The sequence below is a fragment of the Hyperoodon ampullatus genome (assembly GCF_949752795.1).
Source record: "Hyperoodon ampullatus genome assembly, chromosome: 4".
In the NCBI taxonomy this organism is placed as follows: domain Eukaryota; kingdom Metazoa; phylum Chordata; class Mammalia; order Artiodactyla; family Ziphiidae; genus Hyperoodon; species Hyperoodon ampullatus.
This window is the reverse complement of record NC_136917.1, coordinates 149,343,440-149,920,155: the sequence shown is the minus strand read 5'-3', so window position 1 is coordinate 149,920,155 and position 576,716 is coordinate 149,343,440. Positions and strand designations below refer to the sequence as shown.

General features: G+C 44.3%; 3 protein-coding genes and 1 long non-coding RNA gene across 7 annotated transcripts; 2 read left to right on the top strand and 2 right to left on the bottom strand.

The window, feature by feature from the left end:
• Positions 1-169,696: 169,696 nt before the first annotated feature.
• Positions 169,697-411,362, top strand: PDZD2 (PDZ domain containing 2; the record flags this gene model as incomplete). The annotated part of the gene is made up of 24 exons (XM_079701985.1): positions 169,697-170,172; positions 316,228-316,729; positions 326,047-326,189; positions 329,426-329,558; positions 334,484-334,639; positions 360,486-360,597; positions 367,601-367,746; positions 371,274-371,393; positions 372,207-372,321; positions 375,166-375,239; positions 375,386-375,611; positions 376,649-376,766; positions 378,400-378,532; positions 383,006-383,087; positions 384,570-384,604; positions 385,330-385,477; positions 386,735-387,540; positions 393,037-393,181; positions 395,569-399,553; positions 400,382-400,499; positions 401,460-401,561; positions 403,360-403,630; positions 405,481-405,615; positions 411,181-411,362. The coding sequence occupies 24 exons, from the start codon at positions 169,697-169,699 to the stop codon at positions 411,360-411,362; spliced, it is 8,463 nt and encodes a 2,820-aa protein (XP_079558111.1).
• A 14,636-nt stretch (positions 411,363-425,998) lies between these two features.
• Positions 425,999-477,550, bottom strand: GOLPH3 (golgi phosphoprotein 3; the record flags this gene model as incomplete). Its single annotated transcript, XM_079703445.1, has 4 exons — positions 425,999-426,423; positions 436,054-436,168; positions 441,928-442,059; positions 477,326-477,550. 4 exons carry the CDS (start codon positions 477,548-477,550, stop codon positions 425,999-426,001), a joined length of 897 nt encoding a protein of 298 aa, XP_079559571.1.
• On the top strand, positions 477,239-479,970 carry LOC307052506. Its single transcript, XR_013810866.1, has 3 exons — positions 477,239-477,368; positions 479,139-479,239; positions 479,697-479,970. It is a non-coding gene; the product is annotated as an uncharacterized lncRNA (long non-coding RNA).
• A 30,106-nt stretch (positions 479,971-510,076) lies between these two features.
• On the bottom strand, positions 510,077-576,454 carry MTMR12 (myotubularin related protein 12; the record flags this gene model as incomplete). 4 transcript variants are annotated; one of them, XM_079702202.1, is made up of 16 exons in its annotated part: positions 510,077-510,646; positions 513,791-513,952; positions 514,839-515,006; positions 517,340-517,512; positions 519,737-519,807; positions 521,622-521,700; positions 523,365-523,489; positions 524,379-524,485; positions 531,714-531,789; positions 537,424-537,553; positions 541,654-541,747; positions 543,049-543,179; positions 544,033-544,105; positions 545,437-545,579; positions 548,191-548,251; positions 576,359-576,454. In XM_079702202.1, 16 exons carry the CDS (start codon positions 576,437-576,439, stop codon positions 510,077-510,079), a joined length of 2,244 nt encoding a protein of 747 aa, XP_079558328.1. The 4 variants fall into 4 exon arrangements, with proteins under 4 accessions (XP_079558328.1, XP_079558329.1, XP_079558330.1 ...); XM_079702203.1 differs by having other exon boundaries at positions 541,636-541,747; positions 576,359-576,439; XM_079702204.1 differs by lacking the exon at positions 513,791-513,952 and having other exon boundaries at positions 576,359-576,439.
• Between the last annotated feature and the right edge of the window lie 262 nt (positions 576,455-576,716).

The window sequence follows — 576,716 nt, the reverse complement described above, 5'->3', positions numbered from 1 at the left end:
TTTGCCCATGTTTCAAATTTTGTTCTTCTGATCTTTTTAGAGGTTGTGCATTCTAAGCCACTAGCCATGTGCAGCTACTTAAATTAAAATTAATTAAAGTTAAAAAAATTTAGAATTCAGGTCATCCTTAGTTGCACTAGCCACATTTCAAGTGCTAAGTAGCCACATGTAGTTTGTGGCTTCTGTATCGGATGGTGCATATATAGAACATTTCCAACATTGAAGGAACTTCTACTGGACAGCCTAGGTATAGAAAGTATATATGAAAATCAGGAGAACTTTGTAGACTTTTTAAACCACTCATGTGGAATTCTGATATTTCTAGCGAGTAGTAAATGTTAGTGCAGAATAAAACATTTCTAAATTGGCCACGTAGGTCTATGCCCGTAAAAAGAGTGATGCTCACTCTAATGCAAATTAATTGTAGACATGGAGATATTTTTAAGTGCAAAAGTATTCATGCGATCATTGGACAAATATTTATTCAGTGCCTTCTATGTGCCAAGCACTCTGCTTTGTGTTTTTAAATTACTCATGGAATTGAGTAAGGTTAAAAACTTGTCTTGGGCAGCTTCCAAGAGTTATATTCTCAGGTATAAATATTACCTTTAGTTTTCAGTCTACTTTTCCCTCTTAATTTTCTGGAGCTCCCCTTACTTAATGCAATAGCTATCATTAGGTTGAAACATGTTATTTGGAATATGTAATATAGTTTAATGACTTAAAAAGAAGAGAAAGGCAGCAATGGCTAACAGCAGAGAAGTTTTCTCTTATCTGAAAAGTGTAGATGCCTGGTGATGGGTTTTGATCTGACTGTGACTAGGTGCAGATACGGCACTCTGCCCACCAGTGTGACACCAGAACAGCATCCTACACAGCCGTTCAACCCCAGTCAGTGCATGCTTCTTACTTCTTTCAAATGACATGCGGTGGGATAAAAATCCAGAGACGGACAAGACAGAAAGAACCCTAAAGTTAAGGGCTTTAGGCCTTGGGGTTAAGTACAAACTTTTAAATTTGTACAAAAATCTGAACTCTTGAGAATCAGACATCCTAAATAAAAAAGCAGAAGTTTAGGTACAAAAATCATAATATAATTTAGAGAAAGCATTGTTAGATAATGTTAAGAATTGTTTATTATAGTCTAGCTTTATAGAAATCCTGATTAAGATACGACCAAGCTGAGGGATAAATAATTGCTGGGCACAGGATGGGAGTAAAGCTGACCATTCAGAAGATGGAGTGGCTTGGTGCCTAGAAGTCTCTAATCATGAACAGTTAATGAATTCCTCAGGGACATATGGATTGGATTTTAAAATGGTCCAACAAGTTAACTTATTTTTTGTCTGTAGCATAAATCTGATTGGGTATTTTATAGTCTCCATATGGCTCTTAGGATAATAATAATAAAGGCTGAAGCTGCTTCTGGAATGCTGTAAATACTTGAGTCCTTATCTTTGCAGTGGTTACATGTCTCTGATAATGTTAAGGGGTCATGACTAAGGGACTTAATTCTGGGAGTTTTGCTTCTGGTCTTCTTTCAGGATTGCAAACCCTGTTTATATAATCTTACCTCATAGCATGAGCCACCTCCTTTATGAAAGTGGCAGCCAGGCCTGTTGGTTCACCATCAATGAATGACTTGCACACAATAAGTGCCACGGTGACTTGAGTCACTTGCACACACACACACACCTATATTTATAATCCATATGAATGACATGCCAGGCTCTGAGTTAGGTGATAGGGAAAAAAGACCAGTAAAACACAGACCTTACCCTTGAGGAACCATATTCTAGAAGGGAAATTCTATGTCTGAACAAATAATTACAACGTGATGTAATAAATGCAATAACAGAAATACAAAATTGGGGGAATGATGTAAATACATATAGTAGGAGATTGGGGATTGTGGATAATAAATCCTCTCTTATTTGATGTTGACTTTACAACAAAGATAAAGAACAACAAGGATAAAGAACATATTGGTGTGTTGTTACATCCGAGGCTGTAATATTATTGTTTTAATCTTGGTCATCATCCTGTGTTGGAATAACCTCTAAACTTCCTACTCCCAGACTGAAGCCGGGGGAGGGAAGAACCTGAAATGAGGCCAATAAAGAACTAAGTAGTGGATGGGAAATCAATTCCTTTTTTTTTTCCAAGCCACACGGCATGCAGGATATCTTAGTTCCCCAACCAGGGATCGAACCCATGCCCCCTGCAGTGGAAACGCAGAGTCTTAATCACTGGACCACCAGGGAAGTTCCAGGGGAAATCAAATCTTAACACCCAGAAATGTCTGGGTATGAAACACCAAGTAGGTGGGTCTGTTATTTAGGCTGGGGACATCAGTCCATGTGGAGTGGCACATGGCAAAGGGGAGCCTCAGCTCAGTGTCAGGAGTAGTTCAACAGACTGGCCTTTCAAAATAGCAAGTGTGGAACTGACTGGTTAATTGTGAGGAGCGGTGATCTAGAATAGCACAAAATGCAATAGATCCATTAGAAGAAGTTTACACAAATGTAATTAAAGAAATAGAAGCAAAACCTTGAGTTTTAGCTACATTGCTTAGTGACTTTATGTATGTTAGGTGGACATGGTCATGAGTGGGCAGTCATCTTGTATTGACATTATGAAAAGTGAGGCCATAAGCCATAGTTGCAAAATATCATTATGGGCAGGATAATAAGCTTAAATTAATCTTTAATATCTGAAAAGATCCTAAGCCTTCAGATTGCTTTTTCTCTGGGTGGAAGGCAAGAACTCTTGCTGAACTATTTGTGATCTTGTCCCAGCCCCAGTTCATCTGAGTTTACCATGTAGTCTAAGATTAAGAGTTCTCGGGCTTCCCTGGTGGCGCAGTGGTTGAGAGTCCGCCTGCCGATGCAGGGGACACGGGTTCGTGCCCCGGTCCGGGAGGATCCCACATGCCGCGGAGCGGCTGGGCCCGTGGGCCATGGCCGCTGAGCCTGCGCGTCCGGAGCCTCCACAGTGGGAGAGGCCACAACAGTGAGAGGCCCGCATATCGCAAAAAAAAAAAAAAAAAAAAAGAGTTTTCAAAGGCAGAATTTGTTCTCCATCTGTAGTACTATGGTGTTAATATCCCAGACTACTCAAGGCATGTGAATCCTTTGATCTATTTCACTGCCAAATAGTCAGCCAGCATGCCCTGGCACTGCCTTCACACCGGGTCTGTTCTGATAGGTTGGTGCACTAAGTATACCAATTGTTGAATATTTTGGATATTAATCCTGCTATATTACTAAAAGATAAAGATGTGCATGAAGTGGAAGTATAAAATAAGGCGATGGATTTTAATAGGCACGCTCAAATTTGTACTTTCAAGCTGACAAACTTAAAAATAGTCTTCTTGGATGAGTCCTCCTCAGAACATATTAAAAACAACGTTAAAATTTTTTCCTGAGATATTTCTAGAAGGAAACATATTCATTTGGTTGTATAAGTTATGGCCTGTTAAGAAATCATTCATGGTATTTATAGTTGTACTGTGTGTTAGATCTCACAGTAGACCGTGGTCAGTTTCTTTAATTAAATAATGCAAATACCTTTCTTTTGAGCTGTGCCCCTCCCCCATGTCACATTATGTGACAATGTTAAGTTGCACCTAAATACAAGCAGTAAATAAAACACTGGAAGAGCTGAAAGCATGTAATTTTATGTCTTTGTGCCGGGGCAGACATATTTGTGGCTGATTTAAAAAAAAAATAATGTAAGAAGCTGTACTAATTCACTCCATAAGGTCAGATCTCTGCTAGTCAGGCAAAAATGCACATGAAGACCTGCACTCACCTTGCTATCTGGGACAGCAAGTGTGGTCCCCATTTAGGTTAAGAGAGGGACAAGTAGAAGGATATTCAAAACCTTTGTAACAAGGCTCCCTCACCTGTTGTCCTTGATATTTCTCTTTTTGGAAAATGTAATAAAAAGTGCTTGTCCAGGGACCAGACATGTATTAAATGACAGGATCTATTCAAGTGATGAATCTGGATTTGTGTAATCGTATAGTTATACAGTGCTTACAGTTTTAAAAATACTTCCCCACACACTATCCCAGTATGGGACCCAGGATATTTTTTACCCTCCTTTTATAGATGAAGAACCCATGACTCAGCGAGGTTGAGAGATTTTGCTCATGACACACATTCAGGGTGGGGCTGAGGACACACCCAGTCCCTCAGCTCTCAGTAGTTCTACCTTGTTCTACAGTTGTGAGCAAAGACTTAGTGGAGGGAGAAGTCCAACCTCAGATCTGTCAGGTGACATGGCAGGTTGTATACTTGGTCTGTGGCCACTTCGGCAACAAATGGGGCCACCCTTTGGTAAGGACGAGTCCCACTTGTGCTTATAGGGCGATTCCCTATTCTGTTGCAGAATCAGGACTTTGGGTCTTCTCGGTATGCACCTCATTCCTAGTTCAGAGCCTGGCACATATGAAGCACACAACAGATATTTCACTGAAGACCCTGAAATGTCACCAGGGCATAAAAGAGAGAGCTGGCTCAGCTACGCGGCTCATCCACTGGTGCAGGCGACAATTACTGTATTCAGCTGGCAACACTCTATTGACTGGCCTACTTTTGGCCAACTCAGGAGGTCTTATTCCTTGCATACAGAGACAGGATGGAGAATTGTTTTCCTATTTAACCAGATGAGAGTAATTTTGACTTGTCTAATCACTGCCCAAGTACTGCCAGCCACGTGGAAAATGAAGGCCATCCATTGAGTAAGTTGTCATTCATTCAGAAATTTGGCTTTGTTTAGTCAGTCCCAAGAGTCTCATTGCAAATATGAGAGGAGAGAGCAAGGCCTCGTCAGGAAGTTGCTTGATTTACAGCGACTGCCCTTGTTTGTGTGTGTGTGTATATGTGTGTGTGTGTGTGTGTGTGTGAGAGAGAGAGAGAGAGAGAGAGAGACAGGGCCTGGGAGTTAGACCTCACCCTCTGTCTTATGGGAGAGCCCGCCCCAGGGGCTGGGGGAGCATCTGCAGCACCCACTTCGGTCAGCCTAGCTCAGCAGGGAATGTCTCCTTCAGAGGAAGAGCGGTGGCAGCCGGGAGAATGCCCCACCCTCCATCATACCAAACTTCTAATTCACTGCTCTGCATGCTGCCTAGTCCTAGACCAGTAACTGCCAAACCGACTTGATAAAATATGCTTGCGCCATTAACCAGCTTCCCTCCGTGTAAGCAGGAAATTACCTTGGAAAAAAAGCTGAAACACAGTCCAGATTCCAAGTTGCTGGGAGTGCACTGACAGTCTTTCTCTAGCTTCATGAAGGCACCCCCTTCCCACATTTATGCATCATAGATACCTCTTTTTAAAAATTATTTTAGCTATTGAGGCATCACCACTTGTATCTTCAGACTGCAACAATTCTTAGCAATTACTACCAGCATACAATAATTGATTTGGGCATTTCCACCTAGGTTACTCTTTGCTGTCCTTTTTTTAAAAATGTTTTTTAATCCCCAACAGAACTCTTGCATGGAAAGCTCTTGGAAGGACTGTGAGGAAATGGACGAGTAGAGAGAGAAATTGCGCTTTTTAAAAAAATTTCTCACTGCGCTCGTCGTAATTTCTGGGTCAGCAGTTTTCCTTTAGGGAGCCTTGATTTTTAATTAATAGAAAATGCATAAGCCTCAGCCAAGGCCCTTGGTGTACATATGATCCACCGTGGGAATAGCTCATGAAAAGCAGTGTCACTTGAACTTTGTAAAGCACACAGTCCTAAGAACAAACAGAATACTGAGGTATCGTGATGTGCCAGAGTGAGATGTGGCTTCAGCGTGTGCCCCTCATCCTACTGCCACGACAACCTTAGCCACAGCAGCTGTTCTCTCCTACATTAGTAATTGCACTAGAAGGTCACGAGCCTATGTGGCATCCAACATTTTTCTCTTTCTCTGGGAAGCTCGCCCAAAATTCAGGGGCAAGGAAATCCAAAGGTTATTTCTTGAGGGAACCAAGAACAAACAGCAGTGGAGGGGCTTGCACACCTTGGTCTTGGTGGGAGTGGTTGTGAAGAAGGTTCCCATGGCATGGTGTGCTGTGTTCTTCAGAGGCCTGGGGCTGCCACAGGTGCCGGGCTCATCCTTGTGTATCTATGTCTCTTGAAAAATACACTGCCCTCGCAGCCCCGCTGAGGAGTGTGAGACGTTCCTCTGTTTCCAGCAGTGAGAATCAAGTGTCAGGGCAAGGGCCTTGTGTTTGGGATGATTGAAACCTCCTACAGTCGGGTGCCGTGATGGCTGGCACCCTGGCTGAGGCTGTTCATAACAGCACCTTGTTCTGAGTTTGGAAGGTCTGTGGAGCTCTTTGTTTTTAGGGTACCTCTGGGGAGTTGCCCACACCTAGCAGAATTCCTCAGAGGCTCCGACAAAGAAGAAACTCTGTTTTGTGCCCAGGGTTTGTGGCTTTGGTTTACTGAACCACCTGGCCTGGCCCACGTCTTATCTTTCTCCCACCTTCTAGCCCCAGCTCCCCTGGGCCATTCACCTAAGGCACTTTCTTCCCTACCTCTCTGCTCAGCGGCTGCCCTCCCCTCCCCTCTCTGCTCAGCGGCAATCCAGCCTCTCCTGGTTTTGAGCTCAGCTCTCCCCCCACCATGCTCCATCTGACTCCCAGAGCTTTCGCACCTGAGGGGTCTCAGAACACACCCCTCTCTCTGGCCCTGCATGCTCTCTTCTATTCCTGTTAGAGTCGATCCTCATGAAGGCAGCACAACTGCCCCTCAGTTCTACCCTGATGCCTCTCAAGGTGCCGGAAACTGCAAGAAGGGAGGACTCATGGCTCTTGGCTTGCTGTGCTCACCTGTCACTGCTGCCCAGGTGGGTAGTAAAGCATCCTGGCCAAAGATATACAATGGAAGCTGCCTAAGATCATGTATAACCTTTGGCCCAGAAATGACTAAAGTCAGGATAGCCTGCCTTCTAGTAAGCTGGGAGTGCTGGGATGGGTTGAACCACTAGAGAGATAGAGGCTCACACTGGTATTACTCCTTCCCAGCCCCGACCTGGTTCTGACAGTCCCCTGGGTGGGTAGAGGAGGGATGGATATGTGTGGTGACAGCAGGCCAGATCTTTCTTCCTTCTGGCAGAAATAGGTGGCTAATCATGCATAGAGCGATGGGGAGCTTCTCCCTGGAAACTGGAGACCATAGTGACCAGGGACCCAGGGCCAGTGAATCTGGGAAGTCAGTGTAGAAAAGAAATGCCAAGAGGGGCCGGGAATCAGTTGACGAGGGATGACAGCTGAGTGCTGTCCCTGAAGGGGGGTCGTAGCAAGCAGCGCATGGGAGTGTCCACTGCACTGTGCAATTTGAGGAATCATAAGCAGGAGACTCAGAAAAAAAGGAAATCTCCAAAAGGTCTGTAAAGAATTAACAAGAGCTATAAAGATGGTGGGGCTAGGCCAAGAAAGGGTCCATTGTCACCCCTCCCCCCCATCCCATCCCCTCCTTCTTCTTGTCCTTGGTAATTGTAGCAGTAACACTGTGGTTGGGAAGAGAGTGGCCTGACCTGGATTTTAGCCCATCTGACGCCAACAGGAAGTGATCCAACTCTTCTTGCAGAAAAAAGAAGAGATTGGACCACAAAGAAGTGTTTGACTTTGCAGTACACTGATAAAGGAAGCCACTCCCCTTTGCCCAGCTTTCTGACTTTGGCTTGGCCCCATTATGCCATCTCTCCCACTGCCAGCACTATAGGTTACTGGAAGACTGACCAATTTTCAGTTGTTTTAAGGATTATTTCAGGATAAAGATGAATCTGAATGAACCCCTGTACCAGCAGGTGTACCTAGAGAAAACAGGCATTCCCTGTTTAATGCCCCATGACTGAGAGTGTCTCTCTTAAACAAACCTCCTAACCTCAGGTGTGATCAGGGCCAGGGATGGACTGATAACTTACCATATTGCATTTTAATAATGACCCTATCAATATCATTTAAGTTTCAATTGTGTGTGTGTGTGTGTGTGTCTGCGTGTGTGTGTTTCACTCTAAAGCAATGCTTGCTCCAGGATAGGGGGAGCCAATCTGAGAATGTTTTCTCTCTTGGCCTCTTCCATCCACTCTGCCCTGGCATCCTCTCACTGAAATTTATTAGTCTTCTGTCCATATCATTTGTTACTGATAGTTTCAAATGTTGGAAGCTCCTTCCTGATGGTACATATCTCCTTTCCTCAGTCTTTCATTTTTAAATATCACAGTTCATCATTTTGAACACTAAGCATTTTGAATTATTTTCATTGGCTATAGGTTTGGTTTCTGAGTTAGGATTCAGTGGGCTTATTTAAAAATGAATGTCGGGGCTTCCCTGGTGGTTCAGTGGTTGAGAGTCCGCCTGCCGATGCAGGGGACACGGTTTCGTGCCCCGGTCCGGGAAGATGCCACATGCCGCGGAGCGGCTGGGCCCGTGAGCCATGGCCGCTGAGCCTGCGTGTCCAGAGCCTGTGCTCCGCAACGGGAGAGGCCACAACAGTGAGAGGCCCGCGTACCACAAAAAAAAAAAAAAAAAAAAAAAAGAATGTCGTCTTTAACAGGTTTGATGGGTCTTAGAGATCAAGGGTGGCTGTTTCACAGATGCCACACAGACATGGCTGATGAAGTTCATGTGCTCATTCAAGTCCATTTCTTCTTTGTCTCCCATTGATTTATAGAGTTGCTCATCCTCAACAAATTCATAGAGAGTGGTAGAAAACATTCTAGGGTGCCTTGTCTTCACAAAGGACACAAAATTGGTTTTGAATGACTTAGAGGAAGTTTGATCAGGCAATGGAAGCAAAGAGGAGCCCTCATTTTTGGGACCTGGGCACAGTGCAGAGCACACATGCTCACTGCATGAGACTGGAGTGTGGACCATGGAACATGGACCAGAGGGGCCGATTACTTGGATTCGAGTCCTGGGTCTCTCACTAGCTGACGGGAAGTGCACATGATCCAAGGATCATTGAGACTGAAATAGACCAAAGTCAAGCTATTTGAGATGGATCAAAAATTTAAACAAGGCTTCTTTTTAATATAAAAAATATAAAAAATGTAGCTACAACTTATGAAAATAAAATTTTATCTTATCCAATAAAATAAAATAAAATAAGATAGATTATCATTGCAACTATGTGTTCATTCTTAGAATGAACACAAATAAATCTCATGTGGATATTTTGGCATAATTTTTAAAATGATACATGGCATGATACAACAGCTTTCACTTAATGTGTAATTTAATAGCAAAAATTTTTTGGCAAACATATTAGAAAGTTTCATTCATTTTTCCAAGGATCTCTCATAATCCCTTGACATTTAAATTATTGTTTTCTGAAACCCACATCCTGTTACCATGCTTGTTGATTTTTCTTCTCCAAATGTTAACTGGTTTACCTAGTTCACCATTGGTTTTTCATGCATTTTCAGCAATACTTCAATTCTTTCATCAACTTCATAGACTCCTGTATCTTTTGAAATAATTGCAAAGGTACTTTGTAAGCAATTGGCATTTTTACTTGCATTGCACTGTGCTCTTTCATTTTTTGTTTTGAAATTTTAAGCTTACAGAAAAATTGCAAAAGCAGAGTTCCTACATGCCCTTTACCCAGATTCCTCCTAATGTTAGCAACTTACATAACTAGGGTAAATGATCAAAGCCAGAAAATCAACACTGGCACATGATTTTTAACTAACTATAGACCTTATTGAAACTACACAAGTTTTCCCACTAATATCCTTTTTTCTGTGTCAGGACCTGGTCCAGAATCCCACATTGCATTTAGTTGTCATGTCTACTCGGTGCCCCCTGAATCTGTGAAGCTTCCTCAGTCTTGCCTTTTCTTTCGTGACCTTGACATTTTGGAAGAGAACTGGCCAGTTATTTTGTATACTATCTCTCCATTTGGGGTATTTGTGATGTTTTCTCAAGATTCAATTGAGATTATGGATTTTTGGTAAGATCTCAGGAGTGATGTATCCTTCTCGTGCATCCTACCGGGACTACATGATGTTGATGTGTCCTCTCACTGATGATATTAACTCTGCTCATTTGTTAAGATGGTGCTGCTCGGTTTCTCCACTGTAAAGTCACTGTTTCTCCCTTTGAAATTAAGCAAGATCTTGAGAGAGATATTTTCAGAGTATGGACATACCCTATTTTTCTTCAAACTTTCATTCTCTAATTTTAGCCTCTATAGACAGACCTTGCATGCAACAGTTATTACCGTGGTGTTTGACAAATGGTGATTTTCCTATTTCCCTCATTCCTTCTACATTTATTAATTGGAATTTGGGTTTTGAAGACTTAGGACAAAAAAAGAATGTAAAATATCTCCTTAATAACTTTTATATTGATTACATGTTGAAATGTCAATTTTAAGATATATTGGGTTAAACAAAACATATTATTGAAATTAGCTTCCCTTGTTCCTTTTTACTTTATATAATGTAACTGCTAGAAAACTCAAAATGATATATGTGGCCACACCTGTGGCTCATATTACATTTTTATAGGACAGCACTGCCCTAGAGACTCAGATGGTGGACTCTTATGCCTATGCCAGAATGATTGTGAGAATTAAATGAGAATGTTATATAAAGTGTTTGGCATAGTGCCCAGTATATAGTAAGAACTCAATAAAAATTGGCCATTATTACTGAGTTATGAAAGGACAGTCACTCTTGTGAACTCTCGACTTCTCAGGGGAGCTCAAATGTTTTCATTAAGAACATCATTCAATCAGGACTTCCCTAAGAGGAGGAGGGCCTTCTGGAGACACTGAGCTCTCCTCAAACCTGGAGGATGGGTGTTTTAGTTGAGAGCCAGTAGAGAAAACCAAAGCTTGCTTATGGAAAACTGGGCTGGTCACTGATTTCCAACAGGAAATTGAAGAAGAGGAGAGGAAAGGGAAGAATGCATACTAATCCAGCCTCTGAGATGTGTCTGCCTTGTGCAGCAGATGCCTAAATGAAAAGACTTTGGTGAATGATAGATAGGGACTCATGCTCGGCCTTCAGTTGTCAGTGATGGATGGTCTGCTAAAAAGGCATCTCTTCATTCTCCATCAGTCCTGCAGGTAAGGCCACCTGGTGCTCCCCCTTATTCTTGGGGCATAACTGATGAATGTGCCAGGCTGAGTCTACGTACCAAAATATGCTTTTCCAATTATTAGCCTCCCAGGTATATTCTCTTCCTGTTGGCAGTTAGGACACAAGCCAAATTCCCTTGATCTAATGACTGGCGGTGCTAGCAAATCTTCTCTGGATCTGTTATTTTACCCTAAAAGTTATTTGGGCTCCAGGCAAAAAAATAATGAAAAATCGTGAGATGATCAGTATTCCACGTGTGCCTCTGTAAAGATACATGGATAATTACTGAAATCATTTTACTCAACCACCTTATATAAGTAGTCTTTACCACATACTAGGCATCATTCAAAGTCTTTCCTTATAATAAGTCATTTAATCCTCATGTCAACCCTATGAGGTAGATACTGTCATTATCCTTCTTTTACAGATAAGGAAACAGAGGCATAGAGAGGTTAAGTTACTTTCCCAAGATCACATAGCTAGTCAGTGGCTAGAACTGGGATTTTATCCCAGGTAGTCTGGCTCCAGAGTCTATGCTCTCAACTATGACTCATATTGCCTCCTGCCCAAAAAAGGGGGAAAAATCAATGGTAGCTTTGTATTTGAGGTTTTAAAATTAAGGCCTACGGAGACTTCTGCTCACCTTCATGGGAAGTTGCTCTCCTTGTCACAAACTAGCAGGACTCCATTTTCCAGAGGAGGAAATTGAGAGGGTAGAATGAAGGGCTGTCTGTGATTTGCCCAAAGCCAGGGGCAGTTGTTTTTAAGAAGGACAATTATTCACAAAGAGGATAGAAAATCTTCTACACTGGCCGTCCCTTATCTTTAAAGAGTGAATTAGTTCAGCTGGGTAAATATGTCTCTCTCTAGTCCTTTGGCTTTCTATATTTTGTGTGCTATCATTTGCTAAAGATATGACAGTGTGCTCTTTGCTTGGGTGTGCAGCTAGGAGACCTATAAGTGTTTTCCCACCTCCCCCAGGAATGCAGCCAGAAAAAGTCATGGCATCCAGGAGCCATCTGGGAATGCTTCCCAGACCTGCTCCAAACTGGGGCACAGAGCCAGCTGCACACACCCACCAGCTTCAGCCTTCACCTGGATTAGACTCACTGCAGAGAGCTTTGTTACCAGGAATGATTTATCTGAGATCCTAGCTGTCCAGAATCTGGCAGGTGGTCCTCTGGGAGGGAAGTAGCCGAGACAAAGCTCTGAGTTCAATGTGTAAGCTTCAGACTTGATCGGCAGCTTTGACTCTGCCACCACCACAAGCTCTGGAAGTGTGGATACATTCCTTACTTTGATTGCTTCCAAACTCCTTTGTCTGCCTGAGAAATGAGGGTAATGGTACCTAAGCTCATATCAACCAAGCTTGCAGAGGTAGCTGAGAGATCTAGAGAGGCCCTAAGAGCCTCTTGATGTGTTTTCATTATATTTACTTAGGCAATGGAATTGTATGAGTCAGGGTTCTATCAGAAAACAGGGAGCACACTCAAACAGGAATAACTAGGATTTTAATTGACAAAGGTGTGGACAAGTTAAGGGAATCCAAAAGGGATAATGAAACATGCCAAGGCCATCAACAGCAGGGAGCTGTAACTATCCTAAGCCAAAATAAGCAAGAGGAAGCCATATCTATAGGGAGAGGGCCTGGTGATTATAGTGATGGATTAGAGAAATCCCCCGATAGGAGCTAAGACCTTAGATAGAGCAGCGGAGTCACTGTCAGACCACAGTCTAAAGAAGGAGCCGGAGGGATTAAAGTCTCCTCCTTGCTGTCCTGCCTCCAGTCTCTGGCTGGTGGTACCCATTGGTCAAACCAAACCAGAAGGCAGAAGGCAAGGAGCACAACAGGAGGTCAGCCTCCTGAGGCATGCAGAAAGGTGTAGAATAGTGGGAAGCAGATCTGGAGGGCAGGAAGGAACTATCCAGACTGGAAAACACAGGTTAGTATAATTTTTGGCTTCCGGGATTAGACACGTTGATTTTTTAGAGGTCTTGCACTATGAAAAGTCAGATATGCTTGTTATAGACAATGATTGAACTGAAGGATGATTCATGCTACATGTGACAAGAACAAAATGTTTTTTAGGTACCTTCTTTCTTTGCCAAATCAACAAGTGCAGAGGCGATTCAAAGTAAGAACATAATAATACTAAAATATAAATATTATCTAACTTTGACCAGTACCAGGCAATTAACTAAATGGTCTGTGTACATTACCTCCCAGTATCATCAGCACAACCTTAGTATGCTATTGTTATTCATTCATTTATTCAACAGATATTTTCTGAGTACCTATCTTGTGCCAGGCACAGTGTCAGTAACTGAAGATTACATTTCTGACCCAGATAGACAAAGATTTTCTAGCATGACGCTTACAGTCTTTTTTTTTTTTTTTTTTTTTTTTTTTTGCTGTACGCGGGCCTCTCACTGTTGTGGCCTCTCCCGTTGCGGAGCACAGGCTCCGGACGCGCAGGCTCAGCAGCCATGGCTCACGGGCCCAGCCGCTCCGCGGCATGTGGGATCTTCCCGGACCGGGGCACGAATCTGTGTCCCCTGCATCGGCAGGCGGACTCTCAACCACTGCGCCACCAGGGAAGCCCCTACAGTCTATTTTAAAAAGCAAACGTTAAACAAACAATTTCACAAAGATTAAATCCAGTTGAGATAAATACTTTAAAAGTACATAGTACCATGAAACACGGTGCCTAACCCAATCTGAGAGAAAGGGAAGGCTTCCTGGAGGAGGGGACGTCTAAGCAGAGTCATGAAGAATAAGTAGGAGTTGGATGAGGGGCAAATCGAGGTAGAAAAGGAGCCTCCAAGGCAAAGGAAATAAAAATTTTCAAATTCTGTGGAATGAAAGAACATGGTGCATTGGATGAGCCGAAAGGTGGCTAGCACTGCTGGCTTTAGTGAGCAAGCGGTGGAGTGGTACAAGGTGAGGATGAGAGGTAGACAGGGGCGAATCATAAGGGGCCAAGTAGGCCAGACCAGGGACACTGCATGTTATCCCAAGTATGATCTTCATGCACTGAAGGGATCCAAGCATGGTGTTACAAGGTTTTAGAAAGATGATCAGCTTTCCTGTGGATAATCTGAGAATAGATTGCCAGGCTTGGTGCTGGGTATACTTAGGAGGTTCTCGCAATAGTGTAGATCAAGGGTTGTATTGGCAAACTTTGTCTGTAAAGGACCAGAAAGTAAATATTTTCTGCTTTGTGGGCCATATGGTTTCTGTGGCCCTTGTAGTACATGCAACTGTAGACAATCCATAAATGATGAGCGTAGCTGTGTTCCAATAAAACTTGTTTGCCAGCCCCTGGTGTAGACAAAAGATGAAGGTAGCTTGGACCAGAGTGGTAGAGCCTATAGGTACTTGAGAAAAATTGATAGGATGTACTTTTTGGAGATGAGGAATGAGGCTTTTGGTTTGGGCAAGTGGACAAGCTCTGATGCTAGAGCTCTATTTACTGGGATAGCTAAACAATACAGGAGAAAGTTGGGGGAAAAGAGTGTAAATTCACTTTATATGTACATTGTTTGAGGCACCTATGAGATATTCAAGTGGAGAGACACCAACTCCAAGAAGGAAGAGGAAGGTGGTGCTGATTTTAGGAAAGATTTATTAATCTGGATGTAGGAAGTTAAAGAAGCTCCTGTCTCAACTTTTTTTTTTTTTTTCTTTGTGGTACACGGGCCTCTCACTGCTGTGGCCTCTCCCGTTGCGGAGCACAGTCTCCGGACGCACAGGCTCAGCGGCCATGGCTCACGGGCCCAGCCGCTCCGCGGCACGTGGGGTCCTCCCGGACCGGGGCACGAACCCATGTCCCCTGCATCGGCAGGCGGACTCTCAACCACTGCGCCACCAGGGAAGCCCCTGTCTCAACTTTTATTTTATCTGAGAATTAGAAATCAGGATCATCTTCAAATAACAAGAGGGTAGGACAAAGATAAGACAAGAGGAGTCAGAAATTTGAACATAGTGCAGAAGGTTTGGAATACTTATTGTGCAGATGGGAGAATGGGACTTACTAAATAGTAACTGAACACCGTTTAGAGACAGTTGAGATGGGTAACCAGGAATTCACCATCTACCCAGGTATGTTTTTCTTTCAGTCAGTGAGTCAACTGTCAGGCTCAGAAAAGGGCAGGTTGCATCCTGGGTTGGGGCTTTCCGGGTAGGTGCAACCAAGGCAAAAGACAGTTTGGATACGAGAGTGATGGAAATGACAAGCTGTAGAATAAAAGCATGGGGGTTCCTCACACCGCTCCTGACCCTGGGTTATAGGTAATGCTTGTTGTGACCTAATGAACAGACTCTGCAAGAGAGAGCTGCAGGGGAAGTTGCGTCTTCAGCGAAGGCGAAAGTCTGGAGTCGGAAGGAATGTCTAGGGGAGACATGGGGCAGTGCTGAGGAAACGGGGATGCTTGTTGATGAGGGAGTGGAGGTGCTAGCCAGCAGCATGGGGGGCAGGGCGAAGAGGAAACTGCACTGGGGCTGCGGCAGAATGTGTGGGGATGAGAGCGTGGCAAACGGCAGGGAACCAAAGAAGACTTAGTGATGAAGGCCCTGTGATTGCGGTCTCCAATGCCTCCTGCAGGCTGCGGAGCGCTCAGGCTGCCCAGAATTCAGCTGAGATGTAGAAAATAGAGAGTGGCTATGGTAGCGCCAAGCCTGCCCCCACTAACACTCCGTGAGGGGCTGACAGCTGTGCCTGGCGGCATGGGTGTGGTCATCCAGGAGGTGGAGGGCAAGGCAGGGGACACAGCACTGCATTGCGGGGCGTGGCGTCTGGGCCCAGCTGGCCCAAGGTCACCCTGTAGTCATTGGCAAAGGCTAACTGGTCTTTAGCACTTGTTCTATTAATCACGATTGCTACACTTCTTCTGGCTGAATCAGTGTCCAGACTTTTCCGGTGACTTCTGCATTCTCTGTTGTGGTCTGCCAGAGAACCGGGGCCAGGGCTAGGATGAGGCAAGAGAGGTACCTAGGGCGCAAAATTAAGGAGGCCTTCACTCTCAGAGTCAGGCACAACCTTGCGTGTGAGTGCCTCCTACAATTTTGAACCTCACCCTGGTTTCTAGCCCAGCAGAAAAATCTAATATGAATGCTACCTATGGGACCATTCACTTCGATTTTAGATAAAGGTTTGCCATTAGCAATTCTAGGAAAAACGTTTAGTTTTGGAGTAAATTGTGTGTCCTTGTTATTTAGTTATTTACTTATTTACTTTGGCCATGCCGCGCGGCTTGCAGGATCATCTTAGTTCCCTGACCAGGGATTGAACCTGTGCCCCCCACAGTGGAAGTGCAGAGCCCTAACCACTGGACTGCCAGAGAATTCCTTTTAGAAAGAAAATATTCAGACACAAAGAAGCAAACTTTGGGCAACTCGGCTATGTGACGCTCTGCATTACTGTATTTTCTGTGAACTTTTTTGATCTCTAAAAGCCCTTTCTTGGGGATTCATGCTGGAGATACAATATTGATAAGCCCCATGACATTCCAACTGATGGCACATGCCTCAAAAGACTTTAATAAGAAAAACATCATCCTTTAAGGAGCATTTGGAATTTATCATAAGGAATTAATTTATAAGTCTGCTCCCTTCATCAGAGAGTATTTCCTCTCCTCTGGCATGACACAAAGATATGTGTGTACCCTTCAACGACAAGGAAATGTGGACGCTGAAGTCCTTAAGTCAGTCTTTCTATCCTCAGAGCCCATAGCCCTGTGACACAGCGTCTCGATCGTGAAAACCAGGCTTATATATTATGCGGTAGATAGAATTAGCGTTGTTGAAATGATGGGCAGAAAGAGAGCCCCTCTGAGCCTACAGGATCTTTCTCCACGGCCTTTCCAAAGCACGCTCTGCCTACCCACAGAAGTACTTCTAGGCAAGTCACAGAAGCGAGCTAGGCAGGTTGATGCCTAAGGAGTTTCCTTTGGGGTCTAGAATTCTGAGATCTTGTCATCTTGTGTTTTGGCCTTCACTCTTTTGTTTTTTTCTCTCTTTATTTCCAGATGGTCTGATTGTCTAAGTTACAAAAGCAAATTATTTAAAAGCAATTTAGGTTATTCGCTTTGTTGACAAGTACACGGTGAAGTGGAAAAGATGATTCACCTCTCCCTGGATTCATGAAAAATTTTAACAAATTGAGAAAATGGACATTTAAAAAAATTTTATTTGTTTATTTATTTATTTATTTTTGGCTACATTGGGTCTTTGTTGCTGAGCACAGGCTTTCTCTAGTCGTGGCGAGCAGGGGCTACTCTTCATTGCAGTGCACAGGCTTCTCATTGTGGTGGCTTCTATTGTTGCAGAGCACGGGCTCTAGGCACACAGGCTTCAGTAGTTGCAGCATGCATGCTCAGTAGTTGCGGCACATGGGCCCTAGAGCGCGCGGGCTTCGGTAGTTGTGTTGCATGGGCTCAGTAGTTGTGTCTCGCAGGCTCTAGAGCACAGGTCCACGGCATGTGGGGTCTTCCTGGACCAAGGCTCAAACCCTTGTCCCCTGCCTTGGCAGGCGGATTCTTAATCACTCTGCCACCAGGGAAGTCCCGAAAATGGGCATTTAAATGTTAGTTTAAACAATGTTCTATTACCCAGAAATGAGAAGGACACCATGACTTAAATAGAGGCCAACCAAGAGTATGATCCCTGGGGCTCTTTTCAAGCAGCAGCCCTACGAGGAACCCACTCAGATGGGCAGTTAGAGAGAAGGAGTCACTCAACGTTTGCTAAAACCAAGCAAAATTAAGATGTTCTTACATATTTTCCAATAGACAATGACTGTGTTTTCACCGGATCTGGCTTTTTCAAGTTCACTGTATCCTATCTTCAGAGGTTCTACTTTTTATGGACTTCATTGACTGGTTCATGGCTCTTTGACACAGCAGAGATGCAAAATGCATTTCTTATGTCTGGCCCACTAATTCATACATCAAGCAAATAAGTTGTTAATAATGATTTATTGACAGTTTTATCAAATACCCTTGGTGATTCTTGCTGTACAATGAGATGAAACATAAAGCATCTTATTCATGTACATTCAACAACAAACTGAAGACATCATTCAAAGAGCTATTGCTCTCCCCTTCTCTTATTTGAAGAGACTTAAAAAAATTTTTTTTTTATCAAGGAGATGTTTAATCTACCTTTGATCCTAGGATAAACCAGGCAGTTAAATAATTTCAAAATGTGCAAAACAGACATTCCCCTTGAGTTACCAAGGTGCTACAAAGTGTCTTTCAAATGATCCATGAGTCCTACTTATTAAACAGCCACACAGGTGAGAATCAAATTCAGGTTTCCACCAGAAATTGTAGAATGTTACTTGGCAAAGCTGCAGCTCGCTAAGACAGCTTGTCAGGTAGTCGGTCAGTCTAAACTACTCCTGCTCCTCTGGAATTGTTGTCAAATCCCACTTGGCTTAAAGCTGAGGTCAGAGGACATGAAGGCCAGCAGCCACTGGCTGAGCAGGGCATTGTGCCACTTCAGGTACTCTGTGATGTCTCTGCTTCTCCACAATCTCTGCCAGGCTCAAGAGAGTCCTGAATCCAGTCTCTGAGGTACCATTGTTGGAGTGAGCATAGATATTTTCTTCTGCAAAGACTTTTAAATTTTTTCAAAGTACTTTTGCCTCTGTGATCCCACTGGGGACTCAGGTTCCTTAGGAGACCTTTAGAGGCAAGTGTTATTACCCCCATTTTGGTGAAGCTTACCAGAGGTTACTCCACCTTACTGTGTTACTGTGATTGGCCACAGAACACAGCGCTGTCTCTCTGTTCCTTTTTCAGACTGGATATCATTACCTGCCTTTTATTTCCATGTCCATTTTAGCTGTACCAGTAAAGACAGGTGCTGAGATTGACAAAAGAGGCAATGAGGCGTAAAGATGTAAAATTAGAAAAATAAAACAAGAAAACAGAAGAGGTAGACTAGCAATATGTTTATTTTTATAATTGCTTTTTTTGGCGATTATTCAATGAAGATATCTGGAAGCAGAAGTATCTGAGGAAGGAATAAAAATAGCATATGATTGACTTAGAATGATGCCTTTTCATAAGTAAGTAGAGCAGAACAGAACAAGGGGAATAATCATCAGGGGAGACAGGAGTTCGGAATGAGATTGCATTGTGCACAAAGTGAGGAGTGAGGAAATATCCTCCCTAAAAGGTCAACAAATTTAGATACAAGGTGATTTGACTGAATTGCAACGAAGTGGGAACAGGGAAGAGGGGACACAAGCTCCCAACTCCTGGGGGGGGAACGTATCTTTTACATCTGTGCCAATGTGATAGACACCCTCAGCCCCAAGAAGAACCCCGCACCCTGTCTCTTGTGTGAATCAAAATAAAGACACTATAAAACAAAACCTATGTATATGTGGAACTAAAATAGCTTCTCTTTAGATATGCTGATTGCAAAATACTGCTTACGTTCCTCAAAGCTGAACCTCTCTCAGTTTCTCCCTTTCTTTCAGCAGCCTTGTTTCACTGGTGCCCTAAGTACAAGGGGAGGGGGTGATTCAGCACTGGACAGAATAATTGAATCATCTGTATAAACTGTGAAAGTAATATGGATACCTGCTGTATGCTTGCTAGTATGTAAGTTCATTTCTTCATGCCAAAAACTGTGTAAAAGATTACCCTGGCAACCAATGCTTACTTAGTATAAATGGAAGGCTGAATCAAAGATATAAAATAATGGATTATTTAACCACCTAAATAAATAGAAGGAGAGATAGTATATTCTGTATTTTCTCCCCCAGGAGGAAATAATAAATTCTGCATGTGCGGTGTTATTATTACAACACTGAAAACAACAAAACACATTTGCATAAGTTCCAATGCCACGGTCATTTTCAATATACATGGGATGAAATGTACTTAAACCTTTCTCCTAAACAAGTGTTTTAAAACAGGATGCATCAAATGTAGGTCCCTTTCATGTACTGGCTAACCAAAAAGTTGGTCTGAGACCGAACAAATATTGCAAAATTTTAATCTAGGTTTAAAATAAAATCTATCACCACTATGACTAAATACTAGAATGTGATTTAACTTGGACTCCCTCCCATTTTTAAAGTCACTCTATTTCAGTGTTTCTACAAGTATCCTCTGGGAGCTACCCAAGTCACAATCACTGGCGTGCTGGCTAAATTGCAGTATCCAGAGCCCCTTTACAGACTCAGCATGCATAGTCTCAGGGGCTGAGACCAGATTTGAATTTTCAAATCTCCTGGGGAGGCTTAAACACATTCCAGATTAGGATCCGCTGAACTGATGCTTTACCGTCATTGTTCTTTATATTTAAGCCCTTCCTTGGCCAAGGGATGGCTCATTCCAAGGTGAGCTCCTGAATGGAAGATTTAGTGGCCAGGAATTTGCAGAAGAAAGAAAGTAGGGTAACTTGCTAGGTAAACAGGAAGCTAGAATCTGTTCTGGAGATAAAATGAACCCACAGAGGCTGGGAGGAAACAGGGAATTGAGCCAGTTGTTGACTAAGGCTCCTCCTCCTTTCCCCTGGTAACCCACTTGGAAGAACAACTAAAGAGGAAAGATGGAAAGCAATCTTCAAGATTTCATTTGAGTTGGTGATGAAACATCCAATTTTGTTCCAGCTGCCTGAGGGTAGATTCTTCTTCACAGAGGGGGAAGCTCGGAGGTAAACCAAAGCCACTATAGTCCATATGAATCCACGCGGACTCACCTAAAGAACGCTGCAGTCTTTTATCTATCACTGACACGACTGTAGGCCAGCATCATACATTTTTCCCCCTTAGTTCGTTATTTTAATCTTTGTTTGTCCTTAAACCTTAGATTTTCTATATAGAAAATCCTTAGATTTTCTAAACCTTAGATTCACTATATTCTCCTCCACATCATGTATTATCAGCAATAAATTAAAATGGCAACTTGGATACAATTACTAATCTGTGACTAAATATTTAACAAGGAGGCAGAAAGAATTTACATTTTGATCTTCAAACACTGGAAAATGAATGCCCTCAGTTGTGAGCTTTCCAAGTTGGCAAGACTGCAAGGGCAAAACAAAATTTCCATCCATTTGATTGACCCCTTGAGAGGTGAGCTATTATTAGCAAGCAAGAACTTGCCAGAAACTATCTGGAAAATATCGGATAAAAAGACATTGAAACGAGAAGTACATATTTTCAGCTAGTCAGCGGAGACATGTCTGAAGGAGACAGGTGATAAAATATTACATATGTATATATAATATTTATGCCTACATATAAGGCGTATAACATATCATATTTATCTATATATTTAACAATTCATTTTAATTTAGCAAATATTTATTGAACGGCTATTGAGTTGGACACTATGCCATGCTAGGTTCTGGGCACACAAATAATAAGATCTACGTTCTCTTACCTCCAGAAATTCACAAGCTGGAAATGTGTGAGAGGGAACACTGTGATTTCTACAACTTAACACAACCAGACAAAGGCGATATTAGCCACTTGCAGAAAGTGCTCCCATTACCATGATGAATGGAGGAGAGAAAACCAGTGATCAGAGAAGCCTTCCCTGAAGAGGTGACATTTAACTCTTTGGGATTTCAGCAGACACAGGAGGGTGGGAGTGTCATTCTGGAAGAACAGAAGTTACAGGTGAGGAGTGCGTGGCTGGGATGCAGGGACTGGGAATGGGTTGGGTAAGAAACAGTAGTGCTTATGGTTTTATTGATAAGCTCATTTACATATTCATTTATTCAGCAAACTTCCAATGGGTGCTGAAGGAGCTAGGTGCTGGGTACCGAGGTAGAGGAGACACGCATTGCCTCTTTGTGGCTCATGTGATTGGAAGAGAGTGGTGGAATACAGGCCTGGGACTGTGAACCAAACAGAAACCACCAGTCCTGTTTGATTGTAGAAGGATGTGTTGTGTGTTCCAATGATATCATTCTAGTTAATAGCTGCCATCTCGTTAAGTACCTCCTAAATGCTGTGCTGAGTAGTTATACTACTGCGGATCCTTACAACACTCCTGCGTGGAAGGCATTTTTTCTATTTACAGCTAGGAAGAGAAACTCTGGGTGCCTAAGATTGCATAGCTTGTAATACATGAAGCTTGGACTTGCGCAGACATTGATCTCAGTGACCTGGTAATTATAAATGCTGAAGAACAGCTGAATTCAAGTAGTTCCCCACCCCAACCCCTGCTGAAAATACCATCTCGAAATGCCTTAGGACCACCCTGGCCTCTGATGCTGCGGGACAGCTCTGCAGAATCTGTGCAGGTGATTTATGTCTGTCTGCTCTTCCAAGAGACCAGAGCTTATCGCCTTGCTGGGCAAAGCTGCAGCAGATCCCTGCCCCACCCCATCTCCATCCCCCCAAAGCAAAGATTTCCAATTACTGCTGTGCAGAAAATGTCAAAAGCATTATTCAACTATTCATTATCCCAGGTTTTGTAATTTTTCATATGTTTTTACTCTTATCTGCTAGCACTTGAAAAAGACCAGCTTTTTCCTCGTAAGAGAGCTTAATTTGCAGAGCTGTGCAGTCTCCCTATTATGTTCTTATCATCCTCTCCCTGTGGTAGGCAGAATGTCAAAGATGACAAAAAAAGAACCAAAAATATTTGAAGGCCTTCCTGAAAATCCACGAGAATGAGGAATCCGAAAAGCCCGAGGCTTCTGTTCCTCGAGTGACCTGGAACAAGGCCAAGGGCAATTGGCATTAGCTGTCACAGTACGCTCAGCAGGGGCTCTTGGCTAGTTCTCACGGTGACCTAAACCACCACCCGGGAGCCACGGGCCTTTGCTTCTGAGGGGTTTAACTGGGGGACTAAGCAGCTCTGGGGTGCCAAGAGGTTCCCCGAAATTCTCATACCAGTGTTAAATTAACTTTGGTATCCCAAAGACCAGAGGCCAAGGATGGCTTGGAGTGGCTTAGTCCTTACCCCCTCTCCTTTGGCCTCTCAGCCCCATTGTTGTATTCTATAGCGACTGACATTTTTCTCAGTGCTATGTGAGTGCCGTGCAAAGGCAACTTCCCGTCCCCTAGCGCACTCTCTTCCACCTAGATGGCGCCCCAAGCCCCACCATCTGGAAATTCTGAGCTGCCATCTCCCCGGATCCTTTCCTCCCAGGATCCCCAGGTTTCTTAGCCAGCTCCCCAGGGCTCCCGGTTCACCCGGAGGGACTCGGTCCGCGGTGTGCCTTGCTCGGGGGAACCCCGCCCACCTTGTCATTCCTGCAGGGGAATCCCCGCCCCCCGTCCATGTCACTCCAGGAAGGGAGTTCCCGCCCCTCGAATCTACCAGAGGGAGGGAATCCCCGCCCATCCTGGAGGCTCAGTGGATCCCCAGCGCCGTGCAGCTGGGAGAGCCGGGCGAGAAGCGGACTCCCGGCGCCGGTGCGTGCGGCCCCGGGCAGAGAGGAGCGGTGGGTGGCGGCTGCGGGGACCCGCCGGGCCGTGGACGCCCGGGATTGCGCCTCCTGTGGCTGCGAACGAACCTAGGCGCTGCAGCTCCGGGCAGGCGCGGTGGTGGCACCGGCGGTGGCAGCAGCGGTGGTAGCTGCGCCGAGACCCACCGGGCGGCGCCTCGGTCCGGACTCGCGAGGAGCAGCCGGAGCCTCCGCCGAGCCGCGTGCAGGTGAAGCGACAGTCCCGCTGTGGCCGGGACGTGGGGCTTAGGATGGGTGGGGGCCGTTGGGGGCCGGTGGGGGCGGAAGCTTGGCACCCCCGAAACCGCGTGCGCCCAGGAAAGTTTAGGGACCAATCCAGGTGCGGGAATCCCAGCCCCGGCTAGGCGGCGAGTAGGGGAGCTGAACCCCGGTCCCACGTTGGGCGGCGCAAACTCCCTGTGCATCCGGCTGGGCGCAGGGAGAACGCGGCCTCGGGAAGAGGGCCCGACAGAGCGGGCCGGGGACAGCGGGACAGCCCGAGGCGCACTGCTGGGCACACTCGGGACAGGGCCTGAAGCCCCTGCCGGGGCGCGCGCCCAGGATCCCCATCCCTGGACCATCGCCAGGTCCCCTCCTCCAGGACGGAGGTACTCAGGTGCTCTGGCCTCAGATACTGCCTTGGGGTCCATCCTCCCGCGCTTACTCATCTCTTGCCCCCTTCCTGCCTGGAGAAGAGACTCGCGGCGCGAGGGCAGGGCGCGCAAAGAGCAAGGGCATCTTTGGGGAGGTTACCGGCGTCTGCCAGAGAGACGGGGAGCTACGGATGAGGCAATGCTGCTCTCCCTTCTCTCCCTCTGAAGTCCAGTTCCTCCGCAAATCTGGCCTTCTCCTCCTTTCTCTCCCTCGCTCTCTTGGATTTGCGTTGACGTTTTAGGTCTTAGGGCTGCTTGTCTTCCTGCAATGCTGAATTGGGGAGGGGGCGGGTCTAGGGTCCCTGGTTGGAGTTTGCCAGAAGCCTGTCCTCAGCAGCCCTCATCCATGCGGAGACCTTGATAAGGGACACTGGAGTGTTAAGAGGACAAGGTCTGACACAGGCTGGTCGCAGAGACTGGAATGGCAGGCACGAGGGCATTCCAGAGCTGCAGACGTGCGCTGGGACTGGAGGTGGAGGGGCGCTGGGGCAAGGAGCGGCCTCTTGCAGCTGGCACGGCCTCTTGCCTCTCACAGAGGTATGGTGCTTAGGGTGGATGCGTTTCCCTCGACACATCATGATGGAGGTGGCTGCAGAAAGTGATACCCTGGCTTTGCTCTTACACAGAGCCCCCGCTGGACCTCCCGTGCTGCTGGTCCTTCCGCAGTGAGGCCTCCCCCACTCAGTCTGCTCTGAACTTGGGCTCTCGGGACCTGGTATTTTTACCAGCTCTAGGGCCAGCTTTTCTAGTCTGTGACTTCTGAGTGGGGGGTCAAGTAGCAACAGGTTGGCAGATATGGTGTGGGACGGCTGCTTGTAGGGGTAGAAGAGAATGTCCCAGAACATACCCTTGGCTGCAGGTGGTTCTAGAGCTTCATCAATTCCTTCTTCCATTAGAATGGGCCAAAACCCACTGCTCTACTAATAACCACATAGTGTTGGTGGGGGGGAGGGGTGCAGAGAGAGACGTGGGAGCAGGGGGATGGCACGTGCTGGGAAAGGAAGAATCAGAACCATGTAAAGTATCTAAATGTACCTCCCTTAACACAGTTAATATGCTCCTGGAAAAACACGGAATTCTGCTTTAAATATCGTTGAGATTGATTTTGCATACACTTACGGCAGTTTACTATTTAAGGAAACTTATGATAATTTCTCTCTTCATTTCAGCCATTTTTGTGGTTTGCCATGCACAGGGGCTTAGAGGTTCCTGGGGGTGTGCATAGGTGGCAGAGGCTCCCTCCTTGCTGTCAGAGTCTCAGTCTATCAGGAGACGTGAGATACGTATACTGAGAGCTCCGATGCAAACTGGTGCCCATGTGGCATGTATAGGCACCCTATATTTGTTGAATGGAGAAATGAAGGGATGCTCTAACGAATAAAGTACCTGAAGAGTGATCCGGATGCAACATTTTGGGAGTACGGTGGAGAAAGAAACCACCTTTGACTGAGGGGATCTGACAGGCTTGGTGGAGGAGCTGTGTGCTTTAGGATGACTCGTCTGATCTCTTGCAGGAAGAACTGGGATTGGGGAGAGATGAGGGGTGAGGACCCTGGTGAGCTTATTGTAATAAGATAGAGGGTGGGGGCCTAATGGAGGTCTGAGCCGGTGGGTGGCAGTGGGCTTGGAAGAAAGGAAAGGCTCATCAGACATGGACTTGAAGTATGGGCACTGCTTTGACTTGGAGTGAAGAAGAAACAAAGGTCACCTGCAGGTGAGGAACAGAATACACAGTTGGCTGAAATGGGGAGTTTGGGGTTTTAACATTCAGCAGACCAGAGGCCTGGAGAAATGCTTTCGGACTTCTCCTTCTTGACTTCTCCCACATCTAATCAGTCACCAAGGTCCCCTGACTGCCTTTCCTTGTAAAACCCATCAGTGGCTCCCAGGACCTGTGGGATGAATTCCAAATCCTATGCCCTTCTTCAGACTTCTTTTCCGCCATATCCCCCAACACGCATGTGAGCTGTAGTCCTCCTGACCTGTACTCCTCTCAGCCTCTACAATGCTGTCTTTCTGCAGTAGGAGTGGGAAGGGCCAGGTCCTGGAATATCCTTTCTCCCCTGGTCCTCCTGATGAGGTCCTCCTGATGAACCGGTTTTTATTCTTCAAGCTCTAGCTCAAAACCTCCTCCTCTGTGAATTCTCTCCCTCTCCCTCTCCCAGGAGACGTAAAGCAGTCCTACCTTTGGACTGTCGATCTACAGAGCCCCCTTTGCACACTCATCATGCTGTCTGGGCCTGTTTCTTTTTTTTTTTTTTTTTTTTTTTTCGGGGGAGCTGCACGGCACGGCCTGTGGGATCTTAGTTCCCCGACTAAGATGGAACCTGCGCCCCTTGCATTGGAAGTGCAGAGTCTTAACCACAGACCACCAGGGAAGTCCTGGGTCTGTTTCTTTAGGACCTTGTCTTATTCATGCCCAGAAAAGGCCTCGACCAGTCACCCACCAACTTCTTCAGGTTAGACAGGAAGAGAGACAGAACCTGCACTCCAGACACCCCGCACTCCATCGCGCCAGCTGACTGTACTGTAGGGTGTTGTCCCAACCCTGGCTTGGAAGTTCCAGAGCTGGTGGGCTGCACAGAGTAGCACAGAGCTGTGCATACTCCCTTGACCTAGATCTTGTGGGCCTAAGTGACTCAGACTATGGTGGGAGGTGGCTGTCCCTGCTGGAAGGTGGCCCCAACTCCCTCTTTCTGCATCATCCACAAGGGGAAACATCCCGAAGAAGACAAACCCACAAAAGGTCAGGACCAAGCCAAAGGAGAGGCTGCATCTCATTAACAGGGCAGACTTGGAGACTCAACAGTTTTTAACCTCTTTCTTCTGCCCTCAGAAGTGTGTCCAGGGCTTCCCTGGTGGCGCAGTGGTTGAGAGTCTGCCTGCTGATGCAGCGGACGCGGGTTCGTGCCCCAGTCCGGGAAGATCCCACATGCCGCGGAGCGGCTGGGCCCGTGAGCCATGGCTGCTGAGCTTGCGCATCTGGAGCCTGTGCTCCGCAATGGGAGAGGCCACAACAGTGAGAGGCCCGCGTACCGCAAAAAAAAAAAAAAAAAAAAAAAAGTGTGTCCATACTACCAAGTAGGACGCTCGGCAGGCAGGCCCCTAAGGAGGGTGGGCGGACAGGTGCAGGCAGGAATGTCTGAGAAGGGCCAGCATCCCAGGAGGATGATGGGAAAAGGCCATCGACAGAGACTGAGACAGCATCTGTGAAGGATGCCCAAGGAAGCCAGGTTGCAAGGGACAAAGGAGAGAGCAAATGCCAAGACAGTGGAAGTGGGGAGTGTGGACACTGGATCCAGAAGCATGCCAGTCAAAAATAACAGGAGGGCAGTTGAGGAGGTGGTAGCGTTATGGGAAGGTTTATTCAGGAGAGACCCCCCAACTCCCCCTCCCAGACATGTTTAGTAAACAAAAGAGAAGTGGGAGAGAATGGAGTCAAGATAAGGAGCAGATAAGGGAGGGAAGGGGCCAGAGACATCAGGAGCAGGTGCAGGGAAAGAAAAAGGCTGGCATCTGCCTTCCCTGAAATGTAGGAGGGAAGCAGAGGTGGGGCGAGGTGCTGCAGAGAGCCTGCAGTGCAGCGGAGGAAGGTATCAGTCTTGGTGAAAGAGAAAGGTTGGCTGCTGACAGCCGGTTGGGCACTGTGTGAGGCTGGGAGCTCTGGGGGCACAGGCTGCTGCTGGCCAGGGTGGGTGAACCTGGTTCGTGGCACCGGCTGAGGCAGCCAAGAGGGAAAGGAAGGATTGTGGAGCTGGGGTCAGAGACTTGGCTGGAATCCTCACACTGCAGAGAACGTCTCGCTAGCCAGATGATTCGAAATTTTAGAGCCTCAGTTTCTTCATGGGCAAAATTGGTAGAGTAGCTACTTCCCAGAATTATTCTTAGGAGGAATAAAAAGAGCTACTGAGATATGCATGTGTCTCAATGACAGCATCTGGTATGTGTGGGTCCCGATGAGAGTGTGCTGAGAAATGAATAAACCTCTCGCCAAAGTCAGTGACAGCCCAGTTGAATGTAGAGGCAGGAGGCAGGACTTTTTAGTAGACCCGACTGAAGCTTTCTCCCAGTTCTGGGTGAAAGATGTATCACGGCCCTCTCTGATGCAAAAGTCAAGTTGCCAGGGCTCAAAGCAGGGAGATCCTGGATGGTCTCCCCTCTCCTTAGTGGTTTTTGGAAGGCGTGATACATTCAGACTGGCTAATTCCTGCACTCCAAGAAGCGGAGGCCCAGCAAAGCAGAGAACTCGCCTCATTTCAGTACAACCAGAGCTAGAATCACAGTCTAAGGTGCTCGATCTGGGAACCGTCATCTTTCAATGGCAGCTGTGCAAGATGCAGGTGGGTAATGAGGAATTCAAAATCTGTGGCCCCCCTTGGTTTTATTAATGGATCTATCATTATACTTAGGTTAGATAAATATTCTCACTCATTCGTAAAGAGGGGAGGGAAAGGAGTGCTTAACTTGATTTAGGAAATAATAAACGTGTGCCAAATTAAATGATATTTGGGGAAAATGTGCAGAAAGTTTTTTAAGGAAAGAGAAGTATAAAAATATGTTCTCAGGTTATCCTTGATTTATTTTTCCAGCCAGCTGGTCTAGGTCTAGATTATGTTGTCCCTTGGGTTTATGCATAGGTTCCATATACAATGATGGATCCTTCCATGGCATTTAAAACCTTTTAATCCTTGATCTTATAATAACCATCTCTATTGATGGAAATGGAAATGGAAAAAAAAGATGGGCTTGGGAAAGGATACATTTCCCCGGGGTTCTGCAGTTCTGGGCAGAGACAGGATTTGAAGGCAGGTAGGTCATCTGATTCAGACTTGAATCGCCTGTGATCTAAAGAGCTCAGCATTCTATTTACAAATGCGTTCAAGAAAACACTGGGAGCATTTACGGTTTGAAAACTCAATAGTTGAAGGGTCCCTTTGTGGTCTGACACGGCGGCCAAGCCGAGAGATGGCTTGTTAAGGCACTAAGTGTGCGGAGAGGACACATCTGTCTTTTAAGTCTCTCCAGCTCCCGGAAGAGGCCTGCCCCTGGCCGGGGCCTCTCTCCAATGCCAATAACATCTTCTCCACCCCATATTCACAGTGGGGCCAGGAAACAATCCCCATTCTGAGAGCCGCTGGCTTCGGGATGCATGCATTACCTACACGAATACATAGAGTGAACAGTGACTGGGCTATTAACTTGCAGAAAATCAGAAACTTAGGCATTAACTCTCTTTATGAAGCAGTCTAATGAAACCAGATAGCATTGAACATCTGACTAAGTTATTCCTGGATTATTTGTTTTTGGGTTTTAAAGTGTTTCTGTGGCTCATCAAACACTCTAACACGTGAAGGGGTTTTGGAGAAGCAGGGTTTGGGGAACCAGCTTTACAGCAAAGAGGACTAATTTTGCCCACACTGATGTCACAGCTTTAGATAAAATAATAGCAAAGAGATAGGGGAAGTTTTGTTGCCTTAAGCAGCCTGAAAATGCCTAGCTATCCACATGAGGATTAAAAAAAAAAAATCTCACTCTCTGAAGGATTTGCAGATCTCTGAAGGACCATAATCCAATCCCTTGCCTTCAGGTTGAAGTAAATTTAGCGCATTCCAGAATAGATCTGTGGTGTTTGAGCAGCCTCCTGAGGAGGGGCTTTCATGGTGTTTGTGGCCCTTAATAGAATGATGCTCCAGACTGGGTCCCTGGAGGGTTTTGGCAGGAGTGGAAATGGATTTGGACGGAGCCACTCATGGTCTCCCTTTTTATCAACACCTGACACCACCAGCACTTGCTTTTGCCTGCACTCCACTTTAACTAACTCTGCTACCTCAACCAAATCATCCTAGTTAAAACACATACACTCTGTCACCCTGGCTTCCAAGGGGTGAGCATCCTGCTTTGCTAAAAATCAAGCTGCATGGATGCAATGCAGAATCAGATTCCCACCATTATCTAAGAGCTGTGGAATCCAAAGCCAGCTCCCTGGCTGAGACCTGCCTGCTGCAGGAATACAAGCTGTGCTGGGAGGCGGCTGGGAGGGAGGGTAATTTTGGATCAGGGTGTTCTCAGTAGAGGGTGGGGGCACTAGGCTGCCTCACAGGGGAGGCCTCTGGTCATCCAGAGGAAGGTAGTGGGAGGAGAGACAGTGCCTGGGAGACTGGCTCCCCTGGGGCCCTGTCTGGCTACCGTCTCTCCTAAGGAGCTCTTGGGATACCTAGGGGGGGAAGATGCAATAAACACTGGCTCCTTCGTCCCTTTCACCAGAGGCCAGAGCGCTGCACATGCCTTCTAATGTGAACTTGCTTGTCCTGTTTACACATCTTGGGATGGGGTTGGAATTCCAATATTCCACAAGACCCCTTCTCTGTTAGCCATGCTATCTTAGGTTGGTGTAAACAAGTTTGAACACCCAGTAATGCCCTCACCCCTGAAGACTATTAAGTGGTTCTTGACACTGCTTATATTTGCGTGCAGGTGATCAAATATAATTACAAAGCTTCTTCTAGTGTTTGAACATTTCTTTTTTTATACCTATGAAGATGAGAATGGAGCCAATTTTAATAAAGCAAGATGTCAGTAAACTCTTTACATTTTTATGTGTTGGCCAATGGACACTTATAGAATGTCTGATTTCAGCTGTGCTTCAGTTACATTCCTCACCACCCCCTTTTTAAAAATATTTATTTATTTATTTATGTTTGGCTGTGTTGGGTCTTCATTGCTGCGCGTGGGCTCTCTCTAGTTGCAGTGAGCGGGGGCTACTCTTCGTTGCGGTGTACGGGCTTCTCATTGCGGTGGCTTCTCTTGTTGTGGAGCACGGGCTCTAGGCGCGTGGGCTTCAGTAGTTGTGGCACGTGGGCTCAGTAGTTGTGGCTCGCAGGTTCTAGAGCACAGGCTCAGTAGTTGTGGCACACGGGCTTAGTTGCTCTGTGGCATGTGGGATCTTCCCAGACCAGGGATTGAACCCATGTCCCCTGTATTGGCAGGCGGATTCTTAACCACTGCACCACCAGGGAAGTCCCCCCACCACCCCCTTTTTGACACAATGCATCTTATAGAGATTTGGGTAAAATTAGAGTGTGCTATATGGGTCTCTTGGTGAAGAAAATTAACTTCCAAGGCTAAAGCTGCCATGCAAATATTATTCCTAGGTCACTCAGCATATAAATTTGGCATCGCTTTCCTCCAGTTTTCCACTGCCCACTCTCCACCCCTACCCCACCCTGGTCACAGTTATTCCCAGTATCATTAGGCTAAAAGAAGACACAGCTGTCCCCAGAAAATGTGCTCCAAGTGTCCTCATCAGCATGGGTTCTCATGAGAGCAGGCAGTCAGATGGCACAGGGAGAGGAAGGTACCAGAAAGAACTGCATTAACCCCTCTCTGGACCAACTACTCGTCTTTAAAAACCTGAGCAGATGTGAGGCTTATTGACTTCTTTATCGTGACTGCTGGGGAGCAGCGTTCAGCAGTTTCTGGCACCTGGGAGTCACACACGGCCCCTGAGCACCCTGCCCACCCTCTGGCCCCTCAGCTGCTCTGTGTCCTGGGCACCATCTATCTCTTGAGGGGCTCTGGAGATGATCGGCCCTTTCCCCCATACTCTTCAGGATCCATACGCCTCAGGATCTGGCGCAGTATTCAGTACATGGGGAAAAATTAAAGCCATTTGAATGTTCCCTATTTGACAGGCACTGTTCTAGACACTTTACACGTATGAACTCATTTAATTCTCATAACCATCCCATGAGATCCATGCTATTATTATACCCATGTTTGTTTCCTAAGGCTGCTGAAGAAATTACCACAAACTTGGTGGCTTAGAACTACATCAGTTTATTCTCTCATAGTTCTGGAGGTCAGAAGTCTGAAATCAGGTGTCAGCAGGGCCATGCTCCCTCTGGAGGCTCTCAGTGAGAAGACTTCCTGGACTCTTCCAGCTTCTGGGAGCTGTCAACATTCCTGTGGCTGCTTCACTCCAATCTCCATCTCCATCTCCGTCTTCACATCGCCTTCTGGCCTGTGCGCTCGTGTCTTCTCTTGTGTGTGCATGTCTCTGTTTTGCATGTCTCCTACAAGGACACTTGTCATTGGGTTGAGGGCCACCCGGATAATTCAGGATGATCTCAGCTCAAGATCCTTAATTGAATTATATCTGTGAATAAGGTCATATTCACAGGTACCAGGACGTGAACATATCTATTACAAAGTCACCATTTAACCCACTACATACCCTTTTGCAGATGGAGAAATGGTGCACTGTGGTTAAGAAAATTCCCCAAGGTTACAGGAGTCTGTGGAACCAGGATTTAAGTAGAGCAGTTTGGCTCCAGAGCTTGTGTTGTTGAACTACAGATCTTCCTTGACTTATAATGTGGTTATGTACTATAATAAGCCCGTTGCAGTAATACTCATTGTAAATTGCAAATATCATAAGTCAAAAATGCACTGAATACACCTAACCTATGGGACTTCCCTGGCGGTCCAGTGGTTAAGACTTCAAGCTCCCAATGCAGGTGGCACAGGTTCGAGCCCTGGTTGGGGAACTAAGATCCTGCATGCCACGCGGTGTGGCCATACAAACAAACAAACAAAAACAAAGAATACCCCTAACCTACCAAACATCACAGCTTAGCCTAGCCTACCTTAAATGTGCTCAGAACACTTGCATTAACCTATAGTGGGCAAAATCATCTAACACAAACCCTATTTTATTAAAAAGTGTTGAACATCTCATGTAATTTATTGACTACTGTACTGAGAGTAAAAAGCAGAATGGTTGCATGGGTACAGAATGGTTGTAAGTGTATCGGTTGTTTACCCTGGTGATGGTGTGGCTGACCGGGAGCTGAGGCTCACTGCTGCTGCCCAGAATCTCCAAAGAGTGTTGTAACCACCTGTCGCTAACCCGGGAAAAGGTCAAAATTCGAAGTATGGTTTCTACTGACTGTGTATCACTTTTTCACCATCGTAAAGTTGAAAAATTGTAAGTCGAACCATCATAAGTCGAGGACCATCTATCATCTCTACTACCTCTCAGTAAATGTGCTCTGATTGTTTATGGTATGAATGGATGACAGGATGGGTGGGTAGATAGATGGGTAGAAAGACGCTGATAACAATAACTGGTCAACGCTCTCCTTCCCAGCGTACTGAAAATTATACCAGCATCAACTGATGTTCATTGTTTTATGATGTTGCCCCAGGACTTGACCTTGGGTCCTCTTCTCTAGTTATTCTCCCTTCTAGGGAGATCTCATCTACCATCTGTGTTATGTTGCCTCCGAAATTTATGTCTCTAGCTCTCACCAACTTCCAGACTCGTATGCCCCACTGCCAACCTGACATCTCTGCATGGGAATAGAATGGGTGCCTCAGACCTAGCACCATCAAAATGGAAGCTTTGGTATTTACCCCTCAGGCTAGTTCTCTCCTTCTCCTCCCACCTCAGTAATTGACACCAGCATCCACCTACAGGCTCATTCCCCAAACCTAGAAACCACGCTTCATTCTTCTCTTTTCCTCCCACTCCAGCAACTAAGTCTATGAGTCCTCTTGGCCCTTCCTCCAGTATCTACCTTCTCCCCACTTCCATGGCAGCCCGCCTAGTTGAAGCTGCCGCCACTTGTCCCTGGACCGCTGCTGCCATGGTCCTCTAACTGGGCCTCCCCAGAGTACTCTTGACCCCTAATCCTTTCTCCTCAGAGCAGCCAGAGGGACCTTTTAACACACAAATCAAGGCATGTCACTCTGCAGCTTCAACCTGGGGCTTTCTCATTGCCATTTGAATATGATTCAGGCCCTTTGCCCCAACCTGACTCGCAGGTGATTTCCTCTGTTCCCACTCTCTGTGTCCAGAAACACTGTCCTTTATGGAGCATAGCAAGCTCTATCCCAGAAGACAGTCTTACTTCTTCCTGGAAGCTTTTTCCTTCAAACCTTCAAAGACCTTCTTCTCCACAATCATATACTTTTAAATGGCCACCCCTAGGTGCTCTATCATGTTACTCTTTTTCCGTTTGAAATAAAGTTTTGATTTATTTGTTTATTGTTTGTCTCACCTGTTGGAATGCAAGTTCCATCAAAGCAAGGACCTTGTCTTGTTTACTGTATCTCCAGTGCTAACAACAGTGCCTTGTATACAGTAGGCACTCAATAAATAGCTGTTGAACAAGTAAAGCACTTGTTACATTCCAGGCACTGATCCCAGTTATCCTTATTTTTCAGATGATAAAAAGTTTAAATTGCTTGCCTAAAGTTGCACATCTGTTAAGAGTTGGAACAAGAATCTGAACCCAAATCTGTCTCCTAAGCCCGCGTTCTTAACTATTATTCCATATAGAGTCTCCGAGAAGGAGGGACTGCCTAAGATCCCTAAAGTCCCTACAGAGCTCTGAGTTTTCTAATTCATTTTTCTGCTCAGAAACCCAGGACACAGATTGTTAAAACACAGGGAAGAAATATACTTACTCAGATTCTCAATGTACTGTTTCTCTGAAAAGTTGGCCCTGGAGCTTAAGCTTGAGAAGTTAAGAAGTTCATTTCTTTTTTTCACCACTTGGGCATTTAGGCTGAAGACGTTTTCTGATCCATCTAGAGAATTAATGATTTAAACCCTCTTCCTTTTTTAAAATTTTTTTTCGGTACACGGGCCTCTCACTGTTGTGGCCTCTCCCGTTGCGGAGCACAGGCTCCGGATGCGCAGGCTCAGCGGCCATGGCTCACGGGCCCAGCCGCTCCGCGGCATGTGGGATCTTCCGGGACCGGGGCACGAACCTGTGTCCCCTGCATCGACAGGTGGACTCTCAACCACTGAGCCACCAGGGAAGCCTAAACCCTCTTCCTTGAATGCTTATAGGAAAGGCAGAGATGACCAGGTTGCATCTTGATCATCTCTGCAGGGAGAGTGCAAAGTGAAATTTGTCTGCATTCATAAGAAGCCCTGAGATCTTCCTCCTCCTGGTTTTCCTTTTGTATCATCACTTTTCTGTAGTTTGGTTTTTGTCTGCCTCCCTGTCTCCTCCCAGTTGATAGAACCCTACAATTACAACATGGACCCCATTTTGAGGTGGTTGAGAGCAAGACCCTCTGCATTGGGTCTTGCTAAAACACTGGTCTATTTCTCTGTCACCAGCTTTGGGCCAGTCATGGAAGAGGCCAAAGGATAGGCTCTTGCCAGATGTGGGGCTCAAAGGAACTTCTGCCAGTTTCAGACTGGGGAAAATGAGAAAGCAGCTATTTGTTTCCTTCCCTGCTCTTGGACCCCCTTTTAAAAATCGGTTCCATGTTGAGAATTACATCAGCATCCCGATAAGTAAACATCAGACAAAAAGCTACTCTTTCAGGCAAATAGTAATTGTGAGAATGGCCAAGACCCACAAATGTAGGTTGGGCTTTTATTCGTAGAAAGGGCTATAGTGGCTGATTAGTGTATTTGGCAAATATAGCTGCTTTCCTGCAGGGAAGCAGAACTCTGGCCATTTGATACGTCATGTGCTTTGCCTCTGCTGTCATGAACTGGGGTTTGCTATGGTAACCAGAACTTTGCCCGGAGGGTTGTGCATGTAAAATGTCACTCATTAGCAGTCTCCTTTATTTTTATCATGAACCAAAGAGGAGCTGCTCATTGTTTCTAACAGGCAGGTGGGTGGTCAAATGGAGCCCAGGTTGAATTGTATGTGCTGTTCCGATGTGGAATACCGCCACCCACGACAGTTCTCATTTGCTGGATCAAGAAGTCCTTCTGGATTTCCATTGGTTAAAGTCCATGCTGGAACCTGCACGCTGGGATAGTTGGACTTATTTTTTTCTAACTCTTTCTCAATGGCTACTCCCCATCTTCATCTTGACACAGCATGTAAACTTCGCTAATAGGGGTGGTCCTGCAGATAGGAAGTAAGCTTCCCGTAAAACCACTGAAAACTATGACAGCTCAGCAGACGTTTGAGGGAGGTAGTATTATCAGTGATGCTCAGTTGTTTGCTAGAGTTTGTACTTTGTCCTTGCCACTGCAAACCAATTTTTTTCCTTTTAGTCCAATTAATATTTATTTAGTACATATCACATACAGAAAAGGTACGTACACTTCACATTCAATGCATGAGGAAGAAAAATAAATAAAATTCAGATTGCCTTGAATTACCAATCCCATCAAATTATTTAACTATCTTTTGGGATGGGGGGAGAAACAACAGAGAAAGCATTCCTTCAAGAACATGATGTGCTTCCTAAACCCCGCTTTTGCTGGAGACTTGGAACTGGCTAAGAACCCCCTTAGGCATATGTACTCATAAACATATATATCTAGGCCTGGGTGAATCTGGGCGATGTCACATTGTGCTCTATCACATGTGGCTTTTGTTGGGAAAGTGAACTGCACTGCAGTCCAAAGTGAAGCCAGAGCCACTTCTTCAGTTGACGTCAGCAGTGTGTCAGAAACAGTAGACTGGAAGGTTCTTCTAGGCAGAAACCATGTCCTTTTTGATGCTGTGACTCAAGCTCCCAGGGCAGTGCCTGGACCATAGTAGATCCTTCATGAAGGTTTTTTTATTTTTTTATTTTTTTATTTTATTTTATTTTTTTTAAATTATTTTATTTATTTATTTTTGGCTGCATTGGGTCTTCATTGCTGCGCGCGGGCTTTCTCTAGTTGCGGCGAGCAGGGGCTACTCTTAGTTGCAGTGCACGGGCTTCTCATTGCGGTGGCTTCTCTTGTTGTGGAGCATGGGCTCTAGGTGCACGGGCTTCAGTAGTTGCAGCACGTGGGCTCAGTAGTTGTGGCACGTGGGCTCTAGAGCACAGGCTCAGTAGTTGCTGGGCATGGGCTTAGTTGCTCCGTGGCATGTGGGATCTTCCCGGGCCAGGGCTCGAACCCATGTCCCCTGCATTGGCAGGCAGACTCCCAACCACTGCGCCACCAGGGAAGCCCATGAAGGTTTTTTTAAATGAATGAAACTAGTGTCAGACCAGCATGGGTGAGTGGGGAGAATAATCGGTGCTACATACTTCAGGTCGTACCTACAGCTAATCCATGAAGATCCCTGAAGTCTGAAATGGTCTTGCCCTTCAGAAACTTATCATCTAGTAGGGGAGCTAGTAAATCTGAGGCAGTGCTAGTTATGATTTAAGATGTATGGGAAGGTGAATCTTCTGATATGTGTCTTAAGAGAGATCTTTCTATCACAATATTTTTCCAAATGGAAAGATTTCCACTTTACAGAGTGATCATTTTAGGTGATTTCATGAACATTGCACTTGTACAGCCCCGGGGTACTTCTTCAGTAAATCAGATAGAGACCTACTGTGTACTAGACTCTTAGATTCTATTAAGGAAGACAGACATTCAATATTTTTTAAGCTGCGTCCAAGAACATGACCTCCTAGAGAAGTGATTCACTACCCTGTTGTACATCACAGACTGCTCTTATCAAGGTCGCTAATGACGTCTACATTGCTAAACCCAAGGACTGACTCTCAGCCTTTTCCATGCTCCTTCAAAGCATTTGATGCACACAGTTCATCCCTGCTTTATTCTTGAAATGCCTCCTTCCCTTTGCTCTCTGAACACCATACTGTACAGACATTCCTCCTTGCTCACCAGCGAGCATTCCTTCGTAGTTTTCTTGACTGTCTTCTCTTCTCCCTGATCTCTCAACTGCTGGAGGGCCCAGGACTCATTACTTGCACTTCTTGCCTTTTCTTTCTGTGATTACTATCTGTGATGTCAGTCATTCTCATGGATTTAAATGCCATCCCTAAGCCAGGAATTCACACCAGTGTATCTCCATCTTGTACCACTTGCATATAGAATTATCTATCTGACACCTCCACTGACGGCCATCTCAGGCTTTAACGTCTAAAACTAAGTTCCTGATTCCCACCCCTTCCCCTTCCAGATGCTTTGTCTCTAGTTAGTTCTTCCAAAGATACCCAGAATCTGACCATGGCTCATCACCTCTCTTCATCCCCGGTGTCCTCATCTCGCAAGTGGGCTTTTTCAGGCATTGCTCGATTTCTACCTCTTCCCTTTCCCCCCATAGCATATTCTCAACAGAGCGGCTGAGTAATTCTAGATTCAGAATATAAACCAGATCATGTGACTTCTCTGTTCAAACTTTCCCATGACTCCCCATCTCACTCAGAGTAAAAGCTGAACTCATTATTTAGCTTCCAGGCCCTCCCCTTCCCATCCTCCCTGACTCCATCTCTGTAACTCTCCCTCTCTGCTCAAGCCACACGCCACCCTGGCACACTGATGCCTCGGGGGTACCGCACCTGCTGTTCCCTCTGCTTGGCGTGTTCTTCTTTCATGTAGCTGAGTTTCTACTTTCTTCAGGTCTTGATTCAAATGTCACCTTCAGTGAAGTCTTCCATGCTACCCTGTTCCAGCCTGAGATTTCATATCCCCCTCTTCAGCTTTATTTTCTCCTTTGCACCTGGTCAGTGTTTAAGCATATATATTTTAATGACTTAATTTACCTCTCTGCCTGCTCTACCCCGCTGCATTGTAAAATTTATGAGGCTATTTTTCTGAAGGGGGGGAGCCTATTTGATTCACTCATATCTTCAACACTTAGAACGAGGCTCAGCATACAGCAGGCACTCAGGAAACAATTTGTCGAGAGAATGAGGTTAGAATCACTGGTATTTTTAATTTAAATATTGACGCCCTGGGGATTGTGATGTAATTGGTAGGACAAGCACAAGCACTGGTATTTTCCCCAGGTCATTCTAATGTGGAGCCAGGGTTGCAAACCACTACTTGTTTTTTTTTCTTCTTGGGATCTTTACCTCTGTGGCATATGTTGTTGCATTCTTAGAAAGTCCATGAGTCTCAAATCTTAAATTTCCGGGGATGATTTTAACGAAATTGGTGCTGTGTGTAATAGCATACTAGGGTTTTCATTGGAGCATCTTAGAGTGAGCGTCCTGGACGTTCATCCTTGCATGACCTTGGCTGAACTTTGCCTGGAGGCACAGACCCCCTCTTGCAAAGTTAAGTGTTTTCTTTGTTAATTTCCCTGTTGAGCAGCAGGCTTTTCTCTTTCTCCTGTCAGCCCTCCCTATCTGTGTATCCGTGGGTTCTGCATCTGCAGATTCAACCCACCGCTGATGGAAAATATTCGGGAAAAAAATTCCAGAAAGTTCCAGAAAGCAAAACTTGAATTTGCCAGTATTTACATTGTATTTATAGCCATTTACGTTGTATTAGGTATTATAAGTAATCTAGAGATGATTTAAAGTACAAGGAAGGATGTGCATAGGTGATATGCAAATACTACGCCATTTTATACAAGGGACTTGAGCACCCTCTGATTATGGTATCCTCAGGGGTCCTGGGACCAATGCCCCACGAATGTATTTGAAAAGTGAGACGGGATTTGGATGCAGCTTAACTTCTTCATCTGCATATGGGCTATATGCATTTATTTCAACCCCCCACCACCACCCAGAATGCCCCCCTACCCCTTGCCTAAACTCTGTCCATCCCTTAAGACCCAGGCAAAGTCTCATCCCCTTTGAAGAGTGTTTCTCCTCAGCCTCCAGCTGGCAGCCTCTCTCAGAAAGTCTGGCGCACACACTGCCTGGCACATTCTCTTGGCATCCAGCACATACTGCCTTGGTTGGTGAACCTTTTGGTGAAAGTGTCTTTCTTTGTTTTTAGCTCCTGCTAGGCTAGACTGTGAAGTCTCGGAGGCTCTTGACCATATCTCTCACATCTTTGTGTCCCCAGCAGCAGGCTGTAAACAGATGTTGATGAATTGGCTAAACTGGTCCTGTTTAATGTATTGGCAGCTTCTAAGGAGCATTGCCAAGGGGAAAGGGTGTCCCTCTTGGCATAATTAGGGACTGTACCCTTCCTAAACACCCTGGCATTTTTACTCTGGGTTATTGTTGATCTGTATCTTTCTCATCCCATGTTCTTTTTTAAGCAACTAAATATGTAGCTTGTAAGATTTAAAATCTCAGGATTTCAGTAACCTGGTTGAAAATGATATACTCAAGAAAGCTCAGGTAGGGCTTCCCTGGTGGCGCAGTGGTTAAGAGTCTGCCTGCCGATGCAGGGGATGCGGGTTCGTGCCCCGGTCCGGGAAGATCCCACATGCCGCGGAGCAGCTGGGCCCGTGAGCCATGGCCGCTGAGCCTGTGCTCCGCAACGGGAGAGGCCACAACGGTGAGAGGCCCGCGTACTGCAAAAAAAAAAAAAAAAGAAAGAAAGCTCAGGTATAATCACCTTTGCCTTTATTTTCAAACTCAGACTCAAGGAAATAAATTTAAACTACTCTTTAGGGCTGCTGGGTGGAAGTCCTGAGACACGGCAAAGGGGGGCACCTTATACAGCCCTTCTCTCTCTATTTGAAATAGTGGCTTTTCTATTATAGTCTCATTATCAGGCTAACGTTCTGCATTCCAACAGGCTGGGAGATCAGGTAACCTGATCTACTGGAGTAAGAGGAAGGTTTAGAAGCTAAGGTCTCAACACCTTTGTGGCCTTGTGAAGCCCTAAGATTGGGGAAAAGTGAGGTCATGGTGAGACAGGAAGTGTTATAAAGCAGTAAAATGTCATAAACCTATTTCCATCTGGTCTTAGGTGTATAAGACACAGCAAAGAAAAGCGCATTGTGTTTTTATCCAGTGGGGATAAGGTTACTAGACCAGTACATCATGGGAAAGCTGTTGACATAACGAATGTGTACTTTTCAACAAGGTGTTTGGATGGTCTCTTGTGATATTTTTGTGGGCAAGCTGGAGAAACGTGGGCTGGACAGTTGCAGAATGTGGTGATGTGTAGCTGACTGGCTAAATGCCCGTACAAAGGGGTTGATGGATTGGTGTCAATCCAGAGAGAGGGTTCTAGCAGTGAGAGTCAGACACAGTTCTGCCATTGGATTTATCCTGCTCCTGTTCAACGATGACTTGAATAAAGACATGGATGACACATTCATCCCATTTGTTCATGACCCAGATCTGGGAAGCACAGTGACCTCATTTCACACCAGAATCAGAATCTAAACTGACATATAGAATGGGCCACGTCCTGCAAGGTCAGCCAAGGGCTCAAGTGAAGGTCCCTCACTTACGTCCAAAAAGCCAACTGCATTTATTACAAGACAATCAGGAACCTGCTTTAATAGTGGTCTTTGTGTAAAAGATTTAGGCAGTTCATTTGACTATATGATCGGTGTGCATCAACACTGTGATGTGATGATTAAATAAACGTAAATCCCAGATGTGAGGGGCCCAGAAACAGTGTTGATCCTCTGCACTAGTCCCACACATCTAGACTATTATGTGCAGCTCCCGGCAACATGTGGTGTAAAGTAACATATCCAGAGGCAAGGGTCCAAGATGGGGGAAGTGGTCGGAGAGATTTGAAGGAGAGATGACAGTGCCTTCCAAATCCTTCCCCGTCCAGCCGTGCCCCTGTGGACCATCACTTCACCCACTCCTTTGCCAATACTCTAAACTCCCTATCTCCTTCCTTTTTTTTTTTTTTTTGCTGTACACGGGCCTCTCACTGCTGTGGCCTCTCCCGCTGTGGAGCACAGGCTCCGGACCTGCAGGCTCAGTGGCCATGGCTCACGGCCCAGCCGCTCCGTGGCACGTGGGATCTTCCCGGACCGGGGCACGAACCCGTGTCCCCTGCATCGGCAGGCGGATCCTCAACCACTGCACCACCAGGGAAGCCCCCTCCTTCCCTTTTGCTATCCCCACCAAAATCCGTCCACCGAATAAGTTCAACCATCTGCATTTTTCTGCCTCTGTGTCCTGGCTGCTAAGCACTTCTGTGAAAGAGGAAAAATCCACCATCTAGTTGGATCGGCGCACCTGCAGAATAATGGCCTCTGAACTCATCAGCCTCATAGGCTGGCAGGCAGGTGGCCAGTCTCTACGGGATCCCGATCACCTTTCCTGCCGTTTTCCCCACTGCCTTGTCTGACTCTCCCCCCGCCCACCTCAAACTCCTACCTTGTGACCTTCTCCCTCCCTCCAAGCTGGGGACCTTCATGTCTTCTTCACAGGGAGAGTCAGTGGAAACCCCTCAAACTCCTACCTTGTGACCTTCTCCCTCCGTCCAAGCTGGGGACCTTCATGTCTTCTTCACAGGGAGAGTCAGTGGAAACCCCCTCAGTCCTGCCCCTTCGCTTCCAGTCCATTTCCGCATCCGGCCTGCACTCTACCCTTCGCGCCTGAGAGAATCTCCCTCCTTTTATTGAACGTGTCCCCCAGACTCAGTTATCGATCACACTTAATCAGCATACTCTTTCCCCTTTGTCTTTAACCTCCCCCTGCCTACAAGCCTTTCCTCTCCACCATGTGCAAACGTCACCCCTCTTTAATTAAGTCCCCTCTGCCTTTATATCCTTAACAACCAAATTACCTGAAACTGGTCTGTAGTAGCTGTTTTTGCTTCTTTAATCTCTCATTAATCCCTCAGTGGACTGTGCAATCTGATTTCCATTCCCAGCCCTCCACTGAAACTCCCTTGTGGTGCCCACCGATGGGCCTCTACATCCAGATCCCCTGGAAACATTTCAATACTTCAGTTGGCCCACAGTCCGGTTCCTCCTTTATGAAACACCGCTCTCCAGCTTCTCTGCTACCACTCCCCTCCTGGATTTCTTCGTGCCTCTTTAATGGATGCCTAGTTTTAATCTTCTGAGTTCCTCTCCATGGAGCACTTTCATTGATTTTTGCAGCAACTTTTATTCCTCTTTACTTTTTTGGGCTGGTTTATACTTCACCTCTTAAACAGGGATGTTCTCATTTCCCCCCTAGGCAATTTCAGCCACATTTTCCACTTCAGCCACCACTATATACAGACCCCTCCCAACTCTGTCCTTTTAGCCTCTACCCTCCTCCTGGGCTCAGGACTCCCATGTCCATTGTCCGCTCACCACCTCCACCCGGCGACCCTCAGCTACTGCAGAGTGACACATCCCAAGCTGATCTCATCACCTCTCCCATACGAGCCGGCCCCTCCTCCTCTGTCCTCTGTCTTGGACAATGGCACCCCTTCAGCCATCCCCCAAACAATGAATCTGGACTCACCCTCAACTCTCTGTGGTTCTGTATACTTGGGAAGTTTGCAACTATAATCCATCAGGTGGCCAAATAAATAATTTCAATGGCTTTCCTGGGCAGGACTGCTAAGACTTATTCTCATTTCTGGTCCAGAAGCCAGAACAAAGGCCAGAGCATTTGCAATTAAGGGACAGAGATATAGCTCCATGTTGGGAAATGTTTTTTAACATTATAGTCTCAAAGTGGCATGGGCTGCCTTGAGAGGCGGTAAGTTTCCCTTCACTGCAGGCACCAAGCAGAGGCTGGAGGACTGTTGCAGGATTGGGCTGGGGGACTTCTAATGCTTCTGCCAACTCTGAGGTTTAATTCCGCAGCTAATAAGTTCTTCCTGTCTACTTTGTCCCCATCATCTCATTTATGCTTCCTAGTAGATTATTAGCCCTATTTTATGGATGAGGAGTCAGAAGCTTGAGGGTCAGGTAATTTTCCCAAGGTGATCCAGCTGGGTGATCAGTATTAGGGCCAGGCCTCCAAAGCAGACTAGTGTCCCCAAAGTCCACTGCTTTTGTGAAGCTGCTACCTTCTATTTGGCATTGGAAACAGACTTAAATTCAGTAGAGTGTAGTCAGCTCACTGACGCAGGTAGACCTTTGAGGATAATTGAAAGGAGCAATTTTGGGGTTCAGAGCTTAAATAAATAAATTTGGAGCTTAAGTTTTTCTTAAATATGTCCCCATATTTATTGGCCTATTATCCTTCCCCTCCATGTCTCCAGATGTTTTATCATTATAACGATCAATACTAATAACCAAATGCAGTTTTCTTACTAGGCCACCATTTCCATTTCCCAGAGGCTTGGGAAGGAAAAAATGAGAAAGTGTCAATGCTTCCATTTACTTAGAATGGCTTTTAATTAAATGCAGGTTCCAGCTTCAGAGGTTCTGTGTTGCTGCTAAAATAGTAGCCTGCTGGGTGACCAATGCTGAAGGGGGCAATCCTGGGTTTTCTTTTACGAACTTGAAAGAAAGGGAGGAGATGCCACATATTTGGGGAGGGGAGGGATTGGCTTGAGGTATAGAAAGAATATAAGCAAATATTTACATTTTCATTTTTGCCTCTACTACAGTGTCATGGAGGGAAACAGAGGTCTGATTAAAACAGCAGATAAGCATCGAAATGAAAGGCAGTCAGTCTAGGACAGTACCTGGGCGGGAGCTAGAGGTCCAAGGGAATGGTTGAGTTGGGGATCTGAAATCCAAGCTGTAGAGACTCACCTTGCAGATAACCGTGAGTGGGTATTTTTGTGGCCCTCATTAGCTGCCATTCCCAGAGCTCTAAGGAGCACTTATCCTCTTACACACTCTAAAGTATATGATTACTTCTCCATCTTTCACCTGATCCCAACCTTATTGTTTGAGTACTCACAGCTCTTAGTCTGCAGGCTTGAGGGTTAGGCAAGGATTGAGGAAATAAAATCCAGCGTTAATTCTCAAGCCTAAAGATGGATAGAATAACCAGCTTCTCTCTCAGTGCTTTTTTTCAGAGAAGCAAAATGTAGCTGCTGTCATTGTTAAAGGTGCAAAGCAGGATTGGGAAGGTTGAATGAAAAGAGTAATGGACCAGCAGCCAACACGTTGCCCTAGTTCAGATACTGCCACTGTCTAGCTTTAGATCCTAGGTTCTTCACACTTGGGATGAAGCAATTGCACTTAATGATTCTTAAAGTCTCTTTTATCTCTTAAAGAAGAAAATGTCCTGACACACACTCATAGCTCAATACTCCACATATTGCCTGTTGCTTGAGAACAAATCATCCCGTTCCTGCCTCTCACCGCTGAAGACCCACTCATGTCTGTAGTGCCTTGGACCTCACGTTCTGTCCTGAATGAATAAACTCCTCTAAATTAAGCTACCCATCAAAAATACCCTTTTCTGTCAGGAATAATTCCCATGAATATTAAAAGACTTATAAGGCAGGAAAAATTCAGTTTCCCTTCCACTGACAATTATTTCTTCCCTGAAATGTTAGAGATCATCTCTTTTAATCTCATATTTTAGAAATGTACAAATCTAGGCCCAGAGAGGTGAGGTGGCTTTCTAACTGTTACACAGCAAAGAGTCTCCTGTAGGACATTTTCCCCACTGCTCAAAATGGAAAGATACAGGTACTTGACAATCAGCAGTTAAAAGAAAATGATGGTTTAATTTCCAAGAGAGTTATTTTTAAACAGGAGGCTGTTTCACCTTGGAATTTTTTTAAGAAAGAAAAATAATAAACAAGTGCACTAGATTTGTCCTTTTAAGCCAGCTGAAGGAGTATGCCCTCTCTACGTTGTTGAAATTGGCAGGCTGACATCTTACAGACAGACTGTTCTGGTCTACTCGGTTAGCTGTTATCCCAAATGCAAATCTGACTCATGGGTGAGATCATGAGAAATCTGGACTATTTTTCTCGATGACTTTTTCTTTCCTATTCCAGTTTTCTTTTGCGGTATTTGGCCATGTATGATACCCATGCTGGGGAACAGAATCTCAAAAGGGTTGTTGCTAGGATTGTCTCTGCTGTCACATGAATCACAAGATAGCTGGGGAGGTTTGGCCATGAACTGTCTGTGGCTTTGGTGTGGAAACTTAGGGATGTGTGTGCAGGTATGTGTGTGTGTGTATGGGTGAGTATGTATGTGAGTGTGTGCTGACCTTATGGCAAAGTCAGAAGTTTTCTGTCTACTGGGATTTGAGGGATTCTGGGAGGACCCTCCTTCTAATCAAGTGAACTGTTTTCACCGAACAAATGTCTATTTAATATCCACCTTTTGGCGGGTGCTGGTGCTATAATGGGGACTCCTACCACCAAGAGGAGGTTACCTACAATTAAATAAGTAAATGTTACCTAGCCTGTGTATTAGGGTAACATTAGCTGCTGTGACAATTAAACCCCCAAGTTTTCGTGGTTAACATAAGACAGAATTATTTCTCTCTCACATAACAGCCTCGTGCACGAGTTCTTGGTTGGCAGGTAGCTCTCCTCCATATGGTGATTCAGGCCCCCGTGCTCTTCCCATCTTGTGTCCTAAGGCTGCAGTGTATACTCTGCCTCCCACTGGTGGAAGGTGAAAGAAGGCAGAAGGTACATTCTTCTGAGATGCTTAGCCCTGTGTCGATGCAGAGGGCGCTGGGAAGTGTAGTCCAGGATGAGTCTGCACTATGGAAGGAGACCTTCCCTATGGGATTTTGGTGTTTGGATGGCTGTCTCTGCTGTTGTCTGATAAGTACTTTATGGGGGCATGGGGGTGCTCAGGATGCTGCTCAGGCACGGAAGAGAAACACCTAACCCTGAACTGGGGTGTGGTGGCGGTGGGGACGGGCGAGCCATCACTTATTCTTTCCTTCTCTCTTCCTCCCGAGCCTGGTTTCCGTTCTCCGGCGTGTCACTCTCCCTGTGTCTCTCACACCCTTGCACATGCTCCTTCCTCTCCCTAGAACTCTTCTCCCACCTCACCTTGCCCTTCCCCTGGCTAACTCAATATTCCATCAGATTTGCAAGGCATTACTCCCAAGAAGCTTTTCCTGGATGGACCACAAATCCAGTTTGCGTGTATGTGTTCTGGCTTTATACGAAGGCAAAGCCAGCAGATTTTTATTTATGGAGATTTGAGAGCCCCTAGGAAGGGACTCCTGCTAATCAAATGGCAGGTTTCCATGATGTAAACTTCAGGGAATCAAGGAGCATCGAGGAGAAGAGGGAGGTAGGGAAGGCATAAGATGAAGGGGGAGGGAGGCAGGGACTTTTACAACCTGCCAGTCACCTGGAGGTGAGAGCTCCAGCGCTTTGGAGGTGGACAGGCAGCAGGGAGCTTCCAGGCCACCTCCAGTCAGGAACCTACACTGCTAACAGTGGGTTTCAGGAGTTGTTTCTCAGGCCTTACTTCTAGAGAATAAATGAGAAAATTTTCCAAATGCTGGTGAAGGAGTGGGACACCCAAATCAGGGCAGAGGCTCTCCCTGGGGAAGCATCCTCTTTGACCAGGAAGAGAAGGAGATGGTTTTGCAGTCAGCCTTAGTCTCCAAGCAGTGGCCCGAGGGAGTGTAGAACCTTCCAGGATTGAAGCGATGATGGAATGCATCTTCCTGTTCCAACAGGCCCAGGATCTTATAAAGGAACATGGGGTTTTAAGTTTTGGATGTAAGAAATGAGCCTGTTTCTCCTGTAGCTGGACTTATCTCCTTATTCAAAAAATGCTTTCATGCTAATTATTTTAATGATCTCAAGGAAAAGTGCCCTTTGCGATTATCTTGACAAGTTTATACATGCAAGGGACCTCCTGATCCTGCATTTATGAGGCTGCTTTGACTGTTTAGGTTACCGTTAGAGTGACCTAAAAACAGACCTGTGAGCTAGGTGCTCAAAAAAAGATCTTGGGGCTTCCCTGGTGGCGCAGTGGTTGAGAGTCCGCCTGCCGATGCAGGGGACACGGGTTCGTGCCCCAGTCCGGGAGGATCCCACATGCCGCGGAGCGGCTGGGCCCGTGAGCCATGGACGCTGAGCCTGCGCGTCCGGAGCCTGTGCTCCGCAACGGGAGAGGCCACAGCAGTGAGAGGCCCGCGTACCGCAAAACAAAAAACAAAAAACAAAAAAACCCTGCCCCACAGAGCGCTCACATTTTAGGAGCGGAAAGGCCAGAAACAAAATCAGTAAACGAATGGATATGCAGTATAACTTCAGGAACCCAATGCTTCTTGAAGAAAAATAGAGCAGGTTAAGCGGCTACAGAGTGATGGAGGGGGCTTGGTTAGATTGTGTGGGCAGGGAAGGCTGCTCCGAGAAGGGGACATTTGAGCAGAGGCCTGAGAAATGAGGAGTCAGCTAGACACTGACCGGGGGGAAGGGGCATCCACAGACCCTGAGGGAGGAACACCAACAGGGCCGGTGGCAGTGGGATCGTGGCAAGGCAGGGCCACTACAGGTCACCAGAGGCAAGAGGAAGTGGGGGTGATGCTACTTGAGGAAAGTTTCGCCCTTGCTCAGGAAGGTAAGGGACGTCTGTAGGGAGAGCAGAGTTCTCTAACGGACTGCCTTTTTTTTGATTGCTATAATCTAATACAGGCGGATATGTAGGTTTGGTTTCCAGTCTTCACTGGAATTTGCTTTTTAGTGAAAAGGAAGGAGTTGAACACGGACAACCTTGTTGTTTGGAGAAAGCCATTTGGAAGCTGGTGGAATATAAAACCACTCCTTTCTGTCCTCAGGACCCGGGGGCCGCCCACCGCCGGGCAGGCGCTTTCCCTGGGAGAACAGAGGACTTTGGGTCTCATTGGCCCATTGGACAGCCACTCTGACCATTGCCTGGAAACCTCCTCGGTTCTGTCTAGTTAACGGTGGCTCCGTTGCTAATAACTCCTTTGAAATCTTCGGCCGTGGTTGGGTTTTTATGACGCATTTGCATGTCAAGATCATTTGGGTTTTGGAGTTTCGGTCTCCTGCTGTTCCTAATGTCATAAACGGATGGTAATAACCCGGGAGGGGATTATGTTCCAGGCTTGCAAGTACATGAGCTTTAAAAACATCCATCTTATTTGCAGGCAAATATGGCTAATGACAGACTAGGGAAAACAAAATAATTCAAAATCTGCAGTGAGTGCTTGGTTATTTCCAAAGGGCCTGCTTTTTAATGAGTGTAGTAGAGAATGAAGGATAGGAGGGGGAAAAGTAGTCACAGCATCCCAGGAGTTTCTTGGCGGTTAGGGGGGCTTTTTAAAATAATAAATGCAGGTTAACTGAGGCAAGGGAGCCATGCTGGAGGCCCACCTCCCCGTTGCGGGGCTGGGGCTGGACTGCAGAGCCTTGCAGGTCTGTGGCTCACGGAGGGAAGCGAACCTCTACCACAGGGGTTCTCCCGCAGTGGCAGTTTTGCCCCAGTGGACACTGGACAATGTCTGGAGACATTTTCTGCTGTCACTGGTGGTGCTGGGGGCATCTAGTGAGTAGCTGCCAGGGATGCTGCTAATTAATCCGACGATGCGCTAGACAGCCCTGCCATGAAGGATTATCCTGCCCAGGCGTCCAGGTGCCCAGGCGTCCAGGTGCCCAGGCGTCCAGGTGCCCAGGCATCCAGGTGCCCAGGCTGAGCTCACCCGCCTGCCTGTGGCTCCCTGTTCTGTCCTGTCCAACCCTGTGCTGTGAAGTGGTTCTGCAGCCCTTCCCCGGGAGTTACTTCAGATCCAAGTGAAAGCCTGGAAAGGGCCTTAGAAATGATCTAATACTAATCTGAGTTTCACAGGTAGTGCCTGGAGGACTTCAGACGGGTTGAGTGACTTTCCTAAGTTTACACGGTTCGTGAGTAACAGAGGTAGGATTATTGAACAGGAAAAATTCCTGTTTCTCCTCAAGGAGCTTTTGCAAAAGGAGTTTTTGCAGGTTTTTAATATTCTACTCTTAGATGATCACTTCACTCATTCCTAAGGTAACTGTTTGCTGAGTGTCTGCTATGTTCCTGGCACTCCGCTACCATCTGTCACCTGAGTGACCGGAAGCCTGCCTAAAATGGGCAATGCAGTCATAGTGATAGGAACGTACCATTGAGAATGTGTTTGTCGGGTTTACGCTGGGCCAGGACTATACTAAAGCCTTCAATAAATCCTTTATCTCATTAAGTCCACCCCACAGCCCCGCAAGCAGATACGATTATAATTCCCCTTTTATAGGTGACGAACGAGGCTGGGGTCACTTAGCAGCTATTGGGGCCAAGAATTTGAGCCTAGTTCTACCGAATTCCAGAGCTAGAACTCCTAGCCTCTGAGCTCTCCTCTTTTTGTACATGATTATGAGAAATTAAACTGTTACTATAGTCAGGAGACTATTGTTTTTAGAGTTTTGACCAAAACTCAAGGAGAAGAAACGTAGACACATTCTTCTGGATTATATCACCCAGGCCATCAGTAGGTTTTTTGCTCATTTTTTGGTTGTTGTTGTCTTTGGATTTTCCAGGTATATGGGGACTTTTATTTAACTTCCATAAGTACTGATTTTTGGTGAGCATTTAGTGTGTTAGGGGGGCAGCTAAATAGTGGGCATTCAGTGAGCAAAATACTTGTCTTAGTTTGGGTTCCCCCAAAAGCCAACCCTGAGACAAGGATTTGGGTTCAGGAAGTCCATTTGGGTGCAGAAATCATGGTGAAGAGAGTGGAGGTGAGAGAGGAAGGGAGGAAAGCTGACGAAGGGGGTATAATGTGCTCACTGCCATGACAACAGAGGCTCAGTCCCTCCGTGGGTCTCTAAGAGACTGAGCAGAACACACTGCAGAATGGCCAAGTGGATGCTGGGTTCTTCACCCACCAACCTCCACTCTTATTCCTTCACTGGGTACAGGTTGCTTCTGGGGGCATAAACTCCCTGGCACTTCCCTCAGGCAGGGATATAGAAGAAGTCTAGAGCAAGTTTGGGACTGTGTAGGTGATCTCCAGGGAGGGTGGGCCAGGGGCTATGACCACAACATCTGCTACAGTATACTTCCTATCCTCAAGGAACTCACCCTGCTATGGGCAAGGGAGTTAGTAGAATTCACAGAACAGTAGGACAATGGGAAGACGAGCACAATGGATGGAGAACAGCAAAAAAGAGATGATGACTTCTTTGGGGGAAATCAGGGAAGGCTTTTCAGAGGAGGTGACATTGAAGTGCTGAGAACATATTAAATATAGTTCCCTATCACCAATATCTTCCTTATTCTTATCCCTAGGGCTTCGAGAAGTAATGCCGTGTCAAGTGTTGTCTGCCCTTTGTTGTCTGAGAGCTTTGAATTTGCCTTTTCCTGTGCCCGGTCGTGCCAGGATGCTCTTGTGGTCAGCATCAGGCCCATGAGTCTGGCCCCAGCAGTGGCTAGAACCTCTAAGCCATTGTCCTTGAAGTTGCATAGCAAAGAGGCTGGTGCCAGCCCCCCTGCCTCCACTAGAGCTGGCCCGTCTTCAAATCCAGATCGCAGTTGTTACTGGTGTGAAATCTTGGACAAGTGGCCAGCCTGGCTGAGCCTACCTTTCCTGACGGCCATCCAGAAGGCAGGGGCCCGTGGCCTACACTACTACTCTCCATGCAAAAATCTAGAAGCAAAAAGCATGCATGCAGTTCACGTGGAGAGCTTTTTGTTGAAAGACAGATGCCTGGGCCCCACCCATGGAGGCTCTGATTCCATGGCTGTAGGCTTGAGTCAGAGATCTCACACTTAACAGCCTCCTCTGCTGATGCTGCTGGTCTGCAGTCCACACTTGGGGTAGCAAGTTCTAGGACCTCTTATCCATCTCTCTGTTGGCTGTTTTCATCTAGATCAGGTTTCTCAGGGCTGGCGCTCTTGACATTTGGGGCTGGGTAATCCTTTGTTGGGAGGGCAGCCTTGTGCACTGTAGGACGTTTAGCAGCACCCCTGGCCTGTAGCCCCTGGAGGCCAGTAGCATTTCTTAGTAGTGACAACCAAAAATGTCTTCAGACGTTGGCAGATGACCCCTAGGAGGTAAAATCTCCCTATCTGGGGAACCACTGACCAATATGCTCTTAAACACTGCTTCTCAGGCTTCAACGTACACACCAAGCACTGGAGGATCTTGCTAAAACACGGATTCTAATTTACTAGGTCTGGGGAGGAGCCTGAGAGTCTAGATTTCTGTTGAGCTCCTGGGTAACGCTGATACTGATGGTCGGGGACTGCACTTTGAGTAGCAGCTGTCCACAGTCCAGTGAGCGGAGAGCTTTGGTTGGACCCAAAGGCTCAAAGGTGTCCCTGCAATTGCTCGTCATCGACCAGTCTCTCCAGTTCCCTCTTATTTCCCCAGGTTGATGCAAGCTGTGGCTGCTTGCTTCTTTCCTCTCCCTGCCCCCAACCCCCCCTCCAGCCCAGGGGCCTCCTGTCCTGCTTGTGTGGGGTGGAGTTAGCTTCAGTCTGTGAGTGACAGCAGATCTGAGTTTGCCTTTGATGTGTACAAGGATCTCACTAGGGCCCTCTCAGTCCTCAAAGGGCCCACTTTGCCCTTTTGAGTCTTTTTTTTTTTTTTAAACATCTTTGTTGGAGTATAATTGCTTTACAATGGTGTGTTAGTTTCTGCTTTATAACAAAGTGAATCAGCTATACGTATACATACATCCCCATATCTCCTCCCTCCTGCGTCTCCCTCCCACCCTCCCTATCCCACCCCTCTAGGTGGACACAAAGCACCGAGCTGATCTCCCTGTGCTATGCGGCTGCTTCCTACTAGCTATCTATTTTACATTTGGTAGTATATATGAGTCTTTTTTTTTTTTTTGGTGGTACGCGGGCCTCTCACTGTTGTGGCCTCTCCCGTTGCGGAGCTCCGCGGCATGTGGGATCCTCCAAGACCGGGGCACAAACCCGTGTCCCCTGCATCGGCAGGCGGACTCTCAACCACTGCGCCACCAGGGAAGCCCTGAGCCTTTTTTTTTTAACTTGAGTTTTAAAGGGGGAAAAAAGGAGGGAGGCTTCCTTATGGAAGGTAAGAAGCTCAGGTGTTCCAACCTGAAATTCTCAGAGGGTCAGAGGAGATAGTCTCTGGGCAGTAGGGCTTAGGCATGGTTCTCAGAGCCAAAGGAGCGGTTGCAGTCATGGAGCATGGATGGCCTAAGGCGGATGGGGCTGGGAGGTGGGGGGAGTCTTCCCCTCACGTCCATTGAACCCAGGAACTATTCTGGCAATGAGCTCTTGGTAGACTTCTAGAAATGCTGTCACCTTGCCCGTTGTTATTTTTAGCCATTGTCTATTTCCTATTGTTGGTAACAGTAAAAATTCTTAGGAGACCTTTCCTCCACGCTTTAGTGAAAAGGTTTGAGATAGTGTGGGGAAAGAAAAGTGGCCTCGGGAAAGTCACCCAAAGGAGGCACCCCAGTGTGAGGGAAGGAGAAGGGTGGCAGGGAACTGCCATCCTGGTCTCTAACTAGCGGGGGCCGGGATCCCCACTGGGGCATCTCAAGTGTCCAGAGCAGCTCTCTTACCTGTGGCGGCTGGTTCTGTGAGGACAGGAGCTTTATTGAGGTATAACTGATATACAGTAAACTGCACATATTTAAAGTGTATAATGTTTTAATGATTACTTTTGATGTATGTATATATCCAGGAAACCATCATCACAAGTAAGATGATTCTCACATAGGTGATGGGTCTCACACAGATGGAGGGTCTCACATAGATGGCGAGTCTTGCATAGATGATGGTGCAACACAGAACTGTGATTTGGTACCTTTTTGGGCTTTAAGCTCCCAAAGTCCCAACTTTGAATCCTCCATGACTCTCAGCTCTGACAGAAGACAGTGTTACTTGACCTCTCTCTGCCCTTATTTGTCATATTGAGGCAACTATAGCACCAACCTCGATGGACTGTTTCATTGATCAAATGAAATAATGGGAATAAAGCTCACAGTTCCTTGCCCTCAACAAATTGTAGCCATTAATGTTTTATGATGATGGCTCCCAAATGTTTCATCCATCCCCAGAATCCTTCCCTCTTCAACTTCCACATTCCTCTAAAAGGTCCCATGATCACTCTCTTAAGTTGCTCTGATTCAGATGTATCCAGTCAGTCTCAAAGCTCTGTCTTGTGTCCTGCTTCTGTTCCCTCCCCCTCCCATGGCCACCACCCTTGTCCAGACTGCTATCATCTCTCGCCTTCACTTGTATAATTGCCCAATTCAGTGGCTTCTAGACATTGAGATTTCACAGGCTAATAAAAATGTTACAAATTATTTTTGGAGCTAAAGTATTTCTAACATTTTTTGGTCGATAAAGAAACTAACTAAATGTCATTAAGAAATACCATAATTTAATTCATGGCAAGACAGTTCAACCTCTTCCAAAGTAGAAGAGCATAAAGCTCTGTTTTTAAAATGAAGATGTTTAGCTCCTTTAAGAAAAACTCACCGCATTGATCTTGTTTTCCTCATTTCTCACCAGACCGACAGAAGCTCCAGCACTGAACAGCACCTGTCATTTCACAGACAGAATTTGGAAGCCTGGTGGTCTAAGTCGTCTTCTTGACTGTTTTAGTCAGCTTGGGCTGCTAGAACAGAATACCACAGGTTGAGTGGCTTCAGCAACAGAAACTTATTCCTCATAGTTCTGGAGGCCGGGAAGTTCAAGGTCAAGGTGCTGGCCCATTAGGTTCCTAGTGAGGATTCTCTTCCTGGTTATGTCTTCATGTAGCACAGAGAGAGAGACAGTGGGGTGGGGGTGGGGGGCATAGAGAGAGAGAGAGAGAGAGCCAGCTCTCTCGTGCCTCTTCTTTTAAGGGCACTAATCCCATCCTGGGGTCTCCACCCTCATGACCTAATTACCTCCTGAAGACCTCATCTTGAATACCATCACAATAGGGATTAGGGCTTTAGTACATGAATTTGGGGCAGGGGGACACAAACATTCAGTCCATAGCAGTGACTAATCTCACTCCTCTCTATCCCACACAAATCCTTCCACAATAAGCCTAATGCACACAACCTTCCTGCTGGAAATCCAAGGTTCACATCCTATTGTCTGGGTAGGGCTCATCTAACAGTCCATCAAGGTTGGTGCTATCATTGCCTCAGTATGACAAATGAGGGCAGAGAGAGGTCAAGTAACACTGTCTTCTGTAGAGCTGAAAGTCGTGGAGGATTCAAAGTTGGGACTTGGGAGCTTAAAGCCCAAGAAGGTACCAAATCACGGTTCTGTGTTGCACCATCATCTATGCAAGACCCACCATCTATGTGAGACCCTCCATCTGTGTGAGACCCATCACCTATGTGAGAATCATCTTACTTGTGATGATGGTTTCCTGGATATATACATACATTAAAAGTAATCATCAAAACATTATATGCTTTAAATATGTGCAGTTTACTGTATATCAGTTATACCTCAATAAAGCTCTTTATAAAAACCCAAACATGTGGGAAAGATGGTCAACAGACATTCGCCCAGAGCCCATGTGTGTTGTGGGTTGGATTCCCTGGGAGGCTGACCCTGAGTGGTAAGAGCACAGAGGAAGCTTCTGGGGGGATCTCATGATCGGACCCTGTGGCGGCAGGGTGGGAAGTGGGACTGGCTGAGGGAGAAGCTGGGTTGCAATGCAGACTCAGCCAAGGATTCGGGCAACTCCCAGGAGCTCTGGGCGAGGACGGCCCTTAAGAGTTGGCCTGACTTGTAATCAGAGAGTGGGGCCTTGTTGCCCCACATTGGAAGCAGCTGCTGAGGGTGGTTCCCTCTGGCAGCCGAGGGCTGTGTGCTGGTGGCGCTCCTGCAGCTGGGGCTTCAGCCCTGCATCACAGCACTCTGTATAGTCTGGGCATTTTAATCTTGTTTTTGCTTTTAAATTACGTCAAAGGGAGAATTAGCTAGGGTCCTGCCTTATTAGGGAACTCTTCTTGTTTGTTTGTTTGTTTTTAGACATTTGGTGATGTCAAAAAAATTTAGTCCTGCCAGACTGTTAGAGGGTCAGAGAGGTGTGTGAGATGGTGGTCTCTGGTTACAAAGCACCCCCCCCCCCCCACCGTTGAACTAACGAAGGAGAAGGGCTCTCTTGTCTTGTGCAGGAGTCATACTTATCCGAGTTGTCTTCCTATTAAAATGACTTTACAGGTGCTTCTGATTTTCCTTGCACTTGACTGAAGTATCCATACTGGATTGGCACAGATTTCAAGTTTTCTTGTGGAAAGCAAAATATTTTTTTTCCTTTTGCAAAGCAGCTTATGCTTAAAGACATTTCCAGTAGATTATGCTTTCAAAAGTCTCCCTCTCGAAAGCTGGGGATTTTAAAAAGCGGGTTGAGGCAGCTGCTCTTTCATCTTGAGAGATTATGTCTCTTGAGAAGGACATTGAGATTCGTCACAGGTACCTTGTGGGGTGTTGTGACCTGATAAGATACTCATCATTGTATAATGTTGTAGAGTATTGTGTTGTATTGGATTGTATTTTTTGTAGCAAGTGCTTAGGCAGTGCCTACTATGTGCCAGCCATTGTCCCCATGCTTTGTACATATCAGCTCATTTAATTTACTCTGTAGCATCCCTATGAAATATAACCTTTTTACAGATGAGAAAACAGAGTAATTTCTGACCTCCAACTAATGGGCTGAAAAATTGGAAAGCTGTGTATTTATGTCAACTTAATCCATTTTTAATCTACTTCCTTTCAGGAGCAAATACTAGATTTTTGAATGTTCCTCTTTTTATTAAGTCTCTTAGATCTCGTAGTACTGAGACTGTATCAACCATGGATTGTTAATCTATCTTCAAGGGCCGAATGCCGAAACTTATATAAAAGCACAGGGTATGTAGAATTTTATCAAATCCTCAAATACCATCATCCCCCAGATGTTCAACTCTAAAGGTTTTAAATGCATCTTCCATAGCATCTTGCTTAGATATCGGACGTGGAATGCTTTATGTTTATGATGTGCTTTGTATTCACAAAGTGATTGAGAAAACTTGCCAAGTCCTCATTCATTCATTCATTCTTTCATTCATTCACTGTTGGAGTCGATGTCCTGGAAAAGCTGAGTGGAGGGTGGGCCTGGAGAGGAAAAGGGCCTTCGCTGGCTGCCTATCACCAGAACTTGCCTGGATCCTGGGGTACAAGTCTGACGGTAACTCCAGCTTCCCTTCACAGCAAAGGCTTTTGTCAGATGGAAGAAGTGAGCAGGTATTGAAAATGGGCAAACTTTTGCTTTGCACACCGTGCAACAGAAAGGCTTCTACCCATCCGTCTAATGGGAGAGGAAATCAGAACAGTGCTGAGTCCAAAATACAATCTCTGAGGCCAACTGCTCGTGAGAGGGAGAGTGGACTGGCTGTGGATTCAGCCTCCTGAGAATTGGGAGGAACTTTGCACTTGGAAAACCTATTTTAAAAAATATTCCCCATGCATGCCAGCCTCAGGAAGATACATCTTCCCATGCTGCCTGGAACTGACCTGCATGTTGGTTTCGTCTCTGTGGCCAGCCCCTGGTGTGAACACACTCGCTCGGCCAGGAGCCACTCTGTCGCTCTGCAGCCTGGGGCTGCCAGGCTTCTCATCTGGACCTGCGAGCTTAATGTCTTGGCTGCTCTCTGGAAACACTGCGGGCTTGTCCTTGAAATCCGTGATCGGGCGCCAGGCCCTGCTGGTTTGTAAATACCTCCTGTTGTGAGTGCAGGGAGCCTGTGCCCATCTGGCAGCCTGTCTCCTGCAGTTCAGAGAGATGCACCATAGTGACTGGTCTAGCTTGTGCTTCTCTAGTCAGTCTCGGCTTTTCAGGCAATAGTTGATGTCAGTTTGGGGGATTGTCCACCTCTGAACTCCTTCCCAGGATTTCCCCAGCCTTCCTTCCCTCAAGGTCAACACCTGCAAAATAATCACCACCATATAAGTTAATGGTTTTGCTTTTTCCATGAATGGAGCTGATTGCCAGATTATCACTAAATGCTTCTGAATATGGAGCCATCACTTGGGTGGAAAGATACTTGTTTCCTTCCTTTAACATATGATAAACATTAAAGGTTTAAGACTGTTGGCTTATTTATACTTATAACATCTGTTTATTTTTAATGAACTTTTTTTTAAGTTTTTTTTTTTTTAGTTTATTTATTTATTTATTTATTTAATTTTTGGCTGTGTTGGGTCTTTGTTGCTGCATGCGGGCTTTCCTCTGGTTGTGGCGAGCAGGGGCTACTCTTTGTTGCAGTGCGCGGGCTTCTCATTGCGGTGGCCTCTCGTTGCGGAGCACGGGCTCCAGGCGCGCGGGCTTCAGTAGTTGTGGCGCAGGGGCTCAGTAGTTGTGGCTCATGGGCTTCGTTGCTCCGCGGCATGTGGGATCCTCCCAGCCCAGGGCTCGAACCCGTGTCCCCTGCCTTGGCAGGCGGACTCTTAACCACTGTGCCACCAGGGGACCCCTTTAATGAACTTTTTTTTTTTTTTTTTTTTTGGCAGTACGCGGGCCTCTCACTGTTGTGGCCTCTTCCATTGCGGAGCACAGGCTCCGGACGCACAGGCTCAGCGTCCATGGCTCACGGGCCCAGCCGCTCCGCGGTATGTGGGATCTTCCCGGACCGGGGCACAAACCTGTGTCCCCTGCATCGGCAGGCGGATTCCCAACCACTGCGCCACCAGGGAAGCCCTGAACTTTTTATTCTGGAATAATTTTAGACAAATAGAAATATTGCCAAGATAGTAAGAGCTCCTGTATATTCTTCATCCTGTTTCCCCTATTGTTAATATTTTACATAACCATGGGCCATTAGAACCAAGAAACCAACATGGCACATTTCTATTACCTAAACTCCACACTTCATGCAGATTTCACTAATGTCCCTTATCTGTTCCAAGATCCTATCCAGTGCATTTAGTAACATCTTTGTTTAACATCGGAGTATCTCAGGACATTAAAAAAAGCAAAACAGAGTGAATTGCATTGATTGTGGGGTTCTTTTATAGGAAATATATTTTTCCTCTCTAATAAAAACAGAAACTTGACTGTCATCTGTCATCTTTAGTTGTGAACAGCAGACGGTGTCAACTTATTTCATATCATAGATATCAAAGATTTCCCACAGGACTCATGGTCCAGCTTGGGTTTGAATCCAAGGATGTCTATTTATTAGTTTTATGGCTTCAAGAAACTAAAACTGACCTTTGTACTCCTCATATCATATATATATATATTATATTATACATATATTTTATATGTATAATATAATATATGTATAAAGTGCTATATAATGTATATATAATATATATCTGTGTCTATCTATCTGCCTATCAACACTTGCCTTTCCCACCATATTGTATTACAAAATGCTATGTGGACAGCACAGGGAGATTAGCTCGGTGCTTTGTGACCGCCTGGAGGGCTGGGATAGGGAGGGTGGGAGGGAGAGAGACGCAAGAGGGAAGGGATGTGGGAACAGATGTATATGTATGACTGATTCACTTTGTTATAAAGCAGAAACTAATAAAAATAAATAAAAATAAAAATAAATAAAATTTAAAAAATGCTATGTGGAAAGTTTTCAAAAGTTAGTCCTTATAATAAAAAGTTTACCTTAAAAAATTCTTGATTAGATGTTCTTTTGAGATATTTACAAGCTGATTTTAACAACTATTTGAATCAAGGGGTATACATTTTCTTCAGTTCTCCTTTTCTGATGATTTCGACTTCATTAAAGTCGAATCCTTGTTTTCTGGCCATGGAACAGTGTGGACAAGCTTGAGTAATTTGGTGTTTGGAAAATCCTCTCTTCCTGTAACCTCAGCCTATGGCCATTCTCTGTTGCTCTCAAGGCATTTGATGCTTTTGGAGGCTATAGAAACTCCATTAAAAAAACCCCAGCTCCCCTGAGCTGCAGTTTCTCCCAAGAAGGCAGGAGTACATTTAAAAGAAAGAATGCTGGAGAGGTGCTTACTCCGACTAGATCTATTGTAGGGGCATAGTTTAGATTCCTTTACCAGGGGCAGAAAATGCAGAGTATACGACCAAAAGAAGGGTAAAATTTTTTTGGAACACCACATGCCTTCTTCTCCCTAAGACCCACAGAGATAATTAATTCTACAATTGGAAAATTAGACCCAAAAGGAAAGTGGAAAGGAACTGGGACTGGCTAAACTAGAGGAGGTGAGAGTGAGGGGTAGAAGTGATGGGCTGAAGCAGCTGTTCCACATTTCCTGTAGGACGGAGGAAGAGGGGGAGAGCTCCCCAAGCTTAGCCAGAGGGGTATAGGTTAGACTTGGCCTTGAGAGGGGTCAGCACTTGAATGGGATGCTCTGATGTCTGTGGTCACTATTAAGTTTGAGTATTTAAGGCCAATGCAAATACATTTATTTCTGCCAAGGTACTATGTCCACAGGCAGGGCTGACTGCCTCTGGGAGGTCTCAGTGCCTTAGTGATGGCCTTGGCTTTCCTGCAGCCCGGCTTCCTATAAAGGTGCTTAGTTGAGAGAGGTGGAATGGTACTCTCTTGCTGCCTGTTAAAAACAAGGCTTTGTTATAACAAATAAGCCTAGTACTAACTGACACCATTAACTTTGTATTTTAATAAGGTGTATAATGTTAAAGGTTAAAGAAATGTAAAAATAAGGACTTATTGGATGCCTTCTTTTTCCCTTTAAAATTCTTAATAACTGTTGAATTAAATTCTGTTTGGTTTTTTCTCCTCCGTGGTTAAACAGAACTAGCGCAGTCTCAATTTTAGGCCCGTGTGTGTGTACATGGCTCAGATATTTTGGGATTTCAGAGCAGCTAAGCCTCACAAGCACCACAGGTAAATTTCACATAGGCCAAGACACTCCATCTCTACCACAAGCTGCCTGATTCCTTTGCATCCTCTGCTCCTGCCTTTTCCCCGCTTCTCATCCCCCAACCGTGAGCTGAAGGAGAAAGACCCCTTGTCCTGATCTTGAGTGAGTGTGTACCCAGCTGCGGGAAGCCCGTGATACGCTCTTGTCCTCCACATCAGATGGGCATCGTTTATCTTTCTCTGGACCTGACCGATGCTCGGACTTTATCTCTTTGAGGTGATCTCCCGCCTGACCCCAGCCGTCCGGTGTTTGCCAGCAATTTGCATCAACCCTTAAGTTTTGCTCATTAAATACCCTCTTTGGCAGCTCTGTAGCTCCCCTGCAACTTTTACAGCTTGGCTTTGGGTACAGGCTGCTTCCAACAGAGCCTGAAGGTACAAAATTTGTTAGATCAGAATGCTAAAAAAAAGAATTGGAAAAGGTCATAAGATTTTCATGGAGATTTAAATAGATTTGTCTACAGTCTTAGAGGGTAGGATGTGGGACTATATTCCTTGAAGGTTTTTTTTTTTTCTTCTAATAACACTTGTTAGGTTGCTTTTTAAAAAATATACACAGAAGTATAAAGAAAACAAAAAGGTGACTGACAATTTCACTGTTCAGATAATCCCTTTTAGTGTTTTTAATGGAAAATATGTACATGCTTACAAAATTCAAACAATACAGAATGATAAAAAAATGAAACTGAAAGCCTTTATATATAAACATACACATATTTTTTATTTTTTTATTTTTTATTTTTTGCTTTATAACAAATTTAATCAGTTATACATATACATATGTTCCCATATCCCCTCCCTTTTGCGTCTCCCTCCCACCCTCCCTATCCCACCCCTCCAGGCGGTCACAAAGCACAGAGCTGATCTCCCTGTGCTATGCGGCTGCTTCCCACTAGCTATCTACCTTACGTTTGGTAGTGTATATATGTCCATGCTACTCTCTCACTTTGCACAGCTTACCCTTCCCCCTCCCCATATCCTCAAGTCCATTCTCTAGTAGGTCTGTGTCTTTATTCCTGTCTTACGCCTATGTTCTTCATGACATTTTTTTTTTCTTAAATTCCATATATATGCGTCAGCATACAGTATTTGTCTTTCTCTTTCTGACTTACTTCACTCTGTATGACAGACTCTAGGTCCATCCACCTCATTACAAATAGCTCAATTTCATTTCTTTTTATGGCTGAGTAATATTCCATTGTATATATGTGCCACATCTTCTTTACCCATTCATCCGATGATGGACACTTAGGTTGTTTCCATCTCCAGGCTATTGTAAATAGGGCTGCTATGAACATTTTGGTACATGACTCTTTTTGAATTATGGTTTTCTCAGGGTATATGCCCAGTAGTGGGATTGCTGGGTCATATGGTAGTTCTATTTGTAGTTTTTTAAGGAACCTCCATACCGTTCTCCATAGTGGCTGTACCAATTCACATTCCCACCAGCAGTGCAAGAGTGTTCCCTTTTTTCCACACCCTCTCCAGCATTTATTGTTTCTAGATTTTTGGATGATGGCCATTCTGACTGGTGTGAGATGATATCTCATTGTAGTTTTGATTTGCATTTCTCTAATGAGTAAAGATGTTGAGCATCCTTTCATGTGTTTGTTGGCAGTCTGTATATCTTCTGTGGAGAAATGTCTGTTTAGGTCTTCTGCCCATTTTTGGATTGGGTTGTTTGTTTTTTTGTTATTGAGCTGCATGAGCTGCTTATAAATTTTGGAGATTAATCCTTTGTCAGTTGCTTCATTTGCAAATATTTTCTCCCATTCTGATGGTTGTCTTTTGGTCTTGTTTATGGTTTCCTTTGCTGTGCAAAAGCTCTTAAGTTTCATTAGGTCTCATGTGTTTATTTTTGTCTTTATTTCCATTTCTCTAGGAGGTGGGTCAAAAAGGATCTTGCTGTGATTTATGTCATAGAGTGTTCTGCCTATGTTTTCCTCTAAGAGTTTGATAGTGTCTGGCCTTACATTTGGGTCTTTAATCCATTTTGAGCTTATTTTTGTGTATGGTGTTAGGGAGTGATCTAATCTCATACTTTTACATGTCCCTATCCAGTTTTCCCAGCACCACTTATTGAAGAGACTGTCCTTTCTCCACTGTACATTCCTGCCTCCTTTATCAAAGATAAGGTGACCATATGTGCGTGGGTTTATCTCTGGGCTTTCTATCCTGTTCCATTGATCTATCTTTCTGTTTTTGTGTCAGTACCATACTGTCTTGATTACTGTAGCTTTGTAGTATAGTCTGAAGTCAGGGAGCCTGATTCCTCCAGCTCCATTTTTCGTTCTCAAGATTGCTTTGGCTATTCGGGGTCTTTTGTGTTTCCATACAAATTGTGAAATTTTTTGTTCTAGTTCTGTGAAAAATGCCAGTGGTAGTTTGATAGGGATTGCATTGAATCTGTAGATTGCTTTGGGTAGTAGAGTCATTTTCACAATGTTGATTCTTCCAATCCAAGAACATGGTACATCTCTCCATCTATTTGTATCATCTTTAATTTCTTTCATCAGTGTCTTATAATTTTCTGCATATGGGTCTTTTGTCTCCTTAGGTAGGTTTATTCCTAGATATTTTATTCTTTTTGTTGCAATGGTAAATGGGAGTGTTTCCTTGATTTCACTTTCAGATTTTTCATCATTAGTGTATAGGAATGCCAGAGATTTCTGTGCATTAATTTTGTATCCTGCAACTTTACCAAATTCATTGATTAGCTCTAGTAGTTTTCTGGTAGCATCTTTAGGATTCTCTATGTATAGTATCATGTCATCTGCAAACAGTGACAGCTTTACTTCTTCTTTTCCAATTTGGATTCCTTTTATTTCCTTTTCTTCTCTGATTGCTGTGGCTAAAACTTCCAAAACTATGTTGAATAAGAGTGGTGAGAGTGGGCAACCTTGTCTTGTTCCTGATCTTAGTGGAAATGGTTTCAGTTTTTCACCATTGAGGACGATGCTGGCTGTGGGTTTGTCATATATGGCCTTTATTATGTTGAGGAAAGTTCCCTCTATGCCTACTTTCTGCAGGGTTTTTATCATAAATGGGTGTTGAATTTTGTCGAAAGCTTTCTCTGCATCTATTGAGATGATCATATGGTTTTTCTCCTTCAATTTGTTAATATGGTGTATCACGTTGTTTGATTTGCGTATATTGAAGAATCCTTGCATTCCTGGAATAAACCCCACTTGATCATGGTGTATGATCCTTTTAATGTGCTGTTGGATTCTGTTTGCTAGTATTTTGTTGAGGATTTTTGCATCTATGTTCATCAGTGATATTGGCCTGTAGTTTTCTTTCTTTGTGACATCCTTGTCTGGTTTTAGTATCAAAGTGATGGTGGCCTCGTAGAATGAGTTTGGGAGTGTTCCTCCCTCTGCTATATTTTGGAAGAGTTTGAGAAGGATAGGTGTTAGCTCTTCTCTAAATGCTTGATAGAATTCACCTGTGAAGCCATCTGGTCCTGGGCTTTTGTTTGTTGGAAGATTTTTTATCACAGTTTCAATTTCAGTGCTTGTGATCGGTCTGTTCATATTTTCTATTTCTTCCTGATTCAGTCTTGGCAGGTTGTGCATTTCTAAGAATTTGTCCATTTCTTCCAGGTTGTCCATTTTATTGGCATAGAGTTGCTTGTAGTAATCTCTCATGATCTTTTGTATTTCTGCAGTGTCAGTTGTTACTTCTCCTTTTTCATTTCTAATTCTATTGATTTGAGTCTTCTCCCTTTTTTTCTTGATGAGTCTGGCTAATGGTTTATCAATTTTGTTTATCTTCTCAAAGAACCAGCTTTTAGTTTTATTGATCTTTGCTATCGTTTCCTTCATTTCTTTTTCATTTATTTCTGATCTGATTTTTATGATTTCTTTCCTTCTGCTAACTTTGGGATGTTTTTGTTCTTCTTTCTCTAATTGCTTTAGGTGCAAGGTTAGGTTGTTTATTCGAGATGTTTCCTGTTTCTTAAGGTGGGATTGTATTGCTATAAACTTCCCTCTTAGAACTGCTTTTGCTGCATCCCATAGGTTTTGGGTCGTCGTGTCTCCATTGTCATTTGTTTCTAGGTATTTTTAAATTTCCTCTTTGATTTCTTCAGTGATCACTTCGTTGTTAAGTAGTGTATTGTTTAGCCTCCATGTGTTTGTATTTTTTACAGCTCTTTTCCTGTAATTGATATCTAGTCTCATAGCATTGTGGTCGGAAAAGATACTTGATACAATTTCAATTTTCTTAAATTTACCAAGGCTTGATTTGTGACCCAAGATATGATCTATCCTGGAGAATGTTCCATGAGCACTTGAGAAAAATGTGTATTCTGTTGTTTTTGGATGGAATGTCCTATAAATATCAACTAAGTCCATCTTGTTTAATGTATCATTTAAAGCTTGTGTTCCCTTATTTATTTTCATTTTGGATGATCTGTCCATTGGTGAAAGTGGGGTGTTAAAGTCCCCTACTATGATTGTGTTACTGTCGATTTCCCCTTTTATGGCTGTTAGTATTTGCCTTATGTATTGAGGTGCTCCTATGTTGGGTGCATAAATATTTACAATTGTTATATCTTCTTCTTGGATCGATCCCTTGATCATTATGTAGTGTCCTTCTTTGTCTCTTCTAGTAGTCTTTATTTTAAAGTCTATTTTGTCTGATATGAGAATTGCTACTCCAGCTTTCTTTTGGTTTCCATTTGCATGGAATATCTTTTTCCATCCCCTTACTTTCAGTCTGTATGTGTCTCTAGGTCTGAAGTGGGTCTCTTGTAGACAGCATATATATGGGTCTTGTTTTTGTATCCATTCAGCCAATCTGTGTCTTTTGGTGAGAGCATTTAGTCCATTTACATTTAAGGTAATTATCGATATGTATGTTCCTATTCCCATTTTCTTAATTGTTTTGTGTTCGTTATTGTAGGTCTTTTCCTTCTGTTGTGTTTCTTGCCTAGAGAAGTTCCTTTAGCATTTGTTGTAAAGCTGGTTTGGTGGTGCTGAACTCTCTCAGCTTTTGCTTGTCTGTAAACGTTTTAATTTCTCCATCAAATCTGAATGAGATCCTTGCTGGTTAGAGTAATCTTGGTTGCAGATTTTTCTCCTTCATCACTTTAATTATGTCCTGCCACTCCCTTCTGGCTTGTAGAGTTTCTGCTGAGAGATCAGCTATTATCCTGATGGGGATTCCCTTGTGTGTTATTTGTTGTTTTTGCCTTGCTGCTTTTAATATGATTTCTTTGTGTTTAATTTTTGACAGTTTGATTAATATGTGTCTTGGCGTATTTCTCCTTGGATTTATTCTGTATGGGACTCTCTGTGCCTCCTGGACTTGATTAACTATTTCCTTTCCCATATTAGGGAAGATTTCAACTATAATCTCTTCAAATATTTTCTCAGTCCCTTTCTTTTTCTCTTCTTCTTCTGGAACCCCTATAATTCGAATGTTGGTGCGTTTAATGTTGTCCCAGAGGTCTCTGAGACTGTCCTCTGTTCTTTTCATTCTTTTTTCTTTATTTTACTCTGCAGCAGTTATTTCCACTATTTTATCTTCCACCTCACTTATCCGTTCTTCTGCCTCAGTTATTCTGCTATTGATCCCATCTAGAGTATTTTTCATTTCATTTATTGTGTTTTTAATCGATGCTTGATTCATCTTTAGTTCTTCTAGGTCCTTGTTAACTGTTTCTTGCATTTTGTCTATTCTATTTCCAAGATTTTGGATCTTGGAAATAGAATCTTGGATCATCTTTACCATCATTATTCTGAATTCTTTTTCAGGTAGACTGCCTATTACCTCTTCATTTGTTAGGTCTGGTGGGTTTTTATCTTGCTCCTTCTCCTGCTGTGTGGTTTTCTGTCTTCTCATTTTGCTTATGTTACTGTGTTTGGGGTCTCCTTTTTGCAGGCTGCAGGTTCGTAGTTCCCGTTGTTTTTGGTGTCTGTCCCCAGTGGCTAAGGTTGGTTTAGTGGGTTGTGTAGGCTTCCTGGTGGAGGGGACTAGTGCCTGTGTTCTGGTGGATGAGGCTGGATCTTGTCTTTCTGGTGGGCAGGCCCACGTCTGGTGGTGTGTTTTGGGGTGTCTGCGGACTTTTTATGATTTTAGGCCACCTCTCTGCTAATGGGTGGCGTTGTGTTCCTGTCTTGCTAGTTGTTTGGCATAGGGTGTCCAGCACTGTAGCTTGCTGGTCGTTGAGTGAAGCTGGGTGCTGGTGTTGAGATGGAGATCTCTGGAAGATTTTCTCCGTTTGATATTATGTGGAGCTGGGAGGTCTCTTGTGGACCAGTGTCCTGAAGTTGGCTCTCCCACCTCAGAGGCACAGCACTGACTCCTGGCTCCTCAATTTGGGATGATTTGTTGTCTATTCATGTATTCCACAGATGCAGGGTACATCAAGTTGATTGTGGAGCTTTAATCCGCTGCTTCTGAGGCTGCTGGGAGAGGTTTCCCTTTCTCTTCTTTGTTCTCAGAGCTCCTGGGTCTCAGCTTTGGATTTGGCCCCACCTCTGCGTGTAGGTCGCCGGAGGGCGTCTGTTCTTCGCTCAGACAGGACAGGGTTAAAGGAGCAGCCTCTTCGGGGACTCTGGCTCACTCAGGCCGGGCGGGAGGGAGGGGCACGGAGTGCGGGGCGAGCCTGCAGCGGCAGAGGTCGGCGTGACGTTGCACCAGCCCGAGGCGCGCCGTGCGTTTTCCCAGGGAAGCCGCCCCTGGATCCCGGGACCCCGGCAGTGGCGGGCTGCACAGGCTCCCGGAAGGGCGGTGTGGACAGTGACCTGCTCTCGCACACAGGCTTCTTGGCGGCGGCAGCAGCAGCCCCAGCCCCAGCGTCCCACGCCCGTCACTGGGCTCCGCGCTTTCAGTCGCGACTCGGGCCCGTCTGTGGAGCTCCTTTAAGCAGCGCTCTTAATCCCCTCTCCTCGCGCACCAGGAAACCAAGAGGGAAGAAAAAGTCTCTTGCCTCTTCGGCAGCTCCAGAGTTTTCCCGGACTCCCTCCCGGCTAGCTGTGGCACATTAGTCCCCTTCAGGCTGAGTTCTCGCCGCCAGCCCCAGTCCTCTCCCTGCGCTCTGACCGAAGCCCGAGCCTCAGCTTCCAGCGCCGCCCACCCCGGCGGGCGAGCAGACAAGCCTCTCGGGCTGGTGAGTGCCGCTCGGCACCGATCCTCTGTGCGGGAATCTCTCCGCTTTGCCCTACCCAGGTATGTGGGGAGTTTCTTGCCTTTTGGGAGGTCTGGGGTCTTCTGCCAGCGTTCAGTAGGTGTTCTGTAGGAGTTGTTCCACGTGTAGCTGTATTTCTGGTGTATCCGTGGGGAGGAAGGAGATCTCCGCGTCTTACTCTTCCGCCATCTTACCCGGAAGTCAACATACACATATTTACACAGAAGTATAGTGAAACACAGAGGTTCTGTACTTTGCTGAATGTGTCTTGGAGATAGTCTGAGGTCAGCACAGAAAGGTTTCCTTCACCTTTTGTATCATCTGCAAAGTAATCCATTGTATGGACATATGATCATTTATTTAACCAGTCATTTGTTGAGACACACTGCTTATTTTTAATTTTTTACTGCAGTGAGTCTGCAGTGGACATCCTTGTACATACAATTTCTTCCATGTATATCTGTTGGGTAAATTAATACAGATAGTAGGATTACTGGGACAAAGAAAACATGCATTTTAAATCTGATAATACAATGCCATATTGTCCCTAAGTAAGGTTGCACAAATTTACCCTCCCAACAAGAGTACAGAGGGGCCATTTTCCATGTACACTCACCACTGTTTTTAAAAATTTTTTAACCCATTTGGAAATTATTTTGTCCTGAGCTTGAATTTGGAATTCATTTGGGTTTTTTTTTTTTTCCCCAAATGTAAGGTCAATTATCTCAACCCTGGTTATCAAACACTGTGTTCCCTATAGATCTGAAATGCTGTGCTCATTTTATCTTTATGCTGGTGATGCTCAAATATACATCTCCACGGTTGAGCTCCTTCCTCATGTAACAGCCACCTGCCTACTGCCAACACTTCTTGGTTGTCTGATAGGTATTGCAAGTGATAGAGATGATAATAGAGTCCTTGATTTACTGCCATCACTGCCACGTGTGCTCCTGCCCATCTTCTCTTTCTCAGTAGTGGCAGCATCATCTACCAAGTGACTCAGACCAGAGCACTAGCGTACATAATCCTTTTCTTTTTCTCCTCCTTCACTTCTAACCCATCGGCAGACTGGCACTAGGTAAATATTATGTCCCAAATCAGTCCACTTGTTAACATGTCCGCCACTTCCATTTAGTTTACGCCATCACCTCTTGGGTAGATTTTTGCTGGGGAAAACTGAAATTGCATTTCTCTTCTTGTCTTTTGACAGTCCTCTCTCTACATAGTAGCCAGAGTAATTTTTTTTAACGCTAATCAGATCATATCTGCAGACAAAAACCCTCTAATGGCTTTCCATCTCAATTAGACTCAAATCCAGCCTCCTCACAGCCTCTGCAAGATTTATAGAATCTGGCCCCTGCCTATCTTCCTGGCCTCTTTTCCTGTCATCCATGATCTTCTTTCTGTCTCTTGAACACTTGAAGCTCATTTCCACCTTACGGTTTGGCTTTTGCTTTCCTCTTTGCCTGGAATGGGCTTTTCTAGCTCATCTCTGTCATGGTGAATTCCTTAGGTCTCAACACAAATATCTCCCTCATCACTCTTCATCTCATTGTCTTGCTTTATTTTCTCTGCAACACATCACTATATGAATTTTCTTATTTGTTCACTTATTTACAGTTTAGAATTCTTTTGTCTGTTCTGTAATTATTCAACATCTTGAATAGCACACAGTAAGCACCTGAGCCTATTTCTGGAATTTTATTTTGCACCATTGCACTGTCTACCTGTTCTCTATTGCTAAACTGCTTTCATTATTGCAGCTTCATAATAAGTTTGAGTGCTTCCAAGGCCAGGCTTTCTCTGCCTTAATCCCCTCACCCCCTTATCTTTCATAATTTTCCTAGCTATTGTATATTTATTTTCTGAAAGTACTCCTTGTTGGTTATTTTAATTGGGTTCACATTGAATTTATAGATTAGTTCAGAGAAAAAAAAAAATCACTGAACCTTTTCATCTAAAAGTAAGGGAAGCTTTTCTCTAAACTTAAAAAATTTCTTCCAGTCCCTCAACAGATTTTTTTAAAAACTTTTTAATATGCAGAATTTAGAACATACACAGGAGTAGTGAGAACACTAAGAGAACGGTAAAATGAGCCTTCCTGTACCCATCAAACAGCCTCTACCCCGCTCAACCTGTAGCCATGCCTCCTCTCCTCTCCCACTCCTCCCCCGTATTATTTTCACACAAATCCCTGACATCATTATCATCTGTAAATGTTTCAGTGTGTATTTCTAAAAGATGAAGAAGCTATTTTAAAATATAGCCATAATACCACTATTATACTAAAAAAACTAACAGTATTTCTTTATCAGTAGTTTAAAAGTTATCTTCTAATAGCTCAGGCATGTTTCTTATTGAATATATATGTATATATTTATCTACATCTATATATATGTTTTTGAATATCAACATATCAAAGTTTTAAAAATCTTTTTTAGTTTCTATTGAAAATGGAGATATTGGTTTCCACTGCATTTTTCAAACTTATTTTTGTATATACTAACACTAACAATTTTCATATATTAATTTTGTAATCTGCCACCTTATTGAATTTTCTTAGACTAGACTTTTCTAGTCCTTTCATGCCTATAGTTGCAGGGGCCTGGGATCAGAGAGTCAGTGTGGTGAGGGCACCCACACTCCAAATCTTGGCACACCTGCCAGATGCAGGGTTGAGGAGTTGGTGCAATGAGGCTAAAGGGGACCCAAACAGGTTATTATACCCCAGAGGGAATTTAATTCATTTGGGAATTCATCTGAGTCATAAAAATAGACAAAATTACACACCCACACTCACAAATACACACGAAGTTCATCAGCAAGTCCAAACGAAGTCACCAAGTTTCAAGAAAGGCTTCTGAGTACAGGACAGCTTACAGTAGGATGGGGTCCAGGAGGTGTGGACCGGGTCTGGCAGGGAAGCACAGGGGCACATCCAACCTTGGAACTGCACATCCACAATTCCTTATTGGAATCCTCAAGGCCAGATATGACTCAGAACTAAGTTTTTTTTTTTTTTTTAAATCTTTAGAAATTCAAGCGATGCATATAATGTGTTACATACCACTTCCAGTGGGGTCTGGAGTAACACGTTGTAATCAAATGAATTGATATTTTGGCAGCAAAATATCGGATTCTTAGAAGAGTAGGATAAAGAAAGACTCTAAATGGCCTCAAGACAGTTCAGATCAGGCAAAGTTTCTCTGCCAAGTACCTTACAGAACAAACTCAGTTGTCAAAGCTCTTTGGGATTGGGAGCTGCAAATAGGAGCTGTGAGCCCTGGTAAGCAAAGGCCCTGGAGAAACTAAACAAGTCCCCTGGGGAGGCAATAAAGACATGTGCCGGGCTGGCCCTTTCTCATTGGATTGGCTGCCATGAATGGGTTGACCTCCAAGGTCCCATGCTCTGAGAATCTCCAGTTACACATAGAACATGCCAGAACCTTGGGCTTGCTGACAATCCATGCTTCTTACTGCTCCATATTTTCCATGACCTCCCCCCTCTCCCTACTGCACGCCTTGTGGCAAACCCAAGGGATTGTATCCTGAGCTGTTGGCCCACTTTCTCTACCAGGTGGCCACGGTGGGTGCTGGGTGTACAGCGCTGAGGGCTAGGGCACCGAGGGATTGACCGGCAGGCTGTCTTCTTGCTCCTAGAAGCTGAGGCGAGCCACTCTGAGGTAGGAATTACCTCTAGGCCCCTCCCTTTCTTTCCCCCTCAGTGAAGATTGAGGAGACTAGAGAGAGACTGCCAAGTCAACTTAATATTTGCTCTTCTTGAGGAAATGGGGTTTCCTCTGAGGAGAGCAGGGAGTAGGTAGCCAGGTCGCAATGATATAAAGCTACTCTTACAGCCGTTTCTTTGAGTTTCTGGGCCTCCCCGGGGTAGCAGCACTGAAAGCCTCGAAGCCGCTGCTCTGTGTATGGGGACCAGCTAGGGCCTGGGAACTGGATGGCCCAGCATCTGTGGGATGCAGGATGGGCTTGTCCAGACCCATTTCCAGATGGAACCACGTCCAGCCGTAAGGTATATTGCTGTGCGAGCGAAACTGTGGGTCAAGCCAGCCAGCCCTGCCCGTGTATGTGGTGTGTCTAATGAGACAGGTTAAAGATGTTGGTGTGAAATTTGGTCCTCTGACCCCCGCCCCTTCTGACTGGATTCTGGGAGCCTGTCGTGGCTGTTCCTCTCCTTAGATTCCTGAGGAGAGCTAACCCTGGCCTCTGAGATTCTCCTCTCTGTTCCTAGAAAAGGAAAGTTCAGGAACCTCCTCTGATGTTCTGCTCTCTGGACCAAGGAGACTTCTGGAAGGTTATGAACTTCTTGTGTGCCTTAATCTCTGTTCCAAAAGAGGGTAAAAGCCCCGTGTTATTTTTTTGCTCCAATAGTCGAGGCCTAGGTGTCTCGTGGAGGGGTCTTGGCTTCAAAGTCCTTCCTTAGGAGGGAGAACGGGAAATTCCCGCTGGCTTCTTGGAGCTATTTAGGTGCTGGGAAACTCATCAGGATGACACTCAGCTCATTTGAAACGTTGTCTCCCAGCCCCACAGTTAGTCATCCCCTGACTCTTGGAATGGACCAGACCTCAGAGATAACTCTGGTAAAAATATCATTGAGGATCAAAAATGAGTTCAATTCCTATGCGCAGATTCCCGAGGTGGTTGCAAAGAAGCAAGACGCTGTCAAAGTGGTTATGGTCTTCTTTCTTTTTTTTTTTTTTAACATGATTGGATATGTATTTTTAAAAGCAGTTATGGTCTTCTAATTGGAAAGAACAGTAGGCGGGCTTGTGTTCCAGCTGGGCCCCAGAGGACCCTGGCAAGTTCCTTAATATCATGTTGCTTCAGTTTGCCCATCTGCTAAATGGAAATACCTCAGGAGCCGTTGCCAACCTTGCAAAGCACCCAGCCCGCTGCCCGGGGCCTGGGACGTGCCAGTAGCTGTTCAGGATGTGCTCAGGAAGTGCCGTGCTGATGGGGATGGCGTGGTGCTTGGTGTCTTCATTTCCTGGGGCTGCCCTTACAAAGTACCATACACTGGGCGACTTAAAACCACAGACACTTATTCTCTCCTAGTTCTGGCGGCCAGATGTCCAAAAATCAAAGTATCGGTGGGGTTGTGCTGCCTCAGAAGGCCCTGGGGGAGAATCTTCCCTTGCTTCTCGCAGCTCTGGTGGCTGCCTGTGTTCCTTGGATGTGTCTGCATCGCTCCAGTCTCAGTCTCTGTGGTCACATGGCCTCCTCCTCGCCTCTGTGTCCTCTCTATGCGTCTCTGTCTGATCTCCCTCTGCCTCTCAATCGTAAGATACGTGTGACGGTCCAGGCTAAGAGCCTCCTCTCAAGGTCCTTAACTTAATTACACCTGCGAAAATCCACATTTTTTCCAAATAAGGTAACATTCACAGGTTCGCAGGATTCGGATGTGGACCTAGCTATTTGGGCGCCACTGTGGAGGAGCCCACTGTACCCAGTAAGTGCTACCTGTGGTGGTCATGATGGTGACGGTGACAATGACAATACAAAGCAGTAAAGAAGTGCAGGCAAATCTAGGGGCCTGTGGGGAGTGGTCAAGGGTGGCGCCAAAGGGGACTGAACTCTAGCCTGACTCGCTCTCCTACCCTTCCCTGCATTCTAGACCGTTCTCTGTGTCCGGAGCTCTGACACCCTTGTGTCCTTCTGACCCAGGTTTGTTGGGCTCCTGGGCCAGCTCCTGGGTCAGCCAGGACTTGGAGGCGTTGTGCCGTTTGTTCCGCAGGCCAGTTGCCCACCTCCTGCGTGAGGGGTGTGGACCTTCAGAGGGCTCAGCGTGATGCCATTTCCAGCAGGCCCATCTTCCACGTTCTGGCCTGGCCAGGGCCCTGACCTGCTGCTGAGAGCAACTGCCATGCTGTGCAGGATCGGCGATTGCATCCAACCGCCTGTGCAAGCCTTTGGGAGGATGAGGCACCCATGTCTGGGCCGGGGAAGGCAGTGTCTCCCCCACATCCCTGTGTGGGATGGCGCTTCTCTCAGCCGGGATGCTGCTGCCCTCAGGGCCCTGCTTGGCTTAGGTTTGGAGGCGTGTTGTTTTTTAATTTCAGGATGGGAAGAGGCAGCTTTCGGATCTGGCAGGGATCTCGCTGTGCAAAATGAAATCCCATGTGGAAAGGATGCGCCTGACAGGGGCCTGCTGTGCAGTTAATGGTTGGATGTGAGGTTTCGAGGCCCCCTGGTGCTCCCGGGGGACAGAATCTGTAAGTGGGGGTGGGAGGAGAGTGGAAAAAGCATTCTTTTCTGTCTCCATTGCTGATGAAACTTTGGGGCTGTTCATTTTCTTATCACCCCCAGCAGGGAGCTCAGAATAAACCAAAGTAGCCTGTGTGAGTTCAGGGCTGCCAGGGATCAGCTTGAAACTCTCAACAAAGTTCCTATGGACCTGAGGGAAAACTGCTTTCCTGTCTGCTCGCTCATTCCCCCTACACAGATCAACGAAGGGACAGGAGTTAGGAGACCTGGATTCTAGTCCCACTTCTGCCCAGAAAACTTTATAAGAAAGCCACTTAAATGCTCTGAGTGTCAGATTCTTGGAAAATGAGAGATGAGAGTACTCACTCCAGTCTGCAGGTGAATGAATGGAGCAAAGGAGATCTCACCTGTGAAAGCCCTTTTGGAAGCAGATCATCACTCTATCACTGCATCTAATTGAATTTTTTTTTTTTTTTAAATATCATGTGGGCAATTCCTAATGATGCTTCTGTAACGACGGTAACATTTAAAATGTCAGAAACAAAAATGGTGCTTGTAGAACATGAACAGCCAGAAATGACATTGAATGTCTCGGCTGGATGTGAGCTTTAAGGGGGCAGGGCTGTATCTTCTGCATTTTCTTGTATTTTCGAATCTCGACTACCCAGCATGTAGGAGTTGCTCCATAAATGCTGACTGACAGACTCAGTGGTCACCTGGTTCAACCTACTGCTTCACCTGTGAGGGACATGGCTCGGAATGAAACGAGACAGGGCGCTCCAGTTGAATGCTGCTGGTGGCCCTTTCCTTAAGCACACACCCTCTCCCATGGGCTGTGTCCTCCACCTAGATTGCCTATACTTTTTATTTTTATTTTTTGTATACATTAGACTCCATTTATTCTTAAGAATTCATCTTGAATGTTGGGTCCTCAGAGAAGCAAGCATTTTCTGGCCTCTGAGGCCAATTGATCCCTTCTCCCCAGGTGCTCCCTTGGGGCCTGGCTAGGGTGAAAAATACAAGAGCACGAAAAAAATGCAGTAATCAAGATAAATGATATTTTAGTCACTATTTTTAAAAATTAAATTTAATGCAAAAAAAGTCTACCTTGAACTAAATATCGACATTTGGAAGAATCTGACCCTGCCTTGCATCACTCAGCCTCATTGATTTCTCCCTAATCCCAGCCCTGTCCACGGATCTTGTCTTTATTTAAAACTGTGACATTTTGCTCATCGTGCATTTTTGCACTCATTTTCATTTTTCAAACTACTGCATCAGTTGTATGTGGTTTTTTTTTTTTTTTTTTTTTTAGTTGTATGTGTTTTGATTACAGAGTTTTTTGAAGCCCCTTAAATTTTGTACCCAATGCCCTGGTAACTCCCTTGCTATCACACACCCCCTAACGTGCTCATGTCTTTGCAGGGTCTCTCCCACTGGAGGCTCTCTGAGGACAGGGACAGCGTCTTTTTACTTTGGTGCAAGAGAAAGACCTGATTGGGCCTCCTTGGTCCGCCTTTGCTTTCAGCTGAGATTCTGCTCAGTCCCACTTTGAAAGCATTTGGTGAAGGGTGTGAATTTTACTGAGGATTTCATGGGGAAGATAGAGGACATAATATCTTCAAAATCCTACTTAGACATCTTTTTTTTTTTTTAATGCGGTACGCGGGCCTCTCACTGTTGTGGCCTCTCCCGTTGCGGAGCACAGGCTCAGCGGCCATGGGTAATGGGCCCAGCCGCTCCGCGGCATGTGGGATCTTCCCAGACCAGGGCACGAACCCGTGTCCCCTGCATTGGCAGGCGGACTCCCAACCACTGCACCACCAGGGAAGCCCTAGACATCTTTTGATTCTCTTCTCCAAAGTTCTCTCCGGCCAGCTGTCTTATCTCCACTTGCCTTTCTCTTCATTTCCACATTCCCAAGCAAAACAAAACCCCAACCACTATTATTCCTTAAGATTTCCTCTTGAGTAGTGGTGGTGGTGAGAATAATGGGGACATGGTCTTAGTTAGTCCTACTGCCCCACAGACACAATGCCTGGCACCCAGAAGGGCTCAAAGAGTGACTGATGAATGAGTGAATGGATGAATGAATGAACAAGTGAAGGAACAAACAAAGCCCAGGTGCAGGAAAGGGGATTTTACCAAGGGAGGAGTTCTTCTACACCTCTTCTTAATTAAGCCCAAAAACCCATTACAAGAACCTTGAGGGTCTTTGGCAAGTTGCCATGGTTCTCTCACTGCTTTCTTTTACTGGAGGTAAGTTTCCCTGGAAATTTGTCCTATGAAATGTCTTAGCATCAGCCTCTCTCTTCCTCGTTACCTGTCCCCAGCTCTGGGCTCTTCTTACCCAGGATGACTGACCATAGAGATGACTGTGGTTCCTGAATGAGCCTCAGCCTACACCGGGGGAGGTTTTATTCAGCTACCTCTCAAAAGCTACAGTGATTCTGCTTGATGGCCCCAAGGTTCCATCGTAGCATTCTTTGTCCCCAGGCCACAGAGTCCTGAACCTCCTCTGTCAGAGATTCCAGAACAGGACTGGCTGTTACAACTTAATTGTGCTCAAAGGGGCATAACTGACCTGAGACTCAGGAAACTTATTAAGTATAACCAGGGCATTGTAAATGGTTTCAGACAATAGAAGAAATTCCCTATAGAAAGTTTAGAAAATAGAGAAGAATATTAAAATGATTTTAAAAGTCACCTGGAATCTTGTTCCCAGAGGTGACCACTGTTAACATTTCCTTGTGTTCTTTCAGACTTTCTTGCGTCTCTCTTTCTTCTGGCGGGGGTGGGGGGACGTTGGCATGAAGGCCTTGCCTGGTTCCTGGGCTGAGGGGAGGCCTCGGAGATCTCTGTGTCCCAATCAGGGAACTGGAAGACCTCTGACCCGGTCAGGGTGCCCTGGCCGGCCCTAGCGCCTCCCAGTGTTCCAGTCCCGGAGGCAAGTCTTTGCCTCCTTCCCTGTTTGTTTCCACTGTGTCTCACCAGCAGGAGCTGCCTGTGTGTTAGGAGCACAGATATTATTAGGCTCTGACTCTGCTTTGGCGACACTGAAAGGAAGGGGGCTGGGCGGGTGTCTGCCAAGTGCTAACAGTTTTACATACGTCATTTCATTTACTTCTCACAACAGAGCGATGGGGGTTATCCTTCTCCCTGTACGAAGAAAGAGGAACCCAAGGCTCTGGAGCTGAAGCCGGTGGCCCAGGGCTCCATGGGACACCCTGCCGAGGCAGACGGCAGCCCTGGGTCACCTGCCTCCAAAGCCCACGCTACTCACGGGGTCAGTCTCTCTCCCTACCCTGCTTTGTGCCAGGGCTGGCGTGGTAGAAGGAGGATCTGTCTTTGCTTGGAGTATTTTCTGTTCTCTCAGGAGAGAAGATCAGACTCCTGAACACCAACCTGCGTTGGGCTTTGGTTTTGGGTTGTGTGGACAAGGCTGCTGATTTTCATTTATTCATTCAGCAGATATTTCCAAGTGCCTGGTGTGCTCCAAGTGCTGAGCTGCCATTAAGGATGGGAAAGAAAAATAACATGAAGTCCCTCACTTCAGCAGATTTATATCTGGTAGGAGAGAAAGACAAGTGATTACCTTTCACTATGGTAGGAGCAGTGGGAGAGAAGGCTGGGGCAGGAAAGAGAAGCATCTCAATCCAAAACGGCCTTAAGATGGTGGGGTGGGGAGTGGCTAGGAAGCGCTGCCCAGAGGAAGTCGTTTTTGAGCTGAATTTCGAAGGCACAGAGGCGTGAAACAGCATGAAGTCCAGGAAACCACGTGCGGTCCATTATGGCTCAAATTGAGGGTGGAGAGTGAGGGGTGAAGGACATAATCTTGCGGGCTCAGAAGTGCCGGCTCAGAAAGGAGGGGGTGACCCACTGACTCGTCTGAATGTAATCCCCAAGGATTCTGAGGACCAGCTCCGTGCTTCAGAAGGACCACACTTTGGCTTCTGGGTGGAGGCTAGTCGGTGGGGGACAGGCTGCACACAGGAGTCTGTTGCAGCGGGGAAGCGATTTGGCCCAAAGAACAGCGAGACAGAGGACTGGGTTGCAGGGACAAGATGTGAGAGAGACTGGGAGGAAGACTCCACACCAGGAGGCCGTGAGTGAGGTCCAGAAGCAGACGGACACGGAGGAGGCAAAGATGATACCTAATTTCGGAGGGGGACCAGGGTGGGTGGTGTGGCCTTTCAGGAGATAGAAGCGGGAGGATGAGTTGGAGATGCACATGAGTTAAACTGACAGTTTCCAGTGGCTGGAAATGTAGGATTTGGGGGCCTTGCTTTGGTCCCCCCTCCTTGTTCCCCTCCTATGTTCCTGCTCCATTTTACCCCACCCCAGGCTCCAGCTGTCAGTCCTTATGTATGTGGCTGGCCCCTGCCTCATCCCTCTGTGCACTTTATTCAAGCCAGCGTGGCTCCATTCCCTGTAAGGCCCTGGCGATATCCCCAACATCCCCATTTTACAGATAAGGAAACTGAGCCCCCTCCCCCCGTATTTGTAAGTTTTTATATATCAGCCTCCCAGTGAGGAAAGAGAGAAGCCATTGTCTGGCCAAGGGGGAGAAGGCGAGAGGAGGGGACTTGAGCAAGGTGACCAACTCATCCTAGTTTGCCAGGACTGTCCCACATGCTAGCATTGGAAGTCCCGCATCCCAGGGAACCCTTTGGACCTGGGTACACCTGGAGGGTTGATCATCTGAGGCTGGGTGGGGAAAGGGAAGGAACCTTCCTGCCATGTTAGGAGCTTAGGCATGCTCTCAGCCTGGGCTCCCGTCTCTGGGGGCTCTGGGACACAGTAGCAAGGCCACACACAGGCTGCCTCTGAGACATGGGTGCTTCCTGTGCCAGAGCCACCTGCCATCGGAGCCCTGAGTCCCCAAGTCCCTGGGGATGAATTCTTGTGCAGACCCAGTACTCAGCACACAGTAGGTCCTCTATAAATATCTGCCCAGTGACTGAAGCCTGGGTTATATATGGAAAAGAGGCAGCGTTGAAGGTAATTGCTTTCTCTTGACCAATTAAACGGCAGACCTCTAGAATACACACAGGTGTCTTTCTGCTCACAATCTCCCTTCTGACCCCTCCAAGATAAAACTCTTCTTCCTACTTTATTTAGAAAAACCGATACCTGTTCTAATCTCCCCGAAGCCTTTACTCTGCTCCTAAAGCCAGTGCCTGAGGCAGCTTTGATGTCACACATTTGCATCTGGGATCGTAACTCTCACCGTCTCTCACGTTTAGAAACCATGGGGATAATGAGCAGATGTTTTTCTAATAATGAGAAGATGTGCAGGCACTGACTCATGAGGATAGTTTCCAGTCCTGAGTTAATTAGCAAGCTGGGGAGCCCAGATAAATAAAGCTTCCCATTTCCTTTCCTGGAGTCTGAAATATCTGGTCTGGAGGTTCCCTCCCCTCTTCTCCCTCCACCCCAAGCATCAGGATTTGAGGGGAAGCGTTTAAAAGTCTGGTAATTTGTGTGTATGGAACTGGCTTCTAAGCGGACATATGGCCTGTGTTCCTACAGAAACTCCAGCTCACAGATGTACAGTCAATTCTCCATTATTTGCTGGCTGATTACCTGTCTCTCCCTATCCCAACCTCGGTTTATATGTTCTTCTTATTGACTTTCTCATGGGCTTTATTGCAGCATTTCAGGAGTCGAGAGGGGAGAGGGTTATGAAATACTACATGCCGTGCCTGCTGTTAGTCTCCTATTATTCTTCAAGCAGTCCCATGAAGGAGGCATCCTTGTAACCCCTATCGTACAGATGGGAAAACTAAGTCTTAGATAAGTTAAGCTCCTAGAGCCAAGTGGGGAAATGGATTTAAAGCCATTTATCTAATGGCAGAGCCCAAGTTCCTCACCAATGAGTTCAGCAAATTCAAATCTTCCTTTGTTTTAAAAGGTGTCTATCTTAGTCAGCTTGGGCTGCCATAACCAACTACCATAGACTGGATGGCTTAAACAACATTTATTTCTCACAGTTCTGGAGGCTGGGAAGATCAAGATCAAGGTGCCAGCAGATTTGGTGCCTACTGAGGGCTCTCTTCATAGTTTGCAGAAGGCCGTCTTCTCCTTACGTCGTCACGTGACCTTTGGTGCATGAGGGGAGATAGAGAAACCTCACGTCTCTTCCTCTTTTTATAATTGTGTCATGAGTGCCCTACCCTCATGACCCAATCTAACCCTAATTACCTCCCAAAGGCCCCACCTCCAAACGATCACACTGGGGGCTAGGGCCTCAACAAATGGATTTTGAGGGGGCACAAACATCCAGTCCATGCAGTGTCTAAGCAAAACCCTTACTTGCATGGGGACTTCTCGTTGACACACGCCGTCTGACCATAGATCTAGGGGCCGACTTGGCCTCCCAACTCTTTGCCCACTCCGTGCAGTTCATTAGCCTTCTCTTTCCTCCCCCTCACTCACCTTTCAAACTTCTGCCCTACTGATCTTCTCTCTTCTCTGTGAGAAATGGTAAAAGTGAGAACAGTTATTGTTTCCAAGCTGATTGAACAGTCTTCTCAAGAAGTCAGAAAGCAGGCCCAAGAGATTATCTCAAAATTTATTCCAGCCAGAAGATCCTGTGCTGCTTTGTAAGAATATAATACTCAGAATTTGAGACTTGGAGTTCACTGAGCATGTTCCCCTGTTGATGGTGTGTTTACTGAATGTCAGTTGCTGTTGCTAACCATGCTTTGAAACAAGAGACATGTGTTTTTAATAGAATCGCAAGTTCTGTTTGTTTGTTTGTTTTTTTGCGGTACACGGGCCTCTCACTGTTGTGGCCTCTCCCGTTGCGGAACACAGACTCTGGACATGCAGGCTCAGCGCCCGTGGCTCACGGGCCTAGCTGCTCCGTGGCATGTGGGATCTTCCCGGACCGGGGCACGAACCCGTGTCCTCTGCATCGGCAGGCGGACTCTCAACCACTGCGCCACCAGGGAAGCCCTAGAATCACAACTTTTATGCCTTGTTAAAAATACCGACCTGGTTGTTGGCTGGAGGAATGAGACGGGATGTTGAAGGGCTGCTATGAATTCTCTGTCTGCTGAGACAGGGGAGGGAAACTGAGGAAGGACGGCCTGTGCCCTCGCGTTTGCTCTATTTCAGATGGATTGCCCTCCCTGTTCTCTTTCGGAAACAGCCGCTGATTACCAGCTGGTCTTCTTAGCCCCACCCATCCGTGGAATAGCAGTGGGCTTCATCCTTTCTGAATGGAAGGACAGAGTACTCGTGTTTATTTCCAGAGAAACTTTTGCCTTAACTATAAAGAGCATCCATTGGATTTTGTGGAAAGCCAAAATTACAGAGTGTTTTAAAAGAAATGCAGCCCTTATTACTTCAAGAAATGCTTTCTGAATGCCAGGACCAGAGGCAAGGGCCTGACCCCATGTACAGGATGACAGGCAATCCTCACATTCCCCAGTACAGCGCCTGTCCCTAAAGTGATGCCTTCAAGTCCTTCTTTAACTTTAGTTTTCAACACAACATGTGTTCTTATTTTCTTGATTGTAAAAGAAATATCTGTATAAGGATGAAGTAAATTTTCACCAGTTATTTCACCATCCATAGATAAGGCTCATTTTCTAAGACATTTCTTTTTAATCTTTTTTTAGATGTCTTTGTAGATATGTAAATAGAATATTTATAAAATTGAGCATATACTCTACAGTTTTGAATAACTGCTTCCTTCCCCCCTCCCCAACCTAAGAGCACTTGGTGGGCTTCCTCCGCCTTCAACTGCAGTTTTTAAATGAATGCATAAGACTCCATCCAATGGATACACCACAACTGACTTAACCCGTGCTCTTTTTCTCAGCTATTTTGACTGCAGCTTTTTCCTTTTATAGAAAACACAGTAATGTTCTGGTCCTTCACTCTTAATTACTTGAAATGTTTCTTTTGTTTGAAGGATCACTGCTTTTGTTCCACGTTCAGTGATGGATGTGTTATAGCAATGTAAATCAAATTACTTTTTAAATTCACAAGAACTCCCCTCACCCCAATTAAGGAACTGGGTGTTGTTTTATAAAGAGGGCCAGATTTTAAAAATAAAGAGAGAGTGAAAATGGGAGAGAGAATGCTTGTACATTACTTCATCCCTTATGTAAACCTAGATTGTGTTGTGCGGTCTAAGAATATACATTGAGTTTACAACCTACTCCTAAAGAAGACTGATTTACAAACAGGAAAGAATGAGAGAATAATATATGAAAGAATATAACAAGGTGTTAAGCTATATAATAGATGAATATGTACTAAGGGAAAATAGTAAAAGAAGGGAAAATCCTTGCATTTTCTGGTGTCATTAAAGACTTCTGGAGAGAGAAGATATCTGGGATTTTAAAAGATAGAAAGTTACCATGTACTGAGCCCTGACAATGTGCTTGGGGCTTTATACGTATCATCTAATTTATTCCTTACAATGGCTCTATTTATTGTTAAAAGCAATTGGATCCTTGCAAAAAATGTACAATACAATAATATTATAGATTTATACACTATGATAAGGTATGATAAGGTAATATTTGAAAATATAATATGATTGACATAGACACAGAACAATAAATATTTTTAAATTAAACGAAATCAGGGTGAAGGGAAAATATGGACAGGAAGAAGGTAAGCTCTATGAAGGAAGGATTCTTTGCCTGTTTTGTTCACTGATGGATCCCACAGAACTGGATTAATGACTGTATATATAGCAGGTGTTCGGTAAATGTTTGTTGAATTAAGGAATGAATGAAAAGGGTTGGCTAAGATGTTTGCTGTATGGCCCTGTGTACATTTCCAGTGGTCAGATGGAGTTTTGACTCTGAGCTTCCTTGCAGACAAAGCATAGGGTAGAAAAGATGTTCAGATAGGACCTTGATTTACAAATAAAGAACAGGTTTAGCAGACAGTGGGGACAGAATTTGACCAGGTTATGTCTGGGGAAAGTGGGGGATCTATTCCAAGGAGTAGGACTGCTATGGGAAGCAGTTTAGAGGGATGGTTAGTGAGTGGGATTAGCAGAGAAGCATATTTGGCAGGTAGTGAAGAGGAGTCTCCTGACGGGCAGAGGGCACTGTAAGGAGCTATAAGAGAGAGGCTGGGCAGAAGGCAGATTTACTTAAAAGCAAAATAATCCCATGATTACTTCCCCAGACCTAAACCCTCTTTTATGGACTGGATCATGTCCTTCTAAAATTGTGTGTTGAAGCCCTCACCCCCAATGTGACTGTATTTGGAGAGCAGGTCTTTAAGGAGGTAATTAAGATTAAATGAGGTCATAAGGGTGAAGCCTTTACAAGAGGAAGAGACACCAGGGAGCTCCCTCAACCTCTGAGAGTGCACAAAGAAAAGACCACGTGAAGACACAGTGAGAAGGCAGCTGTGTACAAGTCAGGTGTCTTCCTTGATCTTAGACTTCTAACCTCTGGAATGGTGAGTAAACACATTTCTGTTGTTTAAGCCACCCAGGCTGGTATTTGGTTATGGCAGCTGGAGCAAACTAATTAATACAACCTCTATAGAAAGATAAACTCACATGAACCTGGAAAAGGTGAAAACTGCAAGTGAACTTTAGTCCCAGAAGCCTAAAACATCATGGAGCTTTTCATTTTTAGAAGATAATTGAGGAGAGATTGGTTTAAGATGGCAGAGTAGAAGGATGTGCACTCACTCCCTCTTGTGAGAGAATCACAACTAAGTGCTGAACAATCATTGACAGGAAGATACTGGAACTCACCAAAAAAAGATACCCCACATCGAAAGACAAAGGAGAAGCTGAAGTGAGATGGTAGGAAGGGCGCAATCACAATAAAATCAAATCCCATAACCGTTGGGTTGGTGACTCACAAACTGGAGAACAATCATACCACAGAAGTCCACCAACTGGAGTGAAGGTCCTGAGACCAACGTCAGGCTTCCCAAACTGGGGGTCTGGCAACGGAAGGAGGAATTCCCAGAGAATCAGACTTTGAAGGCTAGCGGGATTTGATTGCAGGACTTCAACAGGGCTGGGCGAAACAGAGACTCCACCCTTGGAGGGCACACACAAAGTAGTAGTAAGTGCATCAGGACTGAGGGGGAAGGAGCAGTGACCCCATAGGAGACTGAACCAGACCTACATGCTAGTGTTGGAGGGTCTCCTGAAGAGGTGGGGGACACCTGTGGCTCACCATGGGGACAAGGACACTGGCAGCAGAAGTTCTGGGAAGTATTCCTTGGTGTGAGCCCTCCCCCAGTCTGCCATTAGCCCCACCAAAGAGCCTGTAAGCTCCAGTGCTGGGTCGCCTCAGGCCAAAAAACCAACAGGGAGGGAACTCAGCCCCACCCATCAGGAGACAAGTGGATTAAAGTTTTACTGAGCTCTGCCCACCAGAGCAACACCCAGCTCCACCCATACCAGTTCCTCCCATCAGGAAGCTTGCACAAGCCTCTTAGATAGGCTCATCCACTAGAGGGCAGACAGCAGAAGCAAGAAGAACTACAATCCTGCAGCCTGTGGAAGGAAAACCACATTCACAGAAAGATAGACAAAATGAAAAGGCAGAGGACTATGTACCAGAGGAAGGAACAAGATAAAACCCCCAAAAAACAACTAAATGAAGTGGAGATAGGCAACTTTGCAGAAAAAGAATTCATAATAATGATAGTGAAGAAGATCCACGACCTTGGAAAAAGAATGGAGGCAAAGATCGAGAAGATTAAAGAAATGTTTAACAAAGACCTAGAAGAATTAAAGAACAAACAAACAGAGATGAACAATACAATAACTGAAATAAAAAATACACTAGAAGGAATCAATAGCAGAATAACTGTGGCAGAAGAACGGATAAGTGACCTGGAAGACAGAATGGTGGAATTCACTGCCATGGAAGAGAATAAAGAAAAAAGAATGAAAAGGAGTGAAGACAGCGTAAGAGACCTCTGGGACAACATTAAATGCACGAACATTCACAATATAGGGATCCCAAAAGGGGAAGAGAGAGAGAAAGGACCCGAGAAAATATTTGAAGAGATTATAGTTGAAAACCTCCCTAACATGGGACAGGAAATAGCCACCCAAGTCCAGGAAGTGCAGAGTCCCAGGCAGGATAAAACCAAGGAGAAACATGTCGAGACACATAGTAATCAAATTAACAAAAATTAAAGACAAAGACAAATTATTAAAAGCAACAAGGGAAAAATGACAAATAACATACAAGGGAACTCCATAAGGTTAACAGCTGATTTCTTAGCAGAAATTCTACAAGCCAGAACGGAGTGGCACAATATATTTAAAGTGATAAAAGGAAAGAACCTACAGCCAAGATTACGCTACCTGGCAAGGATCTCACTCAGATTCAATGGAGAAATCAAAAGCTTTGCAGACAAGCAAAAGCTAAGAGAATTCAGCACCACCAAACCAGCTCTACAACAAATGCTAAAGGAACTTCTCTAAGTGGGAAACACAAGAGAAGAAAAGGACCTACAAAAACAAACCCAGAAAAATTAAGAGAATGGTAATAGGAGCATACATATTGATAATTACCTTAAACATGAATGGATTAAATGCTCCAACCAAAAGACACAGGCTGAATGGATACAAGACTCATATATATGCTGTCTACAAGAGACCCACTTCAGACCTAGGGACACATACAGACTGAAACTGTGGGGATGGAAAAAGATATTCCATGCAAATGGAAATCAAAAGAAAGTTGGAGCAGCAATATTCATATCAGATAAGTTAGACTTTAAAATAAAGAATGTTGGGCTTCCCTGGTGGTGCAGTTGTTAAGAATCTGCCAGCCAATGCAGGGGACATGGGTTCGAGCCCTTGTCCAGGAAGATCCCACATGCCGTGCAGCAACTAAGCCCATGCACCACAGCTACTGAAGCCCACGTGCCTAGAGCCCATGCTCCGCTGCAACAAGAGAAGCCTCTGCAATGAGAAGCCTGCGCATGGCAAAGAAGAGTAGCCCCCGCTCCCCGCAACCAGAGAAAGCCCATGCACAGCAACAAAGACCCAACGCAGCCAAAAAAATAAAAAAATAAAAAAATAAAAAATAAAGAAAGTTACAAGAGACAAGGAAGGATACAACATAATGATCAAGGGATCAATTCAAGGAGAAGATTTAACAATTATAAATATATATGCACCCATTATAGGAGCACCTGAATACATATGGCATATGTTAACAGCTATAAAAGAAGAAATCGACAGTAACACAATAATAATGGGAGACTTTCACACCTCACTTACACCAATAGACAGATCATCCAGACAGTAAATTAATATAGAAACACAAGCTTTAAATGACACAATAGACCAGATAGATTTAATTGATATTTATAGGACATTCCATCCGAAAACAGCAGATTACACTTTCTTCTCAAACACACATGGAACATTCTCCAGGATACATCACATCTTGGGTCACAAATCAAGCCTTGGTAAACTTAAGAAAATTGACATCATATCAAGCATCTTTTCCAACCACAATGCTATGAGATTAGAAATGAATTACAGGGGAAAAGAACATAAAAAAAACACATGGAGGCTAAACAATATGTTACTAAATAACCAAGAGATCACTGAAGAAATCAAAGAGGAAATCAAAAAATACCTAGAGACAAATGACAATGAAAACACGATGATCCAAAACCTATGAGCTGCAGCAAAAGCAGTTCTAAGAGGGAAGTTTATAGCAATACAACCCTACCTTTAGAAACAAGAAAAATCTCAAATAAGCCATTTAACCTTACACCTAAAGGAACTAGAGAAAGAAGAACAAATAAAACGCAAAGTTAGCAAAGGAAGGAAATCATAAAGATCACAGCAGAAATAAATGAAATAGAAACAAAACAATAGTAAAGATCAATAAAACTAAAGGTAGTTCTTTGAGAAGATAAACAAAATAGGTAAATCTTTAGCCAGACTGATCAAGAAAAAAGGGGAGATAACTCAAATCAATAAAATTAGAAATGAAAAAGGACAAGTTGCAACGGACACTGCAGAATACAAAGTATCCTGAGAGATTACTACAATCCACTCTATACCAATAAAGTGGACAACCTGGAAGAAATGGACAAATCATTAGAAAGGTATACCCTTCCAAGACTGAACCAGAAAGAAATAGAAGATATGAACAGACCAATCACAAGTAATGAAATTGAAACTGTGATTAAAAATCTTCCAACAAACAAAAGCCCAGGACCAGATGGCTTCACAGGTGAATTCCATCAAATATTTAGAGAAGAGCTAACACCCATCCTTCTCAAACTCTTCCAAAAAATTGCAGAGGAAGAACACTCCCAAACTCATTCTACGAGGCCACCATCACCCTGATACCAAAACCGGACAAAGATAATAAAAAAAAAGAAATTAGAGACCAACATCAGTGATAAATATAGATGCAAAAGTCCTCAACAAAATACTAGCAAACAGAATCCAACAACACATTAAAAGGATCATACACCATGATCAAGTGGGATTTATCCCAGTGATGCAAGGATTCTTCAATATATGCAAATCAATCCATGTGATACACCATATTAACAAATTGAAGAATAAAAACCATATGATCATCTCAATAGATGCATAAAAAACTTTTGACATAATTCAACACCCAGAGTTTTTATTATACTCTGGAGAGTATGATAAAAACTCTCCAGAAAGTGGGCATAGAGGGAACCTAGCCCAACATCATAAAGGCCATATACAAAAACCCACAGCAAACATCATTCTCAATGGTGAAAAACTTAAAGCATTTCCTCTAAGATCAGGAACAAGACAAGGATGTCCACTCCCACCACTATTAGTGAACATAGTTTTGGAAGTCCTAGCCATGGCAATCAGAGAAGAAAAAGAAATAAAAGGAATCCAAATTGGAATAGAAGAAGTAAAACTGTCACTGTTTGCAGATGACATGATACTATACATACATAATCCTAAAGATGCCACTGGAAAACTACTAGAGCTAATCAATGAATTTGGTAAAATTGCAGGATACAAAATTAATGCACAGAAATCTCTTGCATTCCTATAAACTAACAATGAAAAGTCAGAAAGAGAAATTAAGGAAACACTCCCATTCACCACTGCAACAAAAAGAATAAAATACCAAGGAATAATCCTGCCTAAGGAGGTAAAATACCTGCACTCAGGAAACTATAAGACACTGATGAAACAAATCAAAGATGACACAAACAGATGAAGAGATATACCATGTTCTTGGATTGGAAGAATAAATATTGTGAAAATGACTATACTACCCAAAGCAATCTACAGATTCAATGCAATCCCTATCAAATTACCAAAGGCATTTTTTTACACAACTAGAACAAAAAATCTTAAAATTTGTATGGAGACACAAAAGACCCTGAATAGCCAAAGCAATCTTTTTTTTTTTTAACATCTTTATTGAAGTATAATTGCTTTACAATGTTGTGTTAGTTTTTGCTGTATAACAAAGTGAATCAGCTATATGTATACATATATACCCCATATACCCTCCCTCTTGCATCTCCCTCCCACCCTCTGTATCCCACACCTCTAGGTGGTCACAAAACACCAAGCTGATCTCCCTGTGTTATGCAGCTGCTTGCCACTAGCTATTTATTTTACATTGGGTAGTGTATATATGTCAATGCCACTCTCTCACTTCGTCCCAGCTTACACTTCCCCCTCCCCATGTCCTCAAGTCCATTCTCTATGTCTGTGTCTTTATTCCTGTCCTACCCCTAAGTTCATCACAACCTTTTTTTTTTTTAGATTCCATATATATCTGTTAGCATACTGTATTTGTTTTTCTCTTTCTGACTTACTTCACTCTTTATGACAGACTCTAGGTCCACCCACCTCACTACAAATAACTCAATTTCGTTTCTTTTTATGGCTGAGTAATATTCCATTGTATATATGTGCCACACCTTCTTTATCCGTTCATCTGTTGATGGACACTTAGCTTGCTTCCATGTCCTGGCTATTGTAAATAGTGCTGCAATGAATATTGTGGTACGTGACTCTTTTTAAATTATGGTTTTCTCAGGGTATTTGCCCAGTTGTGGGATTGCTGGGTCATATGATAGTTCTGTTTTCAGGTTTTTAAGGAACCTCCATACTGTTCTCCATAGTGGCTCTATCAACTTACATTCCCACCAAAAGGGCAAGAGAGTTCCTTTTAATCCACACCGTCTCCAGCATTTATTGTTTGTAGATTTTTTGATGATGGCCATTCTGACCAGTGTGAGGTGATCCCTCATTGCAGTTTTGATTTGTATTTCTCTAAGGATTAGTGATGTTGAGCATCCTTTCATGATCCATGTTCATGGCATCCTTTCATGCCATCCTTTCATGGCAATCTGTGTATCTTCTTTGGAGAAATGTCTGTTTAGGTCTTCTGCCCATTTTTGGATTGGGTTTTTTTTTTATATTGAGCTGCATGAGCTGCTTGTATTTTGGAGATTAATCCTTTGTCAGTAGCTTCATTTCCAAATATTTTCTCCCATTCTGAGGGTTGTCTTTTTGTCTTGTTCATGGTTTCCTTTGCTGTGCAAAAGCTTTTAAGTTTCATTAGATCCCATTTGTTTATTTTTATTTCTATTTCTCTAGGAGGTAGGTCAAAAAGATCTTGCTGTGATTTATGTCATAGAGTGTTCTGCCTATGTTTTCCTCTAAGAGTTTTATAGTGTCTGGCCTTACATTTAGGTCTTTAATCCATTTTGAGTTTATTTTTGTGTATGGTGATAGGAAGTGTTCTAATTTCATTATCTTACATGTAGCTATCCCGTTTTCCCAGCACGACTTATTGAAGAGTACGTCTTTTCTCCATTGTATATTCTTGCCTCCTTTGTCAAAGATAAGGTGACCATATGTGTGTGGGTTTATCTCTGGGCTTTCTGTCCTGTTCCACTGATCTATATTTCTGTTCTTGTGCCAGTACCATATTACCATATTGTCTTGATTCCTGTAGCTTTGTAGTATAGTCTGAAGTCAGGGAGCCTGATTCCTCCAGTTCCTTTTTTCCTTCTCAAGATTGCTTTGGCTATTCGGGATCTTTTGTGTTTCCATACAAATTGTGAAATTTTTTGTTCTAGTTCTGTGAAAAATGCCATTAGTAGTTTCATAGGTATTTTATTGAATCTGTAGGTTGCTTTGTGTAGCACAGTCATATTCACAATGTTGATTCTTCCAAACCAAGAGCACGGTATATGTCTCCATCTGTTTGTATCAACTTTAATTTCTTTCATTAGTGTCATAATAGTTTTCTGCATACAGGTTATTTGTCTTCTTCGGTAGCTTTATTCCTAGGTATTTTATTCTTTTTGTTGCAGTGGTAAAAGGGAGTGTTTCCTTAATTTCTGTTTCAGATTTTTCATCATTAGTGTATAGGAATGCAAGAGATTTCTGTGCATTAATTTTGTATCCTGCTACTTTACCAAATTCATTGATCAGCTCTAGTAGTTTTCTGGTAGCATCTTTAGGATTCTCTACATATAGTATCATGTCATCTGCAAACAGTGACAGCTTTACTTCTTTTCCTATTTGGATTCCTTTTATTTCTTTTTTTTCTCTGATTGCTGCGACTAAAACTTCCAAAACTGTGTTGAATAATAGTGATGAGAGTGGGCAACCTTGTCTTGTTACTGATCTTAGAGGAAATTGTTTCAGATTTTCACCATTGAGAATGATATTGGCTGTGCATTTGTCATATATGGCCTTTATTATATTGAGGTAGGTTTCCTCCATGCCTACTTTCTGAAGAGTTTTTATGATATATGGGTATTGAATTTTGTTGAAATCTTTTGCTTCATCTATTGAGATTATCATATGGTTTTTCTCCTTCAATTTGTTAATATGGTTTATCACATTGATTGATTTGTGTATATTGAAGAATCCTTGCATTCCTGGGATAAGCCCCACTTGATCATGGTGTATGATGCTTTTAATGTGCTGTTGGATTCTGTTTGCTAGTATTTTGATGAGGATTTTTGCATCTATGTTCATCAGTGATATTGGCCTGTAGTTTTCTTTTTTTGTGACATTTTTGTCTGGTTTTGGTATCAGGGTGATGGTGGCCTTGTAGAATGAGTTTGGGAGTGTTCATCCCTCTGCTATATTTTGGAAGAGTTTGAGAAGGATGTGTGTTAACTCTTCTCTAAATGTTTAATAGAATTCGCCTGTGAAACTATCTGGTTCTGGGCTTTTGTTTGTTGGAAGGTTTTTAATCATAGTTTCAATTTCAGTGCTTGTGATTGGTCTGTTTATATTTTCTATTTCTTTCTGGTTCAGTCTTGGAAGGTTGTGCTTTTCTAAGAATTTGTTCATTTCTTCCAGGTTGTCCATTTTATTGGCATAGAGTTGCTTGTAGTAATCTCTCATGTTCCTTTGTATTTCTGCAGTGTCAGTTGTTACTTCTCCTTTTTCATTTCTAAATCTTTGATTTGAGTCTTCTCCCTTTTTTTCTTGATGAGTTTGGCTAATGGTTTATCAATTTTGTTTATCTTCTCAAAGAACCAGCTTTTAGTTTTACAGATCTTTGCTATTGTTTCCTTCATTTTTTTTTCATGTATTTCTGATCTGATCTTTATGATTTCTTTTCTTCTGCTAACTTTGGGGTTTTTTTGTTCTTCTTTCTCTGATTGCTTTAGGTGTCAGGTTAGGTTGTTTATTTGAGATTTTTCTTGTTTTTTGAGTTAGGATTTTATTGCTATAAACTTCCCTCTTAGAACTGCTTTTGCTGCATCCTATAGGTTTTTGGTCATTGCGTCTTCATTGTCTTTTGTTTCTAGGTATTTTTTAACTTCCTCTTTGATTTCCTCAGTGATTTCTTGGTTATTTAGTAGCGTATTGTTTAGCCTCCATGTATTTGTAATGTTTACAGTTTTTTTCATGTAATTGCTGTCTAGTCTCATAGCATTGTGGTTTGAAAGATACTTGATATGATTTCAATTTTCTTAAATTTACCAAGACTTGATTTGTGACCCAAGATATGATCTATCCTGGAGAATGTTCCATGAGCACTTGAGAAGAAAGTGTATTCTGTTGTTTTTGGATGTAATGTCCTATAAATATCAACCAAGTCCATCTTGTCTAATGTGTCATTTAAAGCTTGTGTTTCCTTATTTATTTTCATTTTGGATGATCTGTCCATTGGTGAAAGTGGGGTGTTAAAGTCCCCTACTCTTATTGTGTTACTGTCAATTTCCCCTTTTATGGCTGTTAGCATTTGCCTTATGTATTGAGGTGCTCCTATGTTGGGTGCATAAATATTTACAATTGTTATATCTTCTTCTTGGATCGATCCCTTGATCATTATGTAGTGTCCTTCTTTGTCTCTTGTAATAGCCTTTATTTTAAAGTCTTTTTTGTATGAGAATTGCTACTGCAGCTTTCTTTTGATTTCCATTTGCATGGAATACCTTTTTCCATTCCCTCACTTTCAGTCTGTATGTGTCCCTAGGTCTGAAGTGGGTCTCTTGTATACAGCATATATATGGGTCTTGTTTTTGTATCCATTCACCAGTCTATGTCTTTTGTTTGGGGCATTTAATCCATTTACATTTAAGGTTATTATTGATATGTATGTTCCCATTACCATTTTCTTAATTGTTTTGGGTTTGTTTCTGTAGGTCTTTTTCTTCTCTTGTGTTTCCCACTTAGAGAAGTTCCTTTAGCATTTGTTGTAGAGCTGGTTTGGTGGTGCTGAATTCTCTTAACTTTTGCTTGTCTGTAAAGTTTTTAATTTCTTCGTCGAATCTGAATGAGATCCGTGCTCGGTAGAGTAATCTTGGTTGTAGGTTTTTCCCTTTCATCACTTCAAATATGTCCTGCCACTCTCTTCTGGCTTGCAGAGTTTCTGCTGAAAGATCAACCGTTAACCTTCTGGGGATTCCCTTGTATGTTATTTGTTGCTTTTCCCTTGCTGCTTTTAATATTTTTTGTTTGTATTTAATTTTTGATAGTTTGATTAATATGTGTCTTGGTGTGTTTCTCCTTGGATTTATCCTGTATGGGACTCTATGCACTTTCTGGCCTTTATTGACTATTTCCTTTCCCATGTTAGGGATTTTCAACTATAATCTCTTCAAATATTTTCTCAGACCCTTTCTTTTTCTCTTCTTCTGGGACCCCTATAATTCTAATGTTGGTATGTTTAATGTTGTCTTAGAGGTCTCTGAGACTGTCCTCAATTCTTTTCATTCTTTTTTATTTGTTCTTCTCTGCAGTAGTTATTTCCACTATTTTATCTTCCTGGTCACTTATCTGTCCTTCTGCCTCAGTTACCCTGGTATTGGTCCCATCTAGAGAATTTTTAATTTCATTTTTTGTGTTGTTCATCATTGTTTGTTTGCTCTTTAGTTCTAGGTCCTTTTTAAACATTTCTTGCATTTTCTCCATTCTATTTCCAAGATGTTGGATCATCTTTACTAGCATTACTTTGAATTCTTTTTGAGGTAGACTGCCTATTTCCTTTTAATTTGTTTGGTCTGATGAGTTTTTACCTTGCTCCTTCATCTGATGCACATTTATCAGTCTTCTCATTTTGTTTAACTTACTGTGTTTGGGGTCTCCTTTTCACAACCTGCAGGTTCGTAGTTCCTGTTGTTTTTGGTGTCTGCCCCCAGTGGGTAAGGTTGGTTCAGTGGCTCGTGTAGGCTTTCTAGTGGAGGGAACTGCTGCCTATGTTCTGGTGGGTGGGGCTGGATCTTGAGTTTCTGGTGAGCAGTACCGCATCTGTTCGTGTGTTTTGGCGTGTCTGTGAACTTAGTTTGGTTTTAGGCAGCCTCTCTGCCAATGGGTGGGGTTGTGCTCCTGCCTGGCTAGTGTTTATCATGGGGCATCCAGCACTGGAGCTTGCTGGCTGTTGGGCGGAGCTGAGTCTTAGCGTTGATACAGAGATCTCTGGGAGAGATCTTGCCAATTGTTATTAGTTGGGGCTGGGAGGTCTCTGGTGGTCCAATATCCTGAACTTGGCTCTCCCACCTCAGAGGCTCAGGCCTGAAACCAGCCTGAATCACCAAGACCCTGTCAGCCACATGGCTCAGAATAAAAGGGGAAAAAAAAGAAAGAAAAATAAAATTATTAAAATAAAAAAATAAAAAGAATTATTAAAATAAAAAATTTATAAAGTAACAATAATTAAGAAAAGAATAGAGCAACAAAACCAATAAACAAAGCCACCAATGATAACAAGCACTAAATACTATACTAAGATAAACATAAAAATCAGAAACAAGTCAGTCACAGACAGCAAACCCCAAGTCTACAGTTGCTCCCAAAGTCCACCACCTCAATTTTGGGTTGATTTGTTGTCTGTTCAGGTATTCCACAGATGCAGGGTACCAGAAGTTGATTGTGGACATTTAATCCACTGTTCTTGAAGCTGCTGGGAGAGATTTCCCTTTCTTCTCTTTGTTTGCACAGCTCCTGGGGTTCAGCTTTGGTTTTGGCCCCACCTCTGCATATAGGTTGCCCTCAGGCTTCTGTTCCCCACCCAGAAAGGACGGGGTTAAAGCAGTGGCCGACTGGGGGGCTCTGGCTCACTCAGGCCAGGGGGAGAGAGGGGTACGGTAGTTATAATTGGAATGTGGGGTGAGCCTGCGATGGCAGAGGCCAGCATGATGTTGCAACAGCCTGAGGCACCCCGTGTGTTCTCCCAGGGAAGTTGTCCCTGGATCATGGCACCCTGGTAGTGGCAGGCTGCACAGGCTCCCTGGAGCTGGAGGTGTCGATAATGACCTGTGCTTGCACATGGGATTCTTGGTGTCTGCAGCAGCAGTGTTAGCGTTTCATGCCTGTCTCTGGTGTTCAAGGTGATAGCCATGGCTCGTGCCCATCTCTGGAGCTCGTTTAGGCAGTGCTCTACCTTCTGTGGGCAGACAGGGAAGGAAACCCCTCTCCTCGTGCACCCCAAAACAATGGTCTCTTGCCTCTTAGGCAAGTCCATAGTTTTTCCTGGACTCCTTCCCAGCTAGCTGTGGTGCACTAGCCCCCTTCAGGCTGTGTTCACGCAGCCAACCCCAGTCCCCTCCCTTGGATCTGATCTCTGAATCCTGAGCCTCAGCTCCCTGCCCATGCACATATGGTCAACTTATCTATGACAAAGGAGGCAAGGATATACAATGGATTGAAGACAGTCTCTTCAATAAGTGGTGCTGGGAAAACTGGACAGCTACATGTAAAAGAATGAAATTAGAACACTCCCTAACGCCATACACAAAAATAAACTCAAAATGGATTAAAAACTAAATTTAAGACCAGATACTATATAACTCTTAGAAGAAAACATAGGAAGAACGCTCTAACATAAATCACCACAACATCTTTTTTGACCCACCTCCCATAGTAATGGAAATAAAAACAAAAATAAACAAATGAGACCTAATGAAAGTTGAAAGCTTTTGCACAGCAAAGGAAACTATAAACAAGATGAAAAGACAACTCACAGAATGGGAGAAAATATTTGCAAACAAATCAACGGACAAAGGATTAATCTTCAAAGTATATAAATATTTCATGCAGCTCAGCATTAAAAAAACAAACAACCCAATCAAAAAATGGGCAGAAGACCTAAATAGCCATTTGTCCAAAGAAGACATACAGATGGCTAAGAGGCACATGAAAAGCTTCTCAGCATCACTAATTATTAGAGAAATGCAAATGAAAACTACAATCAGGTATCACCTCACACTGGTTAGAATGGGCATCATCAGAAAATCTACAAACAACAAATGCTGGAGAGGGTGTAGAGAAAAGGTAACCCTCTTGCCCTGTTGGTGGGAAAGTAAATTGCTACAACCACTATGGAGAACAGTATGGAGATTCCTTAAAAAACTAAAAACAGAATTACCATATGACCCAGCAATCCCACCACTGGGCATATACCCTGAGAAAACCATAATTCAAAAAGAGTCATGTACCACAATGTTCATTGCAGCACTATTTACAATAGCCAGGTCATGGAAGCAACCTAAATGCCCATCAACAGACAAATGGATAAAGAAGATGTGGTACATAAATACAATGGAATATTACTCAGGCATAAAAAGGAATGAAATTGAGTCATTTGTAGAAAAGTGGATGGACCTAGAGACTGTCATACAGAGTGAAGTAAGTCAGAAAGAGAAAAACAACTATCGTATATTAATGCATATATGTGGAATCTAGAAAGATGGTACAGATGAACCTACTTGAAAGGCAGAAATAGAGACAGAGATGTAGAGAACAAACGTATGGACACCAAGGGGGGAAAGCAGGGGAAGTGGTGGTGGTGGTGGTGGGATGAATTGGGAGATTGGGATTGACATATATTCACTAATATGTATAAAATAGATAACTAATAAGAACCTGCTGTATAAAAAAATAAAATTAAATTAAAAAAATTAATAAATAAATAGATAGTACATGTACGCACAGGTACATAACTCTACAATTACAGAATAGAATACAGTGAAAAAATAAAATAGTAAAGTACAGTAAAATATAATTGAAATAAAATAAAATATAATTGAATTAAAATAAAATAAAAAGTAATTGAAAAGATAATACAACAATTGAATAAAAGATAATTGAAAAGGTAATTGAAATAAAATAAAAGATAATTTTTGTATCTTTATATAAAATACACGTAACTGAAAGATAATCATCAGTCTGTCCTCGCATATCTGAGTGCTGTCCCGACCCCACCGTGGTAGTAACAGCAGCTCACAGCAGCCCTCTTCCTCAGGGGGATGTAACAATACAAGCTGGGGTGGCAGAGCAGGGCATGCTCATATAGTCTGAACCAGCCCCGTTCAATCTCTCCAATTTTGGTCTGGCATTTTTCACTCTTTTTTTGCAACTTATTTATCTAAGTCCCTCTACCACCATCCCCAACCCCCGCCATGGCCTCTCCCTGCCCCCACTCTGAGCACAGATATAGCTCACCCACAATTATAAATTAAAATTGCACATTGTGGGGTAGATGGTAGGGGGACAGCTGGAGTCACGGCACACCCCTCATTTACAACATCTGGTCCCAGCCATAAACGGCCTGTGGGAGACTGGTGTCTTGGGGGAGGGGCCACGTGGCAGGAGCCTGGGCCTGTGTTTTTCTTTGGCTCTTCTGGGCTTGGACTATGTTTATGCTTTCTCAACTAACTTCTGTAGCCCCCAAATCTATTTTTACAGCGAAATTGATGCTTCTCTTTTGTCATAAGAGGAAATGCTGTCTCTGAAAATCATTATCTATTTGTAAAGTTGGGCTCCCATGTACAGGGTGTACACTGATCAACCCAAGGGAGTGAGAGTCCTTCCCTAGAGTTGTGCCTCATGGTGGGCCTGAGTCTGGGCTTTCACCCAGGTGTCAGGCCAAGGTCACACTGGGGTCACCTACAGCTCAGGCCTAACCTCTTGTTTCTTTGATAAGACATTAAGGAAATTCCTTAGCTTGGATCTTCTCCTTTCAACCCTCATTTTCTAAATGCGGGTCCTGATGGCCTTGGCTATTTTCACCAATTATTTTTAAATGATTATGGTAATAAGATAATAGGGATTCCATGATGTTTTCCAAGAAGTCATAGGAATAATTGTACCAATTTGATTCCATCTTCTAAAATCATGAGTTTTAGATAGTAATAAGACCTAGGAAAATTTAACTCTTTTGTTTTTTTCTCCCCTTTTTTCTTTCTAAAAAAATTGAGATGTAATCGACATACAGAACTGTATAAGCTTAAGGTGTACAGCATAATGATTTGACTTACATATATCGTGAAATGATTAACACAGTAAGTTTAGTTAACATCTATTACCTCCTATAAATTACAAAAAAAAGAAAAATATTTTTCCTTGTGATGAGAACTTTTAGGATTTACTCTTTTAACAACTTTCATATATACCAACTCTTTCTGTTTTTAAAGGAAGTATTTAGGGGAATTCCCTGATTGTCCAGAGGTTAGGTCTCGGCGCTTTCACTGCTGGGGCCTGGGTTCAGTCCCTGGTCAGGGAACCAAGATCCCACAAGCCACATGGTGCAGCCAGAAAAAAAAAAGTATTTACTAATTGGAAAAATAAGTCTTTCAATGGAAAACCATTTTTTAGCTTGCACTGCTATTAAATGGATGAGAGTTCCTTTTTCCCTTTTAAGGAAGCCAATGTACAAAACCTATGCCAAAGCTCCTGTGGGTTTATATATTCCTGAGTTTTCATGGGATTATCACTATAGACTCTGTGTTTGGAAAATCAATCAACCAGTCAATGAGATAAACAAGGCCAGAATGTAAATATGACAGAACAAAAATTAATTGGATGTGTCCCCAGCCTTTCCCATTCATCCTCCCTCCCCAGGAGAGGTTCAGCTCATGTTCTTCTGGCCCACCTTCTGCAGAGTGCCCTGCCTTCCCTTTTCTTAGGTCTTTGTAAGGGTTAAGGCCAGGTTGGTCGTGAACAGGTTTTCCCTTAAGGGATGCATGCCTAGGGCAGGGCACCCCCAAGCTTCCTCCAGTATCTTTCCCAAAGCCATAAAGGAAGTCATGTCGCAACATTTCCTTCAAAACCAGTCAAACATGAGCCACTTTGGGAGAGTGTGCACAAAGTTACAGCTGCTCTCTTTGAGTTCTGTTTGTATCTGGAGAAGGATATTTGGGGAAAATCTTGAAGAGAGAAGTGCAGGAACATCATGTGAAGGAAATGGCTTAGAGGTAAGAGGGAGATTCTAGGAAACATAGCTATGGTCTACAAAATTCTTCCATGATGTTTGAAAAAATGCATGCAAAGATCATGAAGTACATTTCACAGTACATACAAATACCAAATTATGGTGTTGTATACCTGAAGCTAATATAATGTTATATATCAATGATATCTTAATTTAAAAAAAAAAGAATGTGAACTATTTGGATTTCCCCTTTGGTTGCAGGACTGTACTTTTGTGGTCCCAGTACCACTCTGAGACTGTCATATGGGTGATGGTTTTATATGTTTGGAATGAATTACACTAATGAACCATATGGAGATATGTTTATATACATATAAAACAATGCAGTATGGTGGTTTGGAACATGGACTTTGGAGTTGGCTGGACTTCTGTTCAAATTCCAGCTCTGCAGCTGAATTTCCGGTCACTTCGAGCTTGTTTCTAAACTTCTTTGAGCGCCAGTTTCCTCACCTGTAAAGAATAGAGATAACAGAACCTCCCTCCTCAGATTGTGGTGAGGATTTTTTAAAGGAGATAATCCATTTGCAGAGCACTGAAGAGAGCATCTGGCATGTAGGACATCAGTGTTGGTCATCAGAAGTACAGGTTACAACCATTTCCAACGATGCCTTGTGAAAATAACTATTGTTTAAGGAGCTCTTCCAACCTGCTGAGTCTATCTGGGATGCCCCCAAGACTTAGTATTCAAATTGGGGTCAGAGCAGCAAAGATCATTTGCAGGTATAAGGTTCATGCAGGATATTCATCAGTAGATGGATATGCATAGATGGGTATGGGTAGGGGGATCTGAATTTGCCCTTTTTGCTAAAACAGGAACCAGTAAAATTCAACCCTTGTGGCTTTGCAAGAGAATATGCAATTCAACCAAATTAAAAGGCAGAGGGTCCACACGCACACCACTAAACCAGAAAATGTGCTGTACGTGGAGATACCGTGTGTGTGTGTGTGTGTGTGTGTGTGTGTGTGTGTCGGGGGATGGGAAGGAGTTTAATATAGAAGAGAGGGTCTTTTTGCTCTTTTTTTTTTTTTTTTTTTTTTTTTGCGGTACGCGGGCCTCTCACTGTTGCGGCCTCTCCCGTTGTGGAGCACAGGCTCCGGACGCGCAGGCTCAACGGCCATGGCTCACGGGCCCAGCCGCTCCGCGGCATGTGGGATCTTCCCGGACCGGGGCACGAACCCATGTCCCCTGCATTGGCAGGTGGACTCTCAACCACTGTGCCACCAGGGAAGCCCGAGGGTCTTTTTGTTCTTGCCCCTGGTGCAATTTTCCTGGAGCTCTTGGAGAGAGACCCCAAAGCAGACACAAACCTGTGCTTGACTCTGCACATGTGCCTTAAACCAAGAGTGGTTTAAAGGATGGTGCAGAGGCCACCACCAACCAGAGGGCATGGAAAGGAATTATTTCCTTGAGGCTGAGGGCCTCTTTCCCAAGGCCGCCTGTACTGGGAGCTCGTGGGTCACTCCTGAACTGACTCAGGGCCTGGTGTCTGGCTGCAGTCGTACTGACTTCCTCTTTGACCCAGAACAAGCCACATCTCCTCTTCAGGCCTCTGTGTCTTCTGCCAAATGAGCTGGTTGGACCTTGTGAGCTTTCGGGCGGCGCTGAGCTTCAGTAGGCCAGGTGCATCCCTGCTGCACGATGACCCCGTGGCTGGAGCAGGTGAAGGTCATCTACAGCTGATTCGCAGGCTTTCCTTGGCAGATCTGAACTCACACGTTCTCCAGTCCGTAGCCGAAGCTGCAGCTCTCAAAGGCACCAGGCTCAGAAGGAAGAGAATTTGTCCTTTATGTCTTTTAAAGAAGAACAAGGAATAGGCAGCACTTGAACTTTGGAGACTTGAGGTCAGTGATTAACTTGGGTTCTTCAGAAGTTGTACATGTTGACTTAAAGGACAAAAGTGGGCGGGGAGCTGAGGCCAAGGCTGTGGGTAATCAGAAGTGTGGCGTCTTGCTCCAGAATGCAGTGCCCTGACTTGTCTTGGATGTGGTCAGGCCCAGAGGACTTGCAGGGTGTAGTACTGGAGCCCAGAGCCCTGAGAAATACTTCAACTGCCTGTGGAGTGGGGCCCGTGCACGGATAATCCTGGTTATCTCTTGTTGTGGTACAATCTACTCCACATTCGGTGGCTTAAGAGAGCAATCATTTTATTGTTTATGATTCTTCGGGCCAGGAATTTGGGCAGAATTTAGCTGGGCAGTTTTCTGCTCCACGTGGCATTGACTTGGATCCTTTGGTGTGGGATTCAGTTCATGGCTGGGCTGGTCTAGGGAAGGTTCCCTCTGGTGTCAAGACCTTGGCAGGGCAGAGCTGCAAGGCTGGGTTCAACTGGGACGCTTGGCTTCTCTTTCTCCATTATAGTCCCAGGGCTTCTTCCTCTCCGTCTGGTCTCTCCATGTGGTCTCTTTAGCAGGGTCACCAGATTTCTGATGTGATGGCTTTGGGCTCCCGAGAGAGAGAAAGAGAGAGAGAGAGGGAGGGAGAGAGAGAGAGGAAGAGGAAACTGCAAATCCTCATAAAGGTTGCAACCAGAACTGGCACAGTGGTGGTGACCTAAATGGGAAGGAAATCTAAAAAAGCGGGGATATATTTATACATATAACTGATTCACTTTGCCATACAGCAGAAACTAACAGAATGTTGTAAAGCAACTATACTCTAATGAAAAATTTTTAAAAATTAGTATTGATATATCATGATAATATTAAAATTGTATTGTTGGAGAATGTTTTAACTGCTTACTGATGATATATGTAGTTTCTTTTATATTGATTTTATATCTAACAAATTTTCAAATTTTTCTTATTTCTGAGAGTAGTATATATATCATTTTGGATTTCCCTATGAAAAAAGTTATTTACATTTAAATATAGATTTATTTCTTCCTCTCAAAAAACAAAAACAGAACTGGCACAGTGCCGTTTCTGCCATATTCCACTGAGCAGTCTCGGAGCAGCTCAGATTCAAAGGGATGGAGGAACAGACTAGCATGTGTGCACAGGAAGGGAAATTGAAGGTGGCTATCTTTGGGGATAAGCTACTATAAGGCCCGTTTAGCAGAATTTGGGAGGATTTGGATTCTGGGGTCACATCAGGGGTAATGATGCCCAGAAGGCCTTTGTGGTTGCAAGCATGTCAGTGTAACTGTGCCTCAAGATCAGACCTCCTTCTGGCTCTGGGAGTAAGATGTAATGATAGTTCTTCCCTTCTTACGTCCAGGAAGCCATCCTGATTCAGTGATCTGGACACGTCCAGCCCTGGAATTCCTCACCCAGCCAGGGTTTACCCCGTTCCCTCTCAGGGAGGGAGAAACGATTTTTATCATGAGCATCAGCTCTGATTGACTAGTGTTTCCTGGAGCACAGTGTCGAGAAGGGCTCTGAGACCACATCAAGGCTCAGTGCTGTGATACATTGGTCATGTCTGCCTTGGGTGTGGAATGGAGGATGGCATGACTTGTGCCATGGAGATTTATTCTAGCCCTGGGTCTGACTGTGCCATGCTCTTACCAGAAGGGAGACAGGTGTATGGATTGGCCTCTGAACTTGCCATGTGCTCTCCCACGTGCCCCCATTTGCAGGGCTCTTCTCCTCCTTAGTGGTTGCCTGCGACTTTCTTGGCCTTCAAGGTCTTCCTCCTCCAAGCTTTGCTGGACTGCCCTAGTTTCTAGATTTCTATACATTTAGGCTGAGTGAATTTCCACCATTAGATACTACCATGCATTGTTGATTACTTTTTCATCTGCATACTAATTATTCCTAACTAGGCTATTAGGTAACTGAAGTCAAGGTCTGGTTCTTATATGTCCTGCTATCCTTCCTTACAGCTCCCAAGAAGTAACTTGGCATTTCTTCTGATGGTAGTGACTTAAGATGAGCATTAGGAGAGAACTTGAATATATTGCATCTATATTTCCTTGAGAACAGGTGTCGATGGTAGAAATGGGTTTTTACCCATAGGCTCAGCTGTGGGTTTTGCCAGGAGAGTTTGCCTGGATTGGAAACAAGGGTATTTAGCCAGGGCCAAAGCAGAGCTGTTGGTCCCGTGGCCCCAGGTGCTGGTACTGGCTGAGGTTTTTGGGTGGCTGCGCTTCTGCACAAGTAATTCCTGATGACATGCCCACAGCTTCCACGTGCATCTAAGCTCCCTTGGTTCTTATCATTGCCTGTTGTTTGAATTATCAGTCTGAAAATGCTTAAGTCAGTATTCTGGTAGGTGAATGGGGGATGTGTCAAGACTGCAGAGAAGGAAATAGTATGATGGAGGTGGTGAGAGAAGCTTTTGGAAGTCTTGTGGGAATGGGAGTGGGTGATAAAGCTTCCCTGTTTTTCAACCTCATGCCTCCCAAGAAAATACTTTGTTCCTTCTTCCCTCTGGAGGGTTAGTGCTTATCAGGTGCTTATGCTTCCTTACCTGGAGCTCAAAACTGAGAAGGTGGATTTGGCAGAATTCCTTTGAGTTGTGTATTGCTGTGTCTGGGTTCATCTGCACATATAAAACCCCTAGAGACAAATGTGAAGAAGCAGACATCATAATTTAGGTTACTTTATTTCTAATAAATTACCTAATTCTGTGGAACCTGGGTTGATCCATGGGTGGTTGGGGTGAGGAGGAAAAAGTCAATATCCAATTTTGAGCAGGGCTCTTAGACACCTGTTCCTGTCTGTTCCTGTCGGCTGTCTAGTAGAGAGGACTTTACAGCATTTCTTCAAGATTAGTTTGGTTCCTCCCTGGAGATAAACTCACACACGGCTGGCATCCCTGAGAAGGGTCATAGCTCTGCAGATGCCCCATGGGTAAATCACACTTCTTCCTGGTCCGGTGATTCTGTGGTTTCCCTGCATGCCCACTGAGTCACCTTGTGTACATCCAGCAACCACAAATAATCAGGATAGGTTTTATGATCATTAAGATATAGAGGCAATTAATGTTATTCATGATATGCTAGAAGGAGGGTGAGATCTTAAAGTATATTCTGAATCCTCAAAAGCATCAGAGGAAGGTGAAATTATGTGCAGCCCAGCCATAATGCTGAATGAATTTCATTTTATTGTCTTTTTGATAACGGGTGATCTAAATATTGTTTATTAGAAAAGCCACTCAGAGAATCCCATTTGCCAATTGCTAAGAACATCAGCAATGATGGCTGTAATTTGTTGACTGTTCACTTGATACCAGATGTTGTGCCACATGCTTCATGTACCCATGATCTCTTGTCATCTCTCTGGATTAATGGGAGCTTCTGGTAGCATCATTAAGAAATAAACATCATAAAAGGGATGCTTCCTTTGTCTCCTTGTTTTGTTGGTTTGCATGGCTTTAATAACATCATTCCTGGAAAGTTAGAGTCTTGGGTTTGATGCGGCAAGTGTTAACTGGATTTTCCTTTGTCCTCCCAGCCTGTGCGAGGCTCTGCAGAGTGTATGGTGAAAAAGCATCTTCTGCTTTCTCTGCCTTTCATTCTTGTCCCAAATCCTGACCTCACATTAGACTGGGGACTGACTGGTATGGATTGGCCCATCTCCCAAAACTAGCTTCCTCTCTCACTTCCATACAATTTAACACGATGATGGATAGAACTAACACCTCTTTTCTCTCTTTTGAAGAAGATGTACTTTGCACTGCTTGGAAGGAACCAGTTGTTAATTTACAGTTACTGAATGCTTATTCACATTTAACCATCTGTTTAAAAATGTACCCGAGATTTGCTTTAATCATGCATGGTAAGACACGCAGACACAGAAATGACTGTTGTGGTGGAAATTTAGACGCACAGATTCCTGGAAACAGAAGGCACACCATGCCACACGGGGCCACACAGGGAAGCTCCAGGGTTGGTCAGGAGGCAGAAGGAGAGTGACGAGAAAGTGTGGGTAAATCCTTTATTGTGAAGTTTGTGGGAAGGATTGGGTGACGCGGCCTAAGCAGGTTTGGGCTTGGCTAGTTTGAATGATCTTGGCAGGCTCCATGGTTTAGGGAATGCCCCAAGTTGTTTGGTACAACTGGAGAGATGTGGTTCTGGGGTGATTTGAGCAGGGGTCGTGTGTGAGAGCTTGATGAAGTAGGTAGTTGGGAGATGTGGGCTCTGGACTGGTTGGTTTGCATATAAAAAATGTGCTAGAAGGCTGGTGGTTTGCGATCTCTAGGAGTTAGCTAGCCCTGGGAGGGGCAGTCTCTCTCAAGTCAGCAAGCCCCCAGATGCCAGAGCATCAGGAATACAGAAAATTAAAAAATACGGGTAATATGCCATCCTTCAAAATATTTACCCAAGAGACAATGAACATGTATTAAGTGCCAGCTGCATGTCGGGCCTTTGCAATTCCAGAGCCAGCACAGTACTCGATCCAGTCCTGGATACGTGGTGACCCTGAACTAATGTTGTTACATAAGTGCTGAATGGATGCTCCGGACTCCAGCCTGGAGTATGGAGAAGTGCCTGAAACGCTGTCCGTACAGTGTCTTAGGTGCTATAGTTTCAGTGCCTGAAATGCGGTTTCTTTTTTTTTTTTTTTTTTTTTTGCGGTAAGCGGGCCTCTCGCTGTTGTGGCCTCTCCCGTTGCAGAGCACAGGCTCCAGACACGCAGGCTCAGAGGCCATGGCTCACGGGCCCAGCCACTCCACGGCATGTGGGATCTTCCCGGACCGGGGCACAAACCCGTGTCCCCTGCATCGGCAGGCGGACTCTCAACCACTGCGCCACCAGGGAAGCCCTGAAATGCGGTTTCTAACCTCAAGAAGTATCCAGTCTAGTTGGAGAAGGAGACCTATACTTATTATGATATTATCATTGCCATAATAAAGCTACCGTCATCTCCAAAACTACTCCTAGAGTCCCTGATGCCAGAGAACGACCTCACGGTCCACCTGGCCTTTTAAGGCCGAACCTGAGTGGCCCGAGCTCCCCCCGTCTGCACCTCTGCAGCCCTTCACCCCCCAGGCATCACGTCTGCTCACTCTTTCCTCTAAAGCTATTGCCCAGCCTGGCCCTTCTTCTCCATCTCTGCTGACTGCAAAGAGAGACACTGTGTGACTTCACTGAAGGAAAACCACTGCCTCCCAACTTCCCCAGCCGCCCCTTCTAGAGGCCTGGTCAGAGGGGCCGGGTGGCTGCCTCCCGCCCCGATTCCTGTCTGTGTCCTCTGTCACACAGCAGAGCCTGGGTGCTCGTTCAGAGCAGCTGCACTGCCCGTGGCGGGCCCCCGGGAGGGGAGCAGTGGCGGGGGGCACCCCGAAGGTAAGGTGGGAGCCTCTCTGCCCACAAGGGCCCTAACTACCTGGAGACCCCGTTTTAAAATGCTCTCTCCCTGCCAGTCCAGTGGTTAAGACTCCACACTTCCACTGCAGGGGGCACGGGTTCGATCCCTGGTCAGGGAACTAAGATCCCAGCTGCCACATGGTGTGGCCAAAAAAAATAAAATGCTCTCTTCGCCCCAGAAACCACTGTCTCTGGCGGGGGCCTGGAGCCAGCACAAGGCCAGAGACAATTTTGAGGTAGACAGTTTGTCCCGGGCCCCTCCTGCCTCCTCTTTGTGTGTTTCTCCCCATCCTGGGCCCTAGTTCCCCCAGGGCCTCCCAGAGGAGACTGGTGCTGCAGGCCATGCTGTCAGCTCCTCTGTGTAACTCAGTCACACTCGCAGAACTTAAAGGTCACTCCTCCCCACTGTATTTCTGCCGCCACAAAAGAGCACAGGAAGGAGGGCACGATCCGCCCTACGAGGGGGTGACTCCCTAAAGGGGCTGTGAGTCAGGAGCCGGGTATTCACAGGGGACGGCCCTGTGGGCCTCGCAGCGCAGTCAGGATTTGTTCTTCCGCCTTCCCAGTTAGGGGTGCGGAGAGCAATGGGGCAGGAGGAGGGTAGGGCCAGGAGCCCCAGGACAGCTTCCACTGTGCATTTGCAGCTCTGATTGGAGGCTAGGAAACTCAGAGGAAGGTGTACCTGTTGCCGGTGCTGCTGTAACAAGTTGTCATAGGCTGGGGGCTTAAACAACAGAAATGTATTTTCTCACACTTCCGCAGGCTGGTAGTTCAAGATCAATGTGTTGTCAGGTTTGGCTTCTCCTGAGGCCTCTCTTCTCGGCTGGCAGGTGTCTGGGTTCTCTCTCTGTCCTCAGGTGGTCTTTTTCCTGCATGCCCCTGGTGTTTCTGTTTCTGGTGTGTCCAAATGTCTTCTTATGTGGACACCAGGCATATTGGATTAGGGCACCCTAATGGCCTCATTTTAGCTAAATCATCTCTTTAAAGAACCTGTCTCCAAATTCTGTTGCTTTCTGAGGTACTGGGGATTAGGGCTTCATCATATGAATTTGGGGAGGACACAATTCAGCCTATAACAGAAGGAGAGCACGGGGGCAGGAACTTAGAACTGCAGTGCTCAAAAATATTCAGGTGGCCAAGAATCTGTGAGTCAGTGCTGTCCATTGAATACCATGTCGAATCAGTGGATTCCATTATATGAACTAAGAACACCTTTACTAGCAGAAAAGAGCTTGCTGCGTTAAGTGTGCCATCTAAAACCCCAGTGAAAAAATTGGACATGGGGAGAGGGAAAATTGTTGAACTAAGCAGACCAGCAGTTTTGAGTTTTTGCTGTAGTATTTGCTTACTTGCTCAACTATTTTTTCATCCATTGTACTTGCTGACAAAACAGTAGCAGATGCCAGAGTTTTCAAACTTTCTGAGTGAAAACCCTGAAACCGACAAATCCCATGTGCTAAATAAATTTTCTGTGTGTATTGGGAAAAACTCGCTATTATTCGGTGTTAGCAATGGAAACCACCAATATTCCAGAGAAGCCTGGTTTGAGAAGCGCTATGGGAGGCAACATTCCTGCGTGTCTTCTCTAATTAGCAGAAGACTTACAGAAGGAAGAACACTCTTTGATGATCACTGAAAGAATGGGGATTTGAGAGGCTAATCATTTGCAGTCTGGCTTCTCCATCCATTTATTCATTTATTCAACATAATTCACCTGCACCCTCAATAGTGCGTACATCGGTATTCTGGTAGGTGAATGGGGAATGTACACAGCACTTTCCTAGACAGGAGTGATAGAGAAATGAATCCATTCCATCCCTGCCCTGAGGACCTCAGTTATCAGTTAAGAACTTTGCTTGCAAACAGCGGAATCTACTCCACCTGGTTTAAGCAGAGAAGTAATTTATTAAAGAAGCTCCAGCAGAGGCAGAACTGGCTTGGAAGCAAAGCGGCCAACCTGGGCAATGCACTGCTGCCGTGGAGGTGCTTCTGCCCCTATTGGTGGATGGGCACCGATGCTTGACGATGAGCACAAGACACTACTTTAAAATGTTCTGCTGTTGATATCTTTGAAAGTTGGATGTCTGCAGCCACTTTTGCCAAAATGGCTTCCACGAGGCAACCGCTGCTTCATGCCTCTTATGCCTGATTGGCAGAGCCCAGGTCATGTGCCTGTACCACAGCTGGCAAGGGAAACTGGGAAAACAAGTTTCTGCCTTTTACCTTAAAGATGTGTAAAATTGGGCTTCCCTGGTGGCGCAGTGGTTGAGAGTCCGCCTGCCGATGCAGGGGACACGGGTTCGTGCCCCGGTCCGGGAAGATCCCACATGCCGCGGAGCGGCTGGGCCCGTGAGCCATGGCCGCTGAGCCTGCGCGTCCGGAGCCTGTGCTCCGCAACGGGAGAAGCCACAACAGTGAGAGGTCCGCGTACCGCAAAAAACAAAACAAAACAACAACAACAAAAGATGTGTAAAATCATGAGGTGGGAAATTCTGTACACATAGGAAAGGTGTCAAAAGGCACTGGGTAGACAAAAGGCATGACAGGTGTCCACTCTGAACTCCCCATCTAATGGAGGAAACAGATGTACAGTAAGTCCCCTACATATGAACCTTCAAGCTGCAAACTTTCAAAGATGCAAACGTGCGTGCCAGTCCCTGTATGCCAGCTGTCGTACTGTTCTACTGTACTTTTCAAGATATTGTACTGTAAGATTAAAACTGTTTTCTTTATTTTTTGTGTTTATTTGTTTTTTATGTATTATTTGTGTGAAAAGTATTATAAACCTATTACAGTACAGTACTAGATAGCCGATTGTGTTAGTTGGGTACTTAAGCTAACTTTGTTGGACTTACGAACAAATTGGACTTACAAATGTGCTCTCGGAATGGAACTCGTTCGTATGTAGGGGACTTACTGGATATTAAAAATGAATGGGACAAATGCTATCATCGAGACATCCTTGTGGTATGATGGAGACCAGGAAAAAAGTTGTTAATAGCCTGGGATGGTCATGGAAGGCTTCGTGGAGGAGGTGATTGACGACTGAGCTTATCTTGATGGGCTGAAGCAAAAGGGGGCCAGCTTGGAGCTAAATAAGAAAAAGATCCTCCCTCTTTGATTTTAAACACACCTCCACAGTGAGTGGGCCAGATTTAAAAAATGAGAACCGATGAAGCAAGAAGAAAAGGCAGGTTGGAATCTGAATGCATTAGTGGTGGACTCTTGTGAGAGCTGGCCGGAAGGTGCTCAGGGCATCCTTCCTGGAGCTGTCTGCATAATCGACCTGGCTTGTGTCTTTTCCTTCCCAACTCTGCTGCCTTCAGATGTCCTAATAGGTTGTGGCTTCCAAGAGGAAATATGCTGTGCATCTTCAGAGGTGCATTTTGGAAACACAAAGCCTGACTTCAAAGGAGTAACTCATTCTTTCTAAAAAATATATGTTGCTATAAAAAGTAATAAGGAAAGTATAAAGCGGAATGTACAAGTCCCTTGATAACTAGCATTTATATATTTATATATTATCTTTTTGAAAAATCTCAAAAGCAATCAAATTACACTTGCTTTGCAATTTTTTTTTCCCGCTTTCCATAAAAGTGAGTCTTAGATTTCTTTCTTTTTTTTTTTTTTTTTGCGGTACGCGGGCCTCTCACTGTCGTGGCCTCTCCCGTTGCGGAGCACAGGCTCCGGACGCGCAGGCTCAGAGGCCATGGCTCACGGGCCCGGCTGCTCTGCGGCATGTGGGATCCTCCCGGACTGGGGCATGAACCCGTGTCCCCTGCATCGGCAGGCGGACTCTCAACCACTGCGCCACCAGGGAAGCCCTGAGTCTTAGATTTCTTAAAAGTGAGTCAGGGGCTTCCCTGGTGGCGCAGTGGCTGAGAGTCCGCCTGCCGGTGCAGGGGACATGGGTTCGTGCCCCGGTCCGGGAAGATCCCACATGCTGCTGAGCGCCTGGGCCTGTGAGCCATGGCCGCTGAGCCTGCGCGTCCGGAGCCTGTGCTTCGCAACGGGAGAGGCCACGACAGGGAGAGGCCCGCATACAGCAAAAAAAAAAAAAAAAAAAGTGAGTCAGTAGCAGTGTCTTAATGTTGTATTTGGTCAACAAGTATTTAATAACAATAAGGAGACTAAGAATGAGGGTACTTTTAAGACCACGGTTGGTTTAGGGAGTTGGAGTGCAGGCCCCCCTTCCCCTAAATCTCTTTCTCCTCTGCATTTTCCCATCTCGGTAATTGGCATCACTTGATAATGGCCTCATTTCTGCCTCCCTCCCCCCACCCCCTTCCATCAGCAAGTCCTGCTGGCTCTGCCTCCATCCTCAGCTCACATTGTCCCCTTCTCCCCATGCCCTGCTGCTATTCCCCAGCACGGCCCCTCCCTCTCCTGCCTGGACCAAGGCTTCCTGACCAGTACTCTGCCCCCAGTCTTGGGTCTTTTCTCGTCCCTGCTTCTCACTGTAGCCAAATGGTATTGCAAAACAGAAATGTCTCTTTGTTGCATAAAGCTTTCCAGTGCTGGCCTCCCAGCACTCTTAGATAAAATTCAAGGTCTTGCCTGTGGTGGCCCCTGGCCAGCTTCATACCACTCCACTCCCCCCTGCCATCGCAGCCTCAGCGGTCGTCCCTCAAGCACGCCCTCAGATACCTGACTCGGGACCCTTGCTCGCTGCCCGTACAGGCTTCCGCTCTCTCCTCTCTAGGGAGCTGGGTTCTTCTTACCTTTTAGGTCTCGGCTTAAACGGCGCTTTCCCCAAGTGTATTTCCTTGATCTGTTGTTTAAATAGTGCTCCCCCCAAACCTAGTATTTTCTGATTGCAGTTTCTTGTTTATTTATCTTCTGGCACTTAGCACAATCATTTGTGTTCTTCTGGTTTACTTATCCTCTCTGTCTCCTCCTAGAATGTACGTTCTCAGGAGGTGGGGCTCTTACCTGCCCTGTTCGCTCTGTATCTGTAGCATCTGGCCCAGTGTGCTCAATAAATGTTTCACGAATGGGCTTCCCTGGTGACGCAGTGGTTGAGAGTCCGCCTGCCGATGCAGGGGACGCGGGTTCGTGTCCCGGTCTGGGAAGATCCCACATGCCGAGGAGCGGCTGGGCCTGTGAGCCATGGCCACTGAGCCTGCACGTCCCGAGCCTGTGCTCCGCAACGGGAGAGGCCACAACAGTGAGAGGCCCGCGTACCGCAAAAAAAATAAAAAAAGTTTCATGAAGGAATAAGCAATCTAGAACCTTCATGTCCTCTGCCAGACCTCTTCGTACCCTGCCTTTGAGGAGCGATCTCTCCTCCTGGGAGGAGACCTCTCTCTCACACCCTGCCCCGCTCCCGTGCCTGCACCGGATACTGGGGGATTCGCTGGCTTGTGTTTGTCCCACCCCGTGCTCAGCTATAGCAGCCGAATACAGATGATGCACCTCCCACCGCTTCGTGAGACCAGCCCATCTCACAGGTCTCCGCTCCCTGCTGCCTGAGTCGTAGGCAGTAAAGCAGGCCGCCACCATGGGCTTCCCCTGTGCTGTGTGCTGGAAGGGAAAGAGCGCTGAACTTGGAGGCAGAAGCTCAGCTTCGGAGACTCCCACCCCGCCTCGCCGTGTAACTGGGAAACACTCTCTCTTGAGCGTTCCTTTCCTTAGCTATCGAATGTGAGTGGAGGCCCCTGCTCCAGGCTTTCTTTCAGGCCAACGAGGTGACGTCGGTGCCTTCCTGTCGCCACCATTAAGTGTGGCGTAGTAGGATTTTGCCCAACATGGCAGGTGTCGTTAAGGACGAGAAGGGTAGACTTGGAGAAAGGAGAGCCAGATCAAAAAAGTTGACTGCACCGAATTTCTGTGCCTTCAGCAGATCAGGAGGACCTCCTTAAATCATGGGGTGCAGGGCAGGAGTGGGCCTGAGCCTGGGGATGACAGTCCTGTGTAAGGTTTGGCCCTGTGCCTTCTACTGTGGCCCAGACCACAGGTTTGGCCACACAAGACATCCCCCCATTCAGATACTAAAGAACCAGCTGAGAGCCTCCTTGCAAAGGATAGGCATTGACCTTGACACTCAAGGCTTGACTGGGGCTCTATTTCTTCATTTTGGCGACACGTCGTTTGGGCTCTTGCGAGAGGGAGGTTGGTTGAAATCCTTCTTTCCTCCAGTACCGTCTCCCGCTGTAAATATGCAAGGCTGCATTCCATGAAGCTGGGCTCTCTGGGCATGTGTTATGGCTACAAGGAAATCTAAGATTCCCTCTCTGCCCCTAAGGCAAGGTTTCTCAACCTCAGAGGCTCCTTGTAGGAGGGGCTGGCCCAGGCATTGCAGGATACTCAGCAGCATCCTCTGGCCTCCACCCACTAGACGCCAGTACCAACCTCAGCTCACCACCACCCCACCCCACCCGCCCACACAAACACACACTTGTGACAACCAAGTATGTCTCCAGATGTTGCCAAGTGTCCCCAAGGGGCAAAATCCCTCCTCTTCTTTGAGAATCATTGCCCTGAGAGAAGTAATTGTCCAGTAAATGGGATGGACAAAATGAATTTTGAAGAGGAGTGTACTGTAAGCTGAATACAAAACACAAATCCACTTATGTGAGTCACTTGACTGTCTGGGCATTGCAGGGCCCTTGTTTTGGGGGCTGCTTGGCAAGCGCTAAGGGTGGTGGGAAGACAATGTTAGTTGACCACACCCGATATGATGCTTCTTTACAGTTTCTATCTAGCCTAGGAAAAGTCAGAGATTTACGGGCTCCTTGACTGCAAAGATTAGTTTGCCTTATCAAATGCAATGTCTATGAAATTAAATTTATAGAGTAATTTATAAGATGATTAATAACAAAGTTGTTGGGAAGATTAATTTAGATAGTGCATGTCCCATACTCAGCCTCCAATTCATAGCTATTTTTATGTATTATTGACTAATTTCTCTGTCATGTGCTATTTATATTATAGCTATTATACAATGCACATCTTCCATGTTCTATTAAATTTGTTTCTTATTGGATGCTCACAACCACCCTGCAGAATAGGTGGCATGATGCCCTTTTTTTTTTTTTTTTTTTTTTTGCGGTACACGGGCCTCCCACTGTTGTGGCCTCTCCTGTTGCGGAGCACAGGCTCTGGAGGTGCAGGCTCAGCAGCCATGGCTCATGGGCCCAGCCGCTTCGTGGCCTGTGGGATCTTCCTGGACCGGGGCACGAACCCACGTCCCCTGCATCGGCAGGTGGACTCTCAACCACTGCGCCACCAGGGAAGCCCTCATGATGCCCATTTTACAGATGGAAAAAGTGAGACTTAGAAAGGTTTAGTATCTTGTCAGGGTGACACAGCCTGTGCAGGATGGGGACGGTATTCAAATTCAGATTGTTCCTCTTTCAAGGCCTTTGTTTTCCACTACACTGGAAGGAATGTCAGGTTAGGGTTTCAAGGTCTGTTCCCAGTTGTTTTCATCCATCCATCAATTTAAGAATAATTTCTTTTCCCCTGAGAGGTATTTTTTGCAAAATGGTTGTATCTGTTTTCAATATACGTGTCTTCTCCATGCAGAGCAATTATACATTCTAAGAGGACAAAGAGTGTATCTCGTAACTCTTTGCATCTCAAGTGTCATACACAGAGTTGGTGCTTAATAAATATTTGCTCTGTGACTCTTCTTCATTCCTATGTACTTCTAGCAAGATTTAGTTGAGAAGGAGTAAAACCTCTTCATACCTCTTAAGGAATGGAGATTCTCTCTTACAAGTTAGCTCCGGGGATGAATGACTTCTTGTTTGCCCTCAAATTCTAGACTCCGTGAGGAGCAGCTGTTCGACAAGATACTCCGGTTGTACCGCCACTCACATCGGTCGCTCTTTCTGCAGGACCTGCACCTGTGAATGTTGGGGGCGTGTGACTCTGATGCAGGTGCATCTCTGTTCAGTTGGACCACATGAAAGGGTAGCTCCCGCTGTTATAAGGAGGGCAGTTCAGCTGAGGAAGAAATTCCTCCAGGAAGTCAAGCCACAAATAGGGGTGTGTGTGTGTGTGTGTGAGTGAGTAAGGGAGTTGGGATCAGGGTGGTGGCAAAATCTCTACCTGGTAAATGGCTGAGTGGTCCTCCCATACAACAGACCTCAGGGATCAGTGTTTTCAGGGGTATCTTGGAATGAGTCTCAAAGTCACCAACTTTGTCATGGGATGGACCATGAAATTATTTACCTTTTATATCATTGTAAAACCTGAGGATCACTTGGTTATCTGGGTTAAATGGATGCATTCTTGCTCTAAAAGGCAAAAGAGGGTTTGATTCAAGGAACAGTGGGGTGGTAGTTGGGTGATGATTCTCATGACCCAGCCATTTGCTGGATCTGCCTAAACGAAATAGTTGATTTTGAGGCCTTCAAGTACTGTTGTCTTCTTGAGGTTGTGTGAACCATGATAGGATGAGAGGGAATTCCTTTGCTTTATCTGGAGTTTAGGGGAAATCCTCTAGCCTCTGTGTGCGCTCCCTCCCAAGGTGTTTTCAGGCTGAAAATGCTTACCCTTTTGGCTCCAAAGGGTTAATGTACATCCGCCTCTTCTGTTTCTAGCCTGGAGGTTGGGTATTAGAGGGTAAAGAGCCTTTTCAGGGTAGCTGGTGTTTTTGTTGATGGTGTTGTTATTCTTTTGCTTTCGTTTAAAATTCCAAATCCAGGAAATGACTGTGGGCTGGGCAGGCCCGGGTAGGAGGCCCAGAATGGAGAGGGGCCTCATATTCGCCAGGCAACCTGGGAGCCCGGGGCAGCACAGAGCCTGCTCACTCACCATTGGTTTTATTTATTTATTTTTTTATTAAGGTAACATTCATATAACATAAGATTGCAATTCAGTGGCATTTAGTACTCTCATAGTGTCGTGCCACCATCACCTCTATCTGGTTCCCAAGCATTTTCATCACCCTCAGAAGGAGATTCTGTACCCATTACCGGTCACTCCCCATTCACTGCATCACCCCCGCACCCCGACCTCGGGCCCCTGGCAACCACTAATCTGCTCTCTGTCTGTAGAGTCCACTCTTCTGGACATTTCATATAAATGAAATCATACAATTTGTGGCCTTTTGTATCTGACTTCTTCTAGCATAATGTTTCCAAGGCTCATTCATGGATTGGAGCATGTGTTGGAACTTCATTCCTTTTTAAAGCTGAATAATATGCCATGGCATGCATGGATGTACAGCATTTTGTTGATCTGTTGATCTGCCGATGGACATTTGTGTTGTTTCTCCCTTTTGGCTATGTTGAATAGTGCTGTTAAGAACATTCATGTACAATTATTTGCTTGAATGCCTGTGTTCAGTTCTTTGGGGTATATACTTAAGAGTGGAATTACTCAGTTACATGGTAATTCCATGTTTTGTTTTGTTTTGAGGAATTAACATTGATGGTCTAGCCTCTGGTCTACTGTTAGGACCATTAGAGAGGCTTTGTTAGAATCATGAAATCAGAGCCTTAGAAAAAGCCTTAAAGATAATGTAAGCCACCTTCTCACCCATTCCAGGAAGTCTTGTCTGTAACAAACCTTAGAGAAGCCCCTCCATCCCCTGCATGCACGATTCTAGGGCAGAGGGACACCCTACCTGCCAAGGGTGGCCCGTGTCACCTGTTGGCTTGCTCTAGTTCTGCTCTATAGAGATGTTTTCACCTGGAATCCATAGACTTCTGGGGTTTATCCACAGATGAGCTTCAGCGTCGAGAGGTGCCAGGCAGAGTTTGTATCTGCCATCGTTCTTTAAGGGGTCCCTGAATCACTGCTCTGGAGTGACCCAGCAATGCCCTCTCTCTCTGCTGCCCAGGAGCCTTCAAAGGCTTACTGGCAGGCCGTTGCTTGGTTGACAGCTGCCCTCTGCTCACCTCTGCCATCCAGATGCAAAGAACAGCAAAGGGTCTTCCCAAACGCCCCGCTGTGAGAAGACAGAGCCCAGGCTGAAAGGCTGTGCAGAAGCAGGTAGAAGAGCATAGCGAGCCCCTCGCATGGGCCCCACTGCCTGTGACCTTGGCCACCTGTGGTTTACTGCAGATGCTGAAAGAATTTATTATCCAAGAGATTGTTTCATTTGGAGACAAGGCCATTCCTGAAAAAGCTGAGAAAGTCCTTGAAAGTTGCACAGTTTCTGATGCTGGCAAAGTGAGGAAAATGTCATAATCAGCTCTTTTTTTTAAATAAACTCTTTATTGACGTATAATGTACCTACGGAAAAGTGTACAGTCATAAAAGCACATTCCATGCAATGCTGTTTCTATGAAGTGTAATAACAGGCAAAATGTATCTGTGGTGTTAGAAGCAGGATAGTGGTTACCCTTAGGAGGGCAGTGCCTGGAAGGGAGCACAAGGGTGTCCCGAAGAGCTGATTGTGTTCGGATTCTTGACTGGGAACAACTCTCTGTGAAATAGCACTGAGTATGCACCACACTGAGAACAGACAAAGCCTGGGGTGAATATGTTTCAGACGGCTAAGCCTCCGTTTAGGGCTATCCTTGGTTTCTGTCTTTCCGACACCCTTCCCCCTGACCCCTTGCTCTGGAGGATGCCCTCTCTCACGCAGTCCATGTGCCGCAGGGGGTCTGTCCCACCCTCTAGCTCCAGGAGCCAGCACGTAACTCAGAGGCTGGTTAAGTGATGGGCACGTGATCCAAGTTAGACAATGAGAATCCATTTCAGGGCTTTGCTAGGAAAACCACTGGGAAAGAGGCATAAGCTCTCAGCTGGAGTTTCTGAGCTGGTAGCATAGAAGCTTCAGCTGCTGGTGGCCCTCCTTGCTACCATGTGCAGAGTGCCAGCTGGAAATGAAGCCAGCACGGAAGACAGAAAAATCAAGACTCCTGGTGAGTATGTATATGGATCCAGCCGTGTTGAGAGCTATCCCCATTCCCCATGGACTTTTCATTTATATGTGTTGATAAATTCCCTTCTTCTGTTCTTCAGGTTGAGTTTTTATCCCTTGCCTCCAAGGGTTCTACTGATTGAAACAGATTTGATTCTTGATCAATCAGTGGGAACTATTGATGTACTTGTCCAAATCTGACTTCTTCTACCATAGCACACAGTCTCTCTGTGAGCCCCTGTGAGTGTAGTGGCAGCTCCAAATTGTGAGGGTTGCAGGTGGAGAGATTGGGGGGACTTTAGAAATAGCTATCTGGTTGGAGGGATGAGCTGAAGGGGATTTGTTCCAAAGTTGTGTTGGCCCGGCTCACACACTGTTTCAGATGGCGTGGGGGGAACTTAATGCTGTCACTGGGTCACTGCTTCCTTCCATGCTCCTGGTACTTGGCTCTAGATGACTTTTCTATGTATAAGACAGAAGTAGAAGAGATGAGCACACATAGCCTGCTGGGAGCTTACCAGCCTGCTGGAGATAACCAAGAAGGGCCCAACAATGACCTCCCATTACCCATTTTATGTAAACTCTGTATTTTAAAATACCCCAAATTATAAAGTACATAAAGGAATTCTAAGGTGGCAGTTTTAGGAATAAAATTATTAAGGTGGTCTTACCTGGGAGGGCAGAGGAATGTACTGAATCAGAATCATCTAAAATGAAAGTGATTCTAACAGTATCTTATATTTTGCTGTATAGCTTTTCAGCTATTCATTGGATGGAAAATATTCTTCAAAAAAACATTTAATGATTTATGATAACTTTGTAAGTAGAGTCGACCCTTGAACAACGTGGGGTTGAACTGCATGGGCCCACTTATAGTGAGCTTTTTTTTCAGTAAATATGTTGGAAAAATTTTTGGAGATTTGCTAAAAAAAGAAAACCAATGAACCATGTAGCCTAGAAATAGCAAAAAAATTAAGAAAAAGTTAGAAATGTCATGAATGCATAAAATATATGTAGATACTAGTCTGCCCTTACATAGGCATAAGGTGAGTGATATTTAACATAAAATTAAAAACTTATTAGTTTTTCTACTGTTTTATAACTTTGCTTTCAAAGAATTACCTTACTATACAGTATGCCTGTACTATACAGTATTGCTTATTTCTCCTAATTGGAGAAGCTGTGTATGAACCTATTTTCATAGGTAAGGTTTTTTTTTAATGTAACAATGTTTCCAATACTGTATTATTAATATGACTGTAATACTGTATGCCATAAAAATTTTATAACAATTTATTCATTAGTATACAGACTAGGCTACTGTGAAGCAATTTTATCAATTACACTAGGCTACCATAAAGCAATCACATTGCTGCTTCCTTATCAATGCATGAGTCGTTATACCTGTAAATAAATAGGAATTTCTTTTTCACATTATTCTTTCATTTTTGATGTCTAGTGTTAGTAATACGTATAACCTCCATAGCGTTTTGTATCATTTAAGACAATATGATGTAGGTACTGACAGACGATTCATCTTGTAAACAGATGACATAAACTTGTGACATTGACAAATACAGTACAGTACTGTAAATGTATTTTCTCTTCCTTAGGATTTTCTTAATAACATTTTCTTTTCTCTAGCTTACTTTATTGTAAGAATACAGTATATAATACATATAACACACAAAATATGTATTAATCGACTATTTGTGTTATGAGTAGGGCTTCCAGTCAGCAGTTTTTGGTGAGTCAAATCTATAGGCAGATTTTCAACTGCACAGGCAGTTGGCACCCCTAACCCCCATGTTGTTCAAGCGTCAGCTAAACAAAAGAATATCATTAAAATAATGAACAGGTTTCTTGCTTTTGGCTTATCTTGCTGTCAACTGCTCATGTTCGGCCTGGAAGTCCATACAGGGCTAGCGGGCTTCTGGGTATCTCATGGGGGCCTGTTACAGTGCATGGCTGTGATTCAGCACTTCAATAAATACCTAACTTGACCTAATTTGATGCAGGTTTTTTGCTCTGAATCTCACAAGTCTACCAGCAGCCATGTAACCTTGTTTCAACCTCACATTCAACCCTCTTTGACTCATTTGCTAACCCTGATGTGAGCAACTGCAATAAAAGAGACTTTCACAAGGTCCACAGGAAAAAAGTATTTTCGATCTTAAAATTGCTTGTGAGGAGAGAACCACAAACTCTCGTTATCACTGAAAAGAAGTTTAGAGATGACCCCGAGTTCCATCTGGCCTTATTTTATGGAAAAGGGAAGTGACTTGCGTAGCCAGTGGTAGGATAAGGCTGGACCCCAGATCTCTGATGCTGCCCTACCTGAGCGGGGGCACTCACCCCTTGGGGCTGGGAGGGGCTCGGCCTTTTCATGGAACTTCAGGACAGCCTGCCTGTTGTTGGAAGAGGGGAGGATTGAATCAGAGGGAAGTCCTGACTCCCGGCAGAGTTCACACAAATGTACATCCTTTGCATGTCCTCATCCTCTGAAAGCTGCTAAATGGGGACAGAAATAGCCGCAGGTCATTTAATAATTTCATCTTTAGCAGTTGTTACAAATTCCTCCTCCCATAATGCGGCTCACAGGAGTGGTTAAAATAATGCAAATATGACTCTTTAGGTTTCATTTCTTTTCTTTCCCTTCCTCTGTTGGGGAGGCTAGTGAGCTGTGGTTTCCAGAAGTAAAACGTGCCAATAATTTATAGCTGGATAAATCTGCTTTTGAACTATACCATGACCTCCAGGATTAAAATTAGCAGTTGCTGAGACCACCTTACAGTACTGGTGTTCTGCTGAGTGTTTTGGATGGATTATTTTGTTTAATTCCCACAAGACCCCTACGAGGCAGACATTATTATTGACCCACTTTTCTGATGAGGAAACTGAGGCTCAGAGAGATTAAGTGACTTGCTCAGGGTCACACAGTTCTGCCACAAGCTTCATTCACTCTGAAAAACCTCAGACCTGAAGAAGAGCAATGAAAAGGACATTTTTTGAATGTTAGAGAGATTGAAATCTATAATATATTTGGATCATGGGATTTTTCCCCAGAATTATTTCAGAGAGCTGAGAAATAATGGTCCACATCATCACAGATGGGGTCCTCAGCTTTAACCTCAACCTTTCTCATGTCTACACAGTCTGATAACAGAAGTTCTTTACCTGCACTAAGTGGAAATCTTGATAATCCTCGGAGGGACAGTCCTCGGAGGACGGTCCTCGGAGCAGATGTGTGTCCTGTCTCCATCTGCTGTGCCTTTAATGCTCTTTGGGGTGTGTATGTGCCAGGTTTGTCAGCCCAGGGAGCACAGCTGATTCCTGGCCAGCTTCTGAAGGCTTCAGGCAGATTCCTGGGGAGACGGGGACACTATGGCCCTGGTTCTCATCACAGTCTTGTTCTGCAGTTTCTAAAAATATTCATGACAAACAGCTAATGGGCATTTTGGCCACATGGCTCTAAATCACCACTGCCATTTCAAATGGAATGCTTCTCCTTCAGGCCTGTTCATCTTGATTTATGTGATTGGGATAGATTCAGTTCCGTTTCACAGAACTTCACTGCAGCCTACTCACCAGAGAAAAACAATAAAGTGCATTTTTGCCTCTTTTAGCAAGTGTTGCATGGTCATTTACTAGTCAAAAATGAAGCGAAATGAAATAAAAGCTTTATGGGGAAGAACACAGCTACAGTTATTGCCTAAGTATTATTTAGCCATACACAAGGGGAGTGAGCCCCATCTCTTCAGGAGAGCAGTTGTTTCTGAAGTTAAGAAAGACTAAGGGGCAAAGATTTTTTTTACAATTTTAATGTAAATTGCTATAGTCTTTTCGGAAAACATGTTGACAATGTGTATAAAGAGACTCAAGGTGCATGTCCTGTCACCCCGAATTCCTTTTTTATAAATACATCTTGAAGAACAAATTGGAAATAGAGACAATTTTGTATTCATCAGAGCATCACTTATGATGCAAAAAAACTGGGCCATATCCTAAATTCCCAAGGAATAGAACTAGTAAAATAAATTATAGTGATCCATTTGTTTTGGTACTGCACATTTATTAAAACATCAGTCTTTGAAGAATTATAATGATACGGTAAAATGTTTAAGATATAACAAGTGAAAATACAAGCTTAAAAATGGAGTATAGAGTATGACCTCAAAAAAGCACAAAATACTACACATGTACACACACATGCATGCACACACACTTTGGAAAAAGACTGAAGAAGGAATCCAAAATTGCAGTTGTCTCTGATTGGTGAGATTGTGGGTGACTTTATTTTCTTTATGTATTTCTCTATTTTCTCTTTTTTTTTTTTTTCTTTTTTGCAATGAGAATTGATTCAGTTAAGGGTCAAAATTTATTTACTTTTATTTATTTATTTATTTATTTTGGCTGTGTTGGGTCTTCGTTGCTGCGTGTGGGCTTTCTCTAGTTGTGTTGATGGACTTCTTGTTGCGGTGGCTTCTGTTGTGGTGGAGCACAGGCTCTAGGCGTGCAGGCTTCAGTAGTTGTGGTGCATGGGCTCAGTAGCTGTGGCTTGCGGGCCTTAGAGTGCAGGCTCAGTAGTTGTAACCGCTGGGCCTAGCTGCTCTGCAGCATGTGGGATCTTCCCGGACCAGGGCTTGAACCCGTGTCCCCTGCATTGACAGGTGGATTCTTAACCGCTATGCCACCAGGGAAGCCCTATTTACTTATTTTTTTAAGAAAAGTTCTCCCCGAGAATTTACTTGGGGTCTTATTTTGATACATCGGCATCCATAGCTCTATAGTGAATTCAAACTGAGACCTGCAAAATCAGGACAGCTCTGGGCTTAGTGTGTTGTGATAAATAAGAGTGTGGCCTCAGGAAAAATAAAAGAGAAAGCTGAACCTGCAGTCAGAATACTGGAGTTCTCACCCAAATTTCCGTCTTACTAGTGAGAGCCTGGAGGAAGCCATCAGGTACTGCAAGTTCCTGTCATTGCCAGGTCTCCCGGGAGAGGAGTGGATCCACCAGTGCCAGTTCTCGGCGAGACTAGGAAGCAGAGAGATGCTTGTACATCTGCTTCCATAGTGTTTGTTCCTCCTCATGATGCCCCCACCCCATCCCTCCTCTCGTGCTGTCTGCAGCTCTCCCCCCCAGGAAGACTGCTCTTTGGAAAGGATCTGGTTCGTTCTTTCAAATACATGTTTATTAAATGCAAGGTTCATTGACCAGTAAATACTTCAACCCATGACCTTGCCTATGGATAGTTACATTTTCATAGGGAAAAGGGAACAACCTGTAAATCAAAGGACAGCTCTCTCCAGCAGGCTGCCGGGTGGACGCACTGACAGTGTGGTGGTGTTCAAGGGAGGCCAGCTTCATTCGCCAAGGGCCTGGATGTTGAGTCCAGGCCCTCTGCTTGCGAACAGGTGCATTTGCAGGAAAGTCATCCACCCTCCCTGAGCCTTCAGGGATTTTCCATCAGAAATAATAATAATTCCTTCACAAGGTTATTGTGAAAAGTGAAGCCACCCATGTGAGATGAGCCTTGGCAAAGTATAAAGCAGAGCTTGCCCACTGGAGGGACGTGGGCAGAAGCTCATTGCACATGGTTTTGTTGGGTTTGCTGAGTGCTTCTTTTTCATCTTTTAAGGATCGGATTTGTTGTCAATATTTTAAAATCAAGAGATTTCACATTTTGAAGTGTGGGTTGGTTTGTTTGTATGTTTGTTTACTTCTCTGGGTCCTGGCATTCTGGCATGCACCCATCTGCTAGAACTCAGTAGCGGCTGTTCACTGTCATGGGGGTCCAGGGCTCAGCACCCACCAGGCCCAGCACTTGCTGCCATGTCTCCATGGTGAGAGAAGGGAGTGATGATGGAGGCTGGGGCTTTGAAGGCAGAACTTCCTCCCCGAGTCTCTGTTGTACCATTTGCTGGTTGTGTGACTTCAGCCAAACGTGTAAACTTGCAAAGCTGTAACTTGCTGGACCCTCTGTTTCTTAATCTAAGTGGGATAATTATTTGTATCTTCCAAGAGGATTGCACCAAGGACTAAGTGAAAAAATGAGTGTAAAGCACTCAGAACATAGGTGTTTGATCAGATTTACATGCTTGGCCTCTGAAGGCATTTGACTTATCAGCTTCTTCTAGAAGCTGGGACTCAGATGATATTGTTTCTATTACTTTATCTGTCTACTTATCTAACTATCTCGTAATTTCTCTGCTATATGTTAATTGGTAGTTCTGGGTGAAAAAGTGGGCTTCTAAACAAATTAGAAATTCTTCCAAATATTCTTTTAGGCTAGCCAGTCTATCTTTCCCTTTGGAGGATGTTATATGAATAACATGAGAACTCTTTTCCTCTTTGTGAGTTTGCTGTGCCATCCATCCATTGACCTTGACCTCCTGTGAATCTATATAACATGTTTTCATACTTGATTATATTCTACTGCTAGTTGCTGCCTGTCTTTCCTCTTCAACTAGAGTGTGAACTCCATCCTATTTTTCTGTTCCTATATCTTGTACGGTACCTAGCATTTTGCAGATAATAAATCGCTCGTGGACTGAACAGCCAAAATTATTGCTAGAAGGATGTGTAAATGGCTCTTCTGAAGGCAGGCCCAGTGGCATCCTTACAGGGTCTTACAGGGCAGGTCTTTCATAATAGCGACATTACCCGTCCCTTCATCCGTCCCCAGCAACCCCTCCTAGAGGGCCCACTCTCTGTCGGATTCTCAGCCAGGAGATTAGATACTGCCTTAGATACTGAAGCAACGGAGGAGGTGTGCCCATGGACGACACGGAACAGCCAGGCCTACCTGATGTGTAGTTTGCTGTCCCAGGCAATGACTCTGCATTCTGAGCGGCCAGAGCGTGAGAGCTGAAATCAGTATTTCCGGTGCAGGTAAATGGCTCAGGTGACATCACATGTGTAGTTTTTCTGTCCTGGCCTTTCAATTTTTCCCCTTTAACTTTGCCTATTTTATAACCCCAAGAGCAAGCAACTTCTTATCAATGTGGTAACAGTGTTATATGGGGCTGGCCTCCAAAGTCCATAGAACTGGGTTTGTCTGGAACTTTCTGAGGTAGTTACTTTCTAAAGAGTTCATAGGTGGAATTTCTCTTGCCACAATTGAACTGAAAAACATTGTTGAGGGTTATGGCTTGGTGGTTGGCTTCACCCTGCTCTAAAGTGGTTTCCTTTTCTAAATCACATGCATGTACTGAAAATTATATCAGTTCCTTGAGATTTGGGCAGAGTTGTCAGTTTGGTTTCTTTCGAAACCAGGGCAGGGCTTGCCTCGCCCATGTTTCCTGGCCACTGACAGGAGGGTCAGGAGAGGGTCGGCCACATCTTTTATTAGGCAAAAAATGTTCTTTCTGTCTCAGCTGGTGTCCAAGAGAGGGTCTTCATTCACTTTAAAAATAAAAAAGGAAAGAAAATGACTTGCTTCAAGAGTGTCTTTGATATTGATATCATTTGAATGAGTCATAAAATCTTTTTTCTCTTGACATTTATTCTCTTTGCCAATGCTTGATATCTTGATGCTAATTCTGAAGAAAAAAAGAAAAAGAAAAGAAAGATTTTTTTCCCTTTGTAGTTCGAACAGGAAAGAATCTTAGTGTAAAAACTGTGTTCTCTTTGTCCTTTTTTTTTTTTTGTATGTATAATTATTGAGGCTAAGGATATATTCAAATGATTTCAGGGGGCTTTAGAGAACTTTACTAAAAAGCTTAGTAGTGCTAAAAAAATTCTGCTCCTGGTAAGATAAGAAGTTCTGTGTTAGTGTGTGTTATGCTCCTGGCTCTGTCTCCACCTGGGGTACCTGAAGTCTGCAGGCTGAGGCCCCAGCAGGTCCCTGGGGAGACTAGAGAATGCCAGTAACTGGGTCACCCTTGTCCTCACCTTCATCATTCAAATGAACAGATCCTGAGTGTCCCTTGGATGCCCCTTGCCTTGTATCTTCCTGGTGCTCGTGCTCAGCATTTTCTTGTTCATATTTAATTTTTAAATAGTATTTTTCATATTAATGAAGAAATTCGTATTTGTTATAGAAAAATCAGAAAATATGGATGGACCGAAAGGGCAATAAAGACAATCCCACCATCCAGACAAAAATGCTGTTAATACCTGTGGGGGGGGGGGTGTGGAAAGAGGTAGAGAGAAAGAGAGAGAGAAGGAGACTGACTTTTATCTCTGTCTGCTTTATTCATTAGTTTCTTCCCAGCATCTAGAATAGTGCCGGATACATAGTAGGTGCTCAATAAATATTTGCTGAAAAAAATAAAACAGATCTTAGAGGCCTCCCTCCTCCAGGAAATTCTCACACACCACCTAAGAGATCCTTTTCCAGGTCTCACTGAACCTGTGAACCTGCGGCCAAACCGTCTTCACTGGCCCTTCACTGTGCACACCCACTGCTCACTTCTCCATACTCCACGCTCGTTAGAGACTTGTCCATTCCTAGAAGAGTGTGCCATTAGCCTCTTAGCCTTCCTGCTTCAGTATCTTCCCCTCTTAGGAGGGAAGGAGGTCTTTGTAAGGTCAAATTTCTTTGATTTCAAGTTATACTTATGCCTCCATGTCCTGCCTTGGTGAAAATCTGCACTTTTCAGTGCAATGCTCATTGTATACTTTAGTAGTAAGGTGTTCCCTGAACCATGTAAATGAATTTTTTCTGATACCAAGAACTAAAGGGTCTGTTCTAGGAAACAGCATGTGAAATTTTAGCAGAATTTGTCTGAAGTGTGTCTTCTACCACAGCCAAACTCTGGGAGGAGAAACTAAAAAACAAACACTAGTGAAACTTGATCCATAAAGCCACGGGGCCTAGCATTATAGCAAGCCGCTATAGAGACTGTGCCTTAGAGCAACATGAGCAACCACATACAGGGCTCTAAACAGAGCTGTGGGGCTCTAGCTGGTTTGGTCTGCTTGGAAGTCAGGCAGTGTTGGTTGGATTCCTGGCATCCTGGGCAGGAGTCACTGCCAATCCCCCCTCCTCCCCCCAAAATAAAAGAATGCTCTTGGCTTTGGCCAAGATAAATGCCTAGGTGCAGCCAGGGCGAGGCTTCTGTGGCTGTGTCTTCATGGCCTCAGGAAGTGGAAGCCCTCGTGAGTGGCTTCCTGAACAGATGAGATATAGACCAGCAAGGGCAAATCAGTATCAACTCAGGAGTCAACTCATTTCCTTGGCCGTCAGCAGATTTGTTTTGAGAAGATTCTATGTCTAGGATCAGCAGGAAGGAGAGCTGTGATCCATTAACGGTGTCTGTCACGGGGAGGGGAGTGAGGGGGCCTCCTAGGCCAGCTGTTTGTCCTCCTTAGCATGGATTGAGAGGTTAGGAGATTGTGCTCAAAAATGGAATTTTAAATTATCACCCTTAGAAAAGGCCCTTTGACTAGGGTGACCATAGGCTTTTTTTTTTTTTTTAATCAAATTAGGATACTTCTAAAAGTGAAATGAAATGCTATTATCCCAAGGCAGCAAGAGTAAACAAGAACCTATGATGCTTTGTTCATTGCAAACAGTCTTCACATGAACGGTTTTCCCTCCTGTACATCCGCCCCCCTGAGTTTCAGGGGCTACTTGGGCAAGATCTCCCTTCCACTGTGCTCTGCCTTATTTCCAAGGAACCCTGTGGTTGGGGTGTGTTTGTCTCAAGACCTCAACACTTGACAAGGAGTGACCCAAGCATCCCCCTCCTTTTGTCCTCAACACACTGTGCAAAGGAGCTCCCAGTGAGAGCTCTGTGGCTTGCTGGCTTTCCTGCCAATGCTGGCAGGTTCCCAGGGCGTGTTCAGTGCTGGCTTCTGCTCCTCCTGATGGCAGAGCCATCAAATCCATCTACTTGCTCTGTTTTTCCACATGCCAGGGTTGTGCCATCCCACTCCCTGTGGTGTGAACGGTGCTACAACCTGACCTCAGAGAGCTAGCTTTCCAAAAACCCAGTCCCACAAGCCTGCACCTGAGCCGGGCTGGCCGCCATGCTCTCCCACGGGGCACCTCACTCACACCATGGCCCACGAGCCGTGCATGAATGACTGCAGAGCTCTGGGTCCTGAGCATGAGAGAGCTGGGATTCCCTAGGTATGTTACTTTTTTTTCTTTGTTAAAACCCTGCATATATTTTTTTTCCCAAGAAAGGCCCCCATTTTTTTTTTTCTTTTTTCTTTGCGGTACGCGGGCCTCTCACTGCTGTGGCCTCTCCCGTTGCGGAGCATAGGCTCCGGACGCGCAGGCTCAGCGGCCATGGCTCACGGGCCCAGCCGCTCCACGACATGTGGGATCTTCCCGGACCGGGGCACAAACCTGCATCCCCTGCATTGGCAGACGGACTCTCAACCACTGCGCCACCAGGGAAGCCCAGGCCCCCATTCTTTAGTTTACCATGAATAATCTCAGGCCGAGTGGGACTGAAGTCACAAATTAAAAATGATGCAGTGGGCAGCTGACTTGACCACAGAGATTCCTTCTGGAAATGTCTGGTTGGCCATTTTCCTGGTAAGCTTTGGGGCCTTGCTCAGATGAGCCACCTGGGAGTGCTAGCCCCATTTCCCAGGTTGAGCATCAAGATATTTGGTTAGGCAAATAGTGTCCTTGGCCAGTAGATTTTGTATGGTCGGTGGTGGTTAGTTTAATTACCAGTATGAGATGAGACTGTTAGAGGCAGAGGACTTGGATTCTGGACCTGACTTTCTCACAGATGGTCTGTGTGATTGTGGACGTGTCCCTTCCCCTCCCCAAACTCCTCTCCCTCCTCGTCTGTAAGGTAGGCGGGTGGACCAGAAAAATGACCAGCACACCGCTTTAAAAATGGTCCCCCCCTTCCAAAACATAACACATAACCCTAACATGCAGAACCACACCTGCTCTGATTGAAGCCAAAATGAGGCCCAGATTGATCCGGGCTCGTGGAGCTTTCCCTCGCTCCCAGCCTGAGAAGGCTGTGGGTCTTTCCGACTCCCCCCAGCAGGAGAATCTGTGATGTTTCTCTCATGCTGCCCGCCTTCTGGCCATCTTTCCGCGTAGGCTGTTCCCTGCATGTAGGCATTTTTGGCAGGGGGTGGGTGGGAAAATTAAAAGGAGCTGAAATTTAAATCTCTCCGGTTTGCTGCTCATCAGCAGCTCCGATCACACACTTGGTTGGGGCGAAGGTTGAAACCAAGGACTCAGAGAAGGTTTTAGGTTATCTGTGCATTGCGATTCCAGCGGGCTGGGCTTGCTGCGCCTGGGATTGTCAGGTGTGGGATGACTGTCCTAGTCTGTATGTCTCTCTAGCACCGCCTCTAGGGCAGTGGTTCCCAGACCTGGAATGGCAGTTGGGATAACCCTGATCTGGGATGCACCAGTCCCTTGTCAGCACTTATTAAAATAGGAGCAGCTCTAAGCGCGTAAGTGGTTGGCAGTGATCTTGTTGACTCTCTATTTTATGTGGGCCCTTAATTTATATTTACTTCTTAAATCCTTGCAACAGCTCTGTGAGATAGTGTTTACTGTTTTGAAGTTGTTTCCTTGCTTATCTGTCTCCTGGTGGAGCTAAGTGGCAAGAATGATGCTTGATCTGTGCATATCTTGGCTTAGATCAGCCGCACATGGTAGGCCCACTGATTTTGGTTAGTCTTTTTGTTTTCCATATGTACGATAGGTGAGTGAATGAGCAAATGAAGCTCAAAGAGGTTAAGTAATTAGCTAGGCAGTAAATCTGGGGTAGACATCTGTCTCCATCAAGCCCAGCTGATTCAAGAGTGAAGAAGGTGGAAGTGGGGTTCCAGTGTTTTCATCTTCTTGGTGCTTGCCTGCATTCCCTGTGTCCTCCAAGTGTCCCTGGGTTGCCCTGCTTTCCTGATGCTCAAGACTGCTTCTTTCCCCACCATGGCTATCCCTGGCTCTCCCTTCTGGGAGAGGCTCACAAAGGGCCTAAGGAGATAAGTGTTCTATAGAAAATTGGCATCCTGCTCTGGTGGTGTTTATCTTTGGGATTGCAGGGTTCTCCATTCCAGGGTTCCCAAACCTGCTAGACATACAGATTCCTGGGCCATTCCCAGGCCTACTGAATCAGGATTCCTGGAGATGGAACCCTGACCAGGCAGGTGCTTTTAAAAGCAACCAATCCTGCCCTTCCTATCCAACTTCATCGTCAGCTAAGATCCCCCAGGAGCTGACCTTTAGGGTCACATGGGCCAACTTGCCCTCTCCAGCCCCTGCCGTGCCACATCCCACCTCCACACTTTGGGTCGTGGTTTTTCTTCCAGTTGAAAAAGGCTTTGCTCCCTTTTGCCTTTATCTTCATTGCAGGTGGCCTTTGGAGTCCAGCTCATTCTCAAGCCCTGCCTTTGCCTCAGGCAGCTCACCCTTGCTTCCTCCTTTTCTGACCACTGCTGGCTCCTGTGAGGCCTAAAAATTAGCCCTTATTCCAGTCGTTCAGTAAATAGTTCATGAGCAGTTGTGATGTGACAAGTATTTGTCTAGATCTGAGGGATACCACAGTGGGCAAAACAGAGAAAGACCCTGTCCTCGTGGAGCTTGCATTCTAGTAGAGGAGACAGACAGTAAACATGATGCACAAATATATTTATAACATAAGGCAAGGTCTGCTAATGACAGGAGCTAGGAAGCAACCAAAGGGGGATGAGAAGCTGGATAATTAGGAGTGCCCTTCTAGGTAGGGTATTTGTGAAGGGCTGAGTGAGCTATGTGAGGTGGGGATCCATGTGAATCTGAGGCACAGATTGTTTCTGGCAGAGGGAACAGCAAGTGCAGAGGGCCTGAGGCAGGAGCATTTTCACTGTATTCAAGAAAGAGCGAGTGGGTCACTGTTCCTGGTGTATTCCTAGCACCTAGAGGGCTGCTGGGCACTGGGTAGGGACTCGGTAAATACCCGAATGACCATGCCTGGAGCGAAGAGGATGGCGTGGCAGATGAGGGAAAGAGATAATCAGGAATAAGGTGTACAGCACTGTGAAAGCCACTGTGAGGACTTCAGATTTTATTCCAAGTATGATGGGATGCTATTCAGTGCGTTGCACTAGAAGAGTGACATGATCAAACTGCCTTTCCCCCAGTGTAGAGGATAGACTATGAGGGGTTAGGGGAGAAGCAGGGAGACCAGTGGGAGGTTCTTGCAGAGGACTAGGGCTAGGGGACTTGGGAGAAAGTGACATCAGTGCAGATAACGAGACGAGTTTGGACCCATCGTGCATTTTAAGGATAGAGACTATGTGTTCTGAGGATGGATGGGATAGAATGGGAAGTCAAGTCTGAACTGCAGGACTTTTTATTATACATCAGCAGTTGGGTGCAAAGACGATGTTAAACAGATGGGGTTGCTAACTTCCTGTTAGCTCATTTGCTCATTCACTCACCTATCGTACATATGGAAAACAAAAAGACTAACCAAAATCAGTGGGCCTACCATGTGCGGCTGATCTAAGCCAAGATATGCACAGATCAAGCATCATTCTTGCCACTTAGCTCCATGTGTTTGCTAACTTCCTGTTTGTCAGTTTCCTTGACATGCCCTGGGACATCCCCCTGGCAGGGCCTGGGTCCCAGTTGATGCTGCACTAAATAACGGAGTACAGGAACAGCCAGTGCTGCTGACTGATAACCTTGAGCCCTAACCCCATTCCGTGGCATCAGCATCCAGGGTGGTGGTTTGGGTGTTCTCAGTACAGGAGATTTTTGTGAGGGTGGCCCCTCTGTATCACTCAGTTGTCATCAGGGATTTAAGATGCCGCCTCTGCAGGACTTGGGCTGGGGGAGGAGGTGGGAACAGAACCCAGAAGTTCAACAGCCCAGCCCCTCTATTTCCAAGTTTATACATCTTTGGGGGAGTGTTCCTCCCTGTTCCCTGCACACGCTGGTGTTTCTCTGCCTTTGCAAAGGCTCACCTTGTTCTCTCTTGAGCAGATCTCTCTTGCTTTCCTTGTCAAAATACCACCCCTTCCTCGAAGCCCATTCCTAATGTCCCAGCCAGATGTGGTTTCTGCCGCCTCTGAACCCCACAGTGGTTTATACTTTCCTTATGACATCATCTTCTCCAGGGTCTTACCCAGTCTTTTTTTTTTTTTTTTTTTTTTTGCAGTACGCAGGCCTCTCACTGTTGTGGCCTCTCCCGTTGCGGAGCACAGGCTCCAGACGCGCAGGCTCAGCAGCCATGGCTCACGGGCCCAACCGCTCCGCGGCATGTGGGATCTTCCCGGACCGGGGCACGAACCCATGTCCCCTGCATCGGCAGGCGGACTCTCAACCACTGTGCCACCAGGGAAGCCCTTACCCAGTCTTTTGGAATGCCCACAGTGAAACGATGAGCCTTAATTATCCTTGAGTCCCTCCCCCAAGGCCCAGTGAAGTCTCTTGAACCCAGTCAGCACTTGATAAACATTATTCAAATTGAAGTTGACTTCCTTTATGACTCATTTTCAGCAGCTGCAGGACACTTGTCTCCTAAAGGAGATTTGGGTCAGGAATCAAACAACCAAATGTCTAAGATATGTCAGATGGAGAACATAAATAAATGAAGTGAGATTAGTATTTTTGATAGAGATGCCATTATAAGAAAGATTTCACTTTCTTTGTCACCCTTTAAAAGATGGTAAGAGGCAATAGATGCAGGGTCTCTCTTGGGAGGCAATAGGGAGTGGTGGAGACTGGGGTGAACAAGAGAGTGTGTGCTGATCCATCCATCTGAAGTCGACAGCAACCAAGCCTTGGCTCTAGACAGACATTGCCACAGTGTTCCTGGATAACCTGATTCGTCAAAAGAAGTTGCAAATTCAGAATTTTTGCATGGAAGACACTGATTCCTAGATGTTAGCAAATGATAACTCCCCCACCTTTTTTTTTTTTTTTTTTTGTCCCCAGCCAGCACCTTTCGGAGGGCCTGGCTCCGGTTTAGGACCTCTGATTTACATGTCAGACTTTTCCCCACTGAAGCAAATAGGTACATTTATCTTGAAATTGCAAGGAGATCTAGCTGCTTTTCATTAAAAACAGGACCTTTGCATCTTGCTTTTATTCTCTAGCATTTGCTTTCCACTTTCCACTGCTTTCATTTGAGTGGGAACCCCAGGGTTACTAGTATTAATTTGTGCCTGAATGCCAACTCCATGTGGCATAAGCGTTTCTATAGCTTGCCTTGAACTCTGTATAACGGGCTTTTTATTTTCCTCCAGGAGTGGTTTAAATGGAGGCTGCAGTCTTCTGCAAAGCGTAATTGGTTTTAAATTGTAGGTTTAATAATAATGATGTTGGGCTTAATGTAGTGCTTTTCAGCTTCTGCTGGCAGCCCTTGGCAGCCAGTCACTCATCAACCCGTATACCCTCTCTCCACAGAAGGGGACAGCTGTTAGGGACCTGAGTCCCCTCACCACATCCTGCTATGGATCACAGGGATGAGGGGGCCAAATGCCCGCTGCAGCCGGGGGCCACTAGAGGAGAGGAAAGCCTATGGGCATCTCTTTGTGCCCTGAACATAGGGGTCCAAGGCTGGACCATCAAGGCCCTTTGTTGTCTTTTTCCTCTCTTTCTTTGCCTTTGGGTCACCCCACAGCTCATTAGGAATTCTTTTGGAAGATGAGCAGAGGAATGCAAATTCCACAGTTTTGCTTCTGTATAGAAGGTTTAATTGAGAAGATGTATTAACTTAATTGGTTATCATCAGGCTTCTAGCTTCTTTCTGTATTTTAAATAACTTCTTTTCATTTTCTTTTGCCATGGCCAATAAAGCGTCCCTTTAAAAGATTAAATCTTGTACTTTGGACTCTCCAAGTGGAAAGAGCTCTGGTTCAGAAATCGGAGAGCCAGGACTCTGATTATGACTCTTTCTAGAATGATCTACATAAACTTAAATACAATACTCACTTCTCCTAACCTCATTTCTGAAGCATTGGATGGATGAGTAGATTAAAGTACACGACCACCAATGTCCCTTCCAGTGCTTGTGACAGAGGACTTAAGTGTTTCTGTGAAATGACACTCAACTCTTCCTTGGATGACATTTGGTGTGTTTCAGAAGTCAATAAAAATGCCCATCTACATATGTCATACAAAAGACTAACTGAGGCTTGGACAAGTGAGGGCTTGTTCAGCGAAAACTCAGTGTTTGTGTTATAAAAAGCGCAGAGAAGGATGTTGGTATCGTGTGATGTGGAGCGTCCCGCTTGAAAATTACAGGCAGCACAGTCAATGACAGGGTAGCAACACCCGTGGCCAGCTGACGACCGCCCTTTGGAGGTTTCCCAGGGTCCACCCTTTGGACAAACCACAGACGTTCAGAACTTGTGGTCTAGTTCACCATTGATGATGACAAGCAGCTCCTCATTTGTTTTGGGGTCTGAACTGCCTTGGCTTCGACCACCATTTCTAGATGGCTTTTTGTTTTTGTTGTAGACAGGAGCAAATTATAATGTGGGAAGATGGGTGAGGGTAAAAATGGAAACATGAAGCCTGAAGAAGTTTCTCTGGGCTTGGAAGTCTGCGGTGGCCGTTTGGACCAGTGTTTTGGAGGAAGTGGTGTTTGCAGAGTTTGAAGGTAGCACACGTAGAATACCTGATTTTGTACAAATGTCACCTGCAAAAAGCTGACCAGACAGCTGTATTCTGCCTCGCCCTCTCTCCTCTTTTGAGCACACTTTGCTCCTCGAGGCTCCAAGTCAGCACATCCGTAGACTTTGCTATCTATATACCACTTTCAGTCTTTTTTCTTAATCTTTACGTGGGGTGTTGTATTTTTTGGTAGGGGAAAATGGACAACCAAAGTTAACAGGCTTTGTTCTCTCGAAGTAAACATTCTTAAAAAGGACTGAACCAGGGGCTTCCCTGATGGCACCGTGGTTTAAGAATCCGCCTGCCAATGCAGAGGACATGGGTTCGATCCCTGGTCCGGGAAGATCCCACATGCCATGGAGCAACTACTCCATGGCTCCATGTGGAGCCCCTGTGCCACAACTACTAAGCCTGTGCTCTAGAGTCCACGAGCCACAACTACTGTGCCCCTGTGCCGCAACTACTGAAGCCTGCATGCCCTAGAGCCTGTGCTCCGCAGCAAGAGAAGCCACCGCAATGAGAAGCCCACGCACTGCAGTGAAAGAGTAGCCCCTGCTCGCCGCAACTAGAGAAAGCCCGTGCACAGCAACGAAGACCCAACACGGCCAAAAATAAATAAATAAAATAAATAAATTTTTTTTAATTAAAAAAAAAAAAGGACTGAACCTAACATGAATGATAGATGCGGTGGAAGGGAAACCATGTCCTCCTTTTCCAGAAACAATTTGCCAATCTCTCTGTGAAATGGAATAACAGCTTCTGAGGGGCAGATATTAGCAGCTGGTGAAGACAACCCAGCCGGCTGAGCAGCGAGGGGAGAGGAATGATGGGCAGAGCAGGCTGAAATACAAGGCTCTGTGCTCAGTGCTCTAAAGAGCTGGACGTGGCGTAAACAGCCGCCCACACTGATTCCAGTTCTGAGAATTAGGGCCCAAATTTTGAGGTCTACAGATTAGGTACAGAAGACTGTTGTCTTCAGATTTCTTAAAAAGCCTTCACTGTTAAATTGCTGGCCACTAAGGTGTTAATGGCTGTAATTTAGGCCTCCAGATGCGCCCAGGGCTGCACAGGAATGGGGCACGGAATAGGTTCGTTCTGATGGGGAAAGGCAAGGACAGCACTAAAAGAAGACGGATTCAGGTGAAGCATTGCAGGAAGAGGCGGCCGGGTGCCTCCAGGACCTGGCGTGTGTCTGCATGTGCCTGTGTGGAGCGAAAGGTCACGTGCTTACCGTTGACCTAAGAGACCTTTGGGAATGAGGCTCTGGGTTAAGATGGCGTTGAGAAACTGTCAGAATTTTTCTAAAGGCCGTCAGCTCCCTGAGGGTGAGGACCATTTCATTTGTTTATCACCACATCCTCAGCACCTACCAACCAATATTATTATTCATTACTATTTGGTGGATAATTAGATAAAAGGAAGGGGGAGACGGGCTGGGGAAGACCTCACACCAGCCCTGCCCAGCCATCCCATTGGCCCACATGGAGTCCTGTTCACGCTGAGGGTCTGTGGCCGGGTCAGCCATGGTGACACTCTAGGGCTTGGTGGAGGAACAGACCTCCTCTGGATGCTTAAAGCAGAAAAAGCATTTATTGTGCTGAGCAGCCCACGGAGCCAACGGGCCCTGAAGATCAGAAGGGAGGAATCCAGGTGGACTGCAGGGTGACAGCCAGGCGGCTTACAGGGCTGGTCTGGGGATGCTGGGCTGACTCAGCACCCACGACACTGCTGGGTATCCCTGGACATTGTCCTGCTGCTTCTGGCCCCTCAGTGCCACCCCCTGCACCAAACAACTCCTAGATCCCAAGTCCAGAGTGAGCGGTCATGCCTCCACCCACTCGTGGGCTTGGGTCCTGGCTGTCCCCGCTGCAGCCAGCCCGGCAGGAGGCGGGGCACTGCCTTACACGTGACCTGGGGGCCTCCTTCCAAGTTGCTGGAGCAGGGTGGCCGTGCTGGGGAGGCCAAGGGAAAAATCACAATGTTCCCTGGGGGCAGGAGTTGGAAGAATCCTCAGTATGATGAGTAATCCAGTTAGCTAAGCAAATATGAAGAAACAAAATAAGAACAGCCCTGTATGCATTTTAGACTTTTATTTTGTTTTGAATCAAGGGCGACAAGGGCCAGCAGGTTACAGGGTATTAAGAACGTTAATGGCAGTTCCCAGGGGGCTAGGACAGCTTCCTGGCTGATGGGACACTCCGCACATTCTTTTTTTTTTTTTTTTTTTTTGCGGTACGCGGGCCTCTCACTGCTGTGGCCTCTCCCGCTGCGGAGCACAGGCTCCGGACGCGCAGGCTCAGCGGCCATGGCTCACGGGCCCAGCCGCTCCGCAGCATGTGGGATCTTCCCGGACCGGGGCACGAACCCGTGTCCCCTGCATCGGCAGGTGGACTCTCAACCACTGCGCCACCAGGGAAGCCCTCAGCACATTCTTAAGGAAAAGTCTCAGTGTGAAAGAGAACGGTCAGGGCGGTTTTGCTGTTGGCTCGATCCCACCAGAGCTTCGGTGAGTTTCCGCGTCCCGGCTACGCACGAGGTCCGCCCACGCACGAGGTCCGCCCTGACTCTCTCCCTTTCCTCCCGAGGAGCCGCCAGCTGCGCGGGACGGTGCTTTTACTGGGAGCCTCACGTCAAGAGAAGGGTGTCAGCCGGGGCCGTCGGCCCAACCTCGCGCCCTGTGAAGTGCTCCGGCTTCTGAGGGTGAATTAACGCTTGTCTTTATTGTGCTGTTAATTCCAGCTCCTGCCTATCTCCCTAATTCATTCCGCATGTCTGGTCCCTTCTGCCCGCGGCGGTCACTGCCCAGGCCGGGGGCCGGGGGGAGGGGGGAGGCGCGGTGGCTTGTCTCTTTCGTGTGTCTTGTCAGCCTGTCTGCTGGCAGCTCTGTCCACGAGCCCCCTGGGTTCACAGGCGCCTCTCCTGGGAGGTGCCTCTCCTCCCGTTCTCACCCACAGTGGAGTGGAAACTTTTTGAGGGCCTGGACCTTAAGGCACTTGTATTTTATATCTTCTCTGAGCCTGACACTTAGCAGGGGCTCAACAAATCTCGTTCAGTCTGTGAGCAATTCGAAGCACTGGCCTGCTACCCGCCTTCAGCCTCCACGCCGGGGAGAGCAGGGGTGGGGGGCTTCCCAGGAGAGGCGGAGCAGGGTCAGGCAGCCCCTCCAGCCCAGGGGGGTGCCGTGACGGGACACCCCAGAGCTCAGACGGTGGGGGAGGTGCCCAGGTTCTGGTCTGGGGGTGCAGCACGCCTAAGGGGGGGCCTTGACATGTCTGCATGGCTCCGGGGCTGGGGACGCGGGACATGATGGGAGGGTGACGGCCGCTGGGAGGATATACCTTCTCACACGTGGAACCTGGACGGGCCTACCTGATGCAATCCCGTGGTCATGTGTCATCTTCAAGTGGGAAATCCTCTGATTTTGAGTTTTCCAAAATGTGTTTGTTTTTTAACATCTTTGTTGGAGTATAATTGCTTTACAATGTTGTGTTAGTTGCTGCTGTACAACAAAGTGAATCAGCTATACGTATACATATATCCCCATATCTCCTCCCTCTTGCGTCTCCCTCCCACCCTCCCTATCCCACCCCTCTAGGTGGTCACAAAGCACTGAGCTGATCTCCCTGTGCTATGTGGCTGCTTCCCACTAGCTATCTACCTTACGTTTGGTAGTGTATATATGTCCATGCCACTCTCTAGGCAGGCAGGAAAACTCTTAAATGTGTTTTTGGAAGAGTTTTCCTGCCTCCTTCCCTCCCTTCCCTTTCTTCCTCCCTTCCTTCCGCTTTCCCTTCCCTTCTTAACCTGTCCTTCCCATCTTCTCTCTCCCAAAGCAGAAGGGCAGAGAAGGCACCCCAGGTGGATAAATGTGTCCATTTCAGAATTTACCCATTTCCTCCTAAAGTATGCAAGTGTGTGGTCCCTGCCTTAAAAATAAAATGCTAGGGCTTCCCTGGTGGTGCAGTGGTTGAGAGTCCGCCTGCCGATGCAGGGGACGCGGGTTCGTGCCCCGGTCCGGGAAGATCCCACATGCCGCAGAGCGGCTGGGCCCGTGAGCCGTGGCTGCTGAGCCTGCGCATCCGGAGTCTGTGCTCCGCAACGGGAGAGGCCGCAACAGTGAGAGGCCCGCGTACCGCAAAAAAAAAAAAAAACAAAACACAAAAAACACAAAAAAACCCCAAATGCTAGAGGAATAAAGTGTCAGAGCAGCAGCTCCACTCTTCCCAAACACCCTCCGCCTCTCCGTCCTCACTCCCCCCCACTCCACCTGTTTCCAGCAGGTTCTCACCCTCTATGAACCATTAGCTTTGCCCCAATTCTAACCCCATTAGCAAGACTCATACAACCCGCCAACAGCGAGCCCCCAGGGCCAGAACTTCTAATCATCAGCCCCCGCCTCCCTTGGTCTGCGCCCACCCACTCCCCCAGTCTCTTACTCTATTGTTTCCACTGTTGTTATTTCTGGGTGTCTGGGAGCAAACAGCATGACTAGCTGCTGCACAGTCAACGTGTGTTGGGACCACCCTATTCATAACCGCACTGTGTTTTAACAAGGATGCGTTTGAACAGCTGTCAGTGCACACACACGAGGCTCTTTGAGGTGGCTTCCAGGGGAGCGAAGCTTCCTAGTATGAAATTAAAAGATCAGTTCTTTGTTCCTTCACCCAAAACTTTGGTTTAGCCTGATTGGCTGGCCCTCTCGCCTGAAGCCCAGCATGTGGTCCATGGAACGTTGTTAGGTGCTTCTAGTGAGTAAGGTTTGGGAAAACCCAGTTAAACAAACCTAAAATCTCTTTACCAAGGGGCTTCTCAGAAGTATTAATAGGTTAAGTTCGGCGATGGCAGGGGCCATATCTTTGTTCTTCATTCCGATGGCTAAAAATAAAAAATGATCAAAAATGAGAAAATGCGTCATGAATTTCCAAGAGGAGATATGGTTTACAGCCTCTTCCGACCTCAGGACCCTGCATTTACAGAGCATCTCCCAGGAGAGGCTTGAGGGCATCTTGCTCTAGGCGAAGCAGGCGGGAGGAGTGGGGAGGGTGTTTCTTGGCCAATATTTCATCTCCTTAAGGAAGCAGAGTAGGAGTGGAGGAGGGTTGCCCTTAATGGATAAAGTGGCCATTGGAGTGGTGGCTCTTACGTTGAACTCAAGCAGAATTGCATTAAAACATGTGTTTACTGAGCATCCATCATGCACTGGGAGTGATTCTTAGGAAATGTGCAGGTAATGTGCTGGGTGCTTGAACAATAGTGAACCAAACATAGTTCCGGGTGTGAAATAACTTCAGCAGTTTCCATGAAACAAGCCTAGAGGAATAATCAGAGAACTATGCAAGACAATATACGCTGGTGAACTGAGGCATATGATGCCAACAATAAGTGGTATGAACAGTGAAAATAGGGGAAAAATTGGACATGCCTAGGGCTATCAGGATGGCATTTGGGAGAAAGTGGAACTAGATGTCAAAGAATGGGAGGGATATGGATTGTAGAGCAGCCGAATGTAATTGTCCCAAGGGATCCCAAGAGTTCTTTGTTTTGTCCACACTTAGGTGTCCTAAGCACTTCGTCCCCAGCACACAGTAGCTGCAATAACATTTGTTAAATGAGTGATATGGTGGAGGAGGGAGGAAGGGCATTTCCGAAGCCAAGAGTGGAGCAGAAACTCTGGGGTGGGAACGTGTTTACTCTGTTGGTGGTGTGAGCAGCAGTGGGGTGGGGTGGTGGGATGGAGTCGTTTAGGAGGTATTGAGTGATAAGACGGGGCCAACTTGTCAAGAGTCTCGAATGCCAGGATGCGAATTCAAATGTGATGTTGTAGATTCTTAATTTACGAAGATAACATGGGAACGCGACCACAGGAAGAGCCACCAAAATGGAAAAATGACAACAGCAGCAGTATCCCAGCAGTCTGGTTATTAGCCTGATGACTTGACTGCACGGTAGGCAGGAGGAAATCAGACTCTTCCAAATGGGCGGTAGCAGTGAAAGTATAGAAAAAAGAATCTGAGAGACATTCTAAAGGAGAGAAATAGGTCTGGGGAAATAAAAGAGAAGGAGAAAGTAAAGACAACACCCAGAATTTGAATAATTAGAATGTTGGTATCCTTGGAGGGAAGAAACAGAGGCATGTCTAAAAGTCCAGATTTTAGCGTAGTCAGAGCATCCCACTAGATTTGTCCTGAAGATGGTTGGAAATGTGATGTTGAAGTTTGCATGAGAGGTCTCAGAGAGGAAAAGGAGAAAGCTAAGGGCTCAGGACTGCCCCTGGTACCTCCTCCCAAAAGATGGAGGGTAAGTTTGTGGCCAAGTTGATATTTACTACGGGAGAGTTTGAAGCAGACATTGAAGGATCAGGTGTAAGAGCCTAAGAGACCTTATGGAAATTTCCTGAACCAGAATCTCCGGGCATCTGGACATCTGGATTATAAACAAGCATATAATGGGATTCCATGGACACGATGCCTTGAAGACCGTGTCTCTGCTGCCCGCATCTCATGCCAATTGGTTAAATGTTATAGGAGAAAGGTCACTTGAATATTAACAGTCCCCCAGTTCATGCACACTGGCTTAATAGGCAGTTTCTTACTTTCTGGAGGTGGTCGAAATAAGTTACCTCATTCAAAAATTTTCATGGCACCAAAAGCTAAATGAGAATTTGTGAGCCATTGTGTTGAGGCACCACAGCCAATTAATATTCAGACAGAGCCTCTGGATATCTGTCTTACAGCTTGAGGATTTTTATCTTTTTTTACTTAAAAAATTTTTTTTTAACGTAGGATTTTTAATTTTTAAAGTCATGAGCAGAATAATAGAATAGACTCTATTTATATTTTTGTGTAAAGACCAGACTGATTTAGCAGTAGTAGTATCAGACTGAAGTGGTGGCCACATTCTCTTGATTGTGTATTGGGGTTAGACAGGAGCTGAAGACCTTAATGTGAGCAGGCCGAGGCCAGGGCTAGACTGGGGACCTGACACTTGGAAATCACTAGCACGGTATCCAGAATAAGAAGCAGAGGGAATCCAAGAAGCACTGGCCAAGGGCAAAGTCAGAGGTGAAGACCAGCAGAAACAGGGACAAAAACAGAATGCTGAGGGGTAGGGCAGGCACATAACTGACCAAGACTAATTCTTTTATGTGTGCATGTGGTAAAATACACAAAGCATAAAATTTACCGCTTAACCATTTTAAACTGGCATTAAATACATTCACAATTCAGTGGCATTAAGTACATTCACAATGTTGCACAACCATCACCGCTATCTAGTTCCAGAGCTTTTTCATCATCCCAGAAGGTAACCCCATTTCCATTAAGCAGTCCCTCCCCATCTCCCTCTCCCCAGCCCTGGCACCCACTAATCTGCTCTCTGTCTCTATGGATTTGCCTATTTTAGATAGTTCATATCAGTGAAGTCATATGGCCTTCTGTAACCTACTTCTTTCACTTAGCATAATGTTTTCAAGGTTTATCCACATGGTAGCACGTGTCAGAATATCATTCCCTTTTCATGGTTGAATAATATTCCACTGTGTGGATATACCTCATTTTGCCTATTCATTCTTCAGCTGATGGACATTTGAGTTGTTTCCACCCGTTGGCTGTTGTGAACAGTGCTGCCATGAACACTCGTGTACAAGTTCTAGTTACACACCTGTTTTCAATTCTTTGGGGGGGTATATACCTCAGAATACAAATGGTAATTCTGTGTTAGCTCCTTGAGAAATTGCCAAACTTTTCCACAGAAGCTGTACCACTTTACCTGCCCCTCAGCAATATATGAGCATTCTAGTTTCTCTGCATCCTCACCAACATGTATTTGACTAATTCTTGTTGTAAGTTTCACAGCCAGGTGCTTTTTCCAGGGCCAGGGGCTGACCCCAGTGGGGTGACCTCCAATGGTCTTCAAGACCCAGCTCTCTGTGACCACAGCCATGATGGTGATGGATGGAGAGGACAAGCCCCAGCCAGTTGCCTCAAGTTTGGCTGCCCAAGCTTGATTCACGATTTCAGCACCTTCATGGTGTCTGCCTTCCTGCTCAGTCACTCCCTCTGACACCCGACTCACCTTCCAGAAGTTACCAGCACATCTTCTGCTAACATTGGCCTTTCCCTCCCCTTAGCAAGACTGCTCAATGCTTGAACCAGTTCACAGTCGTGCAACAGCTTTGATGGAAGCCATGTGTCATGGTGGTTTTGAGTACAGCTGGCTGAGTGTAATCGCTGGCCACAAATCAAAGCTCATTAGACGGAAGCATTAAATAAATCAGGACTGGGGAGGGAGGCGACTGTAAATGGAGGGCTGAATGTGAGAGAGAATCCAGTCTGCTATCTCTAGTGTCTTTCCCACTTGGAGTGTTTAAACTTGGCCTGACATTTATAGGCATTTTTCAGCCTCTTCTCCTGCCCCCATGCCCCTGCCACACACTTCCCCACAGCGATGAGCAAACTGGGAATAATTTGTCTTGAAATCAAGGTGGAGCTCAGGAGAGCGGGTAATTAAGAATGTGATTTTTTTTTTAAGCACTCAGGGAGTTATGAGAAATCAGAAACGCCTTTTCCCTTTGAGTAAGAGTTACTGGTTTGTGAGGGTAATGACTGAGACATCATTGTCTGTGTTGTAGGAAGCTGCGGGGCTCTGAGAGTAGCCCTCAGTACTTCTTAATACTGGGGTGAAACTTGCCAGCATCAGCATGACCTCTGGCTCCTGCCCACAAGGTACCTCATGCCAAGGGCTGTAGCCCCCACTGGCCCTCTGGTATTGGACTGTCAACCTGACCTGCTTCCTATGGAAAGCAGTCCCTAGTCCTCCGGGCGGGTCCCCAGCACGCAGCCCGCTGTCCACTTCAGCCATGGAGCTCTGTCCTTAGCAGCTGTGTGGTTTCTTCTTTAGGGCAGACCAAAAAACTAAAGACCCTGTCCATCCTCAGTAACAACCACCGCCTACCACAAAAAGAGAGTGATGTTCACGAACCACACTGGAGAGAAAGAACTGAGAGGGAAAGAACCACTTTGGCAAATAAGTCATGTGAATTTTCATGATGTGTGTGCTCTTACATATAACATGAATTTAGGAACATGGAAACTGAGAAGGTGGAGAGGAAGTGACGTCAGCAAGATGGCAGAATAGGAAGTCCCAGACACCCCTTTCCCCAGGAAGAGCTCTACTCAACAACTGTACATGGACCAATTGACTTTGTGAGAAATCCAGAAACCAGTTAAGAGGTTCCTGCAACCCAGGTGGGCATGAAACCTGCTTCTTGAGGCCAGTCACGTGAGTACAAGTTGGAAGCGACCAACAGCACACAATCAGTCTTCAAAGAATTTGAAAATAGAGGAGAATAAAATAATAAAATATGAGATCAACGTGTAGTGACTCACAGTAGAGGCCTCACATGAAAGGGGGATGGTCTGGCCCTGGAATACTGAAGACGGAAGCATTAAGGAGACAAGCCCCAGGACACTGGGCAGGGCACCTGCTGTCCACTCCTTCAACACTTCTGCTAAGGGTGACCAATGTATCAGCGCCCAGAGAGGAAACTCCTCCTACCCCTCCATGGAAGATGCTCTTTCTCTCTCCCAGAGCATCAGTGGCCACACTTCCCTCTAGTTCGGAGTTTCAAACTTCAACTTTACAACCTAAAGCTAAAATTGGGAAAGGACTTTTTTTATTGTTTTAAGTGAAGGATTTTGAAGATGGTAATTTAAGTTACAATGAAGATAAAAAGCAATTTCCTGCCCGCCACTTCTCTCCCTCTCTTCTTTTTTCCTCTTCCTCCTGCCCTAGTCTCTGAAAAATGCAGCTTGAGAAAATATGACCCCGGGGAATAGTGGATGTGAGAAAGCTGTGTAGCCTGAGCTGAAAAGCAATTAGCTGTCCCTGAGCAGTCTCCGAGCAAGCAGAGGCGTGTCCCTGAGGCAGGAAGACATCACCATGATTTAGTTCTCTGTTGGTTGGTTTGCTGACAGCGTGCTGTGTGTCCTCGGGCCCCATAAGAAATGGCTGGTGAAGACTGAGGTCACCACTTCGCCCAGCTGTACCATATCTTTGCAGTGACTCAAGGGTCAGTGAGTAAGAAAGAGAAGGCTGAGGCCAGCTATGACCTTGAATATGTATCCAGCTGTGAGCTGTTGCCTAGGCTTCAAAATGGTAAATTAAGAATATGCCTGCTTGGTTTTTGCTTCTTTATGTTTAAAAAAAAAAAAAAACTCCCTTTATAGTACTATATCCCATAATCTGAAACTTGGAAGCCCACATCTGAAAGATGCTAATAAATATAAAAAAGGGTTCCATGGTCAGTAAGCTTTAACAGCACTGGTGAAAGCCTTAAGCAGGTGCTCAGAGCCTTCAGTAGGAATAATGACTCTAGGAAGAATGTGCAGCAGACAGCAGTTCTCAAATGTACCTGATTATGGCACCCTCTTCAGTCCGGTGGCTCTTGGAACTGTTATTCAGTAGAACATGTCTGGCTGCTCTGTACCTGTTCCTCAGTTCAAAGCTTTCATTGTCTGAGTTGATCTTTCAAACTAGATGACTCAATACCTTGTATTCATTTCTCTTCTACGTGATGGTTTTGACCCATTTGGACGATGTTTTATAAAAGATCCATCCACCAGCTCGAAGAGGAGGACTATTTAAAGGTTTCAGATGGCCTTATCATCTGCAGCTTTAAGGATGAGAACAGGCCCAGAGAGATGAAATAGTCGCCCATGGCCACACTACCGGCCAGTCCGTGCAGAGCTGGGTAGTGTGACTGTGTAGTGCCTGCCTGCAGGCTCAGGGTCCTCCCTCAGGCCCTCGCTTTTCCATGCATGATCTCCTTTGAGCCTGAGGTCATGGCTCCTTGTCTTGTTTCCTGGTTTGTTCTTAACCCATACTTCTTGAGAGGATTTATCCAGGTCCCTTATGCCAACTGGTATTTAGCCATTTTCCCTTTGTCCCAATTTAGGTAGCGAGATCCCTGGCCAAATATTTTTTGGTGACATATTTGAAGGCAGAGTAATACATTGGGAACAACCAGCTCCACTCCTTTGGAACAGTGGCTTCTTTACTAGCCTGTCGTTTCACCTGTGAGATCAGTGCTTCCTTCTTAGTTGTTGCCCCTAGAGCCTTGGCTCAGCCAATGCAAGAGGGTGGGTGGTCCCAGGTGCATGGAACCAGGTCTTGGAGTTAGGTCTCTGTCCACCAGGTGAGGTGGGCAGGATTTCATATCATAGAGATCTACTAATAGCATGCTGTGGTTCAGGCAAACAGCTGCACCAGAGTCTCCAAAGACTGCTGGAACTCAGTGAAGGCCGGGCTGCCAGGCAGCTTGCAACACACTCCAGCTGTCAGTGCAAGAGGCAGGGTGGTCTTCAAGATGCTAAGATGGGAACTAGCAAGAGATAGATGAGGCTCGGTGGTTAGAACTGAGAGCATGATCAGGACCGAAGCAGCGACGGGGATGAATTGATGCGGAGTCCAGGCGTATACTGCTGAGCCGCTCTCCAGTCTTTCCTGCCAGATGTTAACGGTTGCCCCGACAATTGCTGACGGTGCTGAGCAGGGGTAGGTAGAGGGCTGAAGGGATCACAGGGGCTCACAAGTAGGGAGAGGTGAGAGGCTGAGGCTGAGAACCAACAGCGCCCTCTGCTTCCCCTCGTGTAACACTTGTAATCCTGTTCCTGATCTTCACGCTCACAAATTCTCTAAAGATGGTGACAGTGCCTGTTTTGTTCACCTTTGTACTGCCTGAGCACAGCGCTGCCCCTGCGGTTCTCAGTAAATGCTTTCAGAAATGAATGAGTGAATGAATTGGAACTATTTAACAGTAGTGGACTTAAGTCTGCACGGGAGGCGATGCTCAAGGAGCTTGAAATCTGGGTCCTTACATTGGAGAGGGTGGATGTGTGCTTGTGAGTACCTCCCTGACACGGTGATTTTCCAGACCCCTCAGGCTTGAGTGGCTTGTCTTTGAGTCAGCGCTGACCAGACAGCCTGGATGGGGCATGAAGCTCAACTAACCTGGATGGAGGCCAGCATAGTTGGCTTCCGAGGCTGCAAGTCTGTTTCTAGTTTGAACAATTTGTCCAGTAAACATTCAGCAGGCTCTGTTTCACCTCACTGGGGATAAAAGGGAAGCTTTGGATTGGAACCCTAGAGCCAGACTTCAGACCAGCAGCGACATTTCAAAAATCACCAAGCAAATGTTTTCCAATTACCCATTGTAATCCGGCATTTCGATATCAGAAAAGGACAGCCGATCAGACATTAAAAAGTGCACAGCCCCCGCCCGAGTTTACAATTAGGACAAAAAAAATCAACATCAACTTAATTTTGACTAATAGAGCAAGGTTTCCACCCAGGCTAGGAGGCTGGCTTTTATTTTTAAATTGTTCCTCCTGATATTTTAAAATCCTGTTGTGTTCTGATTCACTGAAAAAATAGAAGTCAATTAATTTTTAATGCAAGATGCAGAGTTTGGATGTGCCTGAGTGGCTTTCGGAGTGTGGCAGGGCTCCAGCGAGGCCGGAGTCCATAGTCACAGGACACAGGCTGTGGTAAGGAATTTTGGAGTCACTTAGCTCATCAATAACGTCTTATTTATTTATTTATTTATTTATTTTTGGCTGCGTGGGTCTTAGTTGCTGTGCGCAGGCTTTCTCTAGTTGCGGCGAGCAGGGGCTACTCTTTGTTGCGGTGTGCGGGCTTCTCATTGTGTTGGCTTCTCTTGTTGTGGAGCACGGGCTCTAGTCATGCAGGCTTCAGTAGTTGCAGCATGCAGGCTTAGTAGTTGTGGCACACGGGCTCTGGGGCATGCAGGCTTCAGTAGTTGTGGCACGTGGGCTCAGCAGTTGTGGCTCGCAGGCTCTAGAGTGCAGGCTCAGTGGTTGTGGCGCATGGCCTTAGTTGCTCCATGGCATGTGGGATCTTCCTGGACCAGGGATCGAACCCTTGTCCCCTGCACTGGCAGATGGATTCTTAACCACTGTGCTACCAGGGAAGTCCCATCAATAACGTCTTGATTGTTGTTGATGAAAACTTTTGGACTAAATGCTAATGCCTTTCAAGGAACCGGATCTGGATTTTGTTGTTGTTTTTCCTTGAGCTCAGTGAAGTTTCTTACGGGTCCCCCAGTGAAGTCCTTATAACTTATTTGCCCTCTTCGGCCATTTCACCAAGACTTACGTGCTCCGGCAGGCTGACGCTGACTCTTCCCAAAGATGAAAGGCATGTCACTGAAAATACTCATCAAGCTCAAGGAAAAGCATTGTGAGTTTTGCATAATCACAAACAAAAGAAAGTAGGTCCCATTTGGAGGCTGTTCTGTCTGTGGAAGAGAAAGAAAAGAGGATGAAGAAGAAGTGTCAGATGATTTAGTTTTATCGCAGCTTCTTAAGCCCAAGCAGTGGTGTCAGAGGCCTGGGATCTGACTTCACGCTCACACTCTTGTGTCTCCCCCAGGCTAGAAGGAAACCTGTGCAAGCCAGGCTCCGTGAGACGTGTGGGCCAAAGGGAGACAAGGGAGTCAATGGATGTATCCCTCATGTGTGCTTCAGCAAGTCTCATGTGCAGCTGGCATTTGGGAGGGGAGACAGTGTTTGGGGGGCTTGTCTGGGGTTGGGGAATTCATCCTGAGTGGCTGTAGTCTAGGTAACCCAGGGGCACTCTCTGTTCTTAGTTCACTGGCTGTGGTTGGCTGCCAGCGAGGGTTAGAAATTGTAAACAGGGCTAGGATACTCGGAAGGCCCAGAACAGGCGCTGACTCACCTGGTCTTTAGGGCCCTGGGATTCCTTGGACAAGGCCAGATTCATTGAGAGAGGCGCTCATAGCAATGGCCATCCCAGAATTGTCTGATACAACGAAATCTAGTGGCTTGGACAGCTCTACACACCTGCATTCAGAGGGAAGCTTTATGTGTAAAGTAACAAACTAAGGCAGTTTCTCTGCTGTACCTGCAGCTTTCTTAGATTTTCAGTGTTGGGAAAAAAAAGAAAGCAACTATGCTGTGAATGGCCTCAGCTCTGGGTCTTGTCTTCTGTCTTTTCACTTTCTTTTGCCTATCATTTTCATTTTTTCAGTGTACCTCGCTTTTTGCAGGAGTTGTGGTCTTGAAAATTTTGCATGGTTTCTTTTGTGTGTGTGTAAAGAAGAGTGTGTGGTTAAATCATTAGAGAAGCTTGCTGTTAAAGGAGACATTGCAACGATGCAATTTGTAAAAGGAAGAATTCTTTGGTTGTACAAATAAGCACGATTTAATGGAACTGCTTGGGAATGAGCTTTGAGTCAAATGTATTTGTTGTTCATAAATTGGGACCTTCTGTGACAGTAGATGAAATTCTGCCACTCTAGTTGACAAAAGAGGAAGTAGAGAGTGATATAGGGCTTGTCTGTGACTATTTGATTATTCATGTAACCATTCAGAACTCTTGGCGGGGGGGTTCCCAGTCTCTGTGTGGTTGCTGCAGTTTATTTTGGTGTTTATCTTGTGTATAGCTATCTTGTCCTCCTTAAGTTTATCAGCAGCATCTTTAGTAACTTTGAGTCAGGGCAGACTCGGCATAGGGCACTGAGTTTATTACAGTCTATTCCATCCCAGGTCAATGGGGGTGTTTTGGCAGTTCCCAGGACCACCAAAGTCGGTGTTGATTTGCACCGTGCAGAGCGGCAGAGGATGTGGAGGTAAGACAGAGTCTGGCAGGTCTGCTGTTGGATTGGCCAGCATCCATGGACAGGACATCTAAGTCAAGAAGGAGGCAAGTGCAGGTGGTGGAGCCAGGTCCAAATTGAAAACGAGTAGATCATTTCCTCACTGGCAAGAGCAAGGGCTGTGGTAGACCAGAAAGATAGGAGTGTTTCATGAGGCCAAGGTCAACTGCCTGCCAAGTCAAAAGACAGTTGAAGCAAGAGTGGCTGTAGGCATAGTGGAAAGACCCAGCCCTTCCACTCACTTCCACCTGAACTTGGCCCCCCTGGGCCTCAGTTTCTTCAACCTCTTTAACACATGGTTAGATTAGATGAGTAACTTTCAAACTTAACAATTTTTTTAAGGTACTGGGACCCTTCCTTAAAGTAAGATTTTGATAAGAAAACCCAACATACATCAAAAAAGGTGGGTGTACTCCAGTTGGCATTGAGGGGGGCAGGACTGGGCACCCGAGCCCCAACTACTTGGCCCCTGTCTTTTATATCATGGTGATTCCTTCACCTCCCAAGGACAGCATTCAAGGATATTGGATAAAATTTTTAACTCCTTTCTAGCTCACAGGTTAGCTAACAAGACTTTGAAATCATTGCTGCCTTTTTTCTAAAGCTGCTCATGAGTTAGTTCCTAGACACTTTTGCCTGGAGGGCAGCCCCTCCTGATTTTAGAGGGATTCCCCTCTGCACAGGGCCAGGCCTCTCTGCCAATCGTCGGCCAACCAGAAGTTTCTGCAGGCCGGCTGAGTAACCAGAGCCAGGAGGCCCTCGACCAGAGCTGGATTACACTGTGGACACACACGTTGTCCTCTGTCTGCTTGAACAGATCCCGTGGAGCGTTAGACAGTCCTCAGTACCCCAGTGCTCTCAGCCTCATGAGAGGTGGGGAATTTGGAGGAAGCAGGTGGGTCTTGAGATTCACAGTCTGTGGGATTAGGAAGTGAAAGTGCTCAAGAAGCAACACTAGCAATAATGCCAGCATTCACCCCACACTCAAAAGTCTCTCGTACAGGGAATATGTAGAAAGTAGGAAAAAAAACATTGTGGAATCTTACCTTCCTGCAGAGACCAGAAACTGGTTCCAAACCCAGTCAAACTGGGGTTAGTAGCCCCTTTCCTTTACTCAAAAAGGCTGTCTTAGACTTTCTTAATCATGAGAAAATGGGAGCTCGTTTCATTCAAACTATACATTTGGAAATTCAGGGTCTTATGATATATTTGGTATAATCAAGGGAAAAAACCTGAACTTCAGTATTAATACCTGGATTGTTGTCCCAGCTCTGCTTCTGGCTGGGGGACTTTGGGCAAATCACTTGGGCTTTCTGTGTCTGGGTTTATGTCCAGTAAACTGAGAGAACACCCCGCCATGGCAAGGATACAGTGAGATACTAGATGTGAAAGTTGAGAGTGGTTGCCCTGCTCTGTAAACCTACTGGAGGGGCCAGTATGCAGCGGGTGAAAGCAGATATGAATACATGGAAGGGTGGTGTGGTCCCATCCACAGAGCATGGGGTCACCTGGGCTGAGACTCCTGCTCTCCCCAGCTGGTCACTGCTCTTTGGTTACATCATCCGTACCAGCTTTACGGCCAGGGCAGAAGCCAGTCCTGCCCCCCGTCCACCTAGGGTGGGCTGAGTTTGGGCTCTGTGCACCTGGAGCCTGGCGCCTGCTCACCTGGTCTCATTACTTGGCGTTCTGCCTGCCTGGGGGTAGGTGAGTAGTTTGGGATTTCAGCAGCACCCTACACAGGGAATAAAAACCTGGCAGGTCAGAGCAGGAGGATGTTTAAAGGAGAAGAAGGAGAGGAAAGGGGTGAGTCAGAGAGCTCAGAAGAGAAAGGAACTGCTCCCTTTGCCAGAAGGTTGGTTATTATATGAAGAATACATGTTCACTGTAGGAAAAAATATAAAGTAAAAGAAGGTAAAAGTACTTGTTAGTCTCATCACCTGGAATTAAAATGGTTAATATTTTAGCTATTGTACTTTCTGGCTTTTTACACACACACACACTCACATGTGTATATAAATAGACCTTTAAATGAAAAGAGGATCATACTCAGTTGTGTGCTGGTAAATGTTTTATAAGTGCCTGAGGGAGAGGCCATCATGATTTGTAGCACTTGCCAATTTCCATGGTGTAAATGCGCCCACCATGGCTGATTTCCAACTACCAACGTGATGTCAACCAGCTTGCAAAATTCCTGATAATTTACCAATCAGCTTTTGGGGACCATCAAGAGCACACCACTGACCAAGTTTTGTTTTCTAATTAGCCTCGCCTCCCTCACAATATAGTGCAAAAGTCTTACGCCTAAACTTTTGAAAGTTGTCTTTATCAAATTTCCTACTTTTTGAATCAAAATAGTTTTCCTTTTGGAATTTAGAGCCAGGTCACAGCCTATGCCGCTCATTGTACATGTCGCCCTCTAGTTAGAATTTGCCTGTTTCTCATGTTCTGGATACCCTTACGGGAGCGGGGAGTGGACCCGAACTTTATTAGGTGGCAGGAATAGAAATGTAGTTGGAAAAAAAAACGACAGAGTAATGTGATCAAGCAAATGGTGATCTGGAACTGATTCTACAACCTATTATGCCAGGATGGATTTGACTTAATAGAGGCAATTTTGTCCTTTACTCTCCTTCCCCTGGGCCCAGCCAGCTCAGCTCTAGAGTTGTCACTCATTTTTTTTTTTTTTTTCGTATGGAAATTGGCCCTCCTCCTGTCTGGTGGATGAGAATGGGGCTGCAACTGTTTGGCCCATGTCAAACCCGCTAATCAGATCCATGTTTTCCTTGTTGAATGGGAGCTTTGGGAGATTGCAAGGGGCAGAGGGAGTGGAGGGCTGCACTCACAAAGCAGCAGTGTGTGTGTGTGTGTGTGTGTGGTCTTCTCACGCTTGGCTCCAGGTATCATCACACTGGCCTTCCTGGCCTGGTGGACCATTACCTCTATGGTAAGAGTCGGCTAGGTGGAAAAAGTAGTTGGTGCCAAAGGTCTCCCACACTGGAGTTTTATTGCCTTCAAAGAGGCTGAGCTTTCTGAGCTTCTGATAACAAACCTGGCTCTCCCAGGCCCGGTGAGTTCAGACAGGGAGTTTCCAACTAAGACTGCCTAGGTGCGGGGCTCGGGGTGTTGTAAGTGGGCACGGTGGGGGAAGTCCACTGTTGCAGTTCTAAGAAGGGAAGAGTTGGCCTTCGCCTCTACCTCTGTCGTGTGAATAGAGGATGGCAAGAAGTCTAGTCTGGCCCTGACAAGAGGGCCACATTCAGTTGCCTGGAGTGTAAGAGGCAAAGGACAGAACCAGCGTGAGTAAGGGGCCTCTCTGCTGGGTAAGCCCCAGGTCTCTCCAATTCCCTGAGTCATGTCTGACTCCTCTTCTCTAGCCCTTTCCCCACCAACCTCCTTCCAAGTTGTCACCTAGACTGGTCAACTCTGCCTCTGAAATAGCCCAAGAAGCTACTCCCACGTGGTCCCCACTGCCTAGGTCCAGGTGATCATATATCACACCTGAGCCAAGAGGAGTTTTCTAAGGGGCCTTCCTGATGTCTAGTCTCACTGAGTCTATAGAAGTCCCATCCGTATCTCTCCACACACACACACACACACACACACGCACACACACACAAACTGTTTTTAAAATCAGCAAAGTAATATATGTTCATAAGTATTTAGAAAATGCAGATGTTTAAAGGTGAAAAACCACACATGGACTTACTTCCCTGAGATGAAAACAGTTATTTTTGAGAATATCCCTCAAAGAGATTGTTGAGGAATGAAAACAGTCAAAACTACTTGGTAACCTTCTTCCTCATTTTCCCATTTTGATACTTTTCTAGAATGAAATCACAAATTTGGCCACATTTCCTTGCTTAAATAATTACGTAAATAGAAACCCAAACAACCAAAATCCATTGCCTACGTGTGGAAGGTCAAATACCTCGGGACAGGAGGGAAGGCCAAACATAACCAGCCCCAATCCACACACTAACCTCCCACCCCCACCCACCAGGTCCCACAACTTCCATGCCACCATTTTGTTGCCTGAATATAAAGCCTACGTGTTTACTCTGAGAATTCCATATGAGTTGGCTTGTGTAAATGACTCCCACCTCCCCCAATTCCCACTTTGTGAATTCTTTCATTCTGTAAGATTTATCTTAGGTTATTTATGTGTCTGTCCCTAGGAAAATTGGGAATCTCTTGAGGGCAGAAACAGAACTTAGTTTGTATTTTTGGCAACTTGTGGTCATGCCTGGCACAGGGTAGCAGGCACTCAGTAAATATTTATGGAATGAATTGGCCTCGTTTTGGTATGTCTGTTTTTATCCTCTTGCCAGTTTTGTGTGTTGGTTTTTATTAGTGTCCGTGATTAATCCACATTATATTTTCTTTTCTTCCTTTACTGTGTCTCAGTCTTACCATATTGAAATAAGAGCCCCTGGCTTGGAGCCATCCACTACTTTAGTTGTGTCATTGCTGGTGTATTGAAGATGTCATTAGTTTCTAGTTGCTTTACTGTACCATTTAGAATACCTGAGACACAAACTCACTTTTTCGGAGTCAACAGCCCAGAGTCAGCCCTCTTCTGAAGAAGTCATGTATAGGTTTATAGAAATGTTTGAAACAGGAGAAGGCAGCATGGGTAGAGTTTCCAGAGTGGGAGCCCCAAGCCAGGGGGCTAGGTCAACGCTCACTGGAGGGGAAGGGGGTAGGAGAAGTCAAGGGCATGAAAGGAGAGTGTGGTGTAGTTGGTCCAGAGCTCTGCCCATGAGCTGTAGAATTCTGCACCTTAAAGATGTGTGAGGGACTGTGGCCTATGCAGCCGCCTGTGCTCCAGAGGAAAATGCATAAGTCAGTTCAAACATCATGTGCTGCTGCTTGTGGGTCTGAAGATGCTTAAATGTGGAGGTTTTGCCCGAGGGAGTGGTAAATTTACTTTCAACACTTCATCAACAAACATTAAACCAGTGCTCTTCCTGTTCAGACTCACAGAAAGGGGAAAGCTAGTCAATTCTGCTCCTACTACGGGTAATATCCATAGAGAAATAAGGAAGAGCAAATTTCTGCCCTCTGGGTGGAAATAGGGACAGGTAGATCCACGTTTATTGCTGCAAATCTCAGAAGTTTAAATGTCTGCCTTTGACATTCCCTTTTAATAGAAGCTCTTAGCACATGTACAAGTAATAGAGATCCTATCCAAACCAGCTTCAACAGAAAGGATATTTAGTGGTCCTCCAGTGTCCACAAGGTCATCGAGGTCCCAACTTCATTTGCCCTCTCACTCTGCCATCCTCAGCATTAAGCTCCATCTCAGGCTGGTATCAGGATGGCAGCAGCAATTCTAGCCATCCAACTCAGCCCTGATGACATCCAGAGGAAGAAGAGGGACCATCACTTCTTGGCACTTTATTTTAGGAGTGAGGAAAAGTTTTCCGGAAGACCCCTGAAAGGCTTCACCTTGACTCGTTGACCAGTGTTGGGTCACCTGACCTTTCCTGAAGCCATTGCTGGCAAGGGAAGGGTGTTACAATTGATCCGTCAGGCCCATCTCTACAGCTGCGGCACCTACTATGCAGAAGAGATTGGATGAATCCCTAAACAAAAACCAGAATTCTGTTAGGGAGTAAAAAAGAGAGAACAGATCCTGGGTAGACAGTCAGATGTGTCCTCTACAACTCAAAATAAGCCATAGAATTGGTTGACAACTCTATACTCTAGTGACTTTCAAACAGTTGTTTTAGCTAGTTTGTTGAAATAAAATCATACCCAGAAAAATAAACAAACTGATAAAAACAGTTTGTGGTTGTAAATCTACAGAAGATTGTGGTCCTAAGATCAACAAACTTTTTTATTCCTTGTCTCCTTTCATCCTTATGACACAGTTGTACTATATAGAACAACAGGTCAGCTGGCCAGAGAGGACCAGTTTTTACAGAGTCCAGACAAGCAGGGGCTTTCAAGGATGGCATCTGGGCCAGGAGTAGCAGGTTTGGGCACATGAGACCAGAGGGTGAGGTGACAGGGAGCTGGGAAGAGAAGTTCCTCTGAGTAGGGTGAGGAATTATGATCCTGGAGCTGACTCATTCACTCTCTACCTACCTCGTGTGGGTGACCCTGGCCCATGGGTGATGTTTGCATCCAGGAAGAAGTGAAAGGCCTGTTGAGACAGGGGCAGAGATGCTGGGTAGGATTGTTTCACAAAGGGCAGAGAAGGCATGCAGGTCAAAGGCTCTAAGAGCTTCATTTGGGATGGGGTAGGTATAGAGTTGCCACGTAAAATATAGGACATCTAGTTAAACCTGAATATCAGATAAACGATGAATACAGTGTCAGTATAAGTATGTCCCAAATATTGCATGGTGCATACATATATTAAGATATACTACAGGGCTTCCCTGGTGGCACAGTGGTTGAGAGTCCACCTGCTGATGCAGGGGACGTGGGTTCGTGCCCCAGTCCGGGAAGATCCCACATGCCGCGGAGTGGCTAGGCCCATGAGCCATGGCCTGAGCCTGCATGTCCGGAGCCTGTGCTCTGCAACGGGAGAGGCCACAACAGTGAGAGGCCCACGTACCGCAAAAAAAAAAAAAAAGATATACTACATATTTGGACATACTTATATTAGAACATTACTCAGTTTTTAATCTGAAATTCATATTTAACTAGGCACTATATATTCTTTTTTGTTAATTGAAATATAGTTGATTTACAATGTTGTGTTAGTTTTTGGTGTACAGCAAAGTGATTCAGATATATATATATATATATATATATATATATATATATATATATATTCAGATTCTTTTCCATTATAGGTTATTACAAGAAATTGAATATAGTTCTCTGTGCTATACAGTAGGTCCTTATTGTTTATCTCTTTTATACATAGTAGTGTGTATCCATTAATCCCAAACTCCTAATTCCCCCCCTCATTTCCCCCTTGGTAACCATAAGTTTATTTGCTATGTCTGTGAGTCTGTTTCTGTTTTGTAAATAAGTTCATTTCTATCATTTTTTTAGATTCCACATATAAGTGATATCATGTGATATTTGTTTTTGTCTGACTTACTTCACTTAATATGATCATCTCTAGGTCCATCCATGTTGCTGCAGGCGGTATTATTTCATTCTTTTTTTATGGCTGAGTAATATTCCATTGTATATATACACCACATTTTCTTTATCCATTCATCTGTCAGTGGACACTTAGGATGCTTCCATGTCTTGGCTATTGTAAATAGTGCTGCTGTAAACACTTGGGTGCATGTATCTTTCTGAGCTAGAGTTTTCGTCTTTTCCAGATATATGCCCAGGAATGGGATTGTTGGATCACATGGTAACTATACTTTTAGTATTTTAAGGAACCTCCATACTGTTTTCCATAGTGGCTGTACCAATTTACATTCTCACCAACAGTGTAGGAGGGCTCGCTTTTCTCCACACTTTCTCCAGCATTTATTATTTGTAGACTTTTAAATGATGGCCATTCTGACTGGTGCGAGGTGATACCTCCTTGTAGTTTTGACTTTCATTTCTCTAGTAACTAATGATGTTGAGCATCCTTTCATGGGGCACTATATATCCTTATTTGCTAAATCTAACAGCCCTACGTGAATGAGAAATGAGGGGGCTCCTGAAACATTAGGATATTAGAGTTGACTTTCGTCCCATGGTCTCCATTCTGAGTCATGGAGTTGTGGCACCTCTTGTTCTACCCAATGAATAGTTTCAAAGTCCTGTTACATCAGAATTACCTGAAACGCTTGTTTAAAATGCAGTTATCTGGGCTTCCCTGGTGGCGCAGTGGTTGAGAGTCCACCTGCCGATGCAGGGGACGTGGGTTCGTGCGCTGGTCCGGGAAGATCCCACATACCGCGGAGCGGCTGGGCCCGTGAGCCATGGCCGCTGAGCCTGCGCGTCCGGAGCCTGTGCTCCGCAATGGGAGAGGCCACAACAGTGAGAAGCCCGCGTACCGCAAAAAAAAAAAAAAAAAAAAAATGCAGTTATCTGAAAACCACCATGGCCTCCAGTGATTCTGAGACTTGGCCCAGCTTCAGAAGACTGCTTCAGATTTTAAGTTCCTAAGGGTGAGGATGTTGCTTTGTTTGCTGCACTCAATGAATATTTGTTAAAAGAACGAGTGAATGAATGAATGATTCCTCTCTGAGGAATCCTCATTGGCTTAATCTGTGTTTATCTTGTAGAACCCAGGAACCCCAGGAACACAGGGTCTTTCTTTCCATTTCTTTTCTGGTCATGAGACTCATGGGAAAGGACTTGGGTGGAAGGTGAAATGGAGAGAGTCTTGGAGAGCAGTGGACATGAAGTGGGTAACAAGACAGAGCAGGAGAGAGGAGAGCCAGCGACTGGGCCCGCCAGGCAGGGGGCAAGAGCATCTGCATGGGGAGGTGGCCCAAGTTTTTAATCACCCCCTCGGACGAAGAGACTTGCGATTTCAAGCTGAGAACAGGTCTTCAGTTATTTTCACAGGATTCCTTTAGAGTCTGACTTGGCAGGAGCTCAGCTTTGCAGGGGGAATGACCAGGATGCTTAAAGCGGGTTGGAAGTGCTTCAAAGGAACTTGGTGGGTGGCAGGTAATGGCCGATTTGCTAATCTTGGTAATTCCCCACACCAGCAGGGTACCTGGGAGCATCTCTTTTCCATAGCACTTATCTCTGCAGGCTTAGAAAAAACTAGATTACTGTCCTAAAACTTTAAACCCATAATGGACTCAACCATCTACATGTCTCCCAAATAGTTGTGCCCCAGTGCCTACATTTTCTCCAGTGCAGAGAACTAGAAAGGATTTTTTTGGTTCCAATTTCCAGCCTGGCCAGAGGCTCTGCCTGATGGGTGAGGATGTGCTTCCAATCCCAAGTGAGAGTTTGCTGGGTGACGTCATGGACACCTAGCTCTCTGCCTGCCGATTGAATCGCAGGTCCCCTCTCAATCTGTTGCCCCATCTGTGTAGCGGGTATGCTGCCACAGGGCCGCAGGGCTCTGGGAAAGGCTAGAGCCGTCTGGAATCTCAGCAGCATAAGGCTCCTCGGCAGGGCTCTGGGTTAAGAGCGGTGAGAAGAGCCTTGACTCCCCTGGCTTTTTCTTCGTGACTTTAGTACTGTCCCTCCTGCCCTCGCCTCACTCAAGCTCTCCCATGCACCAGTCTGGGCAGATCAAAGCCGTGCTGAGGAGGGGCTGCTGTGTGACCACTTTGTGGCCTCCTGTAGTTTGGTTAAATCTGGAAGGTATTCTTGGTACTTGGGGGCAATAGTGAGACTCCCTCTTCACAACCCTGACCTTAGAAATAAAGACAAGTTTTCTATGTTGAGAATTAAACTAGTAAATACATCATGCACGGTTGAATAGCCAGCCTCAGGAATATCCAAGTTAAGAAATTGTCCATAGAAACATATAAAATCAAAGGAATCTTGGGGAGGATGAACTAAAATATGATTGTGCTCATAATTCAAAAGGTAGAAATCGTACCATACTCATGTTATATGGTATGTGGTTAGGAGAAAGGGGTGTAAATCAAAGAGGGGTAGTTAGTGCACAGAACAGGGAAAAAACCTCCAGGAGCCAGATGTGGGTGATACCTTTTCAAATGTTGTCAGGTGGAGGGGAATCTTGGCCATGTGGACAGTTCCCTTTGCAAAGCCCAGGCTGGAGTAGGAGGCAGTGCCTTAGCTGGGGAGCCCTCCTATGCTCCCCTGGTTGTCCTTGCTCTGCAGTTTGCCTGCCTCTGCAGCCTGCCTGCAGGGAGAACAGGCATTGATCAGGTTCATGCAAACATCCTGCCCACTTAATAATTGTATTTTCCAACTGAAAGTTAATGAATGAGCTTTCCTGCTTGTAACTCTATGTCTCTATCTTTCAATGTGCTGACAGAATTCTTGTTTCTGAGCCTGGGAGCCTGAAGAAATGGATGGTGGGAAGTTGACCAAGGTCAGGCTCACCTTGTGGCATCTCTCTGGCCTACCAGTGACCTTCCCCAGCCACATCTTTTAACTATGCACATGCCCCTGGACATTAGCAAAGACACAGTAACAGCAGGATCTTAGACAGTAGGTCCAACCTCTTCATTTTCCCAGGCTTCTCCCCAAGGTTCATGCCCAGAGTAGAATCGATGATTTGATGATTTCTGGCCTATTTCCTTTCTGTTTCTACAAACTTTGATCTTATTTTCTCTCTACTTCATTTCTCTCCTGTTATGGAATTAAGTCCTATGGACCTTGCTCGGGCCCTAGGCTGCCTGAGGCTCTTTGCTGCGGCTGGGGGAGGGTTCTTTTCCTGTTCTGGTTCAAGCAGCCGAATAATGAAACTGAAGCTGAGATGCACACAGCATAAGCGTTATTCAGTGGCCAAAGGATGGAGAAGGGGGAACTAAGTTCACAGATCAACTTCTTGCCCATGTGGTAAGAGGGATTTAATTTTAAAGAGTAAAGACAAAAGGAGGAGTGAGGCTAATGATGGGGAGGCATATGCATTAGTCTACCAGGGAGGGGGTAGGGCTTTTCTGAAGGAGTGGGGTGCCACCCGCTTACTATCCTTTTTATTGGTCCTTAACGTCCAGTCAAGGCCTCTGGTAGGTGTGTCATTTAATATGCTAATGTAGTAAAATCAACATGTAATGAGACTCGAGGTCTGTTGAAGGTCAGATCGGTCGCCATCTTGGTCCCAGCTGGTTCCATCTGGTTTTTTTTATTTGTTTGTTTGTCCCTTCCTTTCTTATCTCTGGACTCTTTAACCTAAAGATTTATGTTAACTGGGGCTAAAGGTGGGGGTTGGAGGGTTGTGAGCAAAGACCTGGAGCAGCTCTGGCAACACTCCCGTGGCTGTCAAACCCAAGTTCCTGTGCCCAAAGCACAGTGAGGCCCAAAAAACTGAAACATTGGACTTTGGAGCAGGAAATGTTTATCGTAGGGCCAAGCAAGGAGAACGGGGAGACTCATGCTCCAAAGAATTTTTAAAGGCTGCAGGGTGTGTGGCCTCCTCTGATTGGTCGATGGTGAGGTAACTGGGTGGTGCTGCAGGAATCTCATACATCAGCTTTCCGGTTCCAGCCAGTCTGGGGTCCTCGTGCTTGTGCTCAGCCTGAAGTTCCCATCCTCCACCTGGGTGGGACCCTAGTTCCTGTAGAAAAACTCAGAGATTTGTGACATATTGTTATGTATATCCCTTCAGGAGGAGCTAGGAGTCCTGTGCCTCTATTGTTCTAATCGTTAACTGTTTGAATCTACCCTCTGGAACTCAGGGACGGTCTAGGAGGCTGAAGCCTTCTTCCTACAAACGAGAAATGGGGGACACCGAAAGGCTTTTGTACCCTGGAGGGCCCCATAGGGTCATGCTCGGTTTCACTACCCTTTTAAGGGCCAAGATGACACACAAGTAGCCTTGGGGGCCATTGAGAACACGGGGACTCATGTATCACATGCCTTCACAATCTTTCCCTAATACTTTTTTTTTTTTATTTCTTTTTACTTTTTAAAATTTATTTTTGTCTGCAGCGGGTCTTCGTTGCTGCACACGGGCTTTCTCTAGTTGTGGCGAGCGGGGGCTACTCTTCATTGCGGTGTGTGGGCTTCTCATCGCGGTGGCTTCTCTTGTTGTGCAGCACAGGCTCTAGGCACGTGGTCTTCAGTAGTTGTGGCTCGCGGGCTGTAGAGTGCAGGCTCAGTAGTTGTGGCTCGCAGGCTGTAGAGCACAGGCTCAGTAGTTGTGGCGCACGGCTTGGTTGCTCCGTGGCACGTGGGATCTTCCCGGACCAGAGCTCAAATCCATGTCCCCTGCATTGGCAGGCGGACTCTTAACCACTGCACCACCAGGGAAGTCTCTCTTTCCCTAATTCTGATGTCCCGCCTGGAAGAGGTCATATGAGGATTCCTTTCCTGTCACTCCATGGATGTTGACTTGCCTTCTCATGACCATTGTCTGAGCCTTTCCCACAGCGAGGCCTGGGAAAAGGGGCCGCTTCTCAGAGAGGCACAGGGGATGAACCTTTGTGCTCCATGATCTTTTGGTTTCCTTTGAGGATACTCTCCCCGCACCAGGTGCTGCAGCCCTAACGGCTGCAAGCAGTCTGGGAGGGGAGGGAGTGGAGGCCAGTCTCTGCACAACTTAGGCCTTTGCCAAATTGGAAAGTCTGCAGGTCCTCAGTGGAAACACCGGATTTCCTCTCATTCCCACACACCCCTCAGTCAAGTTCCTTCCCCCTTCCTGAAACCTTGGTTCTTTCTGCCACTCCACAGAGTTTTTATTCAGTAGGATATATTTCGTCTTGTCTTCTGGAAAGGCTGAACTGTGGTTATAAGCACATGAATGTAAACCACCCAGGGCCCCCTGCCCCTTTGTCTTGGCAAATACTCAAAATCTGATAAAGCAATTTGGCCCATCTTTTCTGCAGTTTAAAACTTCCATGTGTGGTGTACATGCTTCTTAATGAGGCTCGTGACTCCATCCCTGACTTGCTAACTTAGCTCCAACATCCAGCAAACTGCTCAAACTGAAAGGAAACTTAGTAGAACTGCCTCATTTGGTAGATAAGGAAACTGAGCCTCAAAGATGCTAAATGACTTGCCTGGGAACCTACAGCTAGCTAATGGCAGAGTGTATCACTGGCTGTTAGAAATACTTGAGTCATTGTTAATTAATGATGAGGTCAGATCCTATGCAGTTGGATGCTAAGAATTTAAATATAGTGAGAAGATTATTTACCCAAAAGTCTAAACACCAGAAGCATCTAAACAGTGCAATTGTTCTGAAAGAAACAATTGTAAGATAACTACCCATTAAAAAAGAATAACTCCAGTGTAGTTGAAGAACTTATATGCATGCTGTATGTTGATGGCATGATCTACAGGCCTGCAGATGACAGGTGGTGGCATCATGGCTGCCCAATTTATACAAAGTGGGCAGGATGGTCACATTAAAATGAGCAACCACAGTGACCTCAGGAAAGTCTTGCTGCCCACATAGAAGTCTCAGTCAGTTACCCATTTGGTAGATAGCAACTGTTTCAAAGTGTTGAATTGCCATTTCACAAATATGTACATTGCCTCATAAATGCCCTCTTTCCCCAATCATCGTACTCTTTCAGAATCTAGATGCCTAAATTCCAGATATATAATTAATCCAGAACTGCCCAATGCCTGACATTCTGAGTAAACAATCTTAAACTGCAAAGGTACAAACTTGTTTCAGTATTTGAAGCCACAACAGATATATTTTAGAAGTACATAGGAAGCAGAAATAATTTATAATATTCATTTTGGTTTTCTGGTCCCCATCTGTTTTCTTGCACTCATCTTGAGAGAAAAGATTCATGATGTTTCATGAATTTCTGCAATTTCTACTCATTCCCATTTTTTAAAAATTTGAACAAATAGTCCATGTATTAGGACACAGAATATCTTTAAGCACTAGATTCTCAAACTAACTGCCAGGTCATTCTTTTTCATTTCCTTCGTCTTTTTTTTCTTTTTTCCTACTCTTCAAGGGTCATCAGACCCAGAAACTAAAGGGTCTGGGTCCTGTCTTGATGTGCATTTCTCTCATTTGTCTAACTGAAGGCTGGACGTAGTAATCCCGGAGAGCCCCTCTAGGTCCTCACCTTCTTTAATTCTATGAGAACAGCTCTCCCATCCCCTAAAACCCCAGCACAGACCTTAGAAAGCCTCACTTCCCAGAATCCATTATGTGCCCACAAATGTGCCACTTCATGGCCCTTCGCACACTGCATTCAGTGATCTCTTTCCCCAGCAGACCACAGCCTCTACAGGGCTGGTCATCATTTCTTCCCTGGCCTAGCACCATGCCTGGCACAGCTGATCCTTGCTGCATGAAACAAAGGCCGATCAAATTCCTCTTCTGTTTCATACACAGCCATTCTGCTAGTCTAGAGCCAGTCATGTAGACAGTTAAACATTAGCCAGTATCTTGCTCTTCCAAAACATAAGCTGACCTAAAGGAGTCACAATCATTTGATTTATCATGTTTCTCAATCAGTTGTAAGTTTGTCTGTTAACACCTGGGACTGCAGGTGGTGGACGGATTCATGTGGGCTTTTGCTCTTTAAGGGATAGAAACATGCCCTGTTTGTTGTTGTTGCTGTTTTCGGTGGTAGTGGTGGTGCCCCCCTATCAAGGTAGGAACTCAGTGATAGCTGCTAATTGACAAAATAGAAGGGCTGATATTAAAACACTCAGGATTATATTCTGGACCTTGAATTTGAGAGTTAAGAGTGAATTAAAGCAATGCCTTCATTAGGGATTTTGTTCACCTGTAACAGAATGACTAGTTAACAGGACTGGAGGTAGGGGCCTGTTTCTCTCTCATGTAATAAGTCTGGAGGTAGAACACCTAGGGTTGGCACAGCGGCTCAAGGAAGTCAGGCCACTGTCTTATGGTTGGTCACAAGATGGCTACTAGAGCTCCAGCCATCACATGTGCATTTTAAGCATGAAAAAGGAAGAAAAAGAACTCTCATAAAAAATGAACCTCTCTGATAGACCCACCCAACAACTTCATGGGCCAAGACTATATGTTATGGCTACCCCTCTCTGAAGGAACACTAACAAACATAGTGTTTTGGCTGGGTACTGGTTCTTCAAACACAGATGGATTTCTGTTAGGGAAGAATAGAAGAGAAAGAATATCGTGTAGTCAACTAGCCACAGTTCCCTCCTGTGGCTCCTCAGACATACCCTTCTTTCCGTATGTGGGATAGACTCTCTGTTTTCAAGAGAGAAGGCTCTCAAGCCTCATAGAGTTAGCAGATCAAGATTGGAGCCCTGGATCTCTGGGTGATGTGTGGTCCTCTCCATCGGTTCTGGATATAACTCCTTGCAACTGAGCCCCAACACATCTAACCTGCAGTACTGGGAAAGGTGTACAATAGCTATGATAAAAAATTTCCTTTATAAAAGGAGGGATGGAAAACAAAGCAGTCACTGTCGTTAGTAATGACCAAATTCTCCTGGAATAGCAAGAGTCCAACCCCTCATTCTTGTGGCAAGGATTCCTGTTCCTTGCCCTCCATGGCCCTTGCCTCTCTCTGGAGGCTATTCCTCATTCATTGTTTCCCATGACCACGTCTGTGGTGGGCATGGGGAGGCCACCTTCTCTGGGGCTATACACAGCACCAAGCCTACTGTTCATTGATGTGAATTGCTGCAGATCAGGTTGGGGTCTTTGGGCAATAGAGTTCCCTCACAAACTTAGTAGGCTTCTGGTCAATTCCCGATGACTTGTTTCCTTTCCTTTCTAGTTCATGAGTTTTGCCCATGTTCCTAAATTTTAACTTAATGTATGCTACTTAACATACGCTGCTGGCCATTGCTGAGACAGTGGCCTCCGGTGCGTGGTCACATCTCTGACAGCAGGCTTACAACCTCTGTCTGATAGGGCACCACTCGCCCCCTTCTAATCAAGCAGCCTGTCTCAGCCCTGCCAGGGCCCGAATGCAGGCCTCTCAGGAGACAGATTGTAGGCTGAATGTCAAGCATACCTTCCTTAGTAGAGTGGTATTTCTTCCCATCTCACTTGCCAGCTAAGGAACTCAGGACTTTGCTGGGAGTGTTAAAGCACCACCAATATTCTAAATTTTTCCTACCAACTTCTCTAACACCACAGTCTCGGTCAACACGTCTGTGACTTTCCACTGCACAGCAGCTGCCAGGTGAACCAAATATTTCATAGTACAGTGAGCGTCACCTTTCCAGCCGACAGTATCTAAGTCCTTGGCATCTCCCTCCCTCCCTCCCCCACTTGCTCATCTAGTTCCACATTTTAGGTTCTGTTACTTTTATTTTATTTGCTTATTTATTTTTTGGCCGCGCCGTGCAGCATGCAGGACCTTAGTTCCCTGACCAGGGATTGAACCTGCTCCCCCTGCAGTGGAAGCTCAGAATCTTAACCACTGGACTGCTGAGGAAGTCCCAGGTTCTGTTACTTTTAGTTTCCCTGCTTCTAGGTACCACATTGTGCATTTGTTTGGAGTTTAATTCAGCTAATCGGTTGGATTTTGAAAAATCCAAATAACGGTCATTAAACGACATGGGGGGTTATTTTTTCTTCCATGTCTGCTCTTAAGAAATGCTGGCATGAACCCCACCCAGAATATCCACTTTCATCTCATTGGCCAGAACTCTGTTGTAGGGCTATCCATACCTCCTCCAAGAGAGGCTGGGATTTAGATGAATACATCACCACGTCCAAGAAAATAAAGGAAGAAAGAGGGAATGGCTATCACATAGACAGTTACAAGCTTCTGGCTCAAGCTACCTGCTTATTTATCATAGGAGGTCCATCGGTGGTGGAGCAGAGATCACCAGGCAGGGTGCCCGTCCGGGGCAGTCGGTTGCAAGTGCAGAAAGTCAAGGTTGTCAGAAGCAGGCAGGCAGCGTGCTGATGTAGACAGGGGCAAGGCCCCGCCCCGTGGGTCTGGCTGCTAGTCCTGGCTCTGTTATTTACTGTGAGACCTCAGGCCAATTATTTAGCCTCTCTGTTTCTGTTATTTTTTCTGAGCTTTTAAAAAGTGCATACTAACAGTATATCTCCCTGCAGTATTGTGACAATTAAATAAGGGAATCGATGGAAAGTGCTCTTTTTTTTTTTTTTTTTTTTTGCGGTACGCGGGCCTCTCACTGTTGTGGCCTCTCCTGTTGTGGAGCACAGGCTCCGGACACGCAGGCTCAGTGGCCATGGCTCACGGGCCCAGCCGCTCCGCGGCATGTGGGATCCTCCCAGACCGGGGCACGACCCCGTGTCCCCTGTATCGGCAGACGGACTGTCAACCACTGCGCCACCAGGGAAGCCCGGAAAGTGCTCATTTAGAGCAGTGTCTGACACGTGATTATACTCAGAAAACATTAGCCATTCGCCAGTGTTGGTAAAATGGGGGCAGATGCTCTTGTTTTATAAGGTGGTTATGGGGATCGGAGGGAGAATCAATGAGACAGTGAGGAAGCAGCCGGCACAGGGGGAGGTTTCCCCTCACTCCCTCCTTGTAGCCACGCTCTCCTTGTTCTCTCTTACCTCTGCAGGCAGCTGAGCAGGCTCTGACCTCAGGGTCTTTGCACTTGCTGTCCCCTTGGCTGAGAACAGCCTTCCCAAAGGTATTCTCTCACCTTCATCTCTCGCTTTATTCAGGTCTCTTCCCAGCGGGGCCTTTCCTAATCCCCTCCTATGCCCAGCCCTCTTTGTCCTCTGATGCTACCCTAATTCTCTTCACAGTGCTAATCACCATCTGACGTTACCATATTTTATGTTTACTAATGCACCCTCATCAGATCACAGGCTTCATGACGTTCTGTAGGAACGTTGTCTGTTTTGTTCAGGGCCCAGCCCATGATGGGCACTCAGTGAACATCTGTGGAATAAACCAGTAGTAAATATTTAAGCAACATTGGTTTCCTTTTAAAATGTGAGCATTTTCTAAAAGTCAAGAGAGGAGTCCTAGCCAGGAGGAAGGAAGATTAGATGGAGGTTGAGGAATTTGAACTTAGCAGAGGTTCGAATAGGAGAACATTTAGAATCCAGGACAGTTGGAAGCGGGAGTTAGTACAGTAAGACAGTGCAGTGTAACCGGATTTTGAGGCAAGATCTGGATAAACCAGGAGACCTCCTGCCAGGTTCAGGATTTAGCCTTGGATTTCAGGTGACTCCGAGTCTGTGACTTTGGGCAGATGATTGGTTTCACTTAGTTCACTGTTTCTCTCCTTTTTTTTTTTTCATTATTGTCCCCTTCCTCTTACCCCTTAAATTCTAACACAAGAAATTAAATACTAAGGAATAAGTGTTTGTCAGGTGGGATTGAGCTTTGCAAGGGAGGTGGGGCATTAACCATTATAATATCTAAGTTTTGTGGGTAATGTCACCCTGCTGAAAAAACAGGGCTTAGCTAAAAGGGGATCTAAGAACTTTGGTCGATTCTAACACCACATTAGTAAATTACCTCGGGGACAGAAGCATTTATTTTTAATGTTAAGGCTGTCAGCTTCAAGCTACTCAAAATTAATTTAAATTATCATGGTTGTTTGCTTGAGATAGGAAGCTAATTGGAGAATTATGTATGGTAGACAAAAGTGAACTGTACCATTGCAGCAGACCGCCATGTCCACAAATTCTACGCCCTGTTGAAATGGATTGATCTTCAGGATGAGAAATTTTTAGACCTTTACACACATCAGCCATGGAAGGATGTTGTTATTTGTAACCATTTTCAGACTACTTTGTCTTCTCTGGGTCAACATTCTGTTCACTGGAATACTTGGTACTGGAATGTTTCATGGGATATTGTGGAAGAACCACACTTTTCACCGTAGTATTGTAAGATTGTGTATCTTTGCATATGCCTTGAGTCATCTCAAAATGTTGCAGTGTATGGGAATGCTTCTACTTCCTTTATTTATAGAAAATCGCAGAAAAGGAGTTGATCAAATAGGGGGCTAGAAAGATTACTGGAAAATGCCTAATTACAGGTATGGAATTGACAGGTTATGTAGCCTATGAACACCTTAATAAGACTAAATCTCTTTGAGGGTGTCTGTACACTTGAAATAATTTCTCCTTTTCTGAAAACTCCTTCTCTGCCCTCACCACATTCAGGGCCAGAGGGTGGGCTCCCAGCAGCCGTATTGATACCTCATGACCCTGCCCCCTTGGCGATAACCAATTAGACTACTGATAGACAAATGATCCAGTCTGAGCCAATCGGCTTTGCTCACCTCCAATGTATTCATTAAAAAGTTTTGAGCTGTGCAGAAAACAACTCAAGGTAAAGTTTAAAGGGGTATTTTTTGTTTTTAGTTTTGTTTTGCTTTACCTTTTCTCTTTCTCTTTTTTTTTAAATTTAAGTAGTTAAAATTTTCAAATGTAATGTATTATAAGAATTGATAGGGTCTTTCAGATCGAGGTGGGAGGGCAGTACAGCCCCATCTAGGATGGGTGAAACCCCGGATGCTGTGGGGAAGCTAGAGCATTCTCTCTCCCCAGTCTTGCCCCTCTGCCTTCTATCAATCATCTTTATTTTATTTCTTGGCAGGATGACTTTCTTTGCTTTTCAGTTCACAGAGCAGGTAGAATATTGCCATCCAGAGGTCCTATTTCAAAAGTGATAGTTCCTGCCACACCCTGGAGACTAGATCCCTTCTCTCAAGGTCTCTCCATTCTCAGAGAAGAAGTCTGTTCCAGATTGCATGAGATGCTCAGTCTGGGACCCATCAACAGGGGCTGGGGACTTATATTATGTGAACGTGGCTGCCAGGAATGTGCCTTCATTAATTCTGTTAAGAGGGTGGTCATAGACTTGTTACCCACTAATTTCCGTTTATTTATGCATCTCCCACTAAGCTATGAATGACTTCAAGACAAGGAATTTGCCTTTTTGATAGTATATTTTCAGTGCCAAGTTCAAGGTCTGGTTCTTAATAGATGTTCAGTAATACATATTGCTTAAATACAAGTTGACACTGGGGAAAAAATTCTCTACTACTCTTAAGTTTGGTTCTCTTCAATCAGACTTATTTAATGAATACCTTACCCAAGATGTTTGCTCTGTTTTCATACGTATGGAATCACCTGAACTGTGAGTAACACCTTGAATCACCATCAAAATTTTAATTTTAAACCATCTTTAAAAAATTGTTTTAGGGACTTCCCTGGCAGTCCAGTGGTTAAGACTGTGCTCCACTGCAGGGGGCATGGGTTCTATCCCTGGTCTGGGAACTAAGATCCCGCATGCTGCAAAGTGCAGCCAAAAGAAAAAAATTGTTTTAAATTATTGAGTCTACAAGGTGACAGACACTGTGCTGAGGTAGGGAATGTATTGATGAACTAGACATTGCCACTATATTTGAGAACCTCTCTGTGGAGTATGAGAAAACTTAGAGATCATTTAGCTTAACTTTCTCATTTTACAGGTGAGGAAACAGAGACTCAATAAGAGTTGTTAGGCCTGATGGAAACTGTTTGGATTTATTCATAAGATTTTAATACGTCTGTGTGGAGTTACTTTTCAGTGAAAAGTGTTACGTATTTTGGCCAAAGGAGACATTCAATTTTTGTCCATGTGTGGATTATCTTTTCTTTGATCTTGCCTTTCTTTTTAATAGGCACATGATTATGTAGATGATATTTGCTACGCTTTTGGTTTATTTGGAACCAATTAATAGCTGGCACTCAAGTTCTTTGGAAACTCACAACTTAACTCTATTGGAAATTTCTTTACGGTTACTGAGTGTTAGTATTTATTATTGATGTGGCTTCTGACACCTCTCCCATTTATTATTATTCCTTGTTAAATCACTTCCTGAGAAGGCTCGAGAATGTTTTCCATCTTTGATGGCACAGTTTATATTGACGTTCTCTGGGTGAAAGTGAAGTTCTGAGAAGAGACTGAAAGGAGTCATTCTTCTGTGTTTACAGAGGATGGAGGTGAAAATCTCTTTAGTGGAGAAGGAGAGTTGGCCATGGAATTCAATTAACCTATCGCCGAGGGGGGATGGATTGTATGCCGGGCGCTGTGCATGTTCAGTGGGGGGGGATCACTGCCGCTCCCGCTGGGGAGCCGCACCTGCCGCAGACGTGTGCAGCCTGGGGGGTGCATGGCTGTGTGAGCAGTGTGTCCAGGGCAAGCCAAGGAGCGGCCAGGGCTGCTCCCCCAGAAGCTTGGAGAAATATCTCTCTGCAGGAGATGGCTTTTGGGTTGGCCTAAGTGTAGGCTGGTTTCAACAGTTTACCAAAGAAAAAGAAGCGAGGCGACTAAAGCTATAGGCTGTAAAGGGACATGATACCCTCTGAGTCTACATGATAAAGCCAGGACCCTTGGCTAAACTTAGGACTGGCGGTGGTCTAGGGGAGAGCCTGCATCTCTCTGCAGGGTTGACCGGCTCTTCTCCTGGTAGCACTGTGAGAGCAGAGTTCTGGAATGGAGAGACCTCCTGTGCATACACTTGGGCTGATCAAGGCAAATGGACATAGACTTGAACTTCCCAGGAATGTGAGTTCTTAAATATGTCCAGAACCCCTCTACAACCTTCCAGGGAGTCTTGTCACACAGAGCCTCCTGGGTGGATGTGAGTTTGATGGGGGTTGTCCTGGCAAAAGCCGTCTCGTTTCCCTGCTGATCGGGGAAACTTCCTGGGGAAGGTCAGCATTCTGGAGGTTTCTTGTCTGAGGGAAGGGTGTGTGTGTGTGCGTGTGTATCTGTGCATCTGTGTGTACAGGTATTTCTTTGTGTGTATCTGTGTATCTTTGTATCTGTGTGTCTATGTGCATCTGTTTATCTGTGTATAACTGTGTGTGTGTACATCTGTGTATGAGTGTGTGTGTGTACATGTGTGTGTGCACAGGGTGGAGGGAACAAAGCTGTGGAATGGGGAGGGGCATTAGGTTCCTGACTCAAAAAGCAAACACAGTCCTTCTGTAATATTCTCCTGCCATGCATGCTGTGTCAGGAGGCTCACTGTTGTGACCGGAATTTTTTGTTTTTCCTCTTCCAGGTGTGAACGAGTCCAGGGGAGGTAACCCTGTCGCTGCTGGTGGAACACCTCATTTCCAGGTCCTTTGCATGGGCCCCGCTGTGAAGTGAACCAAGCCCGGACCGGTCAGACACTTCCTTCCTTCCCTCATTGACACTCTGGGCCCAGCGATTGTTCCACTGTTGTTCTAATTGTGTCCCATCCTCCTCTTGCCAAAGCAAACAGCCAGAACTAGAGTAGGTGTTCCTTAGGCTTGTCTGCCAGCCTGAACATGAACACAGGCAAAGCTGAGGACAGCCCGCGTTCCCGGGGGACATGGGGCCCCGCAGGGCCCAGCCCCCAGGAGTAGGTCCTCTCATGATGGTGGCGTCTGGGAGCCGCCAGCCATGCCCATCACCCAGGACAATGCTGGGCTGCACCTGGCCCTCCTCTACCAGTGGCTGCAGAACAGCCTGCGGGAGGGCGGGGCCGGGCCGGGGCAGCGCCTCTGCCAGGCGGCCATCCGGAAGCTGCAGGAGTACATCCAGCTGAACTTTGCTGTGGATGAGAGTGCGGTCCCACCTGACCACAGCCCCCCGGGGATGGAGATCTGTACTGTGTACCTCGCCAAGGAGCTGGGGGACGCAGAGACTGTGGGCCTCAGTTTTGGGAACATCCCTGTTTTCGGGGACTATGGAGAAAAGCGCAGAGGGGGCAAGAAGAGGAAAACCCACCAGGGCCCCGTGCTGGATGTGGGCTGCATCTGGGTGACAGAGCTGAGGAAGAACAGCCCGGCGGGGAAGAGTGGGAAAGTCCGACTGCGGGATGAGATCCTCTCCCTGAATGGGCAGCTGATGGTCGGAGTTGATGTCACGGGGGCCAGGTGAGTGGGGAGTGCCAGCTGACGCAGGGGCAGGATGCAGAACCCTTGTGGTTCGCTTATGCCTGATGCTGGGATCGGCAGCTGCTGAGGGTTGTGAGTCCTACGGTGGTGATGAGCCAGTGGCATGTATCTTACAGAGGGAAAATACACACTCTAAGTTGAAGTTATTTGGTACTTATACGTTTCTTTTTTTGCTTCCTTATCTCTTAGAAGACTCAGGCTCAAAGTTTCTCCTTTTTCCTTGAAACTTGGGTTAGAAAGAAGAGAAACAGTACATGATAAGAGTATGAGAAATGTCACATTGAGTTAGACCCTCTTTTCCATTCAACCTAGCATCTCACCTCTAATCGGAGCAACAAAGATTAGGTCCTGGTTATGTTTCCATCTGCCTGTCCCATATCACCTTTGTCACAGACTCACAGTCCAGAAGACCCTTGAGATGCTTAGAAATGTCTTTAGACCATCCCCCACCCCACCAGTTTCCCCATCCTGGAAGATCCATTTGGATCTTATCTGAATGAACATATTTCTGTTTTCTACCCATGTGACAACCTACCATGGCAGTAAGTTACGATTGGACTGTTCTGTTGTTTTCTGGGTGAGTTAGGGTCTCTTAAGACCACTCTCAGCTTCAGTGATTTACTCCGGGAACTCACAGAGCTCAGAAAAGCTATTATACTCACGGTTACAGTTTATCACAATGAAAGGAATCAGATTAAAATCAGCAAAGGTAAAGAGTGCATAGAGTACAGTCCAGGAGAGACCAGGAACACGCTTCCAGTTGTCCTCTCCTAGAAGAGCTGTACAGAAGCACTCAATTCTCTCAACAATGATGTGTGACAACACTTAATGGAGTATTGTTAACTAGGGGAGTTTGCCCAAGCCTTGGTGTCCAGGGTTTTTATTGGGGATCGGTCACACAAGCACTCCATGCCTGTGTAGCTGACCTTAGTTACTAAATATCCAGTCCTTCCAGAGGCCAAACTAGTAACACATGGCCCAAAGCCACCATCATAGATCACATTATTAGCATAAACTATCTGGTGTGGCCCAAGGCCCCAGGTATACAAAGACACTCTTATCAGGCAGGATATTTCAAGAGCTTAGATGTTACCTCCCAGGAGTAATGCACAGGTATTGAATACCCCAAACCTGCCAAGTTAATCCATTATGGCACACCAGGGTTTTAATGATGGGTATATATGAAAGAGACAGGAAGAGAGAAGTTTGAAGATATTCTGAGATGCGTAAGTTCTGTCAAGCCTTCATGGGCTCCTGTGAGGATGTCTCCTATATCCCAGAAGGAGAGAATCATAGAGAGAAGGGCACCTTGGAAATCATGGTGACCTTTTGATGGGGGATACATCTAACCCGAGAAGACCTTGAAGAGAGAAGAACAGTGCAAAAATACCTTGACTTCAATCTTTTCCTTTCCTTCCGTCTCCTACCAGAGCTTCCCATCAATGGGAATCAGCCAGGGGCAAGGGATCCCACTGATGTCATTCATATGTGTGAGCCTCCTGGGGCAAAAGGGCAGGGTAGAAAAGGGTGGAGAGTGGATATGGGGCGGGGGGTCAAACAAGAAGTCATTAGGCACATGCACTATGATCTGAGTTTAAATGAGCCAGTTCATGGAAAGGACATAGCACAGGGCTGGCTGGTTGATGTGAGTAATTACTCAGTAGACACTTTCACCAGTATTTCCTTTGCGTTGCCTCTTGGGCTGATGGGATGCTCTTGGCTAATGGCTGAATGCCTAACCGGCAGTTACTGGGAGATAACTGCTTATTTTCAAGGAGTGATGTTGCAGATAAATGTTTTTATTTGGGATTAGAGATTGCTCTTAGCAAAGAAGCAATGCTGACCACCATAGCACTCAAGATGCTACAAGGACTTGATAAGGTGACTCTAGTCCCTGGTGGTGGGTTCCTTAGGATTGGAAGTGGGGATCACTCTGAGGCAGCCCTTTCAAAGCTACTCTTGAATGTCCTCATCATTTGCAGCTGTCTGATTTGAAGGGAGTGGGTTTGGATGGAGAGGTAGGAGGAGGAGCATGGAGGGCACATCCAGCAGGAGAGTGCTGTGGTCAGGAGCTGCAGCTCTGAAGCCAGACAACCGGGGCTGCCTCCCCAGGTTTCCCCACTTACCAGCTGGTCGACCTTGGGAAAGTCATCCCTCTCAGACTCTGATTTCCCATCTGTGAAATAAGAACAAGTATCTATTGATACCAATGACTAAATGATGAAATAATGCACATGTAGGGCTTAGTACTATGTCTAGCACAATAAATAGTGCTCAACAAAAGCATCAGGATGACTATTGTACATGGAGAGTGTTTTGGAAGACTGGGATTTTCTTATCCAAGAGATTGGTGGAGTCTTTAGGACATTGGAGAAAGTCTTCCCATACTTGGGAAATGTTCAGGTAGCTCTTCTCTTGTGCTGCTTAAGGCTGTGGAGTCTTTAAGAGGCAAAGTTTTCTGTCCCAGGCTCTGAAAGTATATCTGGCCCTGGAATAAGATGGTTTTACAGCTACAGGGGAGGATTCCTTGGTGATTTTAATTTACTCGTTGGAGCCAGTGATAGGATGATGCCCATTTTGCAAAGAAAGAAGATACAGAAGAATAGAAAGGTGATGGGCCCAGGGTCATGAGAAGATGGAACACAGCACTAGACTCTTTCATGGAAGCTCTGAGGAAGGAGCAAGTATGATGTGATGGAAGAAGCAGTAGGACTGAGCCTGGGATTCTGGGTTCTCTCCACAGGTCTTCTGGAAACTAGCATTGAGACCCTGGGTAAGTGTGTCAGAATAGTGGAGTGGGGGTGGAAAGGAAGTTCGCCACCTTTGCTAACATATTAGGAAAGATCTATGAAACATTTCACTTGGGCCACCTGAGCTGGTGTTTTGGTTCCAGAAGCCCACAGAGGTGAAGTGGTGTTCCCGTGATGCCCGGCCAGTGATAACTGGCAGAGCCGACTCTCATTCTCCCTCTGCTGACTCCCAGCTGGATACCCGATCCAGTGTACCACTCCACCTAGTGTGGTCAGGAAGAAACATTCAGGCAGGTGTGGCCAGTTGGCATCTGGGCTAAAATAGCTGAAGATGAGGAGCTTGGGGAATGGAAGAAGGAAAAGGGTCAAGGAACAGGCCTGTGGGTGTTCTAAAATGTGCCTGGGATTTGTTTGAATCAAGTATGGTAAGACCTGCAGACAGGGAAATGACTGTCATGAAGGAAGAAGTTTATGCTCACAGATCCCTAGAAACAGGGGGCACAGCACACTGTGCAGGGCCACGGGGGGAAGCACCAGCGTTGGTCAGGAGGCAGAGCAGGGAGAGGGGAAAGCACGGTCCAAAGCCTTTATTGGGGGTTTCAAGGGATGGATTGGGCGAGGCATGGTAGGTACACTGAGTAATCCTAGGATAGGATAGTTCGAGTAAGTTTGGCAGGCTCTGAGCTATAGGGGTGGTCTCTAGTTGTCCAGTACCTGACCCCAGGTGATTTAGACAGGGGAGTATGGGCTTGATGTGTGAGAGTTTGTTAAAGAAGACAGCTGGGGTGTGGGCTCTGGGCTGGTTGGTTAGTATAGCAAAGGCACATTCCCAGGGGAATTGTTTGCTATATCTAGGAATTAGCTGGCCCCAGGGTGGTTAGGGGGAGGGGACGGGGGAGGCAGTCTCTCCAGGATCAAGGCCCCAAATGCCAGAGCATCAAGAATACAGAAGCTAAGGAAACAGTTAATGTACTGGGCTTCTAGGAATTTTCCATGGCTAAGGAAGTAAATCCTCCAAACATAACTTTTCTACTAGTGAATAGTCATGGCTCTGAACTTCCCTTCTCTGATGGGGCTATTGTGTGTGTGCTGGATGATGGAGGGCCAGGTAAGGGAAGGTCTACCCAGAACCCCTCAGATGTAGGGGTAGGAGAAGGAGAAGGCCAAGACCCTCTGCTTGGTCTTCAAGACAGTATGAAAGTGAATCAAGTAATGAGGCAAGGGCTCCTGGAGTCCTGACTTCCCAACACCCATAACAACCAGCAAGTTCACAAGACAGCAGAGAAAGAGACAAGGTTGATTTTTCAAGATTCACTCCTTAGTTCTCTGGCATAATTATAAGAAATGCTGTTTATTGAGCAGTTGCTACCATAGGGACACTCTGCCACCCACTGTGATTTAATACATACCACAACTTTATAAAGGACAGCTTTAGATGAGAACCTTGACCACAGAGAGGCCATGTAACTTGTCCAAGGTCACCTAAGAAAGCAAGAACCAGATGTGAACTTGGGTCTAGCTGCCACCACATTCTGTGTTCCTAACTTCTGTGCTGTACTACCTCAAATCTGCACCAGAGTTATACTTTGGTCCTTGTCACCTTTACTTGTAAGCAACAAATTTCAGGTGTCAGTACACGGACTTCCCTCCCCCCGCCCCCCCACCGACACAATAAGTCATCCACAATATCACTTGGAAGTATAATAGGGGGCACTCTTTTGGGCAGTCCATTCTGTTCCTTCTCTTGAGTTTGATTTAGAATTCAAAACTCCCTTAGATGATGTTATGGGGTGAATCGTATGTCCCACCCCCAAATTCACACGTTGAAGTCCTAACCCCCCAGAACCTCAGAATGTGGCCTTATTTGGAAATAGGGTCATTGCGGATGTAATTAGTTAAGATGAGGTCGTATGGGAGTAAGGTGGGCCCCGATCTAATAGGACTAGTGTCCTTATAGAAAGGGCAGATCTGGGGATAGACATGCACAGAGAATGCCATGTGAAGGTTGGCATCATGCTGCCACAAACCAACGAATTACAAGAAGCTAAGAGAGGGACCTGGAACAGATATTTCTCCAGTACTCTGATCTTGGACTTTGAGCATCCAGAACTATACGACACATTTCTGTTGCTTAGGCCACTTGGTTTGTGGTACTTTATTTTGACAGCTCTAGCAAACTAATGTACATGATATTTTGACCCTGTCACCTATGGCTAGTCAGTTATTCAGACAATTTCCTCCCTGACAAAGTCACTCTGGAAACTTTAGAGCACTGTGGATGTTTTCGGAAGAGAACACTCTGAAGATCGCATGTGTGCTAAGCATGGGGGAAGCAGGTGCCAAATGTAGAAGATGAGGTCATGGTTGGCTTATTTTAAAAATTCGTTTAGGGTCAGTTTGGAAAGTTCATCCCTGGGGGAAGAACAGAGAATTCACAGCCATGGGTTTGACACCCTTCTGCACCCCAGAACCGGTTCCAAATCTTAACCTGTGACTGTCCCAAAATTGCAGATCCCTTTCTGCTTTTTCCCTGACTGACAGTCACGAGGTCGGCAGTTTGCTGCCAGCATCCCCAAGTAGCACTGGGAACCCCTTATTCTTTTGAGTGATAACAGCATCATCGCAGAGTGAACTTCTAGAAAACTTTCTGAGACGGCGAGGGATACCAGTAACGTTTGATGTCACATGCCCCATCTGTCAGGCGTAGCTGGTAACACAGGGAGGAAAGTTTTTGTCTGCGACTCTATCAGACCTACTCTGGGGAAGATGAGATTTTCTGGAATGTTCTGTATATGTCTTTTTGGCGACCGGAGAACTGGGAAGGTTTTTTAGATTATTTCCTACAAGGAATACTTTGTAACCCCGTTCCCTCCCTCCCTCCCACCGCTAGCTTTCTATAAGTAAAACAGATCTGTTCCCTGCGGACAGATTGTTCCAAATTGGTACCAAAATGTGGAATTAATTAAAACACAACCCACACACCAAAACAAAAACAAGTAGCCTTTTCTGAAAAGTAAAAGGGCCCATGTTCCACTTAAAATGTATTTTTCAGGATGTGAACCTCAAGTGGACTTTTTTGTACATTAATACATATGAGCAGGTACACAGAGCAAAGAACAGGGTCCTCGGAGAGGTGGACCTGGCTTCCAGCCCCGCTCATTGGCTGTGAGGTAAGGTTACCTCAGCCATGGGAGGTTGATGCTTTCCCCAACAGGGTCATTTAGTGGATGAGATAAGATGATTTATTTAATGGACTGAATAGGCCTCTGGCACATGGTAGATGTTCAGTCAAAGGTAGCTTTTAACACCCTTCCTGGTTGGCCTCAGGCGACCTGACCCCAGGGCGCAGCATGAACCGAGAAAAAACCTTTGAGTTTGAGGGTCAGAGAAGAGCCTAAAACTCTGGCAGTTTGCTCAGCAGGAAAGGGGATAATCTTCAGCCCAGAAACCGGGGTGATATTCAAATACTGAGCGATCTGTGTGGCGTGGGTACCAGCCTGTAGAAAAGGATGCAAGTGCATCCTGGCGCCACCCCCAGCCCAGAGCCAGACTGCACCTTTGATTTACTGGGGTGTGAGATATATATGTGGTCCCAGGAGAGGGGCCAGGGTGCTGGGCTGGCAGGAGGACCTGGGGAGCTCAGGGCGATTGGCCAGCTGGTACAGGGGCGTTACTACTGGGCAAACTAGCTGAATATCAGCCCTGGCCAGAGGTAACCTTCAGCACAGTACTAACTGCATGTAAAATTAAATTTAGAGTTGTTACAAGCTCAGACACCGGTTACCCATGGCAACCCTGAGTTCTCTCTAGGTTATAGCAGATTTTAAACAGAGTGTCAGGAGGCTGCTAGAAGGTGTTACTTGGAGAAATGACTGCAGGTAGTGATGTAGGAGATTGCAGGAAGGAAGAATTGCCAATTATAGCTTTATAATATAGTCTCTGGGGACATTACGAACGAGGGTACTGCTTACCTGAATACTGTGCCCAGAGGCACCAGTGCTCTATTCAGGACTGTATATATAGTAAGAGGTAGTCATCATGATGACCTAGAACATTCAGGAAAGGTTAAATTATATTCAGTTTTCGATTTAAGAAGCCAGAGAGGCGTGTAATATACTTCGGAAAGATTCCATTACAGAAGGTTAAAAGGAAGACAAATTTCAGCATTTAAAATTCAATTATCTGGAAAAGTCGTCACGTGGAACAGCCCATTGCCCAAGGATGCGGCGTCAGTGGAGCATTACAGGACCTTACATTTGTGCCCACTTCATTGTTCTCAGCCTGCTTTCCCCACATGCTATTGCATTTTATGTCTTGTTTTCTGGAAGGTAGCCCAGAATTCATCCAAGTCCTATTTTATCATCGTACCAAGGAGGAAACTGAGGCTCCAGGAGGTGGTTTCCTGGGGTCAAGAATCTTCTTAAAAGAAGAGCAAGGACCAGAATTCAGGGCCTCTGGCTCAAATTCTAGACCTTTTTCTTCAACACTACAAACAGTAACCAATGAAATTAGAAAAAAAAATTTTTGCACTTTACTGTTGACTGTAAGAAACAAATAGAAAATCAAGTTTTTCTACATATTTCGACATCCATTCTCTACATGGATGGTAGTTACATCTAGACCCTTCCTTCTCAACAAGAGTTTAACTTGTAGCAGCTTCGTAAATGTGTAATTGATGACCCTTGGACGGAACTTTCCCTCAGGTCTTCCAAGCACTTTCCGGGCAAGGCTGTAGACCATCTTCTGCCATCGCCTGCCCTCTTGTGGTTGGAGTCGAGCATTTTAGTCAAGCTTCTGATTCATTCGGCTGTGTGGGTTTCTCAGCTGTGGGGTTAGGATGATGTTTTCAGCCTTCAGAGCTCTCTCTAGAATGGGAACATCTGCGCCATCCCTCAGCAGAAAGGGATTCAGGCGTCATCCCTCTCCTCTTTGGTACCTGGTGTCCTCGTGCTGCCCCCAGGAGGTGCCCCATCCCTGTTCCCCCCATGGCATCCCCTCTGAACACTCACAGCCCCAGCCCCCTACAAGTAGGTAAGTAGCTGATCTGATAAGCCCACTGGTGCTTAGCCCTTGGTGGCAGATGGTGGGGGGACGTTGTCCTTCCCCAGCCCAGCTTAAGCCTCCTGGAATCAGAAAGCCTCAGGGAAGGGTGAGTAGTAGGGCAATGTCAAACACTCCGCCAGCCAATGGGGTGGATTTCTTTAGAAACCTAGCGTCTTTGGCGAGCCCTCGATTACAGCCTGCAGGCAACTCCAGGGCCACTTACAGAGCAGCTTTTCAAGGTCTGTTTGTTCTTGTGAGGGAAAAGATTACATTAAAGGAGCCACTTTTCTCTTTCTGACTTACTTCACTCTGTATGACAGACTCTAGGTCTATCCACCTCATTACAAATAGCTCAAATATACGGAATTTAAGAAAAAAGTATGTAATGAAGAACCTAGGGGTAAAACAGGAATAAAGACACAGACCTAGGTGAGAATGGACTTGAGGATATGCGGAGGGGGAAGGGTAAGCTGTGACAAAGCGAGAGAGTGGCATGGACATATATACGCTACCAAACGTAAGGTAGATAGCTAGTGGGAAGCAGCCGCAAAGCACAGGGAGATCAGCTCGGTGCTCTGTGACCTCCTGGAGGGGTGGGATAGGGAGGGTGGGAGGGAGGGAGACGCAAGAGGGAGGGGATATGGGAACAGATGTATATGTATAACTGATTCATTTTGTTATAAAGCAGAAACTAACACACCATTGTAAAGCAATTATGCTTCAATAAAGTTGTAAAAAAAAAAAGAAAAAGATGCAAAATCAGGAAGCTGAAAGCTAAAGATTAAAAAAAAAAAAAAAGGAGCCACTTTTCATGATTTAAAAGTGGGTGAGGTTGCAGAGCTCCATCCAGAGATGCTCTTTCATTTCATCCCAGTGACCTGCTTATCCTGGTACCCCCATCAGAGCCACTGCTGGGGGACTGACTTTAGCCATGGGAGATGGAAAACCCAAATCTCCCACTTGAGACACTCGCTTTGAAACTTTTAGCATTATTTTTGAGAATTGTTGTAACTGTAAACCATAAAGAGGAAAAAAGGATTAGATCATCTCAGTGTGATTATAGTCCTACCAGGCTGACTTCATACCCTTCTCTCTCTGGGCACTCCTGGGCCATATTCAAGAATTTTGACTTCTACTTCATTTTTACGTCCAGGTATTAAATAAGTGATAAGCATTTTTATTCTCTCATTTTGAGCACCAGATGCCCTCAAGAGGTTTTCTTTTCCAAAAGGTCATTGTCCAAACTTCAGCACCTGTTTCGATCCTTGTTCCTCTCTAGTCTTCTGGAGTGGAGTCAGGTAACCATGTGGCCTGGCTTCGCCGTTCCTAATTAACCTGTTTGCCAAGCACAGAGGTTCGGAGACTTGAACTCCTGTCTTTTGGTGTTGGACTATGGGTTGCTGCCTTCTCCTGCATGGGAATAAAATCTGATATTTTCAGGACCCGTGTGTGTGTGTGTGTGTGTGTGTGTGTGTGTGTGTGTGTGTGTGTGTATCTTCTGTGCAATTTATAATAAACATGGGTTTTCAACAGTTACATAGATTTCTTCATGGGCTTCTTTTTTGATATATGATCTTCCTCCAAAGATTTTGAGGGTATGAGTTTAAGTTATATTATTTTAAATAAATGGTCGTGGAGAAGTGGCTTCTAGTGGCATTTTGGATGACTGGGCTTTCCAGTGTTGAAATGGACAGAGCAACCCCCAGGTTGAGTATCCAGGTCCTTTGTACCCCTGAGCCACAGAAACCTGGATACAGGAGCATCGGCGTTGGTCTAATAGCTGATTCATCCCCATGTTATCTCATTCAGGGTTCTTTCTTCACCAGAGAAAGGATGATTCTATCATTTACAATGTCTCTTGGGCTTAAGTTTAGCCACTGGGGAGGTGGGGGAGGGAAAGGGAGGACTGAGCTATTTCCAAGGCTGAAGTGCATATTTGTCCTGCCCTTAAGCTGAACTTGAAGGTTAGACCATTTAAATGGAGCTAGGATTTATTAAGAAACTTTTGACCTTTGGGCTCACAGATATATTTTCACAAATGTCCCTGAATGAGGTCTGAACTGTTGTCAGGGGAAGAGGAAGTAGGTGTCCTTCTTAAAACTTCAAGCTCCATTAAATACAGGTCTCTGTCAAATTGCATGGCAAGTCTTGAGGGTTTTCCCTGACTCAAGGGTTTTATTTAGTCCAGATGTCCATTCCCATGAGGTTCCTGTCTGACCCAGCAGAATAGGCAGAGAGGATTTTAATGGCAGTCACCAGAAATGGTTCCTGGTTGAGAATGTTTGTCATCCAAGTGGGATGAGAAGAAGATCCATGGGGTGAGGGAAAAAAATTATTAACATCTCAAGATATATTTTTATCTTAAAAAAATAAGAAATTGAGCTTGGCTAATATTTTAGGTATGGATTGACACTGGCATCCTTATTTAGTCTGTATGTCAGAGGATCCCATGTCCTGTGTGGTATGTGACGTGCCCTGAGGGAAGAAGAGGTGATCCACAAAGGTCCTTTCACCGATTTATTCACTTTTTTTTTTTTTTTTTTGCGGTACGCGGGCCTCTCACTGCTGTGGCCTCTCCCGTTGCGGAACACAGGCTCCAGAAGCGCAGGCTCAGCGGCCATGGCTCACGGGCCCAGCTGCTCCGCGGCATGTGGGATCTTCCCGGACTGGGGCACGAACCTGTGTCCCCTGCATCGGCAGGCGGACTCTCAACCACTGCGCCACCAGGGAAGCCCGATTAATTCACTTTTGACTCATTTCAAGGAAATATAGTTTTTGTAGGCTCACTCAGTGAAGTATGCTTATGAATTAAAGTACGTATTTTGTAGGATTTAAATGAACTTTACCAAATGAACAGATACACTAAAATTCTTGAGGGGAAAAAAAAAGGATTAAAAATAATTAATGCAGGGGACTTCCCTGGCGGTCCAGTGGTTAAGACTCCCCACTTCCACTGCAGGGGGCATGGGTTCGATCCCGGGTCAGGGAACTAAGATCCCACATGCTGCGGCACAGTGCAGCCAAAAAAAAAAAAAAAAAAAGATGATAAAAATAATTAATGCAGGTGTAAGCAAACCATAAGAAAATGGGTGGGTTGACCCTTTTTTTACCACTGGTATGTGCTCAACCACATTATAAGGTAAACTGATGACAATCTATTCAGAGTGACAAGAAGTCGGACAAAAAATTAAAATTCAAAGCTATCAAGAGATTATGTGAAATACAAAATTTCAGCCTCTATTATTAAAGAAAAACCTCACCATAAGCATAGACTGTACTTGAGATAATCCCTAATGATGGTAGGAGGTCATGATAATTAACAAGATATTTAAAATCTAAATACCCACCACATGAATACAAATAGTGTTAAATGTTTTAGCCATGTTTAAAATTATGCAATACTAAATCTAGTCCAGAATTTTAGTAAACTGAATATTTTACGAGCCTATTTGGAATTTCTTTTTACTTAATGGCTTAAGGCAAAATGTCACATGCCATTAGAAAACCCTCATTCTCACTGATATGGTAAAAATAGCTAAAATAATACATAGAAGACAATATAGCTACAAAATAAAATGCCTGATTTTGTCAGCAAATTCTACTAAAAGGTACACAGAAACATTGCTGAAGTTTTACAGAAACAGTATGTCATGTGGCTGTTTGCTGTATGGTTTGAGAAAAGTATGGCTGTTTCTCACATGTTCCAAATAAGGGTATTTGCTTGGTTCTCCTTCACTAGTGCAATAGGACACCTACTTATGCATGAGTCACTAAAGAAAAGAGGTACCAGAAAGGATATATTTTCAAAAGGCAGTGACTTCGTTAGTTAAAATAATGCTTTATGGGGAAATTATATAAGGTAACAGCTGCTTTGATTAGAATTTTAAATTCAGGGTAAGGTTATAAAAATAGGTCAGAACATGAAACTGATTCACTGCATTGGTCCTAGAAAAGTTGATACAGCCAAGAAGCTAAAGACAGAGGTGCCCAAAATGCTAAACAATGTCATCAATATGGTTAATTTTGTAAAAATAAGACTTTTAAAATTAGTAGAATTTTTACTCTTCTCTGTAATAAGATGGGGAATGACCATGGAAATGTTTTACTCTGTAGAGGTCTGATGTTTATCTTGAGGCAATGCATTTAGAGTAATCCAACTTAAAGATGGCTGTGCAGTTTTTTTCTTCTACAAAAAAGACAGTTGTTTCAAATTTACTCACTTTATCTATGAAGAAGTGGTTCTCAATGGCCTGCTTCCTGGAGGCTATTTTTTTAAAAACTTTTATTGGAGAGTATATAGTTGCTTTACAATGCTGTGTTAGTTTCTGCTGTACAGCAACGTGAATCAATTATACGTATACATATATCCCCTATTTTTTAGATTTCCTTCCCATGTAGGTCACCACAGAGCACTGAGTAAAGTTCCCTGTGCTATACAGTAGGTTCTCAAGGTGATCTATTTTATACATAGTAGTGTATATATATCAGTCCTAATCTCCCAATTCATCCCACCCCCTACTTCCCCTCCTTGGTATCCATGAGTTTGTTCTATACATCTGTGTCTCTATTTCTACTTTGCAAGTAAGTTCATTTGTACCATTTTTCTAGATTCCACATATAAGCGATATTACACGATATTTGTTGTTCTCCTTCTGACTTACTTTACTCTGTATGACAGTCTGTAGGTCTATTCACATCATCCATATCAAATGGCCCTATTTTCTTCCTTTTTATGGCTGAGTAATAGTCTATTGTTTATATGTAACACATTTTCTTTATGCATTCCTCTGTTGATGGACACTTAGGTTGTTTCCATGTCCTGGCTATTGTAAATAGTGCTGCAGTGAACATTGGGGTGCATGTATCTTTTTGAATTATGGTTTTCTCTGAGTATATGCCCAGGAGTTGGAATGCTGGGTCATATGTTAGTTCTATTTTTAGTTTTTTGAGGAACTTCCTACTGTTCTCCATAGTGGCTGTATCAATTTTCATTCCCACCAACAGTGTAGGAGGATTCCCTTTTCTCCACATTTACTGTTTGTAGATTGTTTTTGGTGGTGGCCATTCTGACTAGTGTGAGGTGATACCTCATTGCAGTTTTGATTTGCATTTCTCTAATAATTAGTGATGTTGAGCACTAATTATTAGTGCCTCATGTGCCTCTTGGCCATCTGTATGTCTTTTTGGAGAAATGTCTATTTAGATCTTCCTCCCATTTTTTGACTGGGTTATTTGTTTTTTTGACATTGAACTGCATGAGCTGTTTGTATATTTTGACGATCAATTCCTTGTCATTTGCTTTGTTTGCAAATATTTTCTCCCATTCTGAGGGTTGTCTTTTCATTTTGTTTATGGTTTCCTTTGCTGTGCAAAAGCTTTTAAGTTTCATTAGATCTCATTTGTTTATTTTTCTTTTAACTTTCATTACTCTAAGAGGTGGATCAAAAAAGATCTTTCTGCAATTTATGTCAAAGAGTGTTCTGCCTATGCTTTCCTCTGAGAGTTTTATACTGTCTGACCTTACATTTAGGTCTTTGATCCATTTTGAGTTTATTTTTGTGTATGGTGTTAGGGAGTGTTCTAATTTCATTCTTTTACATGTAGCTGTCCAGTTTTCCCAGAATTGCTTATTGAAGAGACTGTCTTTTCTCCATTGTATATTCTTCCCTCCTTTGTCATAGATTAGCTGACCATAGGTGCGTGGGTGTATCTCTGGGCTTTCTATCCTGTTCCATTGATCTATATTTCTGTTTTTGTGCCAGTACCATACTGTTCTGATTCCTGTAGCTTTGTGGTATAGTCTGAAGTCAGGGAGCCTGATTCCTCCAGCTCCATTTTTCTTTCTCAAGACTGCTTTGGCTATTCGGGGTCTTTTGTATTTCCATACAAATTGTAAAATTTTTTGTTCTAATTCTGTGAAAAATGCCACTGGTAATTTGATAGGGATTGCATTGAATCTGTAGATTGCTTTGGGTAGGATAGTCATTTTCACCATATTGATTCTTCTGGTCCAAGCACATTATATATATCTCCATCTGTTTGTGTTGTCTTTGATTTCTTTCTTCAGTATCTTATAGCTTTCTGAGTACAGGTCTTTCACCTTCTTAGGTAGGTTTATTCCTAGGTATTTTATTCTTTTTGTTGCAATGGTAAATGGGATTGTTTCCTTAATTTCTTTTTCTAATCTTTCCTTGTTAGTGTATAGGAATGCAAGAGATTTCTGTGTATTAATTTTGTATCCTGCAACTTTACCAAATTCATTGATTAGCTCTAGTAGTTTTCTGGTAGCATCTTTCGGATTTTCTATGTATAGTATCATGTCATCTGCAAACAGTGACAGTTTTACTTCTTTTCCAATTTGTATTCCTTTTATTTATTTTTCTTCCCTGATTGCCATGGCTAGGACTTCCAAAACTATGTAGAATAATAGTGGTGAGAGTGGACATCCTTGTCTTGTTCCTGATCTTAGAGGAAATGCTTTCAGTTTTTCACCATTGAGAAGATGTTTGCTGTGAGTTTGTCATATATGGCCTTTATTATGTTGAAGTAGGTTCCCTCTATGCCCACTTTCTGGAGAGTTTTTATCATAAATGGGCATTGAATTTGTCAAAAGCTTTTTCTGCTTCTATTGAGATGGTCATATGGCTTTTATTCTTCAATTTGTTAATATGGTGTATCACACTGATTGGTTTGCTTGTATTAAAGAATCCTTGCATCACTGGGATAAATCCCACTTGATCATGGCATATGATCCTTTTAATGTGTTGTTGGAGTCTGTTTGCTAGTATTTTGTTGAGGATTTTTGTGTCTGTGCTCATCAGTGATATTGGCTTGTAATTTTCTTTCTTGTGACATCTTTGTCTGGTTTTGGTATGAGGGTGATGGTGGCCTCATAGAATGAGCTTGGGAGTGTTCCTTCTGTGATTTTTTGGAAGGGGTTGAGAAGAATAGGTGTTAGCTCTTCTCTAAATGTCTGACAGAATTTGCCTGTGAAGCCATATGGTCCTGGACTTTTGTTTGTTGAAAGATTTTTAATTACAGTTTCAATTTCATTACTTGTGATTGGTCTGTTCATATTTTCTGTTTCTTCCTGGTTCAGTCTTGGCAGGTTGTGCATTTCTAAGAATTTGTCCATTTCTTCCAGGTTGTCCATTTTATCGGCATATAGTTGTTTGTAGTATTCTCTTATGATGCTTTGTATTCCTGTGGTGTCTGTTGTAACTTCTCCTTTTTCATTTCTAATTTTATTGATTTGAGTCCTCTCCCTTTTTTTCTTGATGAGGCTAGCTAAAGGTTTATCGATTTTGTTTATCTTCTCAAAAAACAAGCTTTTAGTTTCATTGATCTTTCCTGTTGTTTTCTTCATTTCTATTTCATTTATTTCTGCTCTGATCTTTATGATTTCTTTCCTTCTACTAGCTTTGGGTTTTGTTTGTTCCTCTTTCTTTAGTTGCTTTAGGTATAAGTTTAGGTTATTTATTTGAGATTTTTTTTTGTTTCTTGAGGTGAGATTGTACTGCTATAAACTTGCATATTAGAACTGTTTTTGCTGTGTCCTGTAGGTTTTGAGTCATTGTGTTTCCATTGTCATTTGTTTCTTGGTATTTTTTGATTTCCTCTTTGATTTCTTCAGTGTTCCATTGGTTAGTTTGTAGCATATTGTTTAGCCTCCATGTGTTTGTATTTTTTACAGTTTTTTCCTGTAATTGAGTTCTTTATTTTTTGAATTAATTAATTAATTAAATTTTATTTTTTGGCTGCGTTGGGTCTTTGTTGCTGCACGTGGGATTTCTCTAGTTGCAGCGAGTGGGGGCTGCTCTTCATTGTGGTGAACAGCCTTCTCATTGTGGTGGCTTCTCTTGTTGCAGAGCATGGGCTCTAGGCACGTGGGCTTCAGTAGTTGTGGCATGTGGGCTCAGTAGTTATGGCTTGTGGGGTCTAGAGTGCAGGCTCAGTAGTTGTGGCACACAGGCTTAGTTGCTCCACGGCATGTGGAATCTTCCCAGACCAGGGCTCAAACCCATGTCCCCTGCATTAGCAGGTGGATTCTTAACCACTGCACCACCAGGGAAGTCCCTGTAATTGATTTCTAATCTCATAGCACTGTGGTCAGAAAAGAAGCTTGATACAATTTCAGTTTTATTAAATTTACCAAGGCTTGATTTGTGACCCAAGCTGTGGTCTATCCTGGAGAATGTTCCATGTGCACTTGAGAAGAAAGTATATTCTGCTGCTTTTGGATACAATGTCTTATAAATATCAATTAATTCTATCTGGTCTAATGTGTCATTTAAGGCTTGTGTTTCCTTATTAATTTTCTGTCTGGATGATCTGTCCATTGGTGTAATTAGAGTGTTAAAGTCCCCTACTATTATTGTGTTACTGTCTATTTCCCCTTTTATGGCTGTTAGCATTTGCCTTATGTATTGAGGTGCTCCTCTGTTGGGTGCATGAACATTTACAATTGTTGTATCTTCTTCTTGGATTGATCCCTTGATAACTGTGTAGTTTCCTTCCTTGTCTCTCATAACAGTCTTTATTTTAAAGTCCATTTTGTCTGATATGAGTATTGGTACTCCAGCTTTCTTTTGATTTCCATTTGCATGGAATACCTTTTTCCATCCCCTCACTTTCAGTCTGTATGTGTCCCTAGGTCTGAAATGGGTCTCTTGTAGATAGCATATATATGGGTCTTGTTTTTGTGTCCATTCAACCAGTCTGTGTCTTTTGGTTGGAGCATTTAATCCATTTACATTTAAGGTAATTATCAATATGTATGTTCCTATTGCCATTTTCTTAATTGTTTTGGGTTTGTTTTTATAGGTCTTTTTTCTTCCCTTCCTCTTTTATTTCTCTTGTACTTCTTGCCTAGAGAAGTTCCTTTAGCAATTATTGTAAAGCTGGTTTGGTGATGGTGAATTCTCTTAGCTTTTGCTTGTCTGTAAAGCTTTTGATTTCTTCATCGAATCTGAATGGGAGCCTTGCTGGGTAGGTTATTCTTGGTTATAGGTTTTTCCCTTTCATCACTTTAAATATATCTTGCAACTCCCTTCAGGTCCTGCAGAGTTTCTGCTGAAAATCAGCTGATAACCTTATGGGGATTCCCTTGTGTGTTATTTGTTGCTTTTCCCTTGTTGCTTTTAATATTTTTTCTTTGTAGTTAACTTCTGTTCATTTGATTAATATATGTCTCAGTGTGTTCCTCCTTGGGTTTATCCTGTATGGGACTCTCTCTGCTTCTTGGACATAGGTGACTATTTCCTTTCCCATATTCGGGAAGTTTTCGACTATGAGCTCTTCAAATATTTTTTTCAAATCAGGCCCTTTCTCTTTTTCTTCTTTTTCTTGGACCCCTATAATTCAAATGTTGGTGCATTTAATGTTGTCCCAGAGGCCTCTGTGACTGTCCTCATTTCTTTTCATTCTTTTTTTCTTTATTCTGTTCCGTGGCAGAGAAGGTCACTTACCCGTTCTTATGCCTCAGTTATTCTGCTATTGATTCCTTCTAGTGTATTTTTCATTTCATTATTTTCTCTGTTTGTTTGTTCTTTAGTTCTTCTAGGTCTTTGTTAAAGTTTTCTTTATCTTCTCGATCCGTGCCTCCATTCTGTTTCCAAGATCTTGGATCATCTTTACTATCATTACTCTGAATTCTTTTTCAGATAGATTGCTTAACTCCTCTTCATTTAGTTGTTCTTGTAGGTTTTTATCTTACTCCTTCATCTGCAGCATATTTCTCTGCCATCTCATTTTGTCACACTTACTGTGTTTGTGGTCTCCTTTCCGCAGGCTGCAGGATTGCAGTTCCTCTTGCTTCTGGAATCTGCTCCCTGGTGGGTGAGGTTGGTCCAGAGGCTTGTGACATCATCCCATTGATGGGGGTTTGATTGGTGTTGTGGTGATCAGAGCCTGTGCTCGATATTGAGCGGGGCCTCCCCTTTGCTCTGTGGTTGTCACTGCCCTGTCAGGGGTGGGGTCTGCTCTCTAGTTGTTGCAGTAGAGGCCCCCAGATCTGTTTCTTAGCTGTGATTCTGATCTGCGGTGCAACGTAGGTGGGATTGGAGCACTGCCACTGGGAGGGAAGCCACTGAGTTTTCCTCCTTTGGAGCTGTTCACCTGTGAATGTGCTCTGTGCCCTTCACATGCTGTGCGAGCTCACAAAGTGGACTGTTGTTGGCACTGCTCTCAGTCCTGCCTTAACTGTGGGTATGCCGGCAAATGGCCCTGGTGACTCTCAGGCGTTGTTTTCACCCAGCCACTGGTGCAGGTCCACTGAGGTTAGGTCCCAGTACTGCGGTAGTCATGCACCTGGACCCACTGTGGGAGCTATGGAGGCAGCTCGAACTTTGGTCTGTCCCTACCTCCACGTGTACGTGCCCGCAGAGCTTACAGCTGCTAAAGCCAGACCTGTTTCAGTTGCAAGAGTACTTGTTGTCCTTTCAGATATTTCATAGGCACTGAATTTAGGAAGCCATCAGTGGAGGTGTAACTCCACATTTCACACAGCCGCGAGGAGAGATTTCAGCTCTTCTTCATTACTCACATAGCCCCTGGGGCTCGGCTGTGGTTTCAGTCCCTCCTTTGGGCAAATTTCTTAGTCGGGGAGCTATCTGTGCCCTCCTGGGACAGTGGGACAGGCCCCTGCACCCACTGGCAGATTTCCTAATAGTGAGAGGTTTCTGCATGCTCCTGGGATGGCAGGCAGCTCCTGGCACTGGCTGACAGATTTCCTAGTGGGGGGAGTTATCCGCCTCTTCCCGGGACAGCGGGGCAGGTCCCGGCACCCACTGGCGTATTTCCTAATAGTGAGAGGTTTCTGCATGCTCCTGGGATGGCAGGCAGCTCCTGGCACTGGCTGACAGATTTCCTAGTGGGGGGAGTTATCCGCCTCTTCCCGGGACAGCGGGGCAGGTCCCTGCACCCACTGGCAGATTTCCTAGTAGTGAGTGGTTTCTGCATGCTCCTGGGATGGCGGGCAGCTCCTGGCACTGGCTGACAGATTTCCTAGTGGGGGGAGTTATCCGCCTCTTCCCAGGACAGCGGGGCAGGTCCCGGCACCCACTGGTGGATTTCCCAGGAGCGAGAGCTGTCCATGCCGTCCCGGGACAGCAAGGTGGGTTCTGACATGCACTGATGGATTTTCCAGTCACGGAAGCTGGCCACACCCTCCTGGGACAGTATGGGCAGGTCCTGGGGCCCACAGCCTGGAGGCTATTTTTGCAAACGCAAACACACATAACCTGTCTTTTCAAGGTAAAGATGATACTGCAACAACGATAAGAAAGTAGTAATGACTATTTGAAAGAAATTCATGCTATGGAAAGAGCATTTTCAAAATGGATTTTTGGAAATGTTTCCATACTTATTACTTTTTTCCCCCAAAGTGCTATGTTTGCCAACAAAATGTTTCATATGCACATATTTGAAATCTTGAGAACAAAATTTTCTATTTTTTAACTCTTCCAAAGAATCTTACAAAACTTATATGTTAAAAACTATTTTAAAAGACAGTACCTCTCAATAACTTGGCAAGAAAAACTCAACCAAGTTGAAAATTAACACAAAGTTTTAACCAATACCTTTGCACAAGTGGTAGATAGGGCTGCAAAATGAATATTACTTTTTATTAAGTGCTGCCACTAATGTATTGTTTCCATTTGGAGCTCCCTATCCTTGTGAGATAGCTTCAGCTGTGGCAGCCTTTAAAACCAGCATCCATTTATTCTGAACTTCAGACCGTACTTGTGAATTATCACATTCTAAGATGTTAAGCCAAGTTTTTGAAGACCTTGGAGTATATTTAACTATATAGCTTTTACTAAAAATAATATTCACTTTATGTAATCTATTTTAGTAAAGGTGAAAAAAGATTTTAAAATATTAAGCACTTCATATTAAGTGTATATTTTTAAAATGTAGCTTTTTCATATATGTTTTATAATGTATCTAATGTATTAGTACAACAGTACATGTACATGTTAAATAAATAAACATATATATATGGGGTGCATGCTCACATTTTTTTTTCTGGGAGTCATGAGGGATCAGCATTTCTAGAGTAGTCATCTCACAGGTACCAAGGTTAGCCCTACCCCCTAAGGAAATGTCTCATTTGAGATTTGTGGAATCTAGATGTTTCTCATCAGCCCCATGCCCACCACTCCTCCTTGACTGGCTCTCCAGATGGCTGGTTTCTTCAGGCTCTGCAGGCATGAACCCTCTTCCTAAACCCTCCCAGTTCCCCCGTACTTGCTTTCCAGGTGGCCCCTGAGTTCCCACCATGGGGTGTCCTGGTCAGCCGTCCCACCAAAAGCACAGACACCCTGGCTGTTCTCCTCTTGCTAACTGCTTGCTCCCTGGACCATTTTGCGAACTCTTTTTGTCTAATTATTCTTCCCTTTATTCATTCCAGAGCAGCATATTTATAAAGCTATTAGTTAATTCCTCAGGCACCCAGTCCCTCGCCCCACACTAATCTTTATTTCAGTGGCAACATTAAAACAATGTTGAAGTGGTATTTTAAAGGAAAGAATGACTTACAGTTCTACTAACCTAATTCTCAATTAATTTAATTTTTCTATGTTAATATCTAATCTGTGACCATGCAAATATAGCCCCACCATGCTAACTCAATAGATTAATCTATTTCCATCTCATCCATGTTCATCTGCAATATATAATTTTCAGACTACCTTTCTTAACTATTATTTTACCATTGGAAAGTAATGCTTGTACATGGCAAAACATTCAAGTAGAACAGAATGTTCACAGTAGACAGTGAGTGAGAATTCTCCTTAATTCAGACCCCACTCTCTAGTCTCTAGCTGCACCACTCCATTACCAGTTTGGGGGTATCTTTCTAAGAATTCTCTAAGCATATCCAAATTCTCTGTGTTACTTCTCTTTTACACAAACAGGGACACACTATCCACACTATTCTGCATCTTAATTTTTTTTAAATTTAAAAACCTATCTTAGGACTTCACTGGTAGTGCAGTGGTTAAGAATCTGCCTGCCAATGCAGGGGACACGGGTTTGAGCCCTGGTCCGGGAAGATCCCACATGCTGCGACTAAGCAACTAAGCCTGTGTGCCACAACTACTGAGCCTACGCTCTAGAGCCCGTGAGCCACGAGAGAAGCCACCACAATGAGAAGCCTGTGTACCGCAATGAAGAGTAGCCCCTGCTCACAGCAACTAGAGAAAGCCCTGTGCAGAAACGAAGACCCAACACAGCCAAAAATAAATAAATAAAATAAATTTATTTTAAAAATTAATAAATAAAATAAAAACCTATCTTAAGGACTTCCCTGGTGCCACAGTGGTTAAGAATCTGCCTGCCAATGCAGGGGACACAGGTTCGAGCCCTGGTCCAGGAAGATTCCCACATGCCACGGAGCAACTAAGCCTATGTGCCATAACTACTGAGCTTGCACTCTAGAGCCTGCGAGCCATAACTACCGAAGCCCACACATCTAGAGCCCGTGCTCCGCAACAAGAGAAGCCACCGCAGTGAGAAGCCTGCGCACCACAAGGAAGAGTAGCCCCTACTCGCTGCAACTAGAGAAAGCCCATGCGCAGCAACGAAGACTCAACACAGCCAAAAATAAATTAAAAAACACAAAAACAAACCCTATCTTAGAGATTGTTTCAATCAGAAGAACGTATCATTTTCTCTCTCATTCTTTTCAACAGCTATATAATATTCCACCAAAGGGTTCTAATGTGATTTATTTAATTGATCACCAATTAATGGGCATTTTCATTGTGCAGTCTTTGCTGTGTCAACAGTTCTGCAATAAATCGTATGTTCACATCTCTTTGTACTGTACAAGTACATTTATGTGAAGGATAAATTCCTAGAAGTGGAATCCTCAAACAAATCCCATTAAAAGTTTTTTATTCATTGCAAATTGTTTTGCCCAAAAGGTTACACTAATTTGTATCCCCACTGAGAGTATGTAAAAGTTCTGTTTTTCTGCTTCACCAATACAATAGGAATATTTTTAAAATATTAAATTATATTACACACAGAATTCTGTATTATCATTTTTCACATAACATTCAGACACGTTCCACCTTAATAGTCTTGATAAGTATAATCATTAATGATAATTTAGGTAAGCATGTTCTTTGTCATTCCCAGTTTTTCAATACTATGTGTAACACTGCATTTGAAATGCTTTTGACCAGGACTTTCCTTTTGAATCCTGCTCTTGGGACAGATTTCCTGGAATGAAAGTACTATGTCAAAGGATATTTTGCCAAATTGCTTTTCACAAATGGCTTTACCTAATTATACTCTCACCAAAAATGTATGAGTGAAGCGTACCAGGATCATTTCAGGATTTGGTATTATGATTTAATATTATGTTTAGTAGAAGTTAATTAAAATATGTATCACTTTTATGGTTTTAATTTGCATTTATTTGATCAGAGAATTTGGCCATTTTCCTCTAGGTTTTTTTTTTTCTCTATTTTATTTTCCCTGTTTTCTAAATCATCTATTCATGTCCTTTGTCTACTATCTGTTGGAGTCCTAATCTTCAGCATTGGAATATGCATTTAGATATAATAGACCTTAATCTTTTTAATCCTTTTGCAGTTAAAATTCCCCTTATTCTTTTAATAAATTGTTATTACTGTGTAGAAATTTTAACTGTTTCTATCGGTGAGTTTGAGTTTTTTTCTTTTGTAATTGTCTTTTCACTGCTTTAATCTTAGGATGTTGCTATCTTCCTGAAGACCTGAAACTCTCTTCTACCAATTTTCATGATTGCATTTTAAATTTATCTTTATAATTTAAAATTTAATTTAGCTGGCATTTATTTTGATGTGTAGTAGAAATTTTATATCTCTTTTTTCCTAAATTGCTATGTAATTATCCAAACATCATTTATTAATAATTTTCTTTACCTAATTTGTAAGGCTTGATTTATTGTGATACACACGCATATACATACATTTCTATTTCTGGGTGTTCTGTTTTTGTTCTTCTCAACTATATGTCTATTTTTATGCTCATCACATAGTATTCTGATCATGTTGTAACATCTAGTAGTACTAGCTTCCTCCTCCATCTTAGTGCTGAAATTTTTTCTAAATATTGTTTGAAATTCTTACCCATTAATTTTCCCAAATTATCTTGAGTAGTGATGTTGAGTTTCTAAGGCCATCTCAGGGAAATGCTGTCTTTTCCAGCATGGTCCATCCTTCAAGGCCTAGTCCAATCCTCACCCCCCAACCCTGAAACCTTTCCTTCTCCCCATCCTGGGAACAGCTCTAACCTGCACATACAAAATCTATTTTCATGGGTATAATAGGCAGGATTCTAAGATGGCACCGAGAATTCCACACACTCCCACCTTGTACACACCCTCATATCCCCCAGGACTGTGAATTGGATGGATTTTACTCCCATGATAAAGTGTGTCATGACACAGTTAATTTTAGGAAGGGGGGATTATCTGGGTGGGACCGACCTAATCATACCAGCACTTGAAAAGCAGAGAGTGTTCTCTGGCTGGTAGCAGAAAGGGCAGCCAGGGAGACATGCTTCACCTGACCTGCAGGAAAGCAAATATCCACAGTGTGAACTGGCCATGGAAAAGTACAACCTCTAGTACCTGAGAGCAGTGGCGATTGACAACTAGCAGGAAAATGGGGACCTCTGTCCTAAAGCTGCAAAGAACTAAACTCTGCCAACAACCAATGAGCTTAGAAGAGGTCTCTGGGCCCCAGATGAGATTGGTGGCAGCCCCAGACAAAACCTTGATGTCAGTCTCGTGAAACACAGAGCAGAGAGTGCCATGGTGCAGTGCCGTACCTCTAACGTATAGGACTGCAAGCTAATCAATGAGGGTTGCTCCAAAGCCTCTACATTTGTGGGAATTTGTTACACAGCAATGAAAACTAATACTGTGGCAACACACAATTTAGTATTTAATCACTCCCATGTCATTTACTAATCATTTAACATGGGTAAATTTTGTCTCCCCCAATCAGATAATGAACTCTACTTCTCTAAGCCTCGGTTCCCTCATCTTTAAAGTGGGAATAAAATGCATCAGATAGATTACTGAAAGATAGACAACCATTGTTACCAGCAGTTACTTCTAAAGGTGGGAGATGATAACAGGATCAAGCTTCACAAGAAGGTTGTGAGATTAAATGAGGTGATGCCTGTAAAGCTCCTAGTAGGGGGCATGGTGCATGGTGCATAATAAACTAGATAAATATTAGCTCACTGTTATGAGAAAAGCAGACTCTTTTGACATGCCTCCCACAGGTCTGTATATTCTGTATGTGCTAAATCTGTTTTGTACCACATGACCCTGGCCCTATCTCCCTCCCCTACACACACACACACACACACACACACACACACACACCATGCACACCACACACCGCACCACACACCGCACACACCGCACACACACCACACGCCCACCCCACACGCACCCCACACGCACCCCACACGCACCCCACATGCACACCACATGCACACCCCCCACACACACCACACGCACACCACATGCACACCCCCCACACACCACACACTGCACAACACACACCACACACACACCACACGCATACACACACACACCATACACACCACACACACCACACACACCACACACATATACACACACACCATACACACCACACACACACCACACACACCACATGCACGCACCACACACTGCACAACACCCCACACGCACACACCACACGCACCACACACTGCACACCACACACACACACCACACACACACATCACACACACATCACACATACCATACACACCACACACATCACACACACATCACACACACACCACACACACACCACACACACCACACACCACACACACACCACACACACACATCACACACACATCACAAACATCACACACATCATACACACACCACACACACATCACACACACCACACATACATCACACACATCATACACACACCACACACACATCACACACACCACACACACCACATGCACACCACATGCACACACACCACACACACATCACACACACACCACACACACCACATACACACCACACCCCTACCTCCAGCAGCAACTGGCCATCCACCAGGGGTGGATAAACTAAATGCAGCCTCTAGACGGGCAATCAGTTTTGTCTCCTGGGAATTTGGAGTCAAGCCAGTGAGAGACCAATCTGCTTAGCTATTTGAGATGAGCTGAAAGGTCAGATGGAGTCACGTCCAGAATCACGTCTGGGGAGAGCCAGAACCACATGCCTGAGGTCACAGAAGGGCAGACATCAAGAGGAAGTTGGTCCCTTTAGAGCAGCACAGAGTGGACATGCAGAAATGGGCAGAGCTGAGAGTGTCCCCAGAGAGAGAGGGATGAGACAGGAGCTTCCAGGGGCTTGGGGACTTGCAGTTCCCAGCACCAGTTCCCACGGTGCCTAACTGGACTCGTTTCCACTAGATTTCATTGTCCTCTTAAAGCTGAGTTTCTCCTTGGTCTTTCCAGACTTTGAGCTGTCAGCACAGTTGAATCCCAGTAGCCTCTGGAGGGCACTATTCAATTGTTTATTTCATAGTAGTGCATACTACACACAGAGTGTTTGGGAGAAGGGTGTTGGAAATCATAGTGACCATTTTCTGAGGACCTACTATGTGCTAGCCACTGTGCTGGCTGCTTTACATAACTTAAATCTTAAGTAATCCCAATTCTTCCCAGCAATTACAGAATACTCTCTAGCATTGTAACTTGTTTCTACAGGTGTATTATTAACCTGTGTCAAGCAAAATGAAAACTTTTTTTTTCTTTTAATGAGATTACAGCTTCTGATAGGAACCAGTTCAGTTTCAACTGGCCCTCCTCTACTTTATGTAGAGGATATACCTGGATATAATTTGCGTTTTTATGGGCATGTATTCCTTTTTAATAAGAAAAACAACTAAATATGACACCATTATAAAATGCGGGGGGAGGGCTTCCCTGGTGGCGCAGTGGTTGAGAGTCCGCCTGCCGATGCAGGGGACACGGGTTCGTGCCCCGGTCCGGGAAGATCCCACATGCTGCGGAGCGGCTGGGCCCGTGAGCCATGGCCGCTGAGCCTGCGTGTCCGGAGCCTGTGCTCCGCAACGGGAGAGGCCACAGCAGTGAGAGGCCCGCGTACCGCAAAAAAATAATAAATAAATAAATAAAAAAAATGTGGGGGGAGTAATTGGTTGACATGTGTGTAAATTGCCCATGTCCCTCTTCTCTCCTAAGGGTGAGATATTTCCTATTTCCTACCTTTGACTACCTCCCCCCACCCCCGATAACTGTGTTGGTTTCAAGCCAGGCTGATGACTGCTGGGGAGTGTGAGCTGTGGGAGGGGAAGGAGTCATTGTTTTCCTCTACTTTGCTCAACGCTACCATGTTGGGAGGGTAGGGTGAGGTCCAGACCTCTTCAGGGCCTTCTGAGTGGCCTGAAAACAGCTACTGGCCCGTCTCCATGTTTTAATTCGGTATTTGAAAAACCTGCTTGGTCATTAGATGTTAATAATGTCAATGAAAATATGTATTAAATGCATTACACATACCCTTCTTACTTAATTCTGACAACAACCCAAGAATGTATTATTATCTGCATTTATAGATGAGGAAATTTAGGCTGAGAAAGATTAGGCAAACATACCTGCTAAGGAACAGAGCCTGGAACGGAGCCCAGGTTTACCTGCCTCCAAGACCCGAGGGTTTTTTGGCTGGGATGCTCTGCCCGTTACCACCCATCCGCCAAATGGCATGTCTGTCCCAGAGGAGAGCACCTCCATCTTAAATAAACAGCATATCTATTTCCCAATAAGGAGTGTACCTGGCATCCCGGCCAGGTCACCTCAAATTCACGGTATCACCGTCTACCCACCTCTCCACTGTGGAAGGAAGAATCAGAAATCAGGATATCTGGTTCTAAACAGTTTCTTAATCTCTCTACTGTTTTATTCATATAAGAATATCTATTGACCACCTACTATGTTTTAGCCCTGGTTGTATGTATTGGGGAAATATTGGTGTATAAGACATACAACATCCCTGAGTTTATGGGGGGGTGTTGCATCCATGCCTCAGAAAACTGCTTTACCCCTAGGGTAGGGATAATATGATTAACAGTGATATTAAGGAATTATTAAAGTAAACTTTGTTGCTTTACAACAGCTTTATTAAGGTACAATTCACATACAAAATTTACCCTTATTTTTTTTTTTCCGGTACGTGGGCCTCTCACTGTTGTGGCCTCTCCCGTTGCGGAGCACAGGCTCTGGACGCGCAGGCTCAGTGGCCATGGCTCACAGGCCCAGCCGCTCCGTGGCATGTGGGATCTTCCCGGACCGGGGCACGAACCCGTGTCCCCTGCATCGGCAGGTGGACTCTCAATCACTGCGCCACCAGGGAAGCCCAAAAATTTACCCTTTTAAAGTGTATAATTGAGTGGGTTTATATATTCAAAGAGTTGAATATCACCAATATCTACTTTTAAGGCATTTTTATCCTTCCAAAAAGAAGCCCCATACCCATTACCAGTCATTCCCCATTTCTTCCTTCTCCTAGCCTCTGGTGACCTCTAATCTACTTTCTGTCTCGGTAGATTTCCCTCTTCCAGATATTTCGGTATGCGGTCTTTTGTGCCTGGCTTCTCTCACTTAGCATGATGCTTTCAATGTTCATCTGTGTTGTAGCATTTTTCAGAGCTTCAGTCCTTTATCTTGCCGAATAGTATTTCATAGTATGGATATACTACATTTGTTTAACCATCAATTGATGGACATTTGGGTCATTTCCACTTTTGACTATTAGAAATAATGCTACTGCAAACATTGGTGTACGAGTTTTTGTGTGGACATATGTTTTCAGTACTCTTGGGTGTATGCCTAGGAATGGAACTGATGGTCATACGAAACTCTATGTGTAACTTTTTGAAGAACTGCCATGCTGCGTTTCAAAAGGGCTGCACAATTTCACTTTCTCACCAGAGCAGCGTGTGAGGGTTGTAATTTCTCCACATTCTCATCAATACTTGCTATTACTGTCTTTATTATTACAGCCATTCTAGTGGGTGTGAAGTGGTATTTCATTGTGGTTTTGATTTGCATTCCATGGTAACTAATGATGTTGAGCATCTTTTCATGGGCTTTTGGCCATTTGTACGTATATCTTTGGGAAAACATCTACTTAAATCCTTAGCTCATTTTTAAATTAGATCTGTTGCTTCTGTTTGTTGTTGTTAAGTTGTAAGAGTTTTTTATATGTTCTAGATAAAAGTTTATCATCAAATATATGATTTGCAAATATTTTCTCAGGAAGCTACAGATGTTAAACAACTGTCACTGATTGTTTTCAACAGGTGACCTAGGGGTAGAGCTGTTCTTGCAGAGTCAACCCTGAACCAAGTCAAATAACGTTAAGTCCTGAAAATGGAGCTTTTCAGAGGGCCACCAGACTGGTTAATACCGGCAGTCCTCTGGGGATAGAGCTTTTGAAAACCTCCAAACTTGCTCTGACCCAGCGGCTGCTACACTGCTTGTTTCTACAGCTGCCATAGTTGGTTTTGAAGGATTTGGGGGCTGGGGAGAAAGAGATGGTAACAGTGTGAGGTAAAATACCACAAAGCTCATTGTGCTTTCTGAGATTCAGCCATTTTTCTTGAATAAGTGTTTCTTACACTGCTTCAAACTTTTAGTTAATTTCCAGAGTCCTGAAAAAGTTGCTTTTGATAATTTTTTTTCAGTGTTCTTGTTGTTTTTATGGAGCAATGGATTCTGGAGGTCCTTATTCTATCATTCCAGAAATGCTTCCGCCAAAAAAATTTTAAGTACATAAAGAAAAAGGTCCAAATCATAAGTATTTATCTAGTGCTTTTTTTTTTTTTTTTTTTTTGGGCTGTATTGGGTCTTCGTTGCTGTGCGTGGACTTTCTCTAGTTGCGGCAAGCGGGGGCTACTCTTCGTTGCAGTGTGCGGGCTTCTCGTTGCAGTGGCTTCTCTTGTTGCAGAGCACGAGCTCTAGGCACGCGGGCTTCAGTAGTTGTGGCACGCAGGCTCAGTCGTTGTGGCTCGCGGGCTCTAGAGCGCAGGCTCAGTAGTTGTGGTGCACGGGCTTTGTTGCTCCCCAGCAGGTGGGATCTTTCCGGACCAGGGCTCGAGCCCGGGTCCCCTGCATTGGCAGGCGGATTCTCAACCACTGCGCCACCAGGGAAGCCCTCAGCTGGTGAATGTTTATATTATCTGTCACTCAAATCAAGCAACAGAACTTCACTAGCACCACAGAGCCCTCCCTCATACCGCTTACCAGTTCTTAACACCATCCCCACCCCTTAACCAAAGTAAAATGGTATTAATCACCACAGGATAACTTTCCTGTCTGGCATCATAATGGTTTTTTCCAACTCTGTTTGACTCTAATTGTTCATTCCCACCAAACCACTCCCTTAACACATTTAATCCAATGGCATCTTTATTTTACTTGTTAAACTTAATTTTTCAATTTTAAAAAATTAATTAGCCTACGTAGGACACCCACTTGTCTTTGTCAAGCTCCTCCTGTCTCCCCAAATTCTTCTCCCATCACAACCACCCTCCCATCACTAACCAGGTCCTGGAGTATTGGCTGTAGTTCTCCTCTATCCCGTTTTCCAAGACTTATGGACACAGTGGATGATCCACATAAATGTAGAAAGCTGGAATCACTTCAGGATAAAGTTAGACGGGTTTTCCTGGGACTTTTGCACAATGTCCAAACTTTCTGATTTGTACAGATAGAGAAACCATTTCTCAGAGGCCTTTGGGAGATTTATCCTTCTACGCAGATTTTTTTTTTTTTTTTAGCTTTTCCTGATGAAGCCTTCTCCAACTAATTCAGAGCCATTGTGGCACCTCTCAGACTCAGCGTTTAATTCCAAAGTTGCTCCGGTTGAGGAACTCCCCCAGTGGAGAGTGAGGGGGTTAAGGCCCTCCTTGGAGCAATTTATGACACGTGGGGACCCAGCTCCCTTTAGGTGTTTTTCCTCATCATGGGTCGTTAGCTAGTAGAAAAGGTGATATTCTGATGGAGGATGAAAGAAGATGCAGTAAATCACAATGATTTGATGTTTAAGCGTAATTGCTTGGGAAGTGAAAAGGGTCAAGGTGGTTGAGCTTAATGGTACAAAGAATAACCAAGCATGGGAAAACTTGTAAGCTGAGTGCAAAAGTTGGACAAAGATAAAGCACTTGAAATAACTAATAAAAATTATTAAATACAATGCTTTTCATCATGGTAGAAGACAAGAGTGCTTTAAAAGGGAACAGAGGGGGGGCTTCCCTGGTGGTGCAGTGGTTAAGAATCCTCCTGCCAATGCAGGGGACGTGGGTTCGAGCCCTGGTCGGGGAAGATCCCACATGCAATGGAGCAACTAAGCCCGCGCGCCTAGAGTCCAAGCTCTGCAACAAGAGAAGCCACCACAATGAGAAGCCCACGCACCACAACACAGAGTAGACCCCATTTGCCACAACTAAAGAAAGCCCATGTGCAGCAACGCAGACCCAATGCAGCCAAAAATTAATTAATTATCTAAAAAAAGAGAGAACAGAGGCCAAAATTTCCAGAGTCCAAACCAATACATACTTATATACTGTTTTGTATCTTCTCTTCAACTTTTTACTGTGAGTGGTGAGTAAAATAAAAATTACAAAGCAGTATGATGGTTCCTCAAAAAACGTAAATGTAGAATTACCACATGAACTGGCAATTCCATTTCTAGATATATACCCAAAGGAATTGAAAACAGGACTTAAACAGATATTTGCACATCAGTGTTTGTAGCAGCAATATTTATAACAGCCAAAAGGTGGAAACAGCCCAAATGTCTGTTGATGGATGAATGGATAAACAAACTACCGTGAATACAGTTGACACTTAAACTACACAGGGCTTAGGGATGCCAACCCTCTGTACAGTGGGAAATCCGAATATAACTTATAGTGCCCTCTGTATGTGCTGTTCCTCTGTCTCCACAGTTCTGCATCCCACGGATTCAGCCAACCAGGGATCATGAAGTACTGGAGGGTGTACTATTGAAAAAAATATCGAAAAGTAGTATCGAAAAAAATAGTAGTATCGAAAAAAAATAGTGTCGAAAAGTACTATCGAAAAAAATCCATGTACAAGTGGACCCTCACAGTTCAAACCTGTGTTGTTCAAGGGTCAACTGTACCTGGCTTCCTCCCAAAACTCATTCAAAGGTTAAGACACTTGTTGACAATAACTTGAAAGTGGCCGCTAGAAACAAAGGTGGACAGAGAAATGTGGGTGCATTCCAATTTCCTGGGCCCTCTAGAGTCCCGTGTGAAGACTGTAGGGACAGGGCTTGCTTTCTTTTCTCCTGAAGGGTGTCAGTGTGGTGTGCACTGAGACAATCTGGTGAATACCTCAACTTGGACCTTGAGGACAGCATTGACCTAGAATGTTGTTGTTACTTAACCAACATCACCTGAGAAGCTTACCAAACCTCCAAATAGATGGCGACCAGGAAGAGCTGATGTGGTAGCTGGTAGAAGGGCCATGAGGCTACAATCCACACAGACTCACCTAGTGGGCGCTGTGGCCACGGCAGTGATGTCATGAGGCCTCCCCTGGGCCTGTGTGCCTGATACTTGCGGAGTGCCCTGGGCAGGCACCAGAAGCTAAGCCAGATTTTGTTTCCAGGAAGAGGAAACACCTGAAAAAAGCTCCTTCTATCCCTTGTCTCCTCTTCTAGGGTCTCCAGGTCTGGAGAAGAATGTGATCGTTTAGAGCAACTGTTCCCCCTCCTCTGTTGCTAGCCACTGGTTGCCAAAGTCTAAAGATGTGGACTAGGACATACTTATACCCTCCATTTTTAACTAATATACCTCTTTAATTAAAGCTTCGGCTTAAAGGGGTTTCCTGGAGTTTAACATGGCTGATTTCATGACAACAAGACATCAGTTTAAAGATGAAGAACAAAAAGTTTCTTGAATTTATGGACACCCTTTAAAATTCTTTTGACTCTGCCACAGAAATAGAAGGTAGAGAAATCACTGTAAGCTGTGGCTTGGTGGTGACATCTGCGTGCCTGCTCCCCAGAATGTTTTGCAGTGCTCATTCCTGGTGATTTTTTCATTTTGACATTTCAAGCCTAAAAACTGATGGATGACCTCAGCTTGTGGAGAAAAATCAGAGTTCAGTGACTGGGAAATATATCTTTATGAGATTTTTTTTTCCTGTTATTAGTTGTCTTAAGTAAGGAGTGATCAAAAAGAAAAAAACCCTGAACTGTCTAGGAATATTTGCTCTATAGAAATATCTGCTGGTATTTCATAACTTTGTTAGCCCAGTCAGGTGGACTCAACTCTCAGCTGCTTTTGAAACAAAGAAAGAATACTCTGTGTGTTATGACTGAGAGCAAGACAATTCAAATCATTTCTGTGCTGGAGTCTGTCCAGTATACACAATTCAAAGATAATGTAGCAGAATGGTGGTCACTGATGTGTGGGCATCACTGATGCAATTATTACAGCAGGAGACCACTGCAAGTTCTTACCCCTCAAGTATCTTCTATACCTTTCTCCTCTGTGCTGCTCTATTTAATGTTTTTACAAGTTTATCTTTTAGCCTAAGGATCTTGCCTTACTGACTAAGTGGTAAAGTTCATCTAGGAACAGTTACAGATAGCTCATCTCCTTCAGTGATTTTTAAAGCTGATATTTAACATTTCATCAATAGCACTAGAAAAACCAGAGGTTCATGGTCTGGGGTTGGGTAGGCATCTCTGATTAGCTCAGCGCCTAATATCTAATGAAAGCTCAATAAATGTTGAATAAGAGAAATATTCCTTCTTAAAACGAAAGTCTCGATTCTGTGTATCCTGAATCAGTCCCATTATTTCTGGCAGAAGCATCAGTGATTGAGAACATAGTCTTAAACCCCGGTGGATCCGGATTTGGAATTTCCATAATTGTCCACCTGAAAATAGATAGAAGTATTACATGTTAAGTGCTTTTTAATTTGCTATGTTTGTGAAAAGGCGTTCTATATTGATGTTCCCGATCTACCAGTCTGACGTATATGTTTTCGAATACATTGAAATGTATCCATACAAAAAATAGCATGCTGGTGGTGTTTATGGAAGCTTGTTGCAGTCTTTTCTCTATAAACAAGTAGTAATTTTATTGTTTTTGCAAAAACAAACAAACATGATTTTTGCAAATTTCCACAACTCAATCTAAATCCTCCTTTCTCTCTCCCACCACGATAGTGCGCTAATGACAAAAGTGGAAGTGTAGGCAAAGGCTTTTATGATCACCTCTAGGAATTCCATTTAGAAGAAGGTGTCCAGTCTATCCAGGATTATTAAAATAATATATGTTCATTCACTTTTGAAAGAAGAGGAAAGGTGTATTTTAGTTAATTCCCCCAAATAAGAATCTATATAATAAGAATAATAAATATTGTATAAGAATCTATGTTGAATTTTCAAACAGAATTCACATGCCTGAACTCCCCCCCCCAAATCCAGGCTCACTATGTCTTTGTTGTGCATTCTTGATGCTACACTGGTATGAAATATTCATTTTGCAGATGAGAAGGTATAAGCCCACCACTAAGTGAAATTACTCCCTCTGGGTCACATGATCACATGACCTGGGGGACCCCTTGCCCCCCAGGAGCTCTCACCAGGACTGGGCACCAGCTCTGGAGGACAGGGGCCTCTCTCATGTCTCCTCCTGCACTGTCGCCAACAGCAGAAAAACAGGAAAAGGTCATCATGTTTGAGTTCCTTCGATTTGCTTTCAATTCCTTTACTCCCCCACTGAGGTCATCTTTGTGGACTAGCTCTGTTTCCAGGGTGTACAGAATCTTAATTTATCATCGCAATTCTCTGGAAGAAGACTTAAGAGTTCAGAGCAAACAGTAAGACGAATGTTTGCTTTGGGGATCTTTCATCATTTTATCCTTAGTAATGACCGGAGAAGAAAAGGGGTTTGCTCAGAAGTTATAAATAGTCATGCAGAGAGAAAATGTCGTAAAACAAAACAGATTTTAAGAACTCGGTGGTGGTGTTCTAGAGTGAATAATTGAAAAATCTTTGGATTAACGTTGATGATCAAATCATGAGCAGATTTAAGATTTAGAACTCAGATCTTCTGCCTAAAAGCCAGGGCTAATGGAACCTGAGCTTTTAGGTGGCAGGGAGGAATATAATTTTTATTCTCAAGAAGCTCATTTTATTCTGAAGATTTCTTTGACTGAAAGAAAAACTTGAAAGTTTAATTATTACATTGGACTTTGAAAATGCCATGACTATTTATATCTTTCCTCCCCCAATATGTGTCCAAGGTGTAGTCATTTTCATTATATTTTTGAAGACTTGTTTTGATTTACAAAGTTCGTATTTGTTATCAAAATGAAAAATATTTAAAATGATAAGAGCAGTGCATACTCAATTCAGTAAGACAAAAAGAAGAAAGTGACCACCTGTAATCCCACTACCCAGAGGTAACACTGTTAGCATTTGAAGTATTTTCTTCCGAATGCACAAGCCTGCATGTGCACCCACGCATGCACGCGTGCACACGCACACACACACGCGCACACACACCCCACTACAAGAATGGTTTGTTTGGTTGGGCTACATGTGTCTGTTTAAGAGCATAAACTTAATGAATCTGGATCCTATCACTTACGAAATGTGTAACGATGGGCAGTTTCTTAACCCCACTAAACCAAGGTTTTCCTAACTGTAAACTGTGGTAAAGAACAATTCCTGACTCCTAAGGTGATGGGAGAGTAAATGAGGGTATGCATGTAAAGGCTTATCACAGTGTCTGACACAGTGAGCAGTCAACAGATGGGAGCCATTGTTAGCTTGTAACTTTCTCTTGTCACTTCCGAAAACATGTAACTCAAGCAGCCTTTTGGTGGCTCTGAGAAACTACCCAGTTCTCATCAATTTCATCTCTACCTTAGTGAGGATTTGCATAGATGTGAACACAGGTTAGATTCCTGTTAGAGTCACTGCTAATAATAATGCGTATGCATACTGCAGCTCTGTGCCAACACTCCACACATGTCAGCACGGTGGCAGCTCACAACACCTCTTCACCATAACCGTCATTATCCTCAAATATAGATGAGAGAATTCAGGCTGGCAAAGAAGAGACAGGATCCAAACCCAGGCCCTTTTTTCTTCCTGGGCTGCTCACCCTGACACAGCCCAGTCTGAAATCCCAAGCACATCCTTCCAGAAGTGCTGGGATGAGTCTGAAAGCAACTTCCTGGCCAGGGTCCAGCTGGTTCCTAGTAGAGCAACAACTATCTGCTAGGCAAGGAAGGCACCTGGACCAGAAGTCAGGAAACCTGAGTCCCTTGAAGTTCCTACATCCTTCTCATTGCATTCTTTTTCCTTTGGAGAGGGTGTAATAATGATCTGTCTTACCTTTCTGGTGGAGATGAAGTGATAGAGGAAAGTGATGATAATCCTAATAATATGATGGAAGTTGTAAATAGCAATGACATTATCTACCTCTCTACCACCATGGCTCTCCTTAATGATGTTCTCCTGGTAATTCAAAGTGTTTTTCCCCCTTGTTACATTAACGACTCTTGCCTGATCTCACTAGTATCCTTCCTTCCTAACCAGCCCACCCAGGGAGCATCCATATCTCATCAGATCTTGACTGCTACTCTGGTTCCCTCTCTGAGTTTTAGCCACAGTCTCTCTCAATCCCAATGACTCTCTGTGAAAGTTGGAAAGTAACTGCAGAGTTATAGCTCCCCTTCCTGTCCTTTTCCCCAGACATACATTTATAAATGGGTTAAACTCTCCACTCCTGGCGTGATGTTAATTGTGCCCTTTTTGTGGCGCGATTTGTAAAGAGTATGGCTTTTGTAAACAACATGATTAAGCTGTCCCCTGGGACTCTGGGAGGAATCCATTTTTTTCATTTGTGAGAAAATTGTTCAGGGCTGTATCTGGTCCCTTGCTTTTCCCAACTAGGACCTTCTCCAGCTACTGGAGAGCAGTGGTGGACCAGATCAGAACTAGGGTTGGGGTCCTCGAGTTGCTTTTCTGGAAGGACTTCCTAGAGTTGGAGAGCACGGGACAACACTAACCGTTCAGTGTTTCCTTAATGTAGTTCACTGACTTGTAAAGAGGAGAGGTTTTGATATATCGTCATAAGACAGAGCAAGTCAAGGTGAAGCCCTCGATTGAATGGTAATTGCTTGGGAATGGAAGAAGGGTCAAAGTGGCTGAACTTAATGAGGCAAAGAGGGATCATGGGAAGAGAATTATAAACCAAGCGAGCAAGGTTGGACAGAGGCGAGGGACTTCAAGGGAGCTATAAAGATGATTGCAAACCTATCCTTGTAAGAAGACGGCCATCAGAGTGAGAAACAGAGAACACAAAGGATATTTTCAAGGGTCCCAAGTTTTAACCGTGTATATGTGTTTTGTTTTCTGCATAGTTATTTGCCTATTAAGTGTAGATAGGATTTTTATAAAAACTGAGTAGCAAGTACAAACTAAGGTTGTCAAACTTAGCAAATAAAAAATTCCATACAATATTTGGGACTAAATACTAAAAAAGTATGAATTTTTCACCTAAAATATTTTTTCTTTTTTTTTTTTTTTACATCTTTATTGGAGTATAATTGCTTTACAATGGTGTGTTAGTTTCAGCTTTATAACAAAGTGAATCAGTTATACATATACATCTGTTCCCATATCTCTTCCCTCTTGCGTCTCCCTCCCTCCCACCCTCCCTATCCCACCCCTCTAGGTGGTCACAAAGCACCGAGCTGATCTCCCTGTGCTATGCGGCTGCTTCCCACTAGCTATCTATTTTACGTTTGGTAGTGTATATATGTCCATACCACTCTCTCACTTTGTCACAGCTTACCCTTCCCCCTCCCCATATCCTCAAGTCCATTCTCTAGTAGGTCTGTGTCTTTATTCCTGTCTTACCCCTAGGTTCTTCATGACATTTTTTTTTCTTAAATTCCATATATATGTGTTAGCATACGGTATTTGTCTTTCTCTTTCTGACTTACTTCACTCTGTATGACAGACTCTAGGTCCATCCACCTCATTACAAATAGCTCAATTTCGTTTCTTTTTATGGCTGAGTAATATTCCATTGTATATATGTGCCACATCTTCTTTATCCATTCATCTGTTGATGGACACTTAGGTTGCTTCCATGTCCTGGCTACTGTAAATAGAGCTGCAATGAACACTTGGTACATGACTCTTTTTGAATTATGGTTTTCTCAGGGTATATGCCCAGTAGTGGGATTGCTGGGTCATATGGTAGTTCTATTTTTAGTTTTTTACAGAACCTCCATACTGTTCTCCATAGTGGCTACATCAATTTACATTCCCACCAACAGTGCAAGAGGGTTCCCTTTTCTCCACACCCTCTCCAGCATTTATTGTTTCTAGATTTTTTGATGATGGCCATTCTGACTGGTATGAGTTGATACCTCATTGTAGTTTTGATTTGCATTTCTCTAATGATTAGTGATGTTGGGCATCCTTTCATGTGTTTGTTGGCAATCTGTATACCTTCTTTGGAGAAATGTCTATTTAGGTCTTCTACCCATTTTTGGATTGGGTTGTTTGTTTTTTTTGTTATTGAGCTGCATGAGCTGCTTGTAAATCTTGGAGATTAATCCTTTGTCAGTTGCTTCATTTGCAAATATTTTCTCCCATTCTGAGGGTTGTCTTTTGGTCTTGTTTATGGTTTCCTTTGCTGTGCAAAAGCTTTGCAGTTTCATTAGGTCCCATTCATTTATTTTTGTTTTTATTTCCATTTCTCTAGGAGGTGGGTCAAAAAGAACCTTGCTGTGATTTATGTCATAGTGTGTTCTGCCTATGTTTTCCTCTAAGAGTTTGATAGTTTCTGGCCTTACGTTTAGGTCTTTAATCCATTTTGAGCTTATTTTTGTGTATGGTGTTAGGGAATGATCTAATCTCATACTTTTACACGTACCTGTCCAGTTTTCCCAGCATCACTTATTGAAGAGGCTGTCCTTTCTCCACTGTACATTCCTGCTTCCTTTATCAAAGATAAGGTTTCACCTAAAATTTTAATGTTAGTGGGTCTCCTATATTGCATCTGTCCACTTTAGTACAAACCTGTGGAAGGAAGGGCACCAGCCCCAAGGAGATGACAGGCCCCCGGGGAAAGGACTAATCTCTAGGATACGGCCCCCTTTTAACTCTACTACAGAGTCTATAGAAGCCCTTCTGGGGAACTCAGTGCTCACTGTTGGAAGCCAGCTGGCAAGGCTGAGGTTTGGGCCAAGCCTGGAGGTGGGTAGTGGCTACAGTGGGTTTTCTGCTTCTGAGTTCATCCTGGCCCAGCCCCAGTTCTCGGGGGTAGGTCAAAGTAGAAGACCCCTGTGGGCTGGAACAAGTCCAGGGAACAGGGCAACGGGAGCACGGGGTGGGAGCTTGATGGTACAGGCAAGGGAGGTAGAGTCAAGTACGTGCTATTATGTCCTTGAAGGGAAAACATCGAATCATGGGCAGTTGACAGGAATACATATTCACGGGATTAAGGCTGGGTGGGATTCTCTGCCAGGTTAGCCGGAGTTCATGAATGCTTCTTGCAGACGGTGGGACTGTTTTGTTTTTATACGTAAATTATGACATGGATTTAGGAAATCAGATGGGAGGGAGTCGCTGCTTCACATAAGTGAGGTCATCCCTGGGGAAGTTTCAAGATGGTGGGGAGGGGTACTTTAAGCCGACCTGTGTGAAGTCTTGACTGTATGGAACAGGGAATGAGCTAGGCTGTAGTGAGAGAAAAGGACAGTGTAAGATGTTCAGGAGGCTGTGAAGACTAAAAATCAAAATGAAGTGAAGTGGGAGTCACCCTACTCCTTGGAGTGACCAAGTATAAAAGAGGTATAGTAGTTGCTGAGGAGATTCTTACAGGCAGTGAGGCGGGGTGGCGGCGGGGGTCTGGCGGTGAGGAACCCAGCAAAAGGAAATCATTTCTGTAATTAAGGAATTCTGTCCTTCATAAGGCACCACCAACCCCTTACTGAGAGTTTCATCCCCTGGGAGCCCTAAGGCTCCAGAGGTGAGTAAATTCCAATTTCGGCACTCAAAGGACTGACAGTCTAGCAGAGGCAGAGAGCTGTAGACAGAGCCATGCTGGAGTTTTGTCAGAGATATAGGGAAAGTATGGGCCCACAGAGACTCCCCTAGGCCAGGCGCCATCTTGTCTTGCCTGGATTCATACAACAGCTTCCTCACCCTTGTCCATGCCTCCATCCAACTGGCCTCCCCGGAGCCAGCATGATTGTTCTGACGTGGAAATCTGTTCATGCATTGCTCTGCTAAAAGCCCTTCAAGAATGAAGCCCAAACCACTTCCTCACAAAGCCCTGCTTCTCCAGCCCCTGTCCAGTTTTCCACTCTCCTCACTCCACCTCCAGCCGACCCCACTTGCAGCCAGGCTGAACCTTTGTGAACTCAGAGCATGGCGCCCGGGCGCCGTGTCTGCGCTCTGGACCTTTGCACTTGGCAGTTCCTCTTCCCGGCGTCTTTTCTTCATCGTGCTAATGCCTGCTCATCCCCATGGCTCAGCTTCCAGTCACATCTTCTGGAAGCCTTCCCTGACCTTCCAGGTCTAATTAGGTGTCCCTGATGGACTTCTCCTAGCCCCTGAACTTAGCAGTTAGCCCACACTGCATTGGAACTAACGCCTGTTGCTATATTTGTCCTGCCACTATCTCTAAGCTCACTGGGCCCATGGTCAGTGCCGCTCATCAGTGTTTTCTCAGCACCTAATGTGGCCCTTGGCTCGATAATTCATACCCTAAAGTAAACTCATTTGCTAAATTAGACTTTTTCAGGGTGTTGGAAGAGACTCGTCCAGGTTCTCTTAGGTGATTGGAGTCTATCAAAAGGATCTCCTCTATGTTCAGGCAACTAGAGGGTTCCTCAGAGCTCTTGAGTGGAGATGAGTCATCAAGATGGCCTTTGCAGCACCGGGGGATTTTGAGCTGAGTGTCGAATGTTTTCCAAGAGACCAGGGTAGGGAAAAGGGTGTTGCCCGAGCCAATTGGCGCTCACAGCTGTCAGGTTCTTTTGTTAAACAGCAGTAGCCTCCTATTATCAGGACAGGTTGAGAACGCTACAGCCTCAGTGCCAGATGGTAGGTTACCATGAAAGCAAGTCCTTGACTCCTGCCATACTTAGAGCAGGTATTAGCAAGCAGGCACAGAAATAGTCCTACCACCTGCTTGGATAGATTTGGTACATCTCCCCTGCTGTTCTTGTAGGCGCTCCATTGGGCCCCTTCCCAGCAGGTTCACTCTGAAGGGCATGCAGTAGTCCTCTGTGGGCAGAATCACCTGATTTTATCATCAGGCCCAGTGACAGAATCCTCCGTTAACTGGGAGGACCCCAGACACATGGAGTCTCTCCGCTGAAGCACCACACCCTGGACTCTGACAGCTCAGCAGGCAGCAACAGAGGTGGCTGTACAAACCGTTCTAACCAACTTATCTTAAAAATTTCTCATTCCACAGAGGAAAAACAGTATTTCCAACCTTCATTTCAGTAACTGCAGAACCTTGTGCTGCAGATTTAGGTAGTGACATTTCAGATGTCTGCTGCTGGATGGACTTTGATAAGTATCCTTCAAATGCCAGCTCACAGCCTCTGGAGTGTGGATTACAGTTGTCATCACTTGATAGCCTATATCAAAATATTTAAAAATAAATCTCAGACAATATGAAGAATGGATAGGGACTTTCCAGGCAAGGGACAGACATAAGCAAAGCTCATGAGTGAATTACAGGTAACCTTTTCTTAGTTGATGTGAGTTAAGCCCATGTAAATAGACCTGAAGGAACTTAAATGTCAGAGATTCTTTCCCATTAAGGTCCATAAGAGTGGCTTGGCATCTTTTTTCATTTGTACAGTGGGAATAATAATAATATCTGCCATATGGGTATGGGGGGGAGGATTAAAAGACAATACAGAGAAGAGCTTGGCATGATCCCTGGTATACAGTAAATGCCCAATAAACATTAGCTACAATAGTTTTTACTGTTGTTGTTGTTAATACTAAGATAGTAATAGTTGTTTTCCCAGTGCCTAAACCAATACCTGATTCACAGTAGGCACTAATAAGTAGTTTCAGGAATGAATGTTTTTTGGCTTTGTGTTTGTTTTTGGCCGCCCCGCACGGCATGCAGGTTCTTAGTTCCCTGACCAGAGATTGAACCCATGCCCCCTGCAGTGGGAGCACGGAATTTTAACCACTGTACTGCCTGGGAAGTCCCAGGAATTAATGTTTTATACTCATTCATTCAACAACTATTTACTGGGCCCAGTGCTAGGCCCTTGGAATAAAATAGTAAACAAGGCCACAGTCTATAAGGGTAATCAGACAAGTGAATGGGCAGTGGGGATGCTATTGAAGCTGCAAGGAGGGCCTCAAATATATTCCAGGGGAGGGTCAGGGTGGGATCCCCAGAGGTGATGGCTGAGCTCAGCCCAGAGAGGCGAATAGGAATTGATTAGAGGTGATTCCGGAAGGTGGTTAGAGTGTGGAGGACAATCCCAGTTTAGATGTGTTAGGCGCCCAAGGCAAGATCTTTCTTACAGTTCTGGGCATGTAATTTAGTTCAGGTATTTAGTTCATATCGCAGATATGCTTAAAGATGCCTGGAAACTCAAATTAAGTTTTAGATTTTCTCATGTCCAACCACACTAAAATCATTCATGGATTCTGACTGTAAAAGACGGAGAGTTCTTACATTCTTCTTAAGAACTTAAGAAGCAGATGTTGCCACCAAGTCTGGAGAATGGGAGATGGAAGGAATCTTTTGGTTTTCTGGTTTGTGTTAATGTGATTTATGCTATATCCAGGAGTGTAGGCTTTTATTCTTGGGTTTCCAGTTCTTGCAACCGATCTTACTGAACCTGTTGAAGGCCTCAAGTAATCACTACATGCCCTTTTTGCTTCCACTGTGTTTTTTAATCCATGTTCTAGATGAGAGTTCACTTGATTGGGCCCCAGGTTGTGTGTGGTTGCTGCAGGGGTGGGTGGGTAATGGACTAGGGTAGAGAGTTGAATAAATTCTTCCATGGCCTTCTGACTGTTTTACCGTATCTTTGGGGTAGAAAATAGAATCAGATGAGGGAGCATTTGTAGGCTGATAGCCAAGTCACTTGGGAAGCCACCAGTGAGAAGGAGCTGGCCTTTGTCTAAGTTCGCCAGCTTTCCTAGGACCAACGTTGACATCACTTTCACTGGGCTCAGGCCCCCAGTATTATATTGGGTTTATTTCAGATTTTCAGATTCCTTTCATTGTGCATGGATACTTGAAGGTTCTGGTTCTAGGTTAATTAACTCCCACTTGAACCCCTGCCATGACTAGACCACACGCTCAAGTGTTTGCTAGCAAAGTATCTTAGAACTCATACATTCACTTACCCATTTGTCCAAAGGTTTACCCAACAAAGATTTACAGAACACCTCCCAGAAGCACAGTACCGTGAAAAATAAGGAAAGGAGAGAGAATGGGAACTTTTATTGTTGATAAATTTTTAATAGCCGGCAGTGGGGTGTCTCAACCTCAGTACTCTTGCTACTGACATTTTGGATGGATAATCCTTTGTTGTGGGAGCCTGCCCCGTGCTTTGTAGATGTTTAGCAGCATTGCTGGTCTCTACCCACTAGATGCCGGTAGCACCCCTCCCCACAGCTGTGACTATCAAAAATATCTCCAGACATTGCCAAATGTTTCTTGGGGGTCAGAATAGCTGCTGGTTGAAAATCACTGGCTTACAATATCAGGCATCATCCTATACTATATGCTTTATTTTCCCATGTAATCTCCCCTTTTCAGCAAGCCCGTAAGGAATATAGTTTGAATACGAGAACAGGAAGTGTTAAATGACTTACCCAGAGTTCCATGGGTAATAATTACGGGATTTGGACTTTAAATCTAGGTCTTCCTTATTGTACTATATCCCCAGGCTGCCATGCAACACACAATCCTAACTCCAAAGAACCTAACACCTAGCTGGAGAGATGTGATATGAATCAAATAAGTTACTGTTGTGTTCATTGCAGAATAAGTGATGAGAGCACGCAGGAGAGAGGTGCACTGGGGGAGTCATGGGTCACATCCTGCAGAGGTTAGAATGCTCTTTGTTTTGTTTTTGTTTGTTTGTTTGTTTTGCGGTATGCGGGCCTCTCACTGTTGTGGCCTCTCCCGTTGCAGAATGCTCTTTGAATATCTGTGGGTAAACACTTTGACTTGGATAGTGATTTTGTGTTGAGCAGTGACAGGAGGTAAGATTTGGAAGGGTCGCATTGGACAGCAGTTAAGAGGAAGAGCTGGTTCCAGATGCAATCTTTTTGAGTTCCAGTTCCTCTGCGTATTAGTTGTGTGACCATGAGCTAATTTAGGTAATCTTCTGGCCCACTTTTGTTGCCTGTAGGATGGGTTGTAAATAATAGTACGTAGTCTTAAGATTGTAATAAGGATTTAATGAGTTAATACATAAAGGGCTTAGAACAAGATCCAGCATCCAGTAAGTGCTCACTAGATGCTAGCAACTTAGTACTTGATTCTGTTGGACTTCAAGTGTTGGACTTCAAATACTGTAAATAATGGGAGCTTTTGAATCAAGGCCTGCAAAGATGCTCCACAGGTATTGCGGTCCCCCTTCCTGTGTTCATGGAAAGGTCATAAATTGGTATCTTTGGGTCGGAAACCAGTCTCTGGCTCTAGACTGTCTCCTAGAGTACCAGTTCAAATGGTTCAACACCTCTGTGGGTGCTTTGGGTTTGAAGCATCAAAGACATCTTTCCAACAGAGATTCAAAGAGGGGAAGAGGCAGCTTGGACATCTGTTCAGACATTCATTCACTCATCCATCCATTCAATCCACATTTACTGAATACCTTTTTTATTCTGGGCATCACGTTTCTATTAACTACATCTGGAATGCCAGTAAGCCACCCCTCTGCCCATGTGTCGGCTGAAAGTTTATTGGATAGAATTGTCACTGTTTAGTGTTAAGACAATTCAAAGTTATTTCTGTGGCTTGTATTAAAATCCTGAGGTTTCTTCTCATGCTCCCCTTGGTACCACTGCTGGGCTTTGTATTTATGGAGATCTGATGGCCCTGGATGTGGTTGGGGATCTTCTTCTGGGAATTTCCTCCTTCTTCCTCTCTCCAGCTTTTTATAGCTACATCAGGTTTAGATCTGTTAGCAAACACTTGGGTAATTATGCCCCTCTCTGTTTATAGACTCAGGATAAATTGTCCTAATGGGAAAATATCTGTCCTTTGGCGTAATTTGGATTGGCTTTTAATTTTTTGTTTGTGTGTGGTTCGTTTGCCTTTCTAAAAATCATTTTGATGTCTGTTTCACTTATGAATCATCTATTGTTGATACACAACAGCACTCAATAAACCCCACTAAAAATCTTTTCTTGATCTAAAAGTAGTTGACGCTGGGAAAATGCGACCCATACATATGCCTTTCTCATGGATGCTGAATTAAAGGAAACAGTTGGATTTTTAGACTCTCAGGGAACATCTGATAAGAGGCCCATAGAAATGACCCACCAGAGCCTTGATCACCAGCGTGCTGGAAAAACTCAATTCAGCTCAGTTTGCCTTAAAGCATCAAAGTCATACTACATTTGTATTCATTCATTCAACAGTCATGGAACACTTACTATAAGCAAAGTTAGAGTATAGATGAATAGCTAAGTGTTTCTAATTAATAAAATAGAGATGTACTTTGATTCGATTTTTAGCTTTGTGGGAGGTAGCAAGGCATATACTTCTGTTCAAAAGGCAAAGTCAGTCCTTCCTTCCTCTGCTATACTGGGAAAGATACAACTGTGCTTCCCAGGCAATGTAAACCTGTAGAAGACTTGGTTTTTAATCAGTTTGGGCCAGCAAGAATAAATACTTCTTTTTGCAATGTTTCCTCCCTCTCAAGAGCTAAAAATAATGAATGAGAGGCAGTGGTGTAACGGTTAAGCACACCATTTTGATTCAGACTAAATGGGTTTGAATTGGGACTCCAACATTTACTAGCTGTGTTATGTAACCTCATTGTGACTCAGTTTCCTTGCGTTAGAATAAGGCTAATAATTATATCCACTTCACAGGGCTACTGCAAAAAATAAATGAGATAGACCATCTACATAAAGTAGCTAGCACAGTGCCCAACATAATTATAGGAAGAGTTTAATAATTCGTAGCTATTATTATCATTATCATCATCAACAAATATTTGTGTGCTCACTAAACAAAACGTAATGCTGTCCTGGGACTTCCCTGGCAGTCCAGTGGTTAAGACTCTGTGCTTCCAATGCAGGGGCCGTGGGTTCAATCCCTGGTCAGGGAACTAAGATCCCACATATGGCACTGCAAAAAAAAAAAAAAAAAAAAGTAATGCTGCCTGTATATAGAAACAATATAGAGGAGTGAATCTATAAAATATGCTTATCACTGTCTGAAGCTGGGCATATTTTTAGAGATACCTACCCAATAAACAAAGGCCCAGTGAGATGTGGGCTTTTTTTTTTTTTTTTTTTTTTTTAGATGTTGGGGGTAGGAGTTTATTAATTAATTTATTTATTTTTGCTGTGTTGGGTCTTCGTTTCTGTGCGAGGGCTTTCTCTAGTTGTGGCAAGCGGGGGCCACTCTTCATCGCGGTGCGCGGGCCTCTCACTATCGCGGCCTCTCTTGTTGTGGAGCACAGGCTCCAGACACGGAGGCTCAGTAGTTGTGGCTCACGGGCCTAGTTGCTCTGTGGCATGTGGGATCCTCCCAGACCAGGGCTCGAACCCGTGTCCCCTGCATTAGCAGGCAGATTCTCTACCACTGCGCCACCAGGGAAGCCCCTGGGCATATGTTTTAAGAGAGAATTATATTCTTTTGGCACCGTGTTTCTGAATTAGGGAACATGTATGCTTAGGGCCATTGCTGCCCCCCTCCCCAATTCAGTGGAGTAATGAGGACTACTGCAGCCCTAGAAGGGAAGGAAAGGAGTTCTCCAGCCTGGCTTCTGCCTGAACACACAAGACTATCACTGGGATGGAGTCTGAGAGGTGAAGATTGCACAGTGATGTCAATGTCATGTCAGTGACCATTAGCATCAAGCATGTCTTCTTTGTGTCTGACCCAAATTTTAGTGTTGCACTTTGAGTCTCTTACCTCTCCTGTCTTCTGTAGAGATGAAGAACAGCTGGTCTGTATCCTCTTTATAATAACCTTTCAAGTGGGAGGAGAAGACTGTTAAGTTTGCCTTTAGGCAGTTTTTCACTCTAGACTAAACAACTCCAAATCCTTTAACCTTCCCTCATAGGTTCTATTTTCTGTCTCTTTAATCATTTTGGTTTTCCTCTGGAACCTTTCCAGTGTCTCCACGTTGCCCTTAAAATAAGGGGCCTCAGACTGGACCTACCACCCTATTAAGAGTCTGTCCGCTGCCAAATTCTTTATTATGGGGGAGAGAGAAATAGGGAGAGACACTTTTCCTTTCATGTCAGACTCCCACCAACTGGATTCACCCCACTGCTGTGTTGCCTATTTCTTATCAGTACAACACACAGATTCCTATTAAATGCACAATTATCTGTCATCCTCACATCCTTGTCAGTTATTCTCCAATCTAGATATTAAGCCCCGTTTATGCCTGCCATTTTGATCATCACCCCTCAGGATACTACTTTTGTAATCAGCCATCATGCTGAACTTGAAACTGTTTTTCATGAAACATTTCCGTCATGTGTTGAAGCCAATTTGGATTCTCTTAGCATATCGGCAATTCCCATTCAAATTAATGTTACTTGTAGGCTCTGGGTGTGCATATAGCAATTTTAAGTATTATTTAAACCAGACCTAGGATAAAATTGGAGGCCACATTTTAAGCACCCTTATGTTTACTGAGCCACTGATCTCTTTTCCAGTCTCCAGTGAAACCCAGTGAGGGAAAAGACAGACCAGATCATATCTTTCTGGCCTGCTGATGAGAATGTCATATGCATTCAAAAGCTTTCCTGAAATTAAGATATTATACAGATGTGGTCAAATTTTAATTCTCAGCACATACACACCCTAAACTGAGCTTAGGCACAGAGTGGTGGAGGAAGAGGGGAATATTTATTTGCGTTATGCTTAAAATCAGCATTGATTTGCACATCATAAATTACATACCAGATGGAAAGAGTAGAGAAAGTTAGAAGAAAACTGTCAGCGGAGAAAGCAATCAGAAGGAAGAAAGGGAGCACTTCTGAAATTATTATTAGATTTTTCAATTTGAACCTAATTCCCATAAAACTTATCAGATACCGAGATGCCACATAAAAGTATGCTAATGAATCCACCAGGACTACCACCTCCTGGCAGAAGAGAGGGAAGGGGGGAGTGGGGAGGAACTAACATTCACTGGGACCCTTATCATATTTGTAAGGCAGTCACTTTCTATTAGAGACTTCTGATACACTTGGCTTTTTCTAAAATCATCAGTTTAACTTGCTTTGACCCAGGAATTGCAGTATTCTGAGGACTGGCTTGCAGAGCTTGTTCTCACTGGCACGTGTACTCTCCTAAACTCCATCGTCATTGTTGGTTGCAATGCCATACCACTTTGAGATATACTTTATCCTGGGGTTTTGTTTCCTACTAGTACTTCCAAAGGAGGAACACCACCGCCTGGCATTCCTGCCCGTGTCTGGGTTTGCTGTTGTGCCAACCTGAATGCAGCAACTGGGGGTAATTTCAGGACTGGCGATTATGATAATTATTTACCATGTGCTCCGCGGGCTGCCTCCGAGAGTGGGTAGATGTCCAGGCCAGCCTGGACGTGGGTTGGCCCCTCCCACACTCTAATTACCCTTTCCAGTGGCAATAATGGTCCCGAGAACGGAAGCCTTCTTTCGCCTCCTCCTTTTTAATTAATTGCTTTGAATTCTACCAGATCTGTCTATTGCAGAGCTGCTGGATGCCCAGGAAGAGAACCATAGCTTAGAGACATAGGGGTGGAGAGTGGGACTGGGACAAGAATCTGGCACGAACCCCAAGGCGTGGGGTGAGGGTGTGTGCCTGTGTGGGGCAGGGCTTCAGGCTGTGGGGAGATTTGTGCCCTTCAACCACAGGCGGTCCCCCTACCTCTAGCTCCCCCTGCGAGCTCCAGCCTGGATCCCTTTCCAAGCTAGGTGAAAATGTGTTTTGAGCAGAAGTTCCTTAATGGTTTGAGGTTTGGCACAGCGATGCTTTTCCTTTTCAACAAGTGTTCAAAGTGGGAAAAAGGAATAAAATACAATTGAAGTTTTGAAAAGCAACCTCTTCGCAGATCTCACTGCAACCCCCACCCCCCTCTCTGCCAGCCCCCATCCCTGCTCTAAGAAAAGCAAGCACTCTTTTCCTGTCTTCTTTGTATTCCCATTAACTTAAGACAGGAAGCCCTCAGAGGGTGTGATGTAAACAATTCGGCCTCGTGGGTCGGGCTTCCTCATCAGTTTGCAGCTGGAGATATGGCTACGCGGCCCAAGCCCATTCATGCCTCTCTGGGGGATGACTTGTTGACTGAACCACGCAGAAGACGGGAGGGGCGCGGGATCGGGAGAAGGTGTAAAGGAAATGCTTCAGTTGTGCAGTCAGCGGCGCTTGTAATTCAGCAGTGGTAAATTCGGTTTCTCCAGCAGAAGGAATCTGACTGCAGCCCTCTGGAAAGTCGTCTGATACCCTGCCCGGCGTGTGATGGTTGTGATTGTAGTTCGGGGCTCCCCGTCACCCCACCCCACCCTCAATAAGAACCGGTGCTGCTGCTGATTATGAAACGGAGTGGTTATGAAATGAATTGAAGTCGGGGAGGTGGAGCTTCTCGCGGCGGCTGGAGGGAGAACTTCTGACCGGGCGAGGGTAGCTGGGAAGGGCGTCTTCTCCCCAAACCTGCTCCCAGTTACCGCTGGAAGCACCGCAGCGGTTGATACAAGCATAGGTGTCTGCGTCAGAAACCCCAAACTCCCTGAAGCCTCTCCGGGGCGGTTTCCTTTTTCCCTGCGAGGGGAGTGACCGGGGAAGGGGCTCTGGAATGCCGTGAGTTTTGACAAGTGAGCAGGGAAGTGACGAGCCGAGCCGGGATTCCATTACAGTCTTTTCATAACCTCCCAACCGGGGCTGGAGGAGGGAGGAGAGGATCCTCCCACAGACCTGCAGCGCTCGCAGGCTAGCCGTGGGGACTCCTGCTGCAACCATGCTCCAGAAGGACCGTCGGGGGGCGCACCGGGGAGCCGCGTCCCAGGCCGGGCGCCCGCGCTGAGCAGCCCCGCCCGCGGCCAGCAGGTGATTAGGCTCAGGCTCGGCCCCGGGGCGTGTGAGCCCAGCCCGGGAGGATTACCCGGGGCCAGCTGCTCCTGACCGTGCCTCCACCGAAGGCGTCGAGAGGAGAACCCCCGCGCCGCCGCCCCCCGGAAGGTGACTTCACAACTGGAGGTAGGAATCGGCTTAGCAAACAAAAAGCTCAGGCGTCCCCATCCGAGCCGGGTTGGGGTGCGGATTGAGGCTGCATGCACAGCTGTGGAAATTGAGCCACAGCCTCCGAGAAACGCGGCAGCCAGCTAACGCCCGCGGTATTCATCTCGCAGATGACTTGGGTGTCTTGTTTTTGGCTTGGGGGATTTGCGTGTTTAGAGATGGTTTGTGCTCCTTGGGAGGAGTAGCCGACATGGAACTGGTTTGTCAATTACTAGACGGAAGGAGGCGCCCGGAGTGTGTGTGAGCGGCGGGGCGAGGAGCGCTGGGGGGTTGGGGGAACCAGGCACAAGTCCGGAGGGGCTCCAGAGCCACGCTTCTTACAGTCACCTCGGAGAAGAGGTGCTGAAGCCCAAGAAGGGAGAGGCGGTGTCCAGCATCCCAGGCAGCTGTTACACTGTCCTTATCCCCGCGCCCGCGTCTCTCTGTGACTAGCAGGGGATGGATCTGGGGTAGAGAAAAGCTGCGGCTTCTACCAGCAGGAACTGTTTATGATCCCTCAATAATCTCGTCTGAGGACAGATCTTGGCCCTAAACTACTAAACAGCCTGCTTGGACAACTTCCCCACCCCTGATCCACAAAATGTTTTGGTCGTAGTATCCACAAATCAAAGATTTTAAAGATGAAGGCTGTTTGCAGAAAGAATGACATTTTCCGTCATGCCGCAATTCTCTAGTAAGCAGTTTGTAAACACTAGGAGTGAAATTTGTCAAATTTTGTCTCATGAGATGAGGGGGGTAAAGAGGAGGGAACTACAGCTGTCACCCTGGGAACCAATTCCTGGAGAATAGATTCCGTGAATGTAAATAGTAAATGCTTTTCATAAAAATAGGTCAGGCTGAGTTTCATATGGTAAGGGGGGTGGCATAAGCTCTAAATAATGTAGAATATCTTTAAATACACATGAAATATAGTACTTTCAGACTTCGCACTCCTGTACTGTTTTGCAACTCTAAATGCACTTTGCAAATGAACCGAAAAGTAAGGTACAAGGGGATCTCCCTACCGCCAGAAGTTGATCTGGCAGTCATATCCTCACTAACCTGTAGACGAACGTGGCACCCTTCTCTTACTGAGGTGTTAACAGGACCCACCCACAGTAAGTTGCCTTCAGGACTGCTAGTCAAACCCATTGTCCCTCAGGTGCTGCCCTGGGGACCCGTGAGTAGGGTGGGCTTTGGGAAACCAGGCCAGTGTCAGGCTCTAAAGGAAAGAAAAGAGTCTTCAGAGTGTGTCACACACAGAAGAAACAGAAATAGGATGTACCAGGGAAAGTGATGGGGAAACCAACGTGGACTCAGGGTTTCAGGCTTGCCGGTGAGCTTTCAGCCTCGATTTCTGTGAGCCAGCGCGGCTGGGCGTAATTGTCTGAGGAGATAAAGTCAATCTCTTCCTAATCTAGAGGGAAAGGAAGACAGCCGGCCTAAAGAGCAGTCAGGTGTTCCAAAACTGCCTTTCTGTTTGCCTTCTCTCTTCAGTGAGTTGCCTGACTCCACCCTTGGCGCAACTCCCTTTAATCCTCTGTTGCTACTGATCTCCGTAACTCCAGGCAGGTCACACTTAAGAACTGTTTCCTTGAAAGGGAAGAGTGGCCCCATTCCTGCCTGTTTCCCAGGCCATCGAGTTCTCGTCTCCCCTGCTCTGCCAGGTGTTCAGCCTTTGCTGCCTTCGTCAACTCTTCTCTGTTTTGTCAGAGAAGAAACTGAGTACCTTTGCTGCCTTCTAGAAGCGGGTTCTGATCTTTGCCTGGGTTTTCATTCTGGAATCTGATTCATTGCCTGAGCCTCCCTTCCTTCCTTATCAAAGCTACACATATACATAATTTTAAAGCCAGATAGTTCTACAAGGCTTGTAACTAGAAACAGCAGTCACTCGGCCCACCCCTCACCAACCTCAGCTCCTGTGCCCCAGAGGCAACTGCTTCAACAATGTCCGTGTTTCTAAGTAGCAGGTGCGTTCTGGTCCTCCTGGTTCATCCCCCTCGCAGAGCCCTCTGGCCTCCTTCGCTCTGGATTTGCTGCTCTTGGGGCCCGAGGCACAGCGGTATCCTGGAATCCCCTTTCATCGTCATACCAGGGATTCATTTTGCCCTTTCTCATGCGGCATCACCTGTTTTGTAGACCCTTATCTTCCTCTTTGTTTCTGATATCTTGCTGGTAAAACATCTTCTAGAAGGTCCTGAGAAAGAGTACATGGGAGATAAACTTTTTGAGATCTTCCAAGTTTGACTGATAGTTTACTGGGGTATGAACTCTACATTGGAAATCCCTTTCTGAATTTCGAAAGCACTGCTCTTCCAGGTTCAGTATTGCCATTGAGATGTCTGTCATTCTAACTCCTGATGCTTTGAATATAATCATTTCCGCTTCTCTGAAAGAGTTTCTTGTCTTTGTAATGTCCTTTCTCTCTGTAATGAAATCTCATTATAATATACCTTGCTGTGAGTCTTTTTTTCATCCATTTATTGGCTTTCATTGGACCTTTGTAATCTGGAAACTCATGTCCTTCAGTTCTAAACCATTTTCTGGAATGTTAAAAGAAATGATTTCTCTCCTTCTCTTCTGGAACACGTATTAAGTTGAAAGGGGGCCCTCATACATTGACTCTCTAATTTTCTTTTTGTTATATTTTCTATCTTTAAAAACAAATTCTACTTCCGGGGAAATTTCCTCATTTTCTCTTCCAACCCATATATTGAATGTCCATGTCTGCCATCAAATTTCTAATTTCCAAGAGCTCTTTAAAAATCTCCAGATTTTTCTTTTTATAACCTCCTGTTCTCATTTCACTGATGAAAAGCTTTTCAATTCTCTGAGGATCTCAGTGGCAGTTTCTTCGAAGCTTCCCTCTACTCCCTGTTCTCTTTCTTTTCCTCTAATTTTCCTCTTAGTTTTTGTTTTGTTTTGTTTTTGTCTTTAAGTCTCTTACATGTTAAAGGCTTTCCTCAAATGTCTGATAATCTGGAACTGACTACTGAAAGGTTAATGAAGGTCTGCATATCTGGATGGGGCTGATACCCAGGAATAGTTCCACCTTACCAAGAAGAACACCTAGAAGAGTGTTTCAGAATCTGGAACAATTCCTGGCACACAGTAAACTTTCCATTTAGATTTGCCAAGTAACTGAATGATGTAGGATCTTTCTAGGGCCCAGGTAGCAGTGATTATCAAGAGCTCCCCAGGTGAGTCTCATGTGTGGCCGGCCCTGAGCACTTCTGCTGTAGAATTGTCCTGCTGAATGGTTTCATTGGAGGATTTCCACCTGTTGGTGGAAGGTCTTTCCTCTCAAAGGAAACTGACCAGGGGAAGAGAAATCCCATACCGAGGGGAATTGGTGACTGCCGCCTTCTGTGAGCCAGACTCGGACCGAGACCAGGAGTCTAGCGTTTGGTATGGAGACCTCTGATTTCCCTGTTTTTAAAGCACACCCCTTGCCTCAGCTACACTTAGTGTCTTGGATTCCACAGTTGTTCTGTTTCAACAGAGCAAACAGTTCTCAGAATTGTAGGCAGTCACTTGGGAGCCAGGACTGAGATGGGTGACCTGGGGTCTGACAGCTTCAGGCACAGTCTCGCAGCCAGCCCTACTGCTTTCGGGCCCCTGACCCCCTCAGTGCCTGGTGCCCCCAATTCCAGAGACCCTGGAACTCTGGCATGAGTCCCTGCCTGCTTCCAGGCTTCCCATCCTGCTGTGCTAGGTTTCAGCTTTCTTTTGTCTGTTAAGTCAGTTACCATGGCTTAGACCACTTCCCAGCTTCCAAAAATTTTGTTGCAGTCATTGTTTCTTCTGTTCTCTTTGTCTTTGAGAGTTTAGTGATCCCGTCCCCCCCTACTTTAAAAAATTCCTTTTCCCTCATTTCAGTCCATCACGTTTAATGGTGAGTGACTCTCCCTCCTCTCAGTTCTTTCTTCTGTATTTATACCCCTCTGCTGCAGGTGCCCACTTGGGACAGAATGATAATAGGCCACGATACACTGTCAGCTCAACAATAATCATTATAAATGTCCAGGCCCCGTGGTTCTTGGGCATATATACCAGGTATGTTAGCATCTTCTTTATCAGGTCAGTGATGCTTCTTCTTTGTAGGTGTGGAGTATCAGGCAGAGGCACTTCTGAATGTGTTTGATGCCGTGGCTTATCAGAAGTCTATCTGTGAGAATAACCATGCAGCATGCTGACCCCTCTGAATATATCATGTTCGTTTCCTTCTTCTATTCTCGCCAGAAGCCCATTGCAGGCTCAGTGGTCACATGGACCCGGCAGCATCCATTATCTGAGGCGATTAGTTCACTCCAATTGTGGTACTTCCATTCCACACCCCAGAGACAAGTGTAGCAAAGAGTATGTGATCCAAGGCTGGGCAATGAGGTGTGAAGGAATGTCTCTTACAGAGCTTCTAGGGAAGGTTTGCTCATTACTAAGAAAAAGACACACACAAAAAAACAAATGAACCCTTTGCTTCCTTGGTACACTGCTGTCTAGAACAGCTGTAGGCATCTTGCCACCAGCCTTAGGATGAAACCAACATGCATGAGATAGCAGATCCCAGAGAGTCGTCAAGAAGCACCATCTTTCTCTGCACTTCCCATCATGTGAGATGATTAATTTCCTCCTCGTTCAAGCTATTTTGAATCGGGGTTTGGTATCATTTGTTGCCAAACGGATACAGGTGGATGTTGATTTACACAGCGTCTCTTTTCCAAAAGGAGTGAAGGCAGACCATGGGCTCACCTTAAGGAAGATCTGAGCTGCCCGATTCCTCATTAGGATTCCTCTCTACTCTGCTGATTTTCCAGGCAGATGAAAGTAATTCTGTCTTCCAACTTCAAAGAAAGGAATAACCAATGAGACATTTTGAGGGGAAAAGAGGATACCTTTGCTTTGGAGATGGCTAGCCGACCCCAGCGAGAGAACGTCTTGGGGCTGTCCCAGAAATGAACACCGTTCTTAAAATGAGGAGGCCACGAAGAAACCCCATGCACTCCAGCCTGTGAAAAAGCCAAGCACGTACCACTGCCTCCCTCGGGGGTGGAGGCTGGCAGGTCTGTCTTGACACTTGGTATCATTTCCTCTGTCTTCCACCCTTTGTCTTTCGTGCATCCCAGACTTGGGGAAGCTTGGACGATGAAATAAACTCCGGAAGTGCTCAGTGGAATGCAGGAGAAAGTAGACTGACCGTTCCTGTTTTCTCCTGTCTGACTCAAGTGGCAACGACACACTGTCTTTATTTTTATGAACAGGAGGCCCTCCTGATCTCTTCCATTCCCAGTATAATGTTAGCCTGAGGGGAAGCCTTTGATTGCGCTTTTAGCATTATACCATCACTTTCCTGTTTGTATCTGCATCTCTTTCTAAACCAAGACTGTAAGGACAGGCACTTCATATTGTAATATAGCTAAGATTTATTGAGCACCTACTACTTGCACTGTTACAAGCTTTACACATATGAACTTATCCTCACAACAATCCTATGTAGAAGGTACCACTATTATTATTATCCCTGTCTTACAATGGAGGTCACTTGAGGCACACGGTATTTAGGGAAATTGCTCAAGGTCGTCCAGCGTTTCAGTGGTGGAGCAGAGATTCAGATGCCGGCAGTCTGGTTCTGGAGGCCATTCTGTGCTATATAGCATGTATGTTTCATGCTGTATAATTCATCATTACAGCCTGAGCACCCTTACACCATCTGTAGTATGCAATAGGGATTCAAACATTACTGTGAGGGAATAAACTCAAGGATTTTTCGTCATTACTGACTTATTAATTTTAATGGCAACATATTTCCCCATCAAGTTAAAGGACCATAATCTGTTTAACTATTTCCCCAGGATTGGACATGTAAGTAGTATGGCCTAGGGTATCTGAGACTGGGACCCTCCTGAGAAATCTCAGACATGTGCTCCCTAACTGGGAGGTGACCAGGAGACATCTTTTAACCCTCGTCTTCCTCCGCCCTCCCTCACACATTACTCTCCCCACCCTCTGCCACCCCGAGGAGCAATCCTTATCCTCACCCCAGCTCCAGATTCCCATTACCATCATCGGTACTCTGCGTAAAAGTAGATGGAGTTACAAAGGCTTCAATATGCCATACTGCTAGAAATTTCTCCGAGGGTCTATGTTAAAGGTTGAGCGTTAGTTGGCAGGGAATTACCGTTTGAACTGTGGATCTCTGAAACGCCGCCTGCCAAGTGCCGTTTTCCAGGTGGTTTCTCATAACAGGTCGTTTTGCACTTTTGAATCCAGAGATAATATATCTGACTCTTCCATTTGTTTTTTAAGACTTTTGGCTGACCTCTGGGATTCTTGTTTTAATTGCCAACTGATAGAAAATATAAACGGAAAAATGTGCTCGCGTGCAAACTTTGGAGTTTGTTTTATCTTTGGAAATTGAAGGTGGGGTGATGGAAGAGGATTAAGGAACATTTAGACAATGTTCTCTGGTGGGTTGTCTTCTTGACAGTTTCCCTTGTTAGGCCCTAAGTAAACAAACACACCACGCATCAATATGAGCATCGCTGTAGATGTTACTTGCAGTTTAAAAAGTTTCTGTTTGTATAAATTAAATTATACCTGAGATATGTTAGAAGACCTTGATGTTTAAATTAGATTAGTCCTATGGTGAGGTCCTTTGGTAAGATACATAATCTTTTTTCCTAGATTTTTTTCTAGATTTTTTTCTCTTTTTACATTGGAGATGTATTTGGGACCAGTCAAAGGCATATTTGTCCCGAATACATCTCCAGTGTCTATGCACGTATGCATACGGGTGTGTATGTGTGTTCTCCTTCCTCCCCTGACTCCTCCATTCATTCTCTGCCTTCCTCTGTACCAAGGGGCTTATATCTATGAACTACAACACCTGGACTCCATTGTCCTGTTTCTGGTTGGGTTCAGCAATGGGAGACACAGGCAGGGGATCAGAAGGCAGGAGGAGAGAGTGTCGGGGTATTTATCCTCCTCACTGCTGTCCCCTCAACCTTGCTGAGGTCCTGACAATGACTGGTTTCTTCTAAGCACTTATGGACAGCTCACTTTCATGGCTCCAGCTCACACTGTTTCTCCCTTGCCCTTCAGACCTACAGGTAGTAGTGATAGTTTCCCAGCTGTTGCTAGTTTCTAGGTGCTTCACCCTGTAGATAGTCCCCGTATAAAACTCTCTCTAGTTCAGCCCTTTTGAGTGTGTCTTGTATTTCCTGCTGGGAACCCTGGCTGATATAGTGTGTGTCCATCTCTTTCTCATACAAAATCTTGATTGTCATGTCTGGCTCTTAAAATGCCAGTTGCATTTACTACAGCACATCTGAATTCGAATCGTATCTTGTCCTGTCCGTGAGTTGTCACCTTATTCTTGTGTCTCTTCTGTCTTCTCTGTTAGATGGTGAGGGACAGGGGTGTGGAGTATTCTTACCCTCTCCCTATAGTGTCGAGTACACTGTTCTACATACAGAGATCACAACAGTTGGCAACTCTTGAAGTCAGATAATAACATACACATAGGAGGGCATGTATATATGTGGGTATAATATATCTGTGATTGTTGATTTTTTAAAATACCCTTTATTTGTATCTTTATCAGCATCAGTTCATTTTTTTATGAAGTAAACAATGACCAGGTATCAGTTATAGGCAACTTATTATGCTAGGTATTTACATTAATTTTTTTTCAGAGTTCTTAAAGATTCATAAAGGGGATTTCAGGAAAGGCTGAAATAACAACTTTCAAGCTAGAAGGAATCTCAGAACGTATGTAATTTAGTTTCATCATTTTCAGGCGAAGCTTGGGCTGAGTGGTTCAGTGCTTTTTTCTGGGGCACAGGTAGTAGGTGGTATGGATGATGCCGGAACTTGGTACCCTGACTCTCTGCCCAGGGCTTCTTTCCCCATCTTTCTGCAGTCGGTCCGCCTGCTCACTCATAGGTGATCTCTGGTGAAACCAACCTCCATAAGGTACCCCTTAGAAAGCCTCTCTGCTGCCCCTTATTGTTTCCCTCTGTGTTGCAAATGCAAACCAGATCGTCATGCTCTGAGCTCATAAAAGGGCCTAATAGGATGCAGACGGTGGATTCTAAACCAGGCTCCAACCTTAGCCCCACGTGTGACAGCTGGGGGAATACTTGGGCCAACCCGCAGCCACTCTTGGCCATCTCCCTACACCAACTTTAAGCTTTAAGCTTTGGAGCAGCATTTTACGAGGGGTTATGAGGGGCTGGGGCTGGGGTAGGTGAGTGAGTGGCAAGTCCTGTGGTTATGGCAGCCAGAGTCTCAGGCCTCATCTGTGGGGATGCGATCCCCAAGTCAGGCCCGGCTGCTTGCAGGGCCTTTCCTGTGGGGCGTTTGCTGATGGGCACTGCTCCTGCCATGATGGCCCTTCCTGCGTCCATTTAGCACAAGGACCAGGGTATAAGGTGTTCCCTATGAAATGAAAAACCTCTGACTCCACTAAATCACAGCTTAAAGTTGGTTTAAAAATGGATACGAAAAAGCCTTTCCTTAACGGACAGAGAGAAAGGAGATTGGCTTAGGTCTGCAGTGTGATAAGACGAATGTCGGTAATTAGTGTTTCTTTCTCCATATGTTACAGTTTTTCACATATGCAAGTCAGCTGGAGGCTGATAAATTGCTACACCTCACCTGTAAGACTTAGGTTTGGGAAGATTAGGGAAAGAGAAGCAAGGGATAGTGTCTTTACTGAGTGCCTGCTATTTGTCAGGCTTTGTCCTGGCAGCTTTAACTAAAAGATCTCACACCCAGATAGCTAAGTGTTATGCCCATTTTGTAGATCTGGAAACTGAGGCTCACAAGGGCTCTGACATACCCAGAAGTACAGGGGTAGGGTGAGGTGATATATCATCTCCTCAGTTCTGACTGTACAAATAAGCCTTGTCAGTGAAGTAGTGACTTTCCAAACCCAGCTGGCCCACATCCTTGCTAAATGACTCTGGGGAAGGTTAGTTTCTCTGCCTTGGTTTCCTCAGCTGTAAAGTGGGTATAATGTGCGTTGCTCCCTCATAGGTTGGTGGTAAGCATCAAAGCACTGAGTACAAAGTGTTCATCTCTGTGCCAGGCACATAAACCCTTAATGAAATTTAGCTCCTTGGCCCCTAGAGCCGGGTTTGCTGCTTCCCCTTTCTGGATGTGCTTTGTCAGCTATCATCTGTTAATTTCCCTGAGTCGTTTCCTCAGTCATAAAACGAGGCTTGGGTTAAAGGTCAGTTTTCTGAATGGAGAAAAACCCAAGGAGAATGAGGCAAATCCCCATCTATTTTTTTTTTTAGTATAGTTTCTAGCGCTTGTTATCATTGGTGGATTTGTTTTTTGGTTTGGTTGCTCTCTTCTTTCTTTTTTTTATTACTTAAAAAAATTTTGTTTTATAATTATTTTTTTATCTTTAATTCACATCCCCATCTTTCTTGTTGTAATTATGAAACTTCTGAAAGTGCTGGGTCTATGTATTACTTGAGGACAAAACCCACCCAAGTCTACTGGAGAGAATCTAGACTTGGTCAGCTGCCCTGGAGGTAGCTTTTCTGAAGCAGCCAAATTCCAGCAATGCTCTCTCAGTGCCTGCCACTTGGGGTTTCCGCTCTTTCATGACTCTGTCCCCGTTGTAAAGAAAAACTCTATTTATTGTTTTCAATTACATTATACACAATACCCTCTGAATACTCCTTCACTGCTGACACTTCTGGTCACCAAATATGTAGGCGAGGGGACGCACCAGCTCCCTGGAGGTGGCGTCAGATCCCATGGGTTAAGGGCTCAGTCCCCCAAGACTGCCCCCTTCCCTATCATACACTCTTCAGATGCCAATCAAAAGTCCAAGTTGTCACCTGTGCTTCTGACCGACTGGCTATAAATAGGTTCCCACGGCCTCTCCTATTAATTAATGGGGTTAATTAATTAATCAGTTTGATTAATTTGCTAGAGCATCTCATGGAACTCAGGAAACAGTTCACTTGCTAGATTACTGGTTTGTTATAAGAGGGTACACCTCAGGAACAGCCAGGCAGAAGACGCATAGGGCAAGGTCTGGGGAAAGGGCGTGGCATCTCCAGGTGTTCACTAAGCCGGAAGCTCTGCCCAGCCATCCTTTTGGGTGTTTGTGGAGGCCTCGTTACATAGGCACAGTTGATTAAATCATTGGCCATTGATGATTGAACTCAGTCTCCAGCGCCTCTCCCTTCCCCAGAGGTCAAGGGGGTGGGATTGAAAGTTCCAACCTTCTAATCATGCCTGCAACACCCTCCCACCACCACCCCGCACCCCTGCAACCAGCCTCCGTCCTTAAGGACTTTCAAGAAGTCACCACATTATCACCGACTCAGATGTGATTGAAAGGGATTTGTTAAAAAGATACCTGTTTCGGGCTTCCCTGGTGGCGCAGTGGTTGGAAGTCCGCCTGCCGATGCAGGGGACGCGGGTTCGTGCCCCGGTCCGGGAGGATCCCACGTGCCGCGGAGCGGCTGGGCCCGTGAGCCATGGCCGCTGGGCCTGCGCGTCCGGAGCCTGTGCTCCGCAACGGGAGAGGCCACAGCAGCGAGAGGCCCGCGTACCACAAAAAAAAAAAAAAAAAAAAAAAAAAAGATACCTGTTTTACCTTTATTGCTCTGGAGCCATTTCAGGAACGAAATATTGTAAGGAAAGATGCCCCTATGACTCTTACGTAGGGAATTCCAAGGGTTTTAGGAGTGCTATGCCAGGAACGGAGGGCGAAGACCAAATATTGATTTCTTACTATAAATCACAATATCACAGTGTTGATATACAGTTATCATCATTATCATCCTTGTTTTTTCCTCCTCCCTCACCCTTCTCCTCTGAACTAAAACTTAACGGCCGCAACAAGCACCTTGTACGGCTTGGAGCGTTGCCCATTGTTCCTTTCCACTTCAGTCACTGAAATAGGTAATGGGTGGGAGCTCAGTTATGCTCCCAGGGTATTTAGGCCCTTCTTTGGAATGTTCCAGAAAATTCTCCCTCTCCTACATACAGACTTCTCTGGCTCCCTTTACTGTTGGCAATGCCTTTAGCAGTGCTAGAGCTTAGAGGGTGGGTCTCACCCCTTCAGGAGGTGGTGGTGGCATCTGGGAGGATTCATGACCACACAGCTGCCGGGGAGTCTCCCCACTGCAGCTACTCTCCTGCCACTCTTAAAGGCACCACACTGCAGCTGCATCAATAATTTTTCAAAGAAGAAGAAAGACAAGACAGAAAGTCAGTGTCCTCCCAGCCTGGCTGCTGTGGCATCTGTCCTGTGGGAGAAGCACCTGTTTCTGGGTCCTCTAGACCCAACCTTTTGGATTCCCCTGGAGTCCCCCGACTCTACCCTGAGAAAGCCCACGTGTGATTCTGTACTACGTTTCCATGGCTGCGCTGCTGAGGAAGAAAGGCAGATGGGGGGCAGTGTGGGAAGTGAAGCTACAGGATTTACCTCGTTAAGCCCAAATCAAATATAAGGCACGGTCCTGCCCCCCGCAATAAAAAAAGATTATCATCAGAAATGAGGGAATTGCCTTATATTTAAGTCTTTACAAATTCTCTCATGCTGTGGAAGGATCTCACAATTATTTTGAACATCGAAGTGTTATTTAGGGAACACACATTAGCCTGAAACGACCTTCGTCAGTGCTGGTTTTGGATGCTTTAGAGAGGTCAACTGAGGAAATCATATTTTGAAAAAAGGTTTAAAAAATCTAGTAATATTCCTGGGCATCTGACCTCACAGTAACAAGTGTTGGATTTCTTTGTAAACAAGACTTTTAAAGATCATTTAAAAATGGAACAAGTCAAGAACCTTATGCAAATAACTGACATGGAAGTAAAGGGGATATGATTTGGAAAACTCAAAATGTAGCCATAATCACACACAGGGTGTAAAAAGGCCACTGAAGACTTTGAATAAATGTTTTCCTAATGTGTGAGAGTCAGAGGTGGGAGGAAACCAGAAACATTTCTAAATTAGCATTAACTTAGGCTGTTTACATAGTATTTGTGTATATGATATTCTTGCACATACATGTGTATTGCTACATTAATCACTTAAATAGCATATAGTAAATATTTTAAATGTTACGTTTTTAATATCTTAGATGGAATGTTTACATCTAATGATATAGTCTTTCATTTACATCATTTATATTTATCTAACCCCCCACCCCCAGTTTTTTCAGCTATGTTCTGATTGGGACGGTAGGGGATTGCTTATATTTGGGCTCACTTCATGATCCCGCTGAGATGGCCTTTGTTCGCCTCTATAGGAAATGCAAATTAATGTCAAGAAGTATTTTTATAACATGTTGTTGTCACCTTGAATTGTTGCTTCAGTAACTCCATTCTTGTTTCTTACTTGAACTTTCTTGGTTTGCAAGTGCCAAACCAAAATAAAATAAAATGAACAGGAACGCAGAACGTTAAATGGCTCAGATATATTTTCCCTAAAATCAGTAAGCGATCTAACCTGAGCAGAGGGGTACCAAGTTATATTTTGGGGTCCTTATAGCCTTATAGCCACACATATGTGGTGTCTGGAATTGTACTGAGCAGATTATGAGGAGTGTGGGGTGTATGAAGCTAGAGCCCTTGACACGGTTGATAATGGTGTGAGCAGAGTCCTGTTCATGGAGAAATAGTCTACTGAGACTACTAGTCTAGTAGTCCACTACTGAGACTAGTAGTCTACTACTACTACCCAGTCAATCTTGGGCCGCCTGTCAACTTGTGGTTTTGGTGAAACAAACAAGGAGAATTCTCCTCAGGAAATATCAGGAGGCCAGACCTCACTCCTCCGGCCCCTCTTCATCCTCCACGTAGGAGTGTGGACATGTGTCCTCCCCAAGAGCACCTGGCCAACAAGTGTAATCACAGCCCAATGGGGACATTTCCACTTGGAAAAACCACATCTCCAACAAGAAGCCACCTTACCGAAGAACTTTATCTTCTCGTGAGACTTATTTTCCTAGAAAATAAACACAAGATGTGTTCAATCCCAATGTGTCAACGTGAACTGGCCTGTCATTGTCCCCTTGCTTCCCCAGAGCATGGCTTTCTACCCTTTTGAATGTTACAAAAATTGTGGACCATTTTAGTTGTTGAGAAACCGTGTCTGCCCCCAAACCTTTCAGTGTTGGTATTAGTCAGGATTCTCCAGAGAAAAAGAATGGAGAGGAGATATATGTGTATAGAGAGGGGGGCAAAGGGATTTGTTTTAAGAAATTGGTTCATACAACTGTAGGGGTTGGCAAATCCAAACTCTGTGGGGCAAGCCAGCAGGTTGGAAGTTCAGGCAGAGTTTCTGTGTTGCAGTCTTGAGGACAATTCCTTCTCCTTTGGGAAACCTCAGTCTCTTTTCTCTTACTGCCTTCAACTGATTGGATGAGGCCCACCAATCATTATGGAGCATAATCTTCGCAAAAAGTCCACTGACTTAAATATTAATCACATCTAAAAAAATGCCCTCACAGCAACATCTAGACTAGTGTTTGACTAAACATCTGGGCACCATAGCCCAGCCAAGTTGACACATAAAATTAAGCATCACAGTTGGGATTGATAACTGCATTTATTTATCTGCCCTATTTATATTCTATATTTTGAAGAATAAGATTATATAGAAAAATCAAGAAAATACTCTGGGTTGATAGGTTAATGAAGAACCTCTAGATTTAACATTTGAGTTTTGACAGTTCTTTCTTTAAAAAGTTTAAAGATGTAGAAAATGCAAAAATAATCTAGCAAGCATCCATATTCCTGCCACTCAGATTTAGTAGCCATTAGTGTTTTGCCATATTTGCTTTTAAGGTTTTTTCTTAAACAAAAAATTAATCATAACTTAAGTTTCCCCATCTCGTTACAGTAATCTCCTTCCAGGCTAACTTTTAGATGGTTAAATACTATATTTATAGATAAACACATGCATCTTTATGTGTGTTTTAATTGACATAAATGGTATCATATTGCGTCTTGCTTTTTATACTCTTTTTTTTTTCCTTTTTGAGATCTGGCCATGTTAATGGAATCATACCTTTCAACTGACTTTTCTGTTTTAAGAAGATTCTCTACCTTTCCTATATTTTTTTTCCAGTAATTGCGGGCCTCTCACTGTTGTGGCCTCTCCTGTTGTGGAGCACAGGCTCTGGACGCGCAGGCTCAGTGGCCATGGCTCACGGGCCCAGCCGCTCCGCGGCATGTGCAATCTTCCCGGACCGGGGCACGAACCCGCGTCCCCTGCATCGGCAGGCGGACTCTCAACCACTGCGCCACCAGGGAAGCCCTCCAGTAATTTTTTATATCTAGGTTTATTTTCTTTTGGCTTTTGTGTGGAAAATATATAATTTGATCTTTACCTCATTCTACACAGAAAAACAAATTGAAGATGGATTAAAAATAAATTTCAAATGGAGCACAGTGATTAGCATGCCCTTGTACCACGTATATCGTATAGTCCTTAAAAATATGTACATTGGTTTCAGGACTCTTTATCCCATTCTGATAACTTGTCTATTCCAGCATCAATATCACACTGTCTTAATTACTATAGTTTTCTAATGCGTTTTAATATCTGATAATGTAGTCCATCCTCTTTGTATTTCTTTTTCAAAATTTTTATTCTCAGACCTATGCTCTCCCATATAAATATTAAACTACTTTTCAAGTTTCCTAAAAATTCTTGTTGAGATCATTTTGGAATTTCACTGAAATTATTGATTGATTGGGCAATATTAACATCTTTAAAATGTTGTCTTTTTATTGCCCCATTAATCCAAATCTTCCTTTTTATCCTTCAGTGAAGCTTTATAATTTCTTACTAAAGTTGCTTTTTAGATTTATCTATCTACTTTATAGTTTGGCTTACTGTGGAAGCCAATTTTTTCTTCTTATATTCTCTATTTGGTCACTGCTGGTATAAAGGGATGCTATTGATTTTGAATTTGGATTTTTGTTTCCAGCAATCTTGCAGTAACCTCCTATCGATTCTGATTGTTCAAAGGTTGGTCTTGATAATTAACTATTAAAAAAACTGACTGCAAGTCCTCACTACCATTTTGAATTATATACTAAAGTTCCCTGAGCATAATGTAGCCAAATAGCCTTGACTCTGGATTTGGGCTACGGGCCAGGGGACATAAAGATGAAAACAGACAGTGGGGCACCAGTTCTGGGTGGTAACCAGGTATGGCCTCAAATTCAGTTCTTATAAAATTTCAATGTACAGTATATGCAGCTTTTGAGACTATTGAATTCTTATGCCGGACTTCCCAGGTTCCTGTATTGTCACATCTGAATGTCCTTGGAAGCTGTCTGTGCCTCAGATTGCTTTAAAATGGAGGTATTAGAAAGAAATAAACAAACAAACAAACAAATAAAATGGAGGTAATAGTAATATCTAATCCTGGGGGTTGTGAGGTTTCAATGAGTAATTGCATGTCCCTGGCCCAGTTTAAGCTTTCAATAACTGTTAACTATTACTTTGAGACATCCTTACTGCATTTTCTAACTTTAGGTGTTTGGCATCTTTATGCTGTGTAGCATGAGATTGTTATTAGTTCAGACTTACTAGTTCTTTATCAGAAAGTAGACCCTTTCTCTTTCATCCTTTGTTTTGAAGTGCTGTGCTTTTTGTGATCATATCACTTCTGGTAAGATCATGCCTAGTGTAACGCAGATCAAAAGGCAAGTTGTTTCACAGAAATTTGCTTTACAAACCTTTCGAAAAGGCCTATTTTTGTTAATGAGGATGTTATCTAGGGCTCTAGCCCTAGTGTCCTGAGAGAGGGATAAACTAGAATCTAGAGATTTAAAGTGGTTTGCACTTTAATTTTTTTTTATTCTTAATTAATTTTAATAAATCTGAATGCTTCTTATCATCTACTCTTTTTTTTTACATCTTTATTGGAGTATAATTGCTTCACAATGGTGTGTTAGTTTCTGCTCTATAACAAAGTGAATCAGTTATACATATACATCTGTTCCCATATCCCTTCCCTTTTGCGTCTCCCTCCCTCCCACCGTCCCTATCCCACCCCTCTAGGTGGTCACAAAGCACCGAGCTGATCTCCCTGTGCTATGCGGCTGCTTCCCACTAGCTATCTACCTTACATTTGGTAGTGTATATATGTCCATGCCACTCTCTCACTTTGTCACAGCTTACCCTTCCCCCTCCCTGTATCCTCAAGTCCATTCTCAAGTAGGTCTGTGTCTTTATTCCTGTCTTACCCCTAGGTTCTTCATGACATTTTTTTTTCTTAAATTCCACATATATGTGTTAGCATACGGTATTTGTCTTTCTCTTTCTGACTTACTTCACTCTGTATGACAGACTCTAGGTCTATCCACCTCATTACAAATAGCTCAATTTCGTTTCTTTTTATGGCTGAGTAATATTCCATTGTATATATGTGCCACATCTTCTTTATCCATTCCTCCGATGATGGACACTTAGGTTGTTTCCATCTCCGGGCTATTGTAAATAGAGCTGCAATGAACATTTTGGTACATGACTCTTTTTTTTTTTTTTTTTTTTTTTGGCGGTACATGGGCCTCTCACTGTTGTGGCCTCTCCCGTTGCAGAGCACAGGCTCCGGACGCACAGGCTCAGCGGCCATGGCTCACGGGCCCAGCCGCTCCGCGGCATGTGGGATCTTCCCAGACCGGGGCACGATCCCGTGTCCCCTGCATCGGCAGGCGGACTCTCAACCACTGCGCCACCAGGGAAGCCCCATGACTCTTTTTGAATTATGGTTTTCTCAGGGTATATGCCCAGTAGTGGGATTGCTGGGTCATATGGTAGTTCTATTTGTAGTTTTTTAAGGAACCTCCATACTGTTCTCCATAGTGGCTGTACCAATTCACATTCCCACCAGCAGTGCAAGAGTGTTCCCTTTTCTCCACACCCTCTCCAGCATTTATTGTTTCTAGATTTTTTGATGATGGCCATTCTGACTGGTGTGAGATGATATCTCATTGTAGTTTTGATTTGCATTTCTCTAATGATTAATGATGTTGAGCGTTCTTTCATGTGTTTGTTGGCAATCTGTATATCTTCTTTGGAGAAATGTCTATTTAGGTCTTCTGCCCATTTTTAGATTGGGTTGTTTGTTTTTTTGTTATTGAGCTGCATGAGCTGCTTATAAATTTTGGAGATTAATCCTTTGTCAGTTGCTTCATTTGCAAATATTTTCTCCCATTCTGAGGGTTGTCTTTTTGTCTTGTTTATGGTTTCCTTTGCTGTGGAAAAGCTTTGCAGTTTCATTAGGTCCCATTCATTTATTTTTGTTTTTATTTCCATTTCTCTAGGAGGTGGGTCCAAAAGGATCTTGCTGTGATTTATGTCATAGAGTGTTCTGCCTATGTTTTCGTCTAAGAGTTTGATAGTTTCTGGCCTTACATTTAGGTCTTTAATCCATTTTGAGCTTATTTTTGTGTATGGTGTTAGGGAGTGATCTAATCTCATACTTTTACATGTACCTGTCCAGTTTTCCCAGCACCTGCACTTTAATTTTTGAGATAGGGGAGAAAATACTATGACTGGTTCATAAGCTCAACAAGCACCCCAGAACCTCCCTCGTTCAGATTGCTTAGGTGGTAATGAGTCCAGGTGCCTGGGAGAGCGTCTCTGGGCCCCTTCTCCCTTCGCTGGAAGTGCTCTCTGGCCCATCTCTCCCACAATGGCCTTTTTTCTTGGTCCTGAACAAAGAGCCCCATCCCTTCTCAGTGTCCCTTCTCAACCATCCTGGCTTACTAGAATTTTGCTTTAAAGCCCTGTTCTTTTTCTGACCCTCATAAGAACACAGACAATGTCGAGACCCTGAATGGCAGAGCTTGCTGTAAGGTTTCTAAGCCTCTAGTGGTGGAGCAGCCTTGGCTTATTTTGGAATTTGGTAGAAAATGACTAATCCTGTGTTTAAATATCTACTGTGGCACACCCCACTGTTGGCCGCCTGTGACTGCATGGACGGGGCACTGTGGAGTGAGGAAGGCAGGTGGTAGTAGACCATGAGGCCCACGTGGTCATGCGCTGGGCGGGTGGCATTGTACTCTAAGCCCTGCCGCTAAGTGCCCAGGTCAGTGTTAAGAACTGAACTTTCTCCTCATGTATGACCCAGCAAGTTGTCTTACACTCTGTTTTTCTAAAGAACAAAGGCTGGGATTGAGAGCAACTCTAGTTATTCTGAAAGCTTTCTTCTGGGTCTCTTCTTAGCAGGAGAGGAAGATCTTCCAGTGTTCTTAAGAACAGTCAAATCAATTTCAACAAGAGGCAGGCTTGTTTTCTCGACTTGTGGGTGTTTCATGCCCTGTTTCAATTGTCATCTCTTCCCCTTTTCTTCTAGCCTAGGCAATACTCAGAGAGCTGTAAGGATTGGGGAGTTTTTTCTTTTCAAAGCAGATTTTTGAATGCTTTTCTGCTTAACATTTCTCTTTATCTTCAGTATCTTTGTTAAATAAAGGGGAAAAAAATTTTTTTTCTGAGATGAAGAGAAAGGTGCCTTCAGTGACCAAACTGCTCTGTGTGTGATTCAATCCCTAGATCTGATTTCAGTTCTGCTAAAGATGGGCTTCTGAGACTACTCACACTTCCTCCAGAAATACCTGATTTTAAAAGACCAGCGTTATAATGAGCATTTTGTTTATGCTTTATAGTAAAATCCATTGAGGGTTTATCCTGCTTTGGCCAATTTGAAGATGGAGATTTTTCTTTTTTTCTTTTTAAAATATTTTTTATTTATTTATTTGGCTGCGCTGGGTCTTAGTTGCGGATCTTCACTGCGGGATCTTCAGTTGCGGCATGCAGGATCCTTAGTTGCGGCATGCGGGAATCTTTTAGTTGTGGCATGTGGGATCTTTTAGTTGCTGCATGCATGCGGGATCTAGTTCCCCGACCAGGGATTGAAGCCAGGACCCCCACATTGGGACGCAGAGTCCCAACCACTGGACCACCAGAGAAGTCCTGAAGATGCAGATTTTTCTGTTATTATTTACATCTTTTCAGATGTATCAGAATTCTATGACACGTGAATTGCCTGTGTTTCAACATTCTGCTCTACGATGCCCGTCACCACTGCTTCAAGAACTGTCTCTGTCAATGGATAGGAAGCAAGCATTTTCAAAATTCTATGAACAGAACATTTGCTCTTTTTGCTTTTCCAGAGTGGCTTTAGCCAGTATCCTCATTTGCAGAGATGAAAATCTGATCTGTCAGAACCCTATTTTGATTGGCTGTAGGGCATTCATAGCCCTGTAACTAAATACCAATGTATGAAATGGTTATTGTTCCCTGGACGGGGGGGGTTCTGGGCCAGAACACATTCTTTGTGATTCCCGGGGAGCAAATGGAAGCTGTGAATGTCCCTGCAGCCAAGCCAAGTAAACATGAGCTCCTATAACCTCAGACACAGAGGTACAAAGTGGCCTTCTGGCTGTGGTTTGGGACTGGGATCTCTAACCAGCAGGCTGGCATTTAACTGAAGCCTCTCCATCAACCTTTTCCTCTGCGGTTGGTCTAGTTCTAAGACCTCCGTCTAATATTCATCGTGATGATTGGATTTGACTTGCTCTGAAAATGAGTGTTGTTCCCTCACTCATTACACTGAGTGTTGTAATGAATTTTTAGTAACACTGGCCTGTCTTGAGTCATGTCCTCATACTGGACAGTGTTTAGTCCGACTCTGTCCTCTCATCTGGGCATAAAAAGCCCATCCTAAAAGTTGACAGCTCCGCAGACCATCTTAACTGGTAAACTCCAGGGACTGCATGTGTGTGGTGTTACACTAAGCAACAGACATGCATCGACACCAAGCCTCTGAAAACCTAGGAGGTGCAGGGCCTGTAGTTGTGTCCACTTCACAGAGTGGGGACCTGACTTGGGTCCCACAATTGCTCAGCCTCCTCGAGTTCCCACGGTTGGTAGTTAGCACTTAGCAGGTGAGGAAAAAAACCCTCAGACTGGAACTCAGCTGATTCATAATGCCTCCGTTTCTGGGGAGGTTTTTACAAAGGGGCCTGCAAGGGCCCGATGTCCTAGAAAACACAAACATAACAATCAGAAGCCCAGAGAATTAAGGGAAAGGAGGAAGAGGGTGATCATATGTTTCCAACGGTACTGTTCTCAATTATTCCATTTGGATTATGGAGACTTTGATGTCCCTTCCTGCATCGCACGTTGTAGGCCACCTAATGAATAGCTATTCTAGTAGAGGTTACATTGATACATGCAGATGAAATTTTTTTTAAAGCAAATTGGATCATTTTCTGCTTGTTTTTAGCTGTAGAGAACAGTTTGGGTGGTAAATGTTTATTGAGACTTATAATTTGACAGGCCCAGTTTTGGATCTTTGAGACATGAGGGACAGACAAGGATTCCCTGTTTTCGTTTAGCTTCTATTCTTGTGGGGAGAGACAGGAAGTTAACACAGAAATAAAAAACTAGAAAGCAATGATAAATGTTTGTTTTTAATTGAGTTTTTGGGTGAAATTATCTTTCAGTTTATTTTATTAGCATTGTGACTTTCTTTTTCTTGGACGGGAGAAAAGTACATGAGTCAGATGCCAAATAGCTGGGTTTTGTTGTCAGATCAAATTGGAATTAATTTACCTTCTGTAATTTAAAGACTGTGCTGGGTTCATAGAAACAGAATGAAGAACTCACTTCTGGTCTTATTTCTGTTAGGAGGCCTTGAGCTTGTCCCTCTAGTGTCTCTTATCCTGGATTTCTGCATCTGTTCCATGAGGGGGTTGGACTGAACCTGTGGTTTCAAACTCTGCTCTTGGAAGCATCCCTCAGAATCAGGATGGGGGAGCTGGCGGGACCTCAGGAGGCTGGTTCGGCCACAGCCAGAGCAGTTCTGCTGTTGTCTGTCTGTTACCGGGGTTCCCTAGATTGGAGAAAGGATACTATGGCTGAAAAGGACAGTTTGGAAGCCACTGGATTGTTCATGGAAAACCACCTTGTTTGTGGGGAAATGCCATGAGCAAAGTTTTTTAGACTGAGAGAAATGTACAAAACAAATAGAACAGACAGTGGATTAATAGAATATGTAAAAACCTATAAATTCATGAGGAAAAAGAAAAATGGACAGAGTCTATGAAATGGTAACTCACTGAACAGAAAATGCAAATGGCCGATAAACATAAGACAAAATGCTTGATCTCTCAGAAAAATGCAAATTAAAGCAGTGGGATTCCCCCCACCCCCACCACCACCACCCCCGCCCCAATACTGCCCATCATCCAGTCCGGACAAAGCCAGGGTTAAGGTTAGGCTTAGGCAAAAATTAAAAGTATGATAGAATCAAATGTGGGTGGAGTTAGGGAAAAGAGTAGCCCCATGCTGTGAGTGGGAGTGAAACCTGTCGTGGGATCTTGTCAGTGTCTATTAAAATCATACATATCCTTTGACCCAGTGACTCACTTCTAGAATTGTATTCTAGTGAAATACTTGCATCTGAACATATTTCCACTCCAGAACTGTTGGGAAAAGGGGGAAAATGAAAATTAAACATCAGTAGAAGATTGAATAAATAAAATATGGTAAGTCCACATTGTAGAACACTGTGTGGAAGGTTTCAAAGAATGAAGTGGGTCTCTTCCATAGGATAGAATGATCTCTAAGGTGTATAATTAAGTGGAAAGAAAAGCACAGTATACAGAGGGCAAGAACACTATGTGGCTGTTTAAGTAAAATGATATTTTTCCCCCATATGAATATAGCAGTATGTGAATGCGGCATCCAGAAGATCTAGATGAAAAACAGAAAACAATGTTTGTTTTGCAGGAGAAGAGTGGAATTAAGGAGGAGATTAAGGTTTTTCTACATAGTTTGAGTAACAGACAGAAGGAATGCATACATATTTTAAGCAACTAACAACACGATTGTTTAGAGCATGTCACTGTGCTCCAGGGACTCTAGGACGGTAGCAGGGGCTCAGAGGCTGGGCTTGGTTTGATCTGCCATCGCCAAGCTGTGGATGTGCCTCTGGAGGGCCTCTTCCTTCCCTGCCACTCCTTCTTCCTCCCGGCCTGCCCAGCTCCTTGCCCCGACTCCCTTCCGCTTTCCTCCCGCCTTGAGGATCTGCCAGCTGGAGAAATTCCTCCCTCTGCCCTTCCACCCTTCTGAGAACTGTGGGTTGGCAGGGGACCAGCACAGTCCCTGCAGGAAACTGCTTCTGTGAAGGATGCTGTGAAGCGCGGGACCTTTGCCACGTCCCTGGCCCTTGAGCGTAGGGTGGAATTCAATTCTTGAGTTAGGAACGAGTCACTCCCACACACCAAGCCCCGAAGTACTAATGCATCAAGTAGAGTCTGTCAGTCTCTTGAATGCCTGCTGGTGCGAGACTTCATGCCAGGCTCTAGTCTTGTGAGTGCTTTGACGGGCATGTTCCTTCTGTGTCTACTCCTTAAAGTTTTGACCCTAGCTGAACGAATTCTTTCTTTGGATTTCTGTATACAGACCACCGTGATACATTCTGGAAATCCTGCAAGTTCGTTGAAGGGTGGATGTTTTAAATATGGACTTGCTAGACTCTAAACAGTCCGAAGCAGATCTCTCTCTCTCTCACACACACACACACACGTGATATACACGGTGAGCACCAAGGCAATGACAGAATAGGAATTGTATTAGGAAAATGACTCTCACCTCAGAAATGCTTGGGGCAAATTTGGAACTGGAGACATTCTCTCTGGAGGAGGGACCTGGGGTGTTGGTGGAAGGACCACATTGGGAGTCTGCGAACAGTTTTCACTAATCTGCACACTCGATTTTCTTTCGTGTTGCTTTTTTTTTTTTTTTTTTTTTGGTGGTACGCGGGCCTCTCACTGCTGTGGCCTCTCCCGTTGCAGAGCACAGGCTCCGGACACGCAGGCCCAGCGGCCATGGCTCACGGGCCTAGCCGCTCCGCGGCATGTGGGATCTTCCCGGACTGGGGCACGAACCCGCGTCCCCTGCATCGGCAGGTGGACTCTCAACCACTGCACCACCAGGGAAGCCCTCGTGTTGCTTTTTGAGATGGAGAAGCAGACTTGAGGATGGCGGAGGGCTCCTGAGATGGCAGCTTTTCCAATCGGAACCATTTTAACAGCATAGAAGTACCATTCCTGAGCCCTGCGGAGTCCGCTTCCCTTGTCTCACTGAGCTTATCATCAGTTGCCCATTGTTCTTTTGGAACAATGGGACTGATTTTACCATAGGGATCTGACGAAATTGAGTAGAGCTATACAGAGAACCACCAATTAGGAGGACAAAGTTGAGATTGCCCCCGGCACACATGCCACATGCAGAGGGTTGTAGGCACATGAGCAGAACTTTCTGCTCTTTGATTTCAGCCATCAGTTTTATATGTTTTTTTTAAAAAAGAGTTTTTTCTAAAGAAAAAATAAAATGGATTGGCCTCCTGGGGGCCCCATGTAGCTTTGAGAGGCTACTTAGCTGAAGAGCAGAGGGAGTGGGATTAACCTCACACACACACACTGGTGTTTGGGGGCACATCACAAGGAAACAACCCTATTTTCCGGGAGTGCAGCTGTTCCAATCCATTTGAGCAGTGGGATTTGGATGGAGCAGATAATGCCCATGGAAACTTTTCTAAACAATAAGTTTAGGGTTTTGAGGCAGTGGTGTCCTTGTGGGTTTAACTGTTAATTTGGTGGTGTACACTCTATAAAACATGTTAAATTATTTTGGGGGGTAAAGGGTAAGTGTCTTTCCCGGCGTCACTATGGTAGCTTGCACACAGGGTAGTCAATAACCAACTGTTGATAATTTTGATTGCCTGCTGCTTGGAAATCTTTTTTTTTTTTTTCTTGGCCACGCCGCATGGCATGCGGGATCTTAGTTCCCCGACCAGGGGTTGAACCCACGCCCCAGTGGAAGCACGGAGTCTTAACCACTGGACCGCCAGGGAAGTCCCGCTTGGAAATCTTTATGATAAATACTGTGAGGGATAGGAAGATGAACAAAGACACCGTCAGTATGGGAACACACACACACAGGCACACAGGGCCTAGGAGTTCACCATTTGGGAGCGAGGTCCCATTTGACGATGGCCAAACAAATGTTGGGCAGAGTGGAAATGTACAGAGTCAAGGTACCCTAATGCACAGAGGCAGGAAAAACTCTGGACCAGCCTCTCTCTGCTTCTCAGTTTCTCCTTCCTCAGTTCTCTGGACCTTCCTCCTTGTTTCCCCCAATCACACACATTTTGTGAATTGTTCTATTGTTTGTCTTTGAAAAGATTGATTTATATATTTGTAAGGAAAATCCCAGAGCCTTTTCCCCTTAATGCTATAAAGTTGCCATTTAATGAGGCATTTGGAAGGCCACCCAGCCACTTGAAATCCAAAGTGTCACATTGAAGGATTGTTACCAACAAGTATTTACATTGGAGCCACGGTTTTACTTTCTCTTGGCAATTGGTTAATTTACTGCAAGAGCCAATAAATCCTTGGCCGATGAGGAACAGATTGGAGGGGGAGGAGCTTCTGTTTCGGGCCATTTTCTTTTGGAATGCTTTTAACACTTGGCCCCAGGGAGGATTGTGTCCTTTTGTTTCGTTAAACAGTTCAAGTTGGCCATTTTCTGGTGCTGTGTGGAAGGGCCTGTCAGGCAGGTGGGAATGAAGTGGCTGGGTCTTCAAGGGCCCTGGATTTGCACAAACCTAACAGTTCTGTCGAGAGAATGTTTGAAAATGCGTTTTCTGAAAAAGGGGGACTGTGTAAATAATAGATGAGGTCTGAAAGGGTGAGCTGAGTAGACCCGGCAGGGGGGCTGGTGGGAGAAAAGTCCCTTGCCTTGCCAGCGCCTGTTTTATGTGTTGGGAAGAAAAACTCTGCCACTTTCTTTGAAGAACTTGCAAAAGAGCCTGGTTGTGGCCCTACTGTGTCAGTATAAAGGGCTTCTCTCTTTGCAGGCCTTAAAACACACGTGGGCCACTGTCTCCCTGAGCATCCGACAGGGCTGGAGTGACCTTCTCAATGTTTTTATGGTGAGAATTCCAAGAGGCTTGAGAGCAGTGCTGTCCCCCAGAACTTCCCAGGCAATGGCAGTGTTCTCCATCTGAGGTGCCCAATATGGTAGCCAGTCAATGTTGGACTAGACGGTAATATGGGTATAGGATGATCTCAAGGATGACTCTTGGAATTTGCTGTCTTCACCCATATGTGACTCAGCCAAAACCTACACAAATAATGCCAACAAGGGCAAATCACAAGGTCCCTCCTGCTCAGAGGATGCAGGTTCAATAGTCCCAAGGTTCATTTGCCTCTACTTCCTTCTAGAAAATTCCCTTACCCTCTCCAAAAATTCTCAGGTCTAGTTTGAGATCAGCTAGGCACATGTGGCTCTTGAGCCCTCGGAATGCGGCTAGTGTGACCCACGAATTGAATTTTAAATTTTAACTAGCTCAAGTTTAAATATGGGAATCGCACTGAACAGGGCAGTTCTGAGGGGCTTTCCTGCCTTTTTCTGAAGAACTCTAAGTTGATCACCTTTGACCTTCACAGCCCGATAGTGCAGGGTGGACCTTTGCTAGATAATCCACTCCCACAGGAAAAACATGAAGAAATCGAGTCTCAGAGGAGACAAATGAGGGGCTCAGATCTTGGATTAATAAAAGCAGCAGAGCTGAGACTAGGGCCAGGGCCCTTCTGCCTGGACTCCCACCTCTGACAGCCCCTAGGAGCCCAGCGTTAGATGTTAATTCGAAGCACTTCTTAGCAGGGGACACCAACCACAAAAGGTAGGCTTGCTTAACATCTGGAGTCTTGGCTGTGGGCTGTGTACTTAATCTTCTCCTTTAAAATCAAACAGGTTTAATGAACAGGAAGAGTTAGGAAATCCCTCTGGGCCCTTAAATCCAAGGAGGGTTTCTCTGGAACCAGAGGAAATGGGCCAGACAGGTGGAGTAGTTCCCCTCCCTTCTGGCCTCCTTTGCGTGGCCCTGTCTGTGGCAATTACAAGTGGGGAAGGACCCACGGAGACTTGTGGTTCTAGTTTCCTATCCTTCATGTGCTGTAAAAAGGCCAGGCCCCAGGACAAATGGCCCACACTTGGGTAATCCTGATTTTATCAGTGCTTCCGGCAGCTCTATTAACTAACATGCCGCTTGCTGCCGTGTAAACCAGAGCCCTAAACTTGGAGTCCGTTAATTGGCTCCAGCCCCATGTTTGCCTTCTCTGGTTCTTGCTACTTCACCTCATCCTTGAGGACTGTAAGAAAAGCTCTGGGATTCTCCCATCTCCAAGGGGCATCTGTAGAGGGGGGTCGGCTTCACAGGCAGGAGGCTGGGCCACAGAGCAGTGACATCTGGGTTGGGGCGGTGAACACTTGCCAACACCACTGATTCTCGGTAATCGTGGTGTGGATTTAATGCCAGGGTGGCTTTCCCAACCGCCACCAGCACATTCTAGCTGTAACCATCCTCACCCAAGCTCACACCATGCCAGTGTGCTCAGAGAAACAAAATCCTTTTACTGTTATCAAAGGATTGTCTAGATAATTAGAAGGGAAATCTGCTGTGACAAATCAGAGCTACCCATCATGCTTTCACATCCTTAACAAAACAAATTTCTGGATTACCTGCTTCTCAGAGTCAGTCTGTCTACTCATCTCCTACCCACCTACCTGCCTATCCACCAGTTATAACCGCAGCAGATAATGGGGAGATGACTTTAAAAACAAACACACAAACAAATTTCATAAAACCAACAGCTAACTCATCTACTATTTATTGATAAGATGGGCATAGATCATACACACCAGTGCACTTCTGTGAATAAATGGGGCACTGATAATCATGCTGGGATCATTTAAGCCATGATTATTTAAACCATTTAAACCAGTGTGTTCCAGGCACGGGGCTTGAGTTGGTGTGCAGACTGGTAAAGAAGACCTAGTTTCTCCTCACAAGGAACTCACAGTCTGGCAGGGAGACAAGTGTATAAGCAAATGTAATCCTATGGCATGAGTACTGAAATGGGTGTGAACAAGGTACGGGGATGGGAGGAGACAATGGAGAGGGTAAGGGAATTTTCTAGAAGGAAGTAGAGGCAAATGAACCTTGGCACTATTGAACCTGCATCCACTGAGCAGGAGGGACCTTGTGATTTGCCCTTGTTGGCGTTATTTGTGTAGGTTTTGGCTGAGTCACATATGGGTGAAGACAGTAAATTCCAAGAGTCATTCTTGAGATCATCCTGTACCCAAATTACTGTCTAGTCCAACATCAACTGTGCTTTGTGTTAAAAAAAAACCTTAAACAAGTGAAATATGTGGGTAATGAATTTTAATGGGTGTAGGTGATTTTCCAGTGGAGTAAATGTAGAGTGATCAGTTATGTCGGAAGGTATAAGTCAGGCTGTGTATGTTCTCGTCCTATTTGCCCTCTACTGGGGACTGCTTAGTTCCTCAGCAGGGATGCAGGTATGTCTGTGTGCAGTAGAGCTACTAAAACTTTCAGACTAGTTAGAAAACGCTCATTTAGGTGTTTGGTAGCATGAAGTTGTACAGACCAAAAAATTCTCAGGTCTAGTTTGAGATCAGCATGGAGCATTATTAGGGTGCTGCATGTGAGTGAAATTCGCATGAAAGTTTTGACCAAAAGAAATTCAGTCGCGAGCCTTTCAGTTCATTGAGGTCAGGCTGCATCTGCGTCTGGCCTACTCTCGAGTGGGTGGGGAAGCCAGGTGTGATGGGATGCGTGATCTCAATGGTGATCTCAGTCCAAAACCTCCTGCCTTAGGCTGAGTGGCATTCATGAGGTCAGGTTGTTCCTGACTTAATGTTTTTCCCTTCTAGCTTTTACATATTGCATTAATAAGACCATAATAACTTAAAAAATAATTTTTAAAAGGGAAGGTTCTCCTTAATTTTGTCACCCCATACATATCGACTGTTTTGCTTTTCTAAGCTTTTCCAGACCCCTGTCTACATGCGTCCTTATAATAGCATAGTTATAACTGTAGTGTATCCTGATTTCATTTTATTCTGGTTTTACTATAGCATGAAATTAAGTTTGGGGTGAGCTGCTGTGACCTGAAGGATTGAAAGACAGTGGCCTAAGCATGGCTCTATCCTCAGTTCAATGAATCCTGGATGTCAGATGAGGAAAATGTTCCAGAAGGCAAACCAAAGGGTAACTCAAATGCTGGAGAGGCTTTTAGGCACTTATTACCTCATCACCCGGTTCTTGGTCCACTTCAGTGGTCGCACAGGTGCTTTGTACCTAGTGTTCTCCTCTCTTCTTTTGCCAAGCCACTTTTGGCTCAACAACATGTCTTCTGCTGGGATGCTGGGATTTGTTGGAAAGAAGTTCTTCTCAACTTGAGCCAATGGAATGACTTAAGATTCTGCCTGGAAACTCACATGAACATGTGATAAATCCCTTTCCTCTTTTTTCTATCAGCCACAAAACAGACATACCTTCCTTGAGAAGGCAGCTCTGCCTTTTCCTCCCCTCACTTCCGTCTGCCCCACCCAAAGGACCTGTGTTCCTGCCTGAGCAGCAGGGACTGGACTTAGGCCTCTTTCCCATCCTGAGCTTTTCCTTCCTTCGTTACCGTGGATTATAGGCTCTGTCCTCCTGCCCCTGTCAGGCAACTAGCTTTATTATCCACCAACCATGTGCCAGGGCCTTTTACAGACAGTCTCCTGTGTAATTCATCCAACAACACTGTGACATAGCTATTTGCTCTGTTTTACTGAGGAGACTCTAAGTTGGAATTTAAGAAATGTGCCCAAGACCCAGTAAATGCCAGGATCCAGAACTGGCAAACTTCGAATCCTGCCATTTTTCCATGGGACAAGCCTTGCCTCTGGACCTCTCTTTGACACTTCCCAGGCGCTATGAATGGAAGGTTAAAAAAAAAGTACTATGCCGGGTGTTGAGTGTATGTGTGCACACAGTGGCACCTGTGGGCCAAGGAAGAGGTTTGTTGTCCTCATCAGCCAGTTTCCTGGTGGTAACCGCGGGCAGTTAGCCCATCCTAGGTGACTCATCAAATCACCTATTTGATGTTCTCCTGTGGTTCTTTCTTTTTTTTTCTTTTTTTTTTTTTTTTTGCGGTACGTGGGCCTCTCACTGTTGTGGCCTCTCCCGCTGCGGAGCACAGGCTCTGGATGCACAGGCTCAGCGGCCATGGCTCACGGGCCCAGCCGCTCCGTGGCATGTGGGATCTTCCCGGACCGGGGCACGAACCCGTGACCCCTGCATCGGCAGGCGGACCCTCAACCACTGTGCCACCAGGGAAGCCCTACAATAATCTTTTAGAAAGTATTTTGCCAATTACTAAGGAGAAAACTCCTCTTTTGTAACGATATTTATAACTGAAGGATTTAGCAATTAACATTTTATCTTCTTAAGTTGGTAATACTCAAAAGAATTTTGTATGGATATACAGTGGGGTCTGGTAAGGTTTTTTTTTTTTTCTTAAAATTGGCCTATACATTACTCATGTGTGAACAAGGCAGGGTTAAATATTTTCCCTCCTGCAGAAACATATTTACATTTTAAAATACTTTCTGAAATAACACCTTACCCAATGGAAGAGCTCCCACCTGGAATTTAGGGCCCCAGAAGATACTTGTGGGAAAGTGAGCCTCAGGGTCCCTTATCACTACTTGAAAACCAAGTTCCTGCTTTTGGAGAATCTGTGGGCAGCTTGGGCTGCTCCGTGATGTTTCCCCAGCCTCTCAGCGCGATCACTTTTACCTCTCAGCCCTTGAAGTGTTGTACACACTTCTGTTATCTCCTATATGGTGTCTCACATCAGATGTCAGCAAAAGCTGTGTGTGTTCAGAAGAAACACTGGCTGACGTTGCACGGGAGATCCCATTCCCACTGACCTCAGGACTCCTTCCCTTCCCCCAGCATTATCAATGCCTATTATCAGTGTGAAAATGGTTTCTTTTTCTGGGGTTAGGGCAGATAAGGAAGTAATGTGCATAATATCCCCAGCTACCAACAAATCAGTCTAGTTAAGTACAAAGAGACGTGTATAAAACATTCAAATGACATCATCTCTCATTTTGCACGACCATTGTTTTCTCTATGTATCTTTTGTCTTTACCCTTAGTGGGTGGAGACTCTTAGTCATTTATTTCTTCCCTGAAGTTGACTATGTTATAGACATTTTATTTAGTGAAGAACTAAAATAAATCATACCCCCCCCAAAGTATAGTCTGATAGGACCCAGAATTGGCTAGCTTCAGATCCTGTTGTTTTTCCATTGGCTGCCTCTATAGACTTATCCATTTCTGTCAGTTCAGCAGGTAATTGCACATAATACATAATTGACGATAACGGTGTGGACATACAGGTGTAAAGCGAGGCTTTAGGGCAGAGAGTCCTTGGCAGTGAAGCCCTAGGAAAAGAAGAGCAGAAGAGGCTCCTCTAGCCAGTTGCCAAGGACAAAGGTCAACTGATGGAGTAAATAAAACGCTGACACCGCCAGGTCCCTCCTGTCAAAGCTGTTTAGTGAAGGCAGGGGCTTCACTGCTTTGATGCAGAAAGGCTTCCTAAGGGCTGCTCTACCCTGGGTCTCTACAAGCTGAGCACCCACCTTCCACACTGTGTGGACAGAGACTTGCTGAGCCAACTCTCTCCCAGCCAAGCACTTCCTAGCTCCGTGTTGAAGTTTCCTTCAAATGTGTGAGAAGTCACTGACCAGCTCATGCGGTGTGGCTTTAGGGATCAGTCCTAGGGATAGGTGGAGCCTCTTTTCTACAGACTTCTAACATCATCCTGGTAGATTGGCTCCTACTGACCTTCCAGTGTCAGAATCAGCAACTCCCATCTTCTGTGATTAACAGCGTTTGCTTCAAGGTCCTGAATCTCATCACCTTCTACCATGTACTGGCTGGGTAGCCTTGGGTGAATTATTTAGCTTCACCAAGTGGGTTTACATATAAACTGAGAATAATAACTCTACCTCCCACTCAGATTTGTCACTGGGCTTAGATGAAAGAATGCATGTAAAGCTGTTGACACGCTGGCATGTAGCACACAGTAAATGATGTAATAAACGATGGTTGCCAGTAGTTCCAGAATGGCAGAGGGCAAGCGACTGGGAGGCATGGTTGTGTGTCCTCCCATTTGCCTCCTCTGGTGGCTCCTCTCAGTTGAGATGCTGGGGGTAGAGGGGGATTAGGCAGCACTGGGGTACCAGCCTTCCGATTTCCTGGATGACATTGGGCAGTCAGGAAGTACTCATGATCACATGCGATGTTGACTGATTTATGGATTTGCTGACTCTTACCCTTCATATATAGAAAGCCATCTACAGGTAGAGAGAATTGTAAAGAGCTCGCTGGTTATTGGTGATGGAAGTCAAGCTTCCTCCCTTACCTGAAGGTGACCGGCAAAGGGCTTGGAAGGAGGGTCAGCTCCAGGCCGGCCAAGGCTGGGTTTGTCCTCTCGAGGAAAGTGAGGTGAGGTACTGGGGATGGATGCAGACTGCTTCTGCAGGTCCGGCCAGCCTTTAACGCTCTCCGCTCTGTTCCTGTTGCTGGGCATCTGTCTGCCTTGGCCTGAGGAAGCGAGGCCCTGCCAAGAGGAAGCGAGGGGACTGGAGACCATAATTAGGTGACTTCACATGTAAAATGCTGTTCAGTTAATTCTTAGGTAGAAGAATATGTGGCCTCCAGGAGCACTGAAGCCATCTCTCTTAATTATGACCTTGAGGGATAGCTAGTTTTATGGCCCTGAAGTTTTGTTTCTTGATCTATATAATGGACATACTTACATGGACCCTGCTACTCCTTGGAATAAAGAAACTAAATGTTCTCGTTTTTGCTGGGCCCCAAGGTTTGTGTGGGAATGGGGGGTTGAGGAGAAGGAAAAAAACAGCAAGAATGCTTAGAGAGGTTCCTAATTAATTTTCTACTAAAATGTGTCTTCATCAATCTTCCTAGACAAATGCTCACCATGCTTATTTTTAAAAGAGCTTGATAATTTTCTCTTTTTTGCCCAAGCACCAGGCAGTTTAGAAAAGGGGTTGGGGAGTTGAGGCAAGAGCTGACCTTTCTAAGAACTTTCTAGTTGCCAAGCATTTAAAATGTGCATTCTAGGTTAACTGCTATAAGAATAGGTGACTTTCAGACAGAGAAAGACAAATATCATATGATATCACTTGTACGTGGAATCTCAAAAAAATGGTTCAAATGAACTTAATTACAAAACAACAGTAGACTTACAGTAAACAAACTTATGGTTACCAAAGCGGGTAGCAGGGGGAGAGGAGGCTGTGGGAGGGGAGACATATAAGCTAAGAGTATGGGGTTAACAGATACTACTGTATATAAAATAGGTGAACAATAAGGACCTACTCTATAGCACAGGGATCTCTCCTCAGTATCTTATAATAACCTATAATGGAAAAGAATCTGAAAAAGCTGTGACAAAGCGAAAGAGAGGCATGGACATACATACAGTACCAAACGTAAGGTAGATAGATAGTGGGAAGCAGCTGCATAGCACAGGGAGATCAGCTCGGTGCTTTGTGACCACCTGGAGGGGTGGGATAGGGAGGGTGGGAGGGAGGGAGACGCAAAAGGGAAGGGATGTGGGAACAGATGTATATGTATGACTGATTCACTTTGTTATAAAGCAGAAACTAATAAAAAGAAAAGACTTAAAAAAAAAGAATCTGAAAAAGAATATACATGTATATATATATATATATGTATACCTGAATCACTTTGCTGTATACTTGAAACTAACACCACATTGTAAATTAGCTATATTTCAATTTTTGAAAACACCTATAAAAATGAAGTGGAAAAAAAAGAATAAGTGACTTTGTTACCTAGGTTAGTTTTAGATCATCTTAATTTTGCCTGCTTAAACTTTGAGAAGTTAATATTTCCCTCAATCAATCTTCAGTGCCTTACTGAGGGATAGATAGGGTGTTAGGGAATCCACAGGCCCTTATCTGTCCTCCTAGGAGGTTTTATTTTTGTTTTTTAAATATACATACAATTTCACCCATTTAAAGTTTACCATTAATTGGTTTTTAGTATACTCAGAGTGGTGGGAGCATCACCACTATCTAATTTTAGAACATTCTTATTGACCCCCAAAGAAACGCTGTACCAATTAGCAGTCACTCCCCATACCCCCCCCACCAATCTCCCTGGCCTCTGGCAACCACTAATTGACTTTCTGTCTCTATACATTTTCTGTTCTGGCTATTTCATACAAATGGAATCATACAGTATGTGGCCTTTTGTGACTGACTTCTTAGTATAATGTTTTCAAGATTCTTCTATGTTGTTGCATTCATCAGTACATCTCTTTTTACAACTAAATAATAGTCCAACTTGTGGATATACCACCTTTTATCTATTTATCTGTTGATGGATATTTGGGTTGTTGCCACTTTGGGGCTATTTGAATAATGCTGCTGTGAACATTCATAAGTCTTTGTGTGAACATATGTTTTCATTTCTCTTGGGTATATACTTAGGAGTAGAATTGCTGGGTCATATAATTCCATGTTTAACATTTTGAATGACTGCTAAACTTTTCCAAAGTGGCTACACTATTTTACATTTCTACCAGCAGTGCATGAGGGTTCCAATTTCTCCACATCCTCACCAACATTTGTCATTATCTGGCTATTTTATTATAGCCATCCTAGTGGGTGTGAAATAGTATCTTATTATAGTTTTGGTTTGCTTTTCCCTGATGACTAATGATGATGAGCATTTTTTCATGTGCTTATTGTCCATTTGTATATTGTCTGTGAAGAACTGTCTCTTCAGATCCTTAGCTTATTCTTCATTTGGGTTGTCAGTTTATTATTGCATTGTTGGGGGTTTTTTGATATATTTTTAGCTCTTATGTTTAGGTCTGTGATCCATTTTATGTTAATTTTTGTGCACGGTATAAAGAGGGGATGCAACTTCGTTCCCTTGTGTGTGGATTTTCAGCTATCCTGGCACTGTTTGTTGAAAAGGATAGGAGGAAATATTTACAAATCATATATATCTGATGGGGGACTTGTATTCAGAAAAACACCCTTATAATTCAAAAATAAAAATTAAGTATTATTATGTAAGTTAGGGATGAAAAGAGAATAATCGGGAAAGAAAAGTCATTCCAAATTAGTGAAAACTATGTTTTTGAATATTTTAAAGCAATGTATTTATTTCAAGTGTGTCTGTTTCAATGAGTGAAAACACAAAAAACAAGTTGGCAAAATGCAGCAAAATAATAACTGATAAGTCTTTATCATGAGATTTTTAAAAATTGAATATAGTTGTACAATATGGTACAAGTGTACAGTATAGTGATTCAAAATTTTAAAGGTTATGTTCCATTTATAGCTGCTATAAAATATTGGCTGTATTCCCTGTGTTGTGCAATATATCCTTGTAGCTTATTTTATACATAATAGTTTGTACTTAATCCTCTACCCCTATATTGCCCCTCCCCACTTCCCTCTCCCCGCTGGTAACTACTAATTTGTTCTCTATATCTGTGAGTCTGTTTCTTTTGTTATATTCACTAGTTTATTGTATTTTAGATTTCACATATAAGTGATATCATATAGTATTTATCTTTGTCTAACTTATTTCACTTAGTGTAATACCCTCCAAGTCTATTCATGTTGTTGCATATGGCAAAATTTCCTTCTTTTTATGGCTGAGGAGTATGTATACCTTTGTGTGTATGTGTGTGTGTGTGTATATATATATATACACACACACACCCCACATCTTATTTATCCATCCATCTGTTGGTGGGCACTTAGCTTATTTCCATGTCTTGGCAATTATAAATAATGCTACTGTGAACATTGTGGTGCATGTATCTTTTTGAATCATTGTTTTTGTTTCTTACGGGTATATACCCAGGAGTGGAATTGGTGGGTCCTATGGTAGTTCTATTTTTAGTTTTTTGAGAAACCTCCATACTGTTTTCCACAGTGGCTGCACCAATTTACATTCCCACCAACAATGTACAAGGGTTTCCTTTTCTCCATATCCTTGCCAACATTTACTATTTGTGTTCTTTTTTTTTTTTTTTCTGGTACGCGGGCCTCTCACTGTTGTGGCCTCTCCCGTTGCGGAGCACAGGCTCCGGACACGCAGGCTCAGCGGCCATGGCTCATGGGCCCAGCCGCTCCGCAGCATGTGGGATCTTCCCGGACGGGGGCACGAACCCGTGTCCCCTGCATCGGCAGGCGGACTCTTAACCACTGCGCCACCAGGGAAGCCCCAGAATTGTAAAAGCTGTTTATATATTTTGGATATTAACCCCTTATCAGTCATATCATTTGCAAATATTTTCTCCCATTCTGTAGGTTTTTTCATTTTGTTGATGGTTTCCTTTGCTGTGCAAAAGCTTTTAAGTTTAATTAAGTCCTGTTTGTTGGTTCTTGCTTTTATTTCCTTTGCTTTAGAAGACAGATCCAAAAAAATATTGCTATGATTTATATCAAAGAGTGTTCTGCCTATGTTTTCCTCTAGGAGTTTTATGGTTTTCAGTCTTACATTTAGGTCTTTAATCCATTTTGAGTTTATTTTTGCATATGAGATATTTATTCAACATTGAGTTATCCCATTTTTTTTTTTTTTTTTTTTTGTGGTATGCGGGCCTCTCACTGTTGTGGCCTCTCCTGTTGCGGAGCACAGGCTCCGGACGCGCAGGCTCAGCGGCCATGGCTCACGGGCCAGCCACTCCGCGGCATGTGAGACCCTCCCAGACCGGGACACGAACCCGCGTCCCCTGCATCGGCAGGCGGACTCTCAACCACTGCGCCACCAGGGAAGCCCCGAGTTATCCCATTTCTTAGTTATTAATAAGAACTTACTACATCTTAACTTTCTGCATATTACAAATTGGTGAGGGTTAACAGTAAAATCAGCTACTAATGTTAAAAATCAAGGAAGCAGCAGGGTGTGTGTGTGTGGGATGAATTAGGAGATTGGGATTGACATGTATACACTGATGTGTATCAGATGGATGACTAATAAGAACCTGCTGTATAAAAAAATAAATAAAATAAAATTCAAGAAAAAAGTCAAGGAAAAGTTGATTTAGTCAACAGTCATTCAGTTAACAGACATTTATGGAGTGCTTACTATGGGCAAAGCTGGTCATAGTTGACATCAAGGAAATGTAGTAGGGCCTTTTAAATGAACCAGTATTTGTAAACATGCCAATATATTGCTTGAAGAAAACAATAAATACTGCTGTTATCAGTACCTGGTAGCTGAGACATGGAACTTGAGCCTAAACGGTTTAACTCAAGGTAGTAGATCATGAATGTTATTAGAAAGATACAAATAAAGAATTCTGGGTGTAATTACCCTGCATTACCCTGGATAAAGCTGAGGTTAGAATAAGTATCAGAAAAGAAGCAGCACATACTAAATGTTGCTGCTTGTCTTTTAAATTAGCCTATAAAAGTATACAGGTGAGTCTGATTTTACCTGAGAGAGTAAGTCCCATCAGTGTCCTTTCTTTCGTTCTTAATGGATGCAGGAATGCAAAACAGACTTTGTCCTACCTTGCAGGTCTTCTAGCTTAAGTTTAAGTGGTTTGATAATCTCTTGCCTTCTCTACCTAAGTCCCGAAGATGCTGAGGTGCTTTCCATCCTCTTCTAACTAAGCCAGGTAATGGAATCTTCCTTTGTGCTTTTGGCCTGTATTTTCCTCCTTTGGGGTTGAGTTCAATCTACCACTGAAAGATGTTTGGTTTTCCAACCCAGTAGACCCCTTGTTAAGTACCATTAAATATAACCCCATGCTGGCTCTCTGCATATTCTTCTCGGTCAGAAATGTGTCTTTTTTTTTTTTTTTTTTTTTTTTCTGTACGCGGGCTTCTCGCCTCTCCCATTGCTCCGGATGCGCAGGCTCAGCGGCCATGGCTCACGGGCCCAGCCGATCCGCGGCATGTGGGATCTTCCCGCACCGGGGCACGAACCCGTGTCCCCTGCATCGGCAGGCGGACTCTCAACCACTGCGCCACCAGGGAAGCGCAGAAATGTGTCTTTTTAAGACAGAGTTATACCTCCCTGCTGAGAGCTTCCCAGAGGAAGAGCAGCTTTATTCAAATATTGAGTGCCTTCTAATGGTGCTGATTTGGGGCAGCACTGATTCGTTACATCTCAGATGACTTGAAAGGCTTGGAACAACCCATTCAGAGTCTGGAGGACGTGGCCCGTCTGCAGTCTTTGTTAGATTTCGGAAGTGTGAGGGCGGTTTTTCTATTGTCTGCTGTCATCCTCTTTCCTCAGTAGAGTGCAGTTATACACCACTGCGCTGTTTTTTTTTTTTATTATTATTATTATTAATTAATTAATTTATGGCTGTGTTGGGTCTTCGTTTCTGCGCGAGGGCTTTCTCTAGTTGTGGCAAGCGGGGGCCACTCTTCATCGCGGTGCGCGGGCCTCTCTTGTTGCGGAGCACAGGCTCCAGACGCGCAGGCTCAGTAATTGTGGCTCACGGGCCCAGTTGCTCCGCGGCATGTGGGATCTTCCCAGACCAGGGCTCGAACCCGTGTCCCCTGCATTGGCAGGCAGACTCTCAACCACTGCGCCACCAGGGAAGCCCCACTGCGCTGTTTTATATCAGCTTTTACCCCCCCCTCAATTCTTGGGCTAACTTTAGTGACTCTTCTTGGATTTTAAGTGTGTGTGTTGCTAAAACTGAAATCGAGGTAATTTTAACTTAAATTCCACACAAGTAAAATATACTGTGTGATACTGGTGTCTAATTAGTTTGATTTTATCAAAGACTTGAGAAATCTATTCATTAAGAAGCTGCTTCCAATATCTTAAACAGAATGTTTGCACTTACTTTTCCTTATTTGGATAGTCTGATATCCAATAAGAATTGTATTTAATATCATGTCTGAACTTTGAGAGCTGTACAAATTTTCTAATTCTGGGTAGAATGCTTGGTTAGCACAGGTTTATAATCGGATACAAAGAGAAGTGAGAAAAAGAGCAACATAAAGTGTTCCTTTTGTCAGAATGGACGATAGTCTTTGTTGACCGTTTAGTTATGGTCACTTCTCAGTGTTTCGAGTGGCCTTGCTCCTTACCTCTGTCATTTGTCATAGACATCATAAAGCCTCCAGCTGATACGCCTGCCAAGGTTAGTGTGCACTTCCTTCAAGAAGACCACTGAAACTACATGGTATGAAATATCAGGCTGAATTCATCCTCCATTTCCACTGAAGTAGAGATGAGAGAAGGCCCTGTGGAATATATTTTCTGTTTTTCATGTTCCATGCTTCATGAGTGTAGAAAATCTTGTTTTTTTGGGTTTTATTATACCCACCCCACGCCCAAGAAAATGAGGCATAATGAAGGTATTGGATGAAAACAATTGTGTAACATCCTTATCCATTTTGGAGACGGTATATATTTAAGAAACCTAAAAATATTCTACATCTTCCTCCAGTTTTCAAGTTGGTTTGATACTGCTTATTTCTGTTTGAAACTAAGCGAAAAGCAGGAATGGGGTCGTAAGGGCACTGATTTAAGGGAGCAGGGACATATGGTTTAAAATATTTCTTAATATCAGTTTTTATTTTCAATGCTGATTGGAAAGAGAATAAGCACATTTTCTTTTACCGTATATAGTAGAATATAATCTCCACAGATCTGCAAAAAAGGGTTTTGGCCAACATAAATATACATAATCATAAATATATGTGAAATAGTATATATTTAGTACACTAATAGTATACTCTTCAGTGTACTAATATAGCAATATACATGAAATAGTCATGTCTGTCTCTAATATCTGCTTTATTAATTCACACATTTAAAATCCAATTTAAAACTTAAATGATATTGTAATTTTGAATATTCCTTCTTCCACTCATATAGTTTATAAAGAAGAGCCACATTTTACGTCATCTAAGTCAGTTTTTCAGGGTTTATCACCTTCATTTCCATCTTCATTATTTGAGAGACAGCAATTTTATGTTATGTATAGCACTGTCACTGGACCTTTGATCCCAGGCCACAAGCCTCCATTGTCCACAAGAACCCTAGCACAGTTCTCCCGCCCCTTTGTCTTATATTTGAACATAGCTTATACTCATGGATGCATTTCCTGTGTGCCAAACCCTGTCATGGGTGCTTTACACGTATTGACTCATTTACTCCTCAGAGCACCCTGTGAGACGGCTGCCTCTATTATCTCATTTTACGGGGGGAACTGGGGTCCAGAGAGGCCAAGTGCCTGGCCCAAAGTCACAGCTCATGAAAGGCAGAGCCAAGGTTCAGACCCAGCTGTAGAGTGCCAGCGTTCATGCTTTTAACCACCATGCTACTCTGCTACCAGGAAATCCAGCACTTGCATTGTGAGGTCATCTCTCCCAGGAATAATCATTAAATTCACCATTAAACTTAACTTTCCCCCTTTATTTTAAACCAATTCCGACCTCTGTAAGTATCTAAAATTGGCATTGATCAAATCTGAGATAACTGTGTCTTCTCCAAACAGTATATTGTCACCCAGATTAAAGTAACTGAAAGAGAGATACAGAGAACAGACTAGTGGATAGCAGAGTGTGTGTGTGCAGGAGTTGGGGAAACGGGGTGGGGTGTAGGCGGTACAGACTGTTGGGTGTAGGATAGGTTATAAGGATGTATTGTACAACACAGGGAATATAGCGTATATTTTTTAATAACTGTAAATGGAGTATAATCTTTAAAAATTATATTTAAAATGTTTAAAGCACATAAAAGATAAAACATAAACCCATAACAATTTTTTTAAAAGAAAAGTAGGTGAAAGAGTGGTTCATAATGTAATTGTATAGATTGAAATGTAAGATGGTGTCCTCCTTTGTAAGAACCATTTTAGGGAAAAAATATATTTTGACAGATGCGGTATGTTCTCTATATTAGCACGTAAGCCAGATCAGTTGAAGATCTGGGGAGATAGCCCTTATAATTTCTGGAACAACTGTTGGTCATAGGCATGGTATTAGGCTGTTTACGTATATATTACCTAGTTTTATTTTCTCTACAACCCTCTAAGGCAAATAGCATTGTTCCCGTTTCATAGATGAGTAAACTCAGGCTCAGAGAGTATGAGAAACTTGCCCAGCATGATACAGAGATGGGGCAGTGGGCTTGAGATTTCAACCCATGTCCAGCCAGCTGTACGGCCCGTGCACTGTGGATGGCCCCCCGTGGTGTCACTGGGCACACAGCGCTGGGCTTAGAAGCCCGCGACATTGTGCATGTGGGCACCTCAGGCCTGTGCCAGCTGGCTTCCGCCGTCCTTCCAGCTTCCTCTTGGTTCTCTGCTTTCTCCCTTGCTGAGCCCGGCAGGGCTTTTGGCTGCACACAACAGAAATTCCTGTAGCTAGTTTAAGCAGAAAGGGATGTATTAAAGGATGTTAGTTAGGTGGTTTACAGAATTTCTGGGAGGGACCAAGGGTCAAGCTTGCATGTTGTGGAGCCGGGAGGAGAGCCAAGCCACACGGTGAGACTGTTCTAGCAGGAAAAACCCGCTGCCCCGGCTCCCCGCCCAGGCCCAGGGCTTCAGGGAATGACCGCCAGAACCATGCCATCTTCGCCAGTGCACACTGTGAGGCTGGTCCCGGTGGCTGACCCCTGCCCGCTTCCGTCTCCAGTTCTGGTTGGTGAAAATGAGCTCCCATGCCTGCACTCTGGCTGCAAGGGATTCTGAGACATGTGGTTTTTCAAATTTTCTGCCCATCGAGGGTTGATGACCCGCTTTACAGTGCCTGCCACACGTAACTCATCCCTTTCTTAAGCCCCAACCTTGACTGCACCCCACGAAGACCACATGGGTAGCGTTTGTGCTCAGTACCTGGCGCCTTGGTGGGTACACAGTGACACTTCCGTGCTCCTCTGAGCGCTGGGCCCCGTTTACCTTGCTCTGCTTGTCTGACTGTAGTTGGTACAGCCAACAGCGAGTGGGGTAACTGGAGGGTCCTCGTGGAAAACTGTTCAAGTCCACAAGTGAAACCCACTCTATAGGGGTGTCCATCCAGCACAACAGAATTTCCCCAAGTTACGTTTTAATAGCAGAGGCCTTTCCTCGCGTGTCAGGTGTGCTAGTTGGAGATGGCACGGAGCGTGGTCCAGCGAAGGGGTGCTTCCATTCCCAGAGGGCTTCTCTTCAACCAGGGCTTTCATCTGCGGGGTCCCACATCCTGAGCACTGTGATGACAGGAGTAACAGGTGAAAGGGGTCAGCATCTTTCTTCTTTATAAGAACTATGTTGTGTGCTTCTTTTAGGCTTCAGGTGTTCAATTGCTTTTGAGAAAAACATCATGTGGAGGCCCAAGGTCTGAAAATAATACTTGAGGGAAATGTGTTGACTGGAGGAATAGTATAGAAGTGAAAGGAGCATGAACCCAAGAATTCACTCATGGTCTGCTTATCAGCTGGGCTACTTCAGGCAAATGTCATTCATATATTTGACTAGTTACCTACTCTGTAAAATTGGAAAAGATACAAATGCTGAGATGCTCAGAGTTATCGTAAGAATTAAATTCTCAGACTCTGGACACAGTGTCTGGCATGCGATTCTTACATTTTAACTTCTTGTCCATTTAAGAAATCACTATTCCCACCTCCCGCCCACGGTTCTTGCTGCCAGCGTGGGCTTCTGTTGTTCGTAGTTTGGTCATTACAGGGGTTAGTCTACATCATCAGGTGAATAAGCAGATCAAAGTCTAAGTAACTTGAGGTGGTTGGGGGAAAAAACAAAGCTGATTCTTTAACCCCCTTGTTCACTATGACTAAGTTTTAGAGCTCACAGAATATCAAAGTCATCATGAAGGATCTTAGTTTGCATTTTTCTGGTCACCTTGAAGTCTTGATTTGGCCAGGGGCTTGCAATATATGTATTAATTTTCCTTCGGAGTCCACTGAGCAGCAACAAGCAAAGGAATCATTTGCATTTTAATTGGGCCATTGCCCTTCGTCCCCAACATGATTCCAGAATTGAAAAGCTAGGAAAATTATTGGATCAAGTGACTCATGCCCATGCAGCCCCAAAGCGTTAAAAAAAAAAAACCTTGGAGTGGTTTTGGTTTTTTGGGTGTTTTTGGCTGTACCACATAGCTTGCAGGACCTTAGTTCCCCAACCAGGGACTGACCCCAGGCTCTCAGCAGTGAGAGCGCAGAGTCCTAACCACTGGACCACCGGGGAATTCCCCAAACTTGGAGTTTCATAAATTAAAATCACAAATGATTTTAATTTGACAAAAATTAATGACAAAAATTCACTGCATTGTCATTCCCAAGATTCCGTTCCTAACACGGGGATCTCATTTTAGGTGTGTGTGTGTTTTTCTTTGAATTTTGTTTATAATCAAGATTTTTTTCCCTTGTGATGAGAGCTCTTAGGATTTACTCACTGGACAGCTTTCATATATAACACACAACAGTGTTAATTATATTAATCGTGTTGTACATAACATCCCTAGTACTTACGTATAACCAGAAGTTTGTGCCTTTCGACCACCTTAATCCACTTCCCCCTTCACTCACCCCCCACTTCTAGTAACCACAAATCCTATCTTCTTTTCTCTGAGTTTATTTGAAGTATAATTGACCTACAAGACTATGTTAGTTCCTGGTGCACAACCTAGTGATTTGATATTTCTATACATTTCAAAATGATCACCACAGGGATCTCATTTTGAAAAGAAAAATTTTGTGAGTGGGTGGTATGTGTCTCAGGGGACAACTCTGAAATTTTTGGAGGACAGAGGTCAGCGTGAGAGTAACCCGATGAAATATGGTGCCACAGCTAACCCCATTTCCTTAGGGCAAGAAACTGTGGCAGTAATTCAGGGATAAAGGTTGGTTTTGTTCCAGCTGGAAGCTCAGTTGACATCGAGGCTGCACTGCGAACAGTGCCCCTTCTTGACATAGAAAGCTGGTGAAGCAAACCTGAATCCAGTCTAGGGACCTTGGTCGTTCCGACAAGTGCTTGTAAGGGGGATGGGGGCAGCATGAAATATTTACAGGGAGCCTGGCATTGATGGGCACATACAGAGGTTGAATTCAGCAAAATGTAGGGCACAGGGAAAGCCTGAAGTGGTGAGAATGTACTTAGCTGTTGCGAGAGAGGCACTGTTTTGGATATGGATTCCTATGTCTTTTAAAAGCGCTAGGGGACCTTCGCGCCGGACATCTTTACTTTCTTGAAAAGTATGTTGGATGTTTCCAGAACTGTGCAGTTGATGCAAAGAACACTGGGAAGAGGTGGAACCTACCCTCCTGTGGCCTACACTGTCGTTGAAAAATCTTTCCCTTTCTTAGGTTGCAGCTGTCAAGTCCATGCAAAGAAAAAGGATGAATGACCCTGAGCCTGCTCTGCTTGGCCCTTTCTAGACCAGCTTCAGCCTTGTGGTCTCCCTAGATTTTGTTCGTACTCCCCAGTTAACCAGGTCACCAGCCACAAACCCGTGTTGGCTGGTGTTCCCCGCCAAGGCAGGGAACCCTGAGGCCGGGGGTCTCCTCTATTCCTTGCTGTTCGTCCTTTGGGCACTCAGCCAAGAGAACCATCTTCATCTGAGTCTTGTATCCAGACATTTCAGCCTAGAGGCAGGCGGACTTCCCCAACTCTCTCCCCAAGAGAAGGGCATTTCTGGGTTTGACTAAAACACCCTGACGTCTTATGAGCACATCATTTCATCCCAGTACGGGCCAAAGTGTTACAGACTGGCAGCTGAGGATATGAGAGAGAGGGAGTCCTGGTCTGTATGTGTGCTGGGCTGTGTGTGTGTGTGTGTGTGCATGTGCACGCATGCACACGTGCTGGGGTGTGTGTGTTGATTTTTAATTTTTGTTTCAACACTCATCCTGCGTAGAAACAAATATCATTCTTAGAGATGCTTTTGCAAAACAGATGAAAGGACCAGCACTATGCAGACCGGTTCGTGAACACTTGGCCTCCTCTGAGCACAATCCTGTTTTCCACTTGGTCAGCAGAGGCATTTTCCTTTTTACAGGGTAACTTCAGACCAGGGCTTTGTTCAGAAATCCTTTATTCAGAGCCTCTTGTTTTGAAGAATTGATTGAAGGCTGGTTTGGCAGAGGCTGTAGGCATCTCCACATGCATGGGTTGGGGGGCCCTTTGGGAGAGGGTCTGGGCCCCTATATGCTCCTGTTGTTTGCAAAAGTGCTCGTGAAGTCTAAAGACTTAGTCCTTGGAAGGCAAACAACTGTTTGGGGTTTTTTAGGTTGGAATTTTTTTCCATGTTCTTTCCTGGACATTTTCTAGATGTATTTTCTGGGTGTGTCTATAAAATAAAAAGCCTTCCTAATTGGTCCATTCTAGGGCAGCAGGCACATCTCCCTGGCATCATTCAGAGACTGCTGGCCGGACCCAGGGGTTGGCTTCTCCACCCCAGCTGCAGTTGTGCGGGATGGGAGAGTGCCTTTGTGTGCCCTCAGTCAGGTACGGAGGCTTGATTTCTACTCCCACTGGGTTCCTGATTGCCTTTGACCAAGAGGTGAACAAATACACCTGTGCCGTTTTTGTGTTGCTTCACACCTGGGGCACCCTCTGTCCCAGCCCAGCAAGCAAGCCCTGTGATCTAGGTGTGGTGTTCCCGTGCCTTCTGACATCTTCTCATGTCCTAATTCAGGTGCATCTATTTTTAGACTGAGCTTGTCCTGATTTGATTGTCACTTTTGCAAGGCTGTGACCTGCACGTGCTCGGCTGTTTTCTTCAAGGATCCCTGGGTGTTCATTGATTCCAGCTCTTTGGAGACCTTTGTCATCTGCAGAGTGCTGCAAGCGCAGAAACCACCCGCCCAGCTATCCTTGGGCAAGAGCATTTCATTTGGAGATTAAACCTAGTGTCCGGATGCCTGGGGAAGTGGGGGAGCTCCTGGAGGAATGGGGCAGTTTTCCTGAGTGTGAATAGGATAGAGGTGTGCGCCTCCTATCAACATCAGTCAGTATTTATGGAGGGTCAGTATTTACGCTGACCGCCACCATAGGAGGTCCACTTTGTGCAGAACTGTTTGTAAACTCAATAGCACTGTTTGCAGACATCGGAAGGATGTGGCTGTCATGGGAGGAAAAGGTTGACCAAAATAGGCACTACCACTTGGGCCAGAGTGGGGACAGAATAGCCTGCCGGGAAGGAGAAAGGCAACTGGGGAGCCTCGAGGAAGATGGGGTCAGCCAGTCGAAGGGCTCAATGGCCACAGTCAGGAGTTTGCATCGGACCCAGAGAAACTCTGGGGGTCACAGGATTGGAACGTTTATGGCATTTGACACCTGCCAGATAGTGACTATTGTAAACCAATGGCCGAGGAGCGCTAGGAAGGAAATAAAAAATAGGGTCGCTCTGCACTGGAGAAAGTATTGAGAGAAAAGAGAAATTCCGAAAGGATTTTCCAAAAGCTCAGAGTGAAGGTGCCTATGCGGCGGAAGAGGGAGGTATGGAGCTGGGTAAACGGTTACTGGCACATTCAGTTGCCAATGTCACCCATCCACGTGGAACCTGCTGGGGTGAGTACACAGAGTTTCTGGGATTGAGAAGTTCAGTCATAGAACCAGCTGGAAATCATTTATGGGCCTCATTCTGGATATTTCAGAAGCCTCCCCAAGGAATGTTATCGTAAGCCCTGGAAAGGACAAAGATACCCATGGTTCCCCTGGAGTTCCCGAGTCGCTCAGAGCTAACTTTTCCTATTAAATAGCGTAGCTAACAATGCTGCTTCAGGAGTCTCTTTTGATTTTTAGAGTCGCCTTAGTCTTTACACTGCCTTTTTCTTCTATTTCTTCATCAATAAAGAGGGTTGAGACCTAGCTCATCCTTAGCCTGACAGGAGATCACTTGGAAAGTAAAATAGTTGAAGCCCTTGGTGCTCCTGAGAAGGAAAGTGCAGTTCCCTTCCGAGTGGAAGCCCTGATCTTGTTGGTGACACAAGCCGTCACCCGGAGAATGGCCGGGATGTTTTTCAGCGGGACTCCGTGTCGGTGTTCTCGTGTGGCTCTTCAGGGAGGACCCTGGGCGGCACGTGGTTCCTTCTTTCGTCCTCTTGTCATGTCACCGGTGGCCTGATTGGGGCTGGCAGCCCCACAGCGCTGACTTCTGGGTCTTTGAACACCGCCCTTCCCTGAGCACTCTGCTTTCCTTCCCCGCGTCCCCTTTGTCACTTTCAATTAAGCCAGGAACTTGTGGAACCAGGACAAGCCAGGTATAATTTGGTTAGTGATCTAAATAAGCCAAAACAGCGGAGAGGAAACATAAATATAAAAAAATAGGAGTGGAGTGAATAGGTTTTATACAAAAGTCGCTATAACCACGATTTATTGAGTGCCCGCTGTGTGGCCAGTGCCGAGATGACCTCAAACATTACCATCTCTCTCTTTTAGCAGAAGCTTTCGAAATGCGTTGTACTTCCTCATACGCGCAAGCTGAGAACTAGAGATGTTTGCTTATTATTCACATAGCTAGTAAGCAGGGGATGCTGAGTTTAACCCACAGTCGTCCAACCAAAATTCACTCTCTTTTTGTGAAATATGCTGCCCCCCTAAGAGATTTCATTTAGATCTGCTGTGTCAAATGGGACCCATTAAGAGTCCGGTACCAGAGAGGAAAGAACATTTGGTTTGTAAATAGGCAGACCTGGTTTGGGTGGAAATCTGAATCCCCGCTGCCCCCCTCTCTGTGATTTAGGGAAGATGCTTAAACTCTTGAAGATTCCATTCTGTACTCTGGGCTCTCAATGCCCTCCCCACCGCACCCCTCCATGCCCCCCGCCCCGGCCCCATGAAGCATCTAACCCTCTCTTGTTGACACGCTGAAATCTGTGTTAACTGTACACAAATGGTTGTAGCTACAGTAATTTTGAAGCTCTAGAACTCAGTTAATGCCTTATGGAGTCTGATATTATTCTTGCTACTTAGATTATGAAGGCCCTGTGCCAAGTTTTTTCATAGGTCTTAAAAGTAAACTTCAACTGGTCAGTGCTAGGAGGACCACATATTCTTAGTTGAGCAAATACAAACCAAAGAGGCTTTACCTGCCGTGCCCGCCCTCCACTGAGGTACTAGAAGTTTCACGCATTGGCTGCTCTTCTGACTGCCAGAATTTGCCTTGTTACAGGCCAGCCAGGCACATTCTTGTTTCTTTTGTTTTTAAACTGTTTTAGATAAGTTTAAGACCTGGAAGTCACCATTGCCCAATTCCCATGGGAAATCTCCAATTATTTAGAGACATTCTTCTTGTGGGGAAAAAAAAGGTGGTGGGAGGAACAAACAAGTGATTGTTTGGAGGCTCATAGGAAGACATTTCCACATGGGACCCGGCTCCCTCACCAGGGCTTCTGAAAGCCGAGGGTTTGGAAGTCAAGTGCCTACCACCGCAGACCCAGACGTGATTCTGACAGAGAGGATTCTTCCTGGTAAAGATGAGAAATGCTTTCAAAACACAGCGGAGCCCAAATGCGTCATTGAGCATTTAGTGGGTTTTGATGGATTTCTTCCAGGGCTTCACTCCACCCTTCCCCACCTGAGTAGGAAAGGTTAATAAGTTTTCATTCTAATGTAGACTTGGTAAGCTTAGGGGACTATTTTTTTTTTTGAAGAGGAATTATCTCGAGATCTGGAAATAAACCTGTAAAACTCTGAGCACCACGGGGAATTTGGGGAATTCCGTTGCCACTGGTAAGCTTGCAGAAGAGCAGGCAGAGACAGGGAGGGAAGGAATTAGCCATCACAGAAACCACTTTGAAGAAACAGATTTCTGGCTCACACAGGTTTCACCAGCCCCTCTGAAATGCACTCGCAGCCCGGTCACAGGTGTGGGCGGTGCGTTGGGTGTACACACTGTTCAGGTGACCGAAGCAGCATAGCTCAGCGGCTCCCCTTGACTGCTTAGCACCTTGGCAAGAGTAGAAATTTCAGCTTATCCTCCTGCTGTTGGGAACCACCAGAGCTTGGCCTCCTGCTTCTGAGCCTTCTAGAAGGTGTGTACTTCTACAATCTACACGCATTTAGGAGGTACCTCACTCAGTGACGTCATTATGGAGTAATTAAACATCCACACCACCTTCCGTTTCTGAGAACCAAATGAGTGGCTATTCTGACTACTTGACAATAGCAATGTAATAAAAATAAAATATAGAGAGTGGGAGATTCTAAGCCCTGCCCGCATTTTTGTTTCCGTGTGTGGTATCTTAATGGAATTATGACTGTGGAGTTCAAGCTCGTCCAGTTCATGGGCTCCAAGCAATATGGGTGGGCAACAATCTGACCCCGAACCTGGCTGGCAGCAGTCCTTTGCAGCAGGTTTTTTAACAAGCCTGCCTTTTGGCACGTCCTGCTTGCTGTGATGGTGCCAGGTGGGTCGGGCTGGAACCCGATTGTCTCCAGGTGCAGCATGCATGAGGAGTGGCCCACTTTCCTTTCACCTATGAAGGGAGGAGTTTGAAATTGTGGGAAATGTCAAAACCAAGAAGGAGCCTTTACTTAAGACCCACGTCCTGGGGAAGGTTGCTTCTGCTCGCCCCAGCTCATGGTAACACCTCCCCGTGGAAATCCTGCACCCTCACTTCCTTTGTCCATCACTTCCCACTTATCACCTGTTGTCCCGCCCCAGTGGGAATCTTCTCCTGTGGACAGGGTCTCGTCTGCCCAACAAGTCTGCACAGCACAAATGCTTAGAGAAGGCACTTCTTTTTTTTTTTTTTTTTTTTTTTTTTTTACTTTTAAGCAACTTTATTGAGATATAAGTGCCATTCTGTACAATTCATCCACTTTTGAATTTACAGTTCAATAATTTTTACTAAATTAGCTGAGTTATGAAACCATTACCATAATCCAGTTTTAAACACTTTTATCACCACAAGAAGATCCCTCATCCGCAATTACAGTTATTCTCTATTTCCACGTTTGGCCCCAGGCAACCACTGATCTACTTTATATCTCTATAGCTTCCTTTTCTGAACATTTCATATATGTGGAATAACTCAATATGTGATCTTATGTCTGGCTTCTTTTCCTTAACATAATGCTTTCTTATTCATTTATGTTGTGGCATATATTAGTATTTTACTCATTTATATTGCTGAATAGTAATTAATTGATGAATGAATTACATTTTATTTATCCATTCACCAGATGTTCCACATTTGGGTTGAGAAGACCCTTCTTAATTACTCTTTGATTCTGGTCTTGAGAGCTAATCTCATGGACACCAACAAGACCATGTACCAAAGCTTTGGGGAAATGTCTGCAGGGATGCTCCTGAAATTGATTTCTTAGAGACCCCAGGGCCTAGAGAGGCGTTAGAGAGAGATCTCAAGCTTCAGGTGGCCTTGACATTGGCTAAGGAGGTCCCTTGTTCCCTCTGCCCCACTGAGTGTGAGTAACCACAGACTCTCATGGCCTGGTCCAGGGAGTCCTCAGGTTGGGGCAGGATTCATGGGAGTGAGTCCAAGTCATGATGGGGCTGGACTTAATTTCTGAAACCAAAAATGTCTCCATTTCTATGACAAAGCTACCCGCAAGTCAAAAGACTGATTGGACAGACAAGCCAGACTAGAAAGCGGGGGCTGAGAACCTATCTGGTGACCAAGACCCCTGGCTGGTGTGTCTCAGTGGTTTGTCCTTGGCTAGGGGCCAGGCAGGTACAAATGCCTTGACATTAGGGTGTGGGCTGCTCCAGCTTTCCGTGGGGGAATCGGTCAGATGTGTAAGTCATAAAGGCTTTCTGCTCCTCTAAAGTCAGGTTTTCCTTGCCCCAAAGTGATTGGTCCTTTTCTCCATCTATGTCCAGAAGAAACATGCTTATCTTTTTTCATGGACGGACCTAATCCTCATGAATGGGCCTTGATTCTGAAAAGCTGGCCTGAGATGACCAGTAGCCCTAAGAGACAGGTGTCCTTGTCTAGGATCCAGGTCCTGTTCCTCAGATGTGCACTTCCTGTTCCATTATACTTCCTTATTGCCGTGTGAACTCCCTTTGCATCCCTCTACCGTTACCCAGGACGGCTCCTTCTTGATGAACACTGGGCAATTTCAGAGTGCCCATGTTCATTTAGATGTGGAGACAAGCTATGAGAAGGAGAGAAGGGTCCCAGCCTCAGCGATGGGGACTGGGTTAGGGGGCGTTGGCACTTTTCTGCGCACAAAGGGAAGTTTAAACCAAAAACAATGCCCTATACCCAAGGGAGGCCAAGGAGGAGCGTCTGAGAGTGTTTCAAAAACTCCTCAAAGCACTTGCTTCTGATTACTAAGCTACATGGTAAAAAGGCAGGGGTGAGAACTGTTTGATAAAATAAGATTTGGACATACCAGTTAAAGGGAGAGCTAGTATGCAAATTTCTCTAATTTATTTGACCATGGAGTCTTTCTTCCTTAGAGCATCTCCTCACACTGGTATTTTGTAGAATGCTTTTGTTTTGTTTTTCAGAAAAACTAGAGTAAGGTCATTAGCAAGATTACAAAGAAAGCACCCTTGGGGGGAAAAATTCAGAAGGATAGTGAAAGTGTATTAAGGATCTGAGATGAAGAGAGTTTTGTCCTATTTCTCCATTTATTTACTAGAACTTAGGAGCATGCTGGGCTTTGAGGGGACGTAGAAGAGGGAACTTTTCAATACATACTGATCCACTATTTCCGAGGAAGCAAGTGCCAGAGAGGTGAACAACCCCACCCCTGCTCAGGAACCTCCAAGAAGTTGTGAACCCACCCCCTGCTTTGGGAGTCAACTCAGGATTTTGGGCTTTGAATCTGAATGCTTTTGGAAGGGCACGCCTGCTCCAGTCCCAAACACCCGCTCTTGCTTTGGCCTGACCTGCTTTCCTCGTTCAGTTTCCTGCACCCCGATGTCCTTTGTGCTTGCAGCCCCTAGGGTGGGAAGCCATCATGGTAACAATGAACAGTATAATCTAATGCTCTAAGAACCCATATGGTTTGTTCTTTGTCGCAGAGGGCTGTCTTGTGCATTGTTGGGTATTTGGCAATGTCTCTGGCCTCTACCCACTAGATGCCAGTGCAACCCCTCCTCCCCGTAGGAGAGAACCACTGGTTTATGTGCAAGCATAGACACACGAAAAAGAGCAGCAGCCAGCATGTTTCCTGATGCAGGCACTGGAACGAGATCAAGAACGGCTTTCCCTCTTTGGGCATGAGAAATTATTAGAACAATGAGAAATGATCCAGCAGGTCTTATGTATTTACCATTGGAGGTCTCAGTGTGCAGGATAGATTGAAGGGATCAGCAACTGAGGAAGAGAGAGAGTAGTTTGGACTCAAGGCCCTAAAATGTGACAGAATACAGGGGAGGGCACAGGTGAAAGAGTTAAGAAGTAGAATGGACAGGATCTCACTACCAAATGTGAGGGGAAGAGAGGAGTCGAGAGTGACTCACCTCTGCTTGAGTGACCGGGGATTGACATTAATGAAAAGAGGAAGTATAGGAGAAGGGACCAGGTGACGGAGAGCGTAACTGGTTTTATTTCAGCCCATGCTGAGTTTGAGATGTCTGCGGGACATCCAGCTGGAGCTGGGCAGGAGGCAGGGGGAGGTCTGGGTCTAAAACTCTGAAGATACATGGAGATGGAGGAGTTGGCGGCTCTTCCTTGGTGGTTATTGCTATGGACGTAGAGGGGAGAACCCAGGGAGAGGAAAGGGAGAGAAATGCTGGTGCTCCTCCAGATACCCTGGGCTGCCAGGAGGGAGGAGGGAAGTCAAGGGTGGAGGCTGAGAATAGATGGTCAGAGAGCTGGAAAGTTCTATCCACCAGCAATTTAGGGTCTAATTGGACAGCCTCAACAGCTAAAAGTCAGTTCTGTATATAATTAAGGACCAAAAAAGCACAATGGTATATGCTGCCAAAGTGGAGGAAGGTGAAAGGGGTGTGTGATCTCTAACAGAGCTTTGTGGAGGATAAGAATGGATCACAGCTGCATAGAGCCTGGGTGTTTGTGAAACCTCTGCACTGATGACAGAAGATGGAAGGGAGCTGCTTCTTCAAGTTTCCAGGTCACGGCTCTCGCTGCTTGCACGGCTGCAGGGTGTTCCCATCAGCCCCCATCACAGGGCATGGAAGCAAACTGAGCGCCCGATGGCTTTCCTCATTCTCTGTGAATTATTTTCGACTGGGGCATGGGGAACGGAGAGAAGGAAACTTCAGTGCTTCCTGTGTGTTCAAGTCACTTACGAATTTTGGCAAGTGATAGTCTTTTCACTTTGTGGCTTCAATAATATGAAGCCTGATAGCCTTAGGATTGGCTGATGGGAAATTGTAAAGAAAATCCGGATTCCATTGGCTTTTTCAAAATGCAGTTGACCCTTCAACAACATGGGTTTGAACTGAGCAGGTCCACTTATACATGATTTTTTCTCCAATACATATACTGTTATGTTTATGATCCCAAGTTGGTTGAAACTGGAGATGTGAAATCCGTGGATACAGAGGGCCAACTGTGGGACTTGAGTATGTGTAGATTTTGGCAAATGTGGTGGGTCCTAGAACAAATCCCCTGCAGATACCAAGGGACAACTGTATATATAATATAAAATTTACCATTTTAGCCATTTTTCGGTGTATAGTTCTGTGGCATTAGGTATACTCACATCGTTGTGCAACCCCATCCATGTCCAGAACGTTTTTCATCTTGCAAAACTGAAACTATGCATTAAACAATAACTGCCCATTCTCCCCTCCCCCCAGCGCCTAGACCACCATTCTGCTTTCTGTCTCTGTGAATCTGACTTCTCTCGGTACCTCACAAAAGGGGAGTCATACAGTATGTTTTTTTGTGACTATTTCACTTAGCATAATATCCTCCAGTTTCATCTCTGTTGTAACATATGTCTGAGGGGTTTTTTTTCCTTTTTAAAGCTGAATAATATTCTATTCTATATATATATATACATATAAAACACATTTTGTATTTCTACTCATCCGTCAATGAACACTTGGGTTGCTTTCACCTTTTAGGCATTGCTGCTATGAATGTGGTTGTACAAATAGCCCTTTGTGGCCCTGCTTTCAATTCTTTTAGGTATGTAACCAGAAGTGTCCATTGGCTTTTGTGGTACTGTCAATTGCTTTCTCTGTTGGGGAATCAATCCCTAGCTCCCTGTCCTTCTGATAACTTCCTTTTCTTGTTACTCTTCTGCTTCTGCTCATGGGAGAGTCTGGTGTGTCCTTAGGCTGGGCTTTGTAACCATCTGGAGAGCCATCACTGAGCCCCTGCCTGTAGTTCTTGGCTATGAAGATCTACATCTTGTCCAGCTAGCTCTGTCCTAGAGTATGAATCTGGAAGATCTGTATTCTAATCTCAGGACTTCCACTAATGTGCCCTGACCTTGGCAAGTTTCCTGTGTCTCTGGGCCTCTGTCTCCACATTCCCACCAATGAGAAGGTACAACTAAGTAATCGATGGGGTCCCTCCCATGTCACAGAGGAGGAGGGCATAGTGGTCTCCTAAGCCCACGAACCGTGGTGGGTGAGATGGAAGCAGAGCTCCAGACTTTTTTCTTTTTTTTAAGATGCTTTTATTTTTTTTAAACAGGCATCTCAAGTTGATGATTGCATTTTATTTGGCCTCACCACGAGGCTTGTGGGATCTTAGATCCCCAACGGGGGATTGAACCCTGGCCCTTGGCAGTGAAAGCGTGGAGTCCTAACCACTGGACCGCTGGGGAATTCCCAAACTCCAGACTCTTAATGTGGGCAATTTGACCAAAAACTCATCTGCCCTGAATTCTTGGATGCTTCTAATGGCTTGTGAATTGCTGCATTCTGGTACATGCTACACGGCTAATTTTATGAGTAAATGTAGCAGCATTTCCCCTTAAAGCAAAATTATATGATATATTATCCATACTTGTTGAGAGAATAGACAAAAGAAAGGTGGGATAACTGTTTTCACCATAGATTTTTGGCAGATGTCACAAACTAATACTGGAGAGAATACTCTATAGGCAGATTTTACCTCTGGTTAAGACTATAGCTTGAACATGGGCCAAGAAAATTTTAACCTCCTTTTTTCCCCTCACTTCTTTAAAAAATTTTTTTAAAGAACAAGTTTTCTTCTCCTTAGCTAAACTCAGAGCAAGTCCATGCTCCTTGAACTGGGAAGGTAAGTCCCAGGAGGTCACCTACATGATCAGTTCTCAGGCCCCTCGACTGCGTGTGACAATTCAGACTGGTCTGGGGTTTCCTGCTTGGGTTTGGAGACTCGGTGCTAATCCTCCTGTCAGTTCTCTCTGCCTGACCAGTGAAGCATCGTGTATACATCAGTGATTTTTTATCTTTCTTTTCTTTTTCTCAACTGTAAAAGGCAGATGGCTTGTTTTTTTTTCAAGGATGTGGTATTAGGGTGTTAGGATAACTAATATATAGCATTTTTTTTAGGAGACATTTTAACCATCTAATTATAAAAAACAAAAACAAGCCAACCAACCAAAAAACAGACTTCCTGGGACACTCAGTCATCAGTTTTTTAATATATGAAAAATTTAAAAACAATTGTCAAGAACGAAGAATTTCCCATGGTGTTTGGGACTGGCTCATAATAATTGGAGTTCCTGGGAGAGGGAGGGGAATCCATAGTGGATAAAACTCTAAAAGAAATGAAGAGATTAAAAACAAACAGTCCTAAAACCCAGCAGTCCTTCTGGGTTTTCTAGAAACAAGCCCTGACAGTGACTCCAGTGAGCAGACAACATTTGTTCTTTTATTCCTGACAAGTGTGGCTTCTAAAGGATAATCAGGATTTTAATAACATTATTCCCATTTAAGCAGTTTGTGAATTTTCATACCCACCATGAAGGCTGTAGGGTTTTGGAGACCTCTGTCTCTGTTTGATGGCCATGAAAGGCCCCTTTTGCTGTAGCTGCAGAATAAGGTGAATTTTACACATAGTAGAAGTGACGATATATGTGTGGAATCCTGTTTTTGTTTTTTAATTCTGTTTTCTGATAAAGCCTTAGAGAGTAAAATCCAATCATCTTCCTAGCTGCTGACATTCTAACTGGAGTAAGTGTTCTCAAGGGCTGGGTGATTTTGTTGGTAGTGGTCTGGGGTAGAAGATAGGAGTACTGTTGGGTTAGGAAAATTGTAGCTTTGGGGTCATGATGGCAAAATTATTTAAATGGGAGTAAAATTTTTATTCCTACTTGAATGCAATAAGAATCTGGCCCTTTGGTATAAAATGCAAAGTAAAATACTTGGTTTGTTAAGCATTAGGGGACTGGGTGGAAAATTTCTCGACCCATTATCCTAGCTTCACATTTTGGGGCACATGAAATACACATTTCGGTGTATTTCTGGTTGTCTTATGCCTGAAATCGTCAATCCACCTCAGTGGGCGGTGGTGGTGTCTGTATAATGGGACTGTTTTGACTCCATCACCAAGGTGTGTCTCCTTTGCTGGTAGAAGAGCTGATTCACAGATATCTGCAGGAGGAAGGCACGCATAACTTCTGCCACGGTCTGATTCCCCGGTACTCCCAGAAAATCAAAGCCGTTTCAGCAGCATGGTTCCAGTCCACTGGCAGGGCAAGGGTTGGCTTGTCCTCCTACAAACACAGTTTAACAGGATGCATTCATAAATGAAAGATGATCTGAGTGCTGTGCATGGGGCCCTCAAGCTCAGGAGGTAAAGCTGAGAGGAGGAGGGAAGAGAGAGAGAGAGACAGAATGATAGAGCTCGTACTCCTGGGCTCAGTAGAATATGGGGACTTGGCAGGATGTCGGAGCCCGCACTGGCATGGCCCACATTTTCACTGATAGTTCATAACCCAGGACTTTAAAGAGCTGAATGGAGAAGGGAAGTGAAGCACAACACACTTTGGAGTTTGTCCTGTGCCAGCGGCTGTGAAGCACAGTGGAGAACGTTCACCCGATCAGCCCATGAAGCAGGTAGGAGGGGAGACGTGAGCAGCCAGGAGAATCTTATTTTCTCTCTGAACACAACTTACATGTCTTCCAAAGGTTTCTTTTGTTTTGTTTTGTTTTGGTTTGGTTTTTAAGTGTATGAGAAATGAGAAGATAATATTGACATAAGAAACAGACTTAGCCTGAATTATGCTGGTATCCACCCAAGCCAGAGATTTTCTCAGTTACTTGTTTGATGACCAAATGACAGCTATATTCTAGGGGTTGCCGTAAAGTCACCCCAGATCTTACAGCATTTAAGTTAAAAATCGATTTAAAAATTGGCAGATAATCAGTGAGCTGCAAACACTGTTTTAGAATCAGTACTTTGAAGATAGTCAACCAGGAGCTGATTTTCAGACTTGACCGTTGCTATATTTTCTTATTTCCAAGCTAACAAGGTGCTTGCTAATTTTTACTGGCTTTTGTAAGAAAGGAGGTGGTTGTGTAACAGCTGTGAAATATCTAGAAATTGACTGGGGTCCAGAGCAAAGCCTGAATGCACTAATGTTTTCTCCATTAAGGCAGGCTGCCTCTGCTCAGCTTCTTAATCAGGGAATTGGAAAGAATGGTGAGAGCAAAGTGTGGATCTGGAATATTTGTCTGGGGGCGGGGGATGGGTGGTGTGGATAGTGGGAGGGGGCGAAGATTGGAAATTGTCACCATGCCATCTTCGCACTCAGGAGCAGAAGATAAACAGGGAGGGTCATGGGTGGCAGCCACGCAATGTAAAGACAGATTTGTGGCTCCCGCGGTGGTAGCTGAGTCTCAGAGCATCCCTTCCGTCGCCGGGGCTTGTGATAAGAGAAGCAGAACAGAAAAAAGACCATTGCAAGCCTGGCTTTCTGAACCATGTCCAGGCTTTGCTTCTGCTAGGCACCTGGATACTGTGACCTGGATTTCCGCCACGACGAAGTGGTCAGAGTGTCATGAAATTGAGCTGACGTGGGGTAGGTCGGAAGTGGTGTGTGTGGTCAGCGTGCCAGGAGTGTCAGAATTAGGCAGAGAACTTCATTCCAGACGAATAGTCCAGCCTGAACACTGGCACTGTCTGAGCTTTTGAGAATGCCCTACTGTCTGTCTGGGAAGGCAGATACAGGAGCTGCTACAGTTACTGCTCCCTGGCTGGCTGTTGTCCTCATGCTGTGGTGGCCAAGTCTTGTGGCTTTGCGTTTTAGGCCTGGAGGTTTGGGAGATGACGGTGCTTAGTCAAGCAAGCCTGAACCTTACCTCTGACTTCTCAGCCTTCCACAGCTAAACCTATTCATGGGTGAGGGAGCAGCACTCCTGTGGTCTTTAGGAAACCTCTCCACCCCAACTCTTGCTACCATCTACCTGCTGGGTGAGTCCCCTTAGTCTCCCATCCTCACACTGGTCTGTCCCAGGTGCTGTTTGCAGGGAATTAAGGCAAGCCAGGGGGCAGGCTCCATTCTAGGGTCCATTCTGGAAGCAGTCAGAGAGCGGTACACTGTGGCCTGTGGGCCGAGTCCAGCCTGCCCTAGCCTGTTTTTGTATGGCTCCTGAGCTAAGAACATGTTTTCCATTTTAAGGGGTTGAAGAAACAAATAAAGACTATAGGACCGAGGGCTTCTCTGGTGGCGCAGTAGTTGAGAGTCCGCCTGCCGATGCAGGGGACACGGGTTCGTGCCCCGGTCCGGGAAGATCCCACATGCCGCTGAGCGGCTGGGCCCGTGAGCCATGGCCGCTGAGCCTGCGCGTCCGGAGCCTGTGCTCCGCAACGGGAGAGGCCACAGCAGTGAGAGGCCCGGGTACCGCAAAAAAAAAAAAAAAAAAAAAAATATATATATATATATATATATAGGACCGAGACGGATGTGGCCTTCAAAGCCTAAAGTATCTACTATCTGACCTGTTAGAGGAGACATTTGCTGACCCCTGATTGACATCGTTCAGGAGCAGTGTGACCAGCGGATTGATCAGCTCGTTAAGGCCTCGGCGGTTCAAATGGGCTGTCATTTTGCAAACTGATTTTAGTTTCTGAATCTGTGTTAGACGGCATTACCACCCGCAAAAGGGGAGATTCTGGAGCCAGGACGTTGAAGATTTTCTGCAGGGTACAAACAGTAGGAAAGAAACATCAGTTGGGTTTTCACCCTCTCCTCTCATTGGTGAAGCCGCTGGTGTAGGTACCTTTGAGACCCACCACGTGTTGACTGTGTCTGCCACTGAAAGAACCTGATGGGGGAACCAAAACTCATCTGTCTTACTCAAAAATGTTTTGTTTCCTTTTTTCCCCTTTTGCAGACTGAATGCTGGACCGACAGGTACAATCAGAGTTGTTCGGTGTTGTCACTTTGAAAAAAAAAGATGCTTTCTGTAATAAAAAAAATAAGATAGTTAAATGTATATCATGTTTTCTCACATTTAGAAGTGTTTCTTTATTGGTCTCTAAGAAAGCTTACTGTCGGCCGGCCAACCTGACCCCTGAACATACGATTCTTCTTGACCCAGCGACGGGATTTCATTGTTAATGTCATTTCTAATAAGAGGAAAATCTAGCAACCTTGCTCATGCTTACCTTGTGTCAGAACTGCAGGCCTGGATGTGCAGCTGACATTTGTAAGTAGCTTATTGTGCATTGCAGAAACACAGGAAAGTTTTCACAAGAAGATTGTAGTTTAAGAAGAAAAATAAAATGGCTGGTATAATTATTTTTTCTCCAGGACATTGCAGCCATCTATCCTCCTGTATTTGGAAATTGGATGCTGTCAGTAGAGAAGAATGGGGGTGGGGCCTATTCTGACAGATGAAAACAAGTGAGGAAGGATGAAAATATGGTGCCCCATGGGAGTCGGAGCCTGGAAAACAAGATGGCAGCAATACACTTGACAAATCAGGTTGTCAGACCTGGCGAGGGTGGGCCCTTTAACCTACCATGTGAGCAAGGCCTCACCTTTGTCTGTATTTAGAAAGGGGGTTGGCTATGAATTTAGAGATTAAGCAACCTGCTATTCCTGTATGCACCAGAATTTCAGACATAGTCAGAAATCTGACTTGCATAACTGCTAAAACTCAACTGGAAGCCAAACAAACGGAGGCCTGGGCTCCCCACGAGAGGGGCAGATAGTCAGGAATCACAGCACATGAGGGAATTGATCAAACTTGCCCCAGGCGGCGTGGTCTGTGTGGCCAGACTCCGTGGGGCAGGGTTTGAGGTGAAGGGTCAGCTTTGGTTTCCCAGAAGGCCTCTGCATGAGTCGGCAGTACGGATCTCAGAGACCTAGAACTACCTGGTGTCTGAAGGCAGCAAGAGGGACCTTTTCACCTCTGAGCTGTACAACCAAGCTGGCTCCTAACGAGGCAGACAGAGTCTGATCATGAGCTGAAGTGGAGCACACGCCATGAGCAGCCCTTAATTAGCCCACGTTGGGAGGACTAAGTGTTTTGCCTCATACCTGGCACATCCGCCCCTCCCTTTGGCTCTCTGGACAGGGCTGGAATCTGACCTCTGCTCATCAGCTTTTTCCTGATGGTGAATGGAATAAAAGACTGAGCTAGATGTGTGCATATGTGTGCAAAAGTGTGTAAACCTAAAGGAGAGGAACAGCTGAGCAAGTAGAAGTTATGATTCTGAGTTAGAGAAAACGGGTGATCACGTCCATGGAAGGGAATCAATAATTTCCCATCTCAGTGGCTGTCAGGTATCGCTTTGTGTGGCTTTGTGTTCATGTACAAGTTAAAAATTCCTTAAGAACTTCTGTAGGCAATGCACCCTCTCAGTTCCAAATGTGATTTCTATACATTTTCTGCAGTGGCGTCCAGGGGGTGTAGCACAAAATCCCTTTCACCTTGGAGGTCCCAATGGCAACTGCCTTTTTTTCCATGGTCGGGGAGCAAGATGGCAGCTTTCCTTCTCCACTGACACGGCACCTGCCCTGTTTAGCAAAGGAGCAGGCTGAGTGTGCCACACTAGGAGATCCTCCAATAGCTTTGCTCTTCCTGCGGGCACGTCTGGCCCAGGGTGCCTCGGTTTGTTCAATCCAGGTGCGCATGGGCACGCAGCCACACCTCGGCTCCACAGGTGGCCTCAAGTAGGGCAGGGCCTGAGTTCAGTCTTGGCTCAGATACGAGGTCCCTGTGTGGTGAGTCAGGCCCTGACAGTGACCCTGTACTCTAGACCCTCCCTTTTTATTTTTTTGATCTCTTCCTGAGGAAGCAATACAGCTATGTTTTACATGCATCAGAAGAACTCGGCACTTAGAAGTTAGACCAAAAGTGACTCCTTTGGTGAAAGAGAGGGCTCACCCCCATGGTTTGGATTTTCGGAATTTCAAGGTTTGGGAACTATCAGGTAGGCTTAAAACAAGACACTCTTGGACCATCTTCTTTGCCTCTCTAATTTCCACACTATTTTTTCTTGCCAAGTTAAAAGATGGAAACCAAGTTGGAAATTGGCAGAATAGGGCAAGTCTGAGGAAGGCTGAGAGTGGCTGTTGGGAATCAGTTTGGTGAAAAGCCCCTATTTCAGTGAGACTTCTCAGACTATGGGGGCAAAGCAGCAGGTGCAGGTTACTCCCTGAACGGGTAGATAGATGGCCTCCTGTTTATACATTATATTTCCCCAAGCCTTGCCCTTTTAAGAAAAACTTAAACATTCTTACTAGCTCTCCTCCCTCCCCCTTCACAAAAAAAAAAAAAAAAAATGTGGTCTTACAACATTTTTGAATTCCTACCCAAAGCAGAACATGAATGGAATGGCCCAAGCCAGGTGGGAGGGGGAGGGAATTCACAGGCACCATGCTTGACCTTATAAACGGCCTGAATCTGAGGATTTGTCATGGTGCTCTCGATGGCACAGCAGCCCTTTCCTCTTGCCTCGTGCTCCTATTTCTGCCCCTTTGGCAAAAGTATTCTTATTTTCTCCTGCTGGCTGGCTCCATCAGCAAAAGGAGGTTCTGCCTTCCAAGGAATTCCGCCTTGGACTTGCCAAATTCCACCATCACCTTCAGCTTGCAACACTTTGACTGAAGTTCCCAGATGGCTGCCTGTGGGGTAGAGGGTTGACTGTTGGCAGGAAGCTGCTGGCTTTGAAAAACATCACAGGTATTTTATTGTAAGAGACGCAAGACAGTTTTGGCAGGGGAGCAATAAAGACCTGGAGGGGAAACAGAAAATTACCTTCAAGCCCTGCCGGGAAGAAGGTGGAAGAAATGAAGGATGCAGTTTGGGTTTGTAAAGCTAAGTCTTTTACACAATCCTTTTCACAGGCTAGAACTTGCTTGACTTCAGTTTCCCTCAAGTGAGTCAAAGAATGTTAAAAGAGAATGGAATGCTGAAACTGAGAAATGGACCTGGGGACATCTTGGTGCATGAGGATTTTACTGGGGTCCCAGTGGCCCGACCAAACTTTGTGTGGTGGAAATCCTGCTGTTTTCAAAATGATGAGGCATTAGACATTCTTGTGTCTATAACTAATTAGACATTCTTAATGAGTTTCTTATGGCAACAAAAGTTTAACACCTCATCTTAAAAGTGAGTGGAGTCAGTTATTTCACACTCTCATTAGGAGAAACATGAGTCATTTCTATAGCATCCTTACTTAATTGCATTTGTTGCCGTTGAGATTTCAGAACTGGGAGAGGGTCTGCTATCAGTTTTAGGCTTTTTTACCTGTGAGTTCTTCATCCACTCCAGAAGCAGCCTCCAGGTTACTCCCAAACCCAAGTGGTCTCAAAGCTGAGATAGCAAACCTTTCTAAGCCCAGGAACAGTGAATAATACAGTGCTGATTTTTGAAATCAGTTTTACCCTGATACGACTTACTATGATAGACTCTTGTTATCCGCAGACTGACTCTCTAATCTGTGAGGTTTCCTCTGCTTCCAGCCTATTTTCTTTCTTATATTACTTATTTTAGATTACGAGCTCCTGAATCAGGATGGGTGCAAAACTAAATAAGGATGATGCAACTAACTCATAGTAGGACATTCAAAATGCAAGGTTTAGTCAACTTTATCAGGTGAGCAAGCCTATTAAAGACAGGCTAAGTGTGAGTGACTGTGGTTGTGTGTGTGTGTGTGTGTGTGTGTGTATGTGTGTGTGTGTGTAAAGGGTTGCAAGCCTAAGTTAATAGTTAATTCATGGTGATCATATGGACCTGGGAACGTGGTTGTTTTTTAGCATAAATCTTTATGTAAGAATGTGTCTCAAATGTGTAGGTCTGTTTTCTCTTTTGTAAGCGTGTGGCTCAAACATGCTCACGTAATCTGTTTTTGTTAGAGAAATGCCTCATTGTGTAGTAGAGGCTTTTCTGTGACAGTTCAAACCGAGTGTCAGATGAACTTCCCCAGGCTGCTGTGTTAGGTCCCATTTTGTTTTCATGGCGCTTTGGTTAGCATGAGGGGAACATAGCCCACGGAGCGGTGTAGACGACTTGGATGTACAATTTTGAAATTCAGAGACAAATCGATTTTGGCTTTTTCTGAAAATGGATCTTACTTTGAGAACCACAGTTGACATGGCTGTGGGAAGTGTTGCTTATTCTCGGCAAGAAACCTACCCTGAAAAGGCGCTTAGGATCCAAGAGACAGGGAGCTGCCCCGGCCTCTCTGGCAGAGCCGGGGGAATGATTCAGAACTCAGGGTCTGTAATTTATATTAAATCCACATTTGTATGGAAGTATCTATGTAGATGGAGAAGGCAGCTTCCTACAAAATGGGATTATTTTAGTTACTCTGTGTAATGGTATTCACAACGTAGCCTGGCATGTCCCTTGCAGAAATATTTAGACCCCAACCTAAGGGATTAGAAGTACTTACTACACGTCAAAGTGTTTAGCTCTGTGGTGGGAACTTGTGGGGAAGCCAGCTCACAGAAGCCAAAAAGCAAACGCAGTAGCTCTCAGAGAAAATAGTGATTTGACCAGCTTGTGCTCCAACTAAGACCAGACAGACAGAAACACAGGTACGGGGCACATCTCTCTATACTCCTTTTGTGTAAGGCCCCTAAGCATCTCTTCCTCATAACCTAGATTCTAGGAATAGATTTTGGGGGAAGCGGAGGACAGTAAACCTGAAGGGAAGAGCATTAAATGTTTACTGTCACTAAACTGTAGCTCAAATGTAGTGTTTCCTTCAGTGATGGATGTGGACAACAAAGCACAGTAGTATTCACAGTCCCCGTGTCATTGTCACCAGTAGAAATGATACATATTGCTTGTGGTGGGTATCTTTCAATATCATCAACACTCATTACTACTTTGAAAATATGTCAGTTAATAAATTTGTACAATAGCCCGGAGATGGAAACAACCTAAGTGTCCATCATCGGATGAATGGATAAAGAAGATGTGGCACATACATACAATGGAATATTACTCAGCCATAAAAAGAAACGAAATTGAGCTATTTGTAATGAGGTGGATGGACCTAGAGTCTGTCATACAGAGTGAAGTGAGTCAGAAAGAGAAAGACAAATACCATATGCTAACACATATATATGGAATTTAAGAAAAAAAATATCATGAAGAACCTAGGGGTAAGACAGGAATAAAGACACAGACCTACTAGAGAATGGACTTGAGGATATGGGGAGGGGGAAGGGTAAGCTGTGACAAAGCGAAAGAGAGGCATGGACATATATACACTACCAAATGTAAAATAGATAGCTAGTGGGAAGCAGCCGCATAGCACAGGGAGATCAGCTCGGTGCTTTGTGACCACCTAGAGGGGTGGGATTGGAAGGGTGGGAGGGAGGGAGATGCAGGAGGGAAGGGATATGGGAACAGATGTATATGTATAACTGATTCACTTTGTTATAAAGCAGAAACTAACACACCATTGTAAAGCAATTATACTCCAATAAAGATGTAAAAAAAATAAAAAATAAAAAAAATTTTACATACTAAAATATAAATAAATAAAATAAATAAATTTGTTGCTAGAGGTCCCTAATGGGTCAATAAAAAAGCACAGGGGTTATGAGTATACATTAAAAAATATTTAGCCTATTGTATTTCAACATAATTGGTTTTCTTTGTAATCCTAGGTATTTTATGCATTTAAAAATATTATTTTGAGACTTTTCCAGACAGAGGCCCATGGTATAAAAATTTTTTAAAAAGAAAATAAAGAAACCTGTCTTAAAGGTTACCATTTGATATTTATTTAAATCTTCATTTACCAGGAGAAAAATATTAACCCAGGACAGTAGGGTGTGTTCTAACTTATGAGTCACCTGGGGATCTTGAGAAAATGCAGGTTCTTATGCGGTAGGTCTGCAGTGAGGCCTGAGATTTCTGCATTTCTAACAAATCCAGCATAGCTAGGAGGAAGCCCACAGCAATCCAAAGAACGGCCAAACTCACTTTTAATCATTTTAATCCATCTTAGTTGTAGGTAATAACTTAACTCTTGTAACGCTCGGTTGCGGGAAGAGATGTCCCGGGAGCGGGAAAGGGGAGAATCTCAAAGGACAAACTTCACCTGCTTCCAAGTGTCATATGTTGGGTCTTCTGGAGCCTGGAGTAGCTGCCAGGCTTGGCAGTGAAGGTGATGGCAGCTCAGGCCTGGGGTAAAGGGTGAGGTAGAGGGTGTGGGAGCAGATGTGTATCAGCGGGAGGCCGGGAAGCTGCTGCAGCTGTGCCCCTCCCTGTGACGGCTGGTTTGCTGGGCTCCTGGGCCCCGTGTGCTCCAGGGGAACCGGGAGGGCGCTGCAGCTGCCTGCCTGCAGCCCGTGGCCTGAGCCCGGCTCGGCATGGAGAGGCCAGGATTACCATCCGACCCCTGTAAGTGCGTGGTGGCCCTGTGCTGTGCTCCGAGGAGGATTGTGTATGGCTCTCTTCTCTCCCCGGGGCTGACTTATCAAGTGTGTAATTAGATGATGCAAGTTGTGTAACTCTGTAAGATAAGATTTTCATAGACATTTGCAAACTGGAGAAAGTTCCTTTGGTAGAGTCGGAGGGGAAAAATGTCACTGAGCCTCCCCGGCCCAAGCAGCATTCTCTAACCCCAGAGCCCCCAGTCCTGACCTGCTGCCTCCTCAAGATGTCCTGCTGGCCTCTGTCAAACCACTGATGTTTTGCAGCCGGGTGGCGGCTGCACAGGGCGGCCTCAGAGGTGCAGAAATCCAATTTTGTTCATATACCAGAGGTTATCAGCTGCCTGGGGACTGACTCATGCTAATCAAACTCCCAGGAGACTGGTATCCAAAACCCAGTGTGTTAATTCCTAGTGAAGGAAGAATCCTTCCAGCCACCAAACATGTCACCACCTTCTTTGCTCGCTTGTTTCTGCCATCTTAGCCCCATCTTCCCAGGAGAGAGGTAGTTGACAATGAGGACTTCGTATGGAATACCTCTTAAGGAATGTTCCAGGGACCTAGATTCAGTGTTCTCTTCTCATGTATAAGACTAAAGAATCACACCCAGATTCCCTCAGCCTTTGGGCTCCCCTTGACTAGATTCCCTTCATACCTCCCCCTCCCGCAGCCCGTTTCCTTCCCCCCTCTTCTCTCCCCCATTGTGGAGACCCAGCAGATGTTCTGCTTCAGCTTCCCCATTTCCAGGCCCTGCCTGCCTGAGACCACCCCTGCTCCCCTGGACTGGATCCAGATGTTTCCTGGGTCTCCTCAGCTGCCCACGCGCCCATCTGTGGATCCTCTGGGAGGAGGGGTGTGCGTGTGTGGATGGCACAGGTGGCACTTCTGCAGGTGCACAGCCATCACAGGGTGACTCTTATTGTTGCTACTCTTTCTTACTTTTTATTTTCTTTTACCTCTTTCTCACTATTTGTACTCTCAGGGCCAATTGCCTGTAGCTACGAGAGTGGTGATCCCAGCCTTGTATCCGTCTCTGCAAGAAGACTCCCCATTGGTCATTGATGCCCCTGGTTCCCAAACCCAAGAGGCATTTTTATAAAATACAGATTGCCAGGTCCCAACCCCCAGTTCTGGGTGAGCATCCAGAGTCGTACTTGTAAAACATTCCGTAGAGGCAGAGAAATCTCTCAGATGGTGGCCATCTGTTTCGGGATGTTTTTGTGTCACTGCCATCCTGTCACCGATGGGTCACGGTGATTGGAGAACACTTTTACTTCTTACTTATACTTTGCTTTTTTGCTCAAATCCTCTATGTAATGAACTGTGTCGTCGTACAAAGCAGTCTCTCTTTTTTCCTCCCTTGTTCAAATAAAAGGCTTATTCTGATAGTCAGCCAAGGTTGGAAACCACCACTGTGGACCCATTATCCCAGACCCAGAGCCCTTATTTCATGGAGAGGAAACCGAAGCTTCGTGGATGAACTGGCTGCGACTGCATCAGGGGGTGCCATCTGGGTTAAGGTCTGAAAACCATGCCCACCACAGACTCCCTGCTCCTTGATGAGACCCACTATTCTCAGCCGCAGGGGCCTTGTTTCTGGGGTGTCACAGTAGAGCAACCATAAGCAAATGCCCATATATGCAGGGTGAGGACCACGTTTAACCCAGACCTCGTCCCCCCAGTTCTAGCACTAAAATGTGAGTGCTATCAGCTGTCCTGATGTTTCCACAGCTGATGGATTGAGGCTCCTGGAATGACAGGGACCCCACCTCTTCCTTAGAACACTTTGTCCTTCGATGTCTCAACTTCCCCATCTATCAAATGAGGATAATTCGAACTGTGCTACTTCCCTTACAAGGTTGTTGTGAGGTCATACAAAACGATGTGTGTGAAGGGCTTTGGGGAAGAAGAGCACAAAGCGTTATGTAATCATAATGTGTCTCATCATCGCCACCAATATTATTATTATTTTTTAAATTTATTTATTTATTTTTGGCTGCATTGGGTCTTTGTTGCACGCGGGCTTTCTCTAGTTGTGGTGAGAGGGTGGCTACTCTTTGTTGCGGTGAGTGGCCTTCTCATTGCGGTGGCTTCTCTTGTTGCGGAGCACAGGCTCTAGGCGCCTGGGCTTCAGTAACTGTGGCACGCGGGCTCAGTAGTTGTGGCTCACGGGCTCTAGAGCACAGGCTCTGTAGTTGTGGCGCACGGGCTTCGTCGCTCTGCAGCATGTGGGATCTTCCCGGAGCAGGGATCGAACCCATGTCCCCTGCATTGGCAGGCGGATTCTTAACCGCTGTGCCACCGGGGAAGTCCACCACCAATATTATTATAGTACCTGCAAAGACTTTACATGTCTGCTGAGTGGCTCCAAATAGAATCACTACAGATAGAAGAAATACTTTATTCTCTTATAACCCAGTGAAAGGCTTGCTTGGAGGGGAGGGGAGGGGAGGAGAATCAAGATTCTCATAGAAATATATCACTTCTGAATTTCCTGATTAAAGCAGCTCTAATGGCCCATTAATGAATCATTTCACACCCTTTGCCCTTTAATGGCCACTTTGCAGCTGTGCTCCAGAGCCAGGAGCCATTTGGGTGAGCGAGTCGGTGCCTGTAAGTCCCAGGACGGCTTCCCATCTGCTCGGAGGCCAGGATTGCCTTTCACGCGTCTCCTGCTGCTCTGAGGGGTGAAAATGCTTCAAGATTTTTCATCTTGAGAATGGCAGAGTTTTCAACCTTGTGTTCCAGACTAGATTAAGCACCAGACAGATTCTACTATCTGTAAAAAGTTTCTGCAACTGTTCCAACAGAGAGATAAACCTAAAATGGATAAAGCTTAATTTTTCTCCCTAAGAAATGGCACTGCTTGAAAATGAGGGAATCAGTCTGTGGTAATCAACCTTGATGATATTGAGCACCAAATATGTCTCTGTAGAGTTGCTTAAAGAAAACTTACGGACTTTGGGCAGGTTATAAGTACGATGAGCATTGAAATCGAAATGGAAGAAATTACTTCTGATGAAAGGAGTATTGATGTAATGCCATGACATAGACAGCATGGGCTTACCAGGGGGCCTTTCCAGCTCTGAGATAGTTGTGATTCTATGAAAAGTCCTAGGTTGGAATGGATGGGAAAGAGTTCATGGAAGAGGACCTTGGTGCATAGATAGGATCTATGTAGGCAGAGAGAATGGGAAATGCATTCCCAGAGGGTGAAAACACAGAGTAGAGATGCAGGGAGGTTTTGTGTGTGGAGCTGTGTGCTGACGAGGAGAAGAGCCAGTGGTAAGATTCAGCCCGTACATACTTATAGGCTGTTCGGATTTGGTCCGAAAAAGAGGAGACTGAAAAGACTTTAGTTTAGCAATACAGACCAATCGTGTTAAATCGTTCAAGTCATTTTCATTGGCTTACAAACCCAAATGCCAGATTGCTAAGAGTCTGCATTAGAACTACCTGGAAACCATGAGGGAACAAAAAATGTGCTCCTACCTTCTACCATCGCTTCATCCTCCACCACCTACCCCCCTGGCTCTGATTTAGTATTTCAGAATCTTTATCCCTACCCCTAATTGCTTCCAATTGGAACCTTTTTTTTTTTTAAGTTCTTCAAATGCAACCAATATTAGGAAACATGTAATTTTTTAAGAATTTCATCCTCATGTATGATGTAAAGATGATGTAAAATAGCTCTTAGAACTAACTCCCCTTCCCTATTCTGTGTGATCCTATCCTTAGGGTTTTGAAGTTGCAAGCAACAGAAACCAATTCTGGCTCACTTAGGCAGAAATTTAGTGACAAAATATTGGGTAGCACAGGAACCAAGGGAAGTGTTAATTAAGGTCTGGGCTCAAAAGAATGAGCAAGAACCAAATGGTCAAGAACACATCCAAGGTCATGGCACAGGAACAGTCTGCTTAAGGTATCACCACTGCCACCACCACCATTACTAGACTCCTGTGACTAGCCTTTATCTATCCCTGTGTCTTCACATCACTTCCTTATGATACAGAGTCAGGCAAGAGTCTCCAGTGGACCAAATGTAAGTCATGTGCCTATGGACCAATGGGTGGGAGTGGGGACAGAGAATAAATTCCCTTCTCCACCACCTCCCATGTATTGGGAGCTTCTCCCAAATCCAAAGGACGACTGGATGCTGGATACCCATGCAAACGTTCATCTTCCCTACCACGCAGGCACAATGAGTTTCAGGTGGTCTCCTCTTTCTCCACCATCTTTCCATGTGTCCACATCTGTTTTCCTGCTTTTCCTCTCTTTCAGTACCTTTCCCCTATGCCCCATCCTCTCTTGGGTGTGACATGGCTTGTTGACCACCAAGTTCAGTGTGATGAGCTTACTTTTGGTCACTTCTGTTCGTGTAAGCCCTTTCACCCAGCCTCCCACCAAATCTGAAACCCCACCTGCCACATCCTTAGTGGCCTTCCTCCCTTGGAAAGCAGCCACTGCATCAAGGGTTAGCACTAGGTGTTTGAAAAGTTTTTGTCTTATAAAGCCTAATATCTTCCATTCCTTATCTTCTCATTAGTACTGATGCTATAACCTGTGTCATCCTGAAGTGGTCTGCCCCTTTCTTCATATGACCATTTAGGTATCTGTGTATAAAGCCATTATATACCTCCTAACCACCTCCCCCCATTATCTTCTCCAGGGTAAATACCCTTAGTCTCTTCAGCTGCTTATCATGTGATGGAACTGTCATTTAAAATTTTTGATGCCTGAACTGAATCAGTCTCTCTGCATGCAGTCTTATCCAGAACAGGATTATCACTTCCTTTGATGTGGACAGTATACTTCTCTTAATGCAGTCAGATATTGCAGTGCCTTTAGTTGGTTCTGTCATGGGATTAAGTTGACTGTCTCTGAAAACCCATAGGTTTGGGCTGAAGCTATGTGGGACCTGTTTCAAATATCCCATGGGATCAGATTCTGATCCAGGAGCCTAGGACCAGCATTTAATATGGTTAACTTGATTCACTATAGAGAACGTCCACAGGAAGGTGAGTTCTAGATGACCTGAAAAAATGAAGAGCACAAACCAGCAAGGAAGACTGAGTTTTGTACACTTTACTTCCATTAAGTAAATCCTTCCTATTTAAGCAAATAAATAGCTGACATGCTGTTGATGGATGGAAGATGTTATGGGAAGATGGGGTTTGGTTTACAAAAGTATTCTTGATGATGATGATAAGTTTATTGAAGTATAATTTGCTTACACTCTTTAGCATAATAAAATTTTCCCAATTCCAGAAGAAAGGATTAAATGGACTACACTTAAAGTATAAAATTGAGACAGTATGCTAATAAGAAAGAAACTAAAGGAAGACTTTTCTAGTTGTTCCAATCTATAAATTCTAACAAAAACAAGTCACGTGAATTACCACCATACCCAAGATGGAGAACACTTCCATCACCCTAAAAACACCCCCTTGTGGTAAAACCCTCTCCTTACCCCCAGCCTCTGGCAACCACTGATGTGTTCTACTGTTCTGCCTTTTCCAGAATTTTATATAAATGGAATCATGGGGCTTCCCTGGTGGCGCAGTGGTTGAGAGTCCGCCTGCCGATGTAGGGGACACGGGTTCGCGCCCCGGTGCAGAAGGATCCCACATGCCGCGGAGCGGCTGGGCCCGTGAACCATGGCCGCTGAGCCTGCACAGTCCGGAGCCTGTGCTCCGCAACAGGAGAGGCCACAGCGGTGAGAGGCCCACGTACCGCAAAAAAAAAAAAAAAAAAAAAAAAAAAATGGAATCATGAAATATGTAGCCATTTAAGTCTTGCTTCTTTCACTTGGCATAATACATTTGAGATTCATCCATGTTTTTACAAGTATCAATAGCCCCTTCCTTTTCCTTGCTGAGTAATATTCCATTGTATAGATGTGCCACGGTTGGTTTACCCATTCATTCCTTGAATGTGCTGTTGCATCAGACAGAGGTCTGTGCAACATCTCATGAAAGAAAGGTTTTGTGTTTCTTCTCTCTTCTCAGCCAAACACAGTCTATCAGACAGAGAAATTGTTGCTGTCATGTGTGATCTCTACACTTCAGTTATGCTAGATTGTTATCTTTATAGTATTTCCTGAAGTGTAGAAAAATGTGAAGAGTATTTAGACAGAGTATGTATGTTTTCTTTTTCTTTGCCCACAAGCATCAGCTAGATTTTTGTCTATTTTGAATACATATCTTGTTTCTATCTCTTATTACACTTTGAAACAAGTTTAAACCCTTCTGTTTATTGTTTTTTCTTTTTTTTCTTTTTAAGGAAAAATCTGGTCAAGCATCTCTAAAGGAAATATGTCACTGTTTTAATATTATAGCTTTTTTATTGAATTGCAATTATTACATAAACAGGGATGCCAGAATTTTAAAATCTTTTAAAGTACTGCTTTCAGTTTAAAATTGGACTTGTTCCACTAAATGTCTATGGTAATAATTTTGAGATATCTATGCCAAGAGATATACAGTTATATCATAAACACTGCACTCTGAAATTCAGGTTAGAATGAAGAAGGGAGAGGGTGACATGAAGTAATTATGTGATGGGAATGTCTGAATTTGTAACCTCTGTGTACCTTTGATTTATGATTTGGTAAAAATAACTTTTAAAGAAAACCTTCTTGGATTTAATAACCTCAATTGAAAACTTGTGGGATGCTGATTATAACATGGAGATGTACTCTAAAAATTCAGAGCTGACCGCTAGGGCTGGCTGGGTGAATTAGTCATTTGCTTTCTAATGGGGGTGACCTTAACTTGTCATATCCCCAAGTAAAGAACAGTTGTTCAGATTACATAGTTACAACCACAGTTCTTATACCTAGTAAATGGGCTCTGCAGACAGTCTTTTAAGGATACTAGATGCTGCTTCTTCCTTTCCCATCTGTAAATGCGTGCAATTTCCATCAAAATCTGAAAATGATTATTTTGGAGCCTAGACAGATGAACTAAAATTTATCTGAAAAGAGGAAAAGTGAGTGGATAGCTAAGAAATTTTGGGGAAAATGAGACAAATAAGGAGGTGTGTGTTCTTTCTCACCACACAGCAAACTATATTTTGAAGCTATAGTAGTTCAAACAGAATGGCACAGGAACTGACAAACAGACCAGTGAAACAGAGCAGGGAATCCCAAATAGGCCCATCTATGTCGGGAAATTTGGTGCATGAAAAGGAGACATTTCAAAACTGCAGGATAAATATTTAGTGAATTTTATTGAAAGAATTAGCTAAAACTTTTAGAGAAGAGTATAAAGTTAGGTCCCACCTTTAAATAAATAAATTCCAGATGAGCTAAAGAGCTAAACATAATAAATGAAATCTGTGAAAGTATTAGAAGAAAATAGGAGAATATTAGCTAGGGTGTGGAAGCATCCTAAGTAAGACTTTAAACTCAGAAAGTTATAAAGGAGAAGAAGATATACTAAACTTATGGATGAGAATCACTATAAGATAAAAGTCGAAAGCTACAGGAGTGGTTTTGGGGGTGATACGAAGGAGTGATTTTCATGTTTTACTCAATATACTTCACCATGTGAGTTTGTTTTTGTTTTTTTTTACAAGAATGTACTCACGAGTTGTGTAATTTTCTCAATGTGCTTACCACAGTATGTGGACAAACATGCACATAAATTATAGCAGCTATTATTGTTTTCAAACCCCTTTCCTCACTTACAGGGATTCCCATTTAGAAAACGTAGCTCCATGTCTAAATGTATTTTTGTAAAATTCTCTTAGGTTTTGAAAATCACTGCCTTGTTGTTGTTGTTGATATTCTGGATGCATTTTTCTACCATGCCTCATTACTGCTTGATGCAGAGGATAAAGGATTCAATTCTCTTGAATGCACTGTGAGTGCTGGCTTGCAGGGTGCCTAGGGATACGCTGCACCCTGGGGGAGGACGTTGGGGAGGCAGGGGCAAGAGGTTGCAAAGGAGCCACAAACCCGCTTTAAGGTGTACACGGTCTTGCTAATTGACAAGATGTACAAGTACAAGCCACTAGAGCATTAGTAAAAGCGCCAAGTTGAGTGTAATCAGCCCAGGGCTGGACACTGGAGCATGGCCAAGATCTGTGCCCTGTGGAACCTGCAGAGAAGACCTGACCCTCCAGGGGTTGGGAAGAGGTGGAGCAAGGATCCCAGAACCGGTAGGCAGGCGCTTCCGGAAACTTGTCCTGTCCTCTTGCTCCCTGGAAGCAGACCTCTTTCTCACTGGGCCCAGGCTCTGAGGTCGGGGTGACTCACATGTGATGCTCTAGAGTGCCAGATTAGAAAGTTGGCTTACTTGGGAGGTAGATGGCCTCTCCTGGGGCTGCAGTACTTTCCCTGAGCACATGGGCCAGGGCCCTGGGCCTGGCATCCAGTTGTCCAGCATTTTCATCTTCTCCATGTGGATTTTCATGCCTTTCCTTCACTGGTGGGGATTTTTATGTGTTGTTAGTTGACTTCTCTCCATAGGTAGCCCAGTAGGCTGGATGTAGTCACCGTGAACATTTTTCAAGTATTGGGATTGTAGGCCTCATGCTTTGCATCTAAATATCACTTAATTCTCATAGCAGCCCATTTCAGATGAGGAAGCTGAGACAAAAACAAAACCATAATTTGCTCTAAGGTCACACAACTGGTAAGTGACAGAACCTATGTCTGCCAGGCTCTGAAACCTCCATTCTGTCCAATAGGCTGCTGGACCTAACCCAGCACACTCCCCTATGACTATCACACCCTTTCTGTGGCTCTGGAAGATCTGGCCAGAGTCCAGCTGGTTCCTAAAACAGCAGCATTACCATGTCTTGTCCCTCTGCACAGGGGGAGGAAGGAGCTCTGGACCAGGAGTCCAGATAGGCTCCGTGAAGCTCCATCATCTCTATCCCTACACTTTGTCACTTATAGACTGGTGACAACCTCATCTTCCTTACCCACCTCACAAGTTTGGAATGGTCAGATAGAGATGATGATACTACTTCTAACAGTGACTCTCCTAAGATATAAATACTTATACCAAAATAAGGTGGTATTAAAGTAGCAGCAAGGGTGCTAAACTTTCCTGTCTAACATGTAACACAGCAGTTGGGAGGGGTCTTTTATCCTTCCACTGATACACTTTGCCTAGCACTTTTCTCTTGATGTTTTCCCCTACTTTCCCTTACTTATAAAGCTATGAGCAGCAAATCCAAACCGTATTTGTACATGGAAGGGAAAATAGCCTTGTTAGATGAAGGCACCCATTAGAAATGTAGACACGTCTTAAAGCAGGTATGAATGGGGACTCCTCCCTTCATAAGCACTTTTGGGTGAGGTCTGAGCAGTGCAAATGACTGAAGTCTTTAATTCTGTTATGTAACATGTCTATCCATGCTTGGCTGACAAGATGGCGGCCCATTCTGTGCTTTAGGAAAACGGAGGCGGGGCTCGCAAGTTAAAACGTGTGCTCTGATAACCTGTCAGATGCTGTAGGAGAAAGGACAAAGAGGAAACTGAGTCCGTTCCAAAGTTTAGGGTCCTTTAGAAACCTGAGTGAAACATGGACAAGACACATTGACATCTTTATTGGGTTTGTTTGCTTTCTGAATACCCTCTGAATTGTGTCTAGTGAGGAGAGAGGCTGATATGATAGCACAGTTAATGCCCATTGGCTCTGACCCAGAGGCAAATCACCAGTCGGTGGTTCAAGCTCTCTGAAGCTCACTGTACTTCAAGATCACAGGTTGACTGTGAAAGCAAGATCCCACCCTCAGGCAAGATGCCACCCTCACAAACCTGTGACTGGGAGGTTACCCGGTCCTGGCAGGGGCGTTTCTGAAATTCATGCTGTTAAAGGTGGTCAGGGAGTCAGCTTCAAATGCATTGCTGAAAATCAGTAAATAAAATAATTGCTTAAACGTTCCTCCCTCTAAGATGGGTTGAGAATCTCAAAGCGGGTGCTGAACAGGAAAATAGTCGGTGTTCTTATGACTCAGGTACCCAATTCATCTCACAGATGACTGGCTCTAGCCACCATAGTGGTTTTACCCATTGTGTGGTCCTAAATCATTTCCCCTGCTTGGTAACGTCTTTGTTTGCTGTGCTTTGAATGAGTCATGAATGACAAGAAGGATAAGGGATAGGTGACTCAAATTAACAAACCATGTAGCAGTGATGATTCTCCTCAAGATGATCTCCACTGGACCTTTAGGTTACATTCATCTGATCAGATTCATCCATGACAGCTGTCTCTCGTTCTATCCAATGTAGCTGCTATTTATTGGAGTAAAGAGTATTCACCCCTGCGATGTGTTGTTTGAGAAGTGGCTGCAGTTGCAGCTGGAAATCTCTCTCGTGTTGTCATCTAGATACCAAACATCATAATTTGAAAAACAAACCAGAACATTTCAAACAATTCAAATGCAAAACTTCTGAATATCCAAGAATATAAGTGGCTGGGGTTTTTTTTTTCTTTTCTTTTTTTTTTTTTGCGGTACGCGGGCCTCTCACTGTTGTGGCCTCTCCCGTTGCGGAGCACAGACTCCGGACGCGCAGGCTCAGCGGCCTTGGCTCACGCGCCCAGCCGCTCCGCGCCATGTGGGATCTTCCCGGACTGGAGCACGAACCTGTGTCCCCTGCATCGGCAGGCGGACTCTCAACCACTGTGCCACCAGGGAAGCCCTTTTTTTTCTATTCTTGATGCCATAGGTATCATATAGGTAGCTTTTCTCTGTATTTTAAAATATATCTTTAAAATATTTTAAAATGACATATATTATTTAAATTTGCGTCAGTAAATCATCTTTGTTCTTATAGATTAATCTGAAAGAAATGAAACAGCGCACATCCCTTGTGAAATAGGGAAATTTGTCTTGATATTTTTAAAGATTGTTTTTAAGTTCTTGGATAGCATATCTAATATATTTATTTAAAATCACGTTGTTATATAACTGTTGACACAAATAATCAGTAAACAATCTATAATAGGAACAGGAAGGAGTTTGATTTGAGCCAGACTGAGGACTATAGCCCAGAAGATAGCCTCTCATACAACTCTGAGGAACTACTCCAGAGAAGCATGGTTTTCAGCACAGTTTTATATCCTGTCAGAACAAAGAACATCAAACAAGTCAGGGATACATTCTTTCAAAGTAGAAAAAAAAAAGAAAAAAAGAAAAGACCAGCACATACATAGCGAGTCGGTATGGCCTTGACGCCTGGGAAGGGAGTCTTACCATTGAAGGGGTACCAGCATTGGCATCTCAGGAAGGGAGGCGTTTAATCTTTATTTTTACATGGGCGTTCTTTACTTCCGGTCAGTGCACCCTTTCATTTAATAATTAAAGCAGATGTACAATGTATCTTTTGATAGACCACAGCCACAGGTAGGCTGTGACCATAAAATTCAGGTCAACTCATGTATGAGCCAGAATGCCTTCCCCATACCTCAACATGTGACCATTTCTTTTGTCATACCATGCAAAACATGATAAAAATTACTTTAAGCAGATCTTAGAGGTTTTACAAGATTGCATCTTATTATGAAAGAAGTCCAAGAATCAAAATGTCTTGGCAAAGCTGAAAGGACGGGAGGAGGCTGCATTTGCTCCTAGGACTGCCATAACAAAACACCACAGACTCCAAGGCTTAAAACAGCAGGAACTTCTTTTCTCACTGTTGTGAAGCCTAGCATTTTGAAATCAAGTGCTCAGCACGGTTGTTCCCCTCTGGGGGCTCTGAGGGAGAGAGTATCCCTCACCGCTTCCTCAGCTGCCGGTCGTTGTAGGTAGCCCCCAGCATCTCTTGGCTTGTAGATGCATCACTCCAATCTCTACCTCCGTCCTCACACTGCCTTCTTCTCTGGGTCTCTCCAGGTTCCCTTCTGACTCTTAGAAGGACACTGTCAGTGGATTTAGGGTTCATCCTAAACCAGTATGTTCTTATCTGGAAACTTAACTAATTTCATCTGCAAAACCCTATTTCCAAATGAGGTCACACTCTGAGGCTCTAGATGGACATCATGAATTTGGCGGGGACACTGTTCAACCCAGAGGCTTGCTGTGACTGCATCTCCAGTTTGAGGCAGAACTAGAGTTCACAATCAGATTCCTGGCCCACAGCCCGAAAGCTGTTCTTAACCTCTCTGCCTGGACCCTCTTCCCTCTACCATCCATCCAGACCCCACGCTTTGGCCTCCTCCCAGCCCAGCTAACTCATGCTGGACCTCAAACCCCTGGTACTTCCTGAGGAAGCTTGCCTGTCCACACCCACCCCCAAAGCAGGCCAGTCTTCTCTCTTTTAGAAGCTTCTGAAGTAACCTGTGCTTCTGTTGGAAGAGTCTTCATATAGTTAATGTTATTTTTAACTTTATAGAATATAAGTTTATATATTTTTACTATTTTATATATTAATATTATTTTGTTGAACATTTACTTTCACAGTGAATAAATTTAGTATGTATTATTTATATATTACTATTTCATGTTATATAAAATTGTTTCAACAATCCATGTGATTAATTGTATAACTGACACACTAATTTTAAAAATTAATTGCAGGTAGACTGTGAAAGCTCTGAGGGCAGGGATCCACTGCCTTATTCACTGCTTTGTTAGCACTGAGCCCGATGCCTGCACTCAGTTTTTGAACCTTATTCTTGTCCTATCATTTCCTTAATTTTCAGAGAAAATCCGTTCCTTGGCACAAGACCAATTCCCTTCTGGGTCTGCTGTTGAGCGCCTCACTGGGGCCCCCCAGTGGGGGTGGGGCTGGGGGAGGAGTTCTGTGTTTTCTCTCGTCAACCTCCACATTGGTCCATGGAGCTGGATTGGGGGTTTTCTGAGGGAGTCTCTGTGTTGCCTTGAAATCTGAGACAGGGCATTTAAAATACAGCTCCATTAATTCATCCTACCAGGATTTAAGAAAAGAATGAAACCTGAGCTGTGACAAGGCGAAAGAGAGGCATGGACATATATACACTACCAAACGTAAGGTAGATAGATAGTGGGAAGCAGCCGCAGAGCACAGGGAGATCAGCTCGGTGCTTTGTGACCGCCTGGAGGGGTGGGATGGGGAGGGTGGGAGGGAGGGAGATGCATGAGGGAAGGGATGTGGGAACAGATGTATATGTATGACTGATTCACTTTGTTATAAAGCAGAAACTAATAAAAAAAAATAAATAAAAAAATAAAAAAAAGAATGAAACCTGAAAACTCACTGTTCTTATTTGTTCTTCCTCTCAGTTGCTTTTTCTTGTTTTCCTTCTATCCCTCACCTCTGCCAGAGGAAGAGTGAGAGTTGGGGCATCTAAACTTTAAAAAACAGACAGTTTCTTCTTTGTAGACTCTTTGATCTGGAACTCTAGCCATTGGAAAGAGCCCGTGAGAGGCCTCTTTGGACTTAGTCACATAGGTTTTTTTTTTTTTTTTTTTTTTTACCACTTTATTGGAGTATAATTGCTTCACAATGGTGTGTTAGTTTCTGCTTTATAACAAAGTGAATCAGTCATACATATACATCTGTTCCCATATCCCTTCCCTCTTGCGTCTCCCTCCCTTCCACCCTCCCTATCCCACCCCTCCAGGCGGTCACAAAGCACCGAGCTGATCTCCCTGTGCTATGCGGCTGCTTCCCACTAGCTATCTACCTTACGTTTGGTAGTGTATATAGGTCCATGCCACTCTCCCACTTTGTCACAGCTTACCCTTCCCCCTCCCCATATCCTCAAGTCCATTCTCAAGTAGGTCTGTGTCTTTATTCCTGTCTTACCCCTAGGTTCTTCATGACATTTTTTTCTTAAATTCCATATATATGTGTTAGCATACAGTATTTGTCTTTCTCTTTCTGACTTACTTCACTCTGTATGACAGACTCTAGGTCTATCCACCTCATTACAAATAGCTCAATTTCGTTTCTTTTTATGGCTGAGTAATATTCCATTGTATATATGTGCCACATCTTCTTTATCCATTCATCCGATGATGGACACTTAGGTTGTTTCCATTTCCGGGCTATTGTAAATAGAGCTGCAATGAACATTTTGGTACATGACTCTTTTTGAATTATGGTTTTCTCAGGGTATATGCCCAGTAGTGGGATTGCTGGGTCATATGGTAGTTGTATTTGTAGTTTTTTAAGGAACCTCCATACTGTTCTCCATAGTGGCTGTACCAATTCACATTCCCACCAGCAGTGCAAGAGTGTTCCCTTTTCTCCACACCCTCTCCAGCATTTATTGTTTCTAGATTTCTTGATGATGGCTATTCTGACTGGTGTGAGATGATATCTCATTGTAGTTTTGATTTACATTTCTCTAATGATTAATGATGTTGAGCATTCTTTCATGTGTTTGTTGGCAGTCTGTATATCTTCTTTGGAGAAATGTCTATTTAGGTCTTCTGCCCATTTTTGGATTGGGTTGTTTTTTTCTTTGATATTGAGCTGCATGAGCTGCTTGTAAATTTTGGAGATTAATCCTCTGTCAGTTGCTTCATTTACAAATATTTTCTCCCATTCTGAGGGTTGTCTTTTGGTCTTGTTTATGGTTTCCTTTGCTGTGCAAAAGCTTTGAAGTTTCATTAGGTCCCATGTGTTTATTTTTGTTTTTATTTCCATTTCTCTAGGAAGTGGGTCCAAAAGGATCTTGCTGTGATTTATGTCGTAGAGTGTTCTGCCTATGTTTTCCTCTAAGAGTTTGATAGTTTCTGGCCTTACATTTAGATCTTTAATCCATTTTGAGCTTATTTTTGTGTATGGTGTTAGGGAGTGATCTAATCTCATACTTTTACATGTAGCTGTCCAGTTTTCCCAGCACCAGTTATTGAAGAGGCTGTCCTTTCTCCACTGTACATTCCTGCCTCCTTTATCAAAGATAAGGTGACCATATGTGCGTGGGTTTATCTCTGGGCTTTCTATCCTGTTCCACTGATCTATCTTTCTGTTTTTGTGCCAGTACCACACTGTCTTGATTACTGTAGCTTTGTAGTATAGTCTGAAGTCAGGGAGCCTGATTCCTCCAGCTCCGTTTTTTATTCTCAAGATTGCTTTGGCTATGTGGGGTCTTTTGTGTTTCCATACAAATTGTGAAATTTTTTGTTCTAATTCTGTGAAAAATGCCAGTGGTAGTTTGATAGGGATTGCATTGAATCTGTAGATTACTTTGGGTAGTAATGTCATTTTCACAATGCTTATTCTTCCAATCCAAGAACATGGTATATCTCTCCATCTATTTGTATCATCTTTAATTTCTTTCATCAGTGTCTTATAAGTTTCTGCATACAGGTCTTTTGTCTCCTTAGGTAGGTTTATTCCTAGATATTTTATTCTTTTTGTTGCAGTGATAAATGGGAGTGTTTTCTTGATTTCACTTTCAGATTTTTCATCATTAGTGTATAGGAATGCCAGAGATTTCTGTGCATTAATTTTGTATCCTGCTACTTTACCAAATTCATTGATTAGCTCTAGTAGTTTTCTGGTAGCATCTTTAGGATTCTCTATGTATAGTATCATGTCATCTGCAAACAGTGACAGCTTTACTTCTTCTTTTCCGATTTGGATTCCTTTTATTTCCTTTTCTTCTCTGATTGCTGTGGCCTCTTTGGACTTAGTCACATAGTTTTTTATATTTTTTGAAGATGTTTCAAATGAAACTGGACCTTGTAAACTTTGTTCCTGATCATTTAGAGAACCCTGCTTTTCAGTTCTTTAAGAAACAGCAAAATCGGTATTTCTCCCAGATCTCCTTTTGTCAAAGTTAACTTTTCTCTAAGTCCTATCTGGAATCACCCCCTTTTGCTCAAAGTGCTGGGGGGGTGTCGCTCTTTTGAGGACAGGTGGTGCCAATACGTAAGCCCTTGGAGGAAGTTGGACAGGGAGGGTAATTAAATAAATCTCATCTTGGGAGATTGGGATTGACATATATACACTAATTTGTATGAAATAGATAACAAATAAGAACCTGCTGTATAAATAGATAAAATTAAAAACAAATAAATAAATCTCATCTTGATGCTCTCAGTCCATAACAGCTAATTTTAAAAGACTGCAGTAAGTCTTTTAGGAGGAAATCTTTGAAGAGAACTCATGATGAAAAGTGTTAACCAGAGCAGAAAAATCCCCTAGTTATGGAGTGTGGCTCTCAGCAACACTGGGCCTTTCCCAGAACCCACGTTGAGTCCTTTAAGTATCTGGCAAATTGGGTGCTTCGACCCCTCACCTGGAACCCCTCCTAAAGCTCCCGTCTGTGTGAACAATGGGTGCAGTTTGTTCCTCAGTGTGGGGAGCTAGAACACTTAAGATGCCCCTTTATCTGTGAGAAATATTTGGGAGTCCAGAGGGAACAGTGCCACAGTGGAAAACTCTCATGTGTTTTTTTTCCCCCCAGAGGTTCGAGAAGGTCCTCTGGTCAATGTTTTTGTTTCTCCCCCTTTCCAGATTCTTCCAGATCACACTCTTCCTGGTGTGCAGCTCAAGAAATAACTTTGGGGGGTGTTTATTTTTCCAAGCCAGCCCATGGCTCAGATTTCGTTTTTGGATGTTTTCCGTTTGCTCTAAGTCGGAGGGTTCCAAGTCTAGTGTGTGCCATCTGCCAGCTCTTTCCTGTGGAGAGCACTTGGTAACGAAGTGAGTTCCTAATATTCTAAAACATGCATGTGACTCAAATACCCACACCTGCTTACACCTCATACAAAAGTGGAGCTGGCTGTTCATGCTGGAAATGTTTTCCCCTAGAGCTGAAATCGTGCGTCTTCAGAGAGACCCTCTCTCGATATTTAAAAAGACATAATGTTGACTGTCTCATGGCATTGTCATATATTGAAATATTTAATATTAAAACAACTGGGCTTTTGAAACTCTTGCCTCAGAAAAATGAACGAGGCTCTTTTTTTTTTTTTTTTTTGGCTGTGTTGGGTCTTCATTTCTGTATGAGGGCTTTCTCTAGTTGCGGCTAGTGGGGACCACTCTTCATCGCGGTGTGCGGGCCTCTCACTATCGCGGCCTCTCTTGTTGCAGAGCACAGGCTCCAGACGCGCAAGCTCAGTAGTTGTGGCTCACGGGCCTAGTTGCTCCGCGGCATGTGGGATCCTCCCAGACCAGGGCTCGAACCCATGTCCCCTGCATTGGCAGGCAGACTCTCAACTACTGCGCCACCAGGGAAGCCCGAACGAGGGCCTTTTAAAGGAGGCATCTGAACCAGAAGGGAGATACCTGTGACAGATGTATCATCCAGATATCTGTGACAGATGGAGGAAAGGTAGGTCCGGAGGGAGTGGGTGCTGGGAGAGGAGGTCTCTCCTTGCACACACATGCATCTGATTTATTTGTGGCAGTTGCTTGTATCCCTGTGAGCAGCGGCATAGTTTACAAAATATTCAGGGGTCAGCCCATCTCACAGCTTGGTTGGGATGGGCAGCCTCCCAGACTCCACCCTGAGTTTTGGGGCAATTCCAGGACCTCTGGAAATATCCTCAGAGTTCAGGTCAGGCCAGAAAGCTTGCAATCGCTCTGGGAGTTGGGAGCCTGACACCGGCCAGATGGACATGGAAGTGAAACAAGAGGCCACCACTGGTCTGTGTTTTGAAAGACATCTGTCTCTTGTTTCTGGCAGAGAATATGGCCTGCAACCGGCCATACTCTGTGCTGATTGTCCCCATAGCCTGATTTCCCCACACCCACACACACATACCCATCCTTCTCGCTGGGATGACTTAGATCCAGGAGACCCTCAAGATGCCTGTCTGTCTTGGTTCAACGAGGCTCAACATCTGAGGCACGTTTGCACTACTCTTCCAGATCTTTCATTTTGGAATCCATTTCTGACTCTCTGCCTATCCCTGTGAACTTGATTTTCCCAGGGACTCCTTTTCACCCTGACTTAACTGTGGTTCTCTTTGCCCCATTCCAACCACAGAATCAGCTTTGACCACTCCCCACTGTGCATTCACCTTCTGCAGATTCTGTCCAGGACATTAGCCGCCAACAAGTTTAACTGGTTGACCTGTGATCACCTAGCAAGTTTCTGAAAGCGTAAGGAACTGACATTTATTGACCCGTACTTCCCACCTGGTGGGAAACCAGCCGGCTTAGTCCATTATCCCATTTAATCTTCCCAACAACCCCATAGGTAGATGAGACTGAGGGATTCATCTCTGAGGTACAGTGTCCTGCCCAAGGGCCCAAGCAGCAGTGCTGACACCTGAACCAAGTGTGATCTTGCTCCAAATAGTTGATTTTGGGGTGAATTCTGATGAAGCTGTTTAGGGATAGTGTAAACAGAGCCTCACTCCAAAAAAGCTCTTTGCTGTTGGTTTTTCCTGTTACCAGCCAACAGATTCAAAGGAAATCTTTGTGAATGCCAGTCATCCCACTTGACTTCTCAAGAATGCTCTGCTGGCTGCTTCTATACTCAGATTAGCTGAGTTCGGTCCATTCCCGACAGGACTTTTTGGCTATTCTTATTTCCCAGCATCTCCTTTTGGGGAAATATTTTGTTATTCTCATCCTGTCACCCTTCCTCACATTGGGCTCTCCAGGAAGCAGAGGCTGAGCTAGAGCTAAGAGTGCAGAAGGTCTGCTGGGAGAACATCCGTGGAAGGAACAGGGAGGGATGCCTGGGGAGCTAGTACTGACCGTGCTGCTGTGACAGAGTCAGCCTGACAGGGACCCTGGAGCCAAGCCTGCCCGTTAGAGGAGTCTCCCTGGGTGGGAACGGTCAGGCCTAGCCTCCCCATCTTGACCGCCATTGGCCACGAACTGCCCCAAAAGAGCGTGACCTTAACCTGAAAGCTGAGCCGGACCTGGATGAGGCTCACAGCCGGAGGTCGTGAGCTGACTAACACACTCCTCGCCCACTGGACCTTCCTCGAAGTCCTTCCTTGAAGGGACATCTGCTTCCTTGAAGGGACATCTGAGTGGCACTTCAGCCTGGGGATTTGCCTGCCCCTCCCTTCTTCTGATTTCTGTCGGCCCCGTCATCACCTGACATCACGTTATCTTCCACAAGGATCCACAGGAACGATGATGTGGTGTTAAGACACCTCTTGTTTACAGCCAGAGGGGGACGCAGACTGCCTGCCATCAGGAGGGGTGGTTTCTTGTAGAGAGGGAGGCGTCCGGCACACAGTCTGCTTGAGAGGCCCCGGTCTGGAGTGGACGTGCCACGGGGCTACAGGGAGGGAGGCAAGGTGGCCACGGTTCAGGGCGCCCCCGAGGGGGGAGGCCTACCTTGGAGGGCATAGCTTGTGTTAGCCGTTGTATTAGACCTTGGCTACCCTGGGAGCCCAGGCTGGCTCATTAGTCCTCTGATTTGGGTAATCTGAGCAAGTGTCACCTTTGCTTCTCCAGAACTCGCGGAGATTGTCTGCATCCAGCTCATGGCAGAGAGAAGTGCTGGGGTAGTTGGCCTCTTCTACCCACACTGAGAGACCACCACCCCTCCCAAGTATTCACCTGCCTTCTGGGCCGACCTGAAAATACCTCTTATTTTCCCTAACGCCCCTGTCTTATGGGTATGGGTCATATTTTGGGTGTTAACATACCACTGAAGTGGAATCCCTTATGATATTCATGTGGCGAGAGGCTTCTTCGGCAGTTAGAAGTTGCTGTCCTTTTTCTTTATCTAAACCTGGTCATAATGAACATTAGGATGGGGCACACACTAAATCCCAAGGTCATTGCCTGGGTTTGTTTGCAATCAGATGGAAATTTGAATCTCAGCTCCACCTATACCAGCAAGTTAATCTCTCTGAGCCTGTTTTCTCATCTCTCAAAGATGGATCAAGGTGATGTTTGTGGGGGCTTCCCTGGTGGCGCAGTGGTTGAGAGTCTGCCTGCCGATGCAGGGGATACGGGTTCGTGCCCCGGTCCGGGAAGATCCCACATGCCGCGGAGCGGCTGGGCCCGTGAGCCATGGCCATTGAGCCTGTGCATCTGGAGCCTGTGCTCCGCAACGGGAGAGGCCACAACAGTGAGAGGCCCGCGTACAGCAAAAAAAAAAAAAAAAAGGTGATGTTTGTGTGTAGTTAATACACAGTGTATAAAGTTAATCAATATTGGTACCCGTTCCCCTTGTCTGTTATAATTCGTATTAATTTTTGGCGCTTCTAACATAAACACACCATTAAAAGCAAGCTTTGCGTTTTCACGCCAGAGTTTATGTCTGTGCACCCAATAATTTATGGTTTCTTTAATGCTTCACTTGCAGTTATTTTTAAAATCCCAGTAGATAAATACAAAATGCCTGTGCATTTTCCTTGTCTGCACATAATTAAGAATGAGGGACCACAAATGTCAACAATGTCACAATTACAACTGGTCAACAGACACATGAAGAGTGTACTGATTGGAAGCCCAGATTTTAAAATTGTTCTATCCACATCTATAAGGACTTGGCTTATCTATTTTCCTAGGCCACAGTCCACATCTATAATATAAGGACTTGGCTTATCTAGTTTTCTAGGCCAAAGTTCTATTGATTTGGCTTTCTTATAACTGAAATCCTCCAAACTAAGAAAAGTCTTAGAGGATCATGCAGATGGATGAAAACCAGGGAAAATATCCAACAAATCCAGCTTCTAAGGAAGCTTGGAGAAGAAGGTTGCAAAACTAAGAAAGTCAGTCTATATGAACCTTTGTAAATCATGAGACCTGTTCAGCCCTACCATGCCTGTCAGAGAGCCTTTGAGAAGAAAGAAAAACAGAAAGTCAGATTTTAAAGAATCCACAGTACACTGTATAGAAGAGATTCAGGAGAAGAACAGTGCCTGGCATTAGCCAGAACACGTTAATGGAGGTAGTCATTTTGCAATTTAAGTATCTTTTCGCTGCTGAAAAACAGTGAAAGAAATTCGAAAAAGAAGCCTATGATTTTGATGGAAGCTGTTTTGACATAAGTGAAACCAGGCTTGGCATGAGGTAGGGGCAGGCTCTGGCCAAGCCAATGGAACGGACCCTGGAAGGATTGAGACAAGCTGGGGAAATTGTTTCAAGATGCAGCTGGACCCACTTGAAAGGGGAGGGAAGTGGAGGGCACAGGCATTTCATCAGTGTTTGAATTAGGGTTTGACTAGCGGCATGTGCGTTCAGAGATGCATGGGCCCCCCAGGAGTCTCCCTTCTTTTAGCGCCACCTCTGGGGAAGGGAAGAGGATGGTGCCTTTTGAATGGTGCACCGTGAGGGCTTGAGGATTACTGGCTGGTTGTGAACTCAGATGCAGTTGGTTCGTGGGAAGAGGGACAGAAAGGGAGAATGCGTGTTACTAATTCTCATAGCTGCCGGCAGCTTTCACCGTGGAGGGACAAGGAAGATGTAGCAGGGACAGTACAGAACTCAGTCCCTGGATCATCTTTAACGCATTTTTCAGGGCTTGGTGATTCTGAGCCTAGATGAATGACCATAACCTTTGGGACGCAAAGTCTGGCTTCAGTTACCCTTGAGCGTTGACAGTAGCCTCTTCCAAGGCAAGGCCAAGGGCAACACCATATGTGGAGAAGCACAGGCATTGCCATAGGAAATGCACCTGGCAGGGTTGGGAGGGGATAGTGGATCTCAGGTAAGGCTCAAGGCATGGGGAGTGGGCTGCTTTGGGTTTTCTCTTTCTCAGACCTGATCTATCTTCAGCTCTCAGGGGCAAGTCATAGCAGAGACCTCTGTGATGTAAAATAAGTGTCTTTGGCTGGCCAGTGAGCAGGGCATAGGAAAGACATGGAAGCTTCCTTAGCACCAGTCCAGGCAAAAGAAGTACATAAGAGACTTTGGGTCCTGTAGTCCCTGGTAATCTGTCCTGAACAAAAAATAACATGGAGAAAATTTAAAAGGCAATACAGTTGTAAAATAAAAATGAAAAAATGAAATGCAGAGTAACATGAATATATTAGCATATGATATACATTATACACTATTACATTTGAATGGTGTTTGGAATCCACGCCTGGTTAGCGTTAATGAGGAAGGATTTCCTTTTAAAGCAGAGTTGGTTTATGACGATATTGGAACAGTGAGGAAAATCTAGGCGGCCAAACGGGAAAGAATGCCTCCTTCACTTCAGTGCTGTCACGGGAGGAACTTTGAAGGTAGGAGAGGCTACCAGGGGCTTTATAGCGTAAACTGGAAGGAATGGTGGGTGTTCCCTGGAATAATGTGAGGGGGAAGGATGGGTGAGATACTGGCAGAGCCATGAGAGCTACCTCCTCGGGATAATTGGGCATGATCTAAGGAAAGTGAGAAAGATATCAAAACAGCATGTTTGCATGAATTGAGATTTTGTACGATATAAATGGCAGAGACGATGCAGAAGGAGGTGAAGTCTGGTGACTAAGGATCTACTAAAAAGGGGTTGCTTTTAAGAAGCAAGACACAAGAGACCATGTATTGTATGATTCCATTTATATAAAATGTACAGAAGTGGCAGATCTATAGAAACAGAAAGTGGTGGCTGGACTGGGAATGGCATTAACTGTAAAAGGGCATGAGGGATCTTACTGGGGTGGTGAAAATGTTCTAAAACTGATTTATGGTGGTGGTTGCACAGCTTGGTAAATTTCCTAAAAATCATTGAATTGTACACTTGAATGGATGAATTATTATGAGATGTAAAATATGCCTCAGTACAGTTATTTTACCAAAAAAAGCGTCTTTTTTTTTTTTTAAAATAGAAGGGATCTTTTCATTGACCAGTCATTTTTTTGTGGTGCTTAATATGTGCCAGTGATCGTGCTAGACTGTGAGGGTACAAAAGTGAAGATCTTTACAAAGGCATAAGTAGGCGATTTTCAAAGAAGGCAGAGAAATACTAAGAATTTTGACCTCATTAATCATTACTGACTTGCAAATTAGGACATGAGGTAGCTCTTGACTATCAGACTGGCAGAGATTAAAAAGAGTGACAGGGCTTCCCTGGTGGCGCAGTAGTTGAGAGTCCGCCTGCCGATGCAGGGGACACGGGTTCGTGCCCCGGTCCGGGAAGATCCCACATGCCGCAGAGCGGCTGGGCCTGTGAGCCATGGCCGCTGAGCCTATGTGTCCGGAGCCTGTGCTCCACAACGGGAGAGGCCACAACAGTGAGAGGGGCCCGCGTACCACCAAAAAAAAAAAGTGACAAATGGTTCTCTAAGACACTTCTCATGGGATTCTAAATGGTCATACCCCTTGCTAGAGGAAAGCTTGGAAAGACATACAAAACATTTGACTGTGCTTTTGACCCAGCAAGAACATTGGACCCAGAAAGTCCACCTAAAGGCATTTATCTTCAGGAGGCTTTCAATATCATCCCCACTCTGACACCTCCCAATTTTTTATCTCCAAACCAGTCCTCTGCCCCAACATCCAGATTCAGATATCTAGCTGCCCACACAACCACCACACGAGCATCTCAGACTCAGCTCATCCAGAACGTAACTCCAGAATAGATCTGTGCATCAGAATAGGTCAGATAGCCCCACCGCACAGAAGGCTACTCTACCAGCCTCAGGTGATGGCAACTCCATCCTTCTGGTTGCTCAGGCCAGACACCTAGACACCACCTTCCTCTCACACCCTGTGTCAGATCCAAAAGCAAAGGCTGCTGACTCTGCCTTCAAAAACGGATCACGATTTTGGCCACTTCTAACCCTCTCTACTGCTACTCTGCGCTGAGCCAGCTTCTCTGTCACTGGAATTTCTGAAGATGATCGAATATCTGGTCTCCCTCTTCCCTTGCTCTGCCAATAGTCTATTCTCAACACAGAAATGAAGGGATCGTTTTAAAACATCACGTGACTCCACATCATGACTACATATCACATGACTCCTGTGCTCAGGGGAGTTAGCGCTCCCCATTTTGCACAAGACTTTACGACAGTCTTGCGTAAACTGGCCCCTGGTATCTCTCCTACCTCACCGCCCCTCCCCATTCCTCTCCTCCTTGCTGCTTCACACACACCGGGCACATTTTCAATTTACCACTTTTGCACTGGCTCTTGCCTCTGTCTGGAACGTCTTCTCCCAGGCAGCTGCGTGGCCAAGTCTTTCATCTGCTTCAAGTCTTTGCTCAGCATACTTAAAATTTCAGTCTGACTCTTCCAGCTCCTGGCATACTCAATCCTCTTTATCCTAGTCAATATTTTCCATTTTCCATAGCACGTCTCACCTTCTAACATGCTATTTATTTGGATGCTTTTTTTTTTTCTTTTTCTTTTTCTTTTTTTTGCAGTACGCGGACCTCTCACTGTTGTGGCCTCTCCCATTGCGGAGCACAGGCTCCAGACGCGCAGGCTCAGCAGCCATGGCCCATGGGCCCAGCCGCTCTGCGGCATGTGGGATCTTCCCAGACCAGGGCACGAACCCGCGTCCCCTGCATCGGCAGGCGGACTCTCAACCACTACGCCACCAGGGAAGCCCTTGGATGTTTATTTTAATAAGTCTATTGTTTAATTGTCTTTCTGCCCCTGCTAAACTGTGAGCTCCACAAAGACGGGCATCAGTGTGTTCACTGCTGTACCCCCAAATGCCTAAAACAGTGCCTGGCGTATAGTAGATATTCAATAACTATTTGTCGAATGAGTGAATGAATGAATGAATGAATGAATATGTAATGAGCAAGTAGTAATTCTGTAAAAAAAAAAAATAGCATTATGTCATGAGTGAAAAGGAAGTGAAAGGAGTTCCTATGTAGAGCGTCTGAGCTTATCAGTTCCCTCATGAGGTGAAATTGATTCATTTATGTACAGCAAAGTCTGACTTTACCTGCGTGCCCTCCGCCCCCAGGGAAAATGTGGCCAACATCATCAGTGTGAGTTAGCAAAGCTGTGTGGCTGAAGTTCTAATTGGATTCTGTATAGACTGCAGGTTGATCTCATATAGTCACAAGAAACGCTGATTCACTCACAGTAATTGAATAAAGAAATGCAGTCATTTGCAGATAGAAGCCTAGAGGTTGTCTTTTGTGGGGCAGTATCTCTGCAGTGTGTTTTATAAGGTCAGTTCTTATTGTTGATCAGGCATTTTCTCCTTAATTCAGCTTCTGAATTCCTATTTCCCAAATGTGTATGGGTGCTTTTCAAAAAGCTTTTATTGATTCATGAAGATGTGAGGTACAAGAAAACCTTGGAGGAAAACTGAAACTTCATGTCAACCTATTGCAACATGATAGCAAGGGCCGCGCTTCTCGTTCCTTCCTGTTAAAGCTATATTGGAGTTGAAAATGTGGAATGCGTCCTGGTATGTAGAGATACTTTGCTGTGAGGGTGGTGAATTTAAATTAATCTTGTTAGTTTGAGAGGGGAATTTTTAAGATAAATATGAAAATCAATGATACCTTGTTGCATGGAACTCAAACTAATTTTTTCAGTGATCAAATGATTTAGCTGCTTTTTATCGAGTATTTTTCTGCAGTGTCCCCCCTACCTGTACCCCTTTACATCCAGAAGCTCTTCAGAGCAAACAAAAAGAGAACCAGCTCTTGCTTCAGCACAGAATGGATATTGCAGCCAGTGGTTGCAGGAGATGAAAGTTAAGCAGGGTAAAGGCAGAGCCGTGTATACTTAATGGACAAAAATGTAGCTGCTGCCTTCGAGGCTGACACACTGAATTTAATCAGTATTTGTGGAATCAGAGGCTAGAACACCCACTCTCTTTATGACTCCTCTTAGTATAATTCCACCTCTGTTTGATTCTGCCTGAAAGATTTAATTTCAATATTGTTTTGATGTAAGGTATGTACTGATTTTTATTTCTTAGTCACTGGTGTGAAGGATAATATGTCACTGAGCTCCTTTGATAAGTTTGATGTTGGGGAACAAGATCAAGTATAAACTGAGTTAGTCGGTGTATTGTTCTGCTACATGTCAAGAACTATGATTTTACCCAACTAGTAAGCTAACGAGTTAGCCTGCCACAGTTTCATGGATGCCAGCAGAAGATAGAAGATTCCTGGATCAGGGATGAAAGACAGTTTATTATTCATAGAAATAGCAGTAGCCAGAGGATCAGCATATTTGCACCTCTTCCCCACATCCCAGTTCCCCTAGGGCAATGTGGACCTCTGTCCTGGTGTATAGATGGGCACGATTTAAATTTCACCACTACATCCTGTGGAGGTTACAGGTTTCGGTAGATCATCATTTGGTTTGGGTTCGAATGGCTAACATTGTATCATAGGTCGGAAAAAAAAATTTTTTTTCAAATATTCACCCTGATTCTTCACTCTCAACCTGTGTATCTGAATCCAAATTTTATGATAAAAAATAATAACTACACATTTTTTAATAAAGAGAACATATTCATTTATTCATCTTCTCTGGACGCCAGATAAGAGAGAGGAGGGGAGAGTCGCTGAACCCAGGCATTTGTGGTGAATAGTGGAGGTGAGAACTAGTAAAAATTGGCTTCCTCAGTTACCTCCCCTACCCAGCAGTTGGAGTACAGTGTTCTAGTTACTTCTACACTAGGCCTAGACGCTGATCTATTTTCAAATCCTCATTGGTGCCTGAGTCCCATCTTCCTGCATCTGCTCAGAACTAACTTTCCCCTCTGTGAACTAGCAAGGAAGGAGACTGCGTTCTCTCCAGAAGGGGCCTTAGGAGCGCACCAAGGGTATCAGTCACTCTGACCACCATGATATTCAGCACCCAGATCCTGCCTTCAGGGTCCCCCAAAGAAAGATTGGCTCTTTCTAGGGAGGGTCATAGAATCTGGGAGAAGCGTGACCCAAATTCAAGGTAGCTGGTAGGCAGCACCCGAGAGAGACTACCCTTGGGGAACCTAGTTCCTAAATGACTCAGGGAAGTGATGTTTATCATCTTCCCATCCCCTCCTGGAGAGCTGTCCAAACTTGCCTCCCTGTGTTTCCCAGCCAAGACGTCACTGGGGAATTAATCTATATATTTAACACTTCCTCTCAGCGTATTGTTCTCTGGGAACGTACAGATTTATAACCTCAGACAGCCCTCTGGATTAATTAGGTTTAGCAGGTTTTCAAAGGACCACGAACAGCTTTTCAGCCTCCCATCACTTCTTAGGCGAGAGGAAATCATAGGCAAGAGCAATCGATCTCTGTTTGTCCTGTGTGTTAGACAGGGTGGCTATCAGCAGCTAGTCTCGCTCTAGAAAACTCAGACCCTAGATAATAACTTGTCTATAAACATCTTCTTGCAGTCAGTGTTTAGTCTCCTGCTGTCTGTACTGGGGACCTGACATACTCAGATGAAGTAAGAATAACTGCTTTGGTGAAAAGTTCCAGAATTCTTTTATGGGTTCTCTGAGTTATACAAGCCCCTGTAGTATAGGCCAGGGTCCAGTAATGGCAATCCAGTTCCTCTGAGTTACACGCACATGTGCGCCCGCGGTTCTGCCTGGTGGCCCCCCTCTGTGGGTTCACACCATGTGCCAGGAGTCAGTGATCGATGGCTGGAGCCCCAAGATGATTTCTAGAGGCACCTGGAGATCGCCCCTTCCAAGGGCTTGGCAGAACAGTCCTGAATATCAGAATGGTACAGCTCCCTCCAGCCCTCTTTTGATGGAATCAGACTGAGTAAATAATGGGTGTCTCTGGCCTTCCAGCATCTCTCCTGTCTCCGCCTCTCTCTTATCTCCTGCCCCATATCCATCTTGATCTTCAGACTCCAGGCAGCTCTATCCCTTCAGGTTCTCCAAACATCCAATCTCACCTTCCATCCCCTTACCAGGCTCCCACCCCCTGCAGAACCCGGACTCCAGAATTATGACAGCATCAAGAAACAGAGAAGGTACTTAAACTTTCCTTTGAATAAAGCACTTTTTGAGGGGAAGGAGGAGGAAGACATCTAGTCAGACACGATGCTTGCAAAGGCCGACTGAAATGAAGAACCACAAGACATTCCAGAGGGAGCATTCTAGGCTAGAGCTCAGACCCTCCTTTCTGGCCTTTCCTTGTTTACCTTAAGGCCAGCCTGGGATGGTCAAAATCAAATAAATTTTAATTGAATTGAGTGAATAATTTTACTTGCCAGAGGACAGTTTCAAATTTTTGGAAAAAAACCAAAAAATAATCATATGGTAGAGAAGCTTCTGAAAAGCTAATTTTACCTGCTGTTAATGAAGAGGAGACCTTCTATTTTTCTAAGTCACGTGATTGTATTTCGTTTCTGGTTTCTCTAATGTTGACTTTGAAGTTTAAAGATTCTAATGGTGGGTAAGAATCCTACTGAACAGAAAAGGGGGTTTGGAAGTATGAATGAGCCAGGCAGGTGCAGGAAAAGTTAGGCGAGTCATTTAAATACAGATGGAGAGGGCTGTGGCAGCCTTACATTTAAGGTGATTCAAAGAATTGTAAGAAAATTACCCTCTGCCTAATGGTCTCTTTTTCACTAACTTGCTACAGGTGTCCATAATTCATTCATTACACTTTGCCTTCGGGATGACCTTAGAAAATGCAGTGTCCAGGAAGGAATACAGCAACCTGTCATACAGTTCCCTGAAGGTGTCAGGATCTTATTTATTGCTAGGAAGCCAGGGAAGGACAGGGAGACAGTGCAAAACTAGAGATAAACTCCTCTTGCTTTGTAATTTTCCTGAGTGTGGATCCTGAAGGAATAAAAGACTGTCAGTCATGGAACCTTCCAAGGTTCTTGGAATGCCCGTGAGAGTAGAGATGGGAAAGATATTCAAGATCTTGTACTCCGAATCAATGGACCAGCCTTTTTGGTGCTGAAAAGAAGGTCCCTGTGGACAATCCAAATCAAGTTGTCCAGAGTTTTAGTACAAAAAGTAGAGTCCCAGAAGCAGTTTTAGAGGAATTGCCTCTCCAGGTGAAATCTTTTTCAGGTTGATGGTTAATGTCCTGGAAGCCTAGGATGACTTGGACATAAAAGGACTGCTTCTGTTTTTCCAGGTTTTTGTTTTATCCTTATCACTGGGATGGCTTGATCCTCCTATCCCTGGAAGTTGAAAGCAACTTAGAGATGATCTATTTACAACCTTCACTGTGCAGATGAGGAAACTGAAGCACAGGGATGGTTATGATTTAAGAAGCAGAATTGCACAGAGGACGTGCATGGCTGGGAAGCAGATAGACCTGGGTCTACCAGAGGCAGCTATGCGAACTTGGGCAATTTAGTTAATATTTCTGAGCCTCAATTGCTTCTTTTGTCAAGAGAGTTCTTAAGGAGCATCCACTCAAAGAATAAATTCAAAACTTGGCCAATATTATTACATTTGCTGTTTTTTTTTTTTTTTTTGCCGTACGTGGGCCTCTCACTGCTGTGGCCTCTCCCATTGCGGAGCACAGGCTCTGGATGCACAGGCTCAGCGGCCATGGCTCACGGGCCCAGCTGCTCCGCGGCATTGTGGGATCTTCCCGGACCGGGGCACGAACCCGTGTCCCCTGCATCGGCAGGCGGACTCTCGACCACTGCGCCACCAGGGAAGCCCTGTTATTTTTTTTTTAATTGAGAAATAATTCACATAACATCACATTCATCATTTTAAAGTGTACAACTTAGTGGGTATATTCACCATGTTGTGCAACCATCACCACTATCTAATTCTAGAACATTTCCATCACCCCCCGCAAAAAACCTGTACCTATTAGCAATTCTCCTCTCTCTCCCATCCCCCCAGCTCCTGGCAACCACTAATCTACTTTCTATCTCAATGAATCTGCCTATTCTGGACACATCCAATAATGGAATGACATCTGGCCTTTTGTGGCCTGGCACCTTTCAGTTAGCATAATGCTTCAAGCTTTACCCATGTTGTAGCATGAACTTCAGTCCTTTTTATTGCTGGATAGTATTCCATTATATGGATATACTGTATTTTGTCTATCCATTCATCAGTCAATGGAAATTTGGTGTAATTACCATCGTTTTACATGGTTGGGCCAAAGCTATGACAAAAACTTGGGTGTCTAACTCTCAACCTGGTCCTGTTTTTCCTACCCCATCCTGTTTTTCATAACATCTGAGCATATGTATTGGATTAATAGTAGTGGTTGTTCAGGGGAAACCCTTACAACCTGGCTAATTACTCTTATGATTTTATATCTTTAAAAGATTTTATCCAGTATGGAAAAAAAATACACAATTCAAAAAGTAATATCTAAACATTGTAGAAAAATGGTGCGGAGAACCAGGATTCATTTTCAATGTCTAGATTCCAGTCTAGAAAGGTCTTCATGCCTCTTCCTCTCACTGTAGTTCACAGAACAACCTGAAGTCTGTACAGTATCTTTTATCTACCTGGTTTTTATGTGTAAGTTCATTACCTTGGCTTATAGCCCAGGATCAAAGTTTTTACTAGCTCTGGTTGATGTTTGAGGACTCTTCTCTCTTGTTCACTTTACTCCAAGGCAAAAATTCAGAATTGTTCTCTTCTTCGGTTAGACAGTCACTGTCATTGCATTACCCTGACCATTAGGTAGGGGGAATATACGCCCTTGGCTCAGAACTTAGTACGTTTCAAACACGACTGGTCATCTCTCCTTATGACCTGGCCCCCTTCCCACATACTGACTGTCCCCAGCTCTCAAGTCTGGTTTGGTATACTGGGAAAAGTTCTGTTTTCCACATTTCACTGAAGATGTAGGCAACAGAGCCCCAGGCCTTCTCTTTGTGGGGCTTGAAGCCAGGAAGCAGGTCTGACTCATTAAGGATTTGGAGGTTGACATTCTTTGCTTGGGAACCAGTGACGTGTAGTATGTGGCAAGATCCCAGTGGTGAAGGCATCCCCTGGGCTCATCTGGGGTTTGTGCTTCCTTATCTCGGGTGGCACTGGCGGGAGATCCAGCCCAGCCTGGCTTCCTGACTTTGAGCAAGTGTTTTCTTTGCTGAAACTTTAATGATCTGGTCCTGGATGCCACTAATTACTCATCTCGTGTGAGGTTCTGTTGTTATTCTTTAAGATCTGGAGGAGTCATTGTATGTCAGGTTTCACGTGCATTATCTCAGTTATATGGTTTCCTGCTTCTAAGTGTTTGGCAGTCCTCAGAAACATGTGAAAACGACTGAGCCTGGCCCTCGTCTTCCTCAGGCTAAACATCCCTCCTTCCTCCCACTGTTCCTGGTTGCCAGTTTCCAGCAGCCGTCTTCCTCCTGGTTGCCCTATGTCTGTGTTTTCCACTTTGTCAGTGTTCCTCTTCACGTGATGCCCAGACTGGAAATGACACTTCACGTGTGCTATGAACAACCAAACTAGAACCATTACCGAGAAATGAATCTGATGCTCATTTCATGCCGCACACACTTGCTGTGCATCTTTACTGGCTGCATCTTAATACCAGCCAACCCCTTCTACCCGCCCCCAACTCAGGATCTTCTTTTCCCTTTAACTGCTGTGAGGCAAAGGTTCCTCTTGTGCAGCTGATTGTTTTTTTCCACTTTGGCTCTTTCCAATCTGTGGCTTTTTTTTTTTTTTTTTTGAAGTGTAGTTGATCTACAATTTTGTGTTAATTTCTGCTGTAAGTTTCTGCTGTATAGCAAAGTGATTCAGTTATTCATATATATACATTCTTTTTCATATTCTTTTCCATTGTGGTTTATCACAGGATAAACCTGTGCTATACAGTAGGACCTTGTTTTTCCTCTATTCTGTATATAATAGTTTGCATCTTGCAGTTCATTTTTGGATCCTGTGAGCAGAACTGTACATTTTCCCCAATCTATTTTATCCATTTTCCCCTGGGGACTCGCAGCGCTATCCCATCAGAACGTTATGAATGGGCAGCTGGCATCATTCCGATGTAACAAGTTGTTGAGCGAATGGAGAATAATTTTTTTTTTAATGATATGTTAGGATTGGCTCTGTTAATAGAAAAATCCTTCTCTGACTACCTTTGTGGGGTACTCTCATGAGTCATTTCCAGTTCATGGTGGTTTTATGGTTTGTTTGGGCGTTATTTTTAGCATCAACAATTAAATAGATTAAAAGAGTGAATGAAGTGCGGAGCCTCTTTAAGAAGCTTAGTGCCTCAGTCTGTTTGGCCAGGATTTTAGTCACATGGGTCCTGTGTGGGCCATCAGATGCGTCAACCCGCTGCATTGGTCCTGGAGGATGTTTGGAGGGTTTTAACCAGCCCCTCTCTGACCCCCCTCTGTCCGTTGCAGTTACCTGGCTGAGCAGTGCTGGAATGGCGGCTTCATCTACCTGATCATGCTGCGCCGCTTCAAGCACCAAGTCCATTCTCCTTATAACGGCAACAGTAGCAACAGCTCCGAACCAGGAGAGACGCCTACCTTGGAGCTGGGGGACCGAGCTGTGAAAAAGGGGAAGAGAGCAAGAAAGTTTGGGGTCATTGCCAGGCCTTCTACCCACAAAGCCACTGAAGAATCCAAGAGCAGCACTGGCTGTGAGTTGGACAGTGACCCTGTGTCTGAACTAGACAATGGTCTGGACCCTGAACTGGGAAACGGTCATGTTTTTGAGCTAGAAAATGGCCCAGATCCGCTCAAGGAGGTGGCTGGATCCCATCTAGAGAGGTCGGAATTGGACAAACGGACGGAGCCTAGGATTGCAAAGACGGACGGCCCTCTGCCCACAAGCAATGACAGACGCCGCTTCTCAAAATCTGGGAAGACAGACTTCCAATCCAGCGACTGCCTGGCACGGGTAAGGTTTGCTTTGGTGGTAGAACCTGAATTTTCAATGAAATGTTGTTTGCAGTTGCATTTAAGGTTTGGAAAATACATCTAAGATGACCTTGCATTTAGAAACTGAAAGATTTATTAAGATAAATGATCATAGGACATGACAATAACAACCAAAACACCAAGTCATTTTATCACACTTAAATAAAGAGCTAGTCGAGTTATCCTAAGTGGAAAATTCAAGCCTTCTGTGGTATAATTTGAGTCATATGAGGCCCAGATAAAGTACTTGAACTGCATCATTATTTATCACTGCTGTCACCAGTGGAATTGCCACTGCAAGGCCAAGAATTCCTGGTGACCACTGATAGCATAAATATCCAAGCCTTGGTATTACACAGGAAGGATGTCCAACCTGCAGGGAAGCATCTGCTTTTATTTTTAACATTTCAAAACCAGTGACATTTTCATGGGATAGTATTATTATATTGCTGAATTCCAGTGAAGTTTGGAAACTTCACAGAAATCTCTGATACTATGATATCCAACTGTGATGGTCAGAGCTGCCCTCACCTAAAGGCAAAGCAGATGTGGTCTAGTTCTGAATGGTGATAGAAACGCTTCTAGCCTCATATCATCTCCCCCATCATAACCAACACTCTCTTGTTAAGTTACATTTCTTTAGGGTCAGCGTGCTTGTTCCAAGAATCCTCTTGGCCAGGTATTCCTCTGGGTTCCTAACAAAGCAGTAACTAGCTAGATGGTTCCTGACTGGTTTCTTTTCTGACTCAGGATATGCCCTCTAAGGATGAAAGAGGAAGTTGGAAAGATGGAAAATGGGCACAGAGGAAGTATCGAGTTCAGCTTTGCAGCCTGGGAAATGGTGCCCTAGGAGTGAATGTAATTTCTAGTAAGGCTATTTCATGCATATTTCTGCAACTGTAGCCAATCTGTATAATGGGTTGAGAAGAATCAAAATAACCCCTCTCTTAAGGGACCATGTTCCTTCATTTGAGGAGCTGGGTGATCATCATAAAGCCTTACACAGAGAAGGTATATTTGTAGATGGAATTTACAAACAAATGAGAAGCAAAAAATTAATGTTTCTATTCATGGTTTTCTACCAGTTTTATGCCCCTCCCCCCAAAAAGGATTAAGGGAAATACAAATATTGTAATGTGTATAATATTATCAATGAATACTATATGTTGATGTGATTTTTTTTCTTGTGATGATTGTGAATATGCAGAAAGCTTAAGGTGCAAAAACCAAATGGGTGGTACTGGTTCATTTTGAAGTTTTAAGGTACCAAAGTTTAGGGTGGAATCTCACACATTCAGTCCAAAGAATAGGTTTTCATCTGGCCTAGGACACAGTGGAAATTATTTGGAATGAGTTTAAAAGAAAAAATGCCACACCAGACTTCTAAGAGAATACCCTCCTCTGCTCATCCTGATTGAAGGCAATAGCATAAACTTGAATTTCTGGATTAGACTATCTTAAGACTGCATATACCAGAGTTCCCTTGCCTGGTTTTTGTACTCAAGGTCAAATGTCCAAGAAGATACAAATGAAGGGTGAAAAAAACCAAACCATGATCTATTACCTTGGGGATTTTTTTTGAAGCCCCATGCCTATAGCAAGGAGAGACTTGCCATCTGGAATTCTTCATAACTGTTCTAAATCTATAGACTGATTATTGACCCTGGATTGTACTTTTGGTCTTAGAAAGTCAGAATGGGCCACACACCTTCTCAGGCATGAATATTTCAGTACCCTCTTCAACCCCAGAAATAGCCTCATTAGATGCATTTACCTGGGATTGATAGGGTTGGCAAGAAATAGATCTTCACAGCTTTCCTCCGCACCCTGGCATCACCCAAACTGGGACCAATAGACCTAACAGAAGTCTGATTAGGTTCTTGGTATGAATAGATTTATATTTTTACTCCAGGACGAGCCCAAGGTCATGCTAAAATGGAATTTCCAGAAAAACAAAAATTAGCTATTTACCTCTTAAGCCTTGGGGTAAAATTCCATTCCATTTGAATAATGGGAGATTAGACATGTCAGCGTTGTTCCGTTTCTGCTTTCTTAATGATTTAATATATCTACAAAGACTTAATAAATTACAGACAAGGCTTATAATCATTCAGACCATTTTTAGTTGTCAGGTACTTCTTTTTCATAGACTGTTATTTCTTACAGGAAAATAAATCCTCAGGCTTTTTTTCTATATTCTGTTCTGCCTTAATGGACCTATAGGAAACATATTTCCTTTTAACAAATATCTCCTTTTAAAAAATGGCTTGTTTCTGTAAAATATTAACACATAATGATACACATGCAAACAGATTAATTTTTAAAAAACTTGGGCCCATCTTCTAAAGCACAAGAATCTCCTAGGACATAGATAAGCAATTTTAGAAATGAGTTCAAAATTCCTTACTCTCTGTCTAGTAAAGATCATTACTCATCCAAGGTGACATATACATAATGTGTATTTTTGTAATGCTGCATGGTGAAAACGAATACAACCACACTTAGTCACATAACAATGAAAAAAAAAGAATTCTACCATTTGCCAGTCAGGGGAGTTTATTCACAGCCAGTGTGTGTGTCTGCGGGTCCATTTGTGGTCTTACCCTAGTACCCAAAATCCACCCTGTGCAGCACCAGACCTCTTTCCTGTAAGTGGTTCAGCAGAGACCTCAGAAAGGCTTCCCCAGGTCTGAATCTTCAGGAAAGTATGTGAAACTCAGAAGGAGAATCACACTGAGGACTTCTCCTGGGTAGTCCCTGTTTGTGTCAAGCAGAGGCAGCAGGAGGATGGTCCTCTTCTAGGAAGTCCCCATGGTCTCTGGGTGAACTTATATCCTTCTACATGGTAATGTCTCCTAAATTCACGTCTGCCTTCACCTCTCTCCTGAGCCCTCGAGCTTTCTACCAACCACGTACAGGATGTCTCCAATCTTAGATATGTCACATCATGCCTGAAACTCGATGCATTGCTTTCCCACACCACCAAGCCTGCTCCAACACTCCAGGTCTCACCATCCACAAAGCTGCCCAAGCCAGAAACCTGAGATTCAACTAGTGACCACTAGCCCTGGTCTGTGCAGAGCTTTCCCTGGTTTTGCACTGACAGCCCCACATCCTGGGAAACGCCTTCACCCAGGCAGACTGAGACAGTTGGCATCGTGGAGTGAGCAGGAATGCTGCCCTCTCCCTTACACCACGTGCAGTCAGCCACCAGTCCTGTCAACTGCTGCTCCCTTCAAGATCTCTGTCTGCCCCACTTCTCTGTGCTCCCTCCGACAGCTTTAGGTCAGGGCCAGGCTGCTCTCATTTATCACCTGAGTGGTCACAGTAGTCTCCCACCCGTCTCACTGCTCCCGCTTTCATCCCATCACCCACTGTCCCCACTGCAACCAGAGGGACCTTTCTAAAGAGCAAATCTTACTGCGCGAGCATGCACACACATGTACGCACGCATGTGTGCTAAAGCTTAAACCATTTGGTGGTCCACTTTGCCCTTGGGGTAATACCCAAATACCTTGGCTTGACATAGCATGTGAGGCCCTTTCATCACCTGATTCCTGATTAACTCTTTGCCCCCATTTCTCACTGCTTTCTTCCTCCCTGACTTTGGCTGAGTTCGTTTGTTTCAAAAGGCCACGCTCACTCTTGCCTCTGAGCCTTTGCTCTCTCAGTCCCAGCTCAGCGCCTTGCACCTGTAGGTGCTCTGTAGATATTTATTAATGAAGGCACAGGGGAGCCCCAGGCCTGAGAGATGGGGCACGAAGCTCCAGTCCTGGTTCTTCCATTCCCAGCTCTGTGGCCTTCAGGCTGCCATGTCCTTTCTCGGAGCTTCAGTATTCTTACCTCCGAACTGAGCATTTTGGTCTGATGACTACGGGATTTCAACTCTGACATTATGATGACATGTTTCTTCATTTCTTACTTAGATCATTCTAAGTAAGAAGGGATAAGCAAACAGTCTCAAAATAGGTCTGCAACTGGAGCCAGAGCATGTACTGCAGTGAAATTCTAGTTGGATGATGTGTCTTCTCACATTTGGGGCAAAGATGCTGTTGTAAAATTTTATTTTGGGTTCTAGCAGATGAGGTCATTTAAATGCTGCCGAGGCCGCTCCCTTTAGTGTACCACCCCTGTTTTGGTAAATAAATCCCTCTGTTTGCCTTCGTGAAGAGATGCATATGTGAGCTCACACAGTAATTGGGGTTTACAGGAAAGGGTAGCACTCTGACAACATTAATACAGACGTACGTAGCGTCCAATTTTGCGTGGTTTGGCTTTTTCTCAACAGGCTGACAAAGTCTCATTGCCCTTTAAGCCAGTGTACGAGGAAGCAAAGGCCCAAGCCCTCTGTCTAGACGGGATCTGTTTCAGAACTCAATCATCTCTACAACTGGATCTGTGTTCACACGCTGAATATTGGCAAACAGGCAGGTCTCCCATCTGGGCAAACTTCTTAACGTCAGTTTCAATAACTTTGAAGAACCCTAGGATTAGTGGATAACCATTCTCTATTTGTTAATTCAGTGACATTTATGCAGTATAGTTATGTGCTAGGCACTGTTCTAGCAGCTGGAGAACCCATCTGTAAATGAGAGAGAAAGTTCCTGTCCTGCGGCACGTGTCACGTATAAGGGGCCACAAGCAATAAATAAGAAAATAAATCAGAATGTTAGATGCTGACCATAAGTACGATAAATAAAGTAAAACAGTGACATGAAAGATGGCCCCGCAGTGACACGGGCAGGGGGCAAATTGATATTGGGTGTCGTCGGCAAAAGACCTCATTAAAGAGGCCATGTTTCAGCTACAGACTGAGTGTCAGCCCTGCAAAATCTGGGGGCAGAATGTTTCCGGTGAGGAACCAGCACATGCAGCTGCTGTCAGACAGGAATGATAGAATATTCCAGGAGCAGAGAGACCGCAGCACAGTGAGTGATGGGGAGAGGACTAGGAGGTGACGTGGTCGAGATGTGGATGGGGCTAGATTACAAAGGTTCATGTTCGCCATTGCAAAGAGTGTGGACCCTATTCTAAGTCTGGTGGGGAGCTGTCGGAAGGTTTAAGCTGAGTGCAACATGATATATATATATATCTGTTAACATTTACCCTAGATGCGTAATGGATAATAGTGGTTTGTGAGAGGTAAAGCATAAAAAGGGAGACCAGATTGGAAGCCATTGTGCTAACCCAAGCTAAAGATGCTGGTGGCTCTGACAAGGGTGGTGTCAGGGAAGAAAGGCAGAGGTAGATGAAGGTGGATCTGTTTTGCAAATAGAGCTTTTAGATCTCGCTCGTGGTTTCGGTGTAGGAAATAGAAGGATAAGTCAAAGACAATTCATGGGGTTTTGGTTTGCATATCCTCTTGAGCTTGAGTACATGATGTTGCTATTCCCACTGAGATGGGAAAGAAGGAGAGTCCTGTTTTGACCGTACTGGTGTGTGTAGTGGATACCTAAGTGGAATCCTAAGGAGGCAGTTGGAAATATACTTGATATTTCTTGTTTTGAAGTTGGCCTGTTGGTTTTTGGCCAGTGCCAGCTTTAGGCTAATAAACTTTAGACACTGATTTTATTTTTAACTGATTGCTGCTTTCAGCTGTAGGCAGCTAGATTTACTACGGACAATTGTACAATTGAGACCGATAATATCTGCCTCTTCCTGTTGCTGCCTCTCTTTGTGTTCCTCCGAGCTCCTTCATTAGATGATCAAGAAATTCCAGGGTGAGGCAATTTGCTTCATTGTCTTTGAATTCTCCCCTTATAGTTTCTACTGTGTTGTCGGGGGAAAATCATATTATTGGATAAAAGAAAATCTGTTTCTGGACTAGTGTAGTTGGAGGCTGTATTACAGATTGGTCATTTCTACCCTCTGAAGCTGTTTCTATTAGATAGGTGTTTTGGTTTTGTTTTGCTTTTAACTAGTTGTGTGCATCTTGGGCAGGGGCAGGGGTGTGGAGAGGGCGTGTGGGCGCTCTTGTCTTTAACTCCTCTGTCAGGGTCAACATTTAGGCCATTCTTCTTTCCCCATGAATGTAGTTTTGCATGTTTCTTGTCACAAGTACTATTTCTTTTTCTTTTTTTTTTTTTTGTGGTACGTGGGGCTCTCACTGCTGTGGCCTCTCCCGTTGTGGAGCACAGGCTCCGGACGTGCAGGCTCAGTGGCCATGGCTCACGGGCCCAGCCACTCCGCGGCACACGGGATCCTCCCGGACCGGGGCACGAACCCGCGTCGCCTGCATCGGCAGGCGGACTCCCAACCACTGCACCACCAGGGAAGCCCCACAAGTACTATTTCTAAAACATTTAAGAATTAGAAAGAACTGTATCTAGTATTGTCACATCCTCTGTGAACCATACTTAACATGTTCTGTTTAGCAAAAGGAGGGTAGGACGGGAGAAAATGATGGTGTAGCTAGTAATAGGGATGGATAGGTTTTAACTAATTTGGGCTAAAACCAAAGGGGTTTTCTTATTTCTGGGCTCTCATAATGGTCCATGTTGTTCTTGGGAAGAGTTCTACAGCTTCTCTGTACTGGGAGAGGGAGGAACACTGTCCCACATCTTCAAGACCCCAGGAGCCATGGCATATCTTCCAAGGAAAAAAGTCAAGCCACCGTCGGCTCTCGTTTGTTACCTGCACCATGAGGCCCAGGGAAGCAGCCACAGGGTTGGCCCACGTGCCAGTGTGGGATGCCCAGCACCCCGGGTTAACAGCTAACCGGAGCACCCCTGCCTTTGTTCTCTTCGGGGTCCTCCGATAGCCATAGGGTCTCGTGTAGTGGAAGCACTGAAGGTTGCTATCTCGTGGTAGCACTGATTCTCAAGGATGGCTTCTTGGAAGTCGTGGAGCTGTGAGAGACTCTGAAGGCCAGGAAAGCTGTTTCTGAATGGGAAAGAAAGATGTTCCAGAGGTCAGAGGCAACCAACCAAAACCCAGGGAGTCCAAAGTGAGGCGATGGGATGGTGTAGGGATCGTTGACAAGTTCATGAACTACTGTGGGAGAAAAGCCAGTGACTTCTGCGGTTACATTTGGCCAGACAGGCTTCGTGGGCCTGTGGTCAGTGGATGGAGGAGACAGCTGGCACCACGGCGTGTTGTTGGAGTCATGGAGCCCCCGTGAGCTGCGCTGGGCCAGGAGAAGTGTAGGACCCAACAGGTCTCTGTCTGGCAGTAATTTCCCTAGACGTTCCTGTTGCTGCACATTAGTTACCGTTCAACATCTGCTTTTTTTACCGTTGCATTTTAGTTGCTGACAGTATGCATTTCAGATTTTCTAAATGCTTCACATTTTTCCTCTTTTGCAAGCAGCTTGAATGGGCAGGTTGCCTATTTTTCGGGAGATGCTGGCTTTGTCTGTATTGGACCTTAATGGTTCCGTTGGACCTTCACGATGAATGAAGAAAACACATAGCTTTTCTTTTATAAATTGAGGGATGCATTGTGACCCCTACCTGTATACCTGGAGCCATCAAGGACTTTGGGATGAGCCTAAAGTCAGACTCCCAAATAAATCACTTTACAAGCTTTAGCTTTCATTTCTCTGAGCAGCCAATTATCAAACATTTTGCAGTGGGTGTATGTTTGTGTCCTTGGAGTGAAATACGGAGTCACATGGAGAATAAACCAGAGCAGAAAAGCTACTAGCAGTCAAGAGGACTTAGACACCTTTATTAGTTTTTTTTTTTTTTTTTTTTTTTTTTTTTTTGCGGTACGCGGGCTTCTCACTGTTGTGGCCTCTCCCATTGCGGAGCACAGATTCCGGACACGCAGGCTCAGCGGCCATGGCTCACGGGCCCAGCCGCTCCGCGGCATGTGGGATCCTCCCGGACCGGGGCACGAACCCGTGACCCCTGTATCAGCAGGCGGACTTTCAACCACTGCACCACCAGGGAAGCCCTAGTTTTTGAAAAGGATAGATCTTTGGCAGTTCTCTGGAGGTCCAGTGGTTAGGACTCCGCGCTTTCCCTGCCCAGGGCGCAGGTTCAATCCCTGGTCGGGAAACTTAAGATCCCACAAGCCCTGTGGTGTGGCCTAAATAAATAAATAAATAAATTAAATAAAAGGGATAGGTTTTTATAGTTGTTGAAGCATTTTTTAATTCATTTAAAGAGTATACTGACCAATGTGTACAGAAGTTGATCACAAATTCATCCGTGAATTTTCTGTTTTGGTTTCTCCTACCCATGATCTCATTCATATATTTTAAGGAAGTTTGAGATTCAATTCAATATGATGTTTTTAACATATATGATATGCATGTGTAAGTCATACGTGGTTACCTATCAACATTTATTTTGTATCTACTAGATGTCAGGAGCACTGCTGCCTGTTTCCATAAATGTCTCCTTTAATCCTAACACCAGACCTGGAAGTATTAATAATTAACCCCATTTTATATTTTTTTAAGAGTTATATGTCTTTTTGTTTGTTTTTGGATTTTTCTAATATTTATTTGGCTGCACCAGGTCTCAGCTGCAGCAGCTGGGCTCCTTAGTTGTGGCTCCAGGGCACCTCAGTTGCAGCTCGTCAGCTCTGCATCTGCACCATCCGAGCTCCCAGTTGCGGCATGCATATGGAATCTAGTTCCCTGACCAGGGATCGAACCTGGGCCCCCTGCACTGGGAGCATGGAGTCCTATCCACTGTGCCACCAGGGAAGTCCCTGTAAAGGCAAGGAAACTGAGGTATTCAGGCCTTATGTGACTTTCGTAAGGACCAAGTGGCAGAGCTTGGCTCAAACTAGTTGAAGTCTCCTGGCACCAAGACCTAGCTCTGTCTTCCTTTCATCCTCCTTTATCAATTAGTAGCCGTTGTAAATAAAAGGAACCCAGGCACAGTCAGTATTTACACATGTAGTGGTATCTGGGTCCCAGGCAGAAGAGCTTTACTTAACAGGACCCTGGTCAGGAAATTCGCAAATCACTTTTGCTGTGCTGTCCAGTGTCATTGCCACTAGCCACTGATGGCTAATTAAATGTAATTAAAATGAAATGAAATGAAAAATTCAGTGTCTCCGTTGCCACCAGCCATACTTCAGGTGTCCGATAGCTGCCTGTGGCTGGTGGCTCCTATTGGATGATGCAGAAAGAGGACACTCCTATTATCACAGAAGGTTGTTTTGGGCAGCACTGCCAGCTCGAGACTTTGGTCCAACCCACAGAATGTTCTCATCAGTGGTCCCCTGCGATATCTGTCGACAAGTGATGAATACTTGGCTGGACCTCCCCAGTCCCCTCTCCTTTGGCAATGGTGCGTGTCTGCCCAGATACTTCACATTCTGCTCACTTTTTCTTCCAAGGAGGAAGTTGGCCGGATATGGAAGATGGAGCTGCTTAAAGAATCGGATGGGCTGGGAATTCAGGTTAGTGGAGGCCGAGGATCAAAGCGCTCACCTCACGCTATCGTTGTCACCCAAGTGAAGGAAGGAGGTGCCGCTCACAGGTGACTAGATAACTCTCCCTTTCTCTGCCTCCTTGTCCTCCCCTCCCCTTCCCCCGGGGGCCGTGACTCTTCCGTTTGGTCAAAACACTGGGGATTACAGTTTACAGGGCTGATGCTGGAGCACAGGAGGAGATCCGGCACCAGCGGTTCTAATTAAACACCCCTCTGAGCACAGGAAGTGGTTAATTGCCGGGGCTATTGCAAGCTCTGCCACACCATGAAGGAAAGATTAGGTTTCTTTCTAATCCAGTTTGAGTGTCAAGTGAATGTCACTTATCCTGACTTTCGGGATGTTTGTGACACGTGGTTCCTTATCCACGCATTGGAACACCACATCCCTGACATCGTCACTCCCATGAGGCTGTGGCTGATGACTTGGGAAAGTGATGGGGTTTAAACCTGACCACAGTTCGTGTGCCGTGTCTGGATTCGTTGGGTCTATCCAGATTTGATACACACTTAGATATGTGTGTCTCTGCCGTGCAGACGTGGAGGGGGCAAAATAAATGTGAATTTTCTCCTTGTGACCTGAAAACAACTCACACTCTAAAGCTTCTTTTTTTAACCTGAACAGTCCTCTGAAGTAGGAAGAGGGACAGGGCTTAGGAAGAGCATGTCAAAGAAGAAGTCCATGTTGAGTTAGAGGATGTAGCCGTCCCCAAATGTAAGGTATGCCCTTGCCATGTAGCTAATTGCTTCTGTATACATAGGGCGTCTACTGTTTGCAAAGCACAAAGTGGGACGCGTATATATGTTGGATGTCCATACGTATACAGTAGGTGGATAAAGGTAGAGTTTCACTGATGAGGGAGGTGAATCTAGTCTGGAATTAGTGTTCAGTCCAGGTACCCTGGCGCTAAGGGGGAGATGGCAAACCAGAGCAGTACTGGCCTGCTCGAGACCGAGGGAGCTCTCAGAAATGTATCTCATGAGCCACAGTTGAAGGAGCTCAAGGTATTTAGTCTGAGGACTAGAATACCAAAGAGAGGACCAGGGTGCAAACTATCAAAGTGTTTCATGCTCATCAGTCCCCTAAGTAGAGAGTACGATCCTGATAACTCAAGTAGAAATAAGATTAACTGCAGATGTCAGTTATCTGGGTGGCAGTATTATTGAAAGATTAAGACCTTAGATAGTTTGTATGCAGAAGAGCATCATTACACTTCCCAAATGATGGATGCTTTAAGGAACTCTCATGAGATAGCCGTTTTCCCATTAGTCCTAGGCTTCAGGTTCTAGTCTGTCTTTGGAAACTTGGCAATTAGGAAATTCCTGTGCTCAGAGATGAGCTTATGTGAACTGTTCTTTTCTATTTTCCATGTGAGCTATTTCTAGTGGGTCTCACCATTTTCTTACAGCCTTCGCTTAGATGTGTGTGTGTGTGTGTGTGTGTGTGTGTGTCTGGGTATTTAATTTATATGTGGGGCATTCTAGTTAATAACTGGAGATGAGAAATGTGGGATTAAAAAGGAACAGGGACAGGGATGATTTTGATGGTGGTGTGGATAAGTAAGCCCAGGGACACTGGACCAAACCACTACGTTCTCCTGTATTCCTGAATCCCTCTCCTCCAGGGTGCCCACCCACATACCTCTTTGACGTTCCAGTTTGCTTGTTCTCTGTGGTTTTCCTCTTCCCTTCTCTTTCCATCCTGAGCAACAGCCTGGGGTTCTTAGCATTTCTCTGCTTTAGGGATTTTTTTTTTTTTTTTTTTTTTTTTTTTTTTTTTTGCGGTACGCGGGCCTCTCACTGTTGTGGCCTCTCCCGTTGAGGAGCACAGGCTCCGGACGCGCAGGCTCAGCGGCCATGGCTCACGGGCCCAGCCGCTCCGCGGCATGTGGGATCTTCCCGGACTGGGGCACGAACCCGTGTCCCCTGCATCGGCAGGCGGACTCTCAACCACTGCGCCACCAGGGAAGCCCTGCTTTAGGGATTTTTGAAGAACAGAAAGCAGAGGCTCTCAGAGTCTCTGGTGCCTCCTGTCTTCTGTTAAAACCTAGATTCATAGAAAAGATTATGATGCATGCCCTAGAGGACACAGAGAGGGACTGGTAAGGGGGCGAGGATGGAGAACTTGGTCAATTCATTGAAACAAAGCAAGGAGGAGAGAGTCCATAGATTAGAGAGAAACAGAGTGGGGTGAATCTGGGAGTGTTGGAGACAAGCATGGGTCCCACCCAATCCTGGATGCTGATGTAAAGCCTTCAGAGGGGATGGTGGAATCCTGGGCTTTGAGTCTCTCAGCCTCACCAGGTTTCCCATCCCATATTCAGCGATGGAGATGAAAAGCCTCTGACTGCTTTGGGATCATGGGAGACCAGGCCACTGGAGGCTCAGTTGGAATCCCACACTGTTAGCCCACCATGACTGATGGGACCTGCCCGGTGCTCTGTAGCAGTCTGCCACCCTTGACCCACTGTAGGGCAGGCAAACCCCGTGACGACTGGGCCTCCTGCCAGCCCAGTGGGAAGGCAACTCCAGGTCATTCACTTAATTTAAAGGAAATGAAGAAATAGAACATGTTTGTATGCCTGTGTGGTACACCAGGTCTGATACGTACAACAGCAAGCGGTAACTTAGGCAGCTTCTTTGTTCATTTTTCTGTTCATGCTTCTGCTTATGAAGCTTGGTGGTAGGGACACAAAGAAGAAGGAGGCATTGTGAGACTTTACCCTCGAGGCCCTGTAACTCTTGGGGGCAGGGTTACAGACACACACGGTGTAGTGCCACAGAGGAAATCTGGGCAAGGGTGTGTCACCTAGGAAGAGAGAGGGACGTGGGTTAGAGAAGGATTCCTGGTGAGCTTAGGATACCTTCGCTCTTTTGGGGCTCAGCTCAGAGACTCAGCTGATGACTCAGTCTCAAGGGCAGGGTGGCAGGTAGGACTAGAGAAAAGAATGACTAACTACCCTAAAGCCTTGGGGTCTCGGTTCCTCTATCACGTCTCCACTTGGATGGAGGACGTTTCGTTGACATTGATGTGGGATACGGTGGTAACTTGAGATGGTGCTTGTTACTAAACGACCCTCTGAAATCGTGAAGCGCGTCACTCCCCTAACTGGGCAGACAGAAGGCTGAAGCAGTCCCATCCCAGCTGTCTCCAGTTGTCCCTTCTCCTCTTTAGCCCATTTTGAACTGTCCCCTCTCACAGCCCTCCCCAGCTCCAGGAAGATGGCCCTTCTCCAGCCCAGAATGTCTTGACGAGGGATTTTTTTCTCCCATCTCCGTTTCCTCAGGGATGGCAGACTGTCCTTAGGAGATGAGCTGCTGGTAATCAATGGTCACTTACTAGTCGGGCTCTCCCACGAGGAAGCTGTGGCCATTCTTCGCTCAGCCACTGGAGTGGTTCAGCTGGTGGTGGCCAGCAAGGTAGGTGGTTTTTGTTTGTTTTGTAGACTATTTTAAATGGTGGCGGTGGATTTGGTTTCGAGCCCTCCCCATGTACGACCCCACCCCCCACCCCACATACACACGCACATGCGTACTTGCCTTTACCTTGGGCCATTCAAATAGCCATGATTCTACCGCGCGAGCCCACAAGGGACCCTGAGCTAAAGGGCATTTAATCATCTTGCCTTCCTTTAAGGGTCTTTATGGGTGTATCTAGGAGATGGAAAAGCAATAACAGGACTAAGGAAAAGGGAAGAATGGGAGGGTAGGAGGAAAGACAGGGTGCACAGAGTAGCAACTGGTCCAGGGGGAAACCAAGGAGGAGATGTGGAAGTCAGTGGGACAGCAGGGCCGGGAGGGGGGCGGGAGATGCGCGTCTTCCAGGTCCCGCAGGAAGGAGGTTCGGGCCGGCCGTGGGCAGGCTACGGGCTGCCGGGGCTCCCCGCAGCACAGAGTGTTGGTGCTGGAAGAAGCCTCGTGAACCCCGCTTCTCCCGCCACACCCCCGCCTTCTTCCTCCTCAGTTTTACAAATGACCCAGCGAGGAAGAGCTTCCGCGGGGGCTCCCGTCTCGAGGACGCCTTGATGCTGCCGCCGGCAGTGCAGCCGGGACCCTGGTTCCTGACGCCCAGTGGTGTCTGTCTGTCCCCTCCGTCTCGCTGCCACTTCTTCGTCACCCAGCCTCGGGCTGGGGCTTCTTTCACCCCCACCCCCGGAGCGTGTAAAAGTAGTGCTGAGGTCCGGGACCCCCATCTGCTTTCTCCCCGGGGTCTCGCCAGCCTTAGAGAACTGGGTAGAGGCGGCAGGGTGCCCCAGCTGTGTGGCAGGAGGGGAGGAACTGGGCTGTCTGGGATCTGCTTCACCGTCTGATGAGATGGCGCTGCTGATGAGACCAGGGAGGGGCCCACAGGACTCGGGCGCTTGTGCAGTGGGGCCACGGGCTTATCCCAGTGCTAGCTGAGGGGAGAACGGGTGTGAGGCCCCCCAGTCCTTAATCCTTTGCAGCAATACGCTCTTGACACAATGGCCGATTTCCCCCGGTTATCCCTGATGCGATTTTTGAACCCAGCATCTACAGGTTTTTATATATTTTCTTTCTTAGATTGCACGGTCTATTGCCTATTTGGGGAGTGTTTAATAAATAGATGAGAAGAGTATTTTGAGCCATCTGAAAAATGGGCTTTCCTCCCTTTATACCGTTTACCCCAAGTCCCTGACCTCTAGACCCTTAGGCTTCCAACCAGAATATACAGCCTTGGCAGGAGGAGCTGACACTGAGGCCCTGGAGGCAGGAGTTGAGACCCTCTCCATTCATAGGCCCCCTGCTCCCCTCCCAGAGAGGCTGTGGGGCGTCCCCTCCCTAAGGGTGGGGAAGGAGCAAAGCTAGGGATGTTCTTGGTCAGCCTGGTGAACCCCACAAGGAGGGAAAGGCTGTGAGGGAAGGAGAAACAAATTCCTCATTTGGCCAGATGTGGTGGGAGTTTGGAAAGCATTACTGGTTCTTACACACACACATACACACACACACACACGTGTGTGCACGCACACACCACACACGGTGCTATCTTTGCACAGCCCACCTCCCCACAGCCTGCAGCTTAAGAACACAGGGGTTCTGCACAGGTGTTATATCATGTCCCCCAAACCTTTATTTCTGTGCTGACTTCTTTCTCCTGCTAGTTGGAAAATGAGGAGGAGAAGTCTCTTCAATGTCAGCCATTATCCACAAACATACTACACAAAGAAAATATCAAATAAAAACAAAAAGGGGCCACTCATGGGTAATTAAGGGGCACACATGAGATTTTTGAAAACAGATTTTGGAGCCTGAGCAATATTTTCACTCACTGACTTGAAGGAAGAAAGACACTCACATGTACTGGGTTCCACTGGGTGCCAGGCAATTCGTCCCTACTATCTCATTTAATTCTTAAATCCCATGAGAGAGCCATTCGTTCATTTTATTCAGAGAATGAAGCTAAAATCTAAGAGGTTAATTAATTTGCCCAGAGGTCGTGACAGAAGCAAGTTTCATCCTGGGTTCATTGGACTTCAGAGTTTCATGCTGCCCCTTAGTTGCATAAGATATAAAGGACACCAGAATCAATGGTATTAGAAAAAGGTAATGTGTTCCTGCCAGAGGCTTGGACATTTAGGGACACTTGCTGTGGTCTTTGTAGGGCTGAGCAGCATCCAGAGTTGAGGAACAGGCGTCCATTCTGGTTTTCAATCCGTTGACTCTTGGCCGGCTGTCCTGAGCTATGGCCCTAAGGCTGACCCAGTCCTCAGAGTTGCGATTCCTTTCACTCCTTCCCATTTGCTCTGTTTACAACTAGGCAGTACGCTGTTACGGCAGCTGCCTGCTGTTTGTTCCTGATTTTAATCTACACCATCCAAGGTGCTCATCCATGGAGGAGAAAAAAGAAGTCAATCTTTAGGCACCTCTGGGCATCTGTTCCTCTTCTTCATCCCACAAGACCAAGTCATCCACAGGCTTTGTTTCTGTCTTTGTATTTGAAGAGAGGGGGAAAAGAAAAAGAACTTTTGACTTACTGAATATAAGGAGTAATAAAGAATCTAAATTCATTATTGCAGATAATTGTCACCTTGTCACAAAACTTTAAGGCATTGTTTTGGAGATATAGCAGTTACTTTCTTCTGGAGAGGGTGTCTCATGTTTCCACACAAATATATCATTTGTGTATACAGAGGAGCTTAGAAAGTTTTTGTTGAATGAATAAACTCAGAATATCCAAGTTCGTTCTGATATCCCTGGAAGTACATACATAGCAATACAGCTTTCTCTCGTGCTCTTTTGTTTCACTGTTGGTTTTTATTAACAAGAAATATGTATTCATTATATCTAATGTAGAAAGCCCAGAAAAATATAGAGAAGAAAAAGAAGATAAAATGTTTGTAATACCGCCAAGAGTAACTATCCACTAACTGGCGTGTCCTTCCAGACAGGAACGCATATGTGTGTGCAAATACACGCACATTTTCTTTTAAATGGAATCAAACACAAGGATGCAGTGCACCTGGAGGCAGTCCCACCAGTCCCATTCAGGTGCCAGCACAGCCCTTTAAAACCTGCGTATCTTGAGCAAGTTACTACATCTCTCGAAGTCTGACTTGTACAATGAGAATCAATAACTGCTTCACGGGATGTTCGGAAGATTCAATGAACTATAAAGGGTTGGTCACAGTGAGCCCTTGGAGAAATGTGCTCCTTTATGGTTATCACACAGTATTGTATCCAGTTTATTATTACATCTGTTATTAATACAGTTCTTACATATTATTTTTAACCTGCTTTTTTGGTAAGTAGCATACTATAAGAACTCTTCCCACATCAGGAAATAAATTTCTAGAGCAGCATTTTTTATGGCGGCGGAGTATTCCATCCTGGGGCTGTTGTGAAATTTACTCAGCACTTTTTTTAAGCTTTCTATTAATAGCTGAGCAGAATTGACATCACAGAAGAGGACTCAACTCACTTTCTCATTAATAACTCTTTTCCCTTCCTCAGGCAAGGTCTAAAAGTATGGGGTTCACAAATTACTGATCTAAAATGAATGAGCTTCAGGTACCTTGAAGGTGGAAACTGCATCAAACTAGTAACAAACGACATTGTCACCAGGTGCCAACTCAGTAGTAGTTTGTAACGTCCCTTGTATAAGATGGGTATTTTTTGTTATTCTCTTTTCTGTCAACCCCCAAGGAATATAATGATCAAAACTCTCCACGTGTTTCCTTCCTTGTAGAAATTGCTGGTATGGGGGAAAGAGGAGAGGACATATTGCTCCTTTTTCCTGGCCTCAGAGCAGCCCTGCAGCCCCGGTCCCTGGCCTCACGTGCTGTGTCATTTCCCAGGAGAGCTCTCGGCTCCTGTGTGTGCCTCATTTGTCCTTGGGATTGTCACGTGGTCTCACTGATCTCGCCTGCATCCCTCAACCCATTCTGACCTTATTTGTGTGTGGGAAGGAGGGGCTGTGTTGATGAAGCCCCCTTTGGAGTCTAATCTTAATGGAGTCTGATTCCATGTGTTTTTGTTGACCTTTAAAAGTTGTCAAGGGCTGCTTTCGTTGTAGAGACATTACCAGTCTCTGCTTTGACATTGTGATTCACTAAACAGTCTAATCTCTTTCTAATGACCATGGGCCTGTGAGATGAGCAATGAGGGAGAGGAGGATATGGTGGAGGTTTAAGCTCAGAGCTAGGCCTGGGGACACTGCACTGAGTAGACATGGTTTGAGGAACTCTCAGACAAGCAAGGGAGATAGATGAGTAAGTTAGACACACACAGCGAGGCGATAAACAGTAGAGGACATTAGAGGGGAAAGGAGAGGTAAATGCCTCCAGAGGTGATCCAGGAAGGCTTGCAGGAGACGATGCTCAAGCTTTGCCCAGAGAGGCCTTAGTCATGAGAAGAAGGGTGGTCTAGGCAGGGGAGCTGCTGGTGGAGAAGGCAACAGGGCAGGGGAGAGCCCGGTGTGTTTGAAAGTCAATACAGTTTGAATGGAAGGGATGGGAGAATGGGGGGGTTGAGTTTGGAGAGCTGGGCAGAGGCCAAATCTCTGATGTTAGCCTGCCAATGAGGGAGTTTAAACTATATCCTGAAAGGAAGACAGGGGAGGGCATTGAAGGATCTTAAGTTCAGGGAGTTTAGATTGCCCATAGAAACATTCACCTAAGAGACATAGATTCAGCAAGAAAAAAAAATGGCCTGGGTTTGAATTGGGTCCATACTCCTGACATTTGAGGTAACCTTGCACCCCTGGAAATGTGGACCCTGCACTCCATATAGGCTTTGGATTGGGAGCACGTGACCACCCGCGGTTGACTCAGCTAGGTTTACCTTGACATCATGGGGTAACTCGTGGGTTTTTCATTGTGTCCCCATAGGAAAGCTCTGCAGAGGACCTCCTCAGGCTAACATCTAAGAGTTTGCCTGATCTGACCAGTTCGGTAGAGGACGTGTCCTCTTGGACCGACAACGAAGACCAGGAGCCGGACGGGGACGAGGACGAAGGAACCGGATCGTCTTCCGTCCAGGGAGCAGTAAGTGTGCCTGTGCTTTCCCAGGCTACTCTGCTGGGGCGATGTTTTCCCGAACACATGGGTGCCAGGATCAGAGGTAAAAGCTTGAGGTAGATACAGATAGTATGGTCGAGACCCGGATGGGAGAGGACCAGAGTGCATCTTTTTATTTTTTTGTCAGAATAGAATCATCCAGAAAAATCTGTGAGGGTAATACTTTTTATTTAAGAAAAAAAAACATTGACACTGGAATTGACACTGGAAATACGAGAGCAATTGGGTATTGAGTTCAGTGCGTATATCAATTTCTAAGAAGTCTAATAATATATACAAGGGTTTTATTGCTACTTCTTGATATAGTGTTTGAAAACTATCGTTTGTGAATTTAAACTTAGACTGAGAGATGTCTGGTTGAAAGTGGAATGTTAAAATAACACAGAACCCATTCAGGTGACGTTGTATCGATGTGTCTCCCAGTTTTCATGAAATCAGGACTTTCCCACGTTTCGTAGCGCTTCCTTACCCAGCCTGTGATGCCTCACGCCCTCGTGGGCTGCTCCCCGGTGTGGTCTGGCACAGAGTCGGGAGGGTTTGTGGTTAGCTGTGGTTGCAGTGCGGCTCTGTGGTCTCCTCTTTGTATCCCAGATCTGGTAGATACGTCATTTTTAGTGTCAAACCTTGTTAGCCACTGTTCCCCATCCAACCAGCCCTGGGGAGGGTGCTTTCTTTCTGCCATTTGGAACCCTTACTCCTTCCCATCAGCACTGAACCTAGTCAGCATGGGTAAGCGTTGGGAAATTTGTTTATAATTAGGCCTTAGAACAGGGTTCCCCAAACCCCGGTACTAGTCCGTGGCCTGTTAGGAACCGGGCCGCACAGCAGGAGGTGAGCGGCAGGCAAGCGAGCAAAGCTTCATCTGCTGCTCCCATCGCTCGCATTACTGCCTGACCATCCCCACCCCGTCCGAGGAAAAATTGTCTTCCACGAAACCGGTCCCTGGTGCCCAAAAGCTTGGGGACCTCTGCCTTAGGAGACAAAAAAAAATCTCTTTTCCCATTTACATGATATGCTATTTGAATTTAAGGAAGAAAAAGTTACTTTTCTCCTTTCTTTATGGTCACGGGAGTTCCAGGGCCACTGAGTATGGTGGTGCAGGTTGTGGACTGCACAAAGGTGCCACATCTAAGGGAGCACCATTTACATCGTAAACATCATAGGCTTTTATGTTTATGAGGACAGTTTTCTGGAAGATGGCAGTAAAGAGTTTTGCTCGAACAAAATCAGTATGTTAAGACAATTTTCCAGTAAAAGAAGGAAAACATCTTGAAGAAGTGGTACTTTTTGTAATTTTCCCAGAGGTCCTGTACAGGCCCATTGTTGATTTCAAACACTGTTCCAACAGCTTTTCCCTCAAAGGAAAGCTTTCTCAGAAGACTAACCTATAAAGCTGGTCAATCAGAGCTGAATGGATGGGGTTAAAGTAAACAGTTTAGAGACAACTGTGTGATTATTCCCGCCTCTTTGTATTACGACACCATTCAGTAGCCACTTTTTCCCTTAATTTTACTTTTGGTAAGGATAGAAACCACACTAATGGTCATGACCTCCACTGTCTCCCTGACTGACCTCTGCCCACTTCTTGGGTCTCCCCTCACACCAAGCTCGCTGCCCTTGCTGCAGTCCTTCATGATGACCGTACATTCTTCTGCCATAGGACCTTTGCAAATGCTGTTCTGTCTCTCTGGAATCCTCTTTGCCTGACTGACTCCAATTCATTTTTGGTTTTTGGGTTTTTAAAAAATTTTTACTGCAGTATAGTGGCTTTACAGTGTTGTGTTAGTTTCTGCTGTGCAGCAAAATGAATCAGCTATACGTATGCATATAGCCCCTCTTTTTTTGGATTTTCTTCCCATTTAAGTCACCACAGAGAGTTGAGTAGAGTTCCCTGTGCTACACAGTAGGTTCTCATTAGTCATCTATTTTATACATAGTATCAATAGTGTATATATGTCAATCCCAATCTCCCAGTTCATCCCACCCCACCCTTCCGCCTTGGTGTCCATATGTTTGATCTCTCTGTCTGTGTCTCCATTTCATCTTTTGGATCCTTTAGTGTTACTTCCTCAGAGAAACTTCCAGAATATATCCAATCTATATTAAATCTCTTAGCTCTCATACCAAGACCATATGGCTTTCCCCTGAACTGCTTGTTACATTTAGATTTGTGATTATTTGATTAAAATCTGTTTCTCTCGTCCAACTGTGAACTCCATGAGATGTAGGAATGCGATGACTGGCTTGAGTTCCCAGTGAATCCCTAGAATGTAGCCAGTACATCTAGTGCTGAGTTATAAATAACTAAATAAATTTAGAAACAAACAACAGGACAAGCATTCATTGAAAACTAATGAAAAAATCACAACAAAATCTAACTAGGTTTATCCACCATAAACATTACAGTTACACCCCTGGCCCGTAGCTGACTGTATCATGGCAGCCTCAGAGGGCTGATGGGGCAATATGCACGTTCCAGCCCCTATAGGAATGACCTACAGAGACGTTCCACGGATAAGCCTGGAACAGGCTGAGCATCACGTGTCTCTTCTCCCGCTACTGTCCACCCATCCTTTAAGGCCACGATCTTTCTGAGTCTGCCCGCCCTTCCTCCCTGTGACCTCCCCTGCCCTCGCCGTTCTCTGTTGGTACAGCAGTCACCGTCTGTACAGAAGGGGAATGGAGTGTGTGGCAGTCCAGCCAGCAGACCTCTCAACTCCAGCCTGACTCCGCTCTTCCCACCTTTCTAACCAGACATGGCTCTCCAACCCGGCTCCAGCCCACAGCTTCTCCCCTCACATGCCCACAGTCTGGAGAGCTCGCCCCAGCTGAACAGATCCCACTGCTCGGCAACTGTGCCCTGCCCAGCTCAGCCAGTTTTCAGTGGAGAGCTAAGTAAGCTCAGGATTTAAAGAGACGAAAACTCTGCAACATACCTGCACCTCCTCTGAGAAAGCCCGGAGCCGGTAATGTGGCACAATAGTCTGTAGACAGGTTATAGTCCGCATATATTTTTTAATCTCATAATTCATAATCTCTTGCAAAAAAATCCCAGGAATTATTTGTCTAGGAATTTTTTTACACTAAATACCGCTCTAATAAATGGGCCATTACATTTATTAAATGTGTTACATGTTACATGTTTTTATTTAAATTATAATTTTAACTTACTATAGTTTTATAAATTTATCATGTTTTTTATAAATGTATTATAATTTAAATTATAAGTTAAATGAGTTGTTCTGGCTCCAAAAGTAATGTTTCCACTACATAAATGGGTTTTTTGACCCCAAAAAACCTGCAAAAGACAATACAAATCACCCACAATCCTACTGTTCAAAGATAGCCATCTTTAACATTTTGCTATGCCTTTCTACTTGATTTTTTTTTCTTAAGCACATATATATTTTTTTAATTGACCTTATATTAACATACTTGTGAATCTTGCTATGGTCTTAATGATATGATCCTGAACATTTCCCCATGTCATTAAAGGGTCTTCTGAAACATGATTTGTAATGGCTAATATTTTATAACATGGATATGCCATAATTTATTTTACTAATTTTCTACCAGAAATTCCATTTACATCAGTCACACATATATTTAATTTTTAAAATTATAAAGAATTCTGTACAGAACATGTTTGCCCATGTAGCTCTGTGCACATTTTTCATTTTCTTATTTGCTTAGACAGCTTGTAGCAGTAGAAGTGCTTATTTACTAATTTACACTTCCAGCAGTGCCCGGGTCCCATCATCACCAATAACATTATCTTTAAAAAGTTTGCCAATTAATTGCATATTGTTGTGTATGCTTATTATCGCAATTTTGCCAAAGGAATTTCAGTGCATTCCGTCATCACACACTTTATTTGGGAAATTTTAGGTCACCTTTAAGGAGAAACAAATGACTCCGAGCAATCGTCCCCCACAAGTACACACGTCTCAGGGCCGTACTTCTGGGTTTCTCCGTCACGTCACCCCCAGCTCTCATACGCAGATCCCAAACCCACTATCGTCGGTGGAGAAACCAGTACTCATCCTGCTTTGACAGTTAGTTCCGCCTTCTGTGTGCCCCGGACACCACCTGGCCCCACTTCACCTTCCCCTGCACCCCCCTCACAAAGCATCACGGAGGAGGGGACACCGGGCTTCTTCCCTGGCTCGTCACCCTTGCCTGAACGCCCACCATCTGTCAGCCATTCTCTTGAGCTCTGGTTTCAAGCCAGACAACCCGGGTGTGAGCCAGAGCCCTGCAGGGCCAGGAAGTGGGCACACGACATTTTCCCACCTTCATGATCTGCTCAGGGTCTGCCCAGAGGTGCTGAACTACTGAGAAAAATGTTTCAGTTCTATGTTTACAATCCAAGACTCTTTGTTTTATAATTTTTAAACACGATCGAACCACTTAAACGAAAGAAACTTGGTACTCTTTTCATCAGCTAAGTCACAAAGCCTTTTAAAAACTTCCCAGATGATAATGATTAAACCTGCAGCCAAGTTCCACTTTGACTTTGACACTTCTTGCACCTGTAAGTCATGGACGCTCCAAGCACTTAGGTGGAGCGAAAGTAATAGAAACGCTCAGGATCTGCCATGTGCACCCTTGTGGGTGATCTTTTCATGGCTACAGGAAACGGCCACGAGGTTTTCCTTTCGAAGAGCTCGGGCCACGCTTAGAATAGAACCATGTGGGGAACATCAAGTGTGAGGGCAGAGGCAAGAAAAAGGGAGCGAGGATGGGACGGGGAAATCCCACAGGCACGTGCCTGATTGTCATCCATCTCAGGGGCGTCTGGCTCCCGAGGGAGGGCCCTCCCTCCACCTCCCACAGACACCCCCATCTCGGAGACTGCCAGCCTCGTCTCAGAAATAGCTGAGTCTACTCCCCTCCCCCATACTGCCTGCGGTCCCGATCCGACCGATCAGCCATTCTTTCTCAAGGCTTTCTTCTCCACTTTGTCTTCTGCTCTGCAGTGACTTTTTTTTTTTTTTTTTTTTTTTTTTGCGGTACGCGGGCCTCTCACTACTGTGGCCTCTCCCGCTGAGGAGCGCAGGCTCCGGACACGCAGGCTCAGCGGCCATGGCTCACGGGTCCAGCCGCTCCGCGGCATGTGGCATCTTCCTGGACCGGGGCACGAACCCGTGTCCCCTGCTTCGGCAGGCGGACTCTCAACCACTGCGCCACGAGGGAAGCCCTGCAGTGACAATTTTTAAGTGAGAATCTGACCATGTCACTTCGTTTAAAGTCCTTCAGTGAGTCTCAGTCACGCTGAAGTTACAATCACAACTCCTTAACGTGGAGCCATTGGCTCCAGCCTGCCTATGCTGCCTTTCCTCTTGTATATGCTCCTGGCAGCCCTAAACAAACACACACACACACACCATGCATGTGCGCACACAAAGCCCTCCCTGGCGCTCTCCCAAATCTGCTAATCACTGCTCACCTGGCATTTAGCATCTGCTGTTCTTATTTGTTGCTACATATCTTTTTGGGAGAAGAAAGAAAATACTTACATTTATAAACTTTTGAAGTCAGGTATACCTCGTTGGACCCCCAGTATCCAGTGAAGTACCTTGTATTCAATACATACTCAGTACATATTTGTCAATCATAAATCTATCTGTACAACAGTGGTTCTCAGAGTTCCCCAGGCCAGCAGCATCAGAATCACCTGGAAATTTGTTAGAAATAAAAATCCTCAGGTCCCACCCCAGACCTGCTAAGTCAGAAACTCCGAGGTGGCATCTAAACTTTTTTTTTTCATAAGCCTTCCTGGTGATTTGGACTAAGGCTAACATGTGAGAACTTTAGAGCCCTCCGATAAAATGAGTGGCCCATGCATTATTATTAGCTATTGAAAAAAGTGAGTGTCCTTTCTCAAGTGTAAATAATTATAGTTCATCTTTTTTATTTTTAAATTAATTTTATTGAAATATAGTTGATTTACAATGTTGTGTTAATTTCTGCTGTACAGCAAAGTGACTCAGCTATGCATTTTTTTCATATTCTTTTCCATTATGGTTTATCATAGGATATTGAATACAGTTCCCTATGCTATACAGTAGGACCTTGTTGTTTATCCATCCTATATATAATAGTTTGCATCTAGTTCATCTTTTTTTAAATGAGGTTTTTAAGGAAAAAAAATATATTTGGCCTTCTGAGGGAGTGGCTCTTTTTAAAATGAAGAGAGGAAGAAGAGTTCTAATATAACAGGATGTGGAATGGGTGATACCTCTTAAGTGATTAGGAACCTGTCTTTCCCTTTTTATGTACTTAACAAAAACAAAACAAAAATGGAAGTAATGATTGTTGTTGCCAAATCTGCAGTTGTCGAAGCTCAGCTGGGAAGATTTTGTTTAGCACATCAATCAGCAGACCTGTATCCGGCTTCCTTTGGCATCAGGGGAATCAGTTCTAACATTTTTGGAATCACTGGTTTGGAAAATCTTGGAGAACTTTGGGGTTATTAGGGTTTAAGAAGGAATAAAGGACTTCACCTCTCAAAAGGAGAAAAGAAGAGCCAGACTGGATCTTATGATTCTGTAAGTCTGATGTTGGTGTTTGATTCTGCGTTTGTTGATAGCTTAACCCTGAGGTGTGAGAACCTGAATCACAGTCTTTTGGAAAAGACAGCATCCTGGGGGTAGATGTTCATCTGTATGCGGAGAGAAAGGAGAGGCTCTCTTGTGTTTTATTTGGGTTGAATACGTCATAAAGTGTTGGCTCTTAAGTGCTTCCAAAAGAGCCTGGGCACTGAGGGCTCGCGGTGAAGTGTCTGAGGGTGCCATTGCTGGTGAAGTCAGAGTGTGGGATTGTCTGTTGTTTGGGGCCTGAGCTAGATTTTTCTGGTGAATCGAACTTAGAGGCTAATGCAAGGAACCTCTGCACGAAGAGTGTAAACTTGTGATTAGTGTTAAAACAGGAAGAAGGTCCCAGTGTCTGAGTGAAAAATCAGGTCTTCACAGAGTAAAACTATTAATGCAGAGAGACACTGGCTCAGGACTCCCCGAGCTTTTTGTAAGGGGAGCAAATGTTCTTTACTAAAGCCTCGAGGGGAGGGTGTTAAGACCAACTGCTCATATGGGCACAGGTGGGCTCTGCTGCTGCGTCTCAGGGCCCCTCTGAGCACAGGGCAGTGGCAGCCACTGCTTAGAGACGTCCTCCATCTGCTCGTGGGTCAGGAACAGTCTTTCCTTCTCCTTGGGCTTCCACTTTCTACTTATCTAACTTTAGGACTCACCTCCTCCAGGAAGTCTTCCTGGACACACATATCCTTCATGCCTGTAATACATACTGTATTTTCCTTCGTGACCCTTAACACAGACTGTAAAGACGTATTTATACATATGACTGCTTGCTTACTGTCATCCTCCCCACGAGTAGAGGATCCATGGGGACAGGGCTCCTGTCAGGTTCGCTCACAGTTGGCTTTCAATATGTATTATGGGTGGTTGGACAGGTGGGCAGAAAGGTGGACGGTTGATGTGCCCTCTCTCACTCCTTAGTGCTCCTGCATGCCCCTCCGCATAAGGCTTAGTTACCTTCCATTGACTTGCCCGTCTTGCCCAGCACACCACGAATTTTAAATGGGCATGGCACATAGTAGGCATTTGTTGTTTGTATCTGCCTCTCCCTTTTGGGAGTTTCCATCTGGTATACAAATATCAGTGTATATAAGATCATTTTTCCAAGTATTCCAAGTATAGCACTGGGAGAACAGCGTCCCTTCCCTTAAAATAGGACATCAGTGGAACCACCTCATTAAGAAATGAGTAGATTTCTTATTTTCTGTTTGGTTAAGCTTCCAGAGCTGCTAGCAGCTAAAAAGGGAACTTAGAAAAGGGAACTTTTAACAAATCAACCACAACAAAGGATTGACTATCCCCAGGGAGTTGGTGAAGTAGTAGGTGGAATGTCAGTGAAAAGACTAGCCAAAAAGCCCCCAGGGAAGACAGCATGGAACCTCTGAGTCTCAAGATGCAGGTTCTGGTACATGGTCATATACAGTGTCAGGGCCACCAGGAACCTTGGGGGGTTGGCTGCTCCCCACTTGCTGTTTTTTTTTGTTTTTGTTTTTGTTTTCTCTGGGTTTTTTTTTTGCGGTACGCGGGCCTCTCACTGTTGTGGCCTCTCCCGTTGCGGAGCACAGGCTCCGGACGCACAGGCTCAGCGGCCATGGCTCACGGACCCAGCCGCTCCACGGCATGTGGGATCTTCCCAGACCGGGGCACGAACCCGTGTCCCCTGCATCGGCAGGCGGACTCTCAACCACTGCGCCACCAGCCCCATACTTGCTGTTTTATAGGCTAGAAGTCCTTGGTGACAGAGAAGATCGCTGAGCTCTGCTGAGAGCAAACTTGTGCCCCTGGACAAGTCATGTTACAGCCAAGGCAGCAGCGAGGGGAAAGCAAAAGGGCCTGGAAGGAAAAGATGAACGCATCTCAAACACGTGAGGGGAAGAGCTGTGTGTAGCAGACGCATGAACGTACGCAGGTAGCTCTATGCTCTCGTGTATGTTAAAATGCACAGGGAGGGTACGGTTTAGGCTGATCATCCGATCCCCAGGTTCCACGCTGGAAAGCCTATTTGGCAGATCTGAGTGGGGTCTAGTTTCAGAAGCTTCCCAGGTGATCCTGATGCTCACCCAGGTTTTAAAAAGCAAACCTTTGAAAGATGGTGGCCACTGTAGAAAGCAGCCAATTCGACCACGCACCTTTGTTAGCCATATGGCAACTTCCAGACGTGACCCAGAGTGGCAGGGCCCCTAAGAGTCTCCTGGCTGGGAGCTGGATGAAGCCCAGGGACCAATCTGTGCATGGCTTTGAGATAAGAGGAGCTTTTAGGCCCTCAACTGCCTTCCTCCTTCCTGCAGTCTGGGACACGGGGAGAGAAGCTATGGTGGTTGTGCTGCTTGTGGGAAGCTTGGAAGCACAGACCCCCGAGCCCGTTCTGCATTCTTTGTGAACACAGACTTGCTTGCACACCTTGGCTCTCCTTGCCTTCGCAGACGTCAGTTCCTGGTGTATAGACTGGTGTGGTTATTGCAGAAGCTGTATTATTCCCACCACCAACCCAAAGCAGGCAGGAACTCATACTGATCCATAATTCCCACGGGTTGTATCTTCTTCTCTCCACTGTCCCAAGCTGTGAGCTACCCTCTCCTTCCCCTCAGCATCTTAGACTTCCCCAAGTAGATCTCAATGCATTTAGATGTTCCTTAAGCAACTATTTAGGTAACTCAGGCCACGTCCAAGAGGCTGCGTGAAGCTCGGTTGCGGTATGTAGAACTGCCAGAGCGAGATAAGGCAGACAAGTCTGCAAGGATCGTTAGTCCAAGAAAATAAGATTTAAACTCGGAGGTGGTTTTTTGTTTGATTTGATTTCATACTTAAGGAGATGAAGTGATTATTTAAATAGGTGGGGGGGAAATAAGGTAAGAATAATTATTTGGCCTGGATGCATTGCCCAGAAAACTGCTGAAGTTTGAATTAGGCTTATTCCCCTGGCACATTTTCTGGGGCCTGTTCCAACTCGTTACCTGGCTTTGTGCTGCATTTTCATCCGAGCAGTTTGCAGTTCTCAAGGAAGTAAACAGCTCAAGTGATTTGCATAGGAAAGCAAATATTGTAATCTACAGCCTCACAGCGCCATGGTCTCCAAAGTAGGGTGAGCACACCCCAGGGCAGGGTTGGGGCGGAGTCAGATAGTCCCTTGCAGTGTGGGCAGAAAGTATTAGATTTTTATCTCATTTTAGATTGTTTTGTGTTTTATAGTGTATGTGTACATTAGTACAGTAGCATAGAGTTATACATTATGAATCTGTGCTGTGAGTGCCTGTTGGCTACACGATCTATAAAGGTTGACATCACAGCATGGAGCCGTAGGAAATACAGTTTAAAGAAATCCCCTAAGTATGCAGTCAACTTTATTATCATTTTTGGATTTGAAAAATTCCTTCACATTTCAGTGGAAATAAAATACGGACTACGAGGGCACGTAATAAAGTTTCTTTGCCTCCACATTGACTTTGATGAAACTGACACCATAGTGGTCATGAAGTGACTTTATCACTTCAAGTAAGTTGGTTCCAGTCTTTGGGTATTCCATTACCATATTACAAGGGGCCCTGCCCCTTGTTATGAATTTTCCTCTTATAAATATCATCCTTATTAATTTAGTTGTATACGTCCACTGGGAGTTGAAGTCTGTGGTCCCCCCATCGAAATGTAAAGTAGAATATATTAAGATTGAAGGAAGGTGGCAGTGCAGAAATGGAACTGAAATAGACAAAATGATGGCAATTACACGGGGGAGAAAACAGGATGATTATGTGACTCATTTGTGCAGCATATATCTTAGGTAATATATCCTATTCATTTATGAGCTTCGCTAAACCTTTAAGGTAACAGAAATCCTTGAGATGTATGTGTCTTTGGAGACATTACATGGAGATGGTTGCTGATACACAGTCAGAGTCTCACTCTCTTAAGAGAAACAGGATATCTCCACTTAGTTTCAATTCCAGTTATCGTGCTGGGGTTTTGGTCTTTTTTTAGGAAAATCACTTTGACAGTGCATAGGTGAATTAGACAAATAGGCAATGTATGCTAGAAAAAAGCACACCTGACTTGAAGACTTCATGAGAAGTGGAAGATTTGAAGGGGTTTTGGTTTGGTTTTTGGTTTTTTTTTTTTTTCACCACATTGTATGCAACATGGTAGTACAGAGCCTGGAAATAAAAAACACAGCAAAATATGAGAGATCAGAAGTTCCCCTCTGGAATCCACGGCAGAAATTTCTCAAAGAAATAGAGCTATTTAAAATGAATAAAATTCTCCTCACCCACCCGCTATTGTAACTGTGTTTGCTTGCCTAGCTTTTTGTTCGCTTGCTTTTGCTTGCCTAGCTTTTTACATAAGTACTGATTTAGCTCAGTGAATGATGTTTGCAGAAAAAAGAAATCCACGCCTCTCCCTTCTGGTTCTTCCCCTTACTTCTTAACTTGGGATATCCTTCCTTCTATTCCTGACTCTCGAAATTCTGAAGCCCCTCATTCCTCAGAGACTTTTCTAATCCCTCCGGCTTTCTGTCATCTCTGCTTTCTCTCATTGCCAATTCCATTTGCCTGTTTCTCACATTTTAGAACCTAGAGTCTGTCATACAGGGTGAAGTAAGTCAGAAAGAGAAAAACAAATACCGTATGCTAACACATATATATGGAATCTAGAAAATGGTACTAATGGACCTACTGGCAGAGCAGGAATAAAGAAGCAGACGTAGAGAAGGGACTTGAGGACACGGGGCGGGGGGGCGGGAGGCTGGGAGATAGTGAAAGAGTAGCACTGACATATATACACTACCAAATGTAAAATAGCTAGTGGGAAGCTGCTGCAAAGCACAGGGAGATCAGCTCGGTGCTTTGTGACAACCTAGAGGGGTGGGATAGGGATGGTGGGAGGGAGGGGATATGGGGATACACGTATACATATAGCTGATTCACGTTGTTGTACAGCAGAAACTAACACAACACTGTAAAGCAATTATAGTCCAATAAAGATTTATTAAAAAAAAGACTTAAAAATCAGAAAGACACCTCCTGATTTATAAAGGAGTACATGTTTTCAAAAATTTGTTGGTAAAGCTGATATTCAAATTTATTTCCCCTAGAAACAAACATATTTACTTAATAAATATTTGTAGAATTATCTTTTAAGCTAGTGGTGGCAAATAGGTAGCCTGCATGGCACCACACACCCCGTCTTCAGCTCCCAAAGCGGACATCTCTAATTCTTCCTAACAGTCATCCCGCTGACACCAGACACAATCTCAGAAGCTGATAATGTGGCCTTGCAGGTGTCCACAACCAAATCGTAGTACTAGCCAACACTGGACTGTAGCCAGCTTTGACGTAGCCATCTACATGCTGAGCGCCATGCCCGGTGCTTTGGGGGATTCAAAGAGGTAGCAGTCAGTCTTCCTCTGTTACAGGATTTGTTATATTCCATAATGAATGATCGTTATTTCTATACTTTTTATATTCACCTCTTCCGTATAATAAATCTTGAGGAGCCATATGCTATATTGACCTAGAGGAGGGATGTCTCATTCCATCCAGGGATCAGGGAGGGCTCAGTAGATGGGGTGATGTTTGACTATTCCATAGGATTTCCACAGGAACACCCACAGGAGTGGGTGACACCCTGGAGTGGAAAAATAACACGTACAGTGGTCCACAAATAGGAAATTTTAAGGCTTGTTCAAGAATCAACAAATAGTCAATTAAGTGCACATGTCCAGCCCGTGCTTTTAGTTCCACACTAACAAACTATGACTTATTTTACAAGCTATATGCTCACTGATGATTATAAAGTTGAGTTACAGGGTCAGAGTTTTTGTTTTAAGGTTCCTCAAGCAGTAAGGTAGAGGAAGAGCTGGGCTGAAGAAAGGCAGATGGAGGTGGAGGTGTTTGCTATAGCTCCACGGAGAAGTCAGCAGAGCCTGGACTGAAGGAGAGGGGCCTAGAGGGTGGAAAGGCAGGAGACAGTCTGACGCATCAATGGAGAAAGGGGGCAGGGCCAGCCGGCTGCCTGGAGAGCCGGGTTCTGCAAGCAGGGCTCCTTGGTTACCACCAAGGAGTCAGTTTCCTTCTCCCCCAACCCCCGTTTTTTTCCTGAAGGCAGGACTGATCCTCAGCAGTATTTTGAGTGGGGTTTTGTTTACCTTTGAACCCTCCAGCCTCTTGTCATCTGCTCTTCCTTACTTGTTGGACCCTCTATCCCCAGGTTTCCTGGAGCCCAGTATCCTCATGCTGTTCTAAACCCCCCACTGAGGCACCCATTCTCTCCCCTCTCCCCTAAGAGGTTGCATCCTCCCCAGAAACCTCTCCTTTCTTCTTCTCCAAGCCATTTTCTCCCCTTGTCCCACCACCGCCACCACCACCAACAACAACAAAGACCAAAAAACACGCAAAGCCCTTTCCATCTCTTCTAAGCCTTATGTTTGTTAACAAAGCAATGTGATTAAAGCAGGTCAAATGGTGGCCAATAACCCTATGACACTTAGCAAAGTATGTGCATTTTTTCCCATTAATTTATTTATTTTAGGCTGCATTGGGTCTTCGCTGCTGCACACGGGCTTTCCCTAGTTGCGGTGAGCGGGGGCTACTCTTCGTTGCAGTGTGCGGGCTTCTCATTGCGGTGGCTTCTCTTGTTGTGGAGCATGGGCTCTAGGTGCACAAGCTTCAGTAGTTGTGGCACGCGGGCTCAATAGTTGTGGCTCACGGGCTCTAGAGCGCAGGCTCAGTAGTTGTGGTGCACGGGCTTAGTGGCTCCGTGGCATGTGGGATCTTCCCGGACCAGGGATCGAACACATGTCCCCTGCACTAGCAGGCGGATTCTTAACCACTGCGCCACCAGAGAAGCCTTCAAATGAGTTTCTTATCAGGATCATTTTTAAATGAAATGTAAAGATGAAATCACAGAAGCCTGGATGACACAGATGTTTTTAGAGGAAATACTGTGGTAGAGCAGTAAGCCTTGTCTCCGGTAGTAGCTTCCTTAAAATGTCTCTACTGGGCTTCCCTGGTGGCGCAGTGGTTGAGAGTCCGCCTACCGATGCAGGGGACACGGGTTCGTGCCCCAGTCCGGGAAGATCCCACATGCCGCGGAGCGGCTGGGCCTGTGAGCCGTGGCTGCTGAGCCTGTATGTCCAGAGCCTGTGCTCCGCAACGGGAGAGGCCACAACAGTGAGAGGCCCACGTACTGCAAAAAAAAAAAAAAAAAAAAAATGTCTCTACTTGTCAGTACTTTCCCTTCAACTCATAAAGTTATGTTTCTTAAAATTCTTCAGCTTGTTCCCAATGATTTTGGATAGGGATGGAGGTGGGGCGATGGATAGAGCTTGGGTATGAGTTATTCCTGTAGATGAGAGGTCGGCAGTTGTAAAAGCCAGATCATAAATATTTCAGGCTTTGCTGGCCAAACAGTCCCCGTTGCAACCATTCACCTCTGCCTTTGTAGTGCAAAAGCAGTCATAGGCAATAAGCAAACTGATGGGCATGATTGTGTTCCATGTAAAACTTTACAACGACAGGTATGGGGCCAGATCTGGCCCCCAGGCAGCAGTTTTCCGACCCCTGCTGTGGGAGATCATGTGTGAGCCTCGGACCACCTCCCCTATTACTACTTCCCCTGTGGGCTCCACAGAACACATCTCAGCTTTCCAGTCCGATTCTTCAAGAGGTACAAGCCCTTAGAAACATATACCAGCAAATCAGCGTGAACTCAGTGCCACTCTTGGAAAATAAAGAACTCAGAGTACAGCTTGTGTTGAGCTGGAAAAAGCAGCAGATGGTCTTAGGGTACTGCCTGGAACTTAGCAGCAGACCAAAACTTCACTACAATGTCCTCAACATAACCAGTTACTGTTTATCTAAAATCTGCCTAAATGGCATGTCCAGTCAAAACAGTCTTTTTCTGGGCTTCCCTGGTGGCGCAGTGGTTGAGAGTCCGCCTGCTGATGCAGGGGACACGGGTTTGTGCCCTGGTCCGGGAAGATCCCACATGCCGTGGAGCGGCTGGGCCCGTGAGCCATGGCCGCTGAGCCTGCGCGTCTGGAGCCTGTGCTCCGCAATGGGAGAGGCCACAGCAGCGAGAGGCCCGCGTACCGCAAAAAAAAAAAAAAAAAAAAACCCCAAAAAACAGTCTTTTTCTGTTACAATAAGCCATAGTATCATGTAAAACTTCCTTAAAATGTTTGCATAGAAAAAAGGTGCTGGAAAAATGTGACCTGTTTACCATTATTGCTGAATTGGATTTGGCTCAGCGGCTGTATTAAGGCACCTCACATAGTTCATCTCTTATTTTCTTTCCTGCCAATCTTCCTGTTTACTTCTTAGGTCTTTTGCATGCCTTTCTTTTTTTTTTTTTTTTTTTGATAGCGCTCCCACGTCTACATTTTGTGCGTCTTGCGGTTTTCTTACGTATGTACACACAGCTTGCATTTTATCATTCTAGAATTTAGGACTAAGCATATCACAGACCTGCTGCTCCCAGAGATGTGTCCAAGGCAAGCAGACAGCCGGCTCCTGCTGAGAAATGACCCAAGGGTCTGCCTTCACTAGCCAGCCCACAACCCCAAAGAAGAACTCCAACCCCAGTCTTCTCACTAGGTCACGGGAACATGGCGAGAGTGAGAACTCCCTGCTTTGTAGAGAATGTCTGGACTTGCCTTGCCCAATTTGAAACTGATACCAAGGAGGGACATATGCAGATTCTCCTTCTTGCATCTGCATCTCCTGTTATGTTTGATGAACTGAGAGTCCCTTGAGGATACCATCCTCTCCTTGGGAGGGTGACACATACAAACGCACCACAGGAGGGGCAGATGTGGGCCAGTGACTGATTACATTTCTGTACCCTTAAAGGTGATTTCTTTGCCTCCCCTTTCTGAAAGACCAAGGGATCTACTTAATTTGTATGCATAAAAATCATCCAAGTCATCACCGACAAAGTGTGTTAAGCCAGTTCACATTGTTTGGGGATGATAAATGGGAGAAGACGGGAAATGGTCTCAGACAGACCAAGGACAGTATTATTTCATTTGCGAAGCCACAGCCTGAGCACCTCGGTTGCCATCAGCTGCTGCTTCTCCCCCAGATGCATCTGACGCTCTGCGTGGACCAGAGCGTGCTGCGGGGGTGGTGGGGGAGTTTTACTTTTCAGCTTTACTGTTTTCTTCTTCAGTCCTGACTTAGTCTCTTTGTTGGAACGCAGTGAGTCTAGCGTAGCGGGAGATTTGTGTTTTAATTTCTGCAGTCAACTCACAGGCTTCTTGCTACATTAGGCTGATTTATTGTTGTTCCCGTTCCCTTTTTCTGAATGGTTATTCATTCCCAGCGCTGGCCTCTGATGGCCATCTGGTTCTCCTTTGGTCACTCGAACATTTGCCCCAGAGATTTGGAAAATGAGCTTCCTCTGGAAGCCTAAAAATAAGCTTAGTGTGACTGAAGCATGAGAGAGAAATCACCACCCTCCCCTGTCCTGTTGGAATGAGCCAACATGGCTTCCTAGGGATTTGGAGCTTGGATGTCTTCTGTCACATCTGCAGATTTTTTTTTTTTTCAAGTGTTGGGAACCGTAAAAACATGGCATGAGCTGGGTGCAACCAGTCCTCCTGCAGTTTTCCTTGGGATCGGATGTTCTTGCTCAATGGAAATAGTTGGAAATAAAAGCCATACTTTGCATGGTTTGTTTGTAAGGCTTCAAGGGTTAGCTGAGAAAGATGATGCTTAGGAGTTAAGCATTATGTTAGTCACAGTGTGTTCAAGGAGATCTCATAAATGCTTTGGACAGCGGTTATAGGATATTTCTAGGTACTAGAGTTTTAGTTTGGACACTGGGGGGGCCTGTCTCATGAGTAATGATGGTTTGCTCCCCATCTCCAGAGGACTAAAATTTGCCAGAAGCTAAAACTCACCCCCTATGCTGTTTCTCATCCAAAATTATTTCTAGCCACATTGTCCAGTGCAGCTTTTCAGAGGCTCTGCAATGAGATAAAATGTCAACATAGTAATGATATTCAAACAATTAAAATACCAACAAATTCAAATCCCTTTGCAAGTCATAATCCAAAGATGTTCAAATCTAAAACAGTTACATCCAAACTTAAATTTCCTTGACCTTTTGAGTTAAAAACCAAAGTACTTAATGGCCTCCTTTGATCATTAGGATTTCTTGTTTTGTTCCATCTTAGAAAAATGACGTACTTGATGCTGGGTGCTGGGTGGAGATGGTTCCTGTTCGCCATCTGCAGACTGGGCTGTCTTCTACTGTAACAAATATGGCTGTTTCAGCTCCAAGAAAGTTGAATTTGTTCAACAGCATGTCTCTTGTGTGCTTTACTTTTTAGTGAAATGTAAATGAACAAAGAATAAATGGAGCCATAATGGTCTTAAGTCGTTGGCCCCACACCCTTGACATGTTAAAAAAAAAGGAACCAATTCCTAACCCCTGGACAGTTGTCCCAGGCAAAATTTTGTTCCCGGGATCTTATTTAATTTTGCTAAAGACCCCTTCAAGAGCTGAAAAAAGTCTGAGGTTTTTACACTACAGTTTCATGGATGCTGGTAGAAGACATGAGATTCCTGGGTCAGAGACAAATGATTTTATTACTCATGGCACAGCAAGTAACTTTTGGCTTTCTCTAATCCCAGTTTAGGATTCAGTCTCAGTTTAGAGCTTCCTGTTTGCATAATTCCCACTCCCCCCGCCTATGGAAGTGAAGCAGAGGGCCTCAGATAGATGCATACACAGTGGCTTTGCTTCACAGCTGGGAACCCTGAACTTAGGCAACCTGAATCTTTTATGATGGGCTAGAAGCAAACTTGATGGCCCTTTGCTCCAGAAAGAGACATGATTATACTGGACAGTGAACAAACCAGGCCCTCCTTCTGAGACACTATCTCTAACCTTCAAGGCTGTTCATCCAACATCCTTGAAAAGATAGATAATCCAGAGTAGAAGCAGCCTATGCCCCTGTTCACAAGCCACACAGAAATGGGAGAGACCCATGGAGAATGGTCTCCCAAGGCTATAACACAGACTCAGTAATAGCAAGTAAAAGAGGGTTGATGGTAAACAATATTCTTGGCTTTTCTTAAAAAGATACCAGTCAGTCTGTAGCAGTTGTTTGGAGTCTATGACCATGAATTTAAACCCAGTGGCAAGAATCTACCTCCCAGTCTGGGTGCAGGAAAATCAACCTGGTCCTGCTTAAAGTGCTTTTCATTTCTATTCAAAAGCTTCTTGATTTGCATTTATACTTTGAGATGAAAGCGAAGGCCTCCCTGATGTACTGCGTTGGGTGTGGACTGTACCTCTGCCAGAGGTTCCAGTTCTCAAGAGCAGACATTTTCAGTCCTGGGCCTCCTTTTCCATCTCCACTGCCTCTTGGCATAGACGTGCTTAGCCTGGAGGAAGCTGCATCTCTCCTCCCCAGTTTACTCATCTGGAAAAACACCCTCTGCAGGTTCGTGAACCAAACCTCCTGTCAAGGGTTCTGAAGCTTCTGTCCTAATGAGCTGGTAAAGGCTAATACCTCTGCCACCTGCTCCATGAGATTTGTTTTTCCTCAGGTTTTGAATATTCCAGGGGTCGAGTAGCACTGCTTTCTGCTGTGTTTAGGGGGGCGGGCAGTAATTGGATCTGCCTCTAGTGGTTCACATCTGCCTCCTTTGGGAAAGACTCACTTACGTTTCTGTTTAACCTTTCTTCTTTCTCTGAAAGACTCCTTTCTTCTTTCATGGCCCTGCTTGCTGAATCAGTGTGCCATTTTTACTTCTCCTTTGCTTTCTGACTCAGATTTTTTTTCTAAAATACTCTTCTAGATTCTGTTGTATTAAAAAAAAAAAAAAGAACAAAAAGAAAAGAAATAGATTCTGTTGCATGGGGCCCATCATTGTGAAAGAGATAGAATCAGTGAGGCTTCTGTTTACTAATGTATCTATTGTTCTAGTGCATCTTGACCACCACCACCTCTGAGTTGGCTAATTCCACCCAGGAAGTATTCTCCCATCAGACCAACATCAAGTTCTGGCTTACTACCATCCTGCCTGGCTCGCCTTTGGGATGCCTATTTCCTTCTTTATAGTCCTAACTTCATTTATTTCCCAGGCCACTGCTTTTGGGGAAAAAAAAAAAATCTTTGTCCCTTTAAAATTTACCCAGAAATTGTTTTACTCTTCCTGGTCTTCCTCACCCCTCACCTTTGAATCTGTCCAGACATTCAGACCCCTCTTGGTACAGCCGTACCAAGTCCTCTTGCTCAAACTCTTCATCTGCAGTTTATAAATCACATCTCTCATTGTTTTCTGGGCCTGGGATCCCCATGGGGGAGTCATTGCATTGTGTTCTCTGTGGTTCTGCCTCCCTTCCTCAGTTGGATTTCCTTAGGTCCCAGTCACCCCCTCTAAACTAGGAATAACCAGTGTCTCCCACTTTTGTGACGCCCATTTTCAGAGTAGTAGTCAGGAGGTGGCACATCTCTTTTCCTTATACACCGTGCTGCCCTTGACCTCACAGTCTCCTCTCCCCTTACGTCTGTCCAGTCTGTCATCTAAGATCTCATCTTTCCTTCTAAGGACTTAGCTCTCTTCCTTCAGCTAACATCGTGTTCTCTTTATTTTTTTTCCCTTCCATTGCTCTTATTCTGATGGTAAGACCAGAGTGTGTTCTCAAATCCTCCTTGGTGTCCTGGGCAAACCTGATTTTTAAAAATGAAGTGCTCCAGGCACATGCCTTTAAAATTGCCTTCTCAGCTGTTAGGTTTGCAGTAATTTTAGGGAGTTTTCTTCTCCTCTTGAATCCAGGAAGGTGGCATATTCTCTTTGGGTGCCCATTTATTTTGCTTTATTCATTAATTAAATCTGCTACCTTTCTGTAGGTATGAAGTTGAAATGGATATCTCTGCAGTCGAGTGGTATAATCATAGTCAATGTAATCATCAAAGCTAGAGGCATCCTGAGATCTAGTGGGGAGAAAGCTTGAGGGCTGTTTTTTTTTCTATTTCCACTAAACCTTCACTATACCCCTATGATACACATTAGGTGCACCACTCGTACCCTCAAGCACATTCTTATTTAATCCTCATGATAACCCTATAAGATAATTACAAGGGAATTTTAACCCTTTAAAAATAAATAGTATCATTAAAAAAAGATACTATTTTAAAAAAATACTACTTTAAAAAAATCAAAGAACTGCCTCTGACATCAATGCCCTGTTAATATATTATGGATACAACACATGTGACAACCTATGGTACATGTAAACTTCATTATACTTTTTTTTTTAGCATTTTTATTGGAGTATAATTACTTTACAATGGTGTGTTAGTTTCTGCTTTTTAACAAAGTGAATCAGCTATACATATACATATATCCCCATATCCCCTCCCTCTTGCGTCTCCCTCCCACCCTCCCTATCCCACCCCTCTAGGTGGTCACAAAGCACTGAGCTGATCTCCCTGTGCTATGTGGCTGCTTCCCACTAGCTATCTATTTTACATTTGATAGTGTATATATGTCCATGCCACTCTCCCACTTTGTCACAGCTTACGAACCCCCCTCCTCGTATCCTCAAGTCCATTCTCTACATCTGCGTCTTTATTCCTGGCCTGCCCCTAGGTTCTTCAGAACCTTTTTTTTTTTTTTAGATTCCATATATATGTGTTTTTGTTTTTCTCTTTCTGACTTACTTCACTCTGTATGACAGACTCCAGGTCCATCCACCTTACTACAAATAATTCAATTTCGTTTCTTTTTATGGCTGAGTAATATTCCATTGTATATATGTGCCATATCTTCTTTATCCATTCATCTTTCGATGGACACTTAGGTTGGTTCCATGTCCTGGCTATTGTAAATAGAGCTGCAGTGAACATTGTAGTACGTGACTCTTTTTGAATTATGGTTTTCTCAGGGTATATGCCCAGTAGTGGGATTGCTGGGTCGTATGGTAGTTCTATTTTTACTTTTTTAAGGAACTTCCATACTGTTCTCCATAGTGGCTGTATCAATTTACATTCCCACCAACAGTGCAAGAGGGTTCCCTTTTCTCCACACCCTCTCCAGCATTTATTGTTTGTAGATTTTTTGATGATGGCCATTCTGACTGGTATGAGGTGATCCCTCATTGCAGTTTTGATTTGTATTTCTCTAAGGATTAGTGATGTTGAGCATCCTTTCATGTGTTTGTTGGCAATCTGTATATCTTCTTTGGAGAAATGTCTATTTAGGTTTTCTGCCCATTTTTGGATTGGGTTGTTTGTTTTTTTGATATTGAGCTGCATGAGCTGCTTGTAAATCTTGGAGATTAATCCTTTGTCAGTTGCTTCATTTGCAAATATTTTCTCCCATTCTGAGGGTTGTCTTTTCATCTTGTTTATGGTTTCCTTTGCTGTGCAAAAGCTTTGAAGTTTCATTAGGTCCCAGTTGTTTATTTTTGTTTTCATTTCCATCTCTCTAGGAGGTGGATCAAAAAGGATCTTGCTGTGATTTATGTCATAGAGTGTTCTGCCTGTGTTTTCCTCTAAGAGTTTTATAGTGTCTGGTCTTACATTTGGGTCTTTAATCCATTTTGAGTTTATTTTTGTGTATGGTGTTAGGGAGTGTTCTAACTTCATTCTTTTACATTGGGTCCAGTTTTTCCAGCACCACTTATTGAAGAGGCTGTCTTTTCTCCATTGTATATTCTTGCCTCCTTTATCAAAAATAAGGTGACCATATGTGCATGGGTTTATCTCTGGGCTTTCCATCCTGTTCCATTGATCTATATTTCTGTTTTTGTGCCATTATACTTTATATACACTTCCTGTGCTTGTAGTTCATACGGAGAGTGGGACAGAGGTTTCTACAATTGCTAATTAAAATACCTTTATTCTGAATAGAGAGTAGCCTGATGATAACCACTCTCCCGTATTCTTTGGCTGATGGGCTACTTTAGTGTAACTGGGAGCCTCCATTCTCCATCTCTGGAGTAAGGCTGGGAGAGCAGGGAGGAGTGGGGAGATTCCAGCTCAGTCCTGCGGCTCCTTTGGAGGCTGGTTCTGTTTGGAGCAGGGCAGTGGTGAATTACAGAGGCCCAGACTCTATTCCACTTGCATAGCCTGGGCTTTTATGAATTCTCTAAAGGTTGTCTAGGTCATTCCTGACTCCTTGGACTCTCCCTCAAAATCAGATCCACTCTTACCTGTGTCATCACTTCCAACTCTTTGGGCCATTTCTTACACCACTGCTTCAGCCTTACCTTCATTCCCACTTCCAGAGTTCCTCTGTCTCCTGGGCCTTTGTGGGAGGTCTGTGTGCAAACTGAGTTGCTTTGGGGCTTTCTCCAACTCCCGTTTAGGATTCAGCTTTCCCAAGGGAGATCTATGACCTCACATTTGCTTACTGGTTTCCAGAATTTTGTTGCTCTTGTCATCTATTCTCTTTGTGGGATTATGTCTTTTGTTTATTCCCCATCATTTTAGGTATTATGTCTTTCGATGTTCTCCATCATTTTAGGGTGGTTACAAGAGGGAAATCTGCCATCTTTAATCAAAAGACTATATCATTTAATTCTTAATTCAAGCCCTATTTTTCAAACGACAACATTAGAACCCAAAGAGGTTGACAAACGTGCCTAAATTGCTACTAAATGGTGCAACCAGGATTTATGCCCAGGATTCTCAACCACACTCCCCTACCACCTTGCTATAAAAACAGAAGCTAGAGATTCTTCTTCACTGAGAGAGAATCTCATAGGTTATAGGTGTGGAAAACTGTACAAATAGAGAGGCTCTAAACCTGGAAATTGGCAAATTATATTAGATTCCATTAATATAATGGCATTGTTATATGACACGTGAATTGGAAATTGCTGATGAATAATAGATTATATCAACTGTTTCTCTGAACCAAAGGCCTTCTAGGAGAACTTTCTGCACATTTCACTTTAGAACAACTAAAATGACATCATTTCCAGAACAGTTTGATTTGTTCTGCATGTCTGAAAAAAAAAAAAGTACAGCAAAGGGTCTTTCTTACAGTGTGGACATTTTCAGACAATAGTCATAAAACTGAAGAGAGGTTCATTGTAATCGAACTGCACTTCATATGTTGCTACTTCCTGAAATAATCTGGAACTAATGTATCTAAGCAACCTACTTCCTGTTCATTGAGTTATAAGCCACCTAAAACCATGACAGACTGGTTTTTTGTTACAAGAGGAAATGGTTCCGTTTAAATTCAGAACCTTTTGATAACATGGTCAGGAGGTTCTGAAATAAGATTTCACTTCTGCCTCAAGCTCATCAGTGCGCCCTTTGCCAAGCTTTGAGATATCTCTGGGTCCATTCTGATTGATTTTAGCTTTTAGCTACAGGCTTTCAGTAGTTATGTAACATACACCATCTTGAGCGTAAAATTTCTTTGGTATAATCTTTTGGTATTTTATAGATCATAGAAACCAAATCATGTCATTCTTTGGTGCATTTCAGGATTTAAAAAAAGAAAATATTGTTTCTTAAGGCTGTGGTTCTTTCTTCTAAACCACCTCCCCAGATTCAAAAAATCAAAGAGTTTACAGCATTCATGTGTGCGTCATAAAGATTTCAGATTCGACATAGACCATGTAAAGCTCTTGTAAAACTCTACACCACTCATTTTGTACGCTCTTCACATATAATCTATCCTAGATCCTGGGTATGTGTTGTAAACAAAAGGGTGTTACTTTAGGGTCTCAGTTTATTTCCTCATCTGTCAAGTGGAGATAATATTATTTACCTTGAGACATATTTGCTGTGCAAATTAAATGAAAAAAAATCGAGGTGAACGAACTGTACAGTACAGTATTGATCATCCAAAGTGTTAACTTAATTGAAAAGCATCTCAGGTTGGAGGTGGGGAATAGCCTGGTAATACCTGAAGCTGGAAATCCAGAGACTGAATGTGAAGTCGCAGCCTCTCCTGTAGGAGTTGGGAAGCCTCGGACAGGCCACTTTCCTTCTGTGAGTGCTTCTGTCATCTCCAAAATGTCTCTGACTGTGTGCAAACCTGGGGCTGTGCTGGAAAACTGGAGCACAGAGTGGAAGGAGGAAACCTCACAGGTCCAGGAACGGTGGGCTGGGGTTGCTTTCCTCCCTTGGCACAAGAGCTTCTCAGTCAGCCTTTCTGATGGTCTGAGACTTGACCGCTATGTAGTAAACCACCCATGTAATGGGCATCAGAGGCGGTAATGACTAGCAAACCGAGGAATACCTTTCTCTGGGAGCCTGGGTCAGGCGTTGTAACCGGGAAGAACCAGGAATTATACTCCGTCTCCATCAATTGCTGTTTACAGTCTGGAGACAGATTCTTTCCATAAAGTTTTTAAGCCAAGCAAAGGAGAGGCCCTGAGACTTCTCTCTGGATTATTCCTATTTGCATGTCTCCTTCTGTGCCCCCGATCCCTGGCGTGTCTCCAAGAGGCTTCTTTTGTACTGTGTATGAATTAATGCCCCAATTTGGTGTTGGGAAAGATGTCCCTCTAGAGAATCTCTAAAATCACCCTCAGGATTCCATTCTTGCCTTTACTTCATAATTTAAACCTGGAGACCTGCCAATCCCGGACGTTGTAATAGGAATTCACCAAATTTATCTTTGTTTTATATATCAAGATTAATTTGTTTTCCCAATGCCTCTTCCTCAATTTGCCTACATCTCCTCATTTCTCAGAATTTTTCTTTTCTTCTTTCTCATCCCAAAAGATACTTGAACTTGAGGGGGATGGGGGAAGCTTTCAGATCTTTTATATTACATATAATAGTTAGCTATAAACAATTACCTCTTAAAAAGGGGGCTTACCTGGGAGATTACTCTTACTGCTTACTTTATACGTTTTCATAAACTGAATTTGATATACAAGGTATAATTTTTATTATCTGTTAAAATTCAGGGGTTTTTTTCTTTACATTATAATTACAAGACTCTCCAATGAGTGCTATGTGGTAAAGGATATCATCTATGTCTTTTTAAAGGACATATGTGTTCCTTAGTGTGAATCTTACCTATTTTAATTAATATGACTTTTTTTCTCCAGAACCTCAAAGGAGAATAAAATTTCAAATGAGAAGGCTCATTTGTTTGATGTATCTCCTAAGTTTTATACATGTAAATTTACCCCCCAGATATTTTTATAACCACATAAGTCTCCTTCTCCTCTCTAGTAAGCATAGCTCTTCTTAGCATGTTGGGCTTTTCTCAGATGGAGGACCAAGGGGCCTTGGGGTCATGCTTTTTGCATAACCTCTTGGTGTCTGATAATGTAGACATACAACTTACAGACGTGTGGGCTGACTTCATAGATGCCTCTGTGTGTCCTGGGTGGTGCTTGATTCTGGAAGGTATTTAATCAGTACTCAGGAGTGTTAAAAAACAAAATTCAACCGAGTAAATTGGAAGATCTAATTGGCTTTATTCAGCAATTCATGTCTCGGGCAGCATCCCATCTAGAAAAGAGAAAGGCACTCTGAAGAGTTGTACAAAATGGAAGGTTTTATAGGCGGACAGAGGGTGGGACTGAAGTTACAAGGCTGGATTCTTTCAGACAAGATTACCGTCCCTCAAAGAAAAATGGGGTTTCAGGCAGATTACCTCACTGACCAGGAGATTCCTGGCTGACTGGTTTAAATTCTACTCCTGGGAGAGGCTGGAACTGCAGTTCCTTTAGGTATGAAGTCTTGGTGGGGCTTAGCACAAGCAACTCCATTTTGGGGCTGTTGTTTCTTTTTAATGGGAGTGTAACACATGGAATATCTGGTTGACCCAGGGTGTAGTTATTTGGCTGCCACCAAATCAAGGCTTTACTGTATTTTAAGAATTTTAGAATTGAATTTAAAATTTCTGGTTTAATAATTGTAGTTTGTACTGTAGGGAAAAGCACTGGCCCACCAGTCAGGGGACCTGCAGTCTACTTGTGGCTTTGTGACCACCTGGGTGACCTTGATCAACACACTTTCTCAAGAAACAAAATGGCCCCATGGGCCCTTTCCAGTTTGAAACCTCCCTGATTCTATGCTGTGCGGTGAAATGCATGCCGGGGAGGAACTTGTCAGTGTGAGGCTGTGTGGTTCCAGGTTATCTGAAGGGCTGTGCTTTGATCCCATGAACTTTTTTCTCATGTGACGCCTGTATTGCTGCTGCTTGAGACTGAGATAATGTCTCAGAGGAGATGGCAGAAGTGGCCGCAGGCTAGCCTCTCCCATCAGCTCTGTGCTTTCTGCATTTCAGATGCCTGGGACAGAGGACCCCCAAGATGCATGCGGTCCAGAGGAATCCAAGGGGCCCTTGGAAAGTCCGAAACAAGGAAGCAGTAAAATGAAGCTCAAGAGCCGTCTTTCAGGTATGTGGACTCTTTGCCTGATACACCTGCCTGAAATGGAGCTTCCAGCCTCAGGAGTTCAGGAAGATAAAGTCATTTGCAGGATGAGCTCTTTTTTTCCTTAAAACCTCCAAATTCTTTTTCCTTTTGATGGTGCATGCCCCAGGCATAACAACCACCTTCAGCCTGGCTGCCCACGTCAGTATTTTTATTTGAGTCATAATGAAATGAATGTCAACATCTCTGTTTGCTTCTGCTTAAACATAAATTTCCTGTAGTGTTTGGTTCATTTACTTCAACAGGACTTAAGGTGACCCTTTCACTGTGGAATACTCCTGATGGCCTATCTTTCCAACAAACATACCTCTTCCTCAAACCCCTGGTCCGCGGGAACCTGGGGCAAAGAGCTATTTATTGAGTAACAAATCTGCATCTCAACTAAATGGGGTAAGGGAGGGGGGAAATAGGATGGAGGTGTAGTTTGTGTAGCAGAGAGATTTGACATTTCCTGGGCACATCATAGCAGCTGGCCTAGGCCCTGAGAGAGAAAGTCAGAGGCTGTGTGGGGGGACTTTTGTGGGTCTGAGGCACTTTAGCCTTGATAGGCTCTTTCTATAGAAAGAGAGGGAAAACACCCGCAAATTATATTTCATGGCTGCACTGGTATAAAGATACAAGCTGGATTCATTATCATCTATTAATTACTATTATGTTCATTTTTTTTCTCCTGAATTTAAAAGAAATCCAAACATTTTTGTGGGCCCCTAGAAGTGGCATGGGCCCTCAGCAATGTGTCTGCTGGTCTCATGGAGAAATCACCCCTGGCTACCCAGCTGTGAAAGACATCTGGTCTAGCAGGAAAAGCAAGCGTTTGGAAGCTTGGTGGAATCAAGTTTACCCCTCAGCTCTTTTTTTTTTTTTTTTTTTTTTTTTAATGCGGGCCTCTCACTGTTGCGGCTTCTCCTGTTGCGGAGCACAGGCTCCAGACGCGCAGGCTCAGCGGCCATGGCTCACGGGCCCAGCCGCTCTGCGGCATGTGGGAATCTTCCCAGACTGGGACACGAACCCGTGTCTCTTGCATTAGCAGGTGGACTCTCAACCACTGCACCACCAGGGAAGCCCTACCCCTCAGCTCTTGAGTTACCTTATGACCTCGGGCTGGTTACTTAACCTCCCTGAACCTCCACTCCCTCGCCTGAAAAAGGAGATTATCATCCTGACTTTGAAAGGTTGAAAGAAACAAAAAACACACATAAAAGCACCTAGTACAAAGCATGGTGTATCACCATCCCCCACTATGTCAGTTTCATCTTCCTGCCACCTCTGGCTGCCAACCAAGAGCATCTCCAACCCACATTGCCTGCCCCCTACTGTTCTCAGGTAAGGTGGCAGGTTTAGGACCATCAAATACATCCATTAAAAAAAAAAACAGGGCTTCCCTGGTGGCGCAGTGTTTGAGAGTTTGCCTGGCAATGCAGGGGACATGGCTTCATGCCCCGGTCTGGGAGGATACCACATGCCGCGGAGCGGCTGGGCCCGTGAGCCATGGCCACTGAGCCTGCACATCCGGAGCCTGTGCTCCGCAACGGGAGAGGCCACAACAGTGAGAGGCCCGTGTACCACAAAAACAAACAAAACAACTCAGTAACAAAATGAATTGCTTTGTATTTGTAATCAGAATAATTAGGTAGTGTCTATCTGACTGAGTGTTAGGATATGGGTTTGTGACAAAAAGCAGTGTGATGACCAGAGGCTGATAAGACTAGAGAGAAAGGTCATGTTGATGGTCCTCACATGGAGAGAACGACCAGCTTCTCTTCAGCCCCGAGGAACAACTGAGAGAAATACATCTAAATCCTATGTGTGTTTGCGGTGCGGAAGGAGGTCCTTAGGTCAGCTGTCTGATCAGCACCTTATAAACAGTTCCCAGGGGAGGGTCATAGAGCTCTGGGGAAATACAGGGACCTTTGAAACCAGTGCAGTCACATTCCTCATTTTATGGATGTGACCAGAGAAGTTAAGGGGATCCCAAAGGTCACTCATTCAGTCTGCCTTCCCGACAGAGTTCTTCCTACCCACCCCTTGGCTTCCTGAGGAACTTGGAGAGAATCCCATTCCCCAGTCTGGGGCTTTACAGATACAGATGTGGGGAGGGGATCCTAGCTGACGACCTTCCAGATCTATGATTCTCCATGTTCGTACTATTAATTTAGAATGTGCAGCACATTCGGCTGAGTAGTAAATCCAGAACTGGCTACTGTTTGCCACAAATGGATGCCACCCTCTCTTCCTGTGTTTTTCCTAGACATCCAAGGCCATAACAAGGAAATATAGTAGAAGAAGCACATGCACAAAGTCAGGAAGAACTGTGTGCAATTCCCAGCTCTGCCATTACTGGCTGTGTGACCTGGGACAGGTGACTTAACTTCTTTGGGTCTCAAATTTTTCACCTGTAAGATGAGGGTTATAATTGCAAATCAATGTGGATGCCTTCTAAATGCTGGGCCTTGTTGAGAGATCCAGTTGAGCGAATGTATATGGTACCGCCACTCCAAACTGTGGCAGCAGTAGGCCCTCACCACATGGTAGCTGCCACTGTTATGACTGTCATCGTTAATATCACATTCATCATTGTCATTTTCATTATCATCGTTCTCGCTCCCTCTCAAGAGGGGAAGATGCTTGAATGGGTTCAGATAGGAAGATTCTCAGGAACTTGCAGGTCATGATAAGGCACGAACAAGAGGTATGAAGACTGAAATCTCTCTGACTTGTGATACTGGGGGAGGCATCCAGAGGATGCAAGATAAAGGATGGCCGGTACATTGGCGGGTCTTGGTAGAACACAGGAGGAGGAAACCCGGGGTCTAGACTTGGGGCAAAATGCGTGAGAAATACTTAGGGACGATGGGGAAAAGAATTGGTTAGAGAAGTTTTTGGCAACTGTTTTTCTGCCTCAGCTATCTGAAAGATCCAATAGTCCAACAGAAACAACGATTCAGTCCAGCAGAGAGATTTGGGGGAAGGAGATTCTTGGCATGGGAGGTGATGGTGTGGGCAAAATTGGGTAAAACTTCAAGTGATAGTTATACGTTTCCCAGTTTGGGAAAGGATGTGGGTAGAGGCCAAATCCTTTGAGGATCAGCAGGCTAGAGCAATGAATTCATGTAGCAGGATAGTGGGAGCTCAGACTGGAAAAGTAGTTTGGAGGCACCTTAAAGAGGCTTAAGGAATTGGTTCTCCATTCAGTGCTTTGAAATATGTTCAGTCTAAAGACATTTGAATGCAGGAGATTTTAATGTGATCACCTCCTAATTTCTGTGTCCTGTAAACCTGGATATTTATTTCATATTTTCTTAAGCGAGTCATTCTGGTATTCACATATCAGTATATTATCTACAGACACTACCGTATGTGGTTTCTCTTCTATCAATGGCAAGTGCTTCCCTGTCAGCTCAAAAGGAATTTTCTTCTAATAAATCTTTTTCAGATGAGTAAGCATGCCAAGATAGATTAATCTGGTCATGAATTATTAAGTCATGAATTATTAAGGAGGTTCTGTAAAGAGTTTCCAGCCATTTCCACTAAGATTTTGGCCAGTCTGGCTCCAAAATGACTAAAGCTATTTCATGGAACATTTTTCCTGATATTCTAACCAGAGTTTTCTTTACTTCATACCTCCTTTTTTGCCAGCAAGGTCCCTTTTAACTTTTGTATTTTTGATTTATCCATGTTAATGCCTTAGGTTTGTGAAAATGAAAATTTTTCTTTTGATTGCAAAGGAATTTCAGGTGTTTGAAAACCTGAAATTTGTATCACAAAGTTAATATGTAGCTTTTGAAAAACCAGGCTTTTAGTGATGTCCATTATAATATAAGCCCTGTTCTAACTTTTCATCACTATTAAAAACTCATCAATATATTGTATATTTTTAAAAGAGTACAGAATCATCTTGTTTTATTCCATGAAAAACTTTCTGAGAAAGTTTTAGATAAATTGAAATTTTAAGTCATCAAATGAAATATTACATAGCCTAGGAGAATTTGATATTTCAAAGAATCTATGTGTATATATAGTTATATACACAAACACATATATATACATGGCTCTCCACATATATATAGTATATAATAAACATCATAATATGATTATAGCTACATTCAAATGTAATTGATCCATCATTTAAAATTAAAGTCCCTTAAACCCTCATACACTGTTGGTGGGAATGTAAACTGGTGTAGCCACAATGGAAAACAGTATGGTGGTTTCTCAAAAAACTAAAAATAGAACTACCATATGACCAACCAATTCCACTTCTGGGTATATATATTTTAAAAAACCTAATACACTAATCCAAAAAGATACACGCACCTGTGTTCACAACAGCATTATTTACAATTGCAAGATATGGAAGCAACCTGAATGTTCATCAGCAGATGAATGGATAAGGAAGATGTGTGTATATATACCATGGAATATTACTCAGCCATAAAAAAGAACTAAATAATGGCATTTGCAGCAACATGGATGAACTTGGAGGGTATTATGCTAAGTGAAACAAGTCAGACAGAGAAAGAGAAATACTGTATGATAACACTTATATGTAGAAGCTAAAAAATACGACCAACTAGTGCATATAACAAAAAAAGAAGCAGACTCACAGATATAGAGAACAAACTAGTGGTTACCATTGGGGAGAGGGAAGTGGAGAAGGGGCCATAGGGGTAGGGGATTAAGAGGTACAAACTATTAGGTATAAAATAAGCTACAAGGATATATTGTACAACACAGGGAATATAGCCAATACTTTATAATAACTATGAATGGAATATAACCTTTAAAAACTGTGATTCACTATATTGTACATGTGTAATTTATATTATACATCAACTATACTTCAATAAAAAATAAATTAAAATTTTTAAAAAGATTAAAGTCCCTTAAACTATCTTATTTTAAAATAGTGTATAATATAAACTAAGTATCATAAAGATGTCTTTAAAAATCATTACTATAATGATTTCTTAAACAAGACACAAGCACTAACCATAAAGGGAAAATATATGTTGTTCTACATTAAAATTATGAACTTCTGTTCATCAAAAAATACCATTGAGGGCTTCCCTGGTGGCACAGTGGTTGAGAATCTGCCTGCTAATGCAGGGGACACGGGTTCGAGCCCTGGTCTGGGAGGATCCCACATGCCGCGGAGCAACTAGGCCCGTGAGCCACAACTACTGTGCCTGCACGTCTGGAGCCTGTGCTCCGCAACAAGAGAGGCCGCGATAGTGAGAGGCCCACGCACCGCGATGAAGAGTGACCCCCACTTGCCACAACTAGAGAAAGCCCTCGCACAGAAACGAAGACCCAACACAGCAAAAAAAAATTAATTAATTAATTAATTAACTCCTACTCCCAACATCTAAAAAAAAAAAAAACAATACCATTGAGAGAGTGAAAAGGCAAGTCACAGACATGGAGAAGATATTTGCAATACATAGATTCCACAAAGGATTCATATCTAAAATACATTAACAATAAAAAAAAATAAAACTGTAAATCAACAGAGAAAAATCCAATAAAAGAATGAGCAAAGAAAAAAAATAATAAAATTTTCTAGTAGTCCAATTAAAAAAGTGAAAAAGAAAGGAATGAGCAAAAGACTTGAACAGCCTCTTTACAACCTTAAAAAAGAAAAACAGCCAATGAATACTTAAAAAGAAGCTCAATCTCACTAGTCCTCAGTGAAATGTAAATTATGAACCACAGGGAAATACCATTATGTATCCAGCAGAGTGGCTAAAAGTAGAAAGACTGACACTGCTAAGCGTGACAGGGAAGCGGAATAACAAGCACTCACACACCCTGGTGATCCTGCGTGGTGAAGGGGACACATACCTGTAACCCAGCCACGCCTCTCCTAGGTACATCCAACAGATACGTCACAGAATGTCCAGTAACAGTGTATTCTAGATCGGGGTCAGCAAGCTTCTGCCCACAGCTGTATTTGTATGGCCCACAGATAGAAATGCTTTCTACATTTTTAGTGCATTGTAAAAAAAATTTTAAAGAATGTGTGACTGAGACCATTTGTGACTCATAAAGCCTAAAACATTTACTATCTGGCCTTTACGGAAGAAGTTTGCTGACCCTTATTCTAGATCTGAAACTGGAAGCAAATCAAATGTCCATCAGCAATAGAATGGATAAATAAATTGTGCTGTGTTTATACGATGAAATAGTATGCAGAAAGGAGATGAAGAAACCATTGGAATGCAGCAACATGATGGAATTTCACAAATCCTAAGAATGAGGAACCAGATACCAAAACAAACGTATTGTATGTGTTCATTTATATCAAGTTTGAAAATAGGCAGAAGTGATCTGTGGTGTTAGAAGCTGGGATAATGGTTACCCTTCGGTGAGGGGGTTAGTGGCACAAAAGGGGATTTGGGGATCTGGTAATATTCTATGTCTTAGTCTGGATGTTGGTTATTGGCATATATTCATTTTGTGAAGTTTCATGGAACTGTATGTACACTTAATGATTTCTGCCCATTTCTGTAAGTTGTTATACTTTAACTAAAAGTTTGTTTCAATAGTCATTGCTATACATGGAAAAAGGCATCCCCCAATCATGGAACTATACCAACCACAAAATGATATTCCTCCAGCACTAAGAAGTCATCTGCTGATAGCATTCTCACTATTGTTTATTGCCTTATCAACCACAGCTACATCTTACTTGGATGAAACATATACATTGCCCTTTTTGAAGCTGTTCACTTCAAAATCGAGCACTTTCTTCAGAGTCTGACATTATGGCCTCGGCACGCACCAAGCTTATGCAGAGCTTGATGGTTGAGTGCAGTGAGCTGGGTGCTTTGAAAGTATTGAAGTATTGGACACCAGGCTGTCTGAGCAACCATGAATGTGGGTGGAAATCAACAAGTTCATACCCATGCATGCTCTTAAGATCTCTTCATTCTATATCAAGTCATGTTTTCCCCTCTGTTTTTTCAAGGGGGTGTGCACCGTCTAGAGTCTGTTGAAGAATATAATGAGCTGATGCTGAGAAATGGGGACCCCCGGGCCAGGATGTTGGAGGTCTCCCGAGATGGCCGGAAGCACTCTCTCCCCCAGCTCCTGGACTCGACGGGCACAGCACAGGTAACGCAGCACCGTGGAGCCCCTGGCTTTCTTATCCAGTCACAGTTACTTGGTTAGGGATGGAAGAGCATGTTTCCAGCCCTAGGTCTCCAGGTTTTCTTTTATTCTCTCCGAGACGAGCAGGAGCTTCCGTGCTCTGAAGACCTGTCCATCTATGAGGGCCAGGGGTATTCAGGACTAGAGATTTAGTATAGTCAGTGAGATCTATCCGGGGAGGCTAGAAGGAAGTAGTCAGCCTAATATTTGAAAATAGAAGAGAAGAAAAAAAACCTTGATCCTCTTTCTACTGTGTGTTTTGGAAACAAGAGCTGCTTTCAACGCCAGGAGACAGTGGCGTGTCACGGTCTGTGGTGAGAACCACCATCTCTTGTTTAGTGGGTGTGTCATGTGTCAGCATCGCCTGCTGGGTGGGTGGGTGTGGGGACGTGTGAGGGACTACGGAGGCGGTTGGGTGTGCCTACGCTGTGCCTGGGATCCTACCTGGTATACAGTCATGGCTCAAACAGCCAAGGTCAGAAGAGGCTGCCGAGAGGGGTGAGGAAGGTGAGGATGTTAATATTCCAGGGCCCATCCCCACCAGAGCTCGGGGCTCCACAACCCTGCTCAGGGTCTCCTCCTCAATTCCATCATCCTCAACCCAGTAGAAACTGGGTAGACGTCTCATAACAAAGTTGGAGGCAGGCTCAGTCTCTGGGGAACTTGTGGAGTGTCTTTGAGTCCTGGCACCATCAGCCAGAGCGCTCAAGAGGAGTCATTGGCATCTTGTCCCCAGGCCTGCAGTGAAGTAGAGATGGAGGGAGGAGGGTGTGGCAGTAGTGACACCTGTAAGTGCGTGGAGACTCAGATAGTTCTAAAAGTTCTAAAAGACCTGGCTCAGGGCATCTGGGTTGGGCCCTTGCTTTTTGTGTCTCACCTTTTTACAGGTAGGACAACTGAATCCCATAGAGGTTGAGTATTTGGCTCCAAGCGATGCACCAGAATCCCTGTGCAGGGAGTTTTGCCTGACCAATAAAATTTAAAAGTGCCCGTGTTTCAGAGGCAGCTGCTGATTAGGCTGTCTTGTGTTGAATCCCCCCAGCGGCAACTTGAATTGGGGCACCGAGCAAAAGCAGAGCAAAAAACTTGCATAGGGCCTGGTTAGAAGTCCTCCAGACCCGTGCCTGGAGACAAGTCTGTGGCCTGTGCAGAATGATCCAATTGGATCAACAGAGGCGGGGGGAGATCAAGAAGTCATAGGAGAGCCGCGTTTCAGACGATTTGAGTTAGTGAGGAAGGTGAGAGCGGATCTGCTGCCATCATGGCCAAGGATGTCCAGCATTGAGGTGCTGATTTCCTAACTGACCCGCTGAGGAAACCTGACCGTATTTATAGCCCAGGAATACCTATTTCTTCTAACCAGGCTTCTAGGAACCAGGAAGTACAGGCTAGTGAAGATTTTAAAGAAGAAACTTTTTTTTTTTCCTCTTCAAGTTGTTCTTTCCCTTGTGTTCTCTTCTTATTTTCTGCCTTTTTTTTCTCCCAGGATTCACCTTCCTTCCTTCCTTCCCCCCTCCCTCCTTTCTTTTCTTTCTTTTTCTTTCTTTTTCTGTCTTTCTTTCTTTCTCTCTCTCTCTTTCTTTCTCTCTCTCTCTTTCTTCATCTCTTTCTCTCTTTCTCCCTTTCTCTCTTTCTTTCTTTTTCTTTCTTTCTTTCTTCTCTCCCTCCACTAAAAAGTATTGTCTAGAATAGAGCTATCCAGTAAAGCTTTCTGCAGTGATGGAAATGTTTTATCTCTGTACTGCCCAATATGGTAGCCACGTGTGTCTTTTAAGCACATGAAAAGTGGCTAGTGAGACTGAGGAGTGCATTTTTAATTTTAATTCATCTTAATTTAAATATAGATAGCCACAGGTGGCTAGTGGCTGCCATATTGGACAACAGAGGTCTAAAAAATGTAGTGGGACCCCTGAAACTCTTCAAGAGAAGAGTGAAGCATGCTGGCCTCTGGTTCCCAAAGGGGAGATGGAATGAGGTGCTGCTGGAGGTTGGTGATCAGAGAAAGAGTTCCCTATGAGTCTGCACATGAACCTCTGTATTTGAGAGCTATGTCTGGCTATTCCCATGACAGTTTCGGTAAAAGGGTGGTAACCTGGCCAAGCCAATGTCATTTTTTTAATGAATCAGAGTCTGGGAGGCCAACATGGCTGACAGATAATTTTGTAAAACAGCAAATTACAATTGTTCTAAGTTGCCAAGAATACGAAAATATCATTAGCAGATATCTCATTTCTAACTTTGAATGTAGAATATGCTAATTAAGGATAAACTATTTTCTAGTGTCTCTTTTCTCATATTAAACATGAAATGATTTTTTAGCATTTTTGTTTATGCTAGAATATCTGTGTCATTTAAGCAATTTATTATTCTAAGAAGAGTAGCGGGGCTTCCCTGGTGGCGCAGTGGTTAAGAATCCACCTGCCAATACAGGGGACACGGGTTCAAGCCCTGGTCCGGGAAGATCCCACGTACCGCAGAGCAACTAAACCCGTGCACCACAACTACTGAGCCTGCACTCTAGAGCCCACGAGCCACAACTACTGAACCCACATGCCACAACTACTGAAGCCTGCATGCCTAGAGCCCATGCTCCTCAACAAGAGAAGCCACCGCAATGAGAAGCCTGTGCACCTCAACGAAGAGTATTAGCCCCTGCTCGCCACAACTAGAGAAAGCCTGCACGCAGCAATGAAGACCCAATGCAGCCAAAAATAAATAAATAAATAAATAAAAGAATAGCAAGGAGCTAGGTTGTTGCAATGCTTTAGCAAGGAATTCGTTCAGTCTCTTGTTATAAATAGTGCACCCTGCTTACACACATGGATATGGTGGGTGATGGACAGGAAAAAGAGATCAAGATTTTGAGCTGCTGTGTGCCAGGAAGGGAAAGTGTGGCTTGTGGGAAAGTATTTTATTTTCCAAATGTGAGGGATTAGAACTAAAGCTGCTGCAGTCTCTCAGCGGGATCTTTTATACTAAATAACAGTTGTCTGGGTTTGCGGTTTGGGTTTTATAAGAAATGAGGGCTTGCTGAGTTTTGAGTGAGTGAATTAAGCTTAAAATGGTGAGATACTTTCTAACCATGATTGTGAACTTGGGGTGGCGCGAGGGTGACTTCCAAGGGAGAACCCGACCAGAGGATGGTCATTCTGTATCTCCGAGGCCTCTCGGTTTCCGGTTCCTAACTCCAATCCAGAAAGCGAGAAGTAGGATCTGTGGAGTAAGGTCAAGGAAAGAGCAGCCCCAGGTGGCTGCCAAGCAGTTTTTTATGTGGGGGGAAGAAAGCATGACAGCCAGTCACGGTTGGGGCTGTTCCTTCAGTGTTCTTTGTAATCAACTTTATTTAAGCCACTGGACCAGATATGGACCAGAGGGCAATGGCTGTCTAACACAAAAGACAACTGAGGTTTTCCAAATCTGAGTATATTTTTATGCCAGAGACCACAGCAGGATGAGTGAGACTACCTCTGACCTCATGTGCCGACTTCTAGGAATACCACATTGTGAAGAAGTCCACTCGCTCGCTGAGCACTACTCAGGTGGAATCTCCTTGGAGACTCATTCGGCCTTCAGTCATCTCTATCATTGGCCTGTACAAAGAAAAGGGCAAGGTGAGCTCCTTTCTGTACATTGTTTTGCTCTCCAGGTAAATGTTAGCATGTATGTTTTAAATGGTTACTTTTTAGTGTTGTTTTTACATGAAATAAAAAGTAAAAGGTATAAAGGAGAATAGATTAAGTGGTCTTTGGGTGGATTTGATTGGATTCCCCAGCATCCTTTCCTGTGGGCCTCCAAGTGACATCATACCATATTTGCTCTTATGATTTCTGGAGTCACCACCTGGCAGCTAGGGCACAGTCAAGGATGGAGTAAATGCCCCAACTTTTACCACTATTGAAAGAAAGTCAGACCCTGCAGCTTCAGAGAATCATCCCAGTTATCCTTTTGAATGAATTTCATGACATTGCCATTATTATAAGAGGAATAGTATAAATAATTTGATATTATACAAATATCAAAATATCCATTTTGATATTATAGAAAAACAAAAGAAAAAAACAAATATGGCACCTGCACAGTGTGAAATGACTCTTATGAGCTATTAGTTGATCCATGTGAAATTGACATCTTTGGAGATCAAAGATGGTCAAATCTAGGCAATTTCATATGTTTACCTAAAACTTTCACCCTTTCATGTAATGCGTAGCTAGCGCAATGCAAATGGATCTGAGGAGGGAAATGGTGAAGGGAACGCAAATTTGACTTTATAGCTAGTTAGCTTAACTCTGAGCCTGTTTGGGAAGGACACCTCAGTTAAATACTACAATGAGAAGGGTGCCCTCAGTGAAATACTGCAATGGGAAAGCATGCCCTTAGTTAAATACCACACTGACAACCTGGACCCCCACCTCCTTTGCGTGTAGGGCCTCGGCTTTAGCATTGCTGGAGGTCGAGACTGCATTCGAGGACAGATGGGGATTTTTGTCAAGACCATTTTCCCAAATGGATCAGCTGCAGAGGATGGAAGACTTAAAGAAGGTAGGAGAAGGCCTCTTGGTGGTCCCCAGTGCCAGTGAGCTTTGATTCCAGGAGAATCTGCCTCCTTGCAGGATGTGAAGCAAATGGCACAGCAGCTCAGTCTGTGGGCTTGGTAGTCAGGTAGACCTGGGCTGAATCCAGCACTTACTACATCATGACCTTGGACAATTGATAGAACATGAGCTTCACTTTCCTCTGTTGTAAACTTGGGATATTAATACGTACCTTGAGGAGTTGTTGTGAGGATTAAATGAGACATTATGTGAGAAGTGGCTTGATATTTTTATTTGGGTCTTTAAATGTCTGTCTCGTCCCCTGGGTCTTTGATTGTGTTCCTTGCCTTGAAAATTCCTGAGAGTTTGCAGTGCATTCTTGCTTCGGGGCTGGAGTACAGAAACATCTTTTACATGCTCCATATCACCTACCATTTTGCACACATGTAAACATGCTAGACAAGCACTTTTTTGCTCCCAGCTTTATTGAGATATAATTGATAACTGCGTGTATTGAAGGTGTACAACACGATTTGACACACATATCTTGCAAAATGATTGCCAGACAAGGTTAGTGAACACCTCCATCACCTCATATAATGACCTTTTGTGTGCTTGTGTGGTGAGAACATTTAACATCTACTCTCTTAGCAATTTTCAAGTATATAACAGTCTTGTTAACTATAGGCCCCATGCTGTACCTTAGATCCCCAGAACTTGTTCATGAATCCTGATTTTTCTCCTCCTATTCCATACTTCTCATGGAATGATTGAATCGCACTATTTCTAGTTACCTTCAAAAATGCTGTGACTGTTCAGTTCAATTGGTCCAAAGATAGGTGCTGTTGTGTTTAACCAGCTTATTTTCTTAAAACTGATTAAGAGTGAATTGGAGCCTCCTTTTTTGTAGGTAGAGCAATCCCAGAAGCCTGTGTGCTAATGATAATCCATGACCGGGCTTAATTTTTTTTTAATTAATTTATTATTTTTGGCTGCATTGGGTCTTTGTTGCTGCTTGTGGGCTTTCTCTAGTTGTGGCGAGCAGGGGCTACTCTTTGTTGGGGTGTGTGGGCTTCTCATTGTGGTGGCTTCTCTTGTGGAGCACGGGCTCTAGGCGCGTGGCTTCAGTAGTTGTGGCACGTGGGCTCAGTAGTTGTGGCTCACAGGCTCAGTAGTTGTGGCGCACGGGCTTTATTGCTGCGTGGCATGCGGGATCTTCCCGGACCAGGGATCGAACCCATGTCCCCCGCATTGGCAGGTGGATTCTTAACCACTGTGCCACCAGGGAAGCCCAGGCTTAATATTTTGATGGCAGAATATTTATTTCTGTCTCAGAGGAAGGGTTAAGTCCCAGGTGGTGTTTGTGTCTAGTTTCACAACAATGTAAAATTTTAGCCAAGCATTTTTATAATGCATGTGCCATGTGTTCACTTGATTGAAATTCATCCTGCAATGCCAGTAGAATGGAACAAAGTGGAGGGAAAAAAAAACCGATAGGAGAGGTTAACAGCACTTACTTCTCCTAAATACTGTATTTTCATATGTATTCACTTACAATAAATAGAAGTCATCAGAATGGATTTTCAACCTGTTGGATGATCTGTCTTTTAAGTAATCTTGCAAAGATTTTTAAGAGCATGAGCCATTATGTTAATGTTTCTACCCTTTTCCCAGGTGGAAACAAACCAAAAACCTCACCTAGTTGAGTAATCAGTTATACCAGGTGATTTTTAAACAGATTATTTCACTTATTTTACAACTTCTGTAATTGCATTAAAGAGAAGGCACATAACAAATGGGTGGGGTACTGCTACCTTTTTAAACTCATGTACAAGATTCCTTTAATGGAATACCCCACGTGCTCCTGGGATTGGCTGTTCATGAGAGGAGAAAATGTGTGTTCTTAGGCTGCTTTGTACTTTGTTGTAAGTAAAGGGAGTTCCTCTTCTGTACCATACTGCTGTGCAAGGTTCATCTATTCTTCTCTCTTGCACATCTTTGCAGTGTTTTTGATGAACTGCTATTCCCAAAAACAGACCATGTCACAAGAGTACAAAACCGGAAACTAGCTCTGTTAAGTCAACAGGATGTCCAAGTTCTTTTATGTTCCCAGCAGACACTATCAACAACTTGAAAAATGACCTGAGCCTTCTTGGAGTTGAAGATGAGTCCAGGATAGTTTGAGGGAGAAGAGAGAAAGAGAGTGAGAGAGAGAGAAAGCAATTTGATATTAGTCTACAGTAATCTCTTAGATAGAAGCGTAATGACTGAGCCAGCTTAATGACTGAGAACCTTGAACACCATCAGTAAGACCAGGCGTCTAGACTATGGGGCTGAATGTAGACGTGGGGCTGCCACTCCTAAACAATATCTCACAAGTTTTTTTGTCTCTATCATTTAAACCATTTTTCACACGCCATGTCTTTCTGCAAATATAGGCAAGCCTTCTCATGTGTTATGTGTGTTTGTGCTTCACAGCCAGTGGGTTTAAGTTGTAAAACAAAAACTATAAGAAAAGACTAGGAATTCAGTTTTTGTAGTTTGATCTCTAAATGTAGAACATCTATTATCAGACTTGGCAGTGACTAAAGAATAAGATCTTGATGCTTCCCACAGTTGTTTTAGTTAAAGATGGAAATATAGAATTACTGCAAAAGAATATGCATTGTCATTTATTGTCCCATTTTGTGACATTCCTTGGAGCTAAGCTAATGAAAATACATTGGAACAATAAAATTCATCTTATAGAGTTGTAAATCAGGGACCATATGGTATCTTATTCTAGTACTGACCAAGCAGATTCCAGTAAACAAAAACTTGACGTTAATGTCATTCTCAAACTTGTCACTAGGGGATGAAATCCTAGATGTAAATGGAATACCAATCAAGGGCCTGACATTTCAAGAAGCCATTCATACCTTTAAGGTAACGACATTCTTATTAACTGCCTTTGTCTTCTTCTTTGTTTCTCTTTATTTCCTTCTGGTTTGGGTTTGGTGGTTTTTTTTTTTCACCCTTTGATAAAAGAACAGCCTGAATGTTTTAGCCCTTCTTTCTTCTTGTTTTTTCAGCAAATCCGGAGTGGATTATTTGTCTTAACAGTACGCACCAAGTTACTGAGCCCGAGCCTCACACCCTGCTCCACACCCACACACATGAGCAGATCCAGCTCCCCAAACTTTAACACCAGTGGGGGAACCTCAGCGGTGGGTGCCGATGAAGGCAGTTCTTCGTCCCTGGGACGAAAGGCCCCGGGGCCAAAGGACAGAATTGTCATGGAAGTAACCCTCAACAAAGGTGATACCAGCTCTTCCTCACTTTTGTTACATTCTCTCAAATAATGATTTGTAATCTGTTCTTAGGTTAATTTTTTATATTTTTTTCTATGAGTGACTCCTTTGAAACACTCTGCTACCAACAACATATGTTATTCTCTAAATGGGCAGTGGGATCAAAAGTAGAGATTTTAGTCATTTTACTAAAGTGAAGGGAAGTTACCAGTAGCACAATTTTTTAAGCTCTCTCCAGATGAATCATGGTGTGTCAGAGACTCATGTGAAAAACATCACTGACTAGGTTAATTCTAGGGCTAATAAAACTTTTTTTTTTTCTTTTTTTTGCGGTACGTGGGCCTCTCACTGCTGTGGCCTCCCCCGTTGCGGAGCACAGGCTCCGGACACGCAGGCTCAGCGGCCATGGCTCACGGGCCCAGTCGCTCCGCGGCGTGTGGGATCTTCCCGGACCGGGGACAAACCTGTGTCCCCTGCATCGGCAGGCAGACTCTCAACCACTGCGCCACCAGGGAAGCCCCTAAAACATTTTAAAGAATGAAGAATATAGTCAAGAATACAGTGAACACCAGTAACTGAAAGTCCTGGGTGACACGAAATGTTACCACTTTTAATCTTTGTCTCCTTTTCCTCCCCACCAGCTATAGAAATATGGTGAGCAATTAAATAACCAAGACATTAGTTGCTAAAAAGAGAGACGAAAGAAAACCTAAAGTTGTGTATCCAGAATAGAAAATATTACTTGGACTCTGCCTATTTCCAAAAACAGCTTCGAGGAGGCTCTTTAGACTAAGAAGAGGATGGATCATGGCTTGAGTAATTCGCAGTCCATAGTTAGCCCCTGGTTCTGCCATGGACTCATTAACAGAATATGGCCCTATTGACAAGGAAAAGCAAAATTTGTATTCTGAGTCTGGTCCAAAAATAAATGGGTATTGGTCAACATATACATTAATGCCGTTTCAAATCACTTAATACTGCTTTTCAGTTTTTTTTGTTGTTGTTGTTTTTAATTTTGTTTTCTTTCAATGATGCCTCCCACAGAGCCCAGAGTTGGATTAGGCATTGGTGCCTGCTGCCTGGCCCTAGAAAACAGCCCTCCGGGCATCTACATTCACAGCCTTGCCCCTGGATCAGTGGCCAAGATGGAAAGCAATCTGAGGTTGGTTGTAAACCTGAAAGTTTAGAGTTCTGGTGTGTTTGTGAATATGCGAATACATACATACGTAAGATACCTGCCCTATTACATTCCCCTGTGGGATTCTAAATGTTTGTTATTTGCAGTCATATAGCCAGGATTACAATCAAAAACATCTCCAAAGATGAAAAGATAATATAAATGAAATTTGGTTGAATTCAAGAACTCCAGATCTTGGCTTTCCCTACCAATTTTATTCTATTTGGACTCAGAAGTTCAGTCTCAGAAACCTGACACAATACAACTCTATATAGATATCTATGATTATCCAAATATTTTCTTTCACTTTTATATTCATTTATGTAAAATTCATATGAGATACTGGGAACTTCTCAAAATGGTTCAGAATCACTGGATACAAGAGAGTCCTGAAATCATGCCCTTGAACAGGAGGCCTTTATTATTAAGTACAATCTCCTGAACCTTTCCTGTTGTTTTATTCCTTTTTAAGAGGTGAAGTCTAGATGCTTACTGTCTGAAATCACCACGTGTCTGATTTCTCAGTTCGGCTAGTTGAGTTGTAGATTGGGTATTCTGTTTATACAAGAGAGGTTTAGGTATTCTATTATATAGTAATTGCAGTGGGTCTGTGCCCACCTAAACTTCACAAGAATGTACACGTATTGCACGAAGCACTCTGTGCAGACAGTATCATCTTTCTCCCCTCGAAGTTTCTAAGTCCTTGAGCAGTTGAGGCATTGTCAAAATGACATTCCTTGAGGTTGCCATTTTGGGGTGCTGTTAATAGATTATATTATGTTTTTAGTTAATCATCAGAGTGAATTTCCATACCGAAAAAAATTTAGCAAATCATCCAAAGTACATTAAAGAAAATATACTTTTAGAACCCAAGGAAAAAAAATCCTTTAATGACATCCCAAGATGATGTTTCTTTCTTGAATGGTTCCATATGTCTGGAGCCTGCCAAATGAACATTCTTCAAACCCCACATAAAGAGTCTTTGTTCTCTCATACTGAGTTCTCTCCCTATAATTTCAAGTCAAAATGGGCATCTTGTCCCCAATTTCTCATTTGTTCAAATTTGAAACGTTTTTACAAATTCTTGGGTAACCTTTGAGCTTCAGATATTTCCTTCTTAAATTATATTACAATAATCATTTCAAGATGGTAGGGAAAAAGAAACTGATGGTGGTCGAGGGACTGTCACTGGATGATCAAAAGGTAGACAGACCTGAGATCAACAGTGTGTGATATCTGGGTAACCTCTCTGAGCCTGCGGCTTTATCTATGTAATGGGAATAATAATACCTATTCAAAGCATTGTTATGTAAATCTCTCTGTATAGTGCCTGGCATATACTATGTGTTCAAGAAATGGTAGCCTTCATTATTATTATCAACTTTATTTAACTTTACTACTTCTGAAAATGCAGATAGATATGCATAATGGCCTTTGTCAGTTTAAAACCTAATGTGTTTATGACTGTGTTGCTTTTTTATACGTATGCAAAGATGAAAGGATGTCATTTGCTTTGTTAAAGTATTCAGAAAAGATTTCATATTATAAACCTCTCCCAGAAGGAAATCTTGTAAAAAGCTAATGTTACCGCAGAGAGCTGATCATGTTGCCTCCCTAGCCGCGGAGATCAAATCCTGGAAGTGAACTCCGTCAACGTCCGCCATGCTGCTTTGAGCAAAGTCCACGCCATCTTGAGCAAATGCCCCCCAGGACCCGTTCGCCTGGTCATCGGCCGGCACCCTAATCCAAAGGTAAAGTATTTCATACTCTCCTGAGTATGGGAAGACAGCTATTTGTCCAGTAGCAATGACACACATGTCCCTATGCCTACTCTTTGATGAGACAGTTCACCCAGCTGGGGATGGGAATCAGCCTGTGGCCACACAGTGACCAAGGTAACTGATACACAAGGGAAATGAATCATTGATCTGGACTTCTTCATCTCCACACTCAGAAAAGTTTATTAGAAAATGTTGACAATATGATTGGTGAATTTAAAATTTGTGGAAGGTAGGAGTGCTGGGTTCTGAGTAACCCCCAGCTGATTGTTCAATTTCTGGTGAGATGCTTAACCTCTTTGGGTTTCTGCATCCAGAAAATCTGAGAGCAGTAAACTAGGTGATCTGTCCAGGCCATCCTTGACCCGAGCAAAATACTCCGGTGTAATTAAGGCTTAAGAACCCACTGATTTTCTTTCAGCATCAATATCACATAGTTGGCCCATACTAACTTGCAGATAATCATAGCCCCCGTATCATTGGCCTCTGCTATTGACTTGGTTGTATCTCTTCTACTTATGCGATTGCTTTTAATTTTTTAAGCTAACCACAGGACACTTTAGCAAGTTCAACTCAACCCACTTCGAGCACTCATTTTTGGTGTTTTTGAGCACTCCAGGTAAAAATCTTTTAAAATTAGCCTGTCTCTAACATGGTAATCAGGTTGTATTTTATAAAATGTGACCTTTTAACAACTCAAAATGCTTATTAAGAATATTAGCTTTTCCCATGCCCATCATGTGGCCACCCGTTTTGTATTATTTGTAGTATTATTTGATTACATCCTAAATATGGTCCCAGGCTGCTGTACTGGATGGACTCTTATGCCATTTTAAGAGTAAGACGTCTGTGCCAGGAGACCTGCTAGGTCCTCCCATGGGCCACATCGGAGATTTCTTTAGTGCGTTAACTTTATGGGGTCATTTTCACTGTCTCGGTGGTGTTCATTTGTTGTCCAGTTTCCCCTGTGCAAATAAGCGCTATCCAGCTATGACTCCAGGCCTTGATTTGGGAAGGTGATGTCAACCACAGTGCTTGAACAACGATTGCCATCAAACTGATTCAAACTCAACCCCACTACTTTCTTTCCCCTAGATCGTTTTCTCTTGTCGACGAGCATTCTTTAAAATGTCTTACATTAAAAACTGCTTGAATAAGTATCATTAATAGAAAATCAAGTCCTGCTTCCTCCACCTTTTTCCATTTTTTCTACTTGGCACTCCCCATTTTTCTCCTTTCTGTTCTGTAGTCCTGACTTTCCCTTAGAATCTGTTCTACTTTGTCCCCGTGAGTCTCTCTGGGTCACTTTTAACACCACTTTGCCTCATAGTCTCAGCTCCTCCCTCCGGGGTCCCCCCTTGGATTCCACTACCCACGTGGCCACTCCTCTCACCTTAGGAAGCAGCCCAACAAGCTGTGGCTGACCCAGCACATCCCTCAGCAACATAGAAAATTAAGTTCTCCATGGTCTGCAGTCGTTGGCTTCCAGGCATGTCTGACTTCAAAATCCATTCCAACCTAACACAGGTCATGATTTGTTCGGAGGTCTGCCTAATCTCAGCCCAAAGCATCTGCCTAATTCGCCAGTACAGTCAAACATCAAAATGACATTCCAGTGCAAAGCATAACAATCCTGGTGGATTGGTGGTCTGTGATCCCGTGGAACACATGGATTGACTCATGTTTCTAGCCACAGTAATATGGTCGTCAGGATGGTGCTGGAGATGTGTCCAGTGAAACCAAATTTCAGTATTTGTTTGACTGGATTTCATGTTTCCTCCTAGGTAAACATGGTGTTCTTAGTTGTAACCTCATACTATATTTTCCTTTTGGTCAAGATTCCATTTTACGTTGAATGTATTTTTGTACCACTTATCCCAACATTTTATGCCAATAGTACATTTTGATACTAAATGTATGTGCTTCCTCAGTTTTCATGTTGTTCCAAGAGAAATACCACAAGGATTTTCTTTTCTTCTGTTTCTCATAATGACTGGAGCAGTGGCTGCCCGATTGGGATATTCAAACCCTCCAGGTCTAGACAAGCTAAGATCTAGACCTGCTCGGGTGGCAGCTTCTAGCTTACGTGAAGTAGAAGAAAGTAACAGAGGCTCATTATTAATTGGTCCTGCGGCTTTCAGCATGATTAGAGTTATCCAGGAAATCTTTCACTTGTTTCAAACCCCAGCCATTTTTCTCCCACTCAGAAAAATAATTGTGAATATTGAAAGTCTAATATCAAGAAAAATTTGCAACCACTGTTTAAGGGCTCAGTTATACAAAATTACTCTTTGCTTTATGAAGGTATGTCGGGGGTGGGGAGATAGGCCTGTGTGCATGTGTGTGTACATATTTATTTCCTGTGACGACTACTGGAGAGTGTTACACAAAAGCTATGATGTGATCATGATTTATCTGTTAGGTTAAAGTGTCACGCTGAATCCTGTGCAGAAATATTTACTTACTTCTTAAGGCAGATTGCAAGCTTATCCAAGTATTATTTATGCTAAATGTTATTTTAGTACACAAAATGACCATTCTACATTTAAAATATTCTTTAAAAAGGAAACTATACAAGTTGCATAGTTGTCTTTTTTGTTTGTTTGGTTTTTTTTTTTTTTTTTTTTGCGGTACGCGGGCCTCTCACTGCTGTGGCCTCTCCCGTTGCGGAGCACAGGCTCCGGATGCGCAGGCTCAGCGGCCATGGGTCACGGGCCCAGCCGCTCCGTGGCACGTGGGATCTTCCCAGACTGGGGCACGAACCCGTGTCCCCTGCATCGGCAGGCGGACTCTCAACCACTGCACCACCAGGGAAGCCCTGCATAGTTTTTTAAAATATCTCATAGTTCATCATGTATCAGGCTTTTTAAAAATCTTCCTACAAATAATTACAGTTATGGATAACAACTGATGGGGGGTGGGGAAATCCATGAGTTTACCATGATACCAATAAATATAGAAGGAAAAGACAGTTATCAAATCACGGTTTTGCAAACTTCATCACAGTTATTGATTCAGCAAGAATAATCAATGATGCTAAAAGCATTGAGTGGAAATATATTGGGAAGCCCGATACAGATGGAGTTTCACATTGTCTCCTGCCAGACTACCCATTAATGACGACAACAGCAGCAACAAATCCTGTGGAGAGATCTGGTGAACTCACCCTAAACAAGCGGTCAAAGTTATCCCCAGTCATGAAGCACACTGACCCTGAGTGCCTCTGTGATGCACTGAGAAGGGAAAAGTTTTTGTAGTTTGGTAGTTTTTCTGCCCCCAAATGCATAATGTAAATCTAAGCAGGAAGAAACTATCAGACAACTGCTAAGCGAGGGTTTGAATTGGCCTGGTTTCTTTCACATTGTCAACACCAGGAAAGACAAAGGCTCAGAACTGTTTGGGGTTAAAGGTTGCTAAATAGACGTGAGACCAGGACCCTGGGTTGCCTCACTGCCGCCCTAGCCCCACTGCGCCCTCCCACCACCACGAAAAACATTTTTTTCTCTAAAGCATTGCTAGGCAAGGAAGTTGATGGGTGACAGGCCACTAAAGGTCCAGCACAGATAAGGAGTTTGCACCAGAATGTAAATCGGTCACATCACTGTGCACGCTGTTTAACTCAGTTGACATTTTTCCCCTCGCGAGACGTTGATTAAAGAAGCGGAGTGCTGATTTGCATTCTCGAGGAAAATCCTTATCTCGTCCCAGCCTGGCGTCAAACTTTCAGTGAATTATTTCCAGCCTAGAGACACACTCTGAGTGTCTCTGAGCATTTCTGAAGGATAGTATTAGGAATGTGAAATGTATATGAGACGGTCATTTGTATCAACATTAAATTTCCTGAGCATGGTAATAGTACCAGGGTTATTTAAGAGAAGGTCCTTGTTTTTAGGAGATACTTGCTAAATTATTTACAGGTGAAGGGTCACGATGTCCGTAACTAACTCCCAAATGGTTTAGTAAAAAGTTATAGGTGTGTGTGTGTGTATGTGTGTGTGTAACGATGGAGCATGAGTATAAATGTGGCAGAATGTTAAAAAATAGTGAGTCTAGGTGAAGCGTATACTGTTCTTGTGCTACTCTTGAAAGTTTCACCTAAGTTTGAAATTCTTTAAATAAAGGTTAGGAAAAAAGAATTAGAAGTGAGTGTTCTAGAGAGAGGCACATATCAGCCATGTTGTTGGTAACTAGAGCTGAATGCTTTGCTTCCTGAACTTGGGAACCCTTTGAAGTTCTTGTTTTGAATACATTGTTTGAAGCAATCCTTAACCCAGCCATACTACCTTACATGCCCTGATTTATTACTTCAGGGGGTGGTCCTAGTCTTTGGCTCTGCAGTTTTCCTCTTTCTCTGCACTCCAGCCTCTGACTCTGGTCCTAGCTACTTTTATTGGGGAAAAATAAATAAATAAAATCGTCTAATTTGTGCTTTCTGCTGACAATCAGGTTTCCGAGCAGGAAATGGATGAAGTGATAGCACGCAGCACTTATCAGGAGAGCAAAGAGGCCAATTCCTCTCCTGGCTTAGGTACTGTAATTGCACGTCTTCATTCAACATTCAGCAGAGTTTCTCCTTGAGTTCCCCCCAGGGGCACTCCCCTGCCCAGTATTATTGGAGTCTTGGTAATTATCACATTTGGCAGAAGTAGCTGTCAAAGAGATTCCATGCTTTCCCTTTGCTGCTGCTGCTGCTTTTGATTTCTGCAGTTCTTTAATATGCTGTATTAAAGTTCCACTCATGCATGCTTCTTACACTGCTTTAAGATAATTTGCAAAAATGAGTTAGCAGCATTTCAGGTGTTTATGTACAATTCATTTGAAATGTTCTAGGTGGAAATGAAGTGCTACCAAAATACCAGCTGTTTTGGTAGACGCAGGGTACAATCCATCCAAAAACCTGGGATTTCTTTATATGAATTAAAAGTTTCAACTCAAGGGTAACAGAGGCTGCAAAAAAATCATGATTTCCCTCTTCTTGGGTGGAAAGTTCAACCAGAGAAAGGATTGAGGTAGTAAGAATTTTATATGAATTTAAAATATGAAACTTTGCATCAAGTTTGAAAAGTAATGTTTCCTGTAGAGTGGATACCTAAAGGGGCCCTGCAGACATGTCTGAACTCAAGATACTACTGATATTAAGATTGATGTGGGGAGGAAACTGAGGCATGAGTTACTGGTTGTCAGAGGCAAAGGAAGGCATACAGTTTTTTGGCAGCCATGAAATACCCTAATTATTTACATCCATAATTAATATATTGAAAGTAGGCATAGCCATAATGGGCTCTTTATTCAGCTGACTCATTCTCCTGACCCGCCTGAAGGCTGTCCTCTCATAATCCCGACATATCCACTAAGTCAGTTATAAAAGATTTTATTAAACCATGATCCTCAAGCCCAAGATCTTTTTGCTCATGGAATATAATTTAAAGTCTCAATGCTGAGTCTTTTTGTCCTTCATCTAAAAACTAAAATAGATATTCAGCCCTCTCCCTCATTCTTCCATGAGTTTTTTGGGTGGTGTTCCTTTGTTCATTCATCCTTCAATCCATTTATCAAATATCACTGAACACCTCCTAGATCCTAGTGCTAAGCCCTGCAGGGCCAGATCACTGATAGGTAAATAGTCGAGGAAGGAGATGAGATGCATCCACTTGTAATTAAATTATATTGTGCATATGGAAATTGGTATATATATGGAAATTGGTATATGGGTAGTATAAAACATTTCTGAAATTCAGAAGAAGTTTCTTCCAACGAGGATCATCATGGAGCTAGCAGCGTCTGAGGGCTTGAAGCATGAGCAGAATCTTGGGAGGTGGGACAGGATGGGGATCAGGTACCTAGGTAGACTGCATGCACGTCCATACCCACGCTCGTGGCCCCTCTGTGCCAGTCAAGCAAAGGAGGTTTTGTTTAATATGCTCGGCTCCTTCTTCTTCACTTAAGGAGGTGAGCCTGTTTGCAAGGATTTGAGCTTCAGTGACAATATGGTGAATTTCTCCCCCAACAGGTACCCCCTTGAAGAGTCCTTCTCTTGCAAAAAAGGTGAGTCAAGACACACTGCTGCCTCGCTCAGCTGGCCCACGAACCAATTCCTGAAGCCCATAAGTCAAACTACAGATCCCAGCCCATATTTCTGTCCATGAGTCATTTTGGCCACTTTACGCAGGAAATGGCAACAATGTTCATTAGAGAACAAGTATCCAAATGTGTGTTTCTTTTATTAAATATTCATCCAGGAAAAGAACAGAACAACAAAATAAAAGAACTAAGCTACACTTTGAAAAATAGCTGCTTCATAATAAAGGGGGACACTGGTCAGTTTGCGGGAGGGTACCTGCAACTTTAAGGAGAGTGTGGAATCTTTCTCAGGTGGCCGTTCCCAAATCCCAGTGGATCAGAGAACAGGAGTCAAACTCTCCTATTTTGTTGTTTCATCAATAGGCTAAACTGGTGGCTTGGAATTCCATTCTACTTATTGCCTCTTCCTCCAGTGTTTTTCCTGGGATGGTCGATGTTTTGCTGCTGTGGCTTTTCTGATCACAGCCAAAAAAATATTTCTTAAAAACATTGTCTGGCAGCCATTGCCTTTTAATGCATTGTTTAATTTAGCCGTCCTAAAGTAAATGGAAGTAGGTGTTTGCCATCAGAGCTGTTTTGAGTGACTGCAGATTAGAACAAAGTGTTTTCGGGAAGATAGGATGCAACTACTGTTTAAAATAATCTGCTTCTAGTGCAAATTCCTCATTCCGCACTGTCTTCTTCAACAGGACTCCCTGATCTCTGAATCTGAACTCTCCCAGTACTTTGCTCACGATGTCCCAGGCCCGCTGTCTGACTTCATGGTGGCCGGCTCTGAGGATGAGGATCCCCCTGGAAGTGGCTGCAGCAGCTCCACGGAGCTGCCTGGCGCCTCCCGTAAGCCATGACTTTGCCGATTCCACGATGTGTTGGTTTCTATGTCACGGTGCTGGGATATGAAAAGAGAGCTGGAAATCACACCTCTGGTTGAGCAGAAGCCACCTTTCTACCCTGGCTGAATTCAGAGTTTTCTCTCGGAAAATGCAGCCCACTCTTAGTGATTGGCGCCCCCACTTCTGTGGTAAATGGGCTGGGCTGACGTTCTGTACCCGCAGTGTTGAAGGATGCTGAACCGCCCCCCTTTGGATGGTATTTACATGGTGTAGTCTTGGAATTTATGGCATCAAATCGTGGCTGGCAACCTGATGGCCTTATGTTTTAGGGCAATCCTAGCCAAACTCCTTCCCTCGCTAGGCCCTAACTTAATTCTTTTGAAGAGGGCAGTGAGTGAAAGATTCAGAACTTAGACATTATCAAATAGGGATTTTTAGAAAAAAACCTCATTGATTATTTTCTCAGTATAATCTGAAATAATGATCTGATGTGAACCATACTGACTTCTCATTTCTGCCGGTGTGGTTTCCTTTTGCTCATTTCTCATGTTTGCATAAGAAAATCCCTGGTCTCAGGCGAGGCAGATGAGAACCCGTCTAGCTCATTTGGAGCAGTTGATGTGCTTCCTCTGGTCTCTGATAGAAAAGTTTCAAGGCGGAAGCACGTGTGATCTTTCACTACATTTAAGGAGAAGTGAAAAGTTTGCAGAGCAGCCCACGCTCTCCTTCCCTTCCCAGGTTGGAGTTTGTAAATCATGTGTAATCTCAGGCTTCACTGTGCCCATTAATCAAGCCCCACCCCCAACTTTTGCAGATGAAGGAAGGACCTCAGGTGATAAGATGGCCCAGGTGTGCAGGACCCGTTGGTCCCCGGGCATCCTCCCACAGAGGAATATTCAGCAGCAGCATTTAGGTCGAACCCAGTAATGTGTTAGACATCACGGATGTTGACAAGTTAATACATTTCTGTCTCTAGGCAGCACACATGTTTAAGTGAAACAATCCAGAGGTTAAGATATTTTTTAAAAGTAAAATAACAAAAAGGGAGACCAGTAGGAAAAGGAGAGAGGGAAGCCAGCTCTCTGCTCTGTGTAGATCCTGAGAAACCGTATCATTTCACCCTGGTGTCCAGTAGCCAGAAGGTGTGTATCTGGCATTTGTGAACATGGAAATGCTCATGTGTAATGTGGGGGGTCAGATTCAAAGACCACGCCAGATGGGAAGATGTTTCATTCAACTTTTCTTTCCCCAACCCCGCCAGCTCACAAGGAACCAGGAAAAGCCAGGGCCAACAGCCTTGTGACTCTAGGAAGTCAGCGGGCCTCTGGGCTCTTTCACAAGCAGGTGACAATTGCCAGGCAAGCCAGTCTTCCCGGGAGCCCACAGGTCCTCCGAAACCCTCTCCTCCGCCAGAGGAGGGTGGGCTGCTACGATGACGACGCCAGTGATGAGGAAGAGTTTGATGGCGAAGGGGACTGCATTTCCCTCCCGGGGACCCTCTCAGGTCCCAGCAGGCCTCTGACAGAGGACAACTCTACATGCGTCCCAGCGGCCTCTTCCAAGGTCACGGGTATCAACCGAGAGGAACATCCCCAGAAAACCCTGGTCAGCAAGGCCTCCTCGGTGCCTCTCCTTGGTGGCTCGCTGGACTTACAGGAGAGTGTCCCAGGAGGTGTGGGGGACACCCTTCTACATGCAGCCAACCCGCTGGTCCCTTCAGAGGCCCCCGAGGGTAGCCCTGGCTGCCTGGGGAGGAAGGAGCTTTCAGGATCGAGGAGTTCACCCAAGTTGGAGTGCAAAGCCGGATCAGGCGCCCAGAGTCTGGCGAGCACGGACAGCCCCAGTTCCCTGCAGCAGAAGAATGACAACCTGGGGTCCAGGCACAAACCAGTGGCCAGGGTCAGCCCACACCACAAGAGGCCTGAGGCTGAGGCCAGGCCCAGGAGCTCAGAAACAGCCAGCCTGACCGATGGAGCCAGTGACCCATGTGGTCCTGACGTGAAAGTCCAGGCCACTTCCGTCAAAGTGGCTGTGACTGGTTATCAGCCAGGAGGAACTGTGGAGAAGGTAACTGATTTCTCTCAGTTACTTGGGATCTAGTGAGTATTATATGAGTGAGTATGGAGCATGCTGTAAAGCATACGTTAATCTGTCTGAAAGAAAGGATAATGATTGGAGAATTATCTTTCAATAGAGCCATTCATTTCAATACACAAACTGCTTGGGAGCCTGGTAAAACTACATCACCAGGTTGGTGGGGGGAGGTGCCTAGGTACTGAGTCATGAGATCATTCGGCCAAAAGATACAATCGCTCTCTTACCTGTACACAGGGCCTGCGGCTGATGATGCAAAGGCGGTGCTAGGCCAGTGAAGGAAACCCCTGGGTCTGGTACTGGCTTCTCCACTGACTAATTGGTGGTCCCTTGGGCAAGTTATTGAATCTTCCTGAACCACAGTTGTCTGGACTGTAAAATAGGGATGGTGCTGTCTGCCCTGATCATCTCACAGAGTCGGGGTGACCATCAAATATAGGTTAATGGTGATTACGTCTGACTGTCAACGTTCTGATTGATCCTTATTTTTTCAGACTTTCTACAGTGGTGATGTATAGTTATAGCTACTCATACCCTTGTTGTGAGTATCACATGAAATAAGGGGCATGCGTTCACTTAGAAACATATAATGTACCACATTAAATGCACGTTAATATTATTTATGTTTCTACTTGGTTACCAGTATGTTAGAATGGCCCAGAATTATTAAATTGTACCTTTAAAAAAAATTTTAACATACCTCCACTTTAGCAAGGAGAGAGTAAGAGAAACAAACATTGTTTACAGTCTCCTCAACATAAATAATTTCATTCTGGGCAAAGAATCTGAGATGACTTATAAGGCTATACAGGTATGCCTCGGAGATAATGCAGGTTCAGTTCCAGACCACTGCAATAAAGTGAATATGGCAATAAAGTAAGTCACATGAATTTTTTGGCTTCCCAGTGCATATGAAGGTTATGTTTACAGTATACTGTAGTCTGTTAATTGTACAATAGCATTATGTCTTTAAAAATAATGTACATGTATTAACTTTAAAATACTTTATTGCTAAAAAATGCTAACCATCTGAGCCTTCGGTGAGTCATAATCTTTTTGCAATACTTTCATCAAAGATCACTGATCACAGATCACCATAACAAATATAACAATAATGAAAAAAATTGAAATATTGTAAGAATTACCAAAATGTGACAGAGACAAATATGACAGAAATGAGCAATGCTGTTGGAAAAATGGCACCAACATACTTGCTCGACGCAGGGTTGTCACAAACCTTTAATTTGTAAAAAACACAGTATCTCTGAAGTGCAGTTTTTATTCCTATATTTATAAAGATGTGTGTTCAAGTGGTTTGTATAAACATACAAGAGAGCCAGAAAATATAAAGTCATAAAAGCTATTCTAGGCAGAAGGGTTTTTGTTGGGGTTTTTTTACCTTGTAGAAAAAGTAGAAACTCACATCTTTTCCTCCTTCTAAAAAATTATTACCTCTAACTAGCACATGTTTTATTTTATTATTATTATTTTTTTTAACAAAGCTTTTTGGTCATAGGTTCGGTCATTTTTTAAAGTATTTATTTATTTATTCATTCATTCATTTGGTTGTGCTGGGTCTTAGTTGCGGCAGGCAGGCTCCTTAGTTGTGGCAGTCGGGCTCTTTAGTTGTGGCTTGTGAACTCTTAGTTGTGGCATGCATTATGGAATCTAGCTCCCTGACCCCAGGAATCGAACCCAGTCCCCCTGCGCTGGGAGCACGGAGTCTTAACCACTGCGCCACCAGGGAAATCCCAGCACATGTGTTTAAAATGTAATGTTCAGCTAATGGGTAAACCCCTTCTTTTTAAAAGTATCACAAGTTTTGAATAACTATATGAAGCCAAATCAGGGGTTTTATTCATAATAATATATTTCTATTAAAATAAGAGCTCTTGTACTTGTGAATTAGTATCCCCAGTAAGAACTTTGAGCAGCATTTAAAACTTTTGTACAATAAAAGTTCAATTTTTCTCACAAAATTTTTAGTTCCCAAATTTTATTTTATTTATATACACAAAAGAAAATAGACTAAATTGCCATAAGGTATTTACCCTCAAATATTAGAAGCTTAGAAAAAACAAAAACTTTCTCTTTTGGCAAATGGATTGTCTTCCACTGTTTCTGTTGAATACTTTTTAAAATTGAGATGAAATTCACATAACATAAAATTAAACATTTTAAAGTGTCCAGTTCAGGGCTTCCCTGGTGGCACGGTGGTTAAGAATCCGCCTGCCAATGCAGGGGACACGGGTTCAATCCCTGCTTCCGGAAGATCCCACGTTGCTGCGGAGCCACTAAGCCCATGCACCACAACTACTGAGCCTGCGCTCTAGAGCCCGCGAGCCACAACTACTGAGCCCAGGCGCCGCATCTACTGAAGCCCGCGTGCTCTAGAGCCTGTGCTCAGCAACAAGAGAAGCCACCGCAATGAGAAGCCTGCGCACCGTAACAAACAGTAGCCCCCGCTCGCCGCAACTAGAGAAAGCCTGCACGCAGCAACAAACACCCAACACAGCCAAAAATAATAAATAAATAAATTTATTAAAAAATAAAAAAATAAAATGTCCAGTTTAGTGGCACCTGCTGCATTCAGTGCTGTACAGTCACTACCTCTATCGAGTTCCAGGCTCTTCTACTGGTTTTATATTACATTTATGCCTTATTAGTAAACAGAAAATTCACTGAGTTAAACACTGTGTAGATTTCCCTCACCAGATAATTGATATTTTACTAAATGATTTTTTTTTTTTTACAAAAGTAGCTAAAAGATACTCCATCTGTTTCACCTCTTTCCTCTGCTGCCACCTTTGGGCCACTTTATGACTCCTTCACACAGGGTAAATTTCAAATAAATCTGATTTAACTTTTTAGCAAGTCTATTTAAAAACTTTTTTTTTTTTACAGTAGGTATTAGATAGAAGAAAGGAAGATGAAGTAATTGACACTTGGCTAAAGTGCAATTTTGAAATGTTAATCTTATTTACTCAGCTTAGTCCTCTCCCTAACTCCCAAAATGAGGAGCTGATTTTGGTCTTGGATATCTTTTTTTTTTTTTAATTTATTTTTATTTTATTTATTTTTGGCTGCGTTGGGTCTTTGTTGCTGCGCGTGGGCTTTCTCTAGTTGTGGTGAGCTGGGGCTACTCTTCGTTGTGGTGCGCAGGCTTCTCATTGTGGTGGCTTCTCTTGTTGTGGAGCACGGGCTCTAGGTGTGTGGGCTCAGTAGCTGTGGCACACGGGCTCAGTAGTTGTGGTTCGCGGGCTCTAGAGCGCAGGCTCAGTAGTTGTGGCGCACGGGCTTAGTTGCTCCGCAGCATGTGGGATCTTCCCAGACCAGGGCTCGAACCCATGTCCTCTGCATTGGCAGGCAGATTCCCAACCACTGCACCACCAGGGAAGCCCCGGATATCTTTTTTTTATTATTATTATTCAAATTTAACTGGACATCCTGTGTGGCTTTGTTTTTTTTTTGGCTGTGTCGGGTCTTAGTTGCGACACACAGGATCTTTTGTTGTGGCATGTGGGCTCTTCGTTGTGGCATGTGGGCTTCTCTCAAGTTGTGGTGCGTGGGCTCCAGAGCACGTGGGCTCTATAGTTTGCGGCAGGCAGGCTCTCAGTTGAAGCGCGCGTGGGCTCAGTAGTAGTGGCGCACAGGCTTAGTTGCCCCAGGGCATGTGGGATCTTAGTTTCCCAACTAGGGATTGAACCCGCATCCCCTGCACTGGAAGGTGGATTGTTTACCACTAGACTGCCAGGGAAGTCCCTGGTCTTGGATATCTTGATGCAATATTATAACAATAATGCCTTACCTCTATACAGACTTCCGTGGGGTTTTTTCTTCATTTTCTTATTTTTTAAATTAATTAATTTATTTTTATTGAAGTATAGTTGATTTACAACGTTGGGTTAGTTTCAGGTGTACAGTAAAGTGATTCTGTTATACATCCATATATACCTATTTTTTTTCAGATTCTTTTCCCTTATAGGTTATTACAAAATATTGAGTAGAGTTCCCTGTGCTATACAGTAGGTCCTTGTTGGTTATCTATTTTATATATAGTCGTGTGTATATGTTAATCCCAAACTCCTAATTTATCCCTCCCCTCCCCACTTTCCCCTTTGGTAACCATAAGTTTGTTTTCCATGTCTGTGGGTCTGTATAGCCTTTTGTATGCTGTGTGTTGTAGCTGTTATCTCATTTAATTATTTAAAACTCTGTGAGTTAGGGCAAGTCTTATCATCCCCATCTTTTTTCTAATTTTTTTTATTGTGGTAAAATACACATAGTATAAAATTTACCATCTTTTTTTTTTTTTTTTTTGCGGTACGTGGGCCTCTCACTGTTGTGGCCTCTCCTGTTGTGGAGCACAGGCTCCGGACGCGCAGGCTCAGCGACCATGGCTCATGGGCCTAGCCGCCCTGCGGCATGTGGGATCTTCCCAGACCAGGGCACGAACCCGTGTCCCTTGCATCGGCAGGCGGACTCTCAACCACTGTGCCACCAGGGAGGCCCTAAAATTTACCATCTTAACCATTAAAGTGTACTGTTCCGTGATATTAGTATATTTATAAGGTTGTGTAACCATCACCACCATCCATCTCCAGAACTCTTTTTATCTTGCAAAATGGAGATTCTGTACCCGTTAAACAACAACTCCCCATTTCTCCCTCCCACCAGCCCCTGGAAATCACTGTTCTATTTTCTGTCTCTATGATTTTGACTACTCTGTGTACCTCATATAAGTGGAATCATACATTTGTGTTTTTTTTATGACTGGTCTATGTCGCTTAGCATAATGTCCTCAAAGCTTATCCACGTTATAGCATGTGTCAGAATTTCCTTCCTTTTTAAGGCTGAATAATATTCCATTGTATGTGTATAGCACATTTTGCATATCCATTCATCTATCGATGGACACTTGGGTTGCTTCCACATTTTAGCTATTGTGAATAACACTGCTATGAACACAGGTGTACACACATCTCTTTTGAGACCCTGCTTTCAATTCTTTTGGGTATACACCCAGGAGTGGGATTACTGGATCATGTGGTAGTTCTGTTTTTATTTTTTTGAGGAATCTCCATACTGTTTTCCATAGTATGGAAATGGATACACCATTTTACATTCCTACCAACAGTGCACGAGGTTCTAATTTCTTCACATTCTCACCAACACTTGTTATTTCTGTATTCTTGATTGTAGCCATCCTAATGGGTGTGAGGTAATATCTCACTGGGGTTTTGATTTGCATTTTCCTAGTCACCCACATCTTAAAGTTGAAAAAACTGAGGTTTAGGAAGAGCGACAAGACCATAAATTTCTATTGGATCTTAAACCCAGAATCTGGATCTTGTGGCTCCTAGTCCAGGGCTCTTTGAACTTTCCCAAACCAGTTCTCTGTGTATGATGTCTTAGGACACAGAAACCCTGAAAGCCACTGACAGTGACTTGTAGTTTTCCTTGTGCCAGGACTCTCTGGGCAAGCTGACCATTGGGGATGGACGAGCCCCCACCAACTGGGGGCCAGCTGATACCCTGCCCCACCCAGATGCTGGCCACCCCACAGAGAAGCCGCCTGAAGCTGCCCCCGAGCAGGGGCAAGAGCCCGGGACAGGTAAGATTATTTTATCACCCGTTAAGCTTCAGGATGGGAGGGCAGAAGTTACCTTAATAAAAGTGTTGTTGATATATGCGGAGAATTTTGAGGGGCAGGGAAATCTTACGCAGGTTAATGCTAGTTAAAGCTGCCTGCATTTAACAACTCTACTAGAGCATTGTGCCTGAATTCATAGTTTTAATTCCACGTCGAGTGTGTCTGTCTTCAGCCAGTCCGCAGCCTTTACCCATTTTCTGACATGTTACCTTAGTGAATGAGGCACGAGATGAAACAGAAGCATATCCTGCCCTTCAGAAACTCAACACTGCTTACGTGAAATCAATTGTACTGAGAAATGGCAGGGAAAACCTCCACAGAGGACGAGTAAAAAATTAATATTTTTTCAACTCATGTATCCACAGAAAATAATAGCTGAGGAGCCCTCCGAGGTCAGCAAGATGCCCCCAGGCCTGCGTGGCTGGCGCTGGCCCTGGCAGGCTGTCCTCGGCACCAGTGACTCCAGGTTATCAGCACACCTGTAACCTGCTCTAGTTAGGAAGCTGCGCCAAGCCCTCCCTGTCCTTCCGCACCGACGACATCAGTTATAAAGCTTGCTGGGCCTTCTACGCCATGATGTGCCATAGCTGAGCCAATGTGCTTCCCGTTATTGAGTATTTGGGGGGTTTCCAAGTGAAGGAGTATTTTGAAACGTGATGTCATGGACTGCCGCCATGTAATTTAATCTCCTTCAATAAAACCCTCTTAGGTTACACACTTTGCACAAAAGCCAAATGGCTAACAACATTTTAGGGTTTGTTCAGCGAGTGAATCACCTGAAAAACAGCCTTACATCCCCTCCTTTTGTCTCATTGCTACTTTTCCCCAAGGTTGGCACCAGCAGAAGCAGGAAAGTCATGCTGAAGGGAGTTCAAAAGGGTTGCGCCGAGAAGGACAGGAGGCCGTGCCTGTGAATCTGGTGGTGCCCCTGGCCATCCTCGGGGACCTGGGGAAGTTGTGTCTGGTCTCCATGGGGGTCTTGATGAGCCAGCCTTGTTGCTGCCAGGTGCTCTCCACAGAGGTCAGGGTTTAGGTAACTGTGGGGGCTATGGAGCCAGCCTCCTGGGGTGACCGCTGGCCATGAACTCTGTGACCCCAGATACATTGCTTAACAACTCTGTGCCTCAGTTCCCCACTATTCCAGTGCAGGTGGTCACAGTGCTGGGAGGAAAATTAAGTGCATGAAAAACTCTTAGCACAGCGCTAAGTCTTAATAATTAGTTCTTAGTTATTGACCGCCCCCTTTGGAGGGGGTAGTAGGCATATGCAGTTAAGATGATTTGCGTGGGAGATGTGGAGTGAATGTACCATTTGGGGGAGACACACTTTTCAAAGCAAGGGCTTTCATTGTGACTGAGGTTTTCTCTCGAAGCTCAGACCCAGAGTTCGTAAGAAAATGCAAATCTAATGTTCTTTATCATGCCAGTTTCCCCATCTATTGTAAGATGCCATGTGCCAGAGGTGGACAGCTTAGCTCACGCATATGCAGGCCTTCTGAGGAGGAGCCTCCAGGACAGAGTGGCTGTCCAGAACCCACCTCATGGAATGACTTTACTTCCCACTGTCTCTAGGCAGGTGTCATCTTTCCCTGCACCTTGGAGATTCCATGCTTTTTCTTGCTTCTCTGCTTTGACTCCCTTTCCTTCCTCACCGTCCTTCCCTTCGGTCTCTGATCAAACTATCCCTCCAGAACCCCACTCAGGTCCGGACCTTCCTGTCACAGCTCCCCGGGATAATCTTACCTCCTAGGTCACCCACACCCCCGAACCTGGTCAGGACACACTGGAGCTCAGGACAGGCTTCCATCTGTCTGGAGCATTCCATGTGTTTTCCCCAATTAGCCTCCTCTCCTGCACAAAGCAGTAAGGTCCCTCCTTGGACTGTTTTACTTTATTCTGTGGCTCACAACCCACGGCATGGGGCTAAACCCCGACGTGATCAGCCAGGGACTGAGAGGTCTGCAGAATCAAATAGAACAACGGCCCGACTCCTGTGGGGTTTGCCATCAGAGGGCAGATGGTGCACAGAAACCCAACTGAAGGATTTCTGGTGTCCCCCATTCTTACAAACAACGAAAAAGGGCAGAAGCAGAGGTTCCTTCTGCCGTCCAGTCTGAGTTATTTTCGAGCCTCTAAAGCTGGGTGGTATTTGTTAGATGTGAGCACTCTGTAATTTTAGAGACAGAAACAAGCCTACATTTAGGCTGTGGGATGTCTTTCTAAAAACGACCAAAAACTTGAGGCTGTTTACAGTTTTCCACGTTTTTAATTGAGAGGTTTTCTATTTTCTCACCTCCCCCGCCCCGTATGTCCCCCGCCACCCACCTTCTGTTTACCTTCTCCACACAGGACCCCACGGCTCCCCAGGCCCCCTCCCTTCCCCAGGGCAGAAGGGCGCGGTGCACCCTGACCCCAGCAAGACCTCAGCGCACGCAGGGCCAGCGAGGCGACCCGAGGACCCCGGAGAGACGGAGTCACGCAGGGTGCCTGAGTCTGAGGACAGTGCATCCCCGGGGACGAAGGCTACAGCTCATCCTGACCTCAGCGAGCCCGGAGCGGCCCCAGAAGCCAGCTCGCCCCGCGCCACCCGGAAGGCCGCTGCCCAGAGCGGAGCGGGACCCGCGGCCGAGGGGGCATCTCCGGCCACTGCCGTGCTGTCACGAGACCTCACGCCCCCGGAGAAGAGACAGGGGGTTCCGGGTCACCACATCGAGGCTCTGCAAACCACGGGAACCCTCGTGCCTGGAAACTGCGGGGGGTCGGCTCTGCCCCAAGGCACAGACTCTGGGTCTGCAGGGGCGCTGCGGGCCAGCCCGTCCCTGCCGTCACCGAGTGACAAGGCCCCTGAGGGGTGTGGCGGTGCCTCGGGGCCCGGCTGCCCCGGGGGCAGCGGGAGCAGCCCCGTGACTGACCTCGACAGGCTCCTGGAGGAGCTGGATGCTTCTGGAGCAAGGCTTCCGCCTCCCGGGAAAGGGGCCCGGCTGAGCCGGGAGCGCGCTGCCCCGGGGCCGCAGCGGGCCGAGCCGGACCCGGACTCGGGGAGCCAGGCCCCCGGCCCGAGGAGGCCCGCGGCTGCCGGTCCAGCCCCTTGCCCCCAGTGGGCCCACCAGCCTTCGGTTTTGGATTCCATCAATCCCGACAGACATTTTACTGTGAACAAAAGCTTTCTGAGCAGCTACTCTAGAAACCTCAGCAGCCTCCACGAAGACAGTACGTCGCTGTCGGGCCTGGGCGACAGCACGGAGCCGTCCCTCTCGTCCATGTACGGAGATGCCGAGGACTCGTCTTCGGACCCCGAGTCGCTCACTGAAGCCCCACGAGCTCCCGCCAGGGACAGCTGGTCCCGTCCTCGTCTTCGTCCTCGTCCTCGTGGGGCTTCTAACAAGGGAGACACGACGGAGTCTGAGGAAGAGCAGGTTGAAATCTGTGCCACGAATGGCGCCCCCGATCCACCCGCAGCCAGCGCTCCTGCCCAGGGGGCCGCCCGCCCTGCCTTCGCCAAAGCCCTGCCACCGAAGCACGGAGCCCTAAGCCAGGCGGGGGGCGACGCCGGGGACGCCGCCGCCTCCGCGCCGGGAGCCTTGGGCCCAGCAGCCCCGGGCCCTCCGTGGCTGCCTCTTCCCTCGGACGCGAGCTCTCAGGAGCCGGAGACGCCCGAGGCTGCACGGGCTGCCGAGGACCCCGGGGAAGCCGCCCAGCCTCCGCCCAGCCCCAGGCCTGTCCCCGGCTCCCCGGGCACCCTCAGCTCTCCTAACATGGTGAATGGTTTGGAGCATGACTGGCTGGATGACAAGACCCCACCTGAAGAACAGGAAACAAATGTTCACGCCACTGGAAACCGGGGCGCCCTCAGGGCGTGCGTCCCCGAGAACAGAGACCTGGCTCTGGCAAAGCTGCACATCTCCGAAGTTCAAGACCCGGACGACTTGCTGCCAAAGTCGAAACCCATCTCCAGGCGGCCCATCATGGCCTGGTTTAAAGAGATAAATAAAAGCAACCAAGGGACGCATCCCCAGAGCAAAAGTGAAACGGAACAACCCACGATGCCGGCCAGAAGGCCCGACCCCAAGGATCAGGCGCTGAGCTCCAGCCACAAGAAGGGGGTGGCTGTACGGGATAGCCCCCCTCCTCGGCTGAGTCTTGAGAATAAAGACCTGCCTAAGAAAAGTTCCATGGAAACCCTTCTGAGTACCTGTCAGAAACCCAAAGCCGGTCCTAAGCTGAAGAGACTGAGCATCAAAAGCAAAAGCAAAGTCAGCTCCGAGGCCCCAGCCACTCACCCGGGGAAGGCCGGGGTGACAGAGCACAGGAAAGCCCTCGTTTCACCCCAGGCCTCCCACAAAATGCTTTCTAAGGTGGCATCACACCGGTTCCACACAGGTGACCATGAAGAACCGGAGAGAAGTGCCGCAGCCGCCCCCCAGCCTCCCCCGTGTGTGGAGGACAAGCTGCCCCAGGGGACCCCAGGCTCCCTGAAGCCCTCGGCATCCGACACCAGCATCAGGATGTTCATTTCGCCCTTGACCTCCCCTAAGACCCTTCCTGAGCAAGGTGCGTGTAGTAGGCTCCACCCGGCTGTGCACTCAGAAGCTGACCGAGGCTGCCCGGCTGCCCCCAGATCTCCGAAGTGGGGTCCAGAGAGCAAGGCTCCCCCTGCGTCCCCTGGGCTGGTGAGTCCCATGGCACCAAGGAGTGGCGCGTCCACAGCGGCCGGCAAGCGGGAGGTCCCCCCTACCGGGCAGGGCCAGCAGCCCCTGTCCAGCCAAACGGACTCAGCAGCAGAAGCCTCCCAGGCCGGAGGGACTGGCGACAAAAGAAGCAAAATAATTGCTGGTGAGCCCCTCGAAAGGACCAACCAGCTGAAAATTATTGAGATCTCTTCTGAAAGGACGCCCAAGAATGCGTATGGTGACAAGCCAGCTGAAAGTGACAGACAGGGAGGGTTCCTGGCCCAGAGCACCTGTCAGGAGAAGAGTGAATTCAGGTTCTGTCACCAGTCAGTGGACTCATCCCCAAATCACCCATTCTCACGCACGTCTCGGGCCTCCCAGGTGGAGCGGGGAGCGCAGCAATCTGTCAGCAGGGCGAAACAGACTTCCTCCTCCTCCCCGCAGCTGCGGGCTGAAAAGGCAGATCCCTGCCAGGGAAAGTCAGACCAAAGGGCAGACGCCCTGGGGATGCCCAGGAACGGCACGACAGTGGGCCCGGCGCTGGGTGAGCATCCCTACTTCACGCCAAGGCCAGCAACCAGGACCTATTCCATGCCGGCCCAGTTCTCCAGCCATTTCGGCCGGGAGGGTCATGCCCTACACAGCCCAGGGCGCGCCCCCCGGGACAGCCAGATCCCTGCCACCAGTGGGGGCCTTCTCGAGGCCAAGGCGTCCAGAGGCAGTGTTCTCAGCCTGGTTAATGGACAGGGCGTGTATAGCGTAAAGCCCCTGCTGGAGACCTCGAGGAACCTTCCAACAACAGACGAAGGGGATGTCCTATCAGTGCAGGAAACAGGCTGCCTACTCACAGACAAAATCAAAGTCACCAGGAGATATTACTACTCTGAGCAGAACTGGCCCCATGAATCTACCTCATTTTTCTCTGTGAAGCAAAGGATCAAGTCTTTTGAGAACCTGGCCAATTCTGACCGGCCCGTGGCCAAGTCCGGGGCCTCCCCCTTTCTGTCGGTAAGCTCCAAGCCTCCCATTGTGAGGCGGTCTTCAGGCAGCGTGGCTTCCGGGAACCTCGGCCACTCCAGTGACCCAGCAGCGAGGTCGCTGAGACGCAGCCTGAGTTCCTGCAGTGAAAGCCAAGGTGAAGGCAGCACCCTCATCCCCCCGATGACCAAGTCCCCGTCCAGCATGACTCTGACAGTCTCCCGGCAGAGCCCGGTGGAGGCTGGTAACAAGGGCGCTGACTCAGACCCGAAGCGATCACTTGGTCCTTCGGGAATCCCCACCCCAACGGTGACCCCAGCCTCTCCCGCCAAGAGAAACAAGTCCTCGGTGCGTCACACCCAGGCCTCACCTTTGTCCCGCTCGAAGCTCCAGGAGCTGAGAGCCCTGAGCATGCCTGACCTCGACAAGCTCTGCAGCGAGGACTTCTCGGCTGGGCCGACTGCTGTGCTCTTCAAAACCGAGCTGGAAATCGTCCCCCGGAGGTCACTTGGCTCCCCTGGAGGCCTCCACGGGTCCACTGCCATTTCATGGCCCGTGAAGGGGGCGGACAGGGCCTGTCCAGGGGGAAGCAGCCCTAAAGCCACTGAGCCTGGGGCACCCAGTTCAGCCCACGATGTGGGTGAGACCCCCCAGGATCTGCCTTCCGGAAAAAGTTGGTCAGTTAAGTAAGTATCCACCCCTGCCCTTTTATGTAATTCAACTTTTTTTTGGATGGACTGGTTTTAGATTTATAGAAAAGTTGCAAAGATAGTGCAGACTTCCCCTGTACCCGTTACCCAGCTGCTTCGGATGTCAACATCTTACGTAACCACTGTCCATTTGTCAAAAGTAAGAAGTTAACATTGGAACAACACTATTAGCTAAACAACAGACTTTATTCAGATTTCAGTGAATAAATTCCACTAACGTCCCTTTTCTATTCCAGCCTCCAAGTTTGGTTTTATTATCATTATTGGGAAAATACAGTGCCTGCAGGGAAGAGTGTTTGCCAAAACATTGCTCTAAAGAGAGGCTTCTATAGGCTAGGGCACTTATACAAAAGTGCCGAGAGAGAGAGGGAGAGAGAGAGAGAGAGAGAGAGAGAGATGGATGGTTGGACAGGGAAAGCCAACGCTCATGGGAGAATCGGGGCCTTTGAGGGTGACTGGAGTCAAACGGGAAATTTCTAATATGTTTTCAAATATTTCGCTGGAGCCTATAGAATATTTAATATGTCTGAAATTATCTGTTAAACTCTGGCATTGGTCTCCTAGCATCTTGGAGGGATTCCCAAATCCATAGGAATTCCCACTGCTATCGGCAGTGAATGAGATTCCTGTTCAACATTCAGAATTCTTCAAGCAGTTTGGAGTGGGAGTTACGACCAAAAGAGAGTGTGAAAATCAGAAAATACCTGCAATATGGTGGAAAGGAGATCATTGTAAATGCATCCTAGCAAAACGGAGAAATTGCTTTTTTCTTTAATGTTCTTCAAATATATTTATATTATTTAGTTTGCATCAACTCCTGGTCTCAGCGGGGGATCAGCAAAGACTGCAGTCTGTTTTGTCATCAGCGGGGTCAAAATCTACTATCCTAGCTCTCATTCAGGAAGCGAAAGCACAATCAGAGGTGAGTGAAATACAAAAAACACAGGAAGATGGGACCGCTGCCACCTCAGTGCTCAGGCGTGTGCCACGGGCTCAGGGGGCCTGGGAGGGCCCTTCTCCGAGGGCTGTGTAGCGAGTCCTACAGCTCAGCCTGGCTTCTGTCTCACTTGCTTGTAGCTTGCTTGTCTTGAATTTTTAGGTGCCAGATTGGTGTTTTAATTCCCCAGCAGCGGCGAGTTACCATCTTCCCTACCCACCCCCCGCACCTGGAGTTTGTCTGCAGTGAGTCCTCCGAAAAGGACGAGGCATCCTGGAACTGTCGGGCAAGGGCACAAGTACCAATCTTTTGATTGATGCTTGGAACACAGGACAGCCTTTTGTTACTTAACCCTAGGACCCTACTAAGAATGTTCTAGTCTCAACATGAGTTGACAAATTGTTTTAATGTACTATCTATTTTTCAGCACACTTTGTGTTTTATGACTACCAGTTCATTAATTGCACCGAAAATCCCATAAGCTGAACATGTGGAAGGGGGGACGTAACACTTACGGCCTCAATGTGCTCTCGTCCTGTCTCTTGGCACCTATACTTCTCTCTCCTGCTGACAACATGGGCTTTGCTCAATTGTAGACTTAGAAAATTGTAAAGAAGTCCCTTCATGATTGAATTATGTGCTATGATCAGATTTGGTGCCGAGAATGACTTCTAAAGTGTCCCGTGCCCCTGCCACGATCCTGGTTCATAGGACCTTCTTGGTGGTTCTAGAGCTACAGGATGGACCCTCAAAACTCCACATAAGCACCACCCAGGAGGAATGCAAGATATTCAAGATGGCCCCTCCGCTTCCAGTATTGTGTGGAAGTGCCTAAAGAACCACTGGGGTTACTGGTGACAGGCTCTGCAATACTGCGGGAGGATTGACATCAGACTTCCTTACTCTGGCACAAGGAATATACTTGTTTCTGTTTCTTTTCACTAGAATAAAGAAGATATTTACTTCATAGTCTTGAATAAAAAAGAAGGCTCAGGTCTGGGATTCAGTGTGGCAGGAGGGATAGATGTGGAGCCAAAATCAATTGTGGTAAGTGACGATGTCGAGATGCTGTCGGAAGAGTCACTCCTGAAGCAGCCTCAGAAGTTGATCAGGACAGAATTCATGTCAGTGGGTTCAAAGAATGCTGGTGTCTGTTCCCTGCCACCAAAACAAAAATAGAAAAGTGGGGAAAAAAGTAGTACATGTTATCATTGACAAAGAGACACAGTGTTATTTTTTTAACATCTTTATTGGAGTATAATTGCTTTACAGTGGTGTGTTAGTTTCTGCTTTATAACAAAGTGAATCAGCTATACATATACATATATCCCCATATCTCTTCCCTGTTGTGTCTCCCTCCCTCCCATCCTCCCTATCCCACCCCTCTAGGTGGACACAAAGCACCGAGCTGATCTCCCTGTGCTATGCGGCTACTTCCCACTAGCTAGCTATTTTACATTTGGTAGTGTATATATGTCAGTGCTATTCTCTCACTTCATCCCAGCTTACCCTTCCCCTCCCCATGTCCTCAAGTCCATTTTCTATGTCTTCATCTTTATTCCTGTCCTGCCCCTAGGTTCTTCAGAACCTTTTTTTTTTTTAGATTCCATATATGTGTTAGCATACGGTATTTGTTTTTCTCTTTCTGACTTAATTCACTCTGTATGACACACTCTAGGTCCATCCACCTCACTACAAATGACTCAATTTCGTTTCTTTTTATGGCTGGGTAATATTCCATTGTATACATGTGCCACATCTTCTTTATCCATTCATCTGCTGATGGACACTTAGGTAATTTCCATGTCCTGGCTATTGTAAATAGAGCTGCAATGAACATTGTGGTACGTGACTCTTTTTGAATTATGGTTTTCTCAGGGTACATGCCCAGTAGTGGGATTGCTGGGTTGTATGGTAGTTCTATTTTTAGTTTTTTAAGGAACCTCCATACTGTTCTCCATAGTGGCTATATCAATTTACATTCCCACCAACAGTGCAAGAGGGTGCCCTTTTCTCCACACCCTCTCCAGCATTTACTGTTTGTAGATTTTTTGATGATGGCCATTCATTCTGACTGGTGTGAGGTGATACCTCATTGTAGTTTTGATTTGCATTAAGAGACGCACTTTTAACACATAGCGAGTGACCTTTAAGATGATGATACATATAAACACAGTTGCCTATATCCTCATATTCACTTAAACATTTTATTGGTTTAAGCATTGGAAGGACATTAGAACTAACGGACCAAAACTTGCATTTGCTTATAAATCACTTTTCTCAAAATCAAAAACTTAAAATTTTATATCACTCAAAGGCCCTTGAAATCACTAGGGAGGCCACCTTCCTTGGACGAAACCCAGTCCTGTTCATCTTCCTACTCTTATGGCCCCGTGGAGTGCCAGACACATTTGAGATGCTAGCAAGAATGGAGTAAAAATGTGTTGAGGTGCTGGTACTGACATTTTTAATCCCATTCCTCACACAGAATGTTCTGTTTTTATGGGTTTTTTTGCGGTACGCGGGACTCTCACTGTTGTGGCCTCTCCCGTTGCGGAGCACAGGCTCCGGACGTGCAGGCTCAGCGGCCATGGCTCACGGGCCCAGCTGCTCCGCGGCATGTGGGATCTTCCTGGACCGGGGCACGAACCCGTGTCCCCTGCATTGGCAGGCGGACTTTCAACCACTGCGCCACCAGGGAAGCCCACACGGAACGTTTTTGATAAACCAAGTGTGTGTATGATTTAGAAAACTTGCCATTAGATAGTTCCTTTACTACGAATTTGCCCTTTTGCTTTTACTGGAGGCCATAAATGAACTTGGCTTTTGTCCTCTCCTGTCCCAGATCCACAGGGTGTTTTCTCAGGGGGCAGCTTCTCAGGAAGGGACCATGAGCCGAGGGGATTTCCTTCTGTCAGTCAACGGCGCCTCATTGGCTGGCTTAGCCCACGGGGATGTCCTGAAGTTTCTGCACCAGGCACAGCTGTACAAAGACGTCCTCGTGGTCATCAAGAAAGGGAGTGAGCGGCCCAGGCCCTCCATCAGGCAGGAGCCTCCCGTGGCCAATGGGAAGGGCTCGCTGTCCAGAAAGACCAGCCCCCTGGAGCCTGGAACAGGTAAGGTACCAGTTCCACAACCAGCAGGGGCCTGAGCTATTTGTAATGACTTTGCTGAGAATGGCATTGATTCCATTGAACAAATGAGAAACTCTTCCTGTCCAGATGCCTCCACACGTGTCGGGGGTGTTCTCAGTCTCCCCTCTGCTCTGTTGTCTTGCTCTCATTCTTCTAGAAAGCTAAAGCCCTTCCCAGGACAGGGAAATACCTTATTTATCAGACCTCGTCATGCTCACCTTTGCCCTTGCACTGTCTCAACTGTTTGGTGTACTTTTTTTCTTCTTTTTTTTTGGGTGGGGGGGAACCACATGGCTTGTGGGATCTTAGTTCCCCGACCAGGGGTTGAACCCCAGGCCCTGGCAGTGAAAGCGCTGAGTCTTAACCACAGCACTGACAGGGAATTCCCTGTTTGGTGTATTTTCAGTGGGATCCTGGAAACGTAACCTGTCAAAGGAAACCACTGGGCACTTAGTCCTAACAGCTTTCATAGTTTTTAAGACTCAGGAACTCAGATATGGAAGACTATCCCGAAATTTATAATCATTAAGTGTTCCTGTGGCACCTTCAGGGCATCTGGCCTTGAACCAACCTCTACAAAGTTATCAGATTGCAAGCACATTCAGGGCTTAAACTTATTTCTTCGTATTCCTATTCCTTAAGATCCCCCTGCCCGGGGCTCTAGCAGATCCTATGCAATTATGCCTTAGCATGCATTGAGAGCAGCCCACTTGGGGCTTGGTGCAGTCGGCCTGGTGCAGTAGGCTTGGTGTTAGAGGCACCTGGGAAGCTTTTAAAAATCCTGATCCCTAGGAAATCCTCCAGCTCAATTAAGTCAAACTCTGAGGGGTGTGGGTGGTGGGATGGGGGACCAGCATCCATGTCTTCTTAAGGTTCCCCAGGTGATTCCAGTATGGGCCCGTTTTCCTGTTTAACTGTAAGTAAAATGACCTACTGAAAAACGGTGCTGCTCCCACTGCTAGTAAGTTTCTTTCAGACCATGTGGAGTGGCCTTCTTTAAACCACAAGAATGGACTGGCTGTTACATTCAAAGGCAGTGATTCTGGCTTGGCCTCAACCCCACGTGGACAGTTTAATCTGTTTGTGGTCCTTCCCCTGCCTCCCAAGCAATTAAGTGCCCTTTCCACTGGACTCAGACATCCTTCACTGATACAGCGAGCAAGTAAGGGAAACAAAAGGCAAGTTTACAATCCCTACTCAGACCCCCAAGATGGACCCCAGCCCAGCCTCTCCACACTAGCACACAAAGGAGGCACAGGCTCGTTGCTATGAAGCAGGCATCACCAAGGAAACGCTCTCCCCACAGTGGAGCCAGGAGATGGCAATGAAGGCAGCTAGTGTGTGATGCAGACAGACAACCAGAGGCAGGGGTACCCCTCACAGGAGCAGAAGGGGAAGGAAGGAAGCTCTAGGTCTCATGCAAGGCCTGGCATTTGGGTGTTGCAGGTTGTCAGTACCAGGCTGTGATGCTCTGCTGCCATTGGCTGCCAAGGTTGGCAGGAAATCAAATCTGATTCCCCAAGCGTGACTTCAGTCTTCACTGAGATGTGCACCGACTATCTGGGGTTGACAAGAGCAGTTTGGCTTCTGGGGATTTCTGCTTGGGCATAAATGCCTTCTCTGTGCTTGCAGAAGGTGCTTAGGGGGGCAAGGGACAGCAGGAACACAGCTCTAGATTTGAGAGGGCAACCCTAAAGTTGGTCTCAAATGTCGTTATCAGCACTTCAAGGTAGACGGGACCCAAGGGTGCCTGGGGAACACACTTGGGGGCACCAGGCAGGAGGGGCTGCGGTTCCCTGTCATCATCATCTTTACGAACACTGTCGCTGCAGGGAGAAGCACAGGTGCACACGAGGCTCTGTGTGTTGAAGTGCTGAAGACCTCGGCTGGGCTGGGACTGAGTCTGGATGGAGGGAAATCGTCTATGTCTGGAGATGGGCCCCTGTTCATTAAAAGAGTGTACAAAGGTAATGTTCTAGAAACTCCAATCTGCTGCCTAGTACCAGTTTTCTCTCTGTGTATGTCAGTGCCTTCCATCTGGAAATCAAATTTGTTTTAAAAAATCTGCAATGTGTTTAATGCTCTGTGATATACAGGGTTTACTGTGTGTCAGCCCTGTTGTGAGCATTTTATACTTTTTAACTCATGTCATCCACATGACAGTTCTATAGGATGGGTACTATTATTATCATCCCTGTCTTACAAAGAAGAAACTGAGCCACAGGGGAGTTATGCAGGCACCTAAGGTCACACAGATTAAGTGGCAGAATCAGGCTTCAACCCAGGCTCCAGAGACTGTGCCCCCAACCTCAGTACTGTATCCCCTAACTCCATGCTCCTGTCTTCGTGTTCTTACTTACGATTAGTTGTTATGGATGTGAACACAGCAAGCTAAGTAATGCCATCAGAATTGCCAGTCAGGGGTACTTAACATTGGTCAAGGTCATATTCACTTAAAATTGCAAATACTGGATTTCAAGAAAGTAATATGGGAGCAGTAGATATCATTGAAATAGTTGGTAGATATGAGGTCTCTTCATGAACTTAAATAATGCATTTTATGATCTTGGATAGTTCTCAAAATTATCTCTTCAGGTCCCTGAGCTGAGCAATTATATTAACAATATAATTATACTAATGATACATTTATATATACACATATATGCTGATTATATATCCTATTATATGTAATATTATACTATAATACTGTTTCATATATTCAATATATATTTATAATGATATTGTTAGTATTAAAACATATACATATATACTGATATTGTTAATATAATTCAGCTGAAGAGATTTTTGGGAACTGTCCAATATCATAAAATGAATTATTCAAGTGTATAAAGAGATTTCATATCTGCCAACTAGTCCAATGATATCTACGGCTCCCGTCTACTTTCTTCCAGTCTAGCACACACTCAGACTGTAAATGGGTGGCAGCCAGAAACACACTGTTTGCTCATGGTCCCTGGGGCAAGCATAGGACAGGCATAAATCAGGAGCCAGGCCTCTGCTGTGTGTGATACCTAGACTCACGGTACCAGGGTAAAGGGAAAACCCTATACATGTTAACTGGACAGCAGTAGGACACAGAAAGCCAAGCTAAGGCAAGCATGAAACTGTTTGACTATAAGAACACTCTGAAGCGAGGGCTCTAAAACAAAGTGTACAAAGCACATGAGGAAATCGCCAACAGACACAATAAACCAGAAAGTCCATTAAAAAATTAAGGCAGGAATATTAGCCATGAAACAAGAGGGTATTCAAAAGAAACAAGCAGATATGTTACAGCAGACACACACACCCAGAGAAGCCCATTAGCAAAAAGGCAGTCAAATATATTTTTAAATTAATAAATAGAATTAAGAAGTATACTAAATCCTTACAAAGAGAGAATTTATAAAAATCAAGAAAGAAGAAACCATAAAAACTGCAGCACAAGGGAAAAAAGAGATAAAAATTACAAAAGGGTGATGAGCGATGAGGAGTGCCAGAAAAAGAAAGAAAGAAAAAAAAAAGAATGTGAGAAAGGAAATATTTGGAGAAGTCATGACTATTGAAAAACAATACGAGTATTCAGGCTGAAAATTCTCATCAAGGGCAAAACAGGATGAATTTTTTTTTTTTTTTGCGGTACGCGGGCCTCTCACTGTTGTGGCCTCTCCCCTTGCGGAGCACAGTCTCCGGACGCGCAGGCTCAGCGGCCATGGCTCACGGGCCCAGCCGCTCCGCGGCATGTGGGATCTTCCCAGACCGGGGCACGAACCTGTGTCCCCTGCATCGGCAGGCGGACTCTCAACCACTGCGCCACCAGGGAAGCCCAGGATGAATTTTATAGAAACCCAAACCTTGATGTATCACAATAAAGTTTCAAAATATAAATAACTTAAAAAGCACACAGAAATTTGCAGCTTGCTCACAAAGGCAGGACAATCAGACTGGCAGCATGAATGCCGGGAAACAGAATAACCTTCAGAGGACTGAGCCTAAAACAGCAAGATGGAGGTGTTTAGGACACACAGTGAAAGGTGCCGGAGTCACCGCCACTGTCATCAGTCACAGGACACGCAGCCTCTGCAGGCCAAGAAGCTCACGGCTTAAAAAGGATTTTCTGGCCTGTGAGCCAAACAACCAGAAGCTGAAGGTGGCTAAAGCAGCAGCCCAGGTGGAGACTGGGAGGCCAGGCCCAGGAATCCCATGGAATCTGCAGCACTGAAGTGGAGAAGTAGCCCCATGGGAGATAAGCATCCCCCAGATCTCCTTCCAGCAGAGCAAGGACAATGTCCTGGGTAACTTCCTGGCCTTTGCCTCTAGCATCTAGCTAGAAATCCATCAAACTATATAAATGGATAGAGAGGAAGAATTGATACAAAGAAGCACCTGTTCCACAGAGGAGCACGCCTGCACACAAGGGCACTTGTGCCTTTTAGCTCAAACACCGAAAGCAGTATAGGAATCGTCAATTTCTTGCATCAATCTAATACAAAAAAATTCTTTGAATAATAAGTGAATTAAGTATCATATTTCCCTAAAGCTATCTGGAAGGTCAGGGATTTTACTGATGAAAAAAATGCAGTAAACAGTTATTTGTAACCTCTTGTGTGAAGCGGCAGCCATCCAGGTAGAACACTGTCACTACTAATATCTGGGCTGCTTTTTAAAAAAATTTTTAACACTTAAAAAAAAATTTTTTTTTTTTTTACGATGTTTGGGCTGCTTTTAGGATGTTTTTTTATTCAACATTTTACCAAGAATATCAGTTAATACAATAAGACAAGAAAAAGATAAGAGGTATAAGGATTGGAAATATAGAAATACAATTCATCACTATTGGCAAACTGTATGTTCTTCCTGACTGAAAAAATCTAAGAGAATCAAATGTGAAGCCAATATAAATAGCTCACCAAGATCACTGAATTCACAATCAACATACAAAAAAAAAAAATCAACAGAATTTCCTATATATCAGCAATAACCATTATTTAAAAACCCTGTAAGGAAGATTCTATAACACAATACACATCATGAAAGAATATATATATATATATATATATATATATATATATATATATAAAATGTTTAACTTCTATATGGCAAAAAATTTCACAAAAACACATCGTGAAAGAATACATATGTAAAATGTTTAACTTCTATATGGCAAAAAATTATATCAAACAAATAAAGTCGAAGTGACTGACTAGAAGATATTTACAATGTATTTAATCAACAAAAGGCTAATTCCAAGATATATAAAGAACTATAATTCAATAAGAAAAATACTTGGGACTTCCCTGGCGGTCCAGTGGTTGGGACTCCACGCTTCCACTGCAGGGGGACATGGGTTCAATCCCTGGTCAGTGAACTAAGATCCCACAAGCCACACAGCGTGGCTGAGAAAAAAACTAAATAAAGAGAAAATCTGGGTAAAGGAAATGAACAGAAAATAGAAAAAGTTAAAACCTAAATGGTCAAGAAATATAGGGAAGGTCACTCAAACTTATATTAGTTATTGGGTGAAAATTATAACTATTAGGAATCATCTTTTTAAAATCAGGTTGGCCATAAGTAAGAAATCTCATAATATGATGTGTTGGCAAGACGTAGGGAAAGGAGAACACTCATACTTGCTGGCAGGAGTATAAACAATGGTTCCTCTCTCTGGGGAAAAATTTGGCAGTGCTTGCTAAAATGGAAGCTATAAAACAGTTTAAATTTCTATCTGTAGCAAAATTATGAGTAAAATGTATTACATCCATAAAAAGAAAAACTATATAGCAATTCAAGAAGCAAGTTAGTGCTATATCCATTAACCGGGACCAGCTCAAAAACAGGGCTGAACGGGGGAAAAAAGGCTAAACGCAGATTCAGTGCTGTATGATACCAATTCACAGTAACGACCGTAAGGAACCTAAGAGTGTGTCACAGGAAAACTATGCAAGACCTTTTTGGAAAAAAGATAAAAGTGTTCTAAATTTTTCTTAAAACCTCAATAAATGGAGACAGACAAAGCCTGATCAAATTAGTTATGATTCTCCTTGGCCCCATGTAATAGAAAACCCAAAATAACAATGGTTTAAAGAAAAGTTTATTTCTCTCTCGTGTATAAGAAGTCCAAAAGTTGGCACTACCTTTGGTCTGAACAGTACTGAGTGGTTCATCAAGGACTTTCATCTGCTTCATCTCATTAGATCCCTGTAATAACCTAGTGAGGGAACGAGACAGGCTAACACCATTTCGCAGATGAGAAAACTGAGGTTTCGGGAAACCTGTAACTTGCTTGAAGTCACATACTTGAGCCCAAGCCAGTCTGACTGCCTGCGGGTATTCAACGTGCTCTCCCCTAACTCACAGCCTCCTGCTTGGGTTGGTGGGAAGCCCACGTCCTCAGACCCAGATGAACACTCAGAAAATTCTTTCATTCCACATAATCTGCTTGAGGCCTTTGGGCAATATTCCTAGAACGGGAAATATGGTAACGCAGTATAATTGGGCATGTCACACAACAGTGCTTTGGTACTTCCAAAAATGTGTATCTTGAGAAAGCACTGACGGGGACTGAATCAGTCTCTGCTCCCACTGTAGGACTGGTAACGGTGAAGGCTCACCTCTTTTCCGATGACAGCATCTGCCTCTGTCATTAACAACATAAAATGTTTTTGTCCTTGAGTGGGTTGCATTTGAACTCACTTTCTTCCAGCTATATTTTTTTGTCAATCTTTATAATCAACTATAATTACATGTGTATTGATATCAAATAATATTAAACAGTGATTTTTCAGGACTTTAGAACGAAGTAGATTTATCTGCTCAGTGTTTTGAGATCTAATTAAAAGATTTCTGAGGAAATTATTTTCAAACTTGGGAATTTTTCTCTTTTAATGTCCTTTCTTCCATAAGATGAAAAGATGCCTGCACAGCCAGTGTGCGTTTCTTCAATACGATTGTTTTAGATGTGCATGTGCAAGAAAGTAAATAGAAAAGGGCGTAAACTTCTGTTTTTTCCAAAGCTCATAAACTTGCTCTAACATGCCCAGAGCTGTAGTGTAGAAATCTGTTAAATTTTGTGTAAGTGATAATTTAAGTAATCTCCACAGTCATTGCTGAGCAGGTAATCACATTCTCAGCATGTGGATATATCAGACTATATTTGTTAACGAGTAGAAGTTGAACTTGTTTTATTGGCCATTTGGATTTTTTTGGTGTGTTCTTTATTGGAGTTCTTTAGCTTGGCTAGATATTAACCCTAATGTTTCATGTTATTTGTTGACTAAATACAATGAAAATATCTTCCCGTAGTCAGTTGCTTATGTTTTGGGGAAAGAGGGGTTACAGGTTTGAATTTTTTATGGAGTCAAACTTCTTTTTTGGGTATTTGCTTTGTGCATCTTGTTTAAGAAAAATTTCCCCCTCCGAAGAATACAGGCACATGGTTTAGAGATATTTCTCACTTAAGTTTTTCATGTACCTGGAATTTATTCTGGATATTGTGAAAGGACCAAACTATTATTCTGTATTTATTCTCTCAGGTGGTGCGGCTGAGCAAGCAGGAACAATCGAAGCTGGAGATGAAATTCTTGCCATTAATGGGAAATCCCTGGTTGGGCTCATGCACTTCGATGCCTGGAATATTATGAAGTCTGTCCCAGAGGGACCTGTGCAGTTAGTAATTAGAAAGCACAGGAATTCTTCATGCAACAAGCACTGGTAGTGACACTAGTTGCGCTTGTCACATTTTTTATTAATCAGAATCTCCTTTTCTCAGTTCCCTTCTTTCTTTAGCAAATCAGAATGACTTCTCTAAACAATGGGTTCCTGAAACAACACAGAAGCGCTGGTGTGGCAAGGACGATAAAACAGACAACTCTCCAGTTTTTTACTCATACATGAAGCAGCAGCAATGGAGCTGAACTCAGAAACCTTCTGCCTGGATCACCTAGGCCAGGAGGGTTCCTTCTGTTCCAGTGCCTGTCCCATGACACCTTCTATGTTTCCTGATGGGGACACAAGATGCGGCATGCCCTTCGTCACTTGAAACGTTTAGTGAGACCTCCGCATCCTTCTGGCCACCTCTCCCAACACACTGCATCCTGGCAACTAGGGAGGCTAACAAAGTCTGAAGGGCAACACAAGTGTCACAACTAAAAAGGACTACAGTTTTATATAATTTTGTAAGTAAGTAAATGACAGAATGCTTTTAGGCGCACTCAGTGGAAGGAGGTCTGTATGTTATCCTGAAAAGAAAATGAGACTTGAAAAAAGAAAATCAATTATGACCTAATGGTTAGGCTGAGCTCAGGAATTATCCAAAAATGAAAAAGCAAAATACAGAAAGTGGTATTTTTAGTGAGTGTAATGTGCAACGTATGGCTGCATAGTTTAACTAACTCAGTGGTTATTGATCACCGTGAAGTGTTGATCACGATCGAAAAGTGTACGTCGTAAGGCAATTTTACGGGAATGCAGTTCTGATAAACTGTACTAAATAGCTGTGAAGTTTGCTGCTTAGAATGAGCAGAAAGTTCCAGCTCTGAAATCACCTTGCGTCTAGTTTGGAACTTGTCTTGAATAAATATTTGAATTCAAGACTGGTCAACAAAAGAGCAGGCAAAAATATCATTGTCACTGAGTTTCCATTTCTATATTTTATAGATCCAACCACTAATTTAAAGTTTTAGAAATCAATTATCTTTTTAGTGTCCTTGGATTTATAATCCCAACAGAGGAACTTAAAATAATCCTTTTAGGGGACTTTCTTTTCTTTGGCTGATTTTTTTTCCCCTTTCTCTTCTCAACAAGCTTAAGAAATGTAACATTTCTAAGCACTGGATCTATTTTCCTGACCTGGGTATAATGGCATAGCTCTGCAGTGACTGAAGTTTTTGCTCTTTTTGTTTTCCTGTTTTGCAAATTCTTCCTTTTGCCAAAAATGTTTCCCAGCAGAACACTGTTGTGACTCACGCTTGCTTGTGACACTCGTCCCAGCTGCCCTCCTTCTGAAGCACAAGCTTCTTCTCAGTAACTGTTCCCATTCCACGTGCTCTTCCTCGTCACAAAACTGGCTCTTCTCCCTCGTACTGTACCTTCTTTTCTTGAAACCCAAATGCTCGTCAGCTTCATTTACCAAAACATAATAAGAAGGTGGAAAACGAGGGTGAGTCAGTCTTTCAAGGTAAAGGAGCAGAACTGCATAGTTACAAGCCACATCCTCAGTGGTGCAGGCCAGCTGAGTCCTGGGAATACGGGTGAGGTTGCATACCTGCGTGCATGGTGACGCTAAGGTTTTATGTCGGCGATTTCTTTAATTAACCTATTTCTGAGTGACTAATCCCAGTAAACCTCTGTGGAGTTGGCCCAGAGAGGTTCTCAGATGGGAGTGAAATATCTGGCTGGTGTGAGCCGAGATTTCTCATTTTTAAACAGGTTATACAAAAGAGAATGTAGTTCAGGAGTTAGCTAGAAAGACCTGATTAATTTAGCTTCTACTTTTCACTACTACAGTTCCAAGTAGGATACTATAGGCAGTCAGTGCAAGGTGCATGCTAGATTGTTTTTAAGTCTCTGGGGTCAGCTTTGTGGCTTCTGCTTTCTTGCCTAAATGATGAGAGACACTTTGAAGTCAACACTGAAAACGATTTTTTGCCTCCACTCTTCCAGCTGTGCCTACATAGAAATGCACAGCCCTGTGTGACAGACAGGAGTTTCTGAAGCAGCAGAAGGGTCTCCTTCTAAGAGTTCCTAATCCCCTTATCTGAAGCCTGCAAGGGTAGCCCTCTGGTCACTGGACTATATTCAAGTCATCAGCCATTTCCAGTGGACCTTGCCAGAAGGGTTCCCTTGGAATTTGACAATTGGAATTGAAGGGAGGAAGCAAAAGCTACACTTTGACCCTAAGATAGGAAGCTATTTATTTGTCGTCAGTGTTCAAGGCATGACTAGTATTTCTAATTACTCTAATAAACTCCCAAACTTCCTGACATGAACACTAATGGTATTGTCCTACTAAAACTTGCATTGTTTTGGTTTTTTAACTGGTCCGTCATCCACAATAAGCTATGATGGTAACTGTGTTATAACATGTAAATCGTAGTTACAAGCATATACCGTGAAGGTTGAAGTAGGCTGGGTTTCATTTCTATTGTCCCATACACAGCTCATTTAATTTTAGGGTTGACTTTTAGTTGGCACCACACCTGTTGTATGATATTATACATTATCCTTTATTTATGTAAAATAAAATGCCTTATATATTATTAAAGAGTAAGTGCAATAATATGAAATAGCCTGTACATTTTTAAAATGTTGTCACCAAGTTATGTAAATCCACGTCTCTATAAACAACCTTTTTTAAGTAATTTTAAAAAAATAAACACTGTTTACTACTTGTTTTTTTGTTTGTTTAGTTCTGCATCTATAGAATAACCTTTTAAACCATCAAGCTAAGAAATGGTGATCACCTAAATGGTGAGAGGGACAAAGGCAAAAGAAGTCAAGTCAACCACTCTTCTTCCGTGGCCACACCCAGGATCTGACACAATCCAAACCCATTCCACCTCTGAGATCTTAAAATCAAACATCTCAAGCCTTTACGACCTCCTGACCTTCTGGAGCTTACTCCCCTTCCTCCTGGTTCTGCTTCAATTTCAACAGGCCCTCCAATCCCTAGGCAACTGGCAATTTTCTCCACTTCAGAATGCCCACCCGTGTTTCCGTCCCTTCTCTGTCTATTTAGACTAGAGCCCACGGTAGAGGACAACAATCGCCCTCCAGCCCATAGGCGCACGGCTCCCTCGCCCCGTCTAATCCAGGATCCTTCCAACCAGCCAGCCTCTTGGTGCCTACGTGCCTATTCCTAAAGAAAAATCCCACAACTACTCGTAGTGATTTGCTATAAATTCATGGCTTCCGACCTCAACTGGACTCTGGATGCTACTTGGCAATTGTTTCCTTGTCAGTTTTTTTCTCTCATTCTTCAAAATGAATACATTCTTCATTTTTCCTAAGATCCCTACCCATTCACCACTCCCTCCCCGCAAATACTTGGATGATCTGGGATCTTATTTCACAGAGTGAAATAAAAAGCATCTATTTTAGGCTGTTTTGGTTTTCAGATGCAGACGCCAAACTAGAGTAGCCCAAGGGAAAAAGGCAAAACGGCATCTCACAGAAACCCCAGAACAGAACTCAGTATATGACCAGGCCTCAGTGACGGGAGGAACTCGGGGGCTCATGGGTTGTCACTCAGTGCCCCCCACTGGCAGGGCTCCACTGCTGTTTGTGGGTCTGTTTCTGCAGACCCGCTTCTCCCTCCACTAGCTGGCAGCCTTATCCCCAATTCCTCACACCTTTACTTAGAAACCGATGAATGCTATTTTGCTATAATTTTAGCCCCATTCTATATCACAGAATTTCTCTGGACATACAGGCTGCTGCCTGCCTAATTTTCCATATATCCTCCAAAAATTAAGATTCTGATTGGCTCAGTCCACTGCTACACTTGGGTAGAACTTTTTCCTGGGGGAGAGTTTTAATACACTATAGAAATAGCCACAGGGACTTCCCTGGTGGCACAGTGGTTAAGAACCCGCCTGCCAATGCAGGGGACACGGGTTCAAGCCCTGGTCCGGAAGATCCCACATGCTGCGGAGCAACTAAGTCTGTGCGCCACAACTACTGAGCCCATGTGCCGCAACTACGGAAGCCCACGCGCCTAGAGCCCGTGCTCTGCAACAAGAGAAGCCACCGCAATGAGAAGCCTGTGCACCACAACGAAGAGTAGCCCCCGCTCGCTGCGACTAGAGAAAGCCCACATACAGCAATGAAGACCCAACGCAGCCAAAAATAAATAAATAAATTTTTTAAAAAAAGAAAGAAAGAAATAGCCACAAACCCATTCTATGAACGTTGAAGGATACATACCAGGTACAATAAATAAAACCTGAGACCAAACTGAAGGAGAACAATGAAATGGGATACAATTCTCTCTGAATGTGAGAAAGCAAAGATGGTATGAAATGAGAGTTGTGAAGAATATCAGAATGTCACCAAAACCCTTAACTTGAAGAAAGGGAATTACAGAAGGTGAGCCCCAGAAAAAGCAGGAAGCACCCAGAATTAGAGCCATTTCCACTCCTCAGAATGGTAGGGAAGGTGAAGTTAAAGGGGAGGCTCATTTTGATTTTCCCAGGCACCTGGTCGGCCTCAGCAGGTCAGAGGAGTTAACAGGGAAGGAATGGTCTGATCTGAGGGGAGCCCCTACCACATACGTTCCTGAAACGAAAGGGCTCAACTGATCCATTCAGAGATCAGCAGCCTCTGCTCACCCAACCCCGTAAAAGCCACACCAAGCACCGATCACAGCCTTCTTCTCGATCCCCCCAAAGCAGCTGAGTAGATCTGAATAAAGATTAAAATCATCTTGTATCCAACTTTCCTCTCTCATCCTAAGGGAGGAGCTGAATGATGCTTAAACACAGAGCTCTGAAGTATCCATTACTGACCAAATGGCAGGCTTCAGGAGAACCCCACCTTCCCCATTAAACAGGCTCAGCAAGGGCCCTTCTCGTGAATACCAAGCCGGGAAAGGTGGGGGGAGGGTGTTGAAACATAGTATGCAAAAGGCAGATAAAAAAAATAATTTGGACAACTACCTTAGGAATCAAAAGAAAATTATAAACACAAACTGCTTCATATTCTCAATGCACTCAAAGAGAATGTGGCTTCTAAGAAGCACAAGATCAAAGAAGAGATAAGAAAATCAAATGAGATTAATGTGGATCTGGTAGAACTAAAAAGAACCTGAGGAGACCACCTTATAAAACCAAAGCCGTATAAGCATCAAGTCAAATCAGATTGCAGAATACAAGTCAGTGCCATTGAAGATGAACTTGATGAACTTGAAAAATGCTCAGAATACAATGAAAATGGGCAAAACAAATTTATAAATAAAATCCTAATTAAATGTTAGCCAATGAATCCAATAGTACAATAAAGAAAATACCAAGTCTAAGTGATGTTAACTCCAGGAATGCATGAATTTGGAATTAAGAAATCTATAAATGTAAATGTAGAATGTAGTTCATTATATCAGTAGGACACAGACACACACACGCAAATCCTGTGAAAGACATACTTTTTTAAAAGCCTGCTTCAAACTCTTAATGGAAAAACTCCAGAATCATTCCCATTAGATTCAGGAATACACACAAAAATGATGTTCACTGCTGTTATTGTTGGATAACAATATTCTAGAGGTACAAGCCAGTACAATTAGACAAAAAAATTTTTAAAGAGGTATAAATAGAAGAAACAAATATATCATAGTGTGCACAGATATATCTGGGTACTTGTAAGCACAAACACAACAATTTAAAAACTTAAAATATTAGAATTCAGTAAATTGGCTATCAGAAATCATCCACCAAAACAAGAGCTTTCTTATTTATAAATAATAACCACTTAAAACATATTATAAGAGGAAACACAATAGTAACTAAAAATACATTTAACTTTGGCAAGGACTGGCAAGACCTAAAAGAAGGCTTCCCTGGTGGCACAGTGGTTAAGATCCGCCTGCCAGGCTTCCCTGGTGGTGCAGTGGTTGAGAGTCCGCCTGCCGATGCAGGGGACACGGGTTCGTGCCCCGGTCCGGGAAGATCCCACATGCCGCGGAGCGGCTGGGCCTGTCAGCCATGGCCGCTGGGCCTGCGCGTCCGGAGCCTGTGCTCCGCAACAGGAGAGGCCACAACAGTGAGAGGCCCGCGTACCACAAAAAAAAAAAAAAAGAATCCGCCTGCCAATGCAGGGGACGTGGGTTCGAGCCCTGGTCCGGGAAGATCCCACATGCCGCGGAGCAACTAAGCCCGTGCGCCACAACTACTGAGCCCTCACGCCTAGAGCCCACGAGCCACAACTACTGAGCCCACGTGCCACAACTACTGAAGCCCGCGTGCCTAGAGCCCATGCTCTGCAACGAGAAGCCACCGCAATAAGAAGCCCGTGCACTGCAACGAAGAGTAGCCCCTGCTCGCCGCAACCAGAGAAAGCCCGCGCGCAGCAACGAAGACACAACACAGCCAGAAAATTAATTAATTAATTATTTACTTTTAAAAAGACCTAAATGAATTACAAAATTCTATTAAGGGACATAAAACCAATAACTCGAACAAATGGGGAGGTTTAGCTTATTCTGGGATAGGATGACAACACTAAAAACCTCAACTCGCCTCAAGCTAGTTTATAAATGTAATATAATTTCAACAATGATCTCAAAATAATTTTTTAACCTGAAAAAAATTATTCTAAAGTCCATTTGGTAGGATAAACATGTAAAAATAACCAGATTTTGAAAAAGCATAATAAGTGGGGGATTAGCCCTATTACAACATCATCAAAAAAACTACTATAATTAAAAGTGTCTCCTCTTCCATGGACAGCCAAACCACTGGAATAAAGATGACAGATTCTGAATTCAAAGAAAATTCAAAGGGGCATTCTAAGTCAGTTACAGAAAACACAGATGATACAATAGCTGATTTTGGAAAAACTGGCTAAATATTTTAGGGGGATAAAAATAGCTGGATTCCTTGCAACAAAATCCTTCACAACAAAATAAAATTCCAGAGTCACCATACATAAATTTAAAAGCAAGAAAGGAAAATAAAAACCCATCAAAAGAGCTAAATATACTGTTTTAATCAGAGAGTGAATATGAGGCTAAATGCAGAAGCTATAAAGCAAAAGACTCATAATTTAATGAGACTACATACAAACTAAAAACCACTGTGGGCTCTCCCAGCAGATTCAGGCAAGATAACACAACAGTGACACAGTTTGTTTTTTGGCCGCACCGTACAGCTTGCAGGAATCTCAGTTCCCAGACCAGGGACTGAACCTAGACCACGGCAGTGAAAGCCCAGAATCCTAACCACTAGGCCACCAGGGAACTCCCCAACATAGTTTTTTAATTTCCTCATATCCCACCCATTTCCCCTTCCCCACCACTAACACCACACACATACAACCCAGACCAACTAGTATAGAAAAACCACGGTAAACATCTACAACAAAACTAGGTGTGAAAGTACCCTCACAAACCCCAGAAGGTACGAATGAGCAGGAGTAAACTACTAACAGCAACAAGACCAATTTGGTATCGGAATCTGTACAAGGAGGGTAGAGGGAAGCATCAGGGCCTCTGATACCCCTAAGACACACACACACCCTGACACCCTCACCCTCGGCCTCATAATCAACAGGGAAGCCCAGAGGACCGACTGGATAACGGCCCCTGAAACCTGAATCGTTTTTTCACTTTCAAAAATGATCAGCCAATGCCCCACACTGAGGAGAAGCTACTGGGAACAGAATCGAAACTGAGCAAGATAAGAACAACAGAGATCAAAAAAAAAGAAGGTCCAGATAAAGGTGGCTGAGAGTGGCAGAACCAGATCTCAGAAAGCAAGCCGCCGTATTTCTTCACACTCAAAAACAGAGGAAGGGGGTCTAGAGAATAAACACAGTTAGAAAAGCTACCCTGACCTGCATCTCCCTTCTAAAACAGGAAAGGTAATTTCATGTAAACATGGGCAACAGAAGACAATCTAGGTCAAATCCCATACAAAGTTATCATAAGAGAAAAAGAGCATGAGGAGAAAATACAATCCCTAGAGACAACAAAAGCACACCAGAAAGACATACCTAGGGAACCAATGAAAATTATAATACCTCAAAATGAGTTAAAATACATCAGGAAAATGACACAAAATATGAATGATATCAACAGAAATTAGAAAAATTCAGAAATTGGTTATTAAAACTCAGGAAAAAGTTAATTTCAGAAAAGACTAAACTAGAAAGATCATTCACAGTAAATAAACAGGATGCCTTAAGAGGAAGAGAAGAGAAAACAGGTAAAACATTTAAAGATCAATAATAAAGAAAAGGGCTTCCCTGGTGGCACAGTGGTTGAGAGTCCGCCTGCCGATGCAGGGGACACGGGTCCGTGCCCCGGTCTGGGAAGATCCCACATGCCGCAGAGCGGCTAGGCCCGTGAGCCATGGCCGCTGAGCCTGCGCGTCCAGAGCCTGTGCTCCGCAACAGGAGAGGCCACGACAGTGAGAGGCCCGCGTACAGTAAAAAAAAAAAAAATAATAATAATAATAATAATAATAAAGAAGTCAAGCAGAAGTGACCCAAAACAACATACATAATAGCAATCCCCAAAGAAGAAAGCCTAAACAAGGGAACAGAACAATTACTAAAACTTTAATTTTCCTGAAATTGAGAATAAAAAAAGACGATGCTACATATTGAAAGAACACACCAGGTACTTGGGAATACTGATCCAGAACAACCAACACCAAAACATACTGCAGTAACATCACTGGCAAAAAATCAGGGGAAAAAAATCCCGTGGACTCCAGGCAAAAAAGAATAAGGCATTCATGAGGGAAAGAAAATCATGTTATCATCAGACATTGACAGTGATGTTTTAAGCCAAAAAGAACATACTTAAGATACTAAAAAAAAAAAAAAAATGTGACCCAACCATTTTATCCAAACAGAATTTCAAACAAAAGGCTGCAGATAAACTGTTATCAGCATACGAAAACTCAAGGTATACTAGTCTCACAAGCCCTTCCAGAAGAATCTACTAACAAACGAGCAAGACAAGCAGAATGACTGGATAGATGACATAAGGACTGGTGGTGAGCATTAAGCATGTATCTACTTGATTAGTTAAGACTAAAGCAAGAGTTAAAAGGGAGAGATTATAGTATATAATGATGATGTTCTTACAAAGCAGATGCAGCGCCAACTACAAAAAGCAGAGGCACTGAACTGTACACTTAAGTATGGTTGAAATGGTAAATTTTATGTTACGTATATTTTACCACAATAAAAAAGGAAGAAATAAAGTACCCTGTAAGTTTACACCAATACTTCTGATTCGAATTTAGAACTACAAGGGTTTTCTATCTTCTGTCTTAAAGCTATAGCTCTACTTTTCCATATCAAGAATCCTACTTCTCATCAAGGAAAATGATGATGATAAAAGAATGTTAATTTCCACAAGTTCAGGATACTTAAAGAAAATTAATCAGTCACCTTTGGAGAATGCTTTGGAACCAAGTCTATTTTGAAAACTGGTAAATAAAATGTAGAAATTCTCCTACCTTTCCTTTATGAACTGTACTAAAAGGTATTGTAGGTAAGGTGAAGTTTCTCTTTATAGAAATATTTTAGCTAATAAACAAAGAAGAAATGATAACAGTTAAAATATCACCACATGCAACCTCAATAAATCATAGGATCTAAGAACTGAACAGCAAGATTGCTATCACAAACCATCACAAAAAAGAGAGACACCACGTGCTTCCGGATGAAAGAACACACCACCACCGATGAAACAGGTGCCTACACAAACCAACCCGAATCTGACAGAGCCTCAGATCTAACGCCCAATTCTCAGGAAGTAGAGGTCAATAAAACACATTAAACGACACTATGTGGATACTACAATCAGCAAAATCCAAACAACAGGACAAGGGATCCAATTTTATCAACAAATATTCCTCAAGGAAAAAAATAAGAGATGAGGGAAAGAACTTATAGATTGAGAGAAACTAAAAAAGACATATAAAATGAAAAATGAAACAGAACAAAATTATTAAAGATGAATACTGGGTTGGGATAGAGACTTAAGGGAGGTTGTAATTAGGAGGAAGCCTTGAACGGCTTCTGGACAGCTGGCAAGGTTCTATCTCCTGGCCTGGGTGATGGCTGCAAGCATGTTCGCCTTAAGATAATCCACTAGCCTATACATTAATTTATGAGATTTTCCATTTGTATTTTAATCATAAAAATTACATGAAACCTTTATATACACATATAATTACACATATTGTTCATGATTTTTATATTTGTTATATTTAATCATACCTCCCCAAATTTTTATGAAATATATATATATATCCCCAAAACTGAATACCATGCTGATCTCTTTAGTATGATAATTAAGGTCTCCACAGATTCCATGCTTAAGCACTACTGCACCTTACACTTTTCTGAATTGTTAAAAAAAAAAAAAGGAAAAAAATACTTACCATATATACCAACTCCAAAGACTGAGAAAAACAATTGCATCACAGACACAGGGTTAATATCCACAATATATGGAAAGTCCTGGTGAATCAATACATAAAAAGATCAATACCCTAAATTAGAAAAATGAATAAAGAACATGATCAGGTAACTCACAGAAAAAAAAAACCAAATTACCAATAAAGATAGTAAATGATAATCAACCCTTCGATAATTAAAATAATTTGACCATTCTCCTCACTATTACCTTGGCAAAGACCAGGATTGATGACACCCTCTACGGTATTAGCTAAGGTGTGGGGAAACCAGCATTCACGTTATTTGAAGTGGAACTTAACATGAATCTTAGAAAATCTGGCTTTATCTTTTACATTTTCAAGGCATAGTCTTTGAGCAAACTTACTTCTATTAATTCCTCCTATAAAAATCAAATATAAAGATATGTACAAAAATATACGTTACAATGTCTGTAATAATGAACATGAGAAGAATCCAAATGTCCATTAATGGGAGAAATTATACAATGAAGCCAAAAATGATTAAAGAGAATGATGTGTGCTTATTCTGAAAGTTCTCTATAATGTAAGTGCAAAAAGTAAATTGCACACCAGTATATAATGATGCTAGTGGGAATCACAGTTATACCACTGCTCTATCAGGAGTAATTGCCTACATAATTCTAATATTGGGCTGAGGAAGTATGGGTATCAATCTAACTTTACCATCCATGCCTCTTTGAAGAGTAAGTAGCCTGCAAGGTGACAAACCTTAATATCACTTCCTTACTTGGTGCTATTAAAGAACATACGACATTCATGCAGAACTTACAAGAATCAGGGCTATCATTCTGGGACCCAGTGGGCTGCAATGAATTAGAAATTACCTCAGGTTGTCAGTCATCTTGATCGGGATGAAAGTGAAATGGAACAATGTTATCTGACAATATAAATATCTGCATTTAAGATGGAGAGGCCACTGAGTTGGAATTAAACTTCATAAATACCTCACATAGACTTGTGACTAGTGGTTTCCATGTTCCTGGGGCAAGAGTAGCCATGCATGGCAGTCATCGACTCCTGTCATCATCAGGCTGGATGTCATCACTCATTGGTCCTATATTGCCACTGAACCACATACCAGCCCCTCTCACTTTCCTTCAGGTGGTGGCCAAATTCAAGGGTTTGTCATACTTTAAAAAAGTATTGTACCCACCTGTTTGCAAACGAGGGGAAGAACTGAGTAACGTAATGCATCAGAGGCCACGAGGCAATCTTGCTTCAGCAGGCCAGGGATTTCTTGGCCAACTGACATCTGATGATGCTTCGTTCTCCTGAGAATATATAGAACTAGTCAACTTTTTCACCCCCAAAAGATAATTTATGTAAGTTATACCAAGATATCAGAATAACACAGGGATATCCTTTTATCATTGTATTTTGCACCACCATGAGAATTTTTTGCATGCCCGCTATTGTGGTTTTTGTCTCTGTTAAGGAAAAGAAGCCCCCTCCTAGTCCCCAAATAAGAAAGGAAAAATTATGGTTGAATGCCATTACTGTTTTCAATCACTTCAGGATTAAAAGCTCAAACACTTACCAGATAATGTGAGACTGGGCAACCCCTCCTCTCCAAGCCTGTTCTTCATTAAATGAAGATAGTAATTGCAGTTTGGGGAGGTCAAAACAAGATATAAAATACTTTACTAGGCACAGAACATGCATTCAGGAAGTTTCCTTCCTTTCTCCCTTCTGTTACAGCATTGTTCCAGGCCAGGTTATTCTAAGGAACACTCAGCAATTAAACATATGAAGAAATCGATTTATTATTGCACAGTTAAGTTTTATTATATTAAAACTCACTGCCTGATTCTTGGATCTGAAGGCTTTTAACAAAAGTGGCATAAGCCTGCGGACATACTGCTCCTTCCACACAGAATAATGTCCCTGGAGTCACACCATTCCTGCTTGCAGAGAACTGTAAACAGCGGCCTTCTACAGGGAGAAGGAGTTCTAGATAACACCTTCCCCTCTGGACGGTACCACTTGTCCTCTCCTCTGGAGACACAAACGTGTACTGAAGTTGAGGTCACACATAGGTAGAGCTGACGGGCACTCTGCTCTGAAACAAACGCTGACAGAAGTTTGGGTAAGGCCCTTTCCTCCTTGCTTGAGAATACAGATGAGGCTTATAAAGCCAAGAGTACCTTAGAAACAACCATTACCTCATTTCTAAACTCTCTGCTGGAGGAAAACAGTAAATCTTCACCTAAAAGGAAATTTCAGGACATGGTATAAGTTTCAAGTATCCATTTTGTGGGAAGAAACTATAAATTAATACTTTCTATACTTAATTACCACCAGTAGTTATCATTTTGGGAGGTAAAGGAGGTTATTTTAATGGAGAAAAAAAATCTTTTTTCATGAGTTAAAACAGCAATTGGCAAACCAATGCCCATGGCCAGCTGCCTATTTTTGTAAATGAAGTTTTACTGGAATACAGCCTCACCCATTTATTTGTATTGTCTATGGCAACTTTCATTCAGCAGAGTTGAGTAGCTGCAATACCATATATGGCTCACAAAGCCTAAAATATTTTCTTAAAATATTTTCTATCTGGCCCAGTAAGAAAAAGTTTGCCAACCCCTGCGTAGAAATACTGCCATACTAAACTAAGGCTAAGTAAAACTTCATCAGAAAGAAAACTAAAACCACAATAATCAGAATACAAAAATACAAATGACATGCTTGCTCTGATTCAGGCACTTTCAAGATCATAGTTTATTTATTACTTCAGATAAAAAGATAGTATACATATTAGGGAATCCTTTAAAATTCAACTCTAGAGTTATACACCATCTAGTACTTCTGAATTGAATGTTAACCAAAAAAGTCTCTAAACACCTGAAAGCCCCACTAGTAACATGAACTATGGTAATAAAAAATTTGACATTTAATTTGTTCAATATATAGTATTTACATTATGAAACCAATGGTGATACGATAAACAATGATAAAGAAATAGTAAAAATAAACTCTAAAAAGCAAAGGTTTATATTCTTACAATGTGCTAATTATCATAATTGTATATAAAAATTAAAACATAGCAGAGCTTTCTGTTACAAAACTCTTAATCATCTGAGTTGTAGTCGTTACTTGCTAACGATTTACATGCAACATCTGCTAGTGCTGACATCTGATTTTTTTCCCCCAAGAAAGTGTGAGTAGATATTTATTTAAGAGCAGACATTAATTTACTTGTGGACAGAAAAAGATAAAACTGTACTCAAGATTAGTACTGGTCACAAGCCTCTTCTCTACAGAAATGATAAAAATAATAAGACTGAAAAAAATTCCAGAAAGGAGATGCATAGGCAGAGTACCATGAATGGCACAGCTCAAAAAATCTTGGGACCAATTAGACACACATGTTTTCTCTCTCCTTCAATGATGAGAGGTCTATTTTGCCATCAAATTACAATGACTGTAGCAAGTAAGGGGCACCAGGTGTACAACTAATTAAACCCTGCAAAATACTAAGATGGGCAGTGGTGGCCAGAAGAAGGAACAACTTCTATATAATTCAAACTATATACAGCATAACTGGAATGCAGCTCATCCCAAACTGGCTGTGTGAAACAATTGGACCTTTATGATTTAATAGTTAAAATTATGACAAGTGTAATAATACAATAGATTTACATGGAAAGCAAGATCCAAGGGGCACTTTATATTATTTACTGTGTATTTCAATTTAAAAATAATTTTGCTAAGTATACATCTCAACTGAGGTCTATGTATAAAATGTCCTAATAGATACAGATATTTACCTTTGGTGAGTTAAAGGCCTTTTTGTGACTTCCATCTGAATTGCAGGCAGAATGCGAGATGTATATGCACATGTGGGAGAAACTCAACCTGAGGTAATCCAAAAGATGTGCGTGTGAGGAACCTGGAGGTACTCTGACAGTCAAAGCACACCAGAACCCAAACGGGCAACAGTGAGGATGGCAACGAGCAATGGAATGCCAGTATGGCGGTGAAACTTTTTTCACAACAGAAAGAGGAAGGCCTCTCGTACCAGCAGAATCCTGCATACATACACAAAAGAAAAAGCCACCCACCATTTCATAGAACAAAAGCCAATTATAGTGTGGGAAGTACAAACTGCAGAAAACCAGGAGTCCCTGGAAGAAAAACGACTGGTTCCCGCGAGAGAAAGGAGGACGCTCGGTTCTGTGCAGGGTCACTTGGTGAAGGCGGCCACCACCGCCCACAGCACCTCGTTGGTGCTGGCCTTCAGACACTCCACCTCAGGGTCTAAGTCCAGGAGCTGCCGCACCCGCTTGGTGGCTAGATCGTACTGCTCGTCCAGGAGGGGCGCGAACGCGTTCTCCAGGACGTCCGAGGCGTGGGCCAGGTAGATGAGGGCCAGCAGGCGCTTGTCCATGCGGTGAGGGTCGTTCACCCATTTGTCGAGAACGGCTTCCTGCACCTTCTTGATGAGGCGCTGCTTTATGTTGTTGTTGGTGAGGGGATGTGTCGTCATGTCAAAAAGAAGGAAGTTCTGTTTCTCGGTTGTCAACACGCCCTTTTCTACTAGGTTTTTAGCTAATCGTTCCCGCACGTTTCTTAACTGATAATGCAATTTTAACGGATTCCATGTCTCACCTAAAAGAAAGATTCCCGAAGTTAGAAATGACAGGTATTATCTGCTAATCTTATTAAATTTTGTACTGTTAAAATGAACAGCAACATTTGACTTTTTTTCCTCCAGAGAAACAGAAGAAAATCCAACTATGTTTTCTTGCCAACTAAACCATGAACCCCTTGATGGCCAGGCCTTTGGTTTCTAAGCACCTGGCACATGATTTTCAGGCACAACAGTTACTCAAGCTGAAAGCGGTCTCCAAACCAGTTCCCCTAATGCGGAATAAGCCAAATATCAATATTAAATTATGTTTGGCTTCTCTCTAGCTACTGTCAAAAAGCAGCCACTAGCAAAATATAAGATTTCTTTTCTGTAAAACACCCATCTGCAACAAAAAGAGAAAAGAATTAAAAAGTTTCCTGATTAATAAGTTATTCCTGAACTGCTACATATACCTGACCTATAAAGCTGGGAAAGCCTGTTTAGGCAATCCTATTCTTTGCTGACAAATAATATAAACCTAATTATAGAAGGACAAAACATTTTCATCATTTTAATCTTGTCATCTATGCATATTTCCCTTTGAGACAGAAATGCTTAAAATAAAACCAAGGGACTTCCCAGGCGGTCCAGTGGTTTAAGACTTCACCTTCCAATGCAGGAGGTACGGGTTGGATCCCTGGTCGGGGAGCTAAGATCCCACATGCCTTGTGGCCAAAAAACAACAACAACAACAAACACACACAAAAATGCCCAGAAGCAATACTGTAACAATTTCAATAAAGAATTTAAAAATGGTCCACATCAGGGCTTCCCTGGTGGCACAGTGGCTGGGAGTCTGCCTGCCGATGTGGGGGATGCGGGTTCGTGCCCCGGTCTGGGGGGATCCCGCATGCCGCGGAGCAGCTGGGCCCGTGTGCCATGGCCGCTGGGCCTGCGTGTCCGGAGCCTGTGCTCCGTGGCGGGAGGGGCCACAGTGGTGAGAGGCCCGTGTAGCGCAAAAAAAAAAAAAGGTCCACATCAAAAAAATCTTAAAAAAAAAAACTAAATATTTTTCACTAAAAGTTTTTTTCTTTATAGAAGACTAGAAGGAAATACATCAAAATATTAATCTTGATTATTTGGGGGATTATATGTGACAAATTTTCTTTTTTGTACTTTTTGTATTTTCCAAATAATCTCCAACGAACATGTAACTATTTGGGTAATTTGAAAAAAATACTATAGTAACTTTCTAAATTGGGACATGTTAGAGATCAACCACCAGCACTTTTATTATATGCAAAAGCTGAAATTTTATAATATTGAGAAAAAACAAATTGTACTGTCTACTACAGCAGCCATTAACTATATAGGGCTATTAAATTTAAATTAATAAAAAAACTCAGGGAATTCCCTGGCAGTCCAGTGGTTAGGACTCCATGCTTCCACTGCAGGGGGCCCAGGTTCGATCCCTGGTCAAGGAGCTAAGATCCTACAAGCCCTGCGGCACAGCCAAATAAATAAATAAGCAGGGAAAACAACTCAGTTCCTCAGTTGCCCTAGCCACATTTCAAGTGCTCAATAGCCAAGTGGGGCTAGAGGTTACTGAGCAGACATCACAGAAATAAAACATTTCTATTGTTGCAGAAAGCTCTAGTGGAAAGTGCTGCCTTAAAATGTATTAGTATTCAAAATTATTTTGCCATATGACTTAACACTGAAGAATATGGGGCTATGATTGAGTAATCAGTCTTGGACTTGCCTTCTGGAGTTAAACAATTAGAAATCTGCATAAAATATATGAAACAACTGTTCAGATGCTAGTCAAAAGGCAGTCCAGAGCCGTGACCTTTGAGAGAAACCTCACTGAGCCCTACTACTGCCCAAGCTTACTACCCAAAGACACATGCCAGGCAGCAGAGCAGAACAGAAGACCTCAAGTAGAGCACAGGACTCACACTGTGTAAAAAGGCAGAGAACAGAGCTGGGGGAGGCTAAGGCAGCTGGACTATGCAAGGCAGAGAGCACTGGAGAAGAGGGGACTATGCAGAATAAGAGCTCTAGAAATCTGCGTGGTGTTCGCTTGAGTCTGGCTAAAAACAAAGCCACATGTGTTATGGTGAGAAACTCCACAAAACAACGTAAAAAAAAAAATCAAGGAAGTTGTAATGTGAACAATTCCAAGAGTTCACACAGGGCTAGGGAAAATTTGAATTGCAATTAGACTCAGTGGAAAGGTCTCACTGAACACCCAGGACATTCAGGAAGGATTCCAGAAGGATCACATCTTAGTAATAGGGCTAAACTAGCCCTTGAGTAAAGCCTACTCCAGACCTGGCCTAACAAAGCTTACAAACAAACTGATCCACAAGTAACTTAACTGCCTAGCAAAACAAATTTCAACAGTTTTTAAAGACAAACAAAATTCAGCACACAACAACATAGCATTCACAATGTCCAGCATCCAATAAAAATTACTAGACTTGTGAAGAAGCAGGAGAATGTGACCCAAAACTAAGGGGAAAAAAAAAATCAACAAAAACAGTCAAACAGGGACTTCCCTGGTGTCTTCCCAGTGGTTAAGACCCTGCACTTCCACTGCAGGGGGCGCACGTTCGATCCCTGGGTAGGGAACTAGGATCCCGCATGCCACACAACCAAAAAAAAAAGTCAACCAAATCTGACCTGACCCAGGAATGACAAAGACAATGGCATTAGCAGACAAGGAGTTTAAAATGGCTATTATAAATATCTAAATAATTTAAAGGAAAACATGAGCACAATGAAGGGAAAATGAGAGCTTTTCTTTTTTAAAGGCTAAATGATCTGGAACTGCCATTTTACATTTTGTTATTCACGCTGTAAAACCAGGGACTTGAAAAAAAACTGTCAATTAAATAATGAAGAAATGGTACCATGAATCATTATGAAAGTCATCTTCTACATTTAAAGAAAACATAACCACGACTTCCCTGACAGTCCAGTAGTTAAGACTCCATGCTTCCACTGCAGGGGGCACGGCTTCAATCCCTGGTCAGGGGACTAAGATCCCACACGACACGAGGCACAGCCAAAAAGATTAAAAGCAAAAAATAAAAATAAAGAAAACAAGATAACCTTTTCAAATTAAAAACCCTGGCAAATCAGCTTCCACAAAAAGAAAAACAATCATTGCATTCAATTTCCTTGATAACTTCAAAAAGTAAAAGAGCTGAAATATATTTGGGGCCCTATTAGATTTTAAAACTTAACAGTATAAAAGAAAACTATAACTCAATAATAAATGAAATTCTACTTACTTTCAATTTCTGGTGTTAAATTAGCCCACACCTACATTTAATGTTAAGAAATCATTAACAAAAACAAAAAAAGAGAAATCATTAATAGTTACTTGATGAAGCACTACACAGCATAATAGGTTATGAGAGCAAGCTCTGGAGCCAGACTGTTTGGATTTGAATTCCAATTTGGTCATTTCCTAGCAGTGCAACCCTGGGCAAGGCTTCTTACCTATTCCTCTGTCTTTTCATCTGTAAAGTGATGAAAACAACTCTTTCCAGCTCACAAGGGTTATTATGAGGATTAAGTTAAAGACATATCAAGTTCTTAGAATAGAGCCTGGTACATGGTAAGCTCACAATAAATGTTAGCTATTATTATTTATCCATGTGCAGAATCAGCACTTTGGCAGAAAGAGTTTATCCTATTTATAATGGTCTAAAAAAATCATACTAGGTACTGAGAATGCAGACATTAGTAACACATATTTCTTTTTTTAAAAATTTATTTATTTAATTTATTTATTTTTGGCTGCGTTGGGTCTTCGGTGCTGCACATAGGCTTTCTCTACTTGTGACGAGCAGGGGCTACTCTGCGTTGCGGTGCACGGGCCTCTCACTGTGGTGGCTTCTCTTGTTGCGGAGCGCGGGCTCTAGGCACGCAGGCTTCAGTAGTTGTGGCATGCAGGCTTAGTAGTTGTGGCTCGCGGGCTCTAGAGCACAGGCTCAGTAGTTGTGGTGCACGGGCTTAGCTGCTCCGTGGCATGTGGGATCTTTCCAGACCAGGGCTTGAACCCGTGTCCCCTGCATTGGCAGGTGGATTCTTAACCACTGCGCCACCAGGGAAGTCCTAGTAACACACATTTCTAACTCTAGAAATTTTAAATCAAATGAAGGGAACTTTCATAATATAACAACTAACTGTACTTAGCTGGCTAGAATAAGATGAAAATAGGGTCATAAAAACAATATGAACCAAGAGCCCAGAGGAATAAGAAATTACTTGAGTTTGATGTTAAGGGCATGCATCTTTCAAAGGTTAGTTATGACTTTCATTTTTCAATTGTTGTACCAACACACTGTCTCCCCAATAAATGCCTGCTGTAACTTTCACCCGACAGTTTGGGTTTTGTTTTGTGTTTTCTTTTCTTTCTTTTTTTTTTTGCGGTACGCAGGCCTCTCACTGTTGTGGCCTCTCCCGTTGCGGAGCACAGGCTCCGGATGCGCAGGCTCAGCGGCCATGGCTCACGGGCCCAGCTGCTCCGTGGCATGTGGGATCTTTCCCAGACCGGGGCACGAACCCGTGTCCCCTGCATCGGCAGGCGGACTCTCAACCACTGCGCCACCAGGGAAGCCCTCCTCAGATATTTTTTAAAAATGAAAAAATTCTGTAAGCAGAAAGCTGAACCAGTATGGGTAATATGTAAATGTTGTTTGATACCATTTTGAACACCCCAAAAAAGGCACAATAAAATAACTGAGTGGTGAGACTTCCCTGGTGGTACAGTGGTTAAGAATCCACCTGCCAATGCAGGGGACACGGGTTTGAGCCCTGGTCCAGGAAGATCCCAGATGCCGTGGAGCAACTAAGCCCGTGCGTCACAACTACTGAAGCCTGTGCGCCTAGAGCCTGTGCTGCGCATCAAGAGAAGCCACCGCAATGAGAAGCCTGTGCACCACAATGAAGAGTAGCCCCTGCTCGCTGCAAGTAGAGAAAACCCGTGCGCAGCAACAAAGACCCAATGCAGCCAAATATAAACAAACAAACATAACTAAATAAATAAATAACTGAGTGGTCAAAGTGTCTTGGCATCCTGACATTTCTGCCTTTTATTTTATTTTTTTCTCTTTGGGCTTTTGTTTTTTAAATTTTTTAATTTTAGTTGATTTACACTTCTGTCTTTTATTTTAAAAGAATCAAATTAATCTAAATCCAAAGAATAAAGTTACCCCTGAGATTAGCATACTTAAGACAACAGTATAAACTGGGATGGGAGGAGCAGAGTTGGTTAAGTGAAGAGAAGGTACAGTAAAGGTTTAACCTGTACTATCTACTAAAAGATTTAGCTGCTTCAATTTAAGCAGAATGTGGAATATCTTTTAAATATACTGTAACAAACCCCCAATGGAGGAATAATGTTCAAAATTCTAGATTAAAAGATGTTACTGTGATCCATATTGTCATTCATCCTAAATTACTCACTATGCAAAAAAGACTTTATAAGTTATACAAGCAAATTTTAAATGTATAGAATTTATTTATAGTTCACTCTTTTATAAAGGAAACTGTGAGAAGTATATACGGAGAGGAAAAGTTCTTTAAAGGTTGTTTATATCCCACTGCCCAACAATTATTTCAGTGAAAATGACATACAGGCAGGCACCTAAATAACTTCACTACAAAAAACTTCCATCTTCCTTGACATCATGTTACCAAAAAAAAAAGCAGCTTTGTTCATAAATCTGGCAGTCTAGCGACACCTTGTGACCAAACTGATCAGCTACATGTCTTAAGACTTCAGAAAGCAAAAAATACTATTCTTGAAAACAGAAAGTAGTCTTTAAACTTTTTACTCTTTGCCTCAAATACACATATTTATTAATTTTTTAAATTAACAAGATATATAAGTAATATTTAAATATCAGTACTTTTAACATGTATATATGCACACTGTAAGTAACAGTAAGATGAACCCCTGGGTATCCATCCTCCCTCCCAGGTAAAGAAGAAAGCTTCATCAAGACCATAGATGCTTCCCTTGTGTCTTCTCTGCCTCAGAGGAAACCACCAAACAAACTTAGGTTAATCATTCTTTTTTCTTTACATATAGTCTCACCACCTACGCACGTATTCCTCAACAATACAGTACAATACATAGTTTTGAAAACCTAGTAACAAGTACAGACTTAACTGTGTACGGATAGGTCCACCAATTTTACCACCCCCTCTAATCCCTCTGAACAGGAACACTTCCTTCTTTCTGTCTCATTTTTACCTTTCAAAGGCCCAATCCAAGTTCGACTTCCTCCAACTACTAAAGCTCCCAAGGATTTCTTTTCTCCGGGCTACTGTACTTTCAGAGAACCATACTGTTAAACTCTAATCTGTTATTAATCTGTTATTAGAAATACACAACTGGGGACTTCCCTAGTGGTCCAGTGGGTAAGACTCCGCGCTGCCAGTTGCAGGGGGCCCAGGTTTGATCCCTGGTCGGGGAACTAGATTCTGCATGCATGCTGCAACTAACGATGCCGCATGCCTCAACGAAGACCCAGCGCAGCCTAAATAAATAAATAAATAGATAGATAGAAATATACAACTGTTCTGCAAATGAATTTTAAGATTCTGTTAGTATGGAAGCACTTCTTTTTAAGTTTCATAGTACCTACATCAGCATTGCTGCAATAACTGGTATTTGATACCACTCATTATTCTGAAGCAACTAAAAAATTTTAAATCAACAAACTGACCCACAGAACTGAACACTTAAAAATGGTTAAAATGGTGTTAGGTTGGATACAATTTTTTTATTAAAAATCAGCAAGCACTAGCAGTACTTTAACTAGGTGGGAAGTAGATATTTTCTTAATTTAAAAGAAATGTGCTTTTTTCTCCTTCTCCCACTCCAGATTCCTTTCTTTTACGCTGAAATTACAGGTCATTCCTACTATACATCAGGAACATGCAACCAAAGTGCTATAGGTGATATTTTGACATTTACAGCCATCCTAAACTTCACAGGATGTTGTTTAAAAAATTTTTAAAACCACTTTCTTAGTATTAGCTTCTTGGTTTACACAAATTCCTAACTCAAATGGACACTCTGTTTCACAAAATCTTAATTATATTTAATACTTTTGAGAAAAGCTTATAGACTTCTGCCCTCCTTTCACTCAACCAAGTGAGAACAGTGCACACAGCTCAAGTTGAAAACCACTTTCATTTATCATACACATTGAGTACTGGATAAGCTACATGCATAAAATGTTACATAACAGGTTAAGTTTAATACATATACAGCCACCTTAAACGGTGAGATTCAACTCTTTGCAAGCCATACCCCCTGTGTACCATGCATACATAACAAAGGAAATCCAGTGGTCTAAGATATATTATTAACCCAAATCCCAATGTGCCATTAACATATATGATGTAAGATAAAGAGACTGTTGATGGATGAAGCATCTGTAAACACCTCCACGTGCTAAGTGGCACCAAAGTGGATATCAAAAACATTGACATTAAGGCAAGACAAACTATATTCCATAAAAAGAACTTTAGCACTCTGACTTACCTGACTTACCTCCCAAAAAAGTAACTACAACTTGAGAAACCCTCCTTTTGGTCAGCTGAGAACCTAATTACAAATTCTAATTTGCACCACCGGAAGTGGTAATGGCCAACAACAGCAGCACAACATGAGCACAACACAAAGACTGCTTAGGCCAGTGAACTCCAGAGAATGTAGAAATGATCCATCAGTTAGAAGGTATTAGCACTTCTATTTTTATCTCAAAAAAATCATATTTGCTAATAGTTAACATATGGAGTTAACATCATACCCTCACTGAGTCTTTGTCAGCTGGCCACAGTTTGCTGAATAGGTGGAAGGCTCACCCAAAGAGGGCTGACAATGTTCTGAGCACTGTGACATATAGTCTTGGTATGTGCTGAGTAAGTACCTAGCTTTAACCAAACAAACTTTCATCAAATGGGTAAAGTAATTTTAAAAGATTTCCTACAAAAAAATTGTAATTGAATATGACATCAATATCACAACCACAAAGAAGGAAAAAGGGTCACGTTAAAGTTTCTCTTACTCAAGGAGGTAAAAAGAAAGTTATCAGAAGATCTACAAGAGGGTGGTCAAAAAAAAAACTCTCAAAATTATCAAGACAGGGTTTCCCTGGTGGCGCAGTGGTTGAGAGTCCGCCTGCCGATGCAGGGGACACGGGTTCGTGCCCCGGTCCAGGAAGATCCCACATGCCGCAGGGCGGCTGGGCCCGTGAGCCATGGCCACTGAGCCTGCACATCCGGAGCCTGTGCTCCGCAACCGGAGAGGCCACAACAGTGAGAGGCCCGCGTACCGCAAAAAAAAAAAAAAAAATTATCAAGACAAACTTGTGAATAAGCTTATGTTCTCTACCAGTAAGAAGGAAGAATGAACCCTGCCATAGTATAAAGTGCCCATTTATTGTCCTACTACCTAAGTTTGGAATATGTGTATTCACATTATAAATAAACACGCAAAACTCAATCTTTTACTGATATAAGAGTATCTTCATAATACAACTATTACTTTAGAAACTCTATTTATAAGTGAGAAAAATGACATGTTAATTACCAATCTCTGACAACCTCCAAACTTTTTTTTTTTTTTTTTTTTTTGCGATACACAGGCCTCTCACCGTTGCGGTCTCCCCCGTTGCAGAGCACAGGCTCCGGACGCGCAGGCTCAGCGGCCATGGCTCACGGGCCCAGCCGCTCCGCGGCATGTGGGATCTTCCCGGATCGGGGCACGAACGTGTGTCCCCTGCATCGGCAGGCGGACTCTCAACCACTGCACCACCAGGGAAGCCCCAAACGTTTTTAAAACAGTCTAAATAGCAATATATTTGAACATGAAATGAAATGAGCATAGATGTATGCAGAAGCTATGTTTTACGTAACAGTAGAGAGGAACAACAAGCTAACTCAGGTCCTATACTCCAGGAGTTTACTATCTAGAAGATTAGACAAATACACAAATAACTTTAAAATAAATGTAGTCATTAGTGCTATCAACCAAGTAGGTGTTCCTTCCTACAGCTGCGCTTTCTGTCTCATTAAAGTTAGGGGAGGCCATGTGACTTGCTCTGACCAATGAAACCTGCACCACACGTCATTTGTGAGCAGAAATTTAAGAGCCTGGGTGATCTGTTATTCTCTTCTTTCCTTTACACTAGTGACTGACAGTGCTCCAGATGGTGGCAGCTCCATCTGCCCAGCTGCCAAAATGAGAATGAAGTGGCCTGTGACCGATTTACAGTATGAGTGAGAAATAAACTGTTGTTTTAAGCCACTGAGGTTTTAGGGTTGTCTGTTACCACAGCTTAACCTAGCCTATCCAGAATAAGGTAGCATGAAGTAATTTTGATAAAGAATGACAGGAGCTAAGGAAGCTAAGGAAGTATATACTATACCTGATTCACATCTGCTCAGTTTTGTTAAAGGTGATGAAATTTTAAAAACCACTATTTTCCCTATTTAGTGACTGATTAACTTTCCAGATTGCCTAACTAACTAAACAAGCTTTTGGCTATTTTGTCTAAGTTCCTTTCAAAAGGATTTTAAACTTTTACAAAAATCTTTCAGAGAATTCCGTTTTTAGTTTATACACAGAAGCTTACCACTAAGTAATTCAATCCAGTTCTGGACCGTTTCTGGAGGCTGAGTCTCCTTAACGTGCTTTAGAGCTTCATCAAGAAGAACATCCCCTGTTGGAGCATCTGACTTACAAATCACCTAAAATGTAATCAACAAGAATCACATGATCTACTTGATCTTTTTAAACAAAAAACTTAAACAATTATGCAAACACTTCATTATGCTTAAAGCTCCAAGTGTTCATACAGTATCAAAGTTCAGATTTTAAACTAATTCCATACTAAGGAAATCCAATATTTAACCTAACCAGATTAGCCACAATCATGAACGAAAATTTAGCTACTGTGCAATAATTAGGAAAGTAAAATGGTAGAACAGTTTATACTCATCTTAATTCCTTTTACTGCTAAACCTTGGGCTATTTGATCCAGAAATTCATTTTTTAAACATTTATTAGTTATAGAAACAGACTCAATTATACATAAGAATTGAATATAGAATAAATGTGGCATCTCACATCAGTAGAGAAATTAATTTTTCAATAGATATAATAATAAAACTGGCTCCTCAGAGCTTATACCAAAATAAAAGATAAAGATTTAAATATGAAATATAATTGAGGGGATGAGAAAGTTTTCTCAAAACTGTGACCATAAGCAGAATCCTTGAAAATACCAATAAGGTCTGATTACACAAAATTTTTAAATACTACAAAACTTTAAGTTAAGGTGGATACAGAATCCACTTTAAGAGTAGAAAAACCAGAGGTAGGGTATGAGAGAACAAAACGCTGCACTGCTTTAAACAAGTAGTAGATCTTTATAGCCTTCAATAACATTCTTGGCTAAACAACAAATTTCTAGTTGAAATTCTATAATATCAAAGTGGAATTTGTTATATTACTTTACATTACCTGTTAAGATGTTATGAAATTTAACAGTATTATTTTAAAAATGGGAGTCTTCCCTCAAACTTGTCCTTGACAATACATCCTTTCCTTTTTGCTCAATCTTATGAAAGGTTAAAAAATATATATATAGTATCTGAGACAACATGACCCAATGGAAATATAATTAGAACCAGAAATACAAGCCACAAATCTATTTTCAAAAATTTTAGTAGTTATATTTTTAAAAAATGAAAACAGGTGAAATTAATTTTAATATATCTGATTTAACCCACCATAGCCAAAATACTGACATGTAATAAATAAATTGAGATTGTTTTACATTCTTATTTTTCCATAGTAAGTCTTCAAACATCCAGTGTGTTTCTATTTACAGCATGTCTCAATTTGCACTAATCACATTTCAAGTGTCTGGCTCATAGCCACATGTGGCTAGTGGCTACCACCCTGGACAGTGCAGATACAGAACATCTTCATCATCACAGAGAGTTTGATTGGAAAGTACTATTCTAGACCATGCTTTTAGTAGGGGGTCAGAGAGAATAAGAAAAAAGAAAGGAGAACTTTGGGAGAAAACATTGTATGACTATATGCTATGGTCATGCCACCACTTCTTACTTCTCACTTACTCCCTAAATCTACTTCCATCTGGCCTCAACACCCAGTGCATGCCCACCCCTTTGAGAATGGTCTCACAGTAACAATAAGCTGCGTATAGTTGGATCTTTTTTCTTATGAAATTCTGCCCCCCAAATCTCTCTCAGATGGACTATTTTTCTCCATCACCTCTACAATCATTCTAATCTACCTAATCTGATTAACTTTCCTTGGATTAAGTTTCCTAACTAGCTGCCCTGAACTAGTTTTAGCCTTTTTCAATCCATACTCCTCACTGATCTTTCTAAAGGTAAATCTTATCATGACATTCCAGCTTCTGCTTAAAATTCTTCAGTAACTCAGAGCAAGTTCCAACTCCTTAACAAAATTCAGCAATGTGTGGCCCACTAGTAAATATTCCTGCCCACACATATAATTTATATTTAGGGTTTTTCTTCTTGGAGGACAAGCCTCATTCTTAAATATAAACAAATAAGCAAGGATGACAAGACACTTGAAAGTCTTCAACAAGGAAGAGACCAAAAGAGAAAATAAGAACTGAAGAAACAGATAACACAGATAAAGAAAATTCTCAAAAGAGCAGTAATATCCTCAGGGATTTAAAAGAAAATCTTACATCCATAAAACAAGAAGAATAAGAAGCCATGATACAGAAAACGGTTCCTGGAAATCAAAAACATGAAAGCCATAATAAAAAACTCAACAGAGGATTAAAAGGTAAGAGAGACCAAGAGAATGTCAATTATATCTCAAAAAAGCTAGGAAACAAACCAGAAAGAAAAATAACATAAAAATCAGAAAGAAAATAAAGAACAGCCAAGAGGTCCACTCCACCTTATACAGTTCTAGAAACAGAGTGAAGATACAAGAAATAAAACTTTCCAAAATCAAAAGACACACATTTCTAGACTGAAGAAGCCCAAGCATAGTGTATTTTAAAAGACCCACATCAAGGCATATTACACAATTTCAGAACACTAGAGATAAACAGAAGATCTTAAATGCTTCCAGAGAAGAAAAAACAGGTATCATACAAAGAATGACAATCAGAAGGGCATCAGACTCTAACAGCAACTCTGTATACTAGAGGACGATGGGGAAATGCCTTAAAAATTCTGTGGGAAAAATCTAACATTCTATTCCCAGCCAATCTGTCAAATAGAAATATGGTACAATAAAGGAATTTTCAGGCATGCAAAGTCTCAAAACATTTTCCTCCCACAAGGGTGGAAGAAAACATTAGATCCAGGAAACAGGGGGCTGAAAGCAGTAAAAAAAGTGACAGGAAGTCCCAGTAGAACCAAAGCATAACCAGTCCAGACTGGAACACAGGCAAATTTTAATGGAGTTATCTGATGTATCTGAACATCTGAAAATTAATAATCTAACTTTTCTCTGATGCAGCATGTAAGAAAAAAGGAGAGCTACATAGAAAACTTTAAAAAAAGGGATTAACTCTAGAAAAAAACAAAACTATCTAAGAAAGGAAATCATAGGATATAACTTAACTCTACAGAAAACAGTATTAATATAGTTGTAACAATATAAAACAATCATTACTGTTTTGCCAAAAATTATGATATAACTCTATTAGGAAGATTGAAAGGTAGGGGTAAAAAGTGGTAAGAAAGCCAAATATTCATCTATTTTTTTTGGCTGCACTGGGTCTTCGTTGCTGTGTGCGGGTTTTCTCTAGTTGCGGTGAGCAGGGACTGCTCTTCATTGTGGTGAACAGGCTTCTCATTGCGGTGGCTTCTCTTGTTGCGGAGCATGGGCTCTAGGCACGTGGGCTCAGTAGTTGTGGCTCACAGGCTCTAGAGCGCGGGCTCAGTAGTTGCGGCGCACGGGCTTAGTTGCTCCGCGGCATGTGGGATCTTCCCAGACCAGGGCTCGAAACTGTGTCCCCTGCATTGGCAGGCGGATTCTTAACCACTGCGGCACCACGGAAGGCCCGCAAACATCCATCTATTTTAAGTAATAGATGTAAGTAAGTAAAGAGCATCTCCAACTGATTTATCAAGAAATGGCAGTATAAGCTTATTTAGAAATATGGAGGTAAATGCCCAAATAAGTGAAAACTGTAGCAAGCTGAATGGTGACCCCCAAAAGGTGTTCATGTCCTAACCCCCAGAATCCAATCCCCAATAAATCTTTGTAGATAAAATTAAGTTAAATCTGGGCTTCCCTGGTGGCGCAGTGGTTGAGAGTCCGCCTGCCAATGCAGGACACACCGGTTCGAGCCCTGGTCTGGGTAGATCCCACATGCCACGGAGCAGCTGGCCCCGTGAGCCACAATTACTGAGCCTGCGCGTCTGGAGCCTGTGCTCCGCAACAAGAGAGGCCGCGATAGTGAGAGGCTCACGCACCGCGATGAGGAGTGGCCCCCACTTGCCACAACTAGAGAAAGCCCTCGCACAGAAACGAAGACCCAACACAGCCATAAATAAATAAATAAATAATTTTTTTTTAAAAAAGTGCTTCAGGCTAATCTTTAAAAAAAAAAAAAAAATTAAGTTAAATCAGACCTGGAGATGAGACTGTCCTGGATTATCCAGATGAGCCCCGACATGCAATGAAAGTGTCCTTATGAGTGACATACAAAGGAGAGGGTGATGTAAAAACAGAGGACAGAGAGAGATGCAGCCAGAAGCCAAGGAAAGCCTCAAAGCCATCAGAAGCTAGAAGAGGCAAGGAACAGCACACTGTGGCCTCCAGAACTGTAAAGAGAATTAATGTCTGTTGTTTCAAGCAACCAAGTCTGTGGTAATTTGCTAAAGCAGCCTTACAAAACTAATACAAGGACTGAGAATGGCTGCCGCCCAGATACAAGACTAAGGAGTGGGGAAGGGCAGGTAGAAGATTGCTATTTTTTTTGTTGTAAGTCTTTAAGTACAATTTGATTTTATAACTATCATATATGTATTATCTTAATATAATCAATCATTATTTTTAAATGAATAGATTAAATCATATTGCAGTATTTTTCCAAAAGACTATCAACTGCCTAGTTAAGATCATACAAACAAGTAGATTGAAGTAAAAAGCCCATGCAGGCAGGGAACATGTGTCTCTTGGTCTCCAGTGTATCCCCAGAGTCAAGCACAATGCATGGAAGACGTAAGCACTAAATAAATAAATGATGAATGAATAAATGAACGAAAGAGCAAATAATTTGTTGATAATCAACACAAAACTGGTTCCTGTTCCAAAAAAACCAAACAAACAGTATCAAAATCTTTTCACTTTAGGTCAGGGCTCCATAACATTAATGTAAAATTACTTGTAATTTCTACTATTAGTAGTAACCAATGTGTGTATTTCATTGATAATTATAATGACAGATTCTTAAGGTTTCTGTCCTCCATAAATCTATGGTTGCACAGTAAAACAAATAAAAACTTTATTCTGCTTTATGACATAGATATCTAAAACAGTAACTTCAAAACTAATCTCATGCCAGCTCATTTGACTCTAAATGACTAGATTTAATTTTAATATTCCACGAGGAATATTTTCTGCCATACCGTGTTTACTTTGCATACAACCTTCAAGAATACATTTCTTTCTTTCCTATAGGATTATTACTCTCTCTGGCCTATCAATCAAAAAATGTTCAGTTTTCACCTAAAACTTTTTGGATTTCATTATAAGACAATGTATTAAGGAAAAAATAGCTTTGAAACACCCCACGTCCCCCAAGAAACAATGACAGACGAGAAAGAGTCTTGAATATTTTAGATTGAGGTTAAAGTTAGAAATTCTAAAAACTAGTCAATAATACCTCTATTAACACAGACCTTCACAGTGGAGGCAGAGATCTGAAAACTATTTGTACTCTGGCAAAAAGATCAACAGCCTATGGCTAGTTAATTTGCACAATACCACTTTTGAGTAGTTACGTCAAGTCTTCCAAATCATGGCTTTCAGGAGCAGCAAATAAAGTTTGGAGTCTTTCTGAATATGTAGGATGCAATGGCTAGCGATCCTAACAATGAATTACATTACTCATTATGCGCAAAGAACCAAAAACCCAAGGATGCAAGAAAAGATATGGAAGCATGATTCAATAAAGACTTAGCTTTAAAATCAACTTCTCTTCTTTAATTTTTGAAAGCTATTAGTAAACAACAAGGTTCTACTGTATAGCGCAGGGTATTATATTCAATATCCTGTGATAAGCCATAATGGAAAAGAATATTTTTAAAAATGCATGTATATGTATAACTGAATCACTTTGCTGTAAGCAGAAATTAACACAACACTGTAAATCAACTATACTTCAATAAAAAAGAAAACTATTAGTAGAAACAGTCTTCATTTTTAGGCAGCGCAAACTCTTTAAAAAGGAGATGTTATATAGGCCCCCTCTTACCTTTCTTGTTAACAGACTTTTACGTCTCATTCCACAAGCCTCTAGCTGTAACCTTCCTCTCAACGCTAATTCAATTAACATACAGCCACGTAATCCAGATGATATACAGTCATTCCAAAATGATGTGTAACCCTATTTAAAAAAGAAAACAAAAGAGCTAATTTACTTTGAACTCAGAGTCAAGAACAGAAATACTTTTGAGCCAAAGTTATTTCTTGTGTCTTTTACCTTGCATGTCTTTCCATAATTAAAATTAAAATACTGAAAAAATACAGTTACTATACATTATTAAACTAGGATTTTCAGGGACTTACTGTCTTTTCACCACTTTCCTTACATGTAGATAAACAACAAATAACTTTGGAACTCACTAAGTTATGTGCTAATTAGGCTCTTTCAGATTGCAGGCATCAGGGCTCACCCACTCAGTTAACCTTAGATTATAGTCGTTTATTACTAGCATACGTGGGCAAATTAAGAAGCTCAGGAAAAATAATATAGCCCAATGTAGCCTCATGGAGAATTAGAACATCGTTCAATGCTGTTTACAATAAAAATACAAGGTTAAATTTGGAAGAATATATCAGAAAACTTACCTATGAGGCCATGCCTAAAGTTCTGAATAACAAACTGTAAAGCGATCGGATTCCCCCACCCCACCAAGAGAAATTTAAGGGCAACATCCAAGGTGGAAAAACAGCCAGACATTATGAGATTGACAGACATCCAGGGATCTGGGAATTCTCAAGTGAAACAGGCATCACCAGATAAAGTCAGGGCACTCTTTGAGAGCTAATAACTGGGACTGTCCAAATTATGAAGCCATGAACTTTGCCAGCAGAGTTGCCAGCTATTAGTTTAAAGCACCCAACTCTGAAGAGAAAGCAGAAGCAATAACTGGTTCTGGTTAAGGCTCAGAACAAGGTAACATATAATTTTGATGGGAGGGAGAACAGGTCAATGGATTCTTTGAAGAATGGAGGGCCAGGAATAGGGAGGCCTAGACCCTTGGTTTCAGTACTTTCTTGAGGTCAGTCTTGGTACGTTGCCAGGTCATGGTGGTCAGCTTGTATTTAAGAAGATGACTGACCATCACGGTCCATGGGACTTCACCACCGACACAAGGACTTAAATGACAAAGCTACCACTTCTGAGAATGAAGCCTTTGGGAAAATAAAAATTGGGATGAAGGGAGCCACAAGGAGATAAACAAAAATATCAATTCAAAGAGTGAGATTTAAATGTGAGGCAGGGAAAGCAAACACTGACTACATTTGAGGGAATCCTTTTAAACTTAAGTGTTAGGGATCTGATTAAATTAAGACTGCCAGATATCAGCTAAGTGGTTAATAAGACCAATAACTTACAGACATTAGGTACAATCGATGGCTTCTGTATCCATCCAGAACAATTAAAGCCCTAGGAAGCCTAGGAATGGATTCACATAAAATCAAAGTTACAGCTATTGGGCTTCAACTGGCCTGGACATACAGATGGAGTTCCTAGGTGAGCCTCTAAGAACTATAAACGATAGAGTACACCTCATAAAACAGTGATGGATGTAGACAGGACCATGCCCTGTCTCTGCAGCCTGGAAATTTCAGATGAACAATACTCATTGGAAGCTTACATTTGCTAGCAGAGAACGAAATACACCTCAGCCTCAACTGCTCTCAGAGTTAATGGTATATCCAGAGATGTTAGCAAAATGGAGTCTTTAATAACAGACTTCAAAGATCTACATTTAATGAACGGCTTTTGGGCATTAACATAAAAAGACACATGCTTAAACAGAATTGATTTCATGTGGGAAAATAGACAAATGGGCGCGGACAGTTCTGTAGCAAAGCTTCTGGGACACATGAGCAATATTCCCAAAATAAATGAAGCCATCAAAGCCATACCAAGGGGCTTCCCTGGTGGCACAGTGGTTAAGAATCCACCTGCCAATGCAAGGGACACGGGTTCAAGCCCTGGTCCGGGAAGATCCCACATGCGGCGGAGCAACGAAGCCCGTGTGCCACAACTACTGAGCCTGTGCTCTAGAGCTCGCGAGCCAGAACTACTGAAGCCTGCGCGCCTAGAGCCCGTGCTCCGCAACAAGAGAAGCCATCACAATGAGAAGTCCGCGCACCACAAGGAAGAGTAGCCCCCGCTCGCTCCAACTAGAGAAAGCCCGAGCGCAGCAACAAAGACCCAACACAGCCAAAAATAAATAAATTAATTAAAAACAAAACAAAACAAAAAAACCATACCAAGCAACAGAACAGTCCAGTATGTTGATGACACCTGCTAAAATCTGTATCATAAAAGTAGGATCAGGAATTAAGCAAGTTGCATGAGGTAGGAGGCGGGGGAGAAAGGGTACTAAAAAGGGCAGTGTTAAATTAAAAACTTTTATGGCATTACTGGATAAAATGACAACGCCACCCTTAAGAATTATGTCTATTAGAGGGAAAGCAGTATGTTGGAAAAGAGTCAAGTGAATCTGGTCATGACCTAGGCCAGCAAGATTCTGCAGTGAATCCATGTCACAACACATGTGAGCAGAACTACTGAGAAGCCAGAGCACCAGCTTAGGCCTTGCCAAGTGCTAAAGAGCCTTTACATCTTTTCATCTCTAGTGTTAACCTTACAACTAGATTTCACGGATCCCCAAACATGTATTTTAGAAGTTTAGTATCTCCATATGAGATAACGGATGCTAAACCTACTGTGGTAATCATGTCATGATATGGGCATGCCTCGGAGATAACACGGGTTTGGTTCCAGACTACCACAATAAAGCCAATATCACAATAAAGCAAGTAACACAAATGTTTTGGTTTCCTAGTGTATATAAAAGTTATGTTTACACTATACTGTAGTCTCTTAAGTGTGCAATAGCATTATGTCTAAAAAAAAAGTATATACCTTAATTTAAAAATACCTTATTGCTAAAAAATGCTAACCATCATCTGACTATGCAGCATTGCCACAAACCTTCAATTTGTAAAACATACAGTATCTGTGAAGCACAATAAAATAAGGTATGCCTGCATATGTAAATCTAACCATGATGCTGTACACTTTAAATTTATATAGTGATGTATGTCAATTATCTCTCAATAAAACTGAGGGAAAAACTTTTATCTCTGCTATTGGGAGGCATTTTAAAACAGATGGTACCTTAGATTAAAGGAAATACGGTATTGTAACTACTGAGCTAACCTTAACCCACGGAAGAGGGAAGAGACAGGTGGCATAGGCCTCACAGGTGCCCAGCTGTGTAATGATGAACTAGAGCCTACCACGTCAGCTACTGGGCATCTTAAAACTTGGCACAAGACTGGGTGACGGAACATCCAGATCCAGGCATGCCATCAATCCACCTGACTTCTCAGTGGAAACGATTTTATAAGAGCAGGTCAGTAACAACCACACTGCCCAGAGGATTTTGTCCTCAGATAAACCACTACTCCCTGGAACAATTACAAGAAGCTGCAGTCTAAACAGGATGGTTATATATTCAGGGCATGAATGTGTTTATGCCCCAGTAAAAATCTTATACCCTATCTGTCAAAAAGGCAAGCCAGCCACATTAAAAAAAGATGGTTAAAATAGGTGAGGAAGACCTGACAGTATCGAGCAGTTTACGATTTGGTTCGAAAGCACAACTAGCTATGTGTGCAACCATACTGTGCGAGAGTAAAGAAACAGCAATGATGGGGAATTCCCTGGCAGTCCAATGGTTGAGACTCGGTGCCTTCACTGCCGTGGGCCCGGGTTCAACCCCTGGTCTGGGAACTAGGATTCCACAAGCTGCACAGCAAGGCCGAAAAAAGAAAGAAAGAAATAGCAATGATGATTATTATAACAAATTATGACTATGTATTCAGTGACACTACACAGCTCTTGTGCTTGGAAGCCAATAATCATTTCAGACCCCCCAACGGGTATGAGATTCTACCACCAGCGATGGAGGAAATAGCTTCATATCCCAGGTTAGTCCAAGGATAGGGTACTAGTGCTCAAAGTTCAGGGTCACACCAAGGGAGAACCACTGGCCAGGCAATCAACTTACTGATGAAGAAACAGCACTGCGCCGGGAATACTAGTAGCCACAGGATCTTGAGGATGTCCCCCACTCACTGTAGAAGACTCAACTGGGTCCTGATGGAGGCTGGACAACCACCAAAAAAAAAAACTATTTTGGGGCCCTACAAGTTCAAGATTATGATCAGAATCAGCTCCTATTCCTAAAATAGAATGGGAGAGGCAGAGATATGCCAAATAGAGGTGGATCATATACTGCCCTCACAGAATCCAGAGAAACATGATTTCATTAGGTTCATGCATCCAAAACAAGGGGAACATAAAAGAATAAACGGGCGCATTAAGACCCTAATACGGTTTTCCTGGTGAGTTGCGCTGCTAGAAAATCAAAACAGGCACATTCAAAAGTCATACCATGTGCAGCTCACAAGCCTCCAACAAAACCAAGAACAGAACAAAAAAAAAAAAAGACTGAACTCGAAAGCCTGGCCACCTGCAATAAAATATTTAAAACATAGTGTACAAACATCATGAGGTATACAACCAAAAGTATTATGTGATTTTCCTTCATAGAACATAAACACACACACACACACATATAAAAAATAAAATGGGGGCTTCCCTGGTGGCGCAGTGGTTGAGAATCTGCCTGCTAATGCAGGGAACACGGGTTCAAGCCCTGGTCTGGGAAGATCCCACATGCCACGGAGCAACTGGGCCCATGAGCCACAACTATTGAGCCTGTGCGCCTGGAGCCTGTGCTCCGCAACAAGAGAGTCTGTGATAGTGAGAGGCCCGTGCACCGCGATGAAGAGTGGCTCCCACTTGCCACAACTAGAGAAAGCCCTCGCACACAAACGAAGACCCAACACAGCAAAAATAAATTAATAAACTCCTACCCCAACATCTTAAATAAATAAATAAATAAATAAATAATAAAATGTAAGCACAGAATAAAAAATATAGAACGTGAAATATATATATATAAATAAAACATGAAAAACGGGTACAAAATAGTATATATAAAGTATGACCCTAACTTGAAATTATATAAATAGATATGCATAGAGAATGTTTATATGTATTAATACATAAAACCCTTCTGTATTAACATATAAAACCCACAACTACTGAAGACTGTGCGCTCTAGGGCCCACATGATGCAACTACTGAGCCCACATGCTGCAACTACTGAAGCCCGTAAGCTAGAGCCCATGCTCCGCAACAAGAGAAGCCACCGCAATGAGAAGCCCACATGCTGCAACAAAGAGTAGCTCCTGCTTACCACAACTAGAGAAAACCCGCGTGCAGCAATGAAGACCCAACACAGCCAAAAATAAAATCTAAAAAGAAGGCACTTTACTTATTTAAAAAAAAAAAAAAAGGCAGCCTACTATATGGGATATATTTGCAGATGATATATTTGATAAGAAGTTAATATCCAAAATATACAAAGAATTTATACAAGTCAACGTCAAAGCAACGAGCAGCAACCCAATTAAAAAGTGGGCAGGGGGCCTCCCTGGTGGCACAGTGGTTGAGAGTCTGCCTGCCGATGCAGGGAACACGGGTTCGTGCCCCAGTCCGGGAAGATCCCACATGCCGCGGAGCGCCTGGGCCCGTGAGCCATGGTGGCTGAGCCTACGGGTCTGGAGCCTGTACTACGCAACGGGAGAGGCCACAACAGTGAGAGGCCCGCGTACCGCAAAAAAAAAAAAAAAAAAAAAAAAAAAAAAAAAAGTGGGCAGAAGACCTGTGTAAACATTTTTTCCAAGGAAAACATACAGATGGCCAACAGACTCATGAAGATATAATCAACATCACTAATCAACAGGGAAATGCAAATCAAAACCACAATGAGACATACCATCTCACACCTGCAGAATGGATATCATCAAGAAGACAAGAAATAATAAGTGTTGGCAAGGAAGTGGAGAAAAGGGAACCCTTGTGCACTGTTGGTGGGACTGTAAATTGTAGCAGTCATTAAGGAAAACAGTATGGATGTTCCTCAAAAAATTAAAAATAGAACTGCCGTATGATCAGGCAATTTCACTTCTGTATATTTACTTGCAGAAAACAGAAACACTAATTCAAAAAGATATATGCACACCAATGTTCACAGAACCACTACTTACAACTGCTAAGATATGGAAGCAACCTAAGTGTCTACCAACAGATGAATGGATGAAGAAAATGTGATATATATATCACTGAAAGTTTCTACTACTTCTAGTATTTTGTCTTTCTTTATCATATTACTGCATATATATATGTACATATATATAAAGTGGAATACTACGCAGCCATAAAAAAGAATGAAATTTTGCCATCTGCAGCAACATGGATGGTCTTGGAGTGTATTACACTAAGTGAAACAGGCCAAACAGAGAAAGACAAAAACCACATAATCTCAGTTATATGTGGAATCTAAAGATAAGACTAACAAAATAAAATGAAAACAGACTCACACAGAAAACAAACAGGTGGCTGCTGGAGGGGAAGGGGATGGGAACAAAATAGGTGAAGGGGATAAGAGATACAAACCTAAATTTATTAAATAAATAATATACAGCATAAGAAATATGGTCAGTAATATTGTAATAATTTTGTATGGGGACAGATGGTTACTAGACTTAGGTGGTGATCATTTCATAATATATGAAAATGTCAAATCACTAGGTAGTACACTTAAAACTAACATAATATTTTGCATCAACTATATTTCAAAAAAAGGTAAATAAATATATACCCAAAGAAAGAAAGAAAGGAAGGAAGGAAGAAAGAAAGAAAAAAAGGAAGGAAGGGAGGGAAGGAGGGGAAATGGAAAAGGAAAAAAGAAAAGGGAAAGGGAAAGGAAAGATCTAAGAACTACAAAGTAAACCAGAATTGGGAGGACATACAGAACAGGCCTAAAGAGCCCAGACTTTTAAACTACAAACACCTAACAATTCAAAATAATTACTAGTTGTCAATATATGTACAAGGTACACAGAGGAGTTTTCATATTTTACCAGCTATGTTTCTGTTTTTATGCACAAAGTATTTCAAAATGAAATCACTAAAAACAACTTATAATGTTGAATTCTGTTGTGACCAATGTTTCAGAAATGGCTTTCTACATAGACTTTCCTCAGCAAAAGAAAATATCAGGTTTCCAAAAACATTTGGGATTTACTACCAAACTCAATCCAAAATTTGTACTAACTGAGGCCACTCTTGGCTCACATCCCCCTTTTAGAAAACTTGTCCTCAACTACAGATTTTACAGAAAGAGAGGACTGTACTCTGCCACATCTAACTGGACCAGGATGCGCACATTATAGTTTTCCTCCTGGGAATCTGAACTTGGCCCACAGAGGCTGGACCAGTTACATGCTCATGGGCACTGGAGATGTAATTTGTTATGTGGATTCAGAAGCCACTGGCCATTTTGCACAAATGCAACCAGAGAACAATGATAAACAGAAAGGTATACAAGAGATGTGCAGAGCAGAAATGAGAGAACGCACAATGTGAGGCAGACCAAGACATACACACAGACACACACAGAGAATGGCATCCTAACAACAGAAGCATTCCTGTATCTTTGGGCTGTACTCCTAAACCTTATTTCCATGAGATTCACCTATGTCTCCTTTTCTTAGGCTACTTGGAGATTTCTGTTCTTGCAAGCAACTGACTTTTAGTAATACCAGAAGGACTTTAATGAAATAATAAATCAGTGGTATCTGGCAAAGGTTTTTGTAATTCAAGTATAGAATCTGTAACTAAAATATTCATCACAGGCTAAAAAATATTATGTGTGGCCAAGAAATTCAAATTTGCATACATGTAACCTTTAGTTGCTATTAGAAAACCAGTAAGTGTGATTATGACAATAAGGGCAGCTGCTCACGAGAAAACAAACAGCAGTCCCATCAACCCAACTAACCAATTTGCCAAAGAACAAATCAGGATTTGCAATTATCAAATACCACTTACACTTTAAGTGCCACATTCCAATTAATCTCATCCAAATGAAACCCTGACAGCCACAACCTTAAAAGATAGAAAACACACACGCATTAAGACACACATTAATAATCATTTATATATCAAACAAATTCAAACTGAGGGACATTCTATCAAATAACGGGTAAACAACTAAAGGAAACCATATTTAAAGACTTAAAGGAAAGAATAACAATGACTCATTAAGAAAAATAATGATTCATCAAATACAGAATCTCAGTAAAGAGATGGAAATTCTTTAGTTAAAAAGTATGACTGGGCTTCCCTGGTGGCGCAGTGGTTGAGAGTCTGCCTGCCGATGCAGGGGACATGGGTTCGTGCCCCGGTCCGGGAAGATCCCACATGCCGCGGAGCGGCTGGGCCCGTGAGCCATGGCCGCCGAACCTGCACGTCCGGAGCCTGTGCTCCGCAACGGGAGAGGCCACAACACTGAGAGGCCCGCGTACTGCAAAAAAAAAAAAAAAAAAAAAGTATGACTGAGGGACTTCCCTGGTGATCAAGTGGTTGGGAACCCACCTTTCAAGGCAGGGGACGTGGGTTCCATCCCTGGTCGGGGAGCTAAGATTCCACATGCCTCAGGGCAACTAAGCCCGTGCCACAACTACTGAGCCCGCATACGCCACAACTAGAGAGAAGCCTGTGTGCCACAACAAAAGATCCTATGTGCCGCAACTAAGACCTGACGCAGTCAAAAATAAATAAATAATAAGTAAACTTTTTTTTTTTTAAGTACAACTGAAATGAAAAGTTTACTAGAGGAGCTCAACAGTAGATCTGAGATGAGAGAGAAAGAATCAATGAACTTGAATTTGAATTTAAAGAACAAAAGGAAAAAAGAATGAAAATAAGGAAAGCCTCAGAGACTAAAATGTTCAAGCAAGCCTCCCAGCAGTTACAGGAGTCTCAAAAAGAGAAGGCAGAAAAAATAACAACTGAAAACAAATCTGGTGAAAAATATTCAACTAAGATCCAGATGTTCAATAAACTCCAAGCTGGATAAACACAAAGAGATCATCATACCTAGATGCATCACAGTCAAACTGTTACATAAACAAAGAGAATATATATTGAAAGCAGCAAGAGAAAACAACTTAGCACATAAAAAGGAACAATACAATTACCAGATAACCTCTCACTAGAAATACTGGAGACCAGGAGGCATTAGGATAACATACTCAAAGTGCTGAAAGAAGCAAACTATCAAACAAGAATCTACACCCAGCAATATTACCCTTCAAAAATGAAGGTGAAACAAAGACATTCACAGATAAACAAAGGCTGAATTTGTTGCTAGCAGGTCTGCCTTACAAGTCCTGCTAATTGAAAGTAAGTAACATCAGACAGTATTTCAAATCCATATGAAGTAAAGATAGACACAAAGGTAAATAAACAAGGAAGACTATATATTTTCTCTTTTTGCTTTTAAAAACTCATTTAAAAGCAAAAGATTGCATAAAACAGTAAGTATAAAACAGTATTGTTTGGGTTATAACACATAAACATAATATTTCTGACAATAAAGCACAAGGGAGGTAGTAAATGAAGATATATTGGAGCAAAGTTTCTGTATTTTGCTGGAATTAAGTGAGTATTACGTTAAAGAAGAGTATGATAAAGATGCGCATTGTAATCCATAGAGCAACTACTAAGGAAAAAACTCAAATGGATACAGGTATGTAGGGAGGGAGGGAAGGAAGGAGGGAAAAAGTGAGGAGGAAGGAAATTTAAATAGTGTAACTTTAATTTTCTATTTAACACAAAAGAAGGTAGTAAGAGCAGAACAGAGAGACAGAAAGGACATTTGACATAGAAAGCAAAGGGCACAGTGGCTGGTGTAAATCCAACTCTATCAATAATCACATTAAATGTGACTAGATCAAATACTCCAAAGGTAAAGTTTCCAAGACTGGATAAAAGATCTAACCATACCTATGCTGTCTATAAGAGACAGTTTAGATTCAAAGACACAAAGAGGTTTAAAAGAATGATTTTTTAAAAAAACCATGGAAACACTAATCAAAAGAAAGCTGGAATAGATATCTTAACATGAGACAAAGCAGACTTCAGAGTAAGGAAAATTAAGAGGGACAAAGGGGAATATTTCATAATGATAATGAAGTTAACCATCAAGAAGATTTAACCCCTATACATATACACACCTAACAAGAGAATCCCAAAATAAGTGAAGCAAAAACTGACAACAAAAAGGACTAGACAATACAATAATAGTTGAAGACTACACTGATAACTGATACAACCAGAGAGAAAACACCAAAGATACAGAACTGAACAGTATCAACCAATTTGACTTAAATGACATTTACAGAATGCTCCAACCAAGAACATCAAAATACACATTCTTTTCAAGCACACTTGAATTATTTTCCAAGATACCCCATATGCCTGCCCATAAAACAGTGAATTTAAAAGGAGTAAAATCATAGAAAATGTTTTACTCCAAGAGAATTAAATTAGAAATCAAGAGGATAAAATATGGGAAATCTCCATGTGAGAATCAATCTGTCACTTCTACATAATCCATGGGTCAAAGAAATCACAAAAGAAGTTAGGAAGCAATATTTTGAACTGAATGAGAATGAAAACACTAAATATAAAAATCTATGGGATGCAGCTAAAGCAGTGTTTAGAAATTTAGCTTTATTAAATATCTATATTGGGCTTCCCTGGTGGCGCAGTGGTTGAGAGTCCGCTTGCTGATGCAGGGGACACGGGTTCGTGCCCCAGTCCGGGAGGATCCCACATGCGCCGCGGAGCGACTGGGCCTGTGAGCCATGGCCGCTGAGCCTGCACGTCCAGATCCTGTGCTCCGCAACGGGGGAGGCCACAGGAGTGAGAGGCCCGCGTACCACAAAAAAAAAAAAAAAAAAAATCTATATTACAGAAGAAGAAAGATCTCAAGTCAACAAACTAATCTTCCACCTTAAGAAACTAGAAAAGGGGACTTCCCTGGTGGTGCAGTGGTTAAGAATCCGCCTGCCAATGCATGGGACACGGGTTCGAGCCCTGGTCCGGGAAGATCCCACATGCCACGGAGCAACTAAGCCCGTGCACCACAACTACTGAGCCTGTGCTCTAGAGCCCGTGAGCCACAACTACTGAGCCTTCATGCCACAACTACTTAAGCCCGCACGCCTAGAGCCCTTGCTCCGCAACAAAGAGAAGCCACCACAATTAGAAGCCCGTGCACTGCAACGAAGAGTAGCCCCTGCTCATCGCAACTAGAGAAAGCCCCCGCGCAGCAACGAAGACCCTACACTGCCATACATACATACATAAATAAATAGAAACTAGAAAAAGAGCAAACTAAATCCAAAGCAATCAAAGGGAAGGTAATAATAAAGATCAGCATGGAAACCAATGAAATGCAAAAAGTCAATGAAGCCAGGTTGCTTCTTTAAAAAGATCAAGGTTAAAACAGGAGTAGAGGGGAGGAAGAAAGGAGAGGGAAGAGAGATACACAAAGGTACCAAAGTAAAAATACAGTAGGGACATCCCTTCCAATCCTACAGAAATGTAAAGGATTATAAGGGAATACTATAAACAACTTTATGCCAATAAATTAGACAATTTAGACAAAACGTTCAAATTGCTGGAAAAACACCAATTACCAAAACCACCTCAAGAAGAAATATAAAATCAGAATAAACCTAAAACAAGAAATTGAGGGCCTCCCTGGTGGCGCAGTGGTTGAGAGTCCGCCTGCCGATGCAGGGGATACGGGTTCGTGCCCTGGTCCGGGAGGATCCCATATGCCGCGGAGCGGCTGGGCCCGTGAGCCATGGCCGCTGAGCCTGCGCGTCCGGAGCCTGTGCTCCGCAACGGGAGAGGCCACAACAGTGAGAGGCCCGCGTACCGCAAAAAAAAAAAAAAAAAAAAAAAAAGAAATTGAATTAGGTAATAAAAATCTTCACACACAGAGTGTTACTGAGATGTAAGAAGAACGAGTATGGACCACATGCTGAGAAACCTGATTACTGGTCACAGCCACAAGGAAGACTTGTTAGGGGATTTTAAGCAGGTCATTTAATATCCTCTCTGAGTCTCCATTTTCTCCTCTACACAATGAGACAGACAGACATCAAGCATTCTACAAGTATGATTCTAATCAGTTAAGAATTCCCTAAGCGGGTAAGTATGTGGCTTAGGGCAAAACAGGATACATGATCTATTTTAATTTCCGAAAAAGCATCTGCAAGTCAATCATCAAGGGTATTTTTTTTTTTTGCGGTACACGGGCCTCTCACTGTTGTGGCCTCTCCTGTTGCGGAGCACAGGCTCCGGACGTGCAGGCTCAGCGGCCATGGCTCAGGGGCCCAGCCGCTCTGCAGCATGTGGGATCCTCCCGGACCGGGGCACGAACCCGCGTCCCCTGCATCGGCAGGTGGACTCTCAACCACTGCGCCACCAGGGAAAGCCCTCAAGGGTATTTTTAAAACTGTTTAATAGCAATATAAAGAAGTGTCTGAAGAATAAAGTTAACATATCTCAGGATAAACAAACATTTATAATGGGGTTCCTGAAAATTGATGTTTGGCACTATTATACATAATGTAGAAGAGAAGAAGAAAATTTTCCAGGTTTCATGTGACACCGAGATCTTCTTAAATATTAAACTGATCAAAGAAACAAAATGAGAAATAAAAAATTTCCTGAGACAAACAAACATGAAAATACAACATATCAGAATTTATGGGATTTACCAAGAGCCTCTAGATAAATGTTGTGATACTGGCACATGAACAAACAGACCAAGAGAATAAAATCCAGAAATAAACTCAAGAGTACAATGAAATCTAGTATATGATGCAGGTGTTATCTCAAATCATATATCTGATAAGGGGTTAATATCCAAAACATATAAAGAACTCATACGACTCAACAGCAAAAAAAACCCCAAATAATCCAACTAAAAAATGGTCAAAGAACCTGAATAGACATTTCTCCAAAGAAGACATAATCAGCATGAGAGGGAAAAATGGACAGTTTAATCATTAGTATTAGAACAATTGGATAGCCATTTAGAAAAACAAAATCAGATCCATACTTCATATTATACATCAAAATTAACTCCAAATAAATCAGAGATTGAAATGGAAAATCAGACACTGTAAGTACTAAAAGAAAACAGGAGTGATTACCTTCATAAACTGGGAGTGGAGGAAAAAACAAAAAACTTCCCAGCTATTACTCAAAATCTAGAAGAAATACAGACTGATAAACTACACTACACAAGTTTTTTTAAAGTATGCATGGCAAAAGCATAAGCAAAGTAAAAAAACAAATGAAAATGTAGGAAAATATATTTATAACATATCACAAATACACAATTAGTTCTTAAAAATTATAGGAAAATAAGATCAATACTCAGTTTTTTAAAGGCAAAGATATGAACAGTAAATTCACAAAAGAAATGAAAATGACTCAAACATGTGAAAAGACGCTTTGTATCATTCATAACAACAAACATTTAAATAACATAAGAAAAACAAAAAAAAACAGCAACAAAAAACAACCCAATTCAAAAATGGGCAAAACAAGTGTCCATCAACAGATGAATGGATAAACAAAATGTGATACATACAACAGAATATTATTCAGCTTTAAAAGAAAGGAAATTCTGACCCATGCTACAACACTGATGAACCAGGTCTGCTAAGTGAAATAAGCCCATCACAAAAAGGCAAACACCATATGATTTCACTTATATGAGGTACCTAGAAGAGTCAAATTCATAGACAGAAAGTAGAATGGTAGTTGCCCGGGGCAGGTGGGAGCGGGGAGTCGTCGTTTAATGGGTACAGAGTTTCAGTACGGGATGATGTAGTACTTCTGGAGATGAATAGTGGTAAAGGTTGCACAATAAGACAATGTCCTTAATGTCACTGAACTATAAACTTAAAGAGGGTTAAAATAGGGCTTCCCTCGTGGCACAGTGGTTGAGAGTCCGCCTGTCAATGCAGGGGACACGGGTTAGTGCCCCGGTCCGGGAAGATCCCACATGCCCGGGAAGATCCCACATGCCACAGAGCCGCTGGGCCCGTGAGCCATGGCCGCTGAGCCTGCGCGTCCAGAGCCTGTGCTCCGCAACGGGAGAGGCCACAACAGTGAGAGGTCCACATACCACAAAAAAAATAATAATGATAAAAAAATAAAAATACAAACTACATGAGACAATGCTTACCTAATAAAACTGGCAAAAATCCAAAAATCTGATACCACATTCTGTTGACAAAGATGAGGCCAATACACTGTGATAGGAATGCAAAAATGATACCACCCCTAACAGAAATCAAGAAAAATCACATGTACCCTTTAACTTGACAATCCTACTTCTAGGAATCTACTCTGAAAATACATCCCTGTAAATATGAAACAATATATGCATATGGTTATTAAGTGTGACATTATCTGAAGCAGTAAAAGCTTGGAAATAACCCATAATAACATCAATAAAAACAATGAATATATGAAGATATATTAACATAATGGAATACTACGGAGCCATAAAAGATCTCTGTATAATGATGTGGAATACTCTTCAAGCTATAACACATAAAAAGAGAGATGCAAACAGCACATATGGTAGGCTACCTTTTGTATATGGAGAAGAGGGGCAAGAATGAATACATATAATTTTGCTATGCACTGGAAAGACAAACCCCAAACTAAGTTTTAAAAATGACCAATAGGAGGAGGAAGGAATGAGGTAGAAGGGATGATGGAAATGCGGCTTCTAAGTTGTTATATAGTTGTACATAGTCAAAACAGAAAAAACATTTTTAAAGAGTGAAAACAAATGAACTAGTCTAACTGTATACTAATTAGTGATACAACCACAAAGCAATATTAACTATTTTAACTGCCTTCAGAATGCAGTATTTTAACTGTACATCCTAGTAAAGTACTGCAAAGAAATTTTAGGCTGAACTCAATAGTCAATTCGTCGTAATACTGACATTATTATTATTTTAAAACTATTTAAATACACGTAGTAAGCCAATGCAAATAAGTTAATATTTTAGGAACCAAGATTTTCAATTAAGAGAAAAAGAGATACAAGTATAAAATTCAGTAAGTGAAATAAAAAGCCATAATGTTAAATTTTAATCATAAACCATGTAAACTGATTTTCCCTCCCCCCAAAATGCTAGCTCTATCCCTTGAAGAAAATATATTCTATTTCTGTGTACTGAAAAGTCCTAGAAGCAATGACATCCCAATAACACTGAGGACACCCAGTACCCAGACCGTGGTTCACTCCCCACTGAAAAATATCTAGGATTCCTTGAAGACTGATCCCAGGTCTGAAACAGGATATGTATAAAATGAGCCTGGGGCATTTTCGTGTTGACAAGAAAGCGAGAAGCTATCAAAGGTAAGTCAAATCAAAAGAACACTGAAGTCAAAAGAAAGGAATTCCCATAAGCCAATGGTGGGACAACTTGAACATAAAAAAGAATAATTAATACAAGTGACTGAAACACAATGAATATAAAAAAGAATAACTAATACAAGTGACTGAAACACAATGAATATATTAAAAAACTACAAGTAGGAGCTTCCCTGGTGGCGCAATGGTTAAGAATCCGCCTGCCAGTGCAGGGGACATGGGTTCGAGCCCTGGTCCGGGAAGATCCCACATGCCACGGAGCAACTAAGCCTGTGTGCCACAACTACTGAGCCTGCGCTCTAGACCCCACAAGCCACAACTACTGAGCCCTAGGGCCACAACTACTGAAGCCTGCACACCTAGAGCCTGTGCTCCACAACAAAAGAAGCCACCACAGTGAGAAGACTGTGCACCACAACGAAGAGTAGCCCCCACTCTCCGCAACTAGAGAAAGCCTGCGTGCAGCAACAAAGACCCGACGCAGCCAAAAATAAATAAATAAAATAAATAAATTAAAAAAAAAAAACTACAAGTAATAGTTTTAAAAAAGAAAAAAAGCCCACACCTCACTGGAAGTAACTAAGACACTAACTCACTCCTTAATCTAAAACTTAGATTACGTTTACAGTTAAAAGAAAATTAAGTTTAGTCAGCCCTCTGCATCCAAGGATCCAACCAACCACAGATTGAAAATATTAGGGAAAAAAAAATCCCAGAAAGTTCCAAAAAGCAAAACTTGCATTTGCCCCTATTTACATTGTATTTACAACTATTTACATAGCATTTACATGGCACTAAGTATTACAAGTAATGTAGAGGTGATTTAGAGTATACAGGAGGATGTGTGTAGGTTATATGCAAATACTACAGCATTTTATATAAGGGACTTTATCATCGGAAGATTTTGGTATCCTCTGGGATGTGGGGTCCCGGAACCAATGCCCCACAGATACTGAGAGACTACTGTATTTATCCTGCCTTTTGAGTGCATAAAATAAAATGCATAGGATTACAAAGAAAACCAGATCGAAAGTATTACAATATTAAAAATAAATTTGTGATAATTCATGTGCTTCTTTATTAGCACATTAAACCACAAATTCTAGTGGCAAGTATAATTCCAACATAGTGATGAGAGGACAATAATGTAAGATGTCTAAATATCAATAAATGTAATGTGATATGATAATATCTCTGGTTTCTATTGGTGACAAATTCACAGATACCACTAAAACTACTTCAGCTTGCCTACACCGTAACTGTAAATAGTAGATAACTTTCAGTTATACGTCGTTAAAAGTAATTACTTTTCCCATCCAAGCATTTTACCATGAATTCCACCACTGCCTCCAGGCTAAGGACCAATCTGTTCCCTGGGAACATGGATACCAGTCTTGAACCAAGAACTGCTCTGTTAGAACCCAGTCCAAGTAATATGTTCAATCTATGTACGATTCTTTCTCAGTTTTGTGCAGACTCCAAACCCAAGCCTCTCTCCCTTCTTCACATCAGCCTCCTCCATTCTCACGCTCATCTCCAGCCAGCCCAACAGTCATTTACTGGGCACTCATTCTGTGCCAATTACTATTCTAAGTAGTTCATTTAAACTTCCACAACCTTCCCAGGCAAGTACCATTACCATCGCTCCCAAATCCACAAGAGGGAAAATAAGCCCCGAGCACACCACTTCAACTACACTCCTGCTAATTTCCTTGAAGGCATTTTCAACTATTTTTCCTCCATTGCATTCTCCTACCAAAACTCCAACGGATCAGTCCAGCTGTCCACTTTCTCCTTTCTGTACCTGTGCTTCAGAACTGCTGGTGGAAAAAAGATGTCTTACCATCTCAGTACAACTTAAAACTAAGCCCATCCTGGCAAATCCTTCTACGTTTCCCTAGTCAAATCTCTTACCACTCTCCATAGCAGCTGTTTCAAAACCACATTCCCCTCAAATCTCAATTCAGCTCATTTTCAGCAGGTAACATCATAGGAAGTAAATATCATCAGACAGGAACAACCTCAACTTCCAGCAATGAACCACACCAATAAACTCAACTTCATAGTCCACACGTTCTTTTGTCTGGTTACAACAGGAAAACTGCCTTAGGCTAATCTTTCTACCCACTCTCTCCCACCTCAAGAAGTATCTTTGCTCACAAGTCCTGCCCTCCTAAAATAGTTTAAACCTCTCGCATATATGCTGGCATCTTCTGGTGACATTCAAACATCCTCAGGTTTGCCCATCAAGAGAAAGAGACAGTCAAGGGCCAACATGGCCCTCTTTTTCTCCCATTCACCACAAACTCCTTGAAAGTATAGTCAAAAAAATAAGTCTCCACCACTTCCCTTTCACTTCCCAACCCATGCAATCTGATACAGTTCTCAACAAGAGCTACAGTTCTCTTGAGTAACTGCCCACAAAAGCTAATGCTGTTGACTTTCCCTCCTTGGCCCCTGGCTTCCCCAACACCAGTTTTCCGCTGCAGCTCCTGTTCAGGCCTTTAAAGGTTACTCTTGTACCTATTCCTTAAGTGTGTTGTATTGCTAAGTGGCCTTTTCTTATCTCATTTATACAGTCTTCTTGAGACATTTCAGTCACTCCTGCTTGTTTAAAAAATGTTTTTCCAATAGCACCGCATGAGGGAAAATTAAAGTCCCCACCTCCTCCCTTCCCTTCCATCCATCCCCCACTCCCTCAAGGGTAACTTCTATTAACATTTGGAACATATCCTCCCCAAATCCTTTTTTCCTCCAATGTGCACACAAAGTTTGTCATACACTGGGTACTACTATAAATTAAAACTGGGCTAAGCATTTAATGAGCACCATTATCTAATCCTTAGAAGACCTAGTAAAGTAGGATTTATTCCTCCATTTTCACAAGATAATGAAACTGAATCTCAAGGGAATTAAGGGACCTGCCGGTTATTGAGTGGCAAAGTTGGAACTGAAACTGGTCTCCCTAGCTCTAAAGCCCTAGCTCTATCATTCTGTCTTGCCTTCCAGGTCCGGTCTGTCTGATGCATGATCTACAAGTGCTTCCTTTCAGCCTCCATGAGAATGGAAGAGAATATTACTCATGTTTCTTTCCACGCCTGCCACTGTTCACTGCAGACAGCACAAAAAGTGTGAGCAGAAACTGACTTCCTCTCAAGCAAATAATTTTTTTAAAAGGATTTCTGGCAAAAATGCACACACTTTTGACTAGCAAAGTTTTTTTTGGTTTGTTTGTTTGGGGGGGTTTTTTGACCAGGCCGCGCGGCTTGTGGGATTTTAGCTCCCCGAACAGGACTGAACCGGGGCCCTCGGCAGTGAGAGTGTGGAGTCCTAACCACTGGACTGCCAGGGAACTCCCTAGCAAAGTTTTAAACAGTATATTTAACAGCATCTTATTAACAAGACCTAACTATAATTCCATATTCTTAATTCTTCCCTAGGAAACATGAAGGTTTTAGTTAGTAAACACAGCAACATTTCAGTTTGCAAAACTATTTTCACATAGGTAAATTACCACCTCATCTCAGAATAACCTAGTAAAGTATTATCGTTTTACATTAGAAGAATCTGAAGTTCAGATAAATCAAGAAGTATAATCATGTTCACACTCCAGAATCAGCAGTTATACCTCAAGCAGTTATACCTCAAGCCTCATGTGCCTCTAGACACAGTACTTTCACCTCTACATTACATTGTCGGTATTTTAAGCTGAGGACATTTTGGAAAGCATATAGAATAATAAAAGGATTTAAGTTTTCTATCAAGTCACCATAACACAATTTATTTATTAGATGTTGGCCTCTGCCTCTGTTTTTCCTAGCAAAAAACCAATCTCATTTTGTAGGCAAAAGCACTAAGTTACATAAAGTTTAAAAGTACATAAAGTAAAAAAAATAATTTTCAAATTCTTGAAATAAGAAAAATATAATTTTAATTCAATAAACACTGATTGAATACCAAGACATCACTAAGCAGAAGTGATAAAGGTGACCATGATACAAGGCACAAAATGAAAAGAAAAAAATAATCATTATAATTCAATGTGATAAATATCATAATACTGATAGGAATAAAATGACATCCATTCATTCCTTCCTACCAAAAACATGCTATGAACGGACTAGGAACCCCCTCCCCAAATTCATATGTTGAAGCCCTAACTCTCATATGATGGTATCTGGAAACAAAGCCTCGGCACATAATTAGGTTGAGATGAGGTCATGGAGGTGGGGCTCCACGATGAGATTAGTGCTCTTATAGGAAAAGACACGAGAGACTTTGCTGTCTCTCTCTGCCACGTGAAGACACAGCAAGAGTAACCTCACCAGAACCCAACCGTGGAAGCATCTAGCCTCCAGGACCGTGAGAAAAGGAATTTCTGCTGTTTAAACTAATTCTGTTGGTATTTTGTTATGGCAACCCCAGCAGATTAACACACATGCATAAACAACTACAGCATTCTAGACATTGTGCTAGTTGTACACAACGATAAGGAAAAGGCATATGAGAGCAACGAACGTTGCCTTGGGGATTAGAACAAGGCAAAAAGAGCTTCAGCTGGGCATCAAGAGATGGGTAAGAAATGGCTGCCAGGTGGAGAAAGGGAGACCCTATAGAGAAGAATCTGCAAATACAAACACGAAGGCCTAAAAAAAGTAATAACGTGATTTCCAGGCCATTAGAGAGAAAAATAAATAAAGGATGAAGGTCCACAGCATGACCATATTTATAATACACCCCTACTAATTAGGGTACATCAAATAATATGTTCTATCATGCAGTCACGGCAAATAATGGAGCACCTTATTTCTCACTGGAAAGATCCTATTTACTAACACGGGAAGGTGGTCACTATGTATCATTAAGAGAAAAGGGGTCACAAAACAGTACTGGAATGAGATTCCTTTTGCTTAGTAAAAGAATAAACTTACGTAAGCTCGTTTAAAATAGGACTGGAAGAATAATGTAATATCAAAATACTACCGCCAACTTCCACTTCTTGTCTTTGTTCAATCCGTTCTCCATAAAGAACTTTTCTTTAAAATAAAGATTGGGTATACCACTCCCCAAATCCGTCAATGGTTCCCCAATTGCACTCAGCATAATACACAAAATCCTTAGCCTGATTTGTAAGGACTCTATGTTCTGGCGCTCTATCATCATCTCAGGTCTTTCTCCCTATGGCTCCACTCCTGCCTTGAACCATCTTTCAGTTCCTCAAGCCAAACCAAGCTCTTTATCACCTCAGGGCCTCGAAACATACTAGTCTGTCTTCACTGGATTTGGCAGCTATCCATTCTCTGGGTCTCAGCCTAAATATTATTTCCTTGGAAAGTTCTTCCCTGTGCCCTCCCCTCAACACCCATTCTCATACAGCATCCTCTGATTTTCTTTCACAGTAACTATCACGGTGTATAATTTACACATATATGTACCTATTTGTATGTGTTTATATATGTGTCTGTCTTCCTTACTACGGTGCCTACTATATAGCAGACACTCCATAAATGCCCGTTGAAGGAATAAAAGTTGAATTATGGATTTTATTTTTCTCTTTTGTAATCTATATTTTCTAAATCTTTTCCAACAATGAGCATAGACTTGTATAAGAAAATAATTAAGACCATATTACTACCTATTGGTTCTTTAAACTCAAACTAATCATCTTTTCTCCTCTCTAAGCTTTAATGGTAATTAAATCCAAATAATTCTTCTATAATAATTGTCTTTCTGATCTGTCCCGTTCCCTCTTCATCCAAGATCCAGGCACCAAGTTTCACAAATTCTAGTAACTTCAAGCCTACTACAAACCTTCCTGCCTCTAGCTTTTCCATCTGCCAATCCTCTCCTCACTTAAAAGAAATGCCATTCCAAAAATCCAGTTTACATTATTCCTGCTATCTTTAAGACCTCCAACTGCCTCCAACATCATGGCCAACTTATGTGTAAAGGTCCTAAGGGACGAATGACTTTTTATTTTCCCTAGTCTTCGCACAATCCCCCTCATAGCTCAGTTCTCATTATTAGACAACTCAGATTTTCTTCTTCAGCTGTGTAAAACAATAACATTTTTAGAAGGATAACTTTCCCATCTAGTTATTTTCACATATATATATACCTTCTCATAATATATCCTGTCTAGAATGCTAGTTTCCTATCAAGTCACATGCTACATCTCATTCAAAATTCTGCTCAGTGGGGCTTCCCTGGTGGTGCAGTGGCTAAGAATCTGCCTGCCAATGCAGGGGACACAGGTTCGAGCCCTAGTCCGGGAAGATCCCACATGCCATGGAGCAACTAAGCCCGTGTGCTGCAACTAATGAGCCTGAGCTCTAGAGCCTGTAAGCCACAACTACTGAGCCCACGTGCCACAACTACTGAAGCCCACGCACCTAGAGCCCGTGCTCAACAAGAGAAGCCACCACAATGAGAAGCCCACGCACCGCTACAAAGAGTAGCCCCTGCTCGCTGCAACTAGCGAAAGCCCGCGCACAGCAACAAAGACCCAACGCAACAAAAATAAAAATTAAAAAAGAAAGAAAAAAAGAATCTGCTCAAAACTTATCTCCCTAAAGTGTTCCCTTCCATTTCCAACATCCCTCTTCGGTGACACCCCCCAACTTCAGGTCTTCTTTACTTGCCCCAGTCCCCACAGCACCGAGCACTCCTACCCACTCTACCACTGATGACAGTCACTTTTCCCTTCCTCACGAAATCTGGACAAGAGCCCACATAAGGAATTCCTCCCTTCAAAGGAATTCTCTTTTCTTACCAGCTATTGAGATGTTTTTTAATTTCCCCTGAAAGGCAGAGGAATAGAAAAAGGCTGCCACTGTTCCACAGATGAGGCAAAGGCATCTGCCAAAATGTGATCAAAGAAATCTGGAGGTAAGAGAAGAGCTACGTCCTCCACCAAACAGTGAAAAAAAACATACAAAAACACAAACCCTCTTCAATACCAATTCTACTGAAGGCAGAATTTCTAATAACAAAGTTTATAATCAGAACATATCCACAAAGGAAATGGGGAAAGTAAAGTCATGACAAAGCTTCAAACGGTAGTGTGTGGTTACTGGAGGAGATGGACGGATGCAGGAAGAGGAGACGCAAGAGTTGAAAGAGCAAGAACCCCAAAGAAGCAGAGTGCGTACTGGGGTGAGAGCAGGCGATCAGCCTACGAGAAGGCCACTTACCCTGCAACTGAACAGAAGAGCTGCAGATAAAGGTAGATAGGGGAAGACAGGTGAGGGAATCCTCCATGTGTAGGCTCAGAGCAAGGAAGGAGTAAAACAAGAGACTTCAAGGGAGGGGTGAAGATTTTAAAGAGTCACTGCGGAGAATAACGAGGACCTGAACTGAGGCAGTGGCCCTGAGAATGGAGAGGAGAAGACAAATTCAAAGAATTAATTCAGAGAATGTAAACGGAGTCGCCTAGTAGATGTGGATGGTGAAAGAGAGAAGGCTGTAGAGTCTGACCTAGCAACTGTGTGGCTGCAAGCGGATGGGCTCTGACAAGGAATGCAGAGCATCTTAGTGCAAAGATGCAACTCCCAAATCTCCATTTCCAGTCTGAACATCTCTCCTGAACACCAAATTCGCAACTGCCTACTGAAGCATAAAGGTTAGATATAAATATTGGGTTGGCCAAAAAATTCGTTCAGGTCTTTCTATAACATTTTACAGAAAAACCTGAACAAACTTTTTGGCCAACCCAATAAATAAGTTACTGGACCTCTCCTTTTGCATTTCCTAAAGGCACTTACAACCCAGTACAAATCTGCAGACAGTCAAAAAAGACAAGAGAGTGAACAGACTACAAGGGACTGTCTAAATGAGACCTCTGAGCTCTTTTCAAGGCCTCTAACTATTTAGGCAGACAGCTAATTCTTTTAATATCTAGTTTCATTTTCAAAAATTTACAGCTTGAACAAAGTTAGAGGATTCACACTTTCTGATTTCAAAACTTATTACAGGGACTTCCCTGGTGGCGCAGTGGTTAAGAATCCGCCTGCCAATGCAGGGGACACGGGTTCGAGCCCTGGTCCAGGAAGATCCCACATGCCACAGAGCAACTGAACCCGTGCACCACAACTACTGAGCCTGCACTCTAGAGCCCGCGAGCCACAACTACTGAAGCCCGCGCACCTAGAGCCCCTTCTCCACAAGAGAAGCCACTGCAATGAGAAGCCTGCGCACCGCAATGAAGAGTAGCCCCCGCTCGCCGCAACTAAAGAAAGCCCGCAGGCAGCAACAAAGACCCAATGCAGACAAAAATAAATAAATTTATTAAAAAAATAAAAATTTAAAAATTAAAAAAAAACTTATTACAAAGCCACAGTAATCAAAACAATGTTGTACTGGCATAAAGACAGACATTAGGCCAATGGAATAGATTAGAGAGCCCAGAAATAAACCCTCACGTGTATGATCATATGATTTTGACAAGGAGGCCAAGACCATTCAATAGAGAAAGAACAGTCTTCTCAGCAAATGGTGCTGAGAAAATTGGATATCCACATGTAAAAGAATGAATTTGGACCCTCACCTTATATCCTACACAAAAACTAACTCATAATCGATCAAAGACCTCAAATTAAGAATTAAAACTATAAAACTTATACAAGAAAACAGCAGAAAAGCTTTATGACACTGAATTTGGAAATGAATTATTGAATATGACGCCAAAAGTACAGGCAAAAAAAAGAAAAAAGAAAGTACACTTCATCATTAAAGGACGCTATCAACAGAGCGAAAAGGGAACCCACTGACTGGGAGAAAATACTTGCAAATCACATACAGGCATACCTCAGAGATATTGTGGGTTCAGTTCCAGACCACTGAAATAAAGCAAATATCACAATAAAGCAAGTCACACAAATTTTCTGTGCATATAAAAGTTATGTTTACACTATAAATCATCTGACAACACAGGGTTGCCACAAACTATCAATTTAAAAAAATGCAATATCTGTGAAGCACTTACAAAGTGAAGTGCAATAAAACAAGACAAGGTATGCCTGTACCTGATAAGAGATTAATATCTCAATATATAAAGAACTTCTAAAACTCAACAACAACAAAAACTGATTAAAAAATGGGCAAAAGGGACTTCCCTGGTGGTGCAGTGGTTAAGAGTCCACCTACCAATGCAGGGGACACGGGTTCGATCCCTGGTCCGGGAAGATCCCACATGCTGCAGAGCAACTAAGCCCGTGTGCCACAACTATTAAGCCCAGGAGCCACAACTACTGAGCCCATGTGCCACAACTACTAAAGCACGTGCACCTAGAGCCTGTGCTCCACAACAAGAGAAGCGACCGCAATGAGAAGCACGCTCACTGCAATGAAGAGTAGCCCACGCTCACCGCAACTAGAGAAAGCCCACGTGCAGCAACGAAGACCCAATGCAGCCAAAAATAAATAAATTTAAACAAAAAAAACAGAAAGTAGCAAGTGACAGCCAGGATGTGGAGAAATTGCAATCCTTGTGCATTGCTGCTGGGAATGTAAAATGGTGCAGCTACTGTAGAAAACAGTATGGTAGTTCCTCAAGAAAATTAAACACAGAATTACCATGTGATCCAGCAATCCCACTTCTAGGTATATCTCCAAAAGAACTGAAGCAGGGACTCAAACAACTCAAACAACAATGTTCCAAAAGCAGCCTTATTCACAATAGCTTAAAAGCAGAAACAACCAAAATGTCCATGATAGTTGAATGGATAAACAAACTGTGGTATATACATATAATGGAATATTATTCAGTCTTCAAAAAGAATGAAATTCTGATACATGCTACAACCTGAATGAACCCTGAAAACATTTATGCTAAGTAAAATAGTCAGACACAAGAGGTCAGATATACAATTCTACTTAACGAAGTATCTAGAACAATCAAATTCAGAGAGAGAAAGCAGAATGGAATGAGGGTTACCAGAGGCTAGGGGGAGGGGAAAAGGAGCAGTTAGCTAATGGTCAAGAGTTGCAGTTTGGAAAGGAATCGTGATGATGGTTGCAACAGTCACAACAATGTGAAGGTCCTTAACACCACTGAGTTGTACACTTTAAAATGGCGGAAACAGTAAACGTTATGTATATTTTACCACAATAAAAAAAGTTGAAAAAAAACCTTTCCTTTTATTCTTTTAGACCTATCAGTCACAGTTAAGACTATGGAGACTGTACGAGAGAACCATTTTAATAGTTTCTAGCCCAGCACTAGGGACACTGCCCAGAGCATAAACGATCCTCAACTATTTGAGGACAAGCGAGAGATAGATGGATGGATGGATGGACAAAATACCATAAGTTCAAAACTTAAAAACAATTTCTAAACGTATCAAATATTTTTGAAAATCACTAAAACGTATGTTAAAACAATCTTTTAACTTTAATTTAGAATTTCATAGACGCCATCTTAAAACACTATTTGTGACAATCAAATGGAAGTTAATCCCAAAACCAGTTTCCAGTCAGCTTCCAAGCACTCTGTGAATAGACTTCCCCAGCAGGTTCTGTTCCAAGCCCTAGCTCCCCCTACTCTCCTAAACTGAAATGCCCCTTCTTCTGTACATAGTGCAACGTCCGGCCCAACTCCCCATTGCTTCTGACACTTTCCGGGACAGCCTCAGCCTAATTCACTACTTCCTCTGAACCAAAAATGTACTGTCTTCTACTACCCAACTGGCACTTAGGACAGTACTACTTTACACTGTTACTTTAATTCTCAAGTGCCTTATCTCCCCACTACTAGACTATAAACTTGTGAAGACTAGGACTTTTCTTGTTACTTTAGTTCATTCCTAGTCCCATTTAACGAAACCTTGCACAAAGTACAATTTTATGATTTGGTGCAATTTTGGAAATTGTTATTCCCACGTCTTTCCCCACTCTCAACCTCCTCAGGGAAGGCACTCTGGTAGCCAAAGGACCTACAGTGAAGGAGAAATGAAAAGTAAATTAAAAGATACGGAGGAAGTGGGGAAAATGTTTCAATAAAGATAAATGTAAAAAGAAAGAGTTGTGGGCCAATGCCTTCTCGAGGCGACCCAGCCCGAAGACCTTCAAGAGACCCTGGCCTTGAACTTAGGCAGGAAGGACCCTTCCCCCTAAAAAATGGGAGAAGGGGCATCAAAAACGGGAGGTGGGGGCTTCCCTGGTGGCGCAGTGGTTGAGAGTCCGCCTGCCGATGCAGGGGACACGGGTTCGTGCCCCGGTCCGGGAGGATCCCACATGCCGCGGAGCGGCTTGGACCGTGAGCCATGGCTGCTGAGCCTGCGCGTCCGGAGCCTGTGCTCCACAGCGGGGAAAAAAAAAACAGGAGGTGGGAACAACGAAAGGTGGGAAGAACTGGTGACCAGAGGGGTTAGAAGAGGTCAAGGACCTTTTTAAGCTTTCCAACTTAGAGCCAAGACATGATGAAACCTAATACTTCTTGTGCACCAACTATGCTAGGCACTTCACATGTGTTATTTTATTTACTTGTCATTAGAATCATTCATCATTTTGGAGGTTTGGAGGCTTCTGATGTCTCTGGAGAGTCAGCAGTATCTTATAAGAATTGTTCAAGGAAGACTCTGGACTTGGCCTAAGAATAAGAAGTGGTACTTCAGGTTTCCAGATTTCCCAGTACAGCATGCCAAGGATTACCAAAAAAAAAAAACAAACAAAAACGGGTTGTAGGTTCAGGACAAACACAAGGATAAGCGAGCACAGATAACTAACTGCATTTGAACAGAATGTTCACTAAGCCCAGCAAAGCACAAGAGGGTTAAGAAATAATAAAAACAGTGGAAATATTAAATACTTGTCAAGATCACTATAAATCTTAATTCTTCTCTGGGCTAGGTAATTACCTATTTGCATTGTTCAACACCTTGCAGTTTTTAAAGCACTTGCACATATGCCAATTCACTGGATCCCTACAATATAGAGGTTATGGGACAGCCCACAAATGTAGGCCCATTGTGCCCAGGGGGTAACTGAGGGTCTAAGAATTTAAAGCATTTATCCTAACTAATTATTCTAACTACTCAAGGGCAAGGCTGGAAATCAAAAACATGGCAATCTTCTGATTCCTGATCCAAGGCACCCCCTTATGTCCCTATTGCACTTAACGTGTACTTCCATTAAAGTCAGGAACTTATTTTATTGGAATCATTCGCAAATCTGTCTTCTATATAGACTGGATGCTCCTTGAGGGTAAGAAGTTTTTCTTTGCAATCTCACCACCAGCAAAGACACTGGCACATAGGTGTTCAATAGTTGGACTGAACTAGGGCTTCCCTGGTGGCACAGTGGTTGAGAATCCGCCTGCCAATGCAGGGGACATGAGTTCGAGCTCTGGCCCAGGAAGATCACACATGCCGCAGAGCAATTAAGCCTGCACGTCACAACTACTGAGCCTGTGCTCTAGAGCCCGTGAGCCACAACTACTGAGGCCCACGTGCCTAGAGCCCGTGCACCGAAACGAACAGTGGCCCCCGCTCGCCACAGCTAGAGAAAGCCCGCGTGTAGCAACAAAGACCCAATATAGCCATAAATAAATAAATATATATATATATTTTAAAAAGTTGGACTGAACTAAATCTGTTTCCATTTTATATAACAGGGCATAGATACAAAAATTAAATGACAAGCTCAATTCAGTGACTGAAATTTAAGCTAAATTCTTAAAATGCTATTTCTGAGCTTATTTTGTTAACATAGTATAAAACTGTTTAACAGTTGCATTTGAGAAACTGGAACTAGAAAATGAAACCAGAGTAAAAATAACCACTAGCAATTTATATGCAGTCCTTTATTTCCAGTCCCTCCACAGGGCAGAGGGTAGAGAGAAGGGAACAAAGAGTTTACCTACACATTATCAACCAACAAGAATAACTTTGTTCTTAAAATTTAACTCACAACTCCCTGCAGTTCAGGATACTAAAACTGTTCCTCCTACTACTGAACTACAAGTCAAATTGTATTACAATACAAAGTCCTATTGGAGAAAAAGATTTCTAATCCTCAACTCAGCACAAACTTAGTATTTTCAATATTAATTTATTTCACTATTTCTCAACTTTTTTTTCCATTACTGCTCCCTAAAGAAGCTTTTTCAGACTTTTTTCTATAACCACACCCTCCCCCATAAGATTTTAGTAAGATGGCACACTGTATGTGTATCTATGCTTTACACATAGAAGAAGTAAGAATTTTTCACCAATTTTCCCTCCCTTGGGTACGACGCTACCCTAAATGAAAATACATGATTTACTTAGTAAATATTTTCTGAATGGCAGCTATATGCCCAGCTGAGATATTCACCATGGGAAAATTCTACGACAGCAACACAATTTAGTTTTTTAGTTTACTGTAAGAGTCTTGACCCACAGAACAAAATGAAATGGGCTTGAAGATAGAGAACTTCTTCCTAGTGTTTGCACCTCATCAAGGACTTGGCTCAATAAACATTTAATTAATGCATGGAAGGTATTAGAATTCTACATGTCGTAGAACAACCAGGCTACAGAAATGCTGGCTTCCTATCTCAAATCTAACAGAACTGAAAATCCAACCCACCACAACCCTGAAACCTGAAATTTTCTGTAGTCAGTTTTCAAGAGGAAAAAAAAAGACAAAACACAGCCAAAACAAAAAACTTAAACTAAAACAAAGAAACAGTTTGTATTAGATAATTTTTAACCTTCTGGTTCACTAAATGCTTTGAGTATCTGATGAAGGCTATGTTCTCTTTCTCCAGAAAAATATACACATACAACACACACAACTGCAGAACGTTTTACAGACTTTTAAACTCCATCCTGTGACTCCAATTTAAGAACTTCCCTTATTAAAGGAATATGTAAACTATACACAATTTATTAAGTTTAAAAATAAGGTCTTGGGCTTCCCTGGTGGCGCAGTGTTTGAGAGTCCGCCTGCCAATGCAGGGGACACGGGTTCGTGTCCTGGTCTGGGAAGATCCCACATGCCGCGGAGCGGCTGGGCCCGTGAGCCATGGCCGCTGAGCCTGCGCGTCCGGAGCCTGTGCTCCACAACGGGAGAGGCCACAACGGTGAGAGGCCCGCGTACCACAAAAAAAAAAAAAAAAAAAAAAAGTCTTTTTTTCATTTAAAATTTAACTTTTTCAGCTTAAAAATATATTTAAAAGAAGCACTCTTTCTGGCAATGTAATGTACTTTACTATTAATTGTATTCTTGCAGATCAGATGTTTACCAAACAACTAATAAGATGAGATAATATGAATAAAATAACAGCCTATTTTATATATTTACCTGTAATACCTAAATTAAAACCCCAAGATTTACTAAATTACATTATAACACTCTACAATACTTTTGAAACATGTTGCAGTCTTTCAAGCTTTGATCAGGGAAACCTAAAGCCACTAACATCAATTCCAAAATGAAGCCAGGCTCCCACCTTTGTTACTTGTCACTATACTTATTATGTGGAAGAAACAAGGGGACCAGCAGTCTCTTTGTGCTGCTTCAAAAGGAAACTAGTATGAAAATAAAATCCCCTAAACAAAGACTACAGCAACTCTGAATGATACAATTTACTCTGATTAATAATAGCAGAAAAATTATGCTGATACAAAGTAGGGAAAGTTTGCTTGGGCCAAAGGTTTAACACGACATAAGTGGACAAGCATAATGCATTTAGGGTCTTTTGAGATTTACATGTAAGCTGACACTTACTGCAATACGTTATCTCTTTAAACATCAGAAGAACTCCCCAAATATTTGATCAAAATGATCTCAAAGTAGAATTCTACAAGATAATCTCAAATGATCCATACAGGAATGCTCAGATGGTTTAAAATTAATAAATATCAAATATTAGTATGACTTATAAAATGAATCAGTGAACGTTTTGGCCACACTGTGAAAGGACCCTGAAGCACTGAAAAGTAATCTCACTAACATAAAATCTTGTTTAAAAGATACAATCAAGTGGTTCAATGACCTCCAAAAACTAATTTTTGAGATCCTGTATATCTCTTATGTGTGTACTTACTCTTAAAAACACCTGAAAAAAATAAATGAAAACTCAAATCTTTCAAAAATATGAACAGCATATTATCTGTACTAAAGGAATAACAAAATTCCAAAACTCTGAAGTCTTTATTATACTTTAAATTACTGAAATCGTACCACACCTTTAAATACTGAATATTTGTTAAATGAATTTCTCATTAACAGATTTGATATCCAGAGATGGTGTGTATTACTGCATGTATACAAAGAAGAATTAAAAAAAAAAAAAAAACAAAGTTATCCATCTTGATAAGTATTGTATTTCAAAGTAGCGACCTTGGGAAACTTACTCCAAATATGGAACACTCGGGTATCAATCGTTGGAGCCAATTTAAAAGCCACACAAAAGTCAGTTCCATCATTTTAGTTAAACTTAACTATTTTACCCTAAGTGTGTATTATCCAGCTCAAGCACTTACTTATTTTTCAAGATAGAGTTAAATTATCACATTAAGGTTCTTATCTGCAAGCATTAAAAACATTAATAATTGACTCTGGCTTTCTTTAAAAAGGGACTTTACTGGAAGGTTCCTAAAGCTTACAAAATTGAAAGGTGCCTGAAAATCGGAATGGGAAAGACAAGCACCAAAGGGCTAGGGAGAAAGAAGCTAAAGGACTCAGGTCAGAGAACACTCTGACCCCCACACTGACACTCCTCTGATAGGTCTCCAAAAAACCCCACAAGCCTGCTGTTCTGTTCTCAAGATCCAAAGCCCCAGGAGAAAATGTCTGGTTGGCCAAGTCTAGGTCTGACTGCACCACAAAAGAGAAAGGGTAAATGCTTCAACAGTGCATCCTGGAAATACATCCAATGGGAACACCCTAAAAACAAGACAAAACCTAGAAAGGACAAGGTGGAGAGTAAAACAATAAATGTCTGCAGCAGTCCAATCAGAACCATAGGAGAGGTCTATGTCTCTCTCCATTTTAGAGAGCTTTGAGGCTCAGAGATCAAATAACATGTAAAACAAAGGATACACCTCAGACCAGGACTATACTATACTGCCTCTTTCCACTCTGCTATTCCACATGCACACTCTAAATTATACCTGGCCGTTGAAAGGAATCAAACCCAACTTCAAAGCACTAAGATTTGTCATGAATGAAGATATTTAAAAGTATATGACACCAGTTATTTCACATAATTCTCAATGAGGCATTCTGAAAACACTAACTACTGGAGGCACCTACAGGAGGAAAAAAGTACCTAGCTTGTTTGCTGTCCCTTCCTCTCAACTACAGGGGAGACAGCAGAAATCTTGCTAATTATTTGGAAGCTGAATTCAAGTTTAAACCCATCTGCCATCCTTGCTGTGGCCTCTGACAACTGACTTCAATACCTACGTCCTCTGCCCAGACTGAGCATCGGAATCCCCAGAGGGGCCCAGGCGTTGGTGTTTTAATAAAAGACAGAAAGGAAAAGCATTGGTAAAAAATCTGAAATGAAACTCACAATAACTTTAGAGTCATCCCTAATAGGTAATCTGAAGCCAGACCATCTGCTTACTGCCAGGCAAGCTGAGCCTTCTGTTCAGCAAAGGGGTGAGGGAGAGAATACTAGATTCAGGATATGAGTTCAAATAATTTTAATATTATAGATTGTAAATGTGTTAAAAGTAAGCTGATAACACAATGAGAAAGAATGACAACCTCACACAATACGGATGAAGTTCACAAACTTTGCTTTACAAAAGGCACAAATAAAAGTACAAAAATAGGCAAAATTATTCTATGCTGAATTCTAAAGTCAAGCCAGTGGTAACCCTTGAGGACCAGGCAGTGACTGGAAAAGGAAGTCAAGCAGGGCTTCTGGAGAGCTGGTCATGTTGTTTCTTGATCTAGGTGCTGGTTCAACAGGTGTGTTCAATTTGCAAAAATTCTTCACACTCGTGCACTTTTCTGTGGGTTTATTATTCAACAAAAAGCATTTTTAACAAACCATAAGTCTCAGCATTTTTGAAAAGTCAAACTAATTTCACCTCACAATTTCTTTAAAATTCTTCTTGCTCTGATTTCAAAGTAAGGTTAGCTCACATATATATAAAATGTGTCCATCATTAATGACAAACCTAAACTTTGAATTTAGCTTTTAAATATCTTAAAAGTACCCAGAAATATAACAAAGATGGACACTAAGTTAAAATAATAAAAAGTTAAAGCAGTGCATTTATTAAGCTGTATATATTACAGGTAAAGTTTAGAATTTGTTAATATTAAACTTAGTAAGGGGACTTCCCTGGTGGCGCAGTGGTTAAGAATCCGCCTCCCAATGCAGGGGACACGGGTTCGAGACCTGGTCCGGGAAGATCCCACATGCCGCGGAGCAACTAAGCCCATGAGCCACAACTACTGAGCCTGCGCTCTAGGGCCCGCGAGCCACAACTACTGAGCCCGTGTACCACAACTACTGAAGCCCACGCGCCTAGAGCCCGTGCTCCACAACAAGCCAAGCCACCGCAATGAGAAGCCCACGCACTGCAATGAAGAGTAGCCGCTCGCAGCAGCTAGAGAAAGCCCGCGCACAGCAACAAAGACCCAACACAGCCAGAAATAAATTAAATAAATAAATTTTAAATAAATAAATAATAAACTTAGTAAGTTAAAAGCATAAATGCCTAGAACCTATGTAAGAGAGTAATTCCTGTCCCCTAAAAAGACTGATACAAGTTGAAGACACAGCGACAGGCGGGGGGTGGGGGTGGGGGGGGTGTGGTGGAAAGAATCTCCTAAAGAGAAAGAAATGAATGGATGAGTTCCCAGGGATAGTTATTATGTAAAGATGTGAGGACAGGGGAAAATATACAGGTTAATCCCTAAAACCTAAGTCTAAAGCCATGCAAAGTCCCAACCCCACCCACTGCCACTTCAACTCCATGCACTTGCCTGCAAAAGCGAAAAAAAGTTTCCCTATGTGGTTGTTGAAATGCTCAGAAATAGCTAGTGTCTGGACCTTGGCCATGACATGGCAAAGTATAGTGACTCTTGACACAAACACAACAGATGGTTTCAATTATGTACCACCAAAGAACTTTAAATTTTCTAGGTTTTGTAAGTATCATTAAGCTTCAACAAATAAATTCTTTAGATTATCTTCATGAAAACCAATCACAGAAAAACAGCATGTTAATATGTTTCAGCTTAAACATTTAGAGTAACACATACTTAAAAAAACAAAAAGGTACCTTCTCACCATAATTTCTCATTTAGAGTGACTCAGAAGTCCAAAAGCTAGTTTTGATTTTAGCGTTTAAGTTTTAGTTTTACACACAATGTATCCACATAGAAAAGTCTCAAAAACTATAAACCAAAACTCAGAAATATGGATGACTTTTCTTCACTTTGCTTTTTTTTTTTTTGGTATTTTCTATAATGTTACTTTTGTCCCAAAGGAAAAAGAAAGAGACTTAAAGAAAAATGTTTATTGCCAAGATTCTAAACGGTGAAGCCTAAAAAAAGCTGTCTTTTTTTTTTTTAAGAATACTTTCTAAAAATCACATTTCTAGGACACTATACAACTAGTTTGCTTTTCCAAAGAACAAAAAGGAATTTCACATACAGTCTGCTTTCATCATAACTCAGTAATTAAAACACAGATACTGGGGCCCCTTTCATAGCCAGAGGGACATCAACTTTTTTCAAGAGATCATCAGAAAAACCTAAGCAAACTGGAAACCCAGAAAATGCAAATACTCTAGACATGTCCATCAAGGTAAATTTTAACTCATTAGATTACTAAATATCAGGAGTCCACAAACAATCCATATAAAACTCACCTATATCTGATAAGTTTTGGTGAATAAGACTAAGCTGTTTTAATAAGACAATTTTTTTTGCCCACCTCTGTGAATTGGGAAAACTTTACTAAAAAAAAAAAAAAAAAACTTAAGATATTTTTGTATCTGACTCTCAAAATGTGCCGTCTGTAGTTTCCATAGGGAGATAAAACAAGCTTCTGGGACCCCTCACCATACACGATTTATACAATATCCATTCATCTGTCTGACCCTCTGGCAGGTCTCTAAAAATAATCATTTTTGGAGACACACACGTGATAAAGCAAATATAGCAAAATGTTAATTATAGAACCTAGGAGGTGAGTGTATAGGTGTCCACTGTAGCATTTTCCCCAACTTCTCTATGTGTGAACAATCTCACAAGGTACTGGGGTGAAAACAATCGTTTCAAAGTCAGAACACAAGTATCTATCGAAACGCTGAGGCCTTTCATCAAATCACAAACCTAGCATTTCAAGCGCGCCCACGAAAATGCCCCTCCTTGAGACTGCAAGACTTTTTTTTAAGAAGAGTAAACTGGTAAAATGTAAACGCGATACTAAAAATAATCTCTCACGCAAAACAAATTTACCTAGGAAGTCAATTTCCAGGTTTCATGAGATTTTTGTTGGACTTTTATCAGTAAAACAACTTTTGCCTCCATTACCATTTCACCGAAATGTTTTCAAAATTCCAAACAGTACACCTTAAGTTGTTGTTTTTTTTTTTTTAATTACCCAGAAAGCACATGAGTGCACCTAGGTCCACTGATCTCCCAGGTCCTAAAACCTGCAGAACCTATGAGTTCGGGTGCACTCTAACCTGCAAGTCTCCAGGTGGGAATTGTACCCTGGGGTCTACCCGGGTTAAACACGCGGAAAAAAGCGAGGAAGCAACAGACCGCCGGGGAGTCAAAATGAAAGGAGTGACTGTGAAAGGAGAAAGGGAAATCCAAGCAATCAGGGCGGGGAGGATCTGGAAGCACGGGACCAGCTGGGCGCTCCCGGGCGCGGAGCTCGGGAGCTGGGAGGGCAGACGCGCGGAGCCGGTGGCCAGGCTCCCGCCTGGCGCCGGGAACCCGCACCGGCCGCCCCCGCCCTGACCGCTGCACCCGCACCTCTCGGTCCTTGAGGCCCAGAAGGAGCACCTCCTCCATCAGGGTCAGCCGCGTTTCCTTTGAGTCGCCCTTGTCGTCTTCGTCCTGCTCGTCGCGGCGGCTCTGCGCGTCGTCCTCGCCGTTGCCGCCGCCGCCGCCAGCCGCCCGCTCCTTGTCGGCGGCGTTGCGGGAGGCCTCGGTGCGCCGCTGCACCAGCCCCGAGCTGCGCTGGGTCAGCGAGGTCATGGCTCCGGCCGAGGCACCGAGCCGGGCCGAGAGGGACGCGGGACTTGCCGGGTTTCCCTCTTCCTCCCTCCGCGGCCCCCGACCCGCGCTTCCGTGTTAAACCCGGGCGCTGGGGCGACGTCCGTCGGTAGCGGGGCCGGGTGCAGTCATGGGGAGACGGGCCGGGCGTCGGGGCGGGCGAGGGGCTCCTTCCTTCCTGCGGTCGCAGCCCAGGGGCTGCCGGAGCTCCGAGGCGGAGGCGGTGAAGGAGGAGGAAGCGGCGGCGGCGGCGACGGCGCCTTTCCAATATGGCGGCGCCGGCTGACGTCACTGGAGGATGTGGCACGGCCGCGGCGGGGCGGGCCGTGAGAGCGCCGGAAGCGGCGGGCAGGGACCCGGGGGCCGGGTCCCGCTGTCTACGACCCCGTCTCCGCCCCCCGGGTTTTCCCCGGCGCTCGCCCTTTTCTTGGGGTTCCTTCGCCGCCCGGCCCGCCGCCCCCCTCGCATGACGTGTCCTTCCTCCGCCCGCCTTCCCCTGTGTCCCCCAAAGAACCGGGGCTGGAGCCAGAGTCTGGCAAGGCCCCAGCGAATCCGAGCAGCTTGGCCTCGCGAGGGTGAACCCTGCTCCGTCTGGAGCTGTCCCCTTAGCACCCCAGACACCACCGTCCTCGGAGTTGGCCTCGCCCGGGGCTGCAGAGACCCGGCTTGGAATCCGGGGTCCCCACGAGTCACTGGAAGGACTTTGCTCACCGCTGATGGGGCGGGGAGAGGGCGCGCGCTCTGCCCACATTCCCAGACCCTTCAGAAGGAGTAACTGCGTTTAAATGGGCTGCAAGCGGACTTTTAGTTTTTCTGGGTGTATTACGGTATGAAAAGAGAGGTTAGAACAAATTGAATAGTTTTGTTTGTAAAACTTTGTTCCTCCTTCCCGACCAGGGCACAGTGAGTACAGTTAGTACTGCACACGTCGGTACAGTCGACCTTAACGAACTTTTTATAGAGACAATAAACCTGTTGAGTTTCCTGCCACGTCTTTGTACACATTAAATCTTTCAGTTTAATTACTCGGTTAAATCCTCTTGGCGTGCTTGACAGTTTGAGCAAGTTATGTTAAAGAATAGATGTCCAACCTGAGGGGGGGTGGGGGTTTGTAGGGCCAGAAGAGTGGAGCTTATAAGTAAAACATTATCCAGAAATGGCATTGTATTCCATCCGATATTATTTAAAGTCAATAGTGATCACAGGCTGTGGTTACAGAATGATTTAGACAGGAGGAATGTAACAGGACTTAAGCTATAAGAAGCGATAAACGCCCAGGTAAAACCATCGCATAGAACAGTTTTGGCTTACAGAGTTCTTCCCCTTCCACAAACCCATTATCCAGAACGCATACTGACCGTGCACCATCACCATCACCCCGTGCCCGGGAAAGTGAGAAGCTAAATCTCCTGGGGTGGGGAGAAGCGGGCAGGGTGAGCACAAAGTAGACCCTCCCTGTTTCCTATCTTTTGGGGCAAAGGTCAATTTCACCTCAACCAATTTCTCTCATTAACATGAAGCTGCAAAAGTCTTTGCAGCTTCTTCCGTGTTCTCCTTTGCTCTCTCTTAGATCGTTCACTCTGAGGGAAGCCAGCTGCCATATCATGAAGACATTCAAGCAGCCTTATGAAGAGGTCTAGTTGGGAAGGAGGCCTCCTGCCCAACAGCCATGTGAGTCAGCCATCTTGGAAGTGGATCCCAGCCCCAGTGAAACCTTTGGTTAACATCTTAATTGCAACCTCATGAAAGAGTCTGAACCTCTACCACTGAACATACACAGAGAATTTGTGCTCCTCCCCATGTCCCCATCTGTCATGGGCATAATTCTAATACAGCCCTCATAATTCTTGCTGCCCTAGTATCTACACTTTTGTGTAATCCCCCTCCTTGAGTGTGAACAGACTTTGTGACTTACTTCTAACCACTAGAATATGGCAAAAGGGAGGGAATGTTGCAGATGTAATTAAGGTCCTTAATAAATTCACTTTGAGTTAATCAAAGGAGAGATTATCCTGGGTGGGCCTGCATAATCAGGTGGCTGTAATCACTTTCCCTCGAAAGTGGATCCATCCCTTCCCTAATTAGAGAGACTTGAGTCAGCTGAGACATTCTCTTGATTGCTCTCAAGACACTCTTGAGGAAGACAGCCATGTTGTGAACTGCCTTTGGAGAGCGGTAACCTCTAAGAGTTGATGGTCTCAGTCTTAGAACTACAGCAACTGAATTATTCCAACAACATGAATGAGCTTGGAAGAAGACCCTAATCTCCAGATGAGAATGTAGCCCAGCCAACACTTCGATCACAACCCTGTGAGACTCTGAGCAAAGAATCCAGTTAAGCTATGCCAAACGCCTGACCAATGGAAACTCTGAAATAATAAATGTGTATTGTTTTAAGCCACTGAACTTGTGGTAATTTGTTATGTCACTGATGCAAGTAGGTTGAAAAAAATAAAGGGTGGTAAAATATATACCATGCAAACAGCAACCATAATCAAGCTAGAGTGACTATACTAATATCAGGCAAAATAGACTTTAAGACCACACATACACACAACATTGTAAATCAACTATATTCTAATATAAAACAAAAATTAAAAAAAAATAAGACCACACATACAAAGTTACTAGAAATACACTCTCACATTTGTGGTTAATTGATTTGCAACAAGGATGCCAAAACAATTCAATGGGGAAAGAATAGTCTTTTCAAAACAAATGGTACAGGGACTTCCCTGGTGGTCCAGTGGGTAAGACTCCACGTTCCCAATGCAGGGGCCGGGGTTCGATCCCTGGTCGGGCAACTAGAACCCGCGTGCATGTCACAACTAAGAGTCTGCATGCTGCAACTAAAAGATCCTGCATGCTGCAGCTAAAGATCCTACATGCCACAACGAAGATCCCACTTGCTGCAACTAAGATGCAGTGCAGCCAAAATAAATAAACAAACAAATGGTACAGAAACAACTGTTTATCCACATACAAAAAAAAATGAAGTTGAACCCCTACCTTATACCATATACAAAAATTAACTCAAAATGGATCAAAGATCTAAGTGTATAGCTAAAAATATAAAATATTTAGATGAAAATTGGCATGTCTTCATGATCTTGGATTGGGCAATGGTTTCTTAGATGTAACCAAAAACCCAAATGATAAAACAAAAGAGAGATAAATTGAACATTGTTAAAAGAACACCATTGGGCTTCCCTGGTGGCGCAGTGGTTGAGAGTCTGCCTGCCAATGCAGGGGACACGGGTTCGTGCCCTGGTCCGGGAAGATCCCACATGCCGCGGAGCGGCTGGGCCCGTGAGCCACGGCCGCCGAGCCTGCTCGTCCGGAGCCTGTGCTCCACAGCGGGAGAGGCCACAACAGTGAGAGACCCGCGTAACGCAAAAAAAAAAAAAAAAAAAAAAAGAACACCATTAAGAAAATGTGCCTCAAAAGACACCATCAAGAAAATGAACAGCCAACCCATGTAATGGGAAAAAAATTTTGATAAATCATATATCTGGTAAGGACTTATATCTAGAATATATAAAGAATGCTTACAACTCAATAATAAAAAGATTTAAAATAGGCAATTTAAAATAGGCAAAGTGGGACTTCCCTGGTGGTGCAGTGGTTAAGAATCGCCTGCCAATGCAGGGGTCATGGGTTTGATCCCTGGTCCGGGAAGATCCCACATGCCGCGGAGCAACTAAGCTTATGCGCCACAACTATTGAGCCCGCGCTTGCCTAGAGCCTGTGCTCTGCAACAAGAGAAGCCACTGCAAGGAGAAGCCCGCACACCGCAACAAAGACTAGCCCCTACTTGACGCAACTAGAGAAAGCCTGCGTGCAGCAACAAAGACCCAACGCAGCCAAAAATACAGAAAGAAAGAAGGGCTTCCCTGGTGGCGCAGTGGTTGAGAGTCCGCCTGCCGATGCAGGGGATGCGGGTTCGTGCCCCGGTCCGAGAGGATCCCATATGCCGCGGAGCGGCTGGGCCCGTGAGCCATGGCCGCTGAGCCTGCGCGTCCGGAGCCTGTGCTCCGCAACGGGGGAGACCACAACAGTGAGCCTCGCGTACCGCAAAAAAAAAAAAAAAAAGAAAGAAAGAAAAGAAAATAGGCAAAGTATATAAATAGACTTTTTACCAAAGAAGATACAAGAATAGCCAATAAGCCAATGAAAAGATGCTCAATATCATTTAGGGAAGAGCAAATCAAAGCCACAATGAGATACCACTTCACACCCACTAGAATGGCTCTAATAAAAAGACAGATATTAACAAGTATTGTGATGTGGAGAAACTGGAACTCTCATAATACTTGTTAGAAGGTAATATAATGCACCACTTTAGAAAACCATTTGGCATAGGTTTTAACATAGAGTTACCATATGACCCAGCAATTCCATGTCTACTTATATGCCCAAGAAAAATGGAAAATATATTTTACACAAAAACCTGTACATGAATATTCATAGCACCATTATTCATAATAATGAAAAAGTGGAAACAACCCAACTACCCATCAACTGATGAATGGATAAATAAAATGTGGTATATCTACATCATGAAATGTGAGGCAACAAAAAGGAATGGAGTACCGACACGTGCTGCAGCATGTATAGACGTTGAAGACATTATGCTAACTGGAGAAGCCAGTCACAAAAGATCACACACTGCGCAGTTCTCTTTATGTGAAATGTCTAGAATAAGCAAACCTATAGAAGCAGAGAGCGGATTAGCGATTGCCCAGGGCTGGCAAGATTGGAGGGCATGGGGAATGACTGTTAAATTTGTCCAGTTTCTTTTTGGGGTGATGAGAATGTTCTAAAACTAGTTGTGGTGCCGGCTGCCCAATTCTGTGAAGATACTAAAACATTGAATTATATACTTTAAAAGGGTAAATTGTGTGGTATGTAGATTATATTCCAATGAATCTGTTATTAACAAAAATTAGGGATCTTTGAATTAGGTCTGGCTAGAAGCATGTTCTAAGGTACTATATATTATTGAGAAAAAAAATTTGGATTTTTTAAAATATGCTTTTTGTAATAGGTACTTTTTAGTTTTTAAGTTAAAATGTTTTGAACAAGGTTTGCTCGTTGGTGATGAAAAACGAACATACTTTTGGCATAATAAAACATAAACTCATATTTTTTTAACCAATAAATTTGGAGAAGGATTTAAAATTTTAAACAAATGTAGAACAAAGCATTGTTGTTTACCTTCATTGAAGATTATAGTGAGAAAATAAATAACATAAACATCAAAGAAATACACAGACTAGATAGGCTATAAAAACAATTTTAGCTGTTTGTTTATATAACAGTCTGTCACACAAATTCTAGAATTATATAGTTTAAGGAACATTCAAGAGATTAAACAATTCACAATCCTGAAATTTTTCCAACTGCCTACTCATTTTCCCTGGAAATCTAGAAAGGCAAGATTTCATGATTTTATTATACCAGGTAGTTTAGTATCTTTCCACCGTGATCATCAGGAAGTCTTCTAAACTTCTAAGTTAAATCCTTAACTATTAGTCTATATGAGGCCAGATATGAAAAGCTGTTGACATGGAGATAAGGCGTCTCCTGACTTATTAGTAAAGATCTCTACTGTGACTGGACGTTTTAGGCCAAAGCAATCTTCTTGGAATTTACTTGAGGTTTAGGTATAATCCTCTATCCTCTGAATGCACTAAACACCCCTCTCTTTTTCTCAGCTCAGTGGAAATTGAATAACTTACTCACTGTTATCTAGAAAACAGCCCCTTACACATGTATACACATTTAATTTGTTCTCTGCCCCACCTTCTCTGAATAAAGTATCCTCAGTTCCCTGAGTCAACCATGAAAATAAATGCCCTCTTGTCCAAGATTTTAAATAAATCACGGTGTGATGAGAAAGAACTGAGCTTCTTCATCTGAGGATGTCTCCCTCTTTTCACAAACCACAAATTTTCCTTTTAGGAACAAAGGTTGCTTTCCTGTCAAAGGACTGAATGCTGAAGCTTCCTGAGTGGCTGTATTAGCTTTCTGTGCTATAGAACAAACAGGAGATATTTATTATCTTACAATTTCTGTGGGGAAGGCATCAGGCACAGCTTAGCTGGATTCTCTGCTCTGGGTCTTACAAGGATGCAGTCAAGATGTCAGCTGAGCTGCATTCTCATCTGGAGACTCAACTGGGAAAGAACTGGCTTCCAAGTTTGCTAAGGTTATTGGCAGAATTCATTTCCTGGAGGTTGTAGAACTGAGGGCTTCCGTTTCTTGTTGGCTGTTGGCTGAAGGCCACCCTTGGCTCTTAGAGGCTGCATGTGGTTTCTTGCCGAATGGGTTTCTTCAACATGGCTGCTTCTTCATCGAGCCAAAAAGGAGAATCCCTAGTGTGAATCTGTCAGCATAATGGAGTTTTATAGAATGTAACATTGTTATGGGAGCAACATCCCTTCACTGTTGCCATATTCCACTGATTAGAAACAGTCGTTAGTTTCAGCCCACACTCAAGAGAACAGGATTATATAAATGTATGAACACAAGAATACAGGGATCACTGCAGATCACCTTAGGGTTGGCCCAGCACAGCCAACTTGAATCCCTTCTACACGGAGATGGAGTATGTGAACGAACAAATTAATAAACTAAAGCTAACCTATCTTTCAGTATTTTACATTATCTTTTTTCTTTATCCATAACTCCTCAGAAAGGCATTTGTATGAGTTATTTATTGCTGTTTAACAAACCATGTCCTCCAAATAGTGGCTTAAAACGGCAACTATTTGCTCATTTTTCTGAGGGTCAGCAATTTGGGCTGGGCTCAGCTGGACTGTTCTGCTGCTCTCCCATGGGGTTTCGCATATGGCTGGAGTCAAGCTGCAGCTTGACGTGGGCTGGTTGCTTTAACACAGCCTCACTCACATACGTGGGAATTGTTGCTGGCTTTAGGTCTCCAGCAGGCTGGCCCGGCCTTCTTCACATGGTGTCTGAGTTCCAGGAGGAAGAGAAGCTACAAAGCTCAGTCGTTGTACAATATCACTTCTGCCACATTCTGCAGATCAAAGGCAAGCCCAGATGCAACAGGTGGGGAAATAGACTCCACCTCTTTTCCTTTCTAGACTTGTGCAAAGTTCAAAACCTGAGAGCCTTTTAGGATTTACCTGATAGCTATTACAAAGTATCTATCCCCATACACAGAGCATTTCTTACCTGGTTAAAGATCCAGTGGCATTTAATGTTTATTATTGTTAAAGCAGTTAATTGATCTTTGCTTCAATAAGCTACTATCTCCAGATATCTTCACATGTTAGTCTTAAATGTTGCTAGGTTTATTCTTAATAAATGTTCAGCTTAAACATTGCTAGCTGTTTTCTTTTTTCTTTTGGCTTAAAAAAATTTTTTTTATTGGAATAGAGTTAATTTACAATGTTGTGTTAGTTTCAGGTGTACAGCAAAGTGACTCAATTATACATATACATGTATCCACTCTTTTTTTTTTTAGATTCTTTTTCCATATAGGCCATTACAGAGTATTGAGTAGAGTTCTCTGTGCTATACAGCAGGTTCTTATTAGTTATCTATTTTATATATAGTCGTGTGTCGATGTCAATCCCAATCTCCCAGTTTATCCCTCCCCCCTTATCCCCTGGTGACCATAAGTTTGTTTTCTACATTTGTGACTCTACTTCTGTTTTGTAAATAAGTTCATTTTTACCCTTTTTTTAGATTCCACCTATAAGCAACATCATATGATATTTGTCTTTTTATTTTTTTATTTTTATTTTATTTTATTATTTATTTATTTATTTTTGCAGTACACGGGCCTCTGTTGTGGCCTCTCCCGTTGCGGAGCACAGGCTCCGGACGCGCAGGCTCAGCGGCCGTGGCTCACGGGCCCAGCCGCTCCGCGGCATGTGGGATCTTCCCGGACCGGGGCACGAACCCGTGTCCCCTGCATCGGCAGGCGGACTCTTAACCACTGCGCCACCAGGGAAGCCCTGTCTTTTTTTTTTTTAATTAATTAATTTATTTGGTTGCACTGGGCCTTAGTTGTGGCACACGGGTTCAGTAGTTGTGACACACGGGCTTAGTTGCTCTGCGGCATGTGTAATCTTCTGGATCAGGAATCGAACCCATGTCCCCTACACTGGCAGGCAGATTCTTTATCCACTGTGCCACCAGGGAAGTCCGATATTTGTCTTTCTGTGTCAACTTTTTATTTTGATAAATACTTCCAAGCATTTGGTAAATAAACCATAGAAATTCCAGAAGAACACTATGTAGGTGAATTCTTTTGTAACACTGGAAAGGAGAAGCCTTTCTTACCATCACCTAAAATCCAGAATCTTGAGAGAATACATTGATAAATTTGATTCCATAAAAATCAAAAACTCCCTTGTGGGAGGTGTTGATTTTTCTTGTTTCTTCTCCACACACAAGTCTAATCCATTTGTTCACTTACAGCCACCTCTGCTTACTCTGCCCCGGTGCCAATCCAAACATCTCCCTGTTCAACTGCCACTGGACTTCATTTAGCTGCATTTCTGTAAGTGCTCTATGTCAGTAACGAGTGGCTTTCTGCCCACCACCCATGGCCGTCATCCCTGGGTGACTTGGAATTTCCTAAGTTGCTTTCAGCTGTCACCGCCTGAAGGGGAGCGCACTCTCTCCCTCTGTCATGCTACCCCTTCTCCTGCTGCTTTACCTGCCAAAGGGCAGAGGAGCTTTTCCAAAGTATATCCATGTGAGAATAGTCTCCTCCCATCTCCTATCCACATTTTTTTTTTTTTTTCCGGTACGCGGGCCTCTCACTGTTGTGGCCTCTCCCATTGCGGAGCACAGGCTCTGGACGCACAGGCTCAGTGGCCATGGTTCACGGGCCCAGCGGCTCTGTGGCATGTGGGATCTTCCCGGACCGGGGCACGAACCTGCGTCCCCTGCATCGGCAGGCGGACTCTCAACCACTGTGCCACCAGGGAAGCCCAGGACTTCCCTCTTCCTGAGGTAAACCAACCAAGCCAGTAATCAAGAGGAATTGTTAACTGCCAGTAGAACTCTGGACCCTCCATCAGCTTCCCTCACCCAAACAAGTAATTTAGTGAAAGCTGACCCTACACCCATTTTACAGGCTGGAGATTTTAAACAGGAAGAGTTAAGTCATCAGTGGAACCAGGGCCAGGAGCAGCCTGGCTGAGAAAAACAGGCAGTTTCATGCAGCAGTCGGGAAGAGAAGAAAGTTGATGTGCTCTCAAAAGATGGGGAGAGTCCCCGCCAACTGTGAGGGCAGAAAAACTCAAGCCAGTGAAGTGACCTGAGCTGAGTCTGAGGGGCTGTCACAGGAATCATCGCTCTTGTTCTTTAGCGCTTGAAGGCGGGTGTGGGTGGGACGAGGTCAGATGCCGAAGGGGTTCAATGAATTCATTACTTCTTGTTTTTAGGAGATTACATGCATCAAACTATGTTTTGAAAAGTGTGCAAGTATCATGAACACATTCTTATGCTAAAAGATTCAAACAAGAATCAATTCCAGAGAGCAAAATATAAAAGTCAACTTTCATCCGCACTCCCATTTTCACATCCCTCCCCCAGATTAGCCGGGACTGTGGTTTGGCATCCATCCTTCCGTCCCTATTCTATGCATTTACGTGTAATACGTGGACATACATTATACAGATTTTTAATGTAAAGAGGTTATGCTGTATGCGTTGTTCTGCAAGTTGCTTTTTCCACATAATAATATATCTTGGGAGTCTCCCCCTATCAGTGCATTTACCTCTATCTCATTCTTTTTAATGGCTGCAAAGTATTTCACAGTATGGGCAAACAATTTAATCAGTTCTGTAATGATGGACATCTAATTTATTCCTAAATGTTCACTATTCCAACAGTGCTGCACTAAACCCCTTTGTACAAACATCTGCATGCTGAGTGTTTCTGTAAGATCGATTCTGGGTCTCAGGTGGAGTGTGAGCTGATGAATAAAGCAGCTGATGTCTCCATTTATTTCTCCCGTTGACATAACATTCACATAGTCTCTGACATCCTTTTTTCCTCTGCCTTTGAGGACTGTTTCTTGAGTGACTGCTCCCAAGGAACTCTAGGATGGCTACTCACTAAGGAAACAGAAGACTCCCGCGGCAGGAAAATTAAGCTGCAGAAGCTGAGGTTAAATAAGACATAGAATTTGAGATGAGCCATTGGAAAGCAATTTTGGTCTCCCAAAGAGTTGCTTAATAAAGATGGCCTTGACATATGTTTACTTTCTTGGTTACCCTATTTTTAGTTCCTTGGGCGAAGTTAATACTTGATTATAAATACATGCTTTTACAATTTAAAAAAGGCAGGCTGGGCTTCCCTGGTGGCGCAGTAGTTGAGAGTCCACCTGCCGATGCAGGGGACACGGGATCGTGCCCCGGTCCGGGAAGATCCCACATGCCGCGGAGCGGCTGGGCCCATGAGCCACGGCCGCTGAGCCTGTGCGTCCGGAGCCTGTGCTTCACAATGGGAGAGGCCACAACAGTGAGAGGCCCGCGTACCACAAAAAAAATAAATTAAAAAAAAAAAAAAAAAAAAAGGCAGGCTTATAACATAAATGAAGAAAATTCCAGTGAAAATTAGCCATCTGCTCCCCCTGTAGATGCCCATCCTGGGGTGCAGCCTTGGAAGCGTCATTAGCTCCTTTACGCCATTAGCCTCCTCTTAGTACATTTGCCTCATGGTACTAACTGATGCCTCATGACCTTAAAATCTTAATGTCTCTTCCAAGGGTCATTTGGCCAAGTCTAAATCATAGCTACATCCAGCCTTTGGATCTGGCTTACCAGTTTTATTTTTATTTATTTGTCTCAGTAAGGGTTGAGGAGGGGAAGTGGAAAACGAATAGGTTAGGTTTGCCTTTTACAAAGGCCAGACCAGTGGGCAGTTTCAAAGGCAAAGCTACATATAAATAAATCTTTGTTTGGGGGCCTTATATGATGGAATTGTGTTTCACCTATCATGTTAGTAAAACCACAGCATAGCTTACAGCTATGTCAAAGATACACCTACTATTCTAAGATGTGTTTCCTTCCTCAGCCGGAACTCCTGAGGCTATGACAATCCCGTGCCAGTTGCCACAGACATCTCCTCGTTCCTCATGAGAAAAGTTTCTTTTTAACGGTGGTCTATTTGTTTGCTTGTTTATCGACAGGCATCTTTCAAATTGTCTAACTTCAAAAATACAGGAGTTTGTTTGTTTATAATAGAAAAATAAACCTAAAAAGGCCATTGCAGTTTGAACTAAAATTCAAATCTCAGGAAGAGGAGCTTTGTTTGGAATTAAAATTTAGAAAGTTGTGATTGAGGACATCTGTTTGCTGGCTGATGGGACTGAATGGCTGGAACAAGGAGATGAAGTGGTGGCATGTGGACTGGCTGCTGTGATCTCACCACCGTGCTTAGCATTTCATCTGGGGGAGAAGAAATGAGAGTAACAGGTGATGTGCCGTAAACAGGGAAGTCCCACCATCTTCCATTTCTTTCTTTTTTTGTTTTTTTACAGAGAAGAAATCTTATTTTTATGAGAGTTAAGAAGCCACTAAGATACTTACTTCCAAAGCATTGTCTTCGGTCATGCTCCCTATCTTCTTTTTAGGGAATACTCAGCCCCTACAGCTATCACAAATGCAGCAAATCCCCATTTGAATTCTTTTAATAAAGCACCGACAAAGAAAGCATCGTTTCCGAAGTCACCTTGTATCTCCAAGCTTCACTGTGGTCCCACAGATCCCTTAGCTCTCGTGGGCCCAACTTCTCCTGGACAGCGTCTAATGGGGTCCCTTCTATCTTCCAATGTTTATAATCAGGAAGTTCCACTTTACTGTGACCATGTACACGTCCACGTCCATGGGCCACACCTGACCCACGGCAAGCTGACCTCTCAGGACTCTCATTATTCAGCTCTCCAGCCAGAGCCACCATCTTCCATTTCTGAGACCTATTACCATGCTCTTCCATTAAGCAAGTGCTGCGGGGCATGCCTACAATGCTCCCAAATTATCCTTTTTTTTTCAATAAATTTATTTATTTTTTTTATTATTTATTTTTGGCTGTGTTGGGTTGCTGTGCACAGGCTTTCTCTAGTTGTAGTGAGCGCGTGCTTCTCATTGCTGTGGCTTCTCTTGTTGCGGCGCATGGGCTCTAGGTGCGCGGGCTTCATTTCAGTAGTTGCAGCACACGGGCTCAGTGGTTGTGGCTCACGGGCTCTAGAGCGCAGGCTCGGTAGTTGTGGCACACAGGGCTTAGTTGCTCTGTGGCCCAAATTATCCTTTTGTTGTTCCTCAGGCCTCTCGTTCCACCTGGCCCACCCAACCGTCTACTCTTCCATACCCTGGGTGGGGCGTGGGGAAAGTTCTATGAAACATGTCTCTCCCCTAAGTAACAGATGGGGATGAGACATAGGGCTCCTCTACCCTCAGATTCCCCAAATCAATGTTGGGGGTAGTGGTGGAGTGGCGTCCTCCCCTCCCTCTGCTCACACTCAGGGGACTCATGGTAGGGGTATGGAGCAGGCTGCTCCACCCCATCCCCACTCTCCACTGACTCTCCTTCGCAGCCAGAGGATCTTTAGTCAAGAGAGGTTGGGGAGGGTATGTAAGTGTGTATACCCTGAATTCTTCAGGGTCCCGCTTTTTTTTTTTTTTCTTTTTTTGGCCACGCCATGCGGCATGTGGGATCTTAGTTCCCAGACCAGGGATCGAACCTGTGCCCGCTGCAGTGGAAGTGTGGAGTCCTAACCACTGGACAGCCAGGGAATTCCCATAGTAGCTTTAAATGACAAAATGGTTTTATCTCACAGTTCCTGAAGATCAGGAATCTGGGCATGGCTTACCTGGGTCCTCTGGCTCAGGCTTTCTTGCAAGACTGCAATCAAGGTTTCCTGTAGGGCTGCAGTCACCTTAATGTTCAACTGGGGGTGGGAGGGTCTGTTTCCAAGCTTACCCCCTGGTCGTTGGCCGACCTCAGGTCCTCAATAACCATTAGCCAGAGACATCAGTTCCTTGCCATGTGGACCTCTCCACAGGACAGCTCACAAAATGGCAGCTTGCTTCCCCTGAACCAAGGGCTCCTAACATGAGAGAGAGAGAGAGAGAGAGAGAGAGAGGGAGAGAGAAAGTCACAGTCTTTTGTAACCTAATCACTGTTGCCATACCCTATTTGTTAGAAGGGAGTCACTAGGTCCAGCACTACTCAGGGAGAGAAGATTCACGAGGACATGATCACCGGGAACCGTTTTAGGTGCTGCCTGCCACACTAAGTAATTTTCTTTGTGCTGACCATTATTGTTCTTACCATCCTGTCTTTATAAGACGAACTAGGCCATGTGATATGGCCAACCAGTCAACCCAGGCCTGAGAGTCCATACTTGAAGCACATCCTGCCTTCTTCGACTAATACAATGGTGTGCTTTTTAAAAATGAATACATAATGAAGCTGGGGGTGGGTGCGTAGGGGAGTCTTTTATAGCAATCTCATTGTTTGGATGTGTTCAGGTATTGGGACTCCCAGATCTACAATCTGTAGCATTTAGAGGCATGAGGCTCCCCTCCCTCAGAATGGGCCTATATCCTCTCCAACATAGCCCTGGAAGCCCTTTGCACTACCTATGCTCTACTGAATATCAGGGAGTTAGAGTAATTATGCAGGAAAAGACTCAAGGTTTCCCAATGAGTGTCTAGGTCTAGGAAATGCAGCTGAATAGAGTAACAATGCCAAGGGACTATCAGGCTTGCTGTACTCTTCAGACTTTGTTCTGAATAGTCTTGGGAGCACAAGCTGAGATGTGGAGAGGCTTATGAAGGCGGGTGGTTTGGGAAGGAGAGAGGAAATGCAATGGACAAGAAAGGAGCTAAAGATAACATTCTGCTAACCCCGTGGGGGAGCTTAGCAAGTCATGTCATCCCTCTGGGCTTGAGTTCATCCTCTCAGAAATGACATGGTTGAAGGAGATAATCTCTACTTTTTATGGGTAAGTGACCAGTAGAAAGAATTTATGAGAAAGCTAGTAAGGAATGAGTTTAGTTGTTGGAAAGAAAAGGGGATGAGTCAGTGCTGACTCATCTGTAAGTGATGACTTACTAAGAAGTTACTGAAAACAATGTATGAGATGTAAAAAATATCATACTGTATACTTTTTGCTAATTTTAATAAAATTTCATGTTGGTATAAAGATTACCATTTTGTGGGCTTCCCTGGTGGCACAGTGGTTAAGAATCCTCCTGCCAATGCAGGGACACGGGTTCGAGCCCTGGTCTAGGAAGATCCCACATGCCGCAGAGCAACTAAGCCCGTGTGCCACAACTACTGAGCCTGACCTCTAGAGCCCACGAGCCACAACTACTGAGCCCATGTGCTACAACTACTGAACCTGTGCTCTAGAGCCCATGCTCTGCAACCACAGAAGCCACCGCAATGAGAAGCCCACACACCGCAACGAAGAGTAGCCCCTGCTCTCCACAACTAGAGAAAGCCCGCACGCAGCAACAAAGACCGAACACAGCCCAAAATAAATTTTTTAAAAAATTACTGTTTTGTAAATACAGAGCTTCTTTCCTCTTGGAAACAACCACCTACTATTGTTCTCTTCAGTCCCTCCCCCCAGCGCGCGCGCGCGCGCGCGCGCGCACACACACACACACACACACACACACACACACACACACACACCATCCACATGATTACCGTGGAAGCCACCATGTTAGTGTGCCGTGATTCTACCCCTGTGTGCAGGTGACTGGTGCACTTATCTGAGCTGGGACACTCCTAATCCTTAACTGGTTTAGATCTAGAAACAGGTGGTCTAGTCTTTCTTAAGAATCTCAGGACTATGAATGTGAAGCTGGGACATTCAGGGACCACACCTTCTCTTACTTGGACCAGAGAAAACTGGTCTGGAAAGTAAGGAGGAAACAAAGTAGACGTAAGGAGGAAAGCCACTGAGATGGAGAAAGAACACAGGCAGCATTTGCATTACTGTTCCAGTAATTGCTGAGGCTGGGCTGTTTTCTTGTCATTTAGTTTCTGAGATAGGATGAGATAAGGATCGTCATTAACTTCCCCCTTTGGTTAAAGCATATTTGATTTGGGTTTCTGTCTCTTGCAACCAAAGGGGGGAAAAAACCTAACTTATTCACAAGTTCATTATTAGAAACAATTGTTAAATTATTAAAAGGATAAGGAAGAACACAAAAAGTGACCAATAATTCTACCAGTTTGAGATAACTTCTCCTAACATTTTGGAATATTTTTCCTGTCACTTTTCTATGCATTTACATAAAGGAAATTAGACATTTGACAGGAGTTTTAAATTCATGCTTTTTTCACTTAAGGATTATGTTGTGGGCATTTTCTTGTGTCAATCAATATATTCTTCAAAAATATCATTCTTATAACTCCGACAATTTACGTTCATGAGAAGTAAGTGACTGGATCTGATTGACATTTTGGAAAGATTCTGGCTGTGGAGTGGGGATCAGATTGGAGGTAAAGATCCAGAAAGATGAGATCAGAGACACTGAGAGAGGAGTCCAGGTGACTGCCCAAGTTGGTTAAGATGAGAATGGTGACAGTGAGGATGGACAGAAGAGGAAGGACTCCGAGGCCACGTCGTAGGTAGACTCAATGGGCTGTGGGGTTAATTAGGGTCAGGGAGTAAAGGGAAACAAGACCTCTAGAATGACTAAGTGAATGGTACAGCCATTTATGAAGACACAATTCTGGAGGAGAAGCAAGTTTGGAGGGAATAAAATGAGTTTAATTTTGGACATGTTGAGTTCTAAGTGCTTTGCAGACATTCAAGTCTTGATTTTTAATTTATCTATTTATTTTATTTATTTTTGGCTGCGTTGGGTCTTTGTTGCTGCGTGCGGGCTTCCTCTAGTTGTGGAGAGCAGGGGTTACTCTTCGTTGCAGTGTGCGGGCTTCTCATTGCCGTGGCTTCTCTTGTTGTGGAGCATGGGCTCTAGGTGCGTGGGCTTCAGTAGTTGTGGCACGGGGGCTCAATAGTTGTGGCTCGCGGGTTCTAGAGCGCAGGCTCAGTAGTTGTGGCACACAGGCTTAGTTGCTCCACGGCATATGGGATCTTCCCGGACCAGGGCTTGAACCAGTGTTCCTTGCATTGGCAGGCAGATTCTTAACCACTGCGCCACCAGAAGCCCTCAAGTCTTGATATACGGGTAGCAAGCAGGAGATAAAGATTTGGAGTAGAGACAGGAGGTAAGGATTTGGGAGTCATCTGCATCCACGAGGTGATTAAAGCCACAGGAATGAATAATGTCACCCAGGAAGAGGGTTAAGAGTGAGAAGGGACCTGAGGAGGATAGAAGAAAGAATCTCTGTCAAGGGAACTAAGAAGGAGGAGCCAGAAGGGCAGGAAGAAAACTAGGGGAGTGTAACATCATGGAGCCCAAGAGAAGAGACTTATTCAAGGAGGAGGAAACGGCCCACAGCGCTGACCACTGAGGGAGTCAGGCAAGGTCTGGCGGGCGTCATCGACAGCCACCTTCCCCATGTCCACTCTCCCCTTCTTCTTGGCTTGTCACCCTCAGTCCTAACTGCTACACAAGATGAGAACTGAAAAGTGTCCTTTGGGTTTGGTGGCATGTTGCTCACTGTGTTCTTGAGACAACAGGCTCAGAAGTTTGGGGTGGACTGAGAAGTCAGTGTGAGGTGGGACAGCGAAAACCCGAAGTGAAGATGACTCAGGCTCAGCTGCTGGAGGGCAGGAGTGCGGTGGGGAGTGTAGGTCTGGGGGAAGATAGGATCAAGACATGGGTTGGTTTGTTTTGAGATAAACTAAAGCAGAGCTCATTGAAATACTGAGGGGCAGGATCAGCAGAGACTGAAGGACAGGGAGACAGGAGATAACAGAGAGCAAAGGTTCCTGAGCAGATAACACAGGTAACAGGTGATGGCAGCCAGCACACAGGTCCTGCGACTCCATACGGGTAGAAGCAGCCAAGTCTTCCACTGTAACAGGAGGGACAGAGAGAAAAACGGTGGGATAAAGGCAATGGGAAGCCAGGGGTGACAGGGACTGGGGAGCATGAGCCACAGCCGCCCTGAATAGTGCTGAGTTAGATGCACAGAGCTAGGGAGGACTTCCTTCCTATCTTCTCTATTAATAAATCCTATCTTTTCTATTAATCTCCAGTGATGGCTCTGTTCACAAATATCAATGCCAATCTTTTATAATACTATAACAAATCTGAGACCAAACAGTCTAAATTCATCTCCTCCTGAATTAGCTTCTTCAACATGTATTTACTGGGTCAGAATATTATACAGTGGGGTTACAGTGTCCAGGCACATCACTTCTGTATCCTACTGGATAACTCTAAGGAAAATGAACCTCAACCGCCAGCAGCCAGAATGGAAAGAGAAGCCTCAAAAAGAAACTTGCATGGATATCCACATGGAATGCAATGAAGTTGGACCCTTACCCTTATTTCTGGGCTCTCTATTCTGTTCCATTGATCTATATGTCTGTTTTTGTGCCAGCACCAAATCACATGTCTGATAAGGGGCTTGTATCAAGATTATATATAAAAAATATATATATAAAGAACTCTTGGGATTCCCTGGTGGCGCAGTGGTTGAGAGTCTGCCTGCCGATGCAGGGGACACGGGTTCGTGCCCCGGTCTGGGAAGATCCCACATGCCGCGGAGCAACTGGGCCCGTGAGCCAAAATTACTGAGCCTGCGCGTCTGGAGCCTGTGCTCCGCAACAAGAGAGGCCGCGATAGTGAGAGGCCCGCGCACCGCGATGAAGAGTGGCCCCCGCTCTCCACAACTAGAGAAAGCCCTCGCACAGAAACGAAGACCCAACACAGCCAAAAATAAATAAATAGATAAAGCAAACTGTCAACAAGTAAAAATAAAACACACAAAAAAAAAAAAAAAAAAAAGAACTCTTAACTCAAAAAGACTACACAATTAAAAAATGAACAAAGAGGGCTTCCCTGGTGGCGCAGTGGTTGAGAGTCCGCCTGTCGATGCAGGGGACACGGGTTCGTGCCCCGGTCCGGGAAGATCCCATATGCCGCGGAGCAGCTGGGCCCGTGAGCCATGGCCGCTGAGCCTGCGCGTCTGGAGCCTGTGCTCCGCAATGGGAGAGGCGACAACAGTGAGAGGCCCACAAAAAAAAAAAAAAAAAAAAGAAGTGAGCAAAGAATCTGAATAGACATTTCTCCAACTCCCATGAAGATAGATAAATGGCCAACAAGCCCATGAAAAGGTGCTCAACATCATTAGTCATCAGGGAAATGCAAATAAAAAAGACCACTTCACACCAACTAGGATGACTAGAATTGAAAAGTCAGATAATAACCAGTACTGGTGAGGTGTGGAGAAATCGAAATGCTCATACACTGCTGAGAATATAAATGGTGCAGCCACTCTGGGCAACAGCCTGGCAGTTTCTCAAGAAGTTAAACAAAGAGTTACTCTTGACCCAGATGTTGCACTGCTAGATACATACCCAAGAGAAATAAAAACATATGTCCACACAAAAGTTCCTAACAGCATTATTCTTAAAGCCAAGATGTGGAAATAACCCAAACGCCCAAACTAACAAATGGATACACCACATGTGGTAAATCCATACAACAGCTTGTTATTAGGCCACACAAAGGAATGAAGCTCTGATATGTAGATGAACCTTGAAAACATTCTGCTAAGTGGAAGAAACTGATCACAGAAGACCACATACATGATTCTGTTTATATAAAATGTCCAGAATAAGCAAATATATAGAGCCATAGACTAGTGGTTGCCTAAGGCTGGGGGAACATGGGGGTTGGGGAGTGATGGGTAAGGGTCTCTTTTGGAGGCGATGAAAATGTTCTATAATTGATTGTGGTGATGGTTGCACAACTGTGAATGTATTAAAAACTATTGATTTGTACACCTTAAATGGGTGAATTGTATGGTATGTGAATTATATCTCAATATGGCCGTTACCTGCCCCCGCCTCCAAAAAAAAGACAAAGAAACTCTCAGCTAAAGGGCAGCTTCCTTCTACCCAGCCTGTTCTCTCTGTGAGTCACGGATACTCTCAACCACCTGGTCTAAGTAGAGGGGTACCCAAAATGTGGGTTGTTGGGATACAGTCACGGAACTGTACCTCTGCACTGAGCAGCCATGGGCATGCTGCTGGATCATGGGTCTCAGCTGCCCTTTGTCTCAACAGCTTGGCGCCCTCTGCCTGAGCCAGTCCAGGATAAGTTCTCCTACAACACACTGTGCCCTTATTCCCTGGCACGTGCTATGTTATTGCGAAGAAAACCAACAAGTTTGGAATCTGCTCACACAGTAGAAGTATACATCAAACTTGTTAGGCAAAGGCAGGAAATGGTATGTGTTACATTACGTTTTTCTTACCACCTACTATAAACAGAGGCTGTTTAATGTCTTGCTTTTTGCTCATTTAAAAAAACAAATCACAAAATATTTCTTGAATTCTGACTGCCCTTTCCTAGTCTTCGTAGCTTACAGGATTTGGGGTGGTGTTGCACATTTGAGAATGTTATTGCAACTTGAAAAGGCTGGCAGGGGTCCTTGAAATTGAATGACGAACGTAGGGGTACTCTGGAATTGAAAACACTGCAATTATTTTCATTTTATTTAATTAAACAAAATTTGCTAATTTACAGTAAGGATTGAATCACATAATCATCTAGTTAATTTTGCCACTTCCTGTGAGGCAAGGAACAGTGTGGGTCGAACCTTCAAGAATTCTGGGAAATCAGGCCCTTGTAACCAGAAGCTCTGAGGCAGGATGAAATTCAACCTCCTGGTAGAAATAGGAAGGGCATTTAGAAATGCCCACAGACTTTGAGGATGTACAGAAATAGTACCCCTTTATAAAAAGAGGAGCCACAGGTAGTCCCGCATTTGGAATCTGGGGAGAAATCAGGGAATTTATCTTGAGGTAGGAGAGAGCTGAAAGGGTTAGTTGAGGAATGGGCTTGTTACAAAGCCTTTTATGATGCTCTCTGAGGAGCTATTATATAAAATGCATTGGAACTCTACCACCTAATTTAGAGGAATTTCCACAAGACCATGCTGAGTGATTAAGGCAAGATGAAGAGATATGGGTGTAATCAACACCCTCCCAAATTCATAAGGTCTCTCAGAGAGTCCCCAGCAGGGTTGAGCCCCATTGCTCACAGCAGTAACTTGCTCATGAAGGCACTTTGTTTGCCCTTTCCTGTCATAATTCAGTCTTTCACACTGCTGCCTGGGATCACCTGCCAAATAAACTACTTGCACCCAAACCTTTGTCTCAGAGTCGGCTAATTCAAACTAAGACATGGAGACCTTAGGCGGCAGCCACCCACAGGCAGACTTCATATACCCCAAGCCTCCCATACAACTCGAAGGAACAAGGGAGGAGTCCCCCAGATACAACTATGATTGGACATCCCGTAACTCTAACTATATATCATGATTGAATTGATGTCATGACTTGATCTAAGTCAATTTGGCCATGCTGCATTTGTGACATTCCTCTGTAAGTCAGTAGCTTCTGGAAATCAGAGATAGGTGGGGGCTATAGCTCCCTGGCACCATCACCATAACCTCCTTAGGAGATGGCGTTTTACGATGAAAGCCAGTCTTGGACCAAGTCTACCAGATGTGTGAACATTTATTAACAGCACAAAACAATCGTATTTCTTGTTCTTTGGTTGTGGGAGATGTCACCCTCTCTGTCTGCAGGCCTCCACTAAGTGTCCTGCATGAAAGTTTCACTTCCAAGATAGATGCAATGACACAGCAGAAGCGGCCCACCCTGTGGTCTGTCAAGTGACCTGGAGCTCATGGGACCAATGAGGTTTTTAGACCTTGGGCTCTGTTCCAAACAGTTTACACTGCAGGGACTGAGGGATATGTTTAGCCTATAGGTCTGAGGATGGGGCCTCTATGGCATTTCTAGCCAAACGCAGACCCCAAACACCTACACATCTCAGCACTGGAAGATCCTCAACAAACCCTTTGAGGTAGATTTTGAATATTTGAAGTGCTTATGTAGCCACCTTTGGAACTTGGATTCCTGTTTAGGGTATTTCAAATGCTAACTGCTCCTGGTTAAATTTACACACACACACACACACCCTCTGTTTACATAAAGTATTTAAATGACCACACAATAATAGCTAACATTTATTGACCATCTACTATGTGATAGACACTTAAAAGGAACTCATCTTTAACGCTCCAACACTCCAATAAGGTGGGTTCTATGAATGTTGCCATTTTACAGATGAGGAAACTGAGAGGGAGGGATGGTAACTCCCTCACCCAAGTCCCACAGTTCGTAAGTTGCAAATCAGGGGTTCAGACTCAGGCAGTCTGGCTCTAGAGAGGCTGGCCCCTTAACCATCACATTTCACAGCCCCCAATGAGGGGCAGTGCCAGTTAATTTAGAGAAATATAGAAATGTGACATTCCTGGAGACTGGTTCACGATGGCAGAGTAGAAGGACGTGCGCTCACTCCCTCTTGCAAGAGCACCGGAATCACAACTAACTGAACAATCAACAATAGGAAGACACTGGGACTCACCAAAAAAGATACCCCGCATCCAAAGACAAAGGAATAGCCACAATGAGACGGTAGGAGGGGCGCAATCACAATAAAATCTAATCCCATAACTGCTGGGTGGCTGACTCACAAACTGAAGAACACTTATACCACAGAAGTCCACCCGCTGGAGTGAAGGTTCTGAGCCACACGTCAGGCTTCCCAACCTGGGGGTCTGGCAACGGGAGGAGGAATTCCTAGAGAATCGGACTTTGGAGGCTAGAGGGATTTGATTGCAGGACTTCAACAGCACTGGGGGAAACAAAGACTCCACTCTTGGAGGGCACACACAAGGTAGTGTGTGCACTGGGACCCAGGGAAAGGAGCAGTGACCCCACAGGAGACTGAACCAGACCTACCTGCTAGTGTTGGAGGGTCTCCTGCAGAGGCAGGGGGTGGCTGTGGCTCACCACAGGGACAAGGACACTGGCAGCAGAAGTTCTGGGAAGTACTACTTAGTGTGAGCCCTCCCAGAGTCTACCATTAGCCCCACCAAAGAGCCGGGTAGGCTCCAGTGCTGGGTCGCCTCAGGCCAAACAACCAACAGGGAGGGAACCCAGCTCTACCCATCAGCAGACAAGCAGATTAAAGTTTTACTGAGCTCTGCCCACAAGAGCAACACCCAGCTCTGCCCACCAACAGTCCCTCCCATCAGGAAGCCTGCACAAGCCTCTTAGATAGCCTCATCCACCACATGGCAGACAGCAGAAGCAAGAAGAACTACAATCCTGCAGCCTGTGTAAGGAAAACCACATTCACAGAAAGATAGACAAAATGAAAAGGCAGAGGACTTTTTACCAGACAAAGGAACAAGATAAAACCCCAGAAAAACAACTAAATGAAGGGGAGATAGGCAACCCTCCAGAAAAATAATTCAGAAAAATGACAGTGAAGATGATCCAGGACCTCGGAAAAAAAATGGAGGTGAAGATTGAGAAGATGCAAGAAGTGTTTAACAAAGACCTAGAAGAATTAAAGCACAAACAAACAGATGAACAATACAATAACTGAAATGAGAACTACACTAGAAGGAATCAATAGCAGAATAACTGCGGCAGAAGAATGGATAAGTGACCTGGAAGAAAGAATGGTGGAATTCACTGCTGCAGAACAGAATAAAGAAAAAAGAATGAAAAGAAATGAAGACAGCCTAAGAGACCTCTGGGACAACAACAAACAAAACAACATTCGCATTAGAGGGGTCCCAGAAGGAGAAGAGAGAGAGAAAGGACCTGAGAAAATATTTGAAGAGATTATAGTCGAAAATTTCCCTAACATGGGAAAGGAAATAGCCACCCAAGTCCAGGAAGTGGAGAGAGTCCCAGGCAGGATAAACCCAAGGAGAAACACGCCAAGACACATACTAAGACACACAGTAATCAAATTGACAAACTTAAAGACAAAGAAAAATTATTAAGCAACAGGGAAAAATGACAAATAACATACAAGGGAACTCCCATAAGGTTAACAGCTGACTTCTTAGCAGAAACTCTACAAGCCAGAAGGGAGTGGCATGATGTATTTAAAGTGATGAAAGGGAAGAACCTACAACCAAGATTAGTCGACCCAGTAAGGATCTCATTCAGATTCAATAGAGAAAGCAAAAGCTTTACAGACAAGCAAAAGCTAAGAGAATTCAGCACCACCAAACCAGCTCTACAACAAATGCTAAAGGAACTTCTCTAAGTGGGAAACACAAGAGATGGACCTACAAAAACAAACCCATAACAATTAAGAAAATGGTAATAGGAACATACATATCGATAAATACCTTAAACGTGAATGGATTAAATGCTCCAACCAAAAGACACAGGCTTGCTAAATGGTACAAAAACAAGACCCGTATATACGCTGTCTACAAGAGACCCAATTCAGACCTAGGGACACATACAGACTGACAGTGAGGGGAGGGTAAAACATATTCCATGCAAATGGAAATCAAAAGAAAACTGGAGTAGCAATACTCATATCAGATAAAATAGACTTTAAAAGAAAGAATGTTACAAGAGACAAGGAAGAACACTACATAATGATCAGGGATCAATCCAAGAAGAAGATATAACAATTATAAATATATATGCACCCAACATAGGAGCACCTCAATACATAAGACAACTGCTAACAGCTATAAAAGAGGAAATCGACAGAAACACAATAATAGTGGGGGACTTTAACACCTCACTTACACCAATGGACAGATCATCCAGATAGAAAATTAATAAGGAAACACAAGCTTTAAATGACTCAATAGACCAGACAGTTTTAATTGGTATTTATAGGACATTCCATGCAAAACAGCAGATTACACTTTCTTCTCAAGTGCACATGGAACGTTCTCCGTGATAGATCACATATTGGGTCACAAATCAAGCCATGGTAAATTTAAGAAAACTGAAATCATATCAAGCATCTTTTCCGACCACAATGTTATGAGATTAGAAATCAATTACAGGGAAAAAAACATAAAAAACACAAACACATGGAGGCTACACAATATGTTACTAAATAACCAAGAGATCACTGAAGAAATGAAAGAGGAAATCAAAAATTACCTAGAGACAAATGACAATGAAAACACGATGATCCAAAACCTTTGGGATGCAGCAAAAGCAGTTCTAAGAGGGAAGTTTATAGCAATACAAGCCTACCTCAAGAAACAAGAAAAATCTCAAACAATCTAACGTTACACCTAAAGGAACTAGAGAAAGAAGAACAAACAAAACCCAAAGTTAGTAGAAGGAAAGAAATCATAAAGATCAGAGCAGAAATAAAAAACAAAGCAAACAATAGCAAAGATCAATAAAACTAAAAGCTGGTTCTTTGAGAAGATAAACAAAATTGATAAACCATTAGCCAGACTCATCAAGAAAAAAAAGGGAGAAGACTCAAATCAATAAAATTAGAAATGAAAACGGAGAAGTTACAACAGACTCAGCAGAAATACAAAGCATCATAAGAGACTACTACAAGCAGCTCTATGCCAATAAAATGGACAACCTGGAAGAAATGGACAAACTCTTAGAAAGGTATAACCTTCCAAGACTGAACCAGGAAGAAATAGAAAATATGAACAGACATATCACAAGTAATGAAATTAAAACTGTGATTAAAAATCTTCCAACAGACAAAAGTCCAGGACCAGATGGCTTCACAGGTGAATTGTATCAGCCATTTAGAGAAGAGTTAACACCCACTCTTCTCAAACTCTTCCAAAAAACTGCAGAGGAAGGAATACTCCCAAACTCATTCTGGTGCCACCATCACCCTGATACCAAAACCAGACAAAGATACTACAAAAAAAGAAAATTACAGACCAATATCACTGATGAATATAGATGCAAAAGTCCTCAACAAAGTACTAGCAAACAGAATCCAACAACACATTAAAAGGATCATACACCATGAACAAGTGGGATTTTTCCAGGAATGCAAGGATTCTTCAGTATATGCAAGTCAATCAATGTGATACACCATATTAACAAATCGAAAAATAAAAACCATATGATCATCTCAATAGATACAGAAAAAGCTTTTGACAAAATTCAACACCCATTTATGATAAAAACCCTCCAGAAAGTGGGCATAGAGGGAAACTACCTAAACATAATAAAGGCCATATATGACAAACCCACAGCAAACATCATTCTCAATGGTGAAAAGCTGAAAGCATTTCCTCTAAGATCAGGAACAAGACAAGGATGTCCACTGTCACCACTATTATTCAACATAGTTTTGGAGCTGGAGGAATCAGACTCCCTGACTTCAGACTATACTAGAAAGCTACAGTAATCAAGACAATATGGTACTGGCACAAAAACAGAAATATAGATCAATGGAACAGGATGGAAAGCCCAGAGATAAACCCACGCACCTATGGTCAACTAATCTATGACAAAGGAGGCAAGGATATACAATGGAGAAAAGACAGTCTCTTCAATAAGTGGTGCTGGGAAAACTGGACAGCTACATGTAAAAGAATGAAATTAGAACACTTCCTAACACCATACACAAAAATAAACTCAAAATGTATTAGAGACCTAAATGTAAGATCAGACACTATAAAACTCTCAGAGGCAAACATAGGAAGAACACTGTTTGACATAAATCACAGCAAGATCTTTTTTGACCCACCTCACAGAGTAATGGAAATAAAAACAAAAATAAACAAATGGGACCTAATGAAACTTAAAAGCTTTTGCAAAGCAAAGGAAACTACAAACAAGAAGAAAAGACAACCCTCAGAATGGGAGAAAATATTTGCAAATGAATCAACAGACAAAGGATTAATCTCCAAAATATATAAACAGCTCATGCAGGTCAATATTAAAAAGACAAACAACCCAATCGAAAAATGGGCAGAAGACCTAAATAGATATTTCTCTAAAGAAGACATACAGATGGCCAAGAAGCACATGAAAAGCTGCTCAACATCACTAATTATTAGAGAAATGCAAATCAAAACTACAATGAGGTATCATCTCACACCAGTTAGAATGGGCATCATCAGAAAATCTACAAACAACAAATGCTGGAGAGGGTGTGGAGAAAAGGGAACCCTCTTGCACTGTTGGTGGGGAAGTAAATTGATACAGCCCATATGGAGAAGAGTATGGAGGTTCCTTAAAAAACTAAAAACAGAATTACCATATGACCCAGCAATCCCACTACTGGGCATATACCCAGAGAAAACCATAATTCAAAAAGACACATTACCACAATGTTCATTGCAGCTCTATTTATAATAGCTAGGTCATGGAAGCACCCTAAATGCCTATCGACAGATGAATGATAAAGAAGATGTGGTACATATATACAATGAATATTACTCAGCCATAAAAAGGAACGAAATTGGGTCATTTGTAGAGATGTGGATGGATCTAGAGGCTGTCAAACAGAGTGAAGTAAGTCAGGAAGAGAAAAACAAATATCGTGTATTAATGCATATATGTGGATACTAGAAAAATGGTACAGATGAACCGGTTTGCAAGGCAGAAATAGAAACACAGATGTAGAGAACAAACGTATGGACACCAAGGGGGGAAAGTGGCGGGGGAGGAGTGGTGGTGAGATGAATTGGGAGATTGGGATTGACATGTATCCCCTAATATGTATAAAATGGATAACTAATAAGGACTTGCTGTATAAAAATAAATAAAATTCAAAAAAAAAGAATTGTGACACTCCTAATGTGACAAAATTTGAGAATTTGACAGAGAAAGATGACTGCATCACAATCAGTGAGCAGTTAGTAGCTGTCACAGTCTGTGCTGGGAAGGCAAGTGCCCAGCACACTCAGAGGTGGTAGGAGTGGCCCGAGTCCCACACGAAGACCCTGCCCCACAGTTGGCTGGCCCAGACTCTCTGCCCAGGATGTGGAATACAACCAAGATTACAGTTCAATCTGACTGGCCTCTTGAAAACAGAGTTACTGTGGGAGTTTCATCCCACTTCATCAACTGGAAAGACGAGAAAGCTGGTGTGCAGAGCAGGAGCAGCAAAGAACACTTGGAAAAGACTACATGGGCTTCAGGAACCAAGACCCAACAGCATCTCTGACTTACACCTTCAAACGCACACAATCCCTCTTTTTGGATTAAGATATTGCAACCCAGAGTTCTAATGGATGCACCTATTACATGTTTTCAAGCCGAAAAAAAAAAACAAAAACACATGACTACTTTAGGAAGATTCACAGGCAGCATGAGAGAAGGGACCAAAAGCAGAGAAGATGGAATTTAGAATGATGATCCAGGCAACAGAAAATGACGGCACAGAGACAATGGAAACAGAAAATGGGGGCAGGTACTCTGACAGCTACTAACTGCTTACTAATTGTGATGCAGTCATCTTTCTCTGTCAAATTCTCAAAGGAGGGAAGGGAGGGAGAACACGAACGTTCTGGTCCCTTCTCTGAGTTCCATTATATCCTCCTGGTGGCCAGGTAGTTTGATAAGGATAGGGTTTCTCTTCTCCCATAAAAGACCGATAGACTCCTACACACTTTTTTTCCCATCTGTTTAGAATTAATTCTTGAAGGGTTTATTTAAAAATGTTTCCAATATTTTATTGTAAAAACTTCCAAACATAGCAAACTTTAAGGAAGTTTGTGGATACTCATACTCCCGCTCACCCAGCTCGAGATCACATCACTGACATTTTGCTCATCCTTGCTTTATCACATATACCAGCCACGTCCGTCCCTCTACCCAACCATTAATCCCTCTTACTGCTGGTGCCATTCAAAGTAAAATGCAGACAAGAGAGCATTTCCCCCTAAATAATTTGGTGGCAGTATCATCAACTAGAGTTCAATATTTGCCTAGTTTTCTTTTAATGGTCAATTTAAATACAGTGAAACACAGCTTAAATGTACTTTCACCGAGTTTTGGCACACACCTGTACAAGCCAAACGCTGATCAAGATGTAGAATGCTACCATCATTCCAGAACAAGCCCTCGGGCCCCTTTCCTAGCCCAGCCCTGTCCCCCCATACCTCTACCCTCAGCCCAGACAAGCTACTGCTCTTCATCCTAGGTGGTCTGGCTTGGGCTGTGTCCAACTCTCCCTGAGGCACCGCAGTGCATTCCAGGCCGAGGTCCTCAGGTCAGTCTAAGGGATGAAATGCGGCGCCTCTGCATTCCTTCCCAGCCCAGGAATGGCACGCGCTGTGCCCTTTCAGCGCTGGCGATAAGCAAGCCCTGCGCTCGCCTGGAACTGAACATCTGTGAAGATGATCATTTGAAAAATGACTGGGACTAAAAACAAAAAAGCCACACAGCCTTCCATAAAACTAATATGCAAATCTAAATTTAAAAGAAAAAAATAAACCATTAACAAAAGCTGGACTGGCTAGCAAAACTGGATTCTTCTAAAAGAAAGCCAAAAGCTTACTGTGTATATTTCCATATGGTTATACACTTCATATCCTTAAATTGCTAAAGGCAGACGGTGTAACAGGAGGATTAAAAATAAAAGAATTTAAAAGAAACTGGGCCTGAACCACAAAAGAGACCAAGATGTCTGTATTTTTTTTTTTTTTTTTTTGCGGTACGCGGGCCTCTCACTGTTGTGGCCTCTCCCGTTGCGGAGCACAGGCTCCGGACGCGCAGGCTCAGCGGCCATGGCTCACGGGCCCAGCCGCTCCGCAGCATGTGGGATCCTCCCGGACCCGGGCACGAACCCGTGTCCCCTGCATCAGCAGGCGGACTCTCAACCACTGCACCACCAGGGAAGCCCGATGTCTGTGTTTTTAAAGATACAGAACCATCACGCTAACAAATTACTTTCCTGTTCAATATATAAATGACATTTCACCAGTTATTTTGTATCACCAGTGGCCAGCTTGGTTGTCAGCATCCTCCTGTGCAAGCCCTTGGACGATCCCTGGTTACACCGGAGCCCACGGCACAAACAGGGTCTTGCGTCTCCCATCCCCATCTAATATTCTTAAGGGCGAGAGAGCGTATGTGTGTTTGGGGGAGGTTGCTGGAAGGGTCCACGTCACTACAGGCCCTGTCCCTGCAGTGGTCCTGCCCCAGGGCGGGCTCCACCAATGCTCTAGAGCCCAGGGGGGCACAAGCACAGCTGAGGAGCCTCTCGTGTTGAGCAACCTTGACCACAGACTCAACCATTGGAGGGGCTGGGAAAACAGGCTGGAGTCCAGGCTCCCTGTGCCCCTCGACTCACCTTCCAGGACGGGAGGTGACACGAAGGCACGCGAGCCAGGAGTCTGTTCTCAACAGGAGCCACCTCTCCCCACAGTCCTGTTTCACGCCGGATGGAAAATGCCCCACTCTTCCCCTCCCCTGCCCTCCTCCGGTCCCTCCCCGACCCTCACCTGGAAACCAAGGAACAAGTAAAACCCGGAGAGAGAGACAGCCGAGTCATCCCGAGTCCAAGAGCTGGTTTACAAATGTGGAAAACAGGACTGGAGTCGGCGAGCCTGTAGGGCCAGAACTGCTAACTACTTGGGAGTCTAATACAAGTGTCAAAGAACTGACACATCCGAAGGGAGTGGGGCAGCAGCGAGGGCTTCTGAAGTTCCAGGGATGGCTCAGAGTCAGCTCTGCGACACAGGAGGCTGGGCCTGGCCGACAGCAGGGGAAGGGCAAGCAGAGCAGGGCTACGGAGAGGGACAGGGCCACGGGCAGGAAAGGGCAGAGGACGGAGGAGCTTCCCAACCACCACAGGTCACAGGTCTCAATCTAGTAAACGCTAAACTGGCGAACGAGGAAAAAAATCCTACTCGTACACACCATCACAGCCAGGCCAGCGCGCTTATCCTCTCTGGGAGGAAAAGCGAAGCCTTCTCTCTTTCACGGTTTAACTGAACTCAGATCCCCTCCAGCCACAAAATAACAGAATCGTCATTTTACATATCCCCACAAAAGCAAAGAGGCGGTGATATTTAATTTCAGGGATTAAAAAAACCTTTTCCCTTTACTTACCCTGTAGGGCTCCTATCCTATTTTATTTTTCGTCACAGTATTTTATCTCCGCCTGAAATTCCAGATCTTTATTTGGTTATTGGTTTCCCACCCACCCACCAACCAATCGACCACCCACAGACACACACACACTGACTAAATGAAAGTAATTATTCCATGTTATATCAACCACACCAAATACAGTATTGTAAATTGTGCTTTAATTTCTGCAATCGGATATGATGCAGTGAAATACAAGTATAAACTCTCATTGTACATCCAGAAAATAAAAAGCCCATTTATACAGATTTAGCCCAACAGCTTATTCCCTTTTTTTAAAAGAAGTTTTGAATGTAATTAAAGCTAATTTATCTTCAGTGTAAAAACTTGGAGGTATAAACAAACTCAAGATATTACATACAGGAAGTTAATGTACATTTCCAAACGTGCACAGTGCAGCATTTCTGACAAAGTAAATGGTCTCATTTCAGCTTTTACTGTTAAGCATAATCCACATCTCAATCTTGAATAAAAATGTCACAATATATAAACCCACTGAGAATCCTGTACACAAATACAACTTTATAGAAATCTGATTTCAAATATAAATACATAAACTGTCATGACCTTACATGTTACAACAGCTTACTTTTCTATCGTAATTTTATAAAAAAAAATCATAGAAAAATATTTCAATGCACATTCAACCACTATGACAGGGGCCACGACCTTGTGCCTTTAAACCATACCTTATGAATGTAAAGCATCACACCAGGCATTTTTGGAATGAAAATTACAAAGATCTTAAGACTGAAGAGGCTACTGTATAAATATTCCCATTATAATATGGTAACAAAACTAGTCAGCTCCATAGTGCACCTGGGAGGCAGTGGGGCAGGGAAGGGAGGTTAGTGCTAGTTTAAGAAGGCCCACAGAACGTACAAGAAGGTAGCCAACGAACTAGGGTCATTTTAAAATCCCCACTGCAAGCCCAACACTGACCTTACTAGTGAGACTCTTAAGGCAACCAAGACTGGGCATGTGTTTGGCCCCAGATGCATGAATCCTACCCTCCCCTCAATCTCCACTGTCTTATAACACACCAACATGGCATGGGGAGGACCACAAAGCAATTTCTTGTGTGTACAAAAGTCGATTCAGTGCAAACCGAGAAACTCCTCTTTGTCAATAGTTTCAAAATTTCTTATTGCCCTTGAGCAACTGAAAGTTTTTCTGAACAGGCAATATTCAAATTGGGATCTACACTGGAGAACGAATGGATATAAAAGGCAAACTTTCGAGTGGAAACATTCTAATGTGAGATAATTTCTTTCCCCTTCCTTTTGTGGAATTGAACAGGGTTCCATGGAGAATGAAAAAACTGGTCCTTACAAAGTGTACTTTCCTGCATTTAAAAAATATATATCATTTAGACAGCAGATCCAGGAAGGTTACCAGGCATAGTCAAGTTTCTTCTATGGCTTTTTAAATCGCTGAGGTACTATGTGATCACCATCACTTCTGATATTTCTGCTTGACCACTTCCCTATGAAAGCTACGTTCAGCAGTGATCCTACTCATCGGTCTATAAGGAAACAGAATCTGGGGAAACCGTCTTGAGGACGGCGGGCACAGACGCTTGAAGCCCCGGCGTGCTATCAGGAAAAGGCAAAGCAACTGCTTTCAAACACTGCGCGCCTCCAGAAAAATGGAAGCTCCTCTGGGCAAACCAAAGGGAGTCCTCCAGTTTGCCCAACAGGTTTAGCAGAAAGATCCTGGGACCACGTGCACCAAGGTGGGGAGCGTGCAGGGGCAGCGGCGAGTGGTACAGAGCAGGCGGGGGACCCGGGGCTGCCGGGCCCCGAGCCAGTCCCCTGTCCCACGTAAAGTGACACAGCCTGACCATGCTCGGTAATGTCAGGATGGTGACACGTGTGGCAAGAGGACGCAGAAAGGAAAGATGCTAAGGTTTGGAAATGAAGGCCATACATCTAAATACCTCTATCTGAATCTCTCAACTCGCCACACACACATCAGGTAAAGCTGGACTTGTTCCCAAGTGACATGGGCTAGAGAGATGCTTAGTACTCCCGACGACTGGATAACTCACGCTGGCACAGCAAAGATCTGAAGACAGTATGGAGTCCAAGCACATCTTACCAAGGCCCTTTCTAAGTAGTAAACCAGCTACCGCAGGGTCTGTATGATACGAATGCAGAAGACACTGGCCACAGTTGTATTATGGGTCAAGCAGTAACTCCTTTCCACTAATAACAGGAGAGCTATGGTTTTCATTGCATAGTCTTTCAGAACCATGGGGGGTGGGTGGGAAATGAGGACCAGCTCTTTTCCTGAAGGCCCAGGCTTCCTCCCAGCAGTCAGCTCCAGCGTGACGGCCCGAAGCAGACAGCAGACGTGTCTGGCTCCTGCCTCAGCCTGTGACACTCCTCTCTCAGAGTCACGGAGCAGACCAGTCACACATCCCCTAGATCCACAAACTCATCTTCTCGCTTGGCCAAGTCTTCTTCATCTCCCAGAGCTTTCCACCCGCTGGTGGGCAGGACTGGCTTGGAGGAATGGCGCTGCAGCAGCGCAAAAGGGAACAAGGAGGACAGGCGGGCCGAGGTCCTCAGCAGCGAGGCGGCCTCTGCCTGGAGGGCCTCCTGGCTGTGGTGTCTCTCCTCGATTTTCTCCTGTAGGCGCTGGACTTCCTCCATCGTCTCCAAGAGTTTGCTCAGGGTGGCCACTCTGCCACCACCCAGGATTTGGGCCTCCGGAATCCACCGCAAGTAGCGCTGGGCCCATACTTTGATCTCTGGCCCCTCGATGTGAGGCAGCAGTAGCCCGTGGTAGTTCGGGGGCTTGCTGCGCCAGCTGTCGTAGAACTCCCGGAAGTTGTCCTGCAGCTCCTCAGAGGAATTAATCAGTTTGCTAATTCTCTTGCCCAGAAGGTTTTTAATTAAATGATCTGTTTCTTCCCTGAAAAATCCTCTTTTGGGAGATGATTTAGATTGGGTGAGTGGCAAAGAAAGTTGTCGTTGATGCTTTGAGAGAAAGAAAACACAAATAAAAATCTCTGGTTAGCCGGACAGCACGGTGACAGCTGTTCCCATCAAGGCAGAATCCTGCTTTAACAGAAGTCATGAGACATCAGAACTGCCCCGTGAACATGAGTTCACTGCAACGCTATCACACACAGAGAGAAAGCAGCAGCGGGCGGGCAGGGGATTCTTGTTTATGCCACAATGCACGTGGCGGATGCACACTGGCTGTATAAACAAATGGGTAAAACCAGGTGCGGGGCGTTAAGTACTTGTGAAGGACAAGCTTACGTTGAGATAGGGTGACGATGATTTAGGGGAGTTTGGGGATGAGGCCTATTCATTTTTGAAAGGAGCAAAATGTTTCTTCTTTGAGAACTTTAGGGTGTTCGCTTTCACAATATTCTGAACACCTGTGAGGAAGTGGTGCCGACAACCTGAAGAGCCTGTCACTCCAATGGAATAATTTGTAGGCTTAACTTGTAGGCTACTGGGCATCCAGTGGGAGGTCAAGCCTAAGTCAAAAAGATTCTGGACAGGGCTTCCCTGGTGGCGCAGTGGTTGGGAGTCCGCCTGCTGATGCAGGGGACACGGGTTCGTGCCCCGGTCCGGGAAGATCCCACATGCCACGGAGCGGCTGGGCCCGTGAGCCATGGCCACTGAGCCTGCGCGTCCGGAGCCTGTGCTCCACAATGGGAGAGGCCACAACAGTGAGAGGCCCGCGTACCACAAAAAAAAAAGATTCTGGACAAAGAGACAGACGGGAGCAAGAGAAACTTGAGGACTGGCTAAGCGGGCTGGATGTTCTTGTCTGATGAGCTGCACGAAGTAGAAACTGTGAGAGCATTTATACTTTTGCCCTCCTCGGAAATTCTCCCTGCAGCCAAAGCAAGGGGCCGTGTTTGGGGATGCACTGCGAAAGGGTTGTGAAGGCGGTAAAGACGGTTACAAGGGATCCCTGGTGCCCAAAGGAGAAGGTAAAACTCTGAGGAGAAGCTGTTTCTCTCCAGCTCTTTTGCTCCTGAGGCGTCCATTTGAGATCAGAATAGATAACAGTTTTATGCTGGGGCTGGCCTCCTAACTCTCCAACACGTTCCTGCCAGTCATTCTTCCTTATAAAACACATTTCCTTATTATGGAATGTAGAACAACAATAAAAATACAAAGTAGAGAGCAAAACCATTCACAATACCCCAAGTCAGAGATGACCAGGATTTGTGACTTTCCATCTGGGGGCAGAAGAGCCAAAGGCCAGGAGTCGGGGGCCGGCCTCTTCTCCCCAGTGATCCAGGTGAGTCAGGCACCAGGGGAAGCAGGTGGAACCTAACAGCCACAGAGTGTTCACTGCCTGCCGGGTTCTGTGCTCAGCACTTAACGTGCAACCACTTACCCAGTTCTCAAAGTCACTATTACTGCCCCATTTTACAGATGAGAAAACTAAGGCACAGAGGTTAAGTAACTGCAAAGGCCCCAGCTACCAAGTGCCAGACGTGGTTTCACGACCACAGTCTGGCTCCAGAGCCCGGACTCTTAACAGAGCTCTCCTTGTCTTGCAAGCCCCTCTCTGAAGCCCTAAGTGAATGGAGCGTTCCTGACGGGCCAGGTGTGAGCAGCACTGTGCCCCCGGAGCCTGGTCAAGGCCTAGGACTGAGGCTGGGACCCCACACCTGAGTGGACCCCATGGTCACGAGTGGTAATTCCCAGGGCAGTGCATCGTGCTGGTCGGCCACGGCTCTTTGGTCTCTACAGAACTACTCCAAGGCCACCTGTCCACTCAACAAGACGCCCCAAGCCTGACGCCCAGATGCCTCACCAAACGGCTTCACAGGTCCTCGTTGGCCCAGCGCCAGCTCTGCATTAGCTAGTACAAGCTGAGACGCCCCAACCCTGCAGCTGAAGCCTCTCCCACTGGCCAGCTCCTGGAACCTAGGCCCTCCGCTCCCGTCTACAAGGAGAAGGGACACTTAGAACAAAGGGGCCTGGGCAGAGAAATGGACTCTAGTCTTACCGGGTGGAGCTTTTATTTCCTCCCTTCCGTCTCTGAGGGCCCTTACCCCTCCGGCCTGGGGCAGCTCTGCAATCCTGACCGGGCGGGAAGTGTGTGTGCAGCCACCAGGGGGCACAGCACGCTGACAAAAACTGACCTCCGGCCAAACTGTTCTGGAGCGCAGGGCAGTTCTGGCCCGACAGACAGGAAAGAGGTTGAGCCAGGAGGGCAAACACCCAGCCTGGGCCTGAGGACCCTTGTAGGGCGAAGCATCAGCTCTAAGTTATCCAGCAGCTGTGCCTTCTGTGAGTGCTGGCTTTGGCTCACCTGGGTCCCCAAGCCCCTTTAGAACGGAGCCACCTCCCACAGCAGGACGGGCTGGGCTCCCAGGAGCCCCGTGGGATGGCGGGATCACAAGGATGGCGGTGGAGAAAGCAGTGACGCGCACCGACTTGTGACCGGCCACCTCGCTCTCCCTTTCATGGGGTCAGGGGGCTGGCAGGGGGTCCAGGTCAGGAGACTGAACGGGAAATGCCATGTAAATCACGCATCACCCAGGGAACGTCAGGGTTAATAACTAGTAAGGTCAGGAACAAATATCTGAAGGGAGGCCCAAATAATTTGATGCCTGTCGTTTTCAGCCCAGGTCTGCAAACAACAGCCCGCGGGTCCAATCTGGCCTGGTGCCTGCTTTTGTAAATACTGGAACACAGCCAGGCCTGTCTGCTTACGGGGCGTCTGTGGCTGTTTTCGAGCTCCAACAGCATGCGGGGAGTTGTGCCAGAGACTTTGTGGCCCCTGACAGAACACGTTAGCCGCAAACACCATTGTTAGCGTGAAGAGAGGCCTGGCTATTGAAGATGTGAACTGGTACAGACGGCGCAGAGCCCACCCCATGATCGCCGTCCCCCCTACTCTACCAACCGCACGCGGGCAGGGGCGAGACGCTCGATTCCACGCAGCAGCCCCGGCGACACTCAGCTAACGGCCATGTCTCATCAGGACAGACGTCGGCCTGCTGAAGGCAAAGGATTCTCAGGGGCCCTGACAATCTGCCCGTCACGATCTCGACTCTGCAGACTGTGTCCGTGTAACTCTCATCCTTACAGACATGGGGATCTCTGCGCAGACGAAGGGGGTTAGACATGTGCACATCTTACTTTGAAATGCGTTCCTTTCCGCTGGCCTTTGTCCAGTTTTGGCTTTTCCACGTAAAGAGGGTTTTTGAGCAACGTCTGGGCTTTGGGTTCAAACTGCACAGACCAATCCCACACGGTGAGGAGATTCAAAGGCTTGCTTTGTGCACCCTGGTTTTCCCTGCCCTGCCAAAACAAGCACAGGTCACGGCGCTTCCAGCGGGGCTGAGGAAAGCAAACACGGCGCTGGGAGACGGGCCCCAGGAAGGCGCGCCCCGCCTGCCCTGAGAGCCGGCCTTCCCACGGCTGCTCACCGCACCGACGGCTTTGCGTCGGGAGGGGCAGGACGCGCCGCTTCCAGCGGGCCGCGTGCCAGCCGCGGTCTCCCAGGACAGCACCCTTGTGAGGTCACTCCTATTTTTCCAATTCACCTTTGGGGAAACTGAGGCTCAGAAAATGGAAGTGACCGCCTGAGGTCACGAAGCTGGTGAGCAGCGAGGCTGTGTGAGTGGAGCCTGGGGTTCTGTTTCCCACTCCCTGTGGGATATGGTAAAATCCCACTGGAGGGCCAGCTCCAGCAAACCCCGAGGCCCCCAGAGGGCTGGTCAGAGCAGCGATGGTGCAGACTTAAGGGCCTGGGAGCGCGGCCTCAAGGGAGACTGAAGACGTTTAAGACGGAAAGTGAAAGCCTAGCTTCCCTGCTCCGCCACCACTCTCTTCAGAGGCATTCCAGGCGTCGGGCAAGTGGAAGAGAAGGCATCTGACCTGTTCACAAAGGCAACTTTTCATCTGCTTCATTCCTGGCTCTGACACTTGCTCCCGGCTCCAGTATTTACCATGTGACCCGGGGCGAGTTACTCACTGCCTCAGTGCCTCAGCTCCTCAGAGGGATAATAATAATTCAGACCCACAGGGTGCTGGAGGATTAAATATCAATACCCGGAAAGCACTCAGAACAGGGCCCAGCATATAATCAGTGTCACAAAATTATCATTTTTATCATCAATCTTCTCGCACCCTACTTGTGAGACATGGCTTCTTCAATACACAGGTTCCTAAGAGGGACTCTTACCATGTTGGTATCTTTTTGATGAGGCGAGTTGAAGAAGAAGGTGCTGAAGATAGGTATGTACAGGCTATCTGACAAAACGGTCAGGTACGTCTCCGTGAACTCAAACGCCGGGGGATGCTGGTGCACCAGCTGCCAGACACAGTCTAAGAAGAGCAGGAACACGGGAACCTACGTGAAAACGAGATACACGTGACTGAGGGGCGCCAGCGGTCCTGGGTTCGGGGCAGCCACCTGGACAGCTGGGGAATAACCTCTCCCGGGCACTATATTCTCTGAGAAACGCATTCCGGGCGATTCACATTCTCAACTCCATCCCATTCCCGGCGATAAATCTGGTCAACTGAAACCACACACCCGTGGATTAACATCAGGACTTGGCAGGACCTCTCTGCGTGAAAGACATTCCTGAGATGATGTAAAAATCTCCTTGTCAATCAGCACTGACAGATGAGCACTTGCAACTGATCCTGGTAACAGGGAACACTAGCTCTGAACCTCAACAAATGAAATGCTGTTCCCCACAGAATTCCATTCTTCTCATTAGTAGCACTGTATTACCAAGAAATACTACTTAATTACTTCAAATATCGTGGATACTCCCTTCTCCACACCCCTGACAATGAGGACCCAGAAGAGAAAGAGGATGGGAGAGAAGGCAGCAGCAGCAAAAATGAGTTTCTAACATTTTTCACAAATGCACTTTTTTTAACCGATGGCCTCTGTTATTAGCTTCAGAGGCAAGCCCTCTAATAGCAGAGATGAGAGTTTTCGAGGGTGCCTTGTCATCCCCAAGTGCTCCTCCTCCAATCACCAGTGACCCTGTCAGGTGGACAAGACAGGCCACATCACGGTCTCTCCTTTCCCGAGCTTGGCCAAGGTCTCACATGCAGCTCCTGAGAGGCGGGAGCTGGGAAGCCAGCTCTTGAATCAAAGTTCAGTGCTGCGTCAATTACATCACAAAGCAGACCATCCAGTTTTCTATCAAAACTCCAGTATGTTAGTGTTGAGATGAAAAGAAAGGTCTACATGGGCAACTTTATTTCACACCTCATTTTATGTTCAAGAGTGTACTTAAATAGAGCGTAAAATGTCTGGACCTCATTGTACAGTCAGGGAAATGGGCTCACAGAGTACGGGTGACTCCTCCCAGCGCTGGGTAAACAGACCTGATCTGCTCTCGGGCTCTTGCCCCACTAGACACGGTGCCTGTCAGTCCCCCTTTTCTCAAGATATACAAACTATACGAGATATACAAAAGCACACTGGGGGCTTCCCTGGTGGCGCAGTGGTTGAGAGTCCGCCTGCCGATGCAGGGGACGCGGGTTCGTGCCCCGGTCTGGGAAGATCCCACATGCCGCGGAGCGGCTGGGCCCGTGAGCCGTGGCCGCTGAGCCTGCGCGTCCGGAGCCTGTGCTCCACAACGGAAGAGGCCACAACAGTGAGAGACCCGCGTACCGTCAAAAAAAAAAAAGCACACTCTTCCCCACACAGTATCAGCTCTTTCTGCCCGTCATGTTATTTGAGTCCCATTAACCTTTCAAATTAGTATCTCAGAAACGCAAGGTCCCTTTCAAGACTGAAAGATGGTGATGTCCATTCAGCCCAATGGGACACGGATGAGTACAGAACAGGCCTGAAAGAAACTGCAGGCCTAATGGGAGGGGGCTGGGTCTCCCAGGACACACCAAGCCCTTATGGGCAAGAGCCACGTCTCTGTTTCCACAGCCGCTGTGTCAAGCTGTCCAGCACCGCAGACAGACGTGCTTATTATCTGGGGTAAGAAAAACCACCAGTCGCCCTGCTAGCATACGTTAGCTCTGCAGGTGATCTAATTAAAGTTCACCTGTTTTCATTTTTCTTTCCACAGTCGTTAATAATGCAGCCAAAGGAGTTTGCACCGCTGTAACCTAGACAAGTACACCCCAACCTGGGGGGCTCATTTTCGCTAACTGAACTGTAACGCTAACTCTCCAGTGCTTGAATTCAGAGGCCCAGCCCTGCAGCTACCATGGCGAAGGCCCTGGTACTGGATAGCATTCACATAACCCTGTGCTTTATTTTGAAAGGATTTATTGCAAGGAAAATTTACTTTGTGTTATTATGCATTTTCTGTAGGAAACTTGTACCCTAAATGTTCATTTTTTTTTGCAAAGACTAAATTATCAGAAACTGTGGGAATCTCTCTCACTGAGTTCATTTTTATTTAAGTTTTACAAATCAGTATTACTTCCACCATGAAATATAATAGCCCCCTGGGGTACACAATTTAGAAGAGAAGACTCTGAACACACCTGTTAGTAAACACCCCTTTCCCCTGGGAAGAGTTTCAATAGTGTTTCAAGCATTGAAAGGCATCCAGCAGTGCACTGACCTCAGCCTTCCTGACCAGCCCCTAAGAGGTGTGCACTCTGCAGGCAGGAGCCCTCGGTCGGAAGACAGATGAATGAAGAGACGGGGCTCTGCTTCCCCATGGCTGCCGGGTCTGTGATGGGGACACTCACCTCCTCCTTGTCACTCTGACGTAGATGGTTGCAGCGGTCCAGGAAGCAGTGCCCGCCCACGATCCACTCCTTCTGGACAAGGCTCTGGAAACCGAACCTGGTTCGACAGTGGGGGTCCATCATCACTTGCACCAGAGAGGAAACGAGGCAGCAGAGGTCGGAAGCGTTCTCCTCTGGGGTGGGGGGATGCCCAGCAGCAGCGCGGAGAGGAAGGAGGGTACCAAGTGTTAAAGAGCCCAGAGGGCCCGCACAGGCACAGGTAACAGCAGGGGCCTCAACACCAGCGCCTACCACTGACAGTCAAACTCTAATTCTCGGAAGGCCGGGGCCAGTGGGGAAAAAAGGTAATGTTTTCAGATTGAGAGACAAATAGCTTCTAGCCTGGCTGGCACCAGTTCCAGCACACACTGGCACTAAAGATGGATTTGTTACTGATGAATAAATGCAGCAATGGCAAACCCACTGTCAGAATGCGGGGTCCAAATGTGCTACACGAGGAGGGCACAATCATATACATCATGGCACTTGCTGGGCTCCACAGACCAAGTTCAAAACCCTTCCAGCTGGTGTGTCAGGGTCTCCATCACTGAACTCATTGTTCCAAGGCAAAACTGCTTCTCAGCCACCTTTCCTCCACTACCTCTGCTTCGGAGAAAGGGCAGCATTCCTGGATTGCACCAAAATGCGCTGATTCTCAGCTCTACGGCTCTTTGCATTTCTGTCTGGGAGCACAGAGGGGCCTGCTTCTTTCTGCCTAGCCTAGAGGAAAAGCCCTCCACAGTAAGTATAAGCCATGTGCCCAACCCTGGAGTGCACGGTACAAAACCCACACGATGAAAATTCTGCTCACATCCTCGTTCACCATAAATGACTCATAGCAAATAAAAACATACATCTACATCCACGCATTTGTCTTAGAGTTTAAAGGTCCTAAAAGTCAAGGTCTATATCCCTGTGGTTTCTACTGTACACAAAGAAGTGTGACTCAAGGTGCTATTTTAAAATGTCCACGAGGACAATGGTGCTGGTAGTAGTGGGTTTATAGAAACTTCAGAACGAATTCTACGTAGGGAGGTGTTCGCACTGTTAAACTCTCCTCCTGACCCTGGGGTCACGAAACACTACAGAGCCACGCTTACACTGTGCTCCTACTTCTTCTCCAGGAAACAAGCCTGAACAATGGGAACACATGGGTTCAGAAGAAACAGATGTTTGTATTTGTCTTTCTTGTGCTATCACCTTTCAAAACAAGTTTCATTTTTTAAGAGAATCTTCCTTCTTGCGTATGAAGGGTGATAACAGTACACATGCGAGTCCTAGGAAGAGCAGCTAGAGAATGAGATTTCAGAGGTGCGACTCGGCGGTCCTTCGGGGAGTGAGGGACAGCTCAGCCTCACCTGCTAAAAATTCCTATTTCATTTTACGCAACTCTGGGATTGGTGCAGTCGGGCTCGGGGTACTTGCACCTCTCAGCCTCCCAATCTTTATCCCTCCTTTTCACCAGTTACTTAGTACTCTATTCTGCCGTTGTTAATTAGATCTTTTTCAAGAACACCCTTAGGCCTGCTCTCTCAAACTCAGTAAGTTGCAAACTTCTAGAAGGCAGAGGCATAGAGCTCTGTACATGGGAGGTGCTCAGTGCACGTATTAAAATTTAAGTCAGAAGGTCCAGAAGTCACAGGTAGACACATTTCCAGTCTGCTCACAGAAGCTAAATTCTAGCAGTCATGGAGAGTGTCAGAAAAATGATAAAAGACTGAGGGTATGAAAGCATGAGACAGTCTACTTAATGTAAAGCATGGGGCTATAAGAAACTTTACATATTCAAAACAGCAGATAATATTTTAGCTCAGATCTAACCAATTCCACCAACAATCTTTGTTGCATGAGGTTTACACTTCTTTTACACATTCTGGGTGTGTATATCCTGTGCACATGTACAGGAAGTTAAGTCTACAGAAGAAAAGGGAATCGTGGTCCACAAAGTTTCTGTGGCAACTGCACGAAGTTGTCAGACACAAAGATGTAAAAATAACAATTAAACCATCCATGGGTCTCTTCATACAAAAAAGATCATCCAAAGATTTTAACTCTGAGTTAATATAAAACAAAACCTCAAAATATGAGGAAATGTGAGCTTTGGTAAAGATACCAAACAATTCCTTCTTGGGTTGCGAATAGGTCTGCCGAGTTCCAAGTGAAAGAATTTATTTTTAAACTATAACAATGAAATCCAGAGCAGAGCATTCCAAGGTCAGGGTAAAAAGAATGGGAAGGATTTCTACACCAGCTTGCTCCTTCTACTAGACGATTCCACTTACATAAATCTCTATATACAGAAACAGAATCCCAAGTAAAGGAAAAAGGAAACCACCCTTTGTGCTTTAAATATATTACCTAAAAGAAGAACGTTCATGTTTTGGGCTTCTAGACATTCTATAATCTCTATTGCTTTTTTCAGGCAGCGTCTACATAGGAGAGAGGCAAGAAAAACAGATATTAGTTCTTGAGCTTAGTATCATGAACAATAAGAAATTTAGAGGCAGTCTGACATGATCTTCAGTTTTCTATCTCATTTACTGTTTCAAGCTGAAGATCTCCAAAAAAGAAAGAAATTATCATTCATGCTATTCAGATACTGCAAGACACTCATCTGCTTATTAGAAACTTAAAATTTTCCGAAGGGATTTCCAAAATTGATGTAAAAATGTTGCTACGTGATTCCTAAACTAGAAATACTTACTGCAAATTCGTATCTGAGTGTGTTGGTGAGTCCCAGTAAGACCCAGAAACGCCCACATCTGGAGGCTGTGCTGCAGGTCCATTTTGTTAACTCAAGGTCATGGGCTAAATGTGTTGGTGTGGCTGGAAAGGCCCAGTGTGCCCTGAAATCCCTTTGTCTCTCTCGACGCAGCTCCCTTTGAAACTGTTGCCGCTGCCAGCAGCTCTGCCTTCTGCACTGGTAACCCTGCAGCAGTGGCGCCTCCCTGGGCTCTTCACCCACTTAGGGACACTCACCTTCTCTACCCACCGCATGGAAGGAAAGGTCCTTTTATTTTATAACATTCATCACAATACTTGCAATTATATATTCAAATTAAGGGACATGCAGCAGGCTCCTCAAAACCTATTTGTTAAAAAGTTTTTGGAGGCCTCAGGCTCCTTTGCACAAACTCCCAGGCAGATGTGAGAGAGGATGCTGAGCAAGGTGGAAGGGAAGAGTCTTCTCTTCAGAGCTGTTCTCTCCCCTGCTCTCACCCCGTCATCATTTCTGTTTTGCGCCTCCCTTTACCCTCTCCTCTACTTAAGGGCAACAGACAGAAGCTATTCAAAATAGGAAGTAGGAAAGGGAATAAAATTCTGTTCTCTCAGAATCTCTACTTAACTCCAAAATGAAAAATAACTAATTGGCATTAATGATAGTAAAAAAAAAATTTTAACAGGTAAGAGACATATAAGATACAGAGTTCTTCTAAAAAGGTATTCAGTAAAAACTCAGCATCCGGGGAACTCCCTGGAGGTCTAATGGTTAGGACTCCGCACTTTCACTGCGAGGGTGCAGGTTCCACCCCTGGTCGCGGCCAAAAACAAAAACAAACCCAGAAAACTCAGCATCCCTCCCCTTCTCAATCCCCAGACTCCTCCCTGGGGGTGAGCGCTGCTGCTCAATTAGAATGCTGGGTTGCCATGCCCCCTTTTTTGTAGCCTTCCCATCCCTAGTCTGTAGTCTAGGGAGCAGATCTCTGTATGGGCAGGTAGCATGTCTGTAAATTCTTATCAGATGTGCACAGAAATAATAAATAATGAATGTAAAATCCAGCTGAGCCCTGAACAGAATATGTGATCTAACAATATTTAACCATGAAATAGAAAACAGTTAAATTATTTGTCAGGTTGCTTTACTACTTTTCTAAAATTTTTGGCTGCGTTGGGTCTGCGTTGCTGCGCGTGGGCTTTCTCCAATTGCGGCGAGCGGGGGCTACTCTTTGGGCTACTCTTTGTTGTGGTGCGCGGGCTTCTCATTGCAGTGGCTTCTCTTGTTGCAGAGCAAGGGCTCTAGGCACGCGGGCTTCAGTAGTTGTGGCTCGTGGGCTCTAGAGTGCAGGCTCAGTAGTTGTGGCGCATGGGCTTAGTTGCTCAGCGGCATGTGGGATCTTCTTGAACCCGTGTCCCCTGCATTGGCAGGTGGATTCTCAACCACTGTGCCACCAGGGAAGTCCTGCTTTACTACTTTGGCTTAGAGAACTGTGTAATTCATGAGCAAAACAACGCCTTGAAATACCTGATTATGTCAAGCCAGCTGCTACTTTCCAGCAGGGAAAACCATTTTATATCTGTGTCCCAAAATTCGGTACTATTATCTGAAAAAAGGAAAAAGAGTAAAGAAGTCAGGCATTGTTTGCTGATGTGCCTGCTGTAAAACCTGTGCTGCTCAGAGGCGCTGCCCCAGACTAGGCTGAGAATCCAGCATTTCAAACCTTCAGCTGAAATTGTTTTTGAATTGTAAACCCCTGGAATGATGTGGTAGTCAAAAACAGACTTTCATTGCTGAAGTAAAAAGTGCCCTACAATCTGTATACTAAGCCACAGTCCACCCTGTAACTCAACAAGGACAATAACATGCTTTAGGCAGACAGAGTCGACATCCAGGCTGCTGCTCTTAGAAGAGGAAGATGCAATAGGCCACGTCCTAATGCCAAGGAGGCCTGAGGGAAGAGCTAGCTTCTGCTGGAATCCTAAACACACACGTTTACCTTGCACGCCAGACACAATCCCCCCAACCCACCTTGATACAGAAGCCCTGCATTTTACAGAAGTCTACTGCATGTCAGAGGTGCAAACTCAAATCAATGAGAAGGCAGATACCCCTGCAAGTACTGGATGGTGAAAACAGAAGCGGAGAATCACAGTCCTGGATCAACTAGTGCAATTTCTTACTTCTCCGCCAGGTGCCTGCTTTTTATAAACCTATTTTATAACACATAGCACAGTGTGTTCTAATTAGAGGTACACACTTGTTTCCCTCGGTGTCATATTCATCTTTATCTCCAATGCCTAGCATAGTTAGTGTGTATAATGGAAATTCAACAAATGTTGACTGAATGAATGAATAAATCCTAAATCGGACCACTAGCTAAAAAGTCAAAGTTAGGAAAAGCTACCTATAAGTGTGACAAATCTCAGAGGGTAAACACTCATTCAAGAGTGAAGAGAATGAACAGGTGACTGACTTTGATTAAATCTGACTCAAGTTCTGAACTGTTCACACTGGGCACCCTGGGCAGGGAATTGGTGGTGGCTAGGATGGGTATATTTCATTTTCTACTTTGCACATTTCAGATTAACTGAATGTTTTTTACACTGTAAAAATATATATATATGCTCAACCAGAAAAAAGTAAAATAAAATATTTCCACTTGGTGGGGGAGGAGTCCATTTAATAAGCCACTAAGGAAAACAAACAGATGATTCACTTTACAAAATAGCCGGTGAATACAGGTATTGCACAATTCTACAACTTTTTTTTTTTTTTTTTTTTTTTTTTGCGGTACGCAGGCCTCTCACTGTTGTGGTCTCTCCTGTTGCGGAGCACAGGCTCCGGACGCGCAGGCTCGGCGGCCATGGCTCACGGGCCCAGCCGCTCCGCGGCATGTGGGATCTCCCCGGACCGGGGCACGAACCCGTGTCCCCTGCATCGGCAGGAGGACTCTCAACCACTGTGCCACCAGGGAAGCCCAGTTCTACAACTTTTAAGGGAGAAGCTCAACGCTCACCACTGGGGAAGGAAGAGAGGAGGACAGTGGCTCTGTGTTAAGAGCCTGGAGCAAAATGGTGGCAGCAAGTGTATCGAGGGCAGCTGGCCCCGTGGTGACTGGCCCCTCCACTCCGTGACACCAGCCCTCACGGCTGGGAACCTCTGTGTACAGCCATGAGGAACCCAGGGAAATGGCACCGGCTTTCACCTGATCCACGCAGCATGTCTTTCCCCATCTGACAGAAAGTTTTTGCTCGGCATTCTTCTCACCTATCAGAAACAGTTGTTTAAATTTAGAGTAGGCCGTCTGGATTTCCTGCAGCGATAGGAAGTTGCTGGACAGGTCTTCAGTTTTAACAATTTCATAGGGTGGCCTGTGGATGGTCTTATAAATTCTAGGTAACAAAAAGTAACAAGAGATTAGAAGAGCAGGCATGAGTTAGAAAGAGTTCATTTTTCCTGAGCACTTCCTGGGTGCCCAGATCTGTGTGAAGAGCTCCCGCTGAATCCTCCCCAACGAGGCAACTACTGCCCGCTGCCGCTCCCAGCCAGCAGAGGTGGGGATGCAGGAACAAGGGGCAGAGCCACCCGGCCCAAGATTACGAAGTTTATCACCTGAAAGAGCCAGAATTTGAACCAAGGCAATTTAACTCCAAAGTCTACTCCTTTTCTGTTTTTTTTTTTTTTTTTTTTTTGGTGGTACGCGGGCCTCTCACTGCTGTGGCCTCTCCCGTTGCGGAGCACAGGCTCCGGACGCACAGGCTCAGCGGCCATGGCTCACGGGCCCAGCCGCTCCGCGGCATATGGGATCCTCCCGGACCGGGGCACAAACCCATATCCCCTGCATCGGCAGGCGGACTCCCAACCACTGCGCCACCAGGGAGGCCCTCCTTTTCTGTTTTTTAATTCACCCCGTTTAGGGTTGTTTTTTTTTTAAACTTTTAATTTTGAAAATTTTCAAACATGCAGTAAAGCAGAAAAGAATAACACAGTGACATATACCTTGACCTAGATTTGACAACTGTCAACATTACAGAAATCATGCCACTTCCCCCTAAATGCTTCAGCGTGCGTCTCTAAAAACAATGCAGCTGAGGTGCTTCATGATTATGTTATACTGACTCCTTTCAGATTAAAGACGACCACTCTAAACTGTATCCCCAGCACTAAGTGCTTTATCAGCAGGTAAACTGAAATGGACCAACTACCAAAAACTGTTCCCTGCTTCTTGGAAAACAAAAACTGAGCTAACTAAACGATAACAAAATGTACAACAGTACCGACCCATCCAAGAAGTTCTTTTGGATTTGTAAAATGCCATCATCCTGTTCTTTGGGCAGTGCTGACATTTTCAAAAGGGCACATCCGCTGTGGCAGGACCAACACCATATCTGCAAAGGGGAATAAAGGTTTTCCAGATGTAATGTAAACCACGTAACAGAGGACAGGTAAGCTTAGCATTTGAATTCATACAAGGAAATAATGTACACCTTCAATATGAAATAGCTGGATATATTCAACTTTGTTATGCCAAGGAATAAATGTGTTATACTCATAATGAAAAAGGCTGCTTTAGTCTTAAAGACAGCAACAACAGAAACTCAGGTCTAGGTGGTCACACTCAGACTCGCTTATAGTCTAACATACACCTTTTTTTTTTTTTTTTTTTTTTTTTGCGGTATGTGGGCCTCTCACTGTTGTGGCCTCTCCCGTTGCAGAGCACAGGCTCCGGACGCGCAGGCTCGGCGGCCATGGCTCACGGGCCCAGCCGCTCCGCAGCATGTGGGATCTTCCTGGACCGGGGCACGAACCTGTGTCCCCTGCATCGGCAGGCGGGCTCTCAACCACTGAGCCACCAGGGAAGCCCTAACATACACCTTTTGACTTGGCTTTAGTGCTGGGAACCTGGATGATGATGATAAAAACAACATCATCATCATCATTATTATTATTAGGATTATTAGGATAGAGGCTATCACTGGAGTGCAGCTCATTATCTCAGGATTTTACATGAATTAAGTCATTTAATTCTCAGTCACACTCTGAGACAGGTGTAAGTATTATCCCCACTAACGACAAGAAACTGAGGCTTGGAGAGACCGAATAACTTCCCCAAGTCGCACAGACAGTGCAGCAGTGACTTCTCAGGGCCGTGCTCCAGTTGGATGGCCCAAAGGGGGCAGCTCCCAGCATTGGAGAAAGTCCACACAAGAGAGCATGGAAAGTTGGTTATTTAACATACACTGGTAAGAGACTTGTGCATGCAAGGCACTGAATTAGGTTGTGAGAGGATGGAAAGAGGGCTAAGGTACTTCGTCTACCTTCAAGGTGGTTATATCCTAAAAGGGGAAATAAATGTGCAAATATAATAGGAAGTAGAATGTGGTAAACCACAGAAGGGAATTTCAATGGACAACAAAGGGAGGGCAACAGAGAAAGAAATCATACGAATGCCCATAAGTGACAGATTCAAGTGTTTAGGCATTTTTCTGGATACAGTGGGAGTTTCATTTGTTTGCTCTGCTGTATAGGAACACAAGGAGATTAGAATTGATTTGGGGGCAAAGTAATCTGCCAGGAGAGCCTGGAATGGAGAAGAGGGGAAGACTGGTTGGGGCCGGGGAGTACGGCTGGGGATTGTGTGCCCCGTATAAAAGTCTGGTTAAGGGTTCAACAGTGGCGAAAGCCTAGCACTGCTCTGCTGACCAAGCCTTCGGGCCCTGGCTCAAAGGCAGACCAGGAGGATTTCAGCTGCCCAGAGAGGCCCCCTCTTGCCAGTCATCTGCACCGTACAGACCACACACTGGTGTGCCAGCAGCATCCTGGGCTGGAGATCAGAGATCAGCAAACCCAGGCGATACTCTGCACTACGCTTAGAAAGTCAGAAAGAGGAACCGGTTTGGGGTTTCAGGGGAAGATGATGAATCAGTACTGGGTATGCTGGGTGCCTAGTGCCCACAGGACATCTGTGCGAAGATACTGAGGAGACTCCCAAGATGAGGATTATGACTTAGGAGAGGAAGGCAGGACTGCAGCTCTGGACACAGGAGCTGCCTGCCAGCTTCAGTGGAAGAGACATGAGCCCACCCCGGAGCGAGGCCAGAGGGACGCAGAACTGCTTCAGGAACTGCCCGAAGAGTACCGACTCTGTAAGCTCCTAATGAGATGGAAGTGCTGGAACAGTGAGACAAATCGACGGGCCCCTTGCTGCCCTCTTACCCCCTTTTCCAACGTCATGCCCAGGCACTCCTGCCCCCTGGTGGGTGCAGCTCACTCTGAGATGGGGGAGGACACTTAGCCATGCCTCGTGACAGGTTCTAGGAAGTTCAGTGTTCTTAAGCCTTTTATCTCCTCTACTGGGGCAGAAAGAATCTGCTCTTGGTGACATTCAACCACAGCTCATTTCCTATCTGGGGCTCAACTGTCACCTCCCAGCTGAGGCACAAAGGGACAATTCCCTTACATTCTCTCTTTGAAACAGTAAATAGAAAACAAGCAAAATTCTTGGTCAGAGAGAGACGTCTCACAGGAATTTAGCAAAAGACATATGTCTTCTCCTATTGTAATATGTACAATTTCTGTCTGGGAAAGAGCCACAGGGCTCTTAGTAAGAATGACTTGACAACAGACAAGAATCAGTGTGATAATCCTGTTTATTAAAACAAAAAAAGAAAAAGGGAAGGGGGAGACTATTCATTATTTGGTAGATCTTTGTTGTTTTTTGGTTTTTTTTAAATTGAAGTATAGCTGATGTACCATATTATATAAGTTACAGGTGTATGATATAGTGAGTCACAATTTTTAAAGCTTATACTCCACTTATAGTTACTATAAAACGTTGGCTATATTACCCATGGTGTTCAATACATCCTTGCAGCTTATTTTATACCTAATAGCTTGTACATTATTTGGTACATCTTAAGGTGTCTCTCTTAATAGAGCCAAAGAGCTTTAGGGGAGCCTCTACAATTGGAGGCTAGAAAGCAGCGTAAGAAAGAAGGAAAGGAACCACTACGAAGGTAAGAGGACCAAGACAGCATCGTGTTTCCAAAGCCAAGACAGGAATTTAAAAGGCAAAAAAGGGCGGGGTGGTGCACCCAGAACTACCGTGACTGACGGTGCGGAGAACGGGGGCCGCCCAGGCTCAGTGACTCTGAGGGTCAGCAGCAGAGCGGGGGCGGGCAGAAGCCCTGCTGCAAGCGGAAAGGAGGCAGAGGCAAGCGGAGAGCATCAGTACAGTCCTGACATACAGGCGGTGCAGGCAAGGAGAACAAGCCCGCGCTCAGCTGTTAAGGAAGGGCTTGGTCAGGTGAGGGAGACGTGAGCGTGCCTTCAAGAGAGCAGACTCTCCGGAGATACACGCGGAAGGGGCAAAGCGACGGAAGACAGATCCGGGGCAGAGGAGGTCCAGAGCCCAGGCAGAGGTCTGGGTCGGAGCGGAAGGACCCCTCGGGACTAAGGGAAAGGTGGTCGATGGCAGGAAGGGAGTTAAGGGTGGGATCGCCGACTTAAAGAGGATGAAAAAATGGCTACCCTGGCCGAGGGGAGGAACGACACAGGAACCAGAAGGAGTTCAACGACAGGCTGCTGAGCCCAACAGGGGCCCAAGGGAAGCAAGGTCACGGTTTTCACGTATCCCATTAAAACGCTCTGCTGGGGCTTCCCTGGTGGTGCAGTGGTTGAGAATCTGCCTGCTAATGCAGGGGACATGGGTTCAAGCCCCGGTCTGGGAGGAACCCACATGCCGCGGAGCAACTAGGTCCGTGAGCCACAACTACTGAGCCTGCGCATCCAGAGCCTGTGCTCCGCAACAAGAGAGGCCGCGATAGTGAGAGGCCTGCGTACCGCGATGAAGAGTGGCCCCCGCTTGCCACAACTGGAGAAAAGCCCTCGCACAGAAATGAAGACCCAACACAGCCAAAAATAAATAAACAAACAAACAAACAAATAAATAAAAAGCCAAGCATTTGAAGCCCTTAAAAACAAAACAAAACAAAACAAAACGCTCTGCTGTTTGGTCTGAACAATCTGTAGCAATGTTCACTAGCCCCGCAGCAAAAGCATAAATACTCAGGACTGGAGTACAGCAGAGGGTCCAGGAGGCCACAGTCTCTAGAATGGCAGCAAGGGTATGACTGAAATCACAAAGGATGCAGGTCTTCCCCGAACAGGAGTTCAGTGGAGGCAGGAAAGACCAGACTAGATGAAAAGTCAGGGTGAAAAAGCAGAGACACGGAAATGTTCTCGGACCAGCGATAATAGCTGTACAAAACTGTGAACACATCCACTGCCACCAGCGGTAAATTTTCCGTGATGTGTATTGAGAGCTGTGCTCCCTGAGTGAATGTGTGAACTCCATTTTGTGTAATATTTTTCCACTGTTCATGCATCACAAGCTCCACTACGACTTTCAGGACACATAATTAAGGCTGATCTAATAAGATGAGAATGCCTTCCTACAGCTTCTGTCAAAGTTCTGCTGCTGACTCCTCAGGACAGGTCTTCTCAGGACAGTTTCTACTTCTCAGCCCCAAGGCCTGGCTAGAACAGAGTAGTGAAATTTCATATAATGCTGGATGGAGAAGCAGCCTATTCCCAAGTGTGCAGACAATTCATCTTGGTTTCTTCCCACAGAGCATACCCCTTCTCCTAGAGTCATCTATGAAAGGCTGACGGATGAAGACCCTCATTTTTGTTCTTCTAAAACATTCTCAAAATGTTGTCTGCAGATCCCAAGACCCTCCTTTACAGGTGGCCTGAGAATATTACTAAGATATAATTTGTCTTTTTCACTGTGTTGACATTGGCACTGATAGTGTTACAACTGCTGGTGCCTTGGTACCAACCAAGGTATTGCTACCAACAGCACTGGCCGCCACTGTATTCTTCACTGCCACAAACTTGAAGAAAATTGTTTCACTTCAGAATGTCCATAATGAAGAACTAAACATTATGAATTATATTAATCCTGATTATTACATTTAATATTTAATACTAATATTTTTTATATTCTGTGTGATGGAGTGGAAACAAAGCATGGAAGTGTTTGTCTCAGGGAAAAACACCTATGAGACCAACTTGAGAGCTGAGCTAGCTGCTGTATTCTTGTAACTCAAAGAGTGAATGACAGACAAACTACGGGTGTTCAGACTTTGGTATCTGGCAGACATTCATTCTTTAGGAAAAAAAAAAAAAAAAAAACCAAGAATGAAGTGAGCCTATCCCCTTAAGGAAAACAACTGACAATTTGTTGCCAATGATAAGAGTTGAACTTTCAAGCAAAAATTAGAACTTTGTAAAACTAGTCTCTGCCTTTTTAGCTGGACAAATTCCCAATATTTAAAGACTTTCCTGATGAGACAGGGATGATATTAAAAAATGTGATTTTTATCTAAGAAAGCATGTCAATATTTGGATGACCTGGGACTTCCCTGGTGGTGCAGTGGTTAAGAATCTGCCTGCCAGTGCAGGGGACACGGGTCCGAGCCCTGGTCCGGGAAGATCCCACATGCCGCGGAGCAACTAAGCCCGTGTGTCACAACTACTGAGCCTGTGCTCTAGAGCCCGCGAGCCACAACTACTGAGCCCACGTGCCACAACTACTGAAGCCCGCATGCCTAGAGCCCGTGCTCTGCAACAAGAGAAGCCATTGCAATGAGAAGCCTGCGCACTGTAACAAAGAGTAGCCCCTGCTCGCCGCAACTAGAGAAAGCCCACGCAGCAACGAAGACCCAACGCAGCCAAAAATAAATAAATAAATTTATTAAAAAAAAATATTTGTATGACCTATATAACCTAGTGAGCTAATACTTTCTAAACGACCAGTGTATTATGTTTTTAAATCATGCATGTTTTAAGATCCATTCAAAGTACAAGACAGACCAATGGATTTTAATTTAGCAGTGAATGAAAAGTTCACTGGGGCTTCCCTGGTGGCGCAGTGGTTGAGAGTCCGCCTGCCGATGCAGGGGACACGGGTTCGTGCCCCGGTCCAGGAAGATCCCACATGCCGCGAAGCGGCTAGGCCCGAGAGCCGTGGCCGCGGAGCCTGTGCTCCGCAAAGGGAGAGGCCACAGCGGTGAGAAGCCCGTGTACCGCAAAAAAAAAAATAAAATAAAATAAAATAAAATAAAATAATATTTAAAAAAAAAAAAAAAAAAAAAGAAAAGTTCACTGACTATGTTTTCAGATTCCTTATTGCAATTAATCTTTATGAAACCACCACTTAGCAATTTTTCGGTATACCATCAAAGAATAATATTTTCATATTCTCTGAAAAGGCTATTAAATACTCCTCCCTTTCCCAAATACACATCTGTGTGAGGCTGGATTTCCTTCATGTACTTCAACCACACCCCAACATACCACAACAGACTGAAGGAAGTGAGAAGATGTGAGAATGTAGCTATCTTCTATTTTCAAAAATGTAAAACGGTACTATTCTATTTTTTTGTTTTGGACAATACAGTTATTTTTCACAGAAATTTTCATGTTAACATGTAATGAGTTTTTTACTAAAATAAACATTAAGCAATTTTTCAGTTTTAATTTCTAATATGGCAAATATCAACAGATACAACCACATAAACAAAAACTCTTTGAGACTCTCAATGATTTTTAAGAGTGTAAAGAGTCCTGAGACCAGAAAGTTTGAGAACCACTGCTCTAAATCAAAGGTGGCACACTGGTGGGACGTGAACCAACTCTGGCCCAAAGACATGTTTTTTAAACATCTGAAGTGGTTGTGAACAGCTGCACACATTTAGAAATCGGGAAAACTCACATAAAAATCCACCTCTCTGATTTCTCCTGAGAAGCCTGGACATCTGGCAAGATCAGGCCCGCATTCCCACATGGCACAAACGGGCTGGCAGAGAAGAGCAGCCAGCCCTTCATCCAGGCAGAGGGTCTCTGGGTCATTGCAAGAACCACACTCATTACCCACCTGGCCTGCATACACTTCCGGGCATGTGACCCCTGCTGAGACATCTCACCTCCCATTACAGGAGGGACCTTTTTGGTGAACCAGCCATGTGCATACAGCACAGCATTTGTCTGTAATTCTCATTCTGTACTCAATTCCCTGCAGGCTTGGCAACTCCCAACTGCCAATCAGAAACTGGAATAACTGCCAGAGTCTTGCTTTCTTTGATCAGTGACACACTAAACATGGCTCCCATCCCAGTCTATTCTGTGAAAATTAAGTAAGCTCTCCATGTTGTCTCTGGGAGGAAACTCGGCCATGCCCATTCAAGATTAATGGTGTGGGCCAAAAGGAATCTTAAACTCTACTACCCTTACGGGGGTCGGCTCAGCCTCAAAACAATTTAGGTGTTAAATTAGGCCGGCTTTCAACACCAGACTGGCCTGTAATCCCCCAAAAGCTCTTTAAAGATGTCTCTGCTAAGAACTCCAGTGCATCTGTGAAAACTTTAGAACTCTGACCCCAGGAGCCTCATTGTCAAAGAGGCTCCTCTAGGGAGTCGCTAAGATATTTTTAGATTGCTCTTGGACTGAGGACAAACTCTTTAATACCAAAGCCAAGGGCTTTAAGTAGGATAATCTGCCAGGATGGGTCAATGAGCAAGCCATGCATTTAGGGTTTCCAGATGCACTTACTGGTATGCCATGACCCTGGAAGCGTGGCACGTCCTCCTCAGGAAGAGGGGTGGGGACAACAAAGTATGCTGGCAACCTAGAAGAAAGAGATGTCATCGGTTTTAGTGCTGGAGTTAATTCGTTAAATATGAAAGCTCAACGTCAATGAACACAGGAAGTTAAGCAGAGTGTCATGACATGGGCCACATTTCCCTCTTAAGAAGGGCCAGTGCAGATGAACCGTCCCTGTCGAAACCAATCAGGAATCTGAGTTCAAATCCTAGCTCTGCCTCTGATTCTGTGTAATCCTAGGTAAGTAACCCCACCTCTCTGGGTCTGTTTCCTCATGAATAAAATCACCATGGCAATGTACTCATCAAAATCCAGACTGTAGGAAACTATCAGTCAAGTGGCCTGGTTTCTTCAAATAAACTGTAAGAAAAAGCTAATAGTGTGAGACTCTATAGATTAAGAAGTTTAAGAAACCTATCAATTTTCAAGATATCAATCTCATCTAATGTTTTTTTTTTGGCTGTGTTGGGTCTTCATTGCTGCACGTGGGCTTTCTCTAGTTGGGGCGAGCAGGGGGTACTCTTTGTTGCAGTGGGCAGGCTTCTTATTGTGGTGGCTTCTCTTGTTGTGGAGCACAGGCTCTAGGCACGCAGGCTTCAGTAGTTGCAGCACGTGGGCCCTAGAGCGCACGCGCTTCAGTAGTTACAGCCCATGGGCTCAGTAGTTGTGGCTCGCGGGCTCTAGAGCGCAGGCTCAGTAGTTGTGGCGCACGGGCTTAGTTGCTCCGTGACATGTGGGACCTTTCCAGACCAGGGATTGAACTCGTGTCCCCTGCATTGGCAGGTGGATTCTTAACCACTGCGCCACCAGGGAAGCCCCCCACTGAATCTTGATTAATGATAAAACAGATCAAAAGATGAAAAATAAATTGTTTTGAAAATTTATAAAACAATGGGGAAAATCTGAACACTTGACTGGGTACTGAATGATATTAAGGAATCAAATGTTAAATGTGAAAGGTGTGATAATGCTTTTATGATTATGTTTATAAAAAGAGTCCTTCAGGGCTTCCCTGGTGGCGCAGTGGTTGAGAGTCCGCCTGCCGATGCAGGGGACACGGGTTCGTGCCCCGGTCCGGGAAGACCCCACATGCCGCAGAGCGGCTGGGCCCGTGAGCCATGGCCGCTGAGCCTGCGCGTCCGGAACCTGTGCTCCGCAACGGGAGAGGCACAACAGTGAGAGCCCCGCGTACCGCAAAAAAAAAAAAAAAAAAAAAAGAGTCCTTCATTCTTAGAGATGTAAACCTTAAATATTTATGAATGAAATGTGATGAGCTCTAGGATTTATTTCAAACTAGTTGGGCGGGACGGGGTTGGGGGGAGGGTTGGAGCAGGTGGAGGCACAGAGACTAGCCATGAGTTAATAACTGTTGAAGGCGGGTGACGGGTAAAAGGAATTCATCAACTTCTCTTTTCTTTTCTGCTGCTTGAAATTTTCCATTAAAAAAAAAACCTTAAAGGTAATTAAAAGGAACAAAGTTCCCATAATATTGTGATGTAAAACCAGGTTTGGGAACAACTGGTCAAGGCTAAGATACCTCAAACCATTAAAACGTAGAAGAATTATTTGGTTTTAGAGGTTCCGAAGTGCTTGCAATATCTTCTTTCACGTCCGCCTGAGTGGGTGGGCTTCCTATCCCTTCTTCAGGTGCTGTCACTGAAGCAAGAAACCTCTTCACAGATCAATGGCTCTCAAACTCGGGCTGCCTGTTAAAGTCACACAGGAAGATTTAAAAATTCCCGGTGTCCAGGCTCCGCCGCAGAACCTTGAAATATCAGAGGTGTCAAAGCTCTCCAGGTGTGTAATCAGGATGACAGCTGTTGTTCTAGAAGGTCCTGCTAGTCAAAGTGTACAGCAGCATTTCCCGGACACTCAGAAGGAGAGCAGCCCCGGCCTACAGGATCAGAACCTGCACTTTCACAAGCTCCTCAGGGGACTGGGCTGCACAGTCAACCGTGAGAAGCAGCGCCTTAGATGGCAACTTACAAACAGACAACTGTATCCCAGCCCTCACAGGAGGGTCGCCCGTGGGCTTTGTGTAAACCAGATTCTCAGCTCCTTCCCCAGAGGCTCATTCAACAAAGCTGGGATGGGGCCACACTGCTTTAAAAAATTTCCATGTCTTCCTCTACTAGTGTGGTTGAATATTTCACAAGTTAATTGTGCCTTATAAACAGTCTTTCACCAAAGGGGAAAAAAATGTCAGAACCCAGTGTACTAGCGTGCGTACTATGCAGTCACTGAAGGAAGGAGGCTGCAAAGAGAGGGACCGCTCTGCACCAGTGGGGAGGTTTGTGATGTCCCCTCCTGTCCCAGTGAACTCAAGGTAGTTCTACAGAGGCTCTGCTGGGAGACTCCCGATGTCTACAAGCAACGGACCCTCCCACCTGGGAGAGCACACTCATTTCCGTCACCAGGAGGAATCCTGAATACGAAGTAAACAGCCTCTCCACATATAAGCTGACCTTAGTCAAGGAAGGTTGTATGATCCTCTCAGGCACCACCTCAGTTAGGGTGAGGGGACCCCCAGAGCGACGCCACCAGAGCAGCAACGTCTTCCTGTGGCTGCATCAATTCCTAGGTTCCCCTGTGCTACACACTCCCTACAGGGTTGAGGACCTTCTTATACCTTCACAGGGAGGTGGCATGAAGAAAGGCTTTTCAGGAGAAGGCAAAGTAGACACTCAGTTTCTTACTCTTATCCAAACTGGCCGGGGTCTCCTCTGACCACTGGGGCTTTCGTTAATGTATTCGTTGTTCCCAGTTTACTGAGTGGGTCTTATAAGTCAGGCACTATACTTGGTACTGAGGGTATAAAGATGAACCAAAACCGTGTCCTTGACCCCCCGGGACTGATGGGCTGCAGAAACAAACATGAACCAAATGGTGATACAGATAAGAACAAGCTCACGACCGGAGGAGGTGCTAAGGAGAGGGGCACACAGTGCAATGAAAGCTCTCACGGGAGACCGCATCCGGTCTTGGGAAGACTCCCTGGAAGAGACACCTGGGCACAGATCTGACCGATGAAGTGGAGGTAACTCACTAGTACAGCTGGAAGCAAAGGGAGCATCCTAGACAGACCGCACAGGCAAGGCCCACAGGAGGGACTCAGGGCGGCTGGAGGGCTTCACGCAAAGCTGGAGAGTTAGGCACGAGTCAGACCACGAAGGGCCTTGCAGGGCCTGTTAGAGGTTTTATCCTCTCTACCATGAACAGCGAGGAGCCAGTGAAGCAGGGGAAGAATGGATGCCGGGGGCCAGAGTGGGTGGGGGAGACCATGCAGGCAGCTACCGCAGGGCCAGGTAAGAAACAAAGCACAGCTTTGCCTGTATCATCCCCATGAGGCAGAAGCGCAGGGGCGAGTGCACGGCTGGGGCAGTCCAGGGGGAGTGTGTTGGCACCGAGTGCTCTGAGCCGCAAAGTCTTGCTGAGGCTCCATTCTCCCCCCTGACCACTAATTAGAACCCCCCTGACACCCCACTCCACCCACCTTCTCTACCTGGTATATTTCTGATGTGCTGACACCTATGCAAACACCAATGAATTGAATCCTGGGAACGGGTATGCCTTCTGGCAGCGTCAACATCACGTTACAGAACATCACCTCCGAGGAGCAAGGCTTTCTGACCTCCTGACTGAGCGCTTGTTCTCCCCTTTCCAAGCTTTGTGACTATAAAGAGGGGAGGATGGGCAGGGTGGGCATGGGGCGGGGTGTGATCCGACCCCTGCCCTGCAGGCCCCTCCCCACTGTCACCCCAGTTTGTGCTGTAACGAGAGGGCTAGCCTTGTAAGTGTCTGACACGGATCAAAATCAAAACTGATCTACTGAAGAGGCCCCTCGGAACCATAAGTACAAAATGCTCTAGAAAAATACGAAGCTTTTGAAACTGTCAGCAGGGTGTTGAGGATTATGTTCCAAAACGATAAGATTCAAGTTTCAAAAAAAGGATTCCACAGAGTCATCCTTTAAACATGTAGGTGAGATCACATCACGCCTCTGCTCAAGCGCCTCCGCACTGCACTCTAAATTCTGAAACCCTCCCTGCCCGTCAGCACCCCGCCGGCCCTCTCCTCCCGGATCACACCTCCTACTGCTCTGTCCCCTGCTCACTCCTCTCCAACCCCTGGGCTCCTGGCTGTGCCTCACACAAGCCAGACAAGATTCCACCTCAGGGCCTTTGCACCTGCTGTTCCCTCTGCCTGACCAACCCTCCTGCTAACATCTCCAGCACGCCCCAGTCCCTGGCCTGATCTATTTTTCTCCATAGCACTTATTACCTCTTAATACACTATAATTACTCACATATTCTATCATCATTTTCCTCCTCTAGAATGAAAGCTCCAGGAGGGCAGGGATTTTTAGGCTCTATCTCCAGTAGCCAGGACACTGTCAGGCACATAGGAGACCCTCAGAAATGTTTATTGAGGGACTTCCCTGGTGGCGCAGTGGTTAGGAAGCTGCCTGCCAAAGCAGGGGACACGGATTCGAGCCCTGGTCCGGGAAGATCCCACATGCCGCGGAGCAACTAAGCCTGTGTGCCACAACTGCTGAGCCTGTGCTCTGGAGCCCGTGAGCCACAACTACTGAGCCCACGTGCCACAACTACTGAGCCCGCGTGCCTAGAGTCCGTGCTCCACAACAAGAGAAGCCACCGCAACGAGAAGCCCGCGCACTATGACGAAGAGTGGCTCCCACTCGCCACAACTAGAGGGGGCCCGTGCGTAGCAACGAGGACCCAATGTGGCCAAAAATAAATAAATAAATTTATATTAAAAAAATGTTTACTGAATGAATAAATAAAATGCTTGATAAAAGGAAAGCAAATACATGATATAAATTCAGAAATGCCTCTAAAAGTTTTACATTTAGATTACAGATATAATAATGGGATGGAAAAGACAAATTCACTTCTGAATGTTTTAAGGGATACTTTAAGGGTTTCTTAAAAAAGCACAGTATCGATGTGGAGAAAGTGGAACCCTCATACATTGCTGATGGGAGTGTAAAAATGGTGCAGTGGCTATGGAAAACAGTCTGGCAGTTCCTCAAAAGGTGAAACGCAGAGTTACTATATGACCCACCAATTCCACCCTCAGGAATATACCCAAGAGAACTGAAAATACACGTCCATAAGAAACCTTGTATACTAATGCTTGTAGCAGCATATTCATAGTAGCCAAAAAGTGAAAAGAACCCAGTGTCCATCAACTGATGAATGGATAAATAAAATACGGTATATCCATACCGTGGGATATTATTCAGCAGTAATAAGACAATGAAATCCTGATATATGCTACAACACGGATGAGCCTTGACAACATTATGTTAAGTGAAAAAAGCCAGGCACAAAGACCACATATTATATGGTTCCATTTATGTGAAATGCCAAGAATAGGCAAATCTCTAGAGACAGAAAGTAGTTAGTGGTTGTCTAGGGCTGGGGGAGCGGGGAGCGGGAATGGGGAGTGACCACTGAGAGGTAAGGGGTTATGTGGGGGATGACGAAGATATTCTAAAATTGACCGCAGTGATGGTTGCACAACCCTGTGTATGTGCTAAAAAACACTGCACACTTCAAACAGGTGAATTGTACGGCATGTGAATTAAATCTCCACAAAGCTGTTCAAAAAGAAAAGCACGACACTGAGAGCTTACCTTTCACAGACTCTATAGCCTTCATTGACACTCACTGCTTTGTACTTCATGTTGCCTTTGGTCCGCTCCAGCTCCCAACACCAGTCCTGAAGTGTGTCAAACATTACGGCATGGTTCTTGGGGTCAGTAGCTAACAAAACAAATTGAGAAAGACAGTAAAACCTTGTCGGGAAGCCCTGGTATTTTAGTGGTGTGAAAGTGGCTCCTCGGGCCCCAACTTCCTCCACTAAAGCCCATTTTTATCCCCACAGAATGAAGTCACTGCTTCTTCCTAACCTTGTTCCTTTTTTCTGTCATTCATCCAAAATTATGAGTGAGGCTCTGTCTTTTTGTGCTGGGCGAAAGCAGCTGTTCTTGTTCCATTCCGTGCAAAAGTAATTTATAGCTCCATTTTCAGTCATCTGACCATGAGATAATTTATATAACATAAAAAGATCCTGTGCAGCACTAAAAGACAGGCTTGGCACAAATGCTAAAATAATAAAATATTTTTAGCCCTACCAATGTGTGCATAAGATGGCAAACTCATTTGAACAGCATGCCAGATTCCTGAGTGTGAAGCCTCCTTCAGTGTGAAGATGCACTGCCCAAAAGAGGCGTTTTCAGTGTGACACCTGGTTTCTGAGGGCTATAAACAAATCAGACAGCTATGGACCTTCACGGTCAGGGCCTGCAAGCCAGGGGCCACATCACGGTGACGGGGACTTCTGCCCCTAACCCTGCTGCTACCTGCTAGGAGGAAGTGCCCAGGAGCACTACTCTTGCAGCCCAGCAGGCGTGTCCTTGGTCCTCTCCAAAGACAGCACAGCTTGATGGGGGTGACGTGCGCCAAACACCCTTGGGTATTTACACAAATCAGTTCATTCAAGCTGTGCCCATCTTAAAAAAACAAGCCTTGGGACCTCCCTGGCGGCCCAGTGGTAAAGAATCCACTTTCCAATGCAGGGGACATGGGTTTGATCCCTGGTCGGGAAACTAAGATCCCACATGCCACGGGGCAACTAAGCCCACACGCCACAACTACTGAGCTCACACGCCTCAACGAGAGAGCCCACACGCCTCAACGAGAGAGCCCACATGCCACAAACTGCAGAGCCCACACACTCTGGAGCCTGCGTGCCACAACTAGAGAGAAGCCCGTGTGCCGCAATGAAGACCCAACACAGCCAAAAACATAAACAAATTTTTAAAATAAACAAAAATATCAAAAAAAAAGCAAGCCTTCCTGGAAAAACAAAGTGTTTAATAAAACTCCCACCTGCTCCTTTTAATACAAACAGATCGTAGTACAAAGGATGATAAGACAAATAATGATTAAACAACAACAGTTAAGCTTATATAGCACTTAGTATGCCAGGCACTATCCTGAGCATATTACATATAATAACTCAATCCTCACAACCCTACAGCGTAGGTAATATTATTTCCTCCATTTTACAGATATGGCACAGAAAGGTCAATTAACTTGCCCAAGGTCACAGAGCCAGGCAATGGCAGAAATGGAATTCAAACCCAGGCAGCAGTAAAGGAAATTTCCATAAAGTAATAAATGCAAATATTAATAAATTCCCCCATGGACATAAGTAGTAACAATACTCCTAGGACCTTTTAGCCAAAGTACGTTTGTGAATTATTAAGCCTGAGTAAAATGAAAGATGTTCAGACTGCAAAGCACCCACCTCTAGAAACCCCTACTCAATCAAAAAGCAAATTGGTCAACTTGCACCTATCAGTTATAACCTTTACTCATCCAAAAAAAAGGAGGGTGGAAGGAGAAAAGAAGGCTAGAATTCAGATAGAATAGAAGATGCTATATATCCTGGGCTTTCGCACAAAAAGCCACCACAAGGTAATGAGCTCAGTAGTTGTGGCGCGCGGGCTTAGTCGCCCCGCGGCACGTGGGATCTTACTGCCAGGGTCAGTCAAGGTAAGGGTTTTGGCACACAGGTCAACACGTGCTGGGGAGCCGAGAAACCGTCCTGTGCTGGGTCCAGACCAAGAATGAGGATATAAGGAAGTGGCAGAATTCCTAAAAATAGAGTATGATTTTCAAATGTAGACCCAATAAATGTTTATGTAAATTACAGCAATCAACAAAGAAGTCATATTGTGTATATCTCATATATGGCTACAGTGAAAAGATCATTCACAAAGATGAACTTAACAAATTAAGGAACAAATTTTATGTTCGGCCTGATAGTAGTGCTAAGTATATTTTATGTCAGTGTAGCTCTCTGAGCATAATCTGCCCTGAATAAGCAGCTACACTCTCAATTAACCCTCATTTAATGACGGCACCCTGTGTGCCATGCATTTAACAATTTGTAATTTTCACAACACTTCAAGGGAAGCATTAACAATACTATGTTTTGGGGCTTCCCTGGTGGCGCAGTGGTTAAGAATCTGCCTGCCAGTGCAGGGGACAAGGGTTCAAGCCCTGGTCTTGGAAGATCCCACATGCTGCGGGGCAACTAAGCCCACGCACCACAGCTACAGAGCCTGTGCTCTAGAGCCTGCGTGCCTACAGCCTGTGCTCTGCGACAAGAGAAGCCACTGCAATGAGAAGCCCACGCACCACAAAGAAGATCCAGTGCAGCCAAAAATAAATAAATAAAACAAATAAATTTAAAAAAAAAAAAAAAAAAAAAAAAAACAAAACACAATACTATGTTTTGAAATGAGAAAACAGAGGCCCAAGAGTTAAGTGCCATCCCCAGGATCACACAGCTACTAGGCAGCTGGACAAGGATTTGAACTCAGGTGGGACAGACCTGGAAATTCATACCTTTTCTACTAGATCACCATAGTCCCCCAAATGCAAGCTACTCTCTCAGATATCTACATCTCTGCACACGCCAGTCCCGCTGCCTCAAATACTCCTGTGTGCCTACCGGCCACTCCACATCCTTCACCAGCAGTTCAGGACCAGCCTTCGCCCTCTGACAGCCCTCCCTCCCCCAGCGTGGTCGTTCCCTCCCACCAGAGGACTCATCACTTTGTTTGACTTGAAGCTCTTAGAGGGCAGGGATTTAGTCCTGTTCACGTACCCAGGGTGCGTGACCCACAGCAAGCGTTCGATAAACATTTACCAAATGAGCAGTTAGCGACAAAGCAACTCTGCGTTCCAGAAAGCATGATATATGCAGTTAAACTAACATGCCACCTCCCTGATGAAAGGCACCTGGCACTCAGGATCAGTAAACATCAACTTCACGTTAAGAGTAATGGGCAAATAGGAAGGTAATGCACAACGTGATAAATATAATTAACACTGCTGTACGTTATACACGAAAGCTGTTAGAGTAAATCCTAAGAGTTCTCATCACAAGGAAAAAATTTTTTTCTATTTCTTTAATATTATATTTATATGAAATGATGGATGTTCACTAAACTTACTGTGGTCACCATTTCAAGATGTATGTATATCAAATTATTATGCTGTACACCTTACACTTATACAGTAATGTGTCAATTATATCTCAATAAAACTGAAAGAAAAAAATAAAAATACTGTTAATAATTTGGAATTTAAAAAAAAAACAGGAATGGACAGGGCCAGTGGACAGACGGAGGAGGAGAGATCCGGAGAAGGAAGAGGACAGACATCTGTGGAAACACTGTACAAAGCTAGGCAGTATTAATAGCTAATTCAGATGACCACACTTTCTTACTTAAAAGACTGCTCTCTTTTTCAGGGAACCGAATGGAAAACATTTGGAATTCTAAGTGTTCTAACCAAACTACTTTTCTGATGTGCTCTCTTAGGTACAACTGTTCCATTCCCCATCCCCCGAACATTTGCTATAAGGCATGTTCTGGTTGTTTAAAAACTTTCTAGAATGCAAGACATTTTTTAGGGTCTCATGAAATGAAACCAAGTGTATTAAAGTGAAAAACAGAATCCAGGGACAGACAGAGTGATTTTAAACTTGTCTCAGTTTTGCTTCTCTATAGCCTCACATTCCCAATCATAATATATTGATTTTCTTTCATAAGCAACAAACAAATAATCCCTCACAAAAAGCAAACAAACCTAAAAGATGAGTTAAAGAAACAAAGATCACAGGAAAGAAATAGAAACCTTTTTTTAAAAGAAATCTGAAGGATTCACCCAAGCAAGAGGCGACCCATGGCTAGAGAAGACGGGAACAAAACCAATGGATGGGTTTTCTCCCACAAGTTGCAGGTAGGAACTGGAAGGGGCCTGCCTACCTGCGGGTGAAAGCTTACCTGTGTGGTTTTGTGCTGCAGTCGCATAGGAAAACAGAAACAATCGTTTAAGCAGTTTAGGGGCCTGGGTATGATGGATTATGCCACTGACAATCTGGAAAAGAACCAAGCGATGGATGTAGTCATGCTTTTGGCAGAGAAACACTGAGAGACAAGACCCAAGTTGTCTAGGTTTCCGTAATGCTAGTGGGCTCCGATGGGCAGCATGCTAACTAACTCTCACTGAGGTCTGTATCTGTGATGTGATCTCTTGAAATAATGCCAAATAAACAGAACGCTAACCATTTTGTCAGGTTTTTAAGAGCTTTGAGTTTCTAGGGCAATTTTTAAAACATAGTCTAATTTCTCAAAAACAAAGCGCTAAAAAAACTTAAGTGCCATTTTCAGATACTCCAAAAATCTGACATGTCAAAGATATATAGCTGACGAGATAATAACCAAGATGCTTAGCTATTCTGTTCTACTTGTTGTGGCCTTAAGGATCTTCTTCTAGAAGATAAGGCAATCAATCCCTCATGCTTTTTGTTTGAAGTTCCAAACAAAAGTATGTTTGGATAGAAGACTAAAATCATCATTCAAAATAAAGTTTCTGGCTTCTCAGGGAATTTTCCATGTCTACACCACTCTTTTTCCTGCTCAGAACAGATACTGGAGTCAAGTTGATTATTCTAACTGATCTACCACACTACCTGAAAGAAAATTAAGAGTATACCTGAAAAGAAGGCATAACTCACTGCAGCCAAAGACAACAGATAAACTGGTCTCTCCCTAGGTTTCCCCCTGATGTATCTACCATGACAGTGGCAAGTCTGAGACCTTCAATATCTTAAGAGAAATCTTGGAAGCTACGATAACCAATGTGACCAGTATGCCCAGTTACACATCTCAATTTGCTGCAGCAACCAGATTAAGTAAGGGACCAAAAGCACAGGCTCATCTGGTGACTCACTTTGCCCATGACCGTGTACCTCCCCTTCCTTCCACGCGGAACCACGACCTCCCAGATGTCAGCGCCTTCATGCCGGGAGCTGGGGGTCACTGCTGCTGCCTTTTGGAAAGGCTGTCCGAGGTGGGGAAAAGGGGGTTGCTTCTAGCTGCTCCATCCTCCCCTTTCCCCTGACGGCCTTCCGATCCTGGTCTACCACCTCCCACCCTCTGCAGGCTCTGGGCATGAACACATTATGAACTGAAGGATTAAACGCAGGCATGTGCCAAGATGATATAGTCCTGCTCTACCAAATTCTCTCTCAATTCTAATCAAAGTACCTGCGATTATAACCAATTTCAACTTTACAGCATGAAAGGCTCCCCTCAGCCTTCGTGCAACGGAAGCAAGAACTGAAGTGGGGAAAACCTGATGGGAAATAAAACCTAAAAACACATGAGACTAGTTACCCTTTTGACTTCCTCTTCTTTTGTGTACCTCAGACAAAAGCGGAATACCCGGAGGTCTTTGCAGTGGATGATGAGTTTCTCAGGATATTTCTTCAGCTGTCCAAAGAGAGTCTTTTTTTTCTCATCAAACACTACACATCAACAATGAAATCAAGAAGGGAAATCATGTTATAAGACAACAATTAAATGCTAAAGAAACAAGGTAGACTATTAACTTCCAAGGGCACCTCTCAAAAGTGAGAGGAAAGGCACCAGCTTCTAAGTAACTGTCAGCAGGGCCCAGTCCCACCCAGCAGGGGCCCTGTTCTCTGGAACGGCCAGGGTTCCTCATTCCTCCCGAGGAAGCACAAGACCCAAATGGACTGGCCACTGTTGGCAGAACTGACTCCTGCAGAAAACCCAGCTCTGAAAGCTGAGATTACAAAAGATGGGAGATCACTAGGGATCTGCTTTTGGGACAGTCAACTCCCAGGTTTATGGCTGGGGCCCCTGCTGACACCCTCCTCCCTTTCCCTGAGTCTGGACCGCACAGCACCTGTTGGTGCTGGGAACACCATAAATGGCTACTGAATGATTTCTGACAAAGCCCTGACTACAAAAATAGAGAAGTGGAGCCCAGAGAGGCTTTGTTTAGTCAGAAGAAAAGACACCCGAGTGTGGCACGACAGACCTTTATCAGGTGAGCCTTTAAAGTGAGATCTGCACAGCTAACATTGACATATGATCAACATCTATCATGTAATGGCACCGTGGAGTATTAGAAAGAACAGGTTCCATGTTCAAGTCCAAGCTCCTCCAGCTAAGCGACCCCAAATAAGCCACTTCGCATCTCAGTTTTATCATCCATAAAACTGATTTAAACAAGATAAATATGTGAAGAAATTTCAGTAAACTATAAAGGACCAAACAAAAAAACACAAAACTCATCATTATCAGCTATACTTTCAAAGGCTGGCAACACCCCAGGGGAAAACAGATACTCACCTCCATAAATCTGATCAACACAGTGGAGGGTAATGTCATTTTCTCCTATAACCTTATTCTTAAACTGCGTTTCCTAAAAAATTCAAAAGGAAACAACTGTGATTCCTTGCTATGCACTGTGACATTTACAGGTAGAGCAAATCACCATCCTCCACTTGCATATAAAGAAAAATGGGGAGTGGGTGGGGGAAATGGGTGAAGGTGGTCAAAAGGTACAAATTCAGTTACAAAACAAGTCCTGGAGATGTAATGTACAGCATGGTGACTAGAGTTAATACTGCATTGTACATTTGAAAGTTGCTAAGAGGGTAGATCTTAAAAGTTCTCATCAAAAGAAAAAAATTGTTTAACTATGTGATGTGATGGATGTTAACTAAACATATTGTGATGATCATTTCACAATACATACATACACCAAATTCATCACGTTGTACATCTTAAACGAGTACAACGTTAAATGTCAATTATATCTCAGTAAAGCTAGAAAAAATAAATGAAAAGGTATACATCCTACACAAACAAACAGGGAAATGTAGTCACATCCCTAGGAAAGGGATGATGAAGGAGTGAAGTGTGTGAGAAATGCTGCGAACACTCGTTTTCAAAGCCAGGCGGGACATGCCATTGCCGGCTGCTCCCAGGCCAACCCACCAGGCCGCAGGCACAACACCCTGAGAGATGCTGGCAGGTGGCGCACAGGTTCAGATTTCTCCACACAAATGCAGACAGGCGAGTAACAGAGCTACGAGAAGGCAGGAAGAAAACCCCGGGAGATTCAAGCTCTGTAAATGCTGCCTCTGTACAGGACTAGGAACCAGGCCGCTACAGCAACAGCTGCACAGAAGCCCACGTGGTCAGGTGGCGGGGTGCTGGGCCAGCCGGTTCCCATGACCACCAGCGCGCCCTGAGGGCTGCGGGTGTTCCCCCCTCACTCCACTGCTCACTCTTCCTAAGGCGGACAAGTCTTACAAGCACAGAGCCAACACAAAGTCAACCCAAGCTCAGTGCTGCATTCAGCACCAGTTTCATAACTGAATTCAGTTCCTAAACTTGAGGAAGAGTTCAGTATAGAGAAAACATGGGGAACTAGTATATTTGGGGAGATGTGATTCCCATGAGTGATAGGTATTGTGCTGAAATACAGAAGAAAATTAAAAGCTGACGGTGTCAACCTACGAGGTCAAATGCAAGCCAGCGTGACGTGAGTCACTGGTGAGAAACTGCAGAGTGGTCTTCCCACTGAAAGGGGATCCCAAAGGAGGGAGAGCAGACTCGTGGTGGGAAAGACTCTAGCCTTTGTGTTTACGTGCGTTAGGGGCGAGTTATTGAGAAGCTGGGAGAAAAGACAATGGGGCCCCCAATGCAGTGCTCCCACAAACTCAGCCAAGTGCAGCTCATACATACATCATTATCCAATGCAGATTCGTCATCGCCCAAGAAAGCAATCTTGAAGTCTGTGCAGACAAGCCTCCCATAGACTCCACGTTGACAGGAGTCTTCCTGGACACACTTCAGTACTGTGCTGGCTTCACAGAGCAGCTGTTCACCTGATCAAAACCAAAACAAGTCCTCCTGAGAGTCCTCAGCAACATGCAGAACACAAACAGTACAAGCTTATTCCTGTAAGACGAACACACACTACAACACAGCCCACGGGAGCTGCAAAACCTAGGGGAGAAGATGAAGCAGGGTGGGGACCGTGGAGAAGTGAAATCACAATGACTCGGATACACTTTTACATGGGGCACTTCTCTATCTTCTCACTGTGAATAATGGACGTGTCCAAACAGGTAGAAATGATCTCGGCTACACTTACAAACACAGACCTTAGTGCTTTTATCACCTGGACCCAAGCAGAAGTTCTGGAGAAGCGGTACCCAAGTGAGCAAAGCCAGAAGGGCTGGCCAGTGAGCTCTGGCACGTAGCTCTGGGGCCCCCCTTCCTGTGAGGGTGGGCCATTCCTCACCCCGGAACTGCGGAAAGAGGGCGGGAGCCTCCCTGGCCCGGGGCCCTAAGGCAGCTTCCTCAGGCACACAGGGTGCAGCACGACTGCACTCATTCTGGCTCCACGGACAAGGATGGGAGGAAAAGGGAGGTCAGAGGTTTGTGGGAAAAAAACCTGTTTCCTCTCTTTCTTAGTTGAGAGTATTTCCTCTCAGTGTGTCACCTTTCCTGCTCTATCTGCAGACGCCCAGCAGCATGAGAGCTGTATTTCCTGGTGATAGAGAGTACTTCTCACTATAGTCAAAAAGATGAGGATTTAGGGATAGGCAGGAAGTGGAGAGGCTCGTGAGGGCTGGACGCCTGCGTAAGGGCAGGAAAAAAAGAAGGATACAGGGGAAATGACAAACTAAGTGTAAAATTAAAAAAAAAAAACTAAGTGTAAATACTTTGTGACAAGAAAGAAAAGGGAATTTTCTTCTCATCCAACAGGTAACCATCTTCTCCTTAGAATCTCCCTCTGGATATTTCCTTCAATGTCTTTAAATTTACCATTTGGCTCAAAACTCATTTATTCTAACTTTGAATATGAAAACAAAGAAGAATTTCAGACACTAAGACTATCAGGGGACACATATTATATTTCATCTTGTTTTTTTCTCTCTTCCAAGGGGTTAATTACAATGGAAATACAGGAAGATGGCTCTGTCACCAGGTCAGCCTCTACAGAGACCACCGGGCTTGAAGAAAACAGTGAAGTCAGGGCTTCATTAGAGTTTAAAATAGTCCCAGAAAAAGTGCTTCAGCTGACTCCGAGGTAGAAGACACGTGAGCAAGGCTTCCTGTGCTTCCAACTCCTGGTGTAAAACAACTTTAATGGTGAGCCTCTCCCAAGACCAGGCAAGCCATATGGGTCCATGGTCAGGCACTGGAGACCAGGAGTTGGCACACAGGGGCTAAAACGACATCCAGGAGAGGCTCTGCAAGCACGGTGACCTGCACCACACTTGTCAGCTTGTACGTTCAAAGTCTCAGGTCATGGGAGGCACGAGCTGGAAAAGATCACTGTCTAGTCTAGGAAACCTGGGCTGCACACCTAGAAGAGGCCGTCAGGAATCCAGGGGATGGGAGAATGTACATAACACTAAGCTAAAGACAAAAGTAAATTTCAGAATCTACAATATAACCCAAGAAGAGGAAATACAATAGGATATATGGATTGAGGTTTAGGCCATTATTATAGGGAAAAGCCTTTGAAACTTAAAAACATTTTTTAAAAAGTCAGAGATTCTGATATGTTTACCAAATAAGGTGGATCAGTCAGAAACTTGTACATATTCATAACCTCTCAATAAAATGGAATAAAATTAAAAGAACCAGAATGAGAACTCAATTGTTTTTGGGAAATGTATCTAAAAATACTTATGAAAAAAGCTATTTGGGACTGGAAAAAAGAAAGTAGCAAAACAATCAAATGCACAACTCACTGGATAGCCCCATATATGGAGAGGCTACACCACCAAGAAGTTTGTTTCTGAATTCAGAAATGATTAAAACTTGACTTAAGCTATAGAGTCACTCTCCTCCATCAGAAAGAAAGAAAGAGAGAAAGAGAGAGAAAGAGAGAGAGAGAGAGAGAGAGAGAGAGGGAGAGAAAGAGAAAGAGAGAGAGAGAGAAAGAGAGAAAGAAAGGAAGGAAGGAAGGAAGGGAGGAAGAAAAAGAAAAAGAAAAAGAAAGGAAGAGAGAAAGAAAGAAGGAAGGGAGGGAGGAAGAAATCCAACCAATCCAGGGTCCTTGGCGATGACCGAAGAGCAAAGCCCTGGCAGCCCCAGGGTTGGTTAAACCCCAGCAGGGGTCGGGTGTAGGGATCTGCAGGGGACCAGGATCTTCCTGACTGGGGACCAGAATACTGGATGGGGCCAAGTAAGGCACCCTGTAAAAAGACCTCATTTGCTTACAAAAGAGGTGAGAATTTCCCACGTTTATTTTCATCAGCTGTGGGGAAGGGGAAACAAAAATTCTTTGTAGCTGTTGGAATACTCAGTCCCAGGTATGCAGTTACTGAACTAAAGACATTGATATTTCTGTCCAACTCATTACTGTCACACACTGTCTGGATGAAAACAAAGGAGTTTATATATAGTGCCACTAGGGATGACACAATTTATCACTGGCTTTGAATTGCACATGAGGTAAGATGCTAACATGACTGTTACCTGGCAACAAGTGAAGAGTTACTTCCTTCTCTGTTACTTCCTTTTCGTTTGTGTGAATTTCCTAAAAGAGAAGAGAAAAGGGTAATATTTTTCTTTATTTAAGGGCTCAAAATGAATAACATAAAGCCATACTTTCAGAATACACACTAAAACATCATATTCGCTCAGGAGCTTTTTGTTTATGTGACAAGCTAAGTTTTGTTTTGTTTTTTAATTGAAGTATAGTTGATTTACAGTGTTAAGTTTTTTTTTAAAGTATTTTTAACTAAAGGAAGTCAGAAAATTTCAACAAGTTGGTTCAATGTATTACACTAATTATTTAGAATTGACAACTATCAGTTGTCCCAAGTGGAGGGACAGGGATAGGCACTCCCCATATAAAGGAATAAATGTCACAGAGCAAAGAAAAGCAGCTCAAGCAGAGTCAGAAAGAGAATGGAAGACAGTCCACAGAATGATTCCTCTCTTTCTCCAGTGAGAATCAAGGATCGAAAACAAAAGAAGATTGTTGTGTGCTTTTGAGAGAAAATGAACCTGTGTTAAGGGCTTGAAGGTAAGAACAGGAAACTACTGGACTGGCCAAAAGGTTTGTTCGGTTTTTTCCAGAAGATGGCTCTAGTAGCACTGAGTTGTCTTTAACTTCATTTGAAATAATTCTGTTAGATTGTATGTGACAGCTGTCATATCAGCGTGCATTTAAAAAGACTTATCAAAATTGGTGAATTTTTGTGTAGCCAGTTTAATATTGAAGGTGGAAGAAAAAAGCAAGATTTTCAGCATATTATGCTTTATTACTTCAACAAAGGTAAAAGCGCAACTGAAATGCAAAAAAAGATTTGTGCAGTGTATGGAGAAGGTGCTGTGACTGATCAAACGTGTCAAAAGTGGTTTGTGAAGTTTCATGCTGGAAATTTCTTGCTGGACGATGCTCCATGGTCAGGTAGACCAGTTGAAGTTGACAGCAATCAAATTAAGACATTAATTGAAAACAATCAACGTTATACCACGCAGGAGATAGCCAACATACTCAAAATACCCAAATCAAGCGTTGAAAATCATTTGCACCAGCTTGGTTATGTTAATCACTTTGATTGTTTGGGTTCCACGTAAGTTAAGTGGAAAAATACCTTCTTGACCGTATTTCTGCATGCGATTCTCTACTTAAATGTAATGAAAATGTTCTGTTTTTAAAACAAATTGTGACAGGCGATGAAAAGTGGATACTGTACAATAATGTGGAACAGAAGAGATCGTGGGGTAAGCAAAATGAAACACCACCAACCACACCAAAGACTGGCCTTCAACCAAAGAAGGTGATGTTGGGACTTCCCTGGTGGCACAGTGGTTAAGAATCCCCCTGCCAATGCAGGGTACACGGGTTCGAGCCTTGGTCCGGGAAGATCCCACATGCCGCGGAGCAACTAAGCCCATGCACCACAACTACTGAGCCTGTGCTCTATAAGCCCGCGCGCCTAGACCCTGTGGTCCACAACAAGAGAAGCCACCGCAGTGAGAAGCCCGCACACCGCAACAAAGAGTAGCCCCCGCTCACCGCAACTAGAGAAAGACCGCGTGCAGCAATGAAGACCCAATGCAGCCAAAAATAATAATAATAATAATAATTTAAAAAAACAACAAAGAAGGTGATGTTGTGTATATGGTGGGACTGGAAGGGAGTCCTTTATTATGAGCTCCTTCTGGAAAACCGAACGATTAATTCCAACAAGTATTGCTCCCAGTTAGACCAACTGAAAGCAGCACTTGATGAAAAGCATCCATAATTACTTAACAGAAAACACATCATCTTCCATCAGGATAACGCAAGGCTGCATGTTTCTTTGATGACCAGGCAAAAACTGTTACAGTTTGGCTGGGAAGTTCTGATTCATCCGCCGTATTCACCAGACATTGCATCTTCGAATTTCCACTTATTTTGCTCTTTAGAAAATTCTCTTAGTGGAAAAAATTTCAATTCCCTGGAAGACTGTAAAAGGCAACTGGAACAGTTCTTTGCTCAAAAAGATAAAAGGTTTTGGGAAGATGGAATTATGAAGTTGCCTGAAAAATGGCAGAAGGTAGTGGAACAAAGGGTGAATACGTTATTCAATAAAGTTCTCTGTGAAAATGAAAAATAAGTCTTATATTTTTACTTAAAAACCAAAGGCACTTTTTGGCCAACCCAAATTGAATGTATCAAGTCAATAGTGAGCCATCCACTCTGCAGCATACCAGGGCTCAGTAAAGGCGGCCAGGAACATATTTCCTCATTCTAAGTTACCTAAAACCATACGGCAGTGCAATGGGATGCAATCACTTCTAATAATAAAGGCCAGGTTCTGCGTCACTGTTTCTCAATAAAAATATCTTCAGGGCTTCCCTGGTGGTGCAGTGGTTGAGAGTCCGCCTGCCGATGCAGGGGACGCGGGTTTGTGCCCCGGTCCGGGAAGATCCCACATGCCGTGGAGCGGCTGGGCCCGTGAGCCATGGCCGCTGAGCCTGCGCGTCCGGAGCCTGTGCTCCGCAACGGGAGAGGCCACAACAATGAGAGACCCGCGTACAGCAAAAAAAAAAAAAAAAAAAAAAAAATCTTCAAATGCTTCTATGCTGGGTTCAGTGTTTACCAGATATTCAAAGATAATTAGCAATGCTTAATGAATTAGTGGACCAAAACAACAATCATAAATGGCTGTTAACTTTAAGACTCAACAGGGGTTACATCTTTATATAGATTTTCATTACTTTCATAAACAAATTTATCCCCATACTAGAATATTCATGTTATGCATTCTTCTGTCAGCACCTATAATATTACTTTTTAAGTACCCATGTGCATGCTTATCTCCCTCTCTAGGACAATGTTTCTCCAACTAGGACTTGTATCTATTAGTGGGTTGTAAATCAATTTAGTGGGTCAAAATCAAATTTTTCCATAATAAGAATAAAAAATATCATACAGTAAAAAACTGGAAAAAGAATGACTGTTAACATAACAAAAAGAGAGGCATGTTGGGCCCCCTCTTCAACCTACCACACCATCTATGAAGAATTCTTGCCAAAATATCTGATCTCAATCTGCTTGAGCTGCTACGTCAACCTACCAATTTATAGGTTGAATACCAGGACAGAGAAACATGTTAAATGACACCATGGGGATGCAACCAATCAAATCCTACAACACACAACCAGTTCTGTCAACATAAAAATGGAATATTTTTGGTTTGTTTTGGGTAGAAGTCTCTGGTTGGCATGAGTTTTCTGAATTTGTTGATTCAGACTGAAGCACGGCACTAGAAGAAACTTGGGTACGGCTGAGGCAGGGAGAGCCCAGACAGCCCGTCTTGAGGCTGAAGAACAAGAGCAAAGTCATGGTGTCTTCACAGAACCTGTTTGGTGTGTGGTCTGTTTTGGAGATGACTATGATTTCCATCCCAGGAGATGCCAATAAATCAAGCCTCTGTGAGGCAGCATTTTCAAACCTGTGGAGCATCAGATCATCTGGGGAGCCTGTCACCTCTGCAGACACTCAGGCCCCAACACAAGCCTGAGGAATCGGAGTGCGGGGAATGCAGCTGAGCCTCAGGTTTTGTAGGAGCTCCCCAGATGATCCTGATGCATTGCTCTAGGTTACACAAGAGGGACTATTTTTGCATATGTAAATGCTATGAGTGTTTCGGTAACTTAGAAATTCTCATTGTGAGTTTTCACCATCTGTCATTGACAAAGAACTAAATTAAAGCACAAGTATTTTTGACAGGTTTATCATCTTTCTCTGAGGAAAGCAAAGCTATTCATTAAATTCAATCAGCTGTTAGAAAACTCTAGCAATCATCTTTAGTGCTTGGAACTGAAGCCAGCACGGAGAAGACTACCGTACTGTTATGTCCGAGGAAGTATCATCTTCCGATGATAAAGATGTTATACTACCCCAGGGCTTCCCTGGTGGTGCAGTGCTTGGGAGTCTGCCTGCCGATGCTGCGGACACGGGTTCGTGCCCCGGTCCGGGGGGATCCCACATGCCGCAGAGCGGCTGGGCCCGTGAGCCACGGCCGCTGAGCCTGCGCGTCCAGAGCCTGTGCTCCGCAACAGGAGAGGCCACAACAGTGAGAGGCCCGCGTACCGCAAAAAAAAAAAAAAAAAAAAAAAAAAAAAAGATGTTATACTACCCCAAACTACCTACATACATCAATTCTTGAAATGGTTAGTGATATACTTTGTTTACATTCCATAAACAAGACAATTAGGAGACATCTTTTAGAACTGTGTCCTACTCCAAAGGCCCCTTCCCCAGACAACTGTCCCCTGCACCCCACCTCCAGGAGAGAGTCACCTCCTCCCCATTACCTGCGTGGGCTAACAGACAGCAGTACCCGCAAACGGCTGATCGTTTTATCTCCCCGTTAATTTGGCTGAAGGGCCAAGAGAAGCTAATCAAACTGGCTGCTTCAACTGCAGATTTGCAGATTTGGCCACAAATATGGAGCCGTAGAGAAAGCTGTTCTGCAAAGAATGAGACACGTGAAGAAGATACGTGGAGATAAAAGCCCAACCCAGACACACAAGCAGTCACAGCCTGGACTCCATGGCTTTCCAGGCTCTAGCGAGGCCCAACCACGCCTCTGGCCCACAGTTCCATGAACCACACCTGTATCTTTATAAATGGATCCCCTCATTAGCAAAAACTAGCTACAGTGGTTCTGCTGATTGTCACCAACGGCATCAACTTAGACCAACTGCACTAACAACTGAGAAACCACAGATGACGGAATCACGTCACGCAGCATGTCAACGTGCAATATATCCGGGGCCGCAGGATTAGGAATCAATGTCAGAGCCACCAATCTCACGAGTAAGACTGGCAGGGGAGAAGGGAAGCGGGAGCTGCACTGCCTGCTTCGGGAGCCTGAGGATTCGCGCCCAGGAAGGAGGCAGGGTCCCTGGTGGCTTTCCCTCACTAGAACTGGCAAAGGAAGACCCCCACAGACCTGCTCTCCATTCTAAACCACTGTCACAACATGGCATGTTCTCAAAGGGATGAAAATGAATCCATCAGAAGCATTTCCTGGGAGAAAAAAGGAAAGGACTGGAGGCATTTTCCCCACTCACCCTCGTCTTTGTAAAATGCCCCAGAAGCTTAGTACACATTTTTCATTTTATTTTTTTTTTTTTTTTTTTTTTTTTTTTTTTTTTTTTTTTGTGGTACGCGGGCCTCTCACCGTTGTGGCCTCTCCCGTTGCGGAGCACAGGCTCCGGATGCGCAGGCTCAGCAGCCATGGCTCACGGGCCCAGCCGCTCCGCGGCATATGGGATCCTCCCAGACCGGGGCACGAACCCGTATCCCCTGCATCGGCAGGCGGACTCTCAACCACTGCGCCACCAGGGAGGCCCATTTTTCATTTTAAAAGTAGGGACTCCTGGGGCTTCCCTGGTGGCGCAGTGGTTGAGAGTCCACCTGCCGATGCAGGGGACGCGGGTTGGTGCCCCGGTCCGGGAAGATCCCACATGCTGCAGAGCGGCTGGGCCCGTGAGCCATGGCCGCTGAGCCTGCGCGTCCCGAGCCTGTGCTCCGCAGCGGGAGAGGCCACAGCAGTGAGAGGCCCGCGTACCGCAAAAAAAAAGAAAAAAAAAAAAAAGGTAGGGACTCCTCTTCTCTAGAATAATGTTAAATACGTTTTGATGTTGGCAACAAGTTCCTGACCAAAAACTGATCTGTGAAAAGGGAAAACCCACCACGCAGCTAAGTCATGGAGGAGTCACGTGTCTTATGAAGCGTGTGGGAACTTCAACACTGGATAGGGTGACAGAAAAACCTCCAAGATTCCTAACAGTGCTCGACTTCCTGCTAAAGCTGCCACTATTCATCAGACTTCCTTCAGCTGCAGAGAGGGAAAGGAGAGGTCAGAATAACGCAGTAAGATATACACCGCTGCTGACAAGCCAGCGTCCAAAAATAATCTAACCATCCAGTGCATGTGAGCCCCTGCCTCGAATGCCATGAAACAAATCACAAGACTTTACTTATCCAAAACACAGATCGTGCAGCAACCTCATCTATTTGGAACGCTGCTGAAAATCACAAAGTGAAAAGACTGCTGAGCAGTAAAGACAGGTGTGTCCAAGTCTGCGCACAGCAATCAAAGCCCTCCCCAAGCTGTCAGTCCCAGCTTCCACTTCGACCAGACGCTTTAGCATTTATAAAGCTCTATGATGTGCCAGGTAAGTACACTTCATTAGTATCTCATTAATCCTCACCACAACTCTAGGACTGGCGTTATCTCCATTTTACAGGGGAAGAAACTTAGGCTTAAAGAGGTTCAAGAACTTCCCTTTTATAGGAAAATAAGTCACTAACCAAGGGTTCAGCCCAAGCCCCGACTAACTCCAGAGCCCACATTCCTCGCTGCTGTGTCCTAGTTCCAATAAACATGGTCTCCAGTTTCCTACCACAAAAGAAAAAAGTCATCACAGCCATTGCGTATAACAGAAAACCAGTCTCCTGTTACAAAAATGATTAGAACAAATTAGAAAAATTCCCTTAAAAAAACTGTACTCCACTGTACAAGGATTTGCGTCATACAGGACAAAAGCGTGTGAAAGCTAACATGAGCTACACTCCTGAGAATCTGCTGAGAGGTTGCAAAGCAGCCTGGTCGTTTCCATTCCACTGGTTCTCAAAAACTAGTTTCTTACCAAGTTCACATTCAGAATGCGCTCATCTCCAAAGTGTGATGGACCTAGGGCCCCTCAGCAAAGGCAGAAAAAGGGAAGGGCCCTGCCAGATGATCACTGACCTTGAAAAGAATGGAGCGGGGGTCTCTACAATGAAGCTCTCGTAGGCCAAGATGCTTATAAATGTTCACATCAACCCTTCACTGCTTACAAGGGCTCTGAGTCAAAAACCGAAGTTGTTATTCTCGGTTTAATTTTATCCAGCCAGAAGGGCAAATTCCAAGAGGCAACATAACATCCCTAAAGGTTCCAAAACACAATTTCCTTCTATCACATCTGGCACCAAGTGCTAAAAAGACATAACACAAACATTTTATTTCCTCCAAGTCGCTCCACTGGTCTAAAATGGACACTTAATACTCTGTTTTCTCCGCTAAAATAGAAGATCTGAGCGGAGAAATTCATTTGCATCCACATATTAGGTGGGAATCCATGTGTATCTTAGAACAAAATTTACCTTTTTTTAAAGCAGAGAGTTGTATTTTTAACACAGCCTAGTACTGACAATTTAAGTCTTGTCTTTCCCCTGGCTTCTCCAAACTTCTCTCTGTGCATGTACTGAAAATAAATAATACAGACTTGGGCTTCCCTGGTGTCGCAGTGGTTGAGAATCTGCCTGCTAATGCAGGGGACATGGGTTCGAGCCCTGGTCTGGGAGGATCCCACATGCCATGGAGCAACTAGGCCCGTGAGCCACAACTACTGAGCCTGTGCGTCTGGAGCTTGTGCTCCGCAGTAAGAGAGGCCGCGATAGTGAGAGGCCCGCGTACCGCGATGAAGAGTGGCCCCCGCTTGCCACAACTAGAGAAAGCCCTTGCACAGAAATGAAGACCCAACACAGCAAAGATAAATAAATAAATTAATAAACTCCTACCCCCAACATCAAAAAAAAATTTTTGTTATAAAATAATAATAATAATAATAATACAGACTTGAGGCCACAGTCCAAACCCAGCTCTGGTACCTACAGACATGAACTTGGGCTTGCCATTTAACCTGAGCTTTGGTTTCCTCCTGTGTGAATGGAAACAATACCTCAGTATGAGGATATGAAGAGAAACGGGTGTCAACACCTGGCACACATATTCAGTAAATGGGAGTTGTTCGAGTTGTTGGACCCAGCAGAATCTATGCTTCTTGATTCCTTGCTTTTTTCTCCTCCTTTCTTCTGATGACTAAGCAAAGAATTCCAACATACTACTCAAGAGTTGCAATTATTCAAGATTCTGAGTAGAATAATTTCTGCTTCTCTCTCAATCCTGTTTCCCACATGAAACTAAATTGACACCACTCAGGAGGCTTCTCAATTCTTTTTTTTTTTTGTGGATCAAAAACTCCTGCAATTAGCAACATCCAGGTTGGTCCTAATTCCATTAGACTTGGACTACACAGTACTATCTGAAGTCGTAGAAAAAGAAACTTTCTGTTAATAGGATTTGTTTTCTACAATGACTTAGGTCCTGCCCTTTAGTGTCTTTTCTTCTGCAATAGAAAGTACTTTGAACCCACTATAAGACCAAAAGAGTAGGGCTTCCCTGGTGGCGCAGTGGTTGAGAGTCCGCCTGCGCAGTGGTTGAGAGTCCGCCTGCCGATGCAGGGGACACGGGTTCGTGCCCCGGTCCGGGAGGATCCCACATGCCGCGGAGCGGCTGGGCCCGTGAGCCATGGCCGCTGAGCCTGCGCGTCCGGAGCCTGTGCTCCGAGATGGGAGAGACCACAGCAGTGACAGGCCCGCGTACCGCAAAAAAAAAAAAAAAAAGACCGAAAGAGTAAACTAATGGCTTTCTTAAGAGAACACCGCATCTGAGGAAGGGACTGCTCAGGCATGCCAACAAAAGGTAAGCTTTCCCGACTGCTGAATTTATTCAAAGTAGATTAAGCTGGGAATTCCTTGGCGGTCCAGTGGTTAAGACTCAGACCTTTCACTGCCATAGGCCTGGGTTCAATCCCTGGTCGGGGAACTAAGATCCCACAAGCTGCGGGGGCGCGGCCAAAAAAAACAACCAAAGTAGATTAAGCTACTGAAAGATGGTAACAAATTGAGAATAAATACCTGTATAAGCACTTGCGCGCTGGAAGAAAGGAGCCACGCTGCAGGCAATCATCACTAACCTGTCTCTGGTTAACACTTCAAAAAAAGTATAAATGTTCACTATCAATTCTTACGAGATAATCAACTCAGGAAAAAAAATAAGTACCATCACCACTACCATCAACCACCCTCCACCCCCCAAATCAAAACATACACCAGTCCTGAGAAGAGAAATAACCTAGAGGACTCCAGTAAGTCAGGGTATGCAAAGAGGAATCATAAAGAAACCCTCCCCTCAAAAAAAGTGAATTTTGTCCTTTACTTTGGGAAGCGACCTGTATGGGTGGTGGGGAGAAGGTAGGGCGCACAGAATGGAGAGTACTCATCAGCTATGTCCCACAGTTCCTCTGCCTCCGTATTTTTACAGTAGCTTTTTGAACTCCACAAGAAAAACACAGAAAGAACAAATACGGAGATAATATTTCAAAGTTTTTGTTGTTGATCCGGGGAGAACGAGCATAGTTGACTGGAGAAGAGGGGAAAGGGTTAACCGTAAGGTACAGCCCACGTCTCGATGCGCTGAAGCTGGACATGGATCTTAAAGTGGGTTACAGGACGTGATGAGATTCCCACGTGTATGTCCTTCTCCTGACCATGCTGAGTTCTCAATGTGTATAAGCTGTTGTCTTCATGGGCAAATTTATTGGATGAGTGATTAAAGCCTGTCCAACCTGACCTTTCCAATTGGATGAGTAAATACAATCTCTTCGTCTGCCTGCCGATGCAGGGGACACGGGTTCGTGCCCCGGTCCGGGAAGATCCCACATGCCGCGGAGCGGCTGGGCCCGTGAGCCATGGCCGCTGAGCCTGCGCGTCCGGAGCCTGTGCTCCACAACGGGAGAGGCCACAGCAGTGAGAGGCCCGCGTACCACACACACACACAAAAAATACAATCTCTTCCTTACTGACATCACAGATTACTACATCGTGACTCAGGGGTCGCTTGCAGACTGCAGAAATCACAAGTGTCCACGCTATGAATGCCAAAGTGGCTACTTTCAAGGGCCAGCCCTCACTGAGGCTGAGACGTGAATAATGATGACACATTTCTAGAGCCTTTGTGGCAGGCATCGTCGAAAGGGCTTTATACTTATTAACTCAGTTAATTCTCACAGCAAGCCTTGGAGTAGGACTCTTAGAGCCACTGTTACCTCCAACTCTGCAGACGAAGCAGACACCCGGCTAGAATGTGGTGGAAGCAGAAGTCAAACCTGGTAGCTGGCTCAGCCTGTGTTCTTACATGACGCCACACTACCTCTTCTGTGGAACGAAGGAAAAAAGGAAAACAGGACAGAAAGATCAGTGAATGTATCTGCTAGACCCACCTGAAACCAGGTCAAAGCAAGCATCAATAAAAGAGCCCAGGGAAAGCCTAAAATGGTTTTGGAGAGGCTGAAACGACAGAAGCAAAAAAAACAAACTACATCGACCCCCAGGAGTAACGGCCACTACGTGGGAAAGAACTCGGGGGCTTCCTCAACACCAGCTGAGAGTTCACCTCCTATGGACTCATGCCACTGGGTCCTCCGAGGCCTTAGTCTCTGGGTGTCACCCCAACCAACCCTCGAGAGTTCAGCAGGAATCTTCGGTGTACCACACTCCAGGGAAGGCTCCAGCCGCAAGTAACACTGCCATGTACAGTCTGGGCTAGGCTGTGCTTCCCTTCAAGAGCATGTCATCCTGAGGGCCCCCTTACACCTCCTTCTCCTGCACCCTCAGTACCCAGTCCTTCATCACCAAAGCCGACCAGTACCGCCCAGTACATACGCCCACAGCCCATGCTCCTCTTACCTCCACAGCACCACCCTGGTCCAAGCTACCATCACCTCCCACCCGGACCACTGCAACAGCTTTGCCCCTGCTCGACCTGCATCTGCCTCTTTCTTATCCGTTCTCCACCCTAAAGCGGCAGTGATGCTTTCACAACACGGTCTGCTCTGGGTTGCTGGTGGGAGGAGGGCAACAGCCTGGTAAAGCCTGCAAGGAGGCCCTGCACAGCCTGGGCCCCACCTCCTTGTCCACCCTGCTCTCCCACCACCCTCCTCCTCAAGCTGCACGTTGGCCACACCGGCCTTCCTTCAGCCTCTCGTACCTGCCAAGCCGCTTCTTATCTTAAGTCCAAGTTCCTTCTGCTTGGAATGCGTCTCCTTTCCCTCTTTGCCCTGTGAATTTTAAGTATCCATTGGACCTCAGGACAAGGGTCATTTCCTCTGGGGAGCCCTCTCTGTTTCCACGTTCTTCCAGCCCCGTGTATCTCTCCCTCCTAGCACTTGTCATAATTGCAATTTCACATTTATTTATGTAATTATGTAAGTCTATCTCCCCACCAATCTATAAACTCTTTGAGGGCAGGTCCTCTGTCTGGTGTTTTGCTTGCCATATTGTCCCAGAATCCAATACAGGCCTTGCAAACAATAAGTGCTCAGAAGACTTCATTGAGGAATTTAATTAATAATGGCTTTAGGTAACAAGAGGTTTTTAAAAACAGTCCAGCAGGGACCAGAGAAACACATGGGAGGGAGATTAAGAGACAATATCTAGGCTTGGGCTTTGACGTGGGTGGCATCACCAAATGCTCTCATCATACTGTAAAGAACATTCCATTAAAGGCTGTCATGTACGTGGTCTTAATCCAGACAGACTAGAAGTCATGAAGCCCGTCCAGTAAGAACGGCAGGAGAGCAGGTGCCGTGGATGGGCCTGGCATCATCCCAGGATCTCACAGGAAATTCAACCAGCATCCAGGGACAGCTGCCTCTGCACTAGCCCTGTTCTCTGGAGCAGCGGGAGCTTCTGAAACTGTCACCTGGTTTCGGCGAAGGGCCCGGAGTCCCCCTTAACCCTCTGCTCCTTCTATCCCACTACCCTTCAACTCTGATCCTCCCTGCCCAACTGCCTCATCAGCAAATGGTCACAATCGTCCTTCCAGAGCTATGACACGTGGGATAACATTCCTTACTGGCCCCAATGAAGTATCATGCTCAATGTGTAAGAAAAGAAGGTTAGAAAAGTACAGTTCTTTAACAATCAAGCAGAACTGGTTCTACTAGTTATGCTGACAGACTTTTCTCTGCAAGAGGCCTGAAAAGGAACTCATTTGAAAATGATGCAAATGTTCAACAAATGGGGCGTTCAACACCGTCCCTGTGGCTTGGGCAGCACCTCTTGCTAATCCATCTGAGTGTGGACAAAGCTTGCTATTATGGCACAAAAGAACAGCAGAGACTGCTGGCACTGGTCAAAGAACGTCCAAGTCTTCAAAACTAGGGTATCTCAGTGGCCTGAATTCAGTTAGAACAGCGGCATGAACATAAATGGAGGGTAGTTCTGCCAGAGTGGGAGGATCAAGGTTGGAGTTTTTGGGTTAATTCCTATTTCAACATTTACCCCAATGCTATGGCTACTTTTTTATGTTTGTTTGTTTTAGCTTAAAAAGAGGATAAAGGACATAACAGCAAGTCTTCCAGTTTCCGCACATCTTACCCCACAGGTCAAAAGGAGCTACATCTGTTCCTGCTGTCACGGTGAGCATCAACAATTCCCAGGACACGCAGCTGCCACTGCCCTCACATCTAAGAAACTCGCCCCGCGCGCAGCCAGAAGCACTCCTATTCTGGCCACGTCTGTGCCAGACGAGACGTGAGAACTGCCACCCATTCTCCAGCAAGCCTGTGGCCCAAAGGAGACACACCCACTGCGACCCACCTGGTACAGGCGGCCCAGCAATTACGAGGTGTCCATCTGATCTCCTCTCAGAACTACGTCTCTGAGAAGGCGTGGCCCAAAGCACAGGGTTCCCATGAGCCTGTGCAGCAAAACCAGTGAGTCAGCACTCAAGCTGTAAGTCTGGTTACTCAGAGGCGTAAGATGACCCACCGCCAATAGATACCAATTCATTTCAACAGCTCCTGAGTGACCTAACTACAAAATGCCCGGTGTAAAAAGATGAAGAACTGACTTCTGCCCTTAAGATGTTTAGACAGACAAAAAAATAATAACTGGAAAACTGGGGATTCAGTGCAATAAACATTAGACACCTGCAGAAGGGTATCTCTCTACGCATCATCTCACTTAATCCTTACAACTCTTAACTGCCATTACTGTTCCCATTTTAGAGATGGGGGAAATGAGGTTGACCAAGGTTTAGTGAAGCGAGACTTGAGCCTGGGTTTGCTTGTCTAGAGCCATGCCCTTCACTAAAATAAATCTGCTTCTGTCCGCCGACCACATCCTCCCCAGGGACACTGTTTCCTCCCCCTGGCCTTTCAGACACTCTTTCATTGACCGAACTGTCATTTCTTAGGCACCTGCTGTACCAGCACAGCAAAAGCGGATGTGAACACAAGGCACAGCCCCGACCTCCTCAGAGCACACGGGAGCCTGACCACAGCACAAGCAACAGTAATGACTCGTGTACGCTGCTACGCTGTGCGGGAGGCCACAACAGGAACACAGCAGACACATCTAACCGCGTTCGGAGCGGGTCAGCAAAGACTGCTACCCTCAGGAAGTGTCATTTAGACTGAGCCCTGAAAATCAGCAGAAATGCGTTCCGGGCCCTTCTCTTTCTCATCTCCTTTCTGGGCAGGGTGCACAGGACCTCTGTTCCTTGGAGAAGCTCTCCCCCAACATATGCTGACAACCCTCCTCCCCTCAAATGTATCTCTACTCCAGATCTCTCTTCAGAGCTCCAAATCTGGACCCCAAACAGCCTCCTGGCCACATGCACTGTAATGTCCCTCAGATCCTCCAGATTCACATTTCTAAGTCAGCTCATCATTTCCCCCCGCTCCTCGCTGAACCTGCTGTCCTCTGGACTCCGGCCCTACCAGAGCTGCTTCCTTAACAGCTCCAGAGTCCGACCACGCCCGTGCTTCCCTGCTGCCGCTCTTCCTGCCAGCTGCCAGCACGCACCTTGCGCACCCCCATGATCAGAGTCTCGCTCCCGCCATCCAGCCCCCGGTGCAGCCGCTGGACCCCACAGTCCGCTCTCCCCTGTCCTGCCCACCCAATTCGTCCAGTCCACTGTCCACATAGTTCAAGTCCTCTGCAAAGCTTTCTTGGACCTTCCCTGGTGGTCCAGCAGTTAAGACTCTGCACTCCCAGTGCAGGGGGCTCAGGTTCAATCCCTGGTCAGGGAACTAGATCCTGAATGCCGCAACTAAGAGCCCACATGCCGTAACTAAAAGATCCCGCGTGCCGCAACTAAGAGCCAGACAGATAGATAGATAAATAGATAGATAGATAGATAGATAGATAGATAGATAGGGCTTCCCTGGTGGCGCAGTGGTTAAGAATCCGCCTGCCAATGCAGGGGACACAGGTTCGAGCCCTGGTCTGGGAAGATCCCACATGCCGTGGAGCAACTAAGCCCGTGCTCCACAACTGCTGAGCCTGCGCTCTAGAGCCCACGAGCCACACCTACTGAGCCCGTGCGCCTGGAGCCCGTGCTCCGCAACAAAGAGAAGCCACAGCAATGAGAAGCCCACGCACTGCAACGAAGAGTAGCCCCCACTCACCGCAACTAGAGAAAGTCCACGCGCATCAACAAGACACAACGCAGCCAAAAATAAATAAATAAAATTATTTTAAAAATAAATAAAATAAATAAAAATTACTATCTAAGTATGTGATTAGTGGCAGGTATTACTGACCTTTCCCACACCTCTCCGTTAGCTGGCTTCCTGAAACACATTCTAGTCTCATGGATAGGGCAGGGGCACATTCAAAGACAGACTTTAAATCGGAAGCCTTATCACTGAGGATAGAGACTAGAGACTAAGTGAATCTATCTTCTGTCCTGGCCTAGGAAGCTAGAGAAAGCAAAATAAGATTTGTTCCCTGGAGCTGATTCCCAGGGCTGCTGGTTCCCCGCTCCTGGCCAGGGGGCTCCGCTACCTTCCGAGCCAGCCTGATCAGGTACCAGCTTTGCCCTGACCACAGCTCCACTCTACTAACCTTACACTGCCTTGGCAGTTGGATACAAGCAACAGCTACTCTGACAATAGAGCACGACAGCAGCACCTGAAGCCAGGGGAGCAGACATGCAGTAAGAGGCGAACTAACGATCTCTGTCTGGACTCAAGGTTACAAGACCACAGATGCGGGACAGGGTTGGGACCTAGTCCTTAAGGACTCTGCTGTTTACTCATCATGCAAATCAGTTCTCAGTCACAATACATGTTCACTTCACAGGGCGAGGTGGGAACTCTCAGGAGCACTTCAGACTAAGCATCTATTATCCGCAAAAATATATGTCTAACTTAAACACGGAAATATATAATTTGCTGGAGGTTTTACTATGTCCTGTTTCACATGTTCTACGTCATTTATTTTGACAACAGTCCTGTAAGGAATTTTCATCCCCACTTTACAGATAAGGCCAGTGAAGCTCCAAGAGGTTAAATAACGTGCCTGGGCTCACAGGGCTAAATAGGTGGTGAAGGCAGAACTCAGGACTTCTGACACCAAGTTTAGTCCTGATTCTTTATTTTTTTTTCTTTTTTTGGTGGTACGCGGGCCTCTCACTGTTGTGGCCTCTCCCGTTGTGGAGCACAGGCGCTGGACGCGCAGGCTCAGCGGCCATGGCTCACGGGCCCAGCAGCTCCGCGGCACGGGGGATCTTCCCAGACCGGGGCACGAACCCGCGTCCCCTGCATCGGCAGGCGTACTCTCAACCACTGCGCCACCAGGGAAGCCCTAGTCCTGATTCTTAAACTGTGTTTTTGTAAAAGCTTTATTAAGACATAACTCACATACCATACAATTCACCCATTTAAAGTATACAAAGCAATGGTGTTTATCAGGATACTCACAGAACTGTACAACCATTACTAGAATCAATTTTAGAACATGCTCATGACCCCCAAAGGTACCGATTAGCAGTCTCTCCCTATAGCCCCGCCCCCCAGCCCTAGGCAGCCAATCTTAAACTTTTTTCTTATTACAAAATAATACCATCAAGTGTCCCTTCAACTGTAACAAGTCTCCAGGACAGGGAAATAGGCAACAACCTCAGACAGCACCGTTACCCCAACAGCTAAGCAATACTTACTCATCCTTGTAAAAATAAAATACAGTGTGTGTGTGTGTTTAAAAAAAAAAACAACTTACTAATGTGTCATTCTAAGTCCTTTCTCTCACATTTAGATTTACTGCTTTTTTTCTCAGATTTTTTCTTTTTGAAGGAAGAAAGTAACTGCTCACCAAGATCCAAACTAAAGCCCTCACCTGTTTTGACAGCTCATCATTTACTGAACAGCAGTGAAAGGATTACTCATGCTTCTTAGCAAGGATCACTCTTACCAGGCATTCCCCAGGCCTTTAAATAATCCAAACACTTTAGCACATTCTCCCCAGTAAGAACCTCAGGCTAGAGAGGAAATGGTAAGACCCACCGTAGCAGTGTAAGCCTCAGAACCCACAGATCTGACCTCAACAAAAAGCTGGCTTAATTCCAACAGAGAGGGTCTGTCTGCTGCTTGTTGGAACGGGAGCTGCCTAAGGAAGCAAAGAGCAGCCGGAGACACATCATGGGGAACAGCTGGGTTTCAGGTGTCCACACAGGTCACCAGTTTACCAAACTAAGCGCCACAGTGACGGCGAAAAGGGGTATTTTTAGGCAAAGCATCTCAGGCCAAAGCAGACTCCTGGGGCACAAAGACCAAGAGCAGAGTCAGCAATCACACTGACGTTCCTCACCTAGTTCTCAACCTCAACTCCCCCAAATCACTCTGCAGGAGAAATAAAACGACCTCACAGTAATGTATTTTATTTTTGTTTCTTTGTACTTCTTTGTAGCACATACCACAATCACTGCCCACTCTCCTCCATCCACCACTCAAGCCAGAATGCTAGCTCCTTGCATCATTGTCTGGTAAATTACATCATGGACTTTAACTCTTTGTTCTTTCTTGTAGCCAGGCCCTTGGTCATGTGACTTTGCAGGGACTTGTTTTGGTTAACATTTGCCGTCTTCAATGACAGGGATGTAAACAAAAATTAAGTGATATATTTGAAATTTATAACCCTAAGTAAGTATAAAAGAAAGTTAAATAAATAAATGTTCAAATGTTGTATTCTAAAAACAAAAACAAAAAATAACTTCTGAGTGAAGCTCCCACCAGCTACCCTCTGAGGCCCTCTCCAGGGATGGCCCTGGGCCACAGTCCATTCAGCCCTCTCTGAAGCCAGCCTGAGCTCCACAAGGCCACACTGAGTGGCCAGCACTACAGGCCTGCCCTCAAGGAGCTTACAGTTCTGTTGGGGAAACACGAGCCACAGACATAGAACAATTATACACAAAGGAGTAGAGAATAAACACTCAAATAGCATCACCAAAATCCAGAGCTACAGACAGCCTGCGTCACGGACAAAAAGGAGTATGGCAGTTACGAGCAAAGACTTGAGAACGCAAAGAGGCTGGAGTAACAAGAGCCTTCGGTACTGCCTGGTCTGGGGCTTTTCACACTGTACCTCTCATACCCTCTCTCTTCTGGTCTTTCTCTATTTTGGGGTTTCCTTTATGATTTCATTTGAAATAGCAGTTCTCAACAGGGGCTGAAGGAAGAGATCATAGTTAACAGAAAGAACACAGGTCCCTGCTGCAGGTCCCCGCTCCCACCCTGACACACACACACCCTTCCCCACCCCTTGGGCCTGTCTGAATCTCCAGAGCAGCACTTGGGACAGTGCGTTTTGAAAAAGTTGTTCAAGAACTACACTCTTTAAAAAAAGAAGAAAAAGTTCCTTGCACAAAATATGTTTAAAAACACTTGCCTAGGGCTTCCCTGGTGGCGCAGTGGTTGAGAGTCCGCCTGCCGATGCAGGGGACACGGGTTCGTGCCCCGGTCCGGGAAGATCCCACATGGCACGGAGCAGCTGGGCCCATGAACCATGGCTGCTGAGCCTGCATGTCCGGAGCCTGTGCTCCGCAACGGGAGAGGCCACAACAGTGAGAGGCCCGAGTATCACTAAAAACAAACAAACAAAAAAAACACTTGCCTAATCCAACTCTATAAATCAGGAAATGAGACCCAAAGAGGTTGAAGGGGCTCCCTCAAGGACACACAGAAAAGAAACAGCTAGAGCCCAGGGCTCCCAAATCCAAGCTACTTATCTGTCAACAAACCAGAAGCAGTCAGAACCTGGGGTTAGCCTGGAAAGTGCATTAAGATTTGGAACAGTGGAAGGGGCAGGGGGCATGGAGGACTCTTAACAGGAAAATGACACGTGAAGGCTGCGTCCGAAAGGAGCCTGGCCGTGACGGGAGGAGTGTCTCGGGGAGGGGGATGCAGAAGGGAGCAGTGGCAGGCGGAGAGACCAGGTAAGCAGCGGTGGGCGGTGGTCCCGGGCATGAGAGGAGATGCTAGCAGGAAGAGTGGCAATGGGGATGAAGACAGACCACCACAGAGGCCCCTCTCAAAGGGCGCTCTGGGGACTGGCTTGGACCACACGTGACTGGGGAAGGAGGGGGCCCCTGGCAGAAGCTAGGAAGGAGGGAAGTGGAGCTGAACTGGAGTTTCAGGCCCAGGACCTAACATGCTGCCCAAACCCCAGGTCCTCCTGGAAGCCCTTGAGACAAGGGAAGACACTGTTACAGGAGGACAGGGAGGGAGTCCATGGAACAACTCAGTGAAAAAGACATCGGTGCCGGAGGGGAAGGGGAAAGGGTGCCCACTGTGGGTGCGGCAGGGTCCAAGAAGAGGGACAGCGCCCCTGGCTCCAGACACAGGCCTCTGAGAGTGCAAGCGAAGAACAACGCTCGAAGGGAACGGAGCTCAAGTCTTGCCATTATCGGGACCTGCTCTGGTGGCCCAAGAAACAAACACATGAATGAAGACACACAGCTGCAGCTTCTGGGGTGAAGAGTACCAGCAACTACAGCAGTTAACAATTCCTAAGTGTTTAGTGCGTGCCGAGTTGTACTGACTTAGCAACTCTCCATGGATTGCCTCACTTAAGACTAACGTCGGGGCTTCCCTGGTGGCGCAGTGGTTGAGAGTCCTCCTGCCGATGCAGGGGACACGGGTTCGAGCCCTGGTCTGGGAGGATCCCACATGCCGCAGAGCAACTAGGCCCGTGAGCCACAACTACTGAGCCTGCGCGTCCGGAGCCTGTGCTCCGCAACAAGAGAGGCCGCGACAGTGAGAGGCTCATGCACTGCGATGAAGAGTAGCCCCTGCTTGCCACAGCTGGAGACAGCCCTCGCACAGAGACGAAGACCCAACACAGAAAAAAATTAATTAATTAATTAATAAACTCCTACCCCCAACATCTTAAAAAAAAAAAAAAAGACTAACGTCACTTGTATGGGTTACATACTATTACTTTCATTCCCATCTCACAGGTCAGGAAACTGAGGCTCAGAGAAGTTACATACCCAGCTTAAATCCATACAGCAAGGAGCAAAGCTCTAATTCCAAAGCCATGCTCCTAACCCGCATATCACACTGAAAGTAGAGGGCAGCGCTGGAATGTGCACAAGCACTCGAGGAAAGGTGTCAGGGAGCAGTCATGGGGCTGTCAGAGTCTTATCACTGAAGCTAACTGATGGGACCAGCAGCAGCTGCAGAAACACATGGCGCTGCCTTCTGTGCGTCCTCTCCCGGTGCCCCTCCAGAGCTGCTATATAAATACTAGGTCAGCCGAGTAGCTGGCAGGGAGCTAAAAGCCTTGGGGCAGTAGCTTTTCCATGATCTTGGAGCAAGAGGAAGTGGGGCAAATGAGAAGCTGTCTACAGGCTCACCAAGAGCCAGACGGACGCGTAAAGCAGCATCCACAGAAAGTAGGGAACAACAGGCGTGTCCCAGTGGTGCCCCTGGATTCTACTCTTCGGGACCTGCCTCACTTGCACCTCCGTGTGCACCTTATATAAGGGAAGAGGACAGATGGTCTGACCACCTGGTCCCCACCCACCTGTAAACCTTTCAAACTGTGCCTCCTACCTGCCCACGGCATCCTCCCCCTCCTCCCCACAGCGGAGCCCACGTCAACGCTGCCCTTTCCAAGTCCCACGCAACCTTCCAATGAGGCCAGATGCTGCTGAGAGGCAGCAGTGGGCCCTCCTCCGTGCCCGAGAGCATCGTGTGCTCCCCCCTCCTCAACAGGCAGCACCTACCTCTGCACGTCACTGCCATCTGTCCACTTGCCATCTCTCCAGCAGAATGCGAGCCTCTTGAGTGCACAGACTGCCAATTTTTTTTTCATTCCTAATTCTAACACAGTGCTTAGCAAATGGTAGTTACACACTCAATAATTCTTCTGATTCAAGTTATTGTTAATAATAATAAAAGCATCTAGCAGTTGTTGAGTATCTGCCACATATCACGTCCCAAGCTGGGTGTACGTGGTATTTCTTCTCATGCTCAAAATAAGCCTGCCGGGAAGATGGGCATCCAGCGTCACAGGTGAGGAAAGGAAGGCTTGGAGAGGTGAAGTCACACTGGGAAGTGGATCTCAAGGAATTAAAGCAAAACACGAATTCAATTTTATATATGCAGAAAAGGTAGGAACACAGTGAGATTTTTCATCTAAAAAACTGGGATCATTCCCTTCAAACGTATTCTCAGAAATCTTAAAAAACTGTCTCAGCAAAAACAAAAGCAAAAAAACCGAGGAGCTCAGGACCGCTGCCTAAAACAAGGGTTGGCAATCTGTCACAAGGGAAAGGTAGACTTCAAAATATTTCACCACTGTGGCCAGCGCTTTCATACACAGGCCCTGCTTTTCTCGTGGCTGAAGCCATTCTCTCCCCCCCAAGCAAAGAAGTGACGGTTTAGATGCCACCTCTGAAAGACTGCCCACCAGACAGGTCTACAAAGAATGACAAAGGGGCACAAGAGGGAAAAGCGTTTACGTATGTAATCAAAACAGCACAGTCTGGCCACTGCCTTTGAAGTAGGTAAAGAGAATTATTACTCCCGGAGGTAATTTGATTTTATTTACTCGTATCTTAAGTAAGTCATTGACCAGACGTGATGGACAAAATCTGGCCTATGATAGAGAGACTCAGAAATGAGGGAAGAGAAAAAATAAGTCCACAGAAAGAATCTAGCAAAATGTCAAAGGCCAAATGTTAACAATGAAAAAAGTCAACTGCTAAATGTTCTCATTAGGTTTGGAATTTTAAATATAATCAAATCATTCTCAAACGTATAAAAGAACAAAGAAAAGAAGAAAAGAAACTTTCGGAGATAGTGAAAAATACTCTAAGAAAGAGTTACTACAGTGAACTTTCCTGGCATGACACCATGGCAACAACCGCAACAACTAAATATTCCACTGTCATTAATACCTTAGCTGGGAAAGATCCTGTATTCTAAGACTGACGATTAAGTACTTCCTGAAACCATCCAGGTGGCTCCTGAGTAACAGTAACAATGAAAGCCCACATCTCCTGAAGGCTACCCAGGCGCCAAGCACTCTGCTGAGGGCTTTGTGTGCACAGTCACAGTTCAGATTCATAAATGTTCACATATACCTATCAGATAAGATGGGTATTATTATTCCCACTTTTCGGGTAGAAATATGGCCAAGGCTTAAAGGACTGGCCTCACACACAGCTAGCAAGGGAGAGTGATGACAAGTGTGTGCTCTCCTTGGAGGGTGACACCCCAGGCATGCGGAGGGGATTAAGGAAAGGGGGAAGCCCGGCGGCCCTTCCGGTTCTCGGGCAGCTTCGCTCCCTCCTGGAGTCCCTCTCCATTTCCACCTCCTCTCTTCTGCCTTCCAAAGCAGCAGAATATTAGAGGTTAGCAGAATTATTCCAGTTCAATCCTACCTCCTAACCTACCTCAAGAAGTTTACTGTAAATGATTCATTAAACTGCAAACCCACTGTTCTCCAAATAAAGCACATCAAAAGTCACAAGCTTAACGTGATGAGAAACTGAGGGAGGCTTCCTGCTGGAAGAATGACTCGAAGTTTCTGCTCTGCTGACACGAATCAGCAGTGCCACCTTCAAACACAACAACCGCAGGGCAGGCTGTAAATTTTTACACATATTATGAGTGCAACCCTATAAGACACAGATAAAGCCTAGACAGCTAAAAAATGGAAATGACTGCTTTGGTTAGGGTAGCATTATTACGGGTAGTTTTATTTTTCTAACTTCCAAAGTCTGCAACATTGTCTTTATCATAAAAATAAGGTATACATCTTTTATAGTGATAAAAAATTTTTCTGACCCCCCCAAAATTGAGTTCTCTCTAAAGCACACTGTGACACAGAACAGCTTCACGTGGAAGTAGTCAAAGGATATCAAACATTCTGTTGAGGATGTTCAGAGAAGGATCTAGAACTTTAAATTTCTAAGCATGGGTTCCCCACAGCCTAAGATTTTGACAGCAGTGCTGGTTTTAGCTTCAGAGACAGAAGCAGGGCGCAGAAGAGAGGCTGGCTAAGACGAGGGCTGTCTGTGTGGCAGCTGCTTGATGGGCTGCAGGAAGTGTTGCTTGACAATAGCCTCATGACATCTTTGGTGCTCTATCTGCAGAAGCTGTGTGGTGTTGGATGGGACCCAGGGAGATGCCGCAGGAAGCACATGCAGGAGAGAAAAAGCGGAAGATCTGGACAGATCATCAGGCTCAAGCCACAGCTAAGAAAGTGGTCATTTTAGGAAGAACTTTTAATGTCCTTTAATGGCCTGTTAAATCACTATGGATGACCTCTAAGCTGAAGGAGAAAATTCTGCCATGAAAAAATTAGTTTGGGGCTTCACTGGTGGCGCAGTAGTTGAGAGTCCGCCTGCCGATGCAGGGGACACGGGTTCGTGCCCCAGTCCGGGAGGATCCCACATGCCGCGGAGTGGCTGGGCCTGTGAGCCATGGCCGCTGAGGCTGCGCGTCCAGAGCCTGTGCTCCGCAATGGGAGAGGCCACAGCAGTGAGAGGCCCGCGTACGGCAAAAAAAAAAAAAAAAAAAAAATAGTTTGGGGCTTCCCTGGTGGCGCAGTGGTTGGGACAGTCTGGGAGTCCGCCTGCCGATGCACGGGACAGGGGTTCGTGCCCCGGTCCGGGAAGATCCCACATGCCACGGAGCGGCTGGGCCCGTGAGCCACAGCCGCTGAGCCTGCGTGTCCGGAGCCTGTGCTCCGCAACGGGAGAGGCCACAACAGTGAGAGGCCCGCGTACCGCAAAAAAAAAAAAAATTAGTTTGGAATGGAGAAAAAGTTACAGAGTCTTAAAGTAATGGGTCTAGATTTTGCTTTAAAAGGTATTTTTTATTGCTAGGACTGAGGAAGGAGGTCTGTTTTAGGCTAAGCCAATCTCCTCTTGTCATCGATCCATCAAAGTCATCAAAATTAGCAGTCCAATACCATAGGGTTCCACCAAAAAATAATCTCAATCATTTCATCTGTTTTGGATCCCCAACATCTAGAATAGCGCCTGGTACTAGTAGGTGCTGAATAAATATCTGTTGAACAAATTAACCGTATCGCCAACGAGCCCCATATCTGCTCACAATCCCCTGGTGAAGAACCTAACAAAAGCCAAGAAAGAAACCGCTGCTAGAGAACAGGAATGAGAAAGCACTCTAGCACGCAAGCACCAGGCATGCCTATAAGCATGGTTCACTAATGATATTCCCTGCATTCACAAATAGAGGGATAAGAGAATGGCCCTGGAGTCAGAAGGCCCTAGTTTAAATTCTGGCACCAACCTTTGCCAGCTGTGACCCTGAGCAAGGTACTTAACCTCTCTGGGTCTCACTTTCCACATCTAGACACAAAAAAGAGAGGTAATGGTAGTATCTGCCACATAAGACAGATGAAGATGAAATGAGATAAGCAGTTTCTGGGACACAGAAGTGCCTAATGAATATCAGTGAATTCTTGGTTTGTTTATTTTGATATATACCTGCAGTCCTATCTCTGGGAAGAATTCAGGATCGTGGGTTCACTTCTCCCCACCAAAAGAAATGGCCTTAAAGGAGGAAGAGGCAATCGAATGCATTCTTTTCCCTGAGGGATCAATAAGAAGGAAAAAGAATCGGCTCTTAAATCTGGATTTTTTGGACCCTTCTCAATGTTCATGTCTCTTCTTGCCTTTTCTCCCCACATCTATATAAAACCTTTCCTGAACGGCTGTGGGTCTGGCTTAGCCACAGGCACTGCTGGCCTCCAGAGACAGCTCTTAACTCTGTTCTACAGTAACACTGTACCCCGGGCAGGGCAATTAGCCCCGCTGGGCCTCATTTCCACATCGACATAACAGAGGAAGAGTTCAGGGGTGGAGTGGATCATCTTTAAATTCTCTTCCAAGTCTGAGAATCCACAACTAAGTAATTAATAACTATTATTAGTACATTCAAGTCAAGCGCTGACCTAAACTCAACTAGAAAGTACATCTTAACCATATTTGGAATACCACACAAACACGGGCACAAGCACAGCAAACTCTAAAAGCTGAATTTTTCCTGGTCTTAGTTTCAGAGAACAACACACAAGCACCCTGAGGCTTTTATTTGGCTCCCGTATCACAATGGAACCGGCTCTTATTAAATCAGAACTTTCTCTTAGGATCACCTAAGGGTCCTTTATTTACAAGCTGCCAGGTACAGACACTAAGCATTTCTAACCACTATGAATTACCAAACCCGTGCTTACAATTTCCAGGTAACTGAGCAGAGAACTGACAGTCTTAAAGAATCAGAATTGTCATTCGGCACCAGAGAAGGTGACTAACTAGAAAACCAGTTAAAAACCACACTACTGGGGTTTCCCTGGTGGTGCAGGGGTTAGGAGTCCACCTGCCGATGCAGGGGACAAGGGTTCGAGCTCCGGTCCAGGAAGATCCCACATGCCACAGAGCAACTGGGCCTGTGCACCACAACTACTGAGCCTGCCCTCTAGGGCCTGCGAGCCACAACTACTGAGTCCACGCGCCACAACTGCTGAGGCCCGCACGCCTAGAGCCCGTGCTCCGCAACAAATGAGGCCACCGCAATGAGAAGCCCACGCACCGCAACGAAGAGTAGCCCCCGCTCGCCGCAGCTAGAGAAAGCCCACGTGCAGCAACAAAGACCCAACACAGCCAAAATAAATAAACAAATAAATAAATTTATTAAAAAAAAAAAAACACACTACTTTCTTGGGCTCTTCGCGCTACCTAACATCTCCCCATCACACTGTCTGTCTCTGTTGAGGAAAAGGGGTCTAATTTAAAACGAAGTTATAGGTTAACAATGGACATAGAAAGACATTTACAATGTACATTTCTGGTGAAATGGGCAGATTACAAAATAATGTGATCAGCAATATTAGTCCCGTTTTGGTAAAAAACATATGCATACACCTACACACGTATCTGACAGGATACATTCCAAGTCGTTAATAAGCTTATAATTTTTCTGTAAAAAATTTGTTTGCTTATCTATATTGTCCTATTTTTCTACAATGAACACTTCGACTTCTGAAATAATAATTCAAACAGGTGTTTTATTTAATAAGAAAAGTGGATCTGGCACCCAAACTATAACCAAACACCTCCCTGAAGCAGAGCTCAGCATCCAGGGTTCCCCTGCACAGAGGCACCTTGTGTCTGAGGCTAAGCTGGGGTGGAAGTGTTGAGATGTTTTTAAGTACCAGTCATCGGGTACCACCAAGATAGGCCCAGCTCTCTCCAGCCTGTTCACCTGAGCTTCCAAAACCATCAGCTTCCCATTTACGCAATTTACTGATTGCAACCCTCTGGGCAGAGTTCACAAAACATGACCAAAGATCCTAAATTACAGTTCAGGATTTTAACTTTCACATTCACTGATTTAGGAGAATCAATGACAGAAGAGCCAAGTTACTGTGGCAGAGTTCCAATTTTAACAGGTGACGTTAACTCCCACCCCTCATTTTAGGCTGTCCAATGCCAATCCTTTGTGATCACAAGACAAAAAAAATAAGCCATCATGTTTAAAAGCGTCATCTTCAAATACTTTATCCAGTTAAGCCTTCTGTTTTTAATAGAAAGTGCTGGCTCTTGATAGCCTCTTTGGCATACAGAATGCAGCTGTTGATAAATCTTCTAAGATCTGATCAGCCTAGAACAAGTTCATCGCCAGGCACAGGTATCATAAGGCACTTTACACCGTGAAGGCGTGAAGGGTGTTCTGGAAGCTTAGTGATCTACCAGCAAGAAGGTGTGTGAGAAATTGCGACTTCCCAGCTAACAAAAACAAAGAGCATACAAAGAAGACAGTGGTAGGAAAACACACGTGACAAGCAGTAAAGATGAGGGTAGTGTGAGGGAAAGGAATAGAAACAGCAGAATGACAGTCTTCAGAAAAGTGTTCTGAAGGATTCCTCCTACTGAGTCAAGAGAAGGTTACCAGACCCAGTGCTCTCAGAGGCACACAGGCTATACCTTGAAGCTGCTCACATGCATTTCCCATAACGTAAGAGCTAGCAAAAGCTATACTGTACTTAACAGCAAATTGTCTCCTTACTCCCTCATTCCCTTACCTTCTAAAAACCATCCATGATTTAGGTCGGAGCCTTATCCTCTGTTACAAACTATTTTTTGAGACAGATTTCAACAAAGAAGCATAGTGTCTACACAGCACTATTTTCTTGCAAGAAAACAAAACTGCCAACTATAAGGATCTGAAAAATGTGACCACTTCAGGCTTATTTTGGGGCTGAACCACTCCCCTTCCCTAATTATCCCTCAAAGGAAATATATCAGGAGCTTGTGGGCAAAGAGGGTAAACATGTCTAATTACAACATGTGCTCTTGGTGGATAAAAAATTGGAACATTCTTGAACTCTGGCCACATTTCAGAAGACCTTCCACTTGTAGTTTAGTCTCCCTAAAGAGGAAAGGTTAAAAGATCAGTTGTGTTTCAACCAGGTCTCCATCAAAAAAGACACAAAGAGAAACTGACCACATTTCTTACCCTCTATACTACAGGAGAGCCTGCTGAATATGCAAGATGATCCTGACTCCTTATCAAGCACTTACAGAGGAAGTGGTTTTTATTTAAAAATTAGGACTAAAAATAAGACCCATTTCAAGAGTACTCTCCACTGGAAAAAAAAGACACACATTTGAATTTGAAGATATATATGCAAAGGCTTCAGGCCACAGGTGGTCTCAGAGAAGCAGTCCTTGATCAAGCCCTCTCATCCACAGCCCACCTGCCTTTGCTTTACAGAGGTGTGAAGACAGCCAAAGAGTCTGCTAATGCTTCTGCACATTGTTGTTGAAAGTGCTGAGGAGCAGGAAAAAACCTTCAGAAATCCAAAATGAAAATGCATCTAATTAGGCATTTGGATTGGGAGCTATTGCTCAAGAAGCCCTCAGCAAGGCCTACAGGTTGTAACCTCTCTCACCTCCTCTCCTAGGACTCTCCCCTTCCTCCACTGGATTCTGCAGGGCTGGTTTCCTTGATGGCCCTCCAACACTCCAGACTCTTCCCTCAGATCCCAAGCATCCTTCAAGTTTTTGCTCAAATGCCACTGTGCAAGGAGGAGAAGGAGGTCTTTTCTTTTCCCATGATACTTTCAACTTCTAATATACCATATAATTTACTTAGACCTATTTTATTCATTGTTCACCCCTCTCTCTCTCAGATAAGCTCCGGGAGAACGGGGATCTTTGTTTTGTTCATTGATGTAGACCCCCAAGCAGTTTTAGAACAGTGCCTGGCACTGAGTAGGAGCTCAAAAAATATTTTCTGAATGAATGAATGAACTTGACAGTAAAACTCCCGGAGGAAGGCAGGAGGGGGGTCGAAAGAGTGATGGTGAAGGGTGAAATGAAAGGGGGAAGAAGCGACAGAGGGGAATTCGCAAGGAACGGGTAGAGGCTGACTGAGGCCGGGACCGACCCACACTTTCTCCCTGCAGTGCTGATGGGAAGCGGGAGGCAGTGCACGGTATCCCGCCAGCGGCATCGAATAGCACTCTTAGAAGCAAGCAGCTGAGATAAGCAAGCTCTACAGACTCACTGAGAAATTCCAAGGGCAGGGCAGACCCGCCCGGACTGCAGGCTCTGGGCAGGTCCCCAAGGGGGTCCAGACGTCCCTGCTCTTCCCCTCTCTCGGTGCCCCAAACCCAGCTCCCCTCCACTGTAGCCAGGAGCGTGCCGGGCCGCAGTACCTTCCCGGCTCGGGCCCCTTCACCTGGTCGCCAGCAAGCCGGGCCCTGCACTCGAGCACCTGCCTGCCCGCGTCGGGGATCCCTAGCCGGGCCCGCCGGGAAACCCAGCGCGCCCCTGGGGGCCTCACTCCGCTCGGCTCCCCTGCGGCACCCGGGCAGGAAGCGCCCGCGGCTCTTCCTGCGGCGGGTAAGGGGCTGCAGGCGCCCCTCTCCCCGGCCGCTCCAGTCCGACGCCCCACCCGCGCGGCGCCCCCTCACCTCGGGGCGCACGTACGACACGAAGGAGGGCTTGGGCGCCTTGGTGCCGCCGCCACCGCCGACTACCCCTTTCCCCAGCATACCGCCGCCCTGGGAAGCAGCGACGCGCGGGACCAGAGGCAGCCGCTCGCAGCGGCCACCAGCACTGGCGGCCGGGGCTCCGCCCATCCCCAGGGCAGCGGCGGCCGCGGCAACGCCCGCATCCGGCTCCGCCGCTGACACCGCTCGCCCCGCCCAGGCACGCGGGCCCCACCCACTCCGCGCACAGGCCCAAGCAGTCGGGAACCCGCGGCGGGAGGCCACGCCCCCTCCGCTGGCGACAGGCCGGTCTGCCTGGCGGATACTCGCCTTCCGAGAT